The following is a 510,165-nucleotide window of genomic DNA, read 5'->3' as shown; positions in this document are numbered from 1 at the left end:
GCACAATTCGAACACAGTACTTTCATATCACTGTGGCTGCAATTATGCTAATGAGACACTGCATATTCATGACAGCACATCATTAGCATCTTAGGACCTCGCTCGTTATCATGCCCCTTCCAAAAGGAAGGGACTAGTGTAGACACAGCTTATGCCTCTGGTGTTTAGGGATGTCCTTTAGTAGTTATCTAAACATTAAGGGCAATAGTAGTTGAAGCCCAAAATATACTTAGTAGACCTATCGAAAAGAAAATCACAGATTTATTTGATTCATTAGCAGACATAGTCAGAAGGGAGCTGTGAGTGCAATTTGAGGGAGTAGGCATCTTCTATTTCTCATGAATCCACAAAAAGAAAGAAAAGGATTCTATTATGAGGAAGAGCAGGTTAGTCCAGTGTTTGAAGTGATACCCCAAAAATCTAAAGTGCATATTTTTAATGTAGGTCTTGGGATCTTTTGCCCAGTAATTATCTGATGGGTCCAAGAGGAAAGCAAAATCAAAAGCCATAATGTATCTTGCCAAATTTTGCAAATATTGCAGATATGAGAAAAATTTCTTCCCATCCCTCTTATTTATCCCCGTTGGTCATGAGATGGTTAGTTTTTAACTTATGAGGGGGGAAAAGGAATGGTGGCTAAGATGCTAAAATACACAGGATATAGGCTGCTTGGTTTATGCAACTTGCTAATGAGTAAAACATTCAAAATGACAACAAAATGCAGCAGAAACAATCTCGCAAATTATACAGCAACTTAAAATAGTCCAAGAGGTTTGATAAGGGCTTGCATTCCTTTCATTTACAATGCCAAGTTTGTCCAAGAACTAACATGAACTTGAAGATTTATAGAAATGCATGAATATCGTCTCCTAATTCAAATGCTAGAATGTTAGATATAGTGCATTGTCCACATTTTCCAATGCAGTCTTGACTTTATGGATGTGCATATTCATGTGGGAAGATCCACATTACGCAAAAGCAATAAGCAATATTTTCAGCTCGTTTAAATCAACACAGTTCTGTTGGCCTCTGTGTTGTATGAGAATGCAGCATAGGACTGAAGGAGAGCAATGCAACTGTGCCAATTTAAACATGCTGAGAAGCTAGCTCACCATTTGTAAATATTAGAAATATATCGGTGAATACTTTTCAGACTTGCACTGGAGATACCAGTATTCATGGAAACACAATGTAGAGATGTTAAATACAGAAGAATCCAAGGCAGATTTTCAGTGTCCACTTCTTCATGTATACCAACAATTCAGAGTATTCAGGATTGAAATTATATTCATGAAACTAGCAGGGTGACAAAAAGATGTAATGCTTTTGCTAAGGTTACCAGGCTTTGTCTTTTTTTTTTAACTGAGAAATGTGCCAAGATATATTTTAGCTAAATGCATGTGTAATGACTACATTTTGTTTGTAGTTCTTTATCTAGTCAAACCATTCCCTCTAGTGGAATACTGATTCAAAGATCTAGAAAGCTGATGATCTGGAAATGTGGGTGATGCAAAGTCATTTGGTGGCTTTAACCAACAGCCACAAATTGTAACATTAAGCCTCTAACAGTAAATCTGTTCTTTAAACTGTAAGAATTCTGACTATATCTAGATTAGAGGGATTTGTCTACAGAAGTTTTTGTCGGAAGATATCTTCTGACAAGACTTATGTCAACAGATTGCAGCCAAACTGCTCAATCGATCTCAAGAACGATGTGCTCTGTTGACGGAGAGTGGCTGGACTTCCCAGCCACTCTATCAGCAACATGGCCAGCTGGAAGCACAGCAGACAGGGCTTCCCGGTGTCCCAGAATCCCTGTCTGTTGACAGAAGGTTCCCCGGGAACATCCAGACTGGTTTTCTGCCGACCGAGTTGTTATTCCTCACGGGGAGCAGGGTACACATGGCAAGAAAAGTGCTGTGTTCCGTGACTTACTGTCAACGGAACACCTTAGGAATCTGGATGCTCCACGTGTTTTGCCTCTATGTTTAGTGCAGTATGAACTAGAATTTCCAGAAATGATGAACAGATGTAAGGCACTGAGCACCTTTGAAAAGACCACTCTGCAAGTCTGTAGGATGGCAGTAGTGCCACAGGTTAATAAACTCAATTGATTTCATGTAACAGAACAGAGAATTAGACAAAAAGAGAATTACCTGTATTTGCTTTTGACTTACTCTTGTGAGATTGGAGTATTACAATTACATTTCCCACACACAACATGGGCTCATACATGCGGGCTGGCAGGAGCCATGTTTCAAATCAGGTATTATACTAAGATGGAACCTGCTGTGTTTGATTTTTTTAGCAGAATAACAAAAAATAGGAAATAACCTTAGCTGTATTTGTAGTCCCTTTATCCAATTATACCACTGAAGAACAGTCAATTTAAATGCAAACAGCTGCAGCTGCATGTGAGATGTCATTGTACACACAATAGCAGGCTTAGATGCTAATATCTTACTCATGCGCCATAGGAACGTAATTCATTTTACTATGATCTAAAGTGACAGAACACAACTGTTCAGCCAATGTCATTGTGAAAGTGAAGCACAGCAAGCCACAACTGCAAAAATTATTCCAGTGCAGTGACAATAAATGTGTCATAGCAAACGGGACACAACATTGAAGCGCATGACCAAGCTTCTCTAGCTTCTGTTCTGTTTCTTACAGAAGGCCTTTCATTCCAGGGAAACTCTCTTTCTTTACAGTCTGAAGGCATGCATCCATTTACCCATTGCTTGATTTTCATAATCTGCCTTGCCAAGTTTTCAGGCAAAGTTGTAAAGCTGTCTCTGTGACATCATATTAATTAACATAACAATAAATAATGATGTCACAAATGAGGTTTATTCCCCTGGCATCAAAAAATGTAGATTGCAAACTCTAGGTTTTATCTTACCATGTGTTTGTATTATGTCTGCTACTGTGGGCGCAATGCATTTAATAATAGTGAAGTTAGCCTGTGAGGCAGAAAGCCAAAATCCTGGTAAAAGTGCCACAATAGTGACAAAGGAAATCTAGAAAATGGCTGATGATAAGCTTTCATTTTTTTTAAATTCAAAATATGCCTATTACCATATTGCTGTTTATCTTAACTATACCAGTAAGGCTTCATGTATGGCTGCTAATATGAAGTTCCTTTTATTGAAATACTTTTGGCAGAGCCAATGACTATAAATGATATTTTATTTCCATTTGTAACAATGCACCGTAACCTGTGTGGTATAGTGCAAGCTAATGTGCATCCTAAATAGTAGTGGTAGGTTTCTTTGATGTCATGGTTAAATATGGAACATGGAGTTTCTCTTTACTTAGCATATTTATAAAAACATAGCAATGCTTGGAGCTAAAAGGTACATTACAGTTCAAGAACTCTTAAATGGTAAGAGCTAGGACCACCAATTTGGAATGCAGCTTCCTCTTATCATAACTTAGAGCAAGGTGAGGGTTTGGTTGTACCGGGATAATGGGATGTGCCTGGAATGTGGTTGTGTTGCATAACACAAAAGGGAGGGGGCTGCTAGCAGGGACAGTTATACTGTGTAATGTCCACAGGGGGTCAGCAAGCAGCCAGAGTTGGGGATCAGGAAACCTATAACCCATTAGCTCAACGGGGTGTGGGGTAGAGGTAAGTTTCCAATCTGCTGCCCAGGCAATGAGGTCCCTATTGCTGCCAGCACTGGGGATCTGCCCCTGCCACTGCAGCCCCTGCCACTGTCAGCCCCAGAAAACCACTGCTGCCTGCGCCCTTCCAAGCTCCCAGAGCTCTGCCCTGAGCCTCTTTTCACCCCCAAACCCTGACTCCCTGTTCCCCCACACTCCCAGCACCCTGCCCTAAAATGCTTCTCACCCACAAACCCTGACTCCTGCATTCCACACACACATCGGCCCTCTGCCATGGGCACCTCCTCACCCCCAAACCCTCATTCTTGCACACCCTTAGCCCCTGCCCTGAGCTCCTCCTCACCCTCAAGCCCTGACTCCTGCACCCCCGCAACGCACATCAACCCATTGCCTGGAGTCCTCCTCAGCCCCTCAACCCTGACTGTTGCATCCCCCACACCTCTTGCCCTGAGCATCTCCTTACCCTGCCCCCTGGCAGCCGTGATTCCGCAGCCCCTTACCCACATGCTCCTCACCCCTGAACCATGACTCCTGAACATCCCCGCCACACCGACTGCCTGCCCTGGATCCCTTAACCCCCAATCCTGACTCCTGCACCCCCCAAACCCTTAGCACCTCCTCAGCCTTCACCCCCTGTCCTGAACCCCTCCTTAAGGACCCAAGCAACACCAGGTAATTGCTAGTATCTAATATTAGTGTGCCATGTCTCTACAATCTGACCATAATTTGTTTTGAAAGCAAATCACAGCATATATAGTGAAAAAGATCAGGCTATAAGATGGATAGAAAATACCACTATGTGGTTTATCAGCCATCTCATACACTCCAAGCAGCACCCAGTCATGAGAGGGTCTAGTGTTCTGATTATTTACCACAGCAAACAGGCCTTCAGAGTATATTTTAAACTCATGCACATCTTTGCATCTATTTGACTATACAGCATAATTTATGCGCTGGTGGCTTGCCAAGGATGACATATTCCTACCAGTTTACTTGTTTGTTTGCACTAATGCCTCCATTATATAACTAATGTGATTTTTAAGTGATTTAGAATTTAAACTTGGGTTTTAAAAAGTGGCATGCAAAGTGATAAATCAAAAGTCAAGAAAATTGTTACTATTCTTAAACCATTTCCAGGTTATCATGATACAGAAATTAGTTAGGTGATGACTTGTTGTAAAATGCCTTCATATAATTCTGAAATAGTTTACATCTAAAATAAAATGCATACTTTGATCTAAACACTATTGATATGTTGGAAAAGTGTAAGTTAAAAATAGCCAAGATTGAGTCTTCCTGTCACAGACAGAAATTTCTTCATATTCTTGTCTTCTTCTATAATTTTATGAAAATTAGAAATATTTCCAAAAGCTATTTGAATGGCCTTTTATGTTTCACAGCATACTACCAAATGAAATACTAGTTACTGGACGATAAGGCTTTTCAAAATGTTTGGAAAATTTAGCGTCCTTTATATGTTATTCCTAGCATAGTTGTTTCAATAAAGAAATATCTACAATAAAATATCTACTGATATTTAACTACTACTTGGCATGTACAACAGCCAAAAGAAACCAGACGAACTAGACAGTTGATAACAGCTTTTTGATATAGTTGTTTAACCATAAGTCACTGAGTCAAGCTTAGCCCAATTTAGTAGTGACTGAAAGGTGTTAACAATTGGCAGAATGTGCAGGATGAAAACACCATTCCTCACGGAAGTCGTTATGAATTCTGACCATCTCCGCTCTATGTATGTCTTGGAATATGCACCTATAGACAGGCAACACAAATTACACTATCCGTTAACGAGTGTTGGGTTGTGGATGGGGAATCATTTCCAGCGGTAGAGTCATGGAATCGGTTCACTTAAAGGCAGGACCACTAGTCCCTCCTTACTGAATATTATAGTATTATATTCAGAATCTGTAAAGGCAAAACCTAGTAATATAGCCTTTGTTATTAGTATTATCATACTGTTGCTATTTTTTTCTGTTAACTGTTGTCACTTTGATTCTTTGGCTGGAAGTCAACATTGTGTCACTAATAGGTTTTTTTGTTTTTAAACAATGAAGATGTCTCTAGCTCCCCAAAGATTAGAGACCAACTCTACACTGTGCTGCTTGCTCCCAGATGTAGGGGATCCTATAGCAGAAAAAAATGGGTATTGCCCTGTTCATATGTTCCGGGGAAGAAGTGGAGGAGGAATTGTCAGCAGTTTCTGAAGAAATCAATTCAATGAAATGGAAGAGGAAATCAAAGTGACTGAGTTGATAGAATGTTTACAGGCTTAATGGCAGAGGAGGAATCAATAATCCTTTCTGTTTCATTGAATCTCCTTAAAGAGGCCTGACACAGATTAGAAAAATAGGAGCATTGTATCTGATACAGAGAGAACCAAAGTGTGGTAACTGACATCAACCTCAGACTTTTGTCTAATACAGAGAAAAAATAAAATCATAAAACCCAGCATTAGGGAAATCCTCACTAGATGGCTAGAAAATGTGTCTGTGGGGGATAGGTGCTCGGAAGTCAGATACAAGTGATCTAGAAGGGCCCCTTTTTGTTTTCCTTTTACCAAGCTGTGACACAACAGTGGCTGAAGAGGGCTGAAGTCAAAGGGGGGTGAAGGGAAGCAGCATAGGGTCATCTACACTGCCCTAGCCTTTTCCCCCAGCAAGCTCCAGCATAGAGATCAGCGACAGGTAGGGCTGGAGGAGAAAGGGAGGAAATGCCAACAGAGATAAAAAATTCCACTGGATCAAATGTCTTGGGGAGACTTTTTACCAGTGAGGGCTTATCTACACTTACGGGTATATCGATGTGCTGGGTCTCCTGAGAGTTGATTTAGCAGGTCTAGTACAGACGTGCTATATCAGCTGCTCTTTGCATTTCTGCCAACCCCAGTACGTCATGGGATTGCAAGGGTTAAGGGAAGTCAACAGAACTTCTCCCCATAACCACCCCCCGCAGTAAATTGAATTAAGTTATGTCATTTCTCTCTACGCTATTCACATAGCTGGAGCTGCATAACTTAGTTCAACTTTGCCCCCTAGTGCAAACCTGCCCTGAGGGCTGAAAGCTCACAAGCACAGCTAGTCTCAGAGATTCCAAATGCAGCTAAATGAGAACGGGAAGCGAGTCAGTTCCAGTTTTGGAACAACCTAGAATCAAAATCATTGTGTGGGACAGAATTCTAATCTGAGCCACCTACCTACTTGAAGGGATCATAATCAAGGTTCGTGTTTTGCCAGTCTCAAGTTTATAAGATTTCTTAATTAGAATGTTTTGAGAGGAAACAACAATAGCACCAGGACAACTGTGCAAACTGTCACCTAATAAATTATTTTGTTAGTCTTTAAAGTGCTGCTGGACTGCTTTTTTGTTTTGATAGCGTATAGACTAGCACGGCTTTCTCTCTGTTAGTGTTTACTGATGTGTCAAGGAATTATTTCCTAGTGTACTAGCAGAAAACTGTTAGAGGATGTACAGCATTATGAATTATGATTAATTTAGAAGCTATATTAATCTAAAATTATACATTCAAGCTCATCTTTTTTTCTCTGTAATTGAAGAATCATTCAGCATTGAGGAGGTATGAAACTTCTGTTGCAAACGATGGAAAATTCATCAGGTTTTGAGGGATGTTTAGGGACTGGCCTGAATCCAAACCCCGATTTAAATCATCCTGAGATGGAGTTGGCACTCTAGATCTGAACCGTGAAAGACAGAAAGTAGAACTGGCATAGAAACAGGTAGAAGCAGCGTATTCTAATTCAGATCAAAAGCTGTAGTTTTGGTTGGGGCCCATCAGGAACATAACCTGGAACAGCTAGACATTTGAGGAGAAAAAAGGAAATGTATTTTTCGAGTAGAACACTCAGCAAGCATCTCATGAATCGTTTACTTTCAAGAGAATTTATGCTATAAGTTTATTTAATACGCACTTGGATTGCTTTGGAATTTACAGCACATTCGTACACAGTACTCAATAATATGCAATTTCTCTGTACTGCAGCATTAATGATATTGCAAGGAGACAAGGGAATCAGGAACAGGAAAAGACTCTGACCCAATAACCCTGTTCCATTTGTTTCAACTACACCATCATGTTTTGACTGCAAACCTTCAATCTTCTTTCCTTCTCTTCTTAAAAGTATCTAAATAAGAACATAAGAAGGGCCATACTGGGGCAGACCAATAGTCCATCTGGCCCAGCGTCCTGTCTTCCAACTGTGGCAAATGCCAGATGCCCCAGAGGGACTGAACAGAACAGGAAATCAAGTGATCCCTCTCCTGTCATTCTTTTCCAGCCTGTGACAGACATAGACTAGGGACACCACCCCTACCCCTCCTGCCTAATAGCCATTGATGGACCTAACCTCCATGAATAGATCTATTTGTTTTTTGAACTATGTTAAAGTCTTAGCTACACCTAGAGAGTTTTGTCGATAAAATGGGGGTTTTGGTGACAAAAATTGCATAGCGTAAATCTGTTTTGTCAACAGTTTGTCGACAAAACTTTGCATTTCCGCCAACAGTGTTCTGCCTCTCCTCAATGAGGAATAACGCCTTTTCGATGGTTTCTGTCAACAAAAAAGCCATGTAGATTCTCCAAGGGGACCTCTGTTGACAGACAGGTCTTCTGGTTCACCAGGCCGCCCTGTTTGCTGAGCTTCTGACTGGCTGTTCTGTCGAGAGAGAGGCTGCGCAGTCTGGCCGATCTCTGTCGACAGAGTGGATTGCTCTTTTGATCTGCTTTTGTATGTGGATGTGATATGTTGACAGAAGTTTTGCCTGAAGATCTCTTCTGGTAGTAACTTCTCTCGACAGATTGCTGTAGTGTAGATGGGGAGCCCTGTTTTATACATCATCATCTGGCAGGGCATTCCACAGACCTACCATGAACTGTATGAAGAAAAACGTCCTTTTGTTAGTTTTAAAGCTGCCACCCATTAATTTCATTTGGTGACACCTAGTTCTTATGTGATGAGAACAAATAATTACGTTCTCTTTATTCATTTTTTCCACACCAGTCATAATTTTATAGATCTCTATCATATACCCTGTAGTGGCCTCTTTTCTAAGCTCAAAAGTCCCATTCTTATTAATCTCTTTTCATATGGCTCCTTTTCCAAACCCCTAATCATGTTTTGGTGCCCTTTTCTGAACCTTTGCCAATACCAAGAAATCTCTTTTAAGATGAGGCAACCACATTTGTATGAATTATTTAAGATTTGGGCTACCATGGATTTATACAGAGGCAATAAGATATTTTCTGTCTTATTCCCTATCCCTTTTTAAATTATTCCTAACATTCTGTTTTCTTTTTTTACTGCTACTGCACATTGAGTGTATGTTACATTTTTAAAAAAACCTTTTTGAAAACAAGATAATAGCAGTAGCTTAATTTACACCTGTTCCATACATGCCCTAATCTTTGTGACTAAAATTATGCTATTATGTTCATATTTTCCATTAAAATGTATTTCTTTATTCTAGGACTAATTTAACTCCCACTGAAATAAAAGCTTTTCTTTTGACTCCACTGGCAGTTGGATCTAGTCCTGTAAGATCACAGCCTCATGATTTTTTTAAATCTCTCTCCAGTGCTTATATCTATTGGTTACATCTACACCTGAAGTATCTGTCTACAGAAGTTACTGTCAGAAGAGATGTTCTGACAAAACTTCTGTCAACAGATCCTATCTACACATAAGAGGATCGATCTTTTGATCCACTCTGTCAACAAAGGGGCCCCTGGAGCATCTACACAGCTTTTTTGTCAACAGTTTCTGTTAACAAAATGCATTTTTTGTATAGATGCTCTGCAAATTTTGTCCACAAAGCCCCAGTTTTGTCTACAAAACTCTCTATTGTAGATGTGCCCACTAGCTCACCTAAAAACCTCTCTAATGAAAGTCAGATTTACTTCTTTGATCTTATCTGATAAATAATCTTAATTGGCATGAAGCTACTGAAAGCTACACACAGGCTGTGTCTAGACTAACCCCCAACTGCGAAGGGTGCATCATAATTAGGGTGTTGGGATATTACTAATGAAGTGCTGTGGTGCAAAATTTTGAGGAGTAAAGGGACTTCGAAGTAGCGCGGGCACTTGGAAGTGCCTGCGGCTGACCCGCAGCTACACGCAAGCCGGTACTTCAAAGTTTCACACATCGAAGGTGCTGTGGGGGAGATTTAGCCTAATGAAGTGCTACATATGCACCACAGCACTTCATTAGTTATCTCCCAGCACCCTAATTACCATGCCCCCTTCGAAGCTGGGGGGCTAGTTTAGACACAGCCATATACAATATACGTTTGTCTAAAGACATACACACAAGCTAAGTAGACAGATCATTTCTTTACAAGAGAAGACAAAAGCTGAAAATACAGCTGCCTTTAGTTAAATGTAAGACTTACTTATAAAGAGAAACTTCCATATTTAAGACAAAAAAGCAGTCCAGTAGCACTTTAAAGACTAACAAAATAGTTTATGTCATGGGTCTGTCCAATGAAAGCTCATCACCTAATAAATTATTTTGTTAGTTTTTAAAGTGCTACTGGACTGCTTTTTTGTTTTGATAGTATATAGATTAGCACGGCTACCTCTCTGTTACTATTCCCTATTTAAAGAAGACTACAAATATTGGTGGCTTCTAGATTTTTTTTTACACTATACTATTGCCAATCCCATGCATCTGAAAATCGCAAGAAATTTTAAAATCATGAGATTTTTTTTAAAGCTGATTTTTATTTTCCTGTGATTTTTTGAATACACATTTTCAAGCTTCTCTCCCCATCCCAGAAGGCTAAATGCTTTTTCCATTTTCTTTTCATAAAAGCTCAAACGCTGATACTATAACATGTCTCTGTGAGCTGGTGCTTTAGGAGAAACACCAAAGAGCTTATGAGACTTTATAAAAATCACAAAAGTTTCCAAAGCCTTTTCTGAAGACCTCATTTGGGATGAATTGGTACCAGAGTGCAAACCAAAAAACGTAGCACAGAAGTAATTATTATTAACATACTGAAATGCCAGCAAATGGAGTGGAGTACCACCCCTGTGCAAGATATATATGGTTACCACTCGTTATTCTCCTCCCCCCACATCTTATCTCTTCTGTCCTGTTCCTACTTAAGTTCAAATCTCATTACATTGTTTGTATTTTTTGCCATTTTATTTATTTTTCTTTTTTTTTCTTCTTTGTGGGTCCTCTGCATTCTTGTCTCACCCCTTCCCTCCCCACACACATTCTCCAGAAGACGGCAGGCAGCTCAGTGTGGTGGAATGAGAATCTGATGAAGGTTGGGCAGGCTTGAAGAAGAGCTGAGGGCCAAAGGAGTAAGGAAGAAAGGCTTGGACCAGCTGGCTGTTAATTGGCCCAGCAGCCCTGTGAACATCAGTTTCCCCAATGGTTGTCTGAATTAAAGGACAACAGGAGAGCAGAGCTGAGAGGAAAGTGGGATTTTTCCCCAGCAGAAACCATCATATTTTTTGCCAGGTACGTCATGCAAAACCCCTAATATTTTGATTCTGAAATAATTCTGCAGTACTTCAGGAGCTGTAGTTAGAATAAATGAGAGCATGAGGAACTCTGTAGCTAAGCTCTCTGGACAGGCTACATTGCGCATGATGCACCAGACTTTCCTTTGGAAGATGGGACCTGGTGCATCATAGGAAATTAAGTCCATCTCTTAGAACCAAACAGGAACATGAGGTAATTAAGTAATTCGAGATGTTGTGGGGATATTTCAGTATCCAAATATAACAGTTTTCAGGAGTTCAGTTTTTGACATGAAAATCAGTTACAAAAATTATTTTAGTTAAAAAAATTGCCCATGGGGGAAAAATAGTTTTAATGGAATTTTTTTTTACAGCACCTCTACGAGGCATCTTTTACAAAGCCACTGCTGCTTTAATCACCGTTGCACTAGCAGGTTTGCAGCAGGGAGGATCTTAGTGCATGGAGTTTTCCTTATTGCAGTTCTGCCAGGGTCCATCTGGCAGCCATCTAGGGCACCTCCGCGCCCTCCCCCCCAAATCTGGGCAAGTTTCCTTAAAGCAAAAATACCCAAATCCCTTGGATAGCCATAAGCATCACAGATTTGGAATGAGCTAACGTGCATAATACCAAGAGCTCAGAGAGTGGTATTTGTCAACTTTCAGGTGATTAAAAAGTCACAAGTCAGGCCTAAAATCAAAACAGAGTAACTCAGGTTAAACTAACGAGTAATAATAAACTGGGGAGGAGATGCTTCTGAATTTTGAGTCTGTGAGATTTACATTTTCAAATTTTTCTCCACAACTGCAATAGCTGGACATTTTTTTAAAAATTAAACTGATGCTCCAGTAATCACACCGCCACACCGAATGTTAGGAGAGAGCTCTTACAGCTACAGGGGGTGGTAACATTACAGGCATGATACTAAAAACCTAAAATTTTAAAAGCTAGAGCTATGGCTGTGTGGGTGAAAAAAGGCTTCTCCATGACAGTATCTGCAGACTCCATAGCAGCAAAGTGCCTCTGACAGGTCAATAGGCCGAGAAATCATCAGTTGACTCTGCTTGGAGACAGAATGGAGTAGAGATGATTAAACAAATGCGAATCAGACCAGCTGCTATAATATTAGCAGATCTCTGTCTGAAAGGGCCAGGTGTGACATTCTGTTATTGAATTTCAGCCAGTTGCACAAACTACATTTCCAATGGGTCTTGGAGAATTTAAACTTGTAATCTGAATCAATGTCCCAGATAGTTTGGTTGTTATTTAATTCTGTGATTTTTATAGCACAATAAGTTTATTTCTCCACATCTTGTCATTTACAGATTGTCTTAAAAAAAACACAACATACAAATAAGCATCCAGAATTATGACGTACTCAATACTATCATTTTGAAAGATTTAAAAGCAAAATGTAATCTCATCCCAAGCAGGAGGTGGTATAAAGGAATTCTCATTGATGTATCCAAGCATAACTGCTAAGTTGGGGCAGTTACAAGTACTCTGTTGCTTCAGGAGCATATCTTTCCTTCCAAAGAATTTTTGTTAATATGTAGCCACAAATATACAAATCAAGACATTTTAATTCCATTTTTGGTCACCTTAGTGTTTTTTGTGTAGTTTTAAAGTATTCTCCAAAATGTACCTCCCCAAAAACAAAACCCAGTAGGGAGCTCAGAGGGGAACTGCAAAAATATCTCACAGAATAGACTGATGGATGAAGAAATATTAAAGAACTAGGGGTAGGAGAAGTAAAGAGCAAACTGTGGAAAAAGGAGCATTAGATCAGTTGAGAAACTAGGGAGCAGCTGCTCAGTTTATTCAACTAAAAATCTAAGCTGGTAACAGGAAAATAACGGCTGGCAATGAAACCCATTAAACCCAATAATGAGATCTAATAGGCTCCCAAAGGAAGTAACACTGCTTAAATTATTTAAAACTCACAAAATGATAGAATATATAATGGAGGGAAAAATCTTTGTCTGGGAAGGACAGAAATGAACAAGATGATTCACTTGTTCTCTTCTTTTAATAATTCTTGGGCACAATAAATACAACCACACCTTTAGCTTCACTAAACATTTAATGCTGATTCGTATAATTGTGGAAATTCAAAGCAGAGCCTTAATGTTTCTAAATAACAAGCAGTCCTGTAGCACCTTAAAGACTAACACATTTATTTATTAGGTAAAAAGCAGTCAAGTAGCACTTTAAAGACTAGCAAAATAGTTTATTAGGTGAGCTTTCGTGGGACAGACCCACTTCTTCAGACCAATGACTAATAGTTTATTATTACTCGCTGGTCTGAAGAAGTGGGTTTGCCCCACGAAAGCTCACCTAATAAACTATTTTGCTAGTCTTTAAAGTGCTACTTGACTGCTTTTTGTTTTGATAGTGTATAGACTAGCACGGCTTCCTCTCTGTTACTATTTATTAGGTAATGAGCTTTTGTGGGTACTACCTGAGGAAGTGGGTTTTACCCGTGGAACCTAATTACTTAACAAATCAATTTGTTAGGCTTTAAGGTGCTACAGGACTGCTTGTTATTTGCGAAGTTACAGACTAACACAGCTACCCCTGTGCGGCTCTCAATATTCTTACTATTTTGTATATTAAAAGCAACATTCTGTTGGGGTTTGGATGAAATGCTGCTGGCAATAAAAGCTGCCTTTCATTCAGCAGAAATATAAAAAGCTATTAAGCTCCCTCACAGAATAAGAAAACATGACAAGGGCTACTTCACAAAGCACAGGCCCCGTGCAAGGCGCAGAGCTATGTGGCCGAGTGCATCTGCAAAGTATTGATTTGGAGTAGGAAGAGAAGGGAGGAGGGGGGAAGGGAGCTAGAAATACCACAAGGCAGACAGAGAAGGCTGCCATGAAGCCCCGGAGACAGTCAGAGAAACACTTGAACCATGACCCGAAGCAGGGGTGAAAGTAACAAGTTTCTTACAGGTACTGTTGTACTGCAATGCCCCAGAGGAATGGGGGATCAAGGAAGGAGGCGGGTGGGGGGTTGCAATACAACAGTAACAGTAAGAAATCTGAGTGTGGGGGGAGCTCAGGGTGGAGGTTGAGGGGGTGCAGTCAGCTCAGGGGGGTAGGAGGTGCAGGAGTCAGCCTGGATGGGAGCTGCAAGTGTGGCAATGGCACTGCCCAGCCACCTGGATGCCAGGGTTGGAGACTGGGTGCACTGTGCCCATGCCCCACGTAGGAGTTGTGGGTGCTGGCTTGGGCCCACCAGGGCTGGGGCCTCAACCCCCAGCCCCGAGCGTCCAGCACTGGAGCCAGGGACTATGGGGTGATGGTAGTTTGGGCTCCAGTAGGGAGGAGAGTGGAAGGAAGAGGGGGAAGATAGGAAGGGGCAGATTGCCCATACCCAGCACCAGCACAGGAATTTTACCAATGTACAGTGTTTGGCAGCATCCAGAGTCCCACCTCCAGCCAGCTGCTCTCTTAGTGGTGCACTGCAGCTTCACAGTTGACCCAAAATGAAAGCTAAGAGAAAGTGCTTGGCGGGGGTGGGGGCGGGGGCGGTGGCGGTGCTGGCTGAAAAGAGGCTTTGAATTGGTACAGCAAAAATAGTACAATCTGCTGTGTTCAGGGTAACAGGGTTTTATTTATATTCTTTGCAGACAAACTGGGTTGGATTAAAGCAGTTCCTGTCTCCATCATCAGTTTCTCCTCCAAATGGACTTAACTTTCAATACCCTACTCTGACCCAAAAGTATAAACAGTGACATTACATAAATTGCATCATCATAAGGAAAGAGAGGAAGAAAGTTACAATTACAAAATACAAGCAGCAGTCCCAAAGTCATGACAATAGCTGTTTTGTATATAGCAAATCTAAAATTTACATATAAAACGTGCTTTTATTGTTGATCCTGTTTCATTACCTCCAATGTATGCAGGATTCAGTTTTCAATCTGTATGTGGTAGCTATAAAGCACTGTATGTACTGTCCAATATAACCACAAAGCAATAAGGAAAGTGCAGAAAGCCCAGTACATGATTATGACATCAGTAATGAGTGACATCCAGTTCTTCAGCACAGTATTCACAAACCAACCTTTAAATCTTTTGTTTCTATGAGAGTATAGGCTGTACACACAATGCACTGGAACTTTCACCAGGCGCCATATAACTACAGGGTGAAACTCTCTAATCCGGCATCCTCAGACCTGGCCGTTGCCAGATGACAGAACTTGCCAGACCATCGAAGGTGACTATTGGCTAGAAGTATTACCAACACTTCCACTGCTTACAGGGCTGTTAGAAGACATTTAGGTGTAAATTACATGTAAATAACAGCACAGAACCCTGAGAGCCGGGACTGGTAGCTGTAAACAAACTTTATGGGACTACAGGAAACTTGGCCATACCCATAAGTGGTCATCCAGCTTACTAAAATTATGCAGGATTATGGATATTGCTGGACGAGAGAGTTACCTTTGCTTTAGTATTAGTTTCATTGGCTGAAGTTTTATTGCAGTCATAATGTTCCAGCTAGCACTATAGCGCTGGGGTGAGCAACCTTTCTATGTTGGGCCCCATTTTTCGTTCCTGAAAGTAGTAGGGCCCCACACCCCCATCTGTCTAAAGTAATGCAAACCAATGGAAATTTTGGTTATATTCATATTTTTAAAAATCCCTTTTGGCACATGTAAGAAAATGAGTATGTAGCATGTAAAAACTTTATTAATCATTCTATAAATGTGAATACACATGCATAAAAGCAGTAACATTTCAAAATTTCTAATGAGATGGATGAGCCTGAGACCCAGCTGCTGATTGTGCTGCACCCACTGTATGAAATTTGACCCTTTCTGAGGGAGCCCACCTCGACTTTGCATACCCCTGCTATAGCCTATGGCTTAACTAGCAGGTGCATTTCAGCTGAGAGTCAGAATTATTTCTACCCAACAGTCTCCCACTCCTTGACAGAAAGACTTTGATTACACAAATGGTAAAATTGGTGAACTTGCTTCCTGACTTGGTAGGCTTGAGAGATTTGCTTTGAGTCCAACTGAACGATCTTTACACAGCTACCACAGACTAAGGAAGTAGAGCCCAGTCTTTAACAGTTTGGGTTCTCCATAGCTACACTGATTTCCGCAGAACTATGCCAAGTTACACCAGCTAAAGATCTCCCCCTGAAGCCTTAATATTCTGGTGGTAGTGTGTATATGTATTTACATATTTAAGCATATTTGCTAAATTCATTCATTGTTACTGCATTGTTTTAATTAATCTAATTGGTAAAAGGAAAAGTTCACAACTTTCACCAATCCAGCACTTCCATTGAACATAAGTAATGGTTACATTATCCCCTGCCAGAGATGCAGTAGCCAAAGACATTTTGTCAGCTACTGCAGTAATATTGCAAAAGAAATATTAAAGAAGTCTTGCATACCGAAAAGGGGCAAGGAAACCAAGCATCAAAGCAATAGAAATATGCAAGTTTATATTGATTTATCTTAACCTGATCCCAAATCCGTTACTGACCCTATCCTCTTTCCCTGAGTTTTATAACATGACCATTTCTCATTCTGCAACCCTTTGTGCATATTTCCATAAGTAAAAAAGGCTTAGCTCAGAACAAACACCTCCCACTGTCAATGGTTTAAGCCCAGACTCTATTGCAAATTAAAATCGGAAGCGATCCCAGACTACTTTTGTGGATTGGATGTGGATACATCATTTTGTATCTGCACAGAGCCCTATGAATTAATATATCTCAACTGGCAGACTGTAGTGAGTAAGGCTCACTTCTAGTTGGACTTCTGTGCATAAAGTAGGATTGTGGCCTGCATGGGCTAGATGTCATAAGAGGAGAAACAGTAATTTGAAGCATCAAAGGGAAGACTTTTACCTCAGTATTGCCAAATGTTCAAAAATAATGAGTCAGGCTCACGAGCAATCACGATTGGCTTTAAAATTATTTGATTATGCAAAATAGAGATGATCTTTTAATTTGGCTTCTGCACATTTAGGGTGCACTGGGGCAATGTTCTGAAACTGTCTGCACAGGAACAGAAAATTACTTTTTAAGAATGAAATCTGAAATTAACACATCCACCTGGCTCCAGAACTTGGGGCTTTGGGGAAAACAAGCAAAAAAGACAAAATCATAAGATTTGGCAATAATGCTACTTGCAGTCTTCATTGACTGGAATTCAATTCACTCCACTTCAGACTGGGTCTTAGGTATACCACTTTATATTTCCCATCATCCTGCCAGTTACAGGCTGAGTGGTACTTTATACTTTCAAAGTGTACCCTGCTGGTGACAGATTGTTATCTTTACCTCTTCCAGTGGAACCCTGTCGTTCTTCCATTCTCAGAGTGTATCCTATAGTGGCAGCCCCCATTTCTAACCATGTTAACACAAGACACCCAATTGTAATTGGTACATGCAAGAAGCTTTCCTTGGATCCTGTAATCAACATCTGAATGATTAAAGTGAGATTCTAAATAGCTCCTTCTAAAGAGACCAACTGTATATTCACCTATGAGCCGTGAAAAGGGTTAAAGCTACAGAAGCTCTGCATGCCTATGTCTTACCCAGGAACTCTTACCATCCCACTAGGCTTGCATCCCAATCTGACTGCTGTTTGTTAACAGTCACCAACTCTTGGAGCCCCACCCCCTCCTTCCCCACAGGAAGGTTTTAATTTGTTTGGTGCCTCTTGTCCCCTCAGCCTTGCAGAGCCAGGCATGTAATGATGTCTGGGTCCCAGAAGCTGCATCTTTTCAATTGATAGCCCAGCCACTGCTCCCTTAATACCCATAGGCCGTGTCTACACTACCACCTTCCTTTGAAGGAAGGATGGTAATTAGGGTGTTGGGAGTTTACTAACCAAGTCCTGCCCCCACTCCCTGCCACGGCAACTCCAAAGTACCAGCACGCATCTAGCCCCGGTGGACCAGCACTTTGAAGTACCAGCGGGTGAGCTCTGGCTAGACATGTGCCAGTACTTTGAAGTTTAAAACTTCAGAGTTGCCTGGGTGGGGGGCGGGGGGGCGGTGGCAGAATTTGCTTAATGAAGTGCTGCCTATGCACATCAGTAAACTCCCAACACCCTAATTACCATCCTTCCTTCGAAGGAAGGTGGTAGTGTAGACAAGCGCATAAAGTTTTGTCTTGTTGCTGGCTGTTTTGTTTTCTGCTCAGTCTTCCTAAGAGCTCCTTCTGGCTTAACTCCCCAAGTCAGTCAGACTAAGCCCTATTAAGCAGGTGAAACTATGTAGCACAATAACATATTCATGCCTTAAATATATTTTTCAACATCGCTTTATTGTTTAAAAAATTTCAGCCCACCAGTTCTCCAATTTATTTGTGCACCACTCAAGAAATAATGCAAGAACCACACTGCATTGTACAGTATACATCTCTCAATACTGCTTCTTCTCCATGGGCAGTATAAAAAAGACAAGAACAAAAACCCCCAAACTGTTTAAGATGGTGACAGGAACTGGATCGATGCAAGTGTCCTTCTGACTGTTTCAGTTCCTCTCAGGATGCCTTTTCCTCTGAAAGCTAAGCAACTTGAAACTTCTTCATTCAGCCTCAGGCATATTTAGTAGATCAAAGGAAAGGTGTGGTCTCTCTGCCTGGATGCACTTTCCTTAATTCCAATGCATGACGTACTTCCCACTATAGTAAGTTTTCCATTTAGCACTGTAGGGACTGTGCTGTAACTCGTGATTTTGGAGATAGTTATACACCTAACCCTTCCCTCCCCCACCCCAAGTGAACTGGTAATGATGGGCAGTTTAAATAAAAAGCAAAAATAACTGGCAACAGCTAACTCCTACCTTGGTGCTAGCTCATGTCACTGAAATAAATAGAAAATAAGTTACTGGTTTGTTGGTACACTAAGGAAACTTACTACAGGTTAAAACTCCCAAATCCGGCATTCTCTCATCCATCAACATCCATCATCCAGCAGCACCATGGATCTTTCAGGATCAGAGCGTCCTGGGGTTGGGAGATAGAGGGGCCAGCTAGACCAGTGATATGAGCCCAGGGCAGGAGAGCCACAGCTAGTCTGCCTGCAAGTGGGGGCTGGCAACAGCCAGGGAGCCTGGGCCAGGAGCAGCAGCAGCAGCCAGGAGCAGTGGCCTGGACTGGTAAGGCGGCAGCTCGTTGCTGGAGCTGCATGGGAAACTGCAGCCCCAGGAAGCCGCAGCCATGTGGGAAGCTGCAACTGGGGAGGGGTGGTTGCGGCCAGGAACCAGCAGCTGTGGATCCCACAAGAGGGGGTGGGGGCAGCTGGGAAGTGGCAGGCTGGTGAACCAGCAGCTGAGGTCAGCAGGGGGACAGAATTGACCAGCCCAGTCCAGCACCACTCAGGTCCCAAGGGTGTGGGACCAGGGAGGTTGAACCTGTATTTATAAAAATAAAACAGAGGAAGACCTGATTTCTCTTACTCCATCCCCTGTAGATTACAGCATATTGCTACAGCTGTGAGGACTTGTAACATCACCCTTTTGGAGTAAATCTCTTTTTTGACAGCTTCAGGAAAATTAATTGGTATTTCTTTCCTCATGGTTTTCAACAACAGATCTACATAGGAAAGTAATGCCATATAATGGCAATCACTTGTTTAAAATTAAACAAGCTTTAAACAGAGTGTCTCCTCTCTCTCTCACAAAAGGAAATGCAAAGCCAATAAAGGACTGGATTTTGATTTTAGAAAGTCTGGCATACAGCAAGCTGTTTCATAACTGCAAAATAAGTTAATACAAGGTAAGAATTTGTACATGTTCAACTGCTGTATAAAAACACTTATTTCAATACCTAAAAATAGTTAAACCATTTTGGATCATCAGGCAATCTCCTGCATATAGCAAAATTGAAATGTTTTTGCGGTTCCATTAGAAACTGTCAGTGCTGAACACTGAATCAAAACTGTTAAAAACTTGACACTAAGTTGTTTTTACTGGTATGCCATGGAAAATTCTGAGCAGCTTCTCTACAGCTCGTCATGCTTGTATGTGAACTCCCTTGCAGATATAAATCCATCCCGGTCTTCATCTTCTTTATCAAATATGTCTTCAGTCAAAATATCATGATAACTGTCATTTATGGGTGCACCATGCTTTTCAAATTCCTTCTTCAAATACGCTTTCACCTGTTGAGCACATAGATTAATAGTTTTCTTCATAAGACTTCATTAAAATTCAGTTAATGGAGAAGAGACAGGCATAGGAAAAGGTATTGTATTTGTTACGGGTGTACTAGACAGCAAGTATCTACTTCCCATTATCTCTAAGGATATAAGCTTGTCTGATAGATTTCTGCAGCCTAACTCAGAGATGATAGCAAGGTCATTGATATTATAAGCAATAAAAATAGTAGGCATAAATCATCATAGCTTTAAGATAAACGACAGAAAAATGAACCATGGAAGTGTGTTCTTTTTTCTGTCTGTACTGTAAAGTGAATATCACTAAAAGATGGAAAGTTCTGGCTTCCAATTATTCAGAGAACAAAATAATTTCTCAAGCTCAGATGACAAACAAACAAACAAAAAAAGATGTAAAGATGACTTTTTCTCTTTTTATCAGCCTATTGGGTTGAGTTTCCAGACCAAAACGTATTTGGGAAACTGTCCACTGCTAGGCTATGTCTATACTAGCCCCTCCATTTTGAAAGGGGGATGCTAATGAGACACTTCTGGATATGCTAATGAGGCACTGCAATGAATATGTGCGGCTCATCTACACAGGGCCCTTTTCAAAAGGGTTATACGAATAAGGGGATTTTGAAGTGTGCGGCATCCTTTCGAGAAGGACCCAATGTAGATGAGCCACGCGCAATCGAAAGTGGAACTTTTGAAGTGCCACGGCCGCCATTGTGATGAGGTGCTGCATATTGACTGCAGCACCTCATTAGCATATCCTGGAGTGTCTCATTAGCATCCCCCTTTCGGCCAGTGTAGACATAGCCCTAACGTTTACAGCAAGAGCAGATATCACTGTGCAGGTTGCACCTCCTTGCTCCAGCACCCTCAGGACCTGAGTGATCCTGAACAAAGGATTTTGCTGGACCTGGAGAGATTAATGCCTCCCAAGTCCCAATCTCTGCCCCGTTGCAAGTGGCCTTCAGGACGCAGTTCCCTGCTTCTGGCTTCTTAGGCCTCCAGCTGTGCTTCACCGCAGCTGCTGGCTCACCACCGCCCTGGCCCCAGCCCTCATGAGGCTGTTGGGAGATGTTGGTGCTCCCAGGGCCAACACTCTGATGCTGGGTCCAGCCCTGTGGGGCTGCCCAGCACTCCAGCAATGGCCTGTGGGGCTGCCAGGGCCTAGCTCTGGTTTGCCTTCCTTTCCCAGCTCTCTGGTCCAGGAGCATCTCTGGTCCTGCTAGCACCAAAGAAAAATCTTACCCATGAGACACACATTTAAAACCCGCTTAATCTCCTGGCTGGAACATACCTCTGGAACATACCATTGTGACGGGGTAAGGCGCGGAAGTGAGTACAAGAGGGAAAAGCAGGGCTGACAAACAGAGTGGGAGCAGCTGGGGAGGAGGCTGCCCTGGGTCAATTGAGGCCAGCTGGTCCCATTTAAGACTGCCTTTAAAAAAAACCCTTTGCCCAGTGGGAAGGGAGGGTGACTGAGGAGAGTATAGGAGGCGAGTGGAGACAAGCAAGGGGAGTTGTCTGAGGGCTTGTCTACACTACCACCTTCCTTTGAAGGAAGGATGGTAATTAAGGTGTTGGGAGTTTACTAATGAAGTGCTGCCACGCACAGGCAGCACTTCATTAAGCAAATTCCCCACCCCCCATGGCAACTTCAAAGTACTGGCATGTGTCTAGCTGCAGTGCACCTGCCAGTACTTTAAAGTGCCAGGGCAACTTCGAAGTCCCCTTACTCCTCAAAATTTTGAAGTTTAAAACTTTGAAGTTGCCGCGGGGGGAGGAATTTGCTTAATGAAGTGTTGCCTATGCACGGCAGCACTTCATTAGTAAACTCCCAACACCCTAATTACCATCCTTCCTTCGAAGGAAGGTGGTAGTGTAGACAAACCCTAGGAACAGTAGAGGAGTGGAGAAGTACTCAGCAGCAAGGGGCTGAGGCCCCTATCCAGGCAGCCCTGAGATTTGGCGTGAGGCTGGAAGGGACTGATTGCACAGGGGAAGCCAATCCAGGAGGGGGAATGTGCTGCTGCTGCTGCCACTATCTGGAGGAGGTACACAGGGGTGGGTGGGGAATCATCAGGGGACGTGGCCCAGGGAGAAGAGCTGTGGTGTCCATGGCAAGGGGAGCCCTTCCCCACCAGCAGCAACCACACAAGGCCCCTGGGTTGGAACTTGGAATGAGTGGGAGGGGCCCAGGTTCCCCCCAGACCACCATCTCCCCCCCCATCTCAAGAAGGGCAATGGCGTTCTGGCTATGGGGCTAGTGGATTGAACAAAGACCTGGAGCCCAGGAACAAGGTTAGCCATACCACACCATGAACCCTGATTTCCTCCAGCCACCCAGGAAGCCACCACTCTTGGGGGCACTTCATCCTCTGTTCAGTGCCTATGCTTAGCCCCCTGCAACCCAACAGGGAAGTGGGCTCCTTAAGCCCTGGGTGCAGGCCATTATCAGCTGCCACTCCACCAATGTATATAGTTTGGGGGTGGGGGGCCAGCAACCCCCTAGCTGCCCTCAAGCTCCACCCACAATGAACCACCCATGATTCTGTTGCAGCCCAGTGTTGGGAATCCCATCCCTAATGGATGTTTTGGCTCACTACAAAAGCTGCATCATACAACTCACATATGCTGGTATCATTCAATAGGAAGGTACCAAGTCTAAAATGCCAGGAGACATCTAGGACAGGGTTGTTGTACATGCAAAAGTCTGCATGGCTAGAGTTTTTGATTTTCAGTTTAAAATAAACAACTACTGACCTAGTGTTGTGACTTGTCTTTAAAGAATCAGTGTTGAAATCTGCCCTTCTTCCACCATAAAGTTCTAAATTAAAGCAGAGTCCCAATTAAAAAGTAGCCAGAAGAAGATGAACTCATGTTGAATGATGCACTGGAGCAAAAATGTATATTTTAGTTAATGTTTGGTATAAGACTAAGCATGATGTATAATGACTTGCGTAGAAGTTCTGTAGCATCTATTTCTCGGTCTTTCATGTTTCAATAATGTTTACTGTAAGGCTTTGCTCCCTGTTAGCATTACAAATTAAGTTGTTACCTTGTCTGCATCACAAACTAAGTTGTGTCTTCTAGTAATTACTGTCTGAAACACTATATAATTGTTCGGTGTGAATGAAGAATGCAAGTTAAAGCCATCACAGATTTCCAGGTGATCAAGAAGTGGAAATTTTAAAGACAACAGGAAGAAACTTTGAAGATAACAGGAAACTGTGAACTGTGTCTTGAGGCTAAATTAAATTAGCAGCATTTACAAACCCTGGAGGCAGTCAGAACCCTACCACCCCCAAGAGTGAAAGACAAGGGCAGCCTGACACTCACCATCAAAACAAAAAGCAGTCAAGTAGCACTTTAAAGACTAGCAAAATGGTTTAACAACATTCTGGTCTGGCTATGGTCTGAAGAAGTGGGTCTGTCCCACGAAAGCTCACCTAATAAACCATTTTGCTAGTCTTTAAAGTGCTACTTGACTGCTTTTTGTTTTGATAGTGTATAGACTAGCAGGGATTCCTCTTTGTTACTATTCACCATCAAAGGATAACTCTGAAAAACACAGATTAACACCTCCTAAGGGTGGATGAGTAGTAACAGAGAGATAGCCCTGTTAGTCTATATTCTATCAAAACAAAAACAAAAAAAAGCAGCCCAGTAGCACTTTAAAGACTAACAAATAACTTATTAGGTGGTGAGCTTCCGTGGGATAGACCCACTGTTTTTTTGTTAAGGGTGGATGAGTGCAGCATGACACTGCAAAACCCATAGACTCAAATAGGAACTTAAATGTATAAAAAGGGAAACTCTGGCCATCAAACTCTGGGTTCAGTCCTGCAAGCCAAGCCTCGGAAGGACCCTGACTCCTCACCCAGTCAGACTTGCCTGGCCGTAAGACTGACTTAAACCACAATGGACTGGTAGCTACACTAAACCTGCAATTTAACAGGCCCTGATATAACAGACTTCAGCAATAACAGACTCTGTCTGCCAGCCCCTCTGCCCCACCCTAAATAATGCTGGAGACTCACCAGAGCCACCGCTGGGACTCTAGAGAAGCTGCTGGAGTGACTGGGGTTACCGGCACCAGAGGAGCTGGGGGTGGGGGCTGCGGTCAGGTGCAGGGGCTCTTCTCCCCCAGACCCTTGTGCATGGAGCATGTGGGCACCTAGCCACCAATATATGCAATGGCGCCGAGCAGCAGTCAGGTGTTGGAGGCTGCTGCTGCCTGCTGGCAGGCTGAGGGCACCCAACGCTCTACCTTCAAGCGGGCGGCTTGGAGCCAGACCCTGGAGGAGCAACAGCGCTGAGAGCTGCAGGAGGTGGAAGGAGCCAGGCCGGCATTCAGCTCCTCTCCTGGTAATTGGGAGATGGAGGTGTCAGGGGAAGAATGGGGCAGGAGGGAAAAGTGATGGTGAGGAGAGGAGTGAGTGATGGGCTGGGAAGGTCAGTGCATCATCATACGGTAGAACCATTCACACATAACGGACTTTCGGCATTAACGGACACCCCTTCCCCCCATTAGTCCATTAAATCAAGAGTTTACTGTATGCACCCTCTGCAGGATGTGTGTGTGGGTGCACACACATGCATATATGTTTGTCTTTATAAAGCATGCTATACTCTCTTCTCAAACGTGGCATATTGCCTGTCCCCTGAAAAAGATCCTGTGTGCTTCTTATAAGTGTAACAGCATCCCTTCAGGAAAACGACATAATAAAGTGTCATTGAATGCTGGCGTTCCAACAGTAGCATTTGAAATCCAGGTGGTGGTACAAAAACTGACAACGTTTAAAGTAGCTTTCCACTTCTAAAAAGTTCTGAAGTCACACAAATTAAGTAACATGAGCAGTCTAGATAGATTCAAGGCCCTGTCCTAGCACTAGCTAGAGCCGGGGTTCCCAACTTTTTCTGTAACTTCAATGAGACAAACTCAATGGCACACCCACTTTTTTAGCTGAATTGATTGCTCTTAAATGTCACATTTACTATGGTTAGTCTTACTAGAGAGTTTTGCAACATAGTAGTGCATACAACAAGCTAAATAGGGATCAGATGGGATGCTGAGTAATTGAATAACTGTGGAAAATTTCAGCAGTTACTAGACTACTTGGGGTTGGGAGGGGAGAAGGTGGGTGGAAAAAGGCAGCTCCAGAAAGCAGGCTCCCCTCCCCACCAGCCTGCTGGAGCCAGGCCACATCATTTAAACCTCATCCCATCTCTAAGCAGGCTCCCCGCTCCCTTTCCGCTTGCCACAGCAGGGAGATACGGGCTCCCTGTCAGCCAAGGCTGGGAAGCAGCATTTCAGGGCTGGCTACCCGAGCCCCAGCTGGGGCGGGGGTTGTCAATTTCCCCGCCTGCACTAGCTCTCTGCAGCTCCACCAGGAGGGGAAATTGACAGAATTTTAAAGCACACTTGGACAGTTCTCATGGCAAACCAGTTGTGTCGCAGCATACCAGTTAAAAGCCACTGTGCCAGAGCAAGCTATAGGCCACTGACCCTTTCTTGACAAAATTCAAATTTTACTTTAACCTTTTAAGAAAAAGAAGAATTCCCTTTTTCTTACTTTATTTCATTCATTGAACTTTGTTGAGAAGTTAGTTAGCACCCTCACCTCGTTCTTGGAGAGCTTCCAGTCATCATTAAGATCCATCTGTTGGAACGACTCATGAGATCTCGGACCACTTCTGATTTCTAGAAGGTCAATTTTGAATATCAGTGTGCTCTCAGGTGGAATTTTTCCTATCAAAGATGTTAAACAATAAGACAAATTAAGTGTTATATTCAATACCTTAAAAAGTCCATCAACATTTGGACAATGTCTTCTATTAATCCATTTTCATTCAAGTTGTTTATGATTGCCGTATGCATAGTAGAGTGCAGGTACAGATCTGACTCATTCAAACTGTATGTGGCCTCTTATCCTGCTGTGAGCAGGACACACGTGTACATTTACACATGCCTCCTGTCCCCCTGAAGACAGGTATGCATTTAAGTCAATCCACAAACATCAAGAATTTTTGGAAGACAGTGTTCTTGGATCTGTCAGCCTCAGGCAGCACAGTATAGATCAAGAAGTGGTTTTGAAAAGGGTGGTCTCTGTGATGCCTCTATCCGGAAGGGGGCTCTAAATTAGGCTGGCTGCTGATGGCCAGGGAGAGCCTAAGAAAGCCCATCCTATGTTCCCTACATAAGCAGCAGAGATGGGAAGTGTATCACAGGACCCCTCTGTCTTGGATGGTCCTCTCGCTGCTGGCTTTAAAGCTGCAGCATAGAATTCCAACTCGTTAAGTATTTTGTTGGTTAATCTGATTGTACATGTGTGGTCAGTGTATGGGCAGTAGGTGAATTTTAGATTTTTGCATAGAGTGCTAGTTTTTTGGGCGTGACACAGAAAGCTCTCCACTTGTGTCTCAAATGGCCGGAATTTTAAAATTTATTACTCACTCACTGGCTTTACCAACATGTTTTCATTGGGCCTAAATGCTAAAACAGTAAGACAGTAACAAAGGGTCCTGTGGCACCTTATAGACTAACAGAAAACTTTTGAGCGTGAGCTTTCGTGAGCAAAGACTCACTTCATCAGATGCTCAGCATCTGATGAAGTGAGTCTTTGCTCACGAAAGCTCATACAATCATAGAACACTAGGATTGGAAGGGACCTCGAGAGGCCATCGAGTCCAGCCCCCTACCCCAATGGCAGGACCAAGTACTACCTAAACCATCCCTGATACACATCTATCTAACCTGTTCTTAAATATCTCTAGCGATGGAGATTCCACAACCTCCCTTGGCAATTTATTCCACTGTTTGACTGCCCTGACAGTTAGGAACTTTTTCCTAATGTCCAACCTAAACCTCCCTTGCTGCAGTTTAAGCCCATTGCCTCTTGTTCTAGCCTCAGAGGCCAAGAAGAACAAGTTTTCTCCTTCCTCCTTATGACTCCCTTTTAGATACCTGAAAACTGCCATCATGTCTCCCCTCAATCTTCTCTTTTCCAAACTAAACAAGCCCAATTCTTTCAACTTTTTTTCATAGGTCACATTCTGTAGACCTTTAATCATTCTTGTCGCTCGTTTCTGGACCCTCTCTAGTTTCTCCACATCTTTTTTGAAGTGCGGTGCCCAGAACTGGGCACAATACTCCAGCTGAGGCCTAACCAGCGCAGAGTAGAGCAGAAGAATGACTTCTTGTGTCTTGTTCACAACACACCTGTTAATGCATCCCAGAATAATGTTTGCTTTTTTTGCAACAGCATCACACTGTTGACTCATATTTAGCTTGCGGTCCACTATAATCCCTAGATCCCTTTCTGCTGTACTCATTCCTAGGCAGTCTCTCCCCATTCCGTATGTGTGAAACTGATTGTTCCTTCCTAAGTGGAGCACTTTGCATTTGTCCTTGTTAAACTTCATCCTGTTTACCTCAGACCATTTCTCCAATTTATCCAGATCATTTTGAATTATGACCCTATCCTCCAAAGCAGTTGCAACCCCTCCCAACTTGGTATCATCTGCAAACTTAATAAGCGTACTTTCTATGCCAATATCTAAATCATTGATGAAGACATTGAACAGAACCGGTCCTAACACAGACCCCTGCGGAACCCCACTTTTTATACTTTTCCAGCAGGATTGAGAACCATTAAGAACTACTCTCTGGATACGGTTATCCAGCCAGTTATGCACCCACCTTATAGTAGCCTCATCTAAATTGCATTTGCCTAGTTTTTTTATAAGAATATCATGAGAGACCATATCAAATGCTTTACTAAAGTCTAGGTAGACCACATCTACCACTTCTCCCCTATCCACAAGGCTCCTTATCCTATCAAAGAAAGCTATCAGATTAGTTTGACAAGATTTACTCTTTACAAATCCATGCTGGCTGTTTCCTATTACCTTACCACCTTCCAAGTGCTTGCAGATGATTTCTTTAATTACTTGCTCCATTATCTTTCCTGGCACTGAAGTTAAGCTGACTGGCCTGTAGTTTCCTGGGTTATTCTTATTCCCCTTTTTATAGATGGGCACTATATTTGCCCTTTTCCAGTCTTCTGGAATCTCTCCTGTCTCCCATGATTTTCCAAAGTTGATAGCTAAAGGCTCAGATACCTCCTCTATCAGCTCCTTGAGTATTCTAGGATGCATTTCATCAGGACCTGGTGACTTAAAAGACATCTAATTTTCCTAAGTGATTTTTAACTTGTTCTTTTTTTTTATTTCAACTTCTAACCCTACCCCTTTCCCACTAGCATTCACTATGTTGGGCATTCTTTCATCAGACTTCTCAGTGAAGACTGAAACAAAGAAGTCATTAAGCATCTCTGCCACTTCCAAGTTCCCTGTTACTGTTTCTCCCTCCTCACTGAGCAATGGCCCTACCCTGTCCCTGGTCTTCCTCTTGTTTCTAATATATTTATAAAAAGCCTTCTTGTTTCCCTTTATGCCTGTAGCTAGTTTGAGCTCATTTTGTGCCTTAGCCTTTCTAATCTTGCTCCTGCATTCTTGTGTTGTTTGCCTATATTCATCCTTTGTAATTTTTCCTTGTTTCCATTTTTTATACAATTCCTTCTTTATTTTGAGATTGTGAAAGATCTCCTGGTTAAGCCAAGGCGGTCTTTTTCCATATTTTCTATCTTTCCTACACAGCGGGATAGCTTGCTTTTGGGCCCTTAACAATGTCCCTTTGAAAAACTGCTAACTCTCCTCAGCTGTTTTTCCCCCTCAGCTTTGCTTCCCATGGTACCTTACCTACTAGCTCTCTGAGTTTACCAAAATCTGCCCTCCTGAAATCCATTATCTCTATTTTCCTGTCTTCTGTTCTACCCTTCCTTAGGATTGTGAACTCTATGATTTCATGATCACTTTCACCCAAGCTGCCTTCCACCTTCAAGTTCTCTACCAATTCCTCCCTATTTGTTAAAATCAAATCTAGAACAGCTTCCCCCCAGTAGCTTTTTCAACCTTGTGGAATAAAAAATTGTCTCCAATACAATCCAAGAACTTACTGGATAGTCTGTGCCCCCTGTATTAGTTTCGCAACATATATCTGGGTAGTTGAACTCCCCCATCACCACCAAATCTGGGGTCCTGCTTGACTTCGTTAGTTGTTTAAGAAAAGTCTCATCCACCTCTTCCACCTGGCTAGGTGGCCTGTGGTAGATGCCTATCAGGACATCACCCTTGTTTTTTACCCCTCTTAGTCTAATCCAGAGACTCTCAACACGTCCATCTCCTACATCCATCTCCACCTCAGTCCAAGTGTACACATTTTTAATAGATAAAGCAACACCTCCCCTCATGCTCAAAACTTTTCTGTTGGTCTATAAGGTGCCACAGGACCCTTTGTTGCTTTTACAGATCCAGACTAACACGGCTACCCCTCTGATACTTGACAGTAAGACAGTGTAAATTATTAGTATGAGAGGTACATCGCTCTTAGAAGCACATTTTCATTTTTGGTACACCACTTATTTTTGTGCCTGCCATGCAAAGCTCACAGGAGAATACACATTCTTGGTTTTGTGTGCCAGATGGCATTCCCCTGTCACCAGCAATATCTTCACAGCTCTGAGATAGTTTCCTCCCTGATGTCTCTTTAGGCTACTAATGAGCTCCAGAAAGCGCAGCTACACTCAATCACAGTAAGGAAGATACTAACAGCCGTCTAGCATATGCAAGTGGTACTGAGTCTTGGTAACACAACTGAAGTGGGACAGTGAGTTTCAGGAATAAGCACCAATTCATTCTCCAGGTGAGAGAGAGCAATGGCAGAAGAATGGAGGGCCTGGGATCAGCACGTGTATATTGAGGAAGGCAGCGTGAAGAAAGAAAATGGACCAGTTATTCCACGTATCTGCTAAGTGTATTATTTGACAACAATTTTAGGCAGGTACACAGCTGACGAAGTTTTCTGGGCCAACTATTTTTATGGCAAATGGCAGGTTTGTTAATGCTTCATCAGGCCTTTAACTAGACAAAATAAAGTTGTACTGTGCATACTGACAAGTTTTCTTAAGAAATCGGGGTCTAGCTCTCCACTGCCTTGTATCTTATTTATACTTACGTGAAATAAGTGTGTGCAAAGTGGCACCAAGTAAAAACAGTAGCATTGGCATCCTTTTTCTATAGTTATTGACACCTGTGCATGGTAGTAGAGAATTAGGCACTGTGGCCATCCTGTTGGCAAAACACTAGCCAGGGTGCATTAATTTAAACTACACACTAAAAGCTTGCTTTGCTCTTGCATCATTTCTTCAAAGGAAAAGAAAAGTGACTCTAGAAGCTGTAATTGAAGGTATTATTTTATGGGAAAATGTGTTTAGCTGTCCTCACCCTTTGCTCCTCCAGTTTTGCCAGAACACTCACACACAGTATATGGAGTCAAGTATTCCCAATTCCTAAAGTAGTCTTTGGATTATTAAAAAGGTATAGTAGTGGAGTAAAATTTTCTCTGAAAACACCTACTCCTTCATGATTAGAGGTCAGGCATTGCTATAGATCCATACGATACACGCAACCCCAAGTGATATAAATAGTTAGCTTTTAACTGTGCAAATAATAAGCGTCAATTAACCTTGAAGCCCAGCAGGTAGCTCTCCCCAGTTTTGATTCTCTTGTCTCAAAGTGAAATATGGAAGCATCGACCAGTTTGCAAAGTAAAAAAAAATCACTGCCAAAGTGACGCTGAGCCATATTACCACTATCCATTCTGGTAAATCAATACTACAGCTGAGGGACAAAGCTTTCTCATGGGTATACATATTGTTCTGGTAGGGGCTGGGCAATCACACCATCTTGTAGAAACTGGTACAAATGCTGACTATCATTCAGGGCAGGCCAAATGGTGGAACAATTAAATGCTTCTTTGTTTAGCAACAGCTGCAACAATGGAAAGCCATTACCAAAATAATATGGCTGGAATGTCCCAATGATCTTAACAAAGGGCAGAAAACCGATGTGACTGCAGGGTGTGGGTCAGCAGACATGCTACAGAAGCATACTGAGAAAACAGGAAGGAAGGCCAATAGCCAGAGAGAGAAGCACTTGACACAAAGGCTATGTCTAGTTTCGTGAGAACTGTCTGCAAAAGATATGCAAATTGTGCAACATACTAGCACATATCTCTTGCTGACAGTTCTGTAAGGAGAGGCTTTTCTCACATTTTCTACATGGGGCCAAATGTCAGAAAAAATCTCTCTGCTGAAAGATCCCTTCTTCCTCATGGAACGAGGTAGACAGGGATGTCGACAGAATGCATCCGACTGGCAGATCTCTTCCAAGAAATCTGCAGTCTGGATACGCAATCTGTCAACAAAACTTCTGTCCTCAGAAGCCTGCAGTCTAAACATACTCTTAGAAAGATCTAAGAGAGTGTCTGTTCTAATGGAACTACAAAGGGTGTGATCCATAGTCTACGTAGACTGAAGGATGCTACTACTACTACTATCACTGCTGCAAAGAGGCTTAGAACTGTTAATAAAGAAACTATCCCCTGGTGCTTGATTCTGATTGTGGTCAGGAAGATAGGACTTTATGTACATTCTTTGTAATTAGGCAGGGCTGCATCAAAGAAATGCCTGACTCCTATCAATTTCTTTTTGAAATGGAAGCAACCTGCATGATCTAAAAAAATCTGTTAACAAATTAATTAATTAATTAATATAAAATAGATACCAATTACAGTTCAGCTTTAAACATGTGTAGAGCTTAAAGAAGATTTAAAAGTACTACCTTTCCCTTCTTTTCCATAAGCAAGGGATGGAGGAATCGTTAATTGCCGCTTTTCTCCTACACACATATCCTTCAAACCTTTGTCCCAGCCTTTAATGGCTTCCCTTATGCCAAGTGTAAACCACATAGGTTGACCATTGTTATGCTTGTGGCTGAAAAAAACAACAACATAATAGTTTAATGATCTGTTTAGTATATCTATGAAGATCAATGAAGTCGAACAGGCTCACTGCAGAATTAGAGAACTAGAATGCAGCCTAAACAATTTTGCACCTCTTTCGTGACAGCAAACCTAGTCTATGCACATCTAAAGCACAGCAAAAAAGTTAAACCGTGCAGTAAAATTTAAAACAAAATCTCATGCTACACATGAAGATATTAGTGCCTAAAGCTGGCATCTTTACTTTTTTGCACTGGAAGCTGCAAACCTAGTAATTTGTATCTCTAATCATGGATTTCCAAATAAATAGTTACTGATCATTGTAAAAATGGAATCATATTGTTAAGAACAGTCATGATTGCATTGATTAGCTGGTATACAATAAAGCCTGAGATTTGTTCCTGGATTTTGATGATAGATTGTAAAATATTTGGTATGTTTAAAAGTGTTAAGTGTGTTTGGTAGAAACTCACTACAGCCATTGTGAACTAACAAACACTACACAACAGATAGCAGTCAAGTAGCACTTTAACAACTAGCAAAATAATTTATTAGGTGAGTCCCACGAAAGCTCACCTAATAAATTATTTTGCTAGTCTTTATAGTGCTACTTGACTTCTTTTTGTTTTGATAGTATATAGACTAGCACGGCTCCCTCTCTGTTACTACACAACAGATGTGTCAGTTTAGCACAGAGGAAGAAACTGGACACAAGGAGACTTTTAGATAGGTAGAATGCATCCCTTCCCTTCAAAACAGAAATTTTGCTAGTACACCAAGGCTATAACTACTGGCCAGTGAGCCAGAGGATTCCTAGGCACTAATTCACTTAAGCATGTGAGTAATCAGTCATATTTAACAAGGTACATGAACAAAAGTGACATTCCACTGAATTTAAGCCCACTGATTTCCATGTGACTTAACATGCACTTAAATTGAAGCATGTGTTCAAATGCTTACTTGGATCTGAATGGGACACTTGTGCAACTAAGGAATATACTTAAGTACTTTGCTGAAATGGAGCTGTAGCAACTACAAGACTTGAGACCTCTAGTTTAGGTATCATTCAGAAATCACAGCTAGCAACTCACTGCTGTTGTGTACTATGAAGAAATATCAGTTGTATGGTAGTACTAGAATAGGTGCTTCCAGAACCACTTTATGGAGCATTTAGAACCGTTTTCTACAAGGTTTCCCATCTAAGTAGTGACAAAGCCCAATCTTGTTTAGTTTAAACCTAAGAACTTCAGAGCTGTGCAGTTAGACTCTTTCATTAATCAGTACAGCTAGTTGAAAACACAGAACATTTGTCACTGATATTTTGTTTTTATCTGGTTTTTTTTGGACCAGCTGCATTTGCCATCTATTGAAACAAGACAAGGTTAAAAAAATAGACATTAGTCAGCAAAATGTGAAAAAATGTTAGCGAAAATGATAAACAAATAGAATTTCTTTACAAGAGGCATAAAAGGCTATCTGTAAGAGATAATTGTTTAGAATGTACTATTTGGTGCAGTCTCCAGTCGGTCTCTTAGAGAAAGACTATTTTATTCCTAGCCTGAAAATACTTGTTGCTCATTGCCGCAGCATCTGACTTTCATGTAAACTCAATAGCAGTAGTGAATCTGACTTCATGAATTTCCAGCTCTTCTCTCTTTTGGGGATGAAATTTCTGTTTGGAGTATTAAGATTTTTCAGCTGATTTGTTTCAGAGGGTTTTCTGGAGGAGCAGGAGGAGGAGAAGGTAGAGTTATGTGTAGACAGAAAATGTCATTCGTGCAACGGTCACTTTTCCTGTAGGAGAAATGTCTCTTTTAAAATGGAAGTTTTGCAGAGTTTCATAGAAGCAGATTCTGGATTGGCCAGATCTCCTCTGAAAGCTTATTCCATAATCACATGTCCCTTTCTGTACATGAGAAGCTCCACCGAGCTACTCAAAGCTATTTAGGAGCATGTATATATACCATATGTATTTGTAAAACTGAGGTCAATAAGTAAATTGCAAAACATATTGCTTAAGGCCCCAATCTTTCAAAGATCTTCAAAGGCTCTGTCTATGTGGAGCAACTTAGATGTTTGGGATAAGGAGTGCTATTTCCGGATCCTCATGGGGAGGGAGGGGACAAGAGGGGAGGAAGAAAGATGGGAGCACAGATCACCTCCCTCAAACAAAAAATAAGTAGATTCCATCAGTTATACAACAAGAGTGGGAACTAATTAGGTACATTTTATTGGTAGACTATATTTACTGGCATATGGAAAATAGTGATGGAGTTTAGCTGTTTTACATATATATCCTAATATGATAGAGCTTAGACTTATCACTCTCTGCACACCTAATCTCTTTTGAAAAATCACCAAACTTGCCAAGGAAAGCTTTAAACCAGCACCTAGCTTCTTTTTATATACTAGATATAGATATCTTACACGCCTGAAAGAGTTACTTACGTGGAGTGAAACATTGAACCATCTTTTTCCAAGTAGCCTTCATAATGCACCAACATCATATCGCCCCATTTGGTTTTCCTATGACAGATGAATGGCTTCTGGAGTACCTCAATCTTCACTTCTGCTTCTGGGATCAGCGCTCCAGTTACACAAGTAACAATCACACTGAAAAGGGGAGCCCAAAATGAAAGCCTCATCCTTGAGTCACCGAGAGGGCTATTTTCTTTAAATAAAAAAAATCCCTGTATGATGGGTGTGTGAATGACTTCTACACAGCAGGGACGTTGGAGCACAGACCGCTCCTTCCCCTAGGTCCGCTGCACTCAATGCCGTTAGTAGCCACCATACAGTGCCCCTAGATTGCCAGCATGGAGGATTCAGTCTACACTTACACACCCATGCCGCCAGGCGCAGAGTTTCGCAGGGTAAGTTTCGCCGGCACTGAACAAGCCTTAGGGCTTCCCAGGCACACCAGCCTCCTGCAGAGATGGGTGGGTACTGGGGGCAGAGGAGAGACACAGCCACCCTCCACTCATCCCTCCCGCCTGTCCCTCCCGACAGCACCAGCTGAGCAGACGTGGCAGACTCGCCCCTAAACCACGCTCAAAACTTCAGCGGAATGGACCCTAGTCGCGGAGCTGCACTCCTCTCCCTCTGATTGGGTCTTCCTAAGAGGCGGTCCAGGAAAAATTGTCAGCCATTGGGAGGTTGACTTGTCTGTCTGCCCTCCCGCCCAACCAACAGCCAGCACTGATCCCCGCTCCCCCTCGTACACAATCCGACCCTTTGTTGGAATCTTCACACAATTGAGCCGGCTCCCCTGCGCCTCCGATTGGGTGGCGCTGTTGCCGGAGCAGCGTCCTGATTGGTTCCCGGAAGCCACCGGCCTTTGGGCGTTCTATCGACTGCCTAGCCGACTTGGTGCATGCTAGTCACGTGCGGGTGGGGCCGCAGGCGGCTGAACCATCCCGCCCTGGCCTTGGGGTTGTGAGGCGGCGCCTGGGGATGCGGAAGCCGAGCCTGTGATTGTGCGCGGGGCAGGGAAGCTGTGTCTGAAACGAGCTCCAGGATGGCCCTGGGCGTCGGTGGTTCTGCGGAGGGGCGCAGGGGGCGGCTGAAGGCTTAAAAGGGCCTGGGGCGGGGAGGGAGCTCCCTTGGCCCGAGCAGAGCTGGATGGGGGGGGACTTGCCATCATGGAGGGGGTGCTGTACAAATGGACCAACTATCTGAGCGGTGAGTGCCTTTCCCCTCTTCCCCCAGCCCTGCGAGAGGCGCCTGCCCGGGGGAGCCTGGGCCGGGGGCGTTGTTCACCCTGGACGCGATCCTGTAGGTGTGGGAGTTGCTGCGTCGGCAAAGGCTTATGATGGAGCCTGGTAACTTTTGGCCGTAGGCTCCTTGGGAGAGTTAGACTCGCCGCTCCCACTGCATCGGGGTAAGCGAGCCGTGGCACCTCCCAGAGTCTGGGTGTTGTCAAACCCCGAAGCTGGCATGTGCCTCCCTCCGCACCCAGTTTGCCTCTCAGCCGGTGCAAGAACAGAAACATAAGAGGCCCCCGGGTCTTGCCAACTCCAGCAGTGTTGCAGACACCCCTAGACTGCATTGCATTTATGGAGCCGAAGCGTACCTCCTCCACCATGGAAAATCTGAGCACTGGGACATCCTGGCTCTTGGGAAGCCTTCTGTTTCTAATGCAAAAATACAAAACAAGTTTAGCTACTTTATGGCGCCGAAACTAATTAATCTTGATAGGTAAGGTTGTCAGTTGCGTGTTGTTAATATGAGACTGTTTTCTTAGCATACCTGTTCCACCTGCTCTCCTGATAGTATCATCTTCAGTGTTCGTCATAATATGAAGTGGGTTTTTGCCCACGAAAGCTTATGCTCCAAAATATCTGTTAGTCTATAAGGTGCCACAGGACTTCTTGTTAGTCTTAATATTAAGCAGTAGTACTCACCTGCATTTGCCAGCTGATTCTTGCTCTTTTTGCAGTGTTGAACAACTCCTGGCCTGGTTGCCCAGAGATGGAAAAAATAAGGGGCAGACAGCCTTGGTAATAAGGAACTTGGCAACCCTCTCTTTTGTTACAACAGCACGAGTGATGTAAAGTTAGGCAAAATTACACCCAGGAGTGCAACCTCTGCATAAGTCAGGGTTTTACTGTACTTGATTTGGTGATTCTGTCTCCTCCATGTTTGGTTTTATGACGAGCAATCCCATTCCAGGCAGCCAAACCCCCACATTGCTTTAAGGGATGCAGAGAGAAAGCTACATGCTGAATTTGGTGGTCCTAGCTCCTACCATTTCAGGGGATTTTATGATCAAATGGATAAACTGTCTAAAATACATAGTAGATGAAAGGACACATGCTGTCTATAAATTGCTAACCCCAAACATTAAAAAATCATGACTCAGGCCCTTAAAAATCATAAGCCTGATTTGAGAATCTCTGGGCTTTTTCGAATGTTAGCTTTGGATTATTTTTATTTTCTTTCTTGGTTTTGAGCTTTTAGGGCCACATTTTGTAGCATTTTCTTACAGCGATTAGGGCCAAGCACTTTGTATACATCCATCCCTCAATTTACGAACTTCTGATTTTTTATGAATTTTTGCTACAACAAACCATGTAAATTTATACCTGTTTTTCAGTTTATAATCACTTTTCACTACAACAAAGATCCATCCTTTGCGCATCCATGGTACAACCAGTGCTCCATTGGCAGCTCCGTTTTCGATTTATGAATTTTCACCTTACAGTCAGTTTTCCTTGAGCGAGTTATGTTTGTAAATCAAGGGATAGGTGTATATGTTTTTAAAAAGGCTTTTGTATTCGGGTTTCTCCGAGACCTTTGACTTTAAGAAAAACTCCAAATGACATGACATTCACAATGGAATTATGGGAGTTGACAGCATAAGTTCTGTCTACAAAGTTAAATTTTGAGGATCACAAATGTGAGGGGTGGGCGGAATGGAGCCAGATTTTTGCATTGCTTGGGACACGTTAAGGTCTATAATTTAACTTTTTGTGTGCTGTAAGAGCTGCTGCACTTGTTTACTTTGTGTGTCATGGAATGTGGGGAAAGAGGTCCAAAACTTGCAGTGCTCTAGTAGGTTCCATTTGCTAGATCTTTGCTTTCATGTACAGGTTGAAACTCTCTAATATGGAACTCTGTTGTTGGCAAGATCCATAATCAATCATGATTTTTGTTAGCTGGACAGCCACTTGTCATGGCTGTGGCCAAGTTTCTGGTGGTTCCATAAAGTTTGTTTGCAGCCACCAGTCCTGTCTTTCAGTGTTCTGTACTGTTGTTTAGCTCTAATTTACCCTCTAAATGTCATCTGAGAGCCCAGTAAGTAGTGGAAAAGTTAATACTGTGCTAGACAATATTAACCACCTATGGTATGGCATATTCTCTTGTTCAGCACTGGTCTGGTCCTCAGGGTCTTACATGTGGGAGAGGTTCAACCTGTACTTTGACATTAAAGAGACAGAATATTTTAATGCACTCTGACCAACCACACTTGGTTATGTGTTTAGGAAACCAAAACAAAAACATGGCTGGATTTTCTTATAATGGACCCAGGTTTTTACAGTGCTTACATTTTGGGATGGGTCAGGATTTGCATTTTTCGGTGCAAGTAAGACTTGTTCTCTGTTTTGATGGGATTTGTGGCCAAAAATCTGCAGGAACTATTGGAATTCAGCTAGATCCAGACTTATTTTAAAAAAATAAAATCTCACTGAAACACACCTTCATCAGAATCCCCTTTCATAAAGGGAGATGCTTTGAAAATCTCAAAAAGATGAGGGTATCTCTCTTCTCCAGCTGTGTAAGATTTAGCAGGACTGAATACCCAATGTCCCTAGACAACTGTGATGGATGGTGATATAATTACCATTTACTGTGAAGTATAAATAGGCCAAAGGGAAGTGCATGCTGAAGGCTCAGAGTTGACTCCTTTAATTATGTAGGTAATAGCTTGGTATTTTCTAGTGTTCTTCATTCAGATTCATTTACGTTCAGCCCCTGAATATTAGAAGGGCTGATCGGCTCACCAGAGTCTTCATGTATTGACATGAAGATTAAAAAATGTAATTCTAATTTGGAGATGACAAACAAAGATTACATGTACTGGCCCCCCCCCCCCCCAAATTCTGTATTATCTCTGTCTAGTCTCTTGAATTATACGTGCGATAGTTTCCACCATTTCACTTGGGAAAGCTATGCACCAGTCTAATGTTTACTGTTGGATCTTTTCTTGGTAGGTGAATGTTCCCTTAATACAATTTTATAACTCTTATACCTTATTGTGCTGACCTTAAATTGTCTCTCTTTCTTTGATATGTTATGTCATACAGATACTTGCTATGGTTAGGCATACTGTACTGTATCATGTATAGCTGTCTTTTTCAATCTTGGAGTCATTCCCTCCAATAGATGTTATGGCTGTTCTTTGTTTGTCAGATTCTAATATGCAAAGACCTAAAACTGAACAACTAATTTCAGACTGAATATAAAACTCTATTTTTTTTTTCTGTCTAATATCCCCATATGGCATTGGAGTTTGCATCTTAATAAAGTCACTTTTTCAGTGAAAACTGCAAAGAGTGGTAACTTAGAGGCAGATTCTAACACACAGGCTAAAATTTTCAGAAGTGTTTCTTTGTTTGGGTTCTAGGGACTGAGTTTTCAGTTAATATTGTCCTCTGAAAACTGAGCCACCTTTGCTTGCACAAATGAAGGCGCCCATGCTTGAAGTGTCGCCTTAGTGAATAATTTGTCTCATCTCTGCCTTCATTTCCTTTGTGCTGTCCTATAGAATTGGGAGGAGGTGGCTTTTGGGGAGCTGGAAGTATGCAGCTCGGCTGGAAGTATAGTGTTTCAGATATAGCTGCTACAGGTTGAACTTTTCTAGTCTAGCGTACTCTCATCTGGCATCGGCCATGGTCCAGCATGATTTTAGTAAGCCTGCAGACCACTTATCATGAGTGTAGCCAAGTTTTCCGTAGTCGCATAATATTTGTTTACAGCCACTAGTCCTGGCTCTCAGTGTTCTGTGCTGTTATTTATCTCTAATTTATCTCAATGGCTACATCTGCACTAGCCCAAATTTGCATGGCCATTTCGAAGATTTGGGCTAGTGTAGACACGGCCAATGGCTTCTGGGGCCCAGTAAGCAATGGAAGTGTTGGTAATGCTGCTAGACAATATTGACCTTCTATAGTTTGGTAAATTCTCTCGCTCAGCACTGGTCAGGTCCTGACGCTGCTGGACTAAAGAGGTTCAATCCGTACTAAGTTTAGATCTCAACATGGGTTACTAATTTCAGATTTAATTTTGAACAGATTTATTTTTAAACATACACCTTATTTAATTTTAATTTTTTTAAATAAGCAGTCTTTGTCTATCCTGTTAGCCTTCTTTCCCTGTGAGGATCCCAAAGCAGTATGCCAACACTAATGAATTTTATGCCCAGCACCATCTCTGTAAGAGCACTTTGAAATATTATTCTTGCTTTACAGATGACGAAATTGGGGTGCACAAAAGTGTCACTTGTGTTGCAGGTCTTGGCAGTTCTAAATCTGATCTCAGAATTGAAATAGAAGATTTTTTTAATCCTATGCTTTCGCCACTATTCATACTTCTATACAAGAAAAATGTCTTAGTAGGCATACCCTTTGCCTCCATTGAAGACCGGCTGCTCATGCTATTGATTAGGGCTGTCAAGTGATTAAAAATTTAGTTGTGATTAATTGTGAGATTAAAAATTTTAATCACGCTGTTAAACAATAATTTATTTTTAAAAACTTCAGCCTTTATCACTATAGGATAAAACTCTAATCAATACAATGAAAGAGAGAAAGCATATTTAAATAATTTGTAAAATAAGCTGCTTTCTCACTATTTGTATTTCTGATATTACCAGTGGCAAAAAAAATAGTCTAAGATACATTCCATTGTTTAAGAGGGGTAGCCATGTTAGTCTGTATGCACAAAAACAATGAGCGGTCCTGTGGCACCTTATAGACTAACCAATGTATTTTTTTTTATGCTCCAATAAATCTGGAAATATTTCCAGGTCTGAAGAAGTGGGACTGCCCCACGAAAGCTCATGACCTAATAAATTAGTCTGTTAGTCTTTAAAGTGCTACATGACTGCTTTTTTGGTCTGTGAAGACAAACACTAACACGGCTACATCTCTGTAACTATTCAATAAATCTGTTAGTCTGTAAGGTGCCACGGGGCTTCTCATTGTGATTCCACTGTTTAATATAGAAGGGACTTTGCTATTATTGGTTTGGATTTTTTTTTTCTTGCACACACTCGCTCTCTCTTGACTGCATTTTTAAGAGGTAGCAATGGTTAAGTAGCTATAAGGGGTCAAAAGGGAATCACAATCTCTGTTCAAACACTGTTCAAGACTCTGACAATGGCTCATATCCCTCTGTCTGATCTGACTTGTTTTCTCCTCTTTTGATACCTACTATTGATAATGGGCCATTTCCACCTTGCTGAATAGACCTTGTCAGCTCTGGCCCTCCCTTCTTCTGGGACCCCACTCTTTAAATACCTCTCTGAAACCACGCCCCCCCATGCGTCCGATGAAGCAGGTTTTTGCCCACGAAAGCTTATGCTCCAAAATATCTGTTAGTCTATAAGGTGCCACAAGACTTCTTGTCTTCAAACACGTAAACCTAAAGAAGAAAGATATGAAAACCCTAGTGAATAATGCAGTTTTTTAATATTGAATTACCCCACGCTCTTCCTCACTGCAGCTCTCAAGGAGACCGTGTGATAGATTAGCCCTCAATCTTCCAACTAGTCCTATTTTTTTTCTATTTATAATTTTCATGCACATATTCTCTCACAACAACCAACTTCTGTGTTGGAGGCTCCAGTGCCTGGTGCCTGCTATTGCTTTTGCTTGTGACATGTGTCATGGCACTGTTTTATTTAAAAACAAATGATATGGTAAAACATAAAGGGCTTTGGAATCTTCAGCACTGAAATCGTATGAAAAGTATTTTGTGTACTTTTCAATAGTTTTCCATTGAGCATCAGTCCACAACCCTTCTTCATTAATTAATCTGCCACTTTCTGCTTCCCCAGACAGGGGAGGCACAGCTGGCCCAACCCCAACTGTGTAGCTGGAAACTTCATTTCTCCCTTACCCAGGGCGAGGGTGACTTGTTTTTGCAGGATGCCTTTTGGATCACGCAGGAAATGCAAAGTGAGCTGCTGATTGATATGCTAAAGGTTGGGTGCTTATGAGGCTGCAGCTGTCACTCTCAGCTGGTGGTGCAGGCAGCATTCAGTTTGCAGAGCAGACACCAGTGCCCTCTGGCCTCAGCTTGCCCAGTCTTCTTTCTGCCCCAAGCTGCCTCTGTTGGCCAGAGGAGAACCATGTGGTGATGACTTGGTGTAGGCGGGCAGGAAAGCAAGCTTAGCCCAGTTAAGCTCCTCTCTCCCACAGCCTGCTGGGTTGGGATCTGGGCTGCCCCTCATGTTATGTTGCAGGCATGTTTCTGCACCCAGACACAGGTACACCCACAGCTGCCCTCAGGGTATGTTTTATAAATATGCAAATATACCTATCTCATGGAGATGGAAGGGATCTCAAGATGTCCTTGAGTCCAGTCCCCTGCCCTATTGGCAAAACCAAGCACCATACCTGACAGATTCCGCTCCCCGAAATCTGTTTGGCCCAGACCTCTAGATAGCTTCCATAAGGACTGAACTCAAAACCCTGGGTTTACAAGGCTAATGCTCAAACCACTGTGTTATCCCTCCTCTGCCTGTAGGTGGCAGACATGGCTCCAGGGCTTTGCATGGTGACAGTATTCTCTGGGTGGGTAAATGCAGAGGAATAACAAGGGTGCTGCTCTTAGTCTGACTCCTCTTGAGTCAGGTGCTGGGAAGTGTAAAAAAGCAGAGCTGTCAATTAAGGTGCATTAATTTTTTTTAACGCATTAAGTCTGTGCTGTGTTGATTGTGGCCTTTAACGTGAGTTAATTGAGAACGTAACTATGGATCCCACCAGGGCATCAGTTGATGCCAAAAGAGAGATGTTCTGTAAGCGACAGCTGCCACTTGAGGCTCCAGGAGTGAGCCAGGCTTTGGTACAGACAGCCAACATGTGTGGCATTGCCAAAGATCCTCCTCCACTCCTCAGTGCAGATATCATCTTTGTTTCCTCTTCTGTTGCTTTCTTCAATACAGTAAGGCTGTGTCTTCACTACTGCGACCCTTCGAAAGAAGATACTCCGAAAAACTTCCTTCAAAAGATCGCATCCACATGCAAAAAGTGGCTGGAAAGATCAGTCTGCTCTTTTGATAGAGAGCATCCACACAGCCCCTGCTCTTTCAAAAGAACAGGCCAGGGATCAAAAAGTCCAGTGCGATGAGGACCACTCTTTCAAAGGAAGGGCCCCTACAGCATCTCCACACACTTGTTTTCAAAAGAAGCTTTCAGAAGAAGACTCTCTTCCTCATCTGGGAAAGGAAGAGGGCTGCTAGGGAAAAAAAGGGCCACATTCTTTTGATTTTGGTTGATTTTGGCATTTTGTGTGTGGTTGCTATGTGGATTATTTTGAAAAGGGCCGTTTCTCAAAAAAAAAAAAAAAAAAAAAAAAAAAATCTTGTTAGTGTATATGCAGCCTAATACTGCCTCAGTCGCATCTGGACCAACCACTGCACAACTGTCATCCAGCCCTGCCTGTTGTGTAGATATTCATCTTAAGTTGCACTGTGCCATCAGCTCAGAGGTGGTGGCGATACAGAATTGAATGTCATTGTATGGAATAAACAGTGCAGCTCATTAAGAGCAGGTGGGATGATGGACATCTAAAATACGCCGCATAGGAAACCTTGGCACATAAGACTAACATTGCTCTGAGACCACGAAAGGGCATGGAGCGTCACCACACCAGTATCTGTGCAGTCCTGCTATGGTACAAAAGGGTGTGCGTGTGTTTTTTTTCAAGTAAAATTAAAAAAAACAAAACAAAAACCCAAGGTTGAATATAAATGGCAAGACTTCTTAAAAGTATCTCATAATTCCTGTGTAATTGTTATGCTCATTATCTAGAATACAGGTGACACCTCCCTGGGCTGGCACCGTGGGGATCTGACACATCCTGAACCAGGGAATTTGCCAGAGGAGGGGAAATCCTCTGCCTCTGGTCCCCCAGCCTGCTGCCCCTCCCTGCTGCCAGCTCTACTTTGCCCCCTCTGGCCCCCCTACTTCCACCCCCCCAGCACTCCCCTCCCTCCATCTCCGCCTCTGACCCCTGCTAGGCTGACACTGGCCCCAACAACACCCAGGCTGCCAGCTGCAGCCACGAACACTGGCTCCAGCCTCGGCAGGGCTGCCGAACAGACCAACGGGTGCTGGCTCCAGTCCCACCCAGACTGTTGCCTCTGGACTGGAGACCCGCGTTCCCTGTAAGCTGAGCACTTGGGCAGCTGCCAAGGAGAGATTCAGGTGCCACCCAGCTGTTTAGCAAAGCACCCACAGGGGACAGCGTGTGTTTCTATTGGTGATGCTCCTGTCTTGGTGGACAGAACAAATTTTATTCTGCCCATGGATGGAAAAAAATTAGAGGGACATTGCTGGGGTATGAGCCCCACCAGGCTCTCCTGCCCAGGGCCCTTGTGCCCCCATCACTGGGCTCCACCTGGCAGTCCAGTCCAACCTGGGGCTCTCTGGTCCAATAACATCTGTGGTCCTACCAGATCAAGAATGTTGCCAGACCAGAGAATCCTGGTTTTGGGAGGTGCAACCCGTACTATGGAAACTTCAGCAATCAACGTAATTTTTATGCCCTTTGATCTCAGTCTATGTGGAGTGGACCTACACATCTGTGCTTTTACCTGTAGTTTTAGGATTCAGGGCTCGTTGTGAACTTATTGGAATTCATATTAGTGTTTGTCTACGAATGCAGTTTAAACAGTTTTTCATGGGCACTTTCGCTTGTGCATCAGGGTTTTTTGTTTTTTTGTTTTTGTTTTTAACAATGTTATAGCAGGAGATGTCTTAAGTTCCTCAGTCAAGAATACTAGTTTGTCTGTCTCTTAATACTCAGCAAGGGATGATAAGTTCTTCCACTAAAAGTTCTCATCTCACCGTTGCGTTGCCTCACAAATCCATCTAGGCTATAGGAAAGGCCTGTAATTGTTGCCAAAAGCAGCTGTTGTAAAGCTCAGTAAAAATTTCTGTGGAAATAAGCATTAAGCTTTAATTGTCTTGAGTATCACTTTTGTGGAGGGGCTTTACTTGTATAGATTCTCACAGGAAACCCATGTAGTTGAACTAAAGGTGTGTGTTCTATGAAAGATTAAATCACTGAGAAATGTGGTTTTACTTTTCAGGCTGGCAGCCTCGGTGGTTTCTTCTCTGTGGAGGTATCTTGTCATATTACGATTCTCAGGAAGATGCCTGGAAGGGTTGTAAAGGAAGCATCCAGATGGCCGTGTGTGAAATTCAAGGTAACTAAGGAACTTCAGAACCTTCTGCACAAAATTCGTCCAATAAATGCCTTACTTCCTTATAAACAACAAGAAGTTGTGGGGCACCTTTATAGACTAACAGATTTTTTGGAGCATAAGCTTTCGTGGGCAAAGACCCACTTCGTCAGATGCCCACGGAAGCCTGTGCTCCAAAAAATCTGTTAGTCTGTAAGGTGCCCCAGGACTTCTTGTTGTTTTTGCAGATACAGACTAACAGGACTACCCCTGTGATACTTACTCCCTTATTCTTCTTAGATACAATTTCTGTGATCTGACAGGTCCCATTTTACTGTGGCTTTCCTCTTATACTTCTATACTACATTGTGAATATAACCTCTGTTAAAATTTAAAATAACTAAGTAAAAACATAATAGTCTAGGAACTGTAAACATCTGGTATCATAGGCATGCTGCGTGGTGGCGTCACAGTTTAATTTCTTTAGTGAACCATGGTGTGTAAGGGATCACAGGTCCAGCTAACCCTTCCCTGGCATAGAACTAAAGCAAGAAAATCCACTCAAGTGGGCCTTATTTATGAAAGTTCATGACCTAAAAAACAGATTAGTGATAATAAAAGTAAGGTGACCTTGAACCTCTTTATCCTGGCAACCCTGGGAAATGGGATCTGCGGGGTCAGGGAGGGTACTGTGGGGTCTGGGTGTGAGAGGAATGGGGTGGGATGCTTACCTGGCGCCCCACTCCTGGGGGCATGCATGGCTCCCCATCCCACACTGCTTCCAGGCATCACCCCTTGCTTCTAAAAGCCTCTGGGAAAATACAGCTCTACATTGCCCATCCCCCAGCTCGGGGGAGGAGGAAGAGCGGGGAGGGAGAGTGGGAGTGCACCGAGCTGCTTCCTACTCTGTGCTGCAGGTGCTTCTGTATTAGGGACACCTGGAGTATGGAAGTTCAAGTGTGTGAGTGTAGACAGGAAAACTCAAAGATGGACAGAGATTACTTTCTCAGAAAAGGAGTCTCAGTTAGTACTGTGTAATCTACAAAACGATCTTTCACAGGAAGGAGAGTTTTTCCTCCCTTTTCATTGACTGTTCCACACCTGTCTAAATCACAGGAACATACTATACACATTCCCCACTTCCATTTTTTTTCTCTCCCTCCTTTTGTTTTGCAATTCTCTCTCGTTATATTGTAGCCATCCTGGGTCCAGTTAGACATGACTGGGAGTTCAATGTTACTTTTTTTTTTTTCCCCTCTTTGACCATGTCTACACTAGCCCCAAACTTCAAAATGGCCATTTGTGTGGCCATTTCGAAGTTTGGGGCTAGTGTAGACATAGCCTTTGTTAGTGAAGTGTAAGGGATTCCTGTTCCATGGCTTGAAACGTTCCTTCCCCCAAAGACTGACAATTTAAATTCACAACATATTAGGTTGGAAAGTTTTTTGACTGATCACTGTTGATAATTCTATTCACCGTGCAAGGTGCTAACTTTCAAATGTGATGTGACCTCTAGATTTCCCCAGAAATTTCCAAGAGTCCCAGTGTTGGTGGCGGCAGCGGTGGTGGTGTTGCTGCAAAGTTAAGCTGGGTTGGCTGAGTGGGTGTGTGGGAAAGCATGCATTGTAATGTAGGGTTTTGACTCAAAGGATGTCTAATTCAATGTCTTAATCCGTGTTGCTCCTAGTTCACCCTGCAGATAATACTCGGATGGATCTAATTATTCCTGGAGAGCAGTACTTCTATCTGAAAGCCAGTAATGCAGCTGAGAGGCAAAAGTGGCTGGTTGCGCTGGGAACCGCTAAGGCCTGCCTGACGGACAGTAGGACGCAGAGAGAAAAAGGCAAGACTGTTCTCTCAGAGCTGTATGTCTCTGGCATTTCTAGCCTTTCTGAACAGCACATTAGTTCCTTGGTTCTTTGTCTCCCCATCTTTTTCTAGGAGTTTTGCAACTAGAAATGGCAAAATCTGTTCTGGAGCCAAAGTATCCAACTTGGGCAGCAGGCTTTTGGCATGTCCTGAAAATCAGGCCTAATCAGAGATGTTGACGCTAACTGTGTGGTTTTGAAAATTTTAGGCTTGGTTTGTTTTAAATTATGAAAAACTCATTCCTTTGGCTATAACATACTTCAGAGACCCTGTAACAATTAATTAGGGAACACAGACTTCACAAAGAAAGTCTTAAACATTGGTGTACCCACACACGCCTGCACGCATGAGACTCACAGATCTAGGGGGGGAAAATCAGTTCCCTCCCGCCATGTCCTCACCACACCTGAGAGTTTTTTGGGACTGAGATCTGCTCCTGTTCCATCTATGCAGAGACACACCCTTTTGTCTCTGCAGCAAGTTCCTCTTACTTACTCAGAGTGACCATGGCTCATCTCCCTTAGAGATGAGCCAAGTGGAAGAACCTGAATGGCAAATTACCTTTTGTAATGTGTGTCTCTTCTCTCTTGGCAGTCACTCAATAATGAGTAGGACGTCTTCATGTCATCTTTCTATTTGTGAATCCATTGATGGCTGATCAGCTCAGTTCTGGAGCTGCAGATTTTAGCACAGAAGGGGCAGGGGTTGGTAGCTGTTGGAGGGGCACAGGGAAGATTTTGACGCTCTTTTCTTCTTCTCCACCTCTCCTCTTCTGCCCTGTGGCAGGACCTCTTGCAGTGCTCCACCTCCTCATGGGTTAATGTTCTCCACTGGGAATGGTCTTGGGCAAGGTTCTACGGAGCGTCAATGCTGGTGCTGCACGTTTGCATGTGTGCCTTCATCATTTCCTTATGTCACTTCTGCTGGCCCCCAGTGCTCCTCCATCCTTCCTCCAACTTGGGAAACAGAATCTGTTTTGGGAGGGGTTGATCAGACATCTGAATTACGTAACCAGTCCAGTGAAGTTGTTGATCAATGATAATGGCTTCAATGCTGGTCATGTTCCACTCTTCCAGGACGCTCATGTTCATGCACCTATCCAACCAAGAGATATTCAGGTTTCTCCTGAGGCAGCATTAATGATATTGTTCAGGTGCCTTCAAATGATGCTTGCATGTTGTCCAGGTTTCACATGCATATAGTAGCATTGGAACAACCACTGCACGGTATACAAGGTGTTTTGTTTTGGGATAGACGTCCCAGTTCTCAGAGACCTTTTGTCTCAGGCGGGCGAAAGCAAAGCTTGCGTGGCTCAGATGATGCTGGATTTCCATATCAATGTTGACTTTAGTGGGAAGGTGATTTCCATGATATGGGAAGTGCTCCACATTTTCCAGCAGTTCTGCATTGACTTCAGTAGAAGGTACATGAGATTTACTCCAGGTGTCTTTTTAGTCCTTGGTTCACAGTGTCAAGTTTGCATATGAATTCTAGCCCAGCAGTTTCTTGTTCCATCCTTTGGCAAAAAAAATTTTTAAAAACAGAAACTGCTGAGCTGGAATCCATATATGAATTTGACATCCTGAACCAAGGACTAAACAGACACTTGTACTCACATTACAATAGGTGATCTCCCATTGGAGTTGAGCCAGGTCCGCACTAATTTAATTAGCACTGATGTCACACTCCAATCTTTGTATTCCTTCCTATTCTTTTTTCTCATCTGCATCTGTGGAAGTGACTTGTATCTCACAAAATTTTATGCCCTACCACCATAATACATTTGTTAGTCTTTAAAGGACCACCAGACTCCTTATTTTGGTTGGAACAGACTAACAAGGCTATTAGCCCTCTGAATCCAGTCTTGGTGATGATTCTTTCCTGCCCATGCCCTTGTTGAATAGAGGGTGGGAAAGCAGAATCATTAGCAAGTCAATAATTGTTGGCAGCCATCTGGATGACTCTTCTTGTGTTAACTCTCTATAAGGTGAGAAACTTTCCTTCATCTCTGATCTTCCTGGGCATCCCATCAGGCTGAGGGATACACTAGTTCAGACTGGTTCTATCGATGTGATGTCTAGCACATTAGCCACAAGTGACTATTTGTCCAATTAAGCGTGGCTAGTTGGCTTAAACAATACATTTTCAGAATAATGTGGCTAGTTTTGCTATAGCAGTGATTTACTGCTTTAGAACTGGTTGCATACAGTGGCTGTAAACACAAGACACAGAGTCAAGTACAAAATGCAGGGTCTCCTCTACAATGCAAGTTTACAATAGTGACCTGTTAGCCAGCGTGTATAGGATATACACAGTCACACATCAATAGTATTATGCACATGGTGTTAATATGGTGTAAGTGTGGGGTAAGCATGCTACCTTGTCTTATACTTACTCTTGACTCACTTGTAAGAATCCCCCAGTGCCTTGTAACTAACAGTACAACTCAGCATTTAATATAGGAAAACTGTCAAAGGCAAGGTCTGTAAGTGAACAGGTAAGAAATGCATTCGTGGCCCTTTTAGTTCAGAATGCTGTGTTCAAAACAAAGAGTAAGAGGGGACCAACATGCCACCAAAAACAAACAAATGAAAAACACCAAGGTAATTGGGGCCTAATATTTTCATATTAGTCTTGGGGGATATGCATAGTGCCTTTTATTTATAATCAGGACTAATGTAAATAGAGAGAGGTTTGGAGTGTGTTTTGGAAACATACTTTCTGCATAAGGTAAAATGAAAATGTTGCAAGAGCCCACTTCTCAGAAGGATTGGAGATATATTCTCTCTCTTTCCTGTACTGGACTATTTCGTCTATAGATGATAAATTTGTAATTTGGTTTCTTCAACCTTTTTAATACTGAACCCCAACTGTAGTCAAAACTAATTGGCCGTACATTTTAGTCAAAAGAAATGATGCAAAATAAAAGGAAACTCACAGGTTGACATTGTCCTAAGGTGAAATATTTGTAGTGCATTTGCAGAACTAGAAATTCTTTCAGCTAACAAAACTGTTGAATTTTCTGGATGATTAATAATCTAGTTTAAAAACTAGCTTTCCAGCATTCAAGTATCTTAATTATAAATAGTGAGATAAATGGGTATTAAAATGAGCTGTCTTTGTCAAACTCTATTTTTTCACCCTTTTGTAGTGTACAAACAAGGAACAAAGACCCTCTCACAACTGCTGTTTGTACCTCAGATTATTTGGCGAGATTTATTAGCTACATTATAGTATGCAGGGTTTTAGTCCTTGAAGAAAAAGGCTTGTGAAGTTATATATCTTGTGGTTGAGACTCTTTCTTTTGAAGTTGGTTTGTTTGTTTATAGCTTAACAGCTCAGCTGGTACACTCTGTGCCTGCTTTGTGTTGTGAAATAGCAAAAGGTTCATGTTTTTCAAATGTCATCAAATGAATGTATGGCCAGCCTAGTTCTAAGTTGTACGTTCTTGATATTTCAACACGTTCTCAATTAATTAATCAACTGGATTTAAATAGTACTAATTATTTCCTCAAATTTCCAAAAACATGTACTGCAAGACTGATGGGAGGTGTCCATCTCTCCTGTTGTTTCATTTTTAGAGTTCACTGAAAACACTGCGGCCTTGAAAACCAAAATGTCAGAGCTTAGGCTGTACTGTGACCTCCTTGTTCAGCAAGTGGATAAAACTAAGGAAGCTAGCATTTGTGGTGTATCAGAATCAGAGGTACAGTTTTGTTTTCATGCAGCCCTGTTGCACTGGGTGCTGAGTACTCTGGACTTGAACACTTCACAGAATGAACCCATCACAACTTAAAGAAGGATGATACTCAGTTTAATGTTGCACTGACTTTCCTGCTGAATGCTTCTCAGTCTCTTGTCATGCTAATCTAGTAGCAGAATGTCAGGTCACAGACCAGTATTGAGTTCATCATGGCATGTACTGACCATGTTTTATCTCTGGGCATGTGGCATACAAATAGATGTTACTGTTGAAATGCTGCATTTTGACCCTGATGTCATGGAGGCTGACAGCAGCAGGAACACCTATAGAAGATTCAATCCCAGTAGCATCTGCTGTCTCGGCTGTGATCAGATGGCCTCTTATGTTTAGCTTTTTGAAGTCATTGAGCGCCTGATGTTTAAGAGCAGGGCCTACCAAATTAATGATAATGAAAAATGTGTCACAGACCATAAAATCAGTTTTATGCTTTTACCCTGCACTAAACTGATTTCATGGAGGAGAGCGGAGTTTCTCAATTTGGGAGTCCTGACCTGAAAGTGAGTTGCAGGGGGGACCACAAGGTGATTTTTAAGGGAGGTTGTGCTATTGCCACTCTTATTTCTGCACTGTATTCAGAGGTGAGTGGCAGCTGATGGCCAGATACCTAACTTTGAAAGCAGTACTCCACCAACAGCTACAGCACAGATGTGTGGGTGGCAGTTCAACACCATGCCACCCTTACTTCTACACTGCAGCCTTTAGAGCTGGATGACAAGAGAGTGTCCACTGCTGACTGTCATCCTAGCTCTGCAGGGAGTAGCACAGTCTATGCCTTGCCATTCTTCCTGCTGGGCTCCTGACCGGCAGCCGCCACTCACCAGCTGCCCAACTCTGAAGGTGGCACCACTATCTGCAGCAGAGCAGAAATAAGGGTAGCAGTACCGCAACCTCAACCCCTTCCGAAATAGCTCGGCAAGCTACCCGCAGCTTTTTTTCAGGCCGTGATCGCTACAATTACAACTCTTCTGAAATTTCAGATTTAAATAGCTGAAATCATGAAACTTGAGATTTTCTTGAAATGCCATGACCAAAACGGACTGTGAATTTGGTAGGGTCTTAATTAAGAAAGACAACTGCTGGGATGATGGGTTTCGTAAATGTCAGTCTTTCCAAATTAGGAAAGACTGTGTTTTATTTCACAGAATGGAATTGATAGGGGAGCTCTGCTGAAATCAACATGTAACACCTTCCTGAAGACTCTTGAAGAATGTATGCAGATCGCAAATGTGGCCTTTTCTTCTGAGTTATTACATCATACCTCCTGTGGCTCTCCGCACTTGGCTGTTCTCAAATCAAACAAGGTAATGTTGAGATCGATAGCTGGGATTGCACAACATGAAAGCATACCACCTTTCCTGGAAGCTAGTCATTGTGGAAGTGAGGATTGGGGGTTTTAGCTCGGCATAGAGATACTAACCATCCACTGGCTACCTCCAGTGGTGTGATCTTGATTGTAAGTTATGCAAGACTCATTTGTACATTTAAATCACCATTGACTTACTCTTAATAGCCATTTAAACTTCTTGCTCAGTAATATTTGGGACTTGATTCAGCTGTGAATATCCAGGGCCTAGAATATTGTTGCCGTGTGCTAGGCTGTGATGGAAAACCAAAATGGTTTTTAAAAATAATTACAGCTCCGTGTCTGCAACTGTAGCTACCCAGAAGATGAGACCAGTGAGAGGTGTTCTCACTATCACTGTCTCAAATCCCCCACATGTAGCTATGAAGCTTGAGCAATTCCCTGGACTAACATCAAATTAGAGTGAAGGAGCAGGGAGCATAGGTCTCTGCATTTGGTGTTTGTAGGATTTTTTAATTTAAGCATACGCAGGAGGAGGGCTTTCACAAGGGCCATTCCTGTTCTCCTGCGTGATTGCCATGCCTGGGGATTAGCCGCTGATCATTGTCAGCTAACCTTTGGAATAGATAATTTACCTGAGAAGGGCCCGATCTTCTCGTGGTTGAGACTCCATGACATATGTTCATATGGGCCTCAAATCAGGGAAATATGAAGCACAAGTTTACTTTTCCTAATTGCCTGTAGTTTGCGTTAGGAAATGTGAAGACTCGGGTGTATGAAATGCTGCCTTACTTAAGGATAAATTTTCTGTTTTATAGGTGATCTCTCCTGTCTCCTCCGCTAGCACTGCGACAGAAAGGTACACAGAAAGGTACACAGAAGGGCATAATTTTTTGTTGTTACTCTTTTTTTCTAATGTGCTGATATTGCAAATAACTGATACAAATATCCACAACCTCTATAAATAAATAAATAAATAAATAAATATAGAGATACGCACATTTCATAGAGCTGGAAGGGACCTCCGGAGGTCATCAAGTCCAATCCCCTGCCCTCTTGGCAGGACCAAGCACAATCCCTGACAATTTTTTTTTTAAATCTATTTGCCCCAGACCCCCCTAAATGGCCGCCTCAGGGATTGAACTCGCAACCCTGGGTTTAGCAGGCCAGTGCTCAAACCATTGAGTGACATATCTGGAATGAAAACAAAAAAGCAGTCCAGGAGCACTTTAAAGACTAACAAAATAAATTATTAGTTGGTGAGGTTTTTGTGGGACAGACCCACTTCCTCAGACCATGGCCAGACCAGAACAGACTCAATATTTAAGGCACAGAGAACCAAAAATTGTTATCAAGGTAGACAAAGGTAGACTGCCTTTTTGATAGAATATAGATTAACACAGCTATCTCCCTGTACCTGGAATGAGTAGAAAGGTCGGAAATTTTTTCTCATTTCCTGGTGACTTTTCTTACTGTTCTTCCTGTTGCAACCTGCTGCTGCTGGCTAGCCAGCCATCTCACGCATGCTTTACTGCTCTCTTTCCCCGCCTCTGATTTCTGTTCCCGTGCACTGCCAATACGAGTGTTGCTGCAGAAAACGGGGCAGGTGGAAGGGGAGGGCAGTGAATGAGCAGTCCATCACAACAGTGATCAATGCCAGTGTAATATGCCACTGGAACACTTCTTTAAAATCTGGTCTGTCCCAAAAACCCTCCCTCTGCCGTGGCAATGTGCCCCTACCAGACTTCAAGGCAAAGCAAACCTTTTCCTAGCATTTCTGATATATCTTTTAAGCTGCGTCTTGTATAAAAAAACAAGAGTTGTAAAAATTATGGTCTGTTTGCTGAAAAAAGTAATTTCTCTCCTGGGTTTTCTTAGTTTTATTAACAGTAATCTTCATTCCACTTAACTCCTTTCTAGCTCAAGATTTTATTTAATTTTTTTCTAATTGAGTGAACAGTTCCTTAAAGGCAGCCTACTTCTATCTGAAACCGTTTTTTACATGCTATTGTTACAGAGAATGCCTTCATAAGTTGTTATACCTCTGACTGGGAGGAGTTCTTTGTGCATTTGATGTATGTATAGTGCATTTGATGTATACTTTGTGTATAGTTTGTTCTCCCACTTATATGGCCATTTTCACCTATTATGTATTCACTCAGAAAACAGTGGAGAAACAGATATTTGAGGAAAAATAGGAAAAGGTGACTGAAACCATGGGAGCAGGACTGTTTCAGATACAATAATCGTACCTTTTTAAAAAAAAAAAATCCACTGAATTTCAAGGTGGCTGTTTCCCTCTTAGGCCATGTATACACTAGCCCCAAACTTCGAAATGGCGATGCAAATGGCCCTTTCGAAGTTTACTAATGAAACGCTGAAATGCATATTCAGCACTTCATTAGCATGTGGGCGGCCGTGGCACTTTGAAATTGACGCGCCTCGCCACCACGCAGCTTGTCCCAACGGGGCTCCTTTTCTAAAGGACCTGACCTACTTCGAAGTCCCCTTATTCCCATGAGCTGATATCTTAAAGGGTGTCATGAGGAGGAGGGAGAAAACTTGTTCTTCTTGGCCTCTGAGGAGAGAACAAGAGGCAATGGACTTAAGCTGCAGCAAGGGAAGTTTAGGCTGGACATTAGGAAAAAGTTCCTAACTGTCAGGGTGGTCAAGTACTGGAATAAGTTGCCAAGGGAGGTTGTGGAATCACCCTCGCTGGAGATATTTAAGAACAGATTAGATAGATGTCTATCAGGGATGGTGTTGATAGTGGTTGGTCCTGCCGTCGGGGCAGGGGACTGGACTCGGTGGCCTCTCGAGGCCCCTTCCGGTCCTAGTGTTCTATGATTCTATGGCTACGTCTACACGTGAAGCCTACATCGAAGTAGCTTATTTTGATGAATAACGTCTACACGTCCTCCAGGGCTGGCAACGTCAATGTTCAACTTCGACGTTGCGCAGCACCACATCGAAATAGGCGCTGCGAGGGAACGTCTACATGCCAAAGTAGCACACATCGAAATAAGGGTGCCAGGCACAGCTGCAGACAGGGTCACAGGGCGGACTCAACAGCAAGCCGCTCCCTTAAAGGGCCCCTCCCAGACACAGTTGCACTAAACAACACAAGATCCACAGAGCCGACAACTGGTTGCAGACCCTGTGCCTGCAGCATGGATCCCCAGCTGCAGCAGCAGCAGCCAGAAGCCCTGGGCTAAGGGCTGCTGCCCACGGTTACCATAGAGCCCCGCAGGGGCTGGAGAGAGAGCGTCTCTCAACCCCTCAGCTGATGGCCGCCATGGCGGACCCCGCTATTTCGAAGTTGCGGGACGCGCAATGACTACACGTTGAACGTCGTAGGGCGCTATCCCCATCTCCTGATGAGGATAGCGACTTCGACGTCTCGCCGCCTAACGTCGAAGTTAACTTCGAAATAGCGCCCGATGCGTGTAGCCGTGATGGGCGCTATTTCGAAGTTAGTGCCGCTACTTCGAAGTAGCGTGCATGTGTAGACACGGCTTATGAAGCGCTGAATATGTATTTCAGTGCTTCATTAGTAAACTTTGAAATGGCCATTTGCGTGGCCATTTCGAAGTTTTGGGGCTAGTGTAGACGTAGCCTTAGTGTATGTACCTTTTTCCACTCAAGAATTCCATATTCTTGGTGTAGGATTGCGTTAGTTAATATACACACTGGAAAAACGTTTTTGGAGCCACATGATTCCTTTTAATGTTTTTAGACAAACATTTTCTCCCAGCAGTTTAGAACAGGCAACAAGTTTGGATTTCAGGTCCCTCACATTGTTGTGTTTGGTTTGACAGGAGAAGATATGCCAAGCAAAGTGTTATATTGCCTTCTATTTACATGTGGTTTTTTTCCTTCCCCTCCTTCAGGCAGATGGAATTGAACAGTTGTGAAAATGGCTCAGTGACAGCAGAAACTAATCATTGCGAACAAGCCTTGATTAATACTCTGATACCTTCACCTCCGAAACCTAACGAGGGGGACTGTGGCATTTCAGCAGAAGCCCAAGTAGAAAAAAAGTTGATAGGTAAATGCATGGAACAAAATGTTATCCAGGATTGTTGTTTAATACTTTTCCGCACAAACAGTCCCATAAGAGTCTGACATACTCCTCTCATCAGAGATGGAGTACATCAGGACTCATAAGATTGCTGAAGTCTGACTTTGATCTCTGTCCACTTCCCAGGGGCTAAATCTTCCCCCACATAAGTCACCCCCTTTTGGTGGCCTTGGTACAGACCAAGAACCTCAGAAGTACAGTCACTAAATTGCTCGTTCACACTCAAGCTCCTTCTGGGTCATAGTGGACAGAAATCGGCGGTGCACTCAAGCAAAGTTGACACTGCACTTGCTCACTGAACAAGGGATGGCATTACGCATGGCTCCCTTTTCAAATAGTGAGGGCCCGCCTATCCAAAGTGCATGTGGAGCTGTGTGTGTATGCTGCTGACAAGCTGGCCTACAGTTGGCTTGTACTTGCACTGACGTATCTTAAAGACCAAAACAAAATACCAAAAACAAAATCCTTAAAGATCATTCCCTTAAATTAAGAGTTTATTTGTTTTAGGAAGATTCCTTCTCTGTTCAGACAGCGTTGTATTACGCTGCCCACTGCTCAAGCTGGAACCTCTCCAAAGTAGGCAAAGTTAAACATGTTGTTTTGATTTGGCATTGTTTCAGAAATTGCCTGATACTTAGGCTAATGTGATTATATAAAAAATGTTTCAGTATGTGATAGAATCTAGCCCTAAAACACAATGTTGCAGTTCTTGAGGTATTTTTATTAATATTTGTTGAGTAGACTAGGTCAGACTCAAACCATGTATGTTTCCCTTGCTGTATTTTAAGAAAAAGCACTAACAACTAATGGTCTAGTTCAATTTGTGCTCAAATGTAAGAGGTATCAAGGTGCTCAGCCTGCCAATTTGTGCTCTGTCTGTTACACATATTTAGTTCTCCTGCTGGCTTCCCAAAATGTTCTTTGCACTTGTTTCTCCCTCCTCCTCAGTTTAGTTTGGTCTTGCATAGGCAGCAGAAATAGTTCAAAAATCAGAAATATAGTAACTGGAAAGGAAAACAACTGTGGGGTTCCTATTGTGAAGACGTTGTGCAGGCTTGACTAATTAGAGGTGTCCATTTCCCACACTCTTCCCACCTGCTCTAAAACTACCTCCACTCTCCCTTTCCCTGGCTTAGTTTTCATTTACTTAGAAGTTCATGGTAATACAACATACTTTCAGCCCAAACCTTTTCCCCAGCCTTGGTTGTACTTAGGGTTCCCACTGTAGGACAGCTCAGCCCTCACCCTAGATCCTTCTTCCACCCAGGCGCTCCCACAGCCCTTTCAGTCAGGGTATGATAACAAGACAAAACACATGAGTCAACAGTTTCCCATTTAACTCTTTTCCAGCAGATTCACTGTGGCTTTTATGTTGGATGTCTTAGGAGAACTCTGCCATCCTTTTGCACATTTTTAGTTTTAGTTGCATTTTTTCCCCCTGCAATGGACAGAGGAAAAATAAAGTAAGATGTGATGCTGTTTCCCAAAGAGACATCTCTTCTGTGGATCTGTTGGGCTTCCAATTTGGGCAGTGAGAATAGCCAATATTGTGTAGTTCTGCTAGTGCAAAATATGGGCCATAGGCTGGAAGTGGCTTGCCCAGCATTTCTGTCCAGCCCGCTGAGCTGATTAGCAGTGCTTTCTCGCAACGTGTTCATCTGCCTCACCCCCACCTTCCTCCGTCCTGTAGCCCAGCTGGTCCCAGGACTTCCCTTCTAGCCATGCGGGGAGTGGGGAGGGGAAAGGATAGGGGAATGGGGTGCTGAAGTCAGGATGTCCTCCTGCTCCTGTACCTGCTCTCCACAGAGCAGGAGTCAGGGAGAGGGGGGGACACAATGGAGTTAATCCAGTCAGAAGTATGGTGAGTGATGGAGATGAGTGCCTGTCTTAAGACACAGTGTGCTGTTTCTAAGATTTCTCCAGGAACCAGCTTGCACGCGCTCTCACTGCGCCCTGCCCTCCCCCCATACCTCATCTCTGCAGGGTGAGGAGAGGAAGAGACAATAGAGCTCGACGCTTTCCCTTTCTTAGGCAGTGTACATTGTCTGTCAGAAACTTATCCAGCAGCAGTCAGCACACACAGTCTCTGTGTCACACGCATACACCATCTGTGACACAATGTCTCCTCTAGCCCCGAGCCCCCTCTGTGGGCCTGGAGCTGGTCCCCGTGACTCCTCTGTGAAAATTATTGCCCACTGCTATGTTAGTGCCTGTATAGAAGGGAGCATGCAGAAACCAGGAGAGCCACTTATTCTGAATACCCTAAAACGCACTATAAGTTGGATGACAAGAGGAAAAACTAATCACAGAATTTCATTCAAATTAGCTAACTAGTTTCTATTATTTTAAATGTAAGATGGTGAAGCTGAAGATGGTGGCAACAGCCGGATGCTGCCTGTAGAGAGCAACGGTGCTAATGAGTTGCTGCAGTCAGCAATGGATTCCATAAGCGGACCAGCTCTGTCAGAGTGGGAAGAAGGAAAAGAAGAGGACTTTCCTACCTTCTTCAGCATCATGAGCAATAGGTAGTGTAGCTCCTGCATGCGGTAGACAAACAGTGACTGGTATAGTGAAATTGTAAGTTAAAACGCTTCCTCAGCTAAGTATTTGGGTAGTGGGAAATTCACTTACAAAATTATCTCTGGGATTTATTTAAATGTTATCATTTGTGGTAAAGCTATAATATGTTCTGTAGTAGTGGGAGTTGGAACAGGGCAGTCAGCTAAGTGATGTGATAAAACTTTTACTGCACTGATGGAGCTTTTATCTGATACATTGAGGCATTCTGTCAAAAACTCTGGTTAACTTAGAGGGAGGGAGTTTGGGTGCAGGGGTGGAAGTGCAGGGCAAGGGCAAGGCCTCTTTACATGCTGGCCCCACCCAGAGTGCTGGCTCCACAGCTCCTATTGGCTGGGAAGTGCAGTAAGTGGGACCTGCAAAGGTAATACCTATATGGAGGGACAGCGAGCAGAGCCACCTCGCCACACTTGTGACAGGAGCAGCAGGAATGGATTGACCCTTGCAGGGAGCTGTCCAAGGTGATTGCCCTTGAATATGGCAACCTGAGCCCCCTCATGGACCCCAAATCCCTTCCCAGAGCCTTCACCCCAGCCCCACGCTCCCTCCAGCACGCCGAACTTCTTGTAGCCGTTCCTCCACTTAGGAGGAGCAGGGACCTGTCACCCCTTATGGGAAGCCTTGCAGAGCCAAGCAGGGAGCCTGCTGGCCCTGCACCAACCAGGCTATAAAATGGATTTTTTGTGAAGGTCTGAAGGACTTTACAGAGCTTTCCTGTTAGCCCAGGGATAGATAACAAAGGTTTTACTGTACTGTGTGATTATTTTTTTTTATCCTCCCCACTCCCTAACTCACTCCTGCTATGGATGGGATAGAGGTAGTTGATTCTTTGCAAGAGTAACTGGCAGCAATAAATACTGAACTTCTGAAAATATGATTGCTGGTCAGTTAATCATTCACTGGAAAACTATTCTGTTCAAAATAATTATCTGTCTCTGCTAAATTGACAATGGTACTTTTCTATGTTGTAAGTTATTCTTTGCTGTGATGGAGACTCAGCTTATGTACTGTCAAAATCACTGGGCTGTGTTCACCAACAGCAAAAGCTAGCACAATAAAACTGATGTAGAGAGGATCTGGTTATGCTAATGGTTCGTTACATGTAAAGATTATCTTATTGAGAGCAAGGGGGTGTGTAATACAATTTGTCCACTAAAACTGTACAAAAGAGGCAGTAGTATAAAACAGAATTCCAATGCTTAAGAGGGGTAGGAACATGCTAAAAAAAAGAATCTCTTATCCCCCCAAAAATTCAGACTCTGAGATCAGAACCCCACCACACTAGGCACAGGATCTGCACGCAGTGAGATGAGCGTATAGTCAAAATAATCCTAAAATCACATGGGAAATGTGGTTTCTGTTTCTGTCATAATACCAGCCTTTCTGAGTCCCAGGCAAGCGTGTTAACCATAAACCCACGAGCATTATGTAAAATTTGCCCTTCTCAGCGGAACTGTCCGAATCACAGAGCTTAATTCTTGTTTTTATATTTCTGAGCAAACAGATGATAAACTTGTCTTTTTATGTATAACTTATGATTTCCATTCAAACATAATATCCCTTTCAGAACAAAACTCAAGACGTAGGTCTTGTGCAATACTGATTGCAGTATGACCTAATTCAGTAAAAGCAAAAGCTTCTTACATTGTTTGTGGGTAAGGCATGACAAGAACGTTTAAGGTTTCTTTGTGTTCATATTGGAATCTCCAGGTTCAGTGATATCGAACTCCAGGAGAATGAGGGCATACCTACAGAGGAATTTCTGCAATCGTGTTATGCAATAGTGCCAGTTTTGGGTAAGTGGTTGCTTACTTTCATAGTCCATGTGTCTAGCAGCTGTCCAATGAGTTCTTTTTGATTGCCACATAATAAGAGAGAGGCCTGAGGTGTGGTTCAGCCTCTAAGGCTGTCTACACTAGGCAAAATAAGTCGACTGCAGATACGCAATTCTAGCTACTGCAATCCCGTAGCTAGAATTGAGCTACCCGTGCTCAGCTTACTTGGCTGTCCCTAGTGAAGAAAGTCAAGGGGAGAGTTTTTCCTGTCACCTCCCTTACACCTCGCATCTCATGAGGAGTACAGGGGTCAACTGCAACCCCTGGGAGGTTGATTCTGCTTGTCCCCACTAGACAGGCGAAATTGAACCCTGGAAGATTGACCTGCTTGGGCTAGTGTAGACATAGGCTAAGATCATTCCATTATTTAATCCTATTTGAGGATAAGGACACTGACTTCCTGTATGAAATGCTTTGAGATCTATGGATAGAACATGCTATAAGATCTAGGTCCTATTATTTTGGTGTCTTTGGCTCACGTACAGACTGTAGTTTTGGGCCCTGTAACACAAAGAGGAAAGAGATCTGTTTCTCCTTTTATCTATTCAGAAAAGGTTTTTAGTACCAGGAGAAATGGATATTGGTAAGTCATGAGTACTACCAAACTGCTTTAAAAATGTTGCCTTCTTTCTTCTAGACAAACTTGGACCAACAGTCTTTGCTCCTGTTAAAATGGATTTTGTAGGTAACGTCAAGGTAATAGTCATTTCTAGCACTGACTCTTCAACAGAATGTATTCTAAAGCTATTCTAATTAAAACTAAACAAAGGCCAAAACACCCAAATTGTGAATAAATGTAGATATGGTTTTCTTAAATCAGGGTGCACAAGCAAGCTGATATCTAACCGTGTGAACAATAATCCCCATACTCAATATACCGTCTATCTTAAAATCATGGAAATGAGTCAGACTTTTTTCTTTATTAAGTCCAATGCTCCACATTCCGAATAAAGTAGGATTAGTCCACAGTATAGGAATATGTACTTAACAAATAACTTATTATTTGTCTTCTTGTGATTTCAAATGATTCAAGGCATGGGCAGCTATCACTTCTGTTGGAAAAGTAGTCAGCTGTCACAATTAGAATGGAGTTTTCCCCAGTTCATCAGCTCTTTTCATTGCTTAATTTCACACCATCGGGGTAGCACAAGATGTATTACTTGGAATAAAGAACTCCTTTTGCTCCTTGGCTCTTTCATTCTTTGGGTGCAGTAGGTGGCTTGTTTCATCTTTAATACCTCTGAGTTTAAAGATGTGTTTAAAATAATGAGCTGGGCAGAAACTGAGTTTACAGTCTAGCCCCATATTACCGATTATCAAACTGTTTTGCTATTAATATTATGGCCGTATATAGGAACACAGAGTGGCACAGGATAAAATGCAGTACTTATAACCCTTACAAAGAAGGTGAGTGGGAGGTGTGTTTGAAGCAGGTGACATATGGAATATATAAGCACAGGGCAGGTATCTGGAAATTTTTATAATATCTACATAATGTTCCTATCTGTCACTTCAAAATGTGGAAAGAAACATTACATTGGGTACTGAAAGTACTGAATATTTGTTCAACACATTCCAAATTTGTATGTAACCAGATTTTTTTAAATCTCCATTAGAGTTATGGTCTGGTATGAGCTATTCATGCTAGATTATAGCAGTTAATGAATATGGTTTAAGTTGCTTCTTAAATTCTACACTGATAAGGCTTTAAGTGAAGGTCTCATTAGACACATCTGCTTTGTTAATAATGTAGTCTGGAAAAAAAAAACATTTCTGTGCTGCAGGAGAAGCCAGTGAATGCACTGTGAGCCCAGCTCCTCAGCTGATATAATCAGAATAGCTCCTTTGAAATCAATGCTGATTTATATCAACTGAGAAGTTGCCTCTGAATCTGAACCTTTTTCTTTTGGCTGCAAGCTTCAGAAAGGTTTTGTGAAACTCTCTCAAGATGAAGTAAAAGTACTTCAAAAGTACTACACTGCAAAAACATGAAAACACCTATTGAGGAACATTACTTATTTCAGGCTTATAAAGAAATACTTTTTGAAAGTGGAAAATAAATAGCTTCTTTACCTTCCCAATGTGCCTGCTTCTCTTCCACCACAGCACAGGGTCCTGTCATAACTACTAGCGGTAAGCAACTGCATAGACATTAACAGAAAAGAGTGCTACAGAACCCAAAAAGGACTTGGAAAGGTAGTGTTGAGAGTGAAAGACATATATATCTCCAAATTATACAACAAGAGCCTCTTAAAACAGTTGGCTTAGCATCACGATAAAAGAAAAAAAAACCACACATTTTGATGTGCTGCTGCTCCTTAATGCCTTAACTGAGGTTTTTCTTCCCCCTAACATGTTCAGAGCATGAACTTTCCTCCCTGAAAGTTGAGAACCATTCTTCTAGGGGAGAATGGACAGGACTGTCTTCGTGGCCCACCACTACCACTCCAGATTTAAAATGTCAGGGGGCTGTTGAACAAAGCAAGCTGCTTCCTCCTCTTCCCCTGCTCGCTCCCTATTTCAGAGTTTATTGCTCTATATACACTGCAAGGGTTCAGTCTGGAATTCCTCTTATGGCGAGTCCTGGTAAATAGCCTCTCTGAGACAGAATGTTTGTGTCGTAGAAAATGGAATCATGTAAAAGCATAATCTGTTCCATTCTCTCCAGAAAATAAGTCAGAAGTATATAACCAACAGAGAAGAGTTCAACACTCTCCAGAAGATAGTGCTCCATGAAGTGAGTGCAGAGGTAGCACAAGTTAGAAACTCGGCAACTGAGGCCCTTCTGTGGCTTAGAAGGTAACTGCATATCCTTCCGTTTAATTATGGGCTTGTCTACACTACCACCTTCCTTCGAAGGAGGGATGGTAATTAGGGTGTTGGGAATTTACTAATGAAGTGCTGCCATGCATACGCAGCACTTCATTAAGCAAATTCCCCCCCCACCGTAACTTTGAAGTTTTAAACTTTGAAGTACCGGCACGTGTCGTACCGGTGGGTGCGCCGCGGCTAGCCGCATGCCAGTACTTCAGAGTTGCTGCAGAGGGGAATTTGCTTAATGAAGTACTGCATATGCACAGCAGCACTTTATTAGTAAACTCCCAACACCCTCATTACCATCCTTCCTTCGAAGGAAGGTGGTAGTGTAGACAAGCCCTATAAGTCTTAAATGTTACCAAGATTTCTTCACCAATGTAGAAGGAAGCAAATCTTGCTAGGATTTTTTTTTTTTTTTGGACCACCAGAAATAGTCCAAATTCTCTACATTCAAATGTACCATCCCATTCATGATCCCAATACTGGGCATGCCATGCACAAATTCTAAATGCCCTCTGTTTCATAGAAAAATGACTGAATAGCCCTCTTGGCTAACTGTTTCTGCCTCGTCTCTGAGTAGTCCAGAGGACCTGAGCTATAGCACAGTAACTCTGACTTGAAGCACAGCTTATCCCAGGAATGGGACTGGTTGCTGAAAAGGATTGGTAAGGGATCCATCTTTACCCAGATGAAGAATGACTAGTCGATACTGTGTTTGCTATTATAAGTGAATTGCCCAAGAGGAGACCTCACTTATGTTTTCTTTAGGCATTTTCCCCGAGAAGGAGTAATATCTCAGTGGTTAGATCAGTGCCCTTATAAATCAAGGGTTGTGAGTTCAATCCCTTTTGGGGTCTCAGATGTATTTCATTATGACATCTTTCAGATACCTAGAGGCAAGTTAGATAAGTATTGGTAAGGGATGATATGGATGGTGCTAGGCCCTGCTGTGAGTACAGGGGACTGGACTTGATGACCTGCTGATGTTCTTCCAGGTCTATGCTGGAAGTTCCCTTCCAGTTCTGTGATTTTATTCTGTTAAATGAGACAGGGATTGCTCGTAGTGAGCAGCTGTTCCGAACGTCCTGTTTTAGCCAAGCTAAAGATTTTTTTAAACCAATGATTCTGTTTATGCATATGTAGTGATTTTATACACCCTTCTACTTCACTGAGTGATTGTGGGGGCTGTCTGGTGATAAATATTTTGCTTTTTTATTTTCTTCCTTACAGAGGCTTAAAGTTTTTGAAGGGATTTCTGGAAGAGGTTAAGAATGGAGAAAAGAATATTCAAACAGCCCTAAGTAAGTGCCAGTTAATTTATTGTTCTTTTCTGTTTATAGAATTGAGCTTTTTCCCTGTTACTCAAGGTCTGGGTGGTATTCACTTTTTAATTATTAGAATAGCGTGCCCAGTAGCTCACCTTCAACAAATATCTCTTCTGAAAACTGTTATCTTGAGACAAATACCCTGGTTACAGTAACTACATTGTTTGTGGCAAGTCATTATTTGATGGCATTCTCTTCTGCCCCCAGCTTTGTGTGTATATTTAGTTAAAAATGGAAAACCTAAAACAAACCCAAACCCAAATATATCTTACAGCAACTTAAGGCCTTGTAAGAAACGTTATTCTTATACAGTGCTTTTCCTCACTGAGTCTCTCAACATCCTTGTGAGGTTGACACAGTAGGTGCTGCATCCGTTTTATGTGTGAGAATACAGCGAGGTTGAGCTGTTACGGAAATGTGGTAGCTGCCAAAATAACAATACTAAGCATGTCACATTTTGCTTCGCCCCTGTGTAGAAGGCCTTCTCCAGAGTGAGGTGAAAGTGGCACAATGCTCAGCAACCTCCACAGAATTGAGTACTGGAGAGTACAGCGCTGGGGATGAGGAATGGTCAGAGCTTGGGTGATCAGGGACCAGAAACTGTACTTGAAGATCAGTTTGTCTCCATTGACAGAGAGGATTTATTGGGCAACTTCTTTGCCAAATCCTATGTGACCGTCTATAGAAATGGTTGGATCGTGAAGAAATGTACTGGTGAATAATTTTCTTCATTTGCAGAGAACTGTTCAAGAATTTCTCGTGAAATAATGTCCAGGAAGTAATCTGAGCGGCTCTAGTCAGTGTGGAATATTCACCCATGCCCTCCAATGAATGTAAAATATGTGTGGGGCAGCCATTTTTAGGCCTTTCAGTTACTGTTACTGCCAGCCAGAGGAGCAGTCCCTAGAACCTAAGAGCTGGGGAAGAGCTGAGGGCTGTCGGTTTACACAGAAATATTGTGTGGCTTTGTAAGGAGGAAAAACTCCTCTCTCTCTGTCAGCTGGGAGAGAGCTAGAAGAAAATTAAAATGTACAGTTGGAAACATTTTTCTTTTTCTTTTTTCTAAGACAATGCTTATGGCAAGACATTACGGCAGCATCACGGCTGGGTTGTGCGAGGGGTTTTTGCAGTAAGTGGCTAACATCTTAATTACTGACTTGGCTGGTCAGAATCTTGGTTTCATTCACCTTTTACCCCATCCTTATGCTATGGTTGAGACTTGAGGAAATGTACTGAAATGTAAATACAGAAAGAATTAACAGAGATTCAGTTTGTCAGATCTCGACCTCAGAGGCAAGGGTTGGGCTGTCGATTTATGTTGAAGGTTTGACTTTCACAGAGGAAGCTGTTTGTCTTTAGTTAAGAATTTTTGTCTGTTTTTATATTTAGTCCAGAAATGTCTTCTATCACACATTATATAGGGTCTTTTCTAGAACAATATAGACTAACAGATATTTTGGAGCATAAGCTTTTGTGGACAAAGACCTGCTTCGTCGGGTCTTTGCCCACAAAAGCTCACGCTCCAAAGTATCTGTTAGTCTATAAGGTGCCACAGGACTTGGTGTTGTTTTTGAAGATACAGACTAACATGGCTACGCCTCTGATTCTAGGACAAAAAATGCCAGAATGTTTTAGAGTGGGGGATGGTCTCAGACTCGCAACTCATGGACCATCCCTGGTCCCCTGTAGTCTCCACGGTGGCAGGAGCTATGGGGAAACAGAGCACACGTGGCGTGTGCACTTCACTCCGTTTCTCTGACTTCCACTGCTGCAGGGAGAGTGGGAGGCCTAGTCTTTGCTGCTGTCCCACACCAGGCTCTCCCCGCCTCCAGTAGTCCCTCAGGCCATGTCCCTCAGAGGATGGGATGCAATGGGAAAGAGAGGATGGGATAGTGACAGGAAGGAACAGGACTTGGGCAACAGGAAGGGACATGGCTCCTTTCCCTCCCCCCAGCCCATTAATACTCCTGGGCCAGATTGCAAAACTGCTCCAGTCAGGAATCACCCATGGGCTGTGAGTCTGAGACCCCTGTTGTAGAGCGTGTCATTAATATCTTTCCCTAACAATATTTTGAATGCGTTGGTGGAGGTAGGTTCTGTCTCCTCAAGGTGTTCTTACCTTCAGTACATGAAACATCAGAGCAGAGTGGGAAAGAAGAGTGAAATTCCGTAGTTCTGAAATCAAGACCCACTTTACTCAAATGGATGCCCAGTTTCCTTGGTTACTTTTCAACCCATGCTAGCAGTGCCCTCTGCTGTCTTTTAAATTGTACTGATGAGACTGCAAGTCCCAGCCAAGTTGTAATAACAAAGCTTCTCTTCATTGAGAGAGAAGCACCAGGATTTGAGTAACATTTAAAAAAATACGAAAAAAGGAAAACTCACATGTGGAAATTAGACTTCCAAGTTCCTGTGTTCTTGAAAATTGGACATAGGTTCCTTTTTGACAATGAACACATCTTGGTTATTTTAATGTTTGTAAAGTCGATATTAAAAAAAAAAAAAAGAAAAAACCACCCTCCACTTGTCACAGATATAGGCACTTTCTAAAATCATGTCTCTGTGAAGAGTCTCAGAATAGTGATGCAAAAGTTGAATCATCAAAAATCTCTTTCCAAGTCTGATATTTTAAACTTCTGTTCCCATCCCAGTTAGCTTTACGGGCAGCACCGACATATGAAGACTTTGTGGCAGCACTTTCTGTGAAGAAGTGTGATGATCAGGAAGAAGTGTTTTTTAATGCAATGAAGAGAGACCTCAATGTTTACTTGCCAGCCATGGAAAAGCAGCTGAATATCTTGGACACTCTCTATGAAGTACATGGTTTGGAGTCGGATGAGGTGGTATAACCACAATGAGACAGTACCTCAGAACTTCACACCCTGCGTTTGTTAACAAGCTTTTCCAAATGCTATTTCTCTTCCTTGTGTCTTTCTTTAGCGTGGGAGGTGGAGGAGTCAGTGTGCGTATGTATTTTTAATCCTTGTTTCTGTTTAAATGCAGAGGTGCTGTTTCTTTGAAGGGTGTCGCTGTCCACATGGTGAAAATCTTTGGCTGAATACTTCTTCTTTTTACATGAATGTAACAGAACAGAATTAAGCCTTTTCAGTTCAGTGTTCAAACATGCTACCTGGCATTAAGAGGGGCAGCTTTGATGGGAGCACAGAACACACTGATGATGTGCTGTCATCACTATTTTTCTCTCACCCAATTCTGTGCCTGTCCAAACAGTGATGCTAGTCTTCATTTCACTGGTCTTGTCTCCACTGGTGTTTTCTGAGTGGCAATGAGAGCTGAGCCGCACAGGTAGCAGACGAGAACTCTCTGCCTTATTAATGGAGTGGTTCGTTTGGTCCCATCTTGAGGTAAATTTGGGTTGCATCTTTCTTTTTTATACTAGTGACTGGATTGTATGCAGAACTCTGTTTTTAAACATCAACAAAAAAAATGTGAAGACTTATGGCAAGTGTTGCCTGGATGGTCAGGGACCTTGGGTCTCCCTTAAGGATCAACCCATCACACTAGACATGCTCTCCCAGTGCTAAACTAGGTACTGTCTACCTCCTTCCTGTTTTATGGGCCTTTTGTTGACTGTTCTACCAAGAATCTCCTCCTGACTCATTCCTTGGGGGACTGGGAGGTGCGGGTGAGGGGAAAGAGAGAGAGAGAATGTGCGTGTAAAACAATCCTCATAGTCATTGTGGTGCCAGCCTTGTTGCTAATATCCCAGCAGGGGGAGGCATATACATGGCAGAGAGAGAGAAGTTTGTCAAGATGGGTCATCTTTATCTTGGTACTAGTACCCTTTGCTCTTGTGTGGTTAACAAGGCTTCACTGCTAAGTGCTGGAAGCCTTGGGCTAGAACCTCACCTGATGTAAATTGGCAATGTCCCCTTGATTGTACTGGAGCTATGCCTATTTACAGTAGCTGAAGATCTTTCCTGCTTTGTTTACCTCAGTAATAAACAGAATAAATTTCTCAAAAGCTCCTAAGTCACCCTGGAAGTCAATGGGACATAGGCTCCACAGTGCCTACGTCACACAGGCGCTTTTGAAAAGTTTGCCTATAGCCTTCATTTTTAAAGGGCCTATTCTAAATCAAATCTCATAACTGCTGCTGGGTATTTGGGTGGTTTAAATGCAAACAGCAATCTAAAAAGTTTTAAAAAATGCTTCTAGTGTAGCATTTGGAGGGGCTGTAGATATTGGTTTTGTGTTTTTGTCAATGGGCGGTAACAAAGGCTGGGTTTGAAATAAGTCAGTCCTAGTGGGAAATATAGTTCTTCATAAAGCGATCACACAGTAGTGCAGCTCTTAAGCATATAAACCAAAAGTGTCTAGGTTTGACTGAGAATTAAGGATAATAGAGATATTTTTGCCATATTTCCCTGCCGCTAATATGAACAAGTGAAACGTGTCCACTTATAATCTTGGAGTAAAGAATGAATAGCTTTCCAAGTAGTCAGTCACATGATTAAAAGTAAAATTTAACTTTGTGTCAAGGGCTAGCAAAAGGTGTTTGGACGGTTTAGTCCCATTGTAGGATTTAACTAGGCCGTTAGCGCGTAGGAGTTTTGATGGCCTTCTTCATGAGGTGAATTTCACCTTGTTTGTTTGTTTGTTAGAGTAGGAGGGGAATTAAATGCTTAGGAGAGTGGTGAGCCATTATAAATAGAGGAGCATGCGGCTCTGCAGTGACACTCAGAATTTTTTGTTGCTATCTCATAGCAGAAATGCTTTTGCAAATCAAGGATACCGGGAAGACTCTAGTGCCTGGGTTCCTATAGAACTGGCTATATAGTCATAATTCTGTGGTTGAAGCACAGATGTATATTAAGCACTCAAACTATTCTACCCAGAGGATACTAAAGATTGCCAACTTTAAAGAAAGCACAAAACAGCTATGAGAAAAGACCAAAAACTTTAAATTTGGTGGGCAAGATAGACACAGAAGGCAATAGGTAAATAGCAATTGGCTTGATTATCATTTTTTTTCCCCAGAGCTGTGGGTGTTAAGTCCCTTTGAAAATTGAGGTATTTTCTATTCATGCTTAGATTTAGAACTTAAATTGTTTGGGCAGTCTGCTTCCGTTATTAAACTAGCTGCAGAATGAAGAAATGTGCCTTTGGGATTCACATATCATTCTCTTTATCATAAATGCTAAGTAATCCACACAAATATCAGTAGACTGACCCCAAGCCATCTCCCCAAATAAGTGGTTTTTTTCAGTTCTCTGCATGACACTCTGGGAAGATAGTTGCACTACTAGAGGCTACATTTTTCACACGCACAGTGGAGGAAAAGACAGTGTGTCTCACGTATAAAAATCAATTTAAAAAAAAAAAACTAATTGTGAAGTTAGAATGAATAAAAGTAGAATTTTCTTTTGCTGTAAATTTTTCTCATAGTGGGAGACAGTTCCCAGCATTCAAGTTTTTACCACCAGGGAAATGCACATGTACTTCTGCAAGCATATTTCTAAAGTAGAACACTAATGGCAACCTTATTCAAATTTTTTAGCTTCAGAACTGATATTTCCCACCAATCTTACTGCTTTTGATGAGCAGACAGATAATTAAGTGGTTTTGCATATTTAAAACACACCTTCCTCATCAGAAGACTTTCCTTGTCTCCAGTCTTCCTTGCAGAATTGGCTCGTTTATTTGCAATTGGATGGTCAGGAGGTTTTTGAGACACATTGACAAAACTCAATTAACTAGTAAATGTACCAGATTAACAGCCACGGTCCATTATGAAATCAGTTGTTCTTTATTACTTGTTCTGTTTTTCCTGACTAATACCACCAGAGATTTTAAAGTTCAGAGACAAAAATAGGTTGTTTTTTCCCAGAGGTGGGTAACGCTTTGTATTGTTAAGAGTTTGTGTTTGCCTTACTGCTGAGCAACAAGCATACACCTTGAAAATAATGGGCTACAAGATTTTACTTCCAGATGCTGAAATTGTTATAGCCCCGTTCTGCATACCTGGCATGAACTGCATTGATTTGTTCACCTTTATCTGTCTGAAGTTTTACATCTGTTTCCTTTAGAAATGATTTCAGCTCTTTCCTTTATCAGACAGTTGCATAATCTCAGGGATTTCTGCATAGCCATTGCAAAAATATAGCAACCTTATAATATAATGCTGGGGTTTGTGTGTGAGGTTATAGTTGAGTTCAGAACTCCAGAAAAAAAGTACAACACTAGCACAGTTGCTAAGACATGATAAATCCCAAAGCAATAGGATATGAATACTGTAGAAAACAATGTCAGCATATTTTAATAACTGTCATCTCTCTCTCTCTCTCTCTCTCTCTCTCTCTCTCTCTCTAATACAGTGCCACTAGTATTACAGCAGAGTTCCCAGGAAATTCAAACAGCAAGCTCTGCTTAGAAGTGGATGGGATTTGATTTTGCTTTGCTTTTTCTAAATGTAGTCTGGCATCCTTTTCAGTGCTTTAAGACACTGTAAGCAATAGAGGTGCTCTAGCACCAAGGCACCATGAGTATATTTTGGTGAACTATTAATACTCAAGTGTTCAGAGGTGTTAAGGGATCACTGAAACATACCCAGGAGTGTCATCTTGATGTTCTCATATGGCCCTTAACTTTCAAAAGCACATTTTAAATACAGAGTTAATTTTTAAAAAGTGTTTGGAATTGTAAGGGCCACATATTTTCACTCTTGAAAAAAATTTTCAATGAATAGGTTGGGCTAAAGTACAGTCACTGTTTACAGCATTCAGCTTACTTCACATTTAAGAATGATCAAACTTTTTATTGGAGTTGTGAGATATTAAATATGCTTTTGTATCTCCAGAATGGGTTCAATGCTGCAGTTTGTATCTGTATAGATAGTGCACTTCAGAAGTGTATGGCCATTAAGGATTTTTCCCCTCATTCAGTGGACTTCCTCCCTTCACAGAGTGTTTGGAATGTCTGTGCAGTTTTTTGCAGAAGATAGTTAAAGAAGCCTGTGTTCCCATGAGGCCATTGTAACAAGCAATAGCCAAGCCCTTGCAGGGCTAAAATCTCCCATTTACCTGACTTATCCATCTCGTTCCTGGTCAGCAGACAGCTAGGCTGCTTTCAGGCTGAAGTGTCTACTTTGCAAAGCTAAAACGAGGAGTTCAAAACTGCCACAGAGCCAGTGTATTAAAGCAGTTTTAAAAACTGAGAGTTTGAAGGCGGGCCAAAGCTCAGAGCTGGACACCCCCAGCAAATCAAGGCTTGTGAACGCTGAAGTTTTAATTTCATTTATGAACTGTAACTCAAGACATGTTGGCAGTGACAGTTCCTAGTGCTCATTAGCAAAGGCACAGGCTCAATGATGGGCTGGATTCTCTCTGCTTGCGGGCAAAATGCTGATAGGACGACAAGGTGAGAGAGAACAGGACAACTGAATCCATGATTGCTGTACCCTGAGAAAAACGTTAGGTTTTACGGACAGCCCTGGTGTTCAAAGGCATAAAAGTCACTTGTGGAGAGGGTAGTGGTGCGGAAGGAGATGGAGTCCTAGTACACAAGTGAGACTATCCGGTGATGAATCTGGAAATACCCCTTGTTCATGTGGAGGTTTAAACAGTGCTCTGAAATCAAAATGGCCAAAGGAACAAATTTGCAAACTTGGGTTTCATGGTCTAGAGCAGCAGTGTCCAAACGGAGGGAGTGACGCCTAGATGGGCATGAAGGAAAAATTATGAGGGTGCAGCAACCACCCAGGCACTGGGGATGGGATGGGATGGGAGCACCACCTGATGCTGCTCTGCACTCAGCTGTGGCTCCTGGCCCCACTACTCCCAACTCCTGGCCTCAGTTCTACTCCCAGCCCTGACTCTGGGCCCCAGTCCACAGTTCCCATCTCAGCCCTGAGCATGGCCCCATGCCCAGTCCCGATTCCCTACCAGGGCAGGAGCCAAAGTTAAGGGAGGCGCAAGGCAGAAAGTGTGGGGATTATTGGTCTACATTTTAATTTTGCCCCCAGTGGAGGAAGGCTTTCCTGTTCGGGACTGCACATAAGCGTGTGTTTAAGCCTATATCCAATGGGTGTCCTGAACATGGATGAACTAAAGCCTGTGCTTTAGTGTTTTCCTGAAACGAGGTCTTAAACTGATGAATGCACACTTCTGCACATCACCCATTGCGTTAGAGCACGTACCTGCTCAACGTGGGAGTGTTCACTTTTTCTAGTAATCTGTAACTAAAGGGACATCTGAGAAGTGCCAAAGGCTGACTTTATTAATTTAATTTTCCTTGTTTCAATAGCCTGACTAGGTTTTAGCTCAAACCTGGTTTATCCTCATTTATGTCTTAACGTTCTTCGCCCATAATTGCTCTTTGATCCCTTTAAACAAAATTCTCAGCAGTTGGAGGTTCCTATGTGGTGGTGGTGTTTTATCATGCCTCCATGTAAGTTGCACCTAATTAACGCAAGGGAATCACACTTCAGAATAAAACCGTAAAGCTGGAAAGTGAAGTGTATATGCGTACGTTTTCCTTTCCCAGTTTCTATACAGGTTGGACCTCGCTGGTCTGGTTCCCTTCAGACCAGACTGGTCCTGAGTGAGGGAATTTGCCTCACTGGGGTGGTCCCCTGCTACTGGCCCTCAGTGTTTATGGTCAACTGACATCCAGCTTCTGGATCCCAGCCCCCCAGAGCTGCCGTGGAGGCCCGCACATCCAGCCATCCTGAGGTTGCTGCATTGGCCCCGGCTCCTAGGCCTGCCACAGCCACTGCGGCAGTCCTGGGCCGCTGAGCCCAATTGTGCCCCTCTCCCTTCACTCCCCTGCCACTCCTGGGCCACTGATCCCCAGCCCTAGCAGCAGTAATGGCTTCCCCATAGCTGCTGGGCTGCTGCTCCTAACTGTGGTTTCCCAGACACGGGTGGCCCTGCTCTAGCTGTTGGGCTCTCTGGCCTGGCAACATCTGTGGTCCTGCCAGACCACAGGTGTTGCCAGACCAGAGTACCGGATTTCAGAGATGCAACCTGTATTTTCCCAGCCACATGCTGGGTATTAATTGTAAGCATTAAACTAGGCCTATAGTGAGCATTGTTTTTGATTCATACTATTTAAGATGAGAGAAGGTACATTGCTTCTTATTTTAATTTTATTTTTGTCTTAACTAATGAACAAAACTGACATCTCTTCTCTGTTGTAAACATGTCGGTACCAGAACAAAAGGAAGCAGGTCAGACAACCAGCCTCCTTTCAATTGATGCTGATTCTGTCAATAGACTTACGTTTCATACTTCAAATATAGTTTTGTTGTTTTTTTGTGAGAAATGTTGAAGACGTCTGTCAGATTTTTATATTTAGTGATAATAAACTTATTTTTAAATATGCCTATTTCAAAATCTCATTTTCTTTGCGTGGTTTTCTAAAAAGCTTTGTTTATAATTTTTATTTATTACTTGTAATACAGTAAAGCTCTTCTCCATTATGCTAGGTCTAGGCACTGTAATTGGTTCTGGTTAGTGGGAATGGCCACTATGTATTTTTTTTAATGATAATGTTCATGCCAATGGACACGCTTGGATTTATGAGAATAAAACAATGACTTCTAAAAGATGAATCCACCTAATATTTGTGGTTTCCTGGGCCACGCAAGCTCCTAAAGTCCCTAACTAGACCCCAACAGTCCATCCCAGAGTCACCCACTCACTGCTGAGGGCTTAAAATTGAGAGGCATTTCTCCTGCTCTAGAGCTGGAGGAATATCTGTGCATCATTCCTATATACAGATGAAAGCCAGTGTTTGATTATTAGGTGTCCTTTAAAGTGTCTGATTAAACATGATGTGGTTTGGCCTCTAGATTGGCCAGAGATTTCTTGTTACAGAATAAGGGCTCTTATGTACGTGGGAGAGGCACTCATATTTAGGGAAGACCATGTGACTCTGCAGCACACTCACTAGTCCAAGCAGAAGCACTACAACATAGCTAGGTGGACAAAAAAAAATATAAAATGTTCTCCGTTTGCATGCTGACAATCCTTTTAGGGAAACTGAAGTAGGTAACATAGATGATTGGAAAGTGATCGTCACTGCAGAATACCCGGGAAGATCCCAAATGCTTACACCTAATTCAGCCCTTTTCTCTTGTATTACCAATGGTGCTCAACCTCCTATCAAAATATCCTCATTCTAACAATGTTGGGGTGTCCTCTTACACACTATCTACTACCTTATCTCAACTAAATTAGCATATACATCACCTTGTTATTGTAGCATTCTTGTGGTTGACAATATGCTGATGTTTCTATCCTGTTTCAGGTTGAACCTCTCTAATCTGGCACTCTCTCATCCGTAGTCTGTCATGATTTTAGCTGGTTGTGGCCAAGTTTCCCATGGTCCCATAAAGTTTGTTTACAGCCACCAGTCCTGGCTCTCTGTGTTCTGTGCTGTTATTCGTGATTTACCCCAACTGTTTTCTAAGAGCCCAGTAAGCAGTGGAAGTGTTGGTAATGTTGCTGGACAATATTGATCTCCTGTGATTTGGCAGATTTTCTCATTTGGCACTGGTCAGGGCCTGGGGGTGCTGGAAGAGAGAGGTTCAACCTGTATATCCAAAACCAGCATAAACTAGTATTTTGGGGTCATCTATCAGCAATGTAGCTGTACTTTTTACAGCCCTTTATCTTGTGACATGTTATGATACAGGGTCACTACGGGGGGTTAGTTGCTTATATCAAGTGTACATTTTAGGCTTCAGTTTGGCTAAGCTCTTGACTTGCAGGTTTGAGGCCTGTAGGCTTTTGTGTTACTGCCCAATCCATACCTGATCTTAACTTGTGTAGCCAGCTATTTTGTTATTGATATGTAGGTGTATGTACAAGTTCCAGATCACCTATGGCTTCTCCCTTTCAAAGTGTTAGGAGAACACATAGAGAACTTCACTGCTTTCTTGTCTCTTCCCTGTTTGGCCATGGGGGGAGATGAATGCAAGTGGTGGGGTCACTTGTGCCCAGACCAGGAGGGAAAGCATTCCCATGTCCCTTCTGTGTGAGTTGAAGAATGATGGAAACCATTGATTCAGTGAACCAAGTTGCCTCCCATGGCTGTGTTCCCCAGGGGAGGGGTGATCACTGAAACATGACCCTTGCTCACAGGCATTTCTTCAGCCCAAGGCGGTTGGAGAGGAGCGGGGAGAGAGAGAGAAACACGCACACATGCCAGAAGAAAAGGGTGAGCAGCAAGGTGACCCCTACATTCTAGTACGGGTCTACCCCTCTTATTGTACAGCCACAGTTGAATGAGGGAGAAGAGAATTATACACTAAGCTGAGCAGCAGCCACGTGCACAGCCAGAGCTTCGGTGAGAGAGAAACTACAGAGGTTGCTTCTTTAAGGAAGTGGAACCTACAATAATCAGAGGCTTAGTCTTGCAGTGGCAGCTGCAGTGTGTTGCTGAGCCACCATTTCTGCTTCTGAGCCTGGTGCCTTGTTACTCAAGGCGAAGTGAAGAAGTGGGTGTTGTATGTTGTTGGGTGAACAAAAATATTGTACCCAGCCTGAACCACTAGGCGCTGAGCCAGGGGTTGTGGCAGATGGCTTCAGAGGAGCTGCCAGCAGTGTTTAACTGGGCTTTCATCACCACTTTTGCCATCTCTCAAAAGGTTAGCACTCCCCTGTGCTCAGGAAAGGCAGAGCTCCAGGATGGCAGAGGAGGGGGCTTGCAAACCCAAAATCAACTGCTGCGCCATCGTTTCAATATTGTGTGCATGCAAACTACTGTGTCTTCTTCATAACCTGTCTCCCAGCATTCCCCCTTCCTCCCACCTGCACCTAATTGCCAATGCACATCTGGTGTGGGTTAAAGAGATGCTTGGAAGGCAGATTTCTTCAAAGCAATGGGTCCTCTCTACTGTTAGTGGAATGGATTGGAAAAGGTCCAATTGAGTTCACCAGCTCGTAGCAGCCTGCAGAGCCAACTAACACCTGGACAGAGTGGATTCTGTATACTTCCTAATGCAACAAGTTGGCAAATAATGTCCTAGCAGTCCCTGTGAAAATGCCCAGTGATGATGTCCCCTTGTGTCAACCATACTGTCAGTTACAGTCAGGGGGCCCCCACAGAGCTGCTGGGCCCCTGGACAAGTTGTGTGGGCAGCTCTATGCTCTGGCAAGGGGCAGGAGCTTGGGGATAAAGGGTGGGGCTGGAGCAGCCAGCCTTCAGCGCCGTGCAGAGAGGGGGCTTTCCCCAGGCTTCTGCCTCTCAAGGCATAGATCTCTTCCCACCCTGTGAAGTAAAGCAAGGTAGTTCCATCTCCATCACTGCCCACAGTCCTCAGGAACGTAAGGCTGACCCCCTGCCTTACACCTTTCTCACTGTTTTATCTGGGACTGTTGTTATCAGGCATGCAGAAAGAGCCTCTCAACAATACCTGGATACTGCTCCCTTACCAACCAGCAGCTGCTTGGAGCCAGGCTGCCCTCAGACTTAAGTAAGAGTCTGCCTCTGCCTGCTATAATCTGGGGTTCCCCTCCTGACACATCACTACTTCTTCTGACCAGGAATAAGGGAGACTTAAGAGGCCAGCCTCTTCCTCGGCTTCCCAAAATCCTAGCTGAGGGCTCCCTGCAAGAGAGCAGAAGAAGCCAGGCATCTATAAAGAGACGGGCACTCATTGACTTGCGCAGGTCCATGCAAGATATGCCTCATAAGAAAGTCTATGCTGTCCCTCATGCCACTCCTCCAACCAGTAATAAGGTAGATACCGGTTTTGTCTCACCAGGAATATGTGTCACGCATGGAGCTGTGCACGCCTGGGCAGCTAAGGGAACAGGTAGCTGTCAGGGCCTGGTAGGATGAGATTGAGGCAGTAAAATCCCTCAGTATCTGCTTGAAAATCACATCAAGGTGCTTTGTGCTAATGAGAGAGTGCCTGGAGCAGGGGGTAAGACCTTCTTACTTGCAATAAATTAGCAGAAGATGGCAATAGTGTGTCCCAGGCAGCGCTTCTAAGCAGGGGGAGCTCAAAAATCATGAAACAGTCTAGAACCCGTAATTTAATCTTCTTAGAGAAGCTTGTGATTTTTAGGGCAATGTTATGAATGTTTGGGGGCTCTATACTATTTAACATTTTTACCTGTGACCCAGAAAATATAAAATTAGCAGATAATACAATAACTGGGGCTGTGGTCACCAATCTGGAGTGATCGGGACTGCACAGGAAGCTCAGCACAACTAAACTGCATTTTGATACAGCAAAATGTAAATGTATACAGCGAGGGCCAAAGACCAACGTGCCTGTAAGGAGGCTATACTTACAGGAGGGGAGACACTATCCTGGGAAGCAGTGAATCTAAAAAAGATTTGGTGAGTCATGGTGGATAATCAGCTGAACATGAGCCCCAAAGAGCTAATGTGATCCTAGGGTGAGTAAACAAGTGAATCTTGAAGAGGAGTAGAGAGGTTACTTTAACTCTGCATTTGGCACTGATACACCTGCTGCTCTTGGAACACTGCCTCCAGTTCCGAGGCCTTCAATTCAAGAAGGAATTTAATAAATTAGAGAGGGTTTAGAGAACAGCCATGAGTATAATTAAAGCATTGCCTCTAATGCGCTATAGTGATAGACTTAAAGAGGCGCAGTTAAGGGGCAACTTGATTACGGTCTGTAGATACCAACATTGAAAACAAATGTTCGATAATGAGCTCTTCATTTTAGCAACAAAAGGTATGACATGAGCTGGAAGTTGAAGCCAGACAAATACAGGCTGGAAACAAGGTGTATTTTTTTAGCAGGGTGGTTAGCCGACAAAAGGAGTGGTTGATCAGGGTAGTGCTTAGTGCCACAAGGAGTCCCTTTTACATCCGAGTCTTTGACTGCTAAGACAGACTGTCCCTTCGCAGCAGGCAGCCAAGGTGGCTGACAGATGCCCCAGGAGTTTGTCCCTTGGCAGGCAGCCAAACTCAAAGCCCAGTTTCCAGCACACTAGCACCACCTAAGGGGTTAATTAAGCAGAATCTGGCTAGGGTTCTTTGGTTTTGTATGGCTCGATGCAATCACGGGAGGAGTCAGGCTTAGTGTAGTGGTTACTATGATTTATTACAGTGAAAAGTTTAGTATGTAAGAGATGTAAGCTTACAGTTAATTTAGATTGTTAAACTTAACTTTAGTTACAACAATAACGACGACACTTAACCTACTAAATGCGTGCAAAATAATACATAGCAGGTATAATTCTCACCCGTGCATCATCCAACTCCAGCATTGCCAGCGTCTGGCACTCAATCCCTCGGGAAGAAAAGTATGAGGAGGGCGTCCCCTTACCTCGGGAGCCAACGGCCTGTCCTGACCAGCAGGTTAGGCAATTGGCGCTCTTCTCGTGTCTGCTGCTCGACCCTACTTTATACCCCTTGGGTCACGTACACATCTTCCTTAACACCAGTTGTGCTGGTACGTCTCAGTGATGCCAGTCTCAGAAGATGGTTACTAGATTAATTTGCATTTGTTAGGTGAAGGTAGCCGGATGTTAGCCGAATTATTAAGAAAGAACATTCTTTTCACATGGGCGTAGGATTCCTCTCCTGGAACGTTATGTGGGCACATCAGTATCAGTACTGTTCAAGGGTAGCCTGAGGCCCCCAGCTCCAGGAACAGCCTGCTTGTCCCCTTTGTCTATTCTTCTGTGCTTCCCATGATTTCGAAAACTCAGCACATCTGTGCTTTGAAGTAGTTACAGTGAGAGGAGAAGGGGGGTGGGGGAGTTGTCTGGCTACACAGGATAATTAGCAATTTCCAAAGTTTTTGGTGGATTCTCCATCACTGTCCATTTAAAAATCTAGATTGGATGCTTTTCTAAAAGGTCTGCTTTAGGAATTATTTGGGGGAAAGTCTGTGATCTACCTCTGCTGTTGCAAGAGTTCAGAATAGATCATCACAACTGTCTGGCCTCAAAACCTGTGAATTTACAATATTGATGTTTGGCAATACTGAAATAGCGAGAGACGTATACAGTACTGTGAGCTCGCTGTGGGGCTCAGGCCAGGGGCAGAAGGGGCAGAGTAAAGGGGAGCCATCACTTCAACTGTACATTTCCTGCTCTTCTAACATTTGCATTTTATTTCACTGAGTGTATTTCCTGGTTTTCAGAGGTTTCCATTTTCAGCTGTTATCTTCCACATTATAGAAGGGTAAGAGGCACTGCTAAGCAACCTTTGCTTTTTCCAACAAAGCTTTGGGTTACTGAATGTACATGAAACAAGATGCCCCAAGTACCTGTAATTGATAATTGAGCTCTGAGACACTTGGTATTGTACATATACTAGCTCTGTGGTAATGAGCAGATCTCTAGGTAATGTCACTATTACCCACTTCAGAAATTCTATCACCTTCTTTTGAAGCATCTGGGGGCCACATGTGGAGATAGACTACTGTATTACATGGCCCTCCATTAGGACCTAGTATGGCCATTCTCATGTTTCAGTGTTCCTATGTATGGGAAAACCTGCAATTTCTTAGAAATCTAGACGGACTTATAGTAGTTTTCTTCCCCACTCTCACTCCCCACAGCAACCACTCAAAAACAAAATCACCTCTGTTTAGTTTTTTCAATAACTTTAAATGTTTAAAGATATTTAATTGTCCTCCTTTCTCGTCTGAGACCGGGACTGAAGATACAGCTGCAAGAGTGAATTCATTTTCCGCTTCCATATTAAAATTGGGGCAAGCGGTTTTAACAGTGTGAAAGTGTCCGTGTCCTCTTGAGAGAAATCACCTGACTAAAAAATGTTTGTGTGGTGCAGCTGCATGACAAACAGTTGTTCCTCACATTTCCTCCGTAGGAATAAAAAGAGCTCATGACTGGGGCGTGCAGGGGAACACACAGCAAGCTGTACTCAGACCTGCTGCACGATCACGACTACAGTGTTTTCGTATGCCAAGTATCACAGATTCATGGGAATGGAATGGATCTCACTAGGGCATTCAGTCCAGTGCCCTGCACTGAGGCAGGGTGAAGTATTATATATGTGAGTTAACATGTCAAAGGACAAAACAAAACAGCACAAATGTAGCATTTTAAAGACTAACCAAATGATTTATTCGGTGATGAGCTCTTGTGGGACAGACCCACTTCATCAGATCAGGCACTACATTTGCTGTTTGGAATGGAGATCCATCAACTGCTAGTCACATGTCAAAGGACAGTCGTTCAAAATTAGAAGAAATTCCGATTTTTTTTAACTGAAAAGGGCATCAGGCCAGTTTCCCCTTTGTGGGAGTGAACATGTTGGCTCTGCCTCTCCCATCCCAGGCTCCTGCTTTGCCCTTCCTGTTTGGCTCAGCAGGAACCCCAAGGCCCCATGACCTGAGCCACCAGCCCAGACTGCCCCAGGCTGAAGGCTGCCAACTTTCTAATTGCACAATACCAAACAGTCTTGTCCTGCGTCTACCCTGTCCCTACCCTGAGGCCCTGCCCCCATTCATTCCATTCTCCCTCCTTCTGTCAGTCACTCTACCCCATCCTCACTTGCTCGCTTATTTTCACCAGGCTGGGACAGAGGGTTGGGATGTGAGGAGGGTGGGGGAAGGGCTACAGCTGGGGATGCAGGCTCCGCGATGGGGCCTGAAATGAGGGGTTCACGGTGTGGTAGAAGTTTCTGGGATGTGGCATGAGGGTGAGGGCAGGGATGAGGGGGTTTGGCATGCAGAAGGGGGTTCTGGGCTGGGGGGTGGGAATGAAGCTGCGGGTTTGGGGTCTGGGTTAGGGTTGGGGTGTGGGTATGGTCTTTGAGCTGGGGATCTGGGTCCCATGGTTCAGGATGTGGGAAGGCAGTTCTGAGCTGGGGCCGGGGTATGGGAAGGGGAGCAGGGTCCAGGAGGGAGTTCAGCTATGGGAGGGGGCTATGGGCTGGGGCAAGCAGTTGATGTGTGTGGAGTGGGTTTTGGGCAGCATCTATCTCAGGAAGGTTTCCCAGGAGCTGTGATGTCCCTCAGGTCCTAGGCAGAAGGTCCAGGCGCTTCTGTGCAGTGTATACTACCTCCCCTGCACCTCCTATTGGCCATGGTTCCCAGCCAATGGGAGCTTTGGCGCCAGCACTTGGGACAGGGCAGCATGCGGCACCCCCATGGCTGTGTCTCAGCCTCGGAGCCAGAGGGACGTGTCACTGATTCATTGGAGCCAGGTGGGGAGCTTGCCAGCCCTGCACCACTCCAACCAGTACTTTTAACAGCTTTGTCAGAGATGCTGACTGGAGCTGCTAGGGTCCCTTTTCAACCAGGTGTTCTGCTGAAAACTGGCCACCTGGCAACATTACCCAGACTGAGTTGGCGAGCCTGATCCGTAGGCTGGTCTCACCAACCCAGATGGCCTGTACCCACCTCTGAGCCACCCCAGACATGCCAGCTGGTCTGACACCTGCCAGCCAGGTTGGGCCACCCTGGGCCAGCCCTAGCACCAGCCTGAGCCAACCCTGGCCACAGCTGGAGATGAGCTTCCACCAGCTTTAGGATGCGTCGGGGTACAAAGTATGGATGGAGCCACAACTTACACCAGTGGGCTGATTACCCATGGCCCTGCCAGCTAATTTATTACTTCACTTTACAATTAAAATGTCTCATTCGGCTTTTGGGCAGAAACAAAGCACAAGGAATACCCTGTGCAGGAGGAAGATATTTATGTGGGCTGAAGTCTTATCTGCTAGTATGAGTCACTGCAGTCACCTCTGTAAAATGTTCTCTCTGGCTGAGCTCCTACTGTAAACTTAATAAGGGATGCAAGGCTGTGCTGTATAAAAATGGTTTATTGCATAAAATGACCTTAAGAATTAACTAATGGGCGTAAGCGTTGCTCCACCAAGGCCGGAATATGGCAGCAAGAATCAGAGTGAGGGAAGCAGACGTGCAAGAGGCTTTTCAAAGCTGGAGAATTAATTTCTTTAGCATAACCAACACTGCCTCTTGCTTCAGAACTAACGCCACAGCTTTTCAGGTGTAGATTGTAACAACGGATGAGTGTTACTGCCAGATTTGGGCTGCAAGAAAGTAGCTGTCCTACTTGTGCAGTATTAATCCAAACACAAAAATACTGCATGGACGTATTTTGGCTTCCATTTAAAACATACGCAATTGCCTACCGTATGGCAAAGCCACAACCACAGAGGCAGATCTTCAAGATACATTTACCAGCGTGGTAAGTTCTTCTGGTTAAGAACTTGTTACAGGTTACAGGATCAAGAATAACCTGGAGAAAGAGATTGGAAAATGTAAGTAAATGTACATTTATACACTAGTTTGCCCACTGCAGCTTTTACAGCATCTCCGTGAAGTTCATTTTTTAAAATGCAAGGGGTTGCCAGTATTGTTTTCTCTGAAGAAGCTGAGCACCACAGCTCAAAAACAACAAAACACAAACAAAGTGCTAAATTTATAGGGGAAGGTGGGGGCCTGTTATGTATGGCAGGTAAACTGGGCACCCTAAAGAGGGGCTGTTAGAAACTCAGTAATGGTAATGTTTTAAATTGCTCTTCTGGAATTTCTTCCTTGTTTCTCTTTTCTGGGGCAGAGCTGGGCTGAGTGACTTTATTCTGTGGGAGGAAGCCAATTACAGACTCAAAACACCAACACTGCATCTACTGTAGCAAGTTCTTTTGAAAAAAACAAAACAGTCTTTTTCCAAAAGAGCCCACGGAGCATCTACACACAAAATTCACTCTTTTGAGCTGAAATCGAGAGGAAGCAGTACTTTTTCCAGCAGTCCTCTTCCTCTCCCAGATGAGGGAGAGCGCCTTTAATCCAAAAGATTCTTTTGGAAAAAAATGTGTGTACATGCCCCCTGGGCTCTTTTTTCAAAAGAGCAGTCCTCATGGCACCAGATTTTTTTGATCCCTGGCCCGTTCTTTGGCAAGAGCAGTGGCAGTGTGGATGCTCTCTGTTGAAAGAGCAGATCGATTTTTTGATCCAGTTTTTTGTGTGTAGTTGTGCTCTCTTGAAAGATTTTTTTTTTTTTGGAAGAGATCTTCCAGAAGAACTTCTTTAGAAAGAAATAGCTAGTGTAGAAGCAGCCCAAAGGTTTAAATGATTCAGAAACGCAAAGTGAAAATGCTACTTACTTGTCTTTTTAGTTAAGTTGAAAACTCTGCTCTGTTTTTTACTCTGGACTATGCTCTAGGACACACTTTACCAACCCATGGGAATGCAAACCGCTATGGAAATACAGACATTTTTTACAAAAACCAAAATTTTAATCTCTTGTTCAAAAATACAACCAAGACACAAGCATTGAATACAAGCTTGGTCTGTTAACTCTTAGCTCTTTCTCTAAATACAGCCTTGGGAGGTAAGTTATCTTTGAATATTTGCTGTTCTCAGGACTGGTTGGATAAGGCAAGGCTCATGTATAAATGCTGAAAAAAGGGGAGGGGACAGGGAAAGGTGCAATAAAGGAGATCAGACATTTATATCTACTAGTTATCCACAGCTGTGGAATTCAGTTCCAGACGTTACATCTGATTAACATAGTCTTTTCTTTTCTTTTTCTGTTTACTAGTTTGAGAAATTTTGACCAAACCAGCTGTTAGCATATTTAAAAAAAGTTTAAATTCAGGAGTGAAGTAACAGACAAAGGGTGCATCTACACTAGGAACTAACTTGGAAGTTAACTTTGAAGTTATTCACTACATCGAAGCAGCCAGCAGCGAGTCTACACACATTTTCCCTTACCTCAAAGTTAACTCTGAAGCCCAACTTTGGAGCCCTACTTTGAAGACCTTACTCCATTCCCAGGAATGGAATAGTGCCCTAGTTCAAAGTTTAACTTCAAAGTAGGCTGTATGTAGCTGCTCTACTTCAAAGGTGCTTATTTAGAAGTTATTTTTGTAGTGTAGACACAGCCAAAGAGAGTAAATATGTGTCTCAGGCTATGTCTATACTATACATAGCAGTCAACCACTGATACTGAGGAGGGGAAAGTGATCAGGAATAGTCAGCATGGATTCATGAAGGGCAAGTCATGCCTGACCAATCTGATTTGTTTCTATGATGAGATAACTGGCTCTGTTAGGATAGAGGAAAATCAATGGCTGTGATTTATCTTGACTCTAGCAAAGCTTTTGATACGGTCTCCCACAATATTCTTGTCAGCAAGTTAAAGGAATATGGATTGGATAAATGGATGGTAAGGTGGATGGAAAGCTGGCTAGAAGGTCAGGCCCAGCGGGTGGTGATCAATGGCTCGATGTCAGGATGGCAGTCGGTTTCTAGTGGAGTGCCCCAAGGTTCGCTTCTGGGTCCTGTTCTGTTCAACATATTTATCAGTGACCTGGATGAGGGGCTGGATTGCACCCTGTTGAAGCACAAGACTTCTCTGTGTTTAGGCGGCTAACATTCAGCTTTATTGAATTCAATAAGGCAACAGATGAGCCAAACTGGACACTAGTAAAACCAGGTCCAGCAAGGCTGCTTGATGCAGCTAACTCTAGTATTTTATACCCTTACACAAACAAGCCCAGTGTCAGAGGCAATTAGTTAGAGAATTGTAAATCACTTTCCAAAGAGAAACCTTTATCAGCAAGGAAAAACAGATACAAGGGAGCTGGATCCCCAACTCCAAACAGTTCATTAACGCATTCCATAGAGCTCATCCTCCCAGCCATTCCCAAAAAGGTCAAGGAAAGGACAGGATCCTCTGTGTGTGCAGAAGTAAGGGATGTGAAATGGCTTCTATACAAGATGGCTTCCACAACCCTCAGCAAGTTTCCGGATGACACTAAGCTAGGGTGAGAGGTAGATATGCTGGAGGGTAGGGATAGGGTCCAGAGTGACTTAGACAAATTGGAAGACTGGGCTGCAAGAAATCTGATGAGGTTCAATAAGGACAAGTGCAGAGTCCTGGCATCGTTGGGCAAGAATCCCAAGCATCGTTACAGGCTGCGGTCCGACTGGCTTGGTAGTAGTTCTGCAGAAAAGGACCTGGGAGTTGTAATGGATGAGAAGCTGGACGTGAGTCAACAGTGTGCCGCTGTAGCCAAGAAGGCTAATGGCATATTAGGTTGTATCAAGAGGAGTGTTGCCAGTAGATCCAGAGAAGTGATTGTTTCTCTTTATTCGGCTTTGGTGAGGCCGCATCTGGAGTACTGCATCCAGTTCTGGGACCCCCAGTTATAGGAAGGATGTAGATATACTGGAGAGGGTCCAGCAGAGGGTGACCAAAATAATTAGGGGTCTGGAGCATATGACCTATGAAGAAAGGTTGAGGGAATTGGGACTGTTTAGTCTGCAGAAGAGAAGACTGAGGGGGGACTTGATAACAGCCTTCAACTTACTGAAGGGAGGTTGCAAAGAGGCTGGAGAGAGGCTGTTCACAGTGGTCGCAGATGGCAGAACACAGAACAATGGTCTCAAGTTGCGGCTGGGAAGGTCCAGGTTGAACATTAGGAAAAACTTTTTCACTAGGAGGGTGGTGAAGCATTGGAATGGTCTACCCAGGGAAGTGGTGGAGTCTCCATCCCTGGAGGTGTTTAAGTCTTATCTTGACAAAGCCCTGGCTGGGCTGATCTGACGGGTTTGGTCCTGCCTAGGGCAGGGGGCTGGACTTTATGGCTTTTTTAGGTCTCTTCCAGCTCTATGATTCTATGATACTAATGCCAATTCTGTAGCTAAAATCCACTTACCAGCAGTTGACCGCTATGGCTGGCTACACAGGTCAATGGGAGCACTGATCCTGTTGACCTTCCTTAACCCTCACCACGTGTGAGGGGTTCTGGATTCAACTTTGACCCCAAAAGGTGCCGTTTTGCACATGCGTGAAACAAAACCCCAGACGATTGACCCTGAGCAGGTTGATCTTCCACAGTAGTGTGGCATAGAGCGCACTGACTGAAAATATGCAGAGGTCTGAGAACCCCATATTACACTTCTCTATGGCTTGGGTCTCAGAGATGCCAAATTCCGCCTCACTCACTGAAGTCAGTACAGGTTCAGCGCCTGAGTTTGTAGACTGGGTAACAAGGTATTTCCAAGGCTCTTTTGTTAAATTTCTCTTATATCTCCCCTAACCTTCACCCTTAGCAACAGGCTCCACCTTGCTTTGCTGTTGTTTTGCCAGCCAGGCTAAGGTCTCTCCAGGATCTATAAGTCCTCCCTCATGCTTCTCTGGCAAGGGGCAAGGGCACTATTTTGGGATGGCAGAGGGGGCAACAGTTATGCATAGCAGGTTGCTGCTTGTTCTTATGCCCTTTCTCCTGGCTATCAGGGCACAAGGGGAAAGTGCACAGACTGCAAATCACTCCTCTGCCCCCTCCCCTCACCAGCCAGGCCAGAGAGACATGTATCCAATCTTTGTACTTTCCCCTCGCTCCCTGATAGTCAAGGGAACAGGAAGAAGAGCAAGCAGTGAGCAGCGTCCTTGTGCACAGGACGGCCGCCTCTCCTGCCCTTCTGAAATGGCGCCCTTGGCAAGGGGTTACTGGAGAGGCAAGTCCTTCAGCAGCAGGAGTGAAGATCAGTGACTCTTCAGTGCCAAGGAGCAATTTAGACTCAGGGCCCCTGCTCAATAGCCATGAACAACTGACAGAGTCCTAACTCTACAGCAAGAGAGAGACTCAGCTGCCCCTGTGGAGATGTGTCTGCTTGGGGTGAATGCTGGCAGCTATGCCAGAGACAGGCGGTAAATTGAGACTCAAGTAAATGTGAAATGTATTGATACATTTTGTATGGATCTGTCTTCCTGTTGGGGCTACAGCTCTCTGACTGTGGCATTCAGCCAAGATTTTTCCAATTAATTTAGCATCTGTTTCCAGTGTTGATGTTGTCAGCTCATCTGTAATCTTCAGAGACCAGACATGCTTTACATAGTTTCCTATAGGTCAGAGTTTTCCACTTGGTTTTGGCTTAACAGCTGGTACCCAAGCTCCTTCCTGCAACTGAGAAGCTGTTCATCATTGTGCCCTTGTCTCTCCACCATGGCTTACTTACAGTGCTTTCTCTGTAAGCTGATATTTGAGCACTGGGCTCAGGGATACAACACCCTGCTGAACTTGACACATAACAACATCTCCTGCACATCATGTGGCAACTGAATTTCCTGAAAGCAATGAAGCATCAAGGCTAAAAAAGAAGCTGAAGGGGGTGAATCAATCTGCTGACCTAAGGAAAAACAAAGACTTTCGCTGTTTGCGTACACAGGTATCCACACCAAAACTTAATTCCAGTTATTGTGACTGCAATAAATTAGAGACATGCCAAACACAAGAGGCTATGCTAGAAATGTTTAGAAAAAGTGAAGGCACCTATGCTAACCTTAACTCTGCCCCCTGTGTACCTTTCATCCTTTGTTTTTTGTTTACAGCCCCCTACGGTAATTGCTACATGAGCCAAAATTGTCTGTTGGCATTGCACCTATGAATTGCAACAGCATGGTGGTTTGCTGTATGATTGTAGGAATTGTACCTATCCTCCAGTGTACGCCAGGCAAAGGGGGCTGTCAGGCAGCATTGGGTGTTGGGGACGGAGGGAGAGTCAAGGCAGGCGGTATTAGACTGTTGTGCCAACTGTAGTGGACTCCTCCCTTCTGTCACATCCGAAGGTAAAGGTCAGACCTTTCCTCTAAACCAGTGGTTCACAAACTTTTTAGCATCACGCCTCCCCCTTTTGATTTTTGAGAAACCCTCATGCCCCCCACCTCTTCTTTACCATCATCCAACTCCCTTCTAACAAAAAATCAATTTGTAATTTAAAATAAACACAAAAACTTGATATAAAAATGTCATTTAAATTAAAAATGAGCACAAATAGTTTTTCTTGGCCCCTCGCGGGTGCCTGGTGCAGCCCCAGCTGGCCAGCTGCCTGAGCCATGCACTGGTAGAGCCACCCACACAAGTCTCACACAGCTGGGGCCAGCTGCTTGCCTGCCTACTTGAGCCCCGAGCTGCTGGGAGCAGCCGCCCACGTGCCAGCCGCCTGAGTCCCGTGTTGCCTGGGCCAACCACCTGCCAGCTGGCCGAGTCCCACCCTGCAGGGCCAGCCGCTAGCCTGAGCTCCATGAGCCACCTGCCTGTGGCCCTCCCCTCCCTCAAAGCCTGGTGGCACAAGCCTCCCACTCTTACCCCACCTCACCCCCCTCCCCTGAGCCAGGCACCCCCAGACCCCCATCTAACCCCATACCCCTCCCACACTCACTCACCTTTGCAGGAGACAGCTAACTCCACACGGGTCTGCACTGTCTGCCTGCTTTTTATAGCAGCTGCGGTGGGTCGCCCATGTAAAATGGCAAGGGCTGAGAGGTGGAAACAAAGACCAGCTCTTTCTTGGGATGGGGGAATGACAGGGGGCACTGGGTTGCCTTGCATACCCCTGGAATTTCTTCGTGCTCCCCTGGGGCGGGCACACCCAGGCTCTAAACTTTGTAGATGCCACACATAACAGCCGGTAAGCTCTGGGGCTCTACTTTAGGCAATGAGCTTCTGCATGCTATATGCCATTGCATAGGAGTTACAGTACTCCTGGAGAATAAATTAAAACCAAAACTGGGACCTTTAAAAGCTATGGCCAAAATGTTCAGAAGCTGGGTGGCTAAAGTTAGTCTCTTAAATCCCTATCCACACTTCTAGGTATACCTGGTCTGAGTTCGGAAGTACTGGCTATACTGAAAGTGATGGGAGCCGCAGCTGCAAGGAATATCTTTGGGGACTAAGTTGTATCAAGTTTATGAATTGTTTTATATCTCATTGTAGGCCTGGGACTGGGTTCTATTCCGGGGCAACCACAACACTTCCAAGAACTAAAAGCAATGGGGGCTGGTTAAAGCAAGTTCATGGAGCTGTTAAATGCCTCAGAAAAGAACCATCTTCTGGAAAGACTTGCATAGACTTGTTCAGACTGAATTACTGGAGACCAAAAGACAAAGAAAGGACATTTGGTCTGAAAAGTCTGCATTTAAATTGACACAGGACCTTTGTTTGGTTCAACTAACAGACAGGCCCTAGTCTGCAAGGTAGGGCCCAACCTTTGCAAACAGTGGGAAAGGGTTTGCCTTTCTTGAGCCCTGTAAGATTGACAGGTGATCTCTGGTAAGTTTTTGGCATGTGTAAAGGAATGCTTATTGATTATATGTCTTCTTTTGGTAATGCTTTTGCCAAAAGAATAAATGCATTTTGCTTTGTGGTTGGTAATTGGTATACACTGTTTTAGCCCCTGGAGAAAGAGTTTGGGATCTCAGTTAGACCTCCTGAAGAAATCACAGTGAGGTAAAAACAGACTGTATGCCCAAATAACCATCTAGAGGAAGAGACCCACAAAACTCAACCCAAATGATAGCTGTGCCATCAGGTGACCATGGGGGATGGGGAGAGGGAAGAAGAGGAATAAAGGAGCAATTATCCCCGAGACAATGGCATATACTGTATAGTGGTAGTCCATGAGCTCTGTAACAGCAGCTAATTATAAGTAAAGTGCAACAGCAGTGAAAGCAAGTACTGTGGAAGGGCCAAGCATTGCAGAAAAAGCATAAAAACAGTACATGTTCCTATATGCATGTTGACCATTAACTAGAAGTCACCCATCAGTCTTATGCGGACCTAGTGAGTCAAAGTCTTTTTTTGAGTTTTTCCAGTAGCATTGGACCAAAGGTACTGTCCATTTGTTAATCAAAGACAGACTCCTTGTCAGTATAAACTCAGCCTTTTTATTCCCAAACCCTTTGTTCATCTTTGACAAACCAGTTTGAGCTGGTACACCCAAGTACGATTTTTCACAGTGTCAACAGCTTGCCTTAATCAGCTTGCCTTAATTAACTCCCACTGCGGGGCCATCATTAGGATTTATGGGGCCTACTCAGTATTATTAAACTGGTGCCCTATGCCCAATTGTAGCCCAGTGCGGGAGGGATGATTTTTAAGGAAATGATTTTATAATCTCCAGCAACACGCTAATGTTTTAGACTTATGTCTTGGAGACTAATAGTAAATTCAGAAACTGAATGTATAGACCAGCTAATTGGCTTCAGTACCACTTGACTGACTCTGTCAGAGGTTCAGTATTTGGCTAATAGGCCTGCTTGAAGGCTCTTTCACTTTTACCAGCGAGGTAGCTGAGTTAGTCTGTATCTTCAAAAACAACAAGAAGTCCTGTGGCACCTTATAGACTAACAGGTATTTTGGAGCATAAGCTTTTGTGGGCAAAGACCCATTTCGTCAGTTGCATGAATCTTTGCCCACAAAAGCTCATGCTCCAAAATACCTGTTAATCTATAAGGTGCCACAGGACTTCTTATTGTTTTTCACTTTTACGTTAAGTAGCTCATCTCCAGAAGACTCCCCAGGCTGCAGCAGCCACAGAACAGGGATAGGAAGAGTCAGGTGGGCGAACATTAAGACTCAGTGCTTCCCCAAATGTTCATATGCCCTATGCAGCTGTGTATTCTGCATACAGCAACCCTTCACCGAATGTTGTAGTTATGTTCCTGAAAAATGCTACTTTTAAAGCAATGTTAAGTGAATCCAATTTCCCCTTAATGTAAATTAGAGGGTGTGGGGAAAGATTAATTTCCAGAGGAATTTTTCTCAGCAGACAAAAGCCAGTATATACATACACAGTATAAGCTTGAAACAATTTTAAAAAGTTTGGTTCGGCACAAAGTGATGACGCTTGCGAAGCTTGGTTGAGGTTGTTGAGTCAGAGGGTGGAATATTTCAGAGGGCAAGTCTTGCTACTAAATGATGAACTGGAGGAATAACATGTACATGTAGCCTCACATTCTGGAGGCAGCATGGATTGAGGCAGGATGGAGGCAACACAAGAAAGGACAGTGGCTGTAAACGCTACTCTACAGAAACTGAACATGATGATGAACCTGTGCTATCCCGATGATGTGTGCCACTCTTTTCACTGGATGGTGCATACATGGGTACACAGTGCCAAGGGTGTGCGTGTGTGTGTGAAAGAGAGAGAGAGAGAGAGAGAGAGAGATTATGTGTGAGAGAGATAGGTTTGTATGTGTGTGTTTGATACAGAGCAGCAAAGACAGATGCATTATCACTTTAAGTATGCTGACCCTACTTCAAGTACACTGCCCTTGCAAGTAGATCAGGAAGTCCAGAACCAGGACACCGTATCTGTGATATCCTACTTTATGGATCAGAGCATAAAATGGTAAATTTTCAATTTTTCCAAGATCTGTAAATCAGATTGTTGAACAAACTCCAACTTCTTAGGGGGGACCCCCCAAAAGCCACCAGCTCTGGCTTAAAGCTCATCATTCAGGCAACATTGATTTTTTCTTGAGCAAGAGAGGAGCGTATGTATGTGCACACCAAAGTCCGGCTCAAAATGTAAATTTACAGCCTTAACTATGGCGTTGCTACAGCTGCTTGTGTGTCTTTACGTGCTCCCACTCACAAACATGGTGCAAGAGGTCATCATAAATAGGGAAACAGAGGGAAGAAAGCTGATGTTAGTAGAAATCATACTTTCCAATTCTGAGGAGTACAGCACTGACTTAGGTTTCAAATTCTTTGGTAATTGACTTGCTCACTGCCAGCTAACGAAGTGTTTCCATTTGCCCAACTCAGATACGGCTTCAGTACAATGGAGTGAAGAAAATCTAATTGACTGAAAAAGTCAATCTCTTATTCCCAACATAAAGGATACTTGCTTTTGCTTTTGTGAACAGAAATAGTGTAATACAGTGATAGAAAAGGAACCATTCCCCGCTGGTGCTTCCTAGCATATTCCGGAAGATTTATAAGAGGAATTTATTCCACTAATTTTTAAAGAAACGCTGCATTATTCGTGATTATTTACCCTATGATTGGAAAGAATTACCAAATCAGTCAGCTGTTTCACAATACCTCTTCTATTGAGCCAATATACAACACTTGCCCAATCCTTTTAATAATTTCTTATTTTTTATGTGTGGTTAATCTACATGTCATAATTAGTGACATATTCTACCACTGCTGTCTCTGTGCAGGTCATTCATTATCTGCAACCTTGACCCTGCTTCATTACTACAAGATTGCAAACAGCTCATTAGTGTAGAAAACACTGACATACTTCTAACAAAATCACACTGAACTGACTGCCGCCAACAGCGAGTGCAGCTAAGAGTTTACTTCAGCACTTTGAAGCAGTGTCTTTTTTTGTGAAAAACGCGGTGCTAGTACCCAGCCAGCTGCCTACCCCATAACCCCTGCCAGTTCCATGGCGGGGGCTGCCAAGGTGCCAGTATTCAGTACTGGCACGTACCAGCACAGGAAAAAAAACCCACTGCTTTTGAGTAATGTGCCAATATTGACCCTTTACTTAGGCTGGGTAGTGACTCCCTCAGATTCAGTGGGATCAGCGCTTCAATTAATATACCTCAGTGTAGCTCCACTGAAGACAGTGGCGTTATGCCAGTTTACACCTGCTGAGAATCCATGGTGTATCAAATGGATAGAATAAATCCAAGTGATTTGATTGCCTGAACCAGACCTTTCACACAATATAATTATTGCTTAACATTCCCATATGCATTTGGAGCAACGCCTTGGCATCCCCTTGTGGAGTATCATTCTAATCCTCTTGATCTGCTAACCATTGCTATACCTTTCAATTGCACATGCTATCTTTGTATAAGAAGTAATGAAGTTTTCGTATGCATGTGTTACTGAGGCTATGTCTACACTAGACATAGCAGGCGACGGCTGATGCACGATTTTTGCTACGCCACTTGCATAGCTAAAATCGGCTTATCAGTGGTTGACTGCTATGGCTGTCTACACTGAAGCAGGTCGACAATAGCATTTCTCCCATTGACCTTCCTTAATTCTCACCACTCGCAAGCAGTTCTGGGGTCGACTTTGACCCTGGCAAGCACCATTTCATGCACATATGGAAGAAACCCCCTCCACGGCAGTATAGATAGATGTAAGCTGAAAGATGTTGTGAAGTTGGAAACACACACGTCCTGTGTTCCCTCTAATTTTTTCCATCCATGGGTGGAATAAATTTTGTTATGTACACCAAGGATGTGCACTACCAATAGAAATGCATGCTTCCCTCTGCGGGGGACTGAGGTTGCTCTGTTCCTCAGCTGCCTGTCACCTGAATCTCTGGGGCAGCTGCCTAAGCACTCAGCCTACAGGGAACACTGCCCAGAGCTAGCATTTCAGGTACAGCACCGAAGAAGCTAGACAGCGCTAATGACCCATCAGCAAAGAGAATGGACCATGGAAAAGGGTTTGGCCTCACTGGGGAGCACGTCATCCAGTTTATGAATAATGGCTGCTATGCCTCAGCCAGGCATGAAAAAAGGCATGTGACCAGCCCTCATAACACTAAACTCTATTTTGGTAGCTGTTTCTTATCACAGACTGAGCTGGGAACTTAGCCTGGGACAAAAGGTTCTTGCTATATGGAAACAAAAAATCAGTCCAGTAGCACTTTAAAGACTAATAAAATTATTTAGTAAGTGATGAGCTTTCGTGGGACAGACCCACTTCTTCAGACCATAGCCATACCAGAACAGACTCAATATTTGAGGCACAGAGAACCAAAAATAGTAATCAGGGTTGACAAATCAGAAAAAAATTATCAAGGTGAGCAAATCAGAGAGCAGAGGGGCAGAAGGTGGTGGGGAGTCAAGAATTAGATTAAGCCAAGTATGAAAAGAGCCTCTATAATGACCCAGAAAATTCCCATCCTGGTTCAAACCATGTGTTAATGTGTCAAATTTGAATATAAAAGAGAGCTCAGCAGCCTCTCTTTCCAAACTGTTGTGAACATTCCTCTTCAGTAAGACACAAACTTTTAAGTCATTAACAGAATGGCCCACGCCATTAAAATGCTGGTGGACAGGTTTGTGGATCAGGAGTGTTTTTATGTCTGTTTTGTGCCCATTAACTCTTTGTCTAAGAGAGGTTGAAGCCTGTCCAATATACAAAGCATCTGGGCATTGTTGGCACATGATGGCATATATGATGTTAGCTGAGGAACATGAGAATGGGTGAGAGGAACCCAGGCTAACAGAATTTCTAGTCTGTGCCTCAAGAATCTGCAGGCCTGCCTGCACCACCAGTCAGGGTGAGATATTGCTGATTCAAGTCCTATCTCGTATACTAGGCTTAGTTTACATTTTTTTTAAATTTCCTAGATAGCTTGCTTGGATCTGATTGTTATCACTTATAATTACTTAGATTCTTTCTGTAATAAATAAACTTATTTTCATTTATCATCACTCATGTGTTTGAGTGAAGTAGCTGGGAAAAATCTCAGCTCAGCTAGCAAAAGCTTGGTGCATATCTTTCCCGCGTTAAAGGGAGAAGTAAAGTACGTTAACGTGCTTGCATTGTACAGATCCCAGTGCTGTACAAGATGGTATCGTATTGGGTTTATACTCCCGGAAGGGTGTAAGGCTAGGGATCTGGGATATTGGCTGGCACTTCCATTGTTGATCTATGAGGGGTTGAGGTAAAAGCGCTCAGGTAGCTCAGTTGGCTGTGTGGTGCCACCTCCTGTCATGTTGGGTGATAACAGGCCCTCGAGAGGCTGACTGAGTCACCAGCAGAGCAGTGTGAGAATGAATCATAGAATCCTAGGGCTAGAAGGGACCTCAGGGGTCATCTAGTCCAGCCCCTGCTTCAAGCAGGATCAATACCCACTAAGTCATCCCAGCCAGGACCTTGTCAAGCCGAGACTTAAAAACTTCTAGGGATGGAGAATTCACCACTGCTCTAGGCAACACATCCCAGTGCTTCACCAGTAGTTTTCCTAATATCCAACCTACACCTCTCCTGCTGTAACATCAGACCACTGCTTCTTGTTCTGCTATCTGACACCACTGAGAACAGTTTCTCTCCATCCTCTTTAGAGCTCACTTTCAGGAAATTGAAGGCTGCTATTAAATCACCTCTCAGTCTTCTCTTCTGCAAACTAAATAAGACCAAATCCCTCAGCCGCTCCTCATAAGTCATGTGTTCCAGCCCCCTAATAATTTTTGGTGCTCTCCACTGGATCTGCTCCAGCACATCCACATCCTTTTTATACTGGGGCGGCCCAAAACTGGATACAACATTCCAGATGTGGCCTCACCGGTGCCAAACAGAGGGAAATAACCACTTATCTAGATCTGCTCGCAATGCTCCTCTTAATGCATACGCCGTTAGCCTTCTTGGATAAAAGGACACACTGTTTAGTCATATCCAGCCTTTCATCCACCATAAGTCCTGGGTCCCTTTCCACTGTACTGCTGCTTAGCCCTTACTATTGGGTAAGATCCAAGTATATACTGACCTGGGACTATCGCTGGACCCTTTGGGGCCTGGAAGAATCTGTGCGGATTTAGTGAAATAGGTTCTAACTACCGCTCACCTGAGTAAAGGGGGTTGCTGGCTTTGGGCATTTGAAGCGGCTGTCTGTGAAAATTAAGATTGCCCCCAAATTGAGGCTGCCAAAGAAGCAGGTCAGGCACAAACTGAAGGTATAAGATCTGAAGGACCCCCATTAAGCATGACTACTTCCGAGCAGTAGCAAAAGAAAAGCGATCCAGAAAAAAATTGAGGAACACTGGAGCCAGTTAAGAGCAGTAATCAATGACTGTGAGAAAAGCATAGGCTACCAAATTAGAAAAACATCAGGACTGGTTTGATGAGACTGATGCCAAAATAGAGCAAATCATCTATGAGCCAAGAATGGCATTTTGAGCTTGGCAGATCAATATAAATTGTACAGTATTACAAATAGAAAAATACAAAGAGAGAAGCCCATGCTAAGGTGAGGGTGGAAGTCCAACATAAAACCAGAGAACTCAAAAACAATGGTGGACTGAGCAAGTGCAAGAACCCCAAAATTTCATGGTCATTTATAACACATATGGTTTCTTCAGAGTCATTAGGCTGTCTATGGACCAGCTTGTTATAGCAAAAATCCCCTTCTCCAGGGATGAGCAACCTTTCTGAGGTGGAGTGCTGAAATTTGACCTTTTGACCTCTATGTACGGTCTGAGTGTTAGTGATACTTTTTAAAGTCACTAATAGTCCTGCTTACAACAGCTTCATTACTAAATATATTAAGAGGCTGAGCTTTACTGTTTAGGTGGTGGTTGGGTAGCATTAATTGGTCTTTGTTAATCCACCGATGGCATGGCTTTGAGCAAGCTTCTGACTGCATGAGAGTGCAGGGGCGGGGCTGAACCCCTGTCTTGCATGCCAATAAAAATTGGCTCTGCAATGCATGCTGGGGTTGATGACCCCTGCCTTTCACTCTCAAGATTGAACCACACTTCTGTAGGATTAAAAAAACCATCAATTTTCACAAGAAAGAACATTTTGAAGATCTTAATCATAACTCCCTGGTTGCAGATGAAGTGCTTGGGTGAATCCCCCCAACGACCTCCTTGGGATGAGCTTGGATACCCTCCCGATTTACATGAGATAACACATTGCCATAAAGCAGATGAACAACAAGAAGTCAGGAGGTCCAGATGGGATCTCTGCAGAAATCTTTAAAGATTGTGGACTAGAGGTAATTAGGCAGCTTTACCTATTCATCCTGAAAACCTGGATGAAGGAGGGTATACCCAGGGAAATGAGGGGCACCCTGATTGTTAGGCTCTCTTCAAGAAAGGGGATAAAGCAGATTGTGGAAACTATTGTGGTATCTCTCTCCTTACCAATGCAGGCAAAGATGTGGCATGGATACTTGCAACTCATCTTCTGCCTCTGTCAGAAGAGATTTTACTAGAGTCACAGTGTGATTTGGGTTGTCTTGATAAATATATCAATGTCCTAAAATTGCTTTGCGACAACATGAAAGCGACTGTTCTGCTAGCATTGAAATTGTTTCTAGACTGGATGGAATGTTGTCCAGGCTTAGCATGCTGACAGCTAAGAGTAAGATTTCCACCACTGCTGTTGTGGATCTTCAATATGCTGATGACAATTTGAGACTTCAGACTCTCCTGAATATGTTTGCTGAAGCTTACACATCTTGGTCTCATGCTCAACATCAAAAAGTTCAAAGTTCTCCATCAGTCCTCTCCAAATGAGGTACCACTGGCTCCAACTATTAAAATCAATGGAGAGGTACTGGAGAATGTCAACAATTTCCTCTAGCTTGGAAGTCATCTCTCACCCAAGGCAGATATTGACGAAGAAATCCAACAACATCTGAGCTGTGCCAGTGCAGCCTTTGCTTGTTTATGGCACAGGGTTCTTGGAGCTCATGACATTCAAACAGACACCAACCTACTGGTTTATCAAGTCTTTATTCTCCCAACATTGTTGTATGGGTCTGAAACCAGGATAACCTACAGACATCACTTGAAAGTCCTTGAGAGACAACACTGATGCTGCCTCCACAAGATCTTGAAGATCACATGGGACGACAGATGCACAACCATTATTTCTGGAAGAGGCAAAGACAATCAATATGGAGACAATGATCATCCCTCAGCAACCCTGCTGGTCAGGTTGTTCATCCTCCTCACCTCCCAGAACAGGTTCGGTTCTGTTAGCTGAAAGAAGGGCACCATAGTGTAAGATAATGGAAACATTATCAAGACTTGCTGAAGGATAACTTAAAGAAGTACATCGACATTAACACTTGGAAGCCACTCGCCCAGCATCACTCAAAATGGAGAGAGGTCCTAAGTGATGGCTCCCTGCATTTTGAACTTGCTGAGGAGGACAAGAGGCTCAGGAGTCGTGGTCAACAGCCTCCTACTGTATCTGGAAACATTTGTCCTTGGTGTAATAGAATTGTTGATTCAAGGATAGGCCTTATCAGCCACCAGAGAAGCCACAACTCCCATGGAAGCTGATCATATTTAGCAACAAGTAATCGCCGTTGTGAGGGAGGCTGACCTAGCTGAAAGGTTAGGCAGCTCAGCAGTTCCAGTGGCTCCCAGACTGCACACCACAGGTACAGCCCATCTTAAGGCTTGTTGAATCCAGTTCTACCCCCTGCATTACAATGGGGCTGTGGATGCACTGGAGAGAGTCCAGTGGAGGGCAACAAAAATGATTACAGGGCTGGAGCACATGACTTACGAGGTGAGGCTGAGCGATCTGGGCTTATTTAGTCTACAGAAGAGAAGGGTGAGCGGGGATTTGATAGTAGCCTTCTACTACCTGAAGGGAGGTTCCAAAGAAGGTGGAAAGAGGCTGTTCTTGGTGGTGACAGACGACAGAACTAGGAAAAATGGTCTCAAGTTGCAGTGGGGGAAGCTTCAGTTGCACGTTAGGAAAATCTATTTCACTAGGAGGGTGGTGGAGCTCTGGAATGGGGCACCTAATGAGGTGATAGAATCTCCTTCCCTCCAGGTATTTAAGTCCCAGTTTGACAAAGCCCTGACTGGGATGTTTTAGTTGGGATTGGTCCACACCCAGTGCAAGCTCTTTGAAGTCTGTGGGTTTGCCTGGAGTGCAAGTCATGGCGGAATGTACCCAATGGTTCTCTCTCTGCAATTCTGTATGTGAGTAACTCCTTGTCCCACAATGGGCCAGCGAAGTTAAATGCTTTTTGTGTCTTCTAAACTAGTGCTGTATTGCGCCCTCAACAAGGGATCCTGAGCCAGCCAGTCACGTGCAGAGCCAGGTGAGGCTCCTTTGCCTTTATTTATTTGTCTCCTGTGCCTGACACTGTACTACTCAAAGGAAATCCTGCTGCATAGGGAACATCCCCCCACCCCTCCTTCATTGCACTTGGTAAGGGAGATGAGGGCGACAGCTGCAGCAGATTTATGACACTGTTTGCAGCCATGTTTTTAAAACTAATTGCTTAGAGCCAGTAAAACGGAAGTGAACCACTGTCTCTCACCGCTGCCAGCAGATGGTTCAGGGCTCTTTAGTTTAATGCACTAATGCAAAGCATCTGAAGTCCAGCTTTTAATTATATTTCACATATTATAAATCAAAAAGCATGGAGAAGCTGACTGCATTGTATTTACAGGAAATCGGCCCTGTAATGCTCAGCTCCTCTGAACCACTAGTGGCTTTTAAATTCCAGCACATATTCCCCTGTCTGTGCTGGGACCGAAAGCACCCCTGGATTCACATCCCACACATCCCTGAAATAATTTTGGTCCAAAGCGTGCCTTGTAAAGGATCATTTGAAAACTAATAACTTGCTGGGCAATAAGCTCCTGGGGAAAAGATGTGACAAGAAGGTGTGAGTAAGCCGGTGTTCCCTGGTGCAGTACCCTGGTATGAGTGGTCAGCTGGGGACAGGGTTCTGGGTGCGTTCAGGTCCTGTACACCAGGAAGGTTCCTGTGCCAGTGCCGGGCATGGGCAGCCCACCCCTCCACTTCTGGCCTCGCTCCCCCACAGCTTTAGCCTCATTGAGCCTGAGCTGGCACTACAGCTCATGGGTGGCGTGACCACAGAGCCCCCAGGCTCCAGCTCTGGAGCTCAGGCAACTGAGCTGCACAGTCCACACCTTTCTGGACTGCCCTGGGACGCTGATGGCCAAGCAGTGGGGTTGACACCCCCACCAGCACTGGAGATCTGGCATCTGAGAAGCATGGTCCTCACCACCCCAGACAGCCCCAAGCACCCCACCACCTCCTTCCCTGAGGCCCCCCTGAATATGCCAGCCTCCTGCCCTGACACCTGCACCTCCCACCCCATCCCCCGACCCCCCCCCCACCTCCCTAATCCATCCCACACTTAAATTTCTTACTGGTACTGTCATGTTACAACCTCTCTCAGTCTCCCCCACAACCCCTTGCCCTGAACCCCTCCCAAGGGGGGTGATTGTGATTCAGCAGTGCCTGTGAAGTAACTTACTGTCTTCCCTGACGTAGCAACATTGTATGTAAAGTTATGAAGCGCACCCGCCCCCCCGCCCCCGGCCCCATGAGGGCATCAGCACATGTTCAACACACACAGCCCTGAAGAGGCAATAGTTGTTTGAGCGGCCTGACCTGAGCAGAGGAATGCATGTTTACTTACAAGCAGACAAGAAGGTCCTTGAGGCAACAGGAGGGGAAAATGGCAGGGGGCTTTCCTGCCTGATACCGCGATTTCCATTGAACAACACTGAGTTGTTGTGTGAGCACATACACAGACCCTCCCTCAGGACAGATGGAAGTAGGTAAGACACCAGCACACCCCAGGGCTTGGAGTTGAACTAGTGACTCAGTTGTATCTGTCTGCTGCGCTCTTCCCCTGCTTAGAGACATTCTGGCTGGGATGTAGAATTTATTGTGATTTATCGTTGAGTTGCCTCTCCAAATCGCAAGCAGGAATCAGTTAGAAGTTGTATTAGACATGTCATTCAGCTGGACCAGGCAGGAACTGCCCCTGGGGAGAATTCAGCCTCTCATTGGCTTGGGCAGGTCCTGCATATTCAGGACCAGCTGGGGACCAGGAAGCAATAAAATTAAGCTGAGTGAAGACAAAGGATTCTGGTCTTATTGCTTTCCGCAGTCATTGTTAGCAGGTATCCCGTTCATCCTCTTCTACCAACTGGCTGGTTTTTGTTCTTCTTTTTCAACTTCACCCCATTTGTTTGCTTCTCATTGGATTGCCCATGCTCCCTTCTCACTGTCGTCATCCCTCTCAGAACTCACCTCTGCCCACGGCCGGGTTCAGCGGCAACAACTTCCCAAGGGATGCTCGATCCTCTGCCCCCCCCTGCCCCCGACCTCCACCACTTTGCCCAAGTCCCACTTCTGCCCTGTTTCTTCCCACCCCTGTCCCCCTGCTCCACCTCCTTACACCCCTCCCCACCTCTTCCTGCCCCCCACGCCTTCATTGCCTCCCAGTGCCTCCTGAACATTTCTGAACAGCTGATTGTGGTGGGCAGGGCGGCTGGGGTGGAAGGTGAGGAGTTGATTCAGAAACTGATGGATTCTGCGTGCCCACTATTTTTTTCCTATGGCTGCTCCAGCCTCAAAATACTGACCTGTGGCAGGGTTTCTTACTCCTTCCTCTGTAGTATCTGGTACTCACCATCTTTGCATTTGGGTTTAAATGGAGTTCAGGGTTGATCCAGTGTAGCAAGTCCCATGTTTTTGTGCTTGCCCTTTTCTGCCCCCTCTTTTCCTTCAATAGCACTTCTACCCCCCCTGCCCTTAAGGCAGCTAAACATGCCTGGTGTGCGTGTACGAGGCTGATCTGGAGAGATTCAAATACCCACAGCTAGGGCTTTGGTTTCTAAAGGTACACACATTTACACATGCCTCACTGCCCATAGAAAAAAGTATTCAACACATGGATGGAAAAAAATCTTTATATGTATGGAAAATATAAGAGGGAACATTAATGCACACACAAGCAAACGACAATTTTAGCTTTCAAGATGCAATAGAAATGCTCCTATGTGCAAGTACTATATACCCATTGGGGCTAATCCAATATGAACAGCTGAGGATCCCTTGCTTATGCTCAGAATCTTACTCTATCCCTGCCCAAACAGCATACCAGTGTTTTCTTGAAAAGGATTTTTCCCCCGTCTCCAGAACACAGGCTGATGGGTGGATTGATCGTGCACATTGTCTCTCCATGGATGGTAGTGGTGAGAATCAACCAGAAAAATCTTTTGTTGACTGATGTTCCATGCTGGCTTGTGCGGTGCCATGGGCATTCTTTTACTGGAGACGAAATGGCATTTCTTGCTGTAAATTTATGTTTCACACTTGGTAATGCGTTCCTCCAGACTGTGGGTTTTCTAATTATAGAGCAAACAAATATTATTTTAGCACATGGCATATAGATGTTATAACGAAGATTAATACATGCTTCATCCTACAAACATTTCATCAAATCTAAATTACAACTCTAATAGCTGTGTTAACAATATTAATACACAGGCAACCCAGCCTGGTTTCCAGCTAAGCATTTGACAGTGTTCCATGAGGCACAGGGGTCATGGCATGAGGTCTGCCATTGTCACAGCCTGGTTTTGGCTTCAAGGTGGGGGCAGGATCACGCCACTCTCCCTCTTGACTCATCAGTGTTCTAATTTGTGCTTGTCCACTGCTCAGAACATTGAGAAGCCCAATCTGTAATGGGGGCTTCTAGGTGCTAGAGAACTACAGATAATACATGATATTGTTTAAAACATCTTTATTAATGACCTGGATGAAGGACTGGATTGCACCCTCAGCAAGTTTGCGGATGACACAAAACTAGGGGGAGAGGTAGAGATAGGTTGAAGGGTAGAGATAGGATCCGGAGAGATCTGGATAAATTGGAGGATTGGCCCAAAAGAAATCTGATGCAGTTCAACAAGGAGAAGTGTAGAGTCCTGCGCCTGGGGTGGAAGAATCCCAAGCATTGTTATAGGCTGGGGACCGACCGGCTAAGCAGCAGTACGATGGAAAGGGACTTAGGGCTTATGGTGGATGAAAGGCTGGATATGAGTAAACAGTGTGCCCTTATAATCAAGAAGGTTAACGGCATATTAGGATGCATTAGGAGGAGCATGTCAAGCAGATCTAAAGAAGTGGTTGTACCCCTCTATTTGGCACTGGTGAAGCCACATCTGGAATTTTGGGTCCAGTTTTGGGCCCCCCCCCAATATAAAAAAGGGCATGGATGTGCTGGAGCAGGTTCTGTGGAGGGTAACAAAAATGATTAAGAGGCTGGAGCACATGACCTATGAGGAGAAGCTGAGGGATTTGGGCTTGTTTAGTTTACAAAAGAGAAGACTGAGGGGTGATTTAGTAACAGCCTTCAACTTCCTGAAGGGGAGCTCTAAAGAGCATGCTGAGAAACTGTTCTCAGTGGTGTCAGATGGCAGAACAAGGAGCAATGGTCTGAAGTTGAAGAGGGAGAGGAGTAGGTTGGATACTAGGAAAAACTACTTCACCAGGAGGGTGGTGAAGCATTGGAATGCGTTGCTTGGACAGGTGGTGGATTCTCCATCCCTAGAAGTTGTTAAGTCCAAGCTTGATAAGGTCCTGGCTGGGATGACTTACTTAGGGCTGATCCTGCCTGAAGCAGGGGGCTGGACTAGATGACCTCCTGATGTCCCTTCCAGCCCTATGAGTCGATGATTGTAACCAAAAAACAAAAATCTACTATGCCATCCATTAAACACCATTATAACTAGAACAGCTCATACAATAACCACATCCATCACAATAACCCCATCTGAAACCCATCATGTCTGACAATACACCTCCCCTTATCCCTCATCCACCTGTCAATCAATCTCCTCCCCAGGTTTCCAGAGAAATTATAAGGCCTGCTCAGGGCCCAGAAGACTAGCAAACCCAGATTCTTGAAAAATGCCACCCAGTCCCACAGAGCTTGTGATAAAAAGCTAACTGATTGAGCCCCATGCTGGCTGCATCTAAATGAAAGGGAGCCAGCTGTCTCAATGGGAACCTAAGTGAAAAGCATACTAAAGGACAGCCTAAGTGCTCCTTCCACAAAACATACAGGAGGCAGTCAAATTAAAATCACCAGAAGGAGGGGGGCATAATTCAACTCTCTCTTCATCCGGATTCTTTGCCAGAAAAAAATATCCTAATGTAATTTCCAGCAGGAGCACATTCCTTTAATATAATTTGGATTGGCTGCCCCATTCAGACACAGCCCCTGTGCTGAACTGGCTTAGGTCCATTCTCTTAACTATCTCAGTAATTACAAATGCAATCGAACTAGCCCACCAGACTTTCACTCTGGTCTCTCAGAACTTGGAGTGATGCCAACATTCAATATATAAATGAAAAGAGCTGTAGTTGATAGTGTACAGCACAGCTCTGGAGGTATAACTGAATGTGGTAATATAGTAACCTTGGAAATGGGAAAGCATAAAAGACCCACAGAAAGTGCCTTATGTGTGGAGCAGGAAATGACCCTCTTTCCCGGATTTACGCTGCTGGGTTTGCATGTGCTCAGTCTATAAATTCTATAGGCCCTAATGGATTTAGCAGAGAACAGGTCTTTGAGACCGAATTATCGACAATCGTTTTACATGCACCATTTTTGTTTGATTTGCTTCATCTTCCTGCCCTCATTGTACATGGACCACAGCAGAGTTCGCTAAGCTTGGTACTCAATGTCTCCGAATTAAGAGAGGGTTACTCACCTGGTGCAATAATGGAAGTCTGGCTGGATGGTTGTCCCAGTGAGTGCTCCACATTAGCTGTAGTGGCACCTTGTACCTATAGGCAGAGATTTGTAGCAGCCGTATCCCAGGCAGTGGGACACCTGTGGTACCTACCTTGCACCGTTGAAGATAGTTAACTGCCATGTGACATCAACTCTCCCTCCGTTCCTGTTCTACTCCAGATAGCCAGCTCGGAGAACCTCAGTTACTGCACCAGGTGAGCAATGTGCTCGTCTGTGGCATGTGTCCCTGTGGGTGCTCCATGAGCGGTGACTGTGGAGCAGTATCTTGTTGTGAAAGGCAGGACTTCATGTGCTGGTTTTGGACCATAGATAAAGTGGATGTCCAAATGCGTGTCCAATAGGAGTGTGGTTTTATTGTGCTTTGTAGGCGTGTGAATAAAGGCCCTGGTTGAATGGTGGGAAGTGTTATGGTCTTGGGTGAAACCTGGGTGCCCAGGGATCCCAGTATGGCCATGTAGGATGCAGTGATACCGGTGGGGCCATCCGTGGGAATGGCTACCAGAGTTGTGTGGGTACCAGTGTTGGCTGCTGTTGTTGAAGCTGCTTGTGGGAGGAGTGTCAGGGACTGTGAATTGTCGGCACCTCATCTGTGGGGAATGGTGAGCGGGGCTGGCTGGTGTTGTGATCGTCCTGGGTCCAGATGGACCAGGTTGCCACTGATACCGAAAAGCAGCGTTCCTAGCACTGATGTCAAGGATAACTCTGCGTGCGTGGTCAGCAATGGCAGTACCATAAAAGTTGGTGCTGGGGTATGCCAAAGTCATTTCTCTTTGTGTGCACATGCCAGGGGCCTCCACCTTAGAAGAGGAAGGTGTTGTCAGTTTGGGTGCTGGCTTTTTTTGGGTGCCGAGCTGGAGGATAGTCCGTTGGCTGTCCCGGAGTTGGGGGGGGGGGCAGGCATCACCTTTGCTTTTGCCTCTCAGGGCATCTGCATACCAGCTTTTTCTGCTGCGCCTCAGTCTGAGATCAGTGATGTCAATATCAGGGCTGATTTTTTGGTCAATGAGTGCTTCTTTTTACCTCCTTCGCTCTGTGGTGAAGCCCGCAGCTTGTATTTGGTACTCTGTTTAGCAGGCGAAGCTTTCAGAGCAGAGAGGTATGATCCCTGGTCAGAAGCCACTGCAAGAGGACTTTGGCATGGTCTCGTCTAAGGCCAGAGCTACGCTAGAGCAGAAGGTTGATTTGAGATACGCAATTCTAGCTATAGCAGTTGCGCAGCTAGAATCAATGTATCAGAAATCAACTTATCTGACTGTCTTTACTAAGGAATATTGATGAGCATGTTTCTCCCAAAGACCTTCCATACTCCAAAGAGAACAGGGGTCAACTGCTGACCCCAGACAGATTGATTTTGCGTGTCGTTACCAGACACATGAAACTATATAGACGTACCCTACAGGTCTGAGGCTGGCCTGAGCAAATTTCTCCATTAGGAGAGCCTTGAAATGGAGGTCTCTAGCATTGAGGGCTTGTGCCAATAGTTTCTTGCAGCATGCACAATTCTGAGCTACGTGTGTTTCTCCCAACCAGCAGGAGCGATGGGCTTGTCCAGCTGAAATTGGGATTGAAAGTCTGCAAGTGAGGCAACGTTGGCTTCCGGGGCACGTTGCTTGGGGTTAGCCCCAAATAAAATCGCCCTGAAGGGCGAAGAGGCAGGGTTCAAAATAAAAGGAAGGGTTTATTTTTTTTAATTGAATAGACGGGGAAAATAATTGAGGGAGACCAAGGCAGACAAACTGTAGAGGGACCTTACCTAGCGGTCAGGCAGGAGGTGAAGCTGCAGAGCTGCTGCGTTCCAGCCTAAGCCTTCGGCAGCAGAGAAGAAATTGAGGGACGTGTGCAGCAGTTAACCCGCGGCTACAGAACTGGATCTCCAGGCTGTGGTGGAAGGTAGCCCAGGGAAACCGGATTTTAGTCCAGCCTTATTGCTGGGGGGAAGAGCTGGACCTTGTGTCTGGCTGCCCCACTGACTAAGAGTTGGAACAGTCTCCCACTGTTGGAGCCCTCGGCTGGGACTCAGTGAAGGTGAGTAGGCTCTGCCTTGCCTGCCACCAGCTCCACCTGCGGTATGGCAGCCTTTGCACCCCGCGACCACAAGTCTGTGTTTGGTTTGTGGCTGCTGCCCCACACAGACCATCAGGTGATAGTGAGCTTAGGCTGTGTGTCTGCTGGCTTCCTGCCCTGCCTCAAGGGTCAAAGCTCCAGACTGTATATTTGCTGGCTGCCTTAGCCATGTGTTTTAGGCTACAGCCTGGTAGCCATGGCCAGACTCAGCCTCTCCCCGCACCCCAGGAACAGGCAGGGGGAGCCAGAAGGTGTGGCCCACTTGCCCCACTCCCCAAGCACAGATGGGATGGCCAGGAGCCGACACCCGACCTGCCCTCTCTCCTGGGGACAGGTGGAATGGGGGTTGGGACCCGTGGCCTGACCCAACCCCCCATCAGTGCAGGAACAGGCAGGGGAGGCCAGGAGCCACGGGCTGACTTGGCCCTCTCCCCACATCCATACAGGGGAAACACATTGCCAAATTTATGGGCAATGACGACCCGTTTGGTGGTTGCTTTTTGTAGGGACTGAAGGGAGAGGTGAGACAATGTGTGTGTTTGGGACACCGGAGAAGCAGCTTTTGCAGTAAATATCACTCTAACAAGTACCAGGAGCAGCTATATTAGCTGAGAAGGTACTGTTTATACAGCATCCATCTTCTGATCGAAAGCACACATATTTCATTTGATCGCTGTCACAGCTGGTCGATGGGACTATAGCATCATTTTACCATGTAGCTGGAATATCTCAGCGACGACATTTATTGTTTGCTTGAGCCAGTCAGAAACCATGTTATTCATAAGCACATTTCTAAAACCATTACAAGGCTATCTTTTGAATTGCCTAGAGTGTTGAGAAACTGTAACCATTTGATGTGGAATTTCTTGGGTTGGCTGTCTGCCCCAAACTATTTTTTTTATGAAGTTTCAGCTCAGATAGTTCCACTGATATTAACAGTCAAGAAAAATACGGTGGTGAGCCCATGTTGAAAACATTTGTGCAACCATTTCAGTGAGATGGTTCAGTGTCACCATCCTTTGACGTAAGAACTTGGAGTTTTGCCATAGCAAGGAGTATAGGGGTCTAGTGCTGACCCAACAGGTTGATTTTGCGCTGCTCCACCAGGCACTTGAAATCGAACCCTGGAAGAATGACCCTGAGTGGTTCGATCTTCCAGGTAATATAGACATGGCCTCAGAAGTGGCAGCTGCATAAAGCTGGGAGATAAAATCATTAGAGAAACAACAAGAAGTCCTGTGTCACCTTATAGACTAACAGATATTTTGGAGCATAAGCTCTTGTGGGCAGAGACCCGCTTCATCAGATGCATGAGGGGGGGTTCCAGAGGACGGTTTAAGTTTATAAGCTTATGAAAGGAGAGAATTCTAGTCAAGAGGAGAGCCAGAGTGGCCCATTAGCAGCAGCTAGTGTGGAGATGTGAACATCATTGGAGAAAGAGAGGTATGTGTGCAAGGAAAAGAACACAACTGAGTTACAAAGGATGTTCTCTGAGTGATAGAGAGAAAAAGTAGATGTCAGACAGCTATTCAAAAGGCATAACAGGGACAAAAACGAAAGGGCACAAACTTAGATAAAGGAAAGACCTGCCATTGTAGATGTTTAGACAAAGTCTCTCTGAACAGAGGACAGATAATATGGACCCAAGACTGTGAAATTCACCCACAGGCTATACGATGTTAAGAAAATGCACACAAGCCACACAGAACTAACTAAATGATGATAATTTATTAACACCGCTGCTTAAAAAAATGGACGAAAGAAATGAAAAAGAAAGACTGATTAAACGATCAATTAAATGAGCTGGACTACAAAAAATATTGATCTTTCCGCGTAACAGCATAAATCATACAGGTAAGAGAGAGCCTGAGAGAGTGAATTAACTGCCTTTATTTTTATACTAGCAAATTCCAATATTACTATGGGCATGCAGAATTAAAGCCATGTCATCTACACGTGGTAAAAGATGTATATATTACTTGGCTGTTTTAATGCATTATCGTCGTAACACAACATCCAACTTTATTTCACCTGTACAGGAAGTAACTGTATACATGACAATGGTTGCGGTGCTGACGTGGTACATGTAACTCATGCATTTGAAACAGTCACATATAGAATTTATTGGAAAGCAGAAACAAGTGGCCCATATGAAAAGGAGAACTAACTGAGAGGCTTATAATTGTAAATTCCACATGTCCTTGTATAAGCACTTGCCTTGATTGCAAACTTGTTATATTTCCATGTAGCATATTCAATATTCTTCCCACATAAAATTTGCTCTTTAAACACCTCACAATAAACAAACACATAAATTGCCCTGAATGCTATTGGAGTTCACATACCATTTGATGAACTTTTCTGAAAAACAAAAGTAATATGTGTGTGTGTGTATATATATATATATATATAATCTATACAGCATATGGACTGAAGGAGAATCCATTAACACACTGTTCTGAGTGTAGTTCTATGTAGAGATATATAGATATATGAAAATGATGATATATACTCAATAGAACTGAATGCTGGACAAGAGTAGAAACAGATGGCAGTGGATAGGACAGGAAATCTGGAGTGCAGAACTTGATCAAATAACTGATTAAGATCATGAGGATGAGGAAAAGAAAAAGTAAAGTCATGACCTTTGGTGTAGAAACCAAAGTGGAAAAATCTAGTCATCTATAAACGTCTAAATGGTCACATTTTAATTTTCACAATAGTTTTTATGTAATCCTGGAAAGCTCTAAATCTAAAACATCCCAGTGTGAGTGTGCTCGATAACAACACAGAATACAGTCATCCTGACAAAGACTAAGAAAATGATATGTGTTAAATTTTTGCCTCTTTTATAGCCTGATCTCCCACGACACCACATTTCCTGGCCATTCCCCAGTTTGTGCATCCAGTCTGGCTTCATGTTCAGCAACTGTGGGCCCTGTAGAAATCACTTCCACACTACCACACACACACACACAGACATTTACACATCTACATAACTCTATTTCTTATCTGTTGTATAAACTGTCAGTAAAATCAATCAGTTCCTTTCCCTGAATTGCTGTCCTTAAAAACACTTATTGGACTGGATCCACCTGTAAGGGTTTTGGTTAATTTGTAGTGATAAACTATAATTCACACGGCTACAACGCATACAAAGTTCACATTGTAGTAAAGTATATTGTCTCTATAAACACCGCATCCAGGATATGCTTTGTGTTTATGCTGAGAAAGTCTAAAACAAAAACCCTGAAGAGTTTGTATTTCGGTCTAACAGTGCTAAGTCGAGGTATTGTTGTCTTGTTACACAATATTCCTGTTTAGTGAAATTCAGTTTGCCAGTGATTTACTCTGGTAGTTCTCAAAATGAGCAGTTCTCACAGGCAGCCATGTGAAGCACAAGTCTTACTGGCAAATACTATTTGACATTTTTTCTGTTAAGACAGGATGCAGTGGTCCTATTTTCTTCCAGTCAGACTTATGGTATCTTTTAAAAAAGCAATCCCAAAGAGCCATCAGCAGCATGGTATTTGTTTTTTTTCTCCACACAGTTTTATAGATTTCCCAGTCCTTCTCAGATTGATGAAAGTGTAGCACCTGATGTATCTGTTACGTGTGGGATGCTACCCACCTCCATTTTTCTTTCATGTGAAATACCGACACTGTGTAGAGTCAATATAACAATAAGAAGTACACTGTAATTTTCCATAAGACCTAAGATAAAAGAGAATGTGCATCAGTTGCAATGTATGAAATATTTGCCCATTAATACTTTTCTTTTCTTTTATAAATTTACAAATATTGAATGGGGCTTGGCTGTGCCTAATTTGCTAGAACCCTTTAGTATCCAGATTTCCAACACATTAAACATGGGCTCTGGGAGTAGCTTTCCAGAAGAATCAAGTTCATTCACATCAATATAATGTCAGGAAAGAACCAATTACAAATACATTTAACAGCAAAATAGAGATACAATTTCCAGCTATCTTTTATGTCATTTATCACTGCCAGTGAAGTCAATCCTGCAGAGTCCAATATACAGTAGGCATAAAAATCAGATCCTAATGAAGTCCATGGGACTTTTTTCTAATCCTACGTCCTCCACAAATTCATTGGATAATTGTAGGTAAATCACATAGGGCCTAATTTAAAACCCAACGAGTCAATGAATGTCTTTCTCTTGGTTTCAGTAGACAGTAGATTGGACTCTTAAAATCTGTGCTTCAATTGTTCTGCCAAATAGGGATAACAATATATATACACATCATGACAAAGCACTTTGAGATACCTGGTGAAAGACTTCTGTTTAAGTGCCAAATATTATGAAAGGGAGAGTGTAGGGGGCAGGAAAAATTGTCTTAGGTTCACTGATTTTCACTGAGCTGTAATAATTTATGCAAGCTAAGATTTTTGTCTCAGATTTTCGTACAAATGCAATTTTGATGAGGGTTTTTGGAAAAAGATGACAACTGATTTTTTCACTATCTAGGTATATATTGAAGCTGAGGTTTCTCATAACTCATTAATGATTTTCAGCGTTTCCAGTTTTAGGGGATCCAACTTAAACCAATGAAAAGGGAACTAATGTTTCAGAAGGGAATTGCCCAGCACATTCGGAAAACCAGCCCCTTTGGAGATAGCTCAAGTTTTCACCTAAAATTCAGGCACCCCAATAAGTAGCCAGTTTTGTAAGTTTGGGCCTAAGCAATCAATCCTGCGAAACCTCTTGTTCTGTGACTGTTCTAGCAACTGCACTGTGCGCATTAACCCAACAGGCAGTTTGCAGAAATGTCCTGTGGTTTCCTTCCCCTGTCAATTAGCACATTATGGCCTCAAACTATGAGGACTCTGCAGATAATTTCATTTACAAATTAAATATTTCCTGCTAGATAGTAATGATACCTGACAGTGAGATAGAGGTATGGCTACTGGAGGTAAAATACTGCCCTGAGGAAGCCACTGACACAGAGGCAGACACGGCAAATCAACAATAAGCAGATGTTGCAATGAAGTATTCTGCTAAGCAGAATTACAGCTTTGCATTTATTGTTTAATATTTTTGTAGATTGTGCTGGACTTTGAAAATGTCTGCACTAGTATATGAGTGACTGGTCCCAAATCAAAGGACTTCCAGGAGGCAGACCCATGAATTGGCCTCTTTCTCAGTAAAGCTGACATGCAAAGGATGAAATTGGCTTTGTGCCTTTTATTCCCTCTCTTAACATGTAAATAACAATGTCCTTAATTTTGTAGCAGAAATTTTGGACTTGCCTATTCTTGGAAAGGTTACAACCTAGTTTAATGATAACATCTGAGAAGCAGGAAAGCTCAGTTTCTTCTTAACAAAATTAAGGTTCATTACGCCCATGTGTGTCCAACTCTCCTTAACAACAATGGGACTCACATGCGCACAGGTGAGAGTAGACTTTAACCCTAAACGTCAATACAACAGAGTTAGACTACATATGAACATCATTTTCAATGCCTACTTTAATAACCAAACATGCTTTAGTGAAATACTTCAATGCGGTATTTTTTTTTTTAGAGCTCAGTGAAAAAATAAAATGAAGATAGCTTTGTCCGTACCCAGGGAGATACGTTGTACATGTCAAATATCCAAAATCTTTTCCATCACAATCTTCTACTCCCTCATGTCGGTAGCCATCTCCACAATAAGCACGGTGGCACCCTAATGGACATGCAAGAAAGGAGCACTTTCACAACTGAGACAGCCCAATCAAGAACGCAGAAAAGATGAGCAGCACCATATTACTAAGGGCACAGCATGGAACAGGGAATCCAAATGGCACTGGGGAAAGACTTCACACTCAGAAAGGGCTGGTTACTTTTCACTATAAAGAGTGCTCTGTGATTCAGACGTAAGTGATTATTGAAAGGACACAGTTTAGTTTGACAAATAAGAAGCAGTCCTGTAACATCTTAAAGACTAATAAAATTATTAGATAACGAGCTTTCGTGGGTGAGACCCCCTTCTTCAGATGACTGAAGTAAGCAATTAGAATCTAGCATTTATATAGTGGGAAGGGAACAGGGAAGACTTAGGTTAGACAGGGCTCTAGGAATTAACCAAAAGAAGGTACAGGAAACATAAAGTATGTTCAGGATAAACTTTGAGAGTTGGTCTTTCAAAAACACCTAAATGACTTAGGAGCACAAATTCCATGAAAGCTATGGGACTAGTGCTCCTAAATCATACAGGTGTTTTTAAAGGTCTAAACTGGCTCTTTCCTTGAGATCACATTATATCCAAGTACATCTACTGAAAGCAGATTCCCTTGCATAAAGATGTGATATGTAGACTTACTGTTTTTCTGCTTAAAAAAATCTCTTGCATCTGTGTACAGTGATTGCCAATGTAATGTCAATACACACTCAAGGTTACCACAAGATGGGAGAGCAGAATTATTTCCTGTTGAAAACAACAGGTAATAAACTGTCTAAGTTAGTAACAAATCTCCCATTGACTTGAAAGGGAGCTAGCATTTGTTAGGGCCTTATTGTTTAACAATCAGAGAGACCTTGAATGGTAACTTTGAACTTACCCTGACTTTTTATGGCAATTGCTGCATGTATCACTGTAATTATTTTTGGCTGATCAGTAATTGGCATTTGATTTTAAAGTCTGTGATTTTTCTAAGCATAACTTTAAAAGTTCATTTAGCTGTGAGGGAATTCAATGGGAATTTAATAACTGATTAAATCAGCACACAGAAAGGGACTGTTTGAGGACAATTGTTAAAACTGGTAATGTAGTAGCGGTTTATTTGTTAGAAGGCATGTGGTCTCCCTGCAAATAATTCATTTACTGCTTGTCCAAAATTGTTGCTTCTGTATAAAGAACAATTAATCTGTTACACAACTAAATCAATTCAAAAGCTAGCTCTTTTCTTGTAGTTCAGTCAAAGGAGAATCACTGGCAGAAGAGCACAGGTCCACAAGGAAAAAGAATATTCAGCTATTATGGGGTGCTTAGTTTTCAGCTTTTTAGTGACATCAATGTCATACTGCCTAAATCACAAAGGCCCTAATCATTGGAATCCGTGTCTCTTTGTGGCCTGCTATGAATGTGCTTGCAAAGAAAGGAGGTGGATGTACAAGGGACAAAATAAGCCTGTTTTTTTCAGTGTCAACAAGCTCTCATTCTGCATTGTGAAAGGCTCCTCCCACTTTCTTCAGCTAAAATTGACTAGAAGGTAGTGACCAGTTGCTGTATGGGTGGGAAAGGGATGAGGTGATGAATGCCAGAAGTACCTCTCAAGTTATGCTCCCTGTTTGCATGACCAGCAAAATGAAAGTAAAATTGTCTTGGCATGAACCGGTCCTGGACAGACCTGGAAGTGAATGTGTTGAGCCAAAATCTGATTCCACTGAAGGCAATGACAAAACTGCAACTCATTTAATGGGACCAGGATCTGGTTCATTATTAACTCCTTCGAGCAGAAACATAAACTCTTGTATCCCAATATCTTGAACAAATTCCTAGTAGGATAACTGGATCTTGCCTATCTAAAATCCTCACCTATAACTTCCGCTGGTTAGAGCAGACATCTCCACTTGCTGTCCTAAATGTTTGGGCAATATACTAACAGGGCACATTCTTGCACTCAAAATCCCAGTGATTGTTACAGAAGTTCTCCGTATAAGTCAATTGCAGCATCAGGCCCTTGCAAATACATCTGTCATGATCTAACTCAGAGGAGATTTCTGTGTGTGAAGTGTGAAAAGCATTCGTGGGATCCTTTGAGATAAAAGGAACAATGTATATAAGTATCATTTTGCCTAGAGTTTATAGCAACTTGCATGCCTGATCTACTCAAAATGCAGCTGACCTACCTTCTTTTTGAACAGTGGTGAGTCTGGGAACTGTTACATAAAGGTTCCACATAAGACATCATGGATTGCACATGTGCTTTACATTACTGTTTGTCTAAGGATAATCTAATGCGCTTGTATGTAGTATGAAAAAAGAAATAACACTGAATAGATAGGACTTACTGATACAGTCATCTGTCACAATAGTGTTGCCATCATCACATTCTTCCCCATCCTGGATGATGCCATCTCCACAGGTGCTGCCATCCTCTACAGGGTAATCCACAGGATAGAAAGGGGTAAGCTATCCAAATAAACACATGACAATTACTAGAACTGACATAAGAGTCTTGTTATCATTAAAAAGGTGAAGGGGTGACGGAGATGGGGACAAGTCACTCAGTTTGGAACCAAATGTTATGTTTGCCAAAGTTTGGGGTTTTCTAGGATACGGTTTGACCTACTATTGAGCCACTTAGGAACCTGGGATCTGGATCTCAAATTCTTCAAGATTTAGTGAATGTTTGAATGTATGGTATGAGTCCACCTTCTGAGGGACGTTTTTCAGGAAGTGTCAGTACAGCAGAACCCCTGTGAATTGCTTTACATTGTAACTAGGTGTGCAGATTGTGTTATTTCAAGTTGAATGGTTCTCACACAGAGCCTGGTTAAAAGCCCACAGGAATCTTTATTGACCTCCATGATCTAACCCTTACAACTCTGTGCAACTCAGTGGTTTCAGTTTGCAGGTCTCTTTACAAACAGAACATTTTTTTCCCATCATTTCACATGAGTTACTATTTTGTACATGGTCCAAACACTCTCGCAAACCTACTTAAGTTTTACCTTGTGAGTGAAACACAAAAGCCTCTCTGCCATCATATACAAAAAACTCAACCCGTTTGTTCACCAGTTGAACTAGGCTCACAGGGTGGTTTCCAAAACCAGAAACCATTGATAGCGTAATACCTCCAATAGCTAAGGCTCCTGTAAACAAATATTCCAGAATTTTACTCAGTTTTAGCAGTATTCCTCTTTTTAGGAGGAATTTCTACCAAAAATAATTAGGTGGTCAAACAACTGGGGAAAATAAGAATTACCTTTGGTTTTAATTTTTTTTTTTTAAATTCAAAGCTTGAAAGCACAAAACTTGTTTTTAAAAAGGAACACAAATCTTCATGAAATCAGATGCCTTCTTAGATAACCCTCACATTTTTACCTGGATTGGAAGCCATCCGATGCTATCCTTGAAATACAGGGATCTTTGATCTCTTCGAAAGGCTAACGCATTTTCAGTGTTCAACCGGTCCAACTCCTCCTGATTGTTCACCACAAAAATCTGTGACACAGACAAAGAAATCACCGAGGATCCTTTCAAAGAATATTTCTGTCACAGGGTCTAGTTTGCAGGGTTAACAAACAGCTTTACATCTGTTGCTAATCAAACAGAAAAATGATTCCAAAAGCAAAACTGTATTCATAATCTTATGCTGAAAGGTAAGCTTGTGCACTTCCAGGTCACCAAAGTACAAATAGTAATAATTACGAGACATGAGTATTAAAGAGCTGAGCTGGATCTACACTACACTACAGAATTCTGTTGACAGAAGAGACCTTCTGTTGAAAAACTAGGGACTATCCACAAAACAAATTTGCTCTGTTGAGAATCTGTTGACAGAACGCAACAGTTTTCCCGGCAGAGTTCTGTCTTAGTCTCTACGAACAAAAAATAGCATAGATGCTCCGGGGGGGGTGGGAGGGCGGGGGCTGTCCTTTCAACAGAGAGGGCTTCCGGTTCAATGGGATGCCCTGTTTGCAGAGCTTCCAGTTGGCTGTTCTGTCGGCAGAGGGCTGGGCAGTCTGGTTGCTCTCTGTCGACAGAGGTTCTGTTGGGAAATATCTGTCGACAGAACTCTGTAGTGTAGTCACAGCTCTAGTGCCCAAATTTCCTAGGGCCAAATTTTTAAAACTCAGCACAAGAGCTATTCCCAAAACAATTCTGTCATTGCCTGTTCAAAAGCTGATATGCACAAATGGGTATGTTTGGAGGAGCAGTTAAAGAACACATGTATACAAAAGGATTTGTGAAGGCCGCATTGAGTGTGCCAACATTTCTTTATGCACATTCATTACAAAATAAATTAATAGCATTGTTAGAGCCCCTACTCAGCTTTTATTACTTTGTTCAGACTTCACTGGCACTGAAATCTGTATTTCTCTATATGCATCTGCTCCAATCACAAGCAAACTCTTTAATTGAATAGAAAAATTAGTTCAAAACTAAGAGAACTGGACTGAGCCTCTCCTTTCCCAAAGGCTTTTATGTCTCAGTCCCTGAAATTTGGCAGCAAGAGGCATTAAGCTGTAATCTCTTCCTTTAGGAGTTTAATCAAATTAATTTTTGCAGGATTCAAAACATTTTTAAATTAAGAAAAAGGAAATGGAACACATCTGAAGAAAATGGATTTAGTGACAATGTCTGAGCCTGATTTCCAATAAGATAAGCAGAATTAGTTCTTTTTTTAAAAAAATCAAGAGTATAGCATGACAATACCCAAGGGCCCCTAACAAAACTCAGCACCATTAAAAGCAGCATTGAATAAAAATGCCTTCAAGTCAAATGAAGGAAAACAGTGAAGACTCCCTCCCACACTAAGAGCTGAGTTTTTAAGTCTAAAGCATTCATGGTGAAAAGAGAAAGGCCCAATACAATTGAACTAACTCAGGGGTGTGCGATAAGCCAAAAGGGGTTTGCTCTGGTAGGCCACTGGTGCTTTATTTACCTGCCCACTCAGTGGTATGGCCGCTTGTAGCTCTCATTGGCCGCAGATCATTGCTCCCAGCCTAGAGGAGTTGTGGGAAGTGGTGTGGATTGGAACACCACTTCATGCAGCTCCCATTGGCCGTGAATGGCGCAGCCAGCAGAAGCAGCAAGCAGCAGGAACAGCAGGAGCGGCATACCTGCAGATGTGCAGATAAACAAAAGGCTGGTGGCCCACCAGGCCTAGTGCTGGCTAACTGTGTCGGGCCCACTGATTTATTGCCCACCCCTTGGTCTAGCCTTAGTTGAAATCAAATTGCAGTTTTGTCTGTTCAACTGTTATAAATTTGGCGCCTTAACGGTACAAAAGATCTAAAAATTAAGATGAGCCACCGTTACAGAGAACAAGACTAAATGGTGTTAAACCCAGAACGGAGAAGGCACTGGTGATAAAGAAGTGGTGACCTCTGTGACAAGAATGAATGGTAAATGAAACTAGGTGCCAACAGAATTTTTCAGCTCTGGTTGGCATCATGGGTGGCAGGCAACAAAGGCAAGGCAAGGCAAGCCAAGGCATTGCCTTCCCAAAAAAACTGGGGTGTTCCTGCCCACCAAATTCTGACTGGCTGGGAAGGCTGGGGCTCCAGCTGTTGTGTGGCTGCCCCAGGACCAGAGCTGGGTCTGGGGCCAGGGTTTCATGGCTGCCTGGCTGCTTCCATAGCTGTCTGACTGCTCTGGGGAGCTGGAGCTGGGGCTGGGGTCACACAGTTGCTGGCTGCTCCTGTGGGGAGCTCGGACTGTACAGCTACCCAGCCCTGCAAGGAGCTTTGGGTAGTAGGGGCAGCACCATAATGCAAGGGACTGGGAGTCCAAGGGCCAGAGCCAAGGCTCAAAATGGGTACTAGGCCCTGGCGGGCATGCAGGTGGTAGGCCTGGGGCTTACCTCCCCAAGCCCAGACTTCTCCCACCACCCTTGGTTAGCATCCTGCTCATAAAGAAACCTAGCAAGTAAGGCTTGGAAAGGTCTCTCCTGGTCTTCTATGGGTGCATCTGTCTCAGAATGCCAGTTTTCTTTAGCTGGCATGAGGGGACACCTGTACACAATGAAGGGTTTGAAGAGTAGCAGTGTAACTTGTTTAGTTTAGAAAAGAGAAGATTGAGGGGGGACATGATAGCGGTTTTCATGTATCTAAAAGGGTGTCATGAGGAGGGAGAAAACTTGTTCTTCTTGGCCTCTGAGGAGAGGACAAGATGCAATGGGCTTAAACTGCAGCAAGGGAGGTTTAGGTTGGACATTAGGAAAAAATTCCTCACTGTCAGAGTGGTCAAACACTGGAATAAATTGCCTAGGGAGGCTGTGGAATCTCCATCGCTGGAGACATTTAAGAACAAGTTAGATAAATAGCTATCAGGGATGGTTTAGACAGTACTTGGTCCTGCCATGGTGGCAGGGGCCTGGACTCAATGATCTCTTGAGGTCCCTTCTGGTCTTAGTGCTCTATGATTCTATGATTCTATAATTCTAAACACAAACTAAATTCCAACTTCCTAACACTCAAGTGCACAAGGACAAATGGAGTAAGCCAGTAGATTTGCCAAGGAAGGAGCATTGCTCAGCAGGTGGTGGGATGAAACCAAAACTAATTCAGTTTTATTAGCATAGAGTATTCTGGATGTACATGGCTTCCAAGATGGCCTCCTTCATTCAGGATCCTTTAAAATATTCAAACAGAGTGTCAGTAATAAAAGCAACATCAAAGCATACTGAAGGAAGAACAAAAGTCTTCAGTCCCAAAATAAGGAATGCTAGAAATGGGCTAAACCAGGGCTGAGCAAACTTTTTAACATCGTGGCCCACTTTTTGTCCCTGCAATTAGAAGGGCCCCCAAAATCTGTCTAATATAATCCAGTGAGACAGAAATTTCAGTTATGTTCAGCATGTGTAAGAAAATGAGTCTGTAGAAAGTAAAAACTTTATTCATCAGTTTATAAATGTGAATAGACATAGATAAAACCAGTAACATATGTCAACATTTTTAAGGAGATGGATGAGCCTTAATCCAGCAGCTGATTGCACTCTGTCCTCCTTATGAAATTTTATGCACCCCCAAGGGGACCCACCCCCCACTTTGTACACTCCTGGGCTAAACCATATACCCAAGACAATGTTATTTCAAGACTGCCAACAGTATTCAATCACACTGAATCCTGGAACTTATCTAGAGGACATAGGTCCCTCACCTAGACTGACTCTCAAGATTTATAAACTAGAAATAAAACGCTGAAGCACACTGATGACATTTAGACAAGCTCTCCCTTTAATCCAGAAATTTGGCCAACACAGTGCCTTTTAAATCAGAACACTTATATATCATTTACTAAACCTCCAAATAGGCTGTCTTACCACAGGGACTTTTGGATAGGCGTGTCCAGTCACGGGTTCTTCATATGGTGGAATATTCACATTTTGTGAGGGTTTGCAGAGACATCTCCCTGGAGGCCCCGGAAGTCCTCTTTCCCCTTTTGGTCCTATTGCTAATTGTCCTAGGAAGCAAAATACCAGGTGGCCATGTTACGATGTTACTGTATAGAACACAAACCCAGCTGCAGAGGAGAACAGGCGAATGTGGGGAAGGAGGAGGGAACAATCAAGTGGGTTTCCTGGGTGAAGAGGAGAAAGTGGGCTAATTGGCCCCTTCTCTAAGATGCTTGTACACTAATGCCAGAAGCCTGGGGAACAAACAGGAAGAATTAGAGGCCCTGACACAGTCAAACAAGTACGAGGTGGTTGGAATAACAGAGAGTTGGTGGGACGATTCGCATAACTGGAGCACGGTCATGGAAGGTTATAAACTGTTTAGGAAGGACAGACGGGGGAGAAAAGGAGGAGGAGTTGAGCTCTATGTGAGGGAGCAGAATGATTGCTCAGAGCTCCAGTATGAGGAAGGAGAAAATCCAGTTGAGTGCCTTTGGGTTAAACTTAGAGGCAGAAATAACAGAGGTGATGTTGTAGTTGGTGTCTGCTATAGATCGCCAGATCAGGGAGATGAGATAGATGAGGCTTTCTTCAGGCAGCTAAGTGAAACTTCCAAATCACAGGTCCTGGTTCTCATGGGAGACTCTAATCATCTGGACATTTGTTGGGAGACCAATACATCAGCAAACAGACAATCCAGGAAGTTTTTGGAGAATGTTGGGGATAACTTCTTGGTACAAGTGCTGAAGGAACCGACCAGGGGCCGTGCGAAACTTGACCTGCTGCTCACAAACAGGGAAGAACTAGTAGAAGAAATAGAAGTGGGAAGAAACTTGGGCTGCAGCAACCATGAGATTGTAGATATCAGGATCCGGACAAAAGGAAGAAAGGTGAGCAGTAACATACAGACCCTTGATTTCAGGACAGCAGACTTCGACTCCCTGAGAGAATGGATGAGCAGGATCCCTTGGGAAACAAAGATGAAAGGGAAAAGAGTTGAAGAGAACTGGCAGTATTTTAAAGAAGTCTTACTGAAGGCACAGGAACAAACCATCCCGCTGCATAGTAAGAAATGCAAACATGGTAGGCAGCCATCTTGGCTAAACGGGGAAATCCTTAGTCAGTTTAAACTCAAAAAGGATGCCTACAAGAAGTGGAAACGTGGACAGTTGACTAAGGAGGAGTATAAACATACAGCTGGAGAATGCTGGGCAGTAATCAGGAAAGCAAAAGTACAACTGGAACTGCAGCTGGCAAGGGATGTGAAGAATAACAAGAAGGGTTTCTACAGGCATGTTAACAATGAATGGGTTATCAGAGAAGGTGTGGGGCCATTACTGGATGAGGGAGGTAACCTAGTGACAGATGAGGTAGGAAAAGCTGACGTACTCAATGCTTTTTTTGCCTCAGTCTTCACGGACAAAGTCAACTTCCACATGATGGTCCTAGACAATGCAGTATGGGAAGGTGGACGGCAGCCATCAGTGGGGAAGGAACAAGTTCTGAGCTATCTAGAAAAACTAGATGTACACAAGTCCATGGGTCTGGATTTAATGCACCCCAGGGTACTGAGGGAATTGGCAGAGGTCATTGCTGAACCTTTGGCCATTATCCTTGAAGACTCTTGGAGATCAGGAGAGATACTGGATGACTGGAAGAAGGCTAACGTAGTGCCCATCTTTAAAAAAGGAAAGAAGGACAATCCAGGGAACTACAGACCAGTCAGCCTTACCTCAATCCCTGGGAAAATAATGGAGGGAATCCTCAATGAATCCATTTTGGAGCACTTGGAAGAGGGGAAAGTGATCAAAAGTAGCCAACATGGATTCACCAGGGGCAAGTCCTGCCTGGACAATCTGATTAGCTTCTATGACAAGGTAACAAGCTCTGTGGACATGGGGAAGTCAGTGGATGTGATATATCTTGACTTCAGCAAGGCTTTTGATATGGTCTCCCACAACATTCTTGTCCATAAGTTAAGGAAATATGGATTGGATACTTGGACTATAAGATGGATAGAAAGCTGGCTTGATGGTCTGTCCCAATGGGTAGTGGTCAACGGCTCAATATCTGGATGGCGGTCGCTTTCAAGTGGAGTGCCGCATGTTTATTAATTACCTGGATGAGGGACTGGATTACATCCTCAGCAAGTTTGCGGATGACACAAAACTAGGGGGAGAGGTAGATATGTTGAAGGGTAGAGAGAGAATCCAGAGAGACCTGGATAAATTGGAGGACTGGGCCAAAAGAAATCTGATGTGGTTCAACAAGGAGAAGTGTAGAGTCCTGCACCTGGGGCGGAAGAATCCCAAGCATTGTTATCGTCTGGGGACTGACTGGCTCGGCAGCAGTATGATGGAAAGGGACCTAGGGGTTATGGTGGATGAAAGGCTGGATATGAGTAAACAGTGTGCCCTTGTAGCCAAGAAGGCCAACGGCATACTAGGGTGCATTAGGAGGAGCATTTCGAGCAGACCTAGAGAAGTAGTTATTCCCCTCTATTCGGCACAGGTGAAGCCACATCTGGAATATTGTGTCCAGTTTTGGGCTCCCCAGTACAAAAAGGATGTGGATTTGCTGGAGCAGGTTCAGCTGAGGGCAACAAAAATGATTAAGGGGCTGGAGCACAAGACTGATGAGGAGAAGTTGAGGGATTTGGGCTTGTTTAGTTTACAGAAGAGAAGACTTAGGGGTGATTTAATAGCAGCCTTCAACTTCCTGAAGGGGAGCTCTAAAGAGGAGGGTGAGAAACTGTTTGCAGTGGTATCAGATGGCAGAACAAGGAGTAATGGTCTGAAGTTGAAGAGGGAGAGGTGTAGGTTAGATATTAGGAAAAACTACTTCACCAGGAGGGTGGTGAAGCATTGGAATGTGTTGCCTAGAGAGGTGGTAGATTCTCCATCCCTTGAGGTTTTTAAGTTACAGCTGGACAAGGTCCTGGCTGGGATGACTTAGTGGGGGTTGATCCTGCTTGAAGCAGGGGGCTGGACTACATGACCTCCTGAGGTCCTTTCCAGACCTATGATTCTGTGATTCTGTGAATGTGAACTACTAAATACTAGTAAGCTGAATTCACATTTGTCTACGGTCTGGGTGATGAAAGGTGCCCATTTAAGACATTGATTTCCAGGCATTTGTTTTGGTTAAAACATTAACACAACTTCTTATACTTAATTTAACAATTATTGGGGAAACTGTTAGTATCCCAATATCAACTGTTAATATCAACTCTTAGTATCCCAATATCAGTTGTTATGTTATGGCACGTCTAGCTTTCTTCAGCTCCAAAAAGCTGCCTAAGATGTGTGTGGATCTATATAAATTGCAGATTAAGATTCTTCCTCCTTTCCCCACCTCTGCCAGCATCTCTGCTGTGCACCCACAATGAAGACAACACTCTCTTACCTGATACTGAAGGTCCCGGTGGACCCGGTTGACCTGAAGGACCAGGCCTACCAGGTGGACCCATAATTCCAGCAGGTCCAATATCTCCCTTTTGTCCCTAGCATATGAAAATCCTTCATTAATGGTACAGCAAATTAGCATCTACTGCATTTAACATAAACAAACAGTTCCACCAGTGGAAACATAAACTGTACACTTCAGACACACCACGCATGGGGACACTGGAAGGTGAAATATATATTCTCACACAGGAACGAGGGGGAAAATCCCTATTGTGATTTCGCTCAAGACTAGATGTTTTCCATACATCTGTTCTTTGTGTGTAGGTGTGTTTAGTTGAAGTTGTATCCACAGATGTGAGTGATTCAAATTAGTTTTTACTGCTTTCATCCACGTTAGCCATGCAGGAAGCCTTACAGAGTGAGCTGAATTCTATTGTGCTATGTACCTTATCTACAGAATCATTTACCAATCTATACTCATGCAAACTATATGATGGTTGTGCTGGCAAGGAGGTGACCAAGGAGGACATAATTTGCTGACAATGGGGTTGTCCTGCAGAGATGTTCTAACTGTTGATGATGCACAAGGAGGAGGTTTGATTACTGTTGCCTAGGCTGAGTTTTCAGGGCTGGCAGAAAATAAAAATCATTTCACCTGTAAAAGGAACAAATCTGATCTGGAATCAATAAGACACAATAAGCACGAAGCCCCTGGGTGCCATTTTTAATTATCACTTTTTGGACTAGTGTTTTTTTTTTCCAAAGCCACTAAGTGACTTAGGAGCCTAAAGAAGTTAGGCACTTAGGTGCCTGAATCCTACTGAATTTCACTTAGGTCCTTTTGAAAATTCTGCCCTAGGACTGCACAGTATCTGCCAATTCTTTGCCTGTCCCTAGCCAGTATTGTCTCATTCATAAACCTGGAAATCACAAATGGAGACTTTAATATTTCCATGAAAAAGTAAACAAAAAATGCCAGTTAGAAAAATGGATCAAATCCAACTTTTTCAGAGATCCCGTCTCCTACTAGAAATGTTTCTGAACGGAAACAGTACTTATTTACGTTTATCTTGTTATCTATACAGTTCCTGAGATTTTCAGTTCTCTCACACTCTCTTTTTTTTAAGCTGAGCCAGAATTCCATGGTGCGTCACTTAGGCTGAGGTTTACATAGCTGCTTTGACCTTGATGCAACAAGACACACCATTTTGCATGGTAAAAACTGTCTATACTGTATCAACTCCCCTTTAATCCTAAAGGTGATGAATTCCAATGAGGTGGTGTAACTCTAGGGTAACATGCGTTCAGAGGATAACGATGGGCCACCACACATCTTGTTTCACGGTAATGGAGAGTACACACTGCTGGCTATACTAAAATAATTCTGTGTTATATAATACTCTGTATCCCATGGATAACTTTAAATGTCATCTGAGGTATTTCAATTGAGCAGGGTTGTCTGTAGCTGGGAGCCATCCAGAATTAATAGTTTGCCTTGTTTCACCAATGAACCTTAGTGTTCATGTGAATATTCATGATGATGGGCAATAATCACTCACATTATTCCACGAGCATACAAAACCGGCAGAGCACAAGGATAAAAAATTGAGTAGCAACTAAGAAACTTCCTGGAAGACTCCCTCCCCCTCAGAATGAATTCATGAAACAGGAAATAAACAGTCATATGTTGGCCTGTTTCAAAGGTGCTTGGTTTCCATGTAAAATATACTTGATGAAGAATTAACTGGCCCTCCTTGCTTGATGCAGGTAGAGCAAACTAGGACAATAATTTACACCAGAATATCTTTGCCTCGTTTCTTTCCATCAAGTCATACAGCACTTGGGGAAGCTCTTCTCAAAGACAAAATTTAATCTTCCCAGTAACACTATTCACTCACAACTGATAGAAGGCATTCTGCCTTGTCAACATTGAAATCCTGGACTGTGTACGTAGTGTCAATTTGCACGCTGCAAAGCTGAGCAAACAGCCCTTTTTATGTCAGGGCTGTTCCCTCAGCTTTGCAGCTGAGGCAGTGACTTACGAGTTCCACAGTCTGCCTGTCTTTTCAGAAGGGATATGCCCCTGAAGACTCAGCGCAGAGCTGAAGAAGTCAATGAGATAATCAAGATGGATCTCAGAATGGAACTGGAAGTAACACTTTCTTAATTTAGCTGCTATGCAGGCATTTATACAGGGATGTCAGCTGTTTCTGGAGACAGGAAATGGCTCTGTGTGGGCAAAAGCTATCTTCTCTGTTTAACAAATAGCCATTTAAATACAGATTTTCCATTTAACACAAACAACATATATAACACCCAGGCCAGCAAAGCCTTATAATAACATTTTAAAGTTCTTTAAACAGAGAAAATGAAGATAATTTCAGTTTAGCTGATCAAAAACAAAAAGAGAAACCAATTTTCAACCTTCAATACATAAGTTTAGTGCTCACATTGACATTTGGGCACCCAGATAGTGCTTGGATGTTACTATCTAAATGGGGGATTTTGACTTCTAATTTAGGGCCAGGTTAAGTAACCTTCATTATTCTGAATGGTACTTTACACCACAAATACTCCTATAAATCACTGGAATCATTACTGAGTGAAGTACTACTTCATATGACAAAGCTCCCACGCTTAGTAACTGTAAGACTAAAAATTTGTGCAACTCCAAGATTTAGAGCAAAACTGTGAGCACTCTGCCTTCTCTGTTTAGCCATTAGTGAGTGACACTTAAATCCGTTCCTTCTGGTGGTACAAACTAACACAGTCTAAGATGCCAGGGGCCACATAACGGCTTTGAAAAATTCACTTTTGAAAGAGCAAAATTCTTCTCTCCAGGACAGGTGACAGATCTAATTTGCACAGTCTGTACTTGGTTAGTATTCTATTTTTAGGATTAACTTTGCAAAAAACCCTGGAATTTAAAAATTACCGGCAAGGTACAGCATTATGTCAATAGGACTTTTTCCTACTGACATTGCACCACTAGGAAACCAAATTAGTGATTCAGATTTTCAGTGCTAGGTAAAACCATCCTGTGAATAAAATTCCTTCAACTGGACACTGAACATAAGCTTCTTCCAAGGTGCTGCTGGAGTACCCGCAATTGCACGCAAATATTATTGTTTAAAACCGATTCAGGGTGTACAAGGAAATGTACATTACAAATGCAACTGATGATATATGTTAGCTCTTCTGACTTAGTAATTAATGTAATACTTTTAATTACTTGGAGAAACATACACAATTTGTATTGTGGAAGTTTGCTTCAACTGCCACATAAAATTATCAGCTTTTTACACCAATCCCAAAGAACTTGAAAATATTAGTTCTATAAAAATAACTATTTTGGACACAAAATAAGAACAAGTAACTATAACATTATTTCATCTGGCTTATCTTGTACCAGATTTCAATTATTTGTGTTTCAAAAGTTACTATGTGTCATCTACCACCATTTTCAGAGTGTATGGATTTATGTTTCGTACGTAGCACTGTGATGATGGGCTCCATATATGTACAAGGGGCCGTTTCTACATATGCAACTTGTTCAGAAAGTGGCATGCTAATGAACAGCCCCAAAAATGCTCATGAGGTACGGATGTAATTTCCGGTGCCTCATTAGCATACGGTCACATGACTTGGAGTCCGGAAGTAGCTCTTCCAAACTCCAAAACAGCCGTGTAGAAGCACAGCCTCTGGGGATCTCCTTGGGACGAAATCCCTCTGGAAGGAAATCCTCCCTTTTCAGGAAGACGGGGCTTCTGGCAGGAGGATTTCCTTCCAGGAGATCCCCAGGGGCCGCACTTCTATATGGCTATTTTGGAGTCCAGAAGAGCTTCTTCCGGACTCTGAATCATGTCATCATATGCTAATGAGGCGCTGGAGATTTACATCTGCACTTCATTAGCATTTTCCAGGCTGCTCACTAGCATGCTGCTTACGGAACAAGTGGCATGTGTAGAAACGGCCAGGAAGACTAATGAATGTGATTTCTGTCTCTGCTTCATAAAGATGAAGCGATGGGAAGAATATTTGATAACAGCCTTGTTTCTTTACACTGAAGCGCGGTAAGCTGCAAGGCCCCTGCAATCTGATCTGTGTGGATGGTCACAGCCATGCAATATCTGCTCGAACTCAAGGGTCTGCCTATGCTGGGTCCAGCTGCAGGACTGGAGTCTAAATTGGCACTGTCTGGATGCGTACGTAGTGCTGAAAATATAGTACAGACTGGGTACAGCTTATGGCACAGACTGGGTACAGATTGCATTAGTGTGATTTTGAAGTACAGACCAATGGTCCTTGTGAGACCACGGTGTATTAATCTAGTCCATTACAGTGCCAGGTGGCTTTTTTTCAATGCACACAAGCAATTTCTCTCTGAGTCAAGATGGTGCAACTCTAGTCACTGATTTCCAAGCTGAACATATTTAATTTTCCCTTGTAAATCGATTCCTCCAGCCCTAATAATTTTTCTTCTCTGTGCTGAACTCCTTTAATTCATTGATAAATTTCTAGCATGGGATGCCCACGGCTGAACAAGAGACCCCACTTACTTCTGCATTATTGCCTCCTAGCTTCTACATCTTATTAGGTATTTGCATGTTATATTCATTCATCAATTAGAAGGCCAAAAAGGATCATTGGGATCATTATCTACTCTGCCTTCAAAAATGACAGCTTCCCCAGCAGGGATTCAGACTCTGATTACCTACATGACAGGCAAAGAGACTTACCGCTGTGCTAGTGAGGAAGAAATTTAAAGTGTAGTTCTGGTGGGAACCAAACCCACAACCTTTGAATGTCTCCCAGCTCTAGAAGTCCAATGAGCCACAGAGCCACCCATAGTTCACTTAGGCCCCCCTGAGATGTGAATGTAGTTTGCTCGATTCAGAGTGTAGCACACAAGTCCTTACACTTGGGAACCACTAGCAGCATTACTCCCCAATGTATTTTTCTAGGTTGAAAATAACATGGCTATTTTCTGCACATATTTCTAATTTTGCACCACTGGATAGTCTGATGTCAGTGGTGGCTCTCATACCCTCCAGATCTTATCACGTGCATATTTACTCAGCGCATCTATCCTTGCATGCCTTTACTAAAGCTGTACACGAAAGCTGACAGGGTCAGTCTTTGCAGCACTCTGCTGGACTTGTTCCCCAAGTCAGTAAGTTGCCAGATAGCATTACTCATTGTTTACTATCCCTTACAGAGTACTGGATCCAAGTGGCAATGCTTCAGAGGCACCGAAAGGAATCTGTATTGAGATAAAAGACCAGTTCTGTGCCCTTGTACCTTACAAAACTCTACATCTTTCCTTAGGGCAGAAATGGGATAGTGCATAGCATTTATAACATAGCCAGTGAATTCCACCCCACTCTGCTGCTGAGGGCAGATGGTAGGAATGCTCTGATCCTGTACAGTAATTCCCCAACTTCAAGTGGGAGAGAAAGTTGTTGGGGAGTTGGACCAAAAGCTGGCCTCCGCTACAGCCTCTCCAGTGCCCCAACGGGTCCATGAAGCCAGCTTCCATGGCTGGCTAAGAATTCTCTTAGCCTGAAAAATCTAGTGCCACCCATTCTTGCAGCTCCTAATGATAGAGGATCGCTATATGCTGGGTATCACTGGCTGCTACAACTGTCCTCAAGCTATTGACATCTGGATTAAAAATAGAATAGCCCAGATTCCAAGCCAGCCTCAGTATTGGGGAGTGAAACCACTGTTGTTCCCAACATTTTGGATCCTGTCCTGTGATAATTGTAACTCAGTCAGACCAGAGAACTAGCCCTGGAAGTTAGTGTAGAGTGAAAATGGGGAGCCCCTTGTTGCCAGCTCAGAGAAAGAAAATAAGTAAAGGGCAGGGGTGTGGAGTCCATCATTTGTAAGAACTGCACCCTTGCCAGGCTGCTCGGCATTCAGAGGGAAGATCACAGCCCTGTTACATTTAACTAAAATCATACACAAGTTAAACATATTAGCCATTATATGCAAGCAGACACACACACACGCCTGGGAATGGTCACGGCCCTTCTCAAACATCTGTATATATTCAAAACACTCCATTTCTCTGCACAAAAAGTTGAGCAAATCAATGGCACAAAATATAGACACACAAAATGACAGAGGATCTAGTCACACATCACAACCACACAAACCCCAGAAAACTCATAAAGAGAAAACAGAGTTCCTACTTGTTTGCCTCGTTTTCCTGGTCTTCCAATAGGTCCTCTGTGCCCAGACGCTCCAGGTTCTCCCTTTGGACCCATTTCTCCCTTAGGAGTGGGGCAGGGAAAAAAAGCCAGACTTGAGTAAAGAAATATGTATTAAATTGTTAATATGCTTCTTCTACAATACAGCAGATAATTCACTATGTTCAATGTAGTGGACACCGTATCTCTGTGTGCAGTCTGGCTCTAAGAGAAAACCAATGTTGTTGTAATATATATCACAGTTCACGGCCATAACTAAAGAATTTTTAAATCCTCTTTAAAGTTTTTACTTATTTCTTTATCCCAAATCCCTCAGAAAGGTCCCTCATCTAAAGAAGATGCCAAGTGGGGAAATCAGAAACTAATTAGAAGATACGGGGTTATCCAGGCAACTTGGCTAACAGGCATGTCTCTGGCACATTTAGAAGTATCTAGCTTTGCTATAAAGATCCCTAGGTAACAAAATCACCAGTAAGAAAGGTAGTCTCTTCAGAAGTAGCCAATATTTTCTCAACCTAATCTCCCAGACAAAATACAATAATAATTGTCAATATAGACCTTCCTTTAAGGATTCTGCACATAAAACAATCTTTACATCAAATTATAATTATATGTCTAGTTCTTGATTAATGGACGTACTAAAACCAGTCAGGGTAAGCCCTGCTATTTAGAAGAAGGTCATTGTGATTCAGAATCCAGGTTAATAGAGATGTTAAATAAAACTGTGCAATTGAATTGGTTATGAAGTCACAAACAAGAGTTTGGAAACTTAAAGTGGGGGGGGGGCAAATTTCTGATCAAATAAATATTCCTGAACAAAGAAATTAAAAGAAACCCTTGCCAGAGCCAAAATCTACAGTCATCACCTAAAATAACGGTTCAGTGGATAGAAAACACGGGTCAGCTTATTAAATGAAACTCTCAATTCTATGGCACCTTGTGACCAAGATCCATGGCTCTGGAAGTTAGATGCTGCTGAAACCATTCAATGAACCATGTGTTTTCTAAGAGACGCTGTATCGTGTTTACTTACTTTTTGCCCCAGCATTCCAGGGAAACCTATATATCCCTGTAAAGCAAAAGACAAGAGTAATCAAAAGCTCACTGAGTGATCTTTGACAGAACAGGATATACTCCAAAGGAGACAATGTATTGGGTTTGAGTTGCTTTGTTTTGTTTTCTTACAAAACACAAGTAGCCAGAAAATTTGTTTTTCAGGATAGATGGACACCAGCCTCTTTGTGCCACAACAGTGTGAAAATGAATAATCCCTGGAAGATCCCATAGCAGATTGCCATTTGTGGCCAAAGGGACCAGGGCTGAGTGTGTCTCTTGTAATTAGCCAGCATGGTCTACCAGCGATCCTGAGGATCTTTACACAGCTCTGTATACTCAGCATGTCCCAGAATCCCAACCTGGGAGCGTATTCTTCACTCACAGGCTGAAATGTAAAGGGGCCTGAAACTCCTCCTCACAGATGGCTGATGAAGGAGCCATATAACTCCAAAACTACACTAGGGCCAGTGATGGTAGCTTTTCTATGAGCTGTCCTCCACTGCAGCAGTTCCGAAACTGCCTGGCACAAGAAGGTGCTGCTCACTTTTGGACCATGTACAGCTCACCAATATCTACTACCATGCAGAACCTCATTCACCCAAAAAGGCCACAGATATTTTCATTTGGACGAGACCCAAAACATTAATCAGATTTCTGTACTTGCATGAGGAGGGATTCACCCAGTGGGGTTGGGAATTAAATTTTATTGTAACAATTCCATGCTGTCAAATCTCAGTTTCTTTTCAGAGCAATGTACTGTTGTCAGCTAAAACAATCTGAAAAGGATTTTTAGGATGGCTTATGTTTGCTCAGGTTTAATTGAAAGCCACTGTGAAACCAAAATATGTACCTTGTCTCCTTTGAGGCCTTTGTCACCCCTCTCTCCTCTGGCTCCCTGGGGGAAATGGTAGAAACAGACAATTACCATTTCACAGGGATTTTTTTTTTCTTCTCTATGTTAAGTGTTTACCAGGGAAGGCATCCTATGTACCATTCCCAGTGTGCATCTGACAGCAGATTATAATTTCACCTAAAAACTTCTCTTATTATTCATATTAATATTACAGCAGTATCTAAATTAGAATTTGCAGCAAAAAGGACATATTTGTGAGAACATTGCTAAACTTTAATTATTTCAACCATGTCTAGTCCACAGGCTCCAAACATTGTACAATGGATCATTTTCACTCATGGTAAGCAACTTCCTCTGCTCCACAGAGCCTATGAGTGAAACAGAGCAGGGCCATCTTTACCCATCTGCACAACATGCAGTTGCATAGGGCTCCTGAAGATATTCAGCATCACTGGGTCTTAATGACCATCCACCTGCCTCTTTCTATCCATGCTCTGTGGCTCTTCTTCCTCTGGAGAGGCTCTAGTTACCTTAAAACTGAAAATGCCTGCCAGACCTATTAGCAGACACTGAACCAGTGGAAGAGCCATTCAAGTAGTAATGAAGCCATCTAACAGCCCTTTGCCAACCCCAGGTATATACTGACCAATTCTGAATTTACTGTGTCCATCTACAGGACCTTAGTTTAAAAGTTGATTCAAGTATTTCATTAGTGTGTTGCTGAAGAATATAAAAATCACATCTCTCAAAATTTTTATCCCTCCTCAGCTGCCATCAGGCACATGGGAGCCAGTTTAATAGTACTGCGTAGGGTCCCATAAATCTGAGGGACAGCCCTGAAACAGATGATAGATGAAGGAAGTGGGAAACAGAGAAAATGAGTCGCAGAAGTTCCAATAGGAAGTCTGAAGAAGAGTTAGGAACTGAATCCACTGCATTGATAGCTCAGCCCAATGCTTAAGTCATGCGCCCATCACTCTTCTCAGTACAAGTCTTCATACAAATTTCCGTTCATAGGACCTTCTGATTTCGCATTCAAAGCACCTCCACTCAATAACGGTGTACAGTACATTTTTACAATCATCTCCATTACTGCTTTCAATTTTTAAATTATTGTAGCACTGACCTTCTCTCCTCTAGTTCCAGGATAACCCTAAAAGGGAAAGAGAAACATTTAAATGCTTCACGTTTTCTAGATCTTCTGAGAACTGAATTCATATCCTGCCATTGTAAACTCTGGGGTCGGGGGCAGAAGGGAGCTTAAATAATTAGTTGCATCCACTTCTAAATCCAAATGTTTTCCTTGTAAATTGTAGGAGAACAGATTAAAAAGTATAGCTGTGAATGTACAAGACAAAAGCAAGATATTCTAGCCCATAAGACAGCATGAAAAAGACAGCAGCTAAAGCAAGCCTGTTAATCATATTTGAGATTGCTTTAAAAACTAAAAGAGCAGAAAACAAATGTAATTACTGGTTTAATTAAATCTTATTCAGCCTCTGCAATTAATAACCCCAAGCAATTTAAGAAATGATTTCCCCAACCACCTTTTTCCCCTCCTATGTGGTAAATATAAAGTGAAGTCCTTAAATATGTATTGATTGGCTTCCAACGTGAAGATTACCATGACTTTTAGTTTTGCCTTCTTAAGAAAAACCCAGGTAATAGCCTGGGAACTTGTGTAATTCCTGGACAAGTAAAATGATAGAAAGCTAAGGGAGGAGTCTTTTGATTCATAAAAATCTGAAGAATCATAACTTCAGCAATCACCTAGCACCAGTTCCTCAGGATTTGATAATACAGTCTCATCAGAAATGGGCTGAATCAAGCTTTATTTCAAATCCCTTTCAACTATGAACACAATAGTACCAAATGACAAACCCAGCATAATTATGTAAATGTGTATTTGAGAAAATGTTTAAAAATCCATTTTTATTATACTTTACCATGGGCAGGTCAAGCAGGTGACCCTAAAACAATGAAATCGTGGCCTTTGACTGACCAGCCTATGTTATCAGTTAATACTCAGGACATATGATGTTTGATTTTTTTTTGATGTTACAGGGAACTCTACAATAGAAAGCCAGCTAAGTTGATTTGGTAGGACTGGCAAAAAGAGGCATTCCATGGTGATATTGATGCTCAGCTTTAATAAGCCAAAAATTGTAATGAAGAACTAATTTAGATGTCAGCATTCAGCCAGATGTTACTAGAATCCATTTGCAAATTGTTGCACATAGACACACAATGCATATTGCATACCATAATTAATTACAAAAAACAAAGTCCTCTATTTCATAATTCTTGTTTTTACCTCACTCTTGAACTTTTTAAGGTGAAATGAAGAGTAGTGACTGGTAGCTGAATCTTGGAGCAGCTGGTTAAGCACAGCACTCAGCTGTGCCTTACACACTACAAGCAGTGGACACACAAACTGCATTTAGCAAGGTTGAAGAGGAAGTACATTGAATACCAGGGAAAAGTTGAAGATGCTGGAACAAATACCAGCGGTGGGCAAATCCTTGCTGCTCCTTTGTTGATCTGTCAGCACAGCTGGTTGGAATTTGCACCTTGCAGCACTGGAAGACTTTGTGAAATACTTTTTTGCTTTAGATTTAACCAGCTGATCTGCATTGTTAGCTGGGTACCCTCCCAAAATAAGAGAGAAGGCAGACCCTGACATATGGGAGGGATTTCCAAAAGGAAATTGGGCTCTTAAAAGATCACCAGTTCCCTTCTGTGCACTTGGCTCAGACAAAGACCTAAAGCATGTAAATACAGTAATGAAAATTATAGAGGGGCTGATAAGCATAGTGCATCATTCAAATCCGTTTTCCCTGGCAAGTCAAGAACTCCATCAAATTTTGAACAAAATATTACATATGGCAGAGAGGACTTCCCCAGAAATAGGTAAGCATCATATTGACTTCTTTGGTGCTGTTAAATGCCAAGCAGGGGCTATTTTAAAGCTACAGGATAAACCTATTCACACTGGCAGCTCACTTGTGTATGACAGACCAGAGCTCTCTGATATCATGATGTAAGCCATCTTCAGTGATGAGCCAGTTAAAGACATTAGTTGAAGGGATACTTTGCGTCTTGTCTTGTATGAAGCCTTCAAAACCTAAAGGATTACCCCAGTTCCATCAATCTGTGGGCTCTCATCTCAAGAAGAATTGAATAAAGCAGTTCTTTAATGCAAAGAAGGATGAAGTTAGCAGGTGTTGTGACAGAGCTAACCATATCTCCTGGTCATGTCCATATCTCATTGGGATGTTGATCTCTCTGAGACTTTGATAAAGCACAAGTTTTTCATGGTGCTACAATTCATACTCATATGTAATAGAATAATGCATATACAGGGCTGGCAACAGACTTTGCTGGGCACTGGGCAATATGGGGGCAGCTTTGCTCCAGGGCCCCTGGAAGGGGCAGGGCTTTGGATGCAAGGGGTGCGGCTAGCTTCACCTAGGCAGCCCTCAGCATCACCCAGACAATGCCATGTGGGGTTCTGGGAGTGATTTAGAGTGCTGGGGACTCCAGCTGCTGCTGCTGCATTAGCGGTGGTTGCAGCCTTTTAAAATCACCAGGCTCCAAGACAACTGCCCTCTTTCCCTCACTGTTGGTGGCTCTGTGCCTATGTGCCAGGCGAATAGCAAACTAATGCCCATCATGCATGTTCTTCCTAAGCCAGCACTTACTAACAACAGTACTTCATGCCAGCAAAGTCCTTTTTGCATAGCACTCATAGATGGCATGGCAGAGTTAGAAGCTCTCATCAAACCAGAAACAGTTCACACCTGGCAAGGTTTGGCTGAATACTTCATTATGAGGCTTCAGAGAAAATACTGGACCTATGACAAAGTTCTCCTTGTGTTTGATATGTATGCAGAGAGACCAATTAAAAATATTATCAGAAAGAAGAGACTTCCTGGAGTTGGACTTAACCAGTACAAAATAACTGACTTCACAAATACCTCCAATATCACAATGAAGAAGCTATTGTCTCATATTTGCATGAAGTACAAGTTAAGCTCATACCTTGCAGGAGAAATGCACTCAAGGAAGTTCATTTTTGTGGGGTTTAATGAAGCTGATGCCTTCCCCTGGGCAGTGAAGTTTCTTTGTAGCACTATGAAGAGGCTGACACAAAAATTATCTTGCAGGCAGTCAATGCCACAGGAAGGGGCACTCCTAAGGTTTGGCTATTTGCACAGGACAAAGGTGTCCTAGTGCTCTCTGGGAGACACCACTCCAGGCTTCAGCAAGATCCTGCTTTTTTGCCTGCTGCTGGGGAACAGAATTGCTGTCTGTCTCTCTGAGATGCTTTCCTATTCCTCAGGCCATTAGAAGCAGGGATGTCCCTGGTGTCGAGGGAGAGCAGAGCCTGGGGCAACTTCCACCCAGTGCCTCAGGAGTGGGGCCCAGGGCAACCCCTCCCCCCCGCTACAGGCCTCACCCCCACTCCACTCCTGACCTGCCCCTCCTCTGCCCCACCCCCTCCCTGAAGTCTTGTCCCCCAGGCAATTCAAGACGGAGGATCATCAGGAGGCCTGGTGCAGGGAGGCAGCAGTGGTCAGCCCCCCCCCTCCCCCCCACATGCTTGCTGTGGCATTGGGAGCTGGAGCAGCTTGGCAGGCTGTGCCACCCCCACTCCAATCCCCCAGCCCATTACGCTCTGCTTCCTGCCGCTGAGGTGAAGCTGCGCACAGTGGGCAGCAAGAGGGTGGAGGGACAGGGCAAAGCAGAATCAGCTGCCAGGTTGCTCTGGCTCCCATTGCTGTGGTAAGTGTGGGGGCGAGGTGACCCCTGCTGCCATCCCACACCAGGCTCCTCCCCCAGGTAATCCCCTGGGCTGCCCTGAGACCTGTCCATAGGACAGTTCAGGGCAGCCACAGCAGAGGCCTCAAAGTGTGGGGCCTGGGGCAAACACCTTGAACCTTCTGATGGACAGGACATCTCTGATTAAAAACCACATCACTGACACATTCCCACAGGGTGTGATGCTACTGGAAGGGTGGCTGGAAGAAAACAAAGTATCTTACTGGAAGGCTTTGGATTCAGCCTCCAAAGACTCTCCTCTCTTCCAAGGTATCCAGCAGGGCTGAGACAGTTACTGATGAAGCCAAATGCACTAGAAGCATTTGTATGCTAAGTTTCGCATTTGAAGATCAACATCATGATACTTGTAGAGCTCTGTAGTCGATGTTTTCCAAGAAGCAAACGGAGACAGATTACCAGTGATGGGGGGGTGCATTTATGCCTGCTATCAAGATGGTGAATTATCAAGCTATGGAATGGCTCCAGGACAATTAAGCACATCTGAAATTGCCCTCCTCTGCTGGGCATGAATGGAGCTTTAAGGCTGGACTGATCACATCAATTGCAGGTGACATCCCACCCTTTCTCAAGTCAATCATTCAGCTAATCAAATGCTTGTGTGCAAAGACCAGCTGCTCATCATCTTGCAAATTTTGGCCAGCAGCCTGTGTTGTACAGCGATGTGTGAGTGTGGAGTAGATGAAAACAACCTGAGTGACCATGTGTCTCCCAGAGGTGCCTTGGACAGGGACAATGCTGATGACTGTGATGAATAAATGTTCTCAGTCCTTCATGTCAAAGCCAATTTCTCCAGGATTACCACCAATCAATGTCTCTTTCAGTAAGCAGTGCACCCCTCTGTTAAAGAATAACTAGGGAAAGTTGAACAAATATTTTCTTCAATATACCTCTATATAATTGTTCTAAGTTTGCCATATTTGGGACCTTCAGAAAGGTGGCAGAAAGGGTTTTCAAACACCACTCAATTCCTTTCCAATGACATTACACTATCAAAATTTCTACCTACTTGAGGAACAGGTGCCGGGAGACTGGGAGTGGGCAAAGGACAGGGCCTGCCATCTTGCAGAATGTGACACCTATGAAAGGATGAATCTTGTAGATTTTACCAACCACTTTCCTTTTCTATCATTAACTTGCCCACAGAATAAGATTTTACTACACTAGGCTCCCAGACTAGAACTGTTGCACCTATTTCTTTTTTCCTGCTCCATTTTTGAGTCAGGTAGGCTATGTCTACACGAGCCCCAAACTTCGAAATGGCCACGCAAATGGCCATTTCGAAGTTTACTAATGAAGTGCTGAAATGCATATTCAGTGCTTCATTAGCATGCGGGTGGCTGCGGCGCTTCGAAATTGACGCGCCTTGCCGCCGCGCGTCTCATCCAGACGGGGCTCCTTTTCGAAAGGACCCCGCCTACTTCAAAGTCCCCTTATTCCCATCAGCTCATTGTCTTGGTTGCAATTTACTCTTTGGTTGTTCCAACATCAAGGTCATGAATATTGACAAGCTAACCTCATGACATTATAGTGCATGTTTTGGGCAGCCACCAGGGTATCCCCATTAGAGCCATTCCTCTCCCACAGGAGAAAAAGATTTTTAAGCTTTTGAAAGACGGATTAGAAGGAGGTCAGATAAGAGACCTCATATTTTACTTTTTCAGTTCCCTCCTGTTTTGTGTCATATAGATGTACATTCAGAAGCCATAATTCATACATAAATAATATACAGTGTGATGTCCAGAGACACCATCTTCTACATGGGTCAAATTCTTCCACTATTAAACCTATTAGGGACATGCATTGTTATGACAGAGGAGTGAATTTGTCCACATAATCTTATAGGATAGGGTGGAAAGAGTGGGACAGGTTACATGTGCTTTACTCTAAAAGTGAATCACGCCCTCTTTACATTGATCTGTTCCAAAACGTTTCAGAAAGAAGCTAGGAAAGTAGCCACACCCTGCCCCATTGCATAATTTTTTTTAGCTTCAAGAAGATAATCTTGTTGTTTTAATTGTTATTTGAAAGAAAATCCCAAAGTGTTCTGCTATTTGCTATAGAACCAAAATCTCCAGAAGTGATTTCTCACCAAATCATGACAGAAGCAGCAGACTGTTAGAAACCAATGTCTAACTATGTAGGAGCAGTGATAACAAACCTTTGAGCCCATTGGTCCTCTTGTACCTGGCAATCCCATCACACCCAAATCCCCCTTTTCACCCTAAAGGGATTTAAAAAAAAGAATTAACTATGGCTCTTGAAAGGTGTCACATGAAACAACTGATGGCTTAGGTTTTTGTGTCAAAGGTATGAAACATGTCTGACTTTAACAGCTCTCGAGACAGTTTTATAGTAGTAAAACCAGTACTGCCAACTGACCAAGCCTGAGTCATTACCCATTTTATTGTCTTCCACTCATCTCTTTGGGTATGATTTTCTTTCTAAGTCACATATACTTCAGTTTCCTGACACACTGCAAAAGGACATATGGACAATTATCCTCAGTAGCATTTTCCTCCATGCTAAGGTGTATAGGCTCCTGGTGTGCCTATCCCTCCACCTAGCATAACTATCCCTGGCTGTGGTTACACGAGCAAGTTTTGCCAGCAAAACCCCAGTTTTGTTGACAAAACTCGCAGAGTGCACCCACACAAAATGGGATTTGTCAACAGTGTCTTGACAAAACACAGCACTTTTGCCGGCAGCATTCTACCTCGAAGCTTTGAGGCATAACACTGCTGTCAACAGATTCTGTCAACAAAAAAGCTGTGTGGACGCTCTGGGGGGGCCTTCTCTCGGCAGACAGAGAATCCACAACAATGGGCAGCCCTGGCTGTTGTGCTTCCAGGTGCCTGTTTTGTTGAGACAGTGGCTGGGCAGTCCAGCTGCTCTGTTGACAGAGCAGAGCACTCTCCCGATTGGCTTTTGTGTGTGCCTGTACTCTATCAACAGACACAAGAAGAAGTCCTGTGGCACCTGATAGACTAACAGATATCTTGGAGCATAAGCTTTACTGGGCAAAGACCTGCTTCGTCCTGCCCGTGAAAGCTTATGCTCCAAAATCTCTGCTAGTCTACCAGGTGCCACAGGATTTCTTGTTGCTTTTGAAGATACAGACTAACTCGGCTACCTCTCTGATATCTATCAACAGAAGTTTTGTCAGGAAATCTCTTCCAACAGTGACTTCTCTCAAGAGAGTGCTGTAGTGTAACCACAGCCCCTGGGTTATTGTGCCCAAATATTGTAGACTGCTGGGATTCTCTTGGTTTGGAGGGATATGTCCTACCTGTTTTTATTCTAATTGTGTTTTCAATATCAATCGAGGCCTCAGACACGTACCACCTTGCAGTGTTGTCTGACAACTGTTGTGTCCACAAGTGGCTTTGCAGCTTCTTCTCTGGCTGCTGTCAGCCAATGTATCGTCTGCCTGTCAGATGAGCATCCGAGAAGTGCGAAGTCTGTAATTAGGACCAAAGTGGCAGCCCTAGCAGGGAGCAAAACTTGGGCTCTTTGTGCTCCCTTCAGAAGGAAATGCCTTTGGCTCAGGCAAGGGGAGAATTATTGGAGCCAAAGAGAAGGTTTTGAAAAGCAACATGGGAGAAAGGAATGTCAGGAAGTGGAGTGCCACAGCCCAGTGCAGGCTGGCTTGGGACATGGTACTGGAGCAGAACAGGCTGCTGTGTAGCTGTGAGTGCAGGTGGGCCCAACCCCTGCTGCCAGCCCCAGCCCACTTAGGGCCCTGCAGGCTGACCTGAGTACAGGGGACCATCCCACCCATAGGACACTTGGGGCAGTCACTATGGGGCCCCCCAAAGAGTAGGGCAGCCAAACCAAACCATCTTGTGCACAGTTCGGCTCTGCACATGCCTCCCCCAGGACACAGAAGCATGCTGGCACTGGCACTGAGCAAGCAGCCAGAACCCATTCTAGCCTTGCTGCACTGCTGTTGGTGGTAGCAGGGGTCCCCAGAGTGGTTTTAAATCACCCAGGGGTGGCAGGTGGTCCTGGGGGATGCATGGGGCGGGAGGGAAGTGTGTGAGCTGGTAGGCAGGACTGAGAGACGTGGGGAGTTAGGGCATCATTCATGGGAGACTCACTGCCCCCCAGCTACCAGAGTGCTGACAGAGAGGGGTGCCTGCTGGCCCAGTAGGAAAATATGAGGGTTGATATTGGCCCTAAAGTAAATTGAAACCCCTGGGCTACAGCCCCTTAATTTGAAATGTATTTTTAAAATATTTCATTAATGTGTTATCGAAGATTACATAGATCAGGTCGCTAAAAAATTGCAGTTTCCCATGTGGACTGCCATTAGGTAGGGGCACCAATTTAATAGTACTGAGTCGGGCCCCATAAAACCTAAGGTCAGCCCTGCTGGCGGCTGCAAGCGAGTTTTGGTTTGTACGTATGGCTGTTTGTAAGTTGGGAAAATGCCTGTATTGGTGGCAAATAGGAGTGAAGGAAGACACAAAATAAAGGAAACAAGACACAAATCTAAAGAACAGAAGAAGCAGGAGAACAGAGAAGGTGGATAAAATCAGAACAACAAAATATAAGGTAGGACTTTGAGCCAAGGTATAAGGAAGACAAAAAAAGATCAGGAGTGGGGTGTGTAAGGGGAAGGGTGAAAACAACACTAATAGGAGACATGGAAGAGAACTGTCTGATGCAGAAAGGCACCCTGCACTAAAGGAATAGGATTCATGGATGGAAATGACCAAGTGAATCTGTTTTTTTTTCCCACTTTTAAAATACAGTTAATTTGCTCTCAGAGCTCAAATTGTTGTGGCACTAGATAGTTCAGCAATCCTCCAGTTCTCATTGCTGCCCTGGTGGGGAAAAAAAAACATGGTGCATATCATCCCTTTTGAGAGAGAGCGTTTCTCCAACTCCACAACAAATGGAGCCCTGAGCCATTGACTGCTGTGGCTTTGTGCAGGTTAGTTGAAAATATGGACACTACCATGTACAGTAGCAAGATAATCCTGACCTAACTTTTTACCAGTCAACAGCTGGAGGAAGCCTTGCCTTTTCAAGGCTGGTTTGGAATTGGAAACCTTCCACTGTCATCATTTAGCAACAGTTCTCCTCCCACTGCCTCCAAGATGCTGCAGCTTCTCCTTACAGAAAAAGCAAGACATAACTGCAGAATTTGAGGTGCCTGTTATATCGTTTGACTTTTTGATGGCTCTGTGTGATCCTTTTGCATAACAGTTTACTGGATTATTGAAGAGAGACATGGTCATCTTGGAATGGAGAAGTACATTTACAAGCACATCAATCTCATCTATTTTGAAAGAGGTGCATCTCGTAGGTAGGATGGCGTTCAGTGAAGGAGGACACTAGAGCTTCTGCATAATGATCACTCCATTGTAGCAAACCCAAAGCTTGTCCCATCATTCTCTATGCAGTTTACAAAGAATAGGCACTATAATTAGCACCTTGTTGATACTGAAATAAAATCTCATGTCTCCAGAAAAAAAGACAATACAGCAAAACTTTTATTGTGACTGACGAACATAACCATGAAGCTGTATTTCAAAACTCTGATCCGTGTACACTCAGATCTTGGTCCCTTCCACTGGTATCTCATGAATGGGTTACCTGGAAGCATCCAAATAGAAACCTATGTCCAAAGAAAGCAATAACTGAATGACCACGGAGGAAAATGACCAACCTCGTGCATGCTAGAAGGCAGCACTGCCGATGGGAATGGCGGGGAGGAGCGGGCAATAGCATAGGGTCCCAGTGTTTCAAAGAGGCTTGGAGCTCCTGACTGCCACTGCTGTCTCAGTAGCAGCAGCGGCAGCCAGGAGCTCCAAGACCCTTTGAAACACATTGGGAGTGTCAGTCTGCTGCTCCGTGAGGCTTTTCAGGGCTGGCTGGGGGCAAGTGCTCTGCTCTGCGCATGTGCAGGGCTGACTGCCCTTGGCCCTGCCCCTTCTGCTGAAGACACCGCTCTTTCTGGGGCATGTAGCCACCCCCGCCCCACCACCACACACACTATAAAATTGTTCCAGACCCACGATACACTTGATTTGGCAATTTTCATTTAACATGCTTTAATTCCCAAAGGACAAGACAAAATATTACCCATTCTGCTCAACAGATACAAACTTCATGTCATAAAAGTGTTTAAGTGTTACCTTAGGTCCCATTGGCCCAGGCCATCCAATTGGTCCTGGCATTCCAGGGACACCTGGAGGACCTGGTCTACCCTTAAAAGGAAATCATAAAATATTATCATTCCAGCACACAGGGTTCTGTCCAGAGGAGATGCAAATAAAGAAGAGGTATTTGAATATCTTCACTATAGTATCTTCAAGAAAAAAAAAGGCAACTGATATATCATTTTGTCCTTATTTTTAATCCCAAGAAAGCCATAGTATGCATTCTGTTGTTTCTAAGAAGGGAAGTTTGGACGCTGAGAAACAAAAATATATACTAATACATAGAAGTAGATCCATGATGGAAGAAATCTACATGCAACTTAAAATATTCATCCTTGAAAACAGGATTAGTAAACCAAATTCTACTCTCATGCCTGTTTAAATCAAAAGTAACCCAATCAAGAGATACCCCAAGACAAATCAAATATACAGTAGGGAAGAACAGAACTAGAGCCATCGTATTTACTAAACACTGCATTTCTATAGATTCATTTTACTTTCTTTTTTAAATGCTGTTCTATCATATTGATATATTTCATTAATTATTACTATGATACTTGTAAAACAATTCTAGGACTACATCCTGGAGCTACATCCATTTAAACCAGCAGAGGAGCTGGCCTTAAAACTTTGACCAAAACCACTCAGGCTAAAAGTAAATCTTGGAATAAGCCAGTCAGCTTTCACTCAGTAGGTTTGCCTGCTTATTCTAGGACTGAAATTGGACCCACTCCTCTTTTGAGGTCTGATTATTTTAATCAAAAGAACAAATAGCTAAGATATGCCTTCTCAATATGATTTTTGAGGACACATTTCTTTCATTTCTATGTGGCATCTGAAATCTAAACAATTCTGTATCTATCTTATAATTACATCATTTGCATTAATTTGTATGACTGATATGTGCCTCTTATTAGAATATTTTTGTGTATGATTTAAACAGTGACTCTTTTCTTGGTAGAATGATCTAATATCTGCAGCTCTCTGATTTCATCCTGCAGAGGATTTTTTGGCTTCTTTTGAAAATTAATTACATTAAAATGGAAGCACTTAGTCAGTGAGATGAAATATTTTATATCCTGACTTTTAGGGGCACATGCTGTCAGCAATAGAGCACAGCTCTCCTGTCAGCAAATGCCAGGCTGTAGTCAGCATATCATTTTGGTGCCAGAACCCCTCAGATATAATTGCTAAGAGTTATTTCTCTTTTGGCAGTAAGGTGTTTAAATTGCACCCTATTATCAATGAGTGGCTGACATAGGCTTGTATTTCTCGGTGGGTCAGTCAGAGTTGTAATTTCCATTTTTTTAAATAGTTTTTATAACTGTTCCCCAAGTCTACTTCTTCTGGGCAGAAATACCTACCTCAGGTTATTCTCTAGTGTCTTAAAAGTGTAGATGGAAACATAACTTGTCATTCATTTTTACACAGAATTCAAATTAACTCCAATCAGTCATCAGTCCATAGAAAGGTAACAACACATAGCCTAAGCTGTGTACTGAACTTTGCTATACATGGCCAGGTTAAACTTCCCTTTAATTTAATTTAACTCAGGTCTGGATCTACACCTAACAACTACCACATGTCGTCTTACGAGGCTTGTGCATGAACCAGACTCTATAAGCTTTGATTCATACCTTTCTTCCTGGTCTGCCAATTTCCCCCTGGCATGAGAAAAAAAAATTAGTGATGCAGATACCAAGTGAAGAACAGCCGCTGATAAATTAATGTAGTTAAAAAGTGAATTGGGGAGATCCATGTGTCTTGGAGTTTGCTCTTTGAGTTAAAGTAGATAGTATTTACATATCAGAATAAAAGGCATCTTCATGATACATGAATCCCAGTTCAGCAGTGTTCCCCCATTCAGCAAACACTTGAAACATAATGAGGAGTCCTATGGTACCTAGAAGACTAACAATTCCCCACTCTGCCAACAAAACAACCCAAAGCTAAAGAAAACCCCTATCACCTGCTTTCTCTCTCTCTCTTTTCCTTATCCTACAAACAAACACTAAAACTCCAAAAGAGTTGGCACTTACTTTTTCCCCTTTTGGTCCCATTGCACCAGGAATTCCTTGTGGGCCCTATGAAGGAAATTGAAGGAACTTATATAAAAAGAAAATATCCATTTGTTGTTTCCTTTCCCCTGAGCTCTGTCCACCCATCTGTCCTGAAAACAGAGTTCTTCTGGAAAGTGACTTCACCCAAGTTCACGGGTGTTTGGAAGTCTGGTTCAGGCTCCTCTTTAAATGTTAGTGCTGCAGCATCACTGAGTGGCAAGAAGTGGAGACGCCTAGTGAGGAGAATGCAGAAAGGGCATTTTGGAGGTGGGTAAGGAATAGCAAGAAAAGGAGTGAAGGGGGCCAAACGTCAAGGAAGCTGATGGAATGCGAGAGAACCAAAGATTGAGAGAATGCTGAAACTAGCGTAGGTGCTAAAGGACCAAACTGAGCAGATCTGTTTGACCAGTGACTGTAAATTGAACAGTCTAAAATTCATTAATTAGGCTTTGCAAAAAACATTATCATGGGAAACTGTGACCTTCTATAAACCTTTTTTCAGAATGAAATCACTGCAATGAGTTCCTTATTTTCCCTGCCGTTACCAATGTTTTGGGCATGAGCGCATCTCAGACCCTCCAATTCTCTCCAAATGATCTAGTCCCCTAATAGTCTCCTCTGGGTTGTAATACTTGGGTTTAATTTTGGTTGTTGACTTTAGTGTATGGATTGGGTGGTATTGGTGGCCTGAAATACACAGGATGATCTAGTGGTGTCTTCTGCAATAAAGTTTCTAACACGTTATCTTGGACAGGACATTGCGACCTTTTCATGACTGCAGCTCCCTTTTTTTTTTATCAAGATCTCCCACCTCTTGCAACTTCCTTCCCACCTAGCCAGAACCTTCTGTCCACTTAACAATAAGAGAAATGTAAGATGGCTGCTAACTGTAGGGCTCAAAATCTCCAAGCTGAAAATCCCTGTTCATGGAAATTTTGCTGTGATGTTAAGACCTTCTCTTTTTAGTGAATTGATAAAAAGGGTTTCTAATGGCAAAATCCAACTTTCATTTTTTTACAAATAGTTGCAAAACAAATTATATTGGACTCTTTATAGTGTAACAAAAAGACTAAATATTTGGTTTAGTCTCGTTACATTCATGGGATGAAGATGAAATGTGGTGCTCTGAAATACAATTTGCATAACTACTATTTTGAAGTATTTTTGAATGAGGAGTTTCAAAATACTTTGCAAAACATTTTGAGTCCCTCAAAAATTCTGTTTAATTAAATCTCAAAGTAAGTTATAGGTCTTACTATCTCTGGTATAAATTTCTCTCATTCTGCTGATGTCTAACTCTGACTAAAGCTATCTTTTAGCTAATTGGGATTTGAGGGGATTCTTTTTAACAAGTGGAACAATGAAAGGTACATCTCTCTCTGGGAAAGCTGGCCTGTTCTCTTCAAATATCAGGCCATAAAATTCTATCAAACTATTTAATTTCTAATTTCCCTGAAGTTACACTTGCGATCATTACTCTGGCTTTGGTCAACAGGACATAGGTCACGGTCAATGATGATATAACCTAGCAGTCATTGTTAAGGACTAATGCTCTGAAGAAGGAACTTTTGAAACTGCTTTCCCTGATACACCAGATGTTGATTTAGAGTTTTAACTGAAGAAGGTGGAGAGATTTGGTCACTTCAGGTGAATCCACCTCTACCATTAAACCAGGTGAGACTGAGTCCCAAATCAGAAAGATTATGAAAAGTTACGGTGTTCATTTTAGCATACAGCAGAAGGCAGATATGTTTAAAAATTGGCCAGGGGAGGATATCCCCTGAGCCTTTAAAGCGAGGGACTTTGTGCCCACCACAAATGACTTTTTTCAATTTTGTATATTGCCTGTTTGTCTTGTAGTAATTATACCATCCAAAAACACACTGTAAACTAATCATCCTGGTGTGTGAATAAGGTCAAATTCTACTGTCAGTTACATTGAACTATTGCTACTTGGAATTCAGTGGAGTTATTTCAGATTTACAGTGGTGCAACTCAAGAGTAGAATTTGGCTTCCTATGTGTGTATAAAATGAAAAGGTAAAATTCATCTCAGATTCTGTAGACAACATTCAGTTTGACTCACATTAGGAACATCCAAGTTACAAAAAAAAAAAAAAAAAAGTGATAGTCGCTCAAATCTTAGACTTTGGTTTTTTTTAAAAAGTACCAGAAGTTCCATTCCATTTCCCAACAGCTGAAATTATATTGTCCAGAGGATTGCCAGTTTATAATTAAAAATTCCAAGGGAGATGCTACCCCATGTTTATAGTAAGACCTGCCAGACAACTGTATTCAAGCACAATAAGAAAATAAGTGTAATAAATTCTTCAGCCATTTTCCTAGTGCCATTTGTGTCCATGGTCTTTGTAGACCATCATATTCAGTATTATTGCTCTTTTAGTGAAAGACAGAATTGATGTATTCCATTTTTCAGAAGTTCTATATTTAGACTGAAATAACTATTTCCATCTTTCCTACATATTGCAGCTTCATAAATCCTTTGGAACATTATGGGACTGTATAATAATATACATAAGACACTGCTCAATATAGTACAAGAGAACCATGAGTATTTGTATGCCACTAATCTATACACACCATACACAAAATAGGTCTGCCTCACTCCATGTCTCAGCAAAGATATGATGGGGTACCATAAGGACATCTCCTAAAATAAGACCTTTTTTATGTACAAGATACATTCATTACAGAATAGGTAGTAGTTTGCTATGAAGTAATATTGTGTAAGTAATTATAATAACTAAACTCTATTTGAACAAAGCCCATTACCATTGCTTTTTAAATGTGTGTTTTTTGCACTTACTAATCTGTAAAACGCAGTGATTTGCAAAAGATCTCCCAGCCATACATATACATGAGTGAGATTTTACTGTGGTATAATACACTTTTGAGTATCATTTGCATTACAGTATTGTCTAGAGGCCCATAGCCTAGATCAAGGACCTGTTATGCTAGGCACTGAAAGAGTTGTTGCTAGACATTCTAAGGGATGACCCCGACCCAAAGAATTTACAATTAATGCTGAATGGAAACTGGAATTTCTCTTCCATGAAACAGCAACAAAGGGTCCTGTGGCACCTTATAGACTAACAGAAAAGTTTTGAGCATGAGCTTTTGTGAGCTTTCGAAAGCTCATGCTCAAAACTTTTCTGTTAGTCTATAAGGTGCCACAGGACCCTTCGTTGCTGTTACAGATCCAGACTAACACGGCTACCCCTCCGATACTCTTCCATGAAACCACGTTTCCAGATCAAAATGTCACTCTGAATTGCAGAAGCTTTTCCTAGGAGGAATATTTTTCAGGTAATTTCATTTAAAAAAAGGACCAAAAGGTTCTGTCATGAAATTCCTGACTCTCTTCTTGACCAGCTAATTGGACAAAGACTGGGAGGGGAAGAAGCAGCACAGAAAAATGAAGTTATTTGCCCAATATCACAAAGCCAGTCAGTGGCAGAGCTAGAAAGAGAAACCAGGTCTCCTGAGTATCAGCTCAGTGCCCTAGCTGCTGCAACACATTGCCTTTAAAAGTATTTAATTGATCACACAGCTATTTCACTAAAATAAACCTGCATCAGTTTAGATCAGCAGTGGGGCCCTTTCCTCCTAATACGGCATTTGTCGGTGTCTGTGCAGAAATCACCTTTGCAAAACACACCATTTTGTGAGGTCTCTGAGGCTTCGTGGTCTGTGCTGATGTGTGCGAAACACTGTTCAACTCTTGGACCCAGACTTTCATTCTCTCGACATCAGCAGCCCACCATGTGGAAATGTTCCACTCAATATTGAGGGGGAACTTTTTGCCACTCACCAGCCAATACTGGATCCACACTGTACTATTCTAGCAAGAATATTATCCAATTCTCCATGCCTAGAAGGATTACCTAGGGAAAATTCCTGTGGAAAATTTTCAGCTGGTTCCTACTGTTTCCTGTTGACTGGCAGGTTTCTAAACAGAGAAAAGGATCTGCTAGAATACTCATTCCTAGGGCTCTTGGTCCTCCAGTAGAAAAACAACAGAGACCAATATTAAAAGAAAACCAATAGAAACCAGATGAAGGCTTGACATGATGGCTCCTGAAATTTCCATGGAGGTTATAGGAGTCAAGCCTTTTTTAGGCTGACTTAAAATACATGAAAGAAAGTGCAAAGTCAAGTCTTTGTCTGGAGGGTGTAAGGCAAAGGTAACAGACAAATATACTATTTATGATAACTTTAAAAAAGTTAAACCTTAGCTTTAAATATAATGAAAAATTAAATATTTTCAAAAACTGAAAGAGTTTTGTAAAGAGCTTACAACAAGATCAGAGCATGGAAGTGTGTTGTGAGAGATACAGTACTCACCTGGGGGCCAGGAGGCCCTGAAGGGCAGTCTAATTCAGGTTCATGTGAAGCTTGTGTTATCTTAAGTTCTTGACACAGATTTTTTGTATCATGAGTAAGCAGCTGCTAAACAAAAGAATAGAGAAATACATACACGCACATCAGTAAAGCTCATACAGGGAAATGACTGGGGGGGAGGGATAGCTCAGAAGCCCAAGCATCAGGCTGCTAAACCCTGGGCTGCAAGCTCAATACTGGAGAGGGTAGCCACTTAGAGATCTGGGACAAATAGATTAAAAAAAGAAAAATCTGTCAGATACAGTGATAAGCCCTGCTGTGCATGCAGGGGACTGGACTTGATGACTTCTCAAGGTCCCTTCCAGTCCTAGCATTCCATGATTTTACATGACCAACCAATCTGTAGGGCATTTAATTTCACCCACTCACAAGGATCCAGTTCAGGCTCATGGTTTTTCTCTTAACTGATGCTTAATTATCATCACATCAGTATATTGTCCCATCCTGTCTTTCATCCTCCCTTTTAGCAGCACTGTCATAACAGTGTGCTAACACCATAGCATGCTCTCTCAGCCAGTGTGGGACTCAAATCTATTCTTAAACTTGACTCTGCTCCCTACAGGCACAATTTATGGGCAAAAGCACAGACCAGAAATAGCCTCTTTGCTCTAATAATACAAACTGCATTCACCTGTGCTCTGGGCTGAGCACACTTCTCTGTAGTGATACTTAATAGGGCAGATACTCATTCATTACAGGCCAGATCCAAGTCCTTTAAAAATCCGTGGAAAATCTATTTACTTCAGCAGGTATTGAATAAAGTCCTACATGAGCACAAACTGTATTCGTTTGCACATGCACCAGGGCCCAGCACGGTAGCTTATTATTAAGGCAGAGAGGGGAAAACTAGAGTATCAGTTAAAAAATCTTGAGCACAACACTGGGGCTGGCTCTCTGAGCCACAGCACTTGGCCATCAACTGGCTGGTATTGGCAAACCGGCTTGCTTAATACCTGGTGTCACAAGGGGTGTGTTTACACTTGCACTCCTCTTTCGAAAGAGATATGCAAATGAGGTAAAGTGAAAATGCAAATAAGGCATGACTTTGCATATTCAGTGTCCTATTTACATATTCTAATTTCAAAAGGGCTTCTTTCGAAAGAAGAAAGCCAGTGTAGATGCTGCTCTTTCAAAAGTAAACCCCATCTAAGAAAAAATCCTTCTTTCCATTAAATAAAGGGAAGAAAGATTCTTTCGAAGAGTGGTTTACTTTTGAAAGAGCAGTGTCTACACTGGCTTTCTTCTTTCAAAAGAAGGGCTTTTCGAAATTAGAATATGCAAATGAGGTCTTGCATATGCAAATGTGTACCTCGTGTGCATTTTCAATTTACCGCATTTGCATACCTCTTTTGAAAGAGGAATGCAAGTGTAGACACACCCAAGAATACTAATACTGAAATGCATAAGAATGATATGGAGTAACTGAGGTTAGCAAAATGGGTCTTCAAGCGAAGATCCTTTCCTGAAGCAAGAGTTTAGAACTCAAGCAACATGCTGCTGCTGAAAACCCCTCAGGAGGGAATATCGGAGGTCAGTTCAGGAGGATCCGAGGAACACAGCAATTAGTTTTATATACATTTTTAATAATAAGATAAAGATAAGGTATGCCTACAGGAAAAATGTCTCTACTTCAGACTATACAGGATTTCAACACTAGTTTCTAAGTACTGTAGATGACTAATGACTAAACAAAGAATAAAGTACACTCATTCTAAGCATTTCCCAGAGCTTCAGAATATTAGAACGTTCTTGCTTCATCAGTTTGATGGGAGAAGTGCTGTAAACCTAACCAAAAATTCATTGAAATCCAATGGGCATTTTAACATTCGCTTCAAAGGATTTAGATCACATTGGCTACGTCTACACCAGCCCCAAACTTCGAAATGGCCACGCAAATGGCCGTTTCGAAGTTTACTAATGAAGCGCGGAAATGCATATTCAGCGCTTCATTAGCATGCGGGCGGCCGCGGCACTTCGAAATTGACGCGCCTCGCCGCCGCGCGTCTCGTCCAGACGGGGCTCCTTTTCGAAAGGACCCCGCCTACTTCGAAGTCCCCTTATTCCCATGAGCTGATGGGAATATGCACTTCAGCGCTTCATTAGTAAACTTCGAAATGGCTATTTGCGTGGCCATTTCGAAGTTTGGGGCTCGTGTAGACACGGCCATCCTCTATACATTATTGACAACATGTCCAAGGTGAAATCCTGTTTCAATGTAAGGGTATGGGCAAGATGATCTGACGAAGTCCTATATTTCTATGATTCTAAGATATCAGTACAATACAATAACTTTTGTAGTATTGGAAATCCTCAGAGTATTTGCCTTGGGTCTCAAAGAAAAATAGCTCACAATAGTTGTGGGTTAGTCAGAAAGAAAAACTAACAAGAGACCAATGTGAAAATTCTTGCTTTTGGGTAGAAAATGCGTGGGACCCTGTGTAGGCTGGTGATACCTGTAAGCACACAGAAACACTGATGTCATAAGAAAGGCCCAGAGCCAATTCATCTCACTGAGTAAAGATCATAGCTGCACAGCTCTGATCCAAAGCAGGAATTCCATGCACAGTGAATGCTCTGATGAGCTTTATTACTGGAGGCAGGGATGCGAAGTGGATTGGGTCCTAGTGTTGAGGAAAAGCTGATGGAAATGCAGTAGGGAGCTGTGCCAGCTGACCTATTTGTCCAAAGCAAACAAAGATGGGGGAATTGAGTCAATATCAGATTACTTAAAGCCATGGACTGTCCCACTAACAATTGGAGATGGAGATAGCATCCATTCAAAATGATAACAATAAAGTGCATTTCCTTCCTGTTGCTGCACTGTGTGGTGAGATAAATAAAAGTACACATCTCACAGACCTAAAAGAGACCTCAAGAGGTCATTGAGTCTAGTCCCCTGCTCTCTTGGCAGGACCAAGCACCATCCCTGTCCCCCATCACCTTGATCCTTAAATGGTCTTCTCAAGGATGGAGCTCACAACCCTGGGTTTAAGCAGGCCAATGTGCAAACCACTGAGCTATCCCACGCCACAAGATGGGAGATGGGAGTGGTGGACTACAACAACCAGAAAGTGCTAAGAAAGGCTACACAAGTCTTTAAAAAAATATAAGGAAGGTGAGAGAAATACTCCCAATAAATACTTACAGAATTCCAGCCCTGTTTGAAAAATGGTGGTGGAAATAACGGAGGTGGAGGAGGGGCAAAGAGACAGCATGCTCGGTTACTAATTCTTTTCTTCTGTTCCAAGCAAGGGAGGTCTGTTCAAAAGAAACATTCAGCCATTACCAATGGTCAAACACCGCTGGATTTAAATGGCTTGAAAATGCGGGCAGTTCTTATAAAATACATGCTGGGGAGCCCCATGAGACACCACATGCCCAGTAAAGGTTCTGAATCAGCAACAAGCTCAAGCACATGCTCAGCTTTAAGCATCTGAGTAGTCCCATCGAAGTTCATGAGGTCACTCACATGCTTAAAGCTATGCCTGGATGAAACTAAAGCTAAACACAGTTAATGGGATTATTGCAGTGAGTTCCAAAGAAGGCAGTGTTAAGAGAGTCTGTGGAGAATATATATAGCGATACAGTGGCTATGGTGCTTTTTAGGACTTTTTGCTAGCTAGCCATTGGTAAATAGCAAACCCTGGTCTTGAAAACACAACTGTCACCCACAGTGTTTTTAAAGTGTTTCAGTTTAAAGGTGTATTTACTGCCATTCTGTACACTAACAATCTGCTGTCTACTAAGCACAGGCTGACTTTGTGGTTTATACCAAGTTTCATTCATCTAGTGAAGCCGAGGTGAATACTTGCTTCCATGGACAATAAATTATTGGGTCCACAACCATCTGAAGTCAAAAGATACACTGTTATTAGGAATGGATGGTGTGAACAGTAAATGTGATGAGCAGCACAAACTGATGGAATAGTTAATCTGATAAATATGCAGTATTACTCAAATCCTGATCATATTTTGCTAATAAATATTCAATCTAGGAATTCTTGTGAGGAGAGACGAGGGAGGATTTAAAGCTGATGTTTGGGTTTGCAAGACAATAGCTTGTGAATATTAGAAATATTACATTTAACTGTTTCTCACTCTCCTTTGTGTTAGCATTGTTATAACAAGTATTGGATTATATTTAAATTTTAGTGAATGTTTGTGCGTTGTTGCATTCTTTAATCTCAGTTATGACATCTGTAGCCCATATTGTAAGGTAATATTTGAATGATAATATTTGAGCCTCTGTGACTGTGTAAACCACCAGAGAGAAGAGCAATATTAATTAGTGTGAAGGGCAAATCTGCAATAGAAGGTGCTAAGCCCTTCACAGAAGGAAAGACCCTGTGGCTCATCACAACCAGCATTTCCTGACATACCATCAGAGGACAAAAGCCTTTGCTGTTCTGCTCTCCTCCTCATGAAAATGGGTCATTCAAGAGGAATCTTCCCATCAGCTGAGTTTTCAGCTCAGAGCACGTGGCAAGAAGGGGATAACCCCACCCCAAAAAATAAATAAAAGAAAAAGGAAATAGTTATGCCTGAGCCTCCTGGTCTCTGGGGGAAGCAAGGTTACTCTAGGCATAAGCAAGAGATCCCTAGCTGCTTAGGCTGGTTAGTCTTGAAGGGCTTATAGAGTTTGCTGGTTATAGCACCTTTCAAAATGTAAGATTGTAATTCCTTTGTGTATCTACGGTTAACAGTTTCACACTTGTGCATCACTCTTTTCTCCTTATTCTTTTCACTACATCTTTATAGAGCTTATTAATTATGGAATCAGCTATAGGTGTGGTCTTTCATGTGAAATCTAAGAAGCAGCAGATTTGGGATAAGTGACTGGTCCTTGGGACTGGGAGCAACTTGAATATTGCTGAGATGCTTGGTGTAAGGGGCCATCTACCCACAGAGGTACGCTCCCTAAAGCAGTGAGATACATCAGAGCGCTCTGGGGACGATCTGAGGACCCATGTTAAGGAAGTTATAGTGCCTGAGGAGTTTCTCCTTGACAGTTGGTGCTATTTAAGTACAGAGTTCACAGCCAATTTGGAGTTTGTGCCCTGGTTCCTAACCATCTGCCCAGAAGCTGGTTCTTACACTGTTGAGTCACTGTGGGAAGCATTACAAAAGCAACGGCCATGAGTTACAAAGTCAAGCGCTTTTCCTTTAAGATTTCTAAGTAACATGCCAAACTGGCCATGAAGCAAGAGAGGCAGGGACAAAATCCTTATCAGTTTGGCGTATAAGATGAATAATTTTCATTCACCTGAAATGCAACCAATCAGAACACATTATTTGCATATACCATTTCATTGGTGGCCATTAATTACTCCGGTTTTCAGCGTTGCTAAGTTCGGAGGACACAAAACCTAGTGATTTGTCACATAGTTGTTTTCAGCAATAGTGCTTTACCAGACAATGCTAAATGCTGGGGCACTGGATAGTCGGGGTGTCTGTCTTTTGGAAGAGACTAAGAAGAGGGAGCTTGGCCTCCCACAGGCCTTTAAAATACCAAAGCACTATTGGCAAGAGTCCAGAGCTCCCACCCTAGGCCCTGTGGCAGCTGTATGACAAGAGAGGCTATGCTGGTGCTGAAAGAAACAAGCATCTGAATGCCTTCAGTATATGCAGAAGTCCATCTCAGAGTCCATGTGAGTGCTTTCAAATATATATGCTGAAGAGAAAGGATGACAATGCTGAGCCTGCAAGGACTCCATCTGAAAAGAAGAGCATCATGAGGTTCTGCAAGGAATGATTAGAACCTGCAGATTGCTGTTCCAGCCAATACTAGCACGTGCTGTGTGTGGGTCAGAGGTAGCATCATCACACGCATGGGAAACAACCAGTACAAGTACGGATTCTGGTCTCAGCAAGGTCAGGAGCTGCTCTCCCATCCGCGCCAATGTCACATAGCTCACTGCCCCATGTAGTGGCTCCTAGACCATGGTAGAGGCTCATGCTCTAAGCTGTAGAGATCCCAGGGCTGAGTCTGCCTGCCGGCAGTTACACCAGCACAGCCATTTCTATGCCACGGCCTAGCCTGATGGTGGCAGAGGGAGGCTGCAGTTCTTATCATGTTCATGGGCCCTTTGTTCATGTAGGAGAAGATGGAAATGGGAGCAGCAGGGATTACTTTCCAAAGTCATTGACAGCAAGCACAGGTTTTGTCAGAACTGGCTAAACTATTGCATTGCCTTGAATGGCTGCTGGAATGCTGACTCTTTCATGGAGTCAGCGATGATGTCAGATATTCTTTACTTGCTTTTTCCCAGCCATTAAGCAGAGCAGACAGCCATCCCCCTGTGCTCCCACTGAGTTCTGCAAGCTTGTCCCTCAAGCCTCATTCCACTATCATTCCCATGCCAGAGAAGGCTGCATAATGCCACTTACATCAGCCCTGCATTCCACTTTTGCATGGGGAATACTCCTCTGACCCCCTGCGGCCTCTTTACCAGTCCTGCAGCCCACCGTTGAGCGGCATAGAGGAGCTGGAGTAGAGGCCAGAACCTAGCCCTAGAATTCTACGGCTGCCACATGTTTAGTGTTTAAATTAATCATGGCTCAAAGTGGCTCCTTGGACTCCTCTGTAATGGTGAGCACCACGTGCAGGTGTGCTCACGTTAGATTCTATTCCGTACGTGTTATATTTTAGTGTTAGTTCTAGGTAATGCCTTTGCCTAGACAAGGCGACAGATTAGCTTAATAAAACTTAACAAAAGGGAATTGCAATAGACTAGCCCAGGAGGCGTGAGTTCAACCAGGCTGGAAGGAAATAACGACACGCAGAAAATTACTAACAGAGCTAACATCTAAAAATACCAATTTACAGTTAGTTGGACTTCATAAACATGGCCCTGGCTAAAAGCATTACCTGGGTTCTCTGACAGTCACTCTCATGGAGAACTGGAAGCCCTTTAGCTGCCCATGAGAGGGACAACCAAATCTTTCGCCAAAGCATTGAGGCCCAAATCCCCAAAGGGCTTTGGTAGCTAATCGCCCATTGATTTCAGTGGGCTGGGAGAGGGGATGTCTTTGTAGAGCTGTGCCCTAATCCTTAAATTCACTCCCCAGGCAGCATTCAGAGCATCCAGGGATTTTTATGTGGAAAGTTGAGTGCTTAGCAAACTAGGGTGTGAATGTAAAATGCACTAGCTACTTTGTGTGGAGTAGCTAAGTCAGAGTTCCTAGTGCACGTTAGCTACTGCGAGATTTTTCCCCAGGTATCCAAGCCCTAAGACTTTACTTCCCTTCCAAGGAAAGGTCTGAGCCAGGTTACTTCAAATGACACTTATTCTCGTCCAGAAAAACTTCTTGAAGATTCATCTTACTAATTCCCTTTAGCTCCTGGAATTCGTGCCACTCACCGCCCAGTAAATTTCTCAAAGTTTACAGTCCAGTCAGGGAAGTTGTGCACATTCCCTTCGATGGCTTCCCTGTCACATGTGCTCATGTTAGCCTAACTCAGCCTTGGAATCAAAAATCAAATTGTGTTATTTCTAACTCAGACATTACTACTCGTGCTACAGATTCTGCAGCCAGAATTTATCTGACACTTTTATCGCTGGCTGCTGGATGGGGCACAATAGAATAATCTGACTAGCTCTTCCATAATTGTATTCGTTCTTCAAGAGTAAGGGTAGGAGCTGAAGAGAAACAGTCAAATGAGTAGGGGCCAATTCTATTGCATCACACAGAGGCATTCCACTAAATATTAACAGATTTTAGGAGTGGTTATACACAAATGCAAGAAGTCTAACTACTGAGACATATGAACTCAAGGGCCTGTTATTTAATCAAGTTATTGCTATAATAGGACAGAAAGATGGTGGAACAATAACAGAGAGGTAGCCATGTTAGTCTGTATTCCAACAAAACAGACGAGCAGTCATGCAGCACTTTAACCAAATGACTGGACAAACTTTACCAAAGAATGAATGGGCGCAGAGCAGACATTAGGAATCTGAGTACAGTAGTGCCTCAATTTATGTGAGGGTTGCGGTCCCCACGCATTCTTGCATAAATAGAATTTCACATAAGTCAGGGGGTGGCTTTTTCCCTGGCATGTTCTGCAGCCAGGGAAGCAGCAGGAGAACCTGGAGCTCCTTTGAAAAGGTAAGTCCTGGGGTGGGGCAGGGCCGTTGGGAAGGGTTAAGCCTGGCAGTGATTTGGGGGCATGGGAGGGCTAAGCCTGGGGTGGGTTAGGAATGCAGGGTGGCAGGGGGTGGAGATGAGCCAAAGCCACACATGGGGGCAGTTGAACTAGGGGCTGGTATGGTTGAGCTAGAGCTGCGCACAGGTGTGGTGAGACAGAGCCACGTGTAAGGAGTGGTAAGCCAGAGCCTGAGCCAGGAGCAGGAGTCGGGGGTGAGTTGGAGCCGTGTGCAGATGGCGAGCAGGGCGGGGGGATCTGAACTGGGGGCTGGGGATTTTGAGCTGGAGCCATGAGCGGGGGTGGTGAGTGGGGCAGGGGGAGGGATTTGAACTGGGCTGCACGGGGTCAGAGGGGTTGAGCCCTCATCCCACCCCCTCTTTCAGTTCTATGTATCTGATTTGTCAGGTTTTATTTCAATTTTTTGGACCTCTGTGTTATATAAATGTCAGTCTGTACTGGAAATGCTATATCTCCAGATCTGAAGAACAGTGTCTGCCACCGAAAGCTCATCACATAATAAATTATTTTGTTAGTCTTTATAGTGCTACATGACTGCTGGTTTGTTATGGTGGAACAATGATAATCAATAGGGCACAGAAATACTATGGTACAAAATACACAGGAATTATAAAGTTAGTCATGCTGCTGTCAGAGTGGTCCTCTATATGAAAGAAAGCATAGACTTAAATATAGTAAAAAATCTTAACTGACTCAAACTGTGCCATAGAATCTGTCTCTTCCCTTCCATGCTCCAGGACTAGCTAGTCCAGGAAGTTGTCATTTATGGTGTCAACAAATTTCATCTCTGAATTGCATCCGGAGGTGACATGTTTCCAGTCAGTATGGGGATAATAGAAATCCCCCTTTGTTATGGGGTTTCCTGTTTTTGTAGCACCTGCAATTTCTGTGAGCATTTCACAATCACTGTCACCATCCTGGTCAGGTGGTCAGTTGTACTTCTGTTACTATACTCTTACCATTCAAGCATGAAATTGCTCTCAATAGAATTTTAATTTACCTAAGTGGTTCACAGGATCTGGTCCAAGAAGTGAATACTGTTGAACCACTCAGTAATAGCAATCATAGGCTATGTCTACACTAGGGCTATGTCTACACGAGAAACACCTGTCGACATGTTACTGTCGACGGGGCACTCTTGACAGCACTATGTTGACAGATTGCATCTATACACACCTTGTTCTGTTGACAGAGAACTGCCCCTGGTGAGAGAAAGCAGGATGGCAGCTCTGCAAACAGGGCTGCCTGGCAAACAGAGGCATTTAATTTCAAAAAGGGGAATAACACAAAAATGAGGAGGCTAGTTAAATGGAAATTAAAAGGAACAGTTTGAGTGAAACGCCTGAAAGTGTAATCAAAACACTTTAAAAACCCCTATGATAGAGACCCAAATTCTCACACTTTATCTCTATGCCACAAATAAAATAAGAGTAACAGGACAAGAAAATGGCCCCATGGCTAAATAACAGAGTAAAAGAGCCAGAGACAAACAAGTGTCAGAGGGGCAGAGCTCCAGTGGATACTGTATACATGGACTTCCAGAAAGCCTTTGACAAGGCCCCACATCAAAAGCTCTTAAGAAAAGTAGGCAGTCCTGGGCTTAGACGGCTGGTCCTCTCATGGATCAGTAATTAGTGAAAAGACAAGAAATAAAGGGTGGGAATAAATGGTCAGTTTTCACAGAGGAAAGAGGTAAATAGCAAGATCTGCACTGGGACCAGTGCCATTCAACTTATTCGTAAATGATGTGAAAAAAGGGGGAAAGAGTGAGACATCAAACTTTGAGGACAACACAAAATTACTGAAGAAAATTATGTCCAAAGTTGACTGCAAAGAGTTACCAAAAGATCTCGCAAAACTAGGTCACTGAGAAACAAAAGAGTAGATGTAATTCAGTGTTGATAATGCAAAGTAATGCTCATTGGAAAACATAATCCCAACTATACATACAAAATGACAAGCTCTAAATTAACTCTCACCAAAGAAAGAGACCTTGGTGTTGATGTGGATGGTTTTCTGAAAACACTTGCTCAGCGTACAGCTAACAGAATGCTAGGATTCATTAGGAAAAAAATAGGGTACGACTACACTACCAAGTTTTGTTGACAAAACTTATGTTCAACATCCAAAAGTTGGCAAAACAAACATTTCCAGAGGATGTTCACACTTGGTCCCTCTGTTGATGGATCATGTCCACACTGGAGGTGCCATCATCAACAGTGTGAGCAATGCACCGTAGGTAGGCATCTCATAGTGCAGTGTTGTGGGAAGGCAGAACTGATCCCTGCGCTTCTTGGGATTCCCTCTGAGTTCTCTCATAGCATCCTCAGATTGTGGGAGTGGCATCATGGGAATCTCTGGGAACCCTCCGTGCTAAGGAGTGTCAATGCAGCACAGCATCAGTCACCCACCCTCCCAGCAGCAGCGGTCTGCCTGGGCTGTGCGCCTACTGCAGGGCAGAACAGGAGCAGTGGTTTGTTTTCAATGATTGGTTCCCCAAACTGGAGCAGCACACTCAGCTGTAAGATACCTCCCAGAGTTTCAGAAGGGGTGGGCCGCATGACTGCAGAGCAGCAGAGATCATAACACAGAGTGGAGCCATCAGGGCAGTCATTGTGGGATACTGGTGGAAGCAAACAGCCATGTCTATCTGGCTTTTTGCCAACAATAAAGGGAGAAGAAAAGAAAAAAGTCTCTCATAAGGGTGGAAGATTTTTGCTGCTGAAACCGGGTGTTTCCCCTGACAAAAGTCACATTGCAGTGTGATCTCTGTCACTGTTTTGTCACCAAAGGCAATATTTGGAAACAAAATTTGGTAGTGTAGATGTACCCATAGATAACAGGGTGGAAAATATCACAGTGCCATTATACAAACCCATTGCATGACCACAACCGGAACACTGCAAGCAGTTCTGGTTGCCCCAGCCCAAAAAAAGATATACAGGTTGCACCTCCAAAGCCAGCACTCTAGTCTGGCAACATCTGTGGTCTGGCAGGACCACGGATGCTCATGCACCAGAGAGCCTGGGAGGGGAAGGTCAAGCTGCTATTTGCAAAGAGATGAGTAACCCAGGGCCAGAGCCCTGTGGCAGCCCACAGCAGCAAGGGGCCAGGGCCAGAGCCCTGTGGCAGCAGTGTGGGGCCACAGGGCAGGAGCCAGCACCTGGGCCAGCTGGGACGCAGCAGGTGGGCAAGCAGGTGTTGGGGGGGGGGACAGGGGGAACTGAAGCAGGTGTTTGGGGGTCAATAGCAGGGAACCTCCCCTGGTCTGGCAAATTTTCTTGTTCAGGACCGGTCAGGTCCTGACTGTGCCAGACCAAAGAGGTGCAACCTGTATTCCAATTGGAAGAAGTACAGAGAAGGGCAACAAAAAGGGTCTTGGAACAATTTCCACATCAGGTGTGATAACAAGGACTGAGACGGTTCGGCTTAGAAAAGAGATAACCAAAGAAGAGGCCACGACGGACGTTTTAATATGAATGGTGAAGAGAAAATAAGAAAGTCTGATTTACTTCGTCACATAACACATCCAATGACATGACTAGGCGATAATTTTAAATGAAAATAAAGAAGTACTTCTTCACACAACGCACGGTTGCCTAGGGGATGTTGTGAGGATCAAAAGTATAAGTGAGTTCACAAATAAGTTCCTGGAGGATAGGTCTGTCAGTGGTTATCAGCCAAGATGGTCAGGGAGACAACCCCATGCTCTGGGTGTCCCTAAACTTCTAAGTGCTAGAAGGATGACAACACAGGATGGATCACTTGGTAAGTTATCCTATTGCGTCCATTCGCTCTGAGGCATCTGGCCCTGCCAATGTCAGAAGACATGAACAAATACAAAATTTCCAAATTAAATGCGTAGGAAATCTGACAGGTGTTGTAGATTAATTGCATCTCTAATGGAAGCAGATAGCTGAAGACTTATGTTCTAGTACTGATTTACAGGATCAGAGACTGTCTCTTTAGTCAGATGATGTCACTTAGCACATTTCCATACTCTTCACAGGGACTGGAGTTTCACCGTAGCGCCACAACAAACAAAATTTACATCTAGAGTGTGTCTTAAACCAGTCAAAATTTTGAGTCCAGATTGAAAATTGTTACATAATTCAACTAAAACCTGTTCCTAAAATAGGGGCTGCATGTAACTCACCAGACACATAACAATTTGGAAAACCTGTAATACATCATTTGATTATTTAAATCTGATGAGCTTGATTTTTCATTCAGATTGATCTATGCAGTGCACTCCTACATATTTTGGCGCTGTCTGACTCAAGCTGTACCAGCCTTCTACAAACGTATTTTGCTGGTGGCTGTATCTACTGCCTTTACAACCCTATTTCACTCTCAGAGTAATGTCGTCTTACAGCAATGGAGAATAAAATCCTATGTCTAAATTCCCATGTCTATTTTTGTTTTTGTCATTTAAGCCTAGGCTTTTTCTTACTTTGCCATTTTCAAGCACTGCACAGGATTTACACCACATGACTTCTGTTCAGGATCAGTTTGCTAATTCTTAAGGACCAGAATTTAGTAAAACATGCATGAATTGCCTTTATCTTTATCTATTTAACGTTAGATTTGAAGGCAAATTAGAAAAGGTTGCCCCATATAAAGTGTAACTACAAATAATTAAGACTGAAAGGCTGGAAGATATGCTAGTACAGTTCTATGGCACTCCTACTAGCATCTTCATTTAAATTGTAACCTCCAGCTTCCAGAGTCATTGATTTATGGGCTTGTCTGCACTGGGTTTTCCCGCATCTGTACAGATGCACCAAACTAGCAGCACTGGTTCAGAACACTACACTACATACATACTGCGTCAGTGTAAAAAGTGATTTGCCCTGTGGGTCTGATTCCAATGTAAAATGGTGTAGCATGTCTGTATTAGGAGTTTCCAGTCGCGTAAAAAACACTTAAAGGGGCAAGGTGGTTTAGTGGATAGTCCTGGAGCCAGGGGATACACATTCTATTTCCGACTTAGCCCCTACCTTGCCAAGGCATCTTGTGCAAGTCACTCCCCTAGCCCAGATGTTGCTTATGTGCCACATCTGAGGTTTGGAGAGAAATTTTCCCTGGGTCGTATTGGCAGAAACCTGGGGTGAGGGCATGGGTTGCCTTCCTCTGTGTCATGGGCACTTCCAGGTTCACAGTACAGGTTGAACCTCTCTAGTCTGGCACCCTCAAGACCTGGCCAGTGCCAGCTGAGAGACTTTGCTGGACCACAGGAGGTCAATGTTGTCTAGCAGTTTTACCAACACTCCCACTGCTTATCGGGCTCTGAGAAGAGCTTTCAGGGTAAATTACAGCTAAATAACAGCACAAAACACTAAGAGCCAGGACTGGTGGCTGTAAACAAACTAGGGGAGCACAGGAAACTTGGTCACACCCATGATAAGTGGTCATCCAGCTAACTAAAATCCTGCTGGATTATGGATGTTGCTGGGCGAGAGAGTGCTGGACCAGAGAAGTTCAACCTGTAGCATAAAAGACAGAGTCTCTGTAACTTAAAGTCTTTAAACCACTGGAGGGCAACCCGCATCCCATTGGGAGGGTCTATATGTGGCCTGTGAGACATTTTGTTTGCTGTTGCCCATGCACCGAGTTGCCAGATTCTGCTGGCTTCCATCCACATAGTTTTTGTTCCTACTGCTATTACTAAAGTGACACATAAAGCAAGGGTATATGAAATGTGATGTGTGTTGATGGCACACAACACTGAGGGTAAGAGCCCTGCCCTCCATCTGCATCCAATCAAAGCACTGCTACAGTTCAGTCACCACACCACACAAATTCTAGGTATACAAGTGCAGTTAGAAAAATTACCCCGTCTCAGAAGACTGTCTTGGTTAAGAAAAGGAACAATCTTGCAGTATGCTGAGAACAAGGACAGTCACACTTTCTAGCCTACATTGCCCATTGCTGCTTTAAATCATGCTGTAAGGACTTCAGTAACTCAGCCAGAGGCTAGAGATTTATTATAGGCATAGGTGAGTGAGGTTCTGTGGCCTGCAATATGCAGGAAGTCAGACTAAATGATCATAATGGTTCTTTCTGATCTTAAAATCTATGGCTACGTCTACACTAGAAGCATCTGTCTCCACAAACAATGAGATGCATCCGACAAAGCAGCTCTTTGCCTACAAAAGCTTATGCTCCAAAAAATTGGTTAGTCTCTAAGGTGCCACAGGACTTCTCATTGTTGTTGTGGATAGAGACTAACATGGCTACCCCTCTGCTACATGTCTACAGAAGTTAGTCGGAAGAGATATTCCAACAAAACTGTCGACTGATTGCATCTATACATAAAAGTGGATAGATCTTTTGCCCCTCTCTGTCGACAAAAGGCTCCCCCTGGAGCATCTACACAGCTTTTTTGTCAACAGTTTCTGTCGACAAAATACATTTTGCATGTAGATGTTCCATGAGTTTTGTCAACAAAACCCGTTTTGTCTACAAAGCTCTCTAGTGTAGATGTAGCCTATGAGTTTATTTCTTGTATTGAGATTGCAAGTTTTCTGGGGCAGGAACTGCCGCCTCTCCCCGTGCTCTGGATACATAAACCCTTGGAACAGCAGGTTTAGTCCCAGTTTAGGTAGACACATTCAAGCCAGCACCCATAGTGTCAGCCTACTAACATTTAGTTACAATATAGTACCATAACAGCAACATACTAACCATTCGTACTGTACATACCATGTGTATTGAATAATAAATAAAACCACAATGTTGCTACATCTAGCTCTGTGCATGCCACAAATACAGAACTTGACACAAGTGTATTGACAAAAGATACACAGATTGCAAATTACTCCTCTTCCCTGCCCCCTCACCAGCCAGGAGGGAAAAGCCTGCACACAAAGCTGGCTCCATGCTCCCTGACAGTTGTGAATGGGAAGAAGAACAAGTGACATTCCTGTACACGTGGTTGCTGCCCCCTGCCCTCCCGATATGGCACCCTCGCATGCAACCAACTATGGCTTCAGAGGCTAGATATTCAGATTCAAAGTGGAGTTTAAGTTGTTGGAAAAACTGATTTTCAAATAGGAGATTTTTAATGCTTAAGCTTGCATGTAGTCCCATTGATCTGGGTTTCTGCCCTCTTCCACACTGACCTATCAAAAGATGTAGTAGATGCATGTTGCCCTGTACTCCCAGAGAGTTCACTGCCTTTCAGCCAATCAAAAGATATCAACCAGATTTTCCTCTCTGCAGTTTTTGATCCTACCAGTTCAGGGTCTGATCTGACTCCCACTGACATTAATGTGGACTGAACCAGTCCCTTAGAGAGCATAAATTGCCGTGTTGCAGTACACAAAGAAGTTGCATGCAGCAACGTGATTCCAAAAATGTTCTGAATAGCTTCCCAACTGGCAGGTCAGCAGTTGTTTTACTTACTCCACTTTGTCGCAGTCACAGGTCTAGGATTTTTCCATTAAGCCAGAAAAAATACTTGAATATAGCTCTCTGAGGACTGAATCCAGACACAGGTTGCACCTCCTAAAAACGGTACTCTCTGGTCCAGCAATATCTCTGGTCTTACAGGACCAGAGATACTCCTGGACCAAAGAGACGGGGCAGGAGATGAGCCAGGGAGCTAGGGCCAGAGGCGGCATCCCCTGGCAGCGCCATGGGGCCCCAGATAATTCAACCTCAGACAGAATCCGCAAATAAGAACCTTTTGAATACTTTACATTGCGGTATTTGAACATCAGTAGGAAATTGCATTCTATTTAGGAAAAGGGAAAAAAATCTTCAGCTAGACGATTTCAGATCTGAAGAAGTGGGTCTGCCCTATGAAAGCCCATCACCTAATAAATAACACTGTGAGTCTTTAAGGTGCTACAGGCCTGCTTTTTTGTTCTGTGTAAATGGATATAGCATATGGTGTTCATCCAACAATGTTCTAAATATTGGTTCCTGTGAAGAACTTTGGAAAAGTTCTGAGTTGATTGTGCACCGTGCACTGCTGATACAAGTGTATTGAGAAAGGATACACAGATTGCAAAAACTCCCATCAGTTTGTTTCAGTGGAACAGGATCAGTCATGACTTAGAGAATGCTTATAATTTTTCACCTAAACTGTTGTTAAGGTCTAGGTTATTTTTATATCCAAATCAAGGACATGAACTCTATTTAGTCCTATACGCGTATTTTGTGTCTAGTAGCTGCAAACTGTTGCAGCATTTAATTTTCTTTTGGCATGTTGCCTATTTCAGTTGGGGCGGGGTGTAGAAAATCCCCATGAGAGATGGGGTTCAAACTATGACTTCAATCTTGTTCATATGCCCACACAGAGCTCCTCTGAAGTAGGATCCATTTACAGACTTAGGCTCCATAGGCCCACACAGAGTCCTTCTGAAGCAGAATCCATAGGAATTTACACATGGATAATTATTGAAAATTTGTTGAAGTCATTGGAGATCCATCAGTGTAACACTGGTTTGAGATCAGAATCAGGTTATCAGTTTTTCACCACTCAAAGTTATTGAATTTATTAAAAAAATATAGTCTCAGTGCAAAAAAGAGTTAGGTTTGCTTATTAAACCAGATTTCCAGACAAAATTATATCACAAAAAATATTTAACATGTATCTCTTCTGCTAGGTGCAACCATTCTCACCTTCATCCCTGACTAGAATCACAACAACTCTCTAAAGACTTTTCTTCCCAGTGTCTGGATTGATGGCTTGCCCAAATTCTGACTGACAGACTCTGCCAGGCAGAGAAACTGCTAATCACTGACACTCCATCAAACATGTGTTTCCTACTTGGCTGATGACCAAAACTAGCCACAAACAGCAAGCTGGGCAGGCTACTTTCTTAATGTGTATGCATTCACTCGCTTAAAAGTGAAACTTTCATCTGCTTTGCTCTAGCTGTTCATTCAGTCTCCTCTTACTCTCCCCAGAAGGACAATGTCATTCTGTATGCAACAGCCTCCAGGTATACATTTATTTATCAGTTTGTAAGTGAAAATATCTGTGGCACTAACCCTGGTTAAAATCATGAGTTAATGCTTGTGGAGGGGGCCTTTTGCCAGCTCTTTTGATAAAAGAGCAGGTCTGAGCACCACTCTCTCTGCATTCAAACCCTTTCTCAGAAACCTCAACCCTTAAAACAAATGAATCAGCAAAGACATCAGGTTGTGGTTTTTTCTTTTTAGAAAATCTGGTCCATCATGACCTGTGTGTGACACTGGCAAATGTAGCATGGCCTCTCATGTGCAGCTGGTCAACTGACCATAGTTACTTGCTACTCTTCATTTCTAGCAGATTTAGTTTTTGGGTATGTCTACACAGCAGTTATCTTGAAATAATTACCCTAGCATCTACACAACACAACTGCTATTTTGACATAATTTTGAAATAGCAGTTGGCTTATTTTGAAACTGATAAACTTCATTCTACAAGTAATAGGGCCTATTTCAAAACAGCTATTTCAAAATGGCTGTGTCTACACTAGCCCCAAACTTCGAAATGGCCATGTAAGTGTCCATTTCAAAGTTTACTAATGAAGCACTGAAATACATATTCAGCACCTCATTAGCATGCGGGCGGCCGCAGCACTTCGAAATTGATGCGGCTCGCCACCACGCGGCTCGTCCCGATGGGCCTCCTTTTCAAAAGGACCCCGCCTACTTCGAAGTCCCCTTATTCCCATCTGCTCACAGGAATAAGGGGACTTCGAAGTAGGTGGGGTCCTTTTGAAAAGGAGCCCTGTCGGGATGAGCCGTGCAGCGGCGAGGCGCGTCAATTTCAAAGTGCCATGGCCGCCCACATGCTAATGAGGCGCTGAATATGTATTTCAGCGCTTCATTAGTAAACTTTGAAATGGACACTTACATGGCCATTTCGAAGTTTGGGGCTAGTGTAGACACGGCCAATAGGAGCTGTTAAGAAAGGGATTAGAGCCTATTTTAAAATAAGCTATTGTGCTTCCAATGGCTCTATTTCAAAACAGGCTCTATGTGTGTAAACGTGGTATTTAGAAACAGCCAAGTACTATTTCAAAATGCATTTTTGAGTGTAGCAGTGTTATTTCAAAATAAGCTATTCTTCCAGAAGAGCTTATTTTGAAATAAGGTTGCACTGTAGACCTATCTTTTTAGCTCAAAGACTGCATCTACACTGCTCCTCCCTTTCGGAAGGTGCATGTAAATGCAAAGGATTGAAAATGCTAATGAAATGTTGACATGAATATCGAGCACCTCATCTGCATAACGGAGGCCACTCACTGTGCTGAAAGTGCTGTTTTCAAAATGCAAACTAGCCATGTAGACAGGGTTCCTTTGAAAGGAAGCTGTGCTTTCAAAAGCATCCTTCTTCCTAATTTTTTTCAGGAAGTAGGGTGCTTTAGAAAGCAGGGCTTCCTTTCGAAGGAACCCCAGATACATGGCTATTTCGCATTTCAAAAGCAGCACTTTTGACAGGGTGAGTGGCTGCTGTTATGCAAATGAGGCAATGAATATTCATATCAGCATCTCATTAGCAATAGAGAACTGCTGGAAAATGTGGAGCACTTCCCAGACCTTGGAAGTCATCTCTCCACTAAAGTTGATATTAATGTGGAAGACCAGCATCGTCTGAGCTGTGCAAGCACTGCTTTCACCCACCTGAGACAAAGGGTCTTCAAGAACCGGGACATCGATCCCAAGACAAACCTCCTTGTAGTCCGTGCAGTGGTTGTGCAAATGCTACTGTACACATGTGAAACCTGGACAATATACAAATGTCATTTGAAGGCATTTGTACAATATCATCAATGCTGCCTCAGGAGAATCCTAAATATCTCTTGGGAGCACGAACACTAGAGTCCTGGAAGAGCCAAACATGACCAACATTGAAGCCATTATCATTCATCAACAAATTCATTGGACTGGTCACGTGGTTCCGATGTTTGATCAGTGCCTCCCAAAACAGATTCCGTTTTCCAAATCGGAGGAAGGACAGAGGAGCGTTGGGGGACACAGGAAGTGATATAAGGACATGCTGAACACACACGATAAAGTGCAGCATCGGTGTCGACACTTGGGAGAAGCTTGCCCAAGTGGAGAATGGTAATCTGTGAGTGCGGTGGCGCAATTTGAGAGGTCCTGCCACCGTGCAGACAAGGAGAAGCAGAGAGGGAGAAAAGAGAGTCAAAAACTGCCCTGCGCCCCTGCAACAGCTAGTAACACCTGCCCTTTCTGTGATAAGATCTGTGGCTCCACAATCGGCTGATCAGCCATCAATGGACTCACAAACAGCAGGGTGTCATGATGTCCTACTCATTCTCGAGAGACCCCCAAGAAGAAGAACCTCTGAAATTTCTGGACCTTTACCATAAGAAATCTTTTCCTAATTGAGGACAACTGAAAATGAATCCATGATTTTATTAGGTTAATTAGCCCTCTCTGCATATGGGGATCCCCTCATCTATGTGTCTGTGTGCAGCCACACACAGGATATGTCTGTATTGCACATTACATGTGCTACGTGCTGCTGAAACTACACTACGTGTCCCCCAGTAAGGGTATAAATAGCAGCGTAGGCGCTGAGACGCTGCTTCAGTGGGTAAGGGCACACCTGAACCCTGTGGGTAGGTACCCTGGAATGTGCCCCACCCAGTGCGCTACTTGCCCCAACAGCGTCCTCCACTTGTAGCGGTCTAACAGCCTGCTGCTTCCCCACAGCTGGAGTGTTCACCTGAGGCAGGAAAGGGCCCCAGCAGTGGGGAAAGACTGTGGCAGTGGGAGCCTTCCCTCACCTCAGCAACCTGCTGGAGCTCCTCCCTGCCACTGGGAAAGGCTCTACCAGGTGGGACACAGAGGAAAAGGTTCAAGCCGCTCCCCTCTGACTTCCCAGCCACAGCCATTCCCTGTCATACACTGAGTGTGGAGGCAGCCTGCTTTTCACGTACAGCCACACACACCCTACCTGCCACCACAAGAAGCTGTGCAGTGTAAATGTAAATAGTTTGGCACACTCTCCTTGCCAACTCCATTTCTGTCCTGCTGGCCTCCGGGTGCTAAGGAAAACAGGCAGCCTCCCTCCACTCCACCACCACTCATCAGGAATGGCAGAAGCACCCTAAAAGGGTGTGGGAGCACGGGCATCCAAACCAGAGCTCCATACCCCATACTGTGCTGTCCCTTGAGGGGACAGCTAACTGGGGGTGGCACTGCCCCAATGGCATAGCTCAGTCCTGGTGGCTTGTGCCTGGCTCATAGTGGTCCCAGCCATGGTGGTGGCCCAACTCCAATCTGGGCCCACAGCAGCAGTCTGGACCCCAGCAGCCAGGTGAGACGACCCATCCCAAAGGTCGTACTCCCCTCCCAACACACACCGTACCTTACCGACAACTCCCAGCTTCCTGCCTGGAGCCTCCTGTACCCCTCCCCCAACCCAGCACCCTGCACTGAACCTCTCATGAAACCTGATGCCTTGCTCTTGGCCCCTTACATGGTTCAACCCTTACTTCTGAACCCTTGATATCCCCACCACCCTACTTTAACTTCTGCACCCCTCCACGCACTGCAACCCCCTGCTCTGAGCCCCTCATACACCACTACAGTCTGTCCCTAGCCAACTTCTTTCATCGGCCTGCCTTACCCAGCTGCCTACTGCTTACCACAGCGTGTGGGACGTCCAGTGCCAGCCTGCAACAGGAGCCCCAAGAGCCAACCGGAGCCCAAATGGAAGCACACATCACGTGCCATTCTTCCACCTGCATTCGAGTGCCCTGACCAGCTCCTACCAGAGCCTCGTGCCAGGGCGCACGCCTTCCTTTCACCTCCAAAAGGGGGTCTCACAACCTTTGTGATTGTTAGTTCACTGTTGCACTATACTCTGGTGCCTATAACTGACAGGCTCCCCCCAGGTGCTGTCTGGAACTGGGTATCACTGAGCCCCCGACACACTAGCCTGGGCTCCAAGTCACCCTGTATTGCTGTCACAAGCTGTTGGCATGCTCCCGACCTCACAATTTTCTCAGCACACAGATATAGACACACCCTGCTGCAGTAGGATGCAGACAGACTTTTGACCAGCCCCAGCAATGCTATACAGCTAGGCCCTTCCTATCTTCTCAGGTACTCAACCCTTTTGGGGGGGTAACCCCCAAATTATATTGTCTTGGGCTAGCCAGAGAACTGTGCCTCCTAAGCTCATGAAATTCCCCCCTCTCTTAGGCTGTTTCTACATATGCCACTTTTTCCGAAAGTGGCATGCTAATAAATGGCCCAAAATATGCTAATAAGGCACAGATGCAAATTCCCTGCACCTCATTAGCATAAGGTCACATGATTTGGAGCCCAGAAGACATTCTTCTGGACTCCAAAACAACGTGTAGAAGTGCGGTCCCTGAAGGGAGGTCTTCTGGAAGGAAGTCCTCCTTCCGGAAGCCTCTTCTTCCTGAAAATTTTTGGGAAGAAGGGGCCTCTGGAAGGAGGACTTCCTTCCAGAAGACCCCCACCCCCGCCAGGGGCTGTGCTTCTACACGTTGTTTTGGAGTTCGGAAGAGCGTCTTTTGGACTCCAAATCATGTGACCTTATGCTAATGAGGCGCAGAGAATTTGCACCCACACCTCATTAGCATATTTTGGGCCATTTATTAGCATGCCACTTTTGGAGAAAGTGGCATGTGTAGAAACGGCCTTAATGTGGAGAGAGAGATGCCACAGCTTTCTGGTCCAATCTATGACTTCCACATGCGGGTCTTAGATAAACGCAGTATTAGTTTATTAATCAAAAAAGACAGACTTTGGCTGATTATAAGTGATAACAAATAGATCAAAGCAGGATACGTAACAAGCAAGCACAATGCAAACTAAGTTTAATATACTAAAAAGATTGCATGAAAGTAGCAAATTCTCACCCTAAATGATGATGCAACCAGGTTGCAGGGTCTTCATGGGCAAGCTAGGCTGACCTTCATCTTAGAAACCCCAGGTGTTTCATTCATAGGCTAAAATGTCCTCTAGCCTGAGTACAACAATTCCCACCAGTTGAGTCTGTTTGTTAGGTGTTTCCGAGAGATTTCTTTGGGCAGGAAATCAGTGAAGAACTATGATGATGTCACTCCCCTGCCTTAATAGCTTTGCATAGGGTGGGAACTCTTGGTCTCCAAGCTTGGTTAACATGCTAGCCAATGGAAAAACAGTGGTATTCTAAGATGGAGTCCAGAACCAGGTTACATGAGCAAGTCTCATGTCCATGCCTGCTTTGCTTCATCATAGCAGAGGTCATTACCCAAAATGTAGTTAGAATATTTACAGGAAAACCCATTAGCTTTAGATGTGTCTTCACTGGGTCATGGTGCACAAAGTGTCCCCTGCCCTTTTTCCCCTTTCTTCTTCCTCCCTGACACTACGTATCCTGTATTCTCATGCTTGCTCCAAAATCTGATAAAGTGGGCCTTTCTCACAAAATCTAATTACCTAATAAGTAAAACTGTTAGTCTTTAAGGTGCTACAGAACTGCTTTTTTAAGTTATTTCTTTCATGAAGCAGACTAACTGCTACCCCACTGAGAAAAGTTCAGTATAATATCATGAGAAATATACACCATTGGGAACAACGTTGCATTGAAAAAGGACATGCAGGTGGTGGGAACTCACAATGCCTTTTCTATATAGTCATTCTATGAACATGTCATATACCTTAACTTTCCATCTGTCCTTAATATTCCAGCTGAGGAAAAAGTGCCTTGTCCCTGAGGTTGTGACCCAGAGACATGGGTTCCATTCATTCTTTGTTACAGTCTTCCTGTTTGACCACCAGTAAGTCACCTTGCCTGTCTAGCCCCCAGCTCCCCATCTTTAAACTGCGCATAAGAACACTTCTTTACCTCACAATGATTTTGTGAGACTAAGGCTGCGTCTACACGTGCACGCTACTTCGAAGTAGCGGCAGTAACTTCGAAATAGCGCCCGTCACGTCTACACGTGTTGGGCGCTATTTCGAAGTTGAAATCGACGTTAGGCGGCGAGACGTCGAAGTCGCTAACCCCATGAGGGGATGGGAATAGCGCCCTACTTCGACGTTCAACATCGAAGTAGGGACGTGTAGACGATCCGCGTCCCGCAACATCGAAATAGCGGGGTCCTCCATGGCGGCCATCAGCTGGGGGGTTGAGAGATACTCTCTCTCCAGCCCTTGCGGGGCTCTGTGGTCACCGTGGGCAGCAGCCCTTAGCCCAGGGCTTCTGGCTGCTGCTGCTGCAGCTGGGGGTCCGTGCTGCATATACAGGGTCTGCAACTAGATGTTGGCTCTGTGTATCTTGCACTGTTTAATGAAAGTGTGTCTGGGAGGGGCCCTTTAAGGGAGCGACTTGCTGTTGAGTCCGCCCCGTGACCCTGTCTGCAGCTGTGCCTGGCTCCCTTATTTCGATGTGTGCTACTTTGCCGTGTAGACGTTCCCTCGCTGTGCCTATTTCGATGTTGGGCTGAGCAACGTCGAAGTTGAACATCGACGTTGCCAGCCCTGGAGGACGTGTAGACGTTATTCATCGAAATAGCCTATTTCGATGTCGCAACATCGAAATAAGCTATTTCGAAGTTGGGTGCACGTGTAGACGTAGCCTAAAGGTACTAAAGATTATGAGGTTCTCAGATGTTATGATGATGAAAATAGACAAGAATCATAGACTTAGAATCATAGGACTGGAAGGGGCCTCTGGAGGTCATCTAGTCCAGCCCCCCTGCTGCAAGCAGGATCAACCCCCACTAAGTCATCCCAGCCAGGACCTTGTCAAGCCAGGACTTAAAAACCTCAAGGGATGGAGAATCCACCACCTCTCTATGCAACACATTCCAGTGCTTCACCACCCTCCTGGTGAAGTAGTCTTTCTAATATCTAACCTACACCTCTCCTTCTAACTTCAGACCATTACTCCCTGTTTTGCCATCTACTGAGAACAGTTTCCCACCCTCCTCTTTAGAGCTCCCCTTCAGGAAGCTGAAGGCTGCTATTAAATCACCTCTAAGTCTTCTCTTCTGTAAACTAAACAAGCCCAAATCCTTCAGCCTATCCTCATAGGTCTTGTGCTCCAGCCCCTTAATCATTTTTGTTGCCCTCTGCTGAACTGCTCCAGAACATCCACATCCATTTTATACTGGGGGGGCCCAAAACTGGACACAATATTCCAAATGTGGCCTCACCAGTGCTGAATAGAGGGGAACAACCACTTCTCTAGATCTGCTCGAAATGCTCCTCCTAAGGCACCTGAGTATGCCATTAGCCTTCTTGGCTACAAGGGCACACTATTTACTCATATCCAGCCTTTCATCCACCATAAACCCCAGATCCCTTTCCGTTGTACTGCTGCTGAGCCAGTCAGTCGCCAGCCTATAACAATGCTTGGGATTCTTCCGCCCCAGGTGCAAGACTCTACATGTCCCCTTGTTGAACCGCATCAGATTTCTTTTGGCCCAGTCTTCCAATTTATTCAGGTCACTCTGGATTCTCTCTCTACCCTCCAATGTATCTACCTCCAAGAAAACTGAATAGTATTAAACAACGAGTTCCTGCAACCAAAAAAAAAAGCATTCCCTTTCTACAAGGGAAATGGTATTTTAAAGCCAACAGAAAGCAAACATGTATACAGTAGGAGCTCAACATTTGTGAACCTAAGGTTCACAAATATGATTATTTGCAAGTGGCAGTAAGTGGCTGCTTTCCCAGGGCTCTGGGCAGGAGTGCCAGCAGGAATGGCTTCCCTGGAACCCCAGCAGGGAGGGCTGGCAGCCGCTTCTTCCCCAGGGACCCGGCCAGGAGCGCCAGCAGGCACCGCTTCCCCCAGGGCGCCAGGCAGGAGTCCCAGCAGCTGGGTTCCAGGCAGGAGATATTTGTGAAATTCAACATTTTGTTATAAACATGGAACCCTCACAAATATTGAGACCCTGCTGTAACAATTCAGCACTCTTGGCCATTAGGTCCCATGGATATTATTTTCTTGAGGCATTTGAACAGGAGCCTTCTCCTTCACCAACCACCTTAATCTTCTATTCTGTTGTGAAGTTGTATTCCTTTGTTTGCCATGTTGAAGGATTGGGTCGTGGCTTCTATTTGGTAATGTGACATCATAGTCTGCTATTGTGGATATCAGTGTGATTACTGTGGAAATTCGGAATTATGTCATCACTGTTTCTTCCAGTAAGAGAATTGATGCTAGAAGTGAAAAGTCTTAATTTAAATAAAATATCTTTGGTCATTGGCAAATATGGCACACATTTATTAAACACCATGGGAAATGAGTGTATGTCTTCTCTCTCTCCTATCATGGACATATTTCTTTAAATATTTCCCTTTTGTGTTCAGTAGTTTTCAGCAAACTGATATTTATTGGCAGAGAAAAGAAACCGCTTTGTAATCTATAGAACAAAGCAAAGGCAAGGAGAAGAGGATAGACTGTCATTACCCCTTTTGACCTGAGAGATTAGCCAATATTTTTGCAAGATGTTTCCAGCTGAAGGAAGAAACTGAGATAAGGCCAGTTATTGCTTTGATGCAATCCCGTTCCTTTCTAAAGAGTGTTCACAGTCCCGTTTCCCTGAACACACAGGAGGAGGCAGTTCGTTTGCTCCTAGCTCCAGGCCTCTTTCCAGCCAGTATACTGCCCAAAAGTGCCAGAGGCTATGTCTACACAGTGATTACTATTTCAGGATCCCATTGAAGCAGCCCGGGGGCGGGGGGGGGGAGTGGGGCAGGGACTGGGCAGCATTCATCGCACCTGGTCTGGCAAAATCCCACATCCAGGATCGCTGAGGTCTCGAGGGTGCCTGATCAAGGAAGTGCATTTGTATCCTGAAATAGCAATGCCACAGCTTTTCCTCCCTCTCAAACTAGTGCTGTTTTGAGCACAGTATTCCGTTTACATTACTCCTTGTCATATGAGGGGCAATGGAACTTTTGGAATAGCCACCTATTCTGAACTCCAGAGCCATTCTGAACTGGCACCATGTTCAGAACAAGAAATTTTGAAATAATTTATACAATTTGCATGGCACAAATTGCATAAATTATTTTGAAAACAATTCACAGTGTAGACATAGCCTCTGTATAGAGAAGTTACTCACCTGTGTAGTAACAATGGTTCTTCGAGATGTGTAGCGTGGGTGCTCCACAGTAGGTGTCGGGCTCGCCCCGGCGCTGCAGCTCGGAAATTCTTCAGCAGTCTCCGTCGGGTCGCGCATGCGCTGATGCGCGTCGGCTCTTCGCGCGCTTACGGTCACGTGCGCGATCCGGTCCCCGCCAGTTCCTGATCAACTGCTCCGGACGTCTCTGAAAAACACACAGAGCTCCGAAGTGGGGAGCAACGGGTGGGTAGTGGAGCACCCACAGGGACACATCTCGAAGAACCATCGTTACTACACAGGTGAGTAACTTCTCTTTCTTCTTCGAGTGGTCCCCATGGGTGCTCCACAGTAGGTGACTACCCAGCAGTAAACCCACCCCCCCCAAAAAGGAGGTGGGTACCCGATTTATGCGCAGCTTGCCCGTGAAAGGACTGCTGTCGACACGCATGTATCCTCATCAAGCATCCTGTGCATGGCGTAGTGCTTGGCGAAGGTGTCATAGGAAGACCACGTCGCCGCTCTGCAGATACCTCTCAGCGCGATTCCTTTGAAGAAGACCGTTGACGCCGCCATCGCCCCAGTGGAGTGGGCCCTTGGCGGAACTGGCAGAGGAGTCTTGCGAAGCTCGTAACACAGTCTTATGCATGACACGATGTGATTTGAAATCCTCTGCGAAGATAGCACTTCCCCTTTTGACCTGGATGCAATGGACACCAGGAGTCTGTCCGTTTTCCGGAAAAGTTTAGTTCTATCGATGTAGAAGGCCAGTGCCCTTCTTACGTCAAATAAGTGCAACCGTGCCTCTTCGCTCGAGTTGTGAGGCTTAGGATAGAACGAGGGCAACACTATTGGTTCGTTAATATGAAAATCTGAAGAGACCTTTGGAACGAAGGGTGGGTGCAAACGTAAGACCACCGCCTCTTTTGAGAATATCGTGCAGGGTGGTGTGGACATTATGGCCGCGAGCTTGCTCACTCTGTGAGCTGACGTGATTGCCAGGATGAAAGTCGTTTTAATGGTAAGTAGTCGAAGGGGGACTGTAGCCAATGGTTCAAAGGGCGGTCCCGAGAGGGTGTGTAAAACTAAGTCTAAACTCCATGACGGTGGTATTGGTTTCCGACGGGGGTACAGATTTACCAACCCCTTTAGGAAGCGCGAGACGACAGGATGGGCAAATATGGTTGATCCATCCTCTTCATGTTGAAACGCTGATATAGCCGCCAGATGAACCTTTATAGAGGATAGAGAGAGTCCCTTTTGTTTGAGTTGTAGCAGATAGTCCAGAATCATAGGTATGGTGGCATCCTGGGGTGTCAACTGCCTGGAAGAGCACCAATCAGAAAAACGCAACCGTTTGTGTTAATAAGTCTTTCTGGTGGAAGTCCTCCGACTACATTCAAGGACTTGTTGTACAACCTCTGAGCATGTAGTCTCTAGGGCGCCGAGCCATGGATTAACCATGCTTGTAGCCGGAGTCTTTGCGGGTGCGGGTGCAGTATTGAGCCCCGAGCCTGTGTGAGAATGTCTGGTACTGTTGGTAGGGGAAACGGCTGATGCTGTGCCATGCGTAGAAGCAGTGGGAACCATTGTTGCCGGTCCCAGGTTGGGACTGTGAGTATCATGCCTGCTCTCTCCCTTTTGGCCTTCTCCAAGACCTTGTGTATGAGTGTCGTGGGAGGGAACGCATAAAGTAGAGGGCCCTTCCATGGGATCATGAAGGCGTCCCCCAAAGACCCCTGTCCCATGCCCACTCTGGAGCGGTATCGGGGACATTTCTTGTTGTCGCGAGTGGCGAACAAGTCGATTTGGGGAAAACCCCATCTGCGGAACACTTGGTGAAGCAGGTCTGAATGGATCTGCCACTCGTGTGTGGGCACAAAGTGTCTGCTGAGCTGGTCCGCCTTGACGTTGTGGACACCCGGTAAGTATGAAGCCTTTATAGTTATATTGTTGGCAATGTACCAGTTCCACAGTCGGACCACCTCTGCACAGAGTGTACGAGACCTGGCTCCCCCCTGCTGGTTTATATAAAACATGGTGGTGGTGTTGTCAGTATTTACGCTGACTATTTTTCCACGCAGATAATTCTGAAAATGCCTGCACGCATTGAACACTGCTCTGAGCTCTAATATGTTTATGTGCAGTGTCTTCTCTGTGGGGGACCATAAACCTTGAGTGGTTTTGTTGTCCATGTGTGCCCCCCATCCCGTATGGGAGGCATCTGTTGTAATGAACACAGTAATTTGTGGTTGGCGGAAGGGCACCCCTGTTAGTAGATTCTTGGGGTCTACCCACCATGTTAGTGACCTTCGTGCCTTTGTTGTAAGTGACACCATCTTGTGAACGGTATGGATTGATGGTTTGTATACGGTTGCCAACCAATGCTGCAATCCTCGCATGTGCAGCCTGGCGTTTTGCACCACAAACGTGGTGGTCGCCATATGCCCCAGTAGTTGTAAGCACGTTAGGACCGAGACAGTGGGGCTGTATGTTATTAGCTGTCCGAGAGACTCGATGGCGCGAAAACAGGCATCGGGTAAATATACCCTTGATATGACAGAGTCTATCCGAGCCCCTATAAACTCTATATATTTTGCGTGGCGTCAGTCTTTGACTTTGAGAAGTTGATGATGAGGCCCAGTGATGTAAATGTGTTTGTGGTGATGTGTATCATCCGTAATACTTCTGCCTGGGAAGCTCTCTTTAGCAGGCAATCGTCCAGGTACGGGAAGATGAAAACGCCCTGTCTGTGTAGGTATGCTGACACAACCGCTAAGGTCTTGGTGAAGACTCTGGGCGCTGAAGAGAGGCCGAATGGAAGGACTCTGTACTGAAAATGATCTGTGCTGACAATAAACCGGAGGAAGCGCCTGTGCACTGGATGAATTGTGATATCAAAATACGCATCCTGTAAGTCGAAAGCTGCAAACCAATCTCCGTCATCTAGTGCCGTGATTATTGAAGCCATCGTAGTCATCTTGAAGCGCTGTTTGCATAGATATTGGTTGAGTGCCCGTAGATCCAAAATGGGCCTCCACCCTCCTGTCTTCTTCTCTGTCAGGAAGTACCTGGAGTAGAAACTTTTGCCTTGAAATTGCTCCGGTACTTTCTCCACCACCCCTATGAATAGGAGGTGGTCCACCTCCCGCCTTAATTCCAGTAGGTGAGAGGGGTCTCTGAGAAGGGGTGCGGTGGGAGGATTTGGTGGAGGTAATGATTGGAAGGGGATTGTGTATCCCATGTTTACAATCTCCAATACCCACTTGTCCGAAGTGATGCTTTTCCATTGCGGGTAGAACGGCTTGAGTCGGCGATGGAACATGTACTGAGATTGGCACTGAGATATGGTCTTGGTTTAGCGACCCTCGACATACCCGTCAAACCTGCTGTCTTGTATTTTGCCCTGAGGAGGCGTTGCCTTGTTGAGGTCGACGTCTAGGGCCCTTGTAATGTGGTTGTTGATGACGTCCCTGATCATACCCCCGTTGAAAATGGCTACGTTGCGATTGGTAACCATAATAGTGTTGTTGAGGATAAAACTTTTTTCTTCTGTATGGTGGGGTATATATCCCCAAAGTCCGAAGTGTTGCTCTGGAGTCTTTGCTCGAGTGTAAGACTGAGTCGGTTGATTCGGCAAATAATTTTATTTTGTCAAAGGGAAGGTCTGGGATTTTCACTTGTAGCTCCTTGGGAATGCCGGAGGTGTGAAGCCATGACTCCCTCCGCATTACAACCACAGTGGCTATGGCGCGGGCCGCTGTGTCCGCCACATCCAATGCAATCTGGACGCCCGTTCGAGAAGCCGCATAGCCTTCTTGTACAATGGCCTTAAGGATCGGCCTCTTATCCTCCGGGAGGAAGTCCATGAGGGCAGTAAGTTTGGAGTAGTTGTCGAAATTGTGGTTCGACAAATGAGCAGCATAGTTAGCCATGCGGAGCAACAGGGTAGATGAGGAGTAGGCTTTCCTACCCAGGAGATCCAGCTTCTTTATATCCTTGTCCAGTCCCCCAGATTTATACTGGGATGATTTGGACCTATGTTGAGAAGATTTGACCACTAGTGAATTTGGCTGTGGATGACTAAACAAAAATTCTATACCTTTAGCAGGAACGAAGTACTTTTTGTCAGCCCTTTTGTTGGTAGGAGGAGCGGAGGCCGCAGTTTGCCATATATTAGTGGCTGCCTCCATGATTGCATCGTCCAATGGTATAGCTATTTTAGAAGAGGACGGGGCCTGAGATTTTTAAGGAGCTTGTGGTGCTTCTCCTGCACTTCCGCCACCTGAATGTCTTGAGATTGAGCTACCCTTTTGAACAGCTCCTGGAATTGTTTCAGGTCATCTGGGGGAGAAATGTCCCCAGGAACCACCGCTTCGTCTGGCGAGGATGAGGAGGCATCACTGTGGTATCTCTCCTCCAATTCCTCGGGATCCTGGCTGTATTGATATGATTGTCCTTTTGAAGCTTCGAGGTGGGGTTCAAAATCTTTCGATCCAGCCTCTGATTGGGAAACTTGCGGTGTTCCCCCAGGAGGAGGCTGTGCACTGTGGCGCTGAGGAGGAGTTGACGGAGATCCATGGTGAGATGCCGACCTCCTATGCTGACGCCCTGTATAATGGTGGCGGTCATAGCAACAGGGACAGGGGCCCGGTGATGGGGACCTGGACCATGACCCAAAGATGTAAGGGTGATGCAGAGAATGCTGTGACCGTCGAGATGACACCAACGTATGGGGGGACCCTCTGTGAGAATACTCATAGGGGTCTCTGCTAGATGATGGAGAGAAGCGTGCAGTTCCATGAGATGGACTCTGAAGAAAAGGAGATGGACGTCTGTGGCAGGCTGAAGGTGTTGCTGCTTGTCGACTCTCCGGTGGTGATTGCGGTGATAAAGACAGCGTAATTACCTCAGGGTAGGGGCTGCGGTGCCTGGTCTTTGTTTTAGCTTTTGCTCTTTCAGGTGGTCTTTAGTGCCGGTGGGCTTGGTACCATAGCAGGGGCCGTGCTAGTTTCCGCTGCTCCCGGTGCCGTCGTCGCCGGTGCCGTCGTCCTCGGTGCCGTCACTCCTGGTGCCGCTGGGAGTGCTTCACTCGGTGCCGCAGTAGCCGGTGCTGGTCTGACCAGTGCCTGCACGGCTCTCGGCGCTGTCTCCTTAGTAACTGTAGGCCCTTGGGCGGGTACACATGCCGCGGCTTTACCAGCAGAAGCAGCCAGCGTGCACAGGCCCTTCGTTTCACTCGTCCCGCTCCCAGAGGTAATGGGCAGGGATCGAGCAGGAGAAGCTCTTCTCTTCTTCTGCACAGAGGAGGTCAAAGAGGAAGCCTTCCTCTTGTGCAATCCTGAAGAGCCCTCCGTATGTGGCGTCTCTGATGAGGCAGGTTGAAGTGTTTTGTCGAAAAGCAGCATTTTCAACCTCATTTCTCTATCTTTCCTAGCCCTATTCGTCAACTTGGAACAATGGGAGCACTTCTGGGGAACGTGTGTCTCCCCGAGGCACCGGATACATCTGCTATGGCCATCCGAAGCAGGCATGGCCTCCCGGCAAGATTCACACTTCTTAAAGCCGGGGGACGACATTGTTAAAGCTTAACTCTGTGAGTCCTTAGGTGCTAACAGCACACTTAACAGTCTATTCGTTAAACAATAGCAACCGTTGGCCTTTGGAGGCTTGACAAAAACTAGCTGGCCCACCCGGAGGCGGCCACTGCAGTCCTTAAAACAGTCTTTACTTTTAAAACGAACTGTAAGAAGGCAAACTAAACTATAATAACTATATAACTGCTAACCATTAATATTATAACTATTAACACGAGAAAAAATAGGATTTATCTGTCTCGGGCGTTGGAGCCGGAGAGGATTCCGTCTGCAGCTGTTGGTGGTTGAGAAGGAACTGGCGGGGACTGGATCGCGCACGTGACCATAAGCGCGCGAAGAGCCGACACGCATCGGCGCATGAGCAACCCGACGGAGACTGCTGAAGAATTTCTGAGCTGCGGCGCCGGGGCAAACCCGACACCTACTGTGGAGCACCCACGGGGAGCACTCGGAGAAGAACCCTCTTTCTCTCAAGTGATTCTCTGGTTGTTTCTGGTGCTTCTGTGCCACCTTTTGTCTGCTTCTATAGTATTTCTACTGCCTCTTTCTACACACACACACACACACACACACACACCCTACCTTCTCAAAACAATATTTAGCCTCCTTATATTCACAGTGAACCCCTAATGAAAGCCTACTGCACTCATGGCTCAGGTCATGACTGGCCTTGCATGTGCTCTCTGCTTTGGGTAGTGGCTCCTATTATTTATCTACTCTATAAAGAAGCCTGATCAAAAAATTGTGTTTTTTCACAATCTGTCCTGAATTCAGGGCAACTGTTGCACCCACCAGCTTCAGTGAGGTTTTAGCCAACCCGCAGCCTAACATTATTTTCCTTTTCACTGAAAATTACGTCATGTAAAAGAATTCATTTATCATCACTGTAACTCTGAGCAAAAATAATGGTAGCACTAATGCTGTACTTTCCAGTCTTTCTGTATCCCTTTAAACCAGTGTCATCTACTATGTTATGGGACTGGTTATCAACATTCTTAGAAGCTCACAGAAAAAAATTACATCATTCTACAAATTAGTGTGGGCCTAAAGGGAGACTCTGGTCTGATTAACCATCCAAATAATGTCTCTTCTTTTATACCCCTCACTTTGTGATTCTCCAGGATTCCCTTCTCTGGTATTCTCTGGTCTAGCAACATCCCATATCCAGTAGGATGAGGGATGCTCCTGGACCTGAGGGCCAGGATAGGGGGCACCCAACCTGGCCTTCCAGCAGACCCGCAGGAGGCAACAAGGCCAGGGCTGGAGGGGGGCATCACCCAGCAGCCCTGCAGGAGGCCAGGCTGGGGAGCCGGCATCCCGTTAGCTAAGTTTGAGCTGGCAGGACCCTGGCAGAGCTGGGATCGGGAAGCCAGTGTCCCCCCAGGAACCCGGCATGGAGCCAGCGGCCCCTGGCAGCCCTGCACAGAGAGCCAGTGTCCACCAGCAGCTCTGCACAGAGCCAGGGCTGGGGATCCCATTGCAGCAGGTCAGCAGGGTTGGCCAGAGACTGGGCGGCACTCACCGCCCCTGGTCTGGCAATATCGCTCATCCAAGACTGCTGAGGTCTTGAGAGTGTCCGATCAGAAGGTGCAACCTGTATACAGTCCTCAGGAACCTTCAGGCAGGGTCCCTGTGAGAGGACTTGGCATGTAAGTTCCTTGGTGCAGGAAGAGTGTACAGGGTCTAGCAGAATGGTGCTCTTGTCCATGATTGGGGCTCCTAGTTGCTGTGATGATACGAATAATAAATGATAAGGAGCTTTAACTGATCTGAACCTGGAAGGAGATTTGCTTATCTGTGGTTCTTAGAAGATTTAACCCTACTGAAAACGAGTGAGAAATTTGCTCTTAGAATTCACTAATAGATTTATTTCATCCCCCTATTGTACATCCGAGTCACTCACATGCCATGGAAATGGGCTCAGTGCAAGAACCTCAACAGAATAAAACATTGGGGAAAATGATAAAGCAACTCGGCGAAACTACAGCTTTAGAAGGCGATGCTACAGGACTCTCTGACAACATTAAATAGCCCTGCTGTCACCAGTAGGCTTCAATTACCTGCCCTCCTCCCTTCATGGTTTTATTGCCATATTGCTACACTGACATGTGGAACCCTGGTCTCATGCTGGAGTATGTTGTAATATTACTCCCTGAAGCATTTCCTCTAGAACTGATGTATCAGCACCAGGAAAACAGACTGGCTTGTGCTGACATGACATTGCCGCTACTTCTAGGAACTGTGATGCACTGTTGCACTGAGTTGGAGGGATCCATGGGGGGAGCAGGGTGGAAAGGGAAGAGAGTGTTCCTTTTTAATCTCCATCCTTCTTTTTATAAAGATTGATCCAAGTTGGCATTCCTTCCCAAAATATTTTGCATAATCAAGAATGTTTTTTCCTATGTTGTTGATCTCTGCTTCCTGGATACCACCTTGTGACCTGATAACCTCTATATTTGTGGCCTGTTGTCATGGAAAGATCTGTGAGGACATAAATAAAAGACCACCAGTTTTCAAACATATCTGGAAAACAGCCAGATGTATTTTTACAACTGGAGGAAAGACTTGCCACTCAAGAATAGCCTATTAACTGATTAATTTTATACCTGGTGTTGAACCCTGTTCTTTAAGCAAGGTGTCACCTCTTGTTGCCAGAAGCTGATAATTAGCTTGTGATGCAGGTAGGGTGAGAACGTGTCCTGATTTTAAAGAGAAAGTCCTGATATTCAGGGATTTTTCTTGTGTAGGTGACTATTACCCCGTATAATCTGTCCTGATTTTTCATACTTGCTATCTAGTCACTGTAGATGCAGCTTACAATGACTGAATGCAGTGTGTAAGCACAAGACCATTACAATATTTGGGTATTCAAATTGTGAGACATTTGGTTCCCTCTTACTTCCCTGGTGTGAGATTTGTCATTCTAATACAGAACTTTGCTTTCCCCTTAGAAGACTGTTTGTCTCAAATGCCAAAGGCAGTCAGAGCAATCTCTTCCACATTTTTCTAACTGCTGGACACTTTAGCAAGCAATTTCCAACACATAGGTAAACGGCTGCTCACTTGTGTGAGTAGGAGGTTCACAGTCTGATCCTATGTTAGGGAATGGGAGCACAGTTTCCTTCATTAAGGCCCTTCATCCTCCATTGAGCCTTGTGTGAATGAAACCCTGCTCCTGGCACTGGGTTATTTTGATTTCAAGGGTTTCTATCTATACAGAGCTCATTGCTTGATCAGGGCTGAAATTAGCACACAGACACTCACATCCCACCTGAAAATGGTAACTTGTAGACTTAGAATGGAATTTTAAAATACTTAATTTAAAATTACATTTGACTTTGAAAAAATGTGAATTCTGATCCAATGGAAGAAGGTATTTGCATATATATTTTCCCCAGTAAACCTAGATGCAGAAGTAGAATAACTTCCACTATAGAGCATGTAACGATGGTGTAGTATGATCATACATCTGGTTGGACACATCTTTTAAATTAATTTAAGTCATTGTTTTTCAAAGGGAAAATTAACTAGAAAAAAGTCACCACCATTATCTGAACTTTTCCATTGAATGTTTTAGATTAAAATAAAACTAAGAACTGAACCACTTCTCAGTTAGGTTTTCTAAAACCCCAGCCTCCCTGGTCATCTCTAGCTTAAAATAAGGATAGAAATAATGTGGTATCCAAAACAGGTTTGTGAAACCCAAACCACCATTGTATTCCTCACCTATATTCCTAGATGTTCACTCTCCTTTAATACTGCTGGATCTGCCCCTTTTCTTTCAGCATAGGATTCTCTGATCTTATTGCTATTTTTTAAAAAAATCAAGAATGAAACCCTGACCCTATGGAAGCCAATGTGACTGTTGACAATGACTTCAGTAGGGCCACATCTAAAGAGTTCCATTATGTGGATGAATTCTGACGACAACATTCATTAGGAGCTTTTTCTATGCAGCATCAAACAAATATTTTTCAGTTATTGTAAAGGCCTAATGACAGTGGGCCTGGTGTGGTTTGTATGAAATATTTCATACCCAGTAAGACAGCTGTCGTGGTTGCTATGGAGAGTTCCAATCTTCTGTATATTACAGTGGAATTACCTTTGTAGACTTACTGGGCTAGTGGCTGTCTTTTTGTTATGTCAGTGTACGGCGCCTAGCCCAGTGGATCCCGATGGCAGCCTGTGTTACCATAATGATGTCAGTTTTTAAAAACAGACCAATTTCCTCCCAAGCAGAAGTTTATTGTAACTTGTACAGCAATTTTGTACATTGCAATTATGAAATTAGAGGTTGGCTCAAACTGTGACACAGATCTTGTGTGATAATTGGACCTACACTGTGACTTAACCCGTAAAAAGTGAATGCAAGTACATAAGATGTTACAATAACCTATAACAGCCTGTAAGGTTCATGGGGAAAAGGTATGGCAAAAGACACATTTAATCCAAACAGAAAGGCCTTGAGCCATCACTCAAGCACTGTGTATTTAGACCATGTCTGGTGAACAAGAGAAGCGTGGAATCAGAAATCTGGGAACCAAAGCTGGTGTGTTGGGAACTACATCCAACTGGTGGACTAAATGATGAGGGGATGAGGTATTTGTGGGTCCTTAAAGAAAGAATTAAAAGGAGAAAAACTGGCTATGGAAGTGAGCTTCACCATCATGACTGTCATTCTCACCACCACCTGCAACACCAGGCCTGATTCTGAGAAATCTCCTGACCACATCTGACCAGAAAGACTTACCCAGATGACATTGCCACTTGTTCTGAATCCACCTGAATTGCAAAGACCATCTGGGATGAAGTGGGACCTCAACTACAGAAACAGCTCCAGCCTACCTCAGCTAACTTAATCTCTTTTCCCTCAAAGGAACATTTATTGTCAGCTTTGAAACCATCTAAGAGACTGTCAAAAAGGTATTTTTTTCTCCTCGAAAAATGCCCTCCAACTATAGGAAAATAGAACACAGGCTGTGGTTAAAATAAAAGCTTTATTTAATACTTTACAATTCAAAAGCTTTAACTGATTCTCCTTCTTTTCTATATCTTTAAATAAAAGGCTAAACGCATTGTTAATGATGGGTGTGTCTACACTAGCTGGCTACTTCGAAGTAGCTGGCACAACGTCGAAATAGCACGCGTCGCGTCTACACACGCCGTGTGCTATTTCGACATTGAAATCGACATTAGGCGGTGAGACGTCGAAATTGCTATTCCCATCTGAAGATGGGAATAGCGCCCTACTTCGACATTCAACGTCGAAGTAGGGCGTGTATAGACAATCCACGTCCTGCTACTTCGAAATAGCGGGGTCCTCCATGGCAGCCATCAGCTGAGGGGTTGAGAGCCCTGCAGGGCTCTATGGTCACCGCGTGCAGCAGCCCTTACCTCAGGGCTTCTGGCTGCTGCTGCTGCTGCAGCTGGGAGTACATGCTGCATGCAGAGGCTCTGCAACCGGTTGTCAGCTCTGTGGATCTTGTGCTGTGCAGGGCAAGTGTGTCTGAGAGGGGCCCTTTAAGGGAGTGGCTTGGGGCTTTGCTGGCCCCTTATTTTGACAGAGAGCACTTGTGTGTGTGGACGCTCCACATTTCCTTCCGGGGTGGCTCCTTTCAATGTTCCCCGTCGCTACTTCGACGCTGAACGCTGATGGCACCAGCCCTGGAGGACGTGTAGATGATATGCATCGAAGTAGCCTATTTTGCTGTCCTTACTTCAAAATAGGCTACTTCGACGTAATGTGCTAGTGTAGACGTAGCCGATGTTTGCGCCATGGTACAATGCAGGCTGAGGTTGTGTATGTCAAACCCCAAACCTCATTTAACATTGTTTGCTGCTGGACATTGAATAACTAGGTCATACTAACATAATTGGGCCTCTCTATGCCCTTTCAACGTACAGAACAAGTCAAACCTCTTTTCTGAGACTTCTGCTAGAACAAGACAGGTTGGCTGGCGCAGGAAAGGGGAGCAGAGACAGAGCCTAATATAAGCCTCTGCTCTGGGAATCCTATTGGCCAGGATTCCGCCTGGGCAAGCCAGAGGGGATGCACCATGGAAAATATTTTGCTTCTCTGAACACGTAGGAGCAATGAGTGTCTCCACCCCTGAACAGCCAGTGCTCACTGTTGACAGCTAGCCAGTTTCAGGGTTCTACAGAGCAACCACACTCCTCTTCGGATATGCAGTGAGGAACAGCTGATTAGTCTGGCAATCTCAAGTGTTATATGCTGGCCTGATCGATTCCCATAGCCCTGTGCTTCATGTGCAGGGCTCAGCTCTGTATGTGTGGCAATATTTACATGAAATAGGTTAATAACACTTTGGACTCTGAATTTTCTTGGGAATATTGATGTTCCCTCTGAGCATCCACCCTGTTGCAGATTTACAGACTCAACAGTTTCAACTCACCCTCCTTCACCAAGGAAGCAATGTGAAGAAAATGTGAGTGTTCCTACTCCTTGGCCTCTCCATTAGGCTTTCCCAGCAAAGAGGGCAACCCTTGCCCCCACCTTGTTGATTGATTTGCTCAATAGCTAATAGCTCAAGTTACCTTTCTAACAGAAAAAAGTGTGTTGCATTAATGAAAATAATTTCATGAGACATGGCGGGACTATGACCTGAACTACTCATTCTTTTGGTTAGAATTTTGTATCTTAAGAGAGTTTTAAAGCACGCAGGTAAACAAAAAAAGAATTTCTCAGGGTTAATAATATGCATGCCATATAACAATGCAATATGATTTGGCATGTACAAGACATAAAGGAGGGGCTTTATGATACAAAAAGTAGCTCAGCATTAACATTCCCCATATGAAAAAATCATGCATAATTTGAATAGAAATAATCGCATTTCTATTTGTTTATGAACCATCCTGTAGGATTTAATGGAAATTTGCCTCCCTACAGAATTCTACAGGCTGGTTTACAACAAACTACACACAGGAAATGAATTCTCTTTTGAAATGTCAGAGCTTTTAAGAATACACTGCCATAGAAGCCACTCACATGCCTATAGACTCCTGTTGGTTTTATTTTATTTATTTATTGTTACTGGACTTTCCCAAAGGGTTCCCTTCACTATTTTAATACATGACTGATATGTTTTCATGAATGAGGAGTTCAAATCATAGAGTTAAATGGGTTGCAAGGGCTGAAGGGATAGTTCCTCATTTAAATTTGGCAGAAAGAAAGAATTGCAAGTGCAAAAATGAAGACGGAGTTTTTGAAGGGACGTGTTCAAATCTTACTAGGTTCCATCTCTGACTGGCAGTTCCTTCTAAGGAGAGATTTCCATGTGAAATATCCAAATAGATCTAGACTTAGGTATACAGATAATGACAGAGCTGTGAGAAGAAGCTTGTACAGCACCTGCCTCAAGCAAATGCAATTAGTTTCTCATTTTAATGACCACTGAACCTAACAGCAGATTTTTAAAGAACAAACAAACCCAAAGGAAATCACTCAGTTAATATTTCATGGCTAAGAAGTCTGTCATCATGTACTTGCTTCTTGATCTCTGTACCCTCTTAAAAGCTCTGACTATAATTCATCTGTTTTTTGATTTCACAAGCGTGATTTAAAATATCTCCAAAAGCGATTTTATCAGCTGTTTTTAAATATGCACCTTTTAGTTAATGTACATCATGTTATCAACAGTGATGGAATCTTGGGATCCAGATGAACTCAAGCTGCAAAGCTGTGATCTGCTGTTGAATAGACTCAAATTTTCATCTGTCAGAATCCAAGCTTTTAGTGCATGTGTGTGGGGGAGGGAAGACTCATCTCTTCTTACACATTCATAATAGCGGAAAAGAGGGGGGAAAAAGATAGACACATGCCGTATAAAGAAGAAAACAATGCAAAGAAAAGACAATCATAGTTCTCAACTTTTCTCTCACCTTGTACTGGGCATAGGAAAGCCTAGCTGATCATAACTGCAAAACCTATTAAATGGGATTTGCAGGGCCCTGGCTCAGCTGACAATTAATCTGTTTTGCCTTTTGCCTGTCAGGGTTTTTCCATGCAGCGGGCTCTTGTTTGCTATGAAAGTCATCTGAGTATTTGTTAGTGTCGTAGCCAGAGCCAGATGATGTTTATTCTGTTAACATCCAGTCGGAGTCCAGCAGCACTGGACGAGGTCAGGGATATATTTATAGAAACAGCTATACATCAGGACTCATTTTCTTTCCCTTCACTCTAATCTACCTAAGCCCATCCAAAATAGAAAGAAACATGCAGACACACAACTAATATTCCCATTGGGCTGCATCCTCCCTTGGTGTAAACTGGTGTAACACCATAGAAGTCAATGGAGCCACACTGATTTACATCAGCTGAGGTTCTAGTCTATTATTATGAAAAGAGAGGAAGGGAGGATGTTTGAAATAATCAAAAACAACAATTAAAAAGCCCCCACGGTGTCTGGCAAAACTCTGTTTGCAGTGAAAAATTATCAGCCACCTATTCTGGGAACTGCTAAATGTGCAGTAAATGACTGTTGCTCTGACCCCCTCAATTGCTAGAACCTTTAAAAGTTGGGCTGCGGAGTAAAGAGCCAGCCAAGAAAAGTAACAAAACGAGAGGTAAAGAAATACCATCATTTACCTGACGAAACGGGAACGACGCTGCCCATGAATGAAGTGTGAGACAGAACAAAACAGAAGAAAAGCTGAAGATAAAATCCCAAAGCTATTAAGCTGAGGACGACCATGCTGGCTGCACTCGGTACAATTCCAACTTAGAGGCACAGGTTTGCTCTGAGGATCTCTCTCTCCCTCTCTCTTTCTTGACACTGTGTTCTCTGCCTATGTCTGTCTTGCTTGCTCTCTCTTCCCGTTTTTTGTGTGTGTGTGTGTGTGTGTGTGTGTGTGTGTGTGTGTGAGAGAGAGAGAGAGAGAGAGAGAGTGTGTGTGTGTGTGTTTGTATGTCTCTCTTCTGCTCTTCTTCTGTCTCTCTGCCTTTAGGAAGAAAGAATGCCAACCATTTCCCATTAAATCTTCTCCTTACACTAGACAGGGTTATATTTAACTCAAGCAGTGGATCAGATGCCCCTACCATGGATATTAGCTATTAAAATCATGGTGTTAGGAATTTTGTTTTTGTTAGCAGAAATCAAAAGGCATTTTTGGATGACAACAAAGAGGAGGAAAGGGAGAAATTGTAAACTGAACCATAAACAGCATCCCTCATTAGTGACAATCAGACACAGACATCAAGATAGAGAAACTCCCAAATTGATCACCTCATGATTGAAAATCAGAGATATGTACGTAATGACCTAATATCCCTGCATAACTCAGGCTGCTTGGCATTTATTTAGAGAGTGCTTTTCAAAGCAAGGGATCCCAAAGCAAACCCCAAACTACGCAGCAGTATTTTTATTATCAGAAAGTATTTAAATGCAAATGACAGTATCATTGATTTGGCTAGGCACTGTATAAACATGTAGTAAAAAAGACAAGCCCTGCCTCCAAAGAGCTAACAATGCTGGCAACTTAGGGGTTTGGAATAGGTGAGATATGAAGAGAGGATAAAAGGCTTGGGAATTTTCATCTTAGAAAAGAGCAGATTAGGTGAGATATGATAGAGATCTAAAAAATCATGCCACATAGGGAGAAAATGAATAAGGAAAAGTTATTTACTTGTTCCCATAAGAACGAGGGAGGGTCACCAAACGAAAGTAACAGGTAGGAGGTTTAAAACAAACAAAAGTAAGTATTCTTCATGCAGTGCAGTCAACCTGTGCAACTCCTGGCTGGAGGATGTTGTGAATACCAGGACTTTAAAAGGGTTCAAAACAGTAAATTCATGGAGGTTAGGTCCATCAACACTTATTAGCCTCGATGGGCAGGAATGGTTTCCCTGCCCTCTCTTTTTCAAAGGTTGGAAATGGGTGACAAGAGGTGGATTATTGGATGATTATTGTTCTGTTTGCCCCATGGGGCTTCCAGCATTGGCCACTGTTGGAAGACAGGATCCTGGGCTAGATGGACCTTTGATCCGACCCAGTGTGGCTATTCTTACGTTAATTGACAAGGTACAACATGTGGATGAAACAACAAATGGGTAGATGTGGAAGGCCACTGACATTCAAACAGCTCTAGGGGGGCATGGCTGACGACACACTACACAGCAGAATGGAAAGGAGAATTATGTGGCCAAGGCAATAGAAACAAACTCTCACTCTCGTGAAAACTGACACCTATTTTTACTATCCACGTAGGAATTTAGTTTTTAAAGGTCTCGTATCTATTCCTATTAATAGTGCTATGCCAAGTCATTCATACTGTCAGGACAACTAGTTGGGAGGAGGGGGAGATATCCTACAACTGCTTATCTTGTGAAGCTTTCACCTTTACCAAGGTACTTTCAGAGTTTTCTACAAAAGGCTAATCTGTGCTGGTGAAAAATACCATTTTGTTCCCCCAGTGACAGACATGTCACTTCTGTGCAAAATTTGGATTGTTTGTTTTTGGTCCCCAGACAAACAAACATTTTGCATTCTTCCAGGCTTGGACGTTGGCATTTCTCACACTGCAGACACCATTGGAGACAATGACCTGTCACCTTTGCTGCCAATTCTCACAGGCAATGTGCAAAAAAACCCACTAACCATGCACAGATCTAGCTAATAGCCTCACCTTTTCTTTTCAATGGAATCTTTCAAAATGAAATTTTGAAATTAAAAACTGCAATTGGGAGACATAATTACGTTTACTGTGATTATTATTAAGTCACAATTATGACGCTTCTTAAGACAATATTTTAAAAATTGCTCTTCTCTATTGTAACACTTTACATGACTAAAACTGTATTTGTTTCAGTCTCATTTAGTTTATTACCATTTTGCAGTTTGTTCAGTTTTTGCATGTCACTAATTTTGGATCGGACAGAGATCCCCAACTCTGGTCCCTGTCCCTCATGGCAGGACCAAGCACCATCTATATCATCTCTGTTAGATATTTATGCAATCTGTTTTTAAATATCTCCAGTGACCGGAGATTCTACAACTACCCTAGACAATGCATTCCAGCACTAAACCACCCTGACAGTTAGGATTTTTTTTCCTAATGTCCAACCTAAACCTCCCTTGATGCAGTTTCAGGCCATTGCTTCTCACTCATGGTTTCCTCACTCCTCCTTGTAAAACCCTTTTAAGTACTTGAAAGTGACTATCATGTCCCCTCTCAGTCTTCTCTTTGTGTTGATGCAAATGTGGCAGCAGAATCTTCACAATGAGCCAACAACCAGATGACAAGCCCTCTGGGTCCCTGGTTAGGTACTGTGGTTGCTAGCCACTGCTGAAGCCCCTGCCACCACATTTACGCCATTGTTATTACCCATGGATGAAAACTAACATGGCCATACTACCGTCATACCTTCATTTTGCAGTGCAGACATGCCTAAGGGGTTTCTCATTTAGGATCCTGATTCTGCAAAAGAATCCTTCTAGTAGGACTCTGGATGGACAAAAGGGCTTGAAGTGGTAGGTCTCTTGGCAGGATCAGGGCCCACATTAGGTCAAAACACAGTGTGGGAGTTTAGTATATTGCACAGGAAGTGTTTAAATAATAATAATTTAAAAATACTTTAAAATTCTTGCCAACATTTTTATTAATAACCACATCACACCACCTGACCCACAGCAATGTAAGTGGGAACAAGGACCAGAGAAGGTGCTAACAGAGGCAACTGGTTTACCAGTGAGGCCATGTGTACACTCCAGATATAGCTGTGCAACTGTAGCGTAGATGCTTTCTATATTGATGAAAGAGGTTTTTCCCTTTGTGGCGTTAATCTCTCCTAGACATGGTAATTAAGTTGAGGGGAAAATTCTTCTGTTCACTTGGCTACATCTGCTTTGGGGGTTATGTTGACCTAACTATAGCACTCAGAGTGTGAAATTTTTCACATCCTGAGCCACCGTAGCTAAGTCAGTCTAATTTTTAATCACAAACCAGGCCTCAGTGCTACCTGTTATTTTTGTGTGCAACCCTTTATGGAACAAACAGTCTTTGCCCAACCTAGGTAAATTATTCCTAAGATAAACCTAGTGCCAGAGAGATAGTCTAATGTGTCAAAGAGAGCAAACACAAATCAGGCAAAACACGGTCATGGAAAACATGTCCATCCCATAAATACAGGATGTTTGCATTTAAACACCCAGGGGCCTTCTCACCACTACATGGTTTAGGAGGATTTAGGTCATCAATACCACTAGTTATTTCTGAAGTAGTCACTGGAAACTTGGAGGTAACCTGTACCTTCAACGTGCCTAAGATCTCCCAGATGAAGTCAGCCAGCCAGGCCTGGGATTTTGTGTTGGGATTTTGCTTTATTTTCATTTAATGGCCTAGTCCTACTGAAATTCATGGCAAACCCTCCCTTAGTTACCATGATCAGGCCCTATGAAAATGAAATGGTGTAATTATTTGAGCCTTTAACAGAACCAGCACTAGGTTTGCCTGAAGTCTCTCCCTAACTCCTGCAATATAGGCAGTAAAGCTCTTCAGTCAAATGGTTCGCTCCCTCAGCCACTCTGTTTGGACTTCAGCCATATGTTGCAGAAGTCAATGGAAAGCTGCCAATCATGCTTAATGGGCTTTAGATCAGCCCCTTCGTAGAGTGCTTTGGCAAGGTTTGGGGGATTTATTCATTTAAGCCCCTATCACCCAAAGGGCAATGAAGGCTAAACAGAGATCTTTCCTCTTTATATTATTGCATCTGCTGTTTGGTTTGGTATGGCTAAAATGCACATTAAAAATGATTCATAGATCTAGCCCCCACAGTGATCCCATAACCTTTTTTACAAGCCAGTTCTTTCCATGCAGTGATGTTACAGGCTAGACTGAACTGGATGTGTATTTTACATGTCCCATAGCTATGTCTTGCCTAAAATGGTGGTTCTAATAGCAGAATGGCTGTACACAGACTATAAAGTACACTGATTTTAGGAATATTTCTATTTTTAATTCAATTAGTTTTGGGAAAACACAACAGAATGCCTAATCTTGTGAGGCTCCTGAAGGTGGACAACAAGGTTTGCAGGATCTTGCCCAGATAAACTGTTCCACAACCCTTTACACCACTGAAAGCTTTAGTTTTTCAGTTCATTATGGTGGGGGTCTTTTAGTATTTTTATTTCAGGGAACAAACTGGGACTTCTAAAAACATCACATTTGATGCTATACTAACTAAGAAAATATCAGCAATCCCGCTAATCATAGCGGTTGTCTATTACTCTTTTCAGCTCAGAGCCAAACTCTTCAAGGGAGAGGACGGCAGAGCCCTATTGATTAGTCCTCCCTGAGTTTATGAACCTGTCCTTCCTGTGCAAGAATTAATGGTAATTCAGTTAAAGAAAAGGCTTCTTCCCAGTCCCCTCTACTTTCAGCAGCCAGCTTCTTCACCTACAGACCAAAGGAGAACGAATGCAACTAAACTAAACCATTGGTAGTCTCAAAGCCCTGAGCAACCACAAGTTTAATTAAAGAACAAAGCCAATCAAGCCATTTCAGTTCATAGGAATGAAAGATCTTCAACAGTGTGATTGGGTAAAATGAGAACAAGGCATAGAATACGAATGAAGTAATTTAATATGTCTTTATGTTTGCAAAGTAAGCAGTACTGAAAAATACTATTCATTTAATTAGAGCAGAGCTGGAAAAGATCATTTATAATTATTTTCCCTTGCAAAAGTAGCAGAATATTCCCATAGCATTAAATTAATGCTAGCCATTTTTAATAACAAGAAGCTGATTTATGTGTGTTCATAAATCAGATTCATTTACCAACACGAGTTTTCACAGTTCTATGATGTAGCCAGCATTTCTGTGGAAAGATACTATATGCAGGTACAGCCCATCTAAAAACAGTGCCTGAAGTAAACAAGGTAACAAATGCAAAAGGCAACAAATGGTCTCAAACAGTACTCCCTGTAAGCTGAGCCCTTAGGCGGCTACCCAGGACAGATGCTGCCCAGCTGATTAGCAGAGTGACCCCTGTACCCACAGCTAGCAGCATGTGTTTCTTTTGGTGGTGCACATCAGCACATGCCTTGGTGCACACAAAAAATTTATTCTGCAGATGACTGAAAAAATTAGTGGGGACCCCAATCTCAAACCTGTCCCTGTTTTTGTGTTTGGAACCAAACGTCTCTGGAGACAAGGTAGAAAAACTACCACCTTACTAAAAAGTTTCAAAGCAGATATCCTGTCAAGATCTGGCATGCTCAGCCTCATCGTGATCCTCAACAGCTGAAGACTACAATGGCTTGGTCATATGAGAAGAATGGGTGACAAACGTCTTTCCAAATAAATCCTCTTTGATTCGAGGATATATATAAAAATGCCATGAAAAAATTCAACATTGATTCAAAATCCTGGGAATACATAATCAGATTGAAATACCTGGCGAGAATTGCTATGATAGGGTACATCATCCTTCGACAGTACATCTGCAAGCCATGCAAAAGAAATTTGTCTTAGAAGGGAAAACTCTCAGACTCAAGAATTTGGAAATACACTGACAAGCTGTTATTGCAATCGACCATGCAAATCCAATCTTGGATGGATACGTCATGAGAGAAGCTGCAGACTCAAACACTGCCCATAGATCCTTACCACTGCTGCTAACCACTGTCTCTCAAGACGAAAAGGCGCTATACCATACTATACTAATGAGCTAAATCCAGCCATGTGGACAAGAAAGTTTCTGGCTTACTCTACATCTCTAGCCACATCATTTATCAAATGACAATACAGTCAGCCAATTAAACCTGAGTTAGAGCTAGTGTGTCTTCAGCATACTCACTGGCTGAACAGATCTTGATGACAAGGCACTGCTGCCTAGTAACTTTTCAGCTCTCAACTTCCCTCAAATAGAACATTAAAAAAAATAGAAGAAATATTTTATTGTCAAGATTTCCAGACGTTATCTGAGTTCAGATAGACTCAAATCTGGCCCTCCCACATCCAGACTTCCCTGGCCTATGAGGCAGTTCAGCTGTAGGTTGTAGCTCCCACTCATCTCTAGCATTCAATCTTGCAACACTTTTACCTAAGAATAATTCTTATGCTTTTTAAGCTGTTACTTTATTACTTTTAAAAAAAAAATCAGGGTCTCTTCCCAGCAGCTTGGTTCTGGCTGCCTGTTTTTGCTCTATTTTATTTATTTATATTTAACATTTATAATTTTACTTCAAAAATGTGAAATGTTGTAAAAGCATTGAGATATTTAAAGGGTCACCTAACAAATTTAAGACCAACAGGAGACATTGGCTGCAGACTAGGGAGAAACTGTGTCAGTTCTGCAACCTTGAATGCAAGATTTGGATGGATTTACAGTGGATTCTTTTAAAAACCAATTTATTTTCTACATATTTTTACATTATTTAATGTTTACAGTTCCTTGCTATACTGTAAAAAAGTTATTAAAAAAAGAACTGATAAAATCTGTAAATTTCCTTGGCTTAAATGTGGTATCTGAGCCTGTGAATTTATTTTTAAATGGCTGTTTACTTTTGAAAGTAATTTCCGTAAATTGTGATGAGCAGATGACATTTTAAAGCTGTCTACTTTTTAAGATACACTTTTTATTTTTTAATTTTAGCTCTGAATAAGATTTTTACAGGCAAGCTTTTCAGCCTGAGGTTTGATAATTGTTGTATTTTAGCAATGTTTTGCTCTACTGCAATTTTTCCTTTTTGTATTTTAGTTATTTCAGACTTCAGTAAGCTTGTTCTTACACTTAACTTTTTGACAGACCATTTTATATTTATTTATCACTATAATTTATTGTATTTTTTGTTTTTAAGTCACATTTTTATTAGTGCATTTGGAAGCAGTTATACCATATAGGCACTCCTATTTTTTGTTTAGTGATTTATAACTAAATTGTTCAGTGTCAAACAATTTAAATTAGATTGTTGCTGTACTTGCAGCCACCAGAATAATTGATTAGTTACAGACATGTACTAGGAAGAGCATATTTCCTTCAGAAGGGCTGTCAAGGCATCTTGCAGAAATAAGCATAGTGATGATAGATGTCACCATCTGATCTCCCTTTCCCATAGTTTGTTTGATCATTAATAATTTTATCAGGCAAGTTACACTGTTGTAACTGCATTTGATTATGAAATGAAACAGTCTTTAAAAAAAAATCTTTAACATAATTTTTAACACTTTTTTACTTCCACTGCCCCAGACTGAATAGTCCCCTCTGAGCTCTCTTACATTTATTCAAGCAAAAGTTCATTTTAAATGTATACGCCTTTTCCTAAATATTCACTTCAGTTTTTTATTTTTAAGCCAGTACTTTCCAACACCTCTAGAGTTACTAAATTCTGGGACCATAGCGCATACTCTCCAAGTATCTCAGTTGCCTTTTTCTGGGTGGCTCTAAGCTGATTTTCTATGTTTTTTACACTTATTTCCTAACTTAGAACACTTTACCAGCAAAGCTGTACTCTGTAAATACAGTCCTTGAATGATGGCCGATTTTTTACTTTGGATTTATGCTGACTGGTAACAGGCATCACGCTCTCTCTGCTCTTTCAAGAATCTTTTCTATTTGGTTTATTTTCCCCACTACATGTTTGATTTGATCTTTATGGTTTTTTGCATCCATATTTGAAGCTGGCATATTTTGTATTAGCTGTTGCCTTGATTTGGGCTTTCTCTGGCTTGAGATTAAAAGAAAAAAAGAAATACAAGATACTATTTTTCCATGGCTGCCAATGGGTTCTATTCTTTGATAATTTCATAGTCAACAGACTTTATTGTGCTCTGCCAATCATTTATTTATTTACAGGACTCAACAGATCTTTGTTGTGCTCTTCTAAGCATTCCTTTCCTTTCCTCTTCTGATCTAATACCACTCTCTGCAGTTCCTTTTTCAGCCAGTCCTAGTCTTCTCCGTATATTTCTCTAGGGAGTCCACAGGATCTGCCCTCACCTTTATCCTACTCCTCTGGAGTGGTACTAATTTCTTTATATTTAGATCCTTAAATCCTTCCACTGCCATTTCCCTTAGTCTTAGATTGTGGCCCTCAGACTAAGGGGTTAACTTACTCCAGATGAGTGGAATTTTGATTTGTTCTGGGCTCATCACTGGAGATAATTTACCTGCTCTAGATCAGTGGCAGCAAGGTCATGGCACCACTATTTTGGGGTTCCTTCTTCTTCCACTTAGTTCCTCGAAAATTTAGTTTGACTCCAATTTCATCACTCAGGTTCCTTTACTAGCATACAGCAAAATTGCGCTGAGCTGAACAGGTCCAAAACCAGAGAGTGGTAGATGCCACATATCTGACATTACACAGCAACTTCTTTTATACACATTTACTTGCTGCATTTACTATACACTGCATTGCATATTTTGGGACTGGTTTTCTTACTTACAGCGTCTGTGCATGACTTAACTGTCTACCTCATCTGATGTTCTAGGCTTACCTTAATCATTGGTTTCTTTTCCATTGCAAATGGTTCCCTGGGTGTTCCCCTTTATCCTAGCTAGTACAGATAGTCTGTTTCCAGCCTGCTGATCTGTTTACTTCTCTAATCCTGCCTCCCAAGAAATGAGGTCTCCCCCATGTCCAGTTTCGCATGCCAAGTACGGCCTGCAACTACCAGGTGCTGAAATAAACAAGAACAATTTTACAGCCATAAGTCAACACTGAAATGCCCTATTATTGTTGCTACCCCTCCTCATACTTGCTTGTTTATCTCATCCACCTGCTACTGTGCCTCTTTCCCACACATTTGCAGATTTGCACAGTACTTAGTGCAGCATGACCCCTGGCTCAGCTGATTTCCTAAGTACTATCCCACGTAAATAAAAGTTTTCATAGAAGAGGAACATAAGTAATTTCAACTCCAAGTGCGGCTTTTGTTGATATTTACAGTCACCCTGGTCAACATACTGTCTGAGGAGTGAGACACAGTTGGTGCCTCTGGTAAAGCTTTTGTCTACTTTTCCTTTAGACTGTCTTGCTTACTCTAAATTGGTTCTGCACTGCTGGCCAGTGCAAAAATGTACCAGCTACCCTAATATCACTGCAATGCTGCTTCAGGTGTCAGGCCAAAGAATATCTGCCAGGAACCTGCTGTGACGGTTGCTAATTTAAATGATTTATTGTTTGCCCCTGCCAAGAAATACAACCAATTAAATAGCTCAAAGCACAAAACTCTGCAGTGTGAACATTCCTGTTGGAAAAGTATTAATGACATTGCTTTCATATTTATTCCAGCCTCACAGCTGTCTGTACTAAAGGATATTACGGATGCTGGCAATGCAGCTGCACTGGGTCTGAGTCTCCCACGGCTCAATGACCTTTTCTTCCATGTATAGGGGTCAGAAAAGCAGTGCATCTGCCCGGTGAAGGATACCATAACGCAGCTTTCTACCCTCCTCTGCCTCCCCCACTACATGCAGTGTGTTGAAGGCATGGCCAGAACACCATTAATTCAGCAAAAAACTTAAGCAAGTCTCAGCAAAAGACTTAAGCAATCGTCACTGGAAGTATTCATATAAAGTTAAGCAGATGTTTAAATGTTCTGAGTCAGGGCTTGATGTCTGTGTTAATGCTACCTTTTTATTATACCATTTTCAGTTTACGCTGCTCCTATGGGTTTCTCCTGCTTTTATATCACACAAGAGCTTGACAGAAAGCTGAAAATCATGTGTGACCTGCAGTGGTGACATATGCCTACACACGTTTATTTAAGAGCAAGACTGACCCTGGCACTGGGAGCAGAGCTATGTGTGAGTCAAATGTTCCTCCACAGCTCCCAGACTGGAGAAACAGACCACAGAGAGGTGGAAAGGGTGTTGCAACTATTTGTGAACTTTACAGGTATTCTAGTAAATGAAAGTATTGAGTTACAAGAGGGAAAAGAGAGTGAACACAAGCCTCACTAGAGCTTGGGTTGGGCTTCTCTGGCACAGTGAATTTTCCACTGTCTTTCTTCTTGTGCATCCCACACTTGGTTTTTAAGGCTTCACACTGTTCCAATTGAAGCCGATGGTAAATTTTCCATTGACATCAAAGAGCAAAGGATTAGGACACTGGTAGATTGAGAGGTACTGAATAGTTATTTTGCTAGGAATTAAGAAACCCAGTAGTATCCCACTACTATTGTGGCCAGGCACTTAACATTGTCTAATCATGCCGGTATGCCAATGTTGTTGTCCTCTAAATAGAGGATAACAGCTGAACCTAATCAAACTAGACAAATGCATTTTCCAAGCTCCCTTTTCAGAATTATGGAGCTATAATTAAGGTGGTGTCAGCATTTCCATTATTAATACTATTTTTGTGGGTCCGCTAACATGGCTTTCAACCAGAAACCTGACACACAAGGACTTAACCTTAGAGCTAATTTATTGTGACAAATAGAAGGGGAAAAAATGAGCAGCTTTCTGGACTGTACAGTAAAGAAAATGTTTAAGAACCCTAAACTGGACTATTTCAGATGTGGTTTTGGAGTTTATCTCTAACTTACCAATGTGTTGGGTAACTAGTAAGATAAAATAAACCATGTGTAAAGGGATAGAACATGAACTGACTGAGATCAATGGTACAACTCCTATGGATTTCAATGGTGTAAGATTAGAACTGATATGATCTACTACTTACAGTATTTTAAACATCTTGTAATTACCCAAACTATTTATCTTTAAAAAACACAGTTACTTTTCATCCCATGAGCTGCTAATCAGCCTTGTGTCTTACTTGACTCAGGGTTACATGCTATACCTGTAAAACTACCCCCAGAGTACACATTGTTCCTCTAAAAACCGGGATTCTCTGGTTGGGCAATATTTGTGCTTCAGGAGGACCAGGGACGTTCCTGGACCAGAGAACCCCAGGCTGGAGCCTGTGGCAGCAACAGGGCATGGTCAGGGCTGGAGCCCTCTGCAGTGGCAAGTGTGGGGCCCTCAGCAGTGGCAGAAAGGCTGCAGCTGGAGCTAGAGTCCTCACTGGTAGTGGTGGAGCCACAGCTGTGGCCAGAGCCCACGGCCAGTAGCAGCTGGTATGGAGCCAAGCTAGAATTGGGGCAGAGGCAAGCTGGGGGGCCAAGGGCACAGGACCTCCCCGGTCTGGCAAAATCCTTTGTTTGGGACTGGTCAGGTCCCAAGGGTGCTAGACTTGGGAGGTCTACCCTGTAGAAAGTACTCAGCACCCTTCTGGGTCAGGCCCTATTGAGCATAATAATTGTTTACCTGAAGTTCAGTAGTGCCTTAAAGCAGTAGCAAAGAGAAGCCAGTCTGAATGTATATAACTGGAGTGATCAGTAGCAGTGGAGGTACTGTGCTGGCCTATAAATTGCTGGGAGAATGTGCACATTATCTTAATGACACCATCAAGGGTACTGAGGACAAATCTGTCAACTATCAGGAATACCCAACTGTTGATTTTAGTTTAGATGTGCTGATTCCTTCAAAAAGAGGTTTTTCTGCAACCACTGCGTGCTCTACTTGGGAGAATGCCTGAAGCAGAACATGGATGTAAAGTAATTGGTTCAAAATACATGTTTTTGTGCATCATTCACATGTTAGAAATGCTTGGCTGTGTTTTCCATTTCTCTCACCCTATGACTGCTCATGTGCTGCTCGTAACCACAGGCAAAGCTCCCATAACTACAGAGGAATACATCGGAAACTTTGCTTGGCCTTTTCATGGAGTTTGTCACTTACAAATCTCCGCAGGGGGCTACTCAACTCTTTTTAGGCTCCACAAGTAAGTAGGATAAATTCTGTCTTTGATTATATCCCTGCAGTTCAGACTTCATTTGTTTTGACTGGGGAGAATTTGAACCAGGATATTGGATGGTTGTTCTTCTGTTTTTAAAGAATGGGACTGGCAGATACAGAAAGCAACAAACAGTGAATCACACTGCTGGCTTTTTGAAGAGCACACTTTTCTGTACTTTTCCATTTTGCAAGCAAGACCATGAATAGAGAGGAAAACATCCCGAGAGGTTTTTAAGTCCTGGCTTGACAAAGTCCTGGCTGGGATGACTTAGTTGGGGCTGATCCTATTTGTAGCAGGGGGCTGGACTAGATGACCTAATGAGGTCCCTTCCAGGCCTATGATTCTATGAACTTCTTATAGCAGCCTCAAGCAAGCAGATTTTCTTCTAAATTAATTCTCCTTATTTCTTTCTGCACTATTTCAGTCAGCTTACTAGATTCCTGGAAAGAACAGACACAGAAAGCATTTTCATCTACATTAGTATGTGCCATAAATAGCTGAAATGGTCTGCTTTATTTGGGATCTCTTTCTGATGTGCCCATCTGGTTTGAGTCATGCCATCAGAAGAAACAGCAAAGGTCTGCTTTAGAATAGCTGGTACTAGCTAGTCATAATATTCTGTTGTAAATAAATGTGTAGGAAAATACTGATTCTAGATGTGTAAAACTGAAAAGACAGCTTGTTGGAGTGGTTGGATACAGAGATAATCACAGACCTCATTAAGCCATTTGGGTGCCAAGCACTCTCAAGCTCAACAGGATGAGCCATAAAGCCCCTTTCTGCAGTAAAAAGAGTTGAAGACGTTGGGGGGTTTTACCCAAGGTACCAGGCCATATGACCAGGGCAGGGCTAAACCAAGTTCGGTTAACTGGGATTTCCCTCGCTGTGAAGGCAGATGCTAAGACAATTGTAGTGGGCTGCGTGTATTGGAATTGTGAGTGTGACTAGAAGAGGTTGGCTTGGATGAAGTTTTATTTGAATAATCCAAAGGAGACACTGAGACAGCCCACCTGCATGGTGACCCAGGCCATGAGAAGGAGGAGAGGAAGTAACTGTCCCTTTGACAGTGACCAGTGACAGTGGGCTGGAACAGCAGACTCGGGGCATTTCTGTGCAAGGAAAATGTTTCTAATGTGTTCAGGGAAAGAGGATTTTGGATATTCGTATTTCCCTAAGAACAAGCAGATGAAGAGCATACCAAACTTTCACCTTTCACCCAAGTGGAAACAAGCCTGCAAAGCCCTGTACCTAGAAACAACGTACTCTATGCATACGACTATTTATACAGCAACTGTTTTGCTCACAAAATCCTTTACAAAACATGGTAAAGCAGACTGCTATGAAACACCACCATGCAGCCTGCAAGCTGAGGTTGCCAATAGGAGCAATGATGCACCTATGCATAGATGCACATTGGACTAAACTCTGCAGGATGTTGAACACACTATGATGGCTAAGCAAAAATATGACAGCATATATCTGTTGGGTTGACTTAAAATGCTAAGAATCCTGTATTACTGAGCCTCAGAACAGGTACTTTACATCTTCTAACCCTTATCCAAGCCGAGACACCTTGCCCAGGCCCATCCCTCATCTGCATGCCCTGACTATCCCCAGTCCTCAAATTAACCAAGTCCCCATTCCCACCCCAGCTGAAATTTAGCCCAGGTATCCTAGGTACCCCTAAGTCTAGCTCAGGGACCCGTCCCAACTTCAATCAATGACCCCAGACTCTCAGTTAACCCTACACCTAACGCAAGCCCAGGCTCAAGGTGAGTCCTAATTCTAGTCATACACTAGGCCTCTTGCTGTTCCCAACCCTCTCTCTAATCTGGGGCTCCTTGCTGGTGCAAATCCACACTGTAGCTTTGGACCCCATACTAGCCCAAACTCTCACTTTTGCCTGGGGCCTCCTCCTGGCCCCTATGTAGGGGAGAGCCCTAAGAGACTCAAACCTATCCTTCTCCCGGGCCCTGAACCAGCCCCAAGTCCCCTGTTGGCCCTGGACCTAACCCTGAGTGCCCTACTGAGTCTGACCCAAATCTAGCCTGGGGACCTTTGCAGGCCCCAACTCAACTTAACCTAAACCTATCTTAAGGACCACTGCTGGCCCCAATCCCAGCCTGTAGCAGACTGGTCAGGGGGAATTTTGATGAAAGGGGGATTTCAAAAAAAGATTTTTACACTATTTATCCACATCCAGTATGTCAGGGAAACTCATTTCATCCAGACTTAAGGTAGGGGTCTGCATTACAAATGTTGCTTGCGTTAGAACCAGCCAGCTTACGAAGATCCTTTTGGAATCTATACACATGCATGGACAACCCTGCAGTGATAAATGATAGAGCCAAGGACTGGGCTATTTAATGTGCTGCTACTCTGACACACAGGAAGGAGACTTCCTCCTAGACTGTGCAAGACAGGAAAGAAAAAAAGACCAGAGCTGGAAACAAAGGGAGGTGTGAACAAGAGTACTTTTAAGGTGGCTGCTGTGAAAAGAGCAAGGACACACAGGGACAGAGACAGAGATAGGACATCTTGGGCCTTGGCTCTCACCAATACAAATTCTCTCTGAAGCTGACCTTTTCTGAACTAACCTAGACTGCTCTACGTGGCACGCCAGATGACTAACACATGCTACTTTGTTTTGACAAGAGCTGTCCTGAAGCCACCCAAATACCTCCTACTGGATTACTCCCTAAAAAGCAACAGTCTCTGCAAAAACCCAAAAAGGGTATCTGCATGTAGAGCTAAAGCAGCAGTGCTGCATCTGTGGTACCTTAATGCTTCAGGGCAGTCACTACTGTTGTATGAGACTCTCTGATTGCAGGCCTAAGTCTACCTCACTTAGACGTGGTGTATGGGTGGATGGAAGAATGCTAGCACTGCAAGCACTGCGAGTTAAGTGAGTACAGCTAGGTACATCTTTTGGGGTGTGGATTTTTCACCCCAAGAAAGAAAGCCATGCTGATGTAAGTGTTCTGCATAGACCAGCCCTGCTTTGAACTCACAGTAGGAATGCATGAGGAGAAAGAGGGGGTCTGGAGCTCACAGGACAGGTCTAGAAGTTGTTAAGGTCACATAGTCTGCCGTGTGGAAAAAGGGTGGACTTTTGTAGTCAGACACAAGTAAGTAAGGGTTAGCCCCAGGAAACTGATTAAAGGTCAGAGCACAGCTCAGACTTCTGTAAAGCCCAGACTGCTCAGGGAGACCATTTAGCCTTCTGGTCCTGGCCCCAAGCCTAACCTCAGCTATAGCCTGTTCATCCCCTTAGCTTGTTGAAACTGACTCAGTTTTAGCCCACATGACCCCCCAAAACAACCCCAAGCTTCAGGGGTTCCCTCCATTGGCCCCACCTTAACCCTGATCTGAGTTTGGGGCACCCTCAGCTGGCCACAAGATTAATACTTTGCAATCTCTTCATTCTGGAATGTGCACTACCAAGTTCAGCATAATAGATGTGTGGGGAACAAGTGAGTAAGACAGGAGCTTAAGATTTTCTCTTCTGCAAGTACACTGGGTTTCAGACAGCAGGCTGAAAAAATGAATCCAACAAAAATCCAGTATAGCAATGAAAGTTGGCATTTTTAATGTATTTTAGAAGATTCTAAAGTGATTCCAGGCTACAAACCTGCCCATGTCTCTATACAGAAAAACAGAGTGTGAGACACTAAGGCTGTGTCTACACTTGCATTCCTCTTTTGAAAGAGGTATGCAAATGAGTGAAAGCAAAATGCAAATGAGGTGTGATTTGCATATCTGGCACCTCATTTGCATATTCTTATTTCAAAGTAGCTTCTTTCGAACAAAGAAAACCAGTGTAGACACCGCTCTTTCGAAAGTAAACCCCATCTGTGAAAGAATCCTTCTTCCCCTTTTTTATGGAATGCAAGTATAGACAAACCCTAAGGGGTTAGTCCTTTTCTGGAAAAACTCCCACTGAAATTAATACACTTTATTTTGGTTAGTGGCTAATCACACACACTGAAAGATGCTGAGGACTGTCAACCCCAATGGAGATCATGGAAAGTAAGATATTCAGCACCTCTAGCAGAGGATTTGATCCAGAGTAAGAGACTCAAACTTGGGCTCTAGAAAACAAGCTCTCTAGTAAGCATCATGGTGGTCAAGAGGAACAACAGAAACAAGAAAACAAAGACACAGAGACAGATTACTGTGATTGCAAACAGTTCTTCTATTTGTAAACAACTTACATTTCCTTTCTCCTCCCCACCTAAAGACTGAGTATTTAATCGACGAGTCTTACCTGTTACATTGTAATAAAAACAAAAAGAATTTAGTTTATCATTAATGTGTTTCTATAATGACTTGCCTCAGTCACAAAAGGAATATTTCCTTTGAGTGGACACGCCGATGTCTCTTGTGCTTACTACGATTATTACGAATACAGTAGCTAGTGATTTTTTTTTAACTGAAACAAAATTAGGGTTTTATATACGTAAGTTCATAATTCTAAAATATAGCTTTAGCATTTTCACTCCTGAAAAATGATTTAGTTTGGCTGAAGCAAATGTATTGGCTATGGAAGGGGTTGGCAACCCCCGGCACGCATGCCACACTCCCCACGTGAGCCGATTTGGAATGGCATGTGGCAGGAGCTCAGCAGGGGAGGGTGAGGAAGAATGAGATCAGGACCGGAACCCCTGCCACAGAGTTCCAGCCGCAGTGGAGGGCGAGGGCCATGGTGTGGCACCCCTGCTGGAGTGCAGGGCTGTGGCTGCCCTCTCACCTCCACTGGAACAGGGGACTGAGGCCGGGCCCCACTGGAGTGCAGGGCCAGAGCACAAGCCTCTGTCCCCAGCACGGGGGTCCCAAGAAAGCTACTCTGCCAATTATAAGTAGGATTATTAGTGACTTTAAAAAGTATCACTGGCATTCAGACCGCACATACAGGTCAAAAGGTCAAATTGTGGCACTCTGCCTTGGAAGGGTTGCTGATCCCTGGGCTAGGGACATCACTCTCTGCATCTTTTGTTACATGTTAGAACGAGTCAGCCAGTGAAAATCCTGAAAGCAAAAAACAAAAACAAAACAAAACAGACAAGTAAAAGGTGGAGTACAATACACATATGTATTTACTAATATACATTCCTGCTCTTACAGAATTGTGTGAGATTGCTTATGAAAATAAATTTTATTTTCAATTTTTTGGTAGGAGCACAATGGATTATTTTGTTTGTTTTTGTTTTATATTGTGCCAACACTCATAAAAATATTGGCAATACATAAGGGACTGTTAGAAACATGTAATGGATGAAGATGGTGAATCTAAAGGTCCTCATACTATAAAGAGCTGAGCATGGATGGAACCTTTCATCTCCATCTCCTCTCTGCTGACCAGCACCCTCCCCCACTTATCCCAAATGAGATTCAGTAGGATACAGGGGACCTGTCCATCAGAGGGGGAGAAAAATGAAAACACATACCTGCTGCTTTCGGTTGGACTGTGGGTCGATCATTACATTGATAAGGGAGGGCACTTGCTTCTCTGCTAGGCTTGCCTTCAGGGCACTTCGCAGTTCCTCTGGTGTTTGTACAAAGTATCCTTTACCCCCAAAGGTGGACATAATCTGCTCATAGTGGGAATTTGGCAGAAGACAAGCAGGGGGGGCACTGAAATGAAACAAAGAGGTTCAAGCAGAGTTAAAATGGCAAGAATGACCAATTAGTCCTTTTAAAGTCCTTGTAAATGACTACATGGTCATTATGCTGGACTGCTAACTTCTCCTCTGCTGGTGGGACATGTAATTCAATTCCTGCCCACTTACTTGTGTGTAACTGGACTTGGTGATAGTGCAAAAGTAGACTTTTTTGACATTCAGTTTCTGACCTGAAACCATAAAGCTTGTTTCACTTCAGCTTTGAGTCTAGAACAGAAAACAGCTAGGGCCAGATTATGAAAGGGACTCTAGGGGATGCAGCCCAGGGTCCCGGGCTAAGGTGGTTCTGCCTGGTGGCAAGGGCGGGGGAAGTGGCTCTCCATGCTTCACTTCCCCCTCTCCTCCTACCCCGGCTTGCCTGCAGTCTCCACCCTCGCAGCTGCCACTGGTTGGGAATTGTGGCCAAATAAAGTGGCAGGGGGAGGTACCTGCAAACATAAGACCACTTGGAGCTACCTCCTCCCCGCAAGAGCTGTGCCAGACAGGCACCCCAATGCACTGCATTTTCCCTCCCACACCCTGAACCCACAGGCCGCTCCTCTACCCCACCTCCCCTACCCAAACCCCACAGCTCCATCCTACTCCTCAGAGGCCTCCTTCTTTTTGATCCCACCCTGGAACCTCAGAAGCCCCACAAAATCTACTAGCTCCAGGCCTCCAGAAGAGTTAATTCAGCTCTGAAAACACTACTCATGAATAAAAGGACCCTTGCAGGAACTTCTCAGTTAATTAAAAGTACATAGGTTGGAGGCACTCACAGTGCAGCTGGTTCTCCTGACTCTAGTATCTCCTTCCAGGTATTTGCATCCAAACCATTGTATATCCCATTGTTGTTCACTACGATAATTATAACCGGCAAGTTATACCTGTGAACATTTATAAATAAGAATGACCTTGGGAAAAATTTTAAAGACCTGCATCTTTCTGTGAAGCACTAAAAAGGTTCCTGTTTGCATGAAAATTGTTATATTGTTATCCAGGCAATGATACCTACTATTGTTATAAGCGTCACGGATTCACAAGGTCTTATCTATGCTTTAGCCTTTAACCAAGCTCCTTTAGCACGCTGGATACTGAAGACCCACAGTTTCACAGGGGCAGGCCTGTGGCTTTCATGACTTGCAAACTGACCCTTCAGATTCTTAACAATCCCCGTCACTTTCCATAGTGCTTTGAGGATATTCCATATGAGCCACACTTCTGTGAAAGACTTAGTTCTCGGACTTCATTTGGGATGCAATGCTTTTTATTAAGCATCTGTAGTGATGCCAGCCAGCCTTTAGATAACAAGGGGACTTTCATGAGTCACCTGGTATTCAGAATCTGAAAATCTTTGGGTTACCATGACAGAGGTAGATCTGTGGCACTTCGTGGCATGCTAATGAGGCACTGAATATTCATTTCAGGACCTCATTAGTATTCTTCAATTTGGCCATTAGCATGGCCATTTCAAAGTTTTTTGTAAGTGTAGACTTAGCCTTGGTGTATAGTCAGTTTCCCTGATCTGAAGACTGTCAGTTAGATGGGGACAATAACTTAAGAGAGTTTACTTGATCAAAAGCTTTTTTACCTGCAAATAGTTTCCACTTCCATGCCAGAAAACCCAAAAGCGCTGTCTCCTTCAACGCAGATCACTCGCTGCTCAGGTGTCTGATCTTTAACCACCATTGCAGCTGCTATAGCAAAACCCAGCCCGACTCCCATTGTTGCAAATGTACCAGCATCAAGTCTACAGACAGAAAATGGAATTATTGCCTCTTTCTTCGCTTGTTATTTTTCCTTTACAATCAGATATAAACAGTTCTCACCTGCAACATGACATTCATTCTTGCCTTACAGTAATTTTGGTATAACCCAACTATTTACAAAACAGAATCTGGATAGTAAAAATGGCATTGTGACATGTATTACTATATTATGTATCACAGGCTAATCAACTTTAGCTCCCCACCTTTCGAAAGGGGATTGCTAATGAGACACTTTGGGACATGCTAATGACGCGCTGCAGTGAATATGCAGCGCCTCATTAGCATAATGGCGGCATGCGGCTCATCTACACGGGGTCCTTTTCGAAAGGACCCCACACACTTCAAAATCTCCTTATTCCTATAACCAAATACTATTAAGAGGATTTCGAAGTGCGCGGGGTCCAAAGGACACCGTGTAGACGAGCCATGTGTGATCAAAAGTGGCACTTTCGAAGTGCCATGGCTGCTATTACGCTAATGAGGTGCTGCATATTCACTGCAGCGCATCATTAGCATACCCTGAAGCGTCTCATTAGCATCCCTCTTTGAAAGGGGGATGCTAGTGTAGACATAGCCACAGTATAAACAAACTTGGTTTTCATACAAGATCAAGATTTCACAATACTCTAATGAAGGCACATCTAACAGAACTTTTAAAAATGAGTTGATGGGAATAAGAGATGCTACTAATTATAATATACTGTAATAGTGATTGTCTTCAATCTTCATTGTACTGATACTTCAAGGCATCCAATTAACGTGTGATCCGATGTTTCAAGCTGCAGTAAAATACAGAAAACCTTTGCCATTTGCATGGGTTACATTCCAAAGAAAATTGTAAATGGCAAAAACTGCAAATATGAGGAGACAGGTGGAGGGGCAGGAGGAAGGTTTTTGCAACTCAGAAATACCACATTGTCTGCAAAGAATGTTTTACTGCCTGCTGTTTAACAGTCAACAAGTAAGTTTAACTTTAAAAGCAGTAAATTGACAGCCAAGCTGGAGCACAAAGATAATGCAATCAGTTTCAACCATAATCACCCCAAACTGTTCTTAGAACTTGCTGCTTGGGAATCTTAGGCTTGGTCTACATTAGAAGATACCTGTATGTTGAATTTAGGGGAGATGGTCAAATTTTAAGGAATCAGTCCACCCTACAGGTCCCTTCCATTGACTTTAAGGGCTCCTAAGGTCAACTTTTGCATTCATCTTTTCATGAGGAGTAACACCAAATTACATCAAATTTGACTTTACATGGTCGCCCTTGGGTAGTGCAGATGGAGTTTTTGTGAAATTTGACATTCTTGGCCTACTGGAGGTGTCCCATGGTGTCCCAATGTTACCATTCTGGCCACTATGTTCAGTTCCGCTGCTCTCAATGGCCGTGTCTACACTAGCCCCAAACTTCAAAATGGCCACGCAAATGGCCATTTCAAAGTTTACTAACGAAGCACTGAAAGGCATATTCACCGCTTCATTAGCACGTGGGCGGCTAAGCTCATGGGAATAAGGGGACTTCGAAGTAGGCGGGGTCCTTTCGAAAAGGAGCCCCGTCGGGACGAGCCGCACGGCGGCGAGGCGCATCAATTTCGAAGTGCCGCGGCCGCCCGCGTGCTAATGAAGCGCTGAATATGCCTTTCAGCGCTTCGTTAGCAAACTTCGAAATGGCCATTTGCGTGGCCATTTTGAAGTTTGGGGCTAGTGTAGACACGGCCAATATGTGTAGGAAATGGCCTGGGGAAATCTGAATGTCATTTCCTGTTTGGCCAGTGTGGTGAGCGGAGCAGGCAGCACGCCGCAGGAGCACATCTGCCTGTGAATCCCCATGGTCACAGATGAGCTCCAGCAGGGATTGTGCAAGAGATCCAGAACTTCATAAATGTGTGTGGGGAGTGAATCTATGCTGAGAAAATTATGAAGCAGCGAAAGAAACGTACACATCCACACCAAGATTTCACAGGGTCTGGAGGAAAAAGGATATGCCCAGGGTTGCCCAGCAGCGTCATGTGAAAATAAAGGAGTTCAGTCAGGCGTACCATAAAACAAAGGAACAAATGGACATTCTGGGTCACCATCGCAAACACACCGCTTTTATGAACAGCTGCATGGGATTCTACAGAGTGGCCCAACCACTGTCCCTAAAGAGTTTGTGGGTACCTCCAAAGAGATTCCTTGACTTTCTGCCTTACCACCTGATGCTAGTACAAAATGCTTCCACAAGCTCAAAGCCTTTTCTTGAATCAGAGCATCACTTTACAGGTGCTCATCTCTGTGCATATCCTCAATCCAAGTGCTAAATGCCTTTTCCACTTTTTCAATTAAGTGATCACAACTCACATGACACCTTTGCACAAGCTGGAGCACTTGAAGCAACACTGCCCCTTCTGTTTTGCTCCATTTTTTAAATATCACACGCAGTAGACTCATTATTGCTGTACAATCCAACTATTAATGCCACAGTGTGACCATTTGCCGGCTCCTCCAGTAATTTGACTTTCTGGCTTCATGTCACCACTGTTTTTCCCCTTCTTAACCACTGTCAGCATCGCTCACTTTCCTTTTTGGTGCTATAATTAAGGCTGGGTGTGCGGAAGCTCTGAGAAAGCATGAGCATGCTGAATCATATGTTAGAATGATAAAGTGCAGAGTAGCACACTGTGATGAACTGCAGTGCCATGAACCATAAATAAGTGAAACCATGAACCTGCAAACGGCAAGGCCTTCCTGTAATTGTTCTATGAAGTTTTGTACCCAAAATTCAAATTAACAGGCTATACGAAATCTTTTCTATATTTAATTCCAGGGAAGTCCAATTAGAAGACTGAAAACCTTCAGATAAATAATGCTATTCAAATTCTAGCATTCAAGTTCTCTGAAACCAAAGTGCAAGCTGTAATTAAATAAGACTATTTCAACAAGGTACAACATAGCAAATGCAAAATACATAAAAATGAATAATTATAGTTCTAACTTTTCATATTTGCTCTCTTATCTGCACAATACTGTGCAGAAAGAAAAAAAATATTGCAGCCATTTAAAAATAAATATATTCTTCCAGTTAATCTTAAATTAACTTTATATCCCCCCAAATAGGTGGTTAGGTTCATTTGTGACATACTATGGTGTTTTCAAAAAGATGTTCTGGACTCCACAATCAGATCTGAAGTTTCACCTCAGCAAAGACTGTCCAGGTTTCTCTCTTACAATCCAATAAATACAGACTAGCCCGAATTTGCAGTCATTCTGTAATAGTCAAGTTTAATAAAAGTAACGAATCAGAACTTCAGAATGTGGACATCTATATTTAGGCACCTGAATTCCTGTGCAGATGCACGCAATAGAGCCTGCTTTCCAAAGTACCTGTAGTTCCCATTGACTTTAATTCAGATTGATTTATTTCAAAACATAAACCTCAGAATTACACACCAGCAGCCTTGGGGTGTGAATCTTCTTTCAGGATAGGACCCCTGCTTATTTATTTTAAAAGTTTTTAATAAGTCCTAACTATTTTAGGTACAGATTCACACACCAAGTATGGGACTCATTAATAGTCCCATCCCAAAAAAACCTGAGATCTCTGCAAAATAACCTTCACCTGTTTGAAATGTGACCACTTACTACAATGTGCAGAAATCCCACACAAATCAATGTGTATTGTGAATACAAATCAGTGACCGTGTATGACCAAAATGAATAAAGATAAGTTGCCTTAACAACAAACCCACTCCCAAGACACTTTATACATTAACTTTACTTAAATAACCTTTTTATTTAAAAACATATGGCATTAGTAATCTACAAGCCAACTGTGTGGAAGACAACACACGCACATAACTGTTGCATCACAGCAACAAATTAAATATTTTACCTGTGGCGCGGATGATAGTTTGGAAGCATAATGCGTCCAATATCCATAGTATTAGCTCCCTCGCTTACTAGAATACAGTCTGTGGGTAAAAATTCTCTGACATGATGGAATACTGTGTAATAATTCATAGGCAGGGACTTCTGTAATACCAATGCCTTTAAAAAAATTAGAGATTATAAATTATTTCTAGTCATACTGCTTAACACTGCGCTGTCCAACAGGCTCCCCGTTGGCTGCATGCGGTGAACGGGACTCCAGGGTGTGGCCAAATGTGTCTCAGCAGAGCGGCACACGTGGAGCGCTCCTCTGCCCGCTCTGCAAAAATGCTTCACCACTTGGCGGGACGCGTGCATGGAGGCAGCACTGGAGGTGGCCTCTGCAGGTTTCCCTGGCACAGTTCATAGAATCACAGAACAACAGAGCTGGAAGAGACCTAAAAAAAGCCATTGAGTCCAGCCCCCTGCTCTAAGCAGGACCAAACCCATAAGATTAGCCCAGCCAGGTCTTTGTCGAGGCGAGACTTAAACACCTCCAGGGATGGAGACACCACTACTTCCCTGGGTAGACCATTCCAATGCTTCACCACCCTCCTAGTGAAAAAGTTTTTCCTAATGTTCAACCTGGACCTTCCCAACCGCAACCTGAGACCGTTGTTCTGTGTTCTGCCATCTGTCACCATTGTGAACAGCCTCTCTCCAGCCTCTCTGCAACCTCCCTGCAGTAAGTTGAAGGCTGTTATCAAGTCCCCCGCTCACTTCCTTCTGCCCAGTGCAGACACACCGCTTCTGCTCAGAGCTGCACAGCTCCTTCAGCCCTGACATGAATCCTGGGACTCCAGCTGTGAGCCAGGCAGCTTCTGCTATCCTGGGGTGGGCATGGTGCAGCTTCTGCTGCCCCGGCACAGCCGTGGGGTGGTGCAGTGCAACTCCTGCAACCCCAGAAGCCCTGCCTCCAGCGGTGGTGGTTCTGGTGAGTCACCAGAATATACAGTTAGAGCAGAGGGTAGGAGTGGGCTGGGGGTGCCTGTCTCTGGGAGAGGGCATTTGTTTTTGGGGTGAGTGTGTGGCAAATATGCAGGGATCATAACCACAAGTGTGGCAATCCTTGAATTATTATTGGACTCCACCAGCTTAGCATGTAAAAGCTAATTTTACTCCTGAACTAAGTCAGGGACTTGTCTCCTGAGTCAGAACTAGATGCCCTCCCAGTGGTTGAGATCAGCAGAGTAACTTTCACTGACAGTGCCTTTGTAAGTTCTGAAGATAGACCATTTTCAGCAGTGTTTCTCTCAGATGTGCAACCTGCTCCCTCTGGTGGTCTGCGATCATCAACGGTTTATTGACATTCAGAGTTATGAGCAAAGCACATCAGTTTGTTCCACCATTACTGTTATTTATTATTTGTGTCACCAGGCACCTACTCAACAGCCAGAACCCCCTTGTACTAGGTGCTTTTCAAACACATACTAAAAATGTTTGACTATTTCTAATCAGAAGTGAGCTGTGTCATTTGTGTGTTGGGGTGACACAGGAACAGCCCCTGTTGGTGTCATTTATTGAGAGGAGTCTAATTTAGACGCCAGTTCCTCATGCTTTGATGAACACGGATATACTCAGATGTCATAATAACTGGCACATACAAATCCATAAAATAAAAATAAGAATCTACCTTAACAAAACTGAGCTGTTACTTGTTAAGAGTAACACCACAATCAGGAAAGCGAAAGCACAATTGGAACTGCAGCTGGCAAGGGATGTGAAGAGTAACAAGAAGGGTTTCTACAGGCACGTGAACAATAAATGGGTTATCAGAGAAGGCGTGGGGTCATTACTGGATGAGGGAGGTAACCTAGTGACAGATGATACAGGAAAAGCTGAAGTACTCAATGCTTTTTTTGCCTCAGTCTTCACAGACAAAGTCAACTTCCACATGACGGTTCTAGACGATGCAGTATGGGAAGGTGGAGGGCAGCCATCTGTGGGGAAGGAACAAGTTCTGAGCTATCTAGAAAAACTAGATGTGCACAAGTCCATGGGTCTGGATTTAATGCACCCCAGGGTACTGAGGGGATTGGCAGAGGTCATTGCTGAACCTTTGGCCATTATCCTTGAAGACTCTTGGAGATCAGGGGAGATACCGGATGACTGGAAGAAGGCAAATGGAGTGCCCATCTTTAAAAAAGGAAAGAAGGACAATCCAGGGAACTACAGACCAGTCAGCCTTACCTCAATCCCTGGGAAAATAATGGAGGGAATCCTCAACGAATCCGTTTTGGAGCACTTGGAAGAGGGGAAAGCGATCAAAAGTAGCCAACATGGATTCACCAGGGGGCAAGTCCTGCCTGACCAACCTGATTAGCTTCTATGATGAGGTAACAAGCTCTGTGGACATGGGGAAGTCAGTGGATGTGATATATCTTGACTTCAGCAAGGCTTTTGATATGGTCTCCCACAACATTCTTGTCCATAAGTTAAGGAAATATGGATTGGATACTTGGACTATAAGATGGATAGAAAGCTGGCTTGATGGGCGGGCCCAACAGGTAGTGATCAACGGCTCAATATCTGGATGGTGGTCTGTTTCAAGCAGAGTGCTACAAGGCTCAGTTCTGGGGCCAGTGTTATTCAACATCTTTATTAATGACCTGGATGAGGGACTGGATTGCACCCTCAGCAAGTTTGTGGATGACACAAAACTAGGGGAAGAGGCAGATTCGTTAGAGGGTAGAGAGAGAATCCAGAGGGACCTGGATAAATTGGAGGACTGGGCCAAAAGAAATCTGATGCGGTTTAACAAGGAGAAGTGTAGACTCCTGCACCTGGGGTGGAAGAATCCCAAGCATTGTTATAGGCTGGGGACCGACTGGCTCAGCAGCAGTACGATAGAAAGGGACCTAGGTGTTATGGTGGATGAAAGGCTGGACATGAGTAAATAGTGTGCCCTTGTAGCCAAGAAGGCTAACGGCATACTAGGGTGCATTAGGAGGAGCATTTTGAGCAGATCTAGAGAAGTAGTTACTCCTCTTTATTCGGCACTGGTGAAGCCACATCTGGAATATTGTGTACAGTTTTGGGCTCCCCAGTATAAAAAGGATGTGGATTTGCTGGAGCAGGTTGAGTGAAGGGCAAGAAAAATGATTAAGGGTCTGGAGCACAAGACCTATGAGGATAGGCTGAGGGATTTGGGCTTGTTTAGTTTACAGAAGAGAAGACTTAGAGGTGATTTAATAGCAGCCTTCAACTTCCTGAAGGGCAGCTCTAAAAAGGAGGGTGAGAAACTGTTCTAAGTGGTGTCAGATGGCAGAACAAGGAGTAATGGTCTGAAGTTGAAGAGGGAGAGGTGTAGGTTAGATATTAGGAAAAACTACTTCATCAGGAAGGTGAAGCATTGGAATGCGTTGCCTAGAGAGGTGGTGGATTCTCCATCCCTTGAGGTTTTTAAGTCCCAGCTGGACAAGGTCCTGGCTGGGATGACTTAGTGGGGGTTGATCCTGCTTGAAGCAGGGGGCTGGACTAGATGACCTCCTGAAGTCCCTTCCAGCCCTGTGATTCTGTGTAATATCATCTTCACAAGGACTGCCATTGGCACTGTGGTCCTCTTTCAAAGCCCAGTTACTTCTATGGGGTTTGGGTAACAGTTAACTCATGAGCACGGTCTTTCCATACAGTAGATAATTCTGAGCACAGTAAATCTACAAGGGTCTTCTTCAATGCTTTCATACCATTCAGAATTTAGCAGCCTGATAGTTCTGACTCGTTAGGGAGACTTAAATGTAATACTGACAGGAATAAGATTAATACTCTGTGTCCAGAAAAAAAAAATCAAAAGCCACTTTAACTGAGCCATAGTATTACCTTGGTCATTTCGTCATTGATCTTCATTTTCTCTCTTAAACCCTTCCACCACTCTGTATAAGAAGGATATTTCCACTTCATTAGAACAAGTTGTTCTAAAAGCTGAAACAACACACACACATACAAAATTTATCTTCTTTCAAAACATAAAACTCACAATAACTTTAAGAAAATCTAACAATCATACACCAAGATCCTAACACAATACCACATCTACTTTTAAATTTTAATTTTAGATTAGATATTGGATGCACATTGCAAATGTGCTGGATGAAAAAAGGCTTTACTCAATCTTTTTTTTTTTTTTTTTAGAAAGAATTTACTCTTTTTAGTTATGGACACCTTGCATTACATTACCTGATCGGTAACAGCATTTATGTCACCTAATAAAGCTGCAGCAGGTCTTACATTATTCCCCAGCTCTTCTGCACAAATATCAACCTATTTAAAAATAGTTTTTAGACAAAATCAATCAACCAATCAGTTAGGATTTTTCTAGGTAATGCGTTAAAAGATTTACAGTGTAAAACAGAGTATTTTCTACCAACCTCTTTAGTCCTCACTTTTGCTTTAAGACAAATTTCCTCTAATTTTGTCTGAAATGCTATTCAAGAGTTAACTTACTGGAAGTGCCAGTCAAGAAATGATTTATTCCAAATAAAAACACAAATTCCCCTACAGCCTTTGTACCCATCTGTTACACCTGCGATACACGGTATACAACTTCATTGTTACTAGTGTGAAGCACTCACCCTGGAAACCTTTGAAGAAGATCAGATAAGAAAGGACTAATTAGATTTCAAAAGCTAAATGAGAGCTAATCAGAGAGCAGCCTTGACTGTTGCCCTTGGACACATGAATATAGATGATTTTGAAATAGGAGAGAGGAGGTAAAATTGTTTTTATACCTTATTCTCCCTAACACAGACAACTTGCTCAGAAGTAGTTATTTGTTAAGCAGCCTTTCATCTTCTAGTCTCATGGGCTGTGGCCACATTAGCCCCACCTTTCGTAAGGGTTATGGTAATATGGCACTTCAGAATATGCTAATGAGGCACTTGTATGACTATGTAGTGTCTCATCAGCATAACAGCAGCCACGTGTGCTTTGAAACTGTCGGTTTCAAAACACATGCTGCCCATGTAGCTAGAGGCCTTTTGAAATGACCCCCAATTTCAAAAGCCCCTTCTTCCCAAAACCAGATCGGAAGAAGGAGCTTTTGAAATCAGGGGCCCGTTTTGACAAGTCCCTGGCTACACAGGCAGCATGCGTTTTGAAACCGGCAGTTTGGATGCACACGCGGCTGTCATTCTGCTAATGAGACCATGCTTATTCATGGTAACACCTCATCAGCATATTCCGAAGTGCCACATTACCATAGCGCTTACAAAAGGAGGGTCTAGTGTGGCCAGAGCCATGGTGTACAAGTGGTCAGGCTCTAACAGTGAGTAGAAAGGTCTTGTTTGCTTTGATTGCAAATGTAAGTTTTATTTTATCATGTGGGTATGATGAACTTTGTGCATTGAATTAAAAAGTATTATGACCACTTCCACCATTTCAAAACCCTATGCTTAGGTTTGACAGACGGCTGGCTAAGAAGAGCAAGTCAGAGCTCTGCCACACCAGCTGCAGGAGAAAAGGGCCTGTGTGTGAACCTGTTACATAAGGATTCAGAAACATATAGTCCTGTTCATGGGACATGTGCATTATGACCGAATCCCTGAATAGGAGCTTTGTCATTAATTCAATGGGAACAGCATCAAGTCCTACATGCTCAGAATAATACTATATTGTTTTTGAAAATGTCAAGAGAGCTAAAAGAGAACAGTCAGTCAATATGACAAAGACTGACACATGAAACAGTTGTCTATTACAAAGAGAGAGCTAACCTACTGAGGGCTCTTCAAACCTACTCTTCAAATAATTTTCCTAGATTACCTGGATAAACTTTACATTTGGTTGAAATCTCGGTGGAAGTCCAAAGTGTAAAATCCAGTTCAACCTGGCACCAAGCAATATTATTACATCAGCATGTTGCAATGCCCTAATAATGGAAAACAAGAAAAAAATGTGCCATGTCAACTTTTTTTATAGTTAATTGACTTTCAAAAAGGGCAAAAGTTTCATATAGCACAACTGCCCTATCATTTAGGAGAATACAAAAACACAGCTTGCTTCCCTTCGGTCTACTTGGGGCTTAGTCCTGCCATGAGTGCAGGGGACAGGTCTTGATGATCTCTTGAGGTTCCTTCCAGGTCTATGATTCTGTGATACATTTGTTTAACTCAGCAAGCCAACAAATCATTTACTCCAAGAACTGCCTCTTCAGTTTTTATTAGCAGAAGATTTTCTGAATTTCCAAATAAAGCACTAAGTCTTTTTTCTAAGACCATGTTCATTTTGTGACATTTAATATTATTAGAGGAAAAAAACCCCAAAGAAAACAAATGAACAGGAGCGGCAACAAAACCCCCTACTTTAAGGCTGTGTCTACACTAGCCCCCTTCTTCAAAGCGAGCGTGGTAATAAGACAGAGCAGAGAATACTAATTAAGTGCTGCGCTGAATATGCAGCACCTCATTAGCCTAATTCTCCCTGTGGCAACTTCAAAGTTGCAAACTTCAAAGTGCCAGCATGCTGTGTAGCCGTGGGTGCTTCTAAGTATCTACACAACTTTGAAGTTGCCATGTGGAGAATTAGCCTAAAGAGGTGCTAAATATGCATTGCAGCACTTCATTAGTATTCTCCGCTCTGGCTGATTACCACGCACCCTTTGAAGAAGGGGGCTAGTGTAGATGCAGCCTAAAAGAATGTTGAGGTTATGAAGTTGAGCACTCATGAATTAGAAAATACCAGAATGAAAGTGGACCAGGCAATCTTAATTCAGCCCTTTTATGCATATGCCCAAGGGGGTACAAGTGATGAGCAATACAACTACCTCATAACATATTCCATAATGATGAAGGTATTTTTGCTCAACACGCTACTCTGTTTAAGTTTAAGTATATAGGTGTTTCAGCTGCAAAGTAAGCCCATTGCACACACACACGGGCTCTATAAATAAATGCATATTAATCTGTCAGTGACTACAGTTTTCTTAAAAATAAAATGTTCAATATGTAGCTCTTCAATTAAAGGATTTACAGAGACCCTAGTTGAATTAAACTGGAATGTATTACAAATGCTGTAAAAATAAGCCTGCATAAAGCAAAATTTGAATTGTAATACTCCATTTTATGTTCAGTCTGAACCTCTCTAATCTGGAGCTCTCTCTTCTGGCAAACTCTGTAATCTGGCATGATTTTTAGCTGGATGACCACTTATCATGGATGTAGCCAAGTTTCCCGTGGACCCATAAACTTTGTTGCCAGCCCCAGTGATGGCTCTGATTGTTCTGTATTGTTATTTAAATATAATTTACCCCTAAATGTCTTCTAAGAACACGGTGAGCAGTGGAAATGTTGGTAATATGATAGAAAATATTGACCTCACGTTGTCTGGCAAATTCTCTCATCTGGCACTGGCCAGGTCCCAAGGGTGCCGGATAAGAGAGGTTCAACCTGCACTACTTTATAGCCTGAAACGTCACCATACTGAATATGCCAGTAATTTTTTGCTAACTGTAATTTAACTTGTTTGCAGGCTTCATTTTGTGCTGTAAAACTACATGTTAAAAAATACTTTGTCTAATAGAAGCTTAATATTTTTTCAGCAAAACTTAACTCAAAAGCATTCAGTTTAGCTCTTGCCAAAAACTTCAAGTTATTGCCAAGTTTTCAGTCTGGACACAGATCTAAGCAGCATCTGCCATTAGCTTTATGAAGTTTCTGGCTTTATACACCACCATAAAATGGAACAGGATATGCAGCTTCACTTATGTTTTTTAAATTTTTTGCATTAGGCCTTTTACAGTATTTGTTACATGTTGCAATGAGGTTCATATTTAACAGTATGTTCCTGTTACTTTCACAGAAGATAGGATTAGAAGCAAAGCCTTTGTTTATACTAACCTGGATCGGGCTGCAGCTACACAGTTTGGATGGTTGTCTGGAACAACTCCTTTTCCCATGGGAGTAGGCAAAAATGGTAGCCCACACTGGTCCACCAACTTTCTGATACTGTTTTCAGCACGTGAATAAGCAGCACCTAGAGGAAACAAAGTACAAAGAACAGTTTAATGTGATCTTTAATTATGTTCAAGTGCCTTGAAAGACAAGGTGCTTAAGTAAGGGCTTAACTTAAAGCATACATGTGTATAGCTTAGAAATACCCCTATGCTTAGAAGTTGCTAATATGCTTGCATGTTTCTCTAAAAAGGGAAGAACACTGATCTCTGAAACAAACAAGATACATACACTCACCAACTAGCCTAAACAATCATTTTATGTACTTGGGGTTGGTAGCATCACCTATTATTAACATTGCCTGACACTTTCTATTACAAAATCCTGTTTTCAATTACTTGTAAGTTGTAACACTTAAAACATTAGACTTAGCCCCTTCGCTAGAAATTGCTCTGAACGTATCCTACCTGTGACAGACACCTGCCACGGAAAGTCTAAGTTGTTTCTGAAACAGAGGTTGGGGGAAAAAACAAATATTTTTGCCTATCGTACAACATTCTGGGGATTCTTCCCCTCACAAATTCTAGTGCCCCTGCGCTTTGGAGCAAAGACAGAAATTTGGCATGGGGAAGAGACAGGACTGGGACAAAGTCACATTGTAGAGAGTAAGGCTGAAGGGGTCAAAACTTGGGGTGTATGAGCACAGGAGTATGTGCTTATTAGAGCACATTCCTCTGTAGTACAGTAAACCCTCTAAATGCACAACTTCAAGTTGCACTTAACTCGCATTAATGCAAGTTAAGCGCTACTCAAAATCCCATTTCCCCCGGCCCTTGCTCAATGCCCCCCGCCCAACCCTTGCTCAACAACCCCTGTGTGGCTCCAGTTCAAACCCCTTGCCCTAGTTCAAACCCCCTGCACACGGATCTGGCTCAAACCCCTATGTGTGGCTCTGCCCAGTACAACCTCCCTGCACACGGCTCGGGCTCACCCACCCCTGCCCCGCTGCCCAGCTCACCACCCATGCACGGCTCTAGCTCACCGCCTCTGCCCCAGTTCAAACACCATGTGCAGCTTTGGCTAAACTACACGTTTAACCCCCCTGCCCCAATCCTACGGGCCCAGCCCACCACCAGACTTAACTCTCTCCAACTGCCCCCCACAACCCCAGGACTTACCTTTCAAAAGGAGCTCCAGGTGCTCCTGCTGCTTCCCTGGATGCACAACATGTATTCTGCCAGGGAAAAAAGCTACCCCCTCAACTTTTTTGAAATTCGAGTTATGCGAGGGTGCATGGGAATGGAACCTTCGCGTAACTCGAGGGACTACTGTACCTGGAATGGAACCTAAGATACAAGAGTCTCATCATTCTTCTGCTGCCAACGAGCATCTTTGAAACTCCCTGCATATTGTTTCTCTCAACAGGTCCGCACAGAGGATGACAATCTGCTTTTGCTATCAGTTATTCCATTAGCTCAAGAGGCTGAGGTCTGTGTGACAGAACTAAAGATTCTAACCCTGCTCATGAACTACCTTCATGTCAACAGGATATCACATGATGGAATTTCTGATTTTCAATTTGTTTCTTAAACATTTAGACCATAAGAACAGCGATTCTAGTTCAGACCGAAGGTCCATCTATCCCACTATCTAGTCTTCCTGCAGTGTCCAGTGCCAGGTGCTTCACTGGTAAGGAAGACAACAGGTGATCCATATCCTGTAGGTCATTCTGAGCTTCTGGGTAACAGTGGCTGGAGCACCAACCCTGCCCCCCAATAAAGAAATAATTGAAAAGTATATATGATTTGAAGGTCAAGCACTGGAAAGTTAGGAAATGCCAGAAGTAATATTGCCTATAAAAACTTAATTCAGCCCTCTTGTACGTATGCATTATGATAAAATAGTTAACTATATATAGCAGACCGCTGACTTCTGTGGTAGTTGCATTCTCCAGCCCTGGTCAGTTTCCTGGCTCCCACGACTGGCCAGTGCTGGTCAGTTTCCTCACTCCTACCAGTGGCAGGGAGCAGGGAACCAGGCTGCCACCTGGTTCCTGGCTCCCTGACACTCTGGAAGCCAGGCACGACTGCCCTCCCAGCTTCCACCAGCTGGGAGAAGCTGCTTCTAGGCAGACAGCTGCAGTGGCATGGCTTCTCCCAGCTGGAGGAATCTGGGGAGAAGCCATGCTGCTGTGGCTGCCTGCTCACCTTCCCCCATCTGGGGAAGTTGGTGGGGGGCAGACAGCCACAGAGTGGCTTCGAGTTAAGCGCAACTCAAACTCGTGCATTTCGGGGGTTTACTATAATCATATACTATTTTTTCCACCACACCCATCTCATTCAGTGTACAGAATTCATCACACTCACTTTATAAGCAAATACACACTATTTTATTTTCTCATCACCTTTCAATGTGTGGCTCTAGTCATTATTCACTGCATGTTATTTAAACCAGGCTCTGAAAACAGATTACTTTCCCAACGAGTTTTTTTATGGAACTTGTTACTATAGTAGCCAAGTGCTTCACAAACACCAGTTTATTTTCACAGTGAGATGGAAAGGTTTTATTCTCATTTTAAAGACATGTATCTAAGATCATCCTGTTCAACACTGCTACTGACTAGTACTGCAGCATACAATGGAGAACATACCAAGAGGCATTAAAAGGACACCCTTCTTATCCCTTGAAGACTTGGACTTAACAGATGATCTTGCTCTCCTATCACTTACCCATATACAAGAAAAAAAACTCAATTTAATGCCTTCAGCCAACAAATTGGACCAAAAATCAACTGCAGTAAGACAGATATCATGATCTTCTATATTACTTCACCATCACTACTATGGACAGAGGATTATGTTCTCACTAATATAGAAATGTTCAAATACTTGCATAGCACCATCAGCCAGGATGGTGGAACAACTCAGGACATGCAGAACAAAATCAGTAAAGCCAGGAACACCTTCAGGAGCTTAAATGCAGCCTGGAAATCATCAAAATACAACACTAAAACAAACTCAAGATCTACCAAAGCTGCTCACTTTCAGCATTACCTTTGAACGCAGACTGCTGGGGAATGAGAATCCATGACATTTCCAAACTATCTTCATTCCACACAACTGGCCTCAAAATAATCCTCCTTATCTTTTGGTTCTGGACAATCTCAAACCAAGATCTATTCACACAGTGCAACAAAGCGGCCATGAGCTCTATCATTGTCAGGAGGCACTGGAGATGGATTGGCCCTGTGTTTGGATGGAAACTCATTCTATCACTAGAGGAGCAGTAAGATGGACACCTGGAGGTAAGTGAAAACAACATGGTGAAGAGCTATCAAAGCTGATCTGCAAATTGGTTTCTCCAGCTCGGAAACCACTGAAAGACTTGCCAAAACCAGACAGCATGGAGGACCTCTGTCACTGCCCTAAATGTCAGTGGTGTAATGTGAACATGATGATCTGAAATCACAACAATTTAAGATCAATAGATTTAAAGTCCTTCCTGTGCACCGAATGAGTACAAAAAGTGTGAGACCATGAATTAAGTACTGCATCACATGCAGATACACGAGGGCCCTGAATTAAGGTTGTACAGGCAAATTTAATTCTGGCATTACTCTCAATTTTGCAACCTTAATAATGGCCTTTTAACATTGTTCTTCTGTGGATAACACAGTAACTTGTGTGTCATACCTTACAACAGTAGTCATCAACTGACAGATCATGGAAACTGATAGCTGATCTTGGTCTCAATCTAGGGTTGCTAACTATCCCAGTTTGGCAGGCGGTCTCCCAGAATTGGGCTTGATCTTCCAGAGGCTCCTGTAGTCAAATTAGGAGATCACCCACTTACAGTCTCATGGCACAGCACAGCTAAACCATGCTCCATGCCTGCCCTGACCTCACAATACTTCTGGAAGTGGCTGGTATGTCTCTACGAACCCTGAGGCGGGGGGAAGGGTTTCTCTGTCTACTATTCTTGCCTGCAGCAACCACTCCTAGGGCTCCCATTGTCCAGAAACTGGAAACTAAAGCCAATGGGAGCTGTGGGGGTGATGCCTTGACTGGGCAGCCAGCCCTGGTGGTGCAGCCAGCAACTGATTCCTCTCTGTCTACCTTGACTGGATGACTGGTGGCAGAGCAAATGCCAGTTAGCTGAGAGTGCCTGTTATCCAAATGCTGGCTTTTACATGGCATTTCCTATAAATGACAGCAATCCAGAGCACATCAGTTGGTGATTCCACAGTAGCAAGTTTTTGTCTAAAGGTCTTTCAGCAACTGCAGCAGGACTGGAATGTCTGTGTCAACTTTTCACTGCAGTTTGATGACTTTGTCAACATGACTGACACAGCTCAGTTAATTGTTTTTGTTCAAATGGTTTTTAGGACTCGACAAATAAACAGGGAAACATCTACAATGAATTCAGAAAGCACCTGCTGGAGAAAATCTTTCCAATTAAGAAACTAGTTTGGATCAGAAGGGATTGTGCACCAGCTTAGTGCAAATTCAAGTTTTGTTGTATTTTGGAGAAATGACCCAGATTTTCCTTCATTTGTGTATTACCACTGTATAATTCACCAGCGAACAATAGTAAGTGAAGTTATGGACTTCTCACACGTAACAAAAATTGCTGTCAGAACAGTAAACTTGATTCAAGCAAGAGCCCACCAGCACTACCTGTTTAAATCTTTACTTGATGAAGTGGATGTGGTTTACAGTGAGCTGCTCCTCCAGATAAATGTGAGGTCATTAAGCAGGGGGCAAGTCCTGCAAAGATGTTTGGATATAATGCCTGAAACCATTACTCTTCTAAAATCAAGGAAGGAAGTGTGCAATGAGCTGTGAGACAATGCATGACTGATAGACTTCATGTTCCTTCCTGACATAATGTCCAAATTGAACGAGCTGAACTTCTACTGATCAGTGTGGTGAATGTATTCAAATTGAAACTGGGTCTGCGGCCCTCCCATTTAAAGGATAAAATTCTGCAGTGCTTTCCAAGCCTAGAGAAAATACTTAATTTAAAAAAAAAAAGGCAGCAAAAGAAAAATGGTTCCACCCAGAAAAGTTCGGTGCACAGCTGACCAATTTAGCAGAGGAATTCTACAGGTAATTTCAAGAATTAGATGTGATGGAGTCAGTTGTCGTGTGTACCCCAAATCCATTTCTTCTAGCACACATTGGTGGGTTGGGTTGCAACAGTTCTTACAAGTGTTTGATGTACAAAGTAGTAGAACTGATATGGAGATAATTAACTTCAAAGTAACATTAAGGTGAAAGCCAGATCAAGGCACAGTGATTTTGTGGAACTCATAAACTGAGAAAAGTAACCTCTTCTATTGTCCTGTGGTTTAAATGTGAAAGCTTACTTTGGTTCTACCTATTTATGCGAGACGATGTTCTCATAAATGAAGATGGTGAAGTCCGAGTAACACACCCACCTCACAGATGCTCATGTGCAGGACTTCATCTAACTAGCTATTTCAAATCACAATCGGAATGTCAAAACACTGGCAGATAACGTGCAGTCACAAGTGTCACCCTGAGACTTGGAAAGTAGGGAAAATATGTATAATTATGTATATTAAGAACTTGATTTCAGATTTATATAAGTATAAACTGTTACTTCTACATTTTCTTTGAGGTAGACCTTGAGATGTGCTTAAATGCAAAAAGTGATCTTATTCTTAAAAGGGTCAGAGACAGGTGCTTTATGGGGGTGGGGGGACTTCCCAATAATTGAAGGATGGAAAAAAGAGCTCTAGACATTTAGCATACACACGTGGGAAGCACTGTAACTATTTTAGTAAGTGACTTTTGGATATCTCCTGGGTTTTAGCCACTGGCCATCTCCTAAACACTTATGAAGTGACATGACAACAGAAGTTCTCTGATTATTTAGTCATCCGCAAGATCTTGATTCCTAGAAAATAAGTCAAGTTTTAGAGGACTGAAGGGGACAGTGTGTAACACAGCAATGGCAGTAGCACATGCCTGGTTACAGAGTGGGCTCCGTGATCCAGCTCATCTAGTTTGGCGCACTCAGTGGGCACATATCAAATAATAAAGATCACTTCTGGTTTGGTGTTCTAATTCTCATGTTAGAATGCAAGAGTATTAAACAGGTATATGTCAGAGACAAAGTTGGAACAGGCTTTACACTTACAATAACATTTACCCATTTGTTTTCCATATAGATCCAGGGAACTGTACTGACTTACTCCAGATGAAACAAAATGAGGAAAATGTAGAGGAAGCATGTATGTGTACAAGATAGAGGAAAAATATTTCAATAGTAAAATATATTTTAGTTCCAAATGTAAGGATACTATTTTATAAATTGAAAAGAAAAAGATGCTTTAAATTTATGAAAAACATTGCTTTGGTCATTTTTCTTCCCAACATATGGTAAATTTCAAAGCTACATCAAATCATGTTACCTTTGCCAATGATTAGAAGAGGCTGGCTGGAATGTGCAAGGACAGATGCTGCTTCAGACACAGCAGAGGGTTCTGCTGTGCTGACAGGAGGTGACAAACAGCACTTAACATATCTGCAAGACAGAAAGTCCAGCACCTTCAAAGGAAATGCAATGCAAAGGAAGTAATTCTCAAAAGGTAAAAACAAGTGCTTGTGTAAAATAACAAGCGTTTGTAGGTCACAGTTTAACAGTTCATGGCAGTTGTCAGAACAGCAAATTTATTTCATACATAAAATTTCATTTTTTTTCATATTCAAACCAATTCATCTCAACAAAAAAGCAGTCAAATAGCACTTTAAAGACTAACTAAATAATTTATTAGGTGAGCTTTCATAGGACACACCCACTTCTTCAGACGAAAGCTCACCTAATAAATTATTTGGTAAGTCTTTAAAGTGCTACTTGACTGCTTTTTTGTTTTGATAGTATATAGACAAGCACGGCTTTCTCTCTGTTACAATTTATCTCAAGAGAATATGCCACACCATAGAGCAAGCAAAATATTGAGCATGGGGCAAAAATAAAAAGCTTAATTTTAATATCTCACTTCATATGTGCTATACACTGTGGCTGTTTCTACACATGCCATTTTCTCCAAAAGTGGCATGCTAATAAACAGCCCGAAATATGCTAATGAGGCGTGGATGCAAATTCCCCATGCCTCATTAGCATAAGGTCACATGATTTGGAGTCCAGAAGACACTCTTCTGGACTCCAAAACAGCATGTAGAAGCGCGACCCCCAGGGGGGCCTTCTGGAAGGAAGAGTTCCTTCTGGTGGCCCCTTCTTCCCAAAAATTTGAAATAATTTTCCCTGTGAAATAATAATCTACATGTATTTCTGTTAACACATACACAGAAATTTTAAATCAAAATATTTGCCCTGCCAAAGCCTCCACATTCTGAAACCTTCCTTTCCTGTACCTCATACATGGGCAGCTACCACCCTGCTATTACCCTCTTCTTCTCCTTAAAGCAATAAAACATCTGAAAATTCAAACAGATTTTTTTCTAAGCTTAACGACCAATGAATTAAAAGATCATGTAGGAAAAATGTCCTACCTAATAAAAATCACCCATGCAAGTAACTTGTACTCACTTGACAGAGCTCTTGTTTACCTGTTGATTTACAAAGTCTCCTGGCATATCAACATAACAGGCACCTGGACGGCCATAGATACTGAATCTCACTGCCTAGATTTATTGATAGAAGAGAACAGAACAATTTCAATCACTGCATAAGGGTATTTTTTTAAATTATATCTAAAACAAATCAGAGTGTAATGAAGAAAATGAGCTGTTTTATTCTCTATGCACCTGCAGGAAAAAGCCTCCTGAGTACAATTTACGATGGGCTGTTTTAACCTAACATCTTATGTTTTGTTATCTTTTAAAATACCACCCATTCCCCCTCATTTAAGTCAGCTGAAGTGAGACAATGGACAGAAGGTATTGGATTGTAAATGCTTTGCCTCACCTACACTCAGACATCAAAGTTATCACCTGTTAACACATGCAGTTGTTCATTTTGGTGGAGCTACTATTCTGAGTTAAGTGACCTGTTATTCCAGAATAACAGGCTCTGCAGTCTGGATGCAAGTGGTTTTCCTCAAATGAAAAACAATTAAACAAAAAACAACCCAGTGTAAACAAGCCCTAAGTCAAAATCTCCCGCTGAATTTTTCTTTAAAGTAGCATGATCCTTGAAGCCTCCATCTTCTACTACTTAGGGCATCAGTGCTCCTCTTCCATCTAGATTCTACCAGGCTGAACTGGCACGTCTGGAAACAGTATTGCTTGCAATAGGGTTTAAGTTGATGTGACTACTGTGGTGCTGTAGCAGTGTCATTAGACTTTTCAAACCCACTCCTGGAAAGCTAAGATAAAGCTGTGTCTGTGAAAATCCCAAAACTCTTAATAGGAGCATTTAGCAACACTCTTTCACAGCCAAAACTGAAGAGTTCAAGCAGCACATTCTGCATTCCTAACTCCTGCACCTGTCACACAGAATGGCTTGTTTAAGGCATTATCCAACTCCTCCCAAAGTCAACCAAAACATTCTTGTGGACTTCACTGAGAGTCAGCATGAGTTTATATGCAGTTTGTTACACTGTTCCAGCTACGTCTGCACTAGCCCCTTCCTTTTGGAAGGGGCATTGTAATGAGCAAGTTGGAAAGATGCTAATGAGGCATTAGGTTTTAGGAAGAAGGGGCTTTTGAAGTCTGGGGTGTCTTTTTGAAAGGCCCCGGCCTACCCAGGCAGAGTGTGATTTGAAATCTCCACTTTCGAATTGTGCTCGGCTGTTGTTATGCTAATGAAGCACTGCATATTCATGACAGCGTCTTACTAGCATATTCCTGGAATCACTTAATTAGCATATTCCCAACTTTCTCATTACCATGCCCCCTTTGAAAGGAAGGGGCTAGTGTAGATGTAGCCTCCATGACCTGACATATGAGAAAGATCTCCCATGTGTTTATAGTGACTTGACTAATCAACAAGCCCTCAGTAATTTTGCAGGATTAGGCAATTAAATAACAACTAGTTCCAAAACTTAAGGAATTAAAGAGAAGTTGCCTTAATGCTAACTGTTTTGTACCTTTTCAATAACAGCAGGAATAGCTTCTAGGCTGCTGGGCCTGGCAGAAAATTTGCTGTATAGCCTACAAGCTTCAACCTGTAAAAGAAAGGAAAAAAAAAAAAGGAAACATTACAAGAATTGCATACTTTTGTTTCTTTAGAAAAAAGAGTCATGATGATTAATTCACATTTATTGTTTACAAAACAAATTCTACAAAATATCAATGCTTACAATAGCTTGCAATGAAATATGCCACAAAGAGGTACTTAACATGACAAACTCTACCTTTTTATCATACAGAGAATATCTCTTATGAAAACAAATTACTTTAGTCACCACAACTGATTCAGTGAAGTATTTTACCCATTTTCATCTTACTGTAGTATGAGTGGGTGTTCTACATGCTGTGATAAAAAACAAATTGCCTTCCAGAAAGCAAAAAGTTACAAAGTCACATATAAATCCAGAAAGGCAGATCCCCAGCTGACTTCAACGGAGCGATGGTAATTTATGCTCTCTGAGGATCTGCACCCATTTATATAACTTTCTGCATAAAGGCTTCAGGTAAATATCTATGTACCTGTGGGAATTCTTGGAAAGCTCCCTTTGTTTCCTGATTTCTGTCAGAAGACCCTCCAATAACAATCAAAGGCCTGAAACAAGCATAAAAAAACCACAGCCCACAGACAATGAAAACACATAAAAAATCTGATTCTTAAACTTCTGTTTGAGGGCCAAGCCTGCCTATTGCTTAATGCTTCTTACAGAGATGCTATGCACCTTTAGTTTCTACTGACCTCAGAAGGAGTAGAGGGTGATCAACATCCTACAGGATTAGATTCTAAACTTTCACGTGCCAAATAGTAAAATTTTTAGTAACCTTTAGGATCTTGTGATTACATTTCTTCCACAGTCCATAGTCATTAGAATAAGGACTTTCGGTAAATCTCTCTCTCAAAGGCTGTATCTACACTATGAGATAAAATCGATTTTAACTCAGTTAACCTGATCTTTCCCAGTGCCTGTCCCCACTGTAAATTCCATAAGCTTGATTTATGGACCACTAAAATCAACATATCGATAGCCCAAAATCAAAGTAACCCGACGGGTGTAGCTTTCTATTTGAATTTAAGGATCCAAACGAAGGGTAGTGAGGATGTGGCACGTTGTTAAATCAAATTCATTAGTCTCCACAGATGTGCTGTATATGCACCGCAATGCACCACAGTTCTCCGCTCTGGCCTCTTACATCTCCACTGCTCTTAATTGCACAGGCATTAGGCAACAGGACTGTTACAATTTGGCACCTGCAAGCCTGTGGCTGTAGGGTCATGAGAGGCTGAAAAATCTCTTTTTCTCTGCGAGCAGCACAGCTGTGGGGTCTGTGCTTGAGTATACCCTTGCTAGCTGCCTTTTTTTTTTTTGGCGCTGCATGGTGCCAGACACTGATCCCCCTTACCACGTGTCAGCTAGGCTGTTGGTGATGGTTGCGCTTGTCTGGTAATATGAGAAACTTCTTTTCAGCCCAGGCAGATTGTGCACAGTGAGGGTCATGACTTTTGGGTGCTGGCTGTAGCTGGGGCTCTTTTAGCCACCCAGGCGACGTCTCCCCTGGCGGTCACAATTTTCAGAGGCTGGCTGCAGACAGGGTTCTTTCAGCCAACTGGGGGACATCTCCCTTGGCGGTCACGATTTCTGGGGGCTGGCTGTAGCTGGGGCTCTTTTAGCCACCTGGGGGGGAAGTCTCCCTCAGAGGTCACAATTTTGGGGGGCTGGATGTAGACAGGGCTCTTTTAGCTGCCTGGGGGACGTCTCCCTTGGTGGTCATAATTTTTGGGGGCTGGCTGTAGGTTGGGGGTCTTTTAGCCACTCAGGAGACATCTCCCTAAGCAGTCACAATTTTCACAGGCTGGGTGTAGCCGGGTCTCTTTTAGCTGCTCGGGGGACGTCTGCTTCAGCGGTCATGATTTTGAGGGGCTGGCTGTAGCTGGGGCTCTTTTAGCCAACCAGGGGGACATCTCCCTCAGTGATCATGATTGTGAGGGCCTGGCTGTAGCCAGGAGTCTTGTAGCTTCCCTGAACCATACACGTCTCAATGAAGGCAATGTATTAGCTATACAATTACCACAGTTGTCGAAGTAAGGCTTGCAGCAGGGAATATTCATGTCCTAAAGGTCTTCTTTTCCATGTGCTAACCAAGCTGTAGTCTGGGGTCTTTTAGCCTGATGATTCATTCGAGTTTCAGTGTAACAACTGTGTCTACTTGGGCATAAGGATCTTTTTTTGCAGGCCGCCTAAATCCAGCTCTGAGCCTGAGAGAGGCACTCCGTGGGTGGTCGTGATTGGCATGGCTGTCAACTGGGCACCATCTTTTACGAGCCACGTCCCATTACTGATGTTACCCTGAAACTCAAGTGAATCAACTATGTCTACTTGGGCATAAGGGTCTTCTTTCTCAGGCAGCCTAAATATAGCTCTAAGCCTGAGAGACGCACTTTGTGGGTGGTCATGATTTGCATGGCTGTCAACTGGGTACTGTCTTTTAGCCGCCATGGCCCATTATGGATGATTCATTTGAGTTTCAGTGTCACAACCGTGTCTACTTAAACACACTTAACATGGCAGGGGAAAGAAGGGAATGAAATATGGGACGATGATGCCATATACCCACATCTACTTGTGTGGCTGGAATGTAACGGGGCTCAGAGAACTGTGGGATAGCTTCCCACAATACACTGCAGAAGCACTTGATTTAAGCTACTTGTGTGTGGAAGCAGTAAGTCGATTTTGTGGGGAGCATGTGGGATGGTAAAGATGCTCAAAATCAAATGGCTAAAACCCAGTATTAAGAAATCCATTTTAATAAAATCAATTTTATCTCGTACCGTAGACGCTGCCAAAGAGTGGTTAAAAGATCTGCAGACATGGAATTTAAAGCCCTCTCTTGCATTGCAGATAAGTCTTGCATGCAGCAACAAACAATTGGCCATACATTTCTAGTGATGGCTATGTTTCTACTACATCAGATTTTACAATGCATTTTAACCTGGCCACAGATGCATGTTATTAATTTAGTTCTATATATAGTGAATAAGAAACAGAGTGGGCATACAAGGTAATGTTCATATGGAACATAAAATATATCTTTATTTCTTACAAGACATTCTAATAACCAGTGCTGTAACTATAAATGCCTTCCTCCCATGATGAGCAGAGTATGCACAATGGGGAGCCTCACTAGGGATCCCTGTCAGCAGCCCTGCAGCTGCAGGGAGCCGAGCTTGGGTGGGGAGCCCCTGAGGCAGCCTGGGAGCAGGGAGCTGGTGGTGACCAGGAGGGGCACCCTAACTTCCCCCAGACGAGTCTGGAGGCCTGACTTCCCCGGCCCAGCATGTATCTTCATTTGGGACTACTCAGCTCCTCAGAGTGCTGGACCACAGAAATACAGTCTGTAGTTTAATCTTCTAAGTGTAATGAGCAATAATACAATCTTTCATGACAGCTACACCATAACATTACTTGCACTCAAAATGGTCCTGAGAGAAAAAGCAGAGATCATTGTACATAATTTTTAATAATGGATTACATATATTTTTCTGTACAGAGGAAATGAAAGATTTTCCCTCTTATACATGTAGTTTATAAGAGCTTCTTAAATGTCTACTTTAATTGAGCTTGCACAGCTATTCGTAACAGGGTAACAGATTCTCAGAGGGTACTTCTACATTGCATAGGAACAACAACTCCACAGCAACAAGTCTCAGAGCCTACGTCAACTGTCTAGGGCATGCATCATAGGGCTAAAGATAGATAACAGTGTAGGTGTTCTCATTTCAGCTACAGCCTCGGGTCTCAAACTCAGAGGTGGGTGGTTCTCAGAGCTTCTTCTTCAGTCTGAGTGACAAGTACCACACTGCTATTTTTTAGCTCCTTAGTGAATGCCCAAATTCGTTGACCCATGTCCCAGGCTTGTTGCTGTGGTTTTGTTTTGTTTTTTGTTTGGTTTTGTCAGAGTAGATGTTCCCCTAGTGAAATCCTGGCTCACTGAAGTCAATGGGAGTTCAGAGGAGCAAGGATTTCATCCTCAGACCCTATGCTCGGTTGGGCACTTGTTTATTATATTGGCCAATCTGAAAATAACCCAAAGACATCTGTAAGCTTCTTTTCTGATTCCTAGCTGCTTCTACCCACTGCATCCATCAAGAGAATACCAGAAAACTGGATATCCCCTTGATTTTTACATGTATGCAGGTGCAATATGCAGAAAATAACTGGATTTTACAGAACATACGATGTAGCAAGGCGGGAGAATTTCATCTCTGAGAATGAGAAAAATTAAATTAGATCAGTAGGACTTAACAAAAATGAATTCAATTCTCATTTCCTTTGACAGAAACATTTTATTAAATATTGAAAAATTAGAAATATCTGGGAAACCTGCAATGAAGAGATGAAAACCAAAAAATCTGAATATGTGTTTGGATAATCATTGTGCTGCTTCTTAGAATTTTTAAGAGGACATGCAATTACATTACCAGCAATTCATGTTTGCATTTGCCATCCCACCCAGAGCGTGTAGGAGACCTGGACCGGAAACTACAAGACATGCTCCTGGTCTACAGACAAAATAGATGAGAAAGAAAATGAAAAATACAGATTGACTGCGGCACAAACAAGAATTAGCAAAATGTTCAACTTCAAATATATTATACTTTTAGAGAATGACAGTCAAAGTGCCTCTTAGGGATGATATGTTTGGAGGCAAAAATGCAGTTAGAAATCTTGGGCTATGTCTACACTAGAAATGCTGCAGCTGTAGTGCAGACATTACAGCAACAGGAGTTGTGTCACAATAATGAATTTCCTCTTTGAGAGCTGGTACCTAGGAAGAATTCTTACATTGATCTAGAACTCTCTGTACTGGGACTTAGGTCAGATTACTTACATCTCCCATGTGGCATATCTGGGTTAACCTAACATTTTAGCCTAGGCCAGCCCTAGGATTCAACTTTAACCATATCCTCTTTATTAAGAAAACAAAAAGCACACACTTGGCATGAAAGCAGTTTTCTTCAGCTTTGCAAATTGTACAGACTGCACTTGTAGCTAGCCCATGACGACATAACCCATACCCTCATAGTCACAAAGCTCCATTACTGTACCTGCCTTTTATCTGCTCTGTCACTGGCAGCCTATTATTTGGAAGGCAGTGGGAAGTTTTCTCCCAGGCTTGAGCTATGATGATCATATGTACGATGATCACAGAGGGTTTCCCACATGGGTTGCCACTGGAGGACTGATTTAAATTGACAAAGCTTTACCTCCTTAATTTGCTTTATATTATGTATTGTTTCTAAAAATGGAACAGAAAATGCCCTAGCTAAAACAAATCCTGTGTCTTACATAAAAGAAATATCTAGCTTACCTTCCTGTCAGGTACCCAACAGCAGAGGCAGCATAACAAGCCTATTGAAGAGAACACAAGATTGCTTACGCTTACCCCCATTTCAGCCTCTACATATCAAAACTTAAATTAAATATTATCTTAAACATAGAATTGTTTTGATTAATGGATCTTACACTAATGATGCAATGTCATATAACCTTTCCTTCCAAAGGGACATAAGTATGGATGCACAGGATTAAACATGACATTCTCAAGGCTCTGCAAATGCCCTTAAACAAGGGGTCTCTAGCCAAAGGCTAAATGGCCACACATGACCTTTTCTGGCAAGACAAAAAACAAGCATTCCCCTTTTCCCTCCAGACTTTTCTTCCTCATACTTGTCTGTGTTAAGGAGATTGCTGATATATACATTTTTCATGTTCTCCCTTGCTACTGCATCAGAATATCACAGATTCTATAGATGCAAGATGGGTTTTACAACAGGAGACTTACTGTGCTTTGGTCATTAAAATGAGCACTTTTGCTTAAAGGTTTAATTATCTAAAAACACTGAAAAACAAGTCATCCCAACTGAGGCTAAGTGGTTGGAAGTGAGGGACATAAACAGGAACGGCCAGTAACAGGAGGGTGTAAGTCATACCATCTAGATATCCTTAGCTTCGGTGAGCCAAATTCAGAAATTATGTGTAAGGAGATTTAAATTACATTGGTAAGCAGCTGCAAATCCAAGAGACTGTAAATTACACAGAGATGGACAGAAGGTGTTGGTTACCCCAGTTAGACTGACTGATGAATTCGGCCAACTCTTTTGTGCACAGCAGTGCTTCCTGGGACAATGAGTCCAGAAAATCTGGAAACTACCTTCTCTTCACCTTTACACTCTTTTTGATGCCTTTTGTATTTTTTAAGATGCTCTGCATTTTTAAATTAATAAAACAATATCCAAATAACTATGATTATATAGAAAAATTGATCTGTTAATATAGAGTAATGGTATTTTTACAAAGCATGATTTTATACCAGGGGCCAAACTGTGTCTCATGAGCCATATGTGGCATCAGTACAGTTAAAATGCAACTCTCAGAGTCCCTCACCACCTCTCCTCCCATTCTCCACCTGCCAGACTTTTTGGGGGAAGCTTGGAACATCTGCCATTTAGCAGGATGGGGAGGCAGGGCTTCTGATCTCAGGGCTTCATCCCTGCAGAGCACACGTGCTGGGGTTCAAGGGTTCAACAGGAGGGGGGTTAAAGACTTGAGCCCTGGCAGGAGTGCCCTTCTCTCAGACTTCTGAAAATTGTTGTATGCAGGTCAGAGGTCAGTTTGGCCACCCTTATTTTATACTATTTTTGTAGTTATGGTAATCAAATATGGGCAAAGATCACATGGATTGCAGTAGTTGCAAAGAAACAATGTAGAAAACACTAGCTGAATAACTAAGAAATGTGTCTAGTTAATAACATACCATATGTGAATCACAAAAGTGAGTACATATTCTTACCGTCTCCCACACTTGTAGCGGTCTCAAGAGTTTCTGTTCTGTGTTTATTTTTCTTAAAGGCCCAGTGCTTTAGGATTGCAAGAAAAATCTCAGTATTTTTGTATATTTAAATCAGTTATTTAAGCATAGTTCAAGCCCTCATGCTCAGGGAGAAAATTTTGAAGACAAAAAGCATTCCCTAAAGTCTCAAAAACCAGAAGGCAAATAAAAAGAATCCAAACTAGAGATGTAAAATCCTGTTTAATTGGCTAACCTGTTAAACAGTAGGTTTAACTGGATTGAACAATTAAAGGAGGGGTGGCAGCTGGAGTGTTCTTCCTAGACACTTCCCACCACCACCAAATGTGCCAGGAACTGGGGCTGCTCTGTCCCAGTTGGAGCATCCCAGCTCGCAACGCACTGGGGACCCAGGCTGCTCTGTCCCAGGTGAAGCTTCCCTGCTCATAACACTGCTATGGGTGGGGGCACTCCAGCATAGCCAGAGCAGCCCGGGTCCCCAGCACACCACAGGTGGAGGCACTCCTGCCCAGCCAAAGCAGTCCCTGTCTATGTCAGTCCCTCAGGGCTGGAGCAACCCCCTGCCCACCACGGGTGGATTGGTGGTGGGGAGGGCTGCTCCAGATCCTACCGTTCACCAGTTAACCATTGACATCCCTAATCCAATGTAGGGTTTTTTTATTTTCATGATATTAAGCCAAATCTCATGAGTTTAGATGCCTGCCTTTTGTTTTTTGAACACTTGGACAGTACTGGTGTGCATAGTTTGTCCTGAAATAGAATATGGGTATACAAAACCTGTCGTGGTTGTAAAGAATAAATACATACTCTATAATAGGCTATCGGATCAGACTTGTTCTAAAGGTCTTGGCTACTGTGAGCAGCCAATAAACTCTGTCAGAGTGAACTCTGTTCACTTCCTTCAACCCAGATCTGTTTAAAAACAAAGTATTATCATGGTATGAGAAATAAGTGCACACTCAAAAGTGACTTCCAAATAATTTTGCAACCTGCCATGTGTCTTTTCCAAACACAAGAACAATTACAGATGACATAGCAGAGCCAAGAGGTTCAGAGGAATGCTCACGCATGTATTTCAGTTTAAATGACACAATAAGAATACACTTTTAATAAATGGAGAAATTGGAGGACTAGAAAAGAAAACAATAAAACACCCCATGCTTTTAAGCCTACAGAGTAGCTGGTCATACCATAAACATCTGCACTTTACTGAGCTAGGGGTTGGGGGCATGCCCACCACTGACAGGGCCCTGGTGGAGAGAGAGGCCCGGGCTCCCATACCCCACCTCACTGACACCAAGGAATGGGGAGCACTGACCGACCAAGGTTGACTAGGCCGCTGGGTCTGCTACTACTGACTAGGTCTCTGGGCCTGACTGGGGGAAAAATAACTAGACCACCGAAGTCTGACTAGGCTGCTGAGGCCTAACTACTACTGACTCAGCTGCTGAGGCCTGACAAGGGGGTGTAAGTCCTCGGAAGAGGCTTGGGGCTAGAGGCCCCACCACACAGTGCTACCTCTATTAAGTACATGGAACAATCTGAACATCATTATAATGGCAAATGTAAACAATTTTAGTACAGACCAGGGCACTTTCTCTTTCACACAAAACAAACAAACAATAATACCAGTGACTGAACTCATGTTATATATTAATTTAAATATTAGAGATGAACAACATTTTTGCAACAAATATTAACTTTGCAGCAAAAATAAATTTTTTGAAAAACAGAACTATTCACAATATGCCAAATTCTGCAAATGGTTCCATCTTAAAAATTTTGAGGAGTAAAGGGACTTTGAAGCACCCTGGGAACTTCGAAGTACTGGCAGGTGAGTCGCGGCTAGACATGAGCTGGCACTTCGAAGTTGCCACCGCAGGGGAATTTGCTTAATGAAGTGCTGCATATGCATCGCAGCATTTCATTAATAAACTCCCAACACCCTACTTACCATCCTCCCTTCGAAGTAGGGAGCTAGTGTAGACAAGCCCCTAGAGCTTAGTTAAAAAAAGTTATCCTAATTAAATACCGTTCACATGTTGGCCTTAATATTTATTTAAGTGGCCTTTTTTTTTTTTCCTTCTTAAGATTCCAGCTTTAAAATCTAACTATCCTGGTCAAATCATAAAACTGACTCCCATTCATGCTACACTATTCAGTTGCAATAAGCAAACAGGAATTGCCCCTCAAACAGGATTATTTTGGTACACTCCATTCTCAGGGCTTGTGCAGGAGCTCACTGGAACAGAACAAATATCCTATCAATAGAGAAAGTAATGTGACTCACCACTCAGTTATTTTTTTTTACCCACACTGAAAACAAAGCTCAACTTAACACAGGATTAGATGTTCACCTACGGGCACCTCCACCAGAAAGGCACAGCAAAAGCTCAAAGAAGAGGAAATTCAAAATGACATACATAATTCATAACCAACATTTGAAAAATGGAGGAATTGATGGTAATGAATGAAATTAAGAAAAGGGTCATTCAGGCTAAATGTGAGACTGAACTGACAATGAAATATGTAAGATTTCAGAAAGGTCTTCCAAAGGAAGTGACTGAAATCATCCATTTAAAACTACGGAACACAAAACATAAGAAAACTCTCAAGACAGAACAACTGTGCATGTACATGAAGATGAAGGAGAGGTATGAATAAGTCTTTTCCATTTCTAATTCTACTGAGGGGGACTCTGAGCCACAAACTCCAGGAACATTCGCCGAATACCCAATTTTATTAAAACTCCCGGTAAAACAAAGGTCATTTATAATCCCTACCTTAGCTCTGATTAAAACTGCTACACGATTCAGGAACTTCAATGAGTGCCTCGGATTACAGTACTGCCGAATTCCTGAGTTCCAAGAGCAGGAAGCTAAGCTTCTGTGTACTGCACTCCTGTTGCATACTCTATAGCTAGTTCTTGATTGCTAAACCCATGGATTTTGAGTGTTCCAAGGACCCCTCAAAGGCATTTCTAGACCAGAGATTTAACTGTAAAACACATAGCTAACATGAAAATAAAACGAAGGATGACTAGTCCCCATGATATTTACTTACAGCTTGTTCATTTCTCATTCCTATATATTTGATTCCAATTGCTTGGGCTGCAATTGCAATTTCAGTCACTGGAATGCCAACAATACCAAATATATATTCAACGTTCTGAAATGAGAATTATTTAAAAACATGGAAATTATTTCCAAAATTGATTCACCATAATCAGATCTATAAAGTTGCTTCTGTGTAGTGTGCCTATCTTAAATCCAAATAACTTGCACATGCACATAAAAGCAAAGGAGAAGTTAAATTACAATCATATCACATCAAGATTGCAAGGAAAAGACTGGTCTCACTTACGAATACTGGTTGGTATGTGATATGTAATTATAACAGATCCTTATAACTTCGTTTTTGTTTTATTTTTGTTTTTTTCAGACCAACCTCTTAAAGGTGTCTTAAATATTTTCCTGTAAATAATTTACTTTTTTCCATTACCAAACTCTATTTTAATTGGAATGTCAATAGTCATTCAAACATAAGATTATTAACATGTTCTTGGCTACGTCTACACGTGCACGCTACATCGAAATAGCTTATTTCAATGTAGCGACATCGAAATAGGCTATTTCGATGAATAACGTCTACACGTCCTCCAGGGCTGGCAACGTCAACGTTCAACGTCGACGTTGGGCAGCACCACATCGAAACAGGCACTGCGAGGGAATGTCTATGTGCCAAAGTAGCACACATCGAAATAAGGGTGCCAGGAACAGCTGCAGACAGGGTCACAGGGTGGACTAGCGCTTCCGGGGCAACAGCTAGCCACTCCCTTAAAGGGCCCCTCCCAGACACACGCAGCCTGCACAGCACACGGTCTGCAGAGCCATAGGCAAGCACACCTCTAGCGATGCAGGCATGGACCCCCAGCAGCAGCAGCAGCAGCCGCCAGCGGTCCACCCAGCCGCCCCGTAGGAGCAGTGCTTGCCCTGCTCCATGCAATGCAGGAGGCAGCTGAACACATCCTTGCCACAGAGGAGGAGCTGCCCGCAGGGGAGGAGGACGCAACCCCCAACCCTGCAGCACCCCATGCCCCTCCCCCCTGCCTCATATGCCACCAGATGTGGAGCTACTCCACCAGCACCGACTGGTGGGAGCGGCTGGTGCTCGGAGAGTGGGACGACGACCGCTGGCTCCAGAACTTTCGCATGAGCTGGCAGACATTTCTGGAGCTATGCCAGTGGCTCACCCCCACACTGAGGCCCCAGGACACCGCCATGCGGCGTGCCCTCAGTATGGAGAAACAGGTCGGCATCGCTGTCTGGAAGCTGGCCACTCCAGACAGCTACCGATCCGTGGGCCAGCAGTTTGGCGTCGGCAAGGCCACCGTTGGGGCTCTCCTCATGGAGGTAAGAGGACCCATGGTGGGAGGGGGAGGCAGCCCTGGCAGGGGAGGGGGGCCCTGGCAGGGGAGGGCCACACACACCCTGCACACCCCTCATTGGTGCTCTCCCATGTGCTTCCCCTGCAGGTCATCCGCGCCATCAACGCCCTGCTCCTCCACAGGCTCGTGAGGCTTCGGAACCCGGATGCCGACATCGCGGGCTTTGCCACCCTGGGCTTCCCCAATTGCTTCGGGGCTCTGGATGGGACCCACATCCCCATCCGCGCCCCGGAGCACAGTGGAGGACGCTACTTAAACAGGAAGGGCTACCACTCAGTGGTCCTCCAGGCCTTGGTGGACAGCCAGGGCCGTTTCCTTGACATTTATGTGGGCTGGCCTGGCAGCACCCACGACGCCCGGGTATTCCGGAACTCAGGCCTGTGCCGCCAGCTGAAGGCAGGGACCTACATCCCCCAGCGGGAGATCCCTGTGGGGGACACCACCATGCCCCTCTGCGTCATCGCAGACATGGCATACCCCCTCCGGCCCTGGCTCATGCACCCTTACACGGGCCACCTGTCAGCCACCCAGGAGCGCTTCAACATGCTCCTGAACCACGCACGCCAGGTGGTGGAGCGTACATTTGGGCGCCTCAAAGGGCGCTGGAGGTGTCTCATCACCCGCCTCAATGCGGGCCCCACAAACATCCCCCAGACTGTAGGTGCGTGCAGCGCCCTACACAACCTCGTGGAGAGCAAGGGGGAGGCCTTCTTTCAGGGCTGGGCTGTGGAGGCTGGCAGGGCTGATGTGCAGCCACCCGCTGCCCCCAGTCGCCAGGTGGACCCCGAAGGGACCCGGGTCCGGGAGGCCCTGTGGGCCCAGTTCGACGAGGCCACGGGGTGAATGCTGGCAGGCCCCCCACTGCACCCCACCCATCCTCCACAACACTCCCTGCCCCTACGCCCACACCACAGAGCACCCAAGAGCACCCCCCCCCTTTTCTTGTAAATAAAAGCAGACATTTGTTCGTCAAATCAAATATCTGTAGAACTCTTATTATCATTATCAAGACTAACTATTTACAGGCAAAATCAAACATATATATATGTATTATAAATAAGGATAAGATGAAAGGGGAAGACAAGGAAGGGGAGAAGTATGTACATGGGGGGGCAAGGATCAGCATAGCAACAGGGGTCTAATATAAAAACTATTTGCAAAATAACATTAAACTGGGGGGAACATATGCAAAGGGGGGGGGCCACGTCCTGGGCCCCACACCCCAATGTCCAGTGCTGGGGGTGGGCAGCCGTGACCCACGCCTCGGCCTCAGCCCTGGCCGGGGCTGGCTGGGGGCCAGGCAGACCGGTAGATATGGCCGGCGGGTGTCAGCTGGCCCCAGGTGCCCCTCGGCGGAAGGGCTCTCGGTGGCGGTACAACGGCGGCCGGCACAGCCAGTGGCGCAGCGGGTGGAGCAGGCAGGGCGGGCGCAGCGGCAGCCGGCACGGCATGGGGGGCCAGGTAGTCAGCGATACGGTCGAAGGTCCGCATGAAGGCCCCCCCATGCCTCCTGGCACCAGGCCAGCGCCCGCTCCTGCAGCTGGAGGCGGCGCTCCTCCACCCGCAGCCGCTGCTCGGCAACCTCCAGCTGCCGACGGTGGATGGCCAGCAGCTGGGGGTCCGTCTCCGTCGGGTGGTGGTGCTGAGTCCGCCGTCTTCCCTGCCGTGGGGCTGGTTGGTCCTCCGCCGAGGGGCTGGCCTGGAGAGATGGCCCTGATGGGCTGTCCGGGACCACTGACACCTCACCAGCGCTCTCCGGTCCTTCCGATGGTGCAGCTGCGGAACACAGGAGGGGGGGAAGAAGAGTGGAGACAGCCGTTAGTGTGGGCCCCGAGCCGTGGCCCTTGTCCCCCCACCCCTCTGCTGCTGGTTCCCCATCCCCGGCCCTGGAGATGCTGCTGCTGCTGCTAATGGGTGTCCCACCCACTCCCCCCGGGGGACCCTAGAGGTTCCGCTCCCCCCAGCCCCGGGGATGGGGCATGGCACTGTCGTGCTGGGGGCGGGGGCAGGGGCTGATGCACTCTTCTGAGGGACTTGCCACTGCTGTCCTTGGGGCCATGGTCATCTGGGCATGTGGAGGGCCCTGGTCATATCTATTACCCCCGCCCCTCAACCCCAGGGTTGTGCACCGGGGGGGGTACATACCTGACGGTCCACTCCCATGGTCGGGGCACACCCGGTGGGCGGACGCCCGGCTGGAGCTCCGCGATGGGATGGCGATCTGCAGGCCGGCGTTGCTGGAGGAGGATGCCCCCTCCTCCTCCTCCTTCTCCGGTGTCCCGGCGGTGGGCTTCTGGGGGGGCCCCCGGGGTGCGGGACTTGCCTCCGGAGCGGACTCCGCCTCTGGGGCCTGCTGGGGCTCGTCAGCCGAGGTATCAAGCGTGGCCGGAGGGGAGGAGGTGTTCCGGGGACCCAGGATGTTCCTGAGCTCCCTGTAAAAGGGGCAAGTGACGGGGCAGCCCCAGATCAGCCGGCCGCATCCCGGGCCTGGGTATAACCCTGCCGCAGCTCCTTCACTTTACTCTGGACGTGATCCGGAGTGTAGGCAGGGTGACCCCGGGCAGCCAGGCCCTCGGCCAGCCGAGCGAACACATCTGCATTCCGCCTCTTGCTCTCCATTACCTGGAGCACCTCCTCCTCACTCCAGAGCCCCAGCAGGTCCTGAAGCTCGGCCTCCGTCCAGGAGGGGCCCCGCTGTCGCTTCCCTGCCTGGCTGCTGGGCTGGGAGCCCTGGCTCCCCTTGGGGAGGGTCCCCTGGGGGGAGGCCATCGCGGCGGATGGGGGTGTGTGGGCGCGGAGGAGCATGCAGACTAGCCGTGTGGCAATGCTGCTGCCTGCACGCTCTCTCAGCTTCCTGCACAGGAAGGCAGGGGGCGGGGAGCTTTAAGGGGCCGCTGCACGCAGCCACCATCGAGCTCAGGGGCTGGGCAGAGCGTCTCTCAACCCCTCAGCTGATGGCCACCATGGAGGACCCCGCTATTTCGATGTTGCGGGATGCGCAACGACTACACGTTCCCTACTTCGACATTGAACATCGAAGTAGGGCGCTATTCCCATCCCCTCATGGAGTTAGCGACTTCGACGTCTTGCCGCCTAACGTCGATGTTAACTTTGAAATAGCGCCCAACACGTGTAGCCGTGACGGCAGCTATTTCGAAGTTGGCGTCGCTACTTCGAAGTAGCCGGCACGTGTAGACGCGGCCCTTAAGAAATACAGAGATCTATTCTGAATAGAAGTATAACATTAAAATTTATGGGTGAAAAACATCACCCTGGGCAAACAGTAAATACACAGTCCAACCATTGCATGTCTGTATAATTAAGGAAGGGAGAACAATTTCAAGAGATACCAGACTTTATACCAAATGGATTATTTGTTTCCTTAGCAACACACAACACAGCTCTTCCATCCAACCCTAAAACTGGGTTGTTCTTGTGCCTGTTTGGTCTAAAATTTAAAATCACTGTTTAGTCTGGCACAGATTTTCCTATTATAGAACCGTATGAAGCTAAATATTGTGTTCTGGTTGGCAGACAAATTCTCTCTCAACTTTACTGGTAACACGCATTTATTAGGCACTTAACAAAAGCATCAAAGATTCCTCTGCCTAGGGACCGAGGCGAAGTGCTTGTTTCACAGTCAAACTAAAGCAAATGAAAGATTCATATCAAAATTAAAAACTGTAAATGAACTGAGAAGGGAGGCTAGGCATACTGAAGTGGTAAAGACTGAACTGACAGGGCAAAAGTAGTGGGGCTGAACTGATGGGGCAAGAGAGCAGCTGAATGTGAGATGGGGGTTAGAATTAATTGCTGGACAGGTGATGAGCCTTCGGCAGTGGCCAAAATCACCTCATCCAATGAATTAGCACACATGACTATCACTAACTGTTCAAAAACCAAAAGAAACAACACCCCTTCACACAATTCCTTTTTAAAAAACAAAAAGTGAATTCATTTTTTTACCTTTTGTAGCTAGCAATACTGGCATCTCGCTAGTCCAGGGGTGGCCAACCCATGGCTCCTGAGCCATATGCAGCTCTTTTAGCTATTAAATGTGATTCTTTCTTAGAGCCGCATGCCAGGAGTGCCATTTGCTACTCTGCACACATGCCCCACCGCTTGGTGGGAGAAGCATATGGCGGTGGCTGTGGTAGTGCCACTGAGTCAGACTGGGAGGGGTGTAGGGGGAGCTCTGAGTGCCTGGCTCAGGGGATGGGGGAGGGCATTGGGTAAGAGCAGGGAAGATGGGGGTGCCTGGCTCTGGGGGACAGCAAGGGCATTTAGAGCGGCACGAGGTCCTCTAGATAGATAAAAATAAAATATATAATATTTGGCTCTTCACACTCTATCTGTGGCTCTTCGTCCCTAACTAGTTGGCCACCCCTGCTCTAGTCCATCTTATTTGGGCTTCCCTGGTCACAGGATGTTGGGGAAGCATGATGTGTTTGCTGCAGTTAAGCAGGATATGTTCCCCAAGAGACTTAGTAAACTGATTACAAATTAACCAGAGATATGTTCCTTTCCTGGAACTATTTAATAATTAATGTAGTAAGGATGCCAGAGGGTAAATGTCACTAAATACTTTTAGACCAAATGCCCCAACTATGAGCTGATTCCAATCATGAGAGGATATGCAATTTGAAAGCTGTTATAAAATAACAGTATGTATGAGGTTGAGACTGCAGCTTAAACCAAGGCCTAATCGATACTATAGAGCTAGGTCGATGTAAATTGTCATGCGTCAACCTTGCTGAAGCTGCACTTTCATTTAAATCTGTCTCCTGCTAATGCACCTGCCTCACTACTTCCTCTTCAAGCAGTGTAGAGCCATGGGAGATGTAATTACATTGATGCAGCATCAGTATAAACACTGCATTCAGTTCTACTGCTACTGGCTTTTAGGAAGCATCCAGTGATGCCCCACACTAACAATACAACTGATACAAGTGCTCCTTGTGAGACTACATATCACTAACACAAGGAATCAAGTGTGTACATATACACACAACTTAATAGCAGAAATGGGTATATGCTGAAGTGAGTTATGGCAATAACATTTTGTACTGTAGGCGTGGTCCAAGAGACAGGGAATTGGAGGCGGATGATTCAAGAAAGGTGTACAACTGGCAGTAAAGATCTGTTTGCCTGACAGAGCATTTCCAAGTTAGATTAGCGTCCTGATATCCACAGGACAATAATGTGAGCTAATAAACTATACACACAGACTTTAAGGGAGGGTTTATGTCTCAAACAGGTTACAGGAAAGAGGCATGCCCCTAATTTACCGGTTATCAGTTTACCCTGTGTAAAGTATCCTGCTAACTGCAGGAAAGGCATCATAATTCTCTAACCTATTGGGAAGCCCAGTAGGGTTGCCAACCTGACAGGATTGGTGCCAATTCTGGAAGACTCCAGGCCAATCTCCTGGTGACTATTGAAAGCAATCCTGGAGATTTCAATAGGATATTTTATGAAAATGTCATGTTTGGGAAAAAGAATCTCCCAGAATAGTTGTAGTCACAGTTGACAAACCTAAAGCCCAAATGAGATGGAGCAGAGAAATGCCAGTACTGCCAGCTACAAGCAATCTAATTCACCTGTGAAAAGCCACACAAAACATGCCCAGATAGTCATGACACCAGACGAAACTGTTATAACCCCCGGGCAAGTTGCTCCTTGTTTTCTGTGCATTCATTACCCTCACTTTCCCAATCTGTATTTTCCTCCCACCCTTTGCCTGTTCTTGGACTATGAAGAGCTGGGATTGTCTGGTTGCACTGGCCCAGTGCACTGTGGCTCACTACAATGGTGCCACCACCACCTAACTCCTCTCCCTTGGCTGCCTTCATGGAACAGCTAGGCACAAGGTGAGGCTACGGAGACTGTCTGGTGACAGAGTGGTTGGGACTTGTGTTGCCACCTTTCAAGCTGCTCTCTGGCACCAGCCAACACTGGCTTGTGCTGCTTGAGGGCCTGTGTGATGGCACCACACCTGCCTCCCCCAGGATCAGACACTTAGAGCACGTGTAACCCCCTCCAGCCTCCGAGTGTGGCGTTTAAGCTGCAGGTGTAGGGGGGAAGGAGTGTTTTGTGGATGAGAGTCTTTCCCTTACTACAAAGCAGATGAACTATAATAATAAAATAATAATTAACAGTAATAAATGTAGTGTTATTTTTATTAATGTATCTTCCCCTTCTCTATGAAATTACTATAAATATATAAACATAAGGGAGTACAATTTTATATCATTGCTTCAGGCGCAAAATTAACTAGTTATGGCACCACCCCCCCCAAGTTTTTTAATTGCCTTGCAATCCCGTGAGGGGGCCATTTAGGGAAATGGGACAAACAGGTTTAAAAACAAAAACAAAACCAAACGGGATGGTGCTTGGCCCTGCCACGAGGGCAAGGGACTGGAAGTGATCACCTCCAGAGGTCCCTTCCAGTTCTATGAAATGCGTGTGTATCTCACCAAGTCTTCCTGACTTGTTCTACCCACATCCCCCCCGGCTTCCAGCACTGTGCGCGAACCTCTGAGCCACACGGTATGACCCTTCCCGCTCCCGTAGGAACTTATTTCCGGCTACTCTTGGGGGTCAAGGGTCAGACTGGAGCACTCTTACTTGTGTCTTTAGGGCCTCGGCGACGAGCCCGGCCCCGCTGACATATTCTTCCTCCGCAACAGCGGGGGTCGCCATAGACACTCACGCAAAGGCCGTCGATCGACGTTTACCGCGAGCCAGCCAGCCAGCGCTCTGCAGCGCGTGACCTCCCCTGCACGAGAGAGTATAGCTTTCAACCAATCAGTGAAAACCTTTTCTGTGATTGACACTTGCTGCACTCGCTCAGGAAAACGGTAAGAGCTGAGGGGTCTATGGCTGCCCCAGGAGGGTGCGCGAGGGAATCGCGATTGGATTGCTGATGTTTTGGAGCTGGCCAATCAGAGGCAGGGAAATTCTTGCTGTTAACTGCGAGGGAGGGTAAACGAAGGGGCCCTCCTCTGCCTTTGTCGCACGCGGAGCGGTGGGGAGCGCGCGTAAGAGTCTTAGGCGCATGCGCGAGAATTGTGGTCTCGCGCGCGCACCTCCTGGAAACTGACCAATGAGAGGAGCGGGTCAGCGCGTGTTGCTGCTGCGCGAGAGCCGAGGGGAGGGTAGGCGGAGGGGGCCGGTGGCCGATAGCCGATAGGCTGATGCTGAGGGAGGTGCTGTCCGCAGCCGGGAATAGGAGCCGTTGTGCAGCCGCCTTGGCGCTCAGGACCGCGCTCAGTCTCAGCCTGAGGTGATGAGCTGCGCTCCCGTGTCTCCAGGTAGCGCCGTGGAGGGGTCGTGGCAGTCAGTGCGGGGCTGCGGCTGTCCTCGGGCTGCAGTATTGCCCTGGGGGTGGTGCGCGGGCTCCGAGGTCCCACCTGTGAGGGTCTCAGAGCAGGGCGCTGGCTGCTAGCGTTAAGCTCAGGGGGCTCCTGCTGCGAGGCCAGCTCAGCTGAGGCACGTTCCGAGTCAGTGCCCTGGGGCTTTATAGCCGTGTAGAGTAGATTGTGAGAAAAAAATTTCACGTGGACCCCACTTTTCATTTGTGCAATTAGCAACCCCACCTGTCTGGTGTAACCGAAACAGAAGGCAATGACAGTGATGCTGATATAAAAAAAAAACCCTTTTGGCAGGTGTAAGAAAATAAGTGGAATATAAACACGTTATCATTTGGTATATAAATGTGAAGTCACATACCTAGAAACAGTAACTTTTCCAGATTCTTAATGAAATGTATGAGCCTGACAACCAGCAGCAGATTGCACTACCTCCCCACTTACAAAATCTCACGCCCGACAGTTCCCCAGCTTTGCACACTCACAGCATAGAGGATGTACTCTTAGCCTACAGCTATACTGGAAGCATCTGTTGACAGAAGTTACTGTTGGAAGAGGTTTTTCTGACAAAACGTCCATTGAAAGAGTGCAGCCATACACAAAAGCAGATCAAAAAAGTGAGCTTGTCTGTCAACAGAGTAGCTGGACTCCCTGGCTGCTCTCTCAACTCAGCAGCTGACTGGTAGCACAGCAGACAGAATTGCCCACTGTGCTGGAAGACCTTCTTGGCAACAGAAGGACCCCCTAGAGCATCCACACAGCACTTTTGTCAATAGAATTTGTTGACAAAGGCTCTTCATCTGGGAGAGGCAGAAGGTTGTTGGCAGAAGTGCCAAGTTTTGTCAACAGACTGTCGACAAAATGCATTTTATCTGTGGACGTGTAAGGAGTTTTGTCAACAAAACACGGGTTTTGTTGAACAAACTCGCTGGTGTAACCACAACAGATCAGGAAAGGGATTTTGGAATTATAGTGGATAGTTCTCTGAAAACATCCACACAGTGTGTAGCGGCAGTCAGTAAAGCAAATAGGATGTTAGAAATAATTTAAAAAGGGGTAGAAAATAAGACGAATATCTTATTTCCACTGTATAAAAGTATGGTACACCCACATCTTGACTACTGCGTGCAGATGTGGTCTCCTCACCTCAAAAAAGATATATTCATGTTAGAAAAGGTTCAGAAAAGGGCAAGTACACTGTTTTTACTTAATACTTTCTATTTCCATACTGCTGTCAAAGTTACTTTACAAACTTTAATTTAGCCTCACAACCCCGAAGGAAATTGAGGCAGAGAGAAATTAAGTAACTTGTTCATGATCAGACAAGTCTCTAAAACATGCAGACCCTGTTCTTAAGCCCCATTACTTAGCAAGACATAATGTATTTAAAGTGGTGAAAGGCACATTAATGTTGATGTTATCAATAATTAGAGATTTTACTGTGAACAGTGAGTTAGAAAATAAGTGTAAAGACAAAAGATGGAGGAATCCTGGGGCCCTCTTTATACCTTTCTCCAATGCTATTGTTCTCTTCGTGTGAAAGTATGAAAAAAAAGAAAAATCAGGGATAAGAGGCTGCTGACAGGGTTTTTTTTGTTGGCAGAACGAAGTCTTCACTGCTTGTTATGTGCTGTGAATATGCAAACGAGTTGCTTGAGTATGCAAATGAGCAGCCATTTTGAATTTTCAAGGCTGCTCATTTGCATCAAGCTGCAAGCAGTAGGGGTGAGCATAGCACTAGCCTTGACATTTGTCTGCTAAGGCTGCAAGCAAGGGTTTGACCTTGCCTTCTCTGGTGACAGCTGCAGTACACAACACTGGAAGAGCAGGGAGCTGGTAAGTTCCCCCACCTTTCTGTGGGTAGTACAGTCAGGCACTGGGTTTCACTCCTGAAGCACTATAGCTTTAGGCTTTATCCCCTGCATTCCAGGTATGTGGCTGCAGGCTCTGGCCACTCAGCTTTGAGCTCCATTCTTCAGCCACAGAGTTTTGGGGTTTGACTATAAAGCATCAGGCTCTGGCCCCAGGTTCCCCTGGCTCACCAACCCCAATCACCCCATTCCTGCTGTCTCCCCCAGCTTCCCGGTGCAGAATTTAATGTGTCCCCAGGTGTTGTGGGACTGAGTAACTATGTGGTGAAAAATGATGTTAAAAGTAGTATTAACAGACTTACCAGAGAAATATACAAATTACAGTAATTTGGACATGCATATGTGTGTATCCGTTTACTTAAAGCTAATTACATATTTTAGAAAAAAGTGAGAGCAATCACTAGCAAGAGTTTGTGGCCTCACTGTGAAGCCACCAAAATTTTGTCCTCACACCCCCTATCCTGGAACCATAAGAGTTGCTATGGTGCAGACTAAGCCTGGGTCTGTGGGACTCATGCTTGTACACTAGGTGTTTCTACCCCCACACTTAAGCATCCACACTGCATTGTCATCCTGAATTTACAACTGCTGGACCCATGGCTCTCAGTTATGCTAACAACTTCTCTACACTGGACTGACTAGCTGAGTTGCGGCTGCAACTACATCCAATGAAATGATACGGATGGACTTGAGCCAGAGCAGGACTCCACCTCCAATCCTCCCCTCTAGCAGGGTGTTGGAACTTGAGTTCTGAGTGCTTACTAACCCAAGCCAGACTGATTTGTATGTGGATGGAAGGACTTGTGCTTAAACCTGAACCAAAACCCTAGCTTAGCGTGCCCTGCAGATGTAGACTAGGGAGTTTGACATTGGCCTAGGCACTCTTGCCCAGTAAGACTGTGAACATAAGAACGGCCATACTGGTCAGAGCAAAGGTCCATCTAGCCCAGTATCCTGTCTGCCGACAGTAGCCAATGCCTGGTGCCCCAGAGGAGGTGAACCGAAGACAATGATCGAGCGATTTGTCTCCCGCCATCCATCTCCCGCCTTCGACAAAAGGCTAGGCACCATACCTTACCCCTTGCTAATAGCCATCTATGGACCTAACCTCCAAATATTTGTCGAACTCTTTTTTAAACTCTGTTAGAGTCCTGGCCTTTACAACATCCTCTGGTAAGGAGTTCCACAGATTGACTGTGCGCTGTGTGAAGAAAATCTTTCTTTTATTAGTTTTGAACCTGCTACCCATTAATTTCATTTGGTGTCCTCTAGTTCTTATATTATGGGAACAAGTAAATAACTTTTCTGTATTCACTTTCTCCACACCATTCATGATTTTATATACCTCTATCATATCTCCCCTCAGTCTCCTCTTTTCTAGACTGAAAAGTCCCAGTCTCTCTAGCCTCTCCTCATATGGGACCCGTTCCAAACCCTTAATCATTTTAAGTAACTGTGGGAATATTACAGTTGAAGTGTACATTTATATTTTCCAGTTTAAAACTATATTTTGAAAAATGAATCTAAAAATTTTCATATTTACTGTCAGAGCCTTGCAAGCCAAATCTGCTCAGTTTGCAAGACAAAATATAATTGTTATAAAACGTGAAGGAAATTCAGTCTGGCATCTGAAAATCCAAGCTTAGCTCTTTCCATCACCGGATAGAAAAGATTTTAAATTACACTTTGGCTTACAATACACATCCCTCTGAAATAGCAGTTTTGGTTCTGATAACATGTAAAAAATAAAAAAGTTGTCTTTTTTAAGGAAAGAAATATGACTCAAATGTAGTGAATAAAATAGTGTGAATTTTGCAGGCACTCTAAAAAGCGAAGAGTCCAGTTTATTCCTTCTTGATATCTTGAGTAGCTATTTACAACTTTAGAAAGTGAATGTTAAATGCCACAGCTTCTGTAATAGATAAAATAACTTATTTGGCAGCATTTTGCACCCACTTTGTGAAGATTCAGATAGCTACAGAAGGCAGTGGAGAATCACATCTGTTATTTGCTGTAGGACCTACTGTCTGTGTACCAATTCTTTCATAATTTTAAAGTTAAGGCAAATGAATCTGCTATTTTTTCTGTATGCATAAATTAGATTTTCTGTGTTCTCTTTCAAAGCAAATAAAATTAATCATAATGCGGAAAAAATTGTCACCAATTTTATTACTGCGCTTTTCTTTTAAAAATGATTTTAGCAAATCACATCTCTCCCAACGTCTATTAGGAGTAAGATCAAAGTTTTGTAGTAATAGAGAGAAAGCCGTGCTAGTCTATATGCTATCAAAACAAAAAAGCAGTCAAGTAGCACTTTAAAGAGTAACAAAATAATTTATTAGGTGGGCTTTCGTGAGACAGACCCACTTCTGGTCTGAAGAAGTGGGTCTGTCCCACGAAAGCTCACCTAGTGAATTATTTTGTTAGTCTTTAAAGTGCCACTTGACTGCTTTTTATCAAAGTTTTGGTATGTTTTTATTGTGCTTTTATGTAGCTTAACTGAAGAATGCCCGTGGAAAAGACATAAAGAGATGTCAGTAAATCAAGTGTACAATATCTGTTGTTCAAGTGAGCCCCCTGCAGCCCAATATAGCTCAAAGAAGTTCACTGCTCAGTCGCAGGCATCATAGTGCCAGATACACAGTGTCAGCACGACCATATTGTTTTTGTAAAGTTATAGAAAGAAAAGTATAAAGTTAATAGAAGAAAGTATCAGAGGGGTAGCCGAATTAGTTTGTATCTTCAAAACCAAGAAGTAGCCTTGTGGCACCTTTCTGACTAACCAGTATTTTGGAGTATAAGTATTTGTAGGCAAAGACCTGCTTCATAAGAAAAAAAAAAGTCACTCTTTTATACTGCTTCATGTGTTAGAAGGATGTGAGAGAAAATAACTAGTTACAGGTTAGACCTCTCTTATCCAGGTTATGCTGGTCTGGCAACATCTGGCATTGTTGGGAATCTGGTGAGTGCTTTGGTGCAGTAGTACCACAGATGTTGCCCGACTAGAGAGCCAGACCACAGCTGGGAGAGGTGCCTAGGGCTGGGGGCCAGCAGCTGTGAGTGGAGCTTAGGGGCCAAAGCTGGAGCCTGGCTGGAGGCAGGCAGCAGGAGCACAGCTGGGGCTAGAAGCCAGTGGCCAGCAGTGGAGCCCAGCCAGTAATGGGAGCCCCAATGGGCAGCAAGTTCTGGCTGAGGCTGGGGACTGAGATCCAGTGACTGGCAGTGGAAACTGGCTGGGGCTGACAGTAGAGGGCTGGGGGCTGGAGCCTGGCAGCCTGAGCTGGTAGCCAGAAGTGGAGCCTGGCAGCCTGCAGCCAGTGGCTGAGGTTGGGGGCCTGGGCCAGGGCCAGAGATCAGCCAGTAGGGTGTGGGATTGGAGCCTCGAGTCCAGTGCAGGGAGCCAGTGGGTGGCAGCCAGGAGCATAGCCTGCTGGCCGATAGCAGAGGGGCTGGCATTAAACCCCTGTTTCAGCAAACTCCCTGGTTCAGGACCAGTCAGGTCTTGAGGGTGCTGGACCATGGAGGTCCAACGTGTATTTAATCCTTCCAGCGAGGTGTGGTTGGAGTGTGTTTTATTTACATTACAGATGAGAAGTCTGCCAGAAAGGTATAGTGATTTGCCTAATGCCATACAACCAATCAGTAGTTGTGTTGTGGGAGTTTGACAGGAAGAGAAATATGGCATTAAGAGAAAGAATGAGAGCTCAGTGATTCACAGTCACAAGTTACTAATTTGGATTTGTTACATTGCTGCAATACCTTCAAATTGCTACTAGCAGATATTTTAGCACCTAGAACGTCAAAACTGCATTCTCTTCCCTCCACTGAGAGAAACAGGCAAAAGTACAACTCATCTGAGTATAGCAAGAGCAGAAATAAATGTATCTACTGCTTTTATGGGCAGCATATCTTTTATGCCTGTAATAAAAAGCAGCAGTATCAGTGTGAGCTACTGGCAGCATTTTTCTTAACCATTTATGCAAGACTTCACCGAATCAAAGGAGATTTAGTCTACATATATTATCTACTTTAAAACATGCAGGGTCATTCTGGAAGTCCTCAGTCTGATTCCTTCAGGAACTCTCTGTTCATTTGTTGATGAATGCATCTCCGTAAATGCAAGGATAGGTGCACAGACTTAGGTTGGAAATTGAGCAAGAAAATTATTGCAAACATATTTGCAATGGAAGTAAAAATGGTACGCTGAAGGATCACCTGAGACACAGGCTAATATGAAGTTTAGAAGCAATATTTATCCGGGAACATGGTGGGGAGGGCAGGAACCCTTTAGGTTCATATTGTTACAGTCTGAATTTGGCTGTCACTATTAATAAATCACAGGTAGGAGTCTGAAATTTTAAATCCTGGTATTATTTCAAATGTTTTCGTCTTGTCTGTTTCATTGCAGATTTACGTACAAAGGTCATGTTGGAAGCCTATAGTATGGTTTTTCTTTTCCTTTTCTGCTATCAAGTTGCCTCAGCAGAAGTTCACAAAGAAGGACATTATGTTGCTGCTGTGTATGAACATCCATCTATACTGAGTCCGAACCCAGCAGCCCTGACTGATCGACACGCTGCATTAGAGTTGATGAACAGAAACCTAGATATATATGAAGAGCAAGTAATAGCTGCAGCTGAACAGGTCAGATGATACATTCACAGCTTAGTGGCCATCTTAAGTTGTATATAACAAGTTCCAATTATTGGGAACCATCTTTTCAAACTCAGATGCCTAAAGTTAAGACAACTAAGCCTATATTTACGTACCTAAACAAGCAACGAAGGGTCCTGTGGCACCTTATAGACTAACAGAAGAGTTTTGAGTATGAGCTTTCGTGAGCAAAGACTCACTTCATCAGATGTTCATCGTCTGATACTTGGCACCTAAACAAGTGATTTGTTTTTTGAATAGCCTGAAGAGCCAGCGAGACTTACTAACTTCAGCAGCTCTGAAAATCAGGCCAGTTATGAAGGTACTTAACTTCAGCTACTCAAGTTTTGGGGAAAAAAAGACCTACCATTATTATTAAAAAAAAAAAAAAAGATCTTTTCCATTTATATTTAAGAATTTAGCGCCCACCCGGTCGCTTAATCAAAAAACCCTCTCAAGTGTCATGACAACTCTTATCTTTCCTAGACCTTTATTCAAACAGCCCACAGAACATTAATCCTTTCCTTCACTTCTGATAGGGAGCTGCTCTGTTTATAGGGTTGATTCTATAACTTGAATAGATATCCAAAAATTCAGTACAAACCTTTAATACAATAGGAACTAGTACAGTGAACAGCATTGTGTATTGCTGGGTGAGAGAAATTGAGGTTTTGTTTTTGTGCTCCCAGGGAGAGAGAGAGTTTGGAGGAGTAAATCTGCTGCTTGGCTGGGGAGAAACAAAATAAGCCACATGTCTTTTGTGACAATGCTTCCCTTGCTATCTGCTACTACAGGTTGAACCTCTCTAGTCTGGCATCTGTGGGATCTGACCAGTGCCGAATGAGAGAATTTGCCGGACCACAGGAGTTCAATGTTGTCTAGCAGTGTTACCAACACTTCCACTGCTTACTGGCCTCGTAGAAGACGTTTGGGGTAAATTACTGAAATCCTTCTGCCAGAAGGAATTGACAGCAACCAGGACCGGGTTCAGCATCTAGGGGCTCCTTTTTAATCCATCTCACACAGAACCGGCTCAAGCCCCCACTCAGTAGCCTGGGAACGTCACACACCCTGGGCGCCTTGCAGAGGCAATGCTTCCCCATTTGCAAGCCCAGAGTCTGAGTGTAGAAAAGGACTTTTAGTAAAAGAGGCAGAAAAGTCAATTAGCATAAGCTTGGGAAAATTATCACACCGAGAGTTCATAACCAATCCTCAAGTAACTGTCCCAGCTCAAATGCATTGAGCAATGTTCTTGGCCCCTCGGGCTCACCAGTCCAATACTGTAAACAGCCAATCCACACACCCAACTTTTTCTGCACCCCGCAGTTCAAATACCCCACTTACAACTTGGTCCAGTCCATGTGGGCACTGACACCTCACGCTGATGCATTCCCTCATGAAACCTGAGACAATGCCACCTTTGCGCTGGTCCAGCATTCTGCTTGCTCCTACCAGCCGTCGGCCAGTTGCACTTTCCATCTGTCTGCTGCTCCTCCTACCGACCACCGGTCATGCTGTCCACTGCTCCTCCTACCAGCCACCCACCAGTCGCGCTGTTAATCTGCCCACTGCTCCTCCTACCAGCCATCCACTGCTGTGGGTCTGGCCTGAGGCAAAACCCTGTGATTTCAGTTCTTGATATCCATCAAAGTGAAGTCTCATAAAAAAACACTTGTATCCAGCTCTATTTTTTTAACAGGTGGGGAGGACTAGTTAAAAAAGGCTTATAGCTATATGACCAAGGCAGTCAAGTAGCTGATTCCACCTGTATCCCTCCCTATCTGCTTTACAATGCTTTAAACCAGGGAGCCCTGTGTAATCCATGTTTTATGCAGTTATAACGACTGCCCTGTCCTCCACAATGACTTGGCGCATTGGTGAGATTTCACAATTCTTATACTGAGTGTTAGCATAAATTGTGATTTTACAACAATGTGTTCACAATAGACAAAAATCTCATTGCTTTCTTGCTACCCATCAGTCTTTGTTTGCAAGGTATCACATATGCACACCTTTGCATTCTCATGCAAATTATCTCTGGGAGACACATTCCTCCCAGCCTTCAGCAGCATTTAGTTCCTGCTGGCTCATTCCTTACATTACAGCAAAATAACAGCATAAGATGCAGAGAGCCAGGACTGGTGACTGTAACAAACTTTATTGGACCATAGGGAACATGGCCAAAGCCATGATGAATGGTCATCTGGCTAACTAAAATCATGCTGCATTACGAATGTTGCCAGATGAGAAAGTGCCGGACTAGAAAGTTTCAGCCTATATTTACTTTTCAGAATGAACTGTAAAGCAGCATTGGACAGCAGGCTGAAGGAGGATCATCTGTACCTAGAGTTTGGGAAAGCCAGGGAAAGGGAAGGAAACCTTAGCCACAGAATGAAAGTTCACAACGGTTTGGTTAATTGGATAGAAACAGAGGCCCAAGATCCTCTACTACAAGGGATGTGCCCAGAAAGACTGCATGAAGGTCCTCTCTGGCACACCCCATGGAGCTCTCATACTAACATTCTGAGGATGGGTCAAGAGATCACACAATCTACTGTGAATGATGCCTTATTTTGGTGCCTAGTGGGCTGTGTTTACTTTGTGAGTGGAGTTTGAGTGAGTATTGCCATTTTTTCCATCTAATTTGACCCTTGTCTTCTGTGTAAGATGGCTGCTGATGTATAGGTTAATTTGCATTTTGAAATAAATAGCTTTAACTACTTTCTATAATGCTACCTAAAAAAGGCAGGAAATCCTTTCACAAGAGTATGGTCAAATCAACACATTCACATTATTGTCACTTTTGTTTGCATGAAACCTCTCCTCCAACAGCGATTCCATTTTGCTTTGCTCTTTAACTTTGGATCACTTTTCCCCACATGCTGTTTTGGGTTCAAGCTATGTCTTTATTTTTCTTTTAGGGGGCACAGATCATTGTATTTCCTGAAGATGGAATCCATGGCTTCAACTTCACAAGAGAGACAATTTACCCTTATTTGGAGTTTGTTCCATGTCCTCGATCTGTAAAATGGAATCCATGCAGAGAGCCAGATCTGTTTGGCGATACAGAGGTATAGGTTTTAAAATTGTGCACTGTGGCAGCATAGTGAACAGCAGAGGATTTATACTCTAGATGGGGAATGAGCAGCAGGAGCCAAGCAGTTCTTCAAATGTAATAAGTGCTAATTTAAAGAAGTAACTAAGAAAATATTTCATAAGGACCAGAATGGTCTCAGTCACTCCCTATTTACGGAGTTTCTCTGTTACCTTAAAGAATTATTCTGAATTTATACCAATGTAATTGAAATCAGTGTCTTACTTTATGTAAGCAAAACTGATTCCACAGGTGATACGTAAGAGATGTATCAACAGTTTCCCTGTAGACACACTCCTTCCCCGCCACTGCCCCTTTACTCTCTGATTTGCTCACCTTGATAATTTTTTTTCTAACTTGTCAACCTTGATTACTATTTTTGATTCTCTGTGTCCTAAATATTGAGTCTGTTCTGGTACGGCTATGGTCTGAAGAAGTGGGTCTGTCCCATGAAAGCTCACCTAATAAATTATTTTGTTAGTCTTTAAAGTGCTACTTTACTGCTTTTTTGTTTTCATTATTTATGGTTTTACTGAAGGCAATCAATGCAGTAGATTAAACATTCCAATTCAGTGGTAGCTTTCATTGTTCCCTCATGTTTTTTGAAACTAAAGAACGTTATCAGAATCACCAGAAATAGCTCAAAAATAATAATGTTTGTGTACAATGGATGGCCTAATTAATATGTCTGGTTCCATACAGATCATATTTACGCAGATAAACATAATGGGCCACAATCCTTGTAATGCTGCTGAAATTAATAGAAGTAGATCAAAGATAAAACTGATCAGTGACTTCAGTGTGACAACTTGGTTGGAAAACGAACAGGATATGGCCATAGTTTACATTAGTAAATGAATTTTCTGACTCTTAAGAATGTCAGATTGCTTTGAAATGGATTCAATTATTGAGAGTACATTTAAAACTAATATAAAATAGTATCTTTCCACTCACATTTCACTCCTTACATAAATACAGAATTGTACCTGCCAGCTCGAGTAACACAAATATGCTTTAGCTACTTTTGACTCCCATTTGCCCTGCAGCAGTTGGCACAACAGAGAGAAAGAAGGAATGAGCATGTATGCAGTGGAGTCTATTCTGGCATGTGCAAAAAATTGTTAATTATGCTCCAATTGCACCACCAGATTCTACCTTCTGATACAAGAATTAATAGGGTTGCACAAATATTAATGACACAGATTTCAAAGACAGGGTGAATCCCAGGTATAACTGAGGGCATAATTTGCTATGTTGAATCTTTATTCCTGGAGATACATGCAACACAGATCCCAGGTTGAGATTACAAGGCTAGCAACTAGGAAAAAAAATTATAAACACATGAAATGAAGTCATTGAGATACGCATGTGGGAACAACAGGCACTTTTCTTTAACTGTTAAATATAAAAGATAATGCCTTAATAGCTTTGTTTTCAAGAAGAGGAGTGAAGCAACCCAAAGACTTGCTCATTCTGTTCCCATCCATAGTTATTTGTGATCCAACACAACTTTAGTGTAATGTGTAAATTTTTACAAGTATTTTACTAGCATTTTTTACAAGTATTTTACTAGTATTTTACTAGTGTTCAGAAAATAGATTAATATAAATATAAATAAATCCAAATATAATTGAGCCAAGGATACATATGCTTTCCCCAGAATGGCCAATAAAAGACTTACAGCGGAGAAGGAGACCTTTTCATAGAGGCATCACTGCTAAATATTTCCTTGGAACAAACTGAATGAAATTAAGGATATTTATTTAACACATTTCATGGTCCAAAATGAAAATCAGTAATTTGTCTTTATTGCTTCGTCAGTTGTCCTTATTAAAAAACAAGAAGTACTACAGGTTGTACCTCCTTCAGGACCTGACTGGCCCGGACAAGAGAATTTGCCAGACAAAGTGAGGTCCCCTGCTCCAGCCACCCAGACTGCTGCCCACTCCTCTCCCCCCTCACCCTTACCTCCTGCTGGACCTTGACCCATTCTGGGCCAACGCTGTCCCACCCACCTCCAGCTGCAGAGGCTGGTTTCAGCCCTATGCTGGATATGGTCTCAGTCGTGGCCTCAGGCATCAACTCCACCCAGACTGGGCTGGCAGCATGGCCCCAGAGCCGCAGTTGCAGCACTGGCCCTGAAGAGGCCAGCTCCAGCCCTGACCAGGATGCTGCACACTGCCCTGCAGCCCCATCCCAGAGCCTGGCTCTGGATTGGCCAGGCTGCTGGCACAGTCCCTACCTGGTAGGTGACTGGTGCAGTCCCAGCCCCGTGGGAGCCTTGCACAGCCCTGGCTAGGTGCAGCATGGTTCTACCCCCTCAAGTGCCTGTGCAGCCCTGAAAGGGCTGTCTGCATGATTTCAGCCCCGTGGGTGCCTGTGCAGCTCCAGAAATGCTGCCTGCAGGGTCCCGGCCCTGCAAGTGCCTGGTGCCACTTCGGCCTCATGGAGGCCAGCTCTGGCCAGCTCTCGCCTCTGGCTAGGTATGCAGACCCGCCCAGCATTTCTGGTACAGTAGCATCCATGGTCCTGCTGGACGACGGATGCTGCCAGATGAGAGAACTCTGATTTTGGGAGGTTCAACCTGTAGTTCGTTCCAGTGCCCCATAGGTTCTCCAGCTGCTTACAGTATTCTGTTATTTAGGATCCATTGAGTCACAACACAACCTCCAATTGCACCAGCAGGTATTTGCATTCGTAGGTGCAGATCCTCAGAATCATGCTTCCTCGTAGCTGATTGCAGATGCAAATCAGTTATGGTGTCATGAGTGCTTTCATCTGGCCTCCATTATTTGCATCCACAATGCTGGAGACCATTTCTGAAAAAATCAGGCCTTTTAGGTGCAAAGATTTTGTTTTTCTTTTCAGTTACTAAATGGTATGAATAAAACCCATCTAAGTGTTTCTAAATTGTTTTGGACATCATGAGAAATTCAAGTCAGAAATAGTGTGCCTTTTCTTTAGAAAGGACCTGCCCCAATTGATCAACAATTTAACCAAACAAGTATGCTGTTTAATTTTTTCCACAAATGCTGAAATCTTAATATTTTTGCAAATTCAGAGTAAATAATCTCAAAAGGTTTGAAATAAACCATGATTTATAAAGCAATAATCATGCTTACCTAGTCCTAAACTGTTTTTCCAGGTTCTTCAGCGACTGAGCTGCATGGCATTGAGGAGCAAAATTTTCCTAGTGGCTAACATAGGAGCTAAGCAGCCCTGTGAGTATCGAGATCCTCTTTGCCCACCTGATGGGAGATACCAGTTTAATACTGATGTGGTATTCAATGACAATGGTACTCTGGTAGCTAGATACCGCAAACAAAACCTGTATTTTGAATATGCTTTCAATACACCTCCAGAGGTTGATTGTGTACTTTTTGATACACCTTTTGCTGGCAAATTTGGCATCTTCACTTGCTTTGACATACTCTTCTATGAGCCCGCGGTAAGGCTTATCAAGAAATACAACGTGAAGCAGATTGTGTATCCAACTGCCTGGATGAACCAGCTGCCGCTCCTATCTGCGGTAGAATTTCAGCAAGCTTTTGCAACTGCTTTTAATATCAGCATTTTGGCAGCTAATATCCACCACCCTACCCTGGGCATGACGGGTAGTGGCATATACACTCCATTAAAGTCGTTCACCTACCATGACATGGAAAGTCATGATGGCAAACTTATAGTAGCAGAGATCTCCGTGATGCCACAAGAGCATGAATCCTATGTGGAGAGCTATGTAAGACCTGGAAAGAGCATTGAATACCCCCACAACAATTTTGCAAGCCTTCACCTACATGATCAAGTTTGCAGTAAGAGAGAACAAGAGACCCACTGCAGAATAGCACAGAAAGATGATGAAGAAGCCACTCCCATATTTTACAGTGAGATGATGTATGACAATTTCAGTTTTGTTCCAGTAATAGGAACTAAAGGGGATCTTCAGGTTTGTGCCAATACCCTCTGTTGTTATTTAAGTTACCAGAGACTTACTCTGTCTGATGAATTGTATGCTTTGGGTGTCTTTGATGGGCTTCATACAGTACATGGAACATACTATGTTCAGGTTTGTGCCTTAGTGAAGTGTGGGGGCCTTAGCTATAGCACCTGTGGGCAGGAGGTGTCAGAGGCCACTGCTTTGATAGATTTTCAGCTGTGGGGAAATTTCAGTACTTCCTATATTTTTCCCCTGTTGCTGATGTCTGATATTAACCTCGACTTCGCTGATCACTTGGGCTGGAAAAACAAATATTATCTCATGAGTAAAAGTGGATCATCCTCGAGCTTAGTGACAGCTGCTCTGTATGGACGATGGTATGAGAAGGACTAGTGCAAATTTGACCCAATCAGAAATCGTGTCAAAATTTTTAAGTTTGACACCTAAAATAAAAGGCCTTATTTCCAGTGATGCTGAACTGCTGCATTTTTTAGGACTTCAATGAAGTACACGGCTATTACTAGACTTCCAAGTATGACAATATTGACCCAAGTGTTTGATCCAAAGAATCACAATCTGTGGTCCGTGCCTTGCTAATATTCCAACTACTGACAATGGAGAGACACCCTTATTCCAAAGAAGGATAGCCTATCAGTACAAAATGTGACAAGATGTTTTATATTATGAATGTATTATTACTCAGCTGGACTCACCATGCTCTGTTTTTATCATAAAAAGCGATCGAGGCAACTGTAAACAATATTTGGGGTATCTTAAAATATGTGTACAGTAACTCCTTGCTTACCATTGCAGTGATGTTCTTGAACAGTGCTACTTTAAACTAAATGATTTTAACAAATCCAATTTCCCCATAAGAATTAATGTTAATGGGGGGTGGCAAGGTTCCTGGGAAACTTTTTTTCTGAAAACAAAGGCCATATATGGATCTGGAGCAGGGGTGAACAAACTTTTTTACGTCGGGCCCCACTTTTCATCCTTGCACTTTGCATGGCACACCCCGCAACTTGTTTAATGTAATTTAAAGCAATGGAAATTTCAGTTAGATTCAAGAACCCCTTTCAGCACATGTAAGAAAATAAGTGTTGAGTGGAAAAAATTGTATTAATCAGTATATAAATGTGAATACACGAATATAAAAACAGGAGCAGATTTCAACATTGTAATGTGATGAATGAGCCTGAAACCCAGCAGCCGATTGTGCTGCACCCCACTTACGAAATTTCATGCCCCACGGAGGGGGCCAACCCCCCCATTGCTCACCCCAATCTGTAGTATAAGTTTTAACCAGTTTAATTCTATACGCAGCAATGATGATTTTGAAGCTGGGTGGGCTGGTGGAGTCAGAAGGTGAGCTATCTCTTGCTACTAAATGATGAACAAGCACTTAGTTGAGTCCTCCAGGTGTAACATGTTGTTAAAGTAGCCACACACTCTACAAGGCAGCAGGGACTGAGGAAGGAAACCTAACAGACACATAGCAGTGGCTGCAAATACTTCCTTGCAGAAATTGAACACAATGGTAAACCCGTACTATTCTCTTGGAGTGCACCACTCTTTCCGCTAGATGGCGCAGACGTGGCTGCACAGTGCCATGGGATGTGAGGCAGAGGTGTGTGAGAGAGAGATACCCACACACAGTGTGTGTGTTTGAGGGAGAGAGAGAGGCAGACAGATGCACGTTATCCATTTTTGTGTATCTGATTCCACTTCAAGCACGCTGCCCTTGGAAGTACAGTAGAACAGCAACTTCTGACTCAGGAATCTGTGGCTGTGGTATCCTGTTTTGCAGAGATGGAGTGGGGGGTTGACTGTGGGGGACAGGGACATCCTGACATGAGCACACATCTATCCCTGCCCTGCCACACTGCACAGCAAGGAGGAGGCTCCTGAGAGCAGCTCCCAGCTGCCTACCTTACAGGAATTTGGAGAAGTCAATGTGGGGACTGCAGCACAGCCTGGTTCCAAGCCCCCCATGAGGACAGGCTGTTTTTTCAAAAAATCCTGAAGTAGTGGACAAAGCAGGCAGCCAAATGATGTTATAAGGGCACAACACACAGCTTTAAACAAGCACATGCTGTAGTAGATAAGCAATGAAACAGCATTAACCAGGATAATGTTAAGAAAGGAGTTACTGTATTCAGTTATAAAATAGACTTTTGTTTTTGTCATTAATGTTGATTGATTGGTCTACCTGTGGATTGAGATTACTGCAGATATTACTGATGAGCTCTATTTTAGACAAAGATGACTAAAAAATATGTCCTAAGCATAATGAATGAAAATAAACCCTGTTCTAAAAAGAACTGCTTTAGCTTTCTTAATGTTTGCTTATGGCTATGGCAGCATTTAAGCTGTGTATTTAAAGTATAAGAAGTAATGTCTGTCTCATATTTGTATACACCTACGACTGGAAATCAGTTTCTACCTGTAGGGTTTAAGAAATACACCAGAGCATTTAGTGTCTATGGTCCCTCTGACTGTCAGCCAAAGTGGTGCAATGAAATTCTGTTGCAGCTTCTTCTGCCTTTGTAGCAGAGTGCGTTATACTCCCAATTGAGGAGAGTCACAAAATGTTTGTTTTAATCTTTCTAGAATCATCTTGTATTGAGTCAAGAGTATACATTTTAAAAGCAAAAGCTGTTACTTCTAAGCTACGTCTACATGGGGATGCTACATCGAAATAGCTTATTTCGATGTAGTGAAATTGAAATAAGCTATTTCGATGAATAGCATCTACACGTCCTCCAGGGCTGGTGCTGTCGATGTTCAGTGTCGACGTTGGGCAGCACTACATCAAAGTAGGCGCTGCAGGGGAGCATCTACACACCACAGCGGCCCATATCGACATAAGGGTGCCAGGAACAGCTGCAGACAGGGTCACAGGGCGAACTAGCACTTCCGGGGCAACAGCAAGCCACTCCCTTAAAGGGCCCCTCCCAGACACACTCAGGCTATGTCTACACGTGAAGCCAACATCGAAATAGCTTATTTCGATGTAGCAACATCGAAATAGGCTATTTCGATGAATAACGTCTACACGTCCTCCAGGGCTGGCAACGTCGATGTTCAACTTCGGCGTTGCGCGGCACCACATCGAAATAGGCACTGTGAGGGTATGTCTACACGCCAAAGTAGCACACATTGAAATAAGGGTGCCAGGCACAGCTGCAGACAGGGTCACAGGGCGGACTCAACAGCAAGCCGTTCCCTTAAAGGGCCCCTCCCAGACACAGTTGCACTAAACAACACAAGATACACAGAGCCGACAACTGGTTGCAGACCCTGTGCCTGCAGCATGGATCCCCAGCTGCCGCAGCAGCAGCCAGAAGCCCTGGGCTAAGGGCTGCTGCACACGGTGACCATAGAGCCCCGCAGGGGCTGGAGAGAGAGCATCTCTCAACCCCCCCCAGCTGATGGCCGCCATGGAGGACCCGGCAATTTTGACGTTGCGGGACGCGGATCGTCTACACGGTCCCTACTTCGACGTTGAACGTCGAAGTAGGGCACTATTCCGATCCCCTCATGAGGTTAGCGACTTCGACGTCTCGCCGCCTAACGTCGAAGTTAACTTCGAAATAGTGCCCGACGCGTGTAGCTGCGACAGGCGCTATTTCGAAGTTAGTGCCGCTACTTCGAAGTAGCGTGCACGTGTAGACACAGCTTCAGACTGCACAGCACGCGGTCTGCAGAGCCATAGGCACGCACACCCCGTTGAAGCAGTATGGATCCCCAGCAGCAGCAGCAGCAGCCAGAGGTCCACACACCCGCCCCTGCAGGAGCAGTGCTTGCCCTGCTCAGTGCTATGCAGGAGGCAGCTGATCACCTTTTATTCGTGGAAGAGGAGCTGCCCCCAGGGGATGAGGAAGCAGCCCCAGACCTTGCTGCCCTCCGCCCCGTCCCCCGCTGCACACGCCGCCGGCTGTGGAGCTACCCCACGAGCACGGACTGGTGGGAGCAGCTGGTGCTCGGCGAGTGGGACAACGAGCACTGGCTCCAGAATTTCCGCATGAGCCGGCAGACATTCCTGGAGCTCTGCCAGTGGCTCACCCCTGCCTTACGGCCCCAGGACACCTCCATGCGACGTGGCCTCATGGTCGAGAAACGGGTCAGCATCGCTGTCTGGAAGCTGGCCACTCCAGACAGCTACCGATCCGTAGGGCAGCAGTTTGGCGTGGGCAAGGCCACTGTCGGGGCTGTCCTCATGGAGGTAAGAGGACCTGGGGGAGGGGGGAGCCCATGGGGGGGAGCCCTGGGGTGGAGGGCCAGACACACCCTGCACACCCCTCACTGGTGCTCTCTCATGTCCTTCCCCTGCAGGTCATCCGTGCAATCAATGCCCTGCTCCTCCACAGGCTCATGCGGCTTGGGGACCCAGATGCTGCCATCGTGGGGTTTGCCAGCCTGGGCTTCCCAAATTGCTTTGGGGCTCTGGATGGGACCCATATCCCCATCCGTGCCCCGGAGCACAGCGGAGGATGCTTCCGCAACAGGAAGGGCTACCATTCAGTGGTCCTCCAGGCCTTGGTGGACAGCCAGGGCTGCTTCCTGGACATTTATATTGGCTGGCCTGGCAGCACCCACAACGCCCGGGTGTTCAGAAATTCGGGCCTGTGCCGCCAGCTGGAGGCGGGAACCTACATCCCCCAGCGGGAGATCCCTGTGGGGGACACCACCATGCCCCTCTGTGTCGTCGCAGACGCGGCGTACCCCCTCCGGCCCTGGCTCATGCACCTTTACACGGGCCATCTTACAGCCAGCCCGGAGCGGTTCAACACGCGGTTGAACCATGCGCGCCAGGTGGTCGAGCGCACTTTCGGCCGCCTCAAAGGGCGCTGGAGGTGTCTCCTCACCTGCCTGGATGCAGGCGTCACCAACATCCCCCAGGTTGTGGGCGTGTGCAGCGCACTCCACAACCTGGTGGAGAGCAAGGGAGAGGCCTTCTTCCAGGGTTGGGCTGTGGAGGCTGGCAGGGCCGACATGCAGCCACCCACTGCCCCCAGTCGCCAGGTCAACCCCGAGGGGATCTGGGTGTGGGAGGCCCTGCGGGCCCATTTTGACCAGGCTGCGGGGTGAACGCTGGCAGGTCACCCACTGCACCCCGTCGTCCTCCACAACACTCCCTGCCCCCACGCCCACACCACAGAGCACCCAAGAGCACACACCCCCCAACTTTTCTTGCAAATAAATGGACATGTTGTTTGAAACCAAACAGTGCAATCTCTTATTAATTCTCTCCCTCTCTCTCTCTCTCTCTCTCTCTCTCTCTCTCTCTCTATATATATATATAAATAAAAGGGGTGAACTATTTACATGGGCAGGTAGCAGAACAGAACAGGGGTCCAACACAACCTATATACAAATGGGGATATGTCCAAAGGAGGGGGGGGGGCACATCCTCGGCCCCGCACCCCTACTGTCTGGCGCCCGGGGTTGGAGGGCGTGACCCTCGCCTCGGCCGGAGCCCTGGCCGAGGCTGGGTGGGGGCTGGGCGAACTGGCAAATACGGCCGGTCGGTGTCCGCAGGCCCCAGGTCCCCCTCGGCGGCAGGCCTCAGGGTGGCGGACAGTGGAGGGACGGCGGTCGGAGTGGCAGGTGGAGCAGCGGGCAGAGCAGCGGGCGGCGCGGCATGGGGGGGCGGGGCAGGTGGTGCGCTATGCACGCGAAGGTCCGCATGAAGGCCCCCCCAAGCCTCCTGGCGCCAGGCCAGTGCTCGCTCTTGGAGCTCCAGGTGCCGCTCCTCCACCCGCAGGCGCTGCTCCGACACCTCCAGCTGACGCCGGAGGGTCGCGAGCAGCTGGGGGTCTGTGGTCATCCACTGGTGGCTCCGCCGTCGGCCCTGTCCTGGGGCTGGTTGGTGCTCTGCCGAGGGGCTGGCCTGATGGGATGGCCCCGGTGGGCTCTCCGGGACCACGGAGACCTCGCCGACGCTCTCTGGGCCCTCCGATGGTGCAGCTGCGGAACACGGGGGGAAGAAGAATGGAGACAGCCGTTAGTGTGGGCCCTGACCTGTGGCCCTTGTCCCCCCACCCCTCTGCTGCTGGTTCCCCATCCCCGGCCCTGGGAGATGCTGCTGCTGCTGCTGATGGGTGTCCCACCCCCCCTCCCCCCCCACCGGGGGACCCTAGGTTCCGCTCCCTCCATCCCCAGGGATGGGGCATGGCACTGTCCTGCTGGGGGGGCAGGGGCTGATGGACTCTTCTGAGGGACATGCCACTGCTGTCCTTTGGGCCATGGTCATCTGGGCACGTGGCAGGCCCTGGTCATGTCTCTTGTCCCCACCCCTTAACCCCAGGGGTGTGCACCGGAGGGGGGAGGGGTATATACCTGACGGTCTGCTCCCACGGTTGGGGGACACCCACTGGGCAGACTCCCTGCTAGAGCTCCGGGACGGGAGGGCGATCTGGAGCCCCCTGTCACTGGAGGAGTCCCCTTCCAGTATCCCAGGCGTGGGCTCCTGGGGGGGACCCCTGGGGTGCAGGGCTTGCCTCCGGGGCGGACTCTGTCTCCGGGGCCTGCTGGGGCTTGTCGGCCAAGGTGTCAAGAGTGACCGGGGGTGGGGAGGAGGTGTACCGGGGGCCCAGGATGGCCCTGAGCTCCCTATAAAAGGGGCAAGTGGTGGGGGCGGCCCCCAGATCGGCTGACTGCATCCCGGGCCTGGGCGTAACCCTGCCGCAGCTCCTTAACCTTACTCCTGGCGTGGTCAGGAGTGCAGGCGGGGTGACCCCCCGGGCAGCCAGGCCCTCGGCCAGCCAAGCGAACGCATCCGCATTCTGCCTCTTGCCCCCATTACCTGGAGTACCTCCTCCTCGCCCCACAGCCCCAGCAGGTCCCGGATCTCGGCCTCCGTCCAGGAGGGGCCCTGCTGCCTCTTCCCTGGCTGGCTGGCTGGGAGCCCTGGCTCCCATTGGGGGGAGGGGTGCCCTGGGGGCACTTGGGGGGGCACTGGCGAGCGGCCATCAGTGCATGGTGGTGGATTGGGGCTGTTGTGGGCGTGCAGGCTGGCCACATGGCAGTGCTGCCGCCTGCACGCACTCTCAGCTTCCTGCACAGGAATGCAGGGGGTGGGGAGCTTTCAGGGGCTCCTGCACACAGCGACCATAGAGCTCAGGGGCTAGAGAGAGCGTCTCTCAACCCCTCAGCTGATGGCCGCCATGGCGGACCCCACTCTTTCGCTGTTGCGGGACGCGGATCGTCTACACGTGCCCTACTTTGACGTTCAACGTCGAAGTAGGGCGCTATTCCCATCTCCTGATGGGGATAGCGACTTTGACGTCTCGCCGCCTTACGTCGATGTCAACTTCGAAATAGCGCTGGCCACGTGTAGACATGGCGGGTGCTATTTCGAAGTTGGTGCGGCTACTTCGAAGTAGCCGGCTCGTGTAGACTCGGCTCTAGTGTCCAGCACCCACCACTATATCCTGATTTTGATTCAGAGATTTCAGGAGAGGAAGGAAAAAGGCAAAGCAGCTTGTGGGGATAAAAATGTTACAGAAGAGAGAAATTAGTGTAAGAGGGAAACTGGAAAAAGGAATTTAATAGAGAAAAAAGAGGAAAGATAGGTGAAGCACTACAATTGTACATAAAATCCTGTGCCTTTCATCAAGAAACTAGTGAGTTTTATATCAATGAGAACTCCCTTATTTGAATTATATCCCTATTTTGTAGGAACTTGGCTGCATCATCATCATCATCAGTAACCATGGGCTCAGCGTCCATTGGTGTCTGATGCCTCTCTCACTATTTCCTTCCATCTTTCCCTGTCCAGTGCGGAGTGGCATAGTTTCTGTAGACTAGCTCCTCACCAATCTACTGTAACATCTCTCCATTCTCTCTGGGGTCTGCCTCTCCTATTCCAACCGTCCATTATGCTGAATACCAGGGTCTTGATTTTTCGTTAATCGTTCATTCTGCAAATATACCCAAATTGTTGTAGCTTCCGTTCTATAACTTTCTGCAGCAGGTTCTCTTTCAGCTGTATCTTTCTATGTAATTCCTCACTGGTGACCTTCTGCATCGGTCCTATTCTCCGAATCTTTCTATAACAGCTCCTTTTGAACACCAATATTCTTCTTTTCGAATCTTTCGTTTGCTAGGTGCACTGTGTAAAACTGCAATTGCAACTGATCATTACACAGTTTCAGTTGACTAAAACTTCTGTAGCACTATGAACATTTATAGAAGGATTTTACTAATTTAGAAATTTAAAAAAATTCTAATCAAGAAACCATTGTGAAAAAACTGTAGGCTACCTTGCAAGTTTTTTTAAATTTATATGCTATTATTCAAGCCATTGTGCTCAAAAGGCTTAAGTTAAATCTGCATTTGATATTAATAACTGTATTGCACATACTGCTGTGCTCATCTGATGTCTCTCTAAGATGATTGTGATTTTTAGGCAATTATATATAGTTCCTAAAATCATTTAATGGGAGCTGTGAAAAGCACATAATGGATGATGGGAGAAGAATTTTGTACATAAAAATTGCACATACCAGATGGCAGAATCCTGCTGATTAATGTGTTAAATGATTATCATACACAGTTTCTGGAGAAACATCAATGATTCACTGATATAATGCTATATCACCTTGACAGGCTATTATATTATAATACAGCAAATGAAGTGAAAAAATGAGGCAAAGAAAATACTAAAATATCAAATTAATTCTTGACTATGGGAGATAACCTTGATTCACAGAGAGCATATTATTTCATGACTTTATTGCTTTTTATGACTTCAATTCTGTTACAGTTGAATGACTGACCTGTAGATTTGGTCTGATGAACGGTGTGCGGTAGCATGACAGTTGCTCACTTTACTAGATAACTGCATACTGACCGGCAAAAGAGATTGATGGAGCATCATGTCTAACAAATGCGATAGGATTTGATTGTAGTGAGGAAGAAATGAGATGTGTGTCCTCCCTCAAGGGGAGTTGAATACTTCGCATCACTTGTTCTCACCTTATTAGTGAGCACAGGAAAAGCTGTCTCGGTTTTGATTAGATACAGGATCCTATACACTGAAAGATTCCATGTCAGGGTTTCAGAAAAGGTGATGATCTCAAGCAAGTTGTGAGTTTTGCTTCACAGACTTTACACATTTCTGTGGTAATTATGAGGAAGCCTTGCTCCTCCATCTCTTTCAGGCTACTACTCAAGAGATCCTGCACAGCATAACTGGCAGGTCCACTACAGAATTGTCTTAGGCCTCATCTACTCTAGGGGATAAAAATCAAATTTAGGGGACTTAGGTCAGTTTTATGAAACATCAGTCTTCAACACAGGGTTCAATAAGTCAGTTCTAAGGGGCACTAATGTTGACTTTTGTAGACCCAATTTCACCAGGAATAATGCCAAAATTGATTTTATTAGCCTCTAAACGTATCCCACCATGCCACCAATGTGTCCTTTCTATTCACCACTTCACCTCCACTGCTCTCCAGGGGAGCAGGAAGTATGTGACAGGAGACAGGGACCATCAGCCTGGGAATTTTGATTTAATTTCCTTTACTTTCTCGCTAGCATAGTGAGCAGACCTGAGAAGCACATCTCAGCAGCATACCTACCAGCCATGAGTTTACAGGGTTGCAAAAGAGCCGCCACATGGAGCAATCTGGAGATCCAGGACGTCATTGCTGATGGGGATCAATCTGTCCTCATGCAACTCAAAAACAGGAAAAAGAAATGCTGACATTTATGTGATGATATCACAAGGCATGCTTCAGAAGTACACCAGGGATGCTCAGCAGTGCCTTGTTAAAATCAAGGAGCTCAGGCAGTCATACCAAAAGACCAAAGAAGTCAATGGATGTTCTGGGTCATCTGGTCAAGTATGCTGCTATTATGCTGAGCTACATTGTATTCTGGAGACAGGCCCAAAATCTTACCGCCCGCAAAAATGCATGGACTCTTCGGTAAATGGTGCTTGGCAGATATCTGCCAGTAGCAAGGAGGATGAAGCGGGGTCTGAGGTGGTAGTTGAGGAAAAGGTGAATGACAGTGGAGTGCAATCCATTGCAGAAGGTGATCGTGCAAGCCAGGAGCTGTTTTTAACATTGGAGCTGGTCCCCCACATCTGAGGATGTTTCAAAGGCAAACAGTGTTGCTGGAGAGGGCACTTCTAGTGAGTGTGCTTTTTTTTCTAATAAAAATGTGGTGCAATCATAGAGGAGTGGATCTATGCCCATTTCCCTTAGAACAGCTTGTTAATATTTCTGGGGATGGAGCACTGATCCTGTTTGCAAATCTCACTGAAGGTCTTAGACAGGCACCTTTTCATTCTCCTCACAACACTTTTGGGGAGACCTGACTTATTCTTGCTTTCACATTAAGACACCTTACCATGCCAAGCCACCAGTAAGTAATCTGGAATCATGGCACCCCAGAGCATTCTTACATATTTTCCTGACTTGCACTTGGACAGCACAAGTGTTCTTTCCTTATCACTTTTTCTTATTCTGAGGAGGCTGATGTCTCCTTTGGCAACCTAGAACGCACGGGAAGTTTCACGAGTCGCTGCAGTGACTTTTAAGCTGTGTCTGCATGGCCTCTCCCCTTTGGAAAGGGCATGCAAATGCAGCTGATCAAAATGCAAATGAGATGCATATTTAAATAGCTCACGCTTCATTTGCATAAGTGATTTTCAAAAAAAATCCATGTAGATGGGGTTTCTTCAGAGGTGGGGGCACTTTCTTCCTGAAACAAAATAGGAACGGCTGGTAGGTGATTGGATCCATCGCACAAACCCCTCCATCCCCCAGCTGGTGGCCACAGTACCCTGCCCTGGTTCATCTGCAGTGACTTAATGCTTTTTTTAACTCCTGCATCCTGCTTTTAAATCACGGCATTGCTTTAAAAGCCCACACGACAAGCCCACCCATCCCCTCCGGCTGGTAAGAGATTGGACCCACAGCCCAGCTCCCTTTCCCCCCGGCTGGCAGGTGACCAGACCTGTACCACAGCCCGCAGTGCTCAGTGGCACATCCCATCCAAACAGGGGATGGAGCGCTTCCACATTAGACTTCTTGTGGAAGGCTGAGCTAGAATCTGATTTCCCCCAGGGGATGAAACTGCCACAGACTTTTACTAGCATTAGGAATGTACAAAATTACCCCTCAATGGCTTTACTCCTTGTCAGGAGACTCATTTAACTCTCCCACTAAGCCAGAAATTCTATCATTGGCCAGTCCATATCGATATGTTTTATAAATGTAAAGTTCATACAAATCTGAAGAATCCATCTCCATAACGTCTACTAAATGCCCACAAGAGAGACACTTGTTAAAATCATTAGGAAGATATTTCCCTTCACAGAGTGATATTTCAGGTCCCTAGAATATCTGATGTCTGTCTGAATTATTAATAGATCTTAAAGGGAACTTGCTCTCCAACTTTGTCATGTCCAGGAACAAATAAGGGCTTTGCCTGGCTCTAGTACCTGCCCAATAAAGGGTGTTCTCTTAGTTGTCTTTATTGGCTTGAATCTTGAAATAAGTAGGAAATCTTGTTGAACTAATGTAGTTCATTTTCAGTTACCTCAGGAGTAAAACGTCACACATTTTATCATTTGAGAGTGAATTTGTGAATTCTTTTTATTGCACTTGCTTAAATGTGCACAACTACTAATCTGATACTTCCACTAGCGCTTTAACGAAGACAAATGAGACTAACAGATGTCTATGCTTTTTAAAAGACAATTTAATGACATTGCCATTTTAAAAGATCATTTAATGACATTAATATAGCCCAAAGCACATGAGGCATTGTAATGATTACTCTCTTTATAATGAAATACACAATTGCTTTGAGGATTCCTCTTTCAACCAGGGTTGAAATGGCTAAGAAATGAAAACAAGCCTAGACTGTCAGCACCTCCCTTCTGCATCATATAAAGTGAACTAGAATGCACTGGAAGCTTGAATATTGCTTTAATTGATGTTAGACCCTTAATACTAGGAGATAGGGTGAGTGTGCAAATTCTCAAAACAAAGATAGGTGTACCTTCATGAAGATATTAACTTTTTTGTCTTCACAGCTGGTTTAGCTTTACCTTTGCTATCCTCTGCCTGTTCTGCCATTGAGGACTTTTAAGATCGTTCTTTATCTGGACCCTCTCCCTTGATCTTGGTGACATGGGTGTCCCTCCTGGGAGCATGAGACTCCCTGCAGCATTGCTCTCAGGTTCATTGAAACACACAAGTCCACTCACCACGATAAGGTGATGATCCGGTTGTTGCTCTCTCCCCCACAGCCCTTCATCATCTTAATTGCATTCTCTGAAGCATACGAGAATCTCAGCCTCACGCTGAAATCCAGCATTGTCTGAGCTGTGCATGCTCCGCTTTAACCCACCTGAAACAAAGGGTCTTCGAGAACTGGGACATCTATCCCAAGACAAAGTTCCTTGTATATGCAGTGTTTTTTTCCAACTCTACTGTATGCATGTGAAACCTAGACAACATGCAAATGTCATTTGAAGGTACCTGAACAATATCATCAGTGCTGCCTCAGGAGAATCCTAAATATCTCTTGGGAAGATAGGCGCACGAACTAGCATCTTGGAAGAGTCAAACATGACCATTATCATTCATCAATAACTTCGCTGGACTGGTCATATGGTTCAGATGTCTGATCAATGCCTCTCAGAACAGATTCTGTTTTCCAAATTGGAGAAGGGCAGAGGAGCATTGGGAACCAGCGGAAGCGATATAAGGACATGCTGAAGGCACACATGATAAAGTGCAGCATCAGTGTCGACACTTGGGAGAACCTTGCCCATGACCATCCCCAGTGGAGAATTGTGATCTGTGTGGGGGTGGCACAATTTGAGAGGTCCTTCCACCTTGCAGACAAGGAGAGGTGGAGAAGAAAAGAGTCAGAAACTGCCCTGCGCCCCTCCAACAGTTACTAAAACCTGCCACTTCTGCGATCAGATCTGCAGCTCCCGAATTGAGCTAATCAGCCATCAATAGACTCACAAATAGGAGGGTGACATGAAGACACCCTACCCATTAGAGAGACTGCCAAAAGAGAGATACTTTTTCGTTTTTTATTTTAAAGATAAATTCTGAAGCCAAAAAGAGGTTTTTTTTCCCCCTTTGCTGTTCCTATCTCGTACAGAAAAGCAACTTCAGGTTCGCTTTAAAAAGTTGACTGATTTGTTTTCGAAATCAGCAGCAGCAACCTCAGGCCCTTCCACAAACTGTGAGGGAAGGAGATGCTCTTTCCCAAACTGAAATTTTAAACTAGGAATTATCATCCTTTCTCAGCCTCTCCCCAGGCCAGGGGGAGCTGTAGTTCAATGACTGCCATGGGTGTTATTACTGTTCGGTTCTGCCAGCTAAAGGGAGGGAGTAAGAAGCGGATACTCCAAGGTATGGAAAAAAAATTAGATCCCATGGTGGAGTCCAACATTAGGCAAGCCCTTCTCACCATTATATTACTATAGAGATGAATTTAGAATAACTTTTTTCAATAGATACAGAGTTTTGTATTTAAACGTTTGAATGTTGATTGGCTCTTGCAGTTAAAAGTTCTGCAATTTGTTTGATAATGAATATACTGTATATACTCATTCATAAGCCTTTTTTTTTTGTTTTAAAACAATGAATCAAAGAGTGAGTGTTGGTTTATGAATAGGCCAGTAAACGTTGGATCGCAGCCTGTCAGAGTGAGCCTCTGGTGCTCCCAGATGTTGTGCGTACCTGGAGCATCATTAGTCATGGAGCCCTCCAGCTCCCACTGGCTGTGCTTTGCCACTCCCTGCCGACAGGAGCAGGGGGAAGCGGCAGCCAGCACATTCCTCAGCTTGTGCTTCTTTCCGCAGCTCGCATTGGCAGGGACTGGCAACTGCAGTTACTGAGAGCGGAAGAGCTCCATGCCTGCTGACACTCTAGGAACACACAACATCTGGGGGCACCAGCAGCTTACCCTGACAGGCTGGGATCCAATGTTTACCAATCCTGCTGTATTTTAAAATTTGGAGTCATAAGAAACACATGAAGTTTTAGTAGATTTATTTTAATATAATCTAATGAAAAATCTGTTTATAATAACTGAACAAATATGTATTCACATACCTTCAAAATCACCGTCTATTTTAAATACCCGTTTACTGATTGTAAAGGCTCATATCATTCTAATGTACTTATTTAGAAAGACTTAAAAATCCCTCAAAGATGGAATCAGTTTCCAATTCACCAAACAGTTCACTAAAGTCAGTTTCAGACACAGCTGCTCCTGCATTGTCACCAGATGTCAGCAACGTCATCTTTCAGCTCAGATTCCTTAGCCTCCAAAGTGCCATCGACAAATATGGCGTCTCCTGACCCATGAAGCACTTTTCTAACGTAGCATTTTCAGAATGATTTTTCTATAATTTCTGAGGAAATGGTCTCCTAAGCATTTTTGACCCACTGGGTGACCAGATTGATTTGGGGCTTCATTTTGTCACCTTTGCCATGCTTGAGCACATCCAGTCAGATCACATTTTGCGTAGCCTGTCTTTAAAGGGTTTGTTCAGGTGGATATCAAGTGTCTGTAAGCCTCCAGGTATTACAACCCAAGTACTTTTTTTTTTTTTTAAACACGTTTCACTTTGTGTGCCCTGAATATGTCCCAAACAAGCATAGCAGGTTTCTTGAGAACTGCTCCTGGTCTCTGATTCCACACTTTTTCCAAACATTCAGTTGTCCCACTATCATCATCCTTTCATCTTTTTCCAGGTGCACGTACGATGACACCCACAGGAAACTTCATGTTTTTGGGCAAGGTTTTTCTTTTAAAAAATAAACAGGAGGGAGCATTGATCCATTGGCCAAACATGATAAAACCACCATAAAATGGATTTTTTCCCACTGGCCAGTGGTTTTAATTAAATCTTTTTTCACCAATGACAATTACTGTTCTGTCGCTGGGCAGATCAGTTGTCATTTGTGTCACAAACAGGAAATACGGATGTAACTGCTCAAATGCATGGTCCTTTCAATGTTTGTAAGAAACCTTAGGAAAGATTAACTTTTTTTCTTCCAGATCTCTTGGCAGCTTTTGTGCTATCTTTGTTGACTGATGAAGGCAGAGCTCATGGATGTTCATGAAGTGAGTACACCAACCTGCTGATGCTACATTGATGACTTTATTGCCTTGTATTTGTCATCTTTTCAACATTTACAAAGCATGCAGGTGATTTCTAGTTCTAGGGACAAGATACCCATTTTGTTGACATTCAACAACGCAATCCCTGAGATCCTTCTCTAGCCCAGTCAATGAAGCATACCTCATTGGACATTTTTTCTTGCTTCTTGGCTTGTCTCCTAGTGTTGTATTTTTTTGCCATTCTCTTGCCTGCCTCTCCTCAATACAGAAGTCACAACCAGCAGCACATTTATTGCTTGCTTCTGCATATTCAACAACTAAATTTGGACGTTTCATTATAAGCAGATGTTTTCTTTTGATTTCATCATTGTTCAGGTTAAATGCTAGTATGAAAAATCCTAGTAAATAATTGTTATGGATTTTGTAGGACCTCATCTAGGCACGTCACCTGCTTTATTACTGCCAATCTATTGTTTTGGTCATTTTAAAGCAGCTTTGTAGATTGGCATGTCTGTGGTGATAAAGGCTATTTAAAATTTTATTACAGATTCTATCTGTTCTGCACGTTACATTTTTAGATTGGCTTGAGTCTTAGGAGGTCCAGTAGTTGACATGCACAAAGAGATCAAATTACACCCCAGGAGACTGACACCAGTGCCATAGCACTATTGTTCATTGTATTTTTCTGATTGGCTTATAAGGTCTGGCATTTTGTGAAATGACTGGGTCAGATTTCATGCAGAACTGCAGCACCACTCTGTTAGCATTCATTTCAAACCAATCTACTCCCTTAAACAAAGTCTTTACAATGTTAAATGGCTGCAATATTGACATCAATACATTATTTTACAATCAATACAAATACCATATGTGTGATAAAAGTACCAATAGTTGTTATCTAATCCTGTAGAAGAATGATACTAGGAAAATCAAACAGCTACCACAAGGAAAATTTAACTTTATGGAAGCACCGGTTTTACGAGGGCATAAATGATATCAATATCCATACAATTTATTTGTGTTAATACACTGTACTTCTTTGATCTCAGTTGTAAAACAGCAAATATTCAACTTAACTAAAAATAACATGTTAGCACTTTTTAAAAAGAAACTACTACAGGGGTCAGGAAACTTTGGCTCCCAGCTTGTCAAGGTAAGCCACTGGCACACCAGTCATTTTGTTTACCTGGAAGTGTTGGGAGGCACAGATCCCCATAACTCCCTGTTGCTGTTCCCAGCCAATGGGAGCAGCAGGAAGCAGTGTGGGCTGAGGTGTAGTACTGGCCACCACCTGTTGACTGGGAACAGTGAACTGCAGACACTGGGAGCTGTAGGGCTTCATGACTGCTGATGCTTCAGGTAAACAAATGGGCTGGGAAACAAAGCCCTGAAATCCAGGGTTGCCTTATGAAGGAGTCAGAGCCTTTTTCATTTTTGACCCTCCCCCCGCACTTCTTTTTTGGTAGGAGTGGTGGGCTTATAAATCAATGGGCTAATGATTTCCGTATACACAGTAATTAGCTTTACATTTTTTATACCTGATTAACTTATTCCATGATATTTATTGACTTCTGTTGTCAGCTTGTAAAAGAGAGGTCTGTTTATGGAATTCCTTTCTATCAGATTTTGCCCAAAATACTGCCTGTAATTTTATTAAAATTGTGTTTGAATCTTGATTTGAGATCATTATTGCCCAGCTGTAGCATATATTTCTGGCACACTCCTTACAACATTAAAGTATCATATCCTTATTATAGAGGAACACAAGAGGAGAAGTGCTAACAGCTGGAAAATTATGATTTGGGAATTTAATGAATCACATAGGCAAAGGCTTCTGAAACTAGAATAGAGAGTAAACAGGGTTAGTGGTGCTGCTTAATCATTCAAAAGAGCAGAGTGAATTAACAGAAGCAGAAAGAGCCAAGAGAGGATGCATGCAGTTTTGTAGTTAATATTAGCTTTTGTCTTTTGATATTAAGAGAGAACTATATATGTTAACGTATGTATTCTTCAATTTAAACCCAGACTTTTGGGGCAGGGACAGAGTGTGGGGGAAGACAGACTGGTTAGCTAATATATAAGATTCTCTTTTTTGGGTTACTGGTTTAAATCCTGCCAAAGCTAGGTAAAAGATCTTCTCATCCATGGCTGATTGATGACAATGTGTGAAATGAGTTGGTCTCAGATTTAATGGCAGATATGTACATGATCAGGGCCACCACATGACAGGCACTTTTGTAGCAAGCTACAGCAGAGACCAGTGGCAGAAAAATGGCTCTTACACTAAGCACCCACTTCACTCTTAAAAAAAAAATAGTCTTGGCATTTTTGGTTAATACAGGCTGGTGGGAAAGCTTGCACAGCCATCCACAGTATTGCACTAGTTCTGCGGAAGAAAGAAAAAAGGTGTCTCTAGGTCTGTCAATTTTACTAGCCCTAAAACTCAAATAATGCAGGAGACCATGACCTCCGGCATTGTGAAGAATTATCTATAGGAAAGAGAAGTTACTCACCTGTAGTAACGATGGTTCTTCGAGATGTGTCCCCGTGGGTGCTCCACAATAGGTGTCGGGCTCGCCCGGCACTGCAGATCGGAATTCTTCAAGCAGTTTCTATTGGATCATGCATGCGCCGACACGCGCCGCTCCCTTGCACGCCCCCGGCCATGTGCGCGATCCGGTCCCTGCCAGTTCCTTGACCAACCGCCTCGGATGCTCCTGAAAAACACCAGACAGAGATCCGAAGCGGGGAGGATGGGCGGGTGGTGGAGCAGCCACGGGGACACATCTCGAAGAACCATCATTACTACAGGTGAGTAACTTCTCTTTCTTCTTCGAGTGGTCCCCTTGGGTGCTCCACAATAGGTGATTACCCAGCAGTAACCCAAGTAAGGAGGTGGGTAATCGATTTATGTGCAGCTTGCCCCCCGAGAGGACTGCTGTCGACAGATGGGTATCCTCCTCGAATACCCGATGCAGGGCATAATGCTTGGCGAAGGTGTTGTAGGATGACCAGGTCGCCGCTCTACAGATGTCTTTTAACGCGATGCCCTTGAAGAAGGCTGTTGACACCGCCACCGCCCTGGTAGAGTGAGCCCTAGGCGGGGCCAGCAAAGGGGTCTTTCAAAGCTCATAGCACATTTTTATACAGGACACAATGTGCTTTGAAATTCTCTGTGAAGAGAGGCCTTCCCCTTTTGACCTGGGAGCAAGACACACCAGAAGCCTGTCTGTTTTCCGGAAGGGCTTAGTTCTGTCTATGTAAAAGGCCAACACCCTTCTCACGTCTAGGAGATGTAGGCGCACCTCCTTGCTGGAGTTGTGAGGCTTTGGGTAAAAGGAGGGTAAAACTATTGGTTCGTTAAGATGGAACTCCGAGGAAACTTTGGGAACGAAGGCTGGGTGTAACCATAAGGTTATCGCCTCCTTTGAGAATACTGTGCAGGGCAGCGTTGCCATCACTGCCACGAGCTCGCTCACCCTGCAGGCTGACGTAATCGCAAGGAGGAAGGTTGTTTGCATCGTAAGGAGTCGGAGGGGTACCGTGGCTAATGGTTTGAAGGGTGGTCCCGATAGTGTGCTGAGCACCAAGTCCAAACTCCACGACGGCGGAAGCGGTTTTCGAGGGGAGTACAGGTTTACCAGCCCCTTCAAGAACCTTGTGACGATAGGGTAGGCGAATACAGTGGACCCTTACTCTGTATGCCGAAAAGCTGAAATAGCAGCGAGGTGGACCTTTAGCGAGGATAGAGAAAGCCCGTCTCGTTTGAGGTCCAATAGGTATTCTAGTATTACGGTTATAGGAACGTCAAGGGGAGCTAACTGTTTGGCAGAACACCAGGCTGTAAATCGAGTCCATTTCTGTTCATAAGTCCTCCTGGTGGAGGTCCTTCGGCTACACTTCAAGACTTGTTGTACTCCCTCCGTACATGTGCTCTCTAAGGCGCTGAGCCATGGATTAACCATGCTTGTAGGCGCAGTCCCTGAGGGTGCGGGTGCACTATGGACCCCTGAGCCTGCGCGAGTAAGTCCGGCGCCACCGGTAGGGGGAGTGGTGGACGATCCAACATGCGTAGAAGCAAGGGGAACCATTGTTGCCGGTCCCAAGTTGGAACTATGAGTATCATACGAGCTCTCTCCCTTCTGGCTTTTTGCAGAACCTTGTGGATAAGTGTTGTGGGGGGAAATGCGTAGAGTAGAGGGCCCTTCCATGAAATCATGAATGCGTGCCCCAGGGACCCCCACCCTATTGCTGCTCTGGAGCAGTACTGGGGACACTTCTTGTTGTACTGGGTGGCAAACAAATCGACTTGGGGAAACCCCCATGTACGAAATATGCGCTGTAGCAGGTCGGAGCGGATCTGCCATTTGTGCGTGAGTGCGAAGCGCCTGCTCAGCTGATCTGCCTTCACGTTGTGGGCGCTAGGCAAGTATGAGGCTTTCAACGTTATGTTGTTGGCGATGCACCAGTTCCACAATCGGACTGCTTCCGCATATAACGCACGGGATCATGCCCCTCCTTGTCGATTGATGTACAACATAGTGGAGAGATTGTCGGTATTGATCCCAACTACCCTGCCATGCAGGTATTCTCGAAAATGTCTGCATGCGTTGAACACTGCTCTGAGCTCCAGTATGTTTAAGTGCAGTGTCTGTTCCACAGGGGACCAAAGCCCTTGTGTCACCTTGCTGCCAATGTCCGCTCCCCATCCTATGTGGGAGGCGTCGGTAGTAAGAAAAATAGAAATTTGTGGTTGGTGGAAAGGCACCCCCACTAGCGACACTACCCTGTGGACAGTGTGGGATGCCAGTTTGTAAACACTCGCCAGCCAATGCTGCAGGCTTTGCATGTGTAACCTGGCATTCTGTACCACAAATGTCGCTGCTGCCATGTGCCCCAACAGTTGCAGACACGTTAGGACCGGCACCGTGGGGCTGTATGTCATGACTTGCACCAGGGAGTTGATGGCGCGGAAGCGGGCGTCGGGCAAGTATACTCTTGCTGTGATAGAGTTTATGCGTGCCCCTATGAACTCTATATCTTGCATGGGTTTGGTCTTTGACTTTGCGAGGTTGATAACTAGGCCCAGCGAAGTAAACGTGTTCGTGGTGACGTGTATCATGAGTAGAACCTCTGCCTTTGAGGCCCCTTTCAGTAGACAGTCGTCCAGATATGGGAAAATAAACATCCCCTGTCTGTGCAGGTAGGCTGATACCACTGCCAGGGTTTTGGTAAAGACTCTGGGTGCCGAGGATAGGCCGAACGGAAGAACTCTGTCCTGGAAATGTTCCCCGCCGACTGTGAAGCGGAGGAAGCGCCTGTGTGCCAGGTGGCTTGTTATATGAAAGTAAGCATCTTGTAAGTCGAGGGCTGCAAGCCAGTCTCCATCGTCCAGTGCTGTAAGTACGGAGGCAACTGTGATCATCCGAAAGCATTGCTTGCGCAAGTAACGGTTGAGGCCCCGTAGATCCAAAATCGGCCTCCAGCCTCCTGTTTTCTTCTCTGTTAGGAAGTAGCGTGAATAAAAACCTTTCCCTTGGAATTGTTCCGGCACTCTTTCCACCGCCCCTATGAACATGAGGTGATCTACCTCCTGCTTCAGGCTCGCCTCGTGGGCAGCGTCCCTGAGATGAGGCCGGGTGGGAGGCTTCGTTGGTGGAAGTGACTGGAAAGGGATCGTGTAACCCATGGCTATAACTTCTAGCACCCATTTGTCTGTGGTGATCTTTTGCAATTGGGAGTGGAACGGTTTGAGGCGATGATGGAACATGAGATGAGAATGGCATTGAGCAATGGTATTGATGGTGCAGCCCCCGACATACCCATCAAACTTGCTGTTTCTGGGCCTGTCCCGAGGGTGTACGGCTTTGTTGAGAATGTCGCCTGGGAGCCCTGTACTGCTGCTGCTGGCGCCCTTGGTCGTAGCCTCACTAATATTGAGCGCGCTGTGGTTGGTAGGCATAGCGTCTTTGCTGAGGATAAAATTTCTTTTTCTTGTATGGGGGAGTATAAATACCCAAGGTCCTAAGTGTGGCCCTCGAGTCTTTGCTGGAGTGGAGGACCAAGTCGGTTGAGTCCGCAAACAGCTTTTGCTTATCAAAGGGAAGATCCACGATCTTCGCCTGTAGGTCTCTGGGGATACCAGACGTCTGGAGCCAGGATTCCCTACGCATTACCACTGCTGCAGCTGTTGAACGTGCCGCTGTGTCCGCCACGTCCAGGGCAATCTGGACTCCCATCCGCGACGCCACATAGCCCTCTTGGACAATTGCCTTTAACACTGGCTTCTTGTCCTCCGGGAGTGAATCCATGAGGGGAGTGAGTCTAGAGTAATTGTCAAAGTTATGGTTTGATAGATGTGCCGCATAATTTGCCATTCTCAATAATAGGGTAGAGGAGGAATAGACCTTCCTGCCAAACAGCTCTAGCTTCTTAGCATCTTTATCCGACCCCCCCGATTTGTACTGAGACATCTTTGACCTCTGCTGGGACGATTCGACCACCAAAGAATTGGGTTGCGGGTGACTGAAGAGGAACTCCATGCCCTTGGCTGGGACGAAGTACTTCTTATCCGCTCTCTTGTTTGAAGGCGGAATAGAGGCCGGAGTCTGCCATATGTTAGTGGCTGACTCCATAATGGCTTTGTCCAGTGGGATAGCAATTTTAGATGAAGCCGGGGGTCTCAAATTTTTCAGGAGTTTATGGTGCTTCTCCTGCACCTCTGCTATTTGAATGTCCTGCGTGAAAGCTACTCTTTTGAACAGCTCCTGGAATTGTTTAAGGTCATCCGGAGGGGAGACATCCCTGGGGCCATGGCCTCATCTGGGGAGGATGAGGAGGAACCGCTAGGGTAAACCTCCCCCAAATCCTTTGGCTCCCGAGTTCGGTGATATACTTGCTCCCTGGAGGACTGTGAAGGGAAGTCTCGGGATTCTGGACCTAATTCCCCTGGGACAACTGTGTTCCCATCCCAGAGCGAGAGTGTACACGGGAGTATTGACGAGTAATAGGAGAGGACCTGCCCCTGGATCTAGACCTGCGGTGTCTGTGTTCAGCATGATGAGGATGACCATAGCAGCATGGGCAAGGGCTTGGTGATGGAGACCTGGACCACGATCGGGGAGTGTACCCATGATGTCTGGGAGAGCAGGACCTCCGCGACGACATAGATGGTGGTGAAGCCGGTTTGTGATAGTACTCAAGGGGATCCATGCCCAAAAATGGTGAAGGTGGCCCGAGCCACGGCGAAATTGGTTGGAGGAACGGAGAGGGAGGCCCGAGATAACCCGGTGGAGTTACAGCCCTGCGGTGTGGCGTGTGTATCTCGAGTGGGGGCGGGGCTGGGTGATAAGGGCAGCGCAGCCCTGCCTAGAGATGGACTAAGGTGCCGAGTTTTTGCTTTTGCCTTGCTCCTCCCCTGTGGGGTGGGCGCCACCCCCTCCCGTTCCAGGGATCTCGGCCCCATTGTTGGCGCCGCGCCTGGGACCGTCAGCGGCAGTGCCACGCGGGTAGCTTCCTCCAGTGCCGATAGGCACCGTGCCGGGTGCCCCTGCGCCATCGGCGTCGCGGAAGCCGGTGCCGCATGCGTCGGTGCCGCCGATTCTGGTGCTTGCTGCGCTGGCACTCGCGGCGCCTTCCGTGCTGTCTGTTGTGTAATCGGAGGCTCGGCCTTTGCCACGTGCGCTGCTGCGCTGCCGCTTTCATGAGCTCGTGGCTGGGGGCTCTGCGTTCCGCTCGTCCTGCTCGCTGGGCCCGCTGGCAAGGATCGAGCCGGGGAGAGTTTCCTCCTCTTCTGCACAGAGGGGGTCAAAGACGCCGCCTTCCTTTTATGCGACCCAGAGGGCCCTTCTGTGTGAGGCTTCTCCGGTGGCTCAGGCTGAAGGGCCTTATCAAACAAGATCATTTTGAGCCTCATCTCTCTGTCTTTCCTGGCCCTGGCTGTAAGCTTAGCGCAGTGCGAACACTTCTGGGTAACGTGCGACTCTCCCAGGCAGCGAATGCACTCACTATGCCCATCAGAGGCCGGCATAGCCTTGCGGCATGACTCTCACTTCTTAAACCCCGAGGAAGACATTGCGGTGAGTCTTTACTGTTAATAGGGTACTTAGCCACTAATAAGTGCTTTCTAACCCAAAATAACATTCACGGCCTTTAGGGCAGCGGGCAGCTTAACAGCCTTGTTGCCCGCCCCTCTCTCCTTCGTTCCTCTTCTCTCTGCTGTCTAATATTCTCTCTCTCTTTCTTTTTTTTTTTTTTTTTTTTTTTTTTAAAATAGTGACAAAATTAACGAACTACACATAAAAAACAACTCTCTTATCTGTCTCTGGCTTTAGCCGGAGCGGATTCCGTCTGCAGCCGATGGCGACTGAGAAGGAACTGGCGGGGACCAGATCGCACACATGGCCGGGGGCGCGCAAGGGAGCGGCGCGCGTCGGCGCATGCGCGATCCAATTGAAACTGCTAGAAGAATTCCGATCTGCGGCGCCGGGCGAGCCCGACACCTATTGTGGAGCACCCACGGGGACCACTCAAAGAAGAAGTTAGACTTTCCACAGCTGCACACTATCAGAGCCTTCCTTTTGCATTCTCTGTTTCAACTACAGTGTAATCTCCTCTTTCTGTTCCCCATTGATTAATAGATAGGTCAAAACCAGGGGAAAAATATCTTCTCATGATAAAGAAACCCTGATATCAGAATGTTCTGTCAAAAATGCTAGCTCTAAAGAATTATTTCAATATAATTTTGTCTTTGATGGGAACAAGAAATTTGTTTTGCTGAATTATTGCAATATATATTTCATCCAAACTGCTAAAATTTCTGGGATAAAACAGGCAGGGCATTTACAACTGAAAACAGAGATTGGCCTGAGGAATTTGAGAACGAGAGCGCTATTTGAAAAGCTGATACTTTATTGTATTTGACCAACTGCCTTTGCAACAGGCTCACAACTACCCTAGGCTATGTTTATACTACAAAAAACACTGTGAAGTTGCTTACTTCAAAGTACAACTTCAAGTTACTTAACTACAAGTTAAACATTGAAGTAGGTCACTACTCCATTCCCAGGACAGGAGTAAGGACTTTCAAGTTGGGCGCCCAACTTCAAAGTAAGGGAAAAAAAAATGTGCATAGACTCTCTGCTGGCTACTTCAAAGTAATGCCTAACTTCTAAGTTAACTGTGGCTCGTTCCTAGTGTAGATACACCCATAGAGTGCAAAATTTTCTCATTATGTAGACTTTTAAACAATATAGGAACATTGTTCACCATCTTCCTACAAGTTCACTGCTCCACCATTGGCAGCTACTTAGGAGCTGGCAACAAGGAAAAGACCACTGAGCCATTGAGGTCCCTAGTCAGCCTGATGTTATGGATTGGCCACTCTTTTGTGCCTGGTTATGCTACCTATACCATTATTTATATTGTAGTAGCACCAAAAAGGTGTTTAATGTTGTATAAACAAAAGGCAATTCCTACCCTGAAAAGCTTAAAAAAATACATTACCTCCCACCCATCACAGGGAATAACATAAGGCAAAGCAGTCACAACTGTGTTTATACACATTTTGCTAATTTCACATCTGTATAGTTGTGTGTTTTATAATGATTTCCAGTTACTTAGCCACTCACTGGCTAAATTCTCCAGTTGCATAGCTTTTGAAGGCAGGGAAGGTAATGAGCTGGGTGGCCCTAATCAGGAAGAATCTTCTAAGGCTGCAGTTACAGGCAAAGCAGAGAGCATTGTGGCTGGTATGCTGGGGGTGGGGTGGGGAGGGGGGCACACAAAGAACCTAGTGAAGAGCTTTGGTTGTGTCGACAGCAGCTGCATCTTATAGAGGTTGTGGTGAAAGCAACAGCAAAATCTGGACACAGCCTAGATATCACAAGGAAAGGAAAAGAGACACCTGTTACTGGGGTTCCTATACAGCCGGAGACACCAATGAAGTCTCTGTTTTGGCCATAGCGACCCCCGGCAAAGGACACAAGTCAAAAGAGGACAGATGAGATTTGTCAAAAGTGACTTAATTTGGGGTCCTCAAAAGTGTTCCCTGTGAGTTGAGCGCTCGGGCAGCCACCCAAGAGAGATTCAAATCCTGCCCAGCTGATGAGGAGAGCACCCACATTCAGCAGCGTGTTTCTTCTGGTGGGACACATCTGCACATGCCTTGATGAACATAGTTTTTCCACACCTGATGGAAGAAGATAGTGGGAACACTGGTCGTGAACACGAGACACTTCCATTTTCAGAAAAAGCCTCCAGCCTCTAGAGCAGGGGGGAGCCAACTTTTTATGGCAGGCCCCACTTTTCACCCCTGCAATTAGCAGGGCCCTGTCCTTGCTCCCCCCCGCTGACCCACCCTGCCACCAAACTGAGAAATTTTGGTTATATTCGTATGAAAAAACCCTTTCAGCACATGCAAGAAAATAAGTAGGTTGAATGTAACAACTTGATGAGTCAGTATATAACTGTGACCACACAGAAACAGTTCAAGTATTTCAACGGCTTTAATGCATGGATGAGCCTGAGGCCCAGCAGTCAATGCTGCTGCGCCCTCGGGAAATTCCCTCCCCCCTGCCCCCTGACACACACACACACACACACACCTTGAGCAGCCTGGCTCTAGAGATCAGACATGATTTCAAATTGGGGACCCAAGAATGGAAGCACCACCACAATGTCCGTTTTGAAAAGTCTGGGCAGAATACACTGCACCAAAAGTCACAGGCAACGTTTTGTATTGAGGGTGCAAATTCTACATATGGGCTACGTCTACACTAGCCAAAAACTTTGAAATGGCCATAGAATCATAGAAGAGTAGGACTGGAAGGGACCTTGAGAGGCCATCGAGTCCAGCCCCCTGCCCTCATGGCAGGACCAAGCACTTTCTAGACCATCCCTGAAAGCCATCTATCTAACCTCTTCTTAAATAGCTCCAGTGATGGAGATTCTACCACTTCCCTTGGCAATTCGTTCCAGTGTTTGATCACCCTGACAGTTAGGAACTTTTTCCTAATGTCCAGCCTGAACCTCCCCTGCTGCAATTTCAGTCCATTGCCTCTTGTTCTATCCTCAGAGGCAAGGAAGAACAAGTTCCCTCCCTCTGCCTTATGACACCCTTTTAGATACCTGAAAACTGCTATCATGTCCCCCCTCAATCTTCTCTTTTCTAAACTAAACAAGCCCAATTCTTTCAGCCTTTCTTCATAGGTCATGTTCTCTAGACCTTTGATCATTCTCGTTGCTCTCCTCTGGACCCTCTCCAATTTCTCCACATCCTTCCTGAACTGCGGTGCCCAGAACTGGACACAATACTCCAGCTGAGGCCTAACCAGCGCAGAGTAGAGCGGGAGAATGACTTCTCGTGTCTTGTTCACAACACACCTGTTAATGCATCCCAGAATCATGTTTGCCTTTTTCGCAACAGCATCACACCGTTGACTCATATTTTAGCTTGTGGTCCACTATGACCCCCAGATCCCTTTCTGCTGTACTCATTCCTAGGCAGTCCTTTCCCATGCAAATGGCCATTTCGAAGTTTACTAATGAAGTGCTGAAATACATATTCAGCACCTCTTTAGAATGCAGGTGGCCGCGGCACTTTGAAATTGACGTGGCTCGCCCAGACAGGGCTCCTTTTCGAAAGGACCCCAGCAACTTCAAAGTCTTTTTATTCCTATCTGCTCATAGGAATAAGGGGACTTTGAAGCAGCCGGGGTCCTTTCGAAAAGGAGCCCCGTCTGGACGAGCTGCGCAGTGGCGAGCCACGTCAATTTCAAAGTGTCGCAACCGCCTGCATGCTAATGAGGCGCTGAATATGTATTTCAGCACTTTATTAGTCAACTTCAAAATAGCCATTCGCATGGCCATTTCGAAGTTTTTGGCTAGTGTAGCCACAGCCATGGTGTGATAACAGCAAGTGGCTTTGATCTTAGCAAACAAAAAGCCAAGCCAAAACCAGCTAAGGTAAACACATCTTGGCACCCACCTTTTATTAATTATTATTATTACTTATACAAGAAAATAAAACCACTCATGGCTTCTTGGGGAAAGAAATCGTTCCCCAGGAGCTCAGTCTTTGTGTTGCTCTGGTCCTTTTTCAGTCACCTATGAACCATGAAGTTCACCTTTGTGATTCTTAGTAACTTTTGTTCAGTTTATTAGAGGAGGGGATGTAGCTAAAGGAAAAGTTGCAAGTCATGAATTTTAAAAATGACTGCTTAAGACAAAAATCTAGCTTTCATCTTTTGAATGCAGGATTGGTAAATTGGGAGGTTATTTGCACAAACAGAATACACAGAAGTACAGGAAATAAAAATATTTGTCCTCCTTTAATATTTACAAGACTAGGACCTTATGTCCACACACGTGTGTGTGTGTGACAATTTCTTTTGTCAAATGCAGCATCACTCCAAAGCCAAAGTTCCCCTGAGCTGCTTGGGCTGCTACAGATAAGATATCATTATGTTTTTTCTTCTTAGCAAGGCAAATGTATTTGAGCAGCTGCAGTTTCCAATGGTCCTTTGAATTCAGATTAGCCTTGGTGATAAATCCCAGAAGGGTTCTTGGGTAAAGTGTGCTGTAATAACCATGTATTATTAATCTGTACATTGAGAAATTATATTAACAAGACATAGTACATAATGTTCTTTTCTGGAAAGAATTGCTTAATTTGTGCCAGGGCTAACAGCCAGCACCTCTAGGCTTGGCAGTTCATAATATTAGCCCCTCTGAGCTTGCCATATGAGTTAGGAAAGTAAAAAGTTGTTTGAACTCCAGCACCTCTTTAATTACAAGTCAAGCACTTTAAGTCTCCATTCAGACTACAAGCTTTGGAAACAAGTTTGACTCAAACATAATTTATTGAGTCTTGAGAAAAAAACACTGAGGCAGCTACCTAATAAGAAGAGATATGTTCAGGGCTGTGGGAAATTGTTTTCCACATCCACTGCCAGCAGGACAGGAAGTAATCCTCTTCATCTGCAACAAGGGAGATTTTGGCCTGGTCGACTCTACGAGTTTAGGTTGAACTAAATTGCATTAGGTTGGTTTTGTTAAAAGAAGTCCACGCCGCCAAGCCCATTCTGTGGACTTCGAGGGCTGCTAAGATTGATTTCAGTACTCCTGCTTTTCGCAAGTAATGCTAAATTTGACCTTGAATGACTGACGTTAGGGTAGCACAGATGGAGCACTGTAAAAGCTAATGTCCTTGGCTTCCTGGAGGTGTCCCACAGTTCCCCAATGTAACTGCTTAGGCCACCACTTTCAACCTTGCTGCTCTCTAGGTGCACTGGAAATGACCCCAGGAAGCTTGAATTTCATTTCCTGTTTGGCTAACATGGTGAGTGGAGTAGGCAGCACACCTCAACAGCACATCTGGCTCGGCATGCTCAGTCACAGACAAGCTCCAGCATGGAGCATACAGGAGCTCTTTGGCCTGATTGCTGTGGGAAGGGATCAGTCTCTGCTGGCAGAGCTATGGAGCAGCTGAAGAAACACTGATCTCTATGCCAAGATCACACAGGGCATGGTGGAAAAAGGAGGTGCCAGGGCTGTCCAGCAGCGGCACATGAAAATAAAGGTGTTCAGGCAGGTATACCAGAAGACAAAAGAGAAACAGATGGTCTGGGTCATTGCCACAAACATGTCCTCTCTGTGACCAGCTACCTGGGATTCTGGCGGAACCCAAACATTGTCCCAAAATCTGCTGCATTGTTTTTATCCAATCACATACTGGGAGCCTAACCCAGAAAACGGGCAGCAGGAACTGTGGGACAGCAACCTTCAGTGCACTGCTGTCAAGGTCATAGCTGCCCACCCCACTGGGAGTGCACTCTGTGAAACTCAAGTACCCACCCAGGACATGCAAACACTCCGCTCAAGCTTCAGGAGCTCCAGCCCCACAAGGTGGTGGGGAGGAAGGTACCAAAGATCAGGGCTTAATCCCAAGGCCAGATTAACTCTTCTTCTGGAGGGCCTGAGTCAGCAACCAAAAGAGCAAGAAAATACTTTTCTTTTTTGAATCTAGTAAAAACCTCACTAATTCAAGAGCCACAGGGCATGTGAATACGAGAGGTCCTTAATAAATGACGTCAAACCGCACTTTTTGTGACCCGTTTTAAGAACAGTGCACACATATCGCACAATGCACCACACATATTAAAAGGGAAAGTTTCCAATGTTTCGAGATCATACATCATTTGCTATTTAGGTACAAGTTGTTCATTGTTGGGATTTTCACTGAACTATCAAAATAAGGAGGTTTTTGGTTTTTTAACTTTGCAATTACAGCATCAGGAGCCATAAAGAAGTCCTTCAGGAGACACAGGTTGCAGATCTTTGCCCTAGGTTCAGAGGTGTGGCCAAAGTGAGGGATTTAACGTGCAACAGGGGGCAGTGACTGGTGAAGGTGCAGAGTCTGGGAGGGGAGGCAGAAGTGGGGCGGCAGAGCAGAGTCTGGGTGGAAGGGAGGGTGCGGGTGCGCGGTCAGGGAAGGATGGGGTGCAGAAGCAGGGATAGAAAAGGCAGGAGTGGGACAAGGGTGTGGGGTCTGGGTGGGAGTGGTGTGGAGGTGAGCTGAGAGTGGGGGGTAGGAGGGAGGGTGTAGGTACCAGAAGGGGCCTAGAGCACCTGGCCTGGGTGGGATGGAGGGTGCAGGTGTGGGCAGGGATTGGAGCCTCTATCTGGCACTGCCACACAGGTGGCTTTACACAGCTCTGCATGCTGCAGGGGTGTACTGCCTGAAGGCTGCCTCCTGTCACACTCATTGGCCATGATTCTCAGCCGTTGGGTTGGCAGAAGGCAGTGCCCGAAGGGAATGGTTCCACGCAGAGCTGCTTCCCCCTCCACCAGACAGAGCCCACGGGTTGCATACAGCCCCCAGCTTGCTTTGATTTGACCCATGAGGCTTAGGGCTCTTCTCCCCTCCCCCAGCAGAAAGCCAGCACTGGCCTTCGAGCCATGGCACCATTGGGAGGAGGCGGGGGCAGGGACTGAGTCTCATGGACCAAATCAAGGCAAGCTGTAAGCCAGATCCAGCCTGCGAGTCGTAGGTTCCCCAGACCTGTTCTTGAAGCTCTAAAAAGAGCATCCACAGGCAGATTTGTTTCGTCTGTTGTATGTTAATGTGTAACTTTCCACTTTTTCTATTTCAATGAGTCTTTAACCACAACAATCTATTCTTTCAACACGTGTGCATTTGTTAAAAAATTGGAGTAAGAACATATTCTTGTAAACCGTGAGCCTAATCTGATATTCAGGTATATGGTCCTTCTAAGAGTGCAGGACTGGAACTGATGACTTCTCAAGGGCCCTTTCAGTTCTATGAATTATATGTCCCCTTGAGAGTTGCTTCATCCTGATCAGCACTGACTGACTCAATCTTTAAACTCTTCTACATACGCTGTCAGTGTGGTGGTAAGTGGTCTTTGTGAAAATAAATATTAAACCAAAAGGGAGCAACTCAAAATAAATAAAATCTGTGGGCACACTGACTACTGGCTACAGCAGTTCAAGTTACATTGGAATCTTGACACTGGAAAACAAAATTAAACTATACACACAAAATAAAGGGACCTAAACTAATGGTTACATTTCAAGGAAGTTTGACATCATCATAGACAATTCTCTGAAAACATCTACCCAGAAAAACTCTCAGAGTCTAAGGAACCATTAAGAAAGGGACAGATAAGACAAAAAAATATAATGGGACTATATACACACATAGTACACCAGCACCTTGCATACTGTGCTAGTAGCCCCATCGCAGAATAATTGTATTATAATTACAATACATTTAAGTGCAAAAAATCAATTAGCAGAATGGAGCAGTTTTTATATGAGAGATTTGAAAAAATGGACTCTTCATTGTACAAAAGGGACAACTAAGATGGGGGTGGGATACGATAAAGATGTTTAAAATCATAATTGGCGTGGAGACAGTGAACAAGGAAGTGTTATTTAGCCTTTCACATAATACAAAAGATGGGCCACCCAATGAAATTAATAGGCAGAAGGTTCCAAACACAGTGAAATACTTCTGCACACAACACAGTTCACCTGCAAAATTCAATTGCCAGGGGATGTTGTGAAGGCCGAAAAAGTATAACTAGAGTAAAAAAGAATTGCATAAATTCCTGGAGGATAGGTCCGTCAATTTCAGGTTTAAACCACTGAAAACGTGAAATGTACCGCTGTTCAAATTCTATGTCAGTGAAATTGGCAACAACAGATGGCAAATTTGGTAGGTGTCCCTAAACCTCTGGCTGCCAGAATCTGCCACAGGATGGGTTACTTGGTAATTGTTGAGGCTATTCATTCCCTCAAGCATCTGGGACCAGTGACTGTTGGAAAACGGGATATTGGGCTAGGTGGACCTTTGGCCTGATCTAGGATGGTCCTTTTAATGTTACTAGTGGCTCACTGGAATTCTAAAATTGTAAAACTGTAAAAATGTATTTAATAGCATTCAGGGCAGATGTAGCTTACATTCAGGAATTGCAAAAAGAACACTAAATAAAAATGTTCTAAGGAACAAAACAGACATAGGCTACGTCTACACGTGAAGCCTACATCGAAGTAGCCTATTTCGATGAATAACGTCTACACGTCCTCCAGGGCTGGCAACGTCGATGTTGAACATTGACGTTGCGCAGCACCACATCGAAATAGGCGCTGCGAGGGAAGGTCTACACGCCAAAGTAGCACACATCGAAATAAGGGTGCCAGGCACAGCTGCAGACAGGGTCACAGGGCGGACTCAACAGCAAGCCGCTCCCTTAAAGGGCCCCTCCCAGACACAGTTGCACTAAACAACACAAGATCCACAGAGCCAACAACTGGTTGCAGACCCTGTGTATGCAGCATGGATCCCCAGCTGCAGCAGCAGCAGCCAGAAGCCCTGGGCTAAGGGCTGCTGCACACGGTGACCATAGAGCCCCGCAGGGGCTGGAGAGAGAGCGTCTCTCAACCCCTCAGCTGATGGCCGCCATGGCGGACCCCACTATTTCGAACTTGCGGGACGTGCAACAACTACACGGTCCCTACTTCGACGTTCAACTTCGAAGTAGGGCGCTATTCCCATCCCCTCATGGGGTTAGCGGCTTCGACGTCTCGCCGCCTAACGTCGATGTTAACATCGAAATAGCGCCCAACACATGTAGCTGTGACGGGCACTATTTCGAAGTTAGTGCCGCTACTTCGAAGTAGTGTGCACGTGTAGACACGGCTATAGGCTGTTGCCTTCAATGTGAGGTTTAGTGGAACAACGAAAGAAGGTGGTTGTATTTAGGGTTTTTTTTAGTGCCTTATTAAAACAGAACAGCTAGCAATGCATTTAAACCAACAGGCTTCTTGGAGGTCTGATGTGATCTCGTGTTACCCAGCAACATTTCAAGCTAGGTTATCAACCAACCACCCTATAAATTACTGTCCTTTTACCTCTGGAGGCCGGGGATGGGGGACCCACACAAGCCAAGATGAAAGACCATCTTGAGATAAAATTATGACATCTTGAAGAGTTAAGAGCAGAAGCATTTGTTGGTACAGATTTCAGCTGCATTCAGTACCACTGAATTCCATTCTGCTTTCATGGAACAGCAAAAACTGAAAAGCAACACTTATTCAAATATCCCAGATGTTACCTTTTAGGAAAACAAGTATGTTACTTAAGTCAATACTCTTCTTTGCAATGTAGGAAAAACTTTGTCCTAGGTGGTTCATATCATATCATATCAATCACCAGATTACTGATAAGATATGGATAGCAAACAGTGAATCAAAAGTGTGTCTAAACAATAGGCCTTTCAAATTTCCTGGGTATCCTCAAGGTGAGGCATGTAAACATTTCCTGCACACTTCTATGGCCAGAACTCCAAAGCAAATTCAGAGAACTCTCTCTACAGTGTGGAAAGACAATGCACGCAATATGCTGGTTTTGCCCATTAATCAATATTTACACACCCCCCATAAGAAAGTGATGCTTACAAGGCAACCTAGATTCTAAACAGTCATCTTCCTTTTAAAGTGACTGTAAATCTGAATTAATTTACATGCACTTTAGAATTAAAAGGACAGCAAAGCCTTTGTAAAATAAATTTTATAAATTCTAGTTGTTATTCAACAAAAGGATATTTGTAATTACTGCTCAAGTATAATACACAGATATAAATAAATTATTCATTAAATACAACGGACATCTGGGTTTTATTATACTCTGTAAAATATACAGGAATCTTGATGTACTGAAAGAGTGCAGGTAAATACAGTATTCAAGCAATCACTATTTCTATGTACATGCTCATTAATTCTTCAAAAAGCCCACAAAATTATCAAATAGATCAAAATACTGTCCCGTGTTTCCACACTTCATGTTCAGAAAACCAGCTGATAATTTACAATGGCATTAAGGTTTCCAGTTTCACAATACAAAAAGGATAAAAGGTAATTAGGATTCAGTTTATTTCTATTTTACCTGGACACGCAAGAATTCCTTGCATGTACACAAGCAATTTCACCTTAAAAATAACAGTTATAGTTAAAGCAGAACCCCATAAACGAAATATTCATTTAACAGACAAACTTCAAAGTCTTCCATTTTCAGGTGCTTCCCTCCCACCATCTACCCCCTGTAGTCTGTTATAAATAAAAAATCTCAGGGTAAATTTGTACTACACTATAGGGGCCTGCATCTTCTACTGATTTTTTTAATTGGAGCACACCACAGATATTTCTTCACAAAAGATCCAATATAGTAAATTTTGCTGACATGGAAACTTTCCTCTAAATTCACCTCTTTCTCCATTCATAAGTCCAGGATTAAAAATAAATTAATAAAATCATGGAGGCACAGACTTTAACTTACAAATTTTATGATGTAAATAAGTGGGTGAATTGTTGAAAAATCCATTCCCTATGAAATTCCAGCCACAACAGGGTGTCAGGTGATTACATTTCAATTTTTATGCAGTTTCATTCTCCGTAAACTACATGGCATATATTTAAATAAAAATATCTCAATTTAAAACCCAGAAGTTAAAAATCTAAAACTGTGCAACAATTACTGCTTCCCCCCCACCCCTTCCCTTGTTTATTACACTGTACATGTTTCACCCTGACTGCACCTTGTTAGCTTTTTTTTTAGCTATATAAAAGTATGACAAATTCATTTTTGTTTAATCTAAAAGAAAAAACAAAACTGAAAGATACATCTGCTTTTTTTTTAATGGTACACTTAATAGTACTGAAGGCTTTTAGATGATAAAAAATCATCACTTAAAACCAAATCTAAGCTTCATTTCCAGAAATAATTATGGTTTGATTAAGACAGTATCTCATTTAACGTATTCCAGTTTCCACAAAAAGGAATTTAATTAAAAAAAAACTTTTAAGTTATTTGGTCCTTTGGCAATCTGCTGCACAAACAATGCCTACTGTACCAAACTCATTTATTGCCTTCAAAATGGTTTTAGTTTTATTGATTATAGTTAAATCTAGTGTCTTTTTCGTTGTACAATAGTAGTGTTCATTTACAAAGACTAGGGTGCACAGTCTGCAGAAGTTGCTCCTGGCACCAGACTAAATGGTAATGTACAATTAAATAAAACAGTTTTGACTTTTTTTTTTTTTGCTGTATATTCCAAGTATTTTTCAGGAATTTAGTCTTTGTTTGCAAAATGTTTTTTAAAATCCTCCTAGAGTCGCATACAGATCTTTCATATACACCCACATTTAAAAAAAAAAACCAAATATTCTTCTCATAGGTCTGTCCTCTTTTGTACACAGACACTGACTGCTTTCTTCCAAAAGCATGTCTGACCTTCATATTACCAGGTTCACTCTTCAGCCACAGATGAAGCTTCTTAATAGGTCTCAGAATCTGAGTCATTAAGCTCATCCTCTTCTGTATAAGGATAGCCATCTTCCCTGCCAATGTTATTGAAACTACAATAAGAGCTATGTTCACTCCTCACAATTGGCAAGGAGTCAAAGGTGACAGTTTTTGAGGTGTTGGTGTAATGATTAATGGCATTGAATGTAAGGGAAGGTAAAGTGCTGCTTGCTGAAACAGGCATCATTGTGGCCAAAATGAGAGCTAGACAATCAGCCACATCCTTATTGGGAGCACAGGCCAAAGCTGGTGTGTAACCTAGAAATCAAAGAAAAAAATTAAAACCTCTGTTTAAAAATAGGAAGTGTACAAATTCCTCAAGGGCACTTGAACACACAGCTGTAAATATTTAAATTACTTAGATCTGCTTAAAAGGAACATAATTAAAATTCATGTTTAATTTTATAATACATATTTTTGTAACGTTTTGCTATTAAAAAGTATCACAATGTCTGCCTGCTGGTAACAGTCTCTATATAGGTACCTTAACTAAACAGGTTACAGTATATCATATAGGTAGCAGGAAAGAAGATCAGGAAGAAAAATAAATTGAGGAGGATTTAGGAGAGTAGGATTTCATTGCTTTCATTTTGACGAGTGAAGGCACTTCAAAGTGCCCGCAGCTACATGCCTGTCGGCACTTCAAAGTTTGATGCTTCAAAGTTGCCGTGGGGAGAATTCACCTAATGAAGTGCTGCAGTCCATATTCACCGCAGCACTTCATTAGTAATCTCCCATCACACTATTAACATGCCCCCTTTGAAGTTGGGGGCAAGCATAGACCCAGCCTAAAACTCCAAGATCAGCAGTATCTCAATAATTGGAACTTCACAGTTTTCTGGGTAAAAATCAATGGTTAACAGGAGGATGGGAGAGCAGAAAAGAACAACTAATAGTGAAAAGTCAGTAAAAGTAGTTTAATGAGGGGTTTTTTCCCCACAAACCATACATTAATAGTACACTCACATGCACATGTACACAACTGTCTTCCGTTTTCCATTAGAGTAATTTATTAAATGCATTTAACAATGTAATGGATCTGATTTTCTTAACAAGAAACTGGAGAGAATTTGCCAGACCACAAGAGGTCAATATTGTCGAGCAGCATTACTAACACTTCCACTGCTCACTGGGCTCTTCGAAGACATGTCCGGGTAAATTTCAGCTAAATAACTAACTACTAATAAATAACTACAGCTAAACTACAGCTAAATAACAGAACACAGGACTGGTGGCTGTAAACAAACTTTATGGGCCCTCAGGAAACTCAGTCACACCCCTGATAATTAGTCATCTGGCTAATTAAAATCATTCCAGATCTTGCCAGATGAGACAGTGTTGGATTACAGAAGTTCAACCTGCACAACTTCACAAAATTTATTTCATGGCAAAGAGTTTCATGAAGACAGATGTGAAAGCAAGGGGAAGTTATTGAATGGTTCAAGCAGGAACAGAGGGAATTTAGGATTAATTTCCACTCTGACTCCTAACTAAAACTTAGTACAGTTATCAAATGAATTTAATCCTACAAGATTAGGTTGAAGTTAGGAATCAATGTTTAAAATTAAAATGAGGCCACAAGACTCTAATGTCTCAGAAGCACTTTTAATCAACAAAGGTCTTAATTGCCTATGACATTGGAGATTATTACTAAGAATATTTTTGACAGTTTTAAAAATAAATTCTCTCTCCAATTACAACATGGAGGGATAAACTGAAGTTGGTCTACCTCTTCCATATTCATAAAAAGCCAAATTTCTGTTAAACACAGGAAGATATTTATAATGCAGACAGGCCAGCACAGAAGATATTCTAGCACTTTTTGCACGAAGTCCATGTAATAATCCACTTACACTGGACAAGGACAACATGCCAAAAATTACAGGTTTAATGCCTGAAAAGATTTTTGTTCTTTCCATGACACAACTTTTGTATCACAGTAATGAAAAGGCTACAGTAGTAATTAACACTTTCTGCTTTTTAATTCCCATCACATCTATCATGACTTCCATAATCCTGAATCGCATTTACCAATCCCTAAGAAAAGGTAAAGACAGACTTGAAAATTTCCTGTCAACTAAAAGCATCATCATCTTGCTAATCTTAGATTAGACAAACACAACGTGCCAAGGAACATTCCCCCCAGCAAACAAGCAAACAAACAAAAAAATTAAACTGTCACTATAAAGAAAAAACAGAAACCCTGAAGATAACTAAATTAGATAAACCCAAAAAGGGCCTTTCAATTTGAAACAAAAAGCTAAAGTGACAAAAAGCTCATATGCTACAGTTACCACTTGAGTTACCTCAGACAACTGTGTGATTTTTACTAAGTGTTTCTCTCTCCACCCACCCCGTTGCATTGTGAAAGATCGACACAAACAGGGAGACTGACTGACTGCATAAAGGGAATAATGAAAACGATCATACAAATAGTTCTCTCAAATTCACAAGGCATGCAAACTAAAAGAATAGTAACAGAGAGGGAGCTGTGCTAGTCTATACACTATCAAAACAAAAAGCAGTCAAGTAGCACTTTACAGACTAGCAAAATAATTTATTAGGTGAGCTTTCATGGGACAGACCCACTTCTTCAGTAATAGTCTGAAGAAGTGGGTCTGTCCCACGAAAGCTCACCTAATAAATTATTTTGCTAGTCTTTAAAGTGCCGTTTGACTGCCTTTTGTTTTGAAAATAAAAGAAAAGTCCCTCCAAATATGCCACCCTTCTAATCTCTTTTTTGTTTTAGAGATATCCTGATGTGGCAAATGCCACGCCTGATAAAAAGTGTTTAAAATAGCTTAACCAGAGAAGTAACAGAAACAATGACAAAAGATGAGTCATGGGAACAGGTACCTTTGTAGGTCTGAAATCTGTAATTGGCATGCTGACTCTGTTTTATCAATGTAATTAGTGTAAATGGATCACTACATGGACGTCTTGCAAAAAGAACTAGAATATCTTCTATGCTGGCCTGTCTAGGTTACAGGTATCTTTCAGCATTCATTTAAACAGAAATTTGGGAATTTACAAGAAAGCAAAAAGCTTAAAAATGTGATTGGAACTATAAATTTCACATGCATTTGTTGAAAAAAGCAGCAAAACACTCAAAATAATTTCCTTGCTAGGAAATCAAACAGCACAAGGACTACAGAGCTTTTCATACAGGAGGAAAAAAGTGATAGTTGTCAGCATTAAATTCCATTAAACTCCAAGAAAGTGCATAATTTCACTTGTGATGAGCCAATTATATTTTCTTGCTTCTATGTGCTGAAATGGTTTTACAAGCCAGAAGCCTGAGGCCCAAAAACACACACACTTTTAGAAATTTCTACTCCAAATGTTTTAGTAAATTGCATGCCTACTAAATCCAAGCCACTAATAACCAAAAGTAAGAGATATCCTGATACTGTGCTCTTACAATTGTTTCCAATATTGCTAAAACCATTGTATTTATACCTGCAGTAATGTTCCAAAAAACTCAGTCTGACCCTTCCATTTCTCCTGGTTTGCTAACTTCAAAGTAGGCAGTCCATCACACACCAATATAAAACATTAGAAAGCAGGAGTATAAACTACAATTTCTTAACTGGAAAACAAGGTAAATTTTACTCTTACCATTTTCATCTACAGCAAGTACACTTGCTCCCTTGCCTAAAAGTTCTTGAACTACAACTGTTAATCCATTTCGAGCAGCAACGTGCAGAGGTCTGTAAAGACAAACAAACCCATTATAAAACAAGCCTCAAAACTAGACCTGGAAGACTGTACACTCATCCCTCGTTTAATGAGTACTTTACTTACGAGTACTCGCTAAAATGAGGGATATACATACCTACCTTTGTTCACTAAATGAGTGCACTTCCCCCGCCTATATGAGCCAGCCACAGGGTCCCTGGCTGGGGGATGGGGAAACCTGCAGCCTCGCTGCTGGCTCTGCTCCAGCCACGGGATCCCAGGCCGGGGTGCACGGAGACCCAGAGCCCCATGGATGGAGCCTTCTCCCTCCCCACCCTCAGACATGCAGCTGTCTGACAGGCCTGCAGCCGAGAGGAGAGGAGAGAAGGCTCTTAGCTTGATTCCCTCCCCTGTGCTGGTGGGAACATGAAACTGACCAGCCATGAGCTGATCAGTTTTCAGGTCCTGCAAGCCATGGAGAGACTGGAACCAGCCTGCCCCTGGTTCCCAGCTCCTGTCACTCTGGGAGCCAGGAAACTGACCAGCCCTGGCGGTTCCTGGCTCCCCTCCCCTTGCAGGAAAATTTGCGTTATTCAGGGATTGCAGGAACAACCCCTGTGCAACTCGAGGGTTTACTGTATTAGTCCCCTACATCCACCCCATATACCTCACCCTCAGTCAGGTTTTAATCTCCCCCCAAGGTCCCAAACTGCCCCCAGCCTTAAACCACCCCAAGCAGCCCCAAACCACCCCCCAACCTTAGAGCCCCTGAGGAGCCACAACCTGCTCTCAACCTTAGGCTCCCTCCTCAGCCCCACACTGCCTCCAGGCTTAGACCCCCACCCCCCACATCTCTAAATGGCCCCAGCCTTAAACACTCCTCCTCCTCCCCTTGCAGCCTCTTTACTGGGGCTGCTAGGCTGGGTGGCTCACCCAGCCATCATGCTCCCAGTTATAACCAATTAAGTCAAGTATTAAGGTTTCAGCAGCTGGGCATACGGTAACTGCTGTACCTAGTGATAGAGATAGCTGCTGGAGATGGCAACTATCTCTATTGATAGGTATCTGCCTGAGGCAGCAGTGTTAAGAAACTGCAAATGGTTTCTTTAACAGCCACATGCAGATGGGAACTGCCCAGCTGGTGACCTTTAATAAATCTAATGTGACCCATGTTTGGGTCCTGACCCATAGGTTGGGAACCCCTGCTCTACATACATACACTACATCCTATTTCTGGTGCCAAACTATTCAAATATATCAGAAAAGTATCTAAACTCAACTGGTTTATGTCAAGTTACAAGCACTTGGAATGAATTGGAGACTTTTACGTGTATCTTAATGGGAATTTAGTGTCGCTCTTATGAGTTTTCACCTACAAGCAGAAATTTGGGAATCAATTGTGCTCGTATAGTGAGGGACGAGTGTTATTAGAAATCAGGTGTCCATCCCAATCACAACCACAGTGGCTGGGTCTACACAGAGCTCTGCCCAGCACTGCTGCTGACAGAGCTGTTCAAAGTGAGCTTCTAGGGATTGCAAATGGCTGCCTATTTGCATACTCCCGAAGCTCATTACCATAGCCACATGAGAGTTCAGTGCCAGCAGACGGGGGTGCTGGCACTGCAGGGGCGATGTGGACATGCCTCTGACAGCTAAACCCCCTTCTGTTGCCAGTCCCTTATGCCATAAGGTCCTGTAGCAGACCAGTGGAAGTCAACGTCCTCTAGGCCAATCCCTGCTTCCCGGCCACCTGCTTGGAAGTCATCTCAAGTGGGCATAAAGGACTGGCTACGGGGGGTGGGGGGGGCGTGTTTAGCTGGCAGAGGCACGTCCACACAGCCCCTGCAATGCCGGCACCCTTTCTGCCGGCACTGAACTCTCACATGGCTGTGGTAATGAGATTTGGGAGTATGCAAATAGGAAGCCATTTGCAATCCTGAGGAGCTCACTTTGCATAGTGCTGCCAGCAGCTGTGCTGGGCAGAGCTCCATGAAGACACAGCCAGTATGTACAACATTTATCTGTTCTGTTCCTTAATTTCTTATGGAATATAAATAAAGAAAAATAAAACTGTTTTTTTACTTTTATATAAAGAAAAACAATTTTAAGGGGAAGAATGGGTATTCAGCTTAACAAAAGAAAACATTTCCACTTTAAAAACTGTGGACTAGCAATAGTTTTTTCCCTTTTTATGACAGGACATTGTGTGCCATTAGTTAAAATTTGGCTCTGATCCTTCACTGAAATCTGAAACTAGACTGCAAAACATCTGAAGAATTTTGAAGATCACTTTAATTAGCCTTTTAATTAAAGAGTGTCATCATACTAGTCATATTCCATTGTATATAACAGTTGAAATACTAATGCCTTTCTGATAGACTGGACTTCTGCTTTCAGAAAGATCTCCAATCGTCTCTGCAGATTAAATAATTTCCTCACAGTATAAGGCACGAATCAGCTAAAAAGAACACAGAGCACAATGAATTCTTTGTCTGGTCAAATCTTTGATTCATTAAAATGTAACTTTTCAAGGCACATCACTGGATTAGGCAACGTGGCCAACAGCATAACTGCATCCAATTTTATAGCATCAAAGAGAAACGGTAATAATAATTTAACTACAACAGGGCACAAAGCATACCCAGTAACTTTTGAAATGCACCTTATGTCTATATTGATTTATATTTATTAAGTTTGTAAAAATCCTCACAGTAAATTTCCCTACACAGGGGATGCAGCAAGTTCATTATTGATAAATCCTGAACAGAAATAAATCTCAGGCTGTGTCTACACTTGCATTCCTCTTTTGAAAGAGGCATGCAAATGAGGGAATTTGAAAATGCAAACGAGTTGCAGATTTACATATCTGGCACCTCATTTGCATATTTTTCAAAAGAAGAAAAGCCATATGGATGCGGCTCTTTCGAAAGTAGACCCCATCTTCAAAAGAACCCTTCATCCCATAAATGTAAGTCTGCACCTCATTTGCATTTTCGATTTTCCCATAAATAGGAAGAAGGGTTCTTTCAAAGATGGGGTTTATTTTCAAAAGAGCTGCATCTATACAGCTTTTCTTCTTTCAAAAGAGTATGCAAATGAGGTGTCAGATATACAAATCTGCACCTCATTTACATGCCTCTTTCAAAAGAGGAATGAACTATAGATGCAGCCATGGTGTGTGTGAGGGGGAAGAGAAAGGGACAGAAGAGGTAACCTATTGGATGAGAGGAATTCCAGCAGGAGAGCAGGAACGCGTGACAATGCTGCTAATGCTAAAACACTCAAGAGTTGTTTAGCAGCCCTGATAAATGTTTGTTTTCTTCTGATTATTAAGGCCTAATTAAAAGATTTTAGATAATCCATGTAAATGTTAATGTTCTAGGCTGCCAATATCACTTTTTAAGAGAAAAAAACCAGAAGAATCAGTTATTAAAAACCCACCACCAGTTTCAAACACATTTCAGTTTTACAGTATGATGCTGAATGCCAAATGTGTCTTCATTTGTGAATCCCCCCTTAACTGGACTGTAAAACAGAGTTCTGAGATAAAGATGTTTAGCTGTAATGTTATCTTGAAAACTTGAAATTGTTTATATAATTCACTTTACTCATCGCAGAAATGTATTGAAAATCAAACTGGAAAATGCTGTTCAGTGGCTATACATACGTTTGCAAGGCTGCATTGGTGGCGTTGATGAGGTTTCTATCTGTAATCTTCTCCAGTATTAACAAGGCACTAGTTTCATGACCCTAAATATACAGGAAACATATTTGTCAGACAAACTCACTTAAAATGGTTTTGTCTATCTTTTTGAAGTAGTTTCTGGAGATTTTATAGAATTTGATTAAGATCATTGTAAAAAATATAATTTTAAAATCAGAATATCATTAACAAACATGCAAAAAAGGCTCCAATAGAAATGGGGACACACCTTGCTGCAAGCCAAATGGAGGGCGGTGTTTTTACTGCAATCTTGCAAGGTCAGATCAGCCTTAGCACTGCTAACCAACACCTCTGAAGAAAATAAAAATTTCCATTAACTAAAAAGGAATTAACAATTTTCCATTTTGTAAAATGAAGATTAAAATCTAAAATAACGTAATTCTAAAAACATGTGTAAATGCATAAAATATGGCAATTTTAAATCAACAATATCTGAAAGCATGGTGGGATACTTGTGGCTTGCGGGCCACATTCTGCCCATTGGGACTCTACCTTCGGTCTCCCTATCTGGAGCCCTGCACTTTTTACTGCTCCGCCTGCCTCCCAGAACTTTAGGAGCACTGTGAATCCATTGATTCGTGCTCATCCCCTTCTTTCCTGAGCTGGAACAGCCACAAACAGCTGATTTGCAGCATTCCAGCACTGGGAAAGAGGGGCAGAAGTGGGGACAGAGCACAAATCAGTGGATTTGCAGAGCTCCAAAAGTGCCGGGAGGGAGAGGGATGAGTAGAAAGCACAGCGCTCTGGTGCTCTAGTGCTGTGAGAGGTATGTGGGCAAGCGGGACGGACAGGATGTCTGCAGAGCCCTAGGTGGCACCCCAGTGAGCTGCGATTTGCTGCAACCCACTGAGGTGAAGGAGGGTCATTCAAGCAGTCCACCCCCTACTTTTAGTTGCCCGTCACTGATCTAAAGTATTCCTGTACATTATTAAAAGATAAAGTAGAAGCTATTTAAGCTCTTTACCAACAGTGTTAGTTTGCCCATTTTCTGCTGCCATCATTAGCGGTGTCTTTCCAGAAGAATCTACAGCATTTACTTGAGCATTATGGCTGAGCAGAAGCTGTAAACACTCCACATGATCTGTAAAAGCTGCTGCATGAAGGGGAGTTCTGAAAGAAATCAAGAGGAATTGGGCTTACATCCAGAAAATAAACAATGTTTTATTCAGACGTGCAAACACTGCCTGTGATCCTGTACATGGATCAGTCTGGGCAGCCACTACCAAAAAACCACACTGAGGCTATTATTGGTAGAGATATATTTTTCAGTTTTTAAAAATAATTGCCTGAAAATTTAAAATGAACATTTAGCAACCAGTAAGCCCATAATATGGGAAAGGAGGACTTGGACAAAATAATAAAATGGGCACAAATATTTATATTGTACAAACTTTTATGCAATTATAAAAATACCCAAATTCTCCTACACAATAAAAACAATTCACATGTATTAACACAACACCTGCTTTTTTAAATCCCCAATAACATTTTTAATATGTAACAGAAAAATATCTTTACACAGAAAAGACAGACAACTAATGTGCCAAAAGTTTAAAACACATTTACATTATGACACAAAACCAAGGAGATTACTATTTGCAATGCACTGTTTCCTAAATGCAGTTGTTATATTCTTACCTTCCTTTTGCATCCACTGAATTTACAATAGCAGCACCCAATGTATCAATTAACATTTCAGCAGCACCTTCATTGTCATTTATCCTATTAAAAAATTAAACAGGCTGTTACTTAGAGAATGGCTGAACTTTTGTTAAATATGGTAATGAAATTTGTAATCTTGCACTTCCTTACACAGCACAATGCAATGGGCTGAAAGAATTTCCTTCCATTTTCTGGAAAACTTCCTGTTCCAGAAGAAGCTCTACGCAGCTGTCATGACCTAAAAGTTTTAAAATCAGATATTAAAAGCAGGAAAAAATCCATAATCTGGAGAGCTATGGAAACAACACATACAGCTAAGGTAAATTAAATGACGTTTCATTTGAAAGTCTTAAATACACACTTGAATTACTTTAGATTTGACTGCACCTGGGGATTATCACAACCACAGTGCATTTTCAAGAGTCTGGAAACCACAAGTCACTTATGCCCTGCCCCACCCCACCCCACAATTGAATGAGTAAACAGAAAGGAGTTGCACACTGAGTATATCCAAAAATAATTTAAACACTAAAAATTACAAAAAATACAATCTTGTTCCTATATATTTTTCACTGAAATTATCCCGGTTCGTTTCCCGCATACACAGTGATATTTATTCTAATGTTCAGTAATCTTTTGATTGTATCCTTTTATATAAATGCATCAAGAAAACATCTGCCTTTTGTTTCATTTTAGTAATTTTCTTCTCTTCTGAATTGTTTGCTCATATACTGGACAGACAAGGGTCTCTCCTGCACCCTTATCCAATTGAAAAAAAGACTTCTAGATTGCAGTGTTTCATCTCTACCTGAAAAGGACATCTTCCTATGGGAATTCTTCCTGGAGTTTGCCCATAAATAACGCCACTGATTTGGATGACAAGACTGACAAATGCCTATCTAACATATGGGAAATTCTCTCACTGATATCATGCATGTTTAGGAAACAGATGGAAATACAAGTGTTAATTCATGTTGTAACAGAGCCTTACAGCATCAAGACTGGATATAGTCGTGTCAGCCAGTGACTGATCCTGTATCAGAGGTGGATAAAATACAGCCTGGGGACCATATCTGGCCCAAACAACATTCAGATCCAGCCAGCCACAATATTCCGGGTCACCAATGTTCTGCGGCCCAGTGGGACCCCTTCGGCAAGATCCTTGTCTGCTGTGGCCCCATGGCCTCACATGCTGCTCAAAGAGGCAGGCTGCTGGGGTCAGCAGCTGTATATCTGCACTGTGCATCCCTTGGGAGCAGGTCTCCATGTCTGCCTCTGCTCCTTGCAGCACCCATTGACCAGAAATTGGCCAATGGGAGCTGTATGAGCTGTGCTTGTGGGTGCTTGCAACACACAGACTCCCTCTCCTCACCCCTGGGACACGTTGCACAGAGTTGCACATACTGCCCCAGCAGATGGCCACTTTGAGTGGTGAGGGTGCAGCAGGCAGGGAGCCGGCCTGAGGGTCCCACACAGCTGCTGGCTGGGAGCTGCCAACGGTAAGCACCTCCCAGCCAAAGCCAGCACCTAGCACCTTACCCCCTTCCACAGGTCGCAAGCCAAACCCTCTGCACTTCCCTCCTGCACCACTGCCCCTGATCACAACACCATCTCAGACCCAAACACTCCCTCCTAATCCCCTCTCCAAGGGCAGAATCCTCTCCTGAACCCATATCCCCTTCCCAGACCATGCCCCCCCTGCACCCAAACCCCTGTCCCTGGTCACAACCCCTCTCCTTCAGCCAAACTCCATCCCTGATCTTATACCCCCTTCTGCATCCCAGTCCCCTACACCACACTCCATCCCACACATGGCATCTCCATTAATATCACAGAGAAGTGTGGCCTGTAACCACTTACCAAATTCTTGGAGTGCCCCTCCCATCAAAAATGTATTATCCACCTCTGACCTACAACGTAAGATGAAACTGCCAACTGCTGAAATTTAGGATCACTCATCAACCATTTAGTTTTGGAAATCTGATAATTTTAATTTATTTTTACCTTAGTCAATACAATTAGTCTTAGAGATACAGCCTATACTTACAGACTAATTTACACACTCTCTCTATTCCCTTACCATTAATTATGAAAATGAGTTTTAAGCTCTGCTCTGATTAACATTTTGGAACAAGGCAGAAAATAAAGTAAATGAGAATTACCTGTGAAGATTAGGTTGTGACTGTGGTATTAAGCAACGTCTCTGAATGAATCTCTCACCCTCCAGAATGTACTCAAGCAGCAAGCAAAAGGAAGGGGAAATGCTATGACCTTCCTGAAGCCTTTTGTTCCTTAAATACTTGTATATGTGGTTTAATCTGATGCAGAAGGATCTTACATTATAGGATGTACCTCTCTGGTCTGGCAAGCTTGGGACCTGACCAATCCTGAATCAGGGAATTTGCCAGACCTGGGGAAGTCAATGCTTGTCCCTGCACTTCCGGCTGCTGGCCCCCAGGGGCTTTGCTGTTCTTGGCACCAGGGCCCCTGCTCCAGCCAGTCAGGGTGCAGGGGCTCCGTTCTTCCCTAGTCCAGCAACACTCCTGGTCCCATTTCACTAGATTTTACCTGTGAGTACTCCAGCCCCTGATCATCTACAAGGTCGCTGACGATGCTGGACAAGGAGTGTTGCTGGAATAGGGAAGTCCAGATTAGAGAGATTCAGTCTGCGTTAGTGAAATATTCCAAAATGAGTTAATGTGGAATTAATTTTACTCTCATTAAACGATAGATAATTTCTTGGGAAAAGTGGTTCCATTTCTGTTTTAACAGTGCAATTTTATACAAAATTTTGTATAATTTTTACTACGGTTTTAAGAGCACACATTAAAACAGAAATAAGCACAGAAAGACAGTACATCATATGAGATTCCAGATTTAATACAGAAATGAATTCAACTTATTTAATGAGTACAACAGATCCTGAAAGTTACAATACCAAGGTTAAAAATTAATGAGTCAACCACATGCTGCCTTTGGAACTAGAAGTCTGCGAACAGGCAGCAGCAGAGACAAAAAGCAAGCAAACTCTCCCATCTGGCAAACACAGTATAATACTGTGTTAAAACTAAACTACTAAAAATATCAAGGGAAAGTTTAAAAAAGATGTGACAAGGTAAGGAAACTGTATCTGTGCTGGTTTTGTTTAAATTAAGATGGTTAAAAGCAGCATTTTCTTCAGCATAGTAAAATTTCAAAGCTGTATTAAGTGAATGTTTAATTGCAAACTTTTAAAAGAACAACCAAAACATTTCAGAGTTAAGGCACTCACTACTCTGAGGTTCTACTGCATTCACTCTCTCTCAAGGTTGTGTTCTCAATCCCTGTACCAACCAGAAAGGTCTATACAACCAACACTTCTGATATTCATAGCAAGTCTGGCTTATAGTAGAGTTGGTGCAAGGCCGGCAGGCTCTCTTTTAGGCTCTCCATGGCTCCCCAGAAGCTGAGACATGGCTGTTCCTCTACTTAGGAGCCTCAGGGACATGAGGGGTGTGAAGTGGAATGGTGCAGGATGCTGGAGTGTGGGAGGGGTTTCAGAGTGCCAGAGGCTGGGGGCATTTATCTTGAGCGGCTCCCCACAAGTGGCAGTGCGCTCTCTCTGCTGCTCCTGGGGGTGTTGTGTCTAGGTGCCTGCATACTGCCTCGAGCACTGGTCCTGCAGTTCCCTTTTCCTGGAAACTGCACACCGTGGGAGCAGTGGGGATGGTGCAGGATGACATTGCTGTGCCTCCATCAGCGGGGAGCAGCAGGGACAGGTCATTGCTTGCAGGGTGACACCTGAGGAGAGCACTCCCCAACATCCAGCACTGTGAAATCCTTCCCCCACCCTAACCCTCTATCCCAAACCCCCTACTGCATGAAAAAATCACTTGTAGGTAAGCAAATTTTTCTGGAAATACCCATTGCCTCAACATGTTGGATAAAAAAAAAACAAAACCTCTCTTTAAACATATCCACCCACTCACGTCAATATTAAGAGATATACTCGTCTCATATTTTTATATGCACTCACCCCTCATTTAACAAGTACTTTACTTACGAGTACTTGCTAAAATAAAGGACACACATATCCACCTATGTTCACTCGGTGAGTGAACTTCACCCGCTAATATGAGCTAGCCGCGGGGTCCCTGGCTAGGGGGTAGGGAGACCCACACCTTCACAGCTGGAGCCTTCTTCCTCCTTTCCCTCAGACATGCAGCTGTCTGGCAGCCCTGCAGCTGGGAGAAAGAGAGGGAGAAGGCTCTTCCTCTGGTTTCCTCCCCTGCACTGGTGGAAATGTGAAACTGACCAGCCATGCGCTGATCAGTTTCCAGATCCCTTAAGCCCTGGGAAGACTGTAACAAGCCTGCCCCTGGTTCTCAGTTCCTGTCACTCTGGGAGCCAGGAAACTGACCAGCTCTGGTACTTCCTAGCTCCCCTTCCTTTGCAGGAAAATTCAAGTTATGAAGGGGTTTCAGGAACAACCCCTGGGTAACTCAAGGGTTTATTGTATTAGTCCTTCCCCCCTTGCCGCCTGCCTACCTTGCAGACCTTACCCTCACAGCCAGGTTTTAACCTCCAGTGGTCCCAAACTGCTCCAGGCCTACCCCTCCAGCAGCCCCAAACCACCCCCACCCTTACAGCCCCAAACTGTCCACATCCTTAGACTCCCCCGGCAGCCCCACACTGTCCCCAGGCTTATGCCCCGCCCAGCAGCCCCAATCTTAGACCCCCCTCCCAACCCCGCATCCCGAAATGGACCCAGCCTTGGACACTCCTCCTCCTCCTCCCACAACCTCGGCTGGGTGAATCCCCCAGCTCTCCTGATCAGCAGGTAACAGTTGTTAAAACCAATTAACTCAAGTGTTAAGGTTTCAGCATGTAGGCATAAGGTAATTGCTATCCCTAGTGATAGAGACAGCTACCACCTCCAGCTGCCATCTCTATTGATAGGTATCTGCCTGAGGCAGTAATGTTAAGAAACTGCAAATGGCTTGTTTAACAGCCACATGCAGCTGGGAACTGCCCAGCTGGTGACCTTTAACAAATCTAAAGGGACCCATGTTTGGGTCCCAACCTATAGGTTGGGAATTCCTGCTCTACATACATACACTACATCCTATTTCTGGTGCCAAACTACTCAAATACAACACAAAAGTATTAAGCTCAACTGGTTTATGTCAAGTTACAAGCAGTTGGAACAAACTGGAGACTTTTACATGTATTTTAATGGGAATTTAGTGTCGCTTTTATGAGTTTTTGCCTAAGAGCAGAAATTTGGGAACCAACTGTGCTCATATAGCAAGGGATGAGTGTACAAGCAAATCACGTGATTGTGCACAATTTGCACAAATCATGTGTGTGTGCAATTACCCGTTTTGCATACTTGAAAACTGGGGCTTTGAAATAGGTTTTCTGTGGGATAGTGGTCTGAGACCTGCAGTAAGTGGGGAAGTGGAACACCAGAAGGAAACAAAAGAAGGGTGCAATCAGGGAAGCCTCCTCATTCATACTGAGAAAGCAGAGCAAACCAACTAATTATCTAACGACTGGAAGCCTGGGAAACAACCATGCACAACTGAAAGTCCTGGCACAGTCAAAGAACTATGAGGCCGATGCTTCCTAGCATAGTCCCTTTGTGGTGCCAAGGGGTCCTGCAAAAAGGCTGGTGTGCTGTGCACAGAGGCCACCAGCGCCAGCTCTAAAGCTGGTGGTAGGCAAAGTGCTGCCTCCATGAGGCGTTTTAAATGGGAATTACTCTCCTTCATAAGGGGCAAAAGTCACTACAGATCTTGCACTCATCTGATTGGTGACCTCTCCCAAGCACTATAAGCAGGAATTGTGAGAGTCACCACATGGCATAGGCTTTGAGCATTTATCGCAAGGCATGCCTCAGTCCAGGGAAATGGAAAGTTGGGAAGACCCCCATAAATATAACTAGATGAACCACTAAGAACAATAAACAGTAACTATGAACACACTAGTTGAAGACTGCTTGGAAAGGTGCTTGCAGAATGCAAGGAGTGAGACACTCCAATACTCATCACAGTTGATAAAAAGGAACTGAAGGACTGGGTCAGCGAGGGTACGTATGCAGGGCCATGAAGGTGCCACTCCAGCAGTCTTCTGATAATTGTGCATGAAGCACGCACACACCTAAATGGAATGTACGTAAGCAATCACTCAAACAAGAAAGGAAGTGGGAGCTTGGACAGATGAATAGGGAAGAATATAAAAGTCCAGCTTGAGCATTCAGGTACATTATGAGAAAGGCAAGAGCACAAATGGAGAAGATCTAAGAAGGGATGTGAAAGAACATGAGTTGCTACAGGTATGTTAGCAAAAAGGTGGTGGTCAGGGAAATTATGGGATCCTTCCTGAATAAGGAAGGTAAACTAGTAACAGATGATGTGGAAAAAGCTGAATTGATCAATGCTTGTTTTGCCTTGGTCTCCATAAACAAGATAAGCTCCCATACTGTTGCACTGGACATCACAGTATAGGAAGGAGGTGAGCAACAATGAAAGAACTGGCTAAGTACTATTTAGAAAAGCTGAACAAGCACAAGTCTGTAGCACCAGATCTAATGCATCTGAGAGTACTGAGAGAGATGGCCGATGTGATTTCAGAACCATTGGCCATGATTTTTGAAAACTCATCGGCGGTATCTACACTACACTCCCCTTTCAAAAGGGAAATGCAAATGAGCAAGATCGGAAATGCATATGAGGTGCAGATTTACATACCTTGTGCCTCATTTGCATATTCTCACGCGATCTTGCTTCTGAAAGAAACTGCTTTTGAAACAAAAACAGCCATTCCAATGGGATTCCTTTGAAAACAAACTCCATTTTCAAAATAACCCTTCTTTCTGTTTTGTTTGAGGAAGAAGGGTTTGTTTTGAAAATGGAGTTTGTTTTCAAAGGAATCCCATCTAAATGGCTGTTTTTGTTTTGAAAGCAATTTCTTTTGAAAGCGAGATTGCATGAGAATATGCAAATGAGGTGCAAGATGTGTACATCTGCACCTCCTTTGCCTTTCCGATCTTGCTGATTTGCATTCCCCTTTAGAAATTCCCCTTCATTTTCCTCTTACATGCAAGGCAAACTCAAAACTCAGTGTGGGTTTGTGAAGGGGCAAGTGGACAGGTATCTTCAGCAAAGTAGTTTCTTTTTTGCATTTTTTTTTAAGTGAAAGTATTGTGTAAAACGATATACAGCTGCACAAATGTTTGCATACATGGTTGAGTAGTAAACTGTTTAATAAATACTCCACACAAATAAAAGAGGCCACCTACTTATCTCTGTGAACAGTGTTCCCTGTAAGCTCAGCGCATGGATGGCCATCCAGGAGAGCTTGAGGTGACTGCCAGCTGATTAGCAGAGCACCCACAACACCCAAAGCCAGCAACTCACATTTCTACTGGTGGTGCAAATCCACACATGCCTCAGTACACACAACATTTATTTTGCACAAGGATGTGAAAAATTAGAGGAAACATTGTCTAGGAGTTCTGAAAATTCTAACTGAGTCAGGTACTGAGTGTGCAGCAATCTAGTGCAGGCTAAAATTTACACTCCAGTTTGTTATGAATTAATCTCTTCAACAGCTTAAGACCTCTTCTGAAAACAGAAGACACCTATTTCTCTTGTAGCAGGAATAGGTACCGAATGGCCAATATAAAAACAATTTAGTATAAATTTTGTTTATCCACCTTTTCTCTGTTCCTTCTGCTTGTTTGTTAAGCTAATTAAAGTAAGAAAAGACAGAAGTATGATCTCTTTGGTGCGGGTTCTGTAATTTTGTATGCTTGTAGAGTGCTTCACCCATTGGAACCCAGTGCTCACTGAGGACTTTTGGAGGCACTATCATTATACAGCTCCCCAGTTTACAAAATGGAACTTTACTTATGGAGTTGTGACCAGTGACCTGAAATAAATAAATTGCTAACAAGCTTTAAAGAGAGCCGTGGTCACTAATAAAGGCACTCCTGAGGTCTGGCGTTACAAAATATAAAGAAATGCCAAACTTAATTCACTATTTTGTTTCTGAACTTTTCCCCTTGATCAGTTTGCTCCTGATACATTACATCTGCTAGCTCTATAAAACTTCTGTCGTCTTACTTTAGATTGCCTTGCAATCTTAAACACAGAGAATGTTTGGAACATTAGAGAGATTAGTAAATCTCTCTCTCTCTCTCGCTCTCTTGCAAGAAAGAACCCTCAAGGATTAAATTCACAACCCTATGTTTACAAGGCTAGTGCTCTAACTACTGAGCTATCCATCCCCAATACAACAAACCTTCCCAGAAAACTTACTCGCTTTTTAAAATTTCATAAGATTTAGGGTTAAAAAAAAAAAAGAAAAAAGAGAGACGCCAGTGTCTTCAATTTGCTTCATGAATAGTGTTCCATATATTTCAAGTTTTTTACCAAGATTTATATTATTGCAGCGCTTCCCAAAGTGTGGTCTGCGGCCCAGTACCAGTCCTCGGGAAAAAAAATACCAGTCCTTAGAAAATATACAAATTATCGCTCTGTACTATTATTATTGTGAATAAATAATAAATAGTGAAAATATATTCTCTCTCACATGCATTTATACTTTTGGGCTGCAAGAAAAGGTACTGGAAAAAAACCCCAGGCCCCAACTATATAAAGTTTGGGAAACCCTGTATTATAGCATTGCTTAAATGCCCTTATCAATATCAGAGCTCTGGTGAGTGAGGCACTACACCTACACACAGATTCCTGCCGCTAAAAGCTTTGCATTTAACATTACAGTAAACCCTTGAAACACGCAATTTCAAGTTAGGCTCAACTCACATTCATGTGAGTTAAGCGCAACTCAAAATCCTGCTCTCCCCACCCCCAACTCCGCCCTGGCTCAATCCCCCCAGCCCACGTGGCCCTGGTTCAACCCCCTCCCGTCCTGCTCGCTACCTGCACACAGCTCCAGCTGACCGCTGACCCCTGACCCCCCCCAGCTCCAGCTCACCACCCCTCACACGTGGCTCCAGTTCAGACACCTCACCCACCCCTCACCCACCCCTCCCCGCAGCTCCAGTTCAACCCCTCACCCTGGTTCAAACCCCACCATGCGCAGCTTCAATTCAACCCCTCACCCCACTTCAAATCTCTGGCTCACACCCCCACAGCCCTAAGCTACCCCAGGCTTAACCACCCTGCCGCCCCCCTCAACAGCCCCAACTGACTGCCAGGCTCAAACCTCCCCAGCTGTCCTCCCCACCCAAGGACTTACATTTCAAAAGGAGCTCCAAGTGTTCCTGTTGCTTCCCCAGCTGCAGAACGTGTGTTCCGCCAGGGAAAAAGCCATTCCCTGATTTACGCAAAATTCAGGTTACGTGCGGGTTCGTTGGAATGGAACCCTCGCGTAAATCGGGGGTCTACTGTATACTTACCATTATAACAGGCCCAGTGCAATGATGTATATCCATGATTGTCTGCTATGGCAGGTACTGCATCCACAGATGATGTTGACTGCAAGAGAGCTCCTAGAACACCAATATGACCACATGCAGCTGACAAATGTATAGGCGTTCGCCCTCGGCAGTCTCGCAGCAAAGATTTAGCACCATGTTGAAGCAATGCTTCCACACACTCCTCATGCCCAGTAACTGCCTGGAAAAGAAAGAGAATATGCATGTGTATTCACACATGTATGGCTGCAGAAAAAAATTGTTACTACCTTAACATATAATATTGAGTGCAGGCTGCTGCAAAATAAGCCCAGGCATTTTTATTTTCATAAGTGAGCATTGTGAAGAAAAACCCAGTAATTATTAGCTTAGTGATAGGCTTTACTTTTTCTTTTGTAATGGCCTAAAGTGAGCTGCTAATCCTCACGACATACTTAACTGTAGTATGTGGCATGGACTTTAGAGAAACTTTTGGCAAACTGTACATGTAACACACACAAAAAAGCAATTATTTTCTTCCTCCTTCCAACTTTCTTCCCCACCCCGCATCTCCCAAAAACAATACCCTGGAATTTTCTAGCTAATGTGCTTCTGCAAGTTTAAGTGAATCAGAAGATACAAAAGAACAGAAGATGAAATGCTAAAGGGCAATCTAACCACTCAAATAATGGAATAAAAGATGATTAGCCAGGCACAGTAGAATGCTAATCTTAGTGGAATGATACAAACTACAGGCATTCTCAACTTGTATTTAATTATGCATGCTGTTTTTGGGAACAGAAAAAAATGAAATATTTTCTTACCCCTCTATGTAGTGCAGTTCTTCCCCATTTATCTTTGGCATCTACATTTGCTCCTTTGTTAAGCAGTGAATAAACGCAGTCTGTGTGCCCATTGAGAACAGAGAGCATCAGAGGAGTCCTGAACAGTGGAAAAAAAAAAAAAAGAAAGTTTCCACACAGGTTATACTTTAATAGTCTAACGGTCAGCTAAAATACTTAGCAATCCTGGAACAACTTTGTTCTTCTAGAGAAGGCTCTTTTACAACTGGATCCATAAGCAAATAGTATTTTGTACACTAATCACAGAAGTAATATAGAAAGGCCTCACCATTCACAGGGGTTACATTCCAGAGAAAGCCACAAATATCAGAAACCACAAATACCAAGAGAGGCAAGGGGTGGCAGGAAAAAGGGGAGGTGTTTGCAACACAAACACCACATTGTCTGCAAAGAATGTTTTATTGTTCACTGATGACAAGTATCAGAGGGGTAGCCAAGTTAGTCTGTATCTTCAAAAACAACAAGAGTCCTGTGGCACCTTATAGACCAACAAATATTTTGGAGCATAAGCTTTCGTGGGCCAAGACCTGCTTCACAGATGCATCTGATGAAGCAGGTCTTTGCCAATGAGAGCTTATGCTCCAAAATATCTTAGTCTTATAAGATGCCACAGGACTCTTGTTGTTTGTTATTGCTTACTGTTTAACACTCAACAATCAAGTTTAATTTAAAAGCAGTAAAACAGCAGACAAAACTAGAACACAAAGATAATGCAATCATCTTCAAACTTAATCACCCAAAACAGTTTCTTTGAACCCTCTGCCTGGGAATCTTACTGTTTAACACATCAACAGATTCCTTCCACAACTTTCTCTAACAAGCACTGATGCGTGATAATGTTATTTCACCAATGGACTCTTTGATCTTAGTGATGCAGTGAGCAATGTTGTAGTCCTTCCAGCACTGTCTGAGACCAAGTATTTCTTCAGCTTCTGGGGCATTATGAATCTGAACAAAGGAGCGCTTAGTGTAAGAGGCTTCAAAAATAGTAATCACATCCTGATTAAGAGGCTGGATGGGGGAGTTGTATTAAGTGGCAGGAAAACAACTTGCACTTCAGGATGGGCAAATTGCAGAGTTCTGGGAAGGCGGGGCGGGGGAAGGGCGCAGCTGAGTGGCTAGAGGCGTCGTCCAAGATAAGTAGTTCTTGGAAGAGCACCTCTTCAGATCATATGCAATTTTCTACCTCAGGGACAAAAGAGTTGTGGAACAAGTCCAAAAATATATCAACTGTGATCCAAGGCCTTCTGTTTGCCTGGCAAACTGTGCTTATTCTTTCCCTTTAATGCCCTGAGGTTCAGAGTGTGGTGCAGCAACATAGGTTTCACTATGCAGTCTCCAGAAGCATTGGCACACAGGAGAAGGGTCAGGTCTTTTGCTGTGTTGTAGTCAGTTTGGTGTTGTCCTTTCCTCCCTGCTCCTTTCCCAGAACAAGCCCATTTCCTCAGCATTGAAAACTTGTTGGGGCACACAACCCTTTTCCTCAATGATTTTAAGAAGTCAAGGGATAATCCAGTGCTGTATTATGGTCTGCTGATGCTTCTTTTTAAATTTGGGAAACCACACCCCTGCTTGCTGTATTGCCTTGACTTCCCCCCTCAACACCTGATGCTTGTGCAAACACTTCCACAAGTTCAAAGCCTTTTCTTGAATCACAACAACATTTACAGATGCTCTTCTCTATGCCATGTCATCAATCAAAATGCTTAATGCCTCCATTTTCCACACCGAATCATATGCTTGGGGCGGTGCTGCATGACATGGTGCAATGAACCACAAACAAGTGAAAGCCCAAACCACGTTTCTGGAGATGGCAAGGCCTTCCTATATTGATTTTATTAATACATAAGGGGTGTGTCTACACTAGCCAGCTACTTCAAAGTAGCCAGCACAATGCTGAAATAGCATGCATCACGTCTACACGCGCCATGTGCTATTTTGATGTTGAAATCGCTGTGAGGTGGTGAGACGTCGAAATCGCTATTCCCATCCGAAGATGGGAATAGCGCCCTACTTCGACATTCAACGTCAAAGTACAGTGTGTGCAGACGATCCGCATCCTGCTACTTCGAAATAGTGGGGTCCTCCATGGCGGCCATCAGCTGAGGGGTTGAGAGATGCTCTGTCCAGCCCCTGCGGGGCTCTATGGTCACCGCATGCAGCAGCCCTTAGCCAAGGGCTTCTGGCTGCTGCTGCTGCAGCTGGGGGTCCGTGCTGCATGCACAGGGTCTGCAACCCGTTGTCGGCTCTGTGGATCTTGTGCTGTGTAGGGCAAGTGTGTCTGGGAGGGGCCCTTTAAAGGAGCGGCTTAGGGCTTTACTGGCCCCTTATTTTGATGGGGAGTGCTTGTGGGTGTGGACGCTCCACATTTCTTTTCAGGGCGGCTCCTTTCGATGTTCCCCATCGCTACTTCGACATTGAACGCTGATGGCACCAGCCCTGGAGGACATGTAGACGATACGTGTCGAAGCCAATTTTGATGTCGTTACTTTGAAATAGGCTACATCGACGTAGTGTGCTAGTGCAGACGTAGCCAAGGTAAGCTTATTTCCAGGGGAATAACACAGAAAGAGAAGTTACTCACTTGTAGTAAATATGGTTCTTCAAGATGTGTCCCTGTGGGTGCTCCACAGTAGTTCCCATAGTAGGTGTCGTCCTCGCCCGGCGCCGCAGATCAGAATTCTTCTAGCAGTTTCCACTGGATTGCGCATGCGCCGATGCGCGCCGCTCCCTTGCGTGCCCTCGGTCATGTGCGCGATCCAGGCCCCGCCAGTTCCGTGACCAATAGCCCCGGATGCTCCTGAAAAACACCGGACACAGATCCGAAGCGGGGAGGATGGGCAGGTAGTGGAGCACCCACGGGGACACATCTCGAAGAACAATCGTTACTACAAGTGAGTAACTTCTCTTTCTTCTTCGAGTGGTCCCTGTGGGTGCTCCACAGTAGGCGACTACCCAGCAGGAACCCCAAGTAAGGAGGTGGGTACTCGATTCATGTGCAGCTTGCCCCCGAGAGGACTGCTGTTGACAGACGGGTATCCTCATCGAACACCCGATGCAGGGCATAATGCTTGGCGAAGGTGTTGTAGGATGACCAAGTCGCCGCTCTGCAAATGTCTTTCAGCGCGATTCCTTTGAAGAAGGCCGTTGATGCCGCCACCGCTCTAGTGGAGTGAGCCCTGGGCGGGGCTAGCAAAGGGGTCTTTCGAAGCTCGTAGCACAGTTTTATACAGGACACAATGTGCTTCGAAATTCTCTGGGAAGAGAGGCCTTCCCCTTTCGACCTGGGAGCGAGAGACACCAGAAGCCTGTCCGTTTTCCGGAAGGGCTTAGTTCTGTCTATGTAAAAGGCCAACACCCTCCTCACATCTAGGAGGTGCAAGCATGCCTCCTTGCTGGAGCTGTGAGGCTTCAGGTAAAGTGAGGGTAATACTATTGGTTCGTTAATGTGGAACTCCAAGGAAACTTTCGGAATGAAGGCTGGGTGTAACCGTAAGATCACCGCCTCCTTTGAGAATAGTGTGCAGGGCGGCGTTGCCATCACTGCTGCGAGCTCGCTCACCCTGTGGGCTGATGTAATCGCAAGAAGGAAGGTCATTTTCATGGTAAGTAGTTGGAGGGGTACCATGGCTAATGGTTCGAAGGGTGGTCCTGATAGCGTGTGGAGTACCAAGTCCAAACTCCACGACGGTGGTAGCAGTTTTCGAGGAGGGTACAGGTTTACCAGCCCCTTCAAGAACCTTGTGACGATAGGATGGGCGAATACGATGGGCCCTTCTTTGTTGTGCCGAAAAGCCGATATAGCTGCAAGGTGGACCTTTAGCGAGGATAGAGAGAGCCCGTCTCGTTTGAGGTCCAGCAGGCATTCTAGAATTACAGTTATAGGAACGTCAAGAGGAGCTAACTGTTTGGCAGAGCACCAGGCGGTAAAGCGTGTCCATTTCTGTTCATAAGTCCTCCTGGTGGAGGTCCTTCGGCTACACTCTAAGACTTGTCTTACTCCCTCCGTACACGTGCTCTCTAAGGCGCTGCGCCATGGATTAACCATGCTTGTAGGCAGAGTCACTGGGGGTGCGGGTGCACTATGGACCCCTGAGCCTGCGTGAGTAAGTCCGGCACTACCAGTAGGGGGAGTGGTGGACGATCCGACATACGCAGAAGCAGGGGAAACCATTGTTGTCGGTCCCAGGTTAGAACTATGGGTATCATGCGAGCTCTCTCCCTTCTGGCTTTCTGCAGAACCTTGTGGATAAGTGTTGTGGGGGGAAATGCGTAGAGTAGAGGGCCCTTCCATGAGATCATGAAGGCATCCCCCAGGGACCCCTGCCCTATTCCTGCTCTGGAGCAGTACTGGGGGCACTTCTTGTTGCGCTGGGTGACAAACAAATAGACTTGGGGAAACCCCCAGGTGCGAAATATGCGTTGTAGCAGGTCGGAGCGGATCTGCCATTCGTGCGTGAGTGCAAAGCGCCTGCTCAGTTGATCTGCCTTCACGTTGTGGGCACCCGGCAAGTACAAGGCTTTCAACATTATGTTGTTGGTAATGCACCAATTCCACAATCGGACTGCTTCTGCGCATAGCGTCCGGGACCATGCCCCTCCTTGTTGATTGATGTGGAACATGGTGGAGGTATTGTCGGCATTGATCCCGAATACTTTGCCGTGCAGGTATTTCCGAAAATGTCTGCATGCATTGAACACTGCTCTGAGCTCCTGTATTGGAAATGTTCCCCGCCGACCGTGAAGCAGAGGAAGCATCTGTGTGCCGGGTGGATTGTTATATGAAAGTAAGCATCTTGTAAGTCGAGGGCTGCAAACCAGTCTCCATCGTCCAGTGCTGTAAGTATGGAGGCAACTGTAATCATCCGAAGGGCTGCTTGCGCAAGTATCGGTTGAGGGGCCCGTAGGTCCAAAATCGGCCTCCAGCCTCCTGTTCTCTTCTCTGTTAGGAAGTAGCGTGAGTAGAAACCTTTCCCTTGGAATTGTTCCGGCGCTCCTTCCACCGCCCCTATGAACATGAGGTGATCTACCTCCTGCTTCAGCCGCGCCTCGTGAGAAGGGTCCCTGAGAATAGGCTGGGTGGGAGGTTTCGTCGATGGTAGTGACTGGAAGGGGATCGTGTAATCCGTGGCTATGATCTCCAGCACCCATTTGTCTGTTGTGATATTTTGCCATTGGGAGTGGAATGGTTTGAGGCGATGACGGAACATGAGGTGAGAGTGGCATTGAGCGATGGTGTTGATCATGCAGTCCTCGACATACCCATCAAACTTGCTGCCTCTGGGCTTGCTCCGAGGTTGTACGACTTTGTTGAGAACGTCGCCTGGGGCCCCTGTACTGTTGCTGCTGTTGATGGCGCCCTTGGTCATAGCCTCGCTGATATTGTGCGCGTTGTGGTCGGTAAGCGTAGCGCCTTTGCTGAGGATAGAATTCTTTTTTCTTGTATGGAGGAGTGTAGATACCCAAGGTCTTAAGTGTGGCCCTCGAATCTTTGCTAGAGTGTAGGACCGAGTCAGTTGATTCTGCAAACAGCTTTTGCTTGTCAAAGGGAAGATCCACGATCTTCGCCTGTAGATCTCGGGGGATACCAAACGTCTGGAGCCAGGACTCCCTATGCATTACCACTGCTGAGGCTGTTGAGCGTGCCGCTGTGTCCGCCACACCCAGGGCAATCTGAACTCCCGTTCGCGAGGCTGCGTAGCCCTCCTGGACGATTGCCTTTAACACTGGCTTCTTGTCCTCCGGGAGGGAATCCAGGAGAGAAGTGAGTCTAGAGTAACTGTCAAAGTTATGGTTTGATAAATGTGCCACGTAGTTTGCCATTCTCAATAATAAGGTAGAGAAGGAGTAGACCTTCCTGCCGAACAGCTCTAATTTCTTAGCATCTTTATGTGACCCCCCTGATCTGTACTGAGGCGTCTTCAACCTCTGCTGGGACAATTCAACCACCAAAGAATTGGGCTGTGGGTGGCTAAACAGGAATTCCATGCCCTTGGCTGGGACGAAGTATTTCTTATCTGCCCTTTTATTCGTGGGTGGAATAGAGGCCGGAGTCTGCCATATGTTAGTGGCTGACTCCATAATGGCTTTGTCCAGTGGGAAAGCGATTTTAGGTGAAGCCGGGGGTCTCAAATTTTTCAGGAGTTTACGATGCTTCTCCTGTACCTCTGCTATTTGAATATCCTGCGTATATGCTACTCTTTTGAACAGCTCTTGGAATTGTTTAAGGTCATCCGGAGGAGAGACATCCCCTGGGACAATTGTCTCATCTGGGGAGGATGAGGAGGAACCGCTGGGATAACCCTCCCCCAAGTCCTCTGGCTCCCGAGTTTGCTGGTATGCTTGCTCCTTCGTGGGCTGTGAAGGAAAGTCTCGGGACTCTGGACCTAACTCTCCCTGGGACAGCTGCGAGAGTGGACACGGGAGTATTGGCGAGGAGTGGGAGGGGATCTACCCCTGGATCTAGACCTGCTATGTTGGTGTTCGGTATGATGAGGACAGCCATTAACAACATGGACAAGAGCCCGGTGATGGAGACCTGGACCACGATCGGAGAGTGTACCCGTGATGTCTAGGAGAGTGGGATCTCCGTGACGACATTGATAATGGTGAAGCTGGTTTGTGATAGTACTCATAGGAATCCATGCCCAAAAAGGGTGAAGGAAGCCTGAGCCAAGGCGAAGGTGGTTGGACGAACGGAGAGGTAGGTCCGAAATAGGCTGGTGGAGTTGCTGCCCGGCAACACAGTGTGTGTATCTCGGGGGGGGGGGGGGGGGCAGGGGAGGGGCGGCCTGGGAGATAAGGGTATCGCAGCCCTGTCTGGAGATGGACTGAGGTGCCGGGTTTTGGCTCTAGCTTTCCCCTGCCCCAACAGGGTGGGCGCCGCCCCCTCCCGTGCCGGGGATCTCGGCCCCACTGTTGGCGCCGCGCTCGGTACCATCACAAGTGGTGCCGTGCGGATAGCCTCCTCCGGTGCCGCTGGGCCCCGTGCTGGGTGCCCCTGCGCCGTCGGTGCCGTGATAGCCGGTGCTGCGTGAGGTGGCGCCGCCGATTCCGGTGCTTGCCGCACCCTCCGTGCTCACTGCTGCAAAGTCGGAGGCCCGGCCCCGGCCACGTGCGCAACCGTGCTGCCACTTTCATCAGCCCGCGGCCGAGGGCTCTGAGTTCCGCTTGTCCTGCTCGCTGGAACCGCCGGCAAGGATCGAGCCAGAGAGAATTTCTTTTTCTTTTGCACAGAGGCTGTCAAAGACGCCCCCTTCCTTTTATGCGACCCAGAGGGCCCCTCTGTGTGAGGCTGCTTTGGCGGCTCAGGCTGAAGGGCCTTAACAAACAAGATCATTTTGAGCCTCATCTCTCTGTCCTTCCTGGCCCTGGATGTAAGCTTAGCGCAGTGCGAACACTTCTGGGTAACATGGGACTCCCCCAGGCAATGAATGCACTCACTATGCCCAGAGGCCGGCATAGCCTCACGGCATGACTCACACCTCTGAAACCCTGAGGAAGCCATCGCAGTGAGTCTTTACTGTTAATAGGGTACTTAGCCGCTAATCAGTGCGTTCTACAACCCAAACAACATTCACAGCCTTCAGGGTAGCAGACGGCTTAACCAGCCTTCTTTGTCCGCCCCTCCTCCGTTCCTCTTCTCTCTACTATTTTGTATGCTCTTTTTTTTTTTGTTTTTTGTTTTTGTATAATAGTGAAAACAACGAACTAACAAGTAAAACAATTATCTTATCTGTCTCAGGCTTTAGAGCCGGAGCGGATTCCGTCTGCAGCCATTGGCAGTTGAGAAGGAACTGGCGGGGACCGGATCGTGCATATGACCGAGGGCACGCAAGGGAGCGGTGCGCATCAGCGCAGGCGCGATTCAGTGGAAACTGCTAGAAGAATTCCGATCTGCGGCGCCGGGCGAGCCCGACACCTACTGTGGAGCACCCACGGGGACCACTCGAAGAAGAAAGGCTTATTACATTATTAGAGCTTATTTTCTCAATGGTTCATGAAAAGAGTAGCATTCATTTTTTTCACTTGGAATGAATCAAAATTCTGTGAAATTTATACATGTGGTACTTAAACACAAACTACATCAATAGTTTGATAGGCTATTGGACCTCTACTTACAAAGAAACTACTAATGGAAAACAATAACAATTGCTTTTTGCTATGGGGTTCAAAAGCTAGAAATGTCAATTTTGGAATGTAACATCTTGTGACAATCAGAATATGTAATTTTTATACTTACTGTCCATTTCCATCTTGAATGTCTACTGCATTCTGTGGCTCTGCATTGCCTATCAACAATCGCAAGCATTCTGAATGACCATTTGTAGCTGTAAAATGTTGTATAAACAGTCAGCATATAACGTTTGTAATCTTAGGTATCAAAATATAAATAGTATTAACATGAATTGAGGATCTGCCAGCTACTAATAGAGCCCATTAATGTAAGCACTCACTGGGCATAACAGGGAATTTATAACAATTTGAAAATAGGAAATCTTTGATATTATATCCATTACTCAAACTTTCAAAATTCCATTACCTTTTTTAACAGTTAAATATTAAAAAAAAATCATAGAACTATAAGTTCATAGACTATCATGGCTTCCAGACAGTCATTAACAGTTGCACCTACCTTCTTTTTATGAAAATAAGGATGAGGATATTACTCATTCCTTTAGGAACAGTTAATGCTTGGGTTAGTTTAACAAGAAATAGAGTTCATTTTCATATTTATTAATATAACTATTTATTAAAGCAAGTCATTGTCTAACTTATCACACACAGGAATAAATGCTAACACATTGTGTGTAAGGAATGGGAAGTGAGATCACATTCAAAAAAGGGGAGAGAAAACAGCTACACAATTAGCATGATAAGCCAAGAGGGGAATGACAGGGAGACTGTATTTAAAAGTAGTTCTTGAGAGGTCAAGTTTGCTTCCTGGGCTTCTGCACTGAGCTTCTGGAAGAAGGAAGGATACATTATGTTGCTCTGCAATGACCTGTCTAGCAAATCTGAGAATGGTGCTAACAGAAGCTGAAATGAGGGAGAAAGCAAACAAACAGAAGAATAAAACTTGTATGTAAGCAGAAACAAAATGGATCTCACTTTATGGTGATCTAATATTGTTTATGGACTGCTCTCTTTTTATCAAGGCATTTTAGTATCATATTTACTACTATGATAACTTTAAAAAGTGAAAGCTCACTTGCAAAAAAAAAAAACAAAACAAAAAACCATAAAAATGAATGGCTAAGAATCTCTTAAAAAAGGATCTTTTGGGGGAAACCACACGGAGAAGTCAGAGATGGAGGGAAAGGATTAAAAAAATCAACATATTTTTCAAAAACACTGAGTTCAGTTACTTTAATCTTTGAAGCACTGAGTAAAAAACCCTCATCCTTCTCTTTTCATAAAGCTGCCAGAACGCTCCAAGAAACAATTTAAAAGAAGAACACTGATACCTGTCATAATTTGTGGACGGGTAAGTTACACTACATATTCCAACACTACAAATCCCAACAAATGGCAGCCCGTATCTTACTTTTTTTTTTTTTTTTACCACAAGTCAGGCCTGGGATGGGAGAGCACAGGGCCATGACTATGCTAAAGCACTCTGACTGTTTCATGGTCTTCCTCATCCTCCCCAGTGCAAAACATAATTGAAGACCTATCTGATAACCTCTGTGAATGCTACAGAAAAAAAGACTACAGTGCATTGGTACATGAACAAAAGAATTTAAGTTCGAAACCCATGCATTTATGTTCAGTACAACATACCTGCAGCATGTATTGGAGTTCTCTTTACAACGTAGTCTTTCACTAAAATTGATGCTCCCTGATTAATGAGTACATCCACACACTCTACGTGTCCCTTAAAAGCTGCAAGATCCAATGGTGTCCTTCCATTATTGTTCCTCACATCAAGGTCCAACAAAGACTGCACCAGTACTTCCAGAGCTTGATGGTGACCGTGATAGGCCTAGGGAAATATTAAACACAGTGGAGTAATGTTCCATTTACATCAAAAAAGGACGCATAAAAATACTATGTAACAGATGCGTTTTGAATACATGTTGTTATATGGAAAATATCGGTCATTTAATCAACGTTTCAATGCACTTTCAGTTGAACAATTTATAGCTATTTTTAGTATTTTTTTTTTTTAAAACCAGCAATTGCAAGAAATTAGAGAAAAAATATAATTCTTCCTGTGTTTAAACTTTGTGTATCTCAACACTTTAGGAGTAACAAATTTCATTGATTTCAATGTTTAGAGAGTCAGGTGCTTCAGTCATGATTTGCCCTAGATGGGACTCACATACAGACTTTTCATTACCCTCTGCAGAGGGTGTTTATTTGTAATAGCAACAGCAAAGCTGAAACTCAGTAGGGCAGATGTGCTCATAGACTTATATTTATTGTTCAAGCCAAATAGCCATACTTAAATCAGACAAGCAGCCACATGTGGCTAGTGGCAAGCCTGCTGGACACCAGAGTACCAGCCCCCTCTTTTTTGTCCTATGACTGCAGAGGTGTTAATGCACCACTCTACCTTGAATGAGCTACCTGCTAATGCCAATTGTTCCACCTTACATTTAGCTGTGATGTTTCCCAGGCTTGAAGAGAAGCAGTGTGTGGCTGGAAAGCTTGTTTCTCTTACCTACAGAAGATGGCCCAATTTAAAAAAATTAAAAAAAAAAACCACACACCTCTCGCCTGCTTTAGTTCTCTGATACCCTGGGGCTACAACTACATTGCATACAGGAAATTCACCTTCAAAAAAAGAAGGGAAAAAAAATGGAGAGAGAGAGAGGCTGGGTGGTTGAAATTGTTGGAAGAGTGGAGAAGATTTGGAAGTGTGAGAATAAGACTAGAATGGATAATTATAGGAAATCTACTGTGTAGACCTGTCATGAAAATGTATCATATGTCAGGAGACTACTGTAAAGATTAGGCACCCATTACAGTGCTGGGTTAAGCCACTAGAAAAAAATTAACTTTAAGACAATGACACGCCCTCCCCATCGTCTGATACTCCAGAAACTGTTCAGACCCGTTTTCTTTAATGTTCAGGCTGTATGTCATTCTAACCCTTCCACCCATACCAGAACAATGTAACTCCACGGCTTTAAAAATCTGCATCTGTCAGCTGACCTTTGCTAGGGCTATAGAAGCAAAGAGATCTTCCTCTTGGGAGTGCTTCTCTTTTACACTCAGCTGCCCACATGTGTGGTGAGGGAACCTGCTGCTTCAGAGGCGAGCTCCACAGCCTGTGGCCCTGCTCATGCTCCCCCCACGCTCTACCCAGATCAGGCCCCCATTCCCTCACCACTATCTCCCCCTCTTCTCTTTCCGAACCAATCCTAATCATTTCTTCCAGCCAAATTCCTGAGCCCAAATGTAGCAAATGACATTTGGGGGAAAAAAACAAAACACCCTTTAGAAAGAAATTTTTAGAAGAAAGTGGCACATGTTTTCCACTGCATGCCGGACTGGGAAGACTGGACATGCAGAAAGCCCTCAATTAAAAGCAGTAAATTTGGGGATTAAAAAAATGTGAGTCACCGTTTTTTTTTTTTTAATATAATGTTTGTCAAAGATTTAATTTTCAAACACTCTGTAGTGAGGACAAGTCAGCAGTCATGCTGAAAACAATGTTAAATATTATGAAATACAGGCTGCCAGGCACCAACTCCCTGCCATTCAGAGGAGCAGGCAAAATGACCAGCCACTGCAGTGATCAGTTTCCCAGCTCCTTGCAGGGGCAGCAGCCTGACTCTTGGCTGCCGCTCTCACAGGAGTGGGGAAATTGACCAGCACAGCAGCACTGGTCAGTTTCCCCATTCCTATGAGCAGTGGACAGCCCAGAGCTGGGCCCTTGGCTGCCCGCCACTCATAGGAGACAGGAAACTTACCAGCACTACTGCGCTGGTTAGTTTCCCGGTCCCCTGAAGTGCCCGGAAGCAGGCTGCCACCTGGTTCCCGGCTCCCTGCCACTCTGGGCGCCAGGAAACTGACCAAAGCTGGTGCTCTGGTCAGTTTTTTGGCTCCCACAAGTGCAGGGGAGCCGGGAGCCAGGCTGCTGCCTGGTTCCTGACTCCTCCCAACTTGCACAAAATTTGAGTTATGCAAGGTTGCCCAGAAAAGCAACTTTAATGAAACTCGGGTGTCTACTGTACATAATGCAGCTCTTCTGGTTAACTTTCTCTTATTCAGTATTTCTAAGCCAATTCTATACTTTAAATGTGCTCTTAAACCTTCTTTAAACTAATCATTCCAGGTTACTATACATTTAACACACAGAAACAAATGCTACATCTACACTATGAGATAAATTCAAATTTATTAATAGTGATTTTTTAATGCTGGATTTTATAAATTCGAATTTGACTATCCTCACCTCCCCATGGGCTCCTCACAAAGTTGACCTATTGCTGCCACACAATCAGCAAACATTGACTGTTGCGGCAGTGCGTTGTGGGAACCCATCCCACAGTTCCCTCACCCCTGTAGCATTCTGGGTATGTTCGCTGGTCTTTGACATTATCTTCCCACATTGCATTCCCTCATTCCCCTCCTGTGGTAAGCAAACATCCATTTTTCCAGTCGGAAGGAAGGAAAAGTAGGGCATCAGCAAAGATGGCAAAGTTAACAGAAGTCTTTCTTCTGTAACTGAATTATTGAGGATTTCATAAAAATCAGCAAGCATGTGTCCTCTGAACTGGCCATCAACTGACTGTCCTCCCTCCCTTAATTGCATCTGACCCCTGAAAATAACACAGGGACAATGAAAAGCATGAAGTTAGGAACTGATGGTAAAGTTTTTGAGGAAAAAAAAAAAAGAGTTGCTGAGGGAAGGGTATTTGGCTTCCTTGTTCATTATACAGCTTCTGTGCACAGTGTGTGTTCTCAACTGGTCCTCCACGAGCTCTTCCCTGTGTGAAGGGGTGCAAAGTTAGAAGAAAGAGATAGAAAAGGCTGTGAAAAAAGATTTTTGGCTTCCCTCTTCACTACACCGAATTAGCCAATATGGGAGATGGCAGTAAGCCCCCCAGAAATCTTGGAAGTGGAATGTTGAGAGTGCAGGGGACTGAACTCAATGACTTATCAAGGTCCCTTCCAGTGCCATGACACTGGAATATCTCCACATAAAATTGCTACGTTGTCTTTCAAAAACGTGATGGCAGTGAAATGTCATTCACTGAACTTAGGGCATGGGGAGGGTTCAGTAGGGTGCCAGTTGAAGTAGTCTCCCTGGGCAGCAGCAAGCCATCGAAAATCTTAGCCACTGGTGGGGAGACTTCACCCTGGAGGCAGCAAGCTCCCGAATGCATATTTGGGGACAGGGAGGGAAGGATCTGGGGTCTGTGGCTGAAGAGCCAGTTAAACAGGTCCCCTGGGCAATAGCAAGCCCCCAAATGTCTTAGCCATCGGGGAGACTCCCCCCAGGTGTCACCAAACCCCAAATATCTTAGCTGCCAGAGGAGACGCCCCCCCCAGTGGCAGCAAGCCCCCCGAGGTCTTTGTTGGGGCATAGGGAATTTTCAGTGTGGGGCCAGTTGAAGAAGTCCCCCTGTGTGGTAGAAAGGCCCCAAAAATCTTAGCTGCTGTGTGAGACTTCCCCCCAGAGGCAGCAAGCCCCTTGAATATCTCAGCCACTGGAGACGACTTCCCCCCGCTCCGGTGGCTGCAAGTCCTTGAAATTCTTTCCTGCCCTTGGAGGCCTAAGTGTGCGCATGCCAGGATATGGTGCTGCCTGGCAGCCTGGTCAGCACTGAATGGCAGGCATGTCCTTTTATTGGGTCGGGGGCTACCCATGTGATATGGCTGAGTGTGGAAAAGACCCCGACTGCATGGCACCTGTGAGGGCAGGAGGGATGCACAAATGTAAACCGCTGAGAAGTTCCTCAGCCTCTTATGCAAGCACAATCCCCACAACAGCTTTGCTGCTGTGTGGTGTGGCAGGACAGTGGCTGGTGCCAGGTAGCGCAGAAAAAAATACCAGCTGTAGAGACAGAACCACGAATTCCATGTTGGGGCTATTTGTAACGAGTAGATGAGCTCACAGCACCAATAGCAAAGAAAGAAAGATGTTTCTCAGGCTCATACAAACGTGACCCCAAAGCCACAGGCTTCCTGGTCCTGATTTGAAATGCACACAGTCCTCCTGTTACCTAATTCTTGCATACATGGAGAGCAGCAGCCAAAGCGGAGCGCTGTGGGGCATCATGGGTTACATATGCGACACCTCTGGAGGCTAATAAATTCGATTTTAATATATGGCGCTTCCACACTGGCCTTTTAAATTGGAACTTGACGCTACACCCAGCAAGTACCTACGAGATTATGATACTGGTGATCCCTGAATTGAGCTGATGGTATTTACAGTGAAAACAGTCAAGTGGTAATATTGAGCTAACTGCCTTAAATTCAATTTTATGTTGAGGTGCAGACATAGCCAAAGACATTATTTTAAGTTAATCATCCAAAGTGATTTAGTGTTTTCAGAACAAGGTTCAACCGCTTTTAAAAAAAAAAAAGGGAACATACATTTAATTTGTGTTATTTCCAGAACAAGACTTGTTTATGAAATTTCAGCATATGCTCATGTTAAAGATATGTTTCCAAAGATTTCACGCATAACAAAGGATTTTATATTCTACTAAAATACTGATTTTGGTGGAGGATTCTCTTACAACTAGTTCATCAACTAGTCAGAAATAAAGAAAGGGAAATTCATTTGTCTAGCCATTTGGAAGAAAAGGGATGTTGTCTCTTTAAAGGCTCTAACCCAGAGGGATGAAAAGAGAAAACAGCCAGAAAGGAAAAGAAAGGACAGAACACTTCAGAGGCAAGCTTTGTACTACTGTAATTAAAATTAAAAGGTGTATTTCACATAAATTCTTCAGAAGACCATCCTTATTTAAAAACTACATGGCTGAAGATCCAAGCATTTGAGGCTAACACTGAATACTCAGACTATGCACCTAAAAATTCTGTGTAAGTATTTTTAAGTGATGTGATTTTAATCCTCAGCTGCAAACTAATGGAATACTTTAAGCAAATTTTAAATTAAGATCCTGTAGGCATATTGATATAAATTTGTTAGGAAATTCAGAAACTGACAATATATATTTCCCACTTGGCACATGCATATTAAATAGTCTCACTAACACTTAACGACTGTTTCATAAGCTCGATGTTATGCTAATAAGGTTTGGCAAGCTGGAAAGTTTTTTATTGTTAAGACTCACGGGGCTGAAACACCCTGCTGTGTGTGCCTGCAGGAACAGTCAGAATAGGGATAGGAAGAGATTGAGTTCTAAGACCTAGCGAAGGCCTTGCCTCCTCCTGCTTCTTATACATGCTGCCCGTGGCTACCCCATGCTCATATTCTTTGCAATAGTCTCTTCATGGCCTTTATCAGGTTAGCTAGCTGAGGGCTAATTAGTTTCTGAACTCCCTAGCCAATCCTCCTGATTAGCCAATTGTTCAATTAGCCCTCACTGGGGAAACAAATTGAGGCTACAGAAATCAAGAGTGCTGACTAATCTGTCAGGTTTCAGCACTCTGTCACAAGCCAGTGAACCTCATGTTTTTTCAGGCCTAGTCCTGTCCATTATTTTTTCCTGTGTCAGATTTTAGCAGTCACTTTACTGATGCCCCATCACTGCTTTTGGTCCTGTGTATCAAAATCATACCTGTGCACCATGGATTTTTACTGTTTGCTTTTACATTTATTTAAAAGGGGAGCTCTGATTATTTTAACTTGTTAGTATTAAAACTAAAACAATGATTACAAAAAAAAACTTATTCAAGCTTGCTTACTTTGCATTTCACTGCACTTTTGTATGAGCAGTTTCACTGTTATCCCTGTGTAGTCAGTTCCCCGATAATTTGTATGTCTTTCACAAACGGGGGAGAGAAAAACATTTTCTAAAATAGGAAAAAGTGGCTGTAAATAATAAAAAGTGGCAGTGGGACTCAGCAAGCAGGTATGGTACTTGAAACCAGTTTTAACTTTTTTTTAATACTGAAGAGATTTGACATACAGTGTTTCTTTAAGAGCACATCTGCAAATGACACACAATTCTATGCAACTCACATAAGACAGCATGTATCTTAGTCATTGTAAACTATTGTTATTGACTTGCAATTTTTGTTTCAGTCAAAAATTGTTGCGGGTACATCTATGTAACAATCAATAGCGAATAAAACACTTACAGCTAAGTGCAATGGACTAATTGGTGCTCTGTTGTCAGAATCATTCAGCATGTCAGTACCTGACGTTTCCATTAGCTAGCAGAAACACAAATGTAAATTAAATGCAAGAAAACTGTTTTAAAATGCACTCTCCAAAAATAGCGTGAGACTTGCTATCCGATACCACTTACAGATTAAAATTCACAAAATTCCACAGACATGATACTCCTCCACTCCTAGTACTATATACATATATATTTCAATCTTTTAAAGGCTTTGAGCTGTAGCAGCAACACTCTTTCTGCACTCTGGCCTATCCAACTAGCAGGCATTTCATTTCGCATCAGAATGAACTATTCAAACAGAAAATTCTTCCCAAATAAGGTATTTTCTTTTTAAAATAAAAGCAATCCTAAACAACTTATCTAAAAAGGTAGTACCACACAGTTGGGCAACATAGAGTAAGTAACAGGAAGAGTAGGATGAGAAGGAAAAGCAGAGATAAAAACAGACATGAAAGACCTGAAAACCTGATGAAAAAAAAAAAAATCAGCATGGGGGGGGGAAGCCACCAATTTAAATGAATGGGAAGAGATGAACCAAGTCACATATAACATCATAAAATGAATTTTAAAATCCCTGTGTGTTTTCTGTTCAAATTTGCTAGGTATATTAATGTAGATTCTCAGAGAGGTAGACATCGAGCTGGACAACTGGGAAGAACTAGCAGACGACTGCAGCAGATGGAGGCAGGGGTTACACAAGGGCCTTCAGAAAGGCGAGATGAGGATCAGACAGCTAGCAGAGGAGAAGCGAGAGCACAGAAAGCACACTAAGGACTTGCGAGACACCCACCACATCTGCAAGAGATGTAGCAAGGACTGTCACTCTCGTGTGGGTCTTCATAGTCACAGTAGACGCTGTAAATGAAGTCCTCAACTGAAACTATAAAGGGCGCGATCCATAGTCTATGCAGACTGAATAATGCCTACTACTTCAGGATTGCAGTTAAATACAGCAGAATCCTAAGTGCATAGGCATCACCCCATAGATCTGGATAAATTAATTAACAGATAGGGGCTTATCAGTTTGTTAGAAAGAATGGTTCAAGATGCTGAAATTTCCACTTTACTTGAAAAGTAATTGCAATTAGAATGACTATTCAACTTCTAAACATGACCACGTAACTGGTTCAACCAATGTTAACTTTTAAATAGATTTTTCTTCAGTTTTGATGTTTTCTGAAATGTCAGAAACTGTTTTTGTCCTGTTTGTAGAGCATCTAGCATAACGGGGTTTTGGTTCATGACTAGGGCTCATAGATGCTATGATAATATAACAACTTCATACGTAATATATAAAGGCATGCCTGTTCACTGGAAAGCACACAGCTGGACACATTAAGATAAGCAATAGTATTCATTGATAGAATGCTACGTTTTGCTGCACAATATTTGAATGATAAACACACTTACAACATCTAATGGAGTTTCACTTGCAATCTGAAATTTAAAAAAAATTAGTTCAACAGGCTTGAATTAAATTGAACATAGAAGTGTAATTTTCATGTAAGTACTAACTGTAGACACAAAAGAGATGACACAAACATCAAATTGAACACTTTTGTGCCAAAGGGTGGTCAAAATCTACTGCAAAGCTGCTATTTAAAATTATTACATAGCTATTAGTAACTGCAATTATATGATCAAAATGCTTCAAAAATTAGATCCTTGGCTTTTAAATAAATAGATCTCTCACAGCTAATATGTATTTTGCTCTTGTTTTTAATCAACAGACCTCTTACTAACTCAGTTAACATATCTCAGAGGGCTACTAGTGGTTCTGATACTTTCGTTAACTGTAGAAAACTACAGTTTATTAAACAAAAAATATTCTGTGTTATTGCAGAACCTAGAACAACAATCTTTCCATCCATTTGATTCTCTCTCTAAATTATTTGTATGGCCACCATTACCACATTACGTTAGTGCTTCATAATTGTCACAACAAACCTGTGATGCAAAGTGGTACTATTATCCCCACTTTAGAGTTGGGGAAGAGAGAGACTCTGACTTATGCTACGTGTGTGAAAGATTACACACAGTAGGGAATTAAAGCTAGATCTTAAATTCCACGCCAGCAGCCTAAACTAGAAAAATTCTGCAAGTAGCCGTAACTATTTCATGGTAAATTGATTTTTTTTTTTTTTTTTTTTTTTTTTTTTTTTTTACCAGTTCAAGACACAAACGATGACCATAAGCAGCAGAATAATGAACTGCATTGTATCCTTGTTTGTCTCGGATCCCTGGATTTGCATCATTTCTGAGTAAGTATTCCAGGCACCTGTATGATGTGACAAATGACAGCCATGGTAATAATGTTAACATTAATCATTTCACTAATTGGTAAACTAATACTCACTTTGAAAATACAGAAAATCTAACAACAAATATTTGCATCAAATTTCCATGCCTTACTACATCAAATAGTGGTTCACGCATCCCAATATTCAGTATGACAAAAAGCAGTACCAGAAGATTTAGAGGCGGCTATAAGGCCATCACAACATGTACATATGGAATATGCCTCGAGACACATCTTTCTTACGCCAGTTAACAGTTGGCTTATGCCTTGTTCCACGAAGGTTGCTATCTGAAGTAAAATTTCATTCTTTTGTAATATAACTGTGAATATTCTTATCCTTATAAATAATGAATCAGTACACTTTTCTGAACATTTTTTAGTTCTTTTCCTTAATATCTTGTGTTGATATGCTCTGTATAAGAGTATTTCTCTATTCATTTTAAATGCATTTATTATTGCATATCCTCTTCCAGTGGTATGAAAAGCATTAAACAGGAGCATTTGATTTATTTCCATTGTATTATTCCTCATGTTAGATACAAGGTGGATGGCATAATATTTTTTATTTGATGAAACTGTTGGTAAGAGACAAACTTTTGAGACAGACAGAGGTATTCTCCAGGTCTGGGAAAGATACCTCAGCAAAATGAATGGTGGACATTTAGCACTTATTGTAAGGCAGAGTGATCTGTTAGCACCTCAGCAGTGATAGGATAAAACATTCATATCTACAGGCATGTCAATACCTACCTGTAGATAATGCTCCAAAGGTCAATCTTCAAGGGTCCAATTTAGCAAGCCAAGTAGGGACATGCTAAATTGAACACTGAGAGCACTCCCAGGAAGTCAACAGAAAGAGAAGTTACTCACTTGTAGTAACGATGGTTCTTCGAGATGTGTCCCTGTGGGTGCTCCACAGTAGGTGTCGGGCTCGCCTGGCGCCGCAGATCAGAATTCTTCTAGCAGTTTCCACTGGATCGCGCATGCGCCGATGCGCGCCGCTCCCTTGCGCTCCCTCGGTCATGTGCGCGATCTGGGCCCCGCCAGTTCCATGACCAACAGCCCCGGATGTCCTGAAAAACACCGGACACAGATCCGAAGAGGGGAGGATGGGCGGGTAGTGGAGCACCCACGGGGACACATCTCGAAGAACAATCGTTACTACAAGTGAGTAACTTCTCTTTCTTCTTCGAGTGGTCCCTGTGGGTGCTCCACAGTAGGCGACTACCCAGCAGGAACCCCAAGTAAGGAGGTGGGTACTCGATTCATGTGCAGCTTGCCCCCGAGAGGACTGCTGTTGACAGACGGGTATCCTCATCGAACACCCGATGCAGGGCATAATGCTTGGCGAAGGTGTCGTAGGATGACCAAGTCGCCGCTCTGCAAATGTCTTTCAACGCGATTCCCTTGAACAAGGCCGTTGACGCCGCCACCGCTCTGGTGGAGTGAGCCCTGGGCGGGGCTAGCAAAGGGGTCTTTCGAAGCTTGTAGCACAGTTTTATACAGGACACAATGCGATTTGAAATTCTCTGGGAAGAGAGGCCTTCCCCTTTCGACATGGGAGTGAGAGACACCAGAAGCCTGTCCGTTTTCCGGAAGGGCTTAGTTCTGTCTATGTAAAAGGCCAACGCCCTCCTCACATCTAGGAGGTGCAGGCATGCCTCCTTCCTGGAGCTGTGAGGCTTCGGGTAAAACGAGGGTAATACTATTTGTTCGTTAATGTGGAACTCCAAGGAAACTTTCGGAATGAAGGCTGGGTGTAACCGTAAGATCACCGCCTCCTTTGAGAATACTGTGCAGGGCGGCGTTACCATCACTGCTGCGAGCTCGCTCACCCTGTGGGCTGATGTAATTGCAAGAAGGAAGGTCCTTTTCATGGTAAGTAGTCAGAGGGGTACCGTGGTTAATGGTTCGAAGGGTGGTCCCGATAGCGTGTGGAGTACCAAGTCCAAACTCCACGACGGTGGTAGCAGTTTTCGAGGAGGGTACAGGTTTACCAGCCCCTTCAAGAACCTTGTGACGACAGGATGGGCGAATACGATAGGCCCTTCCTTGTTGTGCCGAAAAACCGATATAGCTGTGACGTGGACTTTTAGCAAGGATAGAGAGAGCCCGTCTCGTTTGAGGTCCAGCAGGTATTCTAAAGTTACAGTTATAGGGACATCAAGAGGAGCTAACTGTTTGGCAGAGCACCAGGCAGTAAAGCGTGTCCATTTCTGTTCGTAAGTCCTCCTGGTGGAGGTCCTTCGGCTACACTCTAAGACTTGTCTTACTCCCTCCGTACACGTGCTCTCTAAGGCGCTGAGCCATGGATTAACCATGCTTGTAGGCGGAGTCCCTGGGGGTGCGGGTGCACTATGGACCCCGAGCCTGTGTGAGTAAGTCCGGTGCTACCGGTAGGGGGAGTGGTGGACGATCCGTCATGCGCAGAAGCACGGGAAACCATTGTTGTCGGTCCCAAGTTGGAACTATGGGTATCATGCGAGCTCCCTCCCTTCTGGCTTTCTGCAGAACCTTGTGGATAAGTGTTGTGGGGGGAAACGCATAGAGTAGAGGGCCCTTCCATGAGATCATGGATGCGTCCACCAGGGACCCCGCCCTATTCCTGCTCTGGAGCAGTACTGAGGGCACTTCTTGTTGCCCTGGGTGGCAAACAAATAGACTTGGGGAAACCCCCAGGTGCGAAATATGCGTCGTAGCAGGTCGGAGCGGATCTGCCATTCGTGCATTGAGTGCAAAGCGCCTGCTCAGTTGATCTGCCTTCACGTTGTGGGCGCCCGGCAAATACGAGGCTTTCAACGTTATGTTGCTGGCAATGCACCAATTCCACAATTGGACTGCTTCTGCACATAGCGCATGGGACCGTGCCCCTCCTTGTGATTGATGTGGAACATGTTGGAGGTATTGTTGGTATCGATCCTGACTACTTTGCCGTGCAGGTATTTCCGAAAATGTCTGCATGCATTGAACACTGCTCTGAGCTCCAGTATGTTTATGTGCAGTGTCTGTTCCGCGGGGGACCATAGCCCTTGCGTCACCTTGCTGCCAATGTGCGCTCCCCATCCTATGTGGGAGGCGTCGGTTGTGAGAAAAATGGAAATTTGTGGTTGGTGGAAGGGCACTCCCACTAGCAGGTTCTTGGGATCTGCCCACCACGCGAGCGACTTCCGTACTTCTGTCGTGGGCGATACTACCCTGTGAATGGTATGGGCTGCCGGTCTGTAAACGCTCGCCAGCCAATGCTGCAGGCTTTGCATGTGTAACCTGGCATTCTGTACCACAAACGTGGCGGCCGCCATGTGCCCCAACAGTTGCAGGCATGTTAGGATCGGCACCGCGGGGCTCTACATCATGACTTGCACCAAGGATTTGATGGTGTGGAAGCGGGAGTTGGGCAGGTATACTCTCAATGCGATAGAATTTATGCGTGCCCCTATGAACTCTATATCTTGCGTGGGTTCGGTCTTTGACTTTGCAAGGTTGATAACTAGGCCCAGCGAAGTAAACGTGTTCGTGGTAACGTGTATCATGCATAGGACCTCCGCCTTTGAGGCCCCTTTCAGTTGGCAGTCGTCCAGGTATGGCAAAATAAACACGCCCTGCCTGTGCAGGTAAGCTGATACCACTGCCAGGGTTTTGGTAAAGACTCTGGGTGCTGAGGATAGGCCGAACGGAAGAACCCTGTAATTGAAATGCTCCCCGCCGACCGTGAAGCAGAGGAAGCGTCTGTGTGCCGGGTGGATTGTTATATGAAAGTAAGCGTCTTGTAAGTCGAGGGCTGCAAACTAGTCTCCATCATCCAGTGCCATAAGTACGGAGGCAATTGTAATCATCCGGAAGCGCTGCTTGCGCAAGTATCTGTTGAGGCCCTGAAGGTCCAAAAATCGGCCTCCAACCTCCTGTTTTCTTCTCTGTTAGGAAGTATCGTCAGCAAAAACCTTTTCCTTGGAATTGTTCCAGTACTCTTTCCACCGCCCCTATGAACATGAGGTGATTTACCTCCTGCTTCAGCCACGCCTCGTGAGAAGGGTCCCTGAGAAGAGGCCGGGTGGGACGTTTCATCAGTGGTAATGACTGGAAGGGGATCGTGTAACCCGTGGCTATAATTTCCAACACCCATTTGTCTGTTATGATATTTTGCCATTGGGAGTGGAACGGTTTGAGGCGATGATGGAACATGAGGTGAGAGTGGCATTGAGCGATGGTGTTGATAGTGTAGTCCTTGACATACCCGTCAAACTTGCTGCCTCTGGGCTTGCCCCGAGTTTGTGCGACTTTGTTTAGAACGTCGCCTGGGGGCCCTGTACTATTGCTGCTGTTGATGGCGTCCTTGGTCATAGCCTCGCTGCTACTGTGCGCGCTGTGGTTGGTAAGCGTAGAGCCTTTGCTGAGGATAGAATTCCTTTTTCTTGTATGGAGGAGTGTAGATACCCAAGGTCTTAAGTGTGGCCCTTGAATCTTTGCTAGAGTGTAGGACCGAGTCGGTTGATTCTGCAAACAGCTTTTGCTTGTCAAAGGGAAGATCCACGATCTTCGCCTGTAGATCTCGGGGGATACCAGACGTCTGGAGCCAGGACTCCCTATGCATTACCACTGCTGAGGCTGTTGAGCGTGCCGCTGTGTCCGCCACGTCCAGGGCAATCTGAACTCCCGTTTGTGAGGCCACGTAGCCCTCCTGGACGATCGCCTTTAACACCGGCTTCTTGTCTTCCAGGAGGGAATCCATGAGAGAGGTAAGTCTAGAGTAGTCGTCAAAGTTATGGTTTGATAAATGTGCCGCGTAGTTTGCCATTCTCAGTAATAAGGTAGAGGAGGAGTAAACCTTCCTGCCGATAGCTCTAATTTCTTAGCATCTTTATCTGACCCCCCTGATTTGTACTGAGGTGTCTTCGACCTCTGCTGAGACGATTCAACCACCAAAGAACTGGGCTGTGGGTGGCTACACAGGAATTCCATGCCCTTGGCTGGGACGAAGTATTTCTTATCTGCCCTTTTATTCGTAGGTGGAATAGAGGCCAGAGTCTGCCATATGTTAGTGGCTGACTCCATAATGGCTTCGTCCAGTGGAACAGCGATTTTAGATGAAGCCGGGGGTCTCAAATTTTTCAGGAGTTTATGATGCTTCTCCTGCACCTCTGCTATTTGAATGTCCTGCGTGTACGCTACTCTTTTGAACAGCTCTTGGAATTGTTTAAGGTCATCCGGAGGGGAGACATCCCCAGGGACAATTGCCTCATCTGTGGAGGATGAGGAAGAGCCGCTAGGATAAACCTCCCCCAAGTCCTCTGGTTCCTGAGTTCGCTGGTATGCTTGCTCCCTCGTGGGCTGTGAAGGAAAGTCTCGGGACTCTGGACCAAATTCCCCTGGGACAGCTGCATTCGTCTCCCAGAGCGAGAATGTACACGGGGGTATTGGTGAGGAGTGGGAGGGGATCTGCCCCTGGATCTAGTCCTCCAATGTCGGTGTTCAGTATGATGAGGACGGCCATAACATCATGGACAAGGGCCTGGTGATGGAGACCTGGACCACGATCCGAGTGTGTACCCATGATGTCTGGGAGAGCGGGATCTCCGTGACGCCATTGATAATGGTGAAGCTGGTATGTGATAATACTCATAGGGATCCATGCCCAAAAAGGGCGAATGTGGTTGGAGGAACGGAGAGGGAGGTCTGAAATAGGCCGGTGGAGTTGCCGCCCTGCAACACGACGTGTGTATCTCGGGGGGGAGGGGGAGTGGGGCCTGGGTGATAACGGCATCGCAGCCCTGCCTGGAGATGGACTGAGGTGCCGGGTTTTGGCTCTAGCTTTTCCCCGCCCCTGCAGGGTGGGCGCCGCCACCTCCCGTGCCGGGGATCTTGGCCCCGCTGTCGGTGCCGTCATAAGTGGTGCTGCGCAGGTAGCTTCCTCCGGCGCCGCCGGGCCCCGTGCTGGGTGCCCCTGCGCCATCAGTGCCGTGAGAGCCGGTGCCGCCGATTGCAGCACTTGCTGCGCTGGCGCCCGCAGCACCCTCAGTGCCGACTGCTGAACAGCCGGAGGCCCGGCCCCAGCCACGTGTGCTACCGGGCTGCCGCGTTCATCAGCCTGTGGCTCAGGGCTCTGCGTTCCGCTCGTCCTGCACGCTGAAACTGCCGGCAAAGATCGAGCCAGGGAGAGTTTCCTCTTCTTTTGCACAGAGGGAGTCAAAGAAGCCGCCTTCCTTTTATGTGACCCAGAGGGCCCTTCTGTGTGAGGCTTCTCCGGTGGCTCAGGCTGAAGGGCCTTATCAAACAAGATCATTTTGAGCCTCATCTCTCTGTCCTTCCTGGCCCTGGATGTAAGCTTAGCGCAGTGCGAACACTTCTGGGTAACATGGGACTCCCCCAGGCAGCGAATGCACTTACTATGCCCATCAGAGGCTGGCATAGCCTCGCGGCATGACTCACACTTCTTAAACCCCGAGGAAGACATTGCGGTGAGTCTTTACTGTTAATAGGGTATTTAGCTGCTAATCAGTGTGTTCTACAACCCAAATAACATTCACGGCCTTCAGGGTAGCGGACGGCTTAACCAGCCTTCTTTGTCCGCTCCCCTTCTCTCCGTTCCTCTTCTCTCCTACTATTTTGCAAGGGTTTTTTTCCCACTTTTTTTTTTTTTTTGTATAATAGTAAGAACAACGAGCTAACAAGTAAAAACAACTACCTTATCTGTCTCAGGCTTTAGAGCCGGAGCGGATTCCGTCTGCAGCCGTTGGCAGTTGAGAAGGAACTGGCGGGGACCGGATCGTGCACATGACCGAGGGTGTGCAAGGGAGAGGCGCGCATCGGCACATGCGCGATCCAGTGGAAACTGCTAGAAGAATTCCAATCTGCGGTGCCCCGCGAGCCCGACACCTACTGTGGAGCACCCACAGGGACCACTTGAAGAAGATGCCATTTTCTCACATCAACCTCCTGCTTTAGGGATGGCACTAAAGTTTGAATCAAGCTACATCAACTCCAGCTACGCAATTAACGTGCCCGGAGGTGCATATTTTAATATCAACTTATCCACTAGTGTAGAGCTGGCCACAGATTGTGTAATAAGCCATAAATCCCATATCTTTATTCACTCCATGACTTTTAGAGTCTAAGCTGAGTAATAAATTTAAGCTTACAGGTTTGTCTTCTGACAATGCTGTGCAGTTTCCTTTGAGGAAGAGGACTGATGCGTCAGCTACTGAGTGACTGTTTTGTGAGAAGTAGCCACCCGGAGTTTTTGGTCTCTACATTTTTCTGTATGAGTTTTTCTGAGAGCACAGTGAGCTTCTGATTTTTCCCTGTTGTGATCAAGGGCATTTAGAGCAATAACAACTTTCAAGATCCTACACATGCCTACCACAGCATATGGTAAACTAGCTTGCAGACTGTAAAAAGATTGGAGAAGCATGACCAGTGTTCCCTGTAAACTCAGCACTTGGGCAGCTATCCAGGAGAAGTTCAGGTGACAAGCCGCCGAATGGCAGAGCTCCCACAGACAGCAGCTTGTGTTTCTACTGGTGATGCACACCTGCATATGCCATGATGCACATAAAATTTATTCCACACATGCATGGAAATAAATAGAGGGAACATTGAGCATGACCAGTAGTTTAAACCTGCAAGTAACCCATACCCCACACTGCAAAGAAAAGCAAAAACTATGACCAGGGTCTCTGCCAATCTAACCCAGAGGAAAATTTCTTCTGGATCCCAAATACGGTAATAAGTTACACCCTGAGCCTACGAGGAAGACCCACCAACTAGACACTTGGAAAAGAATTCTCTGTGCTCAGAGCCCTCCCTATAAAGTGTTCCATAATCAGTTATTGGAGATATTTGTTGTTAGCAGTAGCAGATCGGCTACATGCCACTGTAGGCAATGTCATATCATCTTCTACATAAACTTATCAAGCTCAGTTCTGAAGCAAGTTCTATTTTTCTGGCTCCACTGCTCCTCTTGGAAAGCTGTTCCAGAACTTCATTTCTCTGATAGTTAGAAACCTTTGTATAATTTTATATCCAGTTTATAACCATTTGTTCTTGTGTTCACACTGGAGCTCAACTGCTATCCCTCCCTGGTATTTATTCCTCTTATGTATTTATAGATGGCAATCATCTCTCCCATCAGCCTTCTTTCATTTAAGCTAAACAAGCCAAGCTTTTTGAGTCTCCTCTTGTAAGCAGGTTTTCCATTCCTCAGCTCACTCTAGTAATCCTTTCTCTCTACTTATTACAGTTTAATTCAGATACCTCGAACATGGGAGATCAGAACTGCATACAGTATTCCAGATGAGGTCTCAGAAGTACCTTGCACAATGGTATTAAAATGTTCCTGTCTCTACTGAAATATGTTGCCTGATGCATCCTAGCCTTTTTACAGGACTGCATCATGCCAGCAGCTCACACTCATCCTACGATCGATTAGTTCTTTTCCTTAGACCTTCTCCCCATTTAAAGAGTGCAATTGTCCCAGTAAGTATAGCAGCTGTGAAGTCTTTAAATATTCCCCCTTTCATAGAAAACACAACACCTACTTGCCATCTGTGTCTGATGAAGCTGCATAGTGCAATGGTGTACAACCCCGCTCGTCAAGGTCATTTACACTAGCTCCAGATCCCACAAGGGCAAACAGGCACTGGTAATTACAATTGGCAGCAGCATAATGAAGTGGAGTTCTTTAGTGCACATATAAATACAAGAGAAGGGCATACAAGAGATTAATGACAAAATACAATCAATTTTTAAAACCATGTTTATATTCTACTTTATTACTGGCTGAATAATTCAGTTTCAATATAGGTGAATATTACATGGTTCAGTAAAACTAATTTTTTAAAAAGTTATAGCATTCCATGGTACATATTTGTCAGTCAAAACACACAAAGCTTGTGTGTGCCGAGAGGTGTGTATACATGCACAACAAAATGGAAGAATTAGTGAACCATCTTCTTCTTTCAAACAACCTAATTTTAGGCTATTAACTGACAAACCATGAGAAAATCTAATCATCCAGAGTGCAAAGCCACAAAGGATGACCAGAACAAAATTCAAGAGTCCATTTAGGGCAGGGGTGGGGATCTTTTTGGGTCAGGGGCTACTGATTTTTTTGTGGGTCAATTGTGGACCACACAAAAAAAGAGAAGCAACAACAATCTCCCTCCTCCAAAAAGTCCCCCACCCCTCACTGAGGTGACCCTGACTGAGAAGCACAAGATACTCATATCACTCTCCTCGCACTCCAGCCCCCGAGCCAGGGCACCTGGGCTAGACACTTCTGTGGGCCCCCAGGCTCTGAGGGGCACAAAAATGCAAATATGAAGGGTTCAGTGTATGGGAGGGGGATGCTGGGAAGTGGGTGCAGGGTCTGGACGAGAGGCAAGGTGCAGGACCAGATGGGGGGAGTCCAGGCAGGAGGTGGGGCACAGGAGTGGGATAGGATTGGGAGGTGGTTCAGGAGCAAGCTGGGAGATGTGGGCAGGTGGTAGGATGTTGAACATGGCGGGGGGGTGGGTGTCTGTGAAGGTGATGAAGGGGTGTTTACCTGCACAACTACATGGGGACACAAGTGGCTCTCGGCGCCCTGTCCTCTCCCAGTTGGTAGCAATTCTGGCTAATGGGAGCAGTGGGGGTAAAGCCTTCAGTTCCCTGCACTGCCACTCCCACAGTCCAGTGGGAGTTGGGGGGGAAGTAAAGACAGAGGCAACATGTGGTGCCACTTCCTCCCTCCCCCCCCAGGCAGAGCCCACAGGGTGGATCCAGCCTGCGAGGCATGAGACCCACCCTGCCTCACCTCCTCAGAAGCAGGGAGCTGGTCCTGGCACTCCTGTCCTACAGGGGGACTGTGGGTCTAGAGCGACAGAGCAGGCTCAGCGAGAAAATGCCAGTAAATCCACAGGTTGAGACCCACAAACCCATTAGGAGCACTTTGTACCAAAAACAGCTTTATTAGAATTACAGTAACATATGGTAATTGATGGCCTCATTTGGAAGAAGAAATACATACAAAACCACACACATTCTGTTAGAAGGTGATTTGTAACAAATCAAACATCTTGTGTTTTGTTAGAATTATAAACTTTCAATAAGAAACTTAAATTGGTTGTAGTGCTTACTTGGGGCCCCATCAATTTATTACGAATAACTAATTCCAAAAGCAATGAGCTGTGATGGAATATGTGCTCCTTCGCACAGAAATATTGTGCTACTTATGTGCATGTTTTAACAGAGTTCTAAAATCCACAAACTTAGAATGTTGTGTCCTACCTCCCAAATTTGTCCTTTTTGTTGAAGTCTGCACCAGTGTTGAGCAGAAGGTTTAGGCACTCCAAGTTCCTATTAATTAATGCAACATTGATTGCAAGTTAAATTATGTTGAAGCACAAAGTGTCCTTTCCAAAGTATCACAACTGCTGCACAGTTGTTTTATCATTAGAACCCTATAAAATTCATGGCCGGGGGAGAAAAAAAAAATCTTATCACAGACAGAGAAATATGGCCTTCGGTGTATTTTTACCCTGTACTATACAAGATTTCATGAGATCAGCGTTTCTCAAACTGGGTCATCGGACCCAAAAAGGAGTTGCAGAGGGTTGTAGGGTTATTTTAAGGGGAGTAATATTACCACCCTTACTTCTGCACTGCCTTCAGAGTTAGGCAGCTGGAGAGTAGTGGCTTCTGACTGAGGGTCCAGCTCTGCAGGCAGCAGCATGGAAGGAAAAGCAGCAATACCACATTGTTCCAGTCTTACTCCAGTTGGTGGTGGCTCTGCCTTCACTGCCGCGCTCCTAGCTTGCAGCCACCACTTTCCAGCTGCCCACCTCTGAAGGCACCACTGGGGCCAACGGCAGAGCAGAAGTAAAGGCAGCAGTACCACAAACTCTTCTACAGTAAGGGTGTAACTGACAAAATTTTTTATGGTCAGGATCCTTGCAGTTACAATATTGTAAAATTTCAAATTTAAATAGCTTAAATAACAAAATATAGAATTTAAAAATATCCTATGACTGTGAAGTTAGCCAAAATGGACAATGAATTTGGTAGGGCCCTAGCATACAATACTATAATGAATCACATATTTTACATATAAAACACCAACAGCAGATTTTAAAATTGTCAAATAAAACATTAAGGACCATAAACAAACGTATGGTCTGAATGTCAGAATTGCTTTCAAAGGGCACGCTATGTAAACAAGAGCATTGCAGAGAAGTAGTACAAACACTTCTAATTTGATAGAAACTTACTGGAAAGTATTAGTGCCTGCTAAGAAGCTTTTTACCAAGATTCAACCTGCAGTAAGTTCTTCCTGAAAAATCTTTTGTTTACTTATCTTAAAGCCATTAATTAGAGCCATGCAAAACACTTAGCTTAAAAATTATTTATGGCAATATCTGAACATAATGGTCAGAGAGGGGAAATTACTAAAGATTATGATATGATGGCTAAACGTGTGGCTAAGAGAGATCATATCACAGCAAATAGTTTTTATTCTAAGGATATTTTATACCAGCAAATACAATACTGTAGATTGGATGTGGATCCAAACTTTTTATTCATGTAATCATGATCATTAGCAATGAAGCAGATATCTGCAGAGTTGATGGACTTTACATCTAAAGTTTGGATCCACATCTATTCAAGAAAGGTCCAGATGCATCCATAGGCAGACACTTATTTGCAGGGCTCTACCAGGAAACATAACAGAACCTATACAAAGTGCCAAAGGGTTTACAACATTACTTTAAAATATGAGCATGCAGAACTACCCATTTGACTTCTTGAAGGCTGTTTGCACCTACACATTTACAATATACTGTCCAATTTTTCTAGGCAATATTGAATTGCTATTCTGTACACTAATTTTATAGTGCTCTTTCCAGTACTTCTGAACACACTTTGCTTTATTCGTTATTATTTAATGGCCTATGAAAGTCAGCAGGACTAATATTGTGCTTTAGTTGCATACAAGGCAGCATCTACAGCAGCAAGTTCTTTCAAATGATTTTTCAAAAGAAGAAGGCTCTTTTCAAAGATCCGGTGGAGCATCTACACACAAAAGGCATTCTTTCGAAAGTAAATCGAAAGAATGCAGCACTCTTTTGAAATCACTCTTCCTTTCCCATTTCAAGAAGAGTGCCCCCTTTTGAAAGAAAACACGTGTAGACACTCCACAGGCCGCTTTTTCCCCATGAAACAGCAGTCCTCATGGGGCCTGATTTTTTGACCCCTGGCCTGTTCTTTTGAACTAGCGGGGGCTGTGTGGATACTCTTTCGAAAGAGCATATCACTCTTTTGATTCTCTTTTGTGTGTGTGGACGCACTCTTCCAGAAGGGCTTCTTTTGAAAGATCTCTGAAGTGTAGACGTAGCACAAGCGTCTGCAGTTTTAGGATCTAATGCTTATATGCATGCCCTAAGGCTACAGCTACACTGCCCAGTTATTTTGAAATAACAGCAGTTATTTCAAAATAACTGAGCTGCCATCTACACTATGAACACACTATTTTGAAATAGCAGGTGGGTTATTTTGAAATTGGTAACCCCAAAATGAGAGGAATAGCTCCTATTTTGGAACAGGTATTATTAAGATGCAGAATGGCGCTATTTCTAAATAAGCCATAATAGGCTCCAATGGCACTATTTTGAAATAGTACTATGGATCCAGAAATGGATTTTGTGTGTAGCTCTGTTATTTTGAATTAAGATATTTCAAAATAGTGTTGCAAAATATCTTATTTTGAAATAGGGCTGCAGTGTAACTGTAGACTAAGAGGCCCGTTATCACAAAGCTTCATTTCACACATGAGTCTGTGCTTCTGGATAGGAGTAGGTTGAGTATTCTTCCTCCCCATCTGAGGAAAATAGTAACTTCTGGTGTAATTTCTCACCTCAGTGGCTCACTATAGCTTTCATTCTACTCCCTTAACTTCAGGGACAAGCCATAGTCTGATTTAGCCACTCTCATCACGGGCATAGTGTGGGGGGAGGGGAAAGGAGGAGGAAAATCTTTTAGTCTCTTGCGACTTCTCTGGGCATGGACGCAACAGATTAGATTTCTTATCTCAGCCTCTCCTGCTGTAGTAGGGATTTACATCTGGGGCCCTCTGTACCTACAGGGTTCTCATCTGGTACCAGACAGCATCTCTACAGATCCTGCTCTTCAACAGCACATCTTCCTCCCACCACTCCTGGCATGCTGCAGAACTTACTAATGGAGAGGCTTTTAACCACTCCTCCATAGGTTTGATTAGGACACTTGGAACCAAATTACCTCAACTGGTTAGACCAGGTTTTAAATTGCCTCCAGGTGTCTTAATTAACCAGCTGACTCATCTTGAGTTCTAGGACTAATTTATCTGTTTTTTAGTACTTTTTGGTAGCCATCTGCCTTTTCTCCATCAAGCCATCTAGAGAGAGAATTGCTAGTCAAAAACTAGTTTTCTTGTGATCTGAAGAATTCAGCCCACAATCTATCCATAAGCGCTATTAATCAAAAGGCCCTTACTTCCCATTTTAACTGAATTCCAGAACATCAACAAATCTACCTTGACAAAGCTATGTGCTGGGATATACTAAACATAAGTTTCCACGCTCTTACTGTCTGTGTGCACATTCATGGAACCATCAACTTCCCTCACATGCGGGTGAAAACATCTAAAACTTTTTTTTTTTTTGTTAGTGGAAAAATATTAATCGAATACCTAAATATTTACAAGCATGGCAAACAAAACATACCCCCGCCCCCCCACACACAAAGGGTTGTAACTAGTTTATATATAATTGTGGATGGGGAAAGGCAATAGGGAACCCTCTCACCAATTTTGCACAGCCTCTTTCAAAAGCTTCCAGAATTACAGCTCTGATGCCTCACTGTGAGCAATTCAGTGGAAAGGAGATAAAGTGAAGAAAGCAGCGAGCACCAGACTCGTTTTAACCAGTCTCCAAAATACTCCTAACACATAACACTAGTAAATTATAGTCCTAAATAACAGTCTGTACTTTCTATAAGCTGTAAAAGAGGCACGTAAAATTAGTCCATTCTGAGCCAATCTTGAACATGGGATAAAACTGATTATGTTTGGCTATTAAAATCAAAGACTGATAACTTAGTAGAAATTACAGTTTACACCTTTTAAAAGCTCGTGAAAGAAATCATCTTGAAGAAATTATATTCATACCTACAACGCTCCTTTGGGGGGAAAAGGGGAGGAAAACAGTGTCAGAATCAGTGACTTAAGGAAAAAACTAAAGGCAATTAAATTAAAATTAAAAGTGAAAGCAGAGTTGCTACTTACCCTCCAGCTGCAGCTGCATGAAGGCAGGTCCTGCCAAAATCATCTGGTGTGTCTATGTCAAAGCCTATAAAAATAAGATGTATTTTATGAAGGCATATACATTAACAAACCCATTCACCAACCTGTCCTTCACTAAATAAGCTGTAATGCCACAAAATAAGTTTGTTATTTACAGCTTTAAACATCGCAACACAAAAATACACTCCATCTGAAATATGACCACATGTGCAATATTTCAAGAAATGCATATTCTGTTAAAATGACAAAAGCAACAATGGAAATTTATCTTTAATGACATTAGGATTAAAAGCAATTTCTGGCAGTATCCTTGGTTATTCCTTCTGTTAATTTTTTTTTCCTTGTTCCTCAGGACATTGGTGCCTTCAATGGTTCTGGTGACTTGTGGTCCATTGAGGCTGGTGGCAACAGTACTGGGCTGATTTCCCACCAGGAGAAGGCTTCTCTTTAGGCCGTTTTCTCTGGGGTGAAGATTGCAGTTTGTGTTTACTTGGCTGCTTGATCTTGGACACCCCTTGCTCTGAGGCAGCTGTTGGGGGCACCTCTGCAGGGGAAGCCCTGATCTCAGAGTCTGAGGCTGGTCTCAATGACTTCTCCTTAAAAAGAAGTTTAAGCTTTGTCTTTCACCTCTAGTGATCAGGCAGAGAGCTTTTTACAGTGTGGACACTTCTAGGGAATGTGCCCCTCACCCAAACAATAGCTGCATTGGGAATGGCCATCTGACAGTGGAGTTGAGAGCCTGCTTGTTGTGAGCCAGGCATCCTTCTGTCTCCTGGATTTTTAGTATTGTAGACAAAAGAAGTTTTGGGGTTTTGTTTTCTTTTAAAAAGAAGTACACTGAGAAGCAGCGAAAAATGGATGGGTGCCCACAGGCACTGGCCACAGCAAAGAACTTGGAGAAAAAAAATTTAAAAAAAAAAGAAGTGGGGTGTAAAACTGGGGCTAATAACTAAATAATTTCAATTAACTATTATTGGAGAAAAACAGCTACTGGAGTTCAAACCTCAGCTAAGGGCAGTAGAGAAGGAACTGAGGGATAGTTGATGGTTCGCAGTGAGTAATGGCTTGCAAACACATATCGCACATGTGTGTCACACCTGGGCACTGCAGTAAAGACTTCCAGCTATACCTGCAGGGAACCTTAAACACCTGAAGCGGAGCACCCACACAGACACCTCTCAAAGAAGAATGGTAGTTCCTCAGAGTCTCTTGGGCTTCCCTCTTTCCCTGTAGTGGGGAGGATAGCCCTTCTTTTGCTAATCACTCTCCTAGGCTCAAGACAGAGAGACAGTCAAGTTTCTCTTTGAGCCTCCTGAAGATTACATCGCACAACAGGAAAGCAGACTATGAAGTAGCTCAAGAAAACATATAATCCCTTTCTTTCCTTGCAGTAAGTACTGACTAGAATGGGACTGACACCGTTCAGCTTAATCCCAACTCTTTGCAGAACTGATCCTAGTGTCACAAGAGAAGCAATACTTCATACAGTTCCTTCATATTGAGAGGGCTGATTAAACATTTCAGTTTGAAAGTCACAAGGTGCTGTGCAGTCAACATGTTTTTAATTCAAGCAAACATTCTTAATGAAGTTGCCCTGCAGGCCTACAAGCTTAGAGCCTTGAGGGTCACAGGTTGGCCACCACTATACTAGGCTAAACTGTACCAGAATCATGCTAACAAAGTTTGAGGGACAAGTTAAGAAAATGTTAAGTGACATCACCTCATGTTTTGAACCATTATAGTTCCTAAACTACTTGCCTGGTTTGTCTCAATCCCCTCCAAAAAGTAAGTGTATAAAATCACAATCTTGAAATTTCAAGCATATTGCTTCAGTTTGGGCAAAGTTCTATGAGTTTTCAAATTTAGACTTACCATAGAAAGCTTGTTCCATCTTTACCTGTGCAAGGTAACTCGGACTAACTAGTACAATCTTCAGACTTAATCACTATATTTTTAGCTATGTACTATTAGATACGGGCTTAAATATTGTGAAATTTACCTGAAAGTATTAAAGGTTAATGTATATGTAGTAACCACCACACATTTTAAAAGAATATCCTACCTGATGAAAGAAGCTTTCTGCAACAGTCTGAAAATCCACTTAATGCTGCCAAATGAAGAGGAAACATTCCATGTACGCCCCTCCTAAGAGACATCATAATCTCATTACAGTCAAAGAATCAAGATTCAATGACAAACTGCTCTTACATAGGGTTTCACCAACAAAATCTAATTAGATCTGAGGAAATCTCTTAATATGTCACAAAGCTTACTTTCAATCTAAACATTCACATTCAGAGTGAGTCAAAATATACCAAGTTTTGGCTTGCATATTTCAACTACTATATTGAAGAAAAAATACAAATTGGCAACACAATTTACTATTGCTATTCTGAGTTTTGTTTAAACTATGAGATATGTGACTATAACAAGATACGGTATCTGCAAAGAATATGACTGAATTGATTTCTAATCTCATCTTGAGCATTTAAAGAATTACGAAACATGAAACAATATGCTATTCTTGCTAATTAATGCATTTCTAGCCAATATGCAAGTTAGTTACTTACTTTGCAATGTCAGCACCACTTGTAATTAGAGTGTTGATTAGTAGCTCATGACCATATCTAGCTGCGATGTGCAAAGGAGTATTTCCATTCTTATCTTCGCAGTCTATTTCAGCTCCTATAATATAAAAATCAGCATGAATACAGGTAAAGAGTACAAATACTTATGTCTGCTAGCAAAACAATATTAAAGATTCACAACTTTAAAGTACAAGTAATGTGATGTAATGATTTTTGGTTTAAAAATTTAAAGTGTTTTAGTGGTATTGAGTACTAATGACACTCCTATAGGAATTCATTGAAAAAAAAATTAAAAATTAGGTCCATGAGACCTTAGAATACAGCAAAATTGTGCATATTTTAATTGTAAAAATAACAATATATAATCATGCTAGTTTCAATTTTGGTAAATTATTTCAAAAATATCTGTCTCACAGAAGTACTGTAACAATAATTTGGCTCTAGTCCTAATCAGACCAGATCCTTGTGGTTCCACCCTAATACATTTGAAACAAAAACCAGAAAAATGAAGCACATTGGTGGAAATCACAAATTCTGTGTGGGGAAAAAATACAAAATTTCTACTGAGAACATTAGTTCTGTGCAAATTCTACATTCCACAGTTGCACAGAGATCCAGGAGGAATAAATGGACAGCAAAGTAAATACAGGTCTCCTGTCATGTCTCTACAGTGGGTAAATGTTTTTTGTAACTCAGTGCTGTAGAAAAGGGACAATGATACACATGCCCTTATTTTTCTACCTTTAAAGATATAGCTGGGTAGAGTCTATATGCATCTCATGGGAGTATAAATAGCTCACTAACTGAAATAATGGCCATAGTAAAATAAGAATGAGAAAATGTCATTAACGTTTCAATATATGTACACAAATACATTTTTTCTTTTTTACCATTCTGGATGATAGTCTGTGATCTTGAAAATCTACCATGGATTGCTGTCATATGCAATGGCGTTTTCCCATCTTTACTCTGAAAATAAAACAAACAAAAACAAAAACAAAAACACCTATCAATCCACATTTATTTAAAAAAAAAAAAAAAAAAAAAAAAACTTACCAAGGAGAAGTGATCCCTCTCCACCAACACTTTCAACTACCTCTCCACTCTACTACTTAACTTGGTGGGGAAGGGATAGCTCAGTGGTTTGAGCATTGGCCTGCTAAACCCAGGCACTGTGAGCTCAGTCCTTGAGGAGGCCATTTAGGGATCTGGGGCAAATAGATTTAAAAAAAGAAATCTGTCAGGGATGGTGATAGGTCCTGCTATGAGGGCAGGGAACTGGACTTGACTGACCTCTCAAGGTCCCTTCACACACCATGATGACATTACAGGTTATTCAACACTGCAGTTATCCTGGATTCTCCTTTATCCCTGGTCTGACAACTCCATGATGCACACTCACTCAGAATTATGCCTTTAGGATAATTAAAAGGATGGTGGCAGCAGACAATCTTAACACCAAGCACATCATCCACTTCTGCTTACATCAGACAGAATAAGACAACCTTATTATAAAACACTACAATATATGTTGGAAGACTGATATTAAAATGTTCACTTGTTTATCTGATGTCACTTTAAAATGAAACTCATTAGTAATTCATTCAAAGCCACAAGTAATCCTTAAAACAAACAATTCGACCATTGAGGATACTGATGCTCACATGAAAAGTACAATTAACTTGTACTGCAGAAAAAAGTATGCTGAAATTAGGTCAACTTTAACACAGGAGGAAATTCTAGTTTTTAACAGAGCTATCTAAACGTATTCATAAACTCTCCCTCCAAATTTAATCCACAGTTAGCTCATTATAGGTGAGTGAGAAACCTAAATGTACATACATAAATATTGTTACACAAAAGTACAAGGCATTGTGCCATCATATTATCATTTCCTATTCCCTTAGTGCACATAAATGTGTTGCTAAACTGCATACAGCAGAATCAATATAAACTTCCACACTTCAAGGGAACAGAATCAAACTTGCTATAGGAACTTCCCCAGTAGATATCTTCATGGGTACAACTAAAAAGATTTCAGGAGCATCTAATTTCCTTCACAAGTTTTTTTTTTTTTTTTTTTTTTTTAAAGTATTCTCAAGTAAATGATTTGGGAAGGAGTATACACAGAGCTACTGGAACAAATTTCTTACGCAATGAACAGCAGCTACAGTCTGCTGTACCAGAAATATGAGCCTTTCAAATATTTTCTTTTTTCCCTTGGAAGTCTTCCATCCAAGTTCTGATCAAGCTTAGCCTCATTAAACTTATGAGAGCTGGCATGATCATAGCCTATGGTAAAACAGCTGTAGGCTAATGTTTATTTTTTGCAGGGAGGGGAGTGTTTTTCACATTTGCTGAAGCTCAATTGAGTGAGATAATACAATATTAAAACACAGGTTTCTGTATAATACACTATCAGGCAATATATGTCAATAAAATACTTACTTTTTTTTCCAAAGCACAAAAATCATCAGGAGAATCCATTGTTATTACACATCAAAAACAAACTTAGAACACCAAGTAGTCTCAAGTGGTCAATCATCCAGCTACTAACCATGCCTAAACATGGTCTCATTTAAAATTAAATACATACAGTCTACTCAGACAACCCCTCGCCCCCAAACTTTCAAAAATCCAGCTGATACCTATTTAAGTAAAATTAGTAGTTTCCCTTGTGTATCTCCCATAATATAATTTTATATGCACAGATTTATTTGCATTTGTTATGCTCTTTTTAGACTGATGTTGCAGGAAAGGGATAGAGCTGAGCAGTGGTCCTACCTGCGGCCTGTGGGCCACATGCAGCCCTGGACAGCTAGTAATGCGGCCCCACAAGATCGTAAACTTTTAACATTATTATGTGATTTATATACATTAACTATATATATTATATATATATTTTGTACGCGGCCCAAGACTATCTTCACTCAATGCGGCCCAGGCAAGCTAAAAGGTTGGACACCCATGCTTTAAAGTCTAAATTAGTCTACAGACATTGAAATTTTTGTATTCACCAAAACAGCCTATAATTCCCCCTCCAATGGAAAATAAATGAAGGGGAACAAACAAAAAATCCAAAGCTTTTGCTAGCACACTAATCTGTTATCTGTTTCTGTGCAGAGGAGCACGACTCTAGGGTGGACATTTCAGAGTTTCCAGAAACACCCACTAATCAAGGCCCTCAGCATGTGCACATAGGCATCTGGGATAGGTAGAAGATGCTTGTGTCTACACTTACTGCAGGTTCGATGCACCATGATCGATCTGCCAGAGTTCGATTTTGCCACATCAGTGAAGACGCAGCAAAATCAATCTCTCTGGGCTCAGATGTCGACCCTGGTACTTCACACTGCCACATGGACTCAGGGACTTCAGCATGAGCCCAAAGAGCCCTGATCTGCACTAGGGAACAAAGTCAATCCTAATACATCAATTATAGCTATGCTAATGGTGTGGCTCGAATTGCCTGCTTGGGATTAACTTTGATCCCTAGCGTACACCAGACCTAAGTCCCCTCTACATTTCTAAAACTCATGGAAGTAGGTGGCAGTGGAGAAAATGAGAGTAGATATCTAAACCTACTAAGTAATATATTGGTTACTATAAAGAAAATATTCTACTTTTATGACAGTTGCCATAAACCATAAAAACATTTTGAAGTTTAGCCTTATAAGCCAAAAATCAAGATCATATTTGAAAGCAAAATATATATATTGAACACAACTGAATTCTGTATGTATTACCGAAAATTTTTACAAGAAAACAACTCTACTGAATTGAATAGTTTAAAGAAGCAAAATCCACAAAAGTTTAAAATCCCACTATTTTAACTGAAGGAGCAATCTTTAGATTCCCTGCAAAAATTTATATCTTAATCAAATCAAATATCCTATTTTAATTAAATAACCACCAGCAAGCAGGAGAGAAATACCAATCTTAGTTACATCTGTGTAAACCCACATTAACACCATTAATTTTAATATAATTAGACTGGACTTGAACCTGCACAAATGTAGTTAGACCTTTAAACTTTTCTTGTAAATTCATATTTGCCCTTGCTCCCATCCCTCAATTTTTTGCTTCAGCTACCCATTTAAAAATGGGCTCAACGGTTTATAACCTATGTAATATAATTTTAATTTTGGGTGTCGTACGCACCGATGCCTATAGTTAAGGTAGCCAAATATTTTCCATTATAAGACCCTCTTTTTAGTTTTTCTATAAAGAAGTTGAAATTTTCTATGACAAGCTGGATTTCTCTTTTTAAAAATAACAAATCCAGTTCCGACATGTTTTAGAATGAAGCAAGGTAAAAATACATATTTTTTTTTCATATAAAATCATTCTTATAACCATTTTGCCTCAACAATTTTACCATGGTTTGGAGCAGGGTCTTGAAGTTGGTGGGGGGGCATCTGCTGGTATTGGTATGGGTTCTACTATCCCTGGCAAAATTCAGCTGCATTTTGAAGCGTGAGGCAAATAAAGGCAGATGTGCACACTAAAGGACACTACTTTCAAACTCTGGGTGCATGATGCACATGCATAAACCCTTAATAAAATACAACAGGGACAATCACTCAAAGACTAACCCCTTGTTTAGATGGATGAAAACAAAGTGATTGAAACATCAGCATTGTAGTCCAATTATTAGTTTCAACCTGGAAATCATCTGACCATTCCCACATCACTCATTTGGCTGGCTTAAACATTAAAAATGCTGGACGCTAATAGCCAACCAAGATCTGTTGACTTCCAAAATTGTTATATAAATTCTACAAGGAATTTTTAATTTGATGTGGTTTATAATTGCATCAATTTGAGGACTGCATTTATATCATATTTTAATATAATTTTTTATACATTTATTATTATACTTTGATTAACTTTATTTAAAATAAACCTGGAAGTTTGTGTGGACCAGATTCCTCACCCAACATCAGCCCAGAAATCACAGCCTATAACTAACTGCAAAAAACTCTAGTCTAGTGTATCTATTAACAAGCCATATCATGCTGCTCCACAGAACTTGCCTCCCTTAGTCCTCATGGTGGGCATTTTGGTAGTAAGGAATAGGACCAATTACTACTTTTAACATACAGAAAAAAGCACAGACTGCAGCATGGGATTTTGGCAGCTAGGAAGGCAGCTGCTGTTTTTGGCAGAATGTATTTCTTCTGTTCCTCCCATTTCTGGACAGGAGCAGAGACAACCAGATTTTTATTCTGGCATGGGTGAAGATGTAGGCCAGGCTTTGGACTCTACTGCCATTAAAAAACAATTCCTCCTTGTCTCTGCCACAATAGCTGGCATACCTGCTAACAAGATGGATAGGCACATTACTTGAATGTTTACAAGGACAACTGCAATCAGACTTGAGTGATCTTCATGGCAAAATAATTAGGGTAATTCACCCCTCTCCCCTACAGGTGTTTCAGGCTCTTAGTTTGCAGATTTAGGAAAACCTCAAAGCATTCATCTACATTCAAACTTATTTTTGCAACCTGAAGGGTTAACCATTTAAATTTTGTAAATCAAAAGAAAGGTTAAATTTTGCAACAGAAGTTGAATCTACAGCAAGTCCTATATCTTCAGTGTAAATTTTTTTTCCTCAAAATCCACTTGTGGCCACTAATATGCTGACCATGTCCGCCATCTCTCAGAGGTCTTCTAGTAGCTAGGTCTCTATCCCATCAAGTACAAGCCTTTGTTCCGTAATTTTACAAAACTCAACTCCTCTGTGTTTGCTGACTCTATAATCTTCTGTTGCCCTTCATGTCACTACTCTACTAATGACGTCAGCCTTGTTTCCCTGTGTATATTTCTCCCACAAACATTTTTCTAATCTCTTCCACGCTCTTTGTAATTTATAGAACACTCTCAGAAGTAGTTTGTAAAATGACTAATCTCCTTAAAATTTCTCCTCAAAACCCCCTTTACAGTGATGCATATGGAATGTTTGTAACATAATTGCCAATATGGACTTCTAACATTTATATTATGTAACGGGCCTATCCAAATGCACGTTCTTTCATGGTCTCCCTCATCCTTCCTCCCTTATTCCTTCTGATTGTATACCCAATAGTTGCATTTCACCTTATGTTAGACTGTAAGGTCTTTGGGGTATAAGGACTGTCATTTACTCATTGTCTGTAGAATGCCTCACAAAGGGGTTTTCAAACTGAGGGCCAGGCTGCCTCAGGGATCACAAGATTATTACATGGGTGTGGGAGGGAATGTCATAACCTGTCATCCAGCTTCCACCCCAACCCTGCCTTGCATCCAGCATTTACAATGGTGTTAAAATATATGAAGTATTTTTAATTTTTTTTTTTTGGGGGAGGGGGGGAGGGCAATTCAGAGGCTTGCTATATGAAAGGAGCCACTAGTATGAAAGTTTGAAACCAAATGCACAACTAGGTTCCACAGTCTTGACAGGGGCATATAGGTACTATTGTAATAAAAATATACTAAACCTTGTAATTTAAAATATTTTATCTGCTATTGAGACAAAGGTATACATTACAACTTTTTGAATCCTCCTTTAGATTAATTTCCTTACCTTCATATTGACATCTGCTCCATTACAGACCAAAAGTTCTAAACACAATGCTCCATGGGTTGATGCAGCAGCAAAGTGCAAAGGTGTAAAACCTCTCTCATTCATCTGATTTACATTAGCACCACAGTCTATCAGTTCATTTACTACAACATCTTGTCCATTGTAGCAAGCTACATGAAGAGGTGTATTTCCATAGGCATTTGGTTCATTCATCTGATGGGGAAGAAACCAAGAAAATGTTAAGGTAAGTGTGAAATTATACCACAATTCTCTTATGCAATCATGCAGCAACATTTAAATAAAATAAGACATCTTTTATTTTTATACAGGATGTCTTCAGTGCATTCTGGGAATACCACAAACATTATATTAAATGTGTTCTGGAGTGGATTTCCTTTATCAAAAACCTCTTGAATGGAATGCTTTTTAACCTCTGTGAAAGAAGATAAAGTGATTGGTAGTGGTTGGGTGAAAATAAGGCATTCTGCCACTTCTAAAACAAAATTTCCCTAGTTAAAAATCGCAGCAGATCCATTGTGTTGGAATAACATACCTTGATTCCAAAAGCTTCTATAGCGCAGACACATTGGGGGCAAGTATATATCCTTCCCTTGATCTGAACATTAAAAACGGTATACTAGAGGATCACACTTTCTTGCTTTTGTATATAAACTTCCTTGCATGCAACAGAAGCTCCTTACATCCCTTACTCTCAAAATGCCTGTATGTCACACTCCCACCCCCTTTTATTTCACGGGCTCACTGCACTCTACCTTCTCATGTCAGCGGCAGTATGCATTCCACGTTTCGTCCCAAACCAGGGTTTCAGTTAGGTCCCCCTGCAAGAACCCTGTGCTCTCCTTCCCCCTTCACTCTTCTATCACTTGCTAAGAGATCCACACAGAGCTCTTATTTCTCTCTCTCTCACACACCAAGGTCCAGTCTGTGCACTGTCTTGGTCATCCATTCTGCCCCAACCCTCTCTCCAATGTTTCTGTGTGTGTCACAAAGTCTACCAAGTCATCCCCCATGCCAGGGCTCTGTGAATGCATTCCATACATTATGCTGGAAGGTGTTAATGGCTACCATCAGTTAGTTCCAAGAGCTACAGTTAGAAAAAAGTGTCTGAATCTGTTGGGTATGCTAGAATACTGCAAAGAACGCCGCTTGCCCCCATCTCCCTCTGTTTTTTTTTTCAACCCCCAATTTCTGTCAAAATCAACAGGAGATGTTTAGCGATACCTAAAACATTCCCTGAAATTTCCTACCACCAGTTCCGAACGTATTATAATAATCTAGAAAGACAAGGAAACAAAGTGGGTGAGTGTTGGTCTGCAGAGGCATTATGCTCTGACAACTCCGGTAACAGGTGAGGAGGAGACGGTTACTTACCTGTGCAGTGACAGAGGTTCTTTGAGATGGGTGTCCCTGTGGCTGCTCCACAAAGTGTCTTGGTGCCCTGTGCTTGTACTTGGAGATTTTTCAGCAGCGATCCCCCCAGCGGCAGTGCACACACGATACACAACTCATGCTTGTAGCAGCTGTTGACTCACCTGCCACCCCTCAGTTCCTTCTCTACCACAGAAAAGTGTTGTAAATCTGAAGTAGAGGGGAGAAAGCATGGGTTTGGGAGCACCCACAGGGACACCCATCTCAAAGAACATCAATTACTGAACAGGTAAGTAACCTTCTCTTTTCCTTTGAAGAGTGTCCCTGTGGGTGATCTACTTAAGATGACTCAGGAAGCACCATCCTGAAGTGACTGGTGGGACTTCAGCATGTCATCTTGAGCAATGTTTAGGATGGGATGCCTGAAATGGGTGTCAGTTGAGTACTGTTCGATCATATAATGTTTTGTACAAGTGTGTACTGATGGCCGCATTGTTGCCTTACAGATGTCGACTGGGATGCCATGAAGGAATGCCGAGGAGGTGGTGGCAACAGTTCTAGAGAAGTGCATGCCACTTGTGGCATAGGTAGGTTATTTAGTTCAGAGTTTTATACACTGAGATATCCACTTGGAGAGTCTTTGTTTGGAAACTGTGTCCCTCCGAGAGCATTCTGTAATTGATATGAACAGTCTTGTTGATTTACGAAAAATGTTGTTCTTTGCAGATAAAAGAAGAGCTCTGACATTGAGCACAGGGAGTCTGGCGTATTCTGCATCTGCATGTGGTTTGGGAAAAAACACAGGTAAGTATATTGGTTGATTGATATGAAATGATGATGCAATTTTTTGTAGAAATTGCGGATATGGTCTTAATATGACCACGTCTTTTTGAAATACAGTATATGGTGGATCAGCCATAAGTGCTACTAGTTCCCCCACTCTTCTGGCTGTAGTAATGGCCATCAAAAATGACACCGTCACTGAAATATGTAGAAATAAGCATGTTGCTGTAGCTTTAAACAGTTTCCCCATAAGTGTGTGTAGTACTATGTTTAAGTCCCATGCTGCAGTGGATAGTTTTACGGGTGGGAACCTTTTCATGATAGGATGGGTAAAAACTGAGTATGTGCTGATCATAATGTGTCACATGGAAATAGCAGCCCAGTGTACTTTTATAGACCTGTTTGCTAGGCCCTGGTGTTTAAAGGGTAAGAGATGATGCAGAAGTATTGGAATAGAAGTGGAGTGAGGGGAGAGCGATTGTTGTAAACACTTTATCTGGAAACATCTCTACTTTTTCTTATAAGTTCTCCCTGTAGTCTGCTTCCTGCTGTTAATTCATATAGACCGGACTTCTTATGAGCACTGTCATTCTATTTCTGCTAGCCCCGTAGATGCCAGGCTGTTGGTTGAGCATCTTGAGATTTGGATGGCTGAATCTGACATTGTCCTGAGTGAGAAAAAGTAGAGTTCAGGGAAGACATAGTGGAAGAGTTACACAGTAGTACCAGGTTTGTCGAGGCCATAGAGGTGCTATTTGTCATGCACCATCCAGTTCTATCTTGTGGATTATCCTGTATAATAGGGGAAGGGTTGGAAACGCATGAAGAAGGGTGCATCCCACTTTATGGGCAACTTATCAATCATGGAATTCTTGCCCAGTCCAGCTCTGGAGCAGCACCTCGGACATTTGGCATTGTTTGCTATGGCAAACAGATCTATAGTCAGAAAACCACATTGTCAGAATATGACCTATATAACTAGTTTGCATGTCCCATTCATGTGTTTGGCAAAGCTGGCTGCTGAGGTTATCTGCTATGGTATTCTGCTTCTCTGGAAGATATAAAGCCAAGATGTCTATGCGGTTGTTTATGCACCAGTTCTAGAGGCATATAGCTGCTCTACGTAAGTGGTGGGATTGCACCCTGCCTTGCTGACTGATATAACATACATACCATGTTGTCTGTGACTATCTTGATGGCTTTGTAATGGAATAATGGCTGGAAATGTTTGCAGACTCTAAGAACTGCCCGTAGTTCTAGGATGTTTAAGTGGAGATACGATTCTTGTGTGGTCCAGCATCTCTGTACCAACTGTGCCATGTGTGCTCCCCTTCCTTCCAAGGATGCACCCCATGTGGTTGCAACTGTTGTGTCAGGCTGTTTGAAAGGGGATTCCTATACACACGTTGGTTGGTTCTAGCCACTATAGAAGTGTAGATTTTTTCTGAGAGGCATGCTTAATTTTTTGTTTATGAAGTGCCTGCTTGGCCTGTGTATTCTCTGTAGTCATCCTTGCAGGTGTTGCATATTTAGTCTCCAATGTTTTGACCACAAATGTTGTGGTGGACATGTGTTCCAGAAGCTGTAGGCATTGTCCCACTGTGACTTGAGAGCTTCACATGACTGTGGTGATTCTCTGTTTTAATGTTACGAACCAAGGCAGGTAAAACTTTGCTCTGGTGTAGATTGTGTCTAGATGCACCCCATGAAGTCCAGTTATTAAGAGGGTGAAAGCTGGAATTTTTGAAAGTTTATTTGAAAAATCTATGTCAGTTAAGAATCTGACTGTGGTTTGAGTAGTAATAGTTGCATCGTTCTGTGAAGATGCTATATATAAGGCATTCATCGAGGTAAGGAAATATTCTGATGCCCTGTTTACATAAATGGGCTGCTGCAACTGCAGATATCTTCATGAAAACTCTGGGTGCTGTTGGAAGTCTGACGGGAAGGATGCTGTATTGGTAGTTTTTCTGACTTAGGGTAAATCTGAGGAACTTGATACACTCTGGGTGGTCAAGGGATGACAAGCAGTCTCCTTTGTGTAATAATGGGATAATGGCTGACAGTGTTATCATTCTGAAGTGCTCGAGTCTGATGTACTTGTTTAGTTGACGTAGGTCCAGTATAGGTCTCCATCCTCCATTTCTCTTTGGTGTGAAAACATACTGGGAGTAAAAGCCCTTCCCCTTGTGTTGAGGTGGTACCTATGTGCAACAGGTGGGCTGCTTCCTGCAGTGTAAGATCTTGGGCAAAGGGTCCCTGAAGGAGGACAGGGAAGGTAGGTTTGATGGGTTCCTAGAAATAAATGGGAGGGAGTAAATTGTGTGGATTATTTTGAGAACCCATCTGTCCAAGGTGATGGTGAGCCAGATGGCGTAAAAAAAAAGGTATAAGTCGGTGGTGGGAAACATTGATAAATTACGGGCTGTTGATGTAGGAGATCAGTTGAACCCCTGACCAATGGTTTGAAACAAGTGATGGGGTGTTGATGGTTGTGAAGTAGATGACTGTTCTTGTTGTTGCCATCTGGGGTGTCTGTCTCCTATGTTGTTCATAGGGTTGTGATTGCTGGTATGGTGAAGGGAGGAAAAATTGGGTATAGCAATGTCCCTTTTTTTTTCTTGGTTTGTGGCATGTACATACCTAAGGTCTTTAGCTTAGTACAGGAATCTTTTAGGGTATGTAGTGAAGTGTCAGTAGGGCTTGGAAAGAGCTTTTTGCCCAAAGAGGAGGTCCTCAACTTTATTTTGAATCTCCTTAGGTAACCCAGAGAGACGTGCATCATGACTGCTGCTGCTAGTGAGTGAGCAACCGTGTCTCCAGAACCTAGTGATGCCTGCAGAGCCATTTTGGCTGTGAGTGAGCCTTCTGACAAACTGGCTTTAAACTGCTGTTTTTTAAAATTTTCAATAAAAATGCTTATGTTGTCAAATAAACTGTAAGTGTACCTTGCAAGGAGGGTGGGATAACTGGCAATCTGAAATTGTATGGATGAGGAGGAACAGGACTTTCTTCCCAACAACCCTAATCTCCTTCAGTCCTTGTTATAATGTGTGGACCCGAATTGGGTTTGTTTGCACTTGTGGTGTTCAGCGTCTACCACCAGAGAATTAAGAGTGAGATGAGAAAATAAAAATACTGCCTCTTTTGGTTGCACATAATATTTTATATCAGACATCTTAGTGGTGGGTGATAGAGGCAGGAGTTTGCCATATTTCTTCAGCAGGGTCCATGATAGCCTCCTTTATGGGGAGGGCTACCTTGCTGGATGGGGAAGCATGCAGGATATTGGCAAGCTTACGCTAGAGCTGTGGAAGCTCAACTAAGAATGTTTCTAAAGAGTCAGCCACCTTTTAAAAACACTCTTGAAAGGACTTGAAATCATACCCTGCAGCTGGTGATGGGGGGCAGTACTGTGTCAATGAGGAAGAGGAGACATGAGTAGGTAAGATACTGTCATGCTCAGGTTTCTGTTCTTGTTCCTCTAGTTCCTCTTCTGGTTCAGCACGGGAAGAAGGAGATTGAGAGCATGGATGGGGGGGCTGTGTTGTGCCAGCTTGGGAACAGACTGAATTTGTGGTTGCTACTGCACCCTGGGATCCCAGTATGGCCATGTCAATGGCATTGGTACGGGAGGCACCCAGTGATATGGTGGTCATTTTTGTGTTGGTGTTGCTGGCGGCATCAAGGGCTGCTTGGGGGAAGAGCATTGAAGCGTGTATGGTGTGAGTTGGAGCTCTTTGTCTTCAACAGCTAAGTACGACGGTACCAAGCTAGCTGGCATGGTGACCACTGTTGGTGCTTGATGTAACTGAGTAGCGTCAGTACCAAAGAACAATGTGCCGAGTACTGAAGGTAACGTTAAGTCCAAGTGTGTCATTAGCAGTGTTACTGTGAATGTCAGTACCAACACGTGTGATGGAGTTGGGACCACAGTCCTGGAGGCTGACAGTACAAGGGATCTCACCACAGTAGATCCCGAAGGTGACTGAGCAGCTGGAGCCTGTGCCTATTTGGCTTCTAGCAGCTTGTCAGTAGTCAGTACCGATTTCTTCAGTGCTGGAGGTGGTAGAGTAGCAATATGCTTCTTTGACAGTGCAATGGGGTAGGTATGGGCTTGCATCTGGCTTTTTTCCTTTGGGTCATCGAAGTGCCTCGTGGACCTGGTGTCTCAAAGTCCAGAGCAGACTGTGCCTTCAATACCAAGGTTATCTTTTTTGCTGGACAGTGCTTTTTCTTAGGCTGTTCTCCATGGAGCAAGGCTGAAAGCCTACATTTTGTTGCCAGTTTCGTTTTTGATGGTCCTTGATCGGAGGTGGTTGTTGGTAATGTTTGTCTCGGCTGGAACCTTGCCTCAGGGTCTGACACTGGTCTAAGGAACTTCTCTATAAGTATTAATTTCACTTAGAGACCCCTGGCTTTTAGAGATCTCGTTAAAGTTTTTTTTTGTTTGGCTTTTTTTGTTTTGTTTTTGTTTTGTTTTGTTTTTTGTTTTTTTTGCAGAGTATGTTTTTGGGGCACAAGTCAGCGGATGCATTGTGAGTGGCTGTCTGAGATGGGAATAGACAACCAACACGATGGAGCATCGTTTATTAGCATGGGGAGCCATGCATGGCTGCTGGTGACAGGCACTAAGGGGCACTGAAGAAAAAAAATTTTTTTTAAAGAATGAAAGTCAACGAAAGTGAATGGGGATAAGCTAAAAAGGGTTTAGGGTAGGAAGAAACAAGGTTGAAGGAAGGTAAACTTGGACATACTGAAGTTCCAACCTAAGCAGAGAGTAGCAGAGAAGGAACTCAGGGATGGCGGGTAGCAGTTAACAGCTGCTAGAAGCATGAGCTGCATACTGTGCATGTGCTGCCGGGGGTCCCCCTACTGAAAAATCTCTAACTGTAAGCACAGAGATTGTAAGACAATTTATGTGAAGCACCACAGGGACGCTCCTTTAAGGAGGATGTTCTTTTAGCCTTTGAGACGAAAGAACACCTGCTAGAGAAGAGTTGAGTATTTCAATAGCAGAACTGCTCTAAAAAAATGAATACGAGAGACTTTGAAATATTTACACCTATTGGAATTCTGCACCATTGCACAATGCAGAATTTATACAGGATTAATATTCTGTGCAAATTTTATGTTTCATTCTGAATTTGAGACAGCTGAAGTCCAACAATGTCAGCCCCAGTATTTCAAAAATATTAAGTCTGAAGAAGTGGGTCTGTCCCCCGAAAGCTCACCTAATAAACCATTTTGCTAGTCTTTAAAGTGCTACTTGACTGCTTTTTGTTTTGATTATTTTGAAATAAACTACCAAAAAACCTGTAACTGGTGTGATAACATTGTGTTATTTTAACAAATAAACCAAATTTTGAAGAATTTTAAAATACTACGCATAGAATTTTTAATTCTGAGGTGCAGAATTCCTCCGTGCACAGTTAACTGTGGAGCATCAGGTTCCTAGATTTAGCATCTAAATAAGAGGTTTAATGTTCCATGGTACTGAACGTCTCTGAGACCTATTGAGTTTAATACAGAAATTTTGGGTGCCAACAGTTCTGAAAATCAGACCACATATTAAGATGCCTAAATATGGATTTTTGTGACCATTTTTAGACACCCAGGTTTTGACAACTGTCTCAGTCCCTAATTCTAATCCTGCATTAATGTGCAAACTAAGCTTTATGTTGCATTATACAAACAAACCTACTTTTCAAATTACAATTTCAGAAGCCATGTCTACTCTGTGCAAGACGGTAAAATGATTCAAAATGTGGAACCCCAAAAGGCTTACAATTCATAAAAAATACAGTTCATAAAAAAAACAAACCTTGATTTCAAAAATACTGATATATTTTTGTTAATACATATTTATAACTGGTACTTATATGTCCATCCATGTAGTAGTAATGATTTACTCTCAAAACTCCTGCAAGATCAGGAAGTTTTATCCCCACTTTACATATGGGGAACTAAAACTAAGAAATTAAATGACTTCCTCAAGGTCACACAAGTATACAACATTGCTCGACCTAGTCCAGGGCCTTAAACATAGGATTATTTCATTATCTTCCAGGAGCAAATGAACCATTCAAGTTTATCTTCAAGTGAAACACCATAGGGGAAACTTCAACCTACGAAATACTCTTACTACCAATGTTCTTAATCATGAAAAAAGAGCACTCTCTGTACAATTATATCCCTGATCAGAAATACTCAGTAGTTTAGGTTTTTCTTCAGCTACATATTTACTTACATCAACTCCAAGATCTAGAAGATATTTGACTACACTGATCATTCCACTAGATGCTGCAGCATGTAGGGGTGTATATGATTTCTTGTCTTTGCATGTCACTTCAGCTCCATGAGTCACAAGTAATTTCACAACTTCAATGTGACCTGGGCAAATCAAAGAAAAATAAATCAAGTTAAGTTTTATTATTTATCAACTGTGCTCTGACTCATACAGAATTATCAGTCATTAACTGTGCTTGATCAACTTTTAAAGGTGACAAATTCAGTACAGATTTTCCTCTTTTAAAAAAGGCAAAACTATGTTCTTTCCTTCCCTCTTTTCCTTATGATTTACAGATGCAGTCTGAAATATGTTCGGCATGCATTTCCTCCTACTCGTTACTGTCTCCTTCCTTATCTTTGTTTTATATAAAAGATTTCCAGTCTTGTCTTCTGTCTTTTGTGAAAGATTTTTTAGAAGAAGACTTAAAATCTTATGTGTCAGGCCATTAGTTCTCAAATCAAAATAATGGGAAGGGATATTCAGTAAGCTATTTAAAAATGCTTGCTTATCTGACTGAATACCTATTTAACTTTTGTTAAAATTTGAAAGAAAAACTCAGACTTGTTCCTTCAACTGTAGGCTGATAAAATTCCCATTTAATTCCTTAAGGTTTCCTGCATGAATCATGAAGAGACTTCATATTCCTGAAGCTTCTAAAGTAGACTCAAGCAAAAAGATAAGTCTCATTTTTAAGAAAAAATGTGTAGATTTTGTAATATAAAAATTAGAATTATTTTTCCTTTAGATATTGGATAAAGTTTTCAAAAAATAATCTCAGCAATTAAGAACCCAACATCCATTTTCAAGAGTGACTTAAGAATTCATAAGCCTGTCTCACTGAAAGTCAATGTTTGAAAATAAGTGCTTATATGTACTTAAAAGGCTGCAGCAGCACAGCTGAACCAACGCATCTGCATCACTGTAGTGCTTCTGTGAAATCTACTTACACTGATGGAATTACTTCTCACACTGGCATAGGCAACCCATCTTCCCAAGAGGCAGATGCTATATTGATGACAGAAACTCTCCCGGTGACATGGCGCTATGCACACAGGGAGTTCAGTTATTATGACTGCAGCTGTATCAGTGAAATTTATGTTGCTTAGGAGCATGTTTTGTTGACATAAAACATAGCATAAACATAGCGTAAGTGAGAATCAGGTTCACTGTAAATGAACATACACACTACTTTCTTTAATAAAATATCAAGTTAATTTTCTCTCTCCCTTTGCACTGTCCCCAAATTTACTGATATGCTCCAGGGATAAAGTGTCATATTACAAGTTATAAAAATAGCTGTGCTAAAATTGGTAGATAGTTTAGCTGAATAAGAGAAAGCATTTACTTTTCCAGCTGGGTGGGCACACACAAAAAAATGTGCATGTCCTCATTACAACTGCTGATTAATACTTTTCCATTCATAGCTGAGGCATCTCAAGCATTGAATTTCATCCGCTCAAAACTACTTCTGGAGACAGGGTAAATCAGATCATAAATATTAATCTCAAAGACTGCTGGTTAACAGTGACACACATCAACCTCTTGACTAAAATGATTATCAACTGCCAAAGTCTGATGTCAGCATGGCTTTAAACAATGACTAATGGTATTAACACTGCTTAATTCACTGGCAAGTGTCAGCAACTTTCCAGCAGCCACAAGCCACTGCAACAGAACAAAGTCTGTGATCTTGCTCTGTTTTGCTCATTAGTATTATGCATATGAATCTCTCAGCATGATGTACTTCTTTTACACTAGTACTGGATGGCTCCAATCCCCTGATTTCATGGATGACAGACTAAATTTAAAACAGGATTCAACAGATTCCAAATTGGATTATTAATCTTGTTTTTTGTACAATTGAAGTAATTCTTTGTATGACAAGAAATCCAGGTATCTGTCAGTAACTCACTTTTTCAACTATTCCGATCTACAAAGTATGGATCTACATAAGTTTCTTTCTTCTCCCCCCCACTCCTAATATGCATTTTCTACTTTGTAAAATACAAAGGACTTAACACACCTCAGCACCAAACATACAGGCAGTGCTTTATAAAGTTATTTAACACCTTTTCTCCACTCCACCCAAATTTAGAACAGATGGAACCTCTCTTATCCACCATCCTCAGGACCTGACCTGTGCCAAACCAGAGGACTTTCTGAACCATGGAGGTAAATATTGTCTAGCCACATTTCGAACATTTCCTCTGCTTACTGGGCCCTGAAGAAGACATTTAGGGGTGAATTAGAGCTAAACAACAGCACAGAACACTGAGAGCCAGGACTGGTAGCTGTAAACAAATGTTATGGGACCACATGAATATTGACCACATCCATAATAAGCGGGAATCCAGCTAAATAAAATCATGATGGACCATAGATGTTGCCAGACCAGAGAATGCTGGATTAGAGGTGTTCAACCTGTAGTTTCATTTATTAGGCATATTCCTATTCTGACATTTTTATTCAAAAGTAGAAACGTGCACCATGAACCCTCCCCTCATTAAAAGTTTCTGTATATGATTTTGAAATTGAATTTTCCCTGCTTCCACCTACTGTTTTCACTTCCTGTTTCAAGTCAGGATTTGGGAATACTGTCCTGACAAGACTCTCCACAGACAAAAGCAAAAGCAAAATCAAAGGAGAAGAAAATACTTTAGCACAGGTCAACATAACGTTTCTGAAATAACAGACAGAGGGGAAGTTTTACTCCTCTAAGGCCTTATGTACAATAGTAAAGGGGAAGAGAAATCAAATTTAACTCCACTTAAAATATTACTTACTGTCTAACACACATGAAGTTTACTACCTTTAAAATCATGTCGAACTTTGATCAGCAAATACAATTTTAGAGATGTTAGCACCTGCCATTGATGGAGTATAAGTGATGTTTCAAATGGAATTAACTCAAGGAATCTAACTATTTCAGAATAAAAAATATCCCAAACATTGAACACTGTTCTATTTTTTTTTCTAGTTGGGTTGGGACACACCTAGAAGCGAGAATGAAGATGGCAGATTGATACCACAGTTCTAGTTTCAATGGGAAGAAGATAACTGAGGTACACAGAGTCGAGTTGGGAATGTTAACCTTCTTTCATGCTGCGGCTGGCAGGTGAGGGAGTAGAGCTTGTGATATTTCCTGCAGTTCCCCACTAGGGAAAATGCCAAGAATATGTTCCTTCCTGCCCCTTACCCCCATTTTTTTTTCTGTAGATAGCAGCATAATCACCTAACATGTTCCTCTTCTACAACCACAAGTCAGGAAGCAGGGGATAGATAATTTTTCTGTCTGTGATTCTTAAACTGTGGGTTGGGACCCCATTTTAGTGGGGCTGCCAGGGCTGGCTTAGGGTTGCTAGGGAGCATGCTTCAGGTTACAGGCCCCCTGCCTGGGTCTCAAGCCCCTGGTGGTCAGTTTTGGTGCTCCTACCTGGGACAGCAGAGCTTGGGTGTGCTCAGTCTTCAGTCATCCCTACTGCATATGTAGTAATTTTTTTGTTGTCAGAAGGGGGTCATCACACTAATCCTTTAAATAAAAGCCTTTTTGAATCACAGTTGAAAAAGTATGCTGTACTACTCTTCTCAGTAAAAAGTGAATAAGCATAACCTTGTTCTTCCTCTCCAACCTCTCTCAGGGCTTATTAAATTATCTGTTTACAAATAGAAGTAGTCCCGAAACTTAGTTTGTCAATGTAATCTTTGCTATACTTAAATCACAAGCTTAACATTAAGCAAAACACACTCCTACTGAAACACAATGTCAAATGTCTGTCTACTGATACACACGATGGATTTCTGTTCAAGGAGCACTCTCTTGGTAAATGTGAAATGAATACAATGGCTGAAAATGGGACAAATTTATAGATTTATGTTGTTTTCCCTGCTGTCATAACAAATTGACATGAACTACGACCAAACAGTTAAAATATCTGAAGCATTTTTAGCATAATCCATATAATTTATCAATAACCCACTAATCAAGTTAATCAGGTACCAATACAGAGCTCTAAACCCCACTCTGTTTTACTCAGAAAGTGGCAATATCAAAATGTTATGCTTTGTGCAATAACTTAACATTATCTGCAATTCAAAGTTTCTACTGGGACACTCATTGAAGAATACACTAAGAAAGCCATAAAAATGAGGCACAAGACAAGCTGGAAAAAGTACAGACATGCTCTCATATAAAGGCCTTGTCTACGCTAACCCACACTGTTGATCTACTTCAGCTACGCAAACAGGGTAACTGAAGTCGAGATATTCACTGCAGCATGTCACGTGCAGTAAGGTTGGTGGGCCTCTCTCATCAATGGTGGCTATTTTTCTCATTTTGATGGCATACTGGTGTTGATAGGAGAGCACTTAAGAGACTGATTTATCATGTCTAAGCAGATGCGATAAATCAACAACCGGTGAATCAACTGTCGCTGTGCTGATTTCCAGTGTACTGGAGATAAGCCCTAACTACAGAGGCAAAAGATGAGATAAAATTGGCTGCAACAACAGAGACATTAACCACAAAGATTTTGCTCTTCCCCATAAATTCTAAGCTTTTATTTCTTTCCAACTCCTTGAGACGTGTAGCTCTCCTACATTAGAAAGCATTCAGTTCCCCATTACCTCGAAAGAGTTAATATGAATTGCTAAAAATTAAGCAATTAAGGTTGTTTAAATTATTTTGAAAACAGGAAATATTAATGATAAACACTATAAGGTCATTACATGATATATTGCCTAAATTCTGGAATAAAATATGTACCAAGACTATTGTGTAAAAGTTGTTATATAAATGGATGCCCTAAACAAACTGATTTGCAAGCACCTTCAGTTTCTTTTATTGAATCTAAAAATTATCCACAGCATACAAGAAATATTTTAACCTCTGAAGTACAGTTACCATTAATAGTGCTACAGAATCCTATACAGATGTTTAGAAATAACTTTAGTGTAGAAAAACATAGTTCAACAAAATATAAACTTCCCAGAATAGAATTTGATCAGCATGTTAATGCGAAATTACTAATTCTTGAGTACTATGGGATTTCTAATGAATACGAATGCATCTTGGTTTTACATCTCACATGATGAAAAATTCCTGTGCTTACAGAGCACGTATACATTTTTCTATTTTTCACTCTTCTCTCCTTGCCACAATAAACTATTATTTTTTTTAAAGTCAAGACTATGGAATGGCATCATTTAACTTTTTCCTGCAATTGACAACAAAACTCAGGTTGATCACGGATGACTCAGTATATTTATTACATAATTTACATTTTGAAGTGACACCTGCTTCTATCCAATTTCCTTGAAACAGATATCTGTTACAGGTACATAGCTGTGGCCACTACAATAAATTCTTCGGTAAGAATAAATAAAGTTATACTTAGATAAAGAAAGAGGAACTGCAAGTAAGTACAGCTGTTGCCAAGTTGTAAAAATATTCTTCCAGCAATGCCAACAGGGAAGTATTTTGTAAGCACGCAGATGCCACAGGTAGAAAAGACTTCTGAGAAGAACGTGTGTTACCCTTGCTCAGACATCAAAGAAAACTGGTTGTTACTCAAATGTGCATCTATAGCTTCCTGTGACTTACTTAAAAGGGCAACTGAGTTATTTGTCCAATGCTAAGAAACTTCTGTTAAGAGTATCTGAAATAAAAGCCATTATCTGATTTTCTTCTGATCATTTCACCTCCTGAATGAAGCTTGAGGTGAGGAATCATAACTACATACAAGCTGAAGAACAGAATTCCCACACTTAGCAAAGTTCTATATAAAGAGCAAATAGAAGGAAATCTATATGAAGGAAAACTGTGCCATTCTGATGTGATAACTAACTCATTGTGGACAACTTCATTGTCAGAGGCAAGAGGCTGATTTCTGTGAATAAAAGTTGAAGTGCAATAATTTGAGGTCTTATTCTTGGTCTATTTCTCTGTTAAATAAACAAAACAAAACCCAAGAAGAGAGCCAACCAACCAGAATACATCTATCTTAAAGATGACCATTCCTTCTTTTTGAGCCAGCTTTTGATACTTGACTAAAAAATTCATATTTTAGAAAGACTTTTGATATAGTTCCACGTGACATTCGCATAAGCAAACTAGAGGAAATGTGGCCTACATTAACTTATTATGTGGCAGCTACAAATCCGATTGAAAGACTGTGTTCAAAGAGTAATTATCAATGGTTATCTGTCCAACTGGCAGCTGCCTAGAAACCGAAGTATATAAATTCAATACAATGAAGTGACTGTCTTTCTCCCTAACACACAGAGAATCAGTTCCAAAAATGTACATACCCATATATGCTCCCCAATGTATAGCTCGTCTGTCTTTCTTGTCAAATGCATTAATATTGGCACCTCTAGACAACAGCAAGCTCACCATCTAGAGTGAAGAAAAATAAGTAAAATACATCTGCTCATATAAAACTATGCATAGAACGTGTTATAGTAATGAAAGGAAAGAATAAATTCTGTGTGAAATGAAACCAAGTTTTAAAGATATCAGAAACAATGTATATGGAACCATGATTTTAAAGGATTTAAATCTATTTACATCACTTCTGATACTTTGTGTGAGTATGCTGGCTGTCCATATTGGCGACAATGTTAAATGACCATAGTGTCCTCTAAATTACAGATTAAGAAACAACCAAAATATTTCAGATTACCTACTTTATGGAACTGTTCAACAAGCATGGCATACTATATGTATAGTATCTACTGCATACAAACTGCTTATTAAAACTAAAAAAGCTGGTTTAAGACTTTAAATCACCCTACAAATGTACATATAAAAATTGTTACATTTCTATACAAACTGATGAAAAGGAATGAACTAAACTATGGCTTCAACCACGAGACATAATTAACAATTTAAGTTTATGGATCTAAGCAGAATCGAGCATATAAATAAAATGCTGATTGTTTCTGGGGGAATGCAGAAAGCATTCCTACAGGCTAGTAAGAAGAACGTATCTTACGAATGGGACAGCATTACTATATTTTTCAGGCTTTAGTATAGGGATGTTAATGCTGTAAATATACTTTAGCGTACATGTTGCAATTACTGGGTAATATACATGTATGCAAACAACAAATCAGAGCTTTGTGGGGAAGGAAGAGGGCTAAGAAAAAAGGTTTGGGAAATAATCCATACCTCAACATGTCCACTGAAGGCTGCATGATGTAATGCTGTTCTACCTGCTCGATCTGACACATTTACATTACTCAGAAGAGGCACCAAAGCTTCAGCACATTTAACAGCTTTATTTGCAGCTGCTATATGTAGAGGTGTCTGCCAGTTTTTGTCACGGGCATTGACATCTGCTGAATGCTTTAACAACACCTGAACAGCATCCTGAAAATATTTGCAATAAAATAAATTACCAAAGAAATAAAAGAATGTACTTAGTAACTCCAGGTAAAGTATAATAGAATCTCACTGATTCACACTTTAATAAACTGTATTCATATGTATTTTCAGGCTAAGAGTTTATTCTCAAACGCAGCAAAATTTTGAGATGGTCACAGATCCCTCAAACTCAGCTAAGGCATTTAAAAATGATATGGGTGGAATTCCCCACCATCAGATCTATAATGCTCAGGACTCCCTTTATTAGCATGCATTAGCGAGGCACTATTGTACTTAAAATATTGCTACCAGTTGTTAGACACCTTTTTTCAAATAATACAATAAAAGTTTAATAACCCTACATGTGCCAATTTACATATTATAGACAGACACCTGCAAAAGGAATACAATTAATGGAGCCAAAGTGATTAATCCTGTTTTTATTAGTAATACTGTAAGTCAGACATATCATTCCTCTTCATAAAATCAAGTTTAAACTGCAAATTTATAGAATTCTTTTGACATTCCTACAGTAAAGTAATACCATAATATTAGCATATGTACACTATTGCACTAAAAGGAAAGCAGATTGTCAACCATACAAATATTGAGATGTAGATTCAATTCTTCATTAAGTCCAGAAAGTTATCCACAATTCATTAACTGTTATGACTGCTTCTTTAGTCATGTACCAGAAAATGCAAAAAAATATGGTTGTCACTCTGAACTTAAAATACTCTGAGGCTAAATACTGCAGGTGTCTCAAATTACAGTACTCCCAGTAGAGCACTGTACACAAGTGCTTGAACAGTGACACCCTGTCCCAGAATTCAGTGAGTAAGCGGCTCAAAAGTGAGTATCTCTGTGCTGCTCCCAGCTGCAGTGTATGCTAATGTGTGTTCCCATCCATCTATTTCTAAGGCCTTTCATCATCCTAATGTCTAAGTGACTCACAAACATTTAAAAATAGAAACATCATCAAGTTCTCTTTTTCATTGCAACTTCCAGGATAAATAAATTTCACTAGTGTATAAGTTTCATTTCATTCTATGTTGTGAGTGTTTGTAGAAAACTTAGGGGAAATTGAGAATAAGTAAATTTTGCATTTAAAAGTAATTAATTCTGTGGTCACTTATGTCTTTCAGGATTAATTCCATAGTCTAAATCAGCGTTTCTCAACATTTTTTGATAAAGAGCCCCTGTTTAAAAAAAATTACAAGTACCCCCAGACTTCTCTTGCATAACTCTAAGGGTACACGTATCACCGGTTGAGAAACATGGTCCTAAATCAGTGTTTCCCAAAGTGTGGTCTGTGGTCCAGTACCAGTCCTTGGAAAAAGAATATTGTCCCTTAGAAAAATATACAAATTATCACTATATACAATTAGTATTGTGAATAAATAAAGTGAAAATGTATTCATTTTTCATTTTTTTGGACCGCAAAAAAGGGTACAAAAAAAACCCAGTCCCAGCTATATAAAGTTTGGGAAATCCTGTCCCAGGTAATCTGAGGTCTTGAAATAAGTGCCAGTTAACCTTTCCAAATTACTGTGCCTGTTTCAGGAGTCAGCTTTGTTTTGCATACCACCAAGTTGTTCTGCTGCTCCTCCAGTGGGAGGGGAGGAGTGAGCAATAGTGCACAAAGCCACTTCCTCCTCCCCGTTGCCCCCAAGGCTTTACCAGACAAAGTCCCTAGGCTGGATCAAGCCTATGAATCTCAGGGTCCCTTTTCCCACTGCCTCTGCAGCAGAGAGCCCAAGCTATCACTCCAGCCACACAGAGCACCATAGGCCAGTGTGAGCTCCCTGCTGCAGGGGGGCCAAGCCTTGAACCATGGATTCCCCACCCCTGGGTTACATGATGGATAAATCTTGTCCAGACTCTTGGAATCTATTTTTTGGGGTAGCTCCAGGTTGCCCTTGGACTTACCTATGTTTGACCACCTCAACCACTAAGGAATTTGGGACACAGTGGGAAAAACGGCATTCATAACTCAGGAAAAATATTTCCACTCTGTTCATTTGGAAATGGATCATAGAAATGAGGGGGTTCAGCATCAGTTGTCTCCAATACCTCTTCGTGAAGTGGAATGGCGATCTTAGCAGCAGCTACAGAGCAAAGGATCTCAAAGAAGTCTGCCTGCTCCTTCTACTCCTCTGCCTGTAGGCTGAGGTTGGCAGCAACCCTCTTGAGACGTTTCTGGTGCATTTTGGCATCATCCTGACTGATGGGTACCAGCCATGGCCTCCTCTTCATCGCTACCAGATGAGGCTGGTGCCATGAGTTCTGAGGTACCCACTGGCACCTTGTCCAAATGGACTTGGTGGAAGGGGGTCTTTCCTCCTGAGGCTGCTAAACTCAGAGGAGGATGAGAAGTTGAGGCCACCAGCCCATCTGAAGTGGCTGATGCTGAACAGGCACATTGGGAGGGCTGACTAAACCCACATGGGGCCCAGAGATACCATGGGATGGATGGCAGGTAGCTTTCAGTGCCAACATAGTAGTTAGTACCAAAGTCCAGGAAGGCTGAGTCAGATCAAGACCTGCTCCATACCAGAATCTTATCCAGAACAATTCGTACCCGGTGACCAACACCTGTGGGACCAGTCACTTTGCACACAGCAGTGCCCTAAGTGTTGTATGCAGGAGGAGCAGCAAAGCAGGTGATCTGCACCTTGTTCTCCAAGACTGGTACTGGGAGAAGCAACATGGCTGGGAGGCACTGCAGACCAGTCTTCGGGGGAACCACTCAGCACAAGGTGACACCCATCTCAGGATCAACAGACAGGATCCATGGATCCTATTTTCTGACCAATCCCAGGAGGTGTAGCATTAGCCCACCAATTCACATCCTCCTGACACCCATGCCTAGAGATACACTTCTCCAAGGGTCTTCAGCCAGGCGGCCAGTAAAGTCCGTCTCAACTCTCTCTGATGGCAACCAGAATCTGGCGAGGACTCTGCCAGGACTACCTTCCCAAGGCTGAGGTGTGGCAATCTCCAGTGGGTGTTCAGTAACAGGACAGCCCCTTCAGGAGGGAGTGGTGCCACTGGCACAAGGTTGGATGGAAAGGTTGTAAGGCGGGCTTCCCCCTATGTCAGGGGCCAGTGGGGACAGCACCAAGAGTGACAAGATCTCCTGCACAGCTTGGGGAGCTTCAAGGGTCAACAGTATATGAAGCTGAAAGAGCCCTCCGCCATGCCCGGACTTCCAGGCCAGAAATGGGATGAATTGCACCACTCAGCATGAGCTGGGTTCCAAATTCTTTAACTATGAGTTGCCCAATGCAGGTCTTAGTTCAGCCTCAGCCCCTGCCTTCCCCGTAAAGAAGGTAGGAGACTGATTCCCATTGACCTGATGATTTTCTTGGCTGGAACTGAAGATGGGGATTGCTGCCAGCTTGTAAATGGTGCTTGCAAGGCACTGCATAACAATATTGCAGTGTTGGGTGCCAAGCCAGACCACTGCTCTGGTGTCGGAGTGGGTTCTGACTGCATTGGGAACACTCTGATTTCTCCCTCCTCAGTCCTTGGAATAAAGAACTTACAAATACAACAGCTGCCATTTACGTGCCCTTCACCCAGACACCTAAAACAACTAATATGTGGGTCGTTAATGGATATATGAAATTTATATTTCCTGTAGGGCTAAAAGCCTGTGGACCAGGGAATGCCCTGTCCTTCCGTTAAGTCCCAGGTGGGACTAACACATTAACTGCTGCTAAGATGCTAAACACCAAAACTATTTACAGCAACTTTACAAAGTCTCTCTGAACAAAGCCTAAGCAACTCTAGCAGCAGTGACCATCCTGTGCCCTGCCACTAGTGGCAACAAGGAAATGAGAGTGGGCGGAGCGTGCAGCACATCTTATTCCGTACCAAGAGAGCACCACTGAATGTAGCTAGGGCACACACCTAACGTGGAATGGACATGAGCAAGCACTCAAAGAACAGTCCCAATGCTCGGGAGAGTGAATGGATGACTGCTCCAGTGATGCTTCTCCAGGGGAGCATACTGCATTAGCCTGATAGTTTAGCCTACACATCAAGCCATTCATAAAAAAATAGTGCCGAACCCCACCCCCGCATGGGACAACAGCTATACATCACCACCTTCTTAAGGTAGTGGCTATTCTTTGACCCAAAAGCAAAATCTAAAATGAATGGGTTTAGACCCAAAGTATGATGTCTGAGGGTACATCGTCACTACAGGGAAGATCAACCCTGCCATAGTCCATCTTTCTGAGTTTGATTTAGCATTCCTGATAAGGATGTGCTAAATTGAACTTACAGGGTGCCCATGTTAGCATTGGTTCTCCTCCGCCCATTAGAAGTAAGGAAAGTCAATGGGAGCAAACATTCCCATAGACCACCAGCCAGAATTAACATAATTAATGTAGCTGCAATTGTTGACCTTTTGGGGGAGGGATAGGTAAGTGGTTTGTGCATTGGCCTGCTAAACTTGAGATTGTGAGCTCAATGCTTGAGAAGGCCATTTAGGGATTGGGGCAAATAGATGTCAGGGATGGGGCTTGGCCCTGCCAAGAGGGTAGGGGATTGGACTAGATGATCTCCCAAGGTCCCTGCCAGTTCTAGGAGATGTATACCTCCAATTAAATTAAAATTAATTCAACCTTCTGCTGTAGTGCACACCTGCCCTGAGACTCTGCAACACCAAACCACCCCAATTCACTCCCCTCCCCATCTTTAATAAAAAAATAAAGCAGCAACAGTACTGCTCTGACTCAGGTATTCTGTGTAGGCAGGTTCTGTGAAATTCTCCCACATGACTCCAGCAACAATACCTCTCAATCTTAACCTTCAGCATTTTTACTGATCTAATTTTATGACATGCCACAGAATTAGAACTCCGACTCATGCCAGTTTGAACCTCAGAGAGAATACGATACCCGAACAATGATATAAATGCACTTCTTAATTTTCTTCCTACAATATTTCTATATTTAGAAATATACTGATACATGCTCCAAAAACCTTGATTTTCTATGATGAAACAAAATGCCAGGTAGAAATTTTCTTAGCAGCTTGCTCTGACCTACTCTATACGAGTCAATGTTTCATATGGAACTTCAACCTGTAAGTCCAAACTAAATACTTTGCTAGAACACAGGGTGCATCTACACTAGGAACTGACTTGGAAGTTAGGCACTACTTTGAAGTAGCCAGCAGAGAGTCTACACACATTTTTGCCTTATTTCAAAGTTGCGAGCCCAACTTCAAAGTCCTTACTCCGTTCCCAGGAATGGAGTAGTGCCCTACTTCTAAGTTTAACTTCAAAGTAGTATGTGTGTAGACACTCAGCTTCAAAGTTGCTTACTTTGAAGTTGTACTTTTAAGTAAGCAACTTCGAAGTTATTTTTATAGTGTAGACACAGCCTTACAGTTACTAGGATGACTTCTTCAATGTTTTCAATAAAGAAACTGGGGAAATGCTTTTCTACAGTAGATTTTCCTTATACTGAAACACTTCTGTTATCTCACCCCTAAAGGAATCATAGACTTCACATTCTGAATTCAGAAATATTCCCTGTCATGGGAATGACATTCATTATTTATTATTTCCACGGACGACGATAAAAAACTACCTTCACTTATTGTAGATTGTTTTAATGAAAACTTCGAAGGTCATATTATTTTTGCAGTGATTTTTTTGCATTCAGAGCCTCTGTGTATTCCACCATAGGAATTGCATGGTAATTTTTTTTTTTAAAGCAGGAAAGAGGTGAGTTATGTTAAAAAAATGTTGCAACATACCTCTCCTCACCATTTTCAGTAGTTACAACTTATAACAAAACTAAATTAGGAATAGAAAGTAGTGGAGATGCTGTATTTTATTTTACATGAATATATATATATATTATATATTCCTTACCTCACTACATGATGCAACGGCTCTGTGTAAGGGAGTCAACCACTTGCTGTCTTTGGCATTAACTCTAGCCCCTGTAAAAAAACAAAAAATATATGCTATTAACTAACAGTGTATCACATAAAATCTAAGCATCCCAATATAGAAACTACTGTGCAAAGTTACTGCAACATTATATGCTAGACCTAGACTAATTAACGCAGAAGGATGCTAAGAAAAACAATACTTTTTTCCATGGGCTTTGGGTTATAGGAGTCCCTCTTTGATGCACAGATGGAATTCTGTAATTCCTTGTTTGCTAAAAGTAAAGTGTCATTTATCAATCATGTACAGTAGCGAAATCTATTTTCCCAATGGTACTTCAAAGGGCTGCTATGGAAGGAAAAAACAGAAGCACTGGATACCCCTTGCTTTCATGCAACACAAAGACAAGAACACTCAAACAGCACGAGCTAAGGTATTATGAGAGCAGATGAGGGGAATAAGATTCATTAACCGCCTCACCCAGGCCATTCCCTCAAACTTCTTTGCAGTTGGGAAGATTTGTCTACTTTCGGGATGTTGACAGACAGGGATAGTGCTCGCTGTCCCCCACGGGAACGGGAGTACATGAAGGAGAGAATAGCAATATTTTACCCTTTCCACTAGGCTCATCCAGTTGGCTTCAGGACACCTTGAAGATGCTTATTCCTGACTCTCCAACTACTGGACAGCATGCTGCTCTTCAGCAGCTGGATTGCAATGATCCTGCCTCCTCAGTCAGACAGAATGTTCCCTCCTACCAGCTAAGCAATACATAGACACCACTAAGGGCTCTTTAGAAATGGGGGCCCAGGTGGGGCTTGATCCGTGGCTTTTAAAAAGAAAAAATGGTAGTCAAAAGCTAAATCAACTCATTGCCTCCCATCAACAGTTTCAGTGAAATAAGTTTGCTTTCAAAGGGTCTTCACTTGTAAACTGAATTCTTCTAATGGAAGTCTTTCATTTAACTCAGCAATCATTGTCAAATTTGTTTTGACAATTTTGTTGACCAATTCTGGAATCCCCCGTTAATGATAAATGTCTCTACACCAAGATGAGTAGACACCTCTTGAATGATCAAGAAAAGCAAGCCATTTCTTGAGAAACTGATGTCTGAGGGAAAGAAAATTGGAACCCAATAATCTAGTATAGAAATGTTTGGCCAACTCAGCAGATGCTATATCTCTTCTTCCAGTAGTTTGAAGACACACACTGCTTTCTGAAGAACAGGAATGTAAACCATGTGTCTTATTAAAATACATCAGCTACAGTGTGCAAACCTTTTAGTTCAAATGAATTTTAACTGTAAGCTTGCACAATAAGACAGTTAAACTTCTTAAAATCACAGAGCAGCCTAGAAGTCAATCGCTAATTAAAACAATCAAAAGTGGATTTCTGAAATTTAACTTTTCTATTAATAACTGTATTCATTTGCTTAAACCAGGCACACACACCCCTCACCCCATTATTCCTTAACGCGTATCTGAAAGTACTGAAAATTAAATTCACACATTTTTACTCAGACTGTGTCTGCTGTCAATTTCCTCCATGAAGTGAACATGAATTCCTTTGAGTAATATATTTCCTGAATGCATTTTTCAACAATGAGTTTTCCTGTTTCCAGATATAGCAATATTTCTAATTGCAAAATTGTTTTGTGCAGGATGTTGTACTGAATAAATAATATTTGTGCAACTGGAAGACACTCCAATAAATAACCTATTTAATAAACTGTATTTTTGTTATAGAGAATCAGCATACTAAATTACTTTGATAATAAATACCTGGTGTTCAACTGAGCCCAGAAAACAAGAATTCATTTGTTTTACAACATGTGCATTAAAGAATGTACCAACATAAAAGGCCTATAGTGGGGTAAAATGCTACCCCAAAAGGGATTTTTAATTTGCTTTGTAACGGCTTCCTTCATTACAGTGAGAAATCTCTAAAGAAAGAAGGGTAATATGTTGTGGGTACAGTGAAGGAAACAAAGGGGAACAGTCATGCAACAGTTCAACCAACTCTGAAGAAAACCACACTGGACAAGATCTATTACTCATAGTCAAACCTCTCATTCCTGAGCAAACTCAGAGAAACTAGCAGCAAGGCGGCTATAAGTTCATCTAACTGACGGCAACATTCGAGATCGAGGTGGGCAAAATACAGTCCACAGGCTGGATCCAGCCATAGCCCAGTGGGAGTCTTGGGCAGGCTCTGACTTCTGCACTCCACACAGTGGGGGAAACCGGCCAATGGAAGCTGCTTGGGTCATGCCTGCGGCTCAGGAACTGCACAAAGTACCCCCTAAAGGGGGTGCATGGTCTACAGAGAACCCATGTCCCCCCCTACAGCCTGCCCCTCTGAGCAGCACGCTGGAGCGTGGAATGAAACCAGGGAACCTGCCTGAGGATGTTGCTGGGCTGCTGGCCAGGAGCTGCTAGGAAAAGAGACTGCTGGCTAAAGCCTTCCTTTGTTACCCTCCCACCTCCCTTCCCTCCAACCCTCTGCTCCTCCTCCTGCACCATGGCACAACCAAACCCTATTCACCCCTGCTCATGCACTCATACCCCTCTCCCCAATCATGCACCCCAAAACCCAGCCCAAGGTCACAACCCTCTCCCAAAACCCTGCACTCCTTCCTCCAGGAAAGAATCCTCTCTTAACCCCAATCCCCTGCTCCAGATCACAACACCCTCCTTCACCCAATCTCTTACACCAAGCTCCCTTCTGCATCCCAACTTCATCAAAGACTCTGCACCTCCTCCATTAAATGTCACAGAAGAGTGCAATCCTTGACCACATACCGAATTCTTGGAGTGGCCCTCCCATCAAAAATTATTGCCACCCCTGTTCTAGATCCAGCACAATCTAGATTCAGGCCAAGACACAGAACTGGCACTGATGAATGATCCTCTCCTATCAATGGACAGACAATAGATAACCATTGTTAACCATGAGTTACTGCTATCTCACCTGAAGTGTGGCAGGAACTCCAAATAATGTGCTAAAATAGGTAGAATTCTCCTTTGGAAGTATGCACCCAAGCTATGCCTACACTGCATTCCCCTTTCAGAAGTGGCTTGCAAATAAGGGACACTGAAGATGCAAATGAAGTGCTGATTTACAAATCTCATGCTTCATTTGCATAATCTCACACAATCACATTTCCAGAAGAGACCTTCCTGAAAACAAAAACAGACACGTAGACAGGGTTCCTTCGGGGGAAAAACCCGTTTTCATAGACTCAGAGAACATTAGAACTGGAAGGTACCTCAAGAGATCATCAAGCCCAGTTCCCTGCCCTATCCGTAGGACCAAGCACCATCTAGACCATCCCCAAGAGACGTCTGTCTAACCTGCTCTTAAAAATCTCCAGTGATGGAGATTCTACAGCCTCCCTAACTTATTCCAGTGTTTAACCTCCCTGACAGTTAGGAAGCTCTTCCTAACGTCTAATGTAAATCTCCCTTGCTGCAGTTTAAGGCCATTGCTCCTTGTCCTATCCTCAGAGGCTAAGAAGAACAATTTTTATCCCTCCTCCCTGTAACCCTCTTTGAGGTACTTGAAAACCACTATCATGTCCCCTCTAAACTTTTTTAAACTGAACAAACCCAGTTCTTCCCTCATAGCTCATGTTCTTTAGACCTTTAATGATTCTTCGAGAACAACAAGAAGTCCTGTGCCACCTTATGGACTAACATATTTTGGAACATAATCTTTCGTGGGAAAAGATCTGCTTCATCACATGCATGTGTGAGGGTGGGGGCGTTCAGAGGGGTATTTAAAGAGTCATTGGAGTCGCTGATTGTCTCAAGGTGCAGGACAAAACCTATGGTCAACCACCTGCTCTCTGTCACAAGGAAAGTCTAATTATTTAGAGCAAAGCTTGATTATATAGGAAATAAAATCTTCTCTGGGGTGCACCAAAACCAGCAAAAGTTCCATAGAGAACAAAGGACCATCATAAAACTCATCACTTTCCACTCTAAATACAAGGCTTGTTTCTTTGACTGTGCCTTCTATAATATAAAACATAGAATATATATTGAAGAAATACAACACCTCACCAAAACGTGGCAGTCCACTAACACATTTCTCCAACTGTGAAAAGGAAGAAAGAACAACCACCACATGGCAGATATGAAGTCACAGTGCTTAGCACACTAGTGGGAAGTACTCATGAGCGTGGTATGAAATCAACCATTAAAATAACTGGGGAAAATCTCATGCAAGAGAAAGACAGGTTACTCACCGTAGTAATGGTGGTTCTTCGAGATGTGTCCCTGTGGGTGCTCCACAATAGGTGTCGGGCTCGCCCGGCGCCACAGATCGGATCTTCCAAGCAGTTTCTGCCGGACCGCGCATGCGCCGGTGTGCGCCGCTCCCTTGCGCGCTCCTGGCCATGTGCGCAATCCGGTCCCCGCCAGTTCCTCAACCAACCACCTCGGGTGCCCCTGCAAAACACTAACAGAGATCCGAAGCGGGGAGGATGGGCGGGTAGTGGAGCACCCACGGGGACACATCTCGAAGAACCACTGTTACTACGGTGAGTAACCTCTCTTTCTTCTTCGAGTGTCCCCGTGGGTGCTCCACAATAGGTGACTACCCAGCAGTAACCCAAGATAGGAGGTGGGTAATCGGATTATGTGCAGCTTGTCCCCGAGAGGACCGCTGTCGAGAGACGGGTATCCTCTTGGAATACCCTGTGAAGGGCGTAATGTTTGGCGAAAGTGTCATAGGATGACCAGGTCGCCGCTCTGCAAATATCTTTTAGCGCAACGCCCTTGAAAAAGGCTGTTGATGCCGCCACCGCCCTAGTGGAATGAGCCCTGGGAGTGGCCAGTAAAGGAGTCTTTTTGAGTTCGTAGCACATTTTTATGCAGGATACGATGTGCTTCAAGATTCTCTGCGAAGAGAGACCTTCTCCTTTCGATTTGGGAGCGAGAGAGACTAGGAGTCTATCTGTTTTCCGGAAGGACTTAGTCCTGTCTATATAGAAGGCTAGCGCCATCCTCACGTCCAGGAGGTGTAGGCGCGCCTCTTTGTTAGAGTTATGAGGCTTTCGATAAAACAAGGGTAAAACAATAAGTTGGTTCATTAATGTGAAACTCAGAAGAAACTTTGGGAACAAAGGCTGGATGCAGCCGTATGGTTACCGCCTCCTTGGAAAAAACAGTGCAGGGTGGCGTTGCCATAACTGCCGCAAGCTCGCTCACCCTGCAAGCTGACGTGATTGCGAGAAGAAAGGTCGTCTTTATCGTAAGGAGGCGGAGGGAAACCGTGGCCAAGGCCTTGAACGGTGGTCCCATTAGCACATTAAGCACCAGGTCCAAGTTCCACAAAGGTGGAAGCGGTTTCCGAGGGGGGTATAGGTTTACCAACCCTTTGAGGAACCTGGTAACCATGGGATGGGCGAACACCGTGTGCCCTTCCTCTTCGTGTCTGAACGCCGAAATGGCGGCAAGGTGGACCTTTAACGAGGATAGTGAGAGTCCTCCTCTCTTGACGTCCAGTAAATACTCTAATATCACAGGTATAGGCACCGAAAGGGGGGCTAGCCGTTTGGTAGAACACCATGCTGTGAAGCGAGTCCACTTCTGCTTGTAGGTCTTCCTGGTGGAAGTCCTCCTGCTACTTTCTAGGACTTGCTGCACTTCCTCCGTACATGTGCTCTCTAGGGAGCTGAGCCATGGATTAACCACGCTTGTAGTCGCAGGCCTTGGGGGTGCGGATTCACTATGGACCCCTGGGCTTGCGTGAGCAGATCCGGCGCCACCGGAAGGGGCATCGGTGGCCGGTCCGACATGCGCAGGAGTAGGGGGAACCATTGCTGTCGATCCCACGTTGGGACTATCAGGATCATTCGGGCTCCTTCCCTTCTGGCTTTCTGCAAGACTTTGTGGATCAGCACTGTGGGAGGAAAAGCGTAAAGCAGGGGGCCCCTCCACGAGATCGCGAATGCGTCCCCCAGGGACCCCCGTCCCAGTCCTGCCCTGGACCAGAATCATGGGCACTTCTTGTTGTGTTGAGTGGCAAACAGGTCCATCTGGGGAAAACCCCATGCATGGAAAATCGGTCGTAGCAGATCAGAACGGATCTGCCACTCGTGTGTGAGTGCAAAACGCCTGCTCAGCTGGTCTGCCTTCACATTGTGAGCGCCTGGTAAGTACGAGGCTTTCAAGATTATATTGTTGGCGATGCACCAGTTCCATAACCGGACTGCTTCCGCACATAAGGCACGGGACCGAGCTCCTCCTTGCCGATTTATATAAAACATGGTGGAGGTATTGTCTGTACTGATCCCGACAACTTTGCCTTGTATATGGTCTCGAAAGTGTCTGCAGGCGTTGAACACTGCTCCGAGCTCCAGTATATTTATGTGCAGTGACTGCTCCGTGGAGGACCACAGCCCTTGAGTCACCTCTTCGCCCATGTGTGCTCCCCACCCTATGGAGGGAGGCATCTGTAGTAAGAAAAACCGATATTTGTGGTTGGTGGAAGGGTACCCCTGTTAGCAAGTTCTTGGGGTTTACCCACCATTGCAGGGATTTGCGCACCTCTGCTGTGGGCGACACCACCCTGTGAACGGTGTGTGCTGCCGGTTTGTATTCGCTCGCCAGCCAGCGCTGCATGCTGCGCATGTGTAACCTGGCGTTCTGTAATACGAACGTCGCCGCTGCCGTGTGGTCCAGCAGCTGTAAGCACGTCAGGACCGGCACCGTAGGGCTGAAGGTGATGACCTGCACGAGGGAGATGATGGCCCGAAAGCGAGTCTCTGGTAGATACACTCTCGCTGTAGTAGAATTTATGCGTGCCCCTATGAACTCTATGTCCTGTGTGGGGTCTATCTTTGATTTTGCCAGATTGATAACCAGGCCGAGCGAAGAGAACGTGCCTGCTGTGAGGCGTATCATGCGTAGTACCTCCTCCTTCGAGGCCCCTTTGAGTAGGCAGTCGTCCACATACGGGAATATAAATACCCCGTCTGTGCAGGTAGGCTGACACCACTGCCAAGGTCTTGGTGAAGACTCTGGGGGCCGAGGAAAGGCCAAACAGTAGGACCTTGTATTGAAAATGTTCTTTGCCTACCATTAACCGGAGGAATCGCCGGTGAGCCGGATGGATAGTTATGTGAAAATACGCGTCTTGTAAATCGAGGGCTGCAAACCAATCTCCATCGTCCAGTGCCGTAAGGATGGAGGCGATTGTGATCATCCGAAAGCGTTGCTTGCGCAAGTACCGGTTGAGGCCTCGAAGATCTAAGATGGGCCTCCAGCCTCCTGTCTTTTTCTCCGTGAGGAAGTACCTCGAGTAGAACCCTTTCCTTGCAGTTGCTCTGGCACTCTTTCCACTGCCCCTATGAGCATGAGATGATCTACCTCCTGCTTGAGCCTCACTACGTGGGAGGCCTCCTGGAGGTGGGGCCAGTGGGAGCGACTGGAAGGGGATGACGTACCCCGTGGCTATGATCTCCAGCACCCATTTGTCTGTGGTGATCCTTTGCCACTGGTCGTAGAATGGTCGGAGGCGATGGTGGAATAGCCGTTTCGGATGACCTTGTGCGATGGTAGTGATGGCGCAGCCCTGGATCTGTGTGTCAAACTTGTGGCCTTTGGCCCTGCCCCGAGGACGCACGGCTCTGTTGGGAACGTCGCCTGGGAGTTCTGTACTGCTGGTGCTGTTGATGTCGCCCTTGCTCGTAACCCCTGTGGTACTGGGGACGCTGTTGCTGGTACTGGTACCTTCTTTGTTGAGGGTAGTACTTTTTCTTTCTGTATGGAGGGGTGTAAATCCCCAGGGTCCTAAGTGTGGCTCTTGAATCTTTACTGGAATGAAGGACCGAGTCAGTTGATTCAGCAAACAGCTTCTGCGAGTCGAAGGGAAGATTGACTATCTTTGCCTGCAGATCCCTCGGTATACCCGAAGTCTGGAGCCAGGACTCCCTTCGCATCACCACTGCCGTAGCTGTGGAACGTGCTGCTGTGTCCGCAACATCCAGGGCGATCTGAACTCCCGTCCTCGAGGCCGCGTAGCCTTCTTGCACGATGGCCTTGAGCACCGGTTTCTTGTCCTTTGGAAGCGAGTCCATGAGGGAGGTTAACCTAGTGTAGTTGTCGAAATTATGGTTCGCTAAATGCGCTGCGTAATTTGCCATTCGCAACAGTAGAGTGGAGGAGGAGTAGACCTTTCTGCCGAACAGCTCTAGCTTCTTGGCATCTTTGTCTGTTCCCCCTGTCTTGAATTGAGATGTCTTTGATCTTTGTTGCGACGACTCCACCACCAAGGAATTTGGTTGTGGGTGGCTGAACAGGAACTCCATGCCCTTCGCCGGCACGAAGTATTTCTTATCCGCTCTCTTGTGGACAGGCGGAATAGTCGCAGGGGTCTGCCATATCATAGTGGCGGACTCCAAGATTGCTTCATCAAGCGGTATTGCTATTTTGGAGGAGGCCAGAGGTCTCAGATTTTTGAGGAGCTTATGGTGTTTCTCTTGCACCTCTGCTGTCTGGATGCCTTGCGTGAAGGCCACCCTCTTAAACAGCTCTTGAAACTGTTTGAGATCGTCCGGAGGATGGACATCCCCCGGGGCCGTAGCCTCATCCGGGGAGGAGAGTGAGGAACCACTAGGGTACGCCTCTCTGGACCCTTCCGGTTCCTGTTGGTGATGGTACATCCTCTCACTGGAAGCTTGCAAGGGAAAATCTCGGGGTTCCATAACCAGTTCCCCCTGAGATACTTGAGTCTCTGTCCCCGTTCGCGATTGCCCTCGGGGATACAGGACCGTCTGTGGGGATCTTTCCCTGGTAGATTGCCGGTGGTGTGTATGCCCCGCGTGATAGGGGCGACCATGGCAGTATAGGCGCTGTTCTTGGGAAGGTGACCTAGACCACTCCCTTGGTGCATACCCTCTGCGTCTGGGGGAGCGAGATCGTCAAGAGATCTGGGACACTGGAGAGAGCGATTTGTGATAGTATATTCCAGCGGCTCAAACCCCAGGAAGGGTGAAGGTGGTCCCAGCCAGGGGGAGGCTGGTTGTAAAAATGGAGACGGGGGCTCCGGGTAGGCTAGGGGGGGCCCCTGCCTTCTGGTTGGAGTCTGCAGCATAAGCGGAGGGCTGAGAGAAAGCAACTCTGCAGCCCTGTCTGGAGAGGGTCTGCGGTGCCTCGTTTTGTGTGCAGCCTTCCCCCTCCCTTGAGGAGGTAACTCCGCCCCCTGACGTGTAGGGGATCTCAGCCCCGTCCGCGTCGTGCTCGGCACGCTCATGGGCGGTGCCACACGGGCGGTGTCCTCCGGTGCCTGCGGGCTGCGTGCCTGCGCGCTCTGCACCGCCGGTTCCCCGGGGGTCGGTGCCGCTGCTTGTGGTGCCGCCGGTACCGGCACTTGTTTAGCCGCCGCCCTGCCTGTGGTGCAGGGTGGCTGTTTGATTACCGGAGGCTGAGCCGCCTCCACATGGCTCTCCGTGCCGCCGCCGATCAGCTGTTGCTGCGGCTGGGGGCTGCGCGCTCCTCCTGTCCCGCTCGCTGTTGCTGCCGGCAGGGATCGGGCTGGGGAGGCTTTCCTCCGTTTTTGCGCTGATGGGGTGAGGGAGGCAGCTTTCCTTTTATGGGCCCCGGAGGGTCCCTCCTGCTGCGGCCACTCCGGCACGTCTGGCTGGAGGGCCTTGTCGAAGAGCAGCATTTTAAGCCGCATCTCCCTGTCCTTCCTTGCTCTGGCTGTTAATTTTGCACAGAAGGAGCATTTCTGCGTCACATGGGACTCCCCCAGGCACCTTATGCAGAGACTGTGCCCATCAGACGCTGGCATTGCCTCTCGGCAGGACTCACATTTCTTGAATCCTGAAGAGGACATTGTTGGTGAGTCTTTCAGTTGTTAATGGGTACTTAGCACCTTCTCTGTGCTGTTTTTCCCCCTCTCCGATGGCCTGCCACGGCAGGAGGGCTAATGGCCCTAGGCTCCTGGCCTCCGGTGTTCTGCTTGTTACTAGGACTGGACTGAATGCCGTCCCGCTTGTTGTTTCCTTTTTTTTTTTTTTTTTTTTGAAAATAACAACTGGCTAACTTAACAGTAGCCTAAGAACTTGAAAACTTTCAAGAAAAAACAGTTAAAACCATTGAATACGCTAACTTGGCCGTAGCCTAGTCGGATTCCGTCTGCAGCCGACGGCGGTTAAGAGGAACTGGCGGGGACCGGATCGCGCACGTGGCCAGGAGCGCGCAAGGGAGCGGCGCGCACCGGCGCATGCGCGGTCCGGCAGAAACTGCTTGGAAGATCCGATCTGCGGCGCCGGGCGAGCCCGATACCTATTGTGGAGCACCCACGGGGACACTCGAAGAAGAATGGGTGGTAACTAAAGAGGTTTTTTTTCCTCCCTTGAGAAGGAGCAAACCTCTACATATCCAAGGAACCAGCAAGTAAATCTAACTTATTGCTATCAACATGAAATGCCACTAGCCCAGAAAAACACAGTTGCCACACTATTCTGTGCCCAGAGCTGGAGTCAAATACATCAGGGGACTCTATATATTGCTGGAATTGTCTTACATTACAACCGTCTTCTCAGTAATTATCTCCCAAAAAAGATTTGAGACTGAGCAATAATTAAGATCATAACGGTCTGCATCCAATCAGGCTTAAGCATACCCATCATGCTTCCAGTTGCCCTCCAACCCTTGCCAGGACCGCACATTGTGACTGCCAGAAAAGCAACAGCCTAAAACACAAAAGAGCCACTATCCTGTTAGGAATTTCTCCCTCCAGCAATTCCACATATAGCATACTACTAACTCTAAACAGCAAAATAAAGACAGCTCAGTAAATGAATGGGGTGGGGGTGGGAGGGCCAAGGCACAACCGGAAGCAAGAAAATGGAAGGAAAAATTAAATAGGGAAATAAATACAGACTGAAGACAGGAGAGATTTTAGCCTTATATGCACTCCATCAGCAGTCAAAATAACTGGTCTATCAAACTAAAGTCGAAAAACTCTTTGTCCTGTAGTGTTCAGAAAACAAAACAAAACAAAAAAATGAGTTACTGTTGACTTGATCCTTGGATTTCGGTTTGATATATGAGACAGGCCAGATCTCCCTAAACTCTCAGAGCTCATGTGCTTTGGAGACATGGGCCAGCAACCTTATTCTCAGATCAAATGTCATGGTATCTCAGGCCTTTGCCATTACTTTCCATCCATGCTGAGCTATGAAGTGCTGTCAATCAGAAAGGCCAGTTTCAACCTTCAATAAGCTAAAGACTTCAGCTTCAGTTTGAAAAGTGAACATTTTCTCTATCATTTCGACATCCATTGATTTATTTGTCCTCTTTTCCATGGCTTCCATGGGATTCTGGAGCAATTTCTCATCAAACTAGCTTCCTTTGATGATTTTAATGGCATAGTTGAAATTGTCCCAGTTGTTGGTGCCTCTATAGACTCAGTAATGGGCACTCATTTCAACGCATTGTGGGTGAACTTCAAAAGTGCTGCTATTCCTTTAGCACTTGGTGCACTGATCGATTTGATATTTTGTTGACAGCATCGCTGTCTTAACATTTGTTCACCTCTAGTTTCTGTATTTATCATTAATCCTTCGGCAGCATCTCTAGGCCTTATTAAGGGCCCAAGATTTGATTATGTTAGGCACTGTCAAACACAAACAGATGGTCCATATTCCAAAAGCTTAAAATTTAAGTATAAGATGGCAGACAATCAACAGCTAAAGATGAGAGAATGAACAGAGATAATTATACATAAAGTGAGGAATGGGTACAGCACAGAATTGCCTAGCTTATCTTGGAGTACTGAATTCCTAATATACTCAATAATTTGATGTATCATTAGTAACTGGGTCTAGTGAATCTGGATTCTTTTCTTTTGTCTTCATTTTAGAGATGCCTGAGTCAACATTCACAGAAGAAAAAAGTTAATAGATATACTGGAATCTTTTGTCTTTCAACGCATTATAAAAAGCTCTCTCAAGGCCTCTAGCTATATTTCTGCATGCTGGAACCATTTTTGGCCCAGCATTTTTCAGATTTTTTTGTCTCAAAGCAAGTGCCACATCTAGTTTACAAATGCAGGCTTGCCTCGTTTTCCCCCTTACAAATGCTACATATACCTATTGAAAGATTAGCATCTCATAAATATATCCTGTATTAAAGGCACTCAGTGATGGCTGCCAAATCTAGATAAATAATCCTTTAAGTAACTAGGACAACTGTGACACGTAGAGCACATACGTAATAAGAATATGTATGATATAGGACTTCCTGTGCATTAATTTATTAATACTTCTGTATTGATATGCCATAATTTTTCAAATGTTCTGTGTGACCAGGTCAGTGAGGGAAGTTATTCTGCTTTGGGCTACAACATTTTCACTTGTGAATACACTGAACTAGCATGTTAATGGATATTTGCTATATGCCTGTAACGTTCCAATTCGTTGTGAATTATACAGGAAGGCAACAAAAATAGCTTCACAGCTAAGGATACACAGTTACACACGAGGAAGAAAACAGGGGCCATTAGTCAAAGATCCTGTATTCTTCAACACACTGTAAACTTATGGTAAGGATTAGAGACCAAATGAAAACTGAACAGTTAGAAGACCTCTCAGCGGTGAAGAGGAGGGCCAAGGGTTTTTTGTAAGTGTAGGTACACAGGCTGGCACAGCAAATGCTCTGTGGAGGAGTCAGGCTTCCCAGCCCCAGGAAATGCTAGGTCTTAAAGACAAACTATACAGGCATACTGTAGTATGCCTTAACACTTAAGATATTTATTTAAAAACATTTCAGAGAAAATGAGACTTTGCTTTAAGGAAGCTCTTTGGTCAGTAATTACAACAGTCACTGCTCCAGAGGAAGCAGGGTCTGAGCTCAAGATTGAGATGAGTCTCAGAGAGGTTTCTGACATTCAAAGGCCACTATATGAAGTGAGTGGTCTGTCTGAACATCTAAACTACAGTCATTTTGCAAATTCATCATTTCAGGTTTCCATAACTTAAGGGTTAGTGTCTATGTATTCCATACCTATAAAAAGCCTGAGATTACATCAGAGGAAAATGGGGATGACAGACTGAGAAAGGAAAATTTAGAGGATATTTCAAACACATATTTTATTAAAAAAGAAGTCCTCTACTTGACAGCAAACCAGATTCTGAGAGCTAAAAGAAAAAATGCATTTTTAAGTGCCCTTCTTGCTTGAAATGGATGCTCAACTGTCCAAATAAGAAACAGCTAAAGAATTCTTGATAAGTATGGTTTGAAGATGTTTCTATAACTTTTGGGTTTTTACGGGTAAGGTTGTTAACACTAAGCCAAACCCTGTTATCTCAGGGAGAGGTGGACCTCTGCTCCACGCGGAGTACAAGGGTGAAGTAGTAGTATGGCTTGAAGCACCAGGGCATTATCAAAATAACTTGTTGTAGTGGGGGGAAAAAACTGCTACATTTTTCTCTTCCACAAAACAAAGAGAAAACTAAATATGTAAGACCAACTAGATGCAGGACAGACAGGCATTTCCTTTCAAGTAAGCAATACAATGATTCTGTAGATACCGTGACAAAAGATTAGAAAAGCTGTTTCTCAGAAGGGCTCTAAATATCAGATTGACCTGCCCAGTTCCCCAGGTTTGCTGGATTAGAGCTTCAAGTGTAGTATAATTATTAACTAGTTTCAGTGAGAATTTCATTTAAGAGATCTGACAGCAGTCAGTATTATATAAGTCAAACTAAAGAATCTCCAGAGCCAGGGAGGGCACTGCAGGGTCTGTGCATACAGGCATGGAGTGCTTACCTGCCACCCCCAGGCACAGTCCTCTGTTATGGGAGCAGTGAGGAAAAGCCTCTGGGGAAGCACGTCACTGCACTGCTATTCCCCCAATTGTGGGGGGCTGGGGGAGCAGAAGCATCAGCACTCAGAGCTGCTTCCTTGTCAGCTGCCAGGGTCCATACCATAGGTGTTCCTGCATTTCATGGTATTTGTTACTGAACTCAGTTCTTCAGCAACACTGGGAAACAGGGCAGGTCAGATTAAAAAATTTGCGAGGCCAGGAAGGGCACAGTGGGGGCACCTGTGATAGGCTAACTTTTCCACAAAGCGTACTCAAATAACTGGCTGAAGTATATTTAGTATTTATTACTTCTAGAATTACTTTATTCCCTTACCACTAATGAACTAAGGAAGCCATCAGTAATAGCTTTATTGAACATCTGTTTGTTCATTTAAGATGCTTTTGTATGCATGATAACATTTCTTCTATCTAAATACCACCAACTCTCTAATGCTTACTCAATACGAAAAGGGAAAGAGCCACTTTCTTTGCAGAAACTAAAAATATGGTCCTATATTGAAGGTTGGCCACCTAAAAATGATACTTCTATGCTGAACAGAACTGTTTCCTGTATGCATTCAGTCATACCTATTTATTCTAGAGACAACTTTACACTGATTTTTGTGTGTGTTAATATTGCAAGACAATACTCCTGTGGCAGAATGAGCTGAATTCCACCTTGCTATTCTATCCGGGGTACTCTGATCAGCAGCACTACCAACAAAGTTCCTCCCAGGAGGCAAACTTGCCCACACACTCAATAGTAACAAAGAAGGAGCCATGCTAATCTATATATTATCAAACCAAAAAGCAGTCAAGTAGCACTTTAAAAGACTTGCAAAATAATTGATTAGGTGAGTTTTCGTGGGACAGACCCACTTCTTCAGACGATAGCCATACCAGAAGCGACTCAATATTTAAGGCACAGAGAACCAAAAACAGTAATCAAGGAGGACAAATCAGAAAAAAAAGATGATCAAGGTGGCTTAATCTAATTCTTGACTTCCCCCCTACCCCTCCACTCTGATTTGCTCACCTTGATCATTTTTTTCTGGATTTGTTTAAGACTTAGACTAATGCTAAAAGCTATAAGTATGCATCTTGAACTAAGGAAAGAATTATGCATGGAAAACAAACAATATGGATCCTGTAAAGGACTTACACTTAAGAGAAATTTGGTATTAAAAAAAATCTCAATTATACAAACAAGTTTCCAAAACCAATCAAATTTTATTTTTTTTTAAATAAATCACTCCCAGGATATTTTTAGTGTTTCAGTGGTGTACATGGTGTGCTTTGCTGGTTGTTTTTGTTTTTTTGTTTGTTTGTTTTTGGGGGGAATTAAGGGAACTTAAAAATAACACATTTTTGCAGCATCGACAACAATATGACACTAGAACCACTATAATTTACACTAAGAAACAGAAAATTCAATTAAGTACAAATATTGTGGCTTAGACTTCAATCCAAAAAACATTTACAGAATGTGTAGTCCCATTGAACTTTATAGAACTACTTCCATGTACAGCTACATGTATGCTTTAACTGTTGACAGGATTGCAAAACTGATGAGTAAGGATCTGGTCTAATGCCCACTGGAATCAGTAAAGATTCCCATTGACTTTAATGGGCTTTAGACCAGGCTTGAAGAGAAACAAAGCAAGGAAAATTTCTTCCAACTTACTTTATTTATATAGGATGACAACTGTAGACAGGTTTTTAATTTCTAGACTTCAGAATGTACTCCAATGTATTCATTACAGATCATAAATATTAAGATTGCAAAGTTAAGTGCTCAAAAGTTAGAAAATACAATTAAGGTTATCTATGCAACCTTTTCAGCCTCCTTGAGTATATACGTTATCATACAGTCTTTAGCTACATTACCACATTTTTTCCCACAGAATTCCTTCCTCATTCAGAAAAAGCAATGCTTACTTAATGAGCAGCTATTCAAAACTTTATTCTCCTCATTGTTGACTCTACTGTTCTAGGCCTTATATACTGCACGCAAAACCATGCTCTAAAGGCATAATTAATTTCCAAATGGGCTCTGCTGTGGCAATCAGTGTGTGTCTCACAAATTCACACACTGTCCCCATACAGTGGAGGTTAATAATTCCTCTTTTACAGAGGAGAAACTGAGGCACGGACACATTAACGTCAAAAGTATCCTCTGATTTTGGGTGTCCATTTGAGATACCTACAGAATGATTTTTCAGAGTACTTAACACATATATATATATATATATTTTATATAAAAACAGTCACTGATTTCAGTTTCAGCTGAGAGCACTCAGCACTTCTGGAAGTCAAACTGTAGGTTCTTAAGACAGAGACCCATGCAATGAGTAACTACTGACCGCACGCAGGGGGGAAAAAAAAAAACAGATTAAAGAGATTCCACTATACTTTATAATTCTGTAATTATTTCCATTCAGGGACCTCAAAACACTTCGAGTGATCGCTCATGTCCATTCCAAGTTGGGTGAACACAAGCCAATGCTTAGGAGGTGGGATCGGCGCCCCGAAAGGACAGCAGGACAGCCTCATCCACTTAAGTGCCTTCCCATGTATGCTGGGTTAAAGCATAACGTGCTGTAAATGTATGAATTGAGAACCAGGTGGCCATCCTACAGATGTCCTGGATAGGCACCTGCGCCAAAATATACCACAGACCATGCCTGTGCTCTCTGTGCCCTAACTTGAGAGGGAGGAACCCCTCCCCCTTGCGAATTTGCAACACTCCTTAATGCACATCACTATCCACGAGGAAATCCACTGGGAGGAAACCAGAAGGCCCTCCATGCTATCAGCAACTGCCACAAAGAGTTCCTGAGTTCTTCTAAAGGGCCTAGTCCTACCCATATAGAACGCCAGCACCCTTCTAACATCCAAGGTATGTAAACATTGCTTCCTCAGGGAGGCATGAAGCTTTGGGTAAAATACCGATAGGGAAATGTCTTGGTTAACATGAAACACGGAGACCACCTTAGGTAAAAAATGCAGGGTGAGGTCTCAGCCTAACCTTACCTTGTGAAACACTATGTACAAGGAGTCCACTGAAAGTGCCCTCAACCCAGATACCCTCCTGGCTGAGGTGATTGCCACCAAAAATGCTGTTTTGTAACTCAAACAGCAGGGAGCAGGTAGCCAGGAGTTGAAAGGGAGGCCCTCATAAGCTTAGCTAACACCAAATTGAGATCCCATGGGGGCAGTGGTGCCTGAACCTGGGGCTTGATTCTTTCTAAACCTTTCAGAAACCTTTTGACTACAGGGTCTGAACACAGAAGACTTTCCATGACCTTGGTAAAAGGCTGAGAAAGCAGCTAAGTACACCCTAACCAAGAGATGGACAAGCCCTCCTGCACCAGACCCCCTTGGTAATCTAAAACGAATGCGATGGGGCTTGCGAGAGAGATTGCCCACTGAGACACCCACACTGAAAATCTTTTCCACTTAGTCAAATAAGTCACCTTCATGGAGGGTTTTCTACTATTTAACAATACTTCCTTTATGGGATCTGAACAGGCCAGCTCCTAGTCCCTCAGCCACAGAGCATCCATGCTGTGAGGTGCAATGACTGGAAACTGGGATGTTGCAGTCTCCTCCCTTGCTGCGTCAGCAGGTCTGGTCAGATTAGCAACATCATCGGCTTGTGGATTGACAGGTGCAGGAGGATTGGGTACCAGTGATGACGGCCCATGCCGGTGCCATCCAGATGATCCATGCTCCTTCTCAGCGAATCTTGAGGAGTACACTGTGAACTAGCGGAATCGGAGGAAATGCATATATCAGCATGACCAACCGGGGACACTGAAGGTGTCTGCCCAGGACGCTGGGCTCTGATTTCAGTAGGAGCAAAACATCCCACATTTCACACTGAGGTGGGAGGTGAGGTCCACTGGGGGATACCCGCACTTCCAGAAAATAGAATTAATGACCTATGGGTGGAGAGACCACTCGCGATCCATAAAGGACCTGCTGATTTGATTCCCAGTGTATTGTGTACACCTGGCAGGTAAAGGGCCTGCAGCATGACATGCTGCATGCAGAAATCCCAAAGCACCCTGGCCTCGTGACACAGGGGAGAAGAGCGTGCACCCCGTTTGTTGATATAGTATATTGCTGTTGTGTTGTCTGTACTGACTGACGTGCAATGTCCTGTCAGATTGGCCTTGAACATCACGCATGCTAGTCTGATGGCCCTGAGCTCCCTCACATTTATGTGGAGCCAAAGGTCCAACACACTCCTAAGAGCCTGGGTTCGAACCTGACCCAGGTGTGCTCCACACCCCTGGTCCAAAGCGTCCATTACTAGGGAAAGTCAGGGCTGCTGAGGGGCAAAGCAGACTCCTGTGAGGACGAGCCCCTCGTCCAACCACCAGTGTAGGGTCAACAAAGTCTGTGTCGACACCGTAACCACCAAGTCTAAACTGTCTCTTACAGGGTGATACACCCATGACAACCATAGCTGTAGATGGTGCATCCTTAGCCTGGCATGCTATTCCGTGAAGGTGCACACTGCCATGTGACAAAGCAAATGCAGGCAGCACCTGACCGTCATCTGATGGCCCCCATGGACCTGAACCAAACCGTTGTCTGGCAGGAACACCTGGCATCCAGTAGTGCCCCTACAAACTCTATTGACCAACCCCAACTTTGCCTTGATCAAGATAGAGGCTTGCAAAGGTTTGACAGATCAACTGTACATGCTGAATCACTTGTTCCCTGGAACAACCCTTGATTAGCCAGTCGTCCAGGTACAAGAACAGCTGCACCCCTTCCCTGCATAGGTGCACTGCTACTACCACCATGCATTTGGTGAAGACCCTTGGGGCTGCAGACAGACAAAGCCAGGACTGTGAACTGATAATGGTTGCCATCTGCCACAGGCTGAGAAACCTCCTTTGAGGAGGGTAGATTGAAATATGCATCCTATAAGTCAAGAGCCATGAACCAATCCCCCTGCTCCAGCATTGAGAGTATGAGACCCAGGGATATCATACAAAATTTTATCTTTTTCATGAACTCGTTGAGACCTCTTAGGTCCAGGATGGGTCTCAAGCCCCCCTTTGGTTTCAGAATTAGGAAATACTGGGAATAAAACCCCTGTCCCCTGAACCTGGGAGGAACTTCTCCTATGGCCCCAGAGCCCACGAGGGATTGCAATTCCTGCTGTAAGAGGGACAGGGAAGGGGGGTAGGTAGAGAATTGAATGGCATATCCCCTCTCTATCATACGCCAGATCCATAGGCCTGTGGTGATGCTGCACCACATATGATAAAAGGGGGATAGGTGAATCGAAAAACGTGGGGATGCTGGAGTGGATGAGATCGACTCACTCCCGAGCATGCCATCAAAACTGAGGTTTGGGTCCCTGTGGGCCATTTTGGTGGCCTTGAGGTTGTTGGCCTGACCGGTGCCTGCTTATCCTGTTCCGCCTTCTACTGCCATCCCGTTGTGGCTGCGGAAACTGTCTTTGCTGCGGACGGGGGTTAAAATGCCTGCATTGGTTGGCACATGTATGCAGGCCCAAGGAGAGGCGGGTAGCCCAAGAGTCTTTCAGAGTACGCAGTCTTTCATTTGTCTAAAATGAAAATAGGGTAGGGCCATCAAACGGGAGGTCCTGGATCGTCTGCTGGACCTCATGAGACAGATCGGAAACCTGCAACCAAGCCCTCCCTGCACACTGCCACTCTGGAGGTCATAATGCTCATGGCAGTGTCCACAGCATCCAATGTTGCCCGCAGGGCCACCCTTGAAATCAGTTTGTTCTCCTCCCCCACAGCTGTGCAGTCCTGCTTGGCTTCAGGTGGCACCATCTCAGAGACCCTAGACAGCGTGCTGACTGTTTTATAAGCATACCCGCCAACCAGAGCCTGCTGGTCAGCAATTCTTAATTGCAACCTCCCTTTGAATAGGCCTCCCTCCCACAGAGGTCCAAGCGTTTAGCCTCTCTGTTTTTGGAGGGAGGAACCATAGAACCCTTGGCACTCTCTATGGTTAGCACCATCGTCTACCAAGGAGTATGTGTCCCTGGGATGGGACAAAGTACCATCATTCCTATGGGCCGTAGGAATGACAGAAGCAGGGGTCTGCCAAACCGTTCTAGCTGTAGTGGCAACTGTTTTGATTATGGGCAGAGCCACCCTGGTGGGGCCTGCACAGGGCAAAATGTCTGTGATAGGGTCCATTTCATCCCTCGTCTGCTTGCACCCCTATCCTCTAATACAGGTGAGGCTGATAAGCCTGCCACTGCCTCATCTGGGGAGGCAGAAGATGATAGCCCTTGCGTCTGCATTTGGAAGGGAGGGGCAGTAGTGACCTGTTCAGGCACTTGGCCCCCTATGGAAATTACTGTTGGTGGAGCTGGCATAGGCACCAGCTGGCCAGAAAACCCTGCCACAGGTGGCACAAACGGCTCTGTTAACCACTCCCTGAACTTGAGTTGATGCCTGTGTCTTGGCTGGTGCCTGCCTCATTGGCACCAGAGGTACAATTACAGATGGCACCAGCACCTAAGGGGTCCAGTCCTGTTGCAACGGTGCTGACAATGTGTCAAGGTTGATGCCAACAAAGTAGACGCAGGAGGTTCCATGATGACCACCGCTTCCTGTCTTTCTTCCGGTGGTGGGGCACCCATGACGCCGACGGTGCTGAGCGCAGGATCAGTGGGCCCCGACACTGTTAAAGGCACTCCAACAGCCTGGCCCTGCATCTCGTGAAATGCCCATAGGGTCCAGAAGGGCCACTGCTGAGTCACCTGCGAAGCCAGTGGCCAACCCATATCGTCCCAGCGATGACTACAGTGCCTGCGATAGCTATGGTGCAACCTTCTCGAGCCCCCACTCTGTCCAGAGCTCAAGTAAGAGGAGTCCAACTCCAATGCCAAATCAGAAACAGATGAACACAGCGGGGCCATCGGAGTCAGCGTCGATGTCATGTGCACCGAGAATGGTGCCAGTGCCGGAGTAACTAGTCCACAGTCTGCTGGGTTGGCACCAGAGCACTCGGCACTGAACACAGCGTCAGTGCTGGCATCGACATGAACACAGGGTTGGTGCCGGTGTCACATCTGGGAGCCCCGATCACTCTGTTTCAGTGCTACGCTGCCTGTCCTCCGTAGATGGAGGAGGACTCTGCACTGTCATCTGCAGAAAGTCCTTGTGCCACTCCAAATGCCTTTGGCGTTGAGGGCAAGTCCAGCACCTGTGGGCTCCCACTCCGCACTGGCTTTAACGGACATGCCTCCTGCCCTTCGGCACTGCACGGTGGAGCCTTGGACTTGAGGCTGCCCTGCTTTGACTTCGGTGAGTGATGCCTCTTGTGCCTCCTCCTATTCATGAGCACCAGAGGTTGACTCTCATGGCATGAGAAGGCGTTAGTAATAACTGCACCTGCTCTCAGTGCTGCGAGTCCTTACGCAGCACCGTGGTCGACGGCACTGGTGCATTTTGCACTGAGGAGGCTCCTCTCTCCGCCCCATTAAGAGGGCTTTAAGGTTTTGGGCCCTATCTTTCAAAGTTCTGGGCTTAAAGGCCTTACAAATTGGACAGCGATCAGACAAGTGTCCTTCCCCCAAGCAAATCAAACAGGCTGAATGGCTCTGTGTGTGTGTGTGTGTGTGTGAGAGAGAGAGAGAGAGAGAGAGAGAGAGAGTGTGTGTGTGTGTGTGTGTGTGTGTGTGTGTGTGTGTGTGTGTGTGTGTGTGTGTGAGAGAGAGAGAGAGAGAGAGAGAGAGAGAGAGAGAGAGAGAGAGAGAGAGAGAGAGAGAGAGAGAGAGAGAGACAGACATTTGGACATATGTTTGCCGCATTTTGAACAAGTCTTAAAGCCTGGGGAGCCAGGCATTCCCCAGAGCCAAGGCACCAAGGGGGACGGAAAACCTAGCTAAAGAAATGAGCAGAGAAACCAAGAGCTCCAATGACTGGTAGCGCAGCGAGAAGGAACTAAGCAGGGGGCAGGGAGGTCAGGTGGTGCATATATTGGTCGCCATATTGGCACCACTCCAGGGGGTGCCGCACCAACCCTATGGCTACTGGCTAAGGCAAAAAGCTTCCAGTAACTGGGTGTGCGCCCACACGCACCCAATTTGGAATGGAAATGAGCAATCACTCGAAGAAGAACTGACTAGCGCTGCTGTGCCTGGCTCACAGGAGCCAGGTGCAGCAGGAAACCGGGTGCTGCACTGGTCCATTTCCCGGATGCCACGAGTGGCGGGGGAACCAGGTGCAACAGTTCCAGTCATCCTCTAGAGTCTGATGAGTTTGATTCAAAAACATGATGCTTCCACAATAGCCTTCATTCAAAATATTAAATTCAAACTTGTTGCTACATCCACACAGTTCCAATGATATTATGATATGGATATTAAGTGCTCCTTAAATTGAGCTAATGGTATTTACAGTGAAGACAGTCACTTGGTACAATTCAGATAACTGCCTTAAAAACAAATTTACCTCATAGTGTAGATGTAGCCTAGGTGTCTTGCTTAAAGTCACACCAAACCAGTTGCAGAGCTGGCATAACAGCTCTGATCTCTCCTGTTTTAAGCACTAGAACATGCTGCCTGACTATTTGAATTCTGAATTGCAAGTGAAGAAGTGAACATGTAAAGTTATTTTTAAATTTTTATTTCATTCTAAAAACCTTGCACATATATGAGCTAGCAAAAATAAAAAGGAAAACAATGTAGTTAATCTGAAGAAAAATCAGCACTTTTGGATACCATTTTCAATACTAACATCTAGCCATTTTGCTAAATTTAATATGTAAAAATATATGCTATTGTTTAGATTAGTACATTCAAATACAGACTTCTGAACAAACTGAATTTGGTCATAAATTACTTATAAATAGCAGACACCAATGGGAATGTTTATCACTGGAAGACACTTTTTTTTTTTTTTTATAACAACTGCAAATTATCTAAATAATGTTTTGAATTAAGGATTCTTTTAACAAAAGTAAAAAAAATCCACAAATCTCAACTGAATTCTTAGTATTAAATAGGTTGACAAAATTATGCAAACCAAAACTACATGTCATGTATCTATGCATAGATTTTTTCATTAACATGAGCAGAACATACCAGATAAAATAAGTAGTTCAATAATTTCTGCATCTCCCAGATAGGCAGCAGCATGTAAAGGGGTCCTCTTTTCATTATCCTGTGGTAAGAGTGGGGAAAAAGGGTATTTTTAAAATACAGATATCTGATTTAGCATTCTGTATGATTCATGAAAAAGTTAAATTCCATCATCCAAATACTGTATGTTTTATATTTTAGGAAGCAGTAATACTAAACCAAAGGAATAACTGAGTTATACTTACTCTAACAAACGTGCTCTCACAAAACAATTATGACAACCTGTGTAGTTATTTGGGGCATGAGTCTGAAAGATGGCAATTCCCAGGTACTTCACAAACCTCAGGATCAGTCCACACAGTAAAGCAAATTCCAATTGTTTCTTTGGAGGGGGAAAAATCTGTAGAAATGTGAAAGTGCGGCTTTCCTAAGCAGCTCAGAGAATGTTCACACCTTGAGTGTCAACAGGTATGGCTTATGTTTTGTGCGACAAGTTGAAGGGTAACTCATGAAATCAGGCTGTAATATTTTCCTCATGGTTGCAAATTTAATGAAAAATGCAAAACTTGAAAGTTGGAAATGAAAAAGTTAGATCAGCAGTACACACGAAATTCCAGCTTTTACCACTTTTTTGGTTATTGCATATATCAGCGTGGCCAACCACTTAGGGACTAAGATCCATGTAGACAGAGTGCAATGAGCCACACATTAAATAGTTTTGTCTATCTATTTATATAGATATACATGAATAAAAACATAATACGTGGCTCAACCCCCTGCTCCCCGAGACAGGCAACCCCAGCCCTAACCTAATCCCCCTCCCCTTCTCCAGAACCATGCATACCCAGGTCCCTGCTATTATCCAATCCTCTGCCCCCGGCACCCACAGCTATACCCCCGACAGCTCTAACCCGATGCCTTCCGCTGCTCAAAGAGCCAGGCACTCCCAGCCCTCTGCTTAAACTCAATGCCATCATCATTCCAAATACAACTTCCATATTTTCAAAATAGATGTGGAAAGTAGACTAACATCTAGAAACAAACTTCACATTAATCTTTCTAAGTACAATTAATGGTTTGAAATGCTTAGCTACAACATACAGCAGACAAAAATCAGGTTTAATAGAAAAGAAACTCATGGTGAATAATACATTTAGGAAATACACCTCTAATAATAACACAAGTTTTTTTCAAAAAAATGTTAAATAGTTTGTGAATAGAATACACCTGGGATTTTCATCATGAGAAGACAGTGACTGCCAGAAACATTCCATTACTAAAACTGCCTGCACTTGTTCAGAGACTAGAATAGAGGATCCTAAATATCCAACTGGGATATGTATTGGCATGAATAAAGGAAAATATGAACAGTAGAAAACCCATAAATTTATTTTTTCTATTCCCTTAAGAGAGCACATCACACTAAGTAATGTAAGTAGACCTCCATCCTGCTTTAAATTCACCACATTATTTTTAGGCCAGTGACATCTTTGTCCAGAAAATGTTTTTGTTGTCAAGGGCCATTCTCTCTCTCTTCTCCCCCCACCCCCCGGGCAATTGCACTGACTACTGCCAGAGCTGAAACTATGCCTACTCTTTCTTAGACACTGGTATGCCAAAGAAAGACTGTCTGTAGGCAGGATGAGGGGGTTTTGTTTTGTTAAAGAATGTTAACTTCCAAAATTGCAACAAATTTCTTGCCATGCATCAACTACAAATGTATTTCAGTTCTCTTGCTTGAAATTCATTAGGGAAACTCAGGCTGTACACAGCACCAAAGAGCGCTATTTTCAGTGTGCCTCCTCTAGTTTGGAAAATTAGCAGAGAGCACGTAGCATTCTAGCACAGGCAGGTTGCTGCATTTAGAAATAAGTTTCTTGTTTCTTTGCATTTGGTAAGTTTGTGTTGAAAGGCTTCAGGTACATAGAGTAGTTCTACACTGAAAGGTGTGGGGAAAAATGTTTAATTCTAGTCCCTTCAACCTTAGGTCCTGAAAGCGCTCACAGAATTTCTGAAGTAAACTTGCACATCTACTCTCCATGCACCATGGTACCCCTTTCCAGTTGCATTTGCCACAAAGTTAACTTAGCTTTTAATGACATGACATTTGAAAGAAGAGAAGTAAGAAGCCTTGCAAATTGCCATTGAACTCTGACAAGTACTGAGTAATGTCAACCATGAATGCAAGGTCACAGCCAGTTGCGGGTGCTCACCTCAGCTACAGGTTTTCCCTTCATCTCCATGAGTTTTACTTCATTACTCAATTCATACAACCCCATCAGCATATTCCCTCAGCTCAGTCATCGCACTTCATAATAAACTAAATCACCATACTCTGCTTCAAGCTCGACAGCTCTGACAGCTCTTTAAGCTGGCAGATGTTTAATCCTTTATTTCTTTTTTCCATAAAGTTAACACTTGATACTGCTATAGACATTGTTCAGTCACATGCACTGTGTACATATTCTTGATGAACGATGCAGTGACACAATCAACTTACATGGATCACAACCAAGGCAATCCATTTCTTTCTTGTCTAAGGAAAATAAACCCTTCTGAGATCCAGCCACAGATGAGGCACCATCAGGAGTAAGACTGCTCCATTTTTCAAATGACAACTGAAACTTATGCACTGCCAACAAACCTTTCTTAAAAATGTCTTCACCTCTGCGTTAGTACACTAAAGCAAGTGCTCTCAAATCTCAAAACCTGGTGTGATTCCATGGAGGGAAATAGCCAGCTGAGCTGTACTTGTTATTGCTGTTTTCTCATCAACAGCCAGAAAGTAGAACTCCAAATGAACTGCAGAATTTTTTAGACATTTTAGTACTCTGAGCCATAACCTGAATTCTACCTGACACGTCCTGTGAGAAGCTCAAAGTCTCAAGTAATCTGTTTCTCTGGTGCCTGTAAAGCTGCAGTTGCAACAATGCACTCCTTTACAAACTAGCCTTCTGAATGAGGATAAATTAGTTTTGCGATAAGTTCACTCACCACATGACTTACGTATGTAACACTGTCCATCTCCTTTTGTGTTTTTGTGAAAATTGTTTGATGCCTATCAAAATTCTTTTTTCAGTTCCTTAATTGTCTGCATGTAGCTGTCTGTGATATTCTTCGCATTTGATATGCTTCGTGTTGTAGCGTCTTTCTAGGTTTGATTTTTTTCAAGACAAAAATTGCTTCTCTACAAATCAGGCAAATGGGCTTGCATTTCCTCTCCCCAAAAAAAGCAGTCATTTGTCCATTTTTCATTAAACACCCAACACTGTGTTTACTTTTCTTCTTTTGCTTGCAGAAGCCACTTTTAACTTAACGTGAGAAGGATTGGCTCTCTCTCTTCAAGCAGCATCTGAAGCATCAACACATCTGCAATGAGGATAGCTAGCATGTACTAAAAATGCTTTTACCAAAAGGTTAAAAAACCTTTTGTGGCTGCCCTGGCCAAGTTAGAGTCTCGGAGGCTTGCCAGTTACTGCTTCCCCAGCCAAAGAAGAGGCTCTAAGGCCTGCCCAACTGTCACTAGCTACCTGCATTCCCCCCTACTCCACTCTCCCTATGCCTCCTCAACTGCATGTAGGAGGAGGGGACAGCAGAAGTGTCCAGCTGAAGCTGGGCTCTGCAGGAAGCAGCTGGGGGCTTGCCCTGTGGACAGTGGATGTGGTTCCCTGCTGCACCAGCCCCAACCAGGAAAGGAGTTCCAAGGATTGCCCCGCTCGCTGCTGCTTGGTTTCCCAGCATTTGACCCATTCCTGGAAAGATGTAGAACAAGTTCAACAAAATCCAGAAGAGAGAAACAAAAATTATGAAAGGTCTACAAAACTTTTTACAGTTTTCAGTACATAAAAAGTTGTTACAAAGAAGAGGATGAAAATTGTTCTTGTTAACCTCTGAGGCTAAGACCCAAAGTGATGGGCTTAATTTGTAGAAAATGTGGTTTAGGATTCGACTGGACATCAGGGAAAGCTTCTTAACTGTCATCCTGGCAGTTATGAAAATATTACCTGGGGGATCCTGTAGAATCTCTGTCATTGGATATTTTTAACAGGTTAGACAACATCTTTCAGAAATGCCCTAGTTATTATGTAGTCCTGCCATCAGTGTATGGGACTGGACTGTGGTCCCTTCCAGACCTGCATTTATATGAGATTAATGGGGGAAAAAAAATCAGGAAGCCAGCTATATCAAAATTCAGGCTGAACCTCTCTAACCTGGAACTCACTCATTTAGCAACATAGGTAATCTGGCATGATTTTAGCTAGCAACAAAGAGGTAGCCATATTAGTCTGTACGCCAACAAAACAAAGCAGCAGAAATACAGCACTCTGAAGACTAACAAAATGATTTATTCAGTGATGAGCTTTCATGGGACAGACCCACTTCTTCAGATCAATTTCATTTCCAACACAGACTGACATATAAAAGTACAGAGGACCCAAAAAAAAAATTGCAATAAAACTGACAAATCAAATAGGACCGAAGAAAGTGGGTGAGAGGTGGGGGGATGTTAATTGTTCTGTCTGAGATAATTACAAGCATCAGAGATCTCTAGCTCTCGCTCTTGGCTGCAGACTCCCCATCAGAAATCACTCCTTGGTACGTGAGACTTTGCAATTCAACTGCCCTAAATTCCAGTATCGGTGCCAAGACTTTCCAACCACCCCAGTTACTGATGCACAGTCCTCCAAAATCTGTCCCTCAGTGGGCACTCAGGTTTGCAGTGTAAATCTTCAGGAATACAGATTTTTGCAAAGTAACTTTGCCAAGCGATACTTGACTCTGGTACAGGACTGTTAAACATCTAGACAAAACCAAACATCTGAACATAAGCCCTCTTCCATGGCCATCCAACTCCTTAGTGTAATATCTGTGGGACAAACCAGAGCCTCTCTTGCTCCAGTTTTGCCTTTAGATTCTGGTGTTAGAATGGTTACTTTGTTTAGGAATGTCATTTTTAAAAGCAGTCTGACACGTAAAAGCAACAAGCCTGTTCTTCCATTCAGGATGTTCCATGCTCTGACTCTCCTCCTGCCCGCAACTTGTGAGGCAGAGAGTCATTAGATGTCAATAGCTCCGCTAGCAGGCACCTCACTGTTCCACAAGCATATCAACAATCATTGTTGATGCCCCGGTTTACAGACACAGCCTTTTCCTTCTACAAAATGGAAGTTCCAAACCACACTGGAAGTTCAAATTATAAATCTTATTCATAAAGCAAAAACTGGCCGATGTATTCCCCACACTATCACAATTGCAAATAAGGAATTTTGTTTTAAAACCACATTAGGATATTCAAGAACCAAATATTCCAAAAAATGATTTAATACAAAAATAAAATTTTAATCCAGTTTTTGAAACCTCTCTTATAGACACCAACATTTTCTATACTTTCCTACAAAATGGTACTAATTACTTTAGCTTATCTGTCCTTAAATCATTGCAGCTACTTTCCTGTAGTAGTTCAGCACAGCCTCTACTAACGCAGACAAAAGGGCTTCTGTATCACAGCGTAGGAAACCCACTTCCCCAAGAAATGGGAGCTAGGTTAAGTAAAAAATTCTTCCATCAACCTAGTGCTGGCTCATGCTACAGGTTAGGTTGGCATAACTGTCTGTCAGGGATGTGGATTTTTCATGCCCCAGGAGAGTACGATACTCCATATTGAAGAAAGTTCTTACTGTAGATCAGCGCTAAAGGGTAATTCTCCAAAACTGAGTAAAACATAAAACTGTTTATGGTACTCAAATCTTAAAAGTCAAAGGAAGTTTGTTCCATAATCTTAAACAAGACCATACATCTTAAAAAGCAAGTTACTTACACTAGTTCAAATTTTTGAGGAAAATACTAAAATAACTTGGAGTAGTCTGTACTTCCTTGCTATTATATTTGAGAGATATAGAAATGAATTTTGTCCTTTCTGTCTCAGCTTCTTCACTGTTTAATCCTGCAAGGAAGTCAACTCTAAATTCATGATAAAGATATTTCAGAGGAAATTACTGATATCAGAATTTCAGAACTGTGATTTCATATTTCAAATTTTTTATTCCAGTGTAAAGTGGAACTTCTTTACCCTCTTTAGTAACTTGCAAACAAAAATTCCTATGAAAAAATAAAAACTTCAACTGATTTCACAAGACTTCACAATGGAGAAAAGACTTAAGGATATCTCATATTGTGTTTTTAAGAACAGTTCTTCTGAAATCTTGAGCAGATAACAGATTAAAGAAACTATGAAAATGCCTAATTTCCACCAGATCAGGCATAAAGTTTATAATGGCTAACACATGCCATACCTCCCCTCCTCAAAAACAACAAAACGTTACCTAAAGGAGAGGCTCTTACAATCAGCAAAGACAGCAGACCCCCATGAAGTGGAACCTTGCCATGCCAATGTAATTTCGCTGGTAGGACTAGGATATTATTAAAAACAGAGATACACAAAATCCTAAAATGAAGCTGAAACTCTAATGGTTCGCTTTCATATACTGAAGATAATCTATTCAGCATCTCTGTTCAAGTACAAATAAACTTTTTGCTATTAAAGAATTAAAAATAGTCAAACTGGCTGCACAATTCTGTATTTCATTGCCCTGAAAAAGTTCTGACGGAGACCAGCACTATGTATCTCAGTGCTACCTAACAAATAAATGTGTTAGTCTTTAAGATGCTACAGGGCTATTTGTTTTTTGTGAGGCTACAGACTAACACAGCTACTCCAAGACTAAAATGCAGGCAAAAAGAACTTATTTCCAGAATCACATAAAAAAGGAAATAGGATAGCTAGATACCCATTATCCAGGATTTGCTTGAATAAGCACACTAATGAAAAGAAGCAGGAAGTCCACAACTTTATTAAAATGAGTCAAACTGTAATAATTATACCATTAACTTAATTCTTTCCTTAGAACACAGTATCATCCTTTGCCATTTTAAATGCATTGTGGTTACATAGCTCTCCCTTGAATAACTACTCCAGTGGGTCTCCAAGTATGATCTGAAACCATCTGGCAGGCAGACCATGGTCTTGGGGCTTACCCACGCATCAGGAACCCATACTGATGCTCCAGTCTTGCCCCCTCAACCCACCGCACGTGGTTGGAGTGCCAACATCAGCTTCCCACTGTGAGGGGGCAGCAAGCATTACAGGCTGGATCTGGCTTAAGGGGAGAAACTGGCTTCACACACATCTGCTCCTGCCAGCTGGAGAAATGTCAGCACCAGAAACCACTTGCCTGGAGGCTTTTCTTGCTGCTCCCATTGGCTGCAATCATGGCCAATGGGATCAGTAGGGGACAGTGTCTGGAAGCAGCAGGGCGGTGGAGCCAAGTAAGCACTCAAACACATCACAAGACTCTCCATTCAAAGCCCACTTCTGCACAGTCCCTCCCTCCTACCCCGCACTTTCTGCCCAAACCCCACACCATGCCCCCATTCTGCTCCTCGGCAGCCCCGCCTCACAACGAACCCCTCATTTTTGCCTCCCCCGAGACTAATGGGGCCTGTAACATCTACTAGCCCTATGACCGCAGAAGAGTTAATCTGCCTGAGGAAAGCCCTGAACTTCAGTCCATGGGGCTGTGGTGCAACAGGATTGAGATGCCTCAGTCAGAGGCCATGTCAATGAGGGGTTCTTTTCCCCCTGCTTCTCACTTTTGCGTGGCCTTAGACTGCTCTTCTGCGAATCAATGACCCTCAACCCAAAAAAAATTCCCCATCCTGTCATAAGTAATGTTGAAACCCTTTGTTTTGGGCATAAATTAATATTTTACTTTCTTTGAAATAAAGTTTGATAAACTAACATGATATACACAATAAGATCTAAATATGCATCCCCTTATGTTATAGCTATATAGTTATCTTTTTATGCTCCAATAGCCTAATATAAATAAATATTTAAAATATTTAGAGATAAGTGATTGTGTTTGATCATCATAGATGGTTTGCTGGTGGTCTGCAGAGCATTTACATTGAGCTGAATGGTATGCAGGCCAAAAAGTTTGAACCACTGATCTAAGGTATTCACCCAGAATATAACTCATGTGAAGAGGGTGCCTATAAACCTTTCAAATGTGATGGCACAGCAACGATGTACCTTCTTGCTCCCAAACTGAGCCACTAAAATTCTCCATAGACTTCAGGACAGCAGTAAAACTAAAAGAAACTATATGTAACTATGGTTAATAGAAAACAAAGGTCTCATAACTCACCTCTATCAAAATCTCCGCATTACAAAGGAAACAAGCATTTGTGGTGGAAACGTTAAGCAAGCTGGTTATACAGTGTTTCTATATTTAGCATTTTTTAAACGAAATACTAAATTTATGTTCCATGTATACTTCAAATAAAAGTTAACACTACACACTAGTTTATCCTATTCTTTCTTTATTGATACACAATAGCCAGCATGAAAAGTCTGTCACTCTAGGTAAATGCTACATTTAACATGATTAAGGCTAAATCTTAATTTCCATTTTTAGGAAAAAGTTGGGTTTTTTTAGCCTAATAATCAGTTAACTCTTCACAAACTTTCTTAAAAGTTAAAAGAGGTATCTGAACTCTTATTGAAAAAGAAAGCCCAGGTTTGACTAACAGATTAAGCAAAACACTAGACCTTTATATAGATAATGATATCCAGTTCTCAATTAATAACATTTTGTAAGGGATCTTAAAAAAAAAACAAACAACTTCTTTTAGGGCTTATGCCCTTCTCTGAAAAATCTGGTTTTGGCCACAATAGAAGACGTTGAATTAGACATATCTGTGTTCTGATCCAGCATGGCAGTTCCCTGAGCAAGTCTATACTGATATATACTCATCCCTCATTAAATGAGTACCTTATTTATGAGAACAACAAGAAGTCCTGTGGCGCCTTATAGACTAACAGATATTTTTGAGCATAAGCTTTTGTGGGCAAAGACCTGCTTCATGAAGCGGGCCTTGGCCCACAAAAGCTTACGCTCAAAAATATCTGTTAGTCTATAAGGCGCCACAGGACTTCTTGTTGTTCTCGAAGATACAGACTAACACGGCTACCTCTCTGATATTTTGTTTACGAGCACTTACTTAAACAAGGGACCTATACACCTCCCCTAGTTCACTCAATGAGTGAACTCCCCCCACTAATACATGTAACCCCCTCCCTGCGGCTCCAACCCCTGGTAGTCTGATCCCCCGCCGCCAGCCCCGCAGTCCCAACCCACTGCAGCCAGACTCCCCACTGGCCCTACAGCCTGAACCTCTCTGCAGCCCTGCATCCCGATCCCTCTGCCGGCCCCGTGGCTCCAAACCATGGCAGCCTGACTAGCCCCACAGCCCTGTACCATGGCAGCCTAACTCGACCTGCAGCCCCACAGCCAGACTCCTTGCCAGCCCCCCACTGCAGCAGCCTAACTGGCCCTGCAGCCAGACCCCTCTGCCCCCGGCCCCATACTGTGGCAGTCTAACCAGTCCTGCAGCCAGACCACCCCGACACCCCCAGGGCCCCATACTGCAGCAGCCTAACCAGCCCCAAGGCCCCGCAGCCAGACCCCTCTGCCAGCCCTGCAACCCCGTACCGTGGCAGCCTAACCAGCCCCGCAGCCAGACCTCCCTTGCTGGACCCTCGGCCCTGCAGACTGACCCCACCCAACCCCCGTTGGCCCCAAACCATGGCAGCCAGACCCCCTTCCTGGCCCCACAGCCAGACCCCCCCACTGCCACACACCCCCCACCTTTCAAAAACATGTATTTTAATAGGAATTTAGTGTCCCTCTTACGAGTTTTCACCTATAAGCAGGAAGTTGGAAGCCAACTGTGCTGCTACAGTGAGGGATGAGCGTAGTCAGTACTTTTACAAGACTATGATAAATTTAGTACAGAGTATCCTTTGTGAGGTGTCATTTGGAAAGTTCATATGCCAAATATTATTTTCCTGGCCTAACAATAGGTGTTATCAATATTGGTTGTACAAGTTAAAAAAGTTTCTACTGCATAACACTGCTGTAATGTTTCAGATTTAAAAGGGGAGGTCCAAAACAGTTTTTTTTCAGGGACCAAAACACACAAGTACTCAAGACACTTGTTAAAGAATGACCACCAGACTATGCAGCCATTCTTCAGCAATAGCAAGATACAAATAAGAAACTTATATTTCATCATTGTAACGTTTCAAATCTCAGATCCATAACCAACTATATGTCACCATGATCCAAAAAAAAGACGTTTAGCGCACAAGAAACAGTTATAAAAAGGTAGGAAGAGAACAGTTGACTTCAACTCCTCCTTCTTCCCACCCCATCTCTCTGTTTACGGTATCAACAACTATCAAAGAAGTGAACTAAGGGGGCGGGGTCTCAGGCAGAACAGAGACCTCTGAAATTTCCAACAGCATACGATGAGGAAAAAAATCCTCGCTTTTAAGAATACTTAGTTTATCACTCTTGAATTTCTTCTGCAAACAGTGCTGACTTTGATTATAAGTACTAATACATAAATTAAAAATCTTCTTTGTATTAATTATCTTGTAGTTTTATTTTAAGCCATGTGTGTTTGACTTAAACTATCTGAAAAACTCCATTTGGGATAATAAGGTAATTTGTATTATGAATGGTGGTAATAACATAGTATCATTTATAGTAAAAACACTACAACACACGTGTCCCCACTTCTCCAGCACTTTTAAAAAATTACTTTATATGTAAAGTTTACCTCAATTTTCTTCTTTTGCAAGAGACCATCCATTCATGGCTCCACACAGGGTCAACAGCTTCCCTTCAGAACACTTTTCTAGCTGTACAAAGTATATGATCTAAGACAGGCTTCCTTTTTCCTTCCCAGGAAACGCAATATGAAAAGTCTTTTACAGACAGTCAGGCTAACCCTGTCCCAGGAGGAGTCTTCAGAACACAAGTACCTGCCATCCTGTCTACAGCTTCTGCCGCCTGATAAAGTCTAAGAAAGTTGTGAGCTTAATTGTGATTTCTAGGGGCTGCAGCATTATAATAATTAGTAGTATTAATACTACCAGAAACTGGTCAGGGAAAGAGAAAAAAAGAACCAGCTTAGAAGGCAGCAAAGATGGGGCTGTACCACTCAGTTATTCTCACATTCTGAGTAAGAGCACTTCTCTTCCCCCATTTCCTTTTTTGATGCCTCCTGCCCAGAAAACCATCTCCCTACCCACCCCATATACCAATTACAGACAGACCACTTGAAATTTAAGCTCTTGGGAATTCCTCCTGACTCTCCCTCACCTTGACATTTGCACAGAGAGGCAGCTCTTAAAAAAAGGGGGTGATGAATCTTTTTCAGGTCAGTGGCCACTGACCTGTAGACAAGTCAGTAAAACCACACACCTCAGTGATGTGGTCCTAACTATGGATGCACAAGGGCTGAAAGCGGGTGTAGAAGATGGCTGACTTGTGAAAGGTGCAGGAGCAAGCTGGGGGTGCAAGTCTAGGTGAGAGGAAGGGTTCAGGTGGGAAGGGGTGGAGGCTCTGGAGAGGATCTGGGAAGGAGGGGTCAAGGTGCATGGGTGTGATATTGTAGGAAAGGGGCACAGGAGCGGTCAAGGAGCATAGGGTCTGGATGACGGGCGTGAAGCTTATCTTTGCAGCACCCCTGGATGCACATGGCTCTGTGCCCCCATCCCTATTGCTCCCAGGCACCAAGATCTGCTGCTCTGATTGGCTAGCTGGGAGAACAGCAGTGAGTGGCGGTGAAGCCCGAGCCACTCCCAACCCCTGGCAGAAAACCATGGCCCCATGAGGCTTGGAGCTCCAAACCCTCCACCCTGCCATGGGCCAGATGTCATGGAGCGGAGCCCCAAGCCTTATGGTCCAGATCCGGACCACAGATTCCCCAACCCGCCTTAAAGTCCATCCATTCTAATTAACAGCAGAATCCTGACTAGAATCAGGAAGTGTTGGGAGACTGACAAAAAAATGATCAATTTTAAACCTGCATTTAAATAAAACAGTTTAACAGTTCATTAACAATAACTTACATTAATTTGGGAGACATTATGCATCAAAGTCACATTTTAAAAGGTGGGGTTTTATTGCAGTTTTGGAGAATTACTGATGTTTCCTTCTGAAAAACAAACCTCACTGACAAGCAGCCATAAAAATTATAGTTACTTCTTTTCTCCAAATAAAATCATGTATGAGATGCCTGAACAGTACTTCTAGAAAGATGAGCGGCAAACAAAATGCCATAGGTGGATGAAATACTATTCATCCAAATATTCAGTGTTTGTGATCATTTCATACACTTGACATTATTTCCATAGCACATTTCATGCCAGCAAGCTTTAGGGGTACCTGGAAAAATTTAATTTGCCTTATCTACAGTATTTTGTTCATGATGCGTTATTCCCATTTACATTTACTCACTTATTAGTGAATTCTGGTTTAAATAATGTTGCACTAGATACAGTCAAAATTTTAAATTGTGCCAATCTACATACAATAATCATCTGAAAAACAATGCATTGGTTTATAAGATTTCATCACAGCCCCTTTGAACCTACTGCTGAAGAGAATACCTGGGTATAATTTTGCCACTATTTCTATTCCGTGATTTCAATTAATGAAAGTAAAGACTCTGCCTCACCCACATCCACCATGCTTTGTTGTAATCAAACCTTCTATGCTTCCTGGAAGACATTTATTTTTAATGGTGCATTGTACTATAGGTTACATTTGGTATAATGGGTGCTTTGGAATAGAAACATGAAATTCCAATTACATTCTTTTATATATAACTAGCACAGAGGTCTTTAAAAAAGGCCAATCAGAGTTTAATCAGTACCCTTTGTTAGAATATGTTTGGCCTCAAGCACTTAATTTTCATGCTATTTTTTAGAAAACCCACACACACACAAAGTCACTGTAGCATGCAATCCAAAAAAGAATTCAATTGTCTTATTACAACTGGCATCAATCACTGAATCATCTAAAAACAAAGCCCAAGACTAACCCTTCTTAAGCAGATGATATCCCAGTATTTTCAACCATGCAAATAAATATAAAGTCCTTTCCCAAACACAGCATCTGCTGCAAATTCATTTGTGTTCCAAATTTGGAAAAGAACAATGGGCTCAATTATGTAAATATCTTTCTTCTGTGTAAAACCTGTACGAATAAAGCAATTTCACTAAATTTCTTTTGCAGTTTGGGGGTGGGGGGGGGGGAAGAGTTATCAGTTCAGTTGACAATTTTTTTCCAGATAAAAACCAATGAAAATAATGTGAAGGACAATTCCAACTGCATTTAATAAATATAATTAAAATTTTATGCAAAAGGTAGTACAGTACTTAATTTGTTTGGATGCTGAACTTTTTTCTGTGCAAAGGTGAATAATCATAGGTAAATAGTTGGGTGTTTACATACATTTATTATAGATATTACAGATAAATTACATGAATATCAAAAGACAGCAAGCAACCTTGTGGCACCTTAGATGCTAACAAATAGGTCAGGAGCTTTCGTGTGTAAAACTTCCGAACTTGAGACTTTTTTTTTTTTTTTGCAAATACTGTGAAGGTTTAGATTCAGAATACTACTTGTGGGTTTCTTGTTTTTAGTTTGTTTTTTTTTTAAGTCTATTTGTCAGGGGTTTAAGCAATAGACCATTCCAAAACAAAATACTGTAAAGCCAAAGTTTTGCTTTTAGCTTATTAGCTTAGATATTTATAGTGAATCAGTGTATTTACATGTTAAAAGACCTTCCGTCATTTAAACAGAATACTGGTCAATGGCTCAAAAGACAGGGCATTTTGCTTTTTAAGAAGAGACAAATTATGCCACTTTTACACAGTGGATATAAGCACTTTAAGGAAGAAAGATGACAGAGGTTTAGGCTGTTCTTTAGAACACAATTTCTCCTATTTTCTTCAGGGATCTTATTTTTTTTTAATTACTTGAGTCAGCAGAGCAGCAGCTGCATATGAGTATTCCAGCTGAAGCCATACTTAGATGCTGCTTCTACAGTCCTGTCCATATTACCACAAAACACATTTGCCATTAGCAGGCCCTTCTGAGTGTTACCTACTTGTTTAATAAGACAAACTCATTTTCAGTACTGGAACTGTACATAAAACAAATTGTGACAATTTATTCTTGCCAGTGTAGGCAAAAAGACAACTTACAATAGCCATAGTTGTCTTTGTATCAAAAGTCTACCAATCACTGACGACAGGAACTGATGTCAACATGCTCTGATTGCAAGTGCAGATATTAAGAACAAAATCATGTTTAGCATCCTTTCAGAAATTGTGTCTGAATCTTGTTCTGAGCACAGTTCAATCATGGTTCCCGAAACAGGACTGAATGTGGGCCAGCGTATCTACCTGTGCCCATATATGAACCCTATATAAGTTATCTACAAAATTTTCATTTTTTTTTTCTGTTGCTAGCAACAATTCAGTTTCACCAATATAGCACACACCAGTGTAGGCAGGCTGTTGTGCATTTATACCCTTTTAAATCCCGTATTTATTAAGACTGCTCTGACCAATACAATCCACTTAAGGCAGCAGCTGGTAAATTCTCACAATAACTCCTTTATAAAAGTATAAAGAACTATTAATTGCTTACAAAGGCTATAAGTACTACAAAGGACGTGGATGCATTGGAGTGGGTTCAGCGGAGAACAATGAAAATTAACGGCCTGGAGCACATGACTTATGAGGAGAGGCTAAGAGATTTGGGCTTACTTAAGTTTGCAGAAGAGGCAACTGAGAGGTGATTTGATAGCAGCTTTCAACTTACTGAAAGGGGGCTCTAAAGAGGATGGAGAACAACTTTTCTCAATGGTGACAGACGGCAGAACAAGGAGCAGTGGTCTGAAGTTACAGAGGGAAAGGTGTACGTTGGATATTAGGAAAAACTATTTCACCAGGAGGGTGGTGAAGCACTGAAATGAGTTACCAAGAGAAGTGGTGGAATCTCCATCCCCAGAAGTTTTTAGTGCCAACTTGATATAGCCATGGGTGTCATGATCCTGCTTAAGTTGGGGTTGATCCTGCTTTAAGCACGGAGCTGGACTAGATGACCTCTGAGGTCCCTTCCAGCTCTAGGAGTCTCTGATTCTATGATAACTTCTTAAACCTGAACACCTAAGACTGCGCCACCTCTGCATGTTAACATAGCAAACATGCACTGAAATATCCAGCAACAGCTTATCAAATTATTCAATAAATTACAAAAATTCTAAAAATACATCCCAAAGCAAAAATATTCAACATGCATATTTACCTATAGGTTTTGAGTTCTCAAGTACACCAAAATGCTCTACTCTTCTGGCTTGCCCTATACTCAGGTTTTCCTGTACTACTACATGGGCAGGTACAAGTAATATTCTGCGCAAAAGATACATGAGATTAGATAGGAGCATGTCCTAGAGCGGGGTGGGCAAAAATACAATCAATCAATCCAGTCCATTAACATTTACATCCTGCCTGCCATGACTCCCAGGAACCGTGGCTCTCAATCCACATGTGGCTTTTTGACTGCCACTGCATGGTATTGTGGCTACTAGAAGTCCAGTGGCACAGCAGGTGTTCAGGCAGCCTGCCATGGCCCCACATCACTCCCAGACGCAGCCAGCTTCTGTCATGTCTTTACACATCTCTGTGGTGAGGGAGGCAATTCCACAAGCTGCCCCTATCCATAGCACTGTCCTTAGTTCCCACTGGCCAGTTTCCAGGAGTCACCTGTGGTAAGCACCTCCCAGTATGAACCAGTCCTTTGCACCCTGACCCCATCCCAAGTCAGAACTCCCTCCTGCACCCAAGCTCCGTCCCAGACCCTTTGCCTCCTCCTGCATCCCCGTCCTTCACCGCAGCATGGAGCCCCCTCCGCCCCCCTGCCCCATGAAACTCCGTCCCAGAACCCACATCCCCTCCATTAATATAGTAGAAATGTGGTTCATGATAGCTTACCAAAATATGTGGAGTGCTCCTCCACTGCAAAAATTATTACCCACCCATGTCTGAGGATAAGTGAATTGAGATGGAAGCCAGGTGCCCATGAGTTTCAACTAATCTCTGCTGTTGTTTCATCTATTTTAGGGTATACACTGACACCATTACCACGGTAGCTGAGCACTTAATAGATCATTATTTTGTCTTATGCATTTATAGAACCCCTATTACTGTAATGTCTGAGAATCTCACAATCTTTAATGTACTTATTCTCACAACCCCATGAGGTTACATTATTTTATAAATGTGAACATATGACAGATAAACTAAGTGACTTTCTTCCAAAGTTATAAACAGAGATGCAACAAGGATTTGAACCAACGTCAACCAAGTTCTAGTCTATCGTCACTGATCAACCCTTCCCTCCTTAAAAAAGATGCAATGAAGTGTACAGAAATATATTTAGAAAAAAATACACTAGAAGGTGATACAGTACCCCTTATTTTATAAATAAGCCAACAGATTTCACAAATCCACTTTTGGCAGAGCTGGAAAGAGAATCCACATTTCTAATATGGTAGTCACTAGTAATACACATAGACATACTGTATCACAAGATAATAGTGCCAAATACACAGGCTAATACATCTTGTCTGCACTCACAACTCTAGCCACTAGCACTTCACATCATTCCCAGATCCAAGAATAGAATTTAGAATTTGAGATCAATAATTAATCTGCTGGTAAAGTATATGTCAATTTATCCAATACAGTGTGCTTCACACCGAGAAAAACAGTCACTCTTTTACTTAAGTGGGACGGGTCCAGAGTTCAAACTGTACTGGCAATTCATGTATGGGGTCCTCACTGCAGCACATAAGGAATTTGTTTTTCCTAGTTTAAGTAAAAACTGGTTTAATTCACACAGTGAGAAAACACCCTTAAAATAGGTTTTTATAATTTAAAGACATCATAAACTGTCAAACACACAATGTACGACAAGTTGTTGTCCTATATTTCAGTCATTTATCATATATGTTAAGTGTGTGTGTGTCACAAGTGGATTTGAACACTTATGTGCATGTCCACCCAGGAATAACAGTCTTGCAAGATTAGGAGCTTTGTAGAAAGGGAGCTATTTTGGATTTAGTGGCTGCCTAACCAAGTGAATAGTACACTAAGACTGAAGACCTGTTCTGGGGAAAATTAGGGGTTTACCCTTCAGCTGAGACCAACTATGAAAGGTTCAGTCCTCCTAAGAAATAAAGTGTAATCAGGATTTTAATGGCAACTCCATAATGGTAATAGCATTTGCTACCAGGAACACCAATTGTGCATAATGAGAATATGAACATTTTTTTCTGGAGTTCTATATTTGAATATCTTAAATTGTACTGTTTGGTTGACCATTGACAACGCATTGGTTCTCCCAGACCAAGAATTCTGATCTGATACAATCTGTGTCTTTATAAGCAGAATATTTTAAATGAAATATTAAATTCTAATGAGCTGTGAACTCATGTAACATTGGAAAAAGATTTCATTTAAATGTGATTTGTAGTTTTATATTTATTAGTGAATGGCCTCTAATTTCAATGGACTGTGGTAACCTTTTCCTTTAAATTATGCAGAAAAGCTACATTAAAATCAAGCTATTTTGCTCCAACTTAAACTAATAAAAGCAATGACCCCAAAATGAGTGCTTGAATAAAAAAAATTATCTTGAGGTTCCATGTTTATTTATCCTTCATTAATAAAAGGAGCATCCAAGGTGCCCATAAGTTAAGGAAGTATGGATTGGACGCATGAACTATAAGGTGGACAGAAAGCTGGCTTGACAGTCGGGCCCAACAGATAGTGGTCAATGGCTCAACATCTGGATGGCAGTCAGTTTAAAGTGGAGTGCCCCAAGGCTCAGTTCTGGGGCCGGTGTTGTTCAACACCTTTATTAATGGCCTGGATGATGGATTGGGTTGCACCCTCAGCAAGTTTGTGAATGACACCAAGCTGTAGGTAGGTATGTTGGAGGGTAGAGATAGGATCCACAGTGACCTGGATAAATTGGAGGATTGGGCCAAAAGAAAACTGATGAGGTTCAACAAGTGTAGAGTCCCGCACTTGGGACCAAAGAATCCAAAGTATTGTTTTCGGCTTGGGACCAACTGGCTAAGCAGCAGTACAGCGGAAAGGGACCTAGGGATTACGGTGGATGAAAGGACAGATATGAGTAAACAGTGTGCCCTTGTAGCCAAGAAGGCCAATGGCATATTGGGCTGTATTAGGAGGAGCATTTCAAGTAGATCTAGAGAAGTTGTTGTTCCCCACATCTGGAGCACTGCGTCCAGTTTTTGGCCGCCCCCCAGCATGGAAAGGATGTGGATGTGCTGGAGCAGGTTCAGTGGAGGGAAACAAAAATGATTAAGGGGCTGAAGCACATGACCTATGAGGAGAGGCTGAGGGATTTGGTCTTATTTAATTGGCAGAAGAGAAGACTGAGGGGTGATTTAATAAGAGCCTTCAACTTCCTTAAGGGGTGCTCTAAAGAGGATGGAGGGAAACTGTTCTCAGTGGTGACAGATGGCAGAACAAGGAGCAATGGTCTGAAATTACATAAGGAGAGGAGTAGGTTGGATATTAGGAAAAACTACTTCACCAGGTGGATGAAGCAGCAATGGAATGCATTGCCTAGGGAGGTGGTAGAATCTCCTTCCCTAGAAGTTTTTAAGTCCCGGCTTGACATAGTCATGGCTGGGACGACTTAATTGGAATTGATCCTGCTTGAAGGAGGGGGCTGGACTTGACCTCTTGAGGTCCCTTCCAGCCCTGTGATTCTATGATATGCATGGCATTTCAGTCCAGCACATACTGCCAAACATGTAAGCCCAGCATTGTACAAAGGATAAGGGGGGGAAAATAATCAAGTGTGCTCTTGATGCCTTGTATGTTAGCACAAACAACATAAGCCTTGGCATGTGAACACACAGCAACGAGCAATTTTGCTGCTGAGGCACGAAGCAAACTGTTTACTGTGGTTTCAAACTTCCAAAAATTTAGACTGTAGACTGATGCAAATCAAAATTCCAAACACTTCATTAGATCAATTTTGTGCCAATAAGTTTTACCAACATATTAGTCAATGCACTCTCAAAAACTCCACTGAAAAGCTTTACGCTCTGAGAGTCACAGACTGGTTTGAGAAATTACAGTTAGTCTTTCGCTGCTATGTTACAACTCTAGTGCTGAAAGTAAGATAATCACTATTTAGTTTTAAGAAGTCAAACATTATTCCACAAACACAGATCCCACTATGCATCAACGAAGTATGTCCCACAGAACTACAGAAGTTAATTTGATAGGCTCCATAAAGAGACAGAATTACAACCCCCAGAAAATTAAGATAAATAACCTCATCACTATCCTCCTGCTGTCAGGATACTTACTGTGTAACAAGTATCAGAGAGGTAGCCATGTTAGTCTGTACCTGCAGGAACAACAAGAAGTCCTGTGGCACCTTGTAAACTAACGGATATTTTGGATCATAAGCTTTCACGGACAAAGACCTGCTTCATCAGGTGAAGCGGCTCTTTGCCCAAGAAAGCTTATGCTCCAAAATATCTGTTAGCCTATAAGGTGCCACAGGACTTCTTGTTGTTCTGACTATTCAACTGTTGCTCAGAAAAGCAGCAAGAGACACCGTGGACAATGAACCAGGAATTCCCCCCATAACTGCTGAAAAGTTTCTGGACAGCCATGTGGAGAAATGCACACACAATGTTTTCTCACACTATTTTCCCACATAATTCTCAACAGTTAAATAGTCTAACACAATTCTTATCTTTATTGTCAGATCATGAAAACTGCATTGTCTTCCCATTTTTCTTCCCACTGCTAATGCCAACGATGGCACATAATCAAGGTAGAAATTCAAGATCTAGACTGTGAGAGGATTCATGAGACATGAAGCATCCTATCCCTCTCATAAATAGCCTGCGTTAGCCAGGTAAACAAGAAAAACAAAACAAAAAAAAAAGCAAGGACTAGATTATTCACCAAATAGGTTTCCTCAATACCCTCTTCCATCAGCCCCCCTCCCCCGGGAGCCACTGGAGAACGTGTCTGCTTAGTAGCAACTGGAAAACAAGTTGTGGAAGGGGCTGCATGTGAACCTACGGTAAAGAAAAATGTACTTCTCACCTCCGCATCCACAGTTGGGCCACTACTGAAAGTGATAAGTATAGGGAGGGTGGCTGGAAGGCTGCTCTATCTGCCAAAGCCAATGTTTCTAAGTACATCTTTCCATAAGAGTAAGTTGATATGCCAAAGATACAATTCTCTCCAAGATTTTGTTTTAGTGTTCTATTGCCTCAAAAATCAGGATTTAAATAGGTTATGAGTATTTTTTCCTGTTTTTACCCAATGTAGCTGATCAGTCAAAATTTACTCTCTTCCAAAAAGTTCTTCAATAATTATATGACCTGCTTAATTGGCTTGTGCATCTGTTTATTCATGTCCATGAACTGATTCCATTTGACTGACAAGAGGTTGTGCTGGAAAGGCATTGCACATATGCTAAAACTCGAAATAGAAGCTTTTGCTTCAAGTAAAAGAAATGGAGAAAAACTGAATTAAAAACTAGCTTCTGCTAACAAAACATTGCTTATAAACCACCAAATTTACAAAAATGAGTTACTTGTGCACTCAAAGCTTGAGTAAAGCGACTATCTTACTAAATACCATTCATATTTTTAAAATAAACATTGTATAAGATATGGTCCTAGGGAACACATGAAAAGAAAACAGTTTTTTAAAAAAATACACATTAAATTACTTGATATCACAAGATCCATGCTTCCTTCTGAAATGTATGAACTACTATGGTATCCACAAAAAGCATCTTGTTTTAAAACTCAGGTGCAACTTCTATAAAAAGTGAGCATCACAGAAAAGATGGAGATATCAGAGAGCTGACGCACTGAAACAGGAAAGCTGACAAAGCTATGAGCGTGCAAAAGACATGGATAAACAAATGATCTCTCAAAGTCAATTCTTCTGCATCTTTATAAATGAAATTACTAAATCTCATTAAATTTAAGCTTGTAAAACAAAACTTTCAGCTTGACAAGTCTCACAGCATTTATTCACACAGGACACAATCTAAGGTTGCAAAGTCAATGAAGACACTCTCATACTTTAATGAGCATTGGATTGGCACCATAATCTCATGCAAAAAAATCACAGCCCTAAAATACTCCTATTTTCTAGTCAACTCTCATGCTTTATTATAAACAAACTTTCTCGTTATTTTTGTACAGTGAAATTGGAAATCTAGAAGTTCACACAGTAAGATCTGAATTATCTTTTCTTCAAATAAATTAAGTACAGAAATCCAGACAAAGTGATTTCCTTCTGTCCCTTCATTTCCTTCTCCCCCACAGGACTATTTTTACATTTCAATACCTCATCCTGCGGTGCTTACAAAGGCAAAACTTAACTTCAAGGTAACACCTGCCTAAATAAGATTAGGTTCACAATGACAGTCAAAATATTATAAATTGTCTAAATAAGCATAATTTTGAAGTGATAAAAACATTGAAGAGTTAGAGCTGTATAAAATGAATTAACAAAGCTAAAACAGCATGTTTCTTTTTACCTGAAAGTTAACATCTTCTTTCTTAAATATTAATGCTCGAACTTCATCTGGGTCCCCATTAAATATAGCTTGAACCAGTGGAGGCTGAAACAAAAAAAACAACAAAAAAAGGCAGTAGTATTTAAAAATAAACATTCCTTTCCCATGCATTACCTCCACATGTATGATTGACTATAATGTTGTCATAAAAATACTAAATCAATAGCGTTTGAACCTCTCTAGTACAGCACCCTCAGGACGTGACAAGTGCCAAACGAGAGAATTTGCCAGACCACGAGAGGTCAATATTGTCTAGCAGCATTACCAACGTTTTGACTGCTTACTGGGCTCTTAGGAGAGATTTAAGGGTAAATAACAGCTAAATAACCACACAGAACACTGAGAGCCAGGACTGGTGGCAGCAAACAAACTTTGAGAACATCAGAAACTAGGCCACACCCATGATAAGTGGCTGTCAGGCTAACTAAAATCATGCCGGATTACCGATGTTGCTGCATAAGAGCGTGTTAGACGAGAGAGATTCAACCTGTACTAAGGAAGGTGTTCTAGACAGCAAAATGAAAAATAAACTATGGCAATAAAGTAAGATATGGCCTGAAGGAAATCTTTCCCTCCCTCCCCACCACCAATACACTTTACTATCTTGTGCACAAACTCATGAACCACTGGATTAATTTTTCTAGACTTTTAACTAATGGTTGAAAAATACTTCTAAAATAAATCCTTACTGCAAAGACAGATCTAGGTTACATTGCATATTATTCAAAGTATATGTAAAACTCATTTTACGTTACTAAAGTAGGAAAATTAGAAGGTCTTGTGTTTGGATAAGAGTAAGGAAGCAGAGTATATTTAATGACATGGTAACAAATGCACACATACACATAGGCATGACTAAATATAACTACATTTCCTAATCAGCATCATAAGCTTATGTGATATGATATCATGATCTAAGTCAAACAGTAACTTCCTTGACAAGTAAAATAATTTTGTTTTCAAGAAAGCAAATTTCTTCAGTGCTTCTTGTAAACAATAGCATGAATGCACAGATACATTACATCTATTATCTGACTTTCCTGATTTTTTTATTTTAGTGTGCAACTGATACTGCTTGAGATACCTTGGATACTAAATGGATTCTCAAAATATACTCAGATTGGTATCACATTATAAAAGGCTACATCAACTTCTAAAGAGGTATCGAACAGAGAAGCCAATAAGTAGGAGAGAAAAATGTTTACTGCAGAAAATGTTTACTACAAATGCCATTGTGTCAGGCTCTCTTGTAACACTGCACTATCATAAAATGACCTACAAAGTTGGGCTTTGTTAACTCTGCTTCAAAAACATGGTTGTGCATAAAAAGGGAGCCCTTACGAGTTTTAATTCCATTACAAAGTTTTATATATCATGTTGCTTAATACAGGTAACTTTGACTTCACAAATCAGAACTATTAATTCAACATATAAGGAAAGCAAGGCGCTACTGTGCTTAGTCACGTAAATCTTATTATAAACATGGGTAGATTTTTGCAACACTATTACAGACAACATATCTTACCAACATATTTCTGGCAGGTGAAGGACGTAGATACACATTTTCCTGAGGAAATTTTGAAAAAAACGTGGGAGAATCATCTTCAAACTCCTCCAAAACAACAATACACACTCGACTCATTTGCTCGGTTTGAAAAAAACTGTATTCAGAACAACACTGTAGTACCCACAGCTGAGACAGCACAGAAAGTGTTTTTACCTCCAGAGTATGCACTCACAAACATAACTTGTTAACAGTATTGCTGGTATTTCAAAACTTAAAAAAGGCTTTACCCCTGCTATTTTTCATTTAACACCCTGAGATGTTCAAGCAATGCTATTTTAAAAAACATATACTTTTTAAAAACAAGGTTCTATCTGTCTGTGCTACAACAATGAGCTTATGAAAAGTTTACTAAAATATTCCGTTTTAACTAGATTCCAGTAGAAATTTCAATAAATATCTATAAGCATGTCCTTTTGGCAGAAAATCTGCCTTTTGTTAATATTGCTACTTCTACAGAATAAATTTATCCACACAGTGAAATCATTGTTGTAGGTGACGGGACACCATTCTGTATAGAATGAAACAGGGAACAATTACTCTGACAGAGATGATCACAGCTACAGTCAGTCTTACAAGGTCAGTCTTCAATTTACAGTACTAGGCTGATAACTGACAACAAAAAAACCACTGTTCTAAACATTTCAGGTTCTTATTCTGCAATTTTGGAACTTCATTTGCTTTAGTCAGAAATATGTTACACAAAAACACATCTATTTTGCAGCAAAGATTCATAACGCGATACTCCAAGGTTGACAATTCTTCTTGATGTAATAAAAAAAATCTCTGCAATGTACAGCAGAGCTGCAGTACATTTATATGCGATGAGTCAGATCACAAGGGACAATGGAATTTATGGAATAATAATATTGGCTATGTAATCCAGATTTCCCAAATGACAGAAGTGTAGATAGGTTTACTTCATCAGCGATGCAGGCAATGCAGAACATCTATTTTTTCCTCCATCAGGCAGTTGCTGTTGCTGCTCCATGCTCCAAAAGGGACCCCACTATGCAGAAATGCTGTTAAGGAAAGAAAGCTTTTGCTGAAGCAACCAAGAAACGAAGAGCTCAAATTACTGCCTTAGACTTTTCCTCCAACAGTAGTTCATCATTCAAGAGCTTCTTTTGATCACCAAGTGAAAACAGCTTCCGTTGTAGTCTTCATTCACGGGGGGGGGGGGGGGGGGGGCGGGGGACGAGACACTGTGCATCTTCCCTGAACCAACTTCTTTATGCAAATGTCTGTCTCTGTGCCAATCTCACTTTCCTCCAGGGTTAAATACTAGACACCAAATTTTCTGTTGCAGATTGTTAGATTGTGTGTTCGTTCGGTAGATGGTCTTGCAAAGCTCTGAAATCCCACTGTCTGACTTGCTCATTATAAAACATCTTCGGAGAGCACAGTTCACTCCCACAGCAGCATTCAAACTGAGTAATAGTCTAAAGAGCAAAGACTGCAGACCCGCAGGATGAAATGCATAGTAATGCTCACATGTTATACTTACCAGAGAACTGAGCTACTGCTCTGGATGCAACTTCCTCTAGCAATAAATAAACAAACAGTGCCTTTTGGGCAGCCATTGCAGTTAGAATGTCTGTGCCAGTTCTATGACTAATTCAGCTCAGACGTAAAAATTCTATAGTTGAAGAAGAGCGAGTGTTTAACATTTTCCACTAAAAGCCACAAAGAAATCTGGTGTACTGGCTCTGCTGACTGACAATTAAGCAAGTAAACAATTCCAACATTTTAACTACTTTCACATGTAACTCTACAGAACAGATCAGTTCACATTTAACTCTCTAAAGACAGAGTATTTCAAGCAAAAAACTCTAAAAACTAATAAAACTACCTTTCAATAGTGAGTTCCTTTAAAGATATGGTTAGTTACTTACTACAAACATTCCTTTTGCTATTCAACATACACAAAATGTAGGAAGTCTGAAAAATGAGACCAAGCATAACACAGCCTTCACTAATTTCACAGTCCTCCAACAAGATGAATTTATATTTTGGCTTGAATTTTTTTAAAGTAACTGTGCTTTTCTGTGGGAGTATTATACAACTGCATCACATGCCATAAACTGTCAGAAATGCTTCTGGGTTAAGGAAACAGTTTGTTGTTCATAACAGTTTTTATGGCTATTGATCACTGATCAAGTCAGTTTATAAAAGAACAGGTCGAATGTTATAGTTGATTGAGCAACAAAATCACAGATGAAATTTAATGTTAAAAAATGCAAAATAATGCATATTGGAAAAAACAATCCCAAATAAATATACAAAAGGATAGGGTCCAAGCAAGAAAGATCTTAGATCATCAAAAATAGTGCTTTGGAAACTTCAGTTCAATGTACAGCAGCAGTCAAAAAAGCTCACAGCTTTGGGAACCCACCAGGAAACAAGATGCAGAAAAAAAATCATAATGCTACATATAATTCCTTTGCTCCCCTATCTTGAATACCACATACAGCTCTCATCGCCCCATCACAAAACAGATATATTAGATATGGAAAAAGTATAGAGAGAAGAGCAACAAAAATGATTAAGGGTATGAAACATGTCCCATATGAGGAGAGATTAAAAAGACTGAGCATTCTCAGCTTGGAAAAGAGATGACTAAGGAGGGATAGGATACAGATCTATAAAAATCATGAATGGTACAGAGAAAGATACCAAGGAAGTGTTATTTAACCATTCATATAAACAAATGTATTTGGTGACCCTTGATTCTTAATAGACAACAGATTTAAAAAAAAGCATAAGAAAGTCAACCTGTGGAATTCACTGTTAGAGATTTTGTGAAAGTCAAAAATATAACAGGACCCCCCCCCCAAAAAAAAATCAGATAAGTTTCTGGAGGTTACATCTTATCAAATACTCTTAGGCAAAAAGGTCCAGGGTGAAACCACATCCTCTAGGTATCCATAGGGTCTCTGACAGATACAGAAACTAAATGGCAAGGGTTGGATCATTTGGTGATTGTCCTCTTCTGTTCCTTCTCTTTAAAGCACCTTGTACTGGTCACTATCAAAGCAGGATTCTGGATAAATGGACCATTAGTATGCCCAGTATGGCCACTCTTACGTTCTGGTTGGATGCCTTTCTATTAAAGTATTCTTATTCTGAAGTCCTACAAACCAGTTCAAGACAAGAGTAAAAACAGAAGGTATCAAGTGTTAACTGTTTTGGATATTAACAGGTTTATTTTTTCAAAAGGTTAGGAATCAAAGTTATTCCTATTATTAACACTGTCATTCCAAACCATCATAGATAATTTAAAATCACATGCCCATCCTTGAAATAGTTTCATCACACTAAATCAAAATGTGTTAGTTGTTAATACTTCCTAGAAAAAACTTGGGGTGCGAGAGGGAACATATTTTAAAGCATTTTTTAACATGTAATATTGTAATTAGGGGTCAGGACTAGCAGACCTTAACTCATGTGTCTTGCTCGTTGTGTGGCTCCAGAACTGTACACAAACTGTGCCTAAATTTTCTGATTTCTCTCATGCAAATAATATTGCTTCTTTATTAAACCTTTTTTATTTCCCTATATAGTTATAATTCCATGCTCAATTATTGGGAGAGTACAACTAAGGACATTTGAATAAATGGAAGGATTGTGTGTTCTTTCAGGCTTATCTGTCTACCTGGGAGGGGTGAGAGCAAGTCACAGACTGCAGGATGACAGAGGGTTTAAAGAAGGCAGCTCAAGTACATTTCATACAGGTGTTTAACAAATGAAGAGACAGAAAATATAACAGTAAAATTACTTCTACATGAAATGAAGATTTCCATATGATGTCAGCAAGATACAAAATCTATCAATGGCTACGTCTACACTATAGCAATCTGTTGACAGAAATTCCTGTCAGAAGAGATCTTGGGGCAAAACTTCTGTCAACAGCTCACATCCACACACAAAAGCATATCGAAAGAACAATCCGCTCAGTCAACAGAGAGCGGCCAGACTGTCCAGCTGCTGTCTCAACAGAACGGCCAACTGGAAGCTCAGCAAACAGGGCTGCCTGGTAAACTGGAGGCCCTGTCTCTCAACAGAGGGCCCCCTGGAGCATCTACCCGGCTTTTATCTCGACATAAACTGTCAACAAAGGCATTCCTCCTCTTCCCAAAGAGGCAGAATGCTGTCAGCAAGTGCTAAGTTTGGTCAACAGACTGTCGACAAAACACATTTTGTGTGTAGAGGCTCCACAGGTTTGGTTGGCAAGACGGGTTTTGCCCATAAAGCCCTCTTGTGTCGCCATAGCCATTGTGTATTGTACTATACTGCATATATGAAAAATATTAGCCTTCCATTTAAGAGCACTCTCTTCAGAAGCAGACACTAGCTTATATAACCAAACAAAAATTACCTTAAAAAAACCACCACCATACAGTTGTAAAATGGCTCACTCACCTGACCAATGAATGTACTGTTTTGGAGGGTGGCTACAGAACAAAGGTTGGTAGTACAGGTTGAACCTTCTAGTCCAGCACCCTTGGGACTTGACTGGTGCCAAATGAGAGAATTTGCTGAACCACAGGAGTTCAATACTATCTAGAAGCATTACCAATGCCTCCATTGCTTACTGGACTCTTAGAAGATATTTGGGGTAAATTAGAGCTAAATAACACAGAGCAGAGAGCAAGGACAGGTAGCTGTAAACCAACTTTCTGGGACCATGGGAAACTTGGCCACACCATTAGTAACTGGTTGCCCAGCTCACTAAAATTATGCAAGATTATGGATGTAGCCAGATGAGAGAGTTCCAGATTAGAGAGGTTCAACCTGCAGTCAGTATCAAGGAATGCTTTTCTCCCTTCATAATGAGATTGTAACTACCCTTCAGTATGGGGCCATATGTTGTATGGAAATAAGAAATCTTCAGATAAACAAATATTCAAGAAGAAATATGAAGAAAAAAGTAATGTTTTATTGCAAATTTAAATGATAAATATAGTTGCATGCTAGTTAGATGGATACACTGTGTTTTGGGAATTCCCTACTTTGCAATTCATGAGCAGGAATCCAACAAGAACCCCAATGAATAAATTTACTACAAAAGATTAATAAAAAATTGCTAAATTCTGTCATTTTATAGGAAAAATTTCCAAAGGGTTTGTGTGAAGTTGGTTTAGCAATTCAACATTTTCTTCTTCTATACATTTATTGTCATTTAATCTTTAGAGGGAAAGGTGTTCATGTTCAAACCGCAAAGAGTTAAAACGTAATTGAATCATTGCTAGCCACAGCTGTGTTTAAAAAAAAAAACAGATCAATATTATATTAATTTCAGTGGCTATTTAACCAATATACATAAGGGATCAAAAGCACACCATAAATTTGCCATTTAATAACCACACTACCACATATAGAAGACAATGTACAGTTATTTCATTGAGTAAACATCTACTAAATGACTACATATTAGAGTGGGTCAATCCGAAGACTAAAACAAAATGGTAATTTGCTTTGTTTTTTAAACAAAGTTTACCTATTTTGAGTCAAATAATTTATTTCAAATCTACTCAAAAGCAATCTATTCATTCTGAAAACCAGACTGCAGAAAGATTCCTTTGCTTTACAAAACAGCTCAGAAATATCATTAAATTACAAAGTCTTATGAGAGCTAGAAGCATAAGTTTACATTCCTATAAAAACAAAGACAAAACAAAAAAATCGTGATTTTAAGCCTTAGCCTCTCATGTTTTTTCAGCCTGTTGGGAACTAATTGTCATAAACAGTATATACAAATGCACAGAATTTCTCCCCTCTTTCCCAGTTAAGTAAGTCGTAATGCATATTTTGATGTTGTTGAAGTCATAGCAGACTTGGGGACTTCTGTGTTTGGACCCAAATTTCTTCGAGGGGAGGTGGGGTATGACAAGGGACTACAATCATTGCAGTATGAACACCAGCTTCTTCTAGTCTCATGCACTAGAACTGTCCCACAAGAAATAAGGTTTTCTAATTTACTAGCCAGAATGAATACTGCCATGATATTAGTACCAGGGATAACAAAAACATACCCAAATCAGTTATTCTAAAGGTACCTTTAGAGAGATGTAAAATATAGTAGTCTTAAAATTTAATTTGAAGGATTAAGAGATCATCATCCAGGCATCTTCAAAATCCCCATTAAGAATGCTCAACATCACTTGCCTTAAAAGGACAGTTCCCTTAATATAAGGCCCTATAGGAGTAATTTGCTGAGATTGGTTCAGTGGTAAAAAAACAAGCAGAAAGATGAAGCTGGATATCGCATTGAAATGCATTGCATTTTAGGAAGATAAATGGCTACAGCAATAGCAATAGTCCATGCAGCAGCATTACCCTCTTGATAGCCAAATAAGATCCAGTAGATAGTGAATCTCTACCAGTATTCAGAGGAAACTAAACCAACAGATTGTGAAATTAAGTGTGTATGTTCAAACAGATGGGACACATCTTATTTTACATGGTAGTTAACCGGCAGTCTATGAAACAAATAGTGAAAACATTTTTATTTTGTGTTTGGAAGTCCGTTATAGCTTTTCTTTATCAAATATGGGAATTAAGCACTTAACATTAGAAAAGAGTGTCAGAAATATTCACACTACCTATATACTAAAAGGTTAGGTATCACTGTAGTACTTACACAGCTGTACAATTTTCACAAAGAATAATGTTCAAAAAGACCTTTCAATTGGATTAAATGAGAGAAGAGCCAGAAGTCACTGAAAAGGCCAGAAAAAGTGTTTCTTGCAATATTTCCAGTAAATTATGCTTCTGATGGCAGAGGTGAAGGCCTGCTGTCTGGCTCGCAAGGCCTCTCACCCTTTAGCTTACTCTTCTAACAGTTCCACGACGCATGTCAGAGGAGACAGAAAAGAAAAAAAAAAGGTCCTGGAGAGAGCTGTAACTTACCCATGAAGTTGTCCCCTAAGCCTGTTTCCATGCCACCATATCAAAATTTTGCTGTTTTTTGAATTAGTTCAATCTATTTTCCAATTTATTCTTAATTTTATGCTATTCCCCTACCCCCATCCACATACACCCTATTTTATTTTATACCTTCAACCCTTTTTATCTTGGTATATTGAAGATAATGGAAGATGTGCAGCTAAATCCCCTACACAACTTTGTAAACTCTCAACCTCTCTCCGCGAGATGTACTCTGTATTGTCGTACTATTTGGCTCTTAATGTAGTTATTTCCAGCAAGTGATTTTAAAAAGAGAAAATTCCACAGAACAAAGATGAAGAACAGAAGCCTGAAGTCTGGAACAACAAATTAGGTCACCTTCTAGAGACAAGACTATGTAAAAAATACTTAACCAGTTGTCAATTCATAACACATACTCAGCACCAGATCTTAAATTCAGACATAGCCATGAACTTCGCACAAACCACAACAGGGGGCACTGACTCAGATACTCTTCTGAATCACACTTCTTCCCCTGTGTCTTCCTGGAGAAAAGTGGCAAAATGGGGAAGGGGGCTGTACAGGCAAGCAGTAAGTTACTAGGCCTTCCTTCTGGTGCTAGTCTGACTTGTATGTGTCTCAGGGAGCGCAGGAAGAGTTAGGGAGGTACTGGGGAGATAAACCAAGCTTTCAACTATTTTCCCAACTACCTACACTAGCCATGTTTTGGGTAATGTTTTCTATCTTTCCCCAACTCTAAAACAAAGAGGCATTTTAGTGTTCCCTCATTTAGCCTGACTAGAAAATACAGAATATCCATGAGCCTCAACAAGGCTCCTCATGATCCCCAGCATACCGTCATCCATTAAACAAATAAATATTGTGGACTTTATTACAGTGCTTCATTAGTGGACAAACCTGATTAACAAACTGAGCACTGTTTGAAGGGAAAGGAGGTGGGCATGGTTTGCATGAGTCTCATACATCTGACATTTACAGCAAATGCACCAGCACCATGACAGTTATTTACAAGTACTGCACTTTCAGATAAGTTTCCTTTCTTTGATTAAGGTTCATAGTTCTGTGACATTGGGAATATCCCTCTTTTTGTAGTTTAGGAGCAAAAACAAGTAATTGGTAACGGGAACACCAGGTCCCTGAAACATCCTCCAGTTCAGACAACCTCCACAGTAATTTCTACTTTCCGAAACAATGGATTGTGTTAACTGTATTGTGAATTTCTACTCACCACATACTATCAATCTAGTATCTACTACAGGCAGAATTTGGATGTATACACATTGAGGGACATTCTGATTTTATTAAATGGAGACCAAAGAAGTTTAAAAAATGGTGGGCTAAGAGCCTGCTTGTTCTTTCTTGTGGTCTGCTGTCCCTTTCATTCCATGCAGAGATGTGGCAGACAGCCCTGATAACCTGCAGTACATGCTGGGAACAATATCATGGATATTTGGGTATGGCAATCCACACCAACAGTGGATGGCAACAACCAAATGCTTCCCCAGAATGTCAGAAAACCTTATTAAATCTCCCCCCCAAAAAATAAGGAAAATGTACACATATAACTTGTCTAGGCCAGCTTCTGAGCTCCTAAACATAATGTAGTAGAGCTCTACCCACTGTCTGAAAGAGGCTGATTTTTCTCCCCATCATTACACACACATAAAACTACACAATTCAGATTAGGACTGTTTTGCCTTCCAGGGAAAGAACTCCCTTTGTGCACAGACATTCAAACAAAGACAACAGCACATGACTGGGGTCTGGTCTTTTCTGCACTGACATGCGATCCTATACTCTGAATATAAGCTGTGGAAACAGCACTGATTTCATTTATTTCTCTTTTGGAAGTCTGATTCCTGCTTCAGAGTACAGAAGCAAAACTGAGTTCAGAGATTGCTCTGAAAATATTTGTCCTACAATCACAAACTTTCTAGAGGGTGAGTCCACAGTAGGAACTAACTTCAAAGTTAAGCACTACATTGAAGTAGCCAGCAGAGAGTCTACACACATTTTTTTCCCCCCTTACTTTGAAGTTAACAGCCTCTACGGACTAAATACAGGGCAATTCATCCCTTAAAAAAAATAAATTAGGACACCTTTTTGGCATCCCAAATACAGGACCGTCCCCCCAACCAATATGGGATGGTTGGTTGCCCTACCATGTAGGGGTGCCTCAATGTTCTGGCTTGAAGTTTAAGAGGGGTAAAAAACAAGGGTGATGTCCTGTTAGGAGTCTACCACAGGCCACCTAACCAGGTGGAAGAGGTGGATGATGCTTTTTTTAAACAACTAACAAAATCATCCAGAGCCCAGGATTTGGTGGTGATGGGGGACTAACTATCCAGATATATGCTGGGCACATATATGTGGGGCACAGACTATCCAACAAGTTCTTAGACTGCATTGGAGACAATTTTTTATTCCAAAAAGTTGAAAAAGCCACCAGGGGAGAAACTGTTCTGGATTTGATTTTAACAAATAAGGACGACTTGGTCGAGAATTTGAATGTGGGAGGCTGCTTGGGTGAAAGTGATCATGAAATCATAGAATTCACAATTCTAAGGACTGGTAGGAGGGAAAACAGCAAAATAGAGATGATGGATTTCAGGAAGGCAGATTTTGGTAAACTCAGACAGCTGGTAGGTAAGATCCCATGGGAGGAAAAACTGAGGGGAAAAACAACTGAGGAGAGCTGGCAGTTTTTCTAAGAGACATTATTAAGGGCCCAAAAACAAGCTATTCCCCTATGTAGGAAAGATAGCAAATATGGGGAAAGACCGCCTTGGCTAAACAAGGAGATCCTGCATGATCTCAAACTAAAAAAGGAATCCTATAAAAAATGGAAACTAGGACAAATTACAAAGAATGAACATAGGCAAATAACACAGGAATGCAGGAGTAAAATTAGAAAGGCTAAGGCACAAAATTAGCTCCAACTAGCTACAGGCATAAAGGATAACAAGAAGGCCTTTTACAAATATATTAGAAACAAGAGGAAGACCAAGGACAGGGTAGGGCCATTGCTCAGTGAGGAGGGAGAAACAGTAATGGGGAACTTGGAAATGGCAGAGATGCTTAATCACTTCTTTATTTCGGTCTTCACAGAGAAGTCTGAAGGAATGCCTGACATAGTGAATGCTGGTGGAAAATGGGTAGAGTTAGTTTTTGAAATAAAAAAAGAACAAGTTAAAAACCATTTGGAAAAATTAGATGTCTGCAAGTCACCAGGGCCTGATGAAATGCATCCTAGAATCCTCAAGGAGCTGATAGAAGAGGTAGCTGAGCCGTTAGCTCTCATTTTTGGAAAGTCATTAGAGACAGGAGAGATTCCAGAAGACTGGAAGAGGGCAAATATAGTGCCCATCTACAAAAAGGGGAACAAGAACAACCCAGGAAATTACAGGACAGTCAGCTTAACTTCTGTACCAGGAAAGGTAATGGAGCAGGTAGTTAAGGAAGTCATCTGCAAGCACTTGGAAGGTAGTAAAGTGATAGGGAACAGCCAGCATGGTTTTGTAAAAAACAAATCATGTCAAACCAACCTGATAGCTTTTTTTGACATGATAACGAGACTTGTAGAAAAGGGAGAAGCAGTGGATGTGGTATACCTAGACTTTAGTAAAGCATTTGATACGGTCTCGCATAATATTCTTATCAACAAACTAGGCAAGTCCAACTTAAATGGGGCTGCAATAAGATGGGTGCATAACTGGCTGGCTAATTGTACCCAGAGAGTAGTTGTTAATGGTGCTCAATCCTGCTGGAAAAGCATAACAAGTGGGGTTCCGCAGGGGTCTGTTTTGGGACCAGTTCTGTTCAATATCTTCATTGATGATTTGGATATTGGCATAGAAAGTATGCTTATTAAGTTTGCAGATGATACCAAGCTGGGAGGGGTTGCAACTACCTTGGAGGATAGGGTCATAATTCAGAATGATCTAGATAAATTGGAGAAATGGTCTGAAGTAAACAGGATGAAGTTTAATAAAGATAAATGTAAGGTGTTGCACTTAGGAAGGAATAATCTGTTTCACACATACAGAATGGGAAAAGACTGTCTAGGAAGGAGTACAGCAGAAAGGGATCTAGGGGTTCTAGTAGATCACAAGTTAAATATGAGTCAACAGTGTGATGCTGTTGCAAAAAAAGCAAACATGATTCTGGGATGCATTAGCAGGTGTGTTGTGAACAAGACATGAGAAATCATTCTTCCACTCTACTCTGCGCTGGTTAGGCCTCAGCTGGAATATTGTGTCCAGTTCTGGGCACCCCAATTCAAAAAAGATGTGGAGAAATTAGAGAAGGTCCAGAGAAGAGCAACTAGAATGATAAAAGGTCTGGAGAACATGACTTATGAAGAAAGCCTGAAAGAATTGGGCTTGTTTATCTTGGAAAAGAGAAAATTGAGTGGGGACATGATAGCGGTTTTCAGATATCTTAAAGGGTGTCATAAGGAGGAGGGAGAAAACTTGTTCTTCTTGGCCTCTGAGGAGAGAACAAGAGGCAATGGACTTAAGCTGCAGCAAGGGAAGTTTAGGTTGGACATTAGGAAAAAGTTCCTAACTGTCAGGGTGGTCAAGTACTGGAATAAGTTGCCAAGGGAGGTTGTGGAATCTCCCTCGCTGGAGATATTTAAGAACAGATTAGATAGATGTCTATCAGGGATGGTGTAGATAGTGGTCGGTCCTGCCGTCGGGGCAGGACTGGACTCGATGGTCTCTCGAGGCCCCTTCCGGTCCTAGTGTTCTATGATTCTATGAAGTTCAACAGACTGCACAGAATCCGTATCATTTGCCCATCAGAGTCCCCAAAAGGCCAGACAGATTTGTTTCCCCTTTGGAGATTAAACAGCTGAGCTTCTCAGTGACAGGGGCTATTGGCAAAGCATCTGGAGACTCAAGCATGTTCTTCTAATTTGCATGTTGCACTTGTGCCTGCACTACTTGGGAAGGGGAAAGAATTTGTCCTGCATGCTTCTTTGTGTCCCGCATACTTCCTTTCATGCTGAGTGAAAACACTGCATTCTACCAGGAGAGCTGACTGCCAAAACATCTGGCAGTCAATGAAGGAGGAGTCTCAGACCTTTTTCTTTTGTCTTTAGCTCTTTTTGGCCCAGTTTTCTCCAGGAAGCCTGCAAACTCCTCAGAAAGGGAAGCAGTTATGAGAAGACAACCTCTCCAAAATGCAATCCTGGACCATGACAGAGTTAGAAAGCCAATGCTACTGAACTAAAATGTTGGGCAGCAATTTGGGGGGGGGGGGGGGGCGGGGGGCGGGGAGAGATTTCCTCAGAAAAGCTGTCCAGCAAAGGTCATCTGCCTGAATTTCTGGACCCTGTGAAAGCAGAAAAAAACTGGAGCGAGCTTCCAAATGCAGGGCATTACCTCTGCTACCAATGATTGATGTTAGTTCTTTTCCCATTCCCAAACTGCAGAGAGACTGAGGTAGCAGGCTGTGGGTCTGTCTCTCTTATGACCAAAAAGATAGAAAAACAAGTTATTCATATACAAACTTTCAGTTGATTAGCTGATTAGCCTTTGATAGTTTATTAGAATAATAAATAGTGATTCTGAAACTGAATTTTAAGTAAAGTGGAAAGTCATTATTTCAAAAGCACAGTAAAATCAGTTCTGCCAATCAGGAAGAGATTATTACCTGTCTGTCACATCAAAAAGCAGGAGGTAAAATTTATGTGGTTAAAATAAGTTGCCAGAGTTACAAAATGTTTGCTTGTACAGTCCAAATCTGTTTAAAATTCCTACGGAATTCTCACACGTACCACAGCAGCAGGAGTTGGGAGTATACACCAACGTTTCAAAGCTGAAGTCAGGAATATACACTATTTCCATATAAACTATTTAGGAAACACTAAAGAAGTGATTCATGTAGTTCTGGAAGGGTGGAGGACAAACATGGCATTCAACTATTTAAACTCTTCAGCGATGACTCAGGGCATTTCCAGAATCATCCAATTTTTCAAAATGAAAGATTGCTCTTGGTTATTCAAGAAATTAACAGCAAAGATTTGCTAAGCAGAGTATCTAGCTTTCAGTGAAGCCATTCAAATCCTACAATAGCATACACAGATGGGAAAACTTCTGCAAAACAAACAAGAGCGGACTCCATGGAGTTGAAAATACCCCACTTCAAACGTTAAAGAGATCTATATCTGTGAATATCTCTTCCCAAGGCTGAATAAAAGCATTCAAATTCAGCATTACAGCTTTTTGATGTTACAAGTGGCAAAGAATAGCTTCTTGTAATAATTTTCTATGCCTGTGTAATCACTGAAATCCTTCCTGTTGGGCAAATTTCTAGAAACCAATAGTAGTCTCAAATTTCGGAACAGTCTGAAATACCAAATGGATACAGAAACTTAAGCCAGAGAAAGTAGAAAGCAAAACCAAACTGGTTCTTAAAGAGGGTTCTGTGAAGAGAAAACATGCAATACATGTGCACTTCCAGATTCTTCCCATGATCAGTAAGACTTTTTTTTAAACTGAAGCTCTCCAGAAAAAAAGTCAAGTCACTCTCACTAATAATGTTATGAACTACTGTGCTAATCAGACTCTTTCTCGGAGAAAGTATAATACGTAAAATGATAAATGTCACACACTGCATTTATACATCATAATTTAAAGTATATGAACAGCAAGGAAAAACAAACTTATGGTATCCATAGTAACCTTTGGTCAGCTTTTACTCACATGGAGTATTTTCCATTCTTATACATATCTGTAACAGGAAGTAACTCAAAAAAAGCAACAGAACTAAATTACCATTTCTATGGTAACCAACAGTATTTTTCCCCTCTCATTTATATCTAAATGCTCAACCTTGCTGCGCATATTCTATTCCAACTCAATTTGCAAAAGTAGTAAGGACCAGAATTAGTAATCAACCCCTCACACATACAGACCAGGGCTGGCTTTTGTTTTGTCTGTTTTTGAGGTGTGTGTGATTGTTCTAAATCTCCTCAGGATCTGTCACTCCCATGTCATCTGGGAAGGAGTGTCATGGGCTCCTTACTGATAGCAGCAGGGAGAGACAGGAGCAGGAGGGTCAGTCAATATAAGCCACTATAGCATAAGGGAGCTTATCTGAGCTTTCTGAAGTTGCAGGAGTGGAATGCACCCTCAAACTATTAATTAATGGGACAGAAAATATACCTCAAACATCTAACCAAGAATCCATGTTTATTTCTGATTTGGGAAAAGTGTACATCCCATCACCAAGTTTAAGGATATCCTATCCCAGAAAGTTATTAGTGACTGCTGTACCTGTTTTGCATAGTAATGATCAGAGAATTGATTTAGTTTTTATTGTTGGGGTGAGGTTTTTGATAAAGATGGTAACATTGTTAATTAGGAAGTCTCCATACGAAGAAAGCTTTCATTAAAAAATAAATTGCAGAGGTTCACTTTTAAGTATTTTAGTTACCTTCTGGAAGTTTGACTTTGTGCAATACCAGGTCAGCTCACCCCAGCGATTAAAAAAAAGCTAAAACAAATTACAGAAGTGTCAGACATAGCTTCTTGTCATTTCTACTGCTCTATATTCCTCAGAAATGCTGTCTAGACAGAATTTCTAGGGAAATAGGAATCTAGGTAGAGCTGCACATGTGGGCACGCATACCCTTGGTCCTCGAAAAGGCCATTTCCCACATACTGATGGAATATCAATGTTAGACAAAGGAAATATTTTACTGCCCAGCAGATCAAACTTATAGTTCAAAATCTCTACGAGCCCTGTCTTGAAGGCTTCTTGTTGACTTGCAAAAAGAGTAACGAGTAAGAGTAAGAGTAAGCGTTACCTGTAGTAATGATAGTTCTTCAAGATGTGTCCCCGTGGGTGCTCCACAATAGGTGTTGGGCTTGCCCGGCGCCGCAGATCGGAAATCTTCCAGCAGTTTCTCCTGGATCGCGCATGCGCCAGCGCACCCCCAGCCACGTGTGCGATCCGGTCCCCGCCAGTTCCTTGACCAACCGCCTCGGATGCTCCTGAAAAACACTAGACAGAGATCCGAAGCAGGGAGGATGGGCGGGTGGTGGAGCACCCACGGGGACACATCTCAAAGAACCATCGTTACTACAGGTGAGTAACTTCTCTTTCTTCTTCGAGTGGTCCCTGTGGGTGCTCCACAATAGGTGACTACCCAGCAGTAACCCAAGCAAGGAGGTGGGTAATCGGTTTATGTGCAGCTTGTCCCCGAGAGGACTGCTGTCGACAGACAGGTATCCTCTTCGAATACCCGATGTAGGGCATAATGCTTGGCGAAGGTGTCGTAGGATGACCAGGTCGCCGCTCTACAGATGTCTTTTAACGCGATGCCCTTGAAGAAGGCTGTTGATGCCACCACCGCCCTGGTGGAGTGAGCCCTGGGCAGGGCCAGCAAAGGAGTCTTTCGAAGCTCGTAGCACATTTTTATACAGGACACAATGTGCTTTGAGATTCTCTGTGAAGAGAGACCTTCTCCTTTTGACCTGGGAGCAAGAGAGACTAGAAGCCTGTCTGTTTTCCGGAAGGACTTAGTTCTGTCTATGTAGAAGGCCAACACCCTCCTCACATCCAGGAGATGCAGGCGCGCCTCCTTGCTGGAGCTGTGAGGCTTCGGGTAAAACTAGCGTAAAACTATTGGTTCGTTAAGATGGAACTCCGAAGAAACTTTTGGAATGAAAGCTGGGTGCAGCCTTAAGGTTACTGCCTCCTTTGAGAATACTATGCAGGGCGGCGTTGCCATCACTGCTGCAAGCTCACTCCCCCTGCGGGCTGACGTAATTGCAAGGAGGAAGGTTGTTTTCGTTGTAAGGAGACGTAGAGGAACTGTGGTTCGAAAGGTGGACCCGATAACGTGCTGAGCACCAAGTCCAAATTCCATGATGGTGGAAGCGGTTTCCGAGGAGGGTACAGGTTTACCATCCCCTTCAAGAACCTTGTAATGATAGGATGGGCGAATACAGTGGGCCCTTCCTCTGTATGCCGAAAGGCTGATATAGCGGCGAGGTGGACCTTTAGCGAGGATAGAGAAAGCCTGCCTCTTTTGAGGTCCAATAAGTATTCTAGTATTACAGGTATAGGCAAGTCAAGGGGAGCTAACTGCTTGGCGGAACACCAGGCTGTAAATCGAGTCCATTTCTGCTTGTAAGTCCTTCTCGTGGAGGTCCTTCGGCTACATTCCAGGACTTGTTGTACTCCCTCCGTACACACGCTCTCTAAGGAGCTGAGCCGTGGATTAGCCATGCTTGTAGACGCAGACCCTGAGGGTGCGGGTGTACTATGGACCCCAGAGTCTGCATGAGTAAGTCCGGCACCACCGGTAGAAGAAGCGGTGGGCGGTCCAACATGCGCAGAAGCAAGGGAAACCATTGCTGCCGATCCCAAGTTGGGACTATGAGTATCATGCGAGCTCTCTCCCTTCTGGCTTTCTGCAGAACCTTGTGGATAAGCGCTGTGGTGGGAAACGCGTAAAGTAGGGGGCCCCTCCATGAAATCATGAATGCGTCCCCCAAGGAACCCCGCCCCACTCCTGCCCTGGAGCAGTAGTGGGGACACTTCTTGTTGTACTGGGTGGCAAAACAGATTGATCTGGGGAAACCCCCATGTACGAAAAATGTGCCGTAGCAGATCGGAGCAGATCTGCCATTCGTGCGTGAGTGCGAAGCTCCTGCTCAGCTGATCTGCCTTCACATTGTGAGCGCCCAGCAAGTACGAGGCTTTCAATGTTATGTTGTTGGCGATGCACCAGTTCCACAATTGGACTGCGTTGGCACGTAGGGCACGGGATCGTGCTCCTCCTTGTCGACTGATGTAAAACATAGTGGAGGTATTGTCGGTATTGATCCCGACTACTTTGCCATGTAGGTAATCTCGAAAACGTTTGCAGGCATTGAACACTGCTCTGAGCTCCAGTATGTTTATGTGCAGTGTCTGTTCTGCAGGGGACCATAGCCCTTGCGTCACCTTGTCGCCGATGTGCGCTCCCCATCCTATGTGGGAGGCGTCGGTAGTAAGAAAAATAAAAATTTGTGGTTGGTGAAAGGGCACCCCCACTAGCAGCTTCTTGGGGTTTTCCCACCACGCCAGGGATCTGCGCACCTCTGTCGTGGGCGACACCACCCTGTGGACAGTGTGGGATGCCGGTTTGTAAACACTCACCAGCCAATGCTGCAGGCTTCGCACGTGCAACCTGGCATTCTGTACCACAAACGTCTCTGCCACCATGTGGCCCAGCAGCTGTAAGCATGTTAAGACCGGCACTGTGGGGCTGTATGTGATGACTTGCACCAGCGAACTGATGGCGCGGAAGCGGGCGTCGGGTAGGTAAACCCTCGCTGTGATAGAGTTTATGCATGCCCCTATGAACTCTATATTCTTGTGTGGGTTCGGTCTTTGACTTTGCGAGGTTGATAGCTAGGCCCAGCGAAGAAAACGTGTCCACTGTGATGCGTATCATGCGTAAGACCTCTGCCTTCGAGGCCCCTTTCAGCAAGCAGTCGTCCAGATATGGGAAAATAAACACCCCCTGTCTGTGCAGGTAGGCTGACACCACTGCCAGGGTTTTGGTAAAGACTCTGGGGGCCGAGGAGAGGCCGAATGGAAGAATCCTGTACTGGAAGTGCTCCTTGCCGACCGTGAAGCGGAGGAAACATCTGTGTGCCGGGTGGATTGTTATATGAAAGTAAGCATCTTGTAAGTTGAGGGCTGCAAACCAGTCTCCATCGTCCAGTGCCGTGAGTATAGAGGCAACTGTGATCATCCAAAAACGTTGCTTGTGCAAGTAATGGTTGAGGCCCCGAAGATCTAAGATGGGCCTCCAGCCTCCTGTTTTCTTCTCTGTTAGGAAGTAGCGTTAATAAAAACCTTTCCCCTGGAATTCTTCCGGCACTCTTTCCACAGTCCCTATGAACATAAGGTGATACTCCACCTGCTTGAGCCTCGCCTCGTGGGCAGCGCCCCTGAGGTGAGGCCTGGTGGAAGGCTTCGTCGGTGGGAGCGACTGGAAGGGGATCGTGTAACCCGTGGCTATGATCTCCAGCACCCATTTGTCTGTGGTGATCTTTTGCCATTGGGAGTGGAACGGTCTGAGGCGATGATGGAACATGAGATGAGAGTGGCATTGAGCGATGGTATTGATAGTTCAGCCCCCGACATACCCGTCAAACTTGCTGCCCTTGGGCCTGTCCCGAGGGCATACGGCTTTGCTGAGAACTTCACCTGGGAGGAGGATAAAATTTTTTCTTCCTGTATGGGGGAGTATAAATGTCCAAGGTTCTAAGTGTAGCTCTCGAGTACTTACTGGAGTGGAGGACCGAGTCGGTTGAGTCTGCAAACAGCTTTTGTGTATCAAAGGGAAGGTCCACGATCTTCACCTGTAGGTCCCTAGGGATACCAGACGTCTGGAGCCAAGATTCTCTACGCATGACCACTGCTGTAGCCGTTGAACGTGCCGCCGTGTCCGCCACGTCCAGGGCAATCTGGACTCCCGTCCGCGATGCTGCGTAGCGCTCTTGAACAATCGCCTTTAACACCAGCTTTTTGTCTTCCGGAAGTGAATCCATGAGGGGAGTAAGTCTGGAGTAATTATCAAAATTATGGTTTGCTAGGTATGCCGCATAATTTGCCATTCTCAATAGCAGGGTAGAAGAGGAATATACCTTCCTGCCAAACAACTCTAGCTTCTTAGCATCTTTGTCCGATCCCCCCAATTTGTACTGAGAAGCCTTCGACCTCTGCTGGGATGATTCGACCACCAAAGAATTTGGTTGTGGGTGACTAAAGAGGAACTCCATGGTCTTTGCCGGGACGAAGTACTTCTTATCCGCTCTCTTTTTCGTAGGCAGGATAGAGGTCAGAGTCTGCCATATGGTAGTGGCTGACTCCATAATGGCTTTGTCCAGTGGAATAGCAATTTTGGATGGAGCCGGGGGTCTCATATTTTTCAGGAGTTTGTGATGTTTCTCCTGCACCTCTGCCGTTTGAATGTCTTGTGTGAAAGCTACCCTTTTAAATAGCTCCTGAAATTGTTTAAGGTCATCTGGGGGTGGGAGACATCCCGGGGGGCCATGGCCTCATCTGGGGAGGATGAGGAGGAACCACTGGGGTAAACCTCCCTCGAACCCTCAGGCTCCTGCGGTCGAGGATACACTTGCTCCCTGGAGGATTGTGAAGGAAAAAGTCTCGGGGTTCTAAAACTAACTCCCCTTGAGACAGCTGTGTTTCCGTCCCCGATCGAGAGTGTCCACGGGGGTATTGAGTGGCCGGGGGGGACCTGCCCCTGGATGTAGGCCTGCAGTGTCTGTGTCCAGCATGATGAGGACGACCATAGCAGCATGGGCAAGGGTCCGGGGATGGAGACCTGGACCACCCACGGAGTGCGTACCCCCAATGTCTGGGAGAGCGAGACCTCCGCGACGACACAGATAGAGGTGAAACTGGCTTGTGATAGTACTCCAGGGGATCCACTCCCAGAAATGGTGAAGGTGGCCCAAGCCATGGTGACATTGGTTGGAGGAACGGAGAAGGAGGTTCTGGATAAACCGGTGGAGACACAGGCCTTCAGTGCGGCGTGTGTATCACAGAGGGAGGGCTTGGTGCTAACAGCAGCACAGCCCTGTCTGGAGATGGGCTGCAGTGCCGAGTTTTTGATTTCGCCTTGCCCCTCCCCTGAAGGGCTGGCACTGCCCCCTCCCGTGCCGGGGATCTCAGCTCCGCTGCCGGCGCCGCGCTCGGCACAATCAGCTGCGGTGCCACGCGGGTAGCTTCCTCCGGCGCCTGCAGGCTCCGTGACTGATGCCCCTGCACTGTTGGTGCTGCGGGGGCCGGTGCCGCCAGGTCCGGTGCTTGCCTCGCTGACGCTCTGGGCGCCACGTGTGCCGGCTGTTGTGTAACTGGAGGCTCAGCCTCTGCCACATGCGCTGCCGTGCTGCCACTTGCCTGAGTATGCAGCTGGGAGCTGTGCGCGCCGCTTGTCCTGCTCGCTGAACCCACCGGCAAGGATCGAGCCGGGGAGAGTTTCCTCCGTTTCTGCACTGAGGGGGTCAGAGAAGCTGCCTTCCTCTTATGCAACCCAGAGGGCCCTTCTGGGTGAGGCTTCTCTGGCAAGTCTGGTTAGAGAGCCTTATCAGACAAGAGCATTTTACGCCTCATCTCTCTGTCCTTCCTGGCCCTGGCTGTGAGCTTAGCACAGTGAGAACACTTCTGGGTAACGTGTGATTCCCCCAGGCAGCGGATGCATTCGCTATGCCCATCGGAGGCCAGCATAGCTTCGTGGCATGACTCTCACTTTTTAAAACCTGAAGAAGCCATTGTGGTGAGTCCTTTATTGTTAACAGGGTACTTAGCACTTAATCCGTGCCTTTCCACCCCAAATAGCGATCACCGGCCTGCAGGGCAGCGGGCGGCCTAAATGGCCTTCACATCCGCTCTTCTCTTCTCCGCTCCTCTCTTTTAGTAACCAAAACCAAAAAGTTACATGTAGAAAACAACTATCTAATCTGACTCTGGACTTAGCCTGAGCGGATTCAGTCTGCAGCCAATGGCGGTTGAGAAGGAACTGGCGGGGACCGGATCGCGCACGTGGCCAGGGGTATGTGGGGGAGCAGCGCGCGCCAGCGCATGCGTGATCCAGGAGAAACTGCTGGAAGATTTCCGATCTGCGGCGCCAGGCAAGTCCGACACCTACTGTGGAGCACCCATGGGGACCACTCAAAGAAGAAGAACACTTCCTGACACAACAGATAAGTGGATATGACTCATGGGGGAGGGAGAGAAAGACAAGAAGGTTAGAAAAATTAAATGCAGACACACAGCATGAGTACACACACCATTTCAAAAAGTCAATTAAAGGAAGCGTTAAGCAAAGCAGAAATACTTACAACTTCTATGAATTAGCACCTTTATTATTTTATTTACTGCCATTCTGCATTGTTACTATACAGACAGCAGGACTTTCAGAGCTTGATTTTCCAGAATGAATAAAAATATACATGCGATTATAGCTACAGTATCCTTGCGAAGAGTCAGTATATTGTGGTCTCAAAATGGAAGTTCCTCACCAAAGTGTATTCAATTTGTATGTGCTGCTACAATAATTTCATGTGTATACCTATAAAGAACAAAGTCCTTTAAAAAAAAAGTTGCACCAATTATTATGTGTACTATAGTTGAGAAATGTAAAGAACACTAGGACATAAGACAAAATAAAATCCATATGTCAATTCTCGAAACAGTCTCCCCAGTTCCAGGTGTACATTCTCTCAGACTGTCCAATAGCGGCTTTCAATTCATTCTTAACAAGTTCAGATTTCAATTAGAAAATTGTACGTGTTTGTATTCTATAAACAGTGTTTTAATGGTCTCAGAGAAGTAGCCATGTTAGTCTGTAACTTCGCAAACACAATTATTAGGTCATGAGCTCGTACGTGTAAGACCCACTTCTTCAGATGATTGGAGTCTTTCAATACCTTTAATCTTGTTTATTTCATATTAAACTAATCCACTGGCTGTCAAGCACAGTTCTCACAAATATATAATGTGACAATTTTAATTGAGGCCTTTGTGATGGCTCTGCTCCCCCCAGTGCTTTCTGGAAAAGGAGTTATGAATATAAATATGCAGAATTCAGGAATAATTCAGGAATCCTTTTGACAAAATACCTCTTGTAGCCTATCATTTTTTATATAAATCTGCTGGACCTGTAAATCTATTTTTGTGCATGTATCAATTTTGTAGTTGAACTTAAGTATGGTCTACATGCTTGCGATCCAAATTTTTGTCATGGGGTGTGAAAGAGAGAGCATATGGAACCCATGTACCTAATGGGGAGCTCTCTCTTTAAGCGGCCCATGTGGGGGGAGGTAAGAGTGTTACTGTTACTGGGCAGATTTACCACTCCACCCAAAAGTTTCTGGAGTTGGGTCCAGTAGTTGGGGCTCAGATTTCACAAGCAAGCAGGCAGGGCAGATGCTTCTCTAAGGCCTGTGTGAGAGGGGAGAAGATGAGCCACAGCAGAGAGCAGACTGTTTCTTTAAGCCTGTTCACACCAGAGAGCAGGGTTTCTTTAAGCCTGTTGTTCACTTGTGAGTTAACTGACTAGTATTACCAGTGAGCTGGCTGCCTACCAGTGATTCACAGCAGAGAAAGAGGCTACTGCCTGGACTTAAGCTGATTCCCTATAAGCAACTGGAAAGCTGGTTCAGACTCAGCATATGGTGCAGATTTGACCATCACAGGCACAAACTGAGGCTCTAGGTAAACAAAATTTAAGCTTTTGAGACCTCTATCTTTTCTTACTGAGTTTGTGTGGACTGAACTGTTCAAATGTTACTTTTAGTTTTGTTTTTTTTTAAATTTATGTTTACTGTAACTATGGACATTAATTCTTAAAACAGAACACAGCTATTTTATAACCCAGAAATAGAGTATTTGTTTCTTCATAACATTTATGATGTTATTTATTAAATTCATTTTCTTTTTAAGATTCTTTTGGAACTTGAATGTAGGGAGGCTGACACTGGTCAATCCCTGCTGAAATTCCTTAGACTGAACTCTGGGTCTCTAGTACTGTATGGCTGTGGGAGTGTTTTTTTTGTTTTTGTTTTTTTTGCAAAAGGCATTGGAGAAGGACAGTAAAGTCTATCCCAATCAAGGTTGCAAATTAGCACCCAAACAGATAGGGACTTGAGGACTGCTCTGAGCTCATCTCTGAATTATTTTTGAGGAATACTGCAGCTAGTTACAAATTTATTATTGAATTTATATAATTTAATAAGACAATGGAAACTTGCAAGCAAGATTCCTTGCAAGATTCCTATAGGATCATTTTGGTCACTGATGTGTCCTCTGTTGACAGAACAGCAGAAATTAAGAGAGCTACTAGAATCTTTGGTCATGTGACTAACATGAGGCGGTGAGGGGAAAACAAAAGGATGTGATTCTCTGTGAATTTGAATATCCTGTTTCTGTGATACACACAAGCAGAGAATGTGCGTTACAGAAACGGGATGTAACTCCTATTCATTTTGAGGTTTTGCCATTTATATCCACTGGTTCTGTGCCAAGACCACCTCAGTACAGGGACCAGGCATATTCTGTGCAATCTGATAGAGAGTTCTAGACTGAGACACAGGCGGGGGATGCACCTGCATGTGAAAGACAGACTAGGTGGATAACAGATGAGACACCAGTTCTAGACAGAGATCCAGTAGCAGCCTTTACTCGTGCATTAAGTCTTTCTCTTGACATCTCGTTGGAGAGGGAGCTGAAGTCTGCCAGTGAAAGTGACTTGTGAAATTTAAACTACAAAGTTTCTTGGGTATTCTCCCAGACCCAATGGAGAAATAGATTATCCTACTTGCTGAGTACAAGGCAAAAGAGATGATGGAAGACTGTGAGATTTCTGACAAAGTTAAAAGGAAGATGATTGAAAGTTTACTACCTCCAGCTTCGAGGGTGTGTTAGGACCTAGTAGCGCAGCATCCGCTGTAGAATGCTTTGATATTCTAGAGAAACCATGGAGGTGTCACAAGAGCATCTGAGCTCAAGGCTCAGTTTTCGGCGACACCGGCACACTAGAGAGTCAGTTTCCACATGCCTGACTTGACTACATGCATTAGCACAAGAAATTTTGGAGGCTGGTAGGGTAACAGATACTGAACTGAATTCTCACATACAAGACCAATTTTTCCGTGGTTGTTGGCATGAAACCTTATTAAATATGCTCTTTAATAAAAATAATTAATTGCACTGGTAGAAAAAAAAAAAAGAGCATCCCCTTTGCCACACTCCTTTTTCAGGTCAGATCCATTGAAAGAGAGTACTCTGACAAACAAGAGAGAAAACTTAGACAAGAACAAGAGGCAAAAGGAAGGCCATTGAGCGGGAATAGCCTGCAATTGGTAAAGGCATCTGAAATTACTTCCAGCACCAATGAGGAAGGCACTACAATAGACGAAGGAAAAATATCTGCAGGCTGAGCAGTAGCTGACCCAGCCAAGTTCTGAGATGTCCATTTCAGACAAATTATTTACTCCTCCAATACCAAAAGAATCTGGTAAACAAGTAATACTAAATTTTAATGGAAGAAATTCTTTATATTTTAATTGTGGGCAAAAGACATTTGCAAACTGAATTACAGAATTCCTAAAACCCAAATTAGAGCATCAGCAATTGACTAGTAGACATTCAAATCAGAACAAATGGAGCCAAGAAGAAAAGAAGCTAACAACTCTCAGAGTCAAGCTGCTAGTCAGTGGGTTCAGGAGACTAAGGATACCCAAATGGGTGTCAGTGAGGCCATCTAGCAAATGCTTGTCATGCTATGTTTATCTAGATGGAGTAAAGAGTACCTAATAGATACTGGTTCTCAAGTGATGTGTATGTGCAACTTTCTACTATGAGCATTTATCTTATCAAAAATTAGAGTCAATTGGCAGTGTACTTCAGATAGAAGGGGCTGGAGAGCAGTTACAAGTGGGGACTCATCCAGGATTTCAAAGCTTAGGACGTGCTTCCTCAGCTAGGGGAAGTATGTAACCCACACACCTGTGTGGTTATCTGTCTCATGTAGTGGTACATAGACCACCTAACAGAGAAAGAATAAGTGTCCTCTATAGCCTAAGATGAGAGCCAGCAAGCTGGCCTTTAGCACAAGCTGTAGAGGTGCCTGCACAAGTTCCAGAGGTCCCAGCTTTGGGTCTGCCTGCGGACAGTTACTCATAGTTTGTCGGGATCTAGCAGTACTTAACTGACAATGGGGGCCAAAATACATCTGAAGAGCTTGACTGTCTACATTCAGACCAGCGATGGCCTAAAAAGGACAGAGGCTGTGATTCACTCATGGGACAATCTCAATCTTGGAGTAATACTTTTACACAAAGAAAACAATGGAATTCCCTCCACAGAGGAAATGTATAAAGAGGGCCTTGGGGCTCCTTCATTTTTTGTCTTCAGCTTGCCATGGAAATTGCCTGACAAACTCTAAGAAAAACAAAGAAGTTTACAGGAGACGCGAGTCAAGGTAAGATCATTTCTGACCTGAAATTTTCACATAATATACGAACAGCTATTTAGGGCAAGAACTCACAAGTAACTAGATTCTTAGTGGAAGGGAATACACTATACTCTCTCTTTTGTTTAATTTGTTAACTCACTTTAATCGGTCTGTTTTTATTTATAAAAAAATTATATTGTTTTGCTTAATAAAAATGCTTTTATTTATAATCAAGCCTAGGGTAAATTGTTACCACCTTGAGAGGGCCTCCACTGTGCACATCTCCCTTTCATTGACAAAACGGTGGATTACCTAACAAGCCCTCCCTTGCACAGAGAAAGATGGGTTTATTTGGGGGTTTTGACCCCTTCTGGAAGTTGATTTTCCAGGTGTTGTGCCTTGGCTGGGGGAGACCAGAGGTCTGGCTCAGCAGGACAGGCTGGTGGGGAATCCCGGAGAGCCAAAAGGAGGGTGTCAGTGGCCTGATCAGCACATTGGGGATCACCCCAAGGGGTCTTCTGTGACCATACCTCATCAAAGCCTTTCAGTCAATTCAGAGATTTCAAAAACATCTTTCATTTCAAGCAGCTTAATGTACATACATTTGAATAAACATTGATCTCACATTTTATTAAGTAGGATTTGTGAACATTTTCACAGAATGCTGAGCACATAAGAGATTAAACATTAAAGATGAATATGAAAACAGAAATTCCTTAAATCATGGAATGCTAGATATCTACACCCAATCCAGATCCAAGAGTAATTTAACTGAATTCAGTGGTTCAACTCACATGCATAAAGTTAACTGTTTGCAGAATGAAAGCTTAACTGAAGTACACATGGAAGTTCTAGTTTGTTTTTACTAATTTTCAGTGTTTATATTTGCCTAATACTTTCTAAAACTGATTTTTGGAAGTAAAAGGCTGTGCATTTGATGGATTCATAGGACTATATAACCTTAAGTAAACTTCATATGTTTCAATAATTTTTTCAAGAGCCTTTAATTACTAAATATCTGTATTCCTTATTTGTAGCTTATGTATCCAAAAGGCATGAAAATCAACTGCCAAAATTAGATGTTGGTGACAGCAACCTAATAAAAACTGTGGAAACCACAAGCCATAGTTTACAACTAATAGCATGGACAAACTCAGTTCTAAGTTTAAGTGCCCAATTCCCCTCCCCCCCACACATACTTTTGTTTTGTTTTGCTTTTTAAAGCTCACTCTTGAAAAAATTTCTAGTAATGCTGGATCAGTTTCTGATTTAAATTGAAAACCAGAATACTAGAGCAACCCCAACCATCATTCATATGTGCATGTGTCCTAGCCTTTAGTGTACTAAACTGTCCACACTTTTTCTTTCAAAGAATCCCAGGTTCTGTTACTACAGCTATTAAACAAGTTTTTGTGAATGAAGCATTTTATTCTCAGATAGAATAACGTTCCACTTAGACACAAACACTTCATGTCATCTTGAACAATTACTGTCCAGGAATTTCACTTTCACAATTTTCTATGTTCATCTTCCCCCATTTTTAAAATAGCGACAACAACTGCATGAGAAAATGTCTCGTACATTTCTGCTTCTTATTCCTTGCATATGAGTGGTTGTGTTGGACAATATTCCAGTAAAGCTCCCTTTTTTAAAAAACATTCGTAACTGTTGTCTTATAAAGCCATATCCTGCAAACTGGAGTAAAAAGGCAAATTTCAGGACTACTTCAAGCAAACATGACTGACTACAGCAAAGAAGGTCCATACACCTCTGAAATACCGGATATCTATAGCCATGGATGTGAAGAGGTGCCTATGGCCTCTGAACAGCAGTATTCCCTGCAGAACAGTACAGTCGGGAGCCTGGAGTGTTGTAAAAGAATCAAGTCACTCAAAAATTCCTACTTTTGTGATTCAGGGAAGCTATCTACTGCACCCCAAAAGAGGTTTTTTTCTTCCCAGCAATCATTCTATTTTGCTCCTGAATGATATAAGAATTCAAAAGCTTTATTCTCCTGGACAGCTTTCTCAGCTGAATGAAGACAGACTGATGCCCATCCTTACCCACAGGGTGTGACAGACTTCAACACTCAGCAAGCCTACCATGGTCGCATATCCAAGATGTTACAGAAGAACTGTTGAGGATCATCCAGCCCTCTGAATGCTATCCCTGCTACTCATCCATGTGGCTATTAATACAACTGCAAGGTATGATGCTCAACAGATCAGAAGCGACTACAGGGCTCTGGGAGTATGAGTGAAGGAGTCTGGAGCTCAATTGGTGTTTTCTTCGCTCCCCCCAGTCAAAGGTAAGGGGCTAGGGCCCAGACAGAGAGAGAGATGAGTCCAGGAGGTGAGTGACATGCTGCAAAGATGGCGTCAACAGGAAGTGTTTGGCTTCCTTGCCCACACGATGCTTTTCCAGGAAAGAGGACTGCTAAGCAGATATGGGGTCCACCCGAGGAAAGGAGGAGAATATCTGGATACAGAGGGGCTAATGTAATGAGAAAGGCTTTACAATATGTTTGAAGGTAGCAGGTGATCAAAGTCCACGGGTAAGTCAAAAACATGGAGACCTGGAAGAAGAGTCAAATTGGGAGCTGCATGGGCTGTTACAGCAAGGATAAAAGAGTCACAAGACAGAACTGGAGGGGAATAATCAAATGAGTGTCTTAGTTGTCTGTATACTAATGCGAGAAATATGGGGAATAAGCATGAACAACTCAAAATGCTAGAAAATAAACACAACTATGACACAGTTGGCAGCTGAGGGACTTGGCAGAATAATACAACAGACTGTAATATTGGAATTTAAGGGTACAGCTTGCTCAGGAAGGATAGGCAGGAAAAAAGGGAGGAGGTATTGTTTTATAGAGTAAGAATGCATACATTTGAACCAGGTTCACATGGACACAGAAGACAAACTTGTTCAGTATCTCTTGGTAAGGATAAGAGGGGTAAAAATAAGAATGATGTTATGGTGGAGGGTCTACTACAGACTATCTAATCAGAAAGAAAAGGTAGATGAAGCGTTTTTTTTTAAAAAACTAACAAAATCAACCAAAGCACAGCACTTGGTGATGATGGGGGACTTCAACTATCCAGACATCTGTTAAGAAAGTAACACAGCAGGGTGCAGACTATCCAATAAGTTTTTGAAACAAACTACAGACTCACTTTTATTTCAGAAGGTGGGGAAAGTTATAAATGGAGAGGCTATTCTAGATTTGATTTACAAAATATGGAGCAAGTAGCTGAGAATCCAGACGTGGAAAGCAAGGTGTGTGAAAGTTATAATGAAATTATAGTGTTTATGATTCCACAGAATGGTAAGAGTAAGAAAGACAACAGATTTCAAAGTTCAGCAAGTTCATGGTGTTGGTAAGAAAGATCCCATGGGAAGCAAATCTAAGAGGAAAAGCAATTAAAGGCAATTGACAGTTTATCAAAGAGACATTATTAAGAATGCAACAGCGAACTACTCCACTGTGCAGGAAAGATAGGGAGTATGGCAACAAACCACCACGGCTTAACCAGATCTTCAAGTCAGATTTTGCAAGATGAATATAAATGCACACAGCAAGTATGTAGAGGCAAAATTAGAAAGACCAAGGAATAAAATGAGATAAACTAAACTAGATACATAAGGGGTAACGAAACCTAAAAATACATTAGAAGGCAGATGAAGACCAAGGACAGGGTGGACCTGTTACTTGATGAGGAGGGAAAAATAACAGAAAATGCAGAAATCTCAGAGGTGCTTAAACACATCTTCATTTCACTTTTCACTAAGAAGGCTAATGGTGATTGACTGCCTAACCGTGAATGCCAATGAAATTGGGGCGGGTTCAGAAGCGAAATAGGAAAAGAACAAGTTAAAAACTTACTTAGACAAACTAGATATCTTTCGGGCTTGGGTGGCCATTTTGTAGTAGTTTGCCAAAATGGCAAAATACAAAGGGAAAGAGGAGAGGGACACATTATATGTTCTCAAGGCCATTTCACAAACATGGTGCTGTCCCTCTGGCCAGCTATATGTAGATCTACAAGAAGATATTGTAGACATCAATGGCATGAGTACTGTTCAACAAAACATGCCCCACGTGTTACTATGGCAAGACTGGAAAGGTTTTTAACGTTAATCAACATGCTGTTGGCATTAGAGCAAATAGACAAGTTAAGGGCAAGATTCTTGCCAAGAGAATTAATTTGAGTATTGAGCATATTAAGAATTCCTAGATATCTTGCAGAGCCTGATGAAATGTACCCTAGAATATTCAAGGAACTGAACAGGCATCTGAGTAATTAGCTATTATCTTTGAAAAGTCTTGGAAGACAGGAGAGATTTCAGAAGCTGGAAGAGAGCAAATACAGTGCCCATCTACAAAAACAACAACCCAAGCAATTGCAAACCACTCAGCTTAACTTCCAACCAGAAAAGATAATGGAGCAAATAATTAAGGAATCCATTTGCAAACATGTAGAATATATTAAGTAGTAGCCATTTGAACCAGGTTGACATGGACACAGGAACCAATAGTGTCAAACCAACCTGACAGCTTTCATTGACAAGGCAACAAGCCTTTTGGATGGGGGAGGCAGACTGGCAGATGTATCTTGTTTTTAGTAAAGCCTTTGCTATAGTCACATATGACCTTCTCATTAACAATCTACATAAATATAGCCTATCCAGAGCTACAACAAAGGTGCAGGGTAGATTAATTTAAATCAAGGCAATTATTGGTTTAAATTGCGACTTAAATCACCAAAGAAAATCATTGATATAAATCAAGTTACCAAAAGACTGATGTACATAGAGTGCACTTAATTTTGGATTAAGCCCCACCGAATTCATTGGCACTTTTTTTTGAGAGGGGGAGGAGGAGTGTACAAAGTGATTCCCTTGGAAAAACTGATAGGGGCTCTCAAACATCCAGAAGCTAGGATCGTTTTCTGTGGCAAAAGTGTGGGGAAATACAGGAAGCTCTGTGTGGGATGAATAATTCCCTCGCTTTTTCTTTTTAGTTCTCTCCACTATGCACCACATCAACACAGAATAAAAACTATCCTATCCAGCTTGTGTCTTACTTTGCATGCTACTTTTTAGTCTACAGAGAAACAGCAACTGAAAGTCCAGAACTTTCAAGAAGCAAGAGTTAGTAGTTATGCTGGACAGATGAGCGCCATTCATTTATTTTTGTGAGACTGTGTATTTAGATGTAGTATGTTTGTAATGAGATTTAGTTGTAACTTATTTTTAAATGAGAAATTTTGTATTTTATTGATTTTGTAATTGTTTTAAAAATCAGATTAATTTTTAAAAAATCATCACTTTTTTATCCACCGCGCACAGAGTGGGCATATAACTGGTTGGATAACCAATCCCAGAGAGAGTAGATATCAATTATTTACAATCATGCTGGAAGGGCATAACAAGTGGGGTACTTCAGGGATCAGTTCTGTTCAAGATCTTCAGTGATGATTTAGACAACAGCAGAGAGAACGTAGTTACAAAGGTTGGATGATACCAAGCTGGGAGGGGTTGCAGGTGTTTTGGATGATAGGATTATAATTCAACATGATCTGGACAAACCGGAGAAATGGTCTCAGGTAAACAGGATGAAATTCAATAAAGACAAATGCAAAGTACTCCACTTAGGAATACTGCAGACAAGGATCAGGGAGCGGAGGGGCTGCATCACAGTGGACCACAAGCTAAATTCGAGTCCATGGTGTAACTCTGTTGCAGAAGTGTTGTAAGAAAGAAATGAGAAGTGAGCTGCCACTCTACTTGCATTGTTTAGGCTTCAAATCAAGTATTGTGTCCAGTTCTGTGCACCATATTTCAGGAAAAGCTACAAAAATTCTTAAAGGTATAGAAAAAAGGACCCAGGAGGAAAGATTAAAAGAACTGGGGTAATTTAGTCTGGGAGAGTGACGTTTGAGAGGAGACATACAGCTTTTAAGAACTAAAAGGTTGTCTGTTGAGTACATATGATTTTCTAGATTTTATTTCAATACCAGATGAGTGTATTTTGTATGCCTAGATACCTCATCAAAAGTGAAGCCATTTTCTTTCCATATCCTGTAACTTCAGAGAGAATAAGTGGACTACAACCTGGCATCTGGATTCCTGATATGTATGAAAAGGAGATTGTTATTAGAATACCTTGCTATTCTAGCACATCATCTGAAAAATATGTGGGGGGATAAAGGAGGCTCACTTCCTTTACCATTCGCATAGAACTTCCTTACTGCTTCCTACCCCATAATCCAACTTTAACATATGAACAACCAGTGGAGAATGTCACCATATTTTCTGTACAGACTACCTACTGTCTCTCCTTTTGTCCGAAGGCAAATTCCAGCATTCATAGTGGGTGATAAATTCTTTAACCCTTACTGTGCCCACGTACTAATGAAGAACAAGGACCAATGGGGAATAGCAGATTTTTGCAGTTTGTAATAAACTTAACACTTTCTACTTTTAAGGGCTTTATATATATGTTAAACACTAATTAAATAAGATCTCATCTCACTGACAATTAACAGTTAGTATGTTAGTTCTAGAAGCTTTGAAAAAATAGTAGCAATTAAATGACACTATGCTCTTTTTTTCCTGAAAAATAGATAAGACATTCATTGGCAAACAAATCAATGAAGCCAATAATTTGGCAAGATTCAAAAATGAGCTAGATATGTATATATCTATGCAGAAAATTCAAAATTATAATTAATACTAATAAATATTATAAGGGTTATTAAACCATATGTAGGATTTTATCTCTAGTTATTAGTGATACTTTTAAATATAACAAATTCACAAAGAGATTTAATAAGGCAGGCAGATTATCCCACATCTACTATTACAGATACTTAAACATCCTGAGTATCTGGTACTGGTCTCTGTCAGAGACAGAACAGTGGATCACACGGATGTCTAATCAGACCTTGTCTGATAGTCTTGTATGAAACTGAAGGAAGAGGAAAACAGGAGAAATATAAAACTGAGGAGATTGTAGATAGAAAGATGATCCAAGGAATGTTTTCAAGTAAGATCTTAGAAGGTCTATTACTTAAATCAGGTTGGGGAACCTATTGCCCACAGGCCAAATCCAACCCCTGGAATTACTGTAAACCAGCCTGTGGTAAGAGTCAGGCATGTTTTTGGGGGGCTTCTCAGTTGGGAACTGTGTGCATATTTCATGCCAATTAGTCACAATCTGCAAAAACTCTCATATGAAACTGCACAAAATGAAGCAGATGTGTTTATTCATAACACATCCTCACCAAATACATAAAAGGAGCTGACTTGAAGTTATCAGGCCTATCTTCCCCCACTGCACTCTCAGTGGGCCAGCCAGTTTTCCTATGCCTAAAAGCTCCCCCTACTCCAGTGAAAAAAATCAATTTTTATTTAAATCAGTTTTCTTTAAAACTAAAAATACTAAGTTTCTCATTTTAAAATAGTTATAATTAAAATCACACCCATAACTGACTCCTGGATACCTTCTGACATTTATATGATGGTTATATCTTAGTTTTTCATTTTGAAAAATCTCATTACCTTAGCAAGACTATGAATCAGCAGTAAAACACAAAAAGGAGGTAGCCCTCCGCCCATCTTGGAAGTGATGGTCTGGGCTGCAGTGGATTATGCCAAGGTGACAGTAGTCTGATGAACCTGGTGGCATGAGTGGGGAAATGGGAGGTAGGTAAAACTTATCTAAGACTCCTATGTACACAGCACACTATCAAATACACTCAAAATGAAGAAATGGAAAGTGAAGAGCAGCAGCAGACCAGGCACTAAAGTTCAGAATAAATGAACTGAGATACATGAGTGATTGTACAGAAATCACTTACACGTATTTCTGCTATATTCTGGATTTCACATTGTTGTGAGCTATAGTAAACTATGTATTGAACATTTTGGTTGCTGCAAATTTCACTAAGCAAAACAAAGAATGTCATGCAACACAGATAATCTGCTGCCCCCTTCGGGAAGTAAAACAGAATTTCATGTAAGTAAACCTGGCAGATACATTCAGAAACTAAATTCAGCCACAAACAGAAAAAGCTGGTAATTCCAGGATTTACCACAAGCAGCTAAAGTTTAAATATTACAGTTTTGGTAACCCACCATCAAAACTAAGTTGTTTTTTTTTTTAATCTTCAACTAGTTTGACTATATTTTGGTGGCTTTTCATTTTAGTTTGCACTTATGTAACCTGAACAAAGATTTTGAAGTAAAATCCCTATCCAAAAATGCAATCCTATTTAATACTACCAGAGAGAAAGCTGTGCTAGTCTATATACTATCAAAACAAAAAAAGTCAAGTAGCACTTCAAACTCTCTTAGACAAAGAGTTAATGGGCACAAAACAGACATAACACTCCTGATCCACAAACCTGTCAGCCTGCATTTTAATGGAGTGGGCCATTCTGTTAATGGCTTAGAAGTCTGCGCCTTACTGAAGAGGAATTTTCACAACTGTCTGGAAAGAGAGGCTGCTGAACTCTTTTATATTCAAATTCGATACATTAACACATGGTTTGAACCATTACAGGGGCTCTTTTGCATACTTGGCTTAATCTAATTGTTGACACCCCCCCACCCTTCTGCCCCTCTACTCTCTGATTTGCTCATCTTGATCATTTTTTTCTGATTTGTCAACCCTGATTACTATTTTTGGTTCTAGTAACAGAGAGGAAGCCGTGCTAGTCTATACACTATCAAAACAAAAAGCTGTCAAGTAGCACTTTAAAGACTAGCAAAATAGTTTATTAGGTGAGCTTTCATGGGACAGACAAAAGCTCACCTAATAAGCTATTTTGGTAGTATCTAAAGTGCTACTTGACTGCTTTTTGTTTTGATATTTTTGGTTCTCTGTGCCTTAAATATTGAGTCTGTCCTCGTACGGCTATTGTCTGAAGAAGTGGGTCTGTCCCACGAAAGCTCACCTAATAAATTATTTTGTTAGTCTTTAAAGTGCTACTTGACTGCTTTTTTCTACTTAATACTGTTCTTAATGGGTATGCTTGTTTAAGGACAGCCTAATTTTCAGCTTCTGAACTCTGGCCTGATAAAGTATCATTACTACAAACCACAACTTAGTTTACATCCCCTATGCCTAACTCTCCATATAACCCTCTACCCCCGCTTGCACACTTTAAATATAATTTGTTTTCTCTCTCACAAACACACACAAATAATTTGTTCACTGAACATCCAGAAATGAGAATAACAAAACAGCATGGCTTTTGCCCTGAAGACCTGATCATATATATCTCACAGAACCGGAAGGGACCTCGACAGGTCATCCAGTCCACTCCCCTGCCCTCACAGCAGGACCAAGCACCATTTGTGGCATGTGTATATAAAATTTTTTGGGAAGAAGGGGCCTCTGGAAGACCCCCCGCGGGCCGCACTTCTACACAGCATTTTGGAGTCCGGAAGAATGGTCTTCCAGACTCCAAATCATGTGACCATATGCTAATGAGGAACAGGAAATTTGCATCCACACCTCATTAGCATATTTTGGGCCATGTACTACCATGCCACTTTCGAAGAAAGTGGCCTGTGTAGAAACAGCCTATGTGTGCAGAATAATTTCAGTCAGTTGCAGACTTTCTAGCAAATGGCTAAATCATTGTAATTGACACCTTGACTAAGTCTACACTACACCGATCTTTCAAAATCTCTCTTCTCATAATACTTCTTTTGAAAGATTGTATCCACACACAAAAAAGCTGATCAAAAAATTCAATCTGTTCTTTTGATAGATAGCATCCACACCGCCCATGCCCTTTCAAAAGGGCTGGCCAGGGATCAAAGCCTCCAGTGCCATGAGGACTGCTCTTTTGAAAAAAGGGCCCCTGGGGCATCTACACATATGTTCTTCCTGAAAGAATCTTCTGGAAAAAGGTGCTTTTCCTTATCTGGGAGAGGAAAAGGGCTGCCCGAAAAAGTGCTGCACTCTTTCGATATCAGATCAAAAGAAGCATATTTTGTGTGTAGAGGCTCCATAGGTCCTTCTGAAAAAGGCCCAGTTTTTTCTAAAGCACTTGCTAGTGTAGGTGCAGCCATTAAGATTGCTGTAATCATCCTCTGCATTTTCAGTCAACTACATGTCATTTCTCTCCCTTCCCATCCCCTCACACACAGGATGCCATACAAGCACTTCATTTACAAGTGTTTGCAGATTTTGCTCCAGACTCTGTCAGTAATCACGTTTCATAACCGTGAAGTAATATGGATACAGTGAACATTCTATATGTAGTCTAGTTTTAATTGTCAAGTACTGATGTAAGATTCCAAATATTTTTATTCAGGCACACATGTATTCTGCTAGCAGTAGCTATCCACTTTTTGATGGTGTCTTCATTGCAGTTGTCATTTTACAATAAGGGGGAAAATAGCAAAAATTGTTTACTAATTTGATGCCTACAAAATAATAACTTGTTTGACCTGTTTCTCAATTTTTGATGTTTACGATCAAAGAAGTCATCTGCTTTTCTGAAAGAGCTCTCTTCTTTTAAAGTGCTGTTCCAGCTCTTTACTGTCTCTCTCAAGTCAGTCTGTCTTAGCCTTTGAAACATTGTTTTTAAGTCTCTTGTTGAGCTGTCTGTATTTCTTCCACTCAAAACAATCTTTAGCTTTCAGATGCCCTGGATACTCTTCCTTTCTTTTTTTTGATAGGCTTTCAATCTCTAGTTTCACACTGTCTCTCATTCGCACACAGCTTTATCCCAAAAAACTTCTTTGCTTCCGCCTGCACTTGTTCTACTGTTGTGTCCTCTAGATCCAAGATGGGGACAAAATAGCAACCAATGATATTCCAGAAGTTCACTGTGGTATTTTCAAAGCTTCAACACTACAGGCCCCTGCCTTCCAATTTCAAATTTTAATGCATTAAGTCTGATTCTGACTGCAGTGGCCACTGCCAAACCAATCAAGTCTGATCAGGCTCGTATAGGACGTGTAGTTCAGTATGCTCATTTCCCAACACTGCGCTACAACATGAAGTTAACCATGTTCTTTGGTAGTACCTTCACTAGACATCCATGCTTCTTTATGATTTCTTCTGTGCTGACATGCTGTATTCATTACTTCAATTCTGTGCTATCAATAATCTATAACTTTGTTTATTTCTTAATCCTGTTCCTTCTGTCATCATGATGTTCTCCCTGTCCATAGCACTCCCTATCTCGGTACAGTAAACTCTTTCATATCTGGCAGCCGCAGGACTGGGAGGTTGTTGGATATTCAAATATTCTGAATAAGAGAGAGATATACCTAGCAATGCATAACGCTAAAGAAAAACAAGATTAAATATTGGGAAATAAAATGTATGCAGAGTACTTTATTTACCAACAACAGTAATATTGCCACTGTAAACTTATACTGTTTTTATTTGCATTTACTTTCATTATACTATACTTGTGGAAAATGCAACTAAAATTTACTTAGGGTTAAAATGCCAGTTATTTGAGAGTTCCAGAAGACAGAATGCTGGATATGAAAAAGTTTACTGTATTGAAGTGTTTCCTCATGAACAAGATCTTTACATAGGAGTCAGGAAATTTCTGCTTGAATTCCACTGCAAATTTGGTTTATGGTACTATCTTCTGCACTGTTGCAGGTTTATGTATTTCCATGATAGCCACAGCAGCACAAATGATTTTATAATATTTCATGGAAAGTTTATTCCACTTTTTAAAATAATTGAGTTATTTAAAATCATTTTAAATAAGTTTCCTTGTAAGAGTAGGACAGATGTAATCTTAGTCTCGACAATTCCTCTGTCCTATTGCTTTCCATGAATTTTAAAGGAGTGACTCCACAGACTTCTACTTCTGATTTATGAGTGCTATATATTTTGCAATGCAAGTCTAGAGAGTGTAAAGCCAGTATTATGTCATAACAAAATCATGTGTGATCACTTTAAAGAAAGTTAGTTTGTTCAAAATTATGTGTTACTAATTAAAAATAGCAGTACATACTTTTGTCACTTGGTGGCACTAAAACAAAACAAAACAAAAAAAACCCCAAGTATTTGCGAAAGAGGCCACAATATCGATTTGTGGATTCTGCAAAGGGCCAGTGGTGGCTACCCCTAAGGGATTCAAACCCACGTCTTGCCCATTCCAACACCGCAGCCAAACCAGTGGGCTACAGACAGAATCCCCCATAACATAAAGATAATTGGTAAGAAATCTTTCTAGCCATAGTACAAACATTAACATATAGATCATGGTTTCCAAAACTGGGGGGGGGGGAGCATGAAGAAATTCCGGGGGGGGGGGCACAAGGCAACACAGGCCCCTCCCCAATCATTCCCCCCCAACCTTTGCTTCTGGCACTCAACCCCTGCCATTTTGTGTGGGTGACCCCATGCAGCCTCTATAAAAAGTGGACAGCTGGTGAAGACCCCCATGCAAAGGTGAGTGACTGTGGGCTGGGGAGGGGGACGGATGGGGTTAGATGGAGAGCTGGGGATGTTAATGGCTGTTAAACCGATTAAATTAAGTCCTATTGTTTCAGCACAGCAGGGCACTAAGAGCTATCCCCACCATGCTCTATGTGTGGGGAGCTACACAGTTGCAGTGAAGAGGAGGTAGCAGAGGAGCAGCAGAGGGCAGCAGCACTCGGAATTCCTGTGCAAGGTAAGTGAATAGTGGTTTGGGAGGGCAGGTAAATTGGGGGGGGGGCGAGGAGTGGTTTGAGGCTGTGACAGGGGTTAAAGCCTGGGGTCATCTTGGGGATGCAGGGGGGCAGGGTTGTGGCTGGGGGCTCTGGGGGTTAAGGGTGGGGGGCTTGTGTATTTCTTTACAGTATGATATATTAATTGAACTATGATGCTTGAAAAATGTGCATGTGGAGAAAATCAGATCCTCCTATTTTATTACCAAGTGACTTATCTGATGTTTTATGTTGCAGTTAAGCCTGTGGGGGCACAGTTTGGGGCTGCGTGGGGTTACAACTGGGGGTGGTGGGGTGGGTTTGCAGCTGCGAAGGGTTTAAGCCTGGGGACAGGTCTGGGGCTGAAGGGTTAAGCCTGGAGGGAGGGTGGGGGGTTGGGTCTATTTTGTGTTCAGCCCCAAGAACATGTAAAAAAACTTCCCATGTGGCTCCCACTGATAAAAGGTTGGCCACCCCTACCCTTGACCTTTGGCATCCCAGTGATCTCAGCTGAACAGCAGCTTTAAAGTTTCAAATGTTATTGGATATAGTTGGGGTTGATCCTACTTTGAGGAGGGTAACTGGTCTCTTCCAACCTTAATCTTTAGTGATCCTATGAAGAGTAGTAATCTGAGGCAGAAAGGGGAGAAGTGACAGGTCCCAAATCTGAAGTCTGGTATTGAAGTAATAATTCATATGATTTTCAGATTTTTTTTTTCCCTCCAAGTGCTTTGCTGAAGCAGTGAACTTCAACAAAATCTGATAGGAACATCAAAATCAGAATATATATCTAGTCAACACATTATATAAACCATCCTTTTATAATTTCTTCAAGGGATACATTTGTACATAAAACAAAACTTTTACTAACTACTGAGGATGATGGAGCAAAAGCTTAACCCAGTTGCTCTTGGGCCATAAAACCTGCTCAGGAAGACCAGGTATCAGTTTTGTTTTTTTGTTTTTTTTGGGTGGGGGGGGGGGAGGGCGGGCATCAACATTCCCTGCATAACTGGGATTGTCCAGTAATTCAATATAGAACTTTCCCGGAGGAGAGAACTGAGTTATGAGACCAGGATGAAGTAGAGACTCATCAATATCTTCTCTTCTGATCTACCCAGAGTGAATCCTGGTTAACAGTGCAAAAGGTCCACCCCCAGTTCTACAGTATTATATTAATGACAAATACTGGAATGGTAAAACCTACTGAATTCAGATATTACATGCAATAAATTACTACTCTTCATTTGTTTGCTGTGGAAATTGCTATCTTCTGACATCAAAATATACTCAGATACACAACTGACTGGGAAGGGGGGGAAAGAGCTTGGACTTGCACAGAGAATGCATTTACCACATAGTCTAAACAACAAATTGCACTCCCCATTTTTGCACCTTGGAAATCAAGAAAAGCTCTTAAGGGCTGCCTTGGGTTTGAAAGAGGGGGCAAGGGGAAGACTTAGCAAGATAGTGAACCAGCTCCCATGGGCCACCAGGCAAGTCCTGTTCAGGAGTAGCAAACAAGTTTAGGCAGACTATGCTTGCACACTACCCAAGATGGTCCCCACAAAAATGGCCAAAACCATTAGTACACCAGAAACTGTTAATTCTGGAAGCTGGTTCATCAAGGTAGGATAATGAAAAGCTGACGAAATGAGAGTAGTCTACTGAACAAGTGGAAATAGTACAGTACAGCAGCTTCCAGAAAAGAACATTTCCAATTAAAGCTACACCCTTCCAAAGCTGGAAAAAAACCCATGATTATGCTACAGGTATGGGCAAATCACTTTACAAACTGGGAAATTTCTAATGTGGAGATTATTAGGAGACCATTTGAGTAGATGCACGCAAAGCCTGATACTCCCATATAATGTCTAGAAACGTGGGGAGCAGAGGATTTTGAAGGTTATATCTTTCAGTATTTATACTGTAAGATAAATATGCATTGCCAATATTTATTCAGACTAAATCTGAGGTAGCTTTACAGAAAAATTAATAGTTACAAATATGAAAAACACCCAGCAGCATTATACACTAATGTCCACAATTAAAGAAAAAAAAAAGTACAATGGGAAGTCCTGTGGCACCTTACACGCTAACAGATTTTTTGGAGCATAAGCTTTCGTGGGCAAAGTGGGTCTTGTTAGTCTATAAGGTGTCACATGACTTCTTGTTTTTGCAGATACAGACTAACATGGCTACCCCTCTGATACAAAGATAAAAAGGGACATTACAGTAAACTTACTTTTTGGTACTTTTCAGGACCCCTGATATCCAGCAATTTAGACTTCATTTATGAGATAACACTGCTGGAGTATGAAGCTGGCTTTTAGTATTATTGGCAAATAATAACTAACTCTAGACAAAGTACTGAGAAATCTCTTTTATAATTGCTAAGAATAAAATTGGCTAATGCTATCAACAGTTCAGCAATCATCAGCATTTACATTCCTTTTATTTTGATTTTAGAAAGGGACATTGGGTAGGATGTGGCAGAGAAGAACACTAAAGTTGTCAAGGAGTCCTGGACATCCTTTTCTTCCCATAATGCTAAAGGAGAGGCAGTGAGAAAGTTATGGCCTGAGAAGTTTGATATCTCTTGGCTTAGACCCAACCAAAACTGTTGCAGAGAGCATATAAAGGGTTCATAATGTAAATAAAGAGTGACAGAGGAAAGAAAGGCACAAAAAGATGGTGTGATTAGGACAAGGTCAGACAGGTGTTCAGCAGCAGAACCAGGAACAGAATTCAAGTCTCCTGATGCCCCAGTCTCATACCATATTCACGAGATCATGTTAACGTGCCAACACAGTATGAAAACCAGTTACCCCCTGGCTACAGATCAAGAACAGTATTTCTTGTCCTACCATTAATGGCCATGGAAAACAACTGATCACTTTTTTTATAAGCCTTAACGTTTATGAAGACTTGTCCCACCCCAGCTCTCTCCCTTAAAAATCAACATAACCAATTCTGTCAACTTTTCCTTGTAGATTATTTTTCAAACCTCTCACGGTTGTGTTCTCTCCTTTGCAATCTCTATGATTTGTTCACTGCTTTCTTCATGTGTGGTGACTAAAACTGGACAGGATAAAGCTGAAGCCTCCGCAATGTCAAGAAGAGCAGAACCACTGCCCTCTAAATCTTACACACAGCACTCCCATTGGAACATCGCAGAATTACATTTGCACTTTTGAAACTATACTTCAAGACCTTTTTCTGTTGCCCCGGGCAAACTCCAATTGTGCATGTGTGTTTGTGTGTGCATGCATGCACGCACATTTGATTTTTGCTGGATTTCTCTCCTCCATTTTGAATTAACGGCTGCAGGGTTATGGGGTCCCCCTGCCCCTCTTCCCCTCAAGTGAGATGTTTGCTGAATATCTTTACCTTTCAACATTTAGAACTGTGATGACACGGAATTCTGACTCTGGGGGCAGGTCACTTTTAAACAGAAAATTCACATTGAAGAAAGCTGCCCTACAATTTAAATATTGAAGGTTAACCCCTTGTTGCCTTCTGTTGAAAAAAAAAAAAAAAACCACATGCACAATTTAAAATAAAACAAAACAGCAGAAATGTAACACTTTAAAGACTAACAAAATTATTTATTCGGTGATGAGCTTGATGAAGTGCATCTGTCCCATGAAAGCTCATCACCGAATAAATCATTTTGCTAGTCTTTAAAGTGCTACATTTCTGCTGTTTTGTTTTGCTGGAGTACAGACTAACATGGCTCTCTCTGTTACAATTTAAAATAAAGGTCAGCTAAAAGTGCATGAGTTATGAAAATATATTTTCCTCTTTCTTTACAGAACTCAAGGGCTACTGGCATGCACTTACAGTGCTAAATATCCAGTCTAGAAAACACAAGTGTAAATGATGCATACCATCTGTACTCACTTTCACAATACAGCCTGGCAGATAGTTGGAACTGAACACAAAGCAACATGATAGTCCCTTTGAACCATCAAGCATGCAGAGGGAAAGGGAGTGTTGCAATTAACAAGTAAGACCTTTCTTTATTAAGACTGTTAATGACCGTTAATATTAATGTAAAAGCCGCAGACCTTATAACAGAAGGGGCAGGTGTTGGTAGCTATTAGAGATGCCCTGGGCTGTTTTTGACACTCTTTTCTTCTTTCTCTCTCCTCCTCTGCACTGAGGTGGGACCTCTCATACTGCCCCACCCCCTCACAGATTACCGCTTTCCAATGGGGACAGTCGTGGGCAAGGTTCTCCAAGTGTCCATACCAATGGTGCACTTTTTTCGTATGTGCCTTCAGCATGTCCTTATATTGCTTCCACTATAGGACATGCTGCATGAACAATAATCAATGTGAGAGACGAAAGCCCCAAGTTGTTCTAGTCCTAGTAAAAGTTATATCTGAAATAGTACAGAAAAAAATACATTTTGGAGTCGAACCAATGAACCCTTGTTGACTGCTAGAAGCCACGCCCTTCAAATCAGAGTTGCAAAGTTCTGAATCATTTACAGTATGCTACAAAATCTAAACAAGAAAAAAAATGATTTTTCTCAACTGGCTTTGTAGATGTACCCCAACTGTAACAATGAGCATGTGATCTAACAAACTTTAATTGAGCCAATGGAGATAACAATAGTAATGAAGTAGTGGCATGAGCCAAGCTGAAAAGAACCTGACAAGAACCATGGGCTTGAATACTTATGTCTCTTCATTATTTCTAGCCAGATAGCTTCACCACAATTACACTTGTATTTATACTGTGAAGATGTATCCTTCAGCACAGTACAGTACATACCTTTGAGTTTAATCTTTGTTCTCTTCCTAATTCCTAAATAACCTTGAACAAGACATCTCACTTCTGGATGCTTCAGTTTCATCATCTGTAAACCAAGGATACCTATGCCCACCTTGTCAGGATTGTTGTGGGGTTATTTTACATTTGCACCCAACTTTGAGAAAAAAGTGTTAGTAGTATAAATGTTATCAGTTTAAACTAAATATCACTGAAGATTTTGTGCAGGCAATTATCTCACACTTGTGTAAGTATATCAACACTGCTTGAAATGACATTAGAAATGAGTTCTGATGAACAGATTATAGTTTATTCATGTTTAGAATTTTTGTTTCTCTCACTATTCCACTAAGTGTATTAATAGTACTCAGATTCCATGGTGATGGGTACTCTCTAATAAACCAGATTAGCGACTAAAACTGCAATAAGAGTATTTTGCAACAAAAAATATTTAAGAGTCATTATACGCCATAGTAGCCTGATTTTATATATACATTCATCCCACATTTAATGAGTACTTTACTTATGACTACTTGCTAAAACGAGAAACATATATACCTCCCTCTATTCACTATATGAGTGAACTTCCCTCCCGCTTACATGAGCGGGGTCCTTGGCCGGGGAACAGGGAGACCTGCAGCCCTACGGCTAGCTCAGCTCCAGCCGTGGGGTCCCTGGCTGGGGGTGGGGAGACCTGCAGCTGGAGCCTTCTCTCTCCCTTTCCTCAGACATGCAGCTGTCTGACAGCCCTTAGGCTGGGGGAAGAGAGGGAGAAGGCTCTTAGCCTGGTTCCCTCCCCTGCAATGTCAAGAATGTGAAACTGACCGGCCATGAGCTGATCAGTTTCCTGGCCCTGCAAGCCATGGGGAGACTGGAATCAGCCTGCCCCTGGTTCCTACCTCCCCTCACTCTGGGAGCCAGGAAACTGACCAGCCCTGGTGGTTCCTGGCTCCCCTCCCCTTGCAGGAAAATTCAAGTTTTGCAGGGGTTGCAGGAACAACCCCTGGGTAACTCCAGGGTTTACTGTATTAGACTCCCCAACCACCTCACAGACCTCAGTCTCAGCCAGGTTTTAACTGTCCCCCATGGTCCCAAACTGCCTCCAGCCTTAAACCTGCCCAGCAGCCACAAACCATCCCAGCTTTACACCCCCCCCACCCGGCAGCCCCAAACCACCCCCAGCTTTACACCCCCCCAGCAGCCTCAAACCTCCCACAGCATTAGACTTTCCCTGCAGCCCCAAACTTCCTCCAGTCTTATACCCCCTCCCTCCTGCATCCCTCAAGGGCCCCAGCCTTAGCCACTCCTCCTCCTCCCACAGCCTCTTCACCAGGGCTGCTATGCTGGGCGGCTCCCCCAGCCCTCCTGCTCCCAGCAATTAACTCAAGTGTTAATGTTTCAGCACCAAGGCATAAGGTAATTGCTACAGCTAGTGATAGAGACAGCTGCCATCTCCAGCAGTTATTGCTATTGACAGATATCTGCCAGAGGCAGCAGTATTAAGAAATTGCAAATGGCTTCTCTAACAGCCACATGCAGCTGGAAACTGCCCAACTGGCAACCTTTAACAAATCTAATGGGACCTATTGTTTGGGTCCCAACCCATAGGCTGGAAATCCCTGCTCTATCTTACATACACTACATCCTATTTCTGGTGCCAAACTGTTCAAATACATCAGAAAAGTACCTGAACTCAACTGGCTTATGTCAAGTTATAAGCACTTGGAACGAATTGGAGACTTCTTCGTGTATTTTAATGGGAATTTAGTGTCGCTCTTAAGAGTTTTCGTCTATGAGCAGAAATTTGGGAACCAACTGTGCTCATATAGCAAGGGATGAGTGTATATATAAAGTTAAAAGGCTCTATGTTATGTTACCTTTTTGCTCATTGTAATCCAGGTCGGGGTGGACAAAAGTAGGGAGCACAAAATTTTGTAAGAGGTGCAAAGCGTGACTGGCCCTCCTCCCCAGCAGTCTCCATTGCCTTCCTTGCAGCCATTCTGCTCCTGTTATGCTGACCTCTGCAGAGAGCTGTCTCCTGACCTCCCCCCTCCCCCGACCTGACGCAGCAGCGCAGGCTGGGAGTCTCGCCTAAAAGGAGTAGTAACAGAGAGTAAGCCGTGCTAGTCTATACATTATCAAAACAAAAAGCAGTCAAGTAGCACTTTAAAGACTAGCAAAATAGTTTATTAGGTGAGCTTTCGTGGGACAGACCCACTTCTTCAGACCATGATGGCCACATGATGGTCTGAAGAAGTGGGTCTGTCCCACGAAAGCTCACCTAATAAACTATTTTGCTAGTCTTTAAAGTGCTACTTGACTGCTTTTTGTTCCAAAAGGAGTGTGTGGCCTTGTGGCAGGATAGCAGCTTGATTAATGACCCTCCTGCTCCTGCCGGGAAGTGAGCAGAGGAGGCGTGTTCAGGTGAACTCAGGCTGATGTTCCCAGTGCACACAGCCTACCCCATGCCTCACAAAAGCGTCTGCCTGCAGCTGTCAACAGGAGAGGATAGGTTAGAATGTAGTTAGAGAAGCAGGAAGGCTTCATACTCTATGCAGACTAGAGAGCTCGGCTCCCAGGCCAGAAGGGAAGGGACGGGCACCTGCCAGCTGCTCACTCCCCAGCTCCCAGGAGGTAGGGCCAGAAATAGAAGTCCCCCCTCAGGAGCCTGCTAAGTTCTCCCGGGCACTGGCTGTGGGCTCGAGCTCCCTGAGGGGCTGTGCTTTACAAATGCTAATTCTATTTTATAAAAGTCACATTCAGACTTAATTCCTTCAGGCACCCTGCCCTGGCCTTGCTTCGAAGATTCTGAGAATTTGATATAAAGACAGATGAATATAGTTTGTTTAAAGTTTCATGACTGTGGAGAACCCCATACAGTGAGAAGCAGTGCAAGTTACAAAACTAGCACAATTACTATCAACCTCCTTCTGTTTAATGCCAGGGTCAGAGAAATAATCCTGTGTCCCCAAATGATTTAAAAAAAAAAAAAAGTCACAGAATCATAGAATCCTAAGACTGGAAGGACCTCAAGAGGCCATCGAGTCCAGCCCCCTGCCCCAATGGCAGGACCAAGTACTGTCTAAACCATCCCTGAGAGACATCTACCTAACCTGTTCTTAAATATCTCCAGCGATGGAGATTCTACAACCTCCCTTGGCAATTTATTCCACTGTTTGACCACCCTGACACTTAGGAACTTTATCCTACTATAAAAGGAAATTTATAAAAGGTTTTGCTGGTCTCTCTTCCTTGAATGACTAAAAGTAAAAGCCAAGTTTTCAAAAGAGAAAGTGGCACTCAGAAAACTCATTTGTCTGCTGCCTCCCTGCCTTGCCTCCGCAGTCTCCACTGCTGAGGGAGCACAGTGCATCACTTCCGGAGACCACTGCTCGCTTCCAGGGCAATGGGGAGAAGTAGGGAGAGATGCACCTGCTAATTGCAGGGACAAAAAGTGGGACAGGATGTAAAAAGTTTGCTCACCCCCCTCGAGGTAACAGAAAGCAATTTGAGACAATACAAAGCAAGTCCACGTTATTTTACTTTCTCCTCAGTAAGAACTGACTTTAGAGGGCATCATGGAGGAACATTCAGAACTTTGTCTACTCCCAAACCCTATGAAACAAAGTCCTTCTTGCTTTTCAATATTTACTAAAATTATGCTCTCAATTCCTCTCATCTCTTTATTAAGAGCCCCTTTGAGTAATTCCGGCTATGTTTGTAAGTATCCGTACTACTACTAATGTGGAAAAAATATTTAATACTAGTACAGTAAAAGTAAGTATATAGAGAAAAGGACACCTGTGAACAAATTTGACAAGCAAACTATATTTGGTTCTTGATAATCACCACTCGGCTAGGACCATAAATTTTCACAGCTTTAAAAATCAGCTTTTAATTAAGTATTGTACTTTATACCAGAAATCCAAGGAAATGGTAGCAAATTAAACTCAAATACACAGTCAACGCTTGATTATCCAGTATCCATGAGGATCGGGGTTGCTGGATAATCAAATTTTCTGGTTAGTTGAGTGGGTTCGCTGGTCTTACTGCCACCAGCCCCAGCCAGAGTGCTGGTTAACAATGTGTGCTGGAAAACACGGCTATTATTGTACATGCACAATGTTAAAGGCACGCTGTCAGCATGGAAAAGAGTCTATCTAAAGATCTGGTATTCATTATACTTGAAAATAACTAAAAAATTACTAGAGAAACACCCACAAATTACTTTTCTGTATTTTTTTCAATTTCACTATTTTTTGTTTTGCACTAACATGAGGACACCATTTACAAAATACTCTGACATGCACCAATTCATGCTCTCCCATATATATTCTGTAACAGCATATTTACCAGTCGTATAGTCACTGCTTATGTTCAATTTGTGCGCTATAAGAGCATTTACCTTCACAGAATTAAGGAGAGACAGAAGCAGTGAAGAATGGTGATCACAGTAACTCAGATAATCTCCTTAAGTATCCAGAACATTTCACAATGCACCCAAGTAACAGCCACAAGAGGAGAGAGGGAACAGGAAGAGCTGACGCTCACTCCCTAGGGTCAGGAAGCAACTGAAAACAGGGAAAAACCCTTGCACAGGACTATGAAATAATGGACTATCCAGTGGAGTATTTCTAAAACATACTTACTGCTTCTGAACAGTCCTGTAAGTAGAAACATATAGGAGGAAAAAAGCAGAAGAGAATGAGTCCACACCATCCATGGATTCATTCTCTTCCTAGCCTACACTCCTGTCCCACCCAGGTCCCCATCGCCCATGGGCAAGGGGTGAGGATCTGGGCAGGACAGAGGATGCAGGGAAGCTAGAAGTAGCAGGAGTCATTGATTCATTTCCCGGCTTTGGTAACAGCTCCTCACTAAAAGAACCTTTGTAGGCTTCCAAAGGTAGAGGTTGCTAATTCAGGATGATTTGCCAAATAGGGCGACTTCCTCCTACATTCCATATCACTATATCACTGGTTCTTAAACTTTTTGGACCATGGCTCACCCAGCTAAATGCAAAACTTCCTACAGACCACCAGCCAATCACCCATTAGGACAGAATGCATTTTCTTATATCTAAATACCCTAAATACTAAATTATTCATATTAGGCAACTAGAGAATAAAAAGTAAATATGCAGCTATAACATAAGGGGAACATATATTTAGATCTTATTGCATATATCATGTTAGTTTATCGAACTTCATTTTAAATAAAGTTAAATATTAATTTACATTCAAACAAAAGGTTTTAACATTGCCTTTATTTATAAAAAAGGTTGGAAACATTTTTTGGGTCGGTGAGGGGTGGGTCATGGACCTGCAGAAAAATCAGTCAGGGACCACACAAAGATGAGAAGCAAACAAACCAAAAAAAACCCACACCAATACTTGATGAAGTGGCCCTGAGACACCTTACTTCCCTTGTGCTCCAGCACTACAGGGCATGGAGCGTGAAGGAGGACCAAAGTTCAGGGCTTCCCACAGGCCAGATTATGTCTTCTGAGCCGTGTCTACACGTGCATGCTACTTCGAAGTAGCGGCACTAACTTCGAAATAGCACCCATCACGGCTACACGCGCCGGGCGCTATTTCGAAGTTAACTTCGACGTTAGGCGGAGAGACGTCGAAGTTGCTAACCCCATGAGGGGATAGGACTAGCGCCCTACTTCGACGTTCAACGTCGAAGTAGAGACCGTGTAGTCGTTGCGCATCCCGCAACTTCGAAATAGCGGGGTCCGCCATGGCGGCCATCAGCTGAGGGGTTGAGAGATGCTCTCTCTCCAGCCCCTGAGGGGCTCTATGGTCACCGTGGGCAGCAGCCCTTAGCCCAGGGCTTCTGGCTGCTGTTGCGGCAGCTGGGGATCCATGCTGCAGGCACAGGGTCTGCAACCAGTTGTCGGCTCTGTGGATCTTGTGTTGTTTAGTGCAACTGTGTCTGGGAGGGGCCCTTTAAGGGAGCGGCTTGCTGTTGAGTCCGCCCTGTGACCCTGTCTGCAGCTGTGCCTGGCACCCTTATTTCGATGTGTGCTACTTTGGCATGTAGATGTTCCCTCGCAGCGCCTATTTCGATGTGGTGCCGCGCAACGTCGAAGTTGAACATCGACGTTGCCAGCCCTGGAGGACGTGTAGACGTTGCTACATCGAAATAAGCTATTTCGATGTTGGCTTCACGTGTAGACATAGCCCTGGTGTCCCAGGCCTAGTAGCTTTTGTGGACTCCCTAGGCTATGGGGTAGGGCCAAAAATGAGGGATGTGTTGGGGGGAGTTGCTGGGGAGCAGAATAAGTGGTGTCCGTTCTCAGCAGGTGGAGGGGTGCAAGAAGTGGCAATGGGGCAAGGTATGGGTGAGAGATAGGGTAAGGGTGGAGGTCTCTGAAGCAACTGACCAGAGGCTGTGCGCAACTTGACCTGCTGCTCACAAACAGGGAAGAACGAGTAGGAGAAATAGAAGTGGGTGGAAACCTGGGCTGCAGCAACCATGAGATCATAGATTTCAGGATTCAGACAAAAGGAAGAAAGGTGAGCAGTAACATACAGACCCTTGATTTCAGGACAGCAGACTTCAACTCCCTGAGAGAACAGATGAGCAGGATCCCTTGGGAAACGAAGATGAAGGGGAAAAGAGTTGAAGAGAACTGGCAGTATTTTAAAGAAGAAATCTTACTGAAGGCACAGGAGCAAACCATCCCACTGCCTAGCAAGAAATACAAACATGGTAGGCAACCAGCTTGGCTTAACAGGGAAATCCTTAGTCAGCTTAAATTCAAAAAGGATGTGTACAAGAAATGGAAACGAGGACAGTCGACTAAGGAGAAGTATAAACATATGGCTGGAGAATGCCGGGCAGTAATCAGGAAAGCGAAAGCACAACTGGAGCTGCAGCTGGCAAGGGATGTGAAGAGTAACAAGAAGGGTTTCTACAGGCATGTTAACAATAAATGGGTTATCAGAGAAGGTATGGGGCCATTACCGGATGAGAGAGGTAACCTAGTGACAGATGATGTAGGAAAAGCTGCACTACTCAATGCTTTTATTGCCTCTATCTTCACAGACAAAGTCAACTCCCACATGACAGTCCTAAACACTGCAATATGGGAAGGTGGGTGGCAGCCATTGGTGGGGAAGGAACAAGTTCTGAGCTATCTAGTAAAACTAGATGTACACAAATCCATGGGTCTGGATTTAATGAACCCCAGGGTACTGAGGGAATTGGCAGATGTCATTGCTGAACCTTTGGCCATTATCTTTGAAGACTCAGGGAGATCGGGAGAAATCCCAGATGACTGGAAAAAGGCAACAATAGTGCCCATCTTTAAAAAAGGAAAGAAGGACAATCCAGGGAACTATAGACCAGTCAGCCTTACTTCAGTTCCTGGGAAAATAATGGAGGGGATCCTCAAAGAATCCATTTTGGAGCATCTGGAAGAGGGGTAGTGATCAAAAGTAGCCAACATCGATTCACCAGGGGCAAGTCCTGTCAGACCAATCTGATTAGCTTCTGTGACAAGGTAACAGGCTCTGTGGACATGGGGAAGTCAGTGAATGTGAAATACCTTGACTTCAACAAAGCTTCTGATACAGTCTCCCACAACATTCTTGCCCATAAATTAAGGAAATATGGATTGGACTCTTGGACTCTTTGGAATTCCATCCTTGGATGGAAAGCTGGCTTGATAGTTGGGCCCAATGGGTAGTGGTCAATGGCTTAATATCTGTATGGTGGTCAGCTTCAAGCGGAGTGCCGCAAGGCTCGGTTCTGGGGCCAGTGTTGTTCAACATCTTTATTAATATGACCTGGATGAGGGACTGGATTGTACCCTCTGCAAGTTTGCAGATGACACAAAACTAGGGGGAGAGGTAGATACGTTGGAGGGTCGAGAGAGAATCCAGAGTGACCTGGATAAAGTGGAGGACTGGGCCAAAATAACTCTGATGAGGTTCAACAAGGAGAAGTGTAGAGTCCTGCACCTGGGACAAAAGAATCCCAAGCATTGCTATAGGCTGGGGATTGACAGGCTCAGCAGCAGTACGACAGAAAGGGACCTAAGGCTTATGGCGGATGAAAGACTGGGTATGTTTAAATAGTGTGCCCTTGTAGCCAAGAAGGCTAACGGCATACTTGGGTACATTAGAAGGAGCATTTCAAGCAGATCTAGAGAAGTGGTTGTTCCCCTCTATTTGGCACTGGTGAGGCCACATCTGGAATATTGTGTCCAGTTTTGGGCACCCCAGTATAAAATGGATGTGGATGTGCTGGAGCATGTTCAGCAGAGGGCAACAAAAATGATTAAGGGGCTGGAGCACAAGACCTATGATAGGCTGAGAGATTTGGGCTTGTTTAGCTTACAGAAGAGAAGACTTAGGGGTGATTTAATAGCAGCCTTCAACTCCTGAAGGGGAGCTCTAAAGAGGAGGGTGAGAAACTGTTCTCAGTGGTGTCAGATAGCAGAACAAGGAATAACGTCTGCAGTTAAAGAGGGAGAGGTGTGGGTTAGATATTAGGAAAAACTACTTCACCAGGAGGGTGGTGAATCATTGGAACGCGTTGCCTAGAGAGGTGGTGGATTCCCTATTCCTCAAGTTTTTTAAGTCCCAGCTTGACAAGGTCCTGGCTGGGATGACTTAGTGGGGGTTGATCCTGCCTGAAGCAGGGGGCTGGACTAGATGACATCCAGAGGTCCCTTCCAGCCCTATGAGTCTATGGCAGAGAGGGCACAGAAGGGAACTGAGGATGAGCGAGGGTCTGGCCAGGAGCTTGGTTGCAAGAGCAGGCTGGGAATAAGTCTGGCCAGGAGGAACAGTTCAGAAGGGCACTGGGGATAAGGATCTGGACAGGACAGAGGATGCAGGAAGGCACTGATGGGTGGGGGGCTGAGAGTTGTGTCAGGCTGGGATGTATGGTGCAGAAGTAGGCTAGGCATGAGCAGTTCTGGGCATGAGGGAGATGGTGGTGCTTACTTGGCTCTGTGCTCACCACAGCTCCCAAGCACCTTCTGCACCACTGGCCAACTAATGGAAGCAACAGGGAAAGCGTCCAGTGAACAATTTCCTGCACCGCTGTCCCCCAAGCCAGGGGAAAGCAGCACATGGAGTCACTTCTTCCCACTGCAAGGCTCAGGGTTCTCTTCCCTTCCCTTCCGGCCCCGCCTCCCCCCAGAATTAAGTCAGCACTGGTGCTCCAACGCTCACAGACTCTGTGCACACACGCGCAGAGCTGGAATGCCAGCATGGTCTCCCCGCTTGAGGGGGATGGGAGGGAAGCCCTGAGCCTGTCGCCCACCTGCGAAGTGTCCATGAACCACACTTTCAGAATCACTACTCTATACAGAGTTTAAAATGAGGGATTCATGAGAAGTATACAAAGAGACAGGAGGTTGAGAATGAGACTTTTTCTCAAACAGCTCAAGTCAACACCTCAGAGTATCAGGACCAGCAGAACAATCTGAGGAAATCAAGATCACATTTGGTCTATCTGCTTAGAACCTGAGGGAACATGGATAAAGGATATGGAATACCATATATCCATTAGGAGTTCCCCAAAAAGAACAGAAAAGACAATGGTCCTCCAGGCTCTATCATCTTATCAGCAACAAAATCTGGAAAGCCTGATGAGCCCTAGTCCTAGTTGAGGCAAGCAGGTCAGTGGTGGTGTCCTCCAATTTTTCTTATGTGCTGGAAAATTTCTGGGGAGCAGAAGCTGGACCCAAGATAAGAGAGCTTCCCCTCCGCTAGCCTACCAGCAGATTAAACATTACGGCCAAGTGTGGACTGATATGGACAACATTTATGAGACATTCTGCCCAGTCAGAACCGGAGCTCTCAACCAATTTCTAATGAAGAAAGATATTGCACAGACACATTTTCCTTTCTTATCAGTAACCACTGGTTTTCCACTTACATTTGGAAAGCCAGGGTGAAGAGACAGCTCAGTGACACTGAGGCTTAGTACTGATTTCCTGGAGAACATATGACGTAACTATCACCAAGTGAGTCCCTTGATCCCAGAGGCCAAGTAACTGCAACAGCTGCAAGGGCACCTCTAAACAAAATCACTGGATTCCCCCACCCCCACCAACACGAGAGTGAGTGGCAGCAGGAGTCAGGACAAATCAGGCTTATAAATCTCCACTGTGTTATGGCTACAGGCTACAAAAGGTGTTTTTCCCAACTGTGGGAATCAACCCCCTATGGCAGAGATCACAACCAGTGTTCCCTGTAAGCTGAGTGCTTGGGCAGCTGCCCAGGATAGATTCAGGTGTCGCTCAGCTGATAAGCAGAATTCCCACACTGAGCAGCATGTATTTCTATGGGGGGTGCACATCTACACATGCCTTGGTGCACATAAAATTTATTCCACCCGTGAATGGAAAAAATTAGGGAGAATGCTAATCACAACCATGGGGTTTTCTTTTCCAAGAAAGGGTGTAAAAAAAGTTATATTTCTAGACTTTATGGTTACAAAAATGACCATGAAAAACATGAACTATCAACGAACACAGTGATGCCTGCCTGATTCTGCAATCAGTCCAAGACGGTGGCCTGTATGACTTCTACTCATTTCAAGGCCTGTTTACTCTGATCCTACAGCCACAAACAGAATTGGCTCAGTATGTTGAAGAGTTTAGTATGTAGTTTGCAGATTTACTGCTGTTGTGTCCTCATGGGTCCTTGGCTCTGTTGATAACTAGAAGGCAGCTTGCATGCATATTCAATTATATGGACCCAATGATCGCAGCAGACCCCATGAGGTTCCCCAAAGACCAGATAAGGATCAAACGGTGCCCAGTCAGGGTTCATTGCCAAGCACGGTACAAACAACAATTAAGTACACTGATACACTGTACAGATGTACCTGCAGCAACGGACTGATAGTCAGTGGGAATTCCATTGCTCCCCAAAGTCAGACAAAGATGGTCCCCCAAGACATCATGTTATATACAGTTACAAACAAAGCACATTTCACTGCTGATGTATGAGGTTATCACCCTCTGACGCTACTTAGACACGACCCATCACCTTGTAACTCGTGGTTTGATTAGATCATTTCTTAACCATCATGCTGTCACTTCAGACCCTTTCCTGAACCTAGGTCTGTATCTATGAGGAATAGATATCAAGGTCTTTTTTTAATGAGCTGGTGGTACCTTGTGATTTCAACTTGCACCAATTCTTGCTCTGCACCTGGGTCAATTACCAATTAGTGTTATGTACTCTCAGCTCTTTCTGTGCCAAGTTCTGTTAGCAGGCATTTGCCTCTTGCTCACAGCTTAGCTTTGCATTTAGCCATGTTTTGGTCCATCGTTGCTAGGCCTTAGGCTTCAAACCACACCTGCAGTCATCTCACATTTTCCCTGCCAAAGGAGAAGTTAGACCATTACAATGCATAAAACAGTAACAGAGAGGTAGCCGTGTTAGTCTGCACTCCAACAAAACAAGGCAGCAGAAATGAAGCACTTTAAAGACTAACAAAATGATTTATTCAGTAATGAGCTTTTGTGGGACAGAGTAGGTTTATCCCACGAAAGCTCATCACTGAATAAATCATGTTGCTGGTCTTTAAAATGCATAAAATAGCGTGTGAAGCCAAGTAGCAGAACATTCATGACCACTCTTCCCTTCCTCCTTCCCTCTTCTCTGAATCCACCTCTTGAGTCTGACTCTCTGCCCTGAAGACTCAAACCAAAAACACACAAATGAATGCTTCTCAACTACTACAATATTTCAAAGTTGTTGCAATAACTGAAAAGGGATTCAAAAACATTTATCTACCCATTGTACCAGAGGAAGTACTGAGCAATTTGGAGATCAGCCACCTTGAAGAAATCCACCAAATTTATGCAAAGTTTATGAATTTAAAAATCAGACCACTGTTTTAACAAAATGAAAATAATGCAACATAAAATACATCTGGTTATCATACTTGGCAACACTACAAGTTGCAAAGGTTGCCAAAACTTTTGGAGAAACTTCATCGCATTCCATATGTTGGATGGGTGATAATGCTGTGGTACAAGCTGCAGCTCCAGATCAAGTCAAGGCAATTCCCCACGACAATCAGATAATCAGCTACATGAATTCATACTATGGGGACAGATGTTCAGGATCAATTGTTTATAAGGAAAGCCAGTGTGTCTCAGTACAAACTGAATGAAATTACAGTTTAAAGTATTGCAAAAAGTGAAACGTTTGTCCAGCATGAACGGAAAAGATCCATATGGAAGACTTACCATCTTGCTTTCTACTAACAGGATGTACTTCAGGTAAAAATAGTCTTTGAGGCTTTCCAGCAAACAGTTCTTGTAACTGGATGCAGTTGACAATGTTGCATTAGTATTCTTTGCTAAAGAGACCCAAAGCTATCAGCAGAAAACAGAGTGGCCTCCTACTTTCTTTACATATTTTAAGTTCTCAAGCAGGATTTTCTTTGCTTATCTGTAAATTTTGATTACTGATGGAAATAATTTTGTCAGCTTATATGTAAAGTGAAATTCTTTACTGACATTTAATAAATTTAATCCTTCCAAGCCTAAATAAAAGCAGAACACTTATTTTAAAAATAAGATTACATTCAGTAGAAATTGGTACATCAATGTCCATTTGTCAAGAACTTTTTTTTTTTTAATTTCTACTTATTTTTGTCAAACCCTGCCCTTATCCTTGTTGTCTGGAATGCTTTAGTGAAACCTGACTATTTGCAGGCCACTTTTAAAATATTTGCTAAGGTATAAACAAATACATGTATATGAGAGAGTATACTACCCAGTTTTTGTGTGTGTGTCTCTCCCCTCTTATTACTTATTTGCCTAGTATTTCAGCTGACCTCAGGTGTTTTTTGTACTGCTTGTTATACTACTTTAGGTCTCTTTATGATAACTTACACCATTATCTGCAGTTCAGTAATCACCAAAAAATTACATCGAGCTTAGGGAAAATGTGGCATAAAAGTGTAAGTGTTCTTCCACTATACCAGTGTTTTTCAAACTAATTTGGGCATAGAACACTCTTGGGCTTGGAATATATTTACAGAATGCATACATTCTAGTTGACGGCGGGGAAGTTTTCATACCAAAAATTGCCACACACAATTCTCAAAAGTTGATTTTAAAAGGTTAGGTTTTTTAGATGTCTTATTTTACAAAGAACAAAAAGTACGAGAAAATCACCTGAATGAAGAACTAACGTCCTTCTAATAGGAGGACAGTTAGCAAGCTCTTAAGTATAAAAATTAAAAACTATGTACAAACACAAAACATCAATATAACAGCAGGAAAGAAGGATGGTTGGTGTCATTCTTTCGTAAAAAAATAGAAAGGACAATATTGTTCAAAAAAGGACTGTCCTTCCTTAAAGCCTAAAAAACATTTTTATGAAAAAGAAATGCAAAACAAATTAGACATGGAAAATATTTTTAAATTTTGTGGTTATATAAAGTTATTTTTACAGAAAACTAATGGAAAATACAAATAAATAACATTTGAAAGCTTTTTAAACGGGAAGAATGTTTTTGCTTCTTTTGACCACAAATCCATTTAATATTAAGAATGATGCTGGAGAGTTGGATCCTCGTGTCAGGTGCAGCATCACATGATTGTTTTGGCACAAGTTGTGCTCAGAGTAATCTGAATTGACTGATTGTTATGCGACTCTTCCCAAAACAATAGTTATACTATTATGAATGCATTATAAATCTTAATATGCGTTAGTATTTTTGATACACAATTTCATATTTAGTATTTTAGAAGGAAAAATATCACTAACATCAAAATTTGTTCACTGAGTACATATTCACGTTGCATGGAAGAACACGGTTTGGGAAATGCTGCACTATACCATTTCTACTTGAGTGGAATTAGTTTTGTTACAAGTGTTGAAGCTAATTTTATATATAAAAGTTCATCATTGTGTCACTGAGAAACCTGGACTCCATCAACACTTGTTGCACTCCCTAACCTGTCTGTTTATGGTTGAAAAGTTTCTCAGGGTAGGCACAGTTGGTCTTAAAACATGATTACCCTTTTTACACCCAGTCCAAGAACATGAGATTCTCCTATTTGGAACTTAGTAAGCTTTTCATAAGGCATTTTCCTTACTTTTTTTGTCCCGTATAAAATGCTTTCTTTTTTAAAAACACATCCATTCAAGAGAACAGTCTAGTGTTGTCTTCTCATACCAGGATGGTCACTGAACTAATCAGGCATTCATATCATGCTTACCACTCATATTTGAGCTTTCAGACACTGGCTAAGCCTTCAGGAAGATGCAGCTTCATATGTACCTCAATTTCTGCCACCAGAAATTTCAATTTCAATTTCTGCCACCAGAGTTGCTGGCAGGCCATCTTTCAGAGCTTGAATTTTTTGCAGGGATAATTCCTGTAAATCATGACACAATCATATTAATGCATAATCAGCAACAGTATTCTTGAAACTGGTACTTTCTGGTGGGAGTAGGGAAAATTTCTCTTAATAGCAGTAGGAAAGCTGAGGAGACACAGAAAATTAGTATGAAATCACAATGTTGCAGTTCAACTTGGGCTTTTTCAGGTTCCCCATTCTGCTCAGAGAGAGCTCACTTCTCCTATCCTCATCTTTTAGCGTGCTCTTCAAAGAGCTTTTTATTGTAGGAAAATGTAGGTTTCTGCCTCTTCTATGGAAGAAGGGGATTAAGTTAAATGGAGTTTTATTTACTTGCTTTTGATAGTAAATAAATTACTACAGTGTGTTGATTTTCAAATGAATTGTTTTAAGGTATGATTATTCAAACGGAAGTACTGAAATTTTTATTACTATTTCTACTAGAATATTGAGGAAAAAGATCAGTTTTGCTAATTACATCTGCTGCTTTAGAACAAGGCTCATCAATGTGTTATAACCAGTTTCCATTAAAGATGCTTAGGCAACCTGGTCCCACACTGCTTTTATAGGTATACATTACTGTAAAACAATACAAATAATAATGTTTATATGGATTTTAAATCGTGTTTTCACTTTTGACCAATTTTTCTACAATGCTTGTAACCCTAATATTTCAGGAACATAAGAATGGCCATAGTGGGTCAGACCAAAAGGTCCATCCAGCCCAGTATCCTGTCTGCCAACAGTGGCCAGTGCCAGGTGCCCCAGAGGAGGTGAACCGAAGACAATGATCAAGCAATTTGTCTCCTGCCATCTGTCTCCAGCCTTTGACTAAAGGCTAGGGGCACCATACTTTACCCTTGGCTAATAGCCATTTATGGACCTAACCTCCAAAAATTTATCAAGCTCTATTCTAAACTCTGTTAGAGTGCTGGCCTTCACAGCCTCCTCCGGCAAGGAGTTCCACAGGTTGACTGTGTGCTGTGTGAAGAAAAAATTTCTTTTATTAATTTCGAATCTACTACACATTAATTTCATTTGGTGTCCTCTAGTTCTTATTTTATGGGAACAAGTAAATAACTTTCCAAAATTCACTCTCTCCACACCATTCATGATTTTATATACCTCTATCATATCGCCCCTCAGTCTCCTCTTTTCTAGACTGAAAAGTCCCAGTTCCTCTAGCCTCACCTCATATGGGATCCTTTCCAAACCCTAAATCATTTTATTTGCCCTTTTCTGAACTTTTTCTAATGCCAGTATATCTTTTTTGAGGTGAGGAGACCACATCTGCATGCAATACTCAAGATGTGGGCATACCATAGTTTTATACAGGGGAAGTATGATATCTTTTGTCTTATTATCTATCCCTTTTTTTAATAATTCCTAACATCCTATTTGCTTTACTGACTGCTGCTGCACACTGCGTGGATGTTTTCCAAGAACCATCCACTATAATTCCAAGATCCCTTTCCTGATCTGTTGTATCTAAATTTGCCCCCATCACATTGTATGTGTAATTGGGGTTATTTTTCCCAATGTGCATTACCTTACACTTACCCACATGAAATTTCATTTGCCATTTTGCTGCCCAATCACTCAGTTTGCTGAGATCTTTTTGAAGTTCTTCACAATCTACTTTGGTTTTGACTATCCTGAGCAGCTTGGTATCATCTGCAAACTTTGCCACCTCACTGCTTACCTCTTCCTCTAGATCACTGATGAACAAGCTGAACAGGAGTGGTCCCAGGACTGACCCTTGGGGAACGCCACTAGTTACCCCCCTCCATTGTGAAAATTTACCATTTATTCCAACCCTTTGTTTCCTGTCTTTTAACCAGTTTCCAGTCCATGAAAGGATCTCTCCTCCTAGCCCATGACCACCTAATTTACATAAGAGCCTTTGGTGAGGGACCTTGTCAAAGGCTTTCTGGAAATCTAAGGATATTATGTCCACTGGATCCCCCGCGTCTGCATGTTTGTTAACCCCTTCAAAGAACTCTAATAGATTAGTAAGACACGACTTCCCTCTACAGCAACCATGATGACTTTTGACCAACAAATCATGTTCTTCTACGTGTCTGACAATTTTATTCTTTACTATTGTTTCTACTAATTTGCCCGGTACTGATGTTAGACTTACCGGTCTGTAACTGCCAGGGTCTCTTTTACAGCCCTTTTTAAATATTGGCGTTATATTAGCTGTCTTCTAGTCATTGGGTACCAAAGCTGATTTAAAGGATAGGTTACAAACCACCATTAATAGCTCTGCAATTTCACATTTGAGTTCTTTCAGAACCCTTGGGTGAATGCCATCTGGTCCTGGAGACTTGTTACTGTTTAGCTTATCAATCAGTTCCACAACCTCTTCTACTGACACTTCAACCCGGGACAGTTCCTCAGATTTGTCACCTACAAAGGATGGCTCAGATTTGGGAACCTCTGGAATATCCTCAGCCGTGAAGACTGAAGCACAGAAATCATTTAGTTTGTCTGCAATGGCATTATCTTCCTTGATTGCTCCTTTTGTATGTCTATCGTCCGGGATCCCACTGCTTTTTTAGCGGGCTTCCTGCTTCTAATGTACTTAAATATTTTACTATTGTTTTTTGAATTTATGGCTAACGGTGCCTCAAAATCTTTTTTGGCTTTTCTTATTATATTTTTACACTTAATTTGGCAGTGTTTATATTCCTTTCTATTTTCCTCACTAGGATTTGACTTCCACTTTTTAAAGGATGGTAGTACATGAGAAACTGAAAGTAACTGATAGGCCATTGTCATTATTTGTGAGATGGAAGCAACTTGTATTTTGGTCATTATGACCGATTATTGTAAACCCACATGCCAGTCTCATTAAGATCATGGAGACTGCAGATGAAACAATTTTGTGATGTATGGCAATGTCAGGCAGAAAAATGTCATTTTAAGAGTTTGATTAAAATAGAGCTGTATAACTCTCTGAAACTAATCTGGTTGTGAATTTTTGACAAGATGAACAATATAAGCCTTTTAAAAAATAGGTATACTGATAAATTATATTTAACTGTTCATCTACACGAAAACATCAGAGTTCACTAACTACAACAGGCACAGCTTCTATGTGCTACTGGATAACACCCAAGAATTATGGCTATGTACCTATAGCTACAAAGGTGAAGTGAGAGACAACCTACTATAAACTGAGGAAGAGGATGTAACAGACCTAAACTATCTTGGACTGATGGCATAGTAGATAACTGCATTCCTTACACAGAGAGGCCTCCTGGGAGGCCTGTGTCTGTATAACATTAACATTTGGACTGTAAGTTCTTACATGGAACCACTAAGCACTGAGGATGAGGTAGAAATTAAAGACATTCTAGGTATGATCCAACGCATATATAAATACTTTGCCTCAGTTTCTAATAAAAATAATTAGGAAGTCAGGGAAACTTGCAGAGTGGCTAATGGGGAGGAGAATATGGAAGTAGACATTCCCACATTTAACACGGAAGCCAAAAGCATAGGACTGAATCAGGTGCGCAAGATCATCATCTTCCAAGTATACAGAAGAAATTGACATATGAAACTGCAAATAAAATAGCATGGATTTTTAATGAGGGACTCCTTAAACTTAGGGGGTGCAGGTGAGGGAGTTTCATACCTTGATGAGTGAATAAGGCTAATATAAGAAAAAAACTGACCCAGGCAACTATAGATCTGTTAACTTGACCTCAAATTGCACACACGACCTTGGAGCAAGTTGTGAAAGACTAATTAAATTCACAGAAGTAAACAACAACAGAGATAACATAAAACATCATTTACAAAGACAGATATTTGCAAGACCAATCTGATTTTTCTTCAAGAAGATAACAATGCTTTAGACAAAAGAAATAAAGTAGTTTTAATATACCTTGATTTCAGTAAAGATTCTAATATAGTTCCACCTATGTCTGGAAATGACAAGTTAAATTGGGCAAGACAAGAGGTTGGTAAGGAAATGGTTACAAGGGGACACTACAAAAGGTTGTATCAATCAATGAACAGTGTGGCTAAAGGGTGGTTACTAATATAGAGTTCTTGGAGGATCAGTCTTGGGCCCAATCTTATTTAACATTTTCATTGGTGATCTTGGCACAAACAGTGGAAGTGTGCGAATAAAATTTGCAGATGACAAAATCAGGAAGACCAGCCCTTACAGAAGAGAACCAGAATATCATTTAAAAAGATCTGGAGGACTTTAAAAACTGGTGTAATGGAAACAGAATGAAATTTAATAGTACAAAGTTACGTGTGTAGGTACCAAACACAAATTTTTGCTATAAAGTGGAGATTTAGCACTTATGAATAACTGAGGGGGAAGACAACCTGGGTGTATTTGTCACAGGATAACTAAGAGTCACCAATGTGAACTGGTCATAAAATTGCTTACTGCTATTCTAGAATGTAATAAGAGTGGCATTTCCAGTATTGACAAGGAAGAGTTCATACCATTGGACAAGGAACCATATAAGGCACTCAACTGGAATACTATGCACAACTTTGGTCTTCAACAGTCACGAAAGATTAATTCAAATTCACAAAGGTACAGAGAAAAGCTACCAGGACAGTTACAAGAATGGCCATACTCAGTCAGACAAAAGGTCCATCCAAACCCCATATCCTGTCTTCTGACAGTGGGTACTGTCAGTGTCAGATGTCTCAGAGAGAATGAAACAGAAGAAGTAATCAAGTGACCCATCCTGCCACCCATTCCCAGTCCTGACAGAGGCTAGGGACACCATCCCTGCCCATCCTAGATAATAGGCATTAATGGACCTATCCTCGACTAATCTAGCTCTTTTTTAAACCTTGTTGAAGTCCAGGCCTTCACAATATACTCCGACAGGAAGTACTTCCTTTTGTTTGTTTTAAACCTGCTGCCTATTTATTTCATTTGCTGACCCTTTGTTATTTACTCCCTCTGATAAGTCAAGAACTCTTTTTTTCACTTTCATCGAACCAGTCATGATTTTATAATCCTCCATTATATCCACCCCTTAGTTGTGTTTTTTTCCATGATGAAAACTCCCATTCTTATTAATCTCTACTCAAATGGCATCAGTTCCATACCCTATCATTTTTTTGCCCTTTTCTGAACTTTGCCTATTCCAATATATCTTTTTTGAGATAAGGCAATCATTTCTGCATCCAGTATTCAAGATGTGGGCAAACTATGGATTTACTTAAAAGACGGAGTGGACAGATGATTGCTTTCTGTATATACATCAGAGGAATAAACACCTAGGAGCAAGAAGAATTAAGAGTTAATCTTGACAAGAATTAAATAGATATAAACTTGTTAACTGCAAATTCTGGCTTGAAATTAGACACATACTTCTAACCATCAAAGTTGTGAAATTCCGTAATAGCCTTCAAAAGGGAGTAGTGAGGGCTATAAAGCAGTTAGATTTTTAAGACTGAGCTTTTTTAAATTTATGGAAGGGATGGTATGATGAAAATGCCACTAATTGCGCATATCCACCCACAACTGCTATTTGCAAATATCAACAACACGGTTACAGATGGGACACTAAATGTTGAGAGTTCTGCATTACTACCAATTGTCTGTCTGGTTAGTCTTACCCAAATAATCACGGTCTAACTAGTCACCATATTCAAAGTCAGAAAGGAATATTCACCCAGATCAGACCCTAGGTGGATTTTAACTTTCCTCAGCCACATGGGGCCTAGGTCACTTGCTGGTATTAAACAGAGCGAATGTTAAATTTTCTATAACTAAGTCTCTAACGAGATTTGAGGCCTTCTGTAACTCAGGGCATGGCAGGACACCACAAATTGCGCATAGCAAGTCACTTCCAGCTGCATACAGTGAGGCAGCTCATGCTGCACCGGCGGGGTCCCAGTAGTATTCCTGTGGCCACAGCTCTGATAAGTGGCAGGAAGTTTTTTTTCCTCCTTGTTTTTTGTTTTTGTTTTGGGGGCAAGGACTGGGGCTGGGGGAGCCCAGCAGGGGTGGATGGCCAGTAAACCCTCACATTTAGTGGACTTTTGGGAATAGCAGACACTTCACCCCCACATTAGTCCATTAAATCGAAGGTTTACTCTATTAGAAAGCCTGAGGAAAATACTAAAGAGAAAATATCTGGATACGTTTTTTGAGGTCTGATGTGGATTAGATGCAAGTTTTAAGTGGGAAAGAGGACTTTTTTTTGTTTATGTTTTAAAGCAACCAGAAACCTTTCTAAGAGACTGGAAGGGACGTTGTCATTGGGGCTGTTTGTTTCTACTGTTGGTTGGTATTTTAGATGATTTTTAACCAACTACAACCTCTTAAATCTAACAGGGAAGATACATTTAATTTCTGGAGCATTATATTTTCACAAGATTTCAAGTAAGAGTGAATATTGGTGTTTTCATGCTCTCCACTCTCCAGAACAACAGCTCCTCTTCACCCCCTCCCCCATCCCAATGAGACAACTGCTCTTCTTAGTCCAGCAAGGAACTAGTCTGGATGTTAATCCTTTTTTAAATTCACAGCAAGAATAAAGTTTAACATAAGCAATAAGAAAAACAGCAACCATATAAGCCCTCAGTGGTCACAATGACACTGTAAACTTTTGTTTAACTGCCAAATGAATACAATCCATCTTACCTAGGAGAAAGATATAAATGAGCAATAAAAAAAAATCTGAAGACTCATTGTTCAAGGACTTTTGAGGTAAGTGGTCAACTTAATAGCCTCATGCAGCCATTGCTTATTCTCTGCCTTATTCCATTAAGCAGAGTCTGACTTCTGGGAAATAATAAATCTTAAATGTAGCCTAATGAGTAGTCCAAGAGAAAAATTAAATAGGTTGACATGTCTGCAAGGCCTCCAATACACACAATCACAGTCTTAACTGTCTCTCCTCCCTAGGTAGGAAAAACAACAATAGGTGGATCATTTAAGTACCGATAGCTTCAAGGAGAAGCCAGATCTCAACAGTTATTACAAAGCAGCGTTCATTGAGCTTTGTCGCAAGTAGGCTGTAGCCAGAAAAAAAACAGGATGTTGGCAATAGATTTTGATGGCAGAGGTCTCCAAGTGTTTTAGCAGTACAAAAGTACCGAAATTAAATATACTGACAGGCACATAACAGACTGTTGTGGAGAGTATGATCTTGCAGATCTTCTGAAATTAAGTGAATTTTGCTGAGGTTATCTACCCTTTTCAAATAAGCAAGAGTTGACAAAGCATTCATTCTAGTAAACTAGAAGCCCATTTGCAGCTCCACTTGCAAGTGGAAGTTGGGCTGGAAAAAAGTTCTAGACAAAAAATTATTGCAATATACATCCGAAGTGTATGGGGCTGGGTACCTGTGCTAGTCGGGGGAGGAGCGCCGTTGGGGACTGGGTCATGTGCCATGCTGGCCAGCACAGTGTGGGAAGGGTGAGGGCCTTGATGTTAGGGGTAGGCCAGGCCGTGTGCTGGGTGTGGGGGGGGGCCCTGACACGGTACGGGGGGGGGGGGGGTGTGCTTTACTGCCAGGGGGGGCAGGGCTGGGCCGGACCAGGCTCGACCCCATGCTGGCTGGGGAGGGGACATCGTAGAACCTTGCCCAGACAGACAGACAAAGCAAAAGTATAAGATGCATACTTAAATCTTAAGATTTAGAATTTTTTAAAATTTAGATCATAGAGCAAGTACACTCTTGCTTACTTGCTCAATGAATCCATGATCTCCTAATACCTTTACCAGTGAATCCTCAAGGTGACAGAAAACACTATTTGGCTTTTAAGATACCAAGTCCACAACTCCAAATATTCTTCGCACAATTAAACAAAGCCACCAAGAGGAAGTTTTATGCTTCAATTCATGCACAACAGAATGTAGAGTAAACCGCAAGTACATGTAATTTACTTTCATTTAAAAAGTTAAAACAAATTTCTACTCTAAATCAGACACTCAGGAGGGGACTATTGAACTTAAGGATTAAAACTCTCTTGAACAGATACCAAGCATTTCTAATTGCAGCATATTGATTGTCATTACTATTCTAGGTGAAGGAGAGGCAGATTTTAATACCAAACCATTACCCTGGAAAAACTTTTGCAAAACCTTTCTGGAAGACACTTAGGCTATGTGGCACTCTCACACCAGGGTGATCGGCACAGTATTAAAAAAAAAAAAAAAAAAAAAAAAAAACAGCTGGAGCTAGATATGTTTAGGATACCAACCAACAAGGACATAAAGTAAAGCCTAAGTTTGTACAGAAGTTCCCCCTCTTCCATCAAGCAGACTGGAACTAAGAAAGGACTCAGTATACTAAAAGGAGCTACTTTCCATAATGATTTGCAGAGACTCTGCAATGCAACTAATATCAAATCCTTTACTCATTATTTGCTTGGCTGTAATAGAAAAACATGTACATATTTCAAAAGTGCACTGCATTCACCACAAGAAGGATCTAAGCCTAAACTATTACAACTCAAACTGCTTTGAGCTATACATTTTGGACGAAATTGTGGATCGATGAGTCTCCACAGCATAGAACGTCAACTGGAACTCCATAGTCCAGCCTGCTCTATGGGTGAATTCAAGGCCACTCCCCACACTACAGTCAGTGAAAGTCTTACCATTGACTTTGATGGGACCAGTCACTGCATTCCACAAATATTCTGATGCAGGGATTTCTGACGAGTGTTGCCATATTATGCACTGGATGACTACACAACCCTTTCATCTTCCACATATGTTTTTAGGACCCAGTTCTGCAATACTTAATGGCAGCTAGTCCAGGAGCCAAGAAACCTAAACAGCACACAACTTACTTCAATATACTATTAATTTTGTTGTACATTAATATAACTAATTTTCATAGCTGAATTTTCCACCAGGATAACAAAGGTTACAAAGAGCTCTAGGCAACGTTGGTTAGACCACTTTTTTTTAAATGAGAAGACTATTGGTGACCTCATTTTCACATCTCATCTTCTCACCACAGTGCCCCCTGCACTGTAACACTGGTTTAGTGTTGACCCACCAAGAACAATTCAACATCAGGATTAAAGAAAAGTTCATAAAAAAAAACCTTGTTTGGGGCCAACAAATTTTTTTTTAGCATCTGTAAGAGTACAGATGTGTAAGAGTCCCGAGATGCCCAGCCCTTGGCCTAGGGCGGGCGGCACCCAAAAAGGGGTTAGAACACCAGCCCCGCACTCAGTTCGGGGCAGTCAGCAGTTCACCATTACAATACAATACCGGCCCAGCCCTCAGTCTAGGGCGGGGCAGCAGTTCTCAATAGCAATACAGTACCGGCCCAGCCCTCAGTTCAGGGCGGGCAGCAGTTCACAGTCACAACACGCTTCCGGCCCAGCCCTCAGTCCAGGGCGGGGCAGCAGTTCACAGGCTGGCCCTGTCAAGGAGGGGGTAGGGGGTCGCAGGCCCTCCCACTCCACTGCGACCCGGCCCAGGGGCTCGCTCACACACAACCACGGCAGTGGGGATCCAGACCGCAACACACTGCCATGGGTTCGGGAGCATCGTTCCCTGGGCCACTTCCTACCTCTACCTCCACTGGCAGAAGGTCCCAGTTCATCTGGTCAGGGGGTCCCCCTCTGGGTCGGTCTACTTCAGATTGTCCACCTTCAGGGGCTCCGGCCAGTCGCTCATCTCAATGTCATTGGGATAGTCGGGCAGCGGTAGCACGGGGGACCCGAGGCGATCCTGGGCCTGAGGGCTGTAGGGATCCGCCGGGACTCTGGGGCAGACCGCTCCTGGGGCTTCTTCCAAGGCGGGGGGTCTCCGCCGGCGTGAGGGTCCTGGAAGGTCTGGGAAGTCCGGGTAGTCCCCCCAGGGCATCTGGATCCGGGGTTGCTCGGAGCCGCTGGGGGCTTGCTCCTCCAGCAGGGCCAGGCGGCGACAGGCCCTCTGCCCTTGGCGCGGGGGAGCTCGTACAGGCGCCTCCTCCCTGCCCGGAGGCCCAGGCTTTAATGGGTCCCGGGCCCTGCCCTTGGCTCTTCTAGCCCTGGGCCCCGCCCTCTGAGGGGCGGGCCTCTGGTGTTCTGGCTCTGGGCCCGCCCACCAGGGCCTCTGCGCAGCCTCCTCTGCCTTTGCGTCCGCAGGAGGCCATACTGACTCACTACAAGATGTGATACGATAGAAACTGAAGTTCTCTATCCACAAAAGATTATCACGCATACAACCATTCTCCAATTCTAATACAAATATATCTAAGATCATTAAGGAAGGATTACTGATAGAGAGTAAGCTACATTCACTACTCTAAGGTTTTTTAAATCCTTAATTTCTATTTAAGTTGGTAAAAGATATCCAGGAGAAACTAGACTGAAACCCATGCATTTTTCATTGAACAAAGAACAAGACAGCAAGTAAGACTTGAGCCAACACTCACTGAAATTAAAAGAATTGCCATTTATTTTGGCAAATGCTAAAGCAGACCTTTAAGTCAGACTGCTATTAACAGAACGGACCAGTTAGTTCTTCCTTTCAGATACCTATAACCACAATTAATAGTTACTGAATTGTGAAGTTTACAGCTTTGCAGAAAAACTAGAAATGATGCAGGATTTGACACTTCTAACAATTTGGTACCCTAGAATAACTTCTTCCTCCAAACTCTATTCCCAAAATAACTTATATTCATTTTTGGGTACGGATGGTCAATACCAATTTAAAAACAGACACCAAGCACACTTTAATGAGGTAACTAAATGGCAGAGCATCACAAACCCTAAATGGGGCATGTGAGATGGTATCACAGCAGACCAGTGAGATCTATCCAAAAGATGGCTGTCAGAATAGCAAGGTGAGAGCGCATCATGCTACTCTTTCATCTCATAAACCTTCCTTTTGCTAAGTAGCAGTGTATCCAAATGTTCTTAACATAAAAACAATTAACGGAAAATTATTTTTAAAAATTATGTACGCAATTCAAAAACCGGGCTCAAAAAATTACATGACATAGCAACAGGCATCATCTTCCAAGTTTATATGCACCTATTTCAAGGGCAGCAGGCACTCAGCTAGCTGTTAACACTAAACAACTTGCAACTGTTAATATATCTTTTTAAACACAAATTTTCTTCAAACTATGATTCCAACCCTCGCTCTTTGAAAATGAAGTCATACTTTCATCCAACATATCTACACAAAACTAACATTCCTATAAATCTGTTTCATTTCCCCATATTATTTGTACTGTGATAGTACCCAGAAGCCAGGTTCCAACCACGCTATGTTGCCTGCTGAGTAGCAATGAAATTCAAAGAGATATTTGCATGCCAATACACTGATATGATTAACACTCCAGATATAATTTCATACAATACATGTACACCTGACAGTGTGGAATCGCTAACAAGAAGTGCTTAGATGTCACACAAAAGTGGACAAATAAGCCTTCTTTGCTTACTTGGAAGACATCAATATAAAAGTGACCATAAAACTAAAACATAAAATAACTACTGAGAATAAATGCATTTTGTGTCTTACACGACTTACTAATCAGTTTTCAGGACTTTGTGTGTTTATTTGTACAATGCAGCAAGATGAAGCTGAGCCCGCTGATAACTTTGTGACAATAATCATGATTGATAAAAAACTAACAGAGAGCCCCTTGCTGAAAGAACTTACAATCTAAGTGTAAAACATGGATACAAATATACATAGTGAAATGTAATGATGAGACACTGGTTAGAATGATAAGTCGTGGCCCACAGCACAACATATGTTTCACCATCACCAAGTTTTTTGTAGGCATCACAATAGACTGTTTTAAAGAGAACTACACAGTGGGATTTGTGGATTTTTAGTGAGACAGGTGATGCACAAACAGCAGAAAGATACAAAGCAAAAACATCCTAAACCAAAATTGGCAGAACTAGATAGGAAGATGCTGACATCCTACTATATAAGAAGAGATAGGTAAGCCACAGAAGATTTGAAAAGTGAAGACAAGTAGCTTGTGTTTGATAGGTGAAGAGAAGCAGTGAAGCTACGGTAAGATCTGTAATGTAGTCAAAGCAACAAGCCAGAAAAGTTCTCCTTATAGTCGCATTTTAACTGAGTACACAGAACACAAAACGATTTGTCAAGGCCGGGAAAGAGAAGATTACAAAAGTCAAAGGATAAAATGAAGGCCTGAACCAGAGTGTTAGCTACACAGCCAGAGAAAACAGACCAAATCCTGGAAGTGTTACAAAGGAAACAGGCAAGACCGAGACACAGTCAATATGCGCCACTAACACAGCACTTTCCTTCTCCAAAGCCTTTTACAAACAACTGAATGGTTCGGATGATCAGAAATAGAACCGCGCCATTAGAGCAGGGCTGTCCTCCAGCTCCAGGGCCACCAACGCCGGAGAGCGCGGGGTAGGTGCAGTATCTTTTTAAAGGGATCGTAGGGAAAAGCAGGCACATGTCAGACTGCGATTTAATCCCCTTAGCAACTCTCACACGACGGACGTCGGCGAGCGAGCGGGCGGGCACGTGCACAGCTGCTCGGGGGCGAGCGGGCCGGGAAGAGACCCGCGGCCACCTGTTCGGCCAGGGCCGGGCGGTTACCTGGGAGAAGGGGGGCGGGCGCAGGCACCGCCGCGCCCGCTCGCTCCCCTCACGAACACGCCGCAGGGAAACAGGGTCTCGCACAGTGGCCCCCTCCCCGCCCGCAGCCAACAGGCCTCCCCGGAGGCTGTCACACACGGAGGGGGCGCGGCCGGTCTGGGAGTGGTGGGGGGAGAGGTTGGCGCCGCTTCCGCGCCCTTCGCACCCACCTGCTCGCGGAGTTTAAGGAAAACCATGACGAGGCCGCCGCGCCGACCAGCCGCCGCCAACGACTCCAGCCACCCCGCCTCCCCGGGGCCGATCAGCCTGTACGCAGGCCACGCCCCGCAGCCCGCCCTGCCCGGGCTCCGTACCGGGCGCGCCGGAGAAGCGGCGACCCTGAGGAAACGCGCGCGCGAAGGTGAGGGAGGGGAGAGTCCCCCCTCCTGCCCCGCCCCCGCGTGCCCCGCCCCCGCGTCGTTCTCAAGCAACTTCCGGAATTACACTGGAGCAGCAGCAAAAGCAGTTCACCCGCCAGCGTTACTCACCATCAAGGGCGTCGCTGATTGGGTTGGGGGCAGGAGTCGGGGCGAAGTAACAGCAGCGCCGATTGGTCGGGCGGGGGGCGCTAACGTCTGATTGGCGCGGGAGCGTGCAGTGGTGCTGGAGGCAGAGGGAGGGTGGGGGGAACGGATTGAGGCTCTTTCAGGGCTGGAGCTGCGATTATTCCCCCCCCCCCGCTACCCCTGCGCCTCCTGGGGAGAAAACCCCGAAGGTGCGGGGATCGGACCCCCTCTCTCTCTTCCCCCAGCGCTGTGGCTCATGTGAAAACTGGGCCCAGCCTCCGGGTGCCCCAGTGACCTTGAGTTCCTCTCCCTGACACCCCGCCGTTGTGACTGACGTCCTGTTTGGCCGGACAGACCCCTTCTCGCTTCCCTTAAAACGTGTTACAGGCGTCCAGAGGTTTCCGGCGAGAATGGGTGTGTGACTTGGCCGTACGGGTGGCTCTGGTCAGCTGCGAAGAGCAAACAGCAAATGCTCAAAACGTGGGTTGTGCCTTTAATGGGGTGCAGAACAATAGTGGGGTTCAAGCAGACAGTCCGGGGCAGTGCGGGGATCAGGTGGTCAGACCCAGTCCTAGTCGTATGGTATTGGAATAAGAAGCAAAAACGAGATGGTTTAGGTTAGCCCTGGTCGGAGGGGTGGGTGGTGATCTCAGACACCTCAATCCAACCCTGTGCGCTGTCCCAGTTTTCTTTGGTAAGTATGGGCGGTCTGCTTGTCTCAGGGAAGTTTGGAGTATGAACATGGCAACCAAGTTGCCAATTGGAGCTTCCTTGGTGCCTGAAAGAGGGAGGGGTGGGGTTGTTTACATTGTCCGGATTTTGAGGTAAGGTCTCAGAAGATTAGGAACTTTTTCCAGGACCTAATGTAGTGCAAGAAGAAATCAGAAATACCTTTGGTGGAACTTCTGTTGAAAACAATGAACTTCTAACTTGACATTCATTTAGAGTCAGACACTAAGCTCTTTATATATTCTCAACAGCATCTCATTCCACCAGTGATTCCACCGAACCCAATACATATAAGCTCCAAGTGATTACTGAAGAGAAGGCGCTACTCATGTTGCACTCTTCACCATCCTCTCTATCGTGCTTCACCAACACTCTGTCTTGTGCTGCTTTTTCTCATACTTTCCCTGGGGGAAGAAGCACATGCTACATCCTGATTTAGGTGGAAGCATGAACAAATAGCTTTGTTAGTAGCTGGAATGCAGTGTGAATGCTGAGGGGCAATCCTAGACTTTGCAGAGTCCCATGCTAAGATATGTAGAGTCTCTGATACAATTCTTCTCTCTCTGGACCACAGATGAACACATAACAAACGGGCTATTTTTAAAAGCTGAATATTTTGAATGTATATGTTGCTGTGTATTTATGTTAAAAAGGCTAAAGAAAGGAGTCTTGCACTCACCAATGGAGATGAAAAGATTTGTGATCAGGGCTTTTGTTCTGGTGAAATGCAGCCAGAACTGTGTTCCACCACCTTTTTTCTGGGACTACCCTTTTTAAAAGGCAGATGGGTAGCTCTGAGCCACATATGGCTCTTTAAGCAGCCACTTGCAGCTGCTGCCACTCTGCCTCCTGCTGTCTGACTGCCGATGAAAGAGCAGGACTCCGTTTAAATGGGTTTAACAGCCGGCACCGTTAAACCAATTAAATTGAGCCCTGCTTTTTCAGCACAGCAGGTCAGGGAGCTGCTCCTGCCATATTGTATGTGCTGAAGGGTTGGCAGGGAGCCATGCTGCCATGCAGAAAGGAACATAGCCGCTGGTGAAGGGGCTTTTGAGATGGCACTCCTTTTGAGAGGTCTGTGAATCCTGGGTTGGGAAGGTTAAGGCTGTGGTGGGTTGGGGCTGCAGGGGGGGAGTGGGGGGTTAAGGCTGAAGTGGGTTGGGGCCTCGAGGGTGGCGGGGGTCAAGGCTGAGGTGGGTTGGGACCTTGAGGGAGTTAAGGCTGCAGTGGGTTGGGGACCTGCGGGGGGGCTAAGGCTGTGGGGGGTGTTGACCAGGGAGGCCAGAGTTCTGGCACTCTTTTTCCTAGGAAAAAAAAAACACTGTTTCTGATAGTCCTTAGTTCTCAGGGGATTTGATTCCATGCTCTCTCCAAACATCTCCTGAGAAGTGTTCACTTTCTCTCGCACACAGAGGTTGTCTGTTCTCTTAGTGAGTTGTGTTATGCCAAAGTTCAGGAAGTATCTGGGACCTGAAAAAGCTGCATAGCTTGTTTTCCTCTTGCCATTTATGATTAAAATGAGGCATGGAAAGACAATATCTACTAACAACATAAGAACAGGCATGCTGGGTCAAACCAAAACTTCACTTAGCCCAGTATCCCTGTCTTCTGACAGTGGCCAGTGACAGGTACCTCAGAGGGAATGAACAGAACAGATAATCATCATCCACTGTTGCCCATTCCCAGCTTCTGGCATACAGAGGCTAGGGACAAAATCCCTGCTTATTCTGGCCATTGAGGGACCACCTTCCATGAACTTATCTATTCTTTGAGTTCTGTCATTGTCCTGGCCTCCAGAACATCCTCTAGCAAGGAGTTCCATAGATTGACTATTGCACGAATAAATACTTCTTCTTGTTTTAAATCTGCTGCCTATTCATTTCATTTGGTGATCCCTAATTCTTGTATTGTGAGAATTAGTAAATAAAACTTCCTTTTTTTAATAATAAAAACTTTACTTTTTCCACAGCAGTCAGGATTTTGTAGACATCTATCATATTCTTTCTTAGTTGTCTTTTGCCAGACTGAAAAATCCAAGTCTTATCCATTTGCTCATCTTATAGAAGCTGCTCAAAACCCCAAAATCATTTTTGTTGCATTTTTCTGAACCTTTTCTAATTCCAAAATATCTTTTTGAGATGGGGCAATCATGTCTGCACACAGGAATCAAGATGTGGGCGTATCATGAATTTATACACAGGCAATATGATATTTTCTGTCTTACTATTTAACCCTTTTTAAATCATACCTGACATTCTGTTCATTTTTTGATGGCTGCCACACATTGAGTGGATATTTTCAGAGAACTATCCATATGGGAGAGCAAGTGGATATTGTATACTTCAATTTGAAGTATGCAATATCCACTGGATCCACATGCTTGCTGACCCCCCACAAATAATCACAGTGGATCAGTTTTGTCCTGTTAGAAAAAAACATATTGATTCTCCCCCCAGCAAATTATGGTCATCTATGTATCTGAGAATTCTGTTCTTTTACTGTAGTGTCAACCAGTTCATCTGGTAGTGAAGGCAGGCTTACCAGCCTGTAATTGCCAAGATCCTCTCTAGACCCCTTTTTAAAATTGGCACCACAGACCTCACATTCACTAACACCTACTAGTTCTAAAATTTTGAAGGACATCACCAGAATCAATTCACTAAATATTTTTTATTCAAAATAAGTTAGTTTTAAATGCAGAACACATTTTGATAGGATTTTTATCTTATTGACCCAGCACATTTTAAGTTGTCCCATTAAATAAACTAATTTGGAAGGCTGTATTTGTGCATTTTCAATTAATTGTCCATGTCCATCCATCCAAATGCAACTTAACATAAATAAGAGTAAAAAAAAATTGTATCACCCAGTATCACCATTTTTGGCATAAATTAGTGGAAAAATTTGAATTAGTTGCAAATCAATGTGATTTAATGGTTACCACAAGTGTCAATCACCTTTCTTTAGGGAAAATAATTACAAAACTAAACAAATGCAAAATAATATCAAAATCAGTTTAAATCAAAGTTTTCCACTTAATGATTGAAATCACTCTGAATTAAATTAATCTACCCTGAACAAAGGCATGAATAACAAGCCAGATCATCATCTACCAGGAAGGGATAATGTTTCATAGCCAACCTTGACAATGTCAGTGAGGAATCAATGAGTATTCAACTACAGAGAGAGGAGTTGACAAATTGTGGATGTTTAGCTTCAGCCAAAGGACACTACACAACGTAATAGTTTTTTTTAACTCTTCCCACTAGCATCAAATCTGTCTTGCTCAGGTTAAGCTTCAGATACCTGTTTATCGATGAGCTGATACCATCCAACCACTGGGCCATCATGATGATAGTGGTGTGGTTATATGTGGTGAAGAATAGATAGAGCTGTATGATGCTTGAGTCCACGTCTTCTGAACCGTTTGCCTACATTTTACATAATGTAACTTGCTAATCCATAGGAAAGTGGCACTAAAACAGGTATTTAGGAAGCACTGCAAATATCTGTGAATACATCTAATAAATGGAGAAAGAAAGGTTTCCAGGTACAAGCAAAACACTGAGTTTGGAATATGTATACAAAAGGCATATGACAAAGGGTTCTCTTGCTGAATGGAAAAAAGTTCTTTCATAATACATGACATGCATCCTTCGGCAAAAAGGGACAGCACAGATACTAAAATTATTGCTTTTTTCATTAGTAAACACACATTATAAACACAAAACAACAGCCTTTAGAAAAGTAAACAGACATTACAAAACTGATCCTGAAACCATCTATATGCTTAAATTGAAGTAAATGTGCAGTTAATGGGACATGCATAAATGTTTGAAAGATTGTGGCATTATATACATATTATAAACTCAGAAACAAAATGACATATAAATCAATTTCAAATTCACATCTATCCTTATATATTTTTCATTAATAAATGTTATGTGATTTTTTATGAAATGCTATAAACAATATTATCAAGAAATCAGTCTTAGTACTTTAACAAAAATATATAATTTGATAAAAACAGTAATGTTTCCACTTGACAGTGTTACATAAGAATAAAATAATTTTTATCCCCAAAATTAAAGTAAAAACCAAATAACATATATAAAACCTCACAATTGCATAGATCACAGTTTAGGTGGTTGTTAGGCAATAAGTGTTTCTTGTTTGTCATACAGACATCATATAATTTAGGTCAACCTAAACTATATTCTGCTTTTTGTTTTTAAGTGCCTTGGTTTTGTAAATGATATGGTAGATAACTATACTGTTGTCTCTTAGCAACCTTAACAGGTTTTTGAAAATGCTTTGGATTTGAAGTATATATAAAACAAGAAAGAGTGACACTGATAATATTAAGATTTTTGAATCTACAAAAGTTGGAAATTTTTATAACATGGTTATATAAACAGTTTTGTAAATAGAAATGCAGCACACCTTAGGTCCATGTCCCTCCGATTCAGTGTAATGTTAAATCCCCATGCTGAAATTTTACTCCATGGCATGTAACATCATCCATAGTTTTTGAAACAGGACCATATGTGCTGCAATTGAAAGACAGAAGGAGAATGAGTGGATAAAGATTCTATAGAAGCCTCATGTCTGAGATATTTTATGAGTTTGTCTGTACTATATTATTATTATTGCTTTTGTTAATAATAGTACAGTACTTTATATTTATAGCACTTTTCAAAGGATTTTAATGCATTCCACAAAAATTATTTATACTTGGCAAAAGACCAAAGTATTTATTTTTACCCTTTTAGTTAAGTAAACAACCACAGAAAGGTAAAGTGACTTACAAAAGATGTATCACTGACAGGATCAGGAATAAAAGCAAACAAGACCTGATTTCCAGTGCCCTAATCTAACCACTAAACTATCCCCCTGTATCTATGCAGGACTGATTTTATTTTTCCCACAGAGTAGAATGGATTTGAAATAAAATGATACTTTATAATCTCATATCACATGGTTGTATATATCATTCCCATACTGTACTGGCATTGTCAGGAATTTAATATTCCAGTGCAAATCATTTGCATTTTATAACTGCATCACCACAAGGTTTTCACAATACTTTGTCTATCAAAATCTAACATACATTGGGTGCGCCTACACTTGCATTCCTCTTTCAAAACAGGCATGCAAATGAGGGAAATTGAAAATGGAAATGAGGTGCAATTTTGCATATTTGGTGCTTCATTTGCATGTTCTTATTTCAAAAGAGCGTCTTTCGAAAGAAGAAAGCCAGAGTAGATGCTGCTTTTTCGAAAGTAAACCCCATCTTCCCATTAAATAAAGAGAAGAAGGATTATTTCGAAGATGGGTTTACTTTCAAAAGAGCAATGTCTACACTGGCTTTCTTTTGAAAGAAGCTCTTTCGAAAGGAGAATATGCAAATGAGGAACCAAATATGTAAATTTATACCTCATTTGCATTTTAAATTTACCTCATTTGCATGCCTCTTTTGGAAGAGGAATGCAAGTGTAGATGCACCCATTTTGTAACTCTAGCTCTACCAATTTGTTTTTGAATTATTTGACTATCATAGTTTCTGGTTGTAATGGAACAACAATGGACATCAAAATGGCATCATCTATCTGAGCTACTCTATCATCTAAAGTGCCTGTCAAAATGGAATGTAGGTGTCCCCTAGGCCAGTTTCACCCTGCACTGGTACAAGGACAGAAGCTGGTGGCTCATGCTTTCCTTATTCAAAGGGCCACTTTGACCCCTAGAGCAAGCTAGGGTAACCCTGATGGCCCTTTGCACCACGTTGCCTGATGTAAAAGGGCTGCCACACAGGAATGAGTTCCCTTGATGATGATGCAAAATGATGCAGCAATTTACAGGGAAATTCCAATAAAGGTGAAAGAAAAGTGAGAAAACAGAACATGAGTGTGAGAGAGAGAAATCAGCAGTGAGCACTGGCATGATCTGCATTTTGGTGTGGAAGGTGTCGCTGGATGTTTGAAATACAAACTGAACAATAGACTACTATGTTACTGTCAGATTCAGCAGTAAAAGGTATATGTGACAATAGGGCCAGACTAGTTTACAAAAGAAATTTTGCTATAGTTTGAACTTTCTTGGTATAAATTTTGTTTACTTTCTGGTTTAAGCTATAGATCTTTTTCTCTACATAATCCGAAATTCACTCATGTTCAGAGAGCCAGCACAAGATCTTATTAGGGTCTACATGGGATGAAAAATACACAATCATTCAGTTGGCTCACAGTGCAGGGAGAATGTCATTCATAATGTTTTATTCCATTTTTCAGCATTTACCAATCCGGAAAACTTGTGCAAACATTACCTAGAAAAAATTGCAAAACTAATTTGAGACTATGATAAAAGAATGTTTACACAAACTTTTTATATATTTACTACTAACTAGTTGTAATATCAAAATTATTCTTAGGCATCCAATTAGTTACCAAAGCAAAAACAAGCCATTGAGCTTACTTGCTGATGGGAAGGCCATCTAAGGCTCGTCTACACTTAAAATCCTGCAGCTGTGACATGGTAGCACATCAAGGAAGACACTACCTATGTCCATGGGAGGCTTTCTCCTCTTGGTATAGGTACTCCAGCTCCACAAGAGGCAGGAGATGGGTTAATGGAAAAATTGTCCTTGCCACACACTACATCAATGACATCTTTATCATTTGGACTCATGGTAAACAGATTCTGGCAGAATTCCACAGAGATTTTAACAACCTGCATCCACCCATCAATCTCAGCCTTGACTACTCCACACGAGAAATACATTTCCTGGATACCACAGTACAAATCACTGATGGTCACCAAGACACCACTCTCTACTGGAAACCCACTGACTACTACACTTACCTACATGCCTCCAGCTTCCATCCAGCACACACCACACAATCCATCATTTATAGTCAAGCCCTTAGACAGTGTCGCATCTCTCATCCTACTGATGGAGACCAAAAACTTCAAGACCTCTACCCAAGCAGTTATAAAACTTAATTACCCACCAGGAGAAGTGAAAAAACAGATTGACAGGGCCAGACAAATACCCAGAAACCAGCTACTTCAAGATAGGCCCCAGAAGATCAATAACAGAACACCACTTGTCATTACTTATAGCCCCCAACTCAAACCCCTGCATCATTGAAAACCTACAACCTATTCTGGCTCAGGATGCTACACTCCAGAAGGCCCTAGGTGACAGGCCTGTCCTTTCCTATAGACAACCTCCTAACCTAAGAAAGATTCTCAACAGCAATCACAGGCTACATCACTGTAATACTAATCCTGGACCTTTTCCTTGCAACAAATCATGCTGCCAACTTTGTCCACATATTTATTCTGGGGATACCATCACTGGACCTAACCATGCTAGTTACAAGATCAAGGTCACATTCTTGTGCACTGCAAGCAACATTATATATGCCATTATGTGCCAACAATGCACTGCCACTATGTACATTGAACTGACTAGGCAAAACCTTCGCCAAAGAATACATGGACACAGAGCAGACATCAAGAAACTCAATACACATAAGCTGGTCAGTGAACACTTCAATAGAGTAGAGGGGGGCCATTCTGTTAAAAAGCTGAGAATTTGTGTCCTAGAGCACACAGAATTTAAAAACAGATAACAGCAAGAAAGTTGTGAATTGGAATTCTATTCAAATTCAACACATCAACACATGGTATGAGCAGAGACATTAATTACCTTACTCATTACAAGGACTGCTTCCCTTTCCTTGATGCTCGTAGTTATCTCAGGCAGGACACTTTACATCCACCACCTCTCATCCCCCTCCTTCAGTCCTATTTGATTTGTCAGTTTTTATTGCAATTTTTTTTGGTCTTCTGTACTTATAAATGTCAGTCTCTGTGTCTACACGTGCCCCTTCCTTTTGAAAGGGGCATGTTAATGAGCAGGTTCGAAAGATGCTAATGAGGCACTGCAATGAATATGCAGTGCCTCATTAGCATAATGGCGGCCGCAGCAATTCGAAAGTGTGGCTTTTCGAATCGCATGCCGCCCATGGAGACGGGACCTTCCAAAAAGACCCTCCCAGTTTTTGAAAGCCCTTCTTCCTATCTGGTGTTTGGAAGAAGGGCTTTTGAAAACTGGGGGGTCCTTTCAGAAGGTCCCGCGGGTGGTGTGCAATTCGAAAAGCCACACTTTTGAATTGCCATGGCAGCCATTATGCTAATGAGGTGCTGCATATTCATTGCAGCACCTCATTAGCATCTTTCAAACCCGCTCATTAACATGCCCCTTTCGAAAGGAAGGGGCACATGTAGACCCAGCCAGTCTGTACTGGAAATGAGAATGATCTGATGATGTGGTTCTGTCCCACGAAAGGTCATCACCGAATCAATGATTTTGTTAGTCTTTAAAGTGCTACATTTCTACTGTTTTGTTTTGTTGGAGTACAGACTAACATAGCTATCTCTCGATGAGAAACTGAACACCTGATCGAGGCAAAAAGGAAAGCCCTTAGGGCCTGGCAAAGTGACATCGACTACACAACAAAGAGAGAAGCAGAAGTCCAACATAAAACAAGGACTCTGAAAAACCACTGGTGGACTGAGGAGGCACAAGAACTCCAGCATCTTGCAGATATCAACAATACAAGAGGTTTTTTTCAATGCTACCAAAGCTGTTTATGGTCTGAGAAACCATGGAATCAATCCCCTGAAATCAAAGAATAGTACCCAGCTCTTGAAAGACGATGAAGCCATTGCTTCTCACTGGAGGGAGCACTATAAGGAGTTCTTGAACCACCCCTCCCCCATGGTCCTAGAATCCCTTGACCAAATCCTTTAGGAATCTTGTATGCTGACTGAGATTCAAGTGATGAAGTGCAATAAGGCAAGTGGACTAGATGGAAGCCCTGCTGAAATCTTCAAGAAGGCACAAACAACTTCACCTCCTGATTCTCAAGACCTGGGATAGGAAGCAGATGCCATGAGATTTCAGAGATACACTGATTATCAGTCTCTTCAAGAAGAGTGACAAACTGGACTGTGAAAACTATTGTAGTGTCTCCCTCCTGGCAGTGGCAGGGAAAATCTTAGCTCAAACCCTTGCAAACTGACTCGTGCCACACTCAGAAGGAATTTTCTCTGAATTCCAGTGTGGCTTCTGACCATTCCAAGGAGCAGCAGACATGATCTTCATTGCCTAGCAGCTGCAAGAAAAATGTCATGAACAAAACCAAGCCTTATACATGAGTTTTATAGATCTGATCAAAGCATTTGACTCAGTCAATTATAGTGCCATTTGGACTATCCTCAGAAAGATTGGCTGTCCCAAAAAATTTATTAGCCTCTTGAGGTTGCTTTACAACAACATGACTTTCACAGTATTGAGCATCAACAGATCCCAAAGTGACCCCTTTGAGGTCAAAACAGGAGTCAGACAAGGCTGCATCATTGCCCCCATCACTGTTCTGCATCTTCCTCTCCATGACTCTTCACTCATTTGATGGCAAGCTTCCAGATGTCATAAAGGTTGTCTATAGAATGAACAGGAAACTTTTCAATCTCAGGAGGCTGAAGGGTAAAAGCCAGACCTCCACAACCTTGATCATGGAGCTCCACTATACAGATGACAACATGGTTGCTACTCTTTTTCCTGCAGCCCTTCAGACCATCTTAAGTGCCTTTGCTGAAGCATACAAGACTCTCAGCCTCATACTGAACATCAAAAAGACCAAGGTGCTCCACCAACCCTCGCCAATGGGACAATCTGTTGAAGACAATGAAGTCAATGGAGAACTGCTGGAAAATGTGGAGCTCTTTCCAGACCTTGGAAGTCATCTTTCTGCTAAAATCAACATGGCTTTCCATATCCAGCGTCATCTGAGCCATGCAAGCTCTGCTTTCGCCCACCTAAGACAAAGGGTTTTCAAGAAATGAAAAGTCTGTCCAAAGACAAAGTTCCTTGTATACTATGTAGTGGTTGTTCCAGTGCTACTGTACACGTGTGAAATCTGGACAATATACAAGTGTCATTTGAAGGCACTTGAACAATAGCATCAACACTGCCTCAGGATAATACTAAATACCTCTTGGGAGGATAGGACACAAACACTAGCACCCTGGAAGAGTCAAACATGACCAGCATTGAAGCTATTATCATATCAACAACTTCACTGGACTGGACACATGATTCGGATGTCCAATCATCATCTCTCAAAACAAATTCTGGTTTCTGAGCTGGAGGAAGGACAGAGGAGTGTTGGGGCCCAGCAGAAGCAATATAAGGACATGCTGAATGCACACATAAAAAAGTGCAGCATTGGTGTCAACGCTTGGGAGAACCTTGCCTAAAACTGTTCCCAGTGGAGAATGGTAATCCGTGAGTGGTTGGCGCAATTTGAGAGGTCTCGCTGCAGTGCAGATGGGAGAGGTGGAGAAGAAGAAAAGAGCGTCAAAAATTGCTGCACACCCCGCAACAGCATCTAACACCTGCCCCTTCTGTGATAAGATCTGTGGCTCCAGAATTGGCCTGGCTTATCAATGGGCTCACATATAGGAGGGTGACATGAAGACATCCTGCTCATTATCGAGTGACCACCAAGAAAAGAGAAAGAAAAAAAGGAGACTTAGACATCATAGAGATAAGCACTATATATTTAAAGACTCAAACATTCATATTACTTTGCCTTTAATCTATATTCATACATTAAAGGCAAATACCTTAAAAATGGCTTTCTTGCCCTGCCTAAAGGATCACCAAATGGTCACTTTAATCAAACAGTGGTCTATAGTATTGCAAGCTAAGTATTTTCAGGCTGGATCCGTTCTTGGAGTAGAGGTATCAAGCAGAGGGGTGGTACGTTCAATGGTTCTAATGAATTAGCAAGTGACCTCTTTCTGCCTATGTACCTCTCAAGCCCTACTTGGATGTTTTAAATGGAACTTAAATAGTGCAGAGACTTTGTATTGGCACACCATGCCAGGGTGACTTTCACCAGATATCTAATAGCATTAGAAGGAATTCTGTTGAAAGTGCTGCATTTCAGAGAAGTTAAAAAAAAAATTCAAGCTCCAGACCATTTGTGTTCACTGGGGCTGCGTCTAAACTACAGCTGTCCTTTGAAAGAAGTTCTTCAGGAAGATCTCTTCCAAAAAATATTCTTTCAAAAGATCACATCCACATACAAACAAGCGGATAAAATAATCTGCTCTTGATAGAGAGCATCCACACAGCGCTCACTCCTTTGAAAGAGTGGGTCAGGGATCGAAAAATCTGGCTCCATGAGGACTGTTCTTTTGAAAAAAGGGCCCCTGGGACATCTACACATTTTGTTTTTTTTGTGAAAGCATCTTTTGGAAAATGATGCCCTTCCTCATCTGGGAGAGGAAGAGGGCTGCTGGAAAAAGTGCTGCATTCTTCTGATTTAATATCAAAAGAGTGCATTTTGTGTGTAGATGCTCCATGGGATTTTTTGAAAGAGCCCTGCCTTTTTAGAAAACCCTTGCTAGTGTAGACATAGCCAATGACCTTTCCTTTTCTAATCATTTTTGAGAATTGAGAATTTAATGCTCTAGGATCCCAGACAATTCATGTTAGAACACTTTAAAAACACTTTAGCTGTGTCTACATGTGCAGTCCTCCTTTGAAAGAGGAATGCAAACAAGGGAAATTGGAAATGCAAATTAGGTGCTGATTTATATATCATACTTCATTTGCATAATCTCTTTTTGGAAGAGATTCTTTCAAAAGAAAAAAAGCAGGGCGTTTTAGAAAATAAACCCTGTTTTCTGAAGAACCCTTATTCCAAAAAAAAAAATGGTTACAATGTTTTATTTTTAAAAATACATTTACAGGTTTCAGAAATCACTACTCTCAAGGGCCACATCATTTCTCACACATGAAATGCAAACTGCCAGTTGACTGGTTTTCAGAGTATTACTACGTCCCAGTAGTGGAACATAATACCTACCTGTAAGAAAAGGTTTAATACATTTTTTGTTTCCTGTTTCATATTTTACTAGCTAAAATGAGAACACTGAGTACATCTGAGAGACATATCTTGAAAAATGTAATTTACTTACATTTTATGTTAATTCTTTGTTGCTGTTAACTAAAATACAATCTCTTAAAGAAAATTCACCTTTTTAAAAATCTGACTTTTCTCTGATTAGAAATATTTATGAGCACCTTTAATAATTTATGTATGCCTAGAGCTACATAGATATATGTAAACTCTTCTCAGATAAATACTTTCATCATCATCAGAGATAAAGAGCTTGAGGCAGAAGACAGGAATCTCTTGAATGTGCAACTCTGTGATGAATATATTTGTCAACTGAGTGCCGTTGTGATGAATTTCAAGGAAGATGAAAAGCATCTCCATGACTGTGAAAAATTTGTAACTCAAAGAAGAGAAGACGAAGCAAATAGTTTGCATTTATCTTTGCTTCTTAATAGACAATCTTTTTCCTGTTTTTATGTTGTTTTCCTTATTCTCTCACGAAGGTGTTTCCACTTGCATGAAATATTACCAGGAAAAGGAATTCAGTTAGAATGGCTTGGTATCCTTATCATCAGATACACTTCACTTGTACTCTTTTTATCCTTTGTTTTGTCCAGGGATCTGAGAGACAGAGGAAGAACTTATCACAAGTTGACTATTAATTATTACTTAATAAATGTGTTAACATCTGCAATAAATTATTTTACTATTTTATTATTTTTATTTTAATTATACTCAACCCTATGTTGTTTGATTCAAAGCTGTTTTTCCTAAAGTGTGTTAACTTCATTTTTTTAAAAAGTTTCAAAATACATAAAAGATTGTGCTAGAAATATGTCTTAGTAGAAACAGAGCTGAGATCAGCAAAGGTAAATGACTTACTGGGACACAATCAAGCTGTAGATTACAAGTGTGTTCCCTATGAAGGGTCTTTGATTTTGGAACTTGAGTCCCACCTTGGTCTGCCAGAACCTTGTTTGATCACTTACTGGGCATGCTATAAAGCCTATATTTTCTTAGACTTTGAGAGATGGTACTGACATATGGTTACAGTGATGAAGGAGATATAGAACCCTACATAGAACAGTGATTACATTCATGTGAAGTGATTTCGTATTACTTTATATGTATTTTCTTATATGGGATAGGTGTGCAGCACATACAACGGATACCTAGCTTCATGGATCACCATCTATTATACATAAATTTTAATAAATAAATATAACAGTGGCACTCAAGATTGGAGTGTCATTATGCTGCTCACTGCACAATCATCAAATAAATGACAGCTGCTGCCTCAGAGTTTACAATACTTTCTGCATGTCATGGCAATATTCTAGTATACAGAAAACTCCATCTCGTATGTTCTTTTCAGTACCAAATTGTTCTCTATTTCATACACATCTAAAACACCATATTTTGTTCAGTTGTGTTTCTATTAAGACAC

The 510,165-nt window shown here is 43.3% G+C and overlaps 6 protein-coding genes across 29 annotated transcripts; 2 read left to right on the top strand and 4 right to left on the bottom strand.

The window, feature by feature from the left end:
- Positions 1–18,415: 18,415 nt before the first annotated feature.
- FKBP14 (FKBP prolyl isomerase 14) lies at positions 18,416–35,172 on the bottom strand. Of its 3 annotated transcripts, none has more exons than XM_074986140.1 (5): positions 35,026–35,038; positions 34,634–34,798; positions 32,026–32,177; positions 25,905–26,032; positions 18,416–20,274 (listed from the first exon to the last, which is right to left on the bottom strand). In XM_074986140.1, the coding sequence occupies exons 1-5, from the start codon at positions 35,031–35,033 to the stop codon at positions 20,116–20,118; spliced, it is 612 nt and encodes a 203-aa protein (XP_074842241.1). In that variant the 5' UTR covers positions 35,034–35,038; the 3' UTR covers positions 18,416–20,115. The 3 variants fall into 3 exon arrangements, with proteins under 3 accessions (XP_074842241.1, XP_074842240.1, XP_074842242.1); XM_074986141.1 differs by adding an exon at positions 23,044–23,107 and having other exon boundaries at positions 20,149–20,274; positions 34,634–35,172; XM_074986139.1 differs by having other exon boundaries at positions 34,634–35,172.
- Positions 35,173–35,632: 460 nt separating this feature from the next.
- PLEKHA8 (pleckstrin homology domain containing A8) lies at positions 35,633–74,136 on the top strand. Of its 4 annotated transcripts, XR_012644041.1 has the most exons (15): positions 35,633–35,866; positions 45,006–45,122; positions 46,786–46,941; positions 50,549–50,673; positions 51,873–52,031; positions 52,852–52,904; positions 55,924–56,081; positions 58,471–58,639; positions 60,402–60,487; positions 61,164–61,222; positions 63,195–63,325; positions 64,574–64,644; positions 65,736–65,797; positions 67,320–68,033; positions 71,007–74,136. XR_012644041.1 is itself a non-coding variant. In XM_074984546.1 (14 exons), exons 1-14 carry the CDS (start codon positions 35,827–35,829, stop codon positions 67,515–67,517), a joined length of 1,584 nt encoding a protein of 527 aa, XP_074840647.1. In that variant the 5' UTR covers positions 35,633–35,826; the 3' UTR covers positions 67,518–74,136. The 4 variants fall into 4 exon arrangements, 3 of the variants coding, with proteins under 3 accessions (XP_074840647.1, XP_074840649.1, XP_074840648.1); XM_074984546.1 differs by having other exon boundaries at positions 67,320–74,136; XM_074984547.1 differs by lacking the exon at positions 35,633–35,866 and adding an exon at positions 36,254–36,382 and having other exon boundaries at positions 67,320–74,136.
- Positions 74,137–108,608: 34,472 nt separating this feature from the next.
- On the bottom strand, positions 108,609–193,101 carry COLQ (collagen like tail subunit of asymmetric acetylcholinesterase). 5 transcript variants are annotated; one of them, XM_074984542.1, is made up of 17 exons: positions 189,264–193,019; positions 151,975–152,087; positions 148,773–148,874; positions 144,388–144,432; positions 143,986–144,012; positions 142,325–142,396; positions 138,340–138,402; positions 132,466–132,492; positions 131,337–131,381; positions 130,464–130,499; positions 129,413–129,493; positions 123,214–123,310; positions 119,737–119,876; positions 115,791–115,910; positions 114,755–114,875; positions 112,325–112,427; positions 108,609–110,452 (listed from the first exon to the last, which is right to left on the bottom strand). In XM_074984542.1, exons 1-17 carry the CDS (start codon positions 189,367–189,369, stop codon positions 110,383–110,385), a joined length of 1,368 nt encoding a protein of 455 aa, XP_074840643.1. In that variant the 5' UTR covers positions 189,370–193,019; the 3' UTR covers positions 108,609–110,382. The 5 variants fall into 5 exon arrangements, 4 of the variants coding, with proteins under 4 accessions (XP_074840643.1, XP_074840642.1, XP_074840645.1 ...); XM_074984541.1 differs by having other exon boundaries at positions 148,773–148,877; positions 189,264–193,018; XM_074984544.1 differs by lacking the exon at positions 189,264–193,019 and adding an exon at positions 153,209–159,147 and having other exon boundaries at positions 148,773–148,877.
- Positions 193,102–205,123: 12,022 nt separating this feature from the next.
- HACL1 (2-hydroxyacyl-CoA lyase 1) lies at positions 205,124–247,907 on the bottom strand. Of its 8 annotated transcripts, XM_074984536.1 has the most exons (18): positions 247,690–247,732; positions 239,679–239,783; positions 236,598–236,664; positions 235,116–235,156; positions 234,226–234,306; positions 230,271–230,343; positions 229,709–229,786; positions 228,208–228,302; positions 227,069–227,181; positions 220,576–220,711; positions 218,504–218,609; positions 216,923–217,006; positions 216,566–216,667; positions 212,712–212,866; positions 208,666–208,824; positions 207,854–207,961; positions 206,862–207,048; positions 205,124–206,442 (listed from the first exon to the last, which is right to left on the bottom strand). In XM_074984536.1, exons 2-18 carry the CDS (start codon positions 239,687–239,689, stop codon positions 206,410–206,412), a joined length of 1,629 nt encoding a protein of 542 aa, XP_074840637.1. In that variant the 5' UTR covers positions 239,690–239,783; positions 247,690–247,732; the 3' UTR covers positions 205,124–206,409. The 8 variants fall into 8 exon arrangements, with proteins under 8 accessions (XP_074840637.1, XP_074840635.1, XP_074840633.1 ...); XM_074984534.1 differs by lacking the exon at positions 230,271–230,343 and having other exon boundaries at positions 247,690–247,907; XM_074984532.1 differs by lacking the exon at positions 236,598–236,664 and having other exon boundaries at positions 247,690–247,880.
- A 306-nt stretch (positions 247,908–248,213) lies between these two features.
- BTD (biotinidase) lies at positions 248,214–264,293 on the top strand. 2 transcript variants are annotated; one of them, XM_074986137.1, is made up of 4 exons: positions 248,214–248,375; positions 254,712–254,947; positions 257,878–258,027; positions 261,196–264,293. In XM_074986137.1, exons 1-4 carry the CDS (start codon positions 248,351–248,353, stop codon positions 262,378–262,380), a joined length of 1,596 nt encoding a protein of 531 aa, XP_074842238.1. In that variant the 5' UTR covers positions 248,214–248,350; the 3' UTR covers positions 262,381–264,293. The 2 variants fall into 2 exon arrangements, with proteins under 2 accessions (XP_074842238.1, XP_074842239.1); XM_074986138.1 differs by having other exon boundaries at positions 248,239–248,347.
- A 30,981-nt stretch (positions 264,294–295,274) lies between these two features.
- ANKRD28 (ankyrin repeat domain 28) lies at positions 295,275–495,866 on the bottom strand. 7 transcript variants are annotated; one of them, XM_074984526.1, is made up of 29 exons: positions 495,673–495,854; positions 458,655–458,771; positions 424,564–424,647; positions 403,013–403,091; positions 380,074–380,144; positions 373,986–374,186; positions 373,124–373,211; positions 366,776–366,918; positions 358,354–358,566; positions 352,679–352,757; positions 351,771–351,885; positions 351,263–351,345; positions 349,183–349,246; positions 345,153–345,221; positions 343,424–343,564; positions 334,760–334,871; positions 334,004–334,030; positions 332,550–332,624; positions 326,103–326,304; positions 324,562–324,649; positions 316,281–316,398; positions 315,460–315,679; positions 306,204–306,291; positions 306,030–306,113; positions 305,356–305,501; positions 304,600–304,682; positions 304,335–304,417; positions 300,608–300,699; positions 295,275–297,247 (listed from the first exon to the last, which is right to left on the bottom strand). In XM_074984526.1, exons 2-29 carry the CDS (start codon positions 458,709–458,711, stop codon positions 296,961–296,963), a joined length of 3,192 nt encoding a protein of 1,063 aa, XP_074840627.1. In that variant the 5' UTR covers positions 458,712–458,771; positions 495,673–495,854; the 3' UTR covers positions 295,275–296,960. The 7 variants fall into 7 exon arrangements, with proteins under 7 accessions (XP_074840627.1, XP_074840628.1, XP_074840626.1 ...); XM_074984527.1 differs by lacking the exon at positions 458,655–458,771 and having other exon boundaries at positions 495,673–495,866; XM_074984525.1 differs by lacking the exons at positions 458,655–458,771; positions 495,673–495,854 and adding an exon at positions 426,128–427,280.
- Between the last annotated feature and the right edge of the window lie 14,299 nt (positions 495,867–510,165).

The sequence above is a fragment of the Carettochelys insculpta genome, chromosome 2 (assembly GCF_033958435.1).
Source record: "Carettochelys insculpta isolate YL-2023 chromosome 2, ASM3395843v1, whole genome shotgun sequence".
NCBI lineage: Eukaryota > Metazoa > Chordata > Testudines > Carettochelyidae > Carettochelys > Carettochelys insculpta.
This window is presented reverse-complemented; position numbering and strand designations above follow the sequence as displayed.

Excerpts from the sequence above, each read along its gene's own strand:
- FKBP14 (XM_074986139.1), bottom strand. The coding sequence starts at position 34,830 with ATGAGGCTTTCATTTTGGGCTCCCCTTTTCAGTGTGATTGTTACTTGT. Across the intron at positions 32,178-34,633 it reads GGTTCAATGTTTCACTCCAC|CCACAAGCATAACAATGGTC; the intron begins GTAAGTAACTCT and ends TGTTTTTTTCAG. Across the intron at positions 26,033-32,025 it reads TTATGGAAAAGAAGGGAAAG|GAAAAATTCCACCTGAGAGC; the intron begins GTAGTACTTTTA and ends CATCTTTGATAG.
- PLEKHA8 (XM_074984546.1), top strand. The coding sequence starts at position 35,827 with ATGGAGGGGGTGCTGTACAAATGGACCAACTATCTGAGCG. Across the intron at positions 50,674-51,872 it reads GTGGTGTATCAGAATCAGAG|AATGGAATTGATAGGGGAGC; the intron begins GTACAGTTTTGT and ends TTTATTTCACAG. Across the intron at positions 61,223-63,194 it reads ATTTTGTAGGTAACGTCAAG|AAAATAAGTCAGAAGTATAT; the intron begins GTAATAGTCATT and ends CATTCTCTCCAG.
- COLQ (XM_074984541.1), bottom strand. The coding sequence starts at position 189,369 with ATGGTCGTCCTCAGCTTAATAGCTTTGGGATTTTATCTTCAGCTTTTC. Across the intron at positions 152,088-189,263 it reads CGTCGTTCCCGTTTCGTCAG|ACCTCCCTTGCTTGGAACAG; the intron begins GTAAATGATGGT and ends TCTTTTGAACAG. Across the intron at positions 119,877-123,213 it reads ACCGGGACCTTCAGTATCAG|GACAATTAGCAATAGGACCA; the intron begins GTAAGAGAGTGT and ends TTTGCTTCCTAG.
- HACL1 (XM_074984532.1), bottom strand. The coding sequence starts at position 247,764 with ATGGCGACCCCCGCTGTTGCGGAGGAAGAATATGTCAGCGGGGCCGGG. Across the intron at positions 235,157-239,678 it reads GAATGAGAAATGAACAAGCT|GCTTGTTATGCTGCCTCTGC; the intron begins GTAAGTAAATAT and ends TCTCTTCAATAG. Across the intron at positions 220,712-227,068 it reads TCTTCTAATCATTGGCAAAG|GTGCTGCTTATTCACGTGCT; the intron begins GTAACATGATTT and ends TGTTTCCTCTAG.
- BTD (XM_074986137.1), top strand. The coding sequence starts at position 248,351 with ATGAGCTGCGCTCCCGTGTCTCCAG. Across the intron at positions 254,948-257,877 it reads TAATAGCTGCAGCTGAACAG|GGGGCACAGATCATTGTATT; the intron begins GTCAGATGATAC and ends TTTTTCTTTTAG. Across the intron at positions 258,028-261,195 it reads ATCTGTTTGGCGATACAGAG|GTTCTTCAGCGACTGAGCTG; the intron begins GTATAGGTTTTA and ends CTGTTTTTCCAG.
- ANKRD28 (XM_074984525.1), bottom strand. The coding sequence starts at position 426,244 with ATGAGTCGAGTGTGTATTGTTGTTTTGGAGGAGTTTGAAGATGATTCT. Across the intron at positions 351,346-351,770 it reads AGTGGTGCTGACATTGCAAA|GAGGGGCGTACATGGAATGT; the intron begins GTAAGTAACTAA and ends GATGTCTCTTAG. Across the intron at positions 315,680-316,280 it reads GAACTGCACTACATAGAGGG|GCAGTTACTGGGCATGAGGA; the intron begins GTAAGAAAATAT and ends TTTCTTTTCCAG.